Source organism: Ranitomeya imitator, chromosome 4 (genome assembly GCF_032444005.1).
Source record: "Ranitomeya imitator isolate aRanImi1 chromosome 4, aRanImi1.pri, whole genome shotgun sequence".
Classification (NCBI taxonomy): Eukaryota; Metazoa; Chordata; class Amphibia; order Anura; family Dendrobatidae; genus Ranitomeya; species Ranitomeya imitator.
Genome location: NC_091285.1, coordinates 672,655,415 through 673,232,130, shown reverse-complemented (window position 1 = coordinate 673,232,130; position 576,716 = coordinate 672,655,415). Strand labels below are relative to the sequence as shown.

General features: G+C 43.8%; 2 protein-coding genes across 2 annotated transcripts; both read left to right on the top strand.

Annotated features, from left to right (window-relative positions):
- The first annotated feature begins 63,733 nt into the window (after positions 1-63,733).
- Positions 63,734-126,491, top strand: C3 (complement C3). The gene is made up of 41 exons (XM_069767313.1): positions 63,734-63,824; positions 70,850-71,036; positions 71,385-71,547; positions 73,115-73,185; positions 74,521-74,615; positions 76,006-76,088; positions 76,179-76,266; positions 77,841-77,943; positions 78,126-78,246; positions 80,655-80,770; positions 81,398-81,544; positions 83,544-83,747; positions 84,453-84,644; positions 84,836-84,997; positions 85,105-85,234; positions 89,268-89,342; positions 89,897-90,097; positions 94,191-94,302; positions 95,023-95,108; positions 95,790-95,929; positions 96,801-97,013; positions 98,569-98,635; positions 99,242-99,328; positions 100,136-100,339; positions 101,582-101,657; positions 102,675-102,834; positions 102,940-103,035; positions 103,120-103,270; positions 106,117-106,277; positions 107,002-107,160; positions 108,758-108,817; positions 111,052-111,142; positions 111,830-111,884; positions 114,529-114,616; positions 114,702-114,791; positions 115,699-115,804; positions 117,803-117,892; positions 121,858-121,944; positions 122,052-122,135; positions 123,123-123,258; positions 126,274-126,491. The coding sequence occupies exons 1-41, from the start codon at positions 63,763-63,765 to the stop codon at positions 126,413-126,415; spliced, it is 4,941 nt and encodes a 1,646-aa protein (XP_069623414.1). The 5' UTR covers positions 63,734-63,762; the 3' UTR covers positions 126,416-126,491.
- A 68,165-nt stretch (positions 126,492-194,656) lies between these two features.
- LOC138674679 (A.superbus venom factor 1-like) lies at positions 194,657-567,602 on the top strand. The gene is made up of 43 exons (XM_069762494.1): positions 194,657-194,718; positions 213,406-213,592; positions 213,699-213,855; positions 215,279-215,349; positions 219,851-219,942; positions 270,289-270,371; positions 270,471-270,558; positions 280,007-280,109; positions 281,210-281,330; positions 304,350-304,465; positions 327,287-327,433; positions 341,131-341,334; positions 341,622-341,819; positions 346,876-347,037; positions 347,142-347,271; positions 348,828-348,873; positions 349,115-349,137; positions 349,251-349,374; positions 372,505-372,590; positions 375,028-375,167; positions 375,405-375,617; positions 376,283-376,349; positions 379,109-379,195; positions 385,233-385,436; positions 395,696-395,771; positions 478,594-478,753; positions 478,837-478,932; positions 479,019-479,171; positions 485,583-485,741; positions 485,899-486,057; positions 488,216-488,275; positions 491,059-491,084; positions 492,953-493,017; positions 493,236-493,287; positions 497,836-497,923; positions 498,004-498,093; positions 506,624-506,729; positions 506,819-506,908; positions 530,260-530,346; positions 547,909-547,942; positions 554,653-554,702; positions 555,110-555,245; positions 567,425-567,602. Exons 1-43 carry the CDS (start codon positions 194,657-194,659, stop codon positions 567,564-567,566), a joined length of 4,740 nt encoding a protein of 1,579 aa, XP_069618595.1. The 3' UTR covers positions 567,567-567,602.
- Positions 567,603-576,716: the final 9,114 nt, after the last annotated feature.

The following is a 576,716-nucleotide window of genomic DNA, read 5'->3' as shown; positions in this document are numbered from 1 at the left end:
AGGCCTAGTGGAAGGAGTGACCGCAGACAGGCATCGAAGGCCTAAAATAATAACACATGGCTGTAGGCAATTTTAAATTGGTTCCAGGGGTACACGGGCAGCAGTGGTGTGGTCAGTGGAGGCCTAGTGGAAGGAGTGACCGCAGACAGGCATCGAAGGCCTAAAATAATAACACATGGCTGTAGGCAATTTTAAATTGGTTCCAGGGGTACACGGGCAGCAGTGGTGTGGTCAGTGGAGGCCTAGTGGAAGGAGTGACCGCAGACAGGCATCGAAGGCCTAAAATAATAACACATGGCTGTAGGCAATTTTAAAATTGGTTCCAGGGGTACACGGGCAGCAGTGGTGTGGTCAGTGGAGGCCTAGTGGAAGGAGTGACCGCAGACAGGCATCGAAGGCCTAAAATAATAACACATGGCTGTAGGCAATTTTAAATTGGTTCCAGGGGTACACGGGCAGCAGTGGTGTGGTCAGTGGAGGCCTAGTGGAAGGAGTGACCGCAGACAGGCATCGAAGGCCTAAAATAATAACACATGGCTGTAGGCAATTTTAAATTGGTTCCAGGGGTACACGGGCAGCAGTGGTGTGGTCAGTGGAGGCCTAGTGGAAGGAGTGACCGCAGACAGGCATCGAAGGCCTAAAATAATAACACAAGGCTGTAGGCAATTTTAAATTGGTTCCAGGGGTACACGGGCAGCAGTGGTGTGGTCAGTGGAGGCCTAGTGGAAGGAGTGACCGCAGACAGGCATCGAAGGCCTAAAATAATAACACATGGCTGTAGGCAATTTTAAATTGGTTACAGGGGTACACGGGCAGCAGTGGTGTGGTCAGTGGAGGCCTAGTGGAAGGAGTGACCACAGACAGGCATCGAAGGCCTAACATAACAAAAATGTCAATACAATGGTATTGTCAGTGGCAGGCATTGAAGGATGTCAGCGCATAGACTAAATATTGGTGGAGCTGTGAGATAATTTTGCAAGTGGTAGAGCACTGTTTGAGCTGGGGGGGGGAACTGTCTTGTGGCCGGCGGTACAGGCCCAGGGCCCCTCATATTACAACGGTGTGTCTGACGTTGGGTGCGCACCACCACTGCCAGAGACACTTTATTGTACTAGGAGGGACCGAGTGGCAGTGCCGTCGACCAAAAGCGGGCTCACCCACCTCTTCAGACAAACTGCACTCTCACGGGTGCTGTCGCCAAGTGTCGATACCACGGCCCCGTGTGGGGAGTTTGGCCATTTAGTGAGGTGTAAACATGTCGTATGCTGGACAATCAGGTGCAGAAAATTACGAGATTGGAAAAGGCATTCAGAATAGTCCACAGGCAAGACCTTTTCATAGGAAAGCTAGGTGTCAGCCGGGCAAGGTGGGGCAAAAGATTTCGAAATCCAGTTGTGGTTCATTTTAATGAAGGTTAGATCATCTACATTTTGGGTAGCCAGACGAGTCCTTTTTTCTGTTAGTATTGAACCTGCAGCACTGAATACTCTTTCTGATAGGACACTAGCTGCCGGGCAAGCAAGCTCCTGCAATGCATATTCTGCCAATTCTGGCCAGGTGTCTAATTTTGATGCCCAGTAATCAAATGGGAATGACGGTTGAGGGAGAACATCGATAAGGGATGAAAAATAGTTTGTAACCATACTGGACAAATGTTGTCTCCTGTCACTTTGAATTGATGCTGCAGTACCTGTCCTGTCTGCGGTCATAGCAAAATCACTCCACAACCTGGTCAGAAAACCCCTCTGGCCAACGCCACTTCTGATTTCTGCCCCTCTAACTCCTCTGGTCTGCTGGCCCCTGCAGCTCGTGTGAGAACGATCATGGGCGCTGTGTGCAGGGAATGCCAGAAGCAAACGGTCAACAAGAGTTGATTGTTTGGTTGCTAATATTAGTTCCAAGTTCTCATGTGGCATTATATTTTGCAATTTGCCTTTATAGCGAGGATCAAGGAGGCAGGCCAACCAGTAATCGTCATCATTCATCATTTTAGTTATGCGTGTGTCCCTTTTGAGGATACGTAAGGCATAATCCGCCATGTGGGCCAAAGTTCCAGTTCTCAAATCTGCGGTTGTGCTTGGTTGAGGGGCAGTTTCAGGCAAATCCACGTCACTTGTGTCCCTCAAAAAACCAGAACCCGGCCTTGCCGCGCCACCAATTTCCAGTGGCCCCGGAAAAGCTTCCTCATTAAAAATATAATCATCCCCATCATCCTCCTCGTCCTCCTCCTCCTCTTCGCCCGCTACCTCGTCCTGTACACTGCCCTGGCCAGACAATGGCTGACTGTCATCAAGGCTTTCCTCTTCCTCAGCTGCAGACGCCTGATCCTTTATGTGCGTCAAACTTTGCATCAGCAGACGCATTAGAGGGATGCTCATGCTTATTATGGCGTTGTCTGCACTAACCAGCCGTGTGCATTCCTCAAAACACTGAAGGACTTGACACATGTCTTGAATCTTCGATCACTGCACACCTGACAACTCCATGTCTGCCATCCTACTGCCTGCCCGTGTATGTGTATCCTCCCACAAAAACATAACAGCCCGCCTCTGTTCACACAGTCTCTGAAGCATGTGCAGTGTTGAGTTCCACCTTGTTGCAACGTCTATGATTAGGCGATGCTGGGGAAGGTTCAAAGAACGCTGATAGGTCTGCATACGGCTGGAGTGTACGGGCGAACGGCGGATATGTGAGCAAAGTCCACGCACTTTGAGGAGCAGGTCGGATAACCCCGGATAACTTTTCAGGAAGCACTGCACCACCAGGTTTAAGGTGTGAGCCAGGCAAGGAGTGTGTTTCAGTTGGGAAAGGGAGATGGCAGCCATGAAATTCCTTCCGTTATCACTCACTACCTTGCCTGCCTCAAGATCTACAGTGCCCAGCCACGACTGCGTTTCTTTCTGCAAGAACTCGGACAGAACTTCCGCGGTGAGTCTGTTGTCGCCCAAACACTTCATAGCCAATACAGCCTGCTGACGTTTGCCAGTAGCTGCCCCATAATGGGAGACCTGGTGTGCAACAGTGGCAGCTGCGGATGGAGTGGTTGTGCGACTGCGGTCTGTGGACGAGCTCTCGCTTCTGCAGGAGGACGAAGAGGAGGAGGAGGGGGTGCGAACGGCTACAGCCAATTGTTTCCTAGACCGTGGGCTAGGCAGAACTGTCCCAAACTTGCTGTCCCCTGTGGACCCTGCATCCACCACATTTACCCAGAGTGCCATGATGGACACGTAACGTCCCTGGCCATGCCTACTGGTCCATGCATCTGTTGTCAGGTGCACCTTTGTGCTCACAGATTGCCTGAGTGCATGGACGATGCGCTCTTTAACATGCTGGTGGAGGGCTGGGATGGCTTTTCTGGAAAAAAAGTGTCGACTGGGTAGCTCGTAGCGTGGTACAGCGTAGTCCATCAGGGCTTTGAAAGCTTTGCTTTCAACTAACCGGTAGGGCATCATCTCTAACGAGATTAGTCTAGCTATGTGTGCGTTCAAACCCTGTGTACGCGGATGCGAGGCTAAGTACTTCCTTTTCCTAACCATAGTCTCATGTAGGGTGAGCTGGACTGGAGAGCTGGAGATCGTGGAACTAGCGGGGGTGCCGGTGGACATGGCAGACTGAGAGACGGTGGGAGATGGTATTGTTGCCGCCGGTGCCCTAGATGCAGTGTTTCCTACTACGAAACTGGTGATTCCCTGACCCTGACTGCTTTGGCCTGGCAAAGAAACCTGCACAGATACTGCAGGTGGTGCGGAAAATGGTGGCCCTACACTGCCGGAAGGGATGTTGCGTTGCTGACTAGCTTCATTGGCCGAGGGTGCTACAACCTTAAGGGACGTTTGGTAGTTAGTCCAGGCTTGCAAATGCATGGTGGTTAAATGTCTATGCATGCAACTTGTATTGAGACTTTTCAGATTCTGTCCTCTGCTTAAGGTAGTTGAACATTTTTGACAGATGACTTTGCGCTGATCAATTGGATGTTGTTTAAAAAAATGCCAGACTGCACTCTTTCTAGCATCGGATACCTTTTCAGGCATTGCAGACTGAGCTTTAACCGGATGGCCACGCTGTCCTCCAACAGGTTTTGGCTTTGCCACGCGTTTTGGGCAAGATACGGGCCCGGCAGATGGAACCTGTTGCGATGTTGATGCCTGCTGCGGCCCCTCCTCCTCCGCTTCAGAACTGCTGCCGCCTGCACCCTGTTCCCCCAATGGCTGCCAATCGGGGTCAAGAACTGGGTCATCTATTACCTCTTCTTGTAGCTCGTGTGCAACTTCGTCTGTGTCACCGTGTCGGTCGGTGGTATAGCATTCGTGATGGGGCAACATAGTCTCATCAGGGTCTGATTCTTGATCAGCACCCTGCGAGGGCAATGTTGTGGTCTGAGTCAAAGGACCAGCATAGTAGTCTGGCTGTGGCTGTGCATCAGTGCACTCCATGTCAGATTCAACTTGTAATGGGCATGGACTGTTAACTGCTTCACTTTCTAAGCCAGGGACGGTATGTGTAAAGAGCTCCATGGAGTAACCCGTTGTGTCGCCTGCTGCATTCTTCTCTGTTGTTGTTTTTGCTGAAGAGGACAAGGAAGCGACTTGTCCCTGACCGTGAACATCCACTAACGACGCGCTGCTTTGACATTTACCAGTTTCACGAGAGGAGGCAAAAGAGCTAGAGGCTGAGTCAGCAAGATAAGCCAAAACTTGCTCTTGCTGCTCCGGCTTTAAAAGCGGTTTTCCTACTCCCAGAAAAGGGAGCGTTCGAGGCCTTGTGTAGCCTGACGACGAACCTGGCTCCACAGCTCCAGACTTAGGTGCAATATTTTTTTTCCCACGACCAGCTGATGCTCCACCACTACCACTACCCTCATTACCAGCTGACAATGAACGCCCCCGGCCACGACCTCTTCCACCATACTTCCTCATTGTTTTAAAAACGTAAACAAACTAACGGTATTTGTTGCTGTCACACAAATTACACGGTGAGCTATAACTTCAGTATGATTTAGCTACCCTTTACAGGTGAGTGAGACCACAACGAAAATCAGGCACAATGTTACACACTCTGTTGTTGGTGGCAACAAATGAGAGAGATGCCACACACGCAGGACTGTCACTGAAGCACAAATGTAAATATTAATCTCCCACTGATTTGATTTTTTTTTTTTTTAAGGGAGACTTTAGGAAAAAAAAAATAGAATAAAATGAATTTTTCAGGGAGAATTTAGAAAACAAATAAAACAAAAAAAGCCTTTCTATGGCCCACTGAGTGAGAGATGACGCACACAGGAGTCAGGAGTGGCACACAAGCCCAGAGGCCAATATTTATCTCCCACTGATTGATGTAGTGATTTTTTCAGGTAGATTTTGGAACCCAAATCAAGCTAAAAAAAATAATAGGCTTTCTATGGCCCACAATTGGAGAGAGAGAGAGAGATGGCACACCCAGGAGTCAAGACTGGCACACAAGCAGAAAGGGCAATATTAATCTCCCACTGATTTGTTTTTTTGTTTTTTTTTTCAGGGAGACTTTAGGAAAAAAAAAAAATAGAATAAAATGATTTTTTCAGGAAGAATTTAGAAACCAAATAAAATAAAATGATTTTTTCAGGGAGAATTTAGAAAACAAATAAAACAAAAAAAGGCTTTCTATGGCCCACTGAGTGAGAGATGACGCACACAGGAGTCAGGAGTGGCACACAAGCCCAGAGGCCAATATTTATCTCCCACTTTTTTTTTTTGTTCCAGGGAAAATTTATAAACCCAATAAAAAAATTATAAATAGGCTTTCTATGGCCCACTATCTGAGAGACAGAGAGAGATGGCACGCTTAGGACTGGCACACAAGCCCAAAGGCCAATATTAATCTCCCTTTTTTTTTTAAGGGAGAATTTATAAAACCAAAAAAAAAAAAATAAATAGGCTTTCTATGGCCCACTATTTGTGAGAGAGATGGCACGCTCAGGACTGGCACACAAGCCCAGAGGCCAATATTAATCTCCCACTTTTTTTTTTCCAGGGAAAATTTATAAACCCAATAAAAAAAAAATAAATAAATAGGCTTTCTATGGCCCACTATCTGAGAGAGAGAGATGGCACGCTTAGGACTGGCACACAAGCCCAAAGGCCAATATTAATCTCCCACTGATTGATTTATTGATTTTTTCAGGTAGAATTTAGAACCCAAATCAAGCAAAAAAATAAATAGGCTTTCTATGGCCCACTGAGTGAGAGATGACACAGACAGGGATGGCACTCTAGCAGAAATGTCAATCTTAATCTCCCACAAAAAAAAAAAAAAAACAGGGAGTGTCCTTCAATTACTATCTCCCTGCAGTAATCTCAGCCAGGTATGGCAGCAAGCAATAAGGAGTGGACTGATGCACAAATTAAATAAAAAGTGTGGACAAACAAAAAAGATAGCTGTGCAGAAAGGAAGGAACAAGAGGATTTGTGCTTTGAAAAAAGCAGTTGGTTTGCACAGCGGCGTACACACAGCAATGCAGCTATCAGGGAGCCTTCTAGGGCAGCAAAATGAGCTACAGCGCTGAGGGGGAAAAAAAAAAAATGTAGCTTCCACTGTCCCTGCACACCGAAGGAAATCGCTACAGCACAAGCGGTTTGGTGGTTAATGGACCCTGCCTAACGCTATCCCTGCTTCTGACGAAGCGGCAGCAACCTCTCCCTAAGCTCAGATCAGCAGCAGTAACATGGCGGTCGGCGGGAACTCCTCTTTATAGCCCCTGTGACGCCGCAGACAGCAAGCCAATCACTGCAATGCCCTTCTCTAAGATGGTGGGGACCAGGACCTATGTCATCACGCTGCCCACACTCTGCATTTACCTTCATTGGCTGAGAAATGGCGCTTTTCGCGTCATTGAAACGCGACTTTGGCGCGAAAGTCGCGTACCGCATGGCCGACCCCGCACAGGGGTCGGATCGGGTTTCATGAAACCCAACTTTGCCAAAAGTCGGCGACTTTTGAAAATGAACGACCCGTTTCGCTCAACCCTAGTGTCCAGCACAAGCCACGCTGGCACAACCGACCAAAAGCTGCCACTAGTGCAGTCTTCGGCCTACACTTTGCTCCTCTCCTCCTCCTGCTGACCCTGGGCTCTAACACCGCTAGTTTTTGCCCGGAAATGCGAGCTTCACAGAGAAAAACAACAGCCAATGTGTTAGTGGGGTTCAGCACCGCCAGCTGTTCCCCTGCTGTGTAGCTGGCAACGTGTCCTGCAAACGCCACGCAGGCACATGAACTGAAATTGAAGGGAGCCTGCCCCCCACCCCCAGGTGTTTCTATGTATAACAGCCACCTTGTACAGCAGTACTGCTGCATTTGTACAAGATGGCTGACTTTTTCTCCTTGCCCACGTGGAACTCAACACGTACAAAATGTGTCTCATTGAGACCATTCAACTGTCCCTGAGGTGTGACTTTCCTTTCTAATGATACGCAGCACCACCCTTGGTAGCGCTGCCCGTCTTCTGACATCATTGGTTGGCTGCCTGTGCCTGTGCGTCCGCCCTGCCCAACACAACGCCCCTCGTTGTCTCATATATTTTGGCTGCGAGGGTGTGATTGATGGGCATGTGCAGTGCATATGTTCGCCTGTTTTAACTCATCTCCTTCCGCCTTCTTCAGACTGTGCGGACTCATGGCCGCGGCATGCGATAAGGGATCAGATGAGGCCGCCCAGTCTGAAGTAGGTGTAAGGACATGTGTGAGCGGCAAACATATTAACTGCACAAGGGCACGAATCCCAGCCACGCAGTGTGATTTATTCCAAACACACTGTGGGTCTGGGATTCATGTCCACCGCTAACCGCATCGGCCAACATGAAATGAGGTCAGAAGACAGGAAGCGCTCACAGCGCATGGCCAAGGGATAACAAGAGCGCAGACTCCTGTACAGCAAATAACAACGCTCAGGAAGCTGCGCCCATGCACCAAGGTGTTATTTTCGACACCTGTGCTGCTTTTCTTTAAAAAGACAAGTCACTCCTCCACTACTGTTTTACAGTAGAATGGGCTAAATAGTATACGTGTTTTATTCAGCGTGTGCAAGGAGCAAAATTAATAGAGCAACCTTTTACTTGTGCAGCATTAATGCTGCACGAGGTGTGGCTCTTGTACCTTGCAACACCTGAGGGGTGTTAAAGGTTACCTTTGAAATTGGTTCAACTAGGCTTCGGCCGACACTCTGCTCCTCTCCTCCTCCTGCTGACCCTGGGCTCTAACACCGCCAGTTGTTGCCCGGACGTGCTAGCTGCACAGAGAAAAACACCAGCCAATGTGTTAGTGGGGTTCAGCACCGCCAGCTGTTCCCCAGCTGTGTAGCCGGCAACGTGACCTGCAAACGCCACGCAGGCACAACAGAACAAAAGCTGCCACCAGTGCAGGCTTCGGCCTACACTCTGCTCCTCTCCCCCTCCTGCTGACCCTGGGCTCTAACACCGCTAGTTTTTGCCCTGAAGTGCTAACTGCACAGAGAAAAACACCAGCCAATGTGTTAGTGGGGTTCAGCACCGCCAGCTGTTCCCCTGCTGTGTAGCCGGCAACGTGACCTGCAAATGCCATGCAGGCACATGAACTGAAATTAAAGGGACCCTACCACCCACCCCAAGGTGTTTCTATGTATAACAGCCACCTTGTACAGCAGTACTGCTGCATTTGTACAAGGTGGCTGACTTTGTCTACTTGCCCACGTTTAATTAAACACGGAAAAAATGTGTCTCATTACAGACCATTACAATGTCCCTGAGGTGTGACTTTCCTTTTTAATGACACGCAGCACCCCCCTTGTTAGCGCTGCCCGTCTTCTGACATCTTTGGTTGGCTGGCTGCGGCTGTGCGTCCGCCCTGCCTGAAACCACGCTCCTCGTTGTCTTGCTTATTTTGACTGCGAGGGTGTGATTGATGGGCACGAGCAGTGGATATCTTCGCCTGTCTTTACTCATCTCCTTCCGCCTTCTTCAGAATGTGCGGCCTCATGGCCGCGGCATGCGAGAAAGGATCAGATGAGGCCGCCCAGTCTGATGCAGGTGTAAGGACATGAGGGACAGGCGACAAAATTTACTGCGCAAGGTCACGAATCCCAGCTCTGCAGTGTGACTTTATTAAAAGACACTGCGGGTCTGGGTTTCATGGCCATCGCTAACCGCACCGGCCAACATGAAATGAGGTGAGAAGACAGGTATCGCTCACAGCGCATGGCCAAGGGATAACAAGAGCGCAGACTCCTGTACAGCAAATAACTATGCTCAGGAATCTTCGCCCAGCACCTAGGTGTAAATTTTGACACCTGTGCTGCATCTCCTTAAAAAGACAAGTCACGCCTCCACTACTGTTTGACAGTATAATGGGCTAAATAGTGTACGTGTTTTATTCAGCGTGTGCAAGGAGCAAACTAAATAGAGCAACCTTTTACTTGTGCAGCATTAATGCTGCACAAGGTGTGGCTCTTGTACCTTGCAACACCTGAGGGGGGTTAAAGGTTACCTTTGAAATTGGTTCAACTAGGCTTCGGCCTACACTCTGCTCCTCTCCTCCTCCTGCTGACCCTGGGCTCTAACACCGCCAGTTTGTGCCCGGACGTGCTAGCTGCACAGAGAAAAACACCAGCCAATGTGTTAGTGGGGTTCAGCACCGCCAGCTGTTCCCCAGCTGTGTAGCCGGCAACGTGCCCTGCAAACGCCATACAGGCACATGAACTGAAATTGAAGGGAGCCTGCCCCCCACCCCCAGGTGTTTCTATGTATAACAGCCACCTTGTTCAGCAGTACTGCTGCATTTGTACAAGGTGGCTGACTTTTTCTCCTTGCCCACGTGGAACTCAACACGTACAAAATGTGTCTCATTGAGACCATTCCACTGTCCCTGAGGTGTGACTTTCCTTTGTAATGATATGCAGCACCCCCCTTGGTAGCGCTTCCCGTCTTTTGACATCATGGTTAGCTGGCTGCGCCTGTGCATCCGCCCTGCGTGAAACAACGCCCCTCGTTGTCTTATTTATTTTGTCAGCGAGGGTGTGGTTTATGGGCACGAGCAGTGCATATGTTCGCCTGTCGTCACTCATCTCCTTCCGCCTTCTACAGACTGTGCGGCCTCCTGGCCGCGGCATGCGAAAAGGGATCAGCAGAGGCCGCCCAGTCTGAAGCAGGTGTAAGGACGTGTGTGAGCGTCGAAAATATTTACTGCTCAAGGCCACGAATCCCAGCACCGCAGTGTGACTTTATGAAAAGGCAGTGTGGGTCTGGGATTTATGGCCATCGTTAACCGCAGCGGCCAACATGAAATGAGGTCATAAGACGGGCAGCGCTAACAGGGCATTGCCAAGGGATAACACAAGAGCGCAGACTCCTGTACAGCAAAAAACAACGCTCAGGAAGCTGCGGCAAGCACAAAGGCGTTATTTGGGACACCTATGCTGCGTCTCCTTAAAAATACAAGTCACGCCTCAACTACAGTTTGACTGTAGAATGGGCTAAATTGTGTACGTGTTGCATTCAGCGTGTGCAAGTAGACAAATTAATAGAGCAACCTTTTCTTGTGCAGCATTAATGCTGCACAAGGTGTGGCTCTTGTACTTTGTAACACCTGAGGGGGGTTAAAGGTTACCTTTGAAATTGGTTCAACTAGGCTTCGGCCTACACTCTGCTCCTCTCCTCCTCCTGCTGACCCTGGGCTGTAACAACGCTAGTTTTTGCCCGGAAGTGCTAGCTGCACAGAGAAAAACACCAGCCAATGTGTTAGTGGGGTTCAGCACCGCCTGCTGTTCCCCCACTGTGTAGCTGGCAAAGTGTCCTGCAAACGCAACGCAGACACAAAGCTGACTCCAGTGCAGGCTTCGGCCTACTCTCTGCCCCCCCTGCTTACCCTTTGCTCCAACACCGCTAGTTGGGGCTGTAGGAAGACAATGTTTGATAGGCAAAGCATCCGGGTTCCAGCACCGCCAGCTGGTTCTCGGCAGTGTTCTTGTCACAGGTACTCCCTCGTGCCAAGCCTGGTTTCAGCACCGTCAGCTGTTTCCGGGTTGTGTCAAGCTCACTGAGACGCCTATGCTTGCCCCGTCGTGGTGCGGTCGGGTTAGCCAACTCCAGGGTGCCTCCAGTTTAGGAGCTTCCTATGTGGGCTGCGTGAACTGGTAGTCAAGGCTGGTTCTGTAGTGCCAGTAGGCCCAGCTCCCCCTGTAGGACTGTTGGGGTTCGGTAACTGCGGCTGCCTCGCGGCCTAGCTGTTCTCTCCTCTCCTGTGGGCCTTGGGGTCCACCACCTGGTTCCAGCACCGTCAGCTGGTTCCGGGCCGAGCCTTTGGCTTAGGTGCCTCCTCCTGGGTATCCGAGTTCCGCCAACGTCAGGCGGTCCTTGGTAGTGCTTTTAAGCGCGGGCACCTACAGCTTAGTAACCGGGTTCCAGCACCGTCAGCTGGTCCTCGGTCGTGCCATTGGCTCTTGCACACTGGGGCAATGCATCCGGGTTCCAGCACCGCCAGCTGGTTCTCGGCAGTGTTCTTGTCACAGGTACTCCCTCGTGCCAAGCCTGGTTTCAGCACCGTCAGCTGTTTCCGGGTTGTGTCAAGCTCACTGAGACGCCTATGCTTGCCCCGTCGTGGTGCGGTCGGGTTAGCCAACTCCAGGGTGCCTCCAGTTTAGGAGCTTCCTATGTGGGCTGCGTGAACTGGTAGTCAAGGCTGGTTCTGTAGTGCCAGTAGGCCCAGCTCCCCCTGTAGGACTGTTGGGGTTCGGTAACTGCGGCTGCCTCGCGGCCTAGCTGTTCTCTCCTCTCCTGTGGGCCTTGGGGTCCACCACCTGGTTCCAGCACAGTCAGCTGGTTCCGGGCCGAGCCTTTGGCTTAGGTGCCTCCTCCTGGGTATCCGAGTTCTGCCAACGTCAGGCGGTCCTTGGTAGTGCTTTTAAGCGCGGGCACCTACAGCTTAGTAACCGGGTTCCAGCACCGTTAGCTGGTCCTCGGTCGTGCCATTGGCTCTTGCACACTGGGGCAACGCATCCGGGTTCCAGCACCGCCAGCTGGTTCTCGGCAGTGTTCTTGTCACAGGTACTCCCTCGTGCCAAGCCTGGTTTCAGCACCGTCAGCTGTTTCCGGGTTGTGTCAAGCTCACTGAGACGCCTATGCTTGCCCCGTCGTGGTGCGGTCGGGTTAGCCAACTCCAGGGTGCCTCCAGTTTAGGAGCTTCCTATGTGGGCTGCGTGAACTGGTAGTCAAGGCTGGTTCTGTAGTGCCAGTAGGCCCAGCTCCCCCTGTAGGACTGTTGGGGTTCGGTAACTGCGGCTGCCTCGCGGCCTAGCTGTTCTCTCCTCTCCTGTGGGCCTTGGGGTCCACCACCTGGTTCCAGCACCGTCAGCTGGTTCCGGGCCGAGCCTTTGGCTTAGGTGCCTCCTTCTGGGTATCCGAGTTCCGCCAACGTCAGGCGGTCCTTGGTAGTGCTTTTAAGTGCGGGCACCTACAGCTTAGTAACCGGGTTCCAGCACCGTCAGCTGGTCCTCGGTGCCATTGGCTCTTGCACACTGGGGCAACGCATCCGGGTTCCAGCACCGCCAGCTGGTTCTCGGCAGTGTTCTTGTCACAGGTACTCCCTCTTGCCAAGCCTGGTTTCAGCACCGTCAGCTGTTTCCGGGTTGTGTCAAGCTCACTGAGACGCCTATGCTTGCCCCGTCGTGGTGCGGTCGGGTTAGCCAACTCCAGGGTGCCTCCAGTTTAGGAGCTTCCTATGTGGGCTGCGTGAACTGGTAGTCAAGGCTGGTTCTGTAGTGCCAGTAGGCCCAGCTCCCCCTGTAGGACTGTTGGGGTTCGGTAACTGCGGCTGCCTCGCGGCCTAGCTGTTCTCTCCTCTCCTGTGGGCCTTCGGGTCCACCACCTGGTTCCAGCACCTTCAGCTGGTTCTCGGCAGTGTCTTTTGCTCTTGTACCTTCTGCTCCCCATCCTGGTTCCAGTAACGTCAGTTGGTTCCGGGCAGAGCCTTTGGCTTAGGTGCCTCCTTCTGGGTATCCGAGTTCCGCCAACGTCAGGCGGTCCTTGGTAGTGCTTTTTAGCACGGGTACCTCCTGCTTAGTAACCGGGTTCCAGTAACGTCAGCTGGTCCTCGGTAGTTCCATAGGCTCTTGAACCTTCGGGTAGCCATCCGAGTTCCAGTTCCATCAGCTGGTTCTTGGCATTTTCTCAGCCTTCTTGTACCTTCTGCTACATTTCCAAGTTGAAGACCCTAAAGTCGACGACGACGACCCGGAAGACCACCCCGATGACAACGACGACGACGGCGGAGACGACGACGGCGGAGACGACGACGGCGGAGACGACGACGGCTGAGACGACGACGGCGGAGATGACGACACTGGAGACGACGACCCTGGAGACGACGACATGGAAGACCGAGAAGCAGAAGAACAAGAGGCTGCAGAACAAAGAGCAGAAGAACATTAAGCATAAGACTTAATATCAGAGCAAAACATATTATCTAAATTATATGCAGAAGAAGACTAAGCAGTGTATGGAGGTGAGTCCGTTCCTCCTCGTGGTGCCCCTGGATAAAGCCTGATGCTGCAGGCCAAACTGAACGCAGACAAATGTAACTTTTGTGACTGGCAGAACGGAAGGTGTAATCTTCCAACTTTTATAGATAACAACTACGGGAATGCCTGTCACAAATGAGAATATGATGAAGAAGTAGAATAGGAAGAATAATAACAGTGGAATAAAAAGAATATGTAGAATAGGAAAAATAATAATAGTTGAATAAAATGAATATGAAGAATGTAATCAAAAAAAAAAAAAAAAGGTAAAGGATGAAGAAGCAGATGAATAAGATGAAGAAGAAGTTGATGTCAAAGATGCTGATGATGATGATGAAGATGAAAGTGTGGGAAAAGTAAAAAAAAAAAGAAAAAAAAGAAGGGGAAGGGCGTGGAATAGTGAAACATCAATATCTGACAAAATAAAAAAAAAATTTACATAGTCAAAATCTTTGTCACTCCGAACGTCTTAAAAAAAAACAAAAAACATGCTATTCTATTTGATTGGGATAAACCTCTATGACTTTAATGTCTCCGCCACCTCCCCAAATACATCCGGCATTATTCTTAGTTGTTTTCCTTCATGTAGAATGAACCTACAAGGCAAGAAAGGGTTTATTTTAATTCCGATATTTTGGTTACATTGACTTGCATTGGGATCGGGTATCGGTATCGGCGATATCCGATATTTTTTGAATATCGGCCGATCCTATCCGATACCGATACTTTCCGATATCGGAAGGTATCGCTCAACACTAGTCGCCACTATAAACCGCTGGAGCAGTTAAAGAAGCTCAAAAGAACATAGGAACAAAAGTGGTTTTCACATTGCAGAGCGTATGGACATTCTTTTTAGCACTTTTTTAGAACTTTTCAGGCTGGTTACACAGCGCAACCAAAAGAAATGAACTGGAGTATAAGTTGGTATTCTTGCAATGTGTAGGCGCATGTTCACGCTGGTCATTAAACAGTCAAAACCTAAGACAGAAACTAATATATGCAGAAAAGGTAACAAAAATAGAGCCACCAGCGAAAAATGACTCAGAACATGCCGAAAAATATGCTTCAAGGAAAGCACCACCAGTCTGCTTGAAAAACTTAGCTAGCTCACCTGAGCTTAAAAGTGCACATAAAGAAGGTGATAACATGAAGATGAGTGTTTGTGTAACACCACTGAGGGCGCTTCATTTTATTTACAATGTGTATAAATACAAAACGGAAAAAGGAAAAACAATTTTGAGATTTAATCTTGATCTGTCCGCAATATTGATCTGTCTACAAAATCTTTGGGACATAATATCAAAGGTCTGTTTGTACAGTTTCCTGGCTAATAGGGCAAAGCTCAAGGTGGATTTAGAGAAGTTCCCAATATGAGATACTAGGGATGAGTAACATAGTTAGTAAGGCCGAAAAAAGACATTTGTCCATCCAGTTCAGTTAGCAGTAAATTGCTTCATAAAACCCTGGTCCAGTGGCCATGTCCATGGTTATTGAGGGCTTATTACTGGCCAGCATTCTTGGCGCCTCTTCTGATTAGTAGACGCAGTGTAACATGGCAGTGGAATTATCCTGCATCAATCAAGTCATGTTGAGTCTACAAATCATAGGATTCTGACAGATAAGAGGCGATTCTCAGGAACTGGATAAGAGGCGGTTCGTAGGGACTGGATAGGAAGCAGTTGCAGGGACTAGATAGGAGGCGGTTCGCAGGGACTAGATAGGAGGCAGTTTGCAGGAACTGGAAAGGAGGCAGTTCGCAGGGACTGAGTAGGAAGCCATTTGCAGGACTGGAAAGGAGGCGGTTTGTAGGGACTGGATACGACGCGGTTCGCAGGACTGGACTGAAGGCGGTTCACAGGGACTGGAGAGAAGGAGGAGGTTCGCAGGGACTGGATAGGAGGCGGTTCATAAGGACTGGAAAGGAAGCAGTTCGCAGTGACTGGACAGAAGGCAGTTCACAGGGAATGGATAGGAGGCAGTTTGCATCAACTGGATAGGAAGTAGTACGCAGGGACTGGATAGGAGGCAGTTCACAGGGACTGGATAGGAGGCAGTTTGCATAAACTGGATAGGATGCAGTTTGCAGGGACTGGAGAGAAGGCGGTTCACAGGGACTGGATAGGAGGCAATTTGCATCAACTGGATAGGAAGCAGTTCGCAGGGACTGGAAAGAAGGTGGTTCGCATGCACTGGATAGGAGGCAGTTTGCATAAACTGGATAGGAATCGGTATGCAGAGCCTGGATAGGAGGCGGTTCACAGAGACTGGATAGGAGGCAGTTCGCTTCAACTGGATAGGAAGCAGTTCGCATGGACTGGATACGAAGCAGTTCACATGAACTTGAAAGGAGGAGGTTCGAAGGAACTGGATAGGAAGCAGTTCGCAGGGACTTGATATGAGGTGGTTCACAGGAACTGGATAGGAGGAAGTTTGCAGGGACTGGATCGGAGGCTCTTCTCAGGACCTGGATAGGAGGCGGTTTGCTTGCAGGGACTGGATAGGAGGTGGTTCACAGGGACTTGAGATGACGCAGTTCACAGGAATTGGATAGGAGGTGGTTAGCAGGGACTTGGCAGGAGGCGGTTCGCAGGGAATTGATAGGAGGTGATTTGCAGGGACTGGTTAGGAGATTGCTCTCAGGGACAGGATAAGAGGTGGTTTGCAAGGACTGAAAAGGAGGCGCTTCGCAGGGACTGGATAGGAGGTGATTGGCATCAACTGGATAGGAAGCAGTTCGCATGGACTGGATAGGAAGCGGTTCACAGGAACTTGATAGGAGGAGGTTTGCAGGTACTGAATAGAAAGCAGTTCGCAGGGACTTGAAATGAGGCGGTTCACAGGAACTGGATAGGAGGCTCTACTCAGGACCTGGACAGGAGGCGGTTCACTTGCAGGGACTGGATAGGAGGTGGTTCACAAGGACTTGAGATGAGGCAGTTCACAGGAATTGGATAGGAGGTGGTTAGCAGGGACTGGGTAGGAGGCGGTTCACAGGGAATTGATAGGAGGTGATTTGCAGAGACTGGTTAGGAGATTGCTCGCAGGGACTGGATAAGAGGTGGTTCACAAGGACTGGATAGGAGGCGCTTCGCAGGAACTGGATAGGAGTTGGTTCACATCAACTGGAAAGGAAGCAGTCCGCATGGACTGGATAGGAAGTGGTTCACAGGAACTTGATAGGAGGAGATTTGCAGGAACTGGATAGGAATCGGTTCGCAGGGACTTGATATGAGGCGGTTCACAGGAACTGGATAGGAAGAAGTTTGCAGGGACTGGATAGGAGGCTCTTCTCAGGACCTGGATAGGAGGCGGTTTGATTGCAGGGACTGGATAGGAGTTGGTTCACAGGGACTTGAGATTAGACAGTTCACAGGGACTTGAAATGAGACAGTTCACAGGAACTGGATAACAGGCAGTTAGCAGGGACTGGATAGGAGGCGGTTTGCAGGTAATTGATAGGAGGTGGTTTGCAGGGACTGGTTAGGAGATTGCTCGCATGGACTGGATAAGAGGTGGTTCGCAGGGACTGGTTGGGGACACGTCACAGTGACTGGATCGGAATTGATTTGCAGGGACTGGATGGGGGTAGTTTTCTGGGAGTGGATAGGAAACAGTTCGCAGGGACTAGATAATCGATTCTACAATATTTTATTTTATATTTATATATATAGAATATTTTATATTCTACAATAGAACAATATTGTATCATACAATTATTAGGTTCTGTAGAAGGACGTAGATCTGGGTATTTATTATGATGGAATATAGGCTGAACTGGATGGACAAATGTCTTTTTTCGGCCTTACTAACTATGTTACTATGATTCAGAGGGACTGGATAGGAGGTGGTATGCAGAGACTGGATTGGAGATTGCTCGCAGGGACTGGATAGGAGGCAATTCGAAAGCAATTCGAAGGGACTGGATAGGAGGTGGTTTTCAGGGAGTGGATAGGAAGCGGTTTACAGGAACTAGATTCAAGCTTGAGGAGGCTAATTTGCATATTCCAGGTGCCTTCTGGGAAAAGCGAAGTCTCCCTAAGCTAGAAGATCGTTCGGTACAGCCGGGACCAGCTGCTTGGAAAGCATCACCAAACCAGGGATTCAAGCTTGAGGAGGCTAATTTGCATATTCCAGGTGCCTTCTGGGAAAAGCGAAGTCTCCCTAAGCTAGAAGATCGTTGGGTACAGCCGGGACCAGCTGCTTGGAAAGCATCACCAAACCAGGGATTCAAGCTTGAGGAGGCTAATTTGCATATTCCAGGTGCCTTCTGGGAAAAGCGAAGTCTCCCTAAGCTAGAAGATCGTTGGGTACAGCCGGGACCAGCTGCTTGGAAAGCATCACCAAACCAGGGATTCAAGCTTGAGGAGGCTAATTTGCATATTCCAGGTGCCTTCTGGGAAAAGCGAAGTCTCCCTAAGCTAGAAGATCGTTGGGTACAGCCGGGACCAGCTGCTTGGAAAGCATCACCAAACCAGGGATTCAAGCTTGAGGAGGCTAATTTGCATATTCCAGGTGCCTTCTGGGAAAAGCGAAGTCTCCCTAAGCTAGAAGATCGTTGGGTACAGCCGGGACCAGCTGCTTGGAAAGCATCACCAAACCAGGGATTCAAGCTTGAGGAGGCTAATTTGCATATTCCAGGTGCCTTCTGGGAAAAGCGAAGTCTCCCTAAGCTAGAAGATCGTTGGGTACAGCCGGGACCAGCTGCTTGGAAAGCATCACCAAACCTTACGGCGCGCAAATGTATGCCTGTAGGATATTATTGCAAGAGAGCTTGGCTGAGTAGATTACACAAGAAGGAAAACACACAGCAAGTCAGCAGGATCTAGGAGCAACATGGCAGATGTGACAACCTACATGGTGAGCTGCAGCATGTGCTACATGTTCACAGATCGACCAGAAGAAGAATCAAATTTCACCTGTCAGAAGTGTAGACTAGTGGCCCTTTTAGAAGAAAAGGTGCGGGGTCTGGAAGAAAGAATAGCAACTTTGAAACTCATCAAAGAGAATGAAGACTTTCTAGACAGAACAGAAGCATCTCTACTGGTCACAGAAGGTGAAAAAAGCGTCAGAGAACCTCCAAAAGCAGATGAGTGGAAACATGTGACCAAAAGAAGCAAGAAGACCATGGAGAAATCACCAACCACACAACTGAAGAACCGATATCAAATCTTTGTAGAGGATGAAGATGGCACACCTAAGGATGAAGCAATACCAGCAAGCAAAAAAGAAAAGGGCACACAGCAACAAGTGACAGCAAAAAGTACAGCCAAGAAGCAACGAAGAGTGGTGGTGGTGGGAGACTCACTACTGAGAGGCACAGAAGCAGCCATCTGCAGACCGGACATAACTGCAAGAGAAGTATGCTGCCTTCCAGGTGCGATGATCAAGGATGTGACCGATAGGATACCAAAGCTCTTCAGCTCCAAGGACGTCCACCCATTTCTTCTGATACATGTTGGCACCAATGACACGGCAAGGAAGGACCTACCGACAATCTGCAAAGACTTTGAAGAGTTGGGGAAGAAAGTAAAGGAACTGGATGCACAGGTAGTTTTTTCTTCTATCCTTCCAGTAGACGGGCATGGCACCAGGAGATGGAACAGGATCCTTGATGCAAACAACTGGCTTAGACGATGGTGCAGACAACAAGGATTCGGATTCCTGGACCATGGTGTGAATTACTGGTACGATGGACTCCTCGCCAGAGACGGACTACACCTCAACAAACCTGGGAAACACACATTCGCCAGAAGACTCGCTACACTCATCAGGAGGGCGTTAAACTAGAAGAAGAGGGGACGGGAAGAAAAACATTAGACTTGAACAAAGAAGACCCAGGAAAACATACTCAGATGGGAGGTAAGAACATTTCTAAAACAATCCACAGCGAGGAGATTGGAACAAAACAAAATCCTCTAAACTGCATGCTCGCAAACGCCAGAAGCCTGACAAACAAGATGGAAGAACTAGAAGCAGAAATATCTACAGGTAACTTTGACATAGTGGGAATAACCGAGACATGGTTAGATGAAAGCTATGACTGGGCAGTTAACTTACAGGGTTACAGTCTGTTTAGAAAGGATCGTAAAAATCGGAGACGAGGAGGGGTTTGTCTCTATGTAAAGTCTTGTCTAAAGTCCACTTTAAGGGAGGATATTAGCGAAGGAAATGAGGATGTCGAGTCCATATGGGTCGAAATTCATGGAGGGAAAAATGGTAACAAAATTCTCATTGGGGTCTGTTACAAACCCCCAAATATAACAGAAACCATGGAAAGTCTACTTCTAAAGCAGATAGATGAAGCTGCAACCCATAATGAGGTCCTGGTTATGGGGGACTTTAACTACCCGGATATTAACTGGGAAACAGAAACCTGTGAAACCCATAAAGGCAACAGGTTTCTGCTAATAACCAAGAAAAATTATCTTTCACAATTGGTGCAGAATCCAACCAGAGGAGCAGCACTTTTAGACCTAATACTATCTAATAGACCTGACAGAATAACAAATCTGCAGGTGGTCGGGCATCTAGGAAATAGCGACCACAATATTGTACAGTTTCGCCTGTCTTTCACTAGGGGGACTTGTCAGGGAGTCACAAAAACACTTAACTTTAGGAAGGCAAAGTTTGACCAGCTTAGAGATGCCCATAATCTGGTAGACTGGGACAATATCTGTTATGGCTGGCAATCAGGCAACACAGCGTGCAGTAATCAGCGCACATACAGAGATCTGGCAATAACCAAAAACAATAGGACGAGCTCTGAGACGTGGAATCTCTGTAGACTGCAGTACCTGATCTATCCTCACACAACTGTAAGCAGCAGTGGATTGCGCCTATCAACTACCTATGCAACTCGGCACTGCCTGAGGAGCTGACTAGCCTGAAGATAGAAATACAAGCCTGACTTACCTCAGAGAAATACCCCAAAGGAATAGGCAGCCCCCCACATATAATGACTGTTAGCAAGATGAAAAGACAAACGTAGGAATGAAATAGATTCAGCAAAGTGAGGCCCGATATTCTAGACAGAGCGAGGATAGCAAAGAGAACTATGCAGTCTACAAAAAACCCTAAAACGAAAACCACGCAAAGGGGCAAAAAGACCCACCGTGCCGAACTAACAGCACGGCGGTGCACCCCTTTGCTTCTCAGAGCTTCCAGCAAAAGTTAATAGCAAGCTGGACAGAAAAAACAGAAAACAAACTAGAAGCACTTATCTAGCAGAGCAGCAGGCCCAAGGAAAGATGCAGTAGCTCAGATCCAACACTGGAACATTGACAAGGAGCAAGGAAGACAGACTCAGGTGGAGCTAAATAGCAAGGCAGCCAACGAGCTCACCAAAACACCTGAGGGAGGAAGCCCAGAGACTGCAATACCACTTGTGACCACAGAAGTGAACTCAGCCACAGAATTTACAACAGTACCCCCCCCTTGAGGAGGGGTCACCGAACCCTCACCAGAACCCCCAGGCCGACCAGGATGAGCCACATGAAAGGCACGAACAAGATCTGGGGCATGGACATCAGAGGCAAAAACCCAGGAATTATCTTCCTGAGCATAACCCTTCCATTTGACCAGATACTGGAGTTTCCGTCTAGAGACACGAGAATCCAAAATCTTCTCCACAATATACTCCAATTCCCCCTCCACCAAAACAGGGGCAGGAGGCTCCACAGATGGAACCATAGGTGCCACGTATCTCCTCAACAACGACCTATGGAATACATTATGTATGGAAAAGGAGTCTGGGAGGGTCAGACGAAAAGACACCGGATTGAGAATCTCAGAAATCCTATACGGACCAATAAAACGAGGTTTAAATTTAGGAGAGGAAACCTTCATAGGTATATGACGAGAAGATAACCAAACCAGATCCCCAACACGAAGTTGGGGTCCCACACGGCGTCTGCGATTAGCGAAAAGCTGAGCCTTCTCCTGGGACAAGGTCAAATTGTCCACTACCTGAGTCCAGATCTGCTGCAACCTGTCCACCACATAATCCACACCAGGACAGTCCGAAGACTCAACCTGTCCTGAAGAGAAACGAGGATGGAACCCAGAATTGCAGAAAAATGGAGAGACCAAGGTAGCCGAGCTGGCCCGATTATTAAGGGCGAACTCAGCCAACGGCAAAAATGACACCCAATCATCCTGGTCAGCGGAAACAAAACATCTCAGATATGTTTCCAAGGTCTGATTGGTTCGTTCGGTCTGGCCATTAGTCTGAGGATGGAAGCCCGAGGAAAAAGATAGGTCAATGCCCATCCTACCACAAAAGGCTCGCCAGAACCTCGAGACAAACTGGGAACCTCTGTCAGAAACAATATTCTCAGGAATGCCATGTAAACGAACCACATGCTGGAAGAACAAAGGCACCAAATCAGAGGAGGAAGGCAATTTAACCAAGGGCACCAGATGGACCATTTTAGAAAAGCGATCACAGACCACCCAAATGACCGACATTTTTTGAGAAACGGGAAGGTCAGAAATGAAATCCATCGAAATATGTGTCCAAGGCCTCTTCGGGACCGGCAAGGGCAAAAGCAACCCACTGGCACGTGAACAGCAGGGCTTAGCCCTAGCACAAATTCCACAGGACTGCACAAAAGCACGCACATCCCGTGACAGAGATGGCCACCAGAAGGATCTAGCAACCAACTCCCTGGTACCAAAGATTCCTGGATGACCGGCCAGCACCGAACAATGAAGTTCAGAGATAACTTTACTAGTCCACCTATCAGGGACGAACAGTTTCTCGGCCGGACAACGATCAGGTTTATTAGCCTGAAATTTCTGCAACACTCTCCGCAAATCAGGGGAGATGGCAGACACAATGACTCCTTCCTTGAGGATACTCGCCGGCTCAGATAACCCCGGAGAGTCGGGCACAAAACTCCTAGACAGAGCATCCGCCTTCACATTTTTAGAGCCCGGAAGGTATGAAATCACAAAATCAAAACGAGCAAAAAATAACGACCAACGGGCCTGTCTAGGATTCAAGCGCTTGGCAGACTCAAGATAAGTAAGGTTCTTATGATCAGTCAAAACCACCACGCGATGCTTAGCACCCTCAAGCCAATGACGCCACTCCTCGAATGCCCACTTCATGGCCAGCAACTCTCGGTTGCCCACATCATAATTACGCTCAGCAGCAGAAAATTTCCTGGAAAAGAAAGCACATGGTTTGAACACTGAGCAACCAGAACCTCTCTGTGACAAAACCGCCCCTGCACCAATCTCAGAAGCATCAACCTCGACCTGGAACGGAAGAGAAACATCAGGTTGACACAACACAGGGGCACAGCAAAAACGACGCCTCAACTCCCGAAAAGCTTCCACGGCAGCAGAAGACCAATTAACCAAATCAGCACCCTTCTTGGTCAAATCGGTCAATGGTCTGGCAATGCTAGAAAAATTACAGATGAAGCGACGATAAAAATTAGCAAAGCCCAGGAATTTCTGCAAACTTTTTAGAGATGTCGGCTGAGTCCAATCCTGGATGGCCTGAACCTTAACCGGATCCATCTCGATAGTAGAAGGGGAAAAGATGAACCCCAAAAATGAAACTTTCTGCACACCGAAGAGACACTTTGATCCCTTCACGAACAAGGAATTAGCACGCAGTACCTGGAAAACCATTCTGACTTGCTTCACATGAGACTCCCAATCATCTGAGAAGATCAAAATGTCATCCAAGTAAACAATCAAGAATTTATCCAGATACTCACGGAAAATGTCATGCATAAAAGACTGAAAAACAGATGGAGCATTGGCAAGTCCGAACGGCATCACCAGATACTCAAAATGACCCTCGGGCGTATTAAATGCCGTTTTCCATTCATCTCCCTGCCTGATTCTCACCAGATTATACGCACCACGAAGATCAATCTTAGTAAACCAACTAGCCCCCTTAATCCGAGCAAACAAGTCAGAAATCAATGGCAAGGGATACTGAAACTTAACAGTGATCTTATTAAGAAGGCGGTAATCAATACACGGTCTTAGCGAACCATCCTTCTTGGCTACAAAAAAGAACCCTGCTCCCAATGGTGACGACGATGGGCGAATATGTCCCTTCTCCAGGGACTCCTTCACATAACTGCGCATAGCGGTGTGTTCAGGTACGGACAAATTAAATAAACGACCCTTAGGGAATTTACTACCAGGAATCAAATCGATAGCACAATCACAATTCCTATGCGGAGGTAGGGCATCAGACTTGGACTCTTCAAATACATCCTGAAAGTCCGACAAGAACTCTGGGATGTCAGAAGGAATGGATGACGAAATAGACAAAAATGGAACATCACCATGTACTCCCTGACAACCCCAGCTGGTTACCGACATAGAGTTCCAATCCAATACTGGATTATGGGTTTGTAGCCATGGCAACCCCAACACGACCACATCATGCAAATTATGCAGTACCAAAAAGCGAATAACTTCCTGATGTGCAGGAGCCATGCACATGGTCAGCTGGGCCCAGTACTGAGGCTTATTCTTGGCCAAAGGTGTAGCATCAATTCCTCTCAACGGAATAGGACACCGCAAAGGCTCCAAGAAAAATCCACAACGTTTAGCATAATCCAAATCCATCAGATTCAGGGCAGCGCCTGAATCCACAAACGCCATGACAGAATATGATGACAAAGAGCACATTAAAGTAATGGACAAAAGGAATTTGGACTGTACAGTACCAATAACGGCAGAGCTATCGAACCGCCTAGTGCGTTTAGGACAATTAGAAATAGCATGAGTAGAATCACCACAATAGAAACACAGTCTGTTCAGACGTCTGTGTTCGTGCCGTTCTACTTTAGTCATAGTCCTGTCGCACTGCATAGGCTCAGGCTTACTCTCAGACAATACCGCCAGATGGTGCACAGATTTACGCTCGCGCAAGCGACGACCGATCTGAATGGCCAAGGACATAGACTCATTCAAACCAGCAGGCATAGGAAATCCCACCATTACATCCTTAAGAGCTTCAGAGAGACCCTTTCTGAACAAAGCCGCTAGTGCAGATTCATTCCACAGAGTGAGTACTGACCATTTCCTAAATTTCTGACAATATACTTCTACATCATCCTGACCCTGGCATAAAGCCAGCAGATTTTTCTCAGCTTGATCCACTTAATTAGGCTCATCGTAAAGCAATCCCAGCGCCTGGAAAAATGCATCAACATTACTCAATGCAGAATCTCCTGGTGCAAGAGAAAACGCCCAGTCCTGTGGGTCGCCGCGCAAAAAAGAAATAATAATCAAAACCTGTTGAATAGGATTACCAGAAGAATGAGGTTTCAAGGCCAAAAATAGCTTACAATTATTTCTGAAGCTCAGGAACTTAGTTCTGTCACCAAAAAACAAATCAGGAATCGGAATTCTTGGTTCTAGCATCGATTTCTGATCAATAGTATCTTGAATCTTTTGTACATTTACAACGAGATTATCCATTGAGGAGCACAGAGCCTGAATATCCATGTCCACAGCTGTGTCCTGAAGCACTCTAATGTCTAGGGGAAAAAAAAGACTGAAGACAGAGCTAAGAAAAAAAATGATGTTAGGATTTCTTTTTTCCCTCTATTGGAAATCATTGGTTGGCTCCTTGTACTGTTATGGCTGGCAATCAGGCAACACAGCGTGCAGTAATCAGCGCACATACAGAGATCTGGCAATAACCAAAAACAATAGGACGAGCTCTGAGACGTGGAATCTCTGTAGACTGCAGTACCTGATCTATCCTCACACAACTGTAAGCAGCAGTGGATTGCGCCTATCAACTACCTATGCAACTCGGCACTGCCTGAGGAGCTGACTAGCCTGAAGATAGAAATACAAGCCTGACTTACCTCAGAGAAATACCCCAAAGGAATAGGCAGCCCCCCACATATAATGACTGTTAGCAAGATGAAAAGACAAACGTAGGAATGAAATAGATTCAGCAAAGTGAGGCCCGATATTCTAGACAGAGCGAGGATAGCAAAGAGAACTATGCAGTCTACAAAAAACCCTAAAACGAAAACCACGCAAAGGGGCAAAAAGACCCACCGTGCCGAACTAACAGCACGGCGGTGCACCCCTTTGCTTCTCAGAGCTTCCAGCAAAAGTTAATAGCAAGCTGGACAGAAAAAACAGAAAACAAACTAGAAGCACTTATCTAGCAGAGCAGCAGGCCCAAGGAAAGATGCAGTAGCTCAGATCCAACACTGGAACATTGACAAGGAGCAAGGAAGACAGACTCAGGTGGAGCTAAATAGCAAGGCAGCCAACGAGCTCACCAAAACACCTGAGGGAGGAAGCCCAGAGACTGCAATACCACTTGTGACCACAGAAGTGAACTCAGCCACAGAATTCACAACAAATATCCTCAGAAATAAGAATACAGATAATAAATGGAAAATGTTTAAGAACATCCTAAATAGGCAGTGTAAGCGGTTTATACCTTGTGGAAATAAAAGGACTAGAAATAGGAAAAACCCAATGTGGCTAAACAAAGAAGTAAGACAGGCAATTAACAGTAAAAAGAAAGCATTTGCACTACTAAAGCAGGATGGCACCATTGAAGCTCTAAAAAACTATAGGGAGAAAAATACTTTATCTAAAAAACTAATTAAAGCTGCCAAAAAGGAAACAGAGAAGCACATTGCTAAGGAGAGTAAAACTAATCCCAAACTGTTCTTCAACTATATCAATAGTAAAAGAATAAAAACTGAAAATGTAGGCCCCTTAAAAAATAGTGAGGAAAGAATGGTTGTAGATGACGAGGAAAAAGCTAACATATTAAACACCTTCTTCTCCACGGTATTCACGGTGGAAAATGAAATGCTAGGTGAAATCCCAAGAAACAATGAAAACCCTATATTAAGGGTCACCAATCTAACCCAAGAAGAGGTGCGAAACCGGCTAAATAAGATTAAAATAGATAAATCTCCGGGTCCGGATGGCATACACCCACGAGTACTAAGAGAACTAAGTAATGTAATAGATAAACCATTATTTCTTATTTTTAGGGACTCTATAGTGACAGGGTCTGTTCCGCAGGATTGGCGCATAGCAAATGTGGTGCCAATATTCAAAAAGGGCTCTAAAAGTGAACCTGGAAATTATAGGCCAGTAAGTCTAACCTCTATTGTTGGTAAAATATTTGAAGGGTTTCTGAAGGATGTTATTCTGGATTATCTCAATGAGAATAACTGTTTAACTCCATATCAGCATGGGTTTATGAGAAATCGCTCCTGTCAAACCAATCTAATCAGTTTTTATGAAGAGGTAAGCTATAGGCTGGACCACGGTGAGTCATTGGACGTGGTATATCTCGATTTTTCCAAAGCGTTTGATACCGTGCCGCACAAGAGGTTGGTACACAAAATGAGAATGCTTGGTCTGGGGGAAAATGTGTGTAAATGGGTTAGTAACTGGCTTAGTGATAGAAAGCAGAGGGTGGTTATAAATGGTATAGTCTCTAACTGGGTCGCTGTGACCAGTGGGGTACCGCAGGGGTCAGTATTGGGACCTGTTCTCTTCAACATATTCATTAATGATCTGGTAGAAGGTTTACACAGTAAAATATCGATATTTGCAGATGATACAAAACTATGTAAAGCAGTTAATACAAGAGAAGATAGTATTCTGCTACAGATGGATCTGGATAAGTTGGAAACATGGGCTGAAAGGTGGCAGATGAGGTTTAACAATGATAAATGTAAGGTTATACACATGGGAAGAAGGAATCAATATCACCATTACACACTGAATGGGAAACCACTGGGTAAATCTGACAGGGAGAAGGACTTGGGGATCCTAGTTAATGATAAACTTACCTGGAGCAGCCAGTGCCAGGCAGCAGCTGCCAAGGCAAACAGGATCATGGGGTGCATTAAAAGAGGTCTGGATACACATGATGAGAGCATTATACTGCCTCTGTACAAATCCCTAGTTAGACCGCACATGGAGTACTGTGTCCAGTTTTGGGCACCGGTGCTCAGGAAGGATATAATGGAACTAGAGAGAGTACAAAGGAGGGCAACAAAATTAATAAAGGGGATGGGAGAACTACAATACCCAGATAGATTAGCGAAATTAGGATTATTTAGTCTAGAAAAAAGACGACTGAGGGGCGATCTAATAACCATGTAGACAAATATAACACAAGAAGGAAAAACGGCTAGAAGCCGCAGCCAGCTCACCGACCAGACCACCAGATATAGAGCACGAAAGTCCGTCCTGACCAAAGACGCCAAGCGAATGCAAATAGAAGAGATGAATGGGAACTCCAGCTCCAATAAAAAGGTGAAAGTCTTTATTAATCCAAATTTAAAAATGGTAATCCAACGCACATAGTGGACAGGTGGATGAAAGCGATAGTCTCGGCTACGCGTTTCGATCCAAAAGGATCTTACTCATGCCTTAGGATAAACCGGATAACAAGGTCTAAATATACCTAGCATTAACCAATTACACAATTCCAAATGAACACGTGATGAATCCGGAAAGGTCCTAAACATATATAACAGAGACATATAACAAATAACTAAATAAAACACAAATTAAATGCAAAACAATTAAAACATCAGCAATAATGATATAATATTTCATTTCTTTTGTTTAAACCTGCGGGAAAACGGGTGTTTAAATTATATATCCAAAATGCCTCTCTAGTTAAAAGGCGTCTTTTTATATCTCCACCACGATTATGTGGATATACTACTTCAATGCCATGTACTCTAAGATTGGATACATCACCACCGTGCACTATACCAAAATGCTTTGACACCATAGAGATGTTTCTATTAGGTATATTCAATTTGTTCACATCCCTCAAATGTTCGGTGACCCGTGTTTTTAATTTTCTCGAGGTACAACCTACATAGGAGATTCCACAGGTTATACAGTCTATCTTATAAACCACATTCCTAGAATGGCAATTTATGAAACTTTTGATATTGTATTTATTTGTATTTTCGGAGTTCTGAAACGTATTTCCCAAATGTGCGTGTGCACAAGTGCTACACGCAGCGGTACCGCATCTGAAAAATCCCTTGTAGTCGAGCCAGGTTCTGGATTTACAGCTCGCCGAAGGAGCACTAGGAGCGATAGAATCCCCTATAGTTTGGGCTCTTCTGGACACCACGCTAACGCCATCCTTAAGAATATGCATCAGCGTGGAATCCTCATGTAAGATAGGTAATCTTTTATTGATAATGTCTCTAATAGAGTCAAATTGAGGACTAAATTTTAAAGAAACATATGGCTTATTTTCATACTTGGTGACATGCGTATTATTAACCCTGTCAGAGACCAACAAGTTTTCCCTCGTTTTCTTATTAACTATAGCATTAGCTCTATCTAGTGACCACTGTGGATATTTTCGAGCTCTCAATCTGTTTCTTAAGCTCTCAAATTCACTATCCCTATCAATTTCTCTGCTACAGTTACGTTTTAATCTTGTATATTCCCCAGTTGGTATCGCTTTGATTGTATGTGCTGGGTGGCTGCTAGTAGCGTGGAGAATTGCATTACCACTAATTGGTTTTACATGTGTCTTGCTAACAATATTTTCATTCACATGCCCAGATAGCTCAAGGTCCAAAAAGGAAATTTTATGTGGATCAGAAACAAACGTGAATCCAATCCCAAAATCATTGGCATTAATATAGTCCACAAATCCCGGTATGGCAGACACATCGCCCCCCCAAATAATGAGGGTGTCATCGATGTATCTGCCATACCAGGAGATGTGGTCCAAAAAAGGGTTATTAACTGAGTAAATAAATTTTTGTTCCCAATATGCCATAGTCAAATTCGCTAAGGAGGGGGAGTATTTGGCACCCATCGGAACTCCCGACTTTTGTACATAAATTTGTCTATCAAAAGAAAAAATATTATTCTTCATTAGAAAAAAAGAAACCTGCAACGTAAAATTTACGAGATCTTGGGAAAATTGCCCGGACTCAGTAAGATGGAATTGAAGTGCTTCCATGGCCACATTGTGTGGAATACTTGTGTATAAAGACACAACGTCGCAACTAAGCCAAGTGTAATTTTGTTTCCATCTCCAACTACTCAGTGTTTTTAGAACCTCTTTTGAATCCTTTATATAACCTGGTAATTTGCTGACTAAAGGCTTCAGTAATGAATCCACCCATTCACATAAATGTTCTGTCATGGATCCAATACCCGACACTATAGGACGCATAGCTGGTATGCCGTCACTTTTATGTACTTTGGGTAGCCCATACATAATGGGTAATTTAGGAAATTGTACATATATATAGTCAGCCTGTTTCTTATCAATGACTGATAGACTAATACCCTCTTCTATAATTTTAGCAATTTTAGCATTAATATTATTAGTTGGATTATTTGGAAGTTTCTCATAAGTTGAAGTATCAGATAAGAGATCAAACATTTTATCTTTATAATCTTGTTCATTAAGAATAACTATGAGACCTCCTTTATCACTTTTTTTTATGATGATATTTTTCATATTTTTAAGTTCATTAAGAGCTCTACGTTGTCTTCGGGATAGATTGTTACAATTAGTCTTATTCCAGCCATCTTTGAGGTTCTTTAGATCCTTTTCAATTAGTTCCTGGAATTTATCCATACATTCTACTCGAGATTGTAGAGGATAGAAGTAAGGATTTTTCGTTGTAAAATTTTCAGAGGAGTTGCATCTATCAGTAGTAGTTTCTTCTTGTTGATCTTTGGATAATTTTAATAAACAATTTAATGCTACTTGTTCTCTGAATTCCAAACCTTCAAACTCGTTCACTTCTATAGGAGTTGTATTTGTTCGTTTTGATACATCCTTTTCCAATAAAAAATGTCTTTTTATGGTGAGGTTTCTTATGAATTTATTAATGTCTAGAATTGTCAAAAAAAGATCAAAATCAGAATCCGGTGCAAAATTCAAGCCCAAAGCTAATACATCCAGTTGGTCTTTGGTAAGAGACTGAGAAGATAAATTTATCACATTATCATTGTTTATTGCTTGTATTTCCTTCTGTATCGAGTGGTAACTCCCTGTTGATTTCTTGTGCTTTCTCCCAGCTCTTCTCTTGCGTTTTTTGAGTTTTTTGTATATCTCTTTCTATTTTCTCGAGTATTACTCACAACTGATAAATCAGACGTGCTTGCATTGGTATCAGACGACTCCGGCTCTGTTGATGTAAAAAACACCTGTGGTCTTTCGGTCGGTTTGTTTTGGGAATAACTTTTTTTCAAAATGGGTTTGGGTATTTTATGCATCCTTTCCCATTTACCCCAATCATAAACACTATCAGTCTTATAATCGTTAAGATCTCTCTCAAATTTTCTTCTCTTTCGGTTCATAATTTCATTTTCCAACATGCTCACATTGTCTTTTAGTTGTTTCAAAGAGGACTCAAAAAGTGGCAACGTTTTGAATTCTTCCAGGGTATTATTTATTTTGCCCACATTAATTTGCGTTTCCTCTAATTTCATTTGTTCATTTTTTATGATTAATTTCATTAGATTTAGTGAGCAGATGGAAAGAATTTGATTCCACTCTCTTTTAAATTCCTCAGAATAAGGAGTTGTCGAGACCTTTTTGATTCTCAAACCACGTGGAATCATTTCTTTCGCCACATAATTTTGCAAGGTGGTATGATTCCACCATAGTCTTGTTTCTAATTTCATGAGTTTCTCAGCTTCAATTAAATGTGTGGCAAAATCATTACTTTCTGCTGAATCAGAGCCCGTATTCCTGAACACCTGGGCTGCTTTAGCAAGTCTCTCTTGAGATAGCATAGTGGTAATCGCAGAATACAACAAAAAAAAAAAAATGAAAAACAGCAGACACCCAACAAGTCCACTAAACGTGCTAAAAATAAGCAAAAAGTCAGGAGACCACGGCAAGGTCAGAAAATATAGACAAATATAACACAAGAAGGAAAAACGGCTAGAAGCCGCAGCCAGCTCACCGACCAGACCACCAGATATAGAGCACGAAAGTCCGTCCTGACCAAAGACGCCAAGCGAATGCAAATAGAAGAGATGAATGGGAACTCCAGCTCCAATAAAAAGGTGAAAGTCTTTATTAATCCAAATTTAAAAATGGTAATCCAACGCACATAGTGGACAGGTGGATGAAAGCGATAGTCTCGGCTACGCGTTTCGATCCAAAAGGATCTTACTCATGCCTTAGGATAAACCGGATAACAAGGTCTAAATATACCTAGCATTAACCAATTACACAATTCCAAATGAACACGTGATGAATCCGGAAAGGTCCTAAACATATATAACAGAGACATATAACAAATAACTAAATAAAACACAAATTAAATGCAAAACAATTAAAACATCAGCAATAATGATATAATATTTCATTTCTTATGTTTAAACCTGCGGGAAAACGGGTGTTAAATAAGATTAAAATAGATAAATCTCCGGGTCCGGATGGCATACACCCACGAGTACTAAGAGAACTAAGTAATGTAATAGATAAACCATTATTTCTTATTTTTAGGGACTCTATAGTGACAGGGTCTGTTCCGCAGGATTGGCGCATAGCAAATGTGGTGCCAATATTCAAAAAGGGCTCTAAAAGTGAACCTGGAAATTATAGGCCAGTAAGTCTAACCTCTATTGTTGGTAAAATATTTGAAGGGTTTCTGATGGATGTTATTCTGGATTATCTCAATGAGAATAACTATTTAACTCCATATCAGCATGGGTTTATGAGAAATCGCTCCTGTCAAACCAATCTAATCAGTTTTTATGAAGAGGTAAGCTATAGGCTGGACCACGGTGAGTCATTGGACGTGGTATATCTCGATTTTTCCAAAGCGTTTGATACCGTGCCGCACAAGAGGTTGGTACACAAAATGAGAATGCTTGGTCTGGGGGAAAATGTGTGTAAATGGGTTAGTAACTGGCTTAGTGATAGAAAGCAGAGGGTGGTTATAAATGGTATAGTCTCTAACTGGGTCGCTGTGACCAGTGGGGTACCGCAGGGGTCAGTATTGGGACCTGTTCTCTTCAACATATTCATTAATGATCTGGTAGAAGGTTTACACAGTAAAATATCGATATTTGCAGATGATACAAAACTATGTAAAGCAGTTAATACAAGAGAAGATAGTATTCTGCTACAGATGGATCTGGATAAGTTGGAAACATGGGCTGAAAGGTGGCAGATGAGGTTTAACAATGATAAATGTAAGGTTATACACATGGGAAGAAGGAATCAATATCACCATTACACACTGAATGGGAAACCACTGGGTAAATCTGACAGGGAGAAGGACTTGGGGATCCTAGTTAATGATAAACTTACCTGGAGCAGCCAGTGCCAGGCAGCAGCTGCCAAGGCAAACAGGATCATGGGGTGCATTAAAAGAGGTCTGGATACACATGATGAGAGCATTATACTGCCTCTGTACAAATCCCTAGTTAGACCGCACATGGAGTACTGTGTCCAGTTTTGGGCACCGGTGCTCAGGAAGGATATAATGGAACTAGAGAGAGTACAAAGGAGGGCAACAAAATTAATAAAGGGGATGGGAGAACTACAATACCCAGATAGATTAGCGAAATTAGGATTATTTAGTCTAGAAAAAAGACGACTGAGGGGCGATCTAATAACCATGTATAAGTATATAAGGGGACAATACAAATATCTCGCTGAGGATCTGTTTATACCAAGGAAGGTGACGGGCACAAGGGGGCATTCTTTGCGTCTGGAGGAGAGAAGGTTTTTCCACCAACATAGAAGAGGATTCTTTACTGTTAGGGCAGTGAGAATCTGGAATTGCTTGCCTGAGGAGGTGGTGATGGCGAACTCAGTCGAGGGGTTCAAGAGAGGCCTGGATGTTTTCCTGGAGCAGAACAATATTGTATCATACAATTATTAGGTTCTGTAGAAGGACAGAGATCTGGGGATTTATTATGATGGAATATAGGCTGAACTGGATGGACAAATGTCTTTTTTCGGCCTCACTAACTATGTTACTATGTTACTATGTTAGATAGGAGGTGATTCACAAGGACTGGATAGGAGGTTGTTTGCAGGGAGTAGATAGGAAGTAGTTTGCAGGGACTGGATAGGAAGCGGTTTGCAGGGAGTGGAACAGGGTCCTGTGAATTGATTTACCCGTCTTTATAGGATTCATATAATTCCCACACAAAATCTCCATCCAATTTAACAACTCCTTCCTCATCTTCCAACTTACATTGGTTATGGACTCAGATTTTTTATTTTCTTATCCTCAATCTTTAACCCCTTCACAACCATGGGACTTTGCGTTTTTTTTGTTTTTTTGCTCCCACTCTTCTCAGAGCCATAACGTTTTTATTTTTCAGTCTTTATGGCCATATGAGGGCTTGTTTTTTGCGAGACGAGTTGTACATTTGAAATACACCATTGATTGTGCCATATAGTGCATAGGAAAATGAGGAAAAAAATCCAAGTGCGGTGAAATTGCAAATAAAGTGCAATTCTACAATTTTTTTTTTTTTTTGCCATGTTCAATAAATGCTAAAACTGATCTGGCAATTTGATTTTCCAGGTCATTACGAGTTCACAGACACCGAACACGTCTAGATTCGATTTTATTTAGGCATATTTTTTCAACACCAAGCTGACGTTTTTATTGATACCATTAAGGAGTAGTGTTTTGATCACCTGTTATTGCATTTTATTTCAATTTTGTGTATGGACCAGAAAAACGTAATTCTGGGGGTTTGCTTTTTTTAATCTCATTACGCTCTTTACCAATTGGATTAGTGTAGTTTATATTTTGATAGATCGGGTGATTTTGATCAGATCAGCTGTTATGTGCCTGAAAAGATACAGGCTCCGATGCTGAGGGAAGAAGGCGACCTATGATGTCATAGGTAATAAAGGGGTTAAAATATTTGCTGTTGTCCTTCTGCCTTCCTTTGACATGGAAGTAACAAGGTTATCAATTATGAATTTACATGGCGACACTCCAAACAAGGCTTCATACAACTACGCTAGTAAAAATATAGAAAGGTTAGGGTTGCTGGCTGGGAAAAGTGTAGAAAAAAATAATGGATGATTGAGGGCAAAGGCATGATCATTAAGGGGTGAAAGGGGGTATTTCAATTTCAGGCATATTTAAGGCACTACCATTGGAAGATGCATGGTGGACTGGGGATTGGCTTCTACGCAAGACAATGGAAGAAGCAGTGGTGTCACCTGCAGACAGTGTTCCTGAAGCCTGGGGTTCAGCCCACAAAGTCAGGTACTTTGCTGCCATGTGCCTGATCATGCTGGTGGTGGTCAGGCTGGTAGTTTTGCTACCCCTGCTGATGCGGGCATGGCAGGTGCTGCAAATGGCCTGTTTGGGGTTATCGGCAGAGTCTTTAAAAAGTAACCAGACTCGGGAAGCTCTAACAGTTGGAATGGCAACTTCCCTCATGTTGGTGTTACGGGGAATGGATACACGCCTTCTGTCTGTGGCCACCACACTGTGTCTTCCTGCCTGTTGGGGTGATATGCCTCCTTCCCCATGTGTGCTGCTGTCCTCACTCTGCATGTACTCCTGCCAGGTTAGGTCAATGACTATGTCATTTACCACCTCATCTTTCACATCCGCACCCTGCTCCTCTTCCTGACTTTCTGTTAATTGTGTCTCATCATCGTCCACCTCTTGTGACACTTTCCCACCATCGCCTTCGTGTGACTGTGGCTGCTCAAAGCTTTGGGCATCTCTACATGCGATCTCATCTGGCCCCACTTCAAGTTGACTGGCCGAGAGTACGGAATCTTGAAAGGGAAAACTGAACAGCTCTTCGGAGTGTCCAAGTGTGGGATCAGTTATCTCAGTGCACTCGGCATGGTGGGAGGAAGGAGGATCAGAGTGAGGAATATCTGGTCCACACTCATGGCTACTCAGACTTAACCGTGTGGAAGACATGGTGGTGGTGGTTGTGGCTAAGTGACTGGAAGCATTATCCGCTATCCAACCAACAACCATTTCACACTGCTCTGGCTTCAATAGTGGTGTGCTGCGATGCCCTAGAAATTGGGATAGGCGAGAAGATGTGGGTCTTTGTTGTGGCCCACTTTCAGCTTAGCCACAGCCTCGTCCTCGCATGCACCCTCAGCATCACGTCCACTTCCCCATCCCTTGCCCCTTGCCTTGCCCATTTTAAATGGACTACTACACTATTTCAAAAGCTTAAAGGGAACCTGTCACCTGAATTTGGCGGGACTGGTTTTGGGTCATATGGGCGGAGTTTTCGGGTGTTTGATTCACCCTTTCCTTACCCGCTGGCTGCATGCTGGCTGCAATATTGGTTTGAAGTTCATTATCTGTCCTCCATAGTACACGCCTGCATAAGGCAAGATTGCCTTGCGCAGGCGTGTACTATAGAGGACAGAGAATGAACTTCAATCCAATATTGCAGCCAGCATGCAGCCAGCGGGTAAGGAAAGGGTGAATCAAACACCCGAAAACTCCGCCCATATGACCCAAAACCAGTCCCGCCAAATTCAGGTGACAGAGTCCCTTTAACACAAATGTTTATTTGGAGCAAAATTATATCTGATCAGTATGAATTCAAAGCTACGATTTTTCCACCACCGATACACCAGGCCGCAGCCACAGATAACAGACTGTCTAATTTTATTTTTCTCTTGTATATGAAATTTGGCAAAAAAATAAAAATGAGTACAACAACGCTAGCAGACAGAACTATGAAAATTTTGCCTGCGAAGCAACGATTTTTCCACCATCGTTAAACCAGGCCTCAGCCTGACATAACAGACTGTATAAATTTTTTGGGGGTTGGATATTTAAAAAAAAATTAAAGGGACACTGTCACCTGGATTTGGAGGGAACAATCTTCAGCCATGGAGGCGGGGTTTTGGGGTTTTTGATTCACCCTTTCCTTACCCACTGGCTGCATGCTGGTTGCAATATTGGATTGAAGTTCATTCTCTGTCCTCCATAGTACTCGCCTGCGCAAGGCAAGATTGCACCTTGTGCAGGCATGTACTACGGAGGACAGAAAATGAACTTCAATCCAATATTGCAGCCAGCATGCAGCCAGCGGGTAAGGAAAGGGTGAATCAAAAACCCAAAAACCCCGCCTCCATGGCTGAAGATTGTTCCCTCCAAATTCAGGTGACAGTGTCCCTTTAAATGAAAAAAAAATGGGAGAAGGCTAGCACACAGAACTATGAAACCTATGCCTGCGAAGCTGTCTTAGGCTATGTTCACACGTTCCTGATTTCCCTCCTTTTTTTTTCAGGACTAAAAACCGCAGCTCTTGGCAGAAAACACAGGTCCTTTTTTGGTGCTTTTTGGTGCGTTTTTTGATGCGTTTTTTGATGCGTTTTTTGATGCAGTTTTCTATGCAGAGTCTGTGTGTTTTCTAGGAAGTTTTTTAGGGTTAAAATGGCTGAAAATACCCTAACCCTAACCCTAACCCTAACCCTACCCCTAACCCTACCCCTACCCCTATTCTAACCTTAGTGGAAAAAAAAAATTCTTAATTTTTTTATTGTCCCTACCTATGGGGGTGACAAAGGGGGGGGGTCATTTACTATTTTTTTATTTTGATCACTGAGATAGGTTATATCTCAGTGATCAAAATGCACTTTGGAACGAATCTGCCGGGCGGCAGATTCGGCGGGGGCACTACGCATGCGCCCGCCATTTTGCAAGATGGCGGCGCCCAGGGAGAAGACGGCCGGACGGACACCGGGAGGCCGGGTAAGTATAAGGGGGGGAGATGAGGGCACGGGGGGGCGTCGGAGCACGGGGGGGTGGCATCGGAGCATGGGGGGGTGGGATTGGGGCACGGGGGGGCAGCCATACTGCAGCGGTTCTGCACCACAAACCGCAGTAAAACCCGCAGATATATTTTTCATCTGTGGGTTTTACTGCGGGTTTGACCTCACAATGGAGGTCTATGGGTGCAGAACCGCTGCAGTTCCGCAAAAAGAAGTGACATGGTACTTCTTTTTTACCGCGGCTATTCAGCGCGGCTTTTTTCGCAATGTGGGCACAGCAGTTCCTGTTTTCCATAGGGTACATTGTAATGTACCCTGCATGGAAAACAGCTGCGGACCCGCAGCGGGAAAATCGCGGCGATTCCGCATGAAAAAAAGGATGGTGTGAACACGGCCTTATGCCTGTCTAACTTTTTTTCTCTTGTATGTGAAATTTGGAAAAAAGTTAAAAATTAGTAGAACAACGCTAGCAGACAGAACTATGAAACTTATGCCTGCGAAGCTATGATTTTTCCACCACCGATAAACCAGCCGTCAGCCTCAGCTAACAGACTGATCTAAACGTGACCTTGATTTTTTTGGGCACAACTAAACAACTAAACTATGTCAACAACTTGGCTATGGCACAAAAAAAAGATTTTTTTGCGCACTCACATCTGGTGTCTGGGACAAAAAAAAAAGGTAGATTTGCACGTTCTTAGACTTCCATATCCTGGCTGTAGTAGGCAGCGTAAACAAGCAAATAAATGTTAAAATAAGGAGGCTATGGATTGCTTTAGAGTAAAAGCAGCAGGTATGAGGTGAAGAAAAAAAAAGCCACAGAAAACTGCAGCTAGATATATATTAAATAAGCAGCAGGGGCAGACAGTAATGGAGCTTTGGGAGGAGTGCAGTGAGAGCTATGTACTCACATACAGTGCTTGCAGGCCTTGCACTTATGTGGATATGCTCACATAGACTCCTCTGCCTACCTAGCGCTGCAATCTCTAGACCCCCGAATTAGCCATAAAAAGGGCTGTTGGTTTCTCAGGAGTTGTGGACTGAACAGTTGCAGACCTGCACTAACTATTAAAAGCACGATTCTGACCCTATCTCAGCAGCAGCTCTCCCTACAATAGCTGAGTACAGAGCAGAATGCGGTGATCAGGGCGGCGCCAAGTCTCTCATAGACCTGATTACGCTGTGCGGCCACCCAATCACTGTAATAGCCAACAAAGATGGCTGCGGCATTACAGTGCATGGCTGACAATCCCTGCACTGTCATTGGTGCACTAAAGAGAGCCAGAATTGCAGGGCGGAAATCCGAGCTCCCACCGAATAATCCCGGAAATACTCGGTGCTCGCCGAGTACACCGAACATAGTGATACTCGGGCGAGTACCGAATAGAGGCGAGCACGTTCGCTCATCACTAATAGTAACGAATATATGTCACTTTCTATATAATGTACAGTATGTACCATAACAATGTTTTTGTTTTTAATTCAATTTGAATTATTTTAATTAGGTTACATTATTTTTAATAATTTATATATATATATATATATATATATATATATATATATATATATATATATATATATGTATATATATATATATTTCATAGATTTCTATTTGTCCTCCACAAAGTCAAAAAAAATCTCTGGGCGACATTGAGTCTACAGGAGCTTCAGTTATGGGAAAAACATCTGTCCATAGTAGCAAAAGTCGCTAGCAGAGCTGATCTCCGTCTGATCATCCCAATCAGCTCTGCTATATCCAGTGGACGCCCTGCCATCACATGATTCAATGAAAGCTTTCTGTTTCTGAAGCTTCTATTCACTACGTAGCACTAATTTTGCTGGGGGACCAACTAGCGTCTGCCATATTCTAGGTGTGGTCAAAATAAATTGTTTCAAACTTGATACCTGCACCACCTGTTGTCAAAAGAAAGCAGTCATTCGAGAAAGGGTTAAATGATAAAATATATTTAGGCCCCAATTAGCACTAAAGGGGACATTCATACATCTCCCATTGAGGTTAATAAGAGCAATATAAATACTAATGCAGCTAGCACCCCCTAGTGGAAGCTTTTGCAGTAATTTAATCTGCCGGCAGCTTGAGAAAGCGCTTTTCTTCCTGGACAGTAGGGAAGTTTGCTGTACATTCGTTAGGGTATCTTGACGAGGCTAATTGAAAATAAACACTCATTTACTGATGGATTTTGCTATACATCGTGGGGATTGACAGCTCTTTGCAGTTCTGAATACTCGGCCTTGAAGAATATTGTGGTATTTTTGTTTGAGGATCTCTTAATCTCAGCTAAAACCTCTCATTTGAAGTTTACACATAGGAGACGGATGGCCACGTTGTGTAACATCTCCGGTAATTTTTGCAGAACCTTTATCTCAGGTTCACCGGCCACAGAGTAAACATTGAGCAACTCTGGAAAACCTGACATTAATCCTTTTGACACAAACATTCCTTAATAGTTTTCATCCCTGGCCTATTCCTGTAAAAAGCAAAACAAAAAAATGGGAAAAAAACATTGTGAGAACTCCACGTTCAGAACGCCACATTCTTACCTTAGTGTGGGGTTTAATAGTGGTTAAACATCGCAAATAACTTCTTTTTGTAATCCAACAGCATGAATAGGACAACCAAACCAAAGTTCATTTTATGGCAGACGCAGCCATGTTACTGGCATCGTAGTCCAGATTGATCCCCTCCAATGTGGCTCTCATGTGGAACTATCAGAAAGAAATCATGACAGCATTAAAGGGGTATTCCCATCTCCAGGATCCTCTCCTAGCAAGAAATAGGTGTAATAATAATAATATTAGGACATACCTCCAATTAGAATTGTAGTATAGTTCTTCTGATTCTCTATGTTGCTTACCCCATGTGCAGGGCATTGCAGTAGCTTAGGTATCCATGGTTACGACCACTAATATCTAATAATGATGAGCGAATGTGCTATCCAAGCATGCTCTAGCGATAACCGAGTGTTTTTGGCGTGCTCTAATTATATGTTCGAGTCCCTGCACCTGTATATTTCGTGACAGGCGCAACACATGCAGGGATTGTCTGTTTCTTAGGCATCCGCATTGTGTGCTCCTTGTCTGCTGTTTGGTCTTTAGCACCTCCATTGTGCCGTGTCTTTTAGGCCCAGAGTTCATTGAGCGTGAATAGTGAGCTCCGAGGCCTGTTTGTATCCATAAGCCTGGGCCTAGAGTAAACAACAGGGCTGGAGAAGCAGTGTAGCAAAAGGCGGGGTAGGGAGCAGCTCAGGCAGCCGGAAAAGTGAGCAAGGGGAAAATGGTTCAAAAAGGAAAAAAAATATCCACCTCACTGTTCACCTTTCTAGCTGCTCCTTCACCGCTTTCCTGTCCTCGGTCACGCTACATCTCAAGCCCGGTGTTCACTCCATGTCACTCCAGGTCCTACTCACTGGCACAAGCCCCGGCCTGGGTTGAGCATGTGACCGAAGATGTGGTGCGACAAAGGCGCAAAGCACAGTAATTAGGAAACAGAAGGGTGCTTCCAAAATGGTCAGTGCCAAGGTGAGTATGGTGTCATATTTCTAGGTAATTTTTTGCCCGTCCTCTACTGTTCAGCAAGAACCAGTACCAAAATATTTTGCTGCATAATGCCCACACAATAGTCTCCAGTTTCCCAATGATGCTTCCCTGTCCAGCTCACATATCATCTTGCAAATCCCTCATAAAACAGAATATCAATTTCCAATATAGACTGCTAAATAATAAAGGGTGGGCTTAAGCCTCTTTTACACTTCCGTTTTTAGCCATACGTCGCAATCCGTTGTTTTGGCAAAAAAACGGATCCTGCAAATGTGCTCGCAGGATGCGTTTTTTTGCCATTCACTTTTATTGACGACAGATTGCGACGAATGGGCACACGTCGCATCCGTCGTGCAACGGATGTGTCGTGGTTTTGCAGCCCGTCGTGAAGAAAAAACGTTCAATGTAACGTTTTTTTGTCCGTCGAAACCGCCATTTCCGACTGCGCATGCACGGCCGGAACTCCACCTCCTCCTCCCCGGAACTCATAATGGGCAGCGGATGCGTCTCAAAACTGCATCCGCTGCCCACATTGTGCACTATTTGCACAACGTCCATTGGTACGTCGGGCCGACGGTTTGCGACGGCCCCGTACCTACGGAAATGTGAAATAGGCCTTAGGCTATGTTTACACATTGTAGGTTTTTTTGCATGCAAATTAAAAGCTGCTTTTTACACTTCCATCAAAAGCTTTGAGATGTCAGAAATCTCATGCGCACTCTTTTTTTTTTTTTTTTTTGCTGATTGAATTGGAAAACTGCAGAGGTTTTGAAATCTGCAGCATCACTTCTTTCACTGTTTTTATAGCATTTTTCACCAATAGAAAGCATCGGGGAAGTAAAAGATCGCCTTTTTTCACGTGATTTTTTGCTGTTTCCCTGTTGCTTTTGAAGAATTTGTGATAAGTAAAACTAAGTTTATTAATCATGTACTGTAGACAAAGCCCACAAGTAATCTGCACCCAAAAATGCTGCAAGAAAAAAAAAAACATAACAAAAAAGCTTTAAAAAAAGTGCTGAAAAAGGGCATTTTGAATGCAGAATTTTTGCTGCCAAGAGCAAAAGTTTTGGCTTCAGAAAAAAAATGTGGAAAAAAGGCCGCGTTCGAGCATATCCTCAGAGTCACTGGGTACTGAAGACGGCTCTCATCATTCTCCCCTGTGATTTAGCGCAAGCAAGGGAGAATGATGACAGTTATATTCAAGTGGTTAAAATATGACAGCAGGCAGCAACTGATGGGACTATTACTCCCATCAGCCTACACCTGCTACTGCTAATAACAGTGAGAAAAAAACCAAAAACAGGCAGAGATGCTTACCTGTCTAAATGGGCCTCAATACAATTGCACTACCAGGGTGCAGCGGACCCAAGTAAAATGTTAACTACACAGGTGCAATACCAAATGAAACAGCCAGCCTTCAATCAGGGATTGGCCATGTGGTACACCAATGTAAAAAAATATACTCTATACTCTATGATAGAAACAATATCTCAAATACAGATATCATATTATGATACCACACAACAGGCCCAGAAAGAGTGCCCGGAGCCAAGATGAATGGTATCGTCTGGAGCTCCTAGAATATCTCAATATAACAAAAAATTGGAGCAAACAAACCAAAGTATATAAAATATATCAAATTTATTAAATTCCATTTAAAAGTTACATATCAATACAGAATACCACACAGAGCAAAAATAAAGGGTTAATGGTGCACCTTAAGTGATGGCACCCCCTGGACACGAACATAAAGCCACTATATCATGTGTCAGTCACACAATAAAGCAAGAGCCATACAATGCCCAGTGCATTGAATAACAAAGGCTAGCTGATATAATCTCCTAGGTCACAGGTAAACGGATCCCTCCAAATTAAACAGCACAGTGGCTATGCAATGGAAAATACCAAAGACCATAAGTGGACCTTACCTATGTTCCCGTCCATGGGGGTACCCACGCGCCCCTACGCGCGTTTCACAACAGCTTCCTCAGGGGGCGAAGTGATAGTCAATAAAATAAAAGTATGAACAAAAAAAGTGGTGGGGGAACAATTCGCTTTATATCCACATATAACCAACAATGGGACACTATGAGGAGAATTCTTACTAAACATTGGCCAATCCTAATGACTGACCCTACTTTGTGTGATCAACTCTCGACTAGACCCCTAATGACATCACGTAGGGGCAGAAATCTGAAGGATGAACTGGTGACTAGTCACTACGTCCCCAAAGAGACATCTATTTTCAATTCCGGGGGGAAACGGAAAGGTTTCTTCCCGTGTGGTAAATGCTTGGCGTGCAAAAATCATGTTAAGTCCACGTCCTTCGCATCATCGAGCGGCCTCAGAACATTTGAGATCAGAGAATACATAACCTGTACCACCACACATGTGGTATACTACGCTAAATGTAGTTGTAATTTGGTATATATTGGTTTAACATCTCGTGAGTTACGTGTTCGCACTCGCGAACACGTGAGAGATATTGAGGCCGCGCGTGATGTGGACGACGTGGACTCTTTGAAAACAATCCCCAAGCATTTTAGGCTGAAACACAAGTGTAATCCGGGGGATTTGAAAGTATGGGGGATTGACTGTGTACATTTGGGTACACGTGGTGGGGACTATGTCCGCATTCTTACACAAAAAGAGTGCCGTTGGATTGTGACTCTCGACACAATGACACCAGCGGGCCTCAATGAGCAATTGAGTTTTTCATCGTTTTTGTAGTGTTCGGCGTCATCTCTGGACCTTTGACTTTTTCCTCCCCTTGTTTTTATTATTTTTTATTTTATTATTTTTTATTATTTATTTTTTATTTCTATAGTATTTTCTTTACTTTCCTTTTTTTTTTTGTGTTATTGTATTAATATTATTTGTTTATATTCATCTAGTTTTCACCTGAATTATGGTTACTGTTGGAGGAATACGTCTCCCATTATCACCTAACCTAAATCACTTCTGGAAGCACCATATGGATTCGGCAATTCTGTACTTTGGCAGACAAATATTTTATTGTAGTATTGTAATTTTGTATGTGCAAATTATGTATTGGACTGTAATTACACGAATGGTCATATTATTATATGTGATATGTATTGCTGGTCTTCACTTTATGCACTGTCACTTTTTCACGTATTGCTAACTGCTTTGATATGGTTCGGAATCATGATATTACCGTGACTCTTTCATTCGGCGGAGGATAGGGTTAAACTTCGCATTGAAGTATTGATGTGTTTTTATGGGAGGGTTGGAACGCCTGTGATACTGGTGCGCATGTCTCCGTGTAGTCGCGGGTTGCGGCATCATTGCCGGCGCCTGTTAGTGACGCGTGCGGGTCATTGACGTCATCGGGGTTTTTCCCCGTGACCCGCAGCGCCATGATGGCGCCGGAGTGATGCGGCTCTGCTGCGCCTGCCTCGGCCACATGCGCCGCTTATGGTGATCACCAGGTGGCTATTTAAGGAAGGAGGTGGGGAATCTTGACTATCACTTCGCCCCCTGAGGAAGCTGTTGTGAAACGCGCGTAGGGGCGCGTGGGTACCCCCATGGACGGGAACATAGGTAAGGTCCACTTATGGTCTTTGGTATTTTCCATTACATAGCCACTATGCTGTTTAATTTGGAGGGATCCGTTTACCTGTGACCTAGGAGATTATATCAGCTAGCCTTTGTTATTCAATGCACTGGGCATTGTATGGCTCTTGCTTTATTGTGTGACTGACACATGATATAGTGGCTTTATGTTCGTGTCCAGGGGGTGCCATCACTTAAGGTGCACCATTAACCCTTTATTTTTGCTCTGTGTGGTATTCTGTATTGATATGTAACTTTTAAATGGAATTTAATAAATTTGATATATTTTATATACTTTGGTTGTTTGCTCCAATTTTTTGTTATATTGATCTATACTCTATGATACATCCTGTGTGAACAGAGGCCACAGTTTACAGAACCATTTTAAACTGTGGCCTCTGTTCACACAGGATGCATCATAGTTAGCACTGGGCAGCCCGCCATTGCGCGTCATTAATAGGCTGAGAACCAGATGCTCTGCATTCCTTGTGTGAACATTGCCACATACAGAGTATATATTTTTTGCATTGGTGTACCACACAGCCAATCCCTGATTGAAGGCTGGCTGTTTCATTTGGTATTGCACCTGTGCAGCTGCCATTTTACTTGTGTCCGCTGCACCCTGATAGTGCAATTGTATTGAGGTCCATTTAGACAGGTAAGCATCTCTGCCTGTTTTTGCTTCTTTTCTTGAATATTGGAGGATTTTTTCCTCGTTTTGTGGTTTTCATACCAGTGAGAGCAGCAGGCGCCAGCTGATGGGAGTATTCATCAGCAGGCACCTGCGCTATAAATACTTTTAAAAAATGGCATGGGCGCCTCTGTATTTTCTATAACAAGCCAGGAAAAACTAACAGCTGTGGGCTGCAACCCTCAGCTGTCAGCTTCAGCCAGGCTGATAATCAAGAATAGAGGGGTCCCCATGCTGTTTTTTTTATTATTTAAATAAATAGTTTTAAAAAACGGCTGGGGGTCCCCTCCATTTTTGACAACCAGCCTTGCTGAAGCTCACAGTTTCTCAGGCTGGAAAGGGGCCATGGAAATTGACCCCTCAGCCTAAAAATAGCATCCCACAGTCACCCAGAAAAGGCACATCTATTAGATGCCCCTATTCTGGTGCTTTGCCCTGCTCTTCTCACTTGCCCTGTAGCGGTGTCAAGTGGGGTTCATATTTGTGGGGCTGATGTCACCTTTGCATTGTCAGGTGACATCAAGCCCAGCAGTTAGTAATGGAAAGGCATTAAAATGGAATAGATACCATAGATATATGCACATAGAATACATATATAGAAATCAGTGGCACATACACATCTATATATGTGTACAGTATATACAGTGGGTGTGGAAAGTATTCAAACCCCTTTACATTTTCACTTTTTGTTTCATTGCAGCCATTTGGTAAATTCAAAAAAGTTCATTTTTTCTCAATAAAGTACACTCTGCACCCCATCTTGACAGAAAAAAAAATGTAGAAATTTTCACACATTTATTAAAAAAGAAGAACTGAAATATCACAAGGTCATAAGTATTCAGACCCTTTGCTCAGACACTCATATGTAAGTCACAAGCTGTCCATTTCCTTGCAATCCTACTTGAGATGGTTCTACTCCTTCACTGTGTTTAATTAAACTGATATGACTTGATTTGGAAAGGCGCACACCTGTCTATATTAGACCTCAAAGCTCACAGTGCATGTCAGACCAAATGAGAATCATGAGGTCAAAGTAACTGGCCAAGGAGCTCAGAGACAGAATTGTGGCAAGGCACAGATCTGGTCAAGGTTACAACAGAATTTCTGCAGTACTCAAGGTTCCTAAGAGCACAGTGGTTTCCATAATCCTTAAGGGCAGTCTCACACATCCAGATATTTCCGGTACCGGAATTATCCGTGTCCGTGTGCCGGTACGTTTCTGTGGCACATCAGTGTGGCACACGTGTGCCGCCCGTGTGCCCACTGGGTACCACATGCACTGTGCCGGAGACAGCGCTACAGCTTAGCGCTGTCCCCGGCATCGTGCTGAAGCCCCATTCATATCTTCCCTGCAGCAGCGTTTGCAGTAGAGAAGACATGAATATTAGTGTGTAAAATCAATATCCAGGTCCCCACCCCCTGTGCGCCCCCTCTCCTGCTGTGATTAAAATACTCACCTAGCTTCCGGATCCCTCGCAGCGTCCTGTCCTGGCCGCACCTTGTATTGTACCATTTACAGTAATGAATATGCGGCTCCACCCCTTTGGGAGGTGGAGCCGCATATTCATGATTGTAATCGGCGGCCCCACGTGACCGCTCATACAGTACAAGGTGCGGCCAGGACAGGACGCTGCGAAAGATCCGGAAGCTAGGTGAGTATTTTAATCACAGCAGGAGAGGGGGCGCACAGGGGGTGGGGACCTGGATATTGATTTTACACACTAATATTCATATCTTCTCTACAGCAAGCGCTGCTGCAGGGAAGATATGAATGGGGCTTCAGCACCAGTGGGGGGGACAGCGCTTAATGTAGCGCTGTCTCCTGCACGGCACACGGACTGCACACGGACAACGTCCGTGTGCGGTACGTGTTTTACACGGACCCATTGACTTTAATGGGTCCGTGTAATACGTGCGCTTCCTGTTGTGAATTCTGTGGCCAAGCTCCCTCCTGTGGATGAGAGTGGTACTGCGGCTTCTGAGTTTCCTTCTTCAGGTGATGAGGTTAAGTCGTTAGGTGCTGCTCTATTTAACTCCACCTGGTGCTTTGATCCTGGCCTCCAGTCAATGTTCTAGTATTGGTCTTGCTTCCTCCTGGATCGTTCCTGTGGCCTGTCTATCCTGCATAAGCTAAGTTTTGCTTGTGTTGTTTTTTGTTTGCTATTTTTTCTGTCCAGCTTGCTATATTGGTTTTTCTTGCTTGCTGGAAGCTCTGAGACGCAGAGGGAGCACCTCCGTACCGTTAGTTGGTGCGGAGGGTCTTTTTGCCCCTCTGCGTGGTTGTTTGCAGGTTTTTGTGTTGACCGCAAAGCTATCTTTCCTATCCTCGGTCTATTCAGTAAGTCGGGCCTCACTTTGCTAAATCTATTTCATCTCTGTGTTTGTATTTCATCTTGACTCACAGTCATTATATGTGGGGGGCTGCCTTTTCTTTTGGGGAATTTCTCTGAGGCAAGGTAGGCTTATTTTTCTATCTTCAGGGCTAGTTAGTTTCTCAGGCCGAGTTGCATAGGGAGCGTTAGGCGCAATCCACGGCTACCTCTAGTGTGGTGTGATAGGATTAGGGATTGCGGTCAGCAGAGTTTCCACGTCTCAGAGCTCGTCCTATGTTTTTGGTAAATGTCAGGTCACTTTGTGTGCTCTGAACTTCAATGTCCATTGTGGTTCTGAATTACCTGTTCATAACAGCTTCCACGAACACTGACATGTCTCCGTGTTTGGCACACGGAGACACGGTCCGCAAAAAATCAATGACATCTGAAAAGATGCATTGATTTTAATGTGTCTACGTGTGTCAGTGGCTCCGGTACGTGAGGAAACTGTCACCTCACGTACCGGAGCCACTGACGTGTGAAACCGGCTTAAATGGAAGAAGTTTGGGAGCACCAGAAGTCTTCCTAGACCTGGCCGTCCAGCCAAACTGAGCAATCGTGGGAGAAGAGCCTTGCGAGGGAGATAAAGAAGAACCCCAAGATCACTGTGGCTGAGTTCCAGATATGCAGTAGGGAGATGGGAGAAAGTTCCACAAAGTCAACTATCACTGCAGCCCTCCACTAGTCAGGCCTTTATGGCAGAGTGGCCCGAACGAAGCCTCTCCTCAGTTTAAGGCCGGCGTCACACTCGGCGTAAGACAATACGGTCCGTATATTACGGCCGTAATACGCAGAAAAGTCCCCAAAATAGTGGTCCGTAGCTCCTCCGTAGGCAGGGTGTGTCAGCGTATTTTGCGCATGGCATCCTCCATATGTAATCCGTATGGCATCCGTACTGCGTGTTTTTCTCGCAGGCTTGCAAAACCGACATACGGATATACAAGGGATCCATGTGTAAAAAAAAAACATAAAAACATATATACTGTCTATATATATATATATATATATATATATATATATATTTATTTATATGTCAGTAGACACAAATATGTATATATATATTAATATTTCATACAGCGCGGGATAGCTTTAGAGCCGGTAATTCAATTGCCGGCTTTTGCTATCTCCTTCCTAAACCCGACATGTTATGAGACATGGTTTACATACAGTAAACCGTCTCATATCCCCATTTTTTTGGCATAATCCACACTACTAATGTTAGTAGTCTGTATGTGCAAAATTTGGCCGTTCTAGCTATTAAATTAAAGGGTTAAATGGCGGAAAAAATTGGCGTGGGCTCCCGCGCAATTTTCTCTGCCAGAGTAGTAAAGGCAGTGACTGAGGGCAGATATTAAAGGGACTCTGTCACCTGAAATTGGCGGGACTGGTTTTGGGTCATATGGGCGGAGTTTTGGGGTGTTTGATTCACCCTTTCCTTACCCGCTGGCTGCATGCTGGCTGCAATATTGGATTGAAGTTCATTCTCTGTCCTCCATAGTACACGCCTGCGCAAGGTAATCTTGCCTTGTGCAGGCATGTACTACGGAGGACAGAGAGTGAACTTCAATCCAATATTGCAGCCAGCACGCAGACAGCGGGTAAGGAAAGGGTGAATCAAACACCCAAAAACTCCGCCCATATGACCCAAAACCAGTCCCGCCAAATTCAGGTGACAGGTTCCCTTTAATAGTCTGGAGAGGGTCCATGGTTATTGCCCCCCCCTGGCTAAAAACATCTGCCCACAGCCACCCCAGAAAAGGCACATCTGGAAGATGCGCCTATTCTGGCACTTGGCCACTCTCTTCCCATTCCCGTGTAGCGGTGGGATATGGGGTAATGAAGGGTTAATGCCACCTTGCTATTGTAAGGTGACATTAAGCCAAATTAATAATGGAGAGGCGTCAATTATGACACCTATCCATTATTAATCCAATAGTAGTAAAGGGTTAAAAAAACACAAACACATTATTAAAAAGTATTTTCATGAAATAAACACAAAGGTTGTTGTAATATTTTATTCTACGCTCAATCCATCTGAAGACCCTCGCTCTGTAACAAAGAAAAAATAATAAACCAACAATATACATACCTTCCGAGGATCTGTAACGTCCTACGATGTAAATCCATCTGAAGGGGTTAAAATATTTTACAGCCAGGAGCTCTGCTAATGCAGCGGTGCTCGTGGCTGCAAAACCCCGGGGAATGAAGGTAAAGTAGGTCAATGACCTATATTTACCTTCATTCGCGGTGAGGCGCCCTCTGCTGGTTGTCCACATATGAACTCGAGCCTGGGAGCTTTCTAGGAAAAATCCCACGCTCGAGGGACAACCAGCAGAGGGCGCCTCACCGCGTCATAATTGACGCCTCTCCATTATTAATTTGGCTTAATGTCACCTTACAATAGCAAGGTGGCATTAACCCTTCATTACCCCATATCCCACCGCTACACGGGAATGGGAAGAGAGTGGCCAAGTGCCAGAATAGGCGCATCTTCCAGATGTGCCTTTTCTGGGGTGGCTGGGGGCAGGTGTTTTTAGCCAGGGGGGGCCCAGTAACCATGGACCCTCTCCAGGCTATTAATATCTGCCCTCAGTCACTGGCTTTACTACTCTGGCGGAGAAAATTGCACGGGAGCCCACGCCAATTTTTTCCGCCATTTAACCCTTTAATTTAATAGCTAGAACGGCCAAATTTTGCATATACACACTACTAACATTAGTAGTGTGGAATATGCAAAAAAATGGGGATATGAGATGGTTTACTGTATGTAAACCAGGTCTCATATCATGTCGGGTTTAGGAAGGAGATAGCAAAAGCCGGTAATTGAATTACCGGCTTTAAAGCTATCTAGCGCTGTATGAAATAATAATATATATACATATATGTGTGTCTCACTGACATATACAGTGCCTACAAGTAGTATTCAACCCCCTGCAGATTTAGCAGGTTTAATAAGATGCAAATAAGTTAGAGCCTTCAAACTTCAAACAAGAGCAGGATTTATTAACAGATGCATAAATCTTACAAACCAAAAAGTTTTGTTGCTCAGTTAAATTTTTATAAATTTTAAACATAAAAGTGTGGGTCAATTATTATTCAACCCCTAGGTTTAATATTTTGTGGAATAACCTTTGTTTGCAATTACAGCTAATAATCGTCGTTAATAAGACCTGATCAGGCCGGCACAGGTCTCTGGAGTTATCTTGGCCCACTCCTCCATGCAGATCTTCTCCAAGTTATCTAGGTTCTTTGGGTGTCTCATGTGGACTTTAATCTTGAGCTCCTTCCACAAGTTTTCAATTGGGTTAAGGTCAGGAGACTGACTAGGCCACTGCAACACCTTGATTTTTTGCCTCTTGAACCAGGCCTTGGCTTTCTTGGCTGTGTGCTTTGGGTCGTTGTCTTGTTGGAAGATGAAATGACGACCCATCTTAAGATCCTTGATGGAGGAGCGGAGGTTCTTGGCCAAAATCTCCAGGTAGGCCGTGCTATTCATCTTCCCATGGATGCGGACCAGATGGCCAGGCCCCTTGGCTGAGAAACAGCCCCACAGCATGATGCTGCCACCACCATGCTTGACTGTAGGGATGGTATTCTTGGGGTCGTATGCAGTGCCATCTAGTCTCCAAACGTCACGTGTGTGGTTGGCACCAAAGATCTCGATCTTGGTCTCATCAGACCAGAGAACCTTGAACCAGTCAGTCTCAGAGTCCTCCAAGTGATCATGAGCAAACTGTAGACGAGCCTTGACATGACGCTTTGAAAGTAAAGGTACCTTACAGGCTCGTCTGGAACGGAGACCATTGCGGTGGAGTACGTTACTTAAGGTATTGACTGAAACCAATGTCCCCACTGCCATGAGATCTTCCCGGAGCTCCTTCCTTGTTGTCCTTGGGTTAGCCTTGACTCTTCGGACAAGCCTGGCCTCAGCACGGGAGGAAACTTTCAAAGGCTGTCCAGGCCGTGGAAGGCTAACAGTAGTTCCATAAGCCTTCCACTTCCGGATGATGCTCCCAACAGTGGAGACAGGTAGGCCCAACTCCTTGGAAAGGGTTTTGTACCCCTTGCCAGCCTTGTGACCCTCCACGATCTTGTCTCTGATGGCCTTGGAATGCTCCTTTGTCTTTCCCATGTTGACCATGTATGAGTGCTGTTCACAAGTTTGGGGAGGGTCTTAAATAGTCAGAAAAGGCTGGAAAAAGAGATAATTAATCCAAACATGTGAAGCTCATTGTTCTTTGTGCCTGAACTACTTCTTAATACTTTAGGGGAACCAAACAGAATTCTGGTGGGTTGAGGGGTTGAATAATAAATGACCCTCTGAAAAGACTTTTCACAATTTAAAAAAAATAATAAACAAAGAAATAACATTCTTTTTTGCTGCAGTGCATTTCACACTTCCAGGCTGATCTACAGTCCAAATGTCACAATGCCAAGTTAATTCCAAATGTGTAAACCTGCTAAATCTGCAGGGGGTTGAATACCACTTGTAGGCACTGTATATATATATATATATGTATGTATATGTATATACAGTATATATATATATATATATATATATATATATATATATATATATATATATATATATCTACATATTCTATGTGTACACATTTATTCTACCTATTCTATTGTAAGCTGTCAGTGTGATTTTATTGTACACCGCACTGAATTACCGGCTTTTCTCTCTAACACCGCTGCGTATTGCTCGAAAGTGACACTGCTGGTCCGTGTGTAATCCGTATTTTTCTGGCTTCCATAGACTTTCATTGGCGATTTTTTTTTTTTTTTTTTTTGCGCAATACGGTGACAAACGCAGCATGCTGCGATTTTCTACGGCCGTAGAAAGCTGTATAATACGGATCAGTAAAATACGGCAGATAGGAGCAGGGGCATAGAGAATAATTGGGCCGTTTGTAATGCGTGTTTTACGGACGTATTTTATGCGCTCATACGTCCGTAAAACTCGCTAGTGTGAGGCCGGCCTAAGACATATGAAAGCCCGCATAGAGTTTGCTAAAAACACATGAAGGACTCCCAGAGTATGAGAAATAATATTCTCTGGTCTGATGAGACAAAGATAGACCTTTTTGGTGATAATTCTAAGCGGTATGTGTGTAGAAAACACAGCTAAAATAACAAAGGAGTGGCTTCAGAATAACTCTGTTACCATTCTTGACTGGCCCAGCCAGAGCCCTGCCCCAGGGCCGCCATCAGGGTATTACAGCCGTGACTGGCGTATGGGGCTCGGTGAGCAGAGGGGGCCCTTAGCGGCGGCCGGCGCTGCAGCTGTTTAACGCTATTGACGTGCCGGCCCGCGCCCACACGTCAATAGTTAACAGCCGCCAGCCGCAGCGTGCAGTTCGCCGGCGTCTGACGTCATTGTCAGTCGCCGGCGAGTGCACGCTTCAGCTGCGTGGAGAGAGCAGGAACGCGGCAGGTAAGCAGAACTTGTTTTTTTTTTTTTTTTAAATTGAGAGCGGCGATCCGGGGGGGGCCCAGGGCAGTAAAGCTGGACACAGGGGGGGGGGGGGGGGGGGGGCAGAAAGATGGACACAGGGAGGACAGTGAAGCTGGACACAGGGAGGGCAGGAAGCTGGACACAGGGGGGGGCAGAAAGCTGGACATAGGGGGGGCAGAAAGCTGGACACGGGGGGCAGAAAACTGGACACATGGGGGGCAGAAAACTGGACACAGTGGGGGCAGAAAGCTGGACACAGTGGGGGCAGAAAGCTGGACACAGGGGGGCAGAAGGCTGCGCACAGGGGCAGAACGCTGGACACAGGCAGAACGCTGGACACGGGCAGAAAGCTGGACACAGGGGCAGAAAGCTGGACACAGGGGCAGAAAGCTGGACACAGGGGCAGAAAGCTGCACACGGGCAGATTGCTGGACACAGGAGGGAGCAGAAAGCTGGACACAGGGGGGGCAGAAAGCTGGACACGGGGGGGCAGAAAACTGGACATAGTGGGGGCAGAAAGCTGGACACAGTGGGGGCAGAAAGCTGGACACAGTGGGGGCAGAAAGCTGGACACAGGGGGGGCAGAAAGCTGGACACAGGGGGGCAGAAGGCTGCGCACAGGGGCAGAATGCTGGACACAGGCAGAACGCTGGACACGGGCAGAAAGCTGGAGACAGGGGCAGAAATCTGGACACAGGGGCAGAAAGCTGCACACAGGGGCAAAAAGCTGGACACAGGGGCAGAAAGCTGCACACAGGCAGAACGCTGGACACGGGCAGAAAGCTGCACACAGGGGCAGAAAGCTGGACACGGGCAGAAAGCTGGACACAGGGGCAGATTGCTGGACACGGGGGCAGATTGCTGGACACAGGGGCAGAATGGAGAAACGGGGCATGATTGGAGACACAGGGGGCAGGATGACAGACATGGCAGCATGACTGGAAACACTGGGGCATGACTGGAGACAGATGGGGCAGAATTGAGACACAGGGGGCATTATTGGAGACGGGGCAGAATGGTGATACGGGCATGATTGGAGACACTGGAGGCAGGATTGGAGACAGATGGGGCAGGATGGGGAGATCATATGGGGCAGGATGGATACTCATTAGGGCAGGATGGGAGAACATATAGCTGACGCCAGGAATGAGACAAACGGGGGCTAGGATGGCGAATATTATTACCATAGGGGCTAATTAAGGGATATTATTACTGCAGTGATGTATTTATTTTATTTTTTGAGTATACTGTTCTAAATGGGGGGGCGGTCCTATTACTGTGTAGAGTGATACTATGTTGCATTCTTCATGTGGTGTAATGTAGAGGCTGGGAAAATTAAGTAATGTGTTCTGCAAGTGGAACTCGAGATAACGGTGTTATTTCCTGCAGAGACGAGTCCTGGCTGGATGAAGTGATGGCGGTCTGTGCTGGATGAAAGATGAAGGACTTCACCTAGAGATGTCACTGGTGAGTCAGTGTGTTACCTATACACTGACACTATACGCTGTATACTATATACAGAGGTCCTGTGTATAATGTCACCAGTGATCACTGGATTACCTATACACTATATACAGAGCTCCTGTGTATAATGTCACTGGTGATCACTGTATTACCTGTACACAGACACTGCATACTAAGTACAGATCTCCTGTGTATAATGGCACTGATGGTGATAGTATTGTGGTTTTTTTTTTATTATTGATCAGTATTGTAGTATTCAGTCACTATGTGGTGGTAATATGTGGTCTGGTCATGATGTTGTGGTATTTGTTCCTTGTATTTGATATTATTCGATCACTGTGGTGGTAATATGTCAACTGGTCATGGTGTAGCGGTATTTTTGTCTTGTAGATAGACAAAAATACCGCTACACCATGACCAGTTGACATATTACCACCACAGTGATCGAATAATAATATTATAGGTCACTGTGGTGATATGGTGTCTGGTCATGGTGCTGTGGTATTTGTTCCTTGTATGTGGTATTATAGGTCATTTTAAAAATTGAAAAATAAATAAAAATATACCTAAATTGTATTGCATATTTTAACAAATATTTAATAGGTTAAAGTAGAGTAGGGCCCGGCTAAAAGTGTCTACCTTGTCATTTTGGTGGCTTAAAAAATCTTTTGGCCAAAACAAAAGCTGCCGGCTATATGTGTGATCTGGTGATGGGAACTGTTAATGTGTGATAGGTGAGAAGTGGAGTTTTTCCAAGAAAGAGTGGTGGGACTGTGGACAGTTTGAGGGGTGGAGCGTGGAGGGGGGGCTGGGGTGGAGCCTGGGCGGAGTCTCAAGGGGGCCCCGGAAATTTTGCCAGTATGGGGCCCTGAAATTTCTAGTAGCAGCCCTACCCTGCCCTAAACCCAATTGAGCATCTGTGGACATGAAAATGGCTGTCCACCAACCTTCACCATCCAACCTTATGGCAGTGGAGAGGATTTGCATGGAAGAATGGCAGAGGATCCACAAATCCAGGTGTGAAAAACTTGTTGCATCATTCCCAAGAAGACTCATGGCTGTGCTAGCTCAAAAGGGGCTTCTACTCAATACTGAGCAAAGGGTCTGAATACGTATGACCATGTGATATTTCAGTTATTGTTTTTTAATAAATTTGCAAAAATTTCTATATTTCTGGGGAGGTTTCAGTCAAGATGGGGTGCAGAGTTTACAATAATGGGGGAAAAAAATGAACTTTTTTGAATTTACCAAATAGCTGCAATTAAACAGAGTGACAAATTTAAAGGGGTCTGAATACTTTCCGTACCCACTGTATATATGTATTTATTTTGCATAGATAGATAGAAGAAAATCCGATAATTCATCTGCTGGGTTCTGTATAATCACTGCATGAGCCATCAAGATAGAAGAGAAAGATTACAAACAGTAAGCACAAATAGAATAGGCAGATATACAGATGTCAGTGACAAATACAATTATTACAGTGTGTGTGCGAATTACTGTACATGTATTTAATTAATAAAAGATTATTTTTCAGAAAAAAATGGCGTGGGCTCATGCACAATTTTTGCAACCAGCAGAGGGAAAGCTGATGGGTGGGGGCAGATGTTTATAGCCTTGAAGGGGGTAATACTCATGGGACTTCCCAATCTATTAATATCAGCTCACAACTGTATACTTAGCCTTTACTGGCTATTAAAATGGGGGACCCCCCAAAGCATGACGTGGGGTCCCCCTAAACATAATAACCAGCAAAGGCTATGCAGACAGCTGCTGGCTGATTTTAATAGCCTAGGAAGTGAACATGGATACTGGCCCCCCTAGCTAAAAACATCCGCTCTCAGCTGCCCCAGAAACTAACTTCGAGGCTTGATGTCACCAGACAATACAAAGGTGACATCAACCCCCCAACTATTACTCCACTTGCCACCGCTACAGGGCAAGTGGGAAGAGCAAGGCTAAGTATCAGAATTGGCGCATCTTAGAGATGCACATTTTCTGGGGCAGCTGAGAGCTGATGTTTTTAGCTGGGAGGGCCAGTATCCATGGCATAGCCTTTGCTGGTTATTAATTATTGGGGGACCCCACGTCATTTTTTTGGGGAGTCACCCATTTTAATAGCCAGTTAAGGTTGAGTATATTAAGTATACAGTTGTGAGCTGATTTTAATAGCCTGGGAAACTCCATGAGTATTACCCCTTCCCAGGCTATAAACATCTATCCCCAGCCATCGGCTTTCCCTCTGCTGGTTACAAAAATTGTGCGGGAGCCCATGCCATTTTTTTCAAAAAATAATCTTTGATTAATTAAATACACATACAGTAATTTACACACACACTGTACTAATTGTATTTGTCTCTGACATCTATATATCTGTCTATTCTATTTGTATTTACTGTATGTAATCCATCTCTTCTATCGGGTCAGCTCACGCAGTGACTTTACAGAACCCGGCAGATGATTTACCAGCTTTTCTTCTATCTATCTATGCAATATAAATACATACCGTATATACTCGAGTATAAGCCGAGATTTTCAGCCCATTTTTTTTAGGCTGAAAGTGCCCCTCTTGGCTTATACTTGAGTCATTGTCCCAGGGGGTCGGCGGAGGAGGGGGAGCGGCGGCTGTGACATACTCACCTGCTCCTGGAGCGGTCCCTGCATCTCCGATGGTCTCCAGGCGCTGACAACTTCTTCCAGCTTTGAGCAGTCACATAGTACCGCTCATTACAGTAATGAATATGGACGCGACTCCACTCCCATAGGGGTGGAGCCGCATATTCATTACTGTAATGAGGTATACCGTTGACCGCTCAACGCTGGAAGAAGCTGTCAGCGCCCATAGAATACCATCAGGGAAGCTGCCAGGGACCACGCCGGGAGCAGGTGAGTATAATGGGGAGGGTGAGCAGCATTCCGATATTCACCTGTCTTCGTTCCACCGCCTGGCGCCGGTGTGTCTTCCGCGTTCTCTGCTGTAACGCTCAGGTAAGAAGGTGCGATGACGTGGTTAGTGCACGCCCTCTGCCTTAATGTCAGTGCAGAGGATGCGGAAGACACAGCGTTGCCCGGCGGAGGAACGGGGACAGGTGAGTATTGCAAGTGGCGGGGGCCGGAGCGACGAGAGGTGAGTATGTAATTTTTTTATTTTAAATCGCAGCAACAGCATATGGGGCAAACATCTCTATGGAGCATCCTATGGGGCCATAATCAGCATTTGTGCAGCATTATATGGGGCAAATATCTTTATGGAGCATCTTATGGGGCCATAATCAACATATGTGCAGCAATATATGGGGCAAATGTCTATGGAACATCTTATGGGGCCCTTATTCACCTTTATGCTGCACTGTATGGGGCAAATGTGTCTATGGAGCATCTTATGGGGCCATTATTAACCTTTGTGCAGCATTATATAGGGCATATTTTAATATGGAGAAACTTATGGGGCCCATCATAAACTTTATGGAGCATTATATGGGGCGTATTTTGTATGGAGCATCTTATGGGGCCCATCATGATCTGTATGGAGCATTATATGGGGCTCCTGATACAATATGGATATTCAAAAACACTTAACCTACTGATGTCTCAATTAATTTTACTTTTATCGGTACCTATTTTTATTTTTGAAATTTACCAGTAGCTGCTGCATTTTCCACCCTAGACTTATACTTGAGTCATTAAGTTTTCTGAGTTTTTTGTGGCAAAGTTAGGAGTCTCGGCTCATACTTGAGTATATACGGTATATACATGTGTGTGTCACTGACATCTGTATTTCTATGTATTCTGCCTGTATATATCTTTTCTATGTATTCTGACCTGTCACTCTGTGATTATACTGTACGCAGCAGATTAATTGCCGGCTGTTATTCTATCTATCTATCTATCTATCTATCTATCTATCTGTACGTTTTTAAAAATATTTCCATTGAAAATGATGTGTAAATGCCATAGAGAATAGTTTAAAAAAACTGCAACTGACCCTCCCGGTTCCTGTACAGACTAGAGAACCCGATCCCGCAGTCCCTAGTGGGTCCTGCGAGAGCACAGATAGCCCTAACCACAGATTAGAATATGGCAACTTGGACCTAAACTGCCTAAAAGGCCGTCAAGTTGCTTCAAGTTCCTCCTTAAGAACCAGAGGGCAGATCAGCGTGTGAATTACCTATAAAAAGAAAAGTGTGCTGAAAAGGACAGATCCCAAAGTGAGTAGGAAAACCACAAAATACCAAATAAATTATCAAGTATGTACTTTAAGATAATATGACACTTAATTCCTAGGAAACATCAGGAGATAGGAGTAAAGTAAATTACACAAACAGCAGAGAGAAAACCCTTAGCTGTAATTTCCCTGGCTGGCTTTAACAACAACAGAATGTCGGAACTTCCATACGAAAACTAGGACCAGGGAGGGAGGCTAAAATAGAAGAACGCGCAGTGTGATAGGACAGGCTGGATAGCAAATGGAAAACACCTGATGTGCAAAAATATTGGGCAAAAGGCAAAAGGTAATTAACATCCGGACAAGGACAGAATCTACCGTGGCTCAGCGGACAGAGACGCTGATAGAAGTGCACGGGACTGCCAGATAGAATCCCAAGGTATGATAATCGGAATGCTCTAGTATAGCTTTACAGAGCAGATCTTCAGATTGGTCCCCGGAAATAACCCCAAGCCCACCATAAAATTAGTACATGAAATGCTGATGTCATCATAGTAAGGAAAAAATTATACATTTTAATCAACTAAAGTTCTAATGAGAAAAACATCCTCAAAATCCAAAATAGAGAGAGCCAAATGAGACTCAAAAACAAAGTGCAGCCTGGAGACCTTCAATTTTTAGATAGATCTTGTTTACCAATGAGCTGATTTGGTAATAGTAATGGCCTAAAATGTCCCTGCAGGCTTTTACAGAAAACGCTTTCGCAAAGATTACAAAAGTCTGTATAAAGAAGTATGGAGAAATATCTGAGGCTTACTGAAGGATTGTGTAAAGGGAGCACAGATGGAGACACTGGCACAGTCACGTATAGACAATAGAGATGAGGGAATCAGTTTGCAGGATCATAGTCCCATGGCCATGTCTGCATCCATAGCTGCCAGAGGAGAGCTCCACAAATCGCCTCCTACTAGCTGGTTTACCCCGGCATCATTTATGATTAGTAGACCTAGTGCTACATCATTGCAAAATTATTACATAAAGTTGGGTCAGCAAATCAGAAAAAGAGCCAGGGATTCTGACTGGTAGGAGGTGGCTTGCAGAGATCCCATCCAGCAGCCATAAGCTACTGATGTGGCCACTGAACCAAAGTCTTTAAATTGATTGACTCATCTCTAAAATATATTGATGACAGATCTTCAAGCAAGGCTCATTGTAATGCCCAATTACAGAAGCGTAGCTGTCATGGCGGGAGCACAGCGGGGGCGATTTTCCCTGGTTTTGCCCTGCACAACACATGGCTTCCTTTTCCCTGTATTCAGATGTATGCACGTCTCTCAGATGCGAATACATTTGAACAATTCTGCAGCACCGAGACTGGGATAGAGGACCACTCATCATCTACACGCCCTGACATGTAGTGATGACGTCAACACATTGCTGACCTCAACACTCTACTACTGTGATTGCTGTGTCACAGAGGCGGCAATGACGTGTCGGAGAAGTGAGTGCACATTTTGGGGCAGTGGTGAAAATTGTGAGATGGACCAGCATTTTGTTGGGTGGACCATATGGAGAATTGGGGGACAGTATTGAGAGGAGGTAGAAATGGCAGTGTGTGCGGGACTGTATGGAGAAATGGGAGCACGGGGGCCATATTGAGAATTTAAGTGTGTGAGGACAGTATGGAGAAATGTGAGTGAGGGGATTGTGTGAAGAAATGGGAGGACGGTATGGAAAAGTGGGTGTACAATATGAAGTGGGGGGACGTTATGGAGAGGTGGGAGCATAGGGGACTATATGGAAAAGTGGGAAAATAGAATGGAGAATTTCGAGCCTGTGGGGCGATTATATGCGAAAGTGGGAGTGTGTGGGGAATTATATGCGAAAGTGGGGGATTCATGTACTAACAGTGGATATGGTAATGGACTCATGTACTGACTGTGGCTCTGATTGTGTACAAATGTTGAGATCCATAACTAGACAGTGGTTATCACCCGGGTGAGGCAGTCACCTTTTTGCCACTGTCACCCTACTGGGGTTGTACCCTGCTGAGGCTGTCACCATGCTGAGTCCACCACTTGCTACCACAATCACACTTCTGACACTTTCAACCTGTTGCTGAAGTGGGAAAGATAAGCACATTATAGAGCCAAAGGTTATAGAGATATTTAATGTATATGTGGGATGTTAATGCGAAGACACAGTATTGTGTGGGCAATATGCAGAGGAGGGAAAGTGTGGTTCTAAGGCTAAATTCCTCTACTGACAGTGGTTCTGGTACTGCATTCATTTATATGTTGTGGTCCTGGTGCTGCATTCATGTATTGACTGTGGTTCTCGTGCCGTGCTGAATTCATGTACCGATGGTGGTTTTGGTGCTGCATAATTTACCAACAGTGGTTCTGGTACTGCATTCGTGTAGTGACTGTGGTTCTTGTGCTACATTCATATACTGATGGTGATACTGGTGAAATATTGAAGCACTGATTGGTGTTCTGGTGCTCCTTTCATGCACTGACGTTGCTTGTTGTGCAGTATTCATGTACTGACAAGTGGTTCTCGCGCTGCATTCATGCACTGACGGTAGTGCTCATGCTGCATTCATGTACTGACCGTGGTTTTCTTGCTGATGTGCTGATGATGGTTCTGGTGCTGCACTAATGTGCTGACGTTGGTTTTGATCTTATACACATGCAGCAATCCATAATGTGCTTCATGACTGGTAAAACTTAAAAATACTTACAATTTTGAAATTTTGATATAGCAAGTTTATGCTTCAAAAACTCGTTTAGAGTTAGTTAGTGTTCACTATTATCTTTTTTAAGCAGAAACTCAGCTCTCCAAATCCTCAAATGTTTAACAGTTGGTTCTGGTTATGTATTAATGTACTGATGGTGGTTCTGGTGATGTATTCATGTAAGTACCCCTTTATATTTTCCTGCCTCCCTTGGGATTGATTCAGCATTGAAATGTGTCCCTTGAACCAAAAAATGTTATGTACCCCTGAGTAAAGCTGTGCGTTCTGTGGGGGTCATTTTACTGTTTTGGGGAGCAGTGGGGACATCATACAATGTCAAAAGGAGATGTAGGGGTACCATACTATGTATAGAGGAACTTGTATAGGGAGGTGGTGGGAGTACCATAATATGTATAGGAAAGCTGTGGGGGCATAATATTGTGTAATGGGGAGCTATGAGCCATAATACTATATATAGCAGAGCTGTGGAGACATCATGCTTTGTATAATGGAGCTGTGAGCCCACTATAGTGTGTATAGGGGAGCTGTATATTAAGGAACTCAGGTGACATTATTAAAGTGGACACTTAAGAAGCATTATTAGGGCTCTCAAAGCAAGAGGGGAAATATGGGCACTGTTTTCTAGAGCATTTGCACAGTGCATTAATAGTTTCTAGCTGACAATTTTATCATATAGAGGGCACAAAGAAGGCATTATTATTATGTAAGGGGCACAGGTTGGGCATCATTATGTGGGCCATGAAGAGGAGCACTATCATTGTGCCAAACAGAAGGTGCAGTAATAAGGACACGGCGGCAGCTGCTCAGCATTTGGGTATCAGCAGAATGAGGAGTTTGTGCAAGTTGGGACCAGATGGGGATGGTGCAGGAAAAGTGAGAAGTAAAATGTGTCTTTGCTATAACATCTACAGATAAGTCGTGGCTAGAGAAGTTGTCACGTCTGTCTGGGCCATATGGAAAAGACGAGAAAAGTGAAAACTCCATCCAGGAGTTACCAGGATAGCCGGTATCATTAATCGCTTACAGCTCAAAGACGAGTACTAGGAGGAAACCTACACATGGTGACCAGATCACAAACTATAGCTACCATATGTAGAAACCCAAGCAAATTCCAAGAAATGAAAAGTGTAATAGGAAGCCATGTAGCCCTCCTTGTAAGATCTTCTCCCTTTTATTCCTACTGTGTTTTCTTCCGTTGTTTCTCTTGTGCTAACTTATTCATTTTTCTAATATTCCTTTTATTGGATATTTTGTTTTCTAGGACAAATATGTGAAAAACAAAATGGCCACTATTACAGCTCCCATAAAGTTGTTTTTTACATAGCTTTTCCAAGATTTGATTTGGCTTAGCTGCTGTTACACATGTGTTCCGGATCCAGGCTTTGCTACCCAGTCCACAGTCCGCTGACTGTACTCCATGTCAAGCTTTTCAGACGGCCCCGCATCTTTCCATCTGATCATCTACCTGGGCCTACATAAGGCCTACTAATATACACACATGGGCATTGATATGAAGGCTTCTAAGTCCTCCTTAGTCCTCTGTCCGTGCAGTCTTCAGGACTTCTGCTACCTGTTTGAGGTATCCAGAACCTCTGCTACATGTTTGAGGTATCCAGGACCTCTGCTACCTGTGTCTGGCCTACTGTCTGCCTGTGGTTTCCAGGACCACTTTCACCTGTCTCTAGGACCTCTGTTACCTGTTCACAATCTCTTGTCGGCCTACAACCTTCAGGACCTCTGCTACCTATATGCAGTCTACAGGACCTCTGCAACCTGTTCCCAGTCTCCTATGCGACTGAGGTCTCCAGGACCTCTGCTACCTGCTTCCCAGTCTCCTATCCACCTACTGTTTATAGGACTTTTGCTACTTGCTTTCTGCATGCCTCACTTGCCTTCTGCATTGACGCCCACCCAGATGTTTCGCTTTGAAGATCCAGCCTAACATCTGCCTTGTCTTGCGGCAAAATAGAAGTGGGATCAACCAACTAGTTTTGAAATGACAACCCTATAGGAAGAGTCAATCATGGCTTTATTATGGTCACTCATCTTTCCGATAAATAGATAGGATTGACTTATGTATCAGTAGATGGAAATTTTGCAGGTTCTCTCAGAAACTATTGGATTCTCTTTTCCACATAACAGACCAACCTTTTTTTTTACAAATGGTTACATGACATTTAGGGCCCCCAGTACAGATCTTCTCATAGGGTCCATCACTGATCGCTGTGAAGTTTCTCATTCTTTGTTTCGATTTCCCCAAGCTTGATTAAGTCTTGCAGATCATCGAGTGTGAAGGACACAACCTCTGTGTATTTTTCAGTATCTGCAGCTTTTACTGGAAATGACAAAGTTTGCAAATCCCTCCAGCTCCTCCTTGTTACTGATTAGAGAGAGTGTTTGCTTTGTCCAGAGATGATATAAAACTCCACCGACCAGGAGAACCTGCATAGCATCCTGGATACACCATGGGGTGCAGACTTCTGTGTCTGACCCTCCTCGCCCTACTGGCTGGTTGCTTTGGACAACCGTAAGTAAGATGTATTTCCTAGATATTATATTATGTTATTATATGTTATACAGACTGAGGAGTCAGAAGATTGTAAGCTTTTTAGGCAGGGTGAGTGACGAACGGGCTCTATGCCAATTAGCTATGGGGGCCTTGCAGATAGCAATTCGAGGAAGCAAACAAAATCACCCAACAGTAAATAACCGTGTTTAGGGGCATTGATTTGTAGCATTACATTGGAACTTTAGGGCAATATTCTATATGCGATTTACAGTAGTATTACGTGGGCATTTGATAATATTTCAATCTAGCACAGTGGGGTTATGTTAAGGCTTGCCAACCAGCCAGGCGTGCCTGGACAATCAGTAAAAATAAGGCATTTTTTTTCCTACTGTCCATTAAAGAATGTGATGCATCTGTGCTGGAGAAGCTTGTAAAGATTATTATGACTGTAATCATCATTGGATGCAGCGAATGTCTTCATTTGAGGACTGGAGAGTGGAGACATAAATCACCTATAATTGTATTATTGTTTACAATGAGTCAGGGAAAATGTTGTCTTTCTGAGTTTTTGATAAGGCGTCGAGAAATAATAAAAAGTCAAGTTGGCAACCCTGATTAAGTGTCTGGTAATTAATAATACTATGATGGTGATATGCAAGCTGAATTATTATTTCAATTTTTTTTTCAAAATTATTATTTAAAAACAGATACGATAATTATCATATAAAGAAGGAAAGTATGGGAGAAAAATGTTTACTCTGTTATGGCTTCATGGTTAAAGCTGGGTGTAAACATATCACGTCTTAAAGGGAGACTTTAATCCCAGAGATTTATTTTAGTTCATTCATGTTGCATTGTAGGGGACGAAGCAGCAAAAACAATTTGTTCTTTTAGTTTTCAAATCTGTTCCTCTGTTGCCAGCAAAAATTATTTTATTGAAATATGCAAATGAGAGTGCTCGATGCACAATAGGTGTGGCTAAATGCCTGAATGCACCACACAGTTTTATAGAAAGCTACCGCCTCCTTCTTTGTCGATTGAAAGTGCTGATTAGTCCAGAGCCAGTAATGTATGAAAATAAATGCCTGTTTCTGTGTTGGCGCGAGCGTACACTCTCCTCTCTGCCATCATAACTTGTCTCCTCTCTGCTGATATTACCCATCGGAGAAGCAAGTATACACATCACTCTCTCCTCTCTGCTCATAATCATCGGGCAAGCAAGTATACACATCACTCTTTCCTCTCTGCTGATATTAACTATCGGAGAAGCAAGTATACACATCACTGTCTCCTCTCTGCTGATAATCATCAGACAAGCAAGTATACACATCACTCTCTCCTCTCTGCTGATATTAACTATCGGAGAAGCAAGTATACACATCACTGTCTCCTCTCTGCTTATAATCATCGGGCAAGCAAGTATACACATCACTCTTTCCTCTCTGCTGATATTAACTATCGGAGAAGCAAGTATACACATCACTGTCTCCTCTCTGCTGATAATCATCGGACAAGCAAGTATACACATCACTCTCTGCTCTCTGCTGATATTAACCATCGGAGAAGCAAGTATACACATCACTGTCTCCTCTCTGCTCATAATCATCGGGCAAGCAAGTATACACATCACTCGCTCCTCTCTGCTGATATTAACTAGTGATGAGTGAATATACTCGTTGCTCGGGTTTTCCCAAGCACGCTCGGGTGGTCTCTGAGTATTTGTGACTGCTCGGAGATTTAGTTTTTGTTGATGCAGCTGCATGATTTACGGCTGCTAGCCAGCCTGAGTACACGTGGGGGTTGCCTGGTTGCTAGGGAATCCCCACATATAATCAAGCTGGCTAGCAGCCGTAAATCATGCAGCTGAGGCGAAGAAAACTAAATCTCTGAGCAGTCACAAATACTCGGAGACCACCCGAGCAACGAGTATTTTCGCTCATCACTAATAGTAACCATCGGAGAAGCAAATATACACATCATGCTCTCCTCTCTGCTGATATTAAACATCGGAGAAGCAAGTATGCACATCACTGTCTCCTCTCTGCTGATATTAACTATCAGAGAAGCAAGTATACACATCATTCTCTCCTCTCTGCTGTTATTAACCATCGGAGAAGCAAGTATACGCATCACTCTCTTCTCTCTGCTGATACCATCGGAAAAGCAAGTATACACATCACTGTCTCCTCTCTGCTGATATTAACCATCGAAGAAGAAAGTATACGCATCACTCTCTCCTCTCTGCTGATATTAACCATCGGAGAAGCAAGTATACGCATCACTCTCTCCTCTCTGCTGATACCATCGGAAAAGCAAATATACACATCACTGTCTCCTCTCTGCTGATATTAACCATCGAAGAAGAAAGTATACACATCACTGTCTCCTCTCTGCTGATATTAACCATCGGCGAAGCAAGCATATGCATCATTCTCTCCTCTCTGCTGATATTAAACATTGGAGAAGCAAGTTTGCACATCACTGTCTCCTCTCTGCTGATATTAACCATCTGAGAAGCAAGTATACACATCACGCTCTCCTCTCTGCTGATATTAACTATCGGAGAAGCAAGTATACACATCACGCTCTCCTCTCTGCTAATATTAACCATCGGAGAAGAAAGTATACGCATCATTCTCTCCTCTCTGCTGATATTAACCATCGGAGAACAAAGTATACGCATCGCTCTCTCCTCTCTGTTGACAATGCTGGCTTCTGAGCTATATCTGTGGGATGTCAGCAGCGTGAAAAGAGTGATGTGCTTACTCACTTCTATATTCTATGTCTATATAGTAAGTGATGTCAGCAGAAAGGATAGAGTGACATTCAGTCCTACAAAGGGTCAATGTACTCATGCAACAGTTTTATCTTCAATCAACATAACAGGAGGTGTCGACATGCAAAAAAAAAGCACCAAAGCTTTTAGCCATGTCAGAAGTTCACAGGGCACTATCATTCAACTATTGCAATACAGTTTTTTAGGGGGAATGGGCAATATAGGAATGAATTTAAAAACTGAAATAATGATTTTTATTATTGCTTCATTCTCTACAAATAAATATGGTATGCATGGCTTCGAGATTTGAGCTCAAGGAGGATTCCACTCCACAGACATAGTGAGCAAAGTACTTGATGCTCTAGTGTAGATGCAAGAGTTTTTGAAACTTTATTTTGGGGCGGCAATCAGTTGCATTCACAAAATGGGACATTTCGGTCTATTTGGTCTTCGTCAGAAAAGATTGCAAGATAGATAACAGGATTAATTGGAAACTGTCATGAGTTCAATGGTGGCCTGCTCTTGCTCTTATTTTATTTTCACTACTCTCTTGATTATTCAGTTTCTGCTTTCAGTTAAATATACCTTATGGTTACAGAAATATGGCTTTTGTATTTAGCTAAATATCTAGAGGGGCAGGAAGAATAAAATAAGGACCAAAACTAGTTATTTTTGACCTGGTCTCTTTTAAAGTCAATGCAGCTTGTATCTGAATTACACAGGATGCTGTGGTTATTTTAATACTACACAACAGTGCTGCAGTGGATACTGCGTTCCAGGCATACTTACTGTTCAGCATTTCAGGAGCAAAAATATTTAGGAAAATGGTATATATGGTAAAGAGTCAACGATCACTTAAAAAAAAAAATCAGCATTGCAATATACAGGGACATGTAAAAGTTTGAGCAACCCTGGTCAAATTTTTTTGCGCCCATTTTTCCAGTGCCATAACTTTTTTATTTTTCAATTAATGCGGAAATGTGGAGGCTTGTTTTTTTTTGTTTTTGTGGGACGAGTTGTACTTTTGAAAAACACAACTGGTTTTACCATATCGTGTACTGGCAAATGAGAAATAAAATCAAAATGCGATGAAATTGCAAAAAAAGTGCAATTCCACAATAGATTTTTTAGTTTTTTTTTTCCATGTTCGCTAAATGCTAAAACAGACCTGAGATTATGATTCTCCACGTCATTATGAGTTTGCAGATACCAAACTTGTATAAATTATTTTTTATTTAAGCGGTGAAAAAGGATTCATAACTGTGCAAATAAAAAAAAATGTAGCATGTCAATTTTTGGGAATCTGGGGTTGGGTGAGGGCTTATTTTTTATGTACCAAGCTGACATTTTTATTGATTCTATTTTGGGGCAGATACGATGTTTTGATGTTTTATTGTTATGTTGTTGCAACCAAAGCAACTTAATTATATACTTTCACGGTTTTCATTTTTAAAATTACAAAAAGGAAAATTGGCCACTGCAAAAGTTTGTGCACCCTGCATGGTTAGTACCTAGAAGTGCCCCCTATTGAAAGTATCACATCTTGTAAACACTATTTTGTAGCCAAACAGGTTTTTCAATTCTTATTTGAGGGATTTTCATACTTTCTTCCTTGGAAAATTTTTCCAGTTCTGTGAGATTCCTGGGTCGTCTTGCATCCTCTGCTATTTTGAGGTCTAGCCACAGATTTGCAATGATGTTCAGATCAGAGGACTGTGAGGGCCATTGTAAATCCTTCAGCTTGTGCTTTTTGAGGTCGTCTATTGTGGATTTTGACATGTGTTTTGGATCATAGTCTATTGTAGTTTCAATGAATCCATTCTTCTGTCTACCCGTGAAATGTTCCCAGTGCCATTGGCTGCAACACAACCACGAAGCTTGATTGATCCATCCCCATGCTTAATGGTTGGCAAGATGATCTTTTCCTGATATTCTGTTGCCTCTTTTCGACACACATATCTTTGATCATTGTGGCCAAAGAGTTCTATTGTAACCTCATCAGTCCACAGGACTTTTTTCAAAAATACATCAGGCTTGTTTAGACGTTCTTTTGCATTCTTCTGAAGCTGAATTTTATAATGAGGAGGCTGTAGAGGTTTTCTTCTGATGATTCTTCTATGAAGGCCATATTTCTGCATTTGTCTCTGAACAGTAGAACAATGCACCACAACTCCAGAGTCTGTTAAATCGTTCTGAAGGTTTTTTGCAGTCAAGCGGGGGTTCTGATTTGCCTCTCTAGCAATCCTACGAGCAGCTCTAACTGAAAATTTGCTTGGTCTGCCAGACTTTATCTTGACCTTCACTGTTCCTAGTAACTGTCATTTCTTAATTACATTTCGAACTGAGGAAAGGACAACTTGAAAACACTTTCCTATCTTCATATAGCCTTTTCCTGCTTTGTGGGCCTCCACCATTTTTCATTTTCAGAGTGTTAGGCAGCTGCTTAGAAGAAGCCATGGCTGCTGTTTCTTGGCACAAGGGTAAAGGAGGCTGGGTTTTTACAAAGCTGGGAAATTGCTTCACCTGGCCTTTCCAAACGATGATAGGATTATGGCTTGTTTACTATCAGGATAATTAAAGTCTGAAACTTTGGTCAAAGCTATCTGATCACACAAATCTCCAAGTGTGCCCAAACTTTTGCATTGGCCCATTTTTCTTTTTTAAATTTTTAAAATGGAAAAAAAGACTTTTTTTTGCCTAAAATGCAATGAAAATCTGGCATCTTTAACTTTAGGCCTTTTAGAGATCATTTCGCCTTCAACTTGCTTAACTGTTCACAATAACAGAAATATTAACTAGGGGTGCCAAAACTTTTACACACCACTGTAGATCCAAGCTAGATCTATGATTGTTTCAACATGCCATTAAGTATTTATGCCAATTGGATATAGCATAAGTTAAGGGGAAATCATTCTTGGCGTGTCCACCCCAATGGTGGAGACTTAGGTCATGGTGTCCACTGTGGTATTGTTTATTAAGGCTATGCCATATTTAATATATAGTTTGACTGAGTAGGAATTAAATGGCATTATGGTGTAGGAAATCTGTGGTAGTATTATGGAAGCACATTATGGCACTATATGTTTTATCTATAGAGTTAGGCCCTGTTCCTGTATGGCTATACAATTCAGCATTGCATGTTTTAGATTTTAGGCACTGTGTAGAATACCTATCATGGACGTATTATGGCAGTATCTGTTAGGGGTCGAGTTCCCGCTTCTGCACAGGGGGAATCTCGGGCCGCTTCTGCTGCGGTCTCCCATTCCTCTCCTGCCGCAGGTAAACCTGCTCAGCAGAGACGACGGTCCTTGCGTCTGGCTCAGTCTCACTCGGTGCTTAGGCTTGCTGTTGCTTCTCCAGCTTTTGCCATTAAAGCCAGTGCTGGGCAGCAGCGAGCGGGCTTCTCTGGGACTAAGTCCTTATTTGCACACACTGAGCATGCCCAGGGCAAGATCTCCCGTTGGAGATCGAGGGTCACATGCTCAGGCACTGCAGCACATCCCATTGGTCCTCTTGGCAGGTCCTAAAAGGGCAAAACTTCTGTAGCTACTTCCTGTGCTGCAACTATATAAACTGCTCATGACCGCACGGCCATGCGCTAGTGTACAATTGTATACGTGTGTTTGTTGTGAGTGCAAGTCGTTCATTAAATACCCCTACCCTATTGTATGACTATTCGCGTATGGAGTATGGCTGCTATCTAGCGCCCGACTAACCACTCAACGTGTCACACACGTATCAGCGTCTATTGCTGTGACCGCCAGTGCGGCGCCACGCGCCAGTAGTGCGCTTCCTGACCCACGTCTGGGTTCTTAGTGGTGTCTGCCAGCACGGCACAGTTCGCACTTCGGTGCTCTAATTACTATAGTTGCCTAACACACCCAGTTGCGGTGTTGTGTCAGCAAGTGGTCTAATCGGACTTCAATCCTGTGTCTTGGGGTTGTGTTCGCTGACTCCTTGCTTGCACTCTTTAGTGCGGTATTGCGGACCTGTGGCTTTACCGGGTTCACTTCCACCGCCATATTACACTGCCATTTACTAGCAGCAGGTTTTCACCTGCACGGTGGACCCCGGACTGCGAACGCATCTATTACATCTTTCTTGGTGCGTTCCGCCAGTCCTAACAGTATCAACCTCCATTTCCCTTTCTCCAAACTAAGAAACAATAGAAAATTAGCTCCCCAAAAGTTCTATCCAGGGGCCCCATACTCCTTAATGTCTGTTCTGAACATTTTGACTGATGTCTTTACTTTTGTACCTACGACAGATGCACTCTCATTACACCTAACATGCTACGACTGGAAAGTGATGAAATCATCGTTGTAGATGGACACAACAAAGCTTTCGAGGCTGAAGTTGAGATTTATGATTTTCCTAAGAGAGTTTCAAGTTTAGCAAAGCAGAAAATCTCCCTGAATAATGGCAACAGATTCCTGGGCACAGCCACAGTCAAGGTAAAATTATGGTATGAGGCAACCGGTACTAACACATAATATACAGGGTGGGCCATTTATATGGATATACCTAAATAAACTGGGAATGGTTGGTGATATCAACTTCCTGTTTGTGGTACATTAGTATATGGGAGGGGGAAAACTTTTCAAGATGGGTGGTGACCATGGCGGCCATGTTTTTTCCCCTCCCATATACTAATGTGCCACAAGCAGGAAGTTGATATCACCAACCATTCCCATTTTGTTCAGGTGTATCCATATAAATGGCCCACCCTGTACATTTGATATTGATCCTTCATCAGACTCTTTATAGAACATTTGTTATTTTCTTCTTTTGTTTCTTGGCAGATTCCATCTAAAGATGTAGCTAAAGACCCAAAAACTAAACAATACGTTTATGTGACGTTGAAGTCTCCGGTGTGCAATATGGAAAAAGTTGTCTTGCTCGGATATCAGAGCGGATATATTGTCCTCCAAACTGATAAAACAATCTACACGCCCGCGTCTACAGGTAAAAACACTGGATTTTTTAGATCATGGTAGTGCAGCTACCGTTCAGTACTGCTCACTGTAGATGAGGCAGTGTGGGTGATCAATGAGCTATTTGGCAAATTTTGCAATAAAAAATTGTATTTTAAGTCTTGCAGGAAAGGGCATGGGTTATTTAGTTATTTAAAAGGGGCAAAGCATTATTATGCAATAACATGCCACAAAAAATGCCCAAATTCTGGAGCATGAATAAGTCTAGAAGAGGGAAATAGAGCCCATAATAGGGTGATACCCTATGGAGAGAGAGTAGGCGAGTGCTGGAGTTGTGACAGGCAAAACTACTATGTAGCCAAGAAGATAAACAGCTGCTGCTCCATGACTAGTGGATAAATCCAGTTGGATGATAACATAGGGGTCTGCGCTGCTGGAGTAAATCAATTCTTCAGAAATGATGATGAAAATAAGGTTTTATTTCATTCACAATGCATTTAATTTGTTTTTTTCTTTTGATAAAGATCCTATGTCTATGCCAAACAAACACAGCTCATCACCCCAAGAACACCATTCCAATAGTGAAACATGGTGGCAGCATCATACTGAGGGGATGTTTTTCGGCAGCAGGGCAGGGAAAATGGTATGAGTTGAGGGGAAGATAGATGGCGTGAAGTACATTGATATTCTTTAACAAGACCTGTTTCAGTCTGTCAGATGATTTGAGACTGGGATGAAGGTTCACCTTCCAACAAGACAATGACCCAAAACATACTGCTAAAGCAACACTTGAGTGGTTTAAGGAGAAACGCTTAAACATTTTGGAGCAGCCTAGCCACAAGCCCAGAACTTAATCCAACATTGTCACCTTAATCAAAGAAAATGAAACTCTTCAAGAATCTGTGATCAGACTTGAAGATTGCTGTTCACTTGGGGAAACCTTCTAACTTGAAGGAGCTGGAGCAGTTTTGCCTTGAGGAATAGACAAGAATCCCAGTGGCAAGATATGGAGAGCTCATAGCCTTATCCAAAGAGACTTGCAGCTGTTTATGCTACAAAATGAGACTCTACAAAGGATTTACTTTAGAGGGGTGAATAGTTACGCACGCAAAAATTTTCACTTATTTTGTTGTTTGCTTCACAATTAAAAGAAAACCAAATATTCACAGTTGTAGGCATGCTCTTTACATGAACTGATGCAAACCCTCAAAAAAAAATTTGAAATTCCAGGCTGTAAGGTAGCAAAACATGGACAGTGCCAAGTAGGGGGGAAGTGGGCTGGAATACTTTTGCAAGTCACTGTATTTGTTTTCCTAAAGGGGTCTTTTCACTTTTGTTGTCTAAAGAGGCTGACAGAAACCAATAAGTTAAAAAAAACATTAAATAAATAAAAAAGCGACTCATTTAACCAACCTTGATGCACCTCCTTGTTCCCTGCCGGTCTCTTCACTTTCTGTCCTTAACAGCTGCACTAGCCACAGCGGTGATACATTGCTTACCTCTGCCGAAATACAATGGTTCACCAGCACTGCTAGAAAAGAAAGCAATGCAGCCTCCTTGGTGCCATTTATTTTATTTTTTCCGTATTTATTCCACAGTTCTCTACCGCATCTTCTCTATGAACTACAAGATGTCTCCTGTCAACAAGGCTGTCATCATTGAGTTTCTGGTAAGGTCACGGTGTCCTTTTCCTATTTCTGATCACAAATACTGTACATCCAAGAAACAAAAGTTCCCAAGCAGAAGACAGAAAGGCAGTAATGTCACGACACAACTGTGCCACCAAAGCCGGAACTGTGCAAAAAAAAACATTTTATGGAAATTAAATCCAGCAGTAGAAGAACATCGCCTCGTAGTATTGTGATCTTGATTTTGGGTAAAGCCACAAAAACAATGTGAAGACTTTGAATATATTTAACACTAGAACTACAGCAGGTTTCATAATACCTATAACTACCATTAGGGGGTCATTTTGACCCCCATTCAAAAGTACTGACTCTGGAGTAAAAAAACTTTTTTGTTGCCAACAAATTAAAGAATATTTATTTCAACTTAGTAGGAACAGTGTTAAGATCAAGTACAGCACGCATTTTCCTTTTACATGGTCATAGCATGAAGCTGAAGAATGATCTCCCGTTTGCTAATTTTACTCCCAGTTGCTGTTTTATAGATTATAGTTGCGTTTATAGCTGCTAAATCAAGTACATTACAAAACACTTGAACAGGCCATCGGTGCCTTCCAGATTTTGTGGTGTACTTTCGAGCCATCTGGTCTACTGTGTCCACTCCAACCTTTGTTTTGTTGTAAAATTGTACCGTTTCCGGGGTTTTTTTCTTGTCGTTTCCAACTGCTACATCTGGGTGAAGACTACGGAGCAAAATGACATTATCTTATTTGGCTTACCTTGGTAAACTGTAAGAGTGATGTCACCATTCTTCATCAGAGTAGTCTCATATGTATTTGTTATTAGGAGACTTGCCTACTACTACTTTTGTGAATGGGGTCAAATTGACCCCTTCAGTACTTATAGGTATGAATTGTAAAATCCAGGCCCCTGAAAAAGTTTCAATTCATTTTTGTGTCCTAAAATATACACTACCATGAATAAATAAAAGTCACAAAAACTCAGAACTCATTTGTTAAAATTTTAGAAATTATAGGAAAAAGAAATAGCAAAAGGGTCAAAATGACCCCTCCGGTAGTTCTAGTGTTAAACACACTTACCGTAAATTAAGGATAAGTCAGGCATGGTGGAGGAAGGTGGTCATGGGATGCCCTTGAACATTGGAATCTGCCCAGACCATTTCTGGTTCCGCATTCTTAAAACACATTCCCAGAATCCTTTGCATATACCAAATTACTAAGTATAATCTGATAATGACAATATGATCATTTCTATTATTACTTAGTTATGTTCGTTTTCTATATGAAGCAAATTGTCGCAGATTATATTACTTTTACATCCATTACATTAATTGCTTCACTTTCTTGTCTTCTATATAGACGCCTGAAAACATAATTGTTAAGAAAGATACAGTCAAAACTGAAGGAGAATCTGGTATCATTTCCTTATCCCACAAACTACCAGAACTAGTGAGGTAGATATCACATTTCTTTCTCAGACTTGTAATTTTGAGATATTAGAGTTTGACATAGGAAAAGATTTTCACAACCCCATTTACTATAGAAAAGAAAGACTATGAACAAATGTGGTGGAGCATTTGGAACCATATCCTGGCCAAGTCGAATACATACATGGAAATGAATATTTTCTATAACTTGTAGAAAAAGTTAAATCCTTGTCTGATCTAATAACTGCTATTACTAATCAGTAGAGATGAGCAGACCAATTTAATGTGAATTCAATTTGTGCTGAATTTTAAAGAATTCGTTAAACCCGGTGAAGTCAAACAATTTGTGATTCATTTATAATAAATCATCCAAAAGGCCCATCGTCATTTTACACATTGCAGTAGATTACATCAGCAGGGAAAAGATCACTTGACTTTGGGCACGGCTGGGCTGACTTACAGATATCATGTCACGTTGTAAATTACAGACAATCGGTAGGACTAATATAGCCTGTATAAAAGCAAAAGCAGGGAATACAGCTGCCATTTTGGGGTGAATCTGGATAGTCATAAGACTTCACAGCTCAGCTACAGCCATAAAAAACTGACAAAACTGTACAAATAGTAAGTGTGAGGGCACAGCAGTAAAGAATATTTGTGTGTAGTGTTTAGAAAGGAAAAGATAAATGGCAATTGGAGGCTTTTTGAGTAGTTTGTGGTTCACAGTGAATCAAATTTCCTGGCAATGATAGGTAATGTGGTAGATCGGCTCACTTGGCTGCACTCGGAGGTAGACACAGGAACACTGCGGCATGAAAGATGCATTTCGTTTATTTAGTACAGTATAAACCAAGGGTTAGCACAAAATAAGCACTGCCCTCTGGGCAAAAACAGCAATGTTAAACAAAAACTGTAGCTCAAGGTACAGTCCTTCCTCCTCAGGACACCAACCACTGGAGAATCCTCTCTCCAGACACACAACACCCCTGCTTCCCTTGAAAGCCACAAACTTATACCGAAGACCATGTGACTCCATCATCATCATGTGACTGATCACATAATTGTGACATCACACCGGTCCTGTCAGGCTCTGCAGGTGGAGATAAGGTGGACATTCTCCCACCCGCTCAATGAATGTCCACATAAAACCAACTTTTAGTTTAAGCCTCACAACACTTTAGTGTGCTGGAGAAAAGTACTCTGGCTTTATATCACTGACGTCATTAAGCGTAGTGACACATATCTCCTCTCCAGTACTTTACAAGTGACTTAGTCACAGTACTTACAGTGTTTCTATAAAGAATGGCACACACAGCACATATTAATAATACATATGATGCTAATATAAAGCATGTTATGAATGAAAGTGCCAGACAGCACTCGTATAATATTATGCCATATTGATCTACCCCTCCAGTGTGGGTGTATGGACCATATCAGCAAAATATGAAGATTCTCCGCTACAAAATTATACCACAAACTTTGAGGTGAAAGAATATGGTAAGAGAATATTAATAGACATAAGTGTAATAGCAGTTTACAGTGCGTCCTTCAAGTATTACTACCAATGTCTAATTTTCCTCCTTACAGTCCTACCAACATTTGAGATTTTGCTGATTCCGGAGCAGAAATACTTTTATGTTGATGATCCTGAATTTATAGTGGACATTACAGCAAAGTAAGTTAAGTATGGATGAAATATTTGAGTGCTTGATTGGAAAATGACACACGGATCAACATGCAACTTCTTGTTGGAAAAAGAAAATATATATTCTAATTTAAAAAAATTCCTTAAAAGAAATCTAAGAGAAAAAGTTGGCCAAATCAGGAAATGTGAAAAGTCTATCTGGCATTCGTTTGGCAAATTTCAGTTGCGCAGGGCATTTATCAAGCTATAAAGCTCATACTTGGCCCTGCGTGGCCAAAACGAGTTTTTTATGTACCAATCAAGTAACCTAAAGTGGTGCCTTGGTTACTGGATTTTTCTATAAACCATTGTATGCGTGTCCAGCCTTATCTCATGTTCAATCTTTCGCAGCACACCACTCCACTGCTTCTTGGCTTCCCGATAGCCATGGGACAGCATGTTACTGATGACTCACAGTTCAGGCTAGCAGCATGGTTGCAGTGTTGACCCAAATTACGTGCTCTCCCATGCTGCTATCAGAGGCAGCGTTGCTTCTGTAGCATCAGAGGAGTGTAGGAGCACTGAAGTTGTCCAGAACCATCTTCAATGGTGTTGGCTAGAGATGAACATATCGATTCACGAAGGACTTACTATGAGCAGAACTTCCTGAAAGTCATGTTTCCATGCGAATTTGAACACTTTGAGATTCAAGTTGTGAGGATCGCAAAAAAAAATGCCCAGCACTATTTCCCATTCTGCTACAGAAGACTAATGACAGTTTTTCTGTTACCACATGGGCCTTCCCGTAATGCCCTGAAGCTATGGCATCACATGGTCAACCACAGTTTATCGAGCAGATTATCATATCTTGTACGGTGGTGGCCTGTCCCTGGGTTATCAGAATGCAAAAGTTTCCGGTAGATTACATTGCTCTCTCGCTCTGTGTGATTGGCTGCAGTGGTCAGATGACTAGAACAGCTCATCATCCGATGTGCCATGCCGGTCACTCCCATGGATCCAGTGCTGGATCCACAACGGTTTTAGGTGATGAGTATTCCTCTGATTATTATCCTCGATAGACCTATACCTGAAAGCAGAACATTTTTCAACGCTGGACAACTACTTTATGTGTCACCTATCTCCAGATTATTAAAGCTTGTATCTCAGCAAGAAAACAATGAGTTTAAGAATGAGACTTTTCAGTTGTTAAAAAAGTAGTTGGGGTATACAATTCATGGTTCTTGAAAGCCAACATTCTAGATAGTTCAATCTAAAGAATCTTCTTTCAGTCTATCCATTGATATGTTAGTGTTGAAGCAAGGGTCCTTCAATGATTTTCATTTGGCAAAACCCCAAAATTGGACTTTTATACATCAGATCCTTAATTAACACCAAACATGAGCAGGGGAGGTGCCTGATACCTGTTCATCTCCATAAAATAGTTAGAATCTTCATCTTAGCCAAATATGACTGTAAATGGTGGAGTTGTGACTGAAAAGTCATCTCATGTCGGTGGCCTGACCACGGTGTTTGAGTACAAGTGATTCTGATACCTGAATATTTGCACCATCTCACAACTCCATGGGTTATGATATTCGGCTTCCCTGTTTTGCTCTTAACACCAGGTTCCTCTATGGGAAGTCTGTAGAAGGTACCGCCTTTGTAATATTTGGGGTGAAGAAAGATGATGTAAGGACAAGTCTACCCAATACCTTGAGACGGATTCACGTAAGAAAAAATATTTCTAAATCTAGACAAGATCGTATTTCCTTCTTTTTTTATATTAGAAGGAATTTGTAAAGTTTTAGATTCGCAAAAAATATTTTAAGATTCTTGTAGGAAATTTCTTGATCTGCTTAAAAGCCTGTGTTGTTTATCTTCGTTCTCGATGACCTTCATTGGTCCATTAGATTGAAGATGGTGTAGGGACTGCTACGCTGAAAAGAGAGGATCTTGTAAAGAGCTTTATCAACGCTGATGATATGTTGCAATATACCTTATATATGTCGGTTACTCTTATCACTGATTCTGGTGAGTATGTGGAGGGGGATCATTAAAATACCGAAGTAACGAACCTAGATATCACAGTTATTTACGTACATATTTGTACAGGCATATCTTCATGTCTGTTTATAGGCCACTTGTATCAGACTACGCATTTTGTTCATTTATCAGCATTGCTTCGGCACAGTATTTTCTCACTGAAAAGAAAACCTTTTTTTTTCATTCCCGAGTTAAAAAAAATATTTTTATTTACTTATTTAACTTCATTTGAAAAGTTATTTTGTGTTAGACATTGAAAATTAAAAAAAAAAATAGAAAAATTGACAATTCAGCCCATCACTTATGTATTAGCAATAAGTATCTCAGGAGACTTCAAGGGTAGACGACCCATGGTCAATGTGTGGTATACGGAGAATGCTCTGGTCTGACTTCAGGGTCAAATAGCTCTTAATGGTCCGAAAAGGAATGTTCTCCAGCCCCAAAGGAAAGCCTTTAAAGGCAATCTGTCAGCAGGTTTTTGCTACATCATCTGTGAGCAGCCTGATGTAGACAAAGAGAAGCTGAAAGCGCCAATGCATCACTTTACGGGTTTAGTGGTTCTGACACAATCAGAGTTTTTAGATTGAGCAATGCAGTAGAGCTGTGGAAGCAAACCCCACCCAGTCTAGGCTTTGTATACACAATGGCCATAGACAGTGAGGAGGCTATCACAGGAGGGGCCTGCTGTGTCCCAGCAATAATAAGCTCCAGGTGCTATAACAATCATTGTAAGTAATCCAAGCCTTGGAACTTGATAAGAGAGGCATGGATAAAATCTGTGCTTTAACCCCTATAGAATGCTGTCTTCAGATTACATAGCACAAGTGTGCCGACAGATTGCCTTAATCATATAGGATAAAAGAATTGGTAGAATGTGCACATATTTAAAAAAAACCATAATGCTCTTGCGTTTTGGGTAGATCTATTATTAAGGGTTTTTCTGCCCGAAACGCGTAAGCATTATCAGATTGTTTAACAGGGGCACATTTTGCCATTTTTTTATGTTATTTGAGTAAAGGCTGAGTTTTAACAATATTTTTTGGTGCTGGAGAACATCCCGATTTGGACCATTGATAATATCAGCCTACAAAGGGTATTGCTAGCTTGTCACAATAATTTATGTATTTAATGAGAAATTGGTGGGTTGTCCACTACTTTTAAACGCTTTATGATTAGACCCAGAGAGGGAAAAGTATGAAAAAAATAAAAAACACTTTCTCATCTACTTGTCAAGTGCCACTTCTCTGCCCGGCGGCTGGCATACCCCCCTCTGAGATTTTGGATTCCTCTTCTGGCAGGAATAGTCACATGATTGCTGTAGCCAACGAGAGATGACTGATTAATTGAATCCTTAACGTTCTGCCTGAGCGGAAAAAAAACAGTGATTCCTCGTGCCTAAAAGAAGGAAGCCCGTATCAGAGCAATGGAGTGGAATCTGTCTGGGAGCGGAGTATAGGTTATTTTTTTTTTTTGCATCACCCTGGGTCTTAAAAGTAATGATGAAGATGTTTTCTAATAGGTTAATTGGTTTCCTATAAAAGTGACCCAGAATGAGGTTGTTATAAACAGTGACTGATTAGATATTTTATGCAGATAATTAACAGGTTAGACTTTTTAGGGCATTACAAATTACACGTAATAGTCATTTAAAGAGTAACCATTGTTTTAATTTGTATTTTATAAATCAATATTATACATGAAAATAAGCAAGTTTCCAATATATCTTATCAAGGAAATCTGCTTCTTTCTCCTCCTGGACTGATCACTGATCAGTCATTCTCAAAATTCTCAAATCACAGGTAAAATCTGTATTCAGTGAAGACAGATTGTTCCATTACTGAGATAGAAGAAGGTTACGGCTGATGAGATTCTATGAAGACGAGGAAAGGTGGAGTATTAAGACGGAGCTCATCCCACCTCCCCCGCTCTCCATAGAATCTCATCAGTATCACTGTTATGTCCTGTCTTTTTGCTGCGAATATCAAGAGTCACAAATTTTACCTGTAAATTGAGAATGAAAGATAAGTCCTGCCTGAGAAAGAAGCAGATTTCTTGCATAAGACATATTACAGCGTTTCTTATTTTCAGATGTGCTATTGATTTATCCAAAAAAAAAAAGAAAAACGATGGTTACACTTTATTGTACGGATTCGGTGGCCGAATCTGAATTTGCCATACTCATGCCATATTGGTACCTCGTGCCAAATTTAGGTTTGAAGATCAATTCTCGAACACTTCTATTGACTCCAATGACATTCGGCTTTGTTCGGCAAATTATTCGCCCCCGATCGTAACCACATTTTGAAAAATTTTCTCAAATCTACTTTTTAAGAGATGAATATTCATCTCTCAATGTAGTCCTGCATTCACCTCCTGAACTCCAATCTTTCTTTTAGGCAGTGAAATTGTGGAAAGTGAACTGGAAGACATTCACATTGTGAAATCACCATTTAAAATTCTATTTACCAAAACCGCCAAATATTTCAAGCCTGGAATGCCCTTCGACTTTACGGTATGTAACCCTTGTTGATCTATATTTATGGAAGTAAGTCCATAATTCATACGTGTGTGTGATGATACCAAAATACATTCATCACCGCCATCTTGGACATTAATGGCACAATCACAAGGATATGCAAAAGATGTGAATCTCTACTCTGGAATCGGCAACTCAAGAACAAAGCCTCGTAAATGTTCTAAAAAGAAGAGGACTTTAACCTACAGATCTCTGGAAATCACAGGCTGTTCAACCAATGTTATAAATCATATTTATGAATGATTTGGAGCTGCACAGGTTTGAGTCCTTGGTTCCACCGAATATACATATTATTACGGATGAAATCATACTTTTGTCTAGAATTAATATTTTTTATCCATGAAGAGTTGAAACTAAAGAATAATTCACTTACTCATAATAAAGCAGGATCAGATTTACAGTTCTATTCCATAAATTATCTCAGATCGGTTCTTCTCCTGGAGAAGACTATGGTTCCTAAGGTGGTTCTATGCAGGTCACTTTGCAGGCCTGTTTTGTTTTTTACATTCTAATGTGCCTTCAATTTTAATAATGACCTAAGGAACAATTTCCATGGTTTTTACTCTAGAAATATTTATTGTACCTATCTTTTTATTTCCCAAGGTGTTTGTGACAAACCCTGATGGTTCTCCAGCAATTCGCGTCCCAGTCGTGACTGAACCAATAAAAGTGGAGGGCATGACGGGACCAGAGGGAACGGCCAAGCTGACATTGAACACGGCCTCAAGTATAAGTTCGCTTAAAATTACCGTGAGTATCAGCAAATTATTATGTTATTAACTGATAAAAAGAGAGAAACGCGCTGACGATGCCTCAGAACTTCCGTGTATCACATGGACTTTACATGAATATCAATGTACTGTAAAGTTCTAGCTCGTCTCAGTGCTGATGCAGTTGATTGACAGGTCTCTCTCCATACACTTAGATGACAGAGAGACCTGTCAATCACTTGCAGTGACACTTGGAGAAGCCGCCGGTGATGGAGCATTAAAGTTTATTTTCTCTGAAACACTTGAATGTTTCCGAGAAAAATAACTAGCTGTGATTGTGTGGCCAGGCTCTGATTTACACAGCACCATGAATCCATGACAGGTTCCCTTTAAAATATATAAGCATGAATAAAAATTCTCTACTCTATTTTTTGTTACATATTTTGTTCCTGAAGACAGGGAAGGGTCAATGATTGGGACTGATATAGAAAAAATAATGACGATTGTATATTGTAAATTGATTTTTGGAAATTATAATAAACAGTTCAAAATTAAGTCTAAAATGTCCTTGTCTGGGAATTATGCTAACCTGGCTTTAGGGATAGTTTACACCTTTATTATTATTATTTATTGTTATAGCGCCATTTGTTCCATGGCGCTTTACATGTGAGGAGGGGTATACATAATAAAAACAAGTACAATAATCTTGAACAATACAAGTCATAACTGGTACAGGAGGAGAGAGGACCCTGCCCGCGAGGGCTCACAATCTACAAGGGATGGGTGAGAATACAGTAGGCGAGGGTAGAGCTGGTCATGCAGCGGTTTGGTCAATCGGTGGTTACTGCAGGTTGTAGGCTTGTCGGAAGAGGTGGGTCTTCAGGTTCTTAACCTTAACCTTGCATGTTATTCGATGACATTTTACAAGAGTATTCTCAGTTTCTGTAAGCCAATTGTTTAATGCCTTAGGGTGCTTTCTCACTGCGATCAGGCGTGTGTTCCTTGGCCTTATCGGGTCTTGTGTCCGCACCCCCCTCAAAATGTGTGCCGACGGGACCATAGACTATAGGCGTGCCAACAGAGCAAACGTGCGTCCTGTCATGCATCATTTTCGGGAGTGTACGCCTACTGGAGGCAGACACTTAGACATAAAATACAAAATACCAGTAAGAGGAAACATAATCTCAAATGGTGGTGCTAGGTCAAAATATCCAAACCACCAATAGCACTAGCCATGAATAACGCCCACTATATTTGTAAACATGCCAAAAAACGGAGTGCAAATCCACTGATAAAATTCAATCAATATATTTATTCGTAATAATTTCACAAAGGTTTTAAACAAGCATAGAGGCAAAAATTAAGACAGAATACTGATAAGAGACACCAGTGCAACACAATTGCAGCACCAATAGTGTGACAGAATGATTCAAGTATACTCTTAATATACATAAAGTGCCAGTGCAAAGATAAGGTAAAGAAAGGCGTCCCAGAGATCATATCAGCAAAGACATAGTAAATACCCAAGTGAGGTGTAAAGATACTGCCTGTCCCTCGCTGAAATGTCACCAGGTCATAACCCCATGTAAATTTTACCCATTACTGTCAAAGGTGCCACACACTCTGCCCCGACGCACAACAGCACGTGGACGAAGCCTACGCAAAACACGCGTCGGGGCATAGTGTGCGGCACCTTTGACAGCGATGAGTAAGATTTATGTACATGCCCAATAATGATGCACGGCAGAGCACACATGCGCATTATAGTCTAAGGCTTTGGCGGCGCATACATTCAAATCCTATTTTGCATTTGGTGTAGACGCAAGCCCCAATAGGGCCACTGAACGGGTGCCTGAACTCAATGTGAAAGAACCTTTAGTCCTAGGTCTATAGTCGTGATGATGCATTGTATGGCATCCGGTGATCAGTGGAAATAGGCTGTAATAAAAGAATCTTTAGATTTTGACCAGAAGGAATATTCGTTTTTTTCGTTGGTGACTCAATGTACCTTGCATTTTTGCAATCTTTACTGATTACAGGTGAAAACAGCAAGTCCTCAGCTCCCTGCTGCCCGGCAAGCCACAGAATCAATGACAGCCACTGCTTACCAGTCAGGAGGAAATTACTTGCACATTGGTATCACCTCCGCAGAAGTCAAGCCTGGAGATAATCTTGCTGTAAACTTCAATATTCGTAATAACAACGCAGCCTTACAGAACCAGATCCGGCACTTCACCTACCTGGTAAACACCAGTTTATGTTGATGATTATGGCTTACAGCCAATGAAAACCCAAAAGTCATTTTCTCAGTAAATTAGAATTCTTTATAACACCAGCTTGAAAAATAATTTTAACATCCGAAATATTGGCCTAATGACACGTATGTTCAGTAAATACACTCAATACTTGGTCGAGCTCCTTTTGCATCAATTACAGCATCAATGCGGTGTGGCATGGAGGCGATCAGCCTGTGGCACTGCTGAGGGGTTATGGAAGCCCAGGTTGCTTTGATAGCAGCCTTCACCTCATCTGCATTGTTGGGTCTGGTGTCTCTCATACTGTTGTTTTTAAACCAGGCATTGGTACTTTTGGCAGTGTTATGTTTATCATGTACTGGGATCTAGAGGGAAAAACTTCTCTACAAATTAAAATTCCCCAAAAAATTAAAGCAAACAGGAAAAGTTGCCTTATCCGATCATTTTATGAGGCATAAATGGAAAAGAGTAGTGGTCTCAGGAAAGAACCTTGAGGGACACCAAAAGAATGGGAGATATTAAAAGTGAGGTTGGTGAGGTGTGAGAAGATCAAGAGAGGGTTAAGTTTATGATGGATAGGTGTAAAGTAGTTTGTATGAGGTTTGTATGGCTACTAGAACTAACGTGTAAGATATGTTGTGTGATCAGATGGATACAAGTTCAGGTATTATCTACTGTTTTTGTGCTTTTTAGGTCATGAACAAGGGCAGGATACTTAAAGTGGACAAGCAACCTCGGTTGCAGGGTCAGACCTTGGTTACCATGTCTCTCCCCATCACAGAAGAATTTATTCCTTCCTTCCGTATAGTTGCATATTACATTGTTGGAAATGAGATTGTCTCAGATTCCATCTGGGTGGACGTAACAGACTCGTGCATGGGAACGGTGAGCATCATACCTACAATATAAAGGTTGTTGACTTTCCACGTGATTTTATAATCTTCAGTTATTAATAAATAAAGAGAGACGAGGTATGAGATTGTTGAAGAGGTTTGTTGATTTTCAAACTGTTCACGGAAGTAATTTTACTATAGAGAAAAGGTTCACTAATATACCTATGTTATACTGTGATATAGCTGTTGGTGACCGGCAATGCGGAAAGAGACAACAAAGTGCAAAGCCCTGGTTCTTCCATGAAATTGAAACTGCAAGCAGATCACAAGGCCTATGTGGGACTGGTGGCCGTAGACAAAGGTGTCTTTGTGCTGAATAAAAAATATAAGATTTCCCAAAAAAAGGTGAGGAGCCCATGTGTAAAATTGCATTAAAAACTATATTATAGAAAATTGTGCAAGTGATGCATTATTAAGGTTAAACATCATCCATGTCTGCCTTGCCTGTCTAGGTGTGGGACTCGGTGGAGAAATCAGACATTGGCTGCACGCCTGGGAGTGGTGCCAATAGTATGGGGGTGTTTTATGATGCTGGTTTGACCCTGCAATCAAGTTTCCAGACAACAACCCAACAGAGATCAGGTAATGGAGATCATCTCTTGTTATTATAAAAAGAAATGTTTTATAAGAGGAGTCCTCGAGGAGCTGGAATGAAATCAAAATGAGAGTAGAGTATAGGAGTGAGATTGAAAATATCCAGAAGATGAGAGTATGAAGAGGAAATTAGTAGGGTGTGGAGTAGGTCGTGAAGATAAAGGGTAAACATTTCATTAGAAGAGGCAAGTAGGGAGATGCTTTGAATATGATGTTGAGGATCTGGAAAGGAAAAAAGGCAATGGAAATATCTTGGAGGGAAAAAAATATTATGATGAAATAGAAGGAGAGGCAATAGGGTAACTTCCAATGAAAAAGGGTTAGTCCTTTTGTGGTAGTCTTTCACTCTCAAAGATCAAATTGAACTATTTAGATCTTCATATAAAGGTCATAATGGTACTGTAGAATTTACTACTTTAGTTTTCTATAGATACAGTTTTATTACATATGTAAATGAGGGGCATTCAGTGCAACGTTGGTGTGGCCAAAGGCTCAGTGCACTGTTACACCCCTTAGGCCTCATTCACACTTCCGTCTTTTCAGATCCATTGCAATGCGTCGTTTTGGGAAAAAAAACGGATCCTGCAAATGTGCCCGCAGGATCCGTTTTTTCCCATAGACTTGTATTAGCGGCGGATCGCGACGGATGGCCACATGTCGCATCCGTCGTGCGACAGATCCATCGTGTTTTGGCGGACTGTCTTCTGGAAAAAACGTTCAATGCAACGTTTTTTGTCTGCGTCGGGAAAACGTGTCGTGACGGATCCTGTGGCATACGTCGTTGACTAGAATGGAAGCCTATGGAAGCAGGATCCGTCGTGACACGTCGTATGACGGAATCCACCTCTGGAATCCGTTTTTTTACAGTCAACATGCTCAGAATCAGGAATTTGTAGCCAATTGGCCAGACAGGCCCCAAATCTATATAAACCTGGTCTGGGGCGACACCCCCAAATGTGCCAGCAAGACTCCTGCCAGCCTGAAGACAGCCAGCCAGTCAATATATTGGTTTCCCTATTTTCCAGCAGCCAATCACATTTGGGAGACTCCCATTTTTAGGCATGGAAAACGGATCCGTCAAAAAACGGATGAAACGGATGGTAAAACAGATAAAACGGATGCAGCGGATCCAGTTTTTCGACGGAACCGTCTAGCGGATCCGTTGAAATACTGGATGCGTTGCATCCGTTTTTCACTCTTTTTGACGCATCCATCGATACGTCGCGCCGATGCATTGTGACAGATTCAAAAAAACGGAAGTGTGAAAGCAGCCTTAAGTCCATGCACACACTGACACTTCTGAGGCTGAGAGCAGAAACAGTGTCAGTGTGTGCAGGAGCATTATCATCCCTCTCCTGCATGTTCCGTCCGCTCGCTGGAGATAAGATCCCAATGCAGTAGGCAACTAATGCTGACAGAAAGAGAGGTGAGAATGTGAACATACTGATATTGTGTGAGTTCTCATCTCCATCTCCTGCCAGCATCGGTTGCCTACTGCTGTGTGATCTTGTCTGCAGCGAGCAGCCGACACGCACAGGAGAGGGATGATAATGCTCCAGTACACATTGACAATGGGTATACACTGCCCCAGAAGTGTCAATTTGTGCAAGTCTGGAGATTTAAAATGGGCAGCACCCCAAAGCGAACACTTTGAATTGTCATAAGTAGTGATGGGCAAACCCTGGATGTTCGGGTCCGGTGGGTTCGGCCAAACAGTTAAAAAGTTCAGATCAGGTACCAGAACAGTACCCAAACCTGAACCCGGACCCCATTCAGATGAATGGGGGTCCAAACATCCATTTTTTTGCCATATTGTCATCTGCATGACAGCGCAGCAAACACTGCCACTGATCGGCGGTAACCTTATTACCTCAGGTCAGAGAGTTGTGATTACCATGCTGTCAGATGACAGCGTGAGCCAGCAGCTGTGACCGGAGGTAAAAAGTTCACCTCAGGTCACAGAGGCATCGGCTGATGAGAGAGTGCTACTCCCATCAGCTTACGCCTGCTACCGCTAATAATGTCTGTGCTATAAATATATAAATTGTAAAATAAAATTGCATGAGGTCTTTCTATTTTTGATAGCCATATAAAGGATTTTTGTGGATATCATCCGCGCTGCTGAACAAATGGAAATACGGATGTCTAGATGAAAAGGAATGGTGATTTTATTCAACACATTTCGATGTCTGTATATGACTTCTTCTTCAGGAAATATCACACACATATCAGATATGTGTGAGGTATTTCCTGAGGAAGAATTCACATACAGACTTCGAAACGTGTTGAATAAAACCACCATTCCTTTTCATATATGCGTCCGGATTTCCATTTGGTCAGCAGCGCAGAAAATATCCACAAAAATTCTTTATGTGGTTCCTGATATGGTCAATCCTTGACCCATGGATCTACGGCAGCTGATGCTTATATGCCCTATCAAAGGGGCACCAGGTGAGCAGTTTTCTGAATAACAGATTCTGAAATTGTCGGATAAGACCCTATGTGCGCTTCTTCTCTCCTATAGTTTTTTTGTTTTATTTTTTTTATAGCTGGCATGGCAAATCTGACACTTGTGGGTTGCAACCCACAGCTGTCAGCTTTATCATGTCTGGTTATTAAGAATAGAGGGGTCCCCATAAATTATTTTTAATTATTTAAATAAAAAAAATTTAAAAATGGCATGGCTTTCAACTATATTTGACAACCAGCGAAGCTAAAACAGAAAGCTGGGTACTGGTATACTCAGGCTGGCAAGGGGCCATGAATTTTGGCTCCGCAGCCTTAAAATAGCAGCCCGCAGCTGCCCCAAAAAAGGCACATCTGTTAGCTCCATAGTCATATTGTCATTAAAAACATCCAGAATAAAGTCCTTTATTTGAAATGGAAACACAGTTTTACAAATTTATTTAAAAAGAAACAAATACAGTTATACTCGCCTTGCTCCCATAATAATCAACAAAAATGCTCACCTTACGCCCATTCCATTCCATTGAAGCCAGCATCAGTGACAAGCGGTAACGCCATCGAGTTACCGCAGGTGACTAAGGCTTTAGTGTCAGCTGGACTGATGAACTGTGGTGAACTCAGTGAGATGACCGCTAGCACCGTGAGAAAAATTCTCATGGTGCAGTGCGGAGCTCAGTGAGTTTACTGCAGTTCACCATGAGAAATTTCAGTTCACCGTGCATAGTACTCACATCAACTGACGTCTCTGTGACCAGGAGTAAACTTTTTACCGCCGTCAGAGACGCTGGCGCTCTGACTGGCGGTAATAATCTTACTGCTTATCATAGCTGCCGGTGTTTCTCTGCATGTCGCTGTAGGAAACACCCAATGTTCAGGGTGCCAGACCCGAACAATAACATGCACTTCCTGGAGAAGTCGGTGTTCGGGTCTGTGCCCAAACAGTAGTTGTTTGATCGGACCCTGAACTTTATTGTTCGGATTCGCCCATCGCATAAAGGATTAGTGAAGGATGGTAGCTGAGGGGAGCAGAATGGTGCACTGAGCCTTTATTCACACCAAAAACTGAAGCCTGTTCATTAAAAAAATCAGTACAATCTACAGTATAATTATTACAGGGGCTACGTCTCCTATATGAATGTCTAAAAAGATCCATTTGACTTTTGGCTGTGACAAACTTCTTTTAAAAAGTTAATGTGAAGAGCTTGAGGGCATTTGAGAAGTTATGATGGTGTGAAATGATCATAAGAATAAGAAAATGAGGGGTCAAGAGATGTAGAAGTCTTAAAGGTGAGAATTTGATGGGGCTAAAAAAGAAGAGGGAAGAATTATTGATATATGAAGAGATAATGAGTAAAGGATGAAAAAGCATTGAAAGAGAGGCAATAAGTGAAGGGTGAAGGAGAAGCCCTGCTAATAAATCTTTCTAGGTACATTGGAAATGGTCATTTTCAGCTATTTTAGATTTTTATATGAAAGCTAATGACTAATTTCTGCATTAAAAAATACATTCGTTGTCCATAATACATATTAATCATTTTTAAAAAAAAAATTTCAGAACTACAATGTGAAGTTCGTGCGGCTCGCAGGCGCCGTTCCACGGCACAACTGGTTGAACTAAAGACTACATACGGTAAGAAGAATGGTAATGCGCAACGATTATGTGATGTGGTCAGCAAATTGTTTTTTTTCTTGTAGAATTTCAGCCTTTGATTGGGCAAATTCTCTGATCTACTTAAATTAAGTTGCTTAGGCCAAGACACGTACCAAGGTGTCTCTTCTGGGTAGAGAGTACCACAGATAATGAAAAATGGCCTACAACTCATACTTCATGTTTGTCCTTCTGTAACAATGAAGGTTAGAAGGTTGTCCTAGATGGACTATTTCTGCTTTTTTTTCTTATTCAAGTTTTCTTTTTTTATTTTTGCATATTATAGGTATTCATTAATTATTTCAAGTAAAATGTAGTTAATAAAGACAAATAGTTCAAGGCTAAAACTTATGTGAGTTCATACCACCATTAACAATAGTAGTAAAAAAAAGTAAAATTTAAAAAATGTTGTACCTGACACAGATCTTAGTTGGCATTTGCTCCATCGCTGTCATTATAAAATTAATTATCCAATCATATTTGTGAATGTAGCTGTAATTTTTTTGTGTGGATATGAATAAAACTATATTTTTCAGCCTCTAAGTACAAGGAATCAGCAAGGAAATGCTGCACTGATGGCATGCAGGAAAATCCAATGGGTGACAACTGCGAAAGACGAGCATTAAACATCTTGGAAGGCAAAGAATGCGTGGACGCTTTCATTGACTGCTGCACATACATCGAAAAGAAGAGAGAGGAGGAGAGGGCTGCAAAAGATGGGGATAATATGGGCAGAAGTAAGAAGCGCTATATGAAAAATTCACAGTAGGATGTAGTCTTTTAATAAAGCTATATGCTCTATAAGGGTATGTTCACAAGTAGCAGAAATTTCTGCAACTGTTCCATTGTTCTGAATAACTGATTTTGACAAAATGGTCTCCTAAGTGAGTCTATTAAAATGGCCCTCAAAGCTATAACAATGGGTTATTAGTGATGAGTGAATGTAAATTCTGTCCAAAGTCTTCAAAAAGTTGTTTTCTACAGAATACAGATTTCTTTGCTCCATGTAAAGTCTGCACAGTCGTGGCCAACTGCATCCGCCATTTTGCTAAACCATTGAGTGCCACCAAAATGTAAGATAAATAATAATAATTCTCACCTCACTGGTTACCTGTCTTATCTCCCCCTACAACCTGCAGTATGGTCCTCCTTGATCCTTCTTTTCTCCTTTTCTTTGACCTGCTTCACTTTATGCCGGGACTTTCGACACCAATGAAGCCTTTGACATCACTGCTTGGCTTGTCATCCACCGAGGTGCTAACTAGGCTTCGGCAACACACATCATAACGCAGTGACTTCACGGCATAGGTTGTGATGGCACAACGCATAATCACAGTAGAGGCCTAGTCATTGTCTTAATGATTAGTTGTCACCTGAAGGCCAAGCATAGAGTGAAGTAGGCTGAAGAAGATGAATAAAGGTGAAAAGAAGATGCATGAAGGTTCGTACGGCAAGCAGCAAGGGCAGTTGGAGAGGTGAGTGGTGAGGCGAATATAATTTTTATATTTTTACCCATCCTACGTTTAAGAGAGTTCCCAGATCATATTAACTTACCTTCAATTTTCCCTGTTAAATATGCCTAATCTTACAGCTCACGAGTATTTTTTTTTTTAGTTTCTAGAATCAAGATCTGTCCAAAATCTTGACTTGTTTTTTTTTTTTCAAAATTTCTTAAGGGGGCTCATTTTTATATGGGAAGGTGAGCATTGTCCATGACACTGAATCAGCAGATACCTGCCCAAGTTTGCAGGTGTCTTGACCATGTTCTATCCTAATGAATAGGACAGGTGCATCATACCTGCCAATCATGGACTCACCCTGTCAGGTATCTGCCAAAGCAGCATCATTGGTGATCCTCGCCATCAAACACTGAAGTGAGCGAGAGAAATCTTTCAATTAAAATATGGAACTAATGTTAATTGGGGATGCCTCCTTCGAAATGTGGTTATATATGCTTAAATCCGATTGTCCACTTTTTCATACTTTTAACAAATGTATTGTTTTGGCACTTAGCAAAATTTTAGCATTACAGGTTCAACACTTGCCTGCTTGTTAATGCAGTCTTACTCATAGACTCAGAGCAAAGTTCCCCTATTTTCAAAATAGCAGCTGATGGAGGATCATGTGACCAGACCTGTCCATCAGCCTCCTCCAATTGAACAACACTTCACATGGGCCACTTTTCATACAATCATAGAATCATACAATGTTAGAGTTGGAAAGGGACCTTCAGGGTCATGATGTCCAACCCCTGCTCAATGGAGGACCCACTAAAGCATATCAGACATTTGTCTGTCCAGCCTCTGTTTGAAGACTTCCATTGAAGGAGAACTCACCACTTCTTATTCCATCCTGTTCCACTCATTGATCTCTCTCACTGTCAAAAAGTTTTTCTAATATCTAATTTGTATGTTATCTCTTTCAGTTTCATTCCATTGTTTCTCGTGTTTCTATGTGCAAATGAGAATAAGCATGATCCCTCTACACTGTGACAGCCCTTCAGATATTTGTAGACAGCTATTAAGTCTCCTCTTTGCAAGCAAAACATTCTCAGATCCTATAACAGTTCCTTGTAGGACATACTTTGCAGTCAGCTCACCATCCTGGTAGCTCTTCTCTGAACTTGCTCCTGTTTTTTTATGTATTTTTTAAAATGTGGTGCACAGAACTGGACGCAGTATTCCAGATGAGGTCTGACCAAAGAGGAGTAGAGGGGAATAATTACTTCACGTGATGTAGACTCTATACTTCTCTTATTATATCCCAGAACTGTTTGGATTTTTTGCTGCTGCATCACACTGTTTACTCATGTACAGTCTGTTATCTATTAGTATGCCAAAGTCTACTTCACACGTGCTGTTGGTTAGTTCTATTCCTCAAGTTTTGTAGATGTAATTTCCGTTTTTCTTGACCAATTGTAGAATCTTGCATTTCTCCCTGTTAACTACCATTCTATTAGTCGCTGCCCATTGTTCAAGCTTATCTAGATCCTTCTGAATCCTTTAACTTTTCTAGTGTTAGCTATCCCACCTAGCTTTGCATCGTCTGCAAATTTGATTAATTTTTCTTCTGTTCCCTTATCTAAATCCTTTATAAAAAAAAAAGTTGAACAACACTGGGGCCAGGACAGAGCCTTGTGCTACCCCACTGGAAATACTCTTCCAATTGGATGTACAACCACTCTTTGAGTATGACCACTGAGCCAGTTATGAATCCACCTTACCGTAGCCTTGTCAATCCTATACTTGGTCATTTTTTCAATGAGAATAGTATGAGATACTTTATCAAATGCTTTGTTGAAGTCAAGATATACTATATCTATTGTATTTCCCTGATCCACCCCATCAGTGATTCCATCATCGAAGGAAACTAGATTAGTCTGACATGACTTGCTCCAAACCCATGCTGGCTCTGGTAAATTACAGTATTCCTCTACAAGTACTTACATAGATGCTGGTTAATAATTTGGTCAAAGATCTTTCCTGGTATAGAAGTAAGGTTCACTGGCCTGTAATTTCCTGGCTCCGTATTCTTTTCTTTTTTGAAGATAGGGACAATATTTGCCCTTCTGCAATCTTTTGATTTCTGTTCTCCAAGATTTTTCAAAGATTCTGACTAGTGGATCAGCAATTTCCCCTTTTGCTTTTGACATACCCCCAAAATCCTTTTTTATTGCTTTTTTAATTGGAGGGGGCTGAAGGACAGATCTGGTCACATGTGCCTCCATCAATTGTCATTTTTTACGACAGGAGAGCTATTCAGACTGTGAAAGAATCTGCACTAACAGTCACAGAAGAAGAACCATTAATACTTATATTAATACATGCCACAAATTGATTTTCCCAACAAATCTGTTATAACTAAAATACAAAGAACAAAGTCTTAAACTTGAAAATATATAAAACTGTGACTTAAAGATAACTTCCAGATTGATGCAAAAATGCTAAATTTACAGTACAAAAACATTGCCAATATGTTAGAAAGCAGAAATTTTCCAGTTTATTCTAGATAAACGTAATGGTCAATCATTATTATCTATGATATTTATGTGTATGTTTTTGCTGATTTTTTTTTCTATTGTATTTTGAGGGGGGCAGAAAAAAAGAAAAGAAAACGCGTTAACGATAAAGAAATGTTTTTATTAATTTGTATGAAAAAAATTATGTTTTTAGTCTTTTTTTCTGGTTTTTGAACATCTTTTAAATACATCAGGCTTTCAAAGATGCCAAGCGTTGAAAAGTAGTAAGAGACCATTCTTCTGGCGTATTCTACTAGGAAGATGCCCAATACTTTACAATAGAAGTCAATGGGAAGGCTAAAAGGATGCACAGAAGGCTCTCCGTCACCTTTTTGAGCATTTTGCCAGTGTTTTTCTTACGCAAGAGCACTTTCTTCGTTTTTTAACAGTTTTAAAATATCGGTAAAAAGACACCCATAGAATGCTGAAAAATACACGTGGAAAAAAAAACATCGAAGTATCACACAGGAAATGACCAAAACATGCTAAATAAAAAGACGGTTCAAAAAAAAATTCAAGCAAAATAGAGCAATTCCAGGAATTGCTTCGGTTTGAAAAATAGATTTTTATGATGCCTGGAAAAAGGTACGATGTGAACACACCCTAAGAAACTAAGAAACTGATCTAGCTAACACAATATTGTGAATGGTGCGTTCAGACACCAAGTCCATAGCAACTACCATAGTTTATCTCAGATACTCGGTGAGACTTAAACCCTTCTTTATTTAAGTTTTACCCAGGTGAAGAACTTTGATTTCTACATGACATAGTACTTAAAATGTCCTATAAGCGTGATGTGTTATATTTTCCAGGTGATGAAGATGAAGAATATCTCCCAGATGCAGATATTGTTTCCAGAACCGAGTTTCCAGAGTCATGGTTCTGGAAGATAGAACAGATGACAGAAAGACCTGATAATAATGGGTAATTAAGATTTGAGATGTGCATCTATCTCGATGGGTCATGTTGCCCACTAAATGGGCTATCTCTATGGTACATAGGCCCTTGAAAGAAGACATTTTCTTCTATAGCTAGATTCGGAGAGCCTCACTTTTTTGCTCCCTACAACCATTACGCTACACTATTGATGAGTTTTTTGATGCATCCAATAATCCTCCTTGATTTCTGTTTTCGGGACTCATTTTTACAAAGGGGTACACACAAGAACCGCCAACTGGCCTTTATCTTGTTAGTAGATGTTATAAATAAAGGTAAAGTGAGAATTGAAAGAGAATCTGTCAGCAGGATTTCACACCCCAAGCTCTATGCCCAGCATAGTTCTGCCTCCTCCTGCTTGACTGACAGCTCCTTAATTAGAAGTCACACACCATAGAGGTTTTCAATCAAGCTCCATTCCCAGATGCTGGGCGAGAATAGAGCTGGAGTGACAGAGGCTTCAGATCACAGCCTTATTTCCATATCAATTCAAATGCTGAGTTCTCAACAATGGAGGAGCAGACTGGCAATGTAAAGACATTACTGGACTTGGCTTTGAAAGAGCTACAAGCACATATAAATAGTTTTGGGGGTGAAAGGTGAAACCCTGCTGACAGATTTCTTTTAACTTTTAAGAACATTAGCATCAAAAATTATATACTGGTCATTTGATAATTTCGTTACCACTGATTTCTTTTGTGTCTGTAGAATTTCGACCAAGGTGCTTAACGTCTTTTTGAAAGATTCGATCACTACTTGGGAGGTCCTGGCTGTCAGTCTCTCTCAAAACAAAGGTGGGAGGACCTTGTCGTGTTTGTTATTGTTTGTAATGGCCGTGAGATAGCACAAAATGACAGTATATGACTAGTTATATACAACTGAATGATTAAGTGAAATGTTGAGATAGTAAATCTAAATATCTATTTATGCAAATTATTATATCAGGCAGTGATCACAAAAATATATTTGGTTGGGAAAACTCACTCCCAATTCTAACCAATTTGATATGTCTCATGCTCATAATATCAATATCAAATACATGAGAAAGTGATGGCCAATAGTACTCATCACATATTGTATCCAGAACTGGATAAACCTGAATTTAATCAATTTAATCTTAAGGTCACAAAATATTTAACAACCAGACTTAAGATGTCTCCAAAGCCTACATCTTGAATTCACTCAGTTGGCCAACACAAAAGGATATCGCGCATGATGGGCTGCAAAATAACTTATGTGGCATCCCAGAAATACATGTACTAATCTGACTAAGATTAGATCAAAACCAAAATGATTATAAATAGAGTAATAAAATAATACCACCATACTGATTATGAACATACCACAGTCCTAGGGCTGGGTCATCAATACGTGAGTCCTGATCAAAGTATAGAATAAAGTGTTCCTGAGAGTAAGATTGAGTTTGTACTAATGTACAGTAGACTTCAAGTATCACCAGGTTTTCTGCATTTCAGGTATCTGTATAGCCAAACCTTATGAAATCCAAGTAATGAAGGACTTCTTTATTGACCTGAAGCTCCCATACTCGGTAGTGAGAAATGAGCAGGTAGAAATTCGAGCCATACTCTACAACTATGGCCAGGACAAGATCAAGGTAAGAAATTACTTCTCCGGATGCCATGTCTATACCAGCAACGCCTAATTTTTACTAGTCAGCATTACTTATTAGATGATAATGGAGAAAATTCCACTTCCTTTTAACTTGTGATAAAAGAGGTGCCCGAAATTCAAATTTGAACTTTCATTTAAATTTGGCCACAAAATTCTATTCACATTACATTTATGAGATGCAAATCCAAAGTGCCATATTATACTTTGGGGTCTTTCCAAATCCTAGAACATAATGAACATAGGGTAAAATATAAAAAAAAAAAATACTCATTTTATTCCTCACCTGTCATTCCGGGGCAGCTCCAGCCTCTTTTTTCCTTCTCCATAAAACCTGACATCCACTTCCTCCATCTTCACTTTGGGGCTTCTGGAACATACAAAGTTTCTAAAGTCACGATGAGGCAATTTTCACAACTTTCGTCACACAATTTTCACAACTTTCGTCACTGGGCTTCGGACAATGCACATGGTGACGTCATATTTTTATTTTTTTCTCTACTTTCCCAACCCTCTACAATTTATGAACCATTTTGCTTGATTCACACAAAACAACTCACACAAAAATTGATTCAGTAGAATCTAAATTGTTTGTAATATTCCAGGCAAATCTACAAATTCGAGGCAAATGAAATTAACCTGATATTGTTTCCCTCATGTCTACTTCTAATGTGTAATACATTCTCTTTAGATTAAATGTAGTATAGCAACACTCATGCGTGGATGCAGATCTACTGTTCTCTATGTTCCTAGTATTCTACACACAGCGTATGCTATTACAAAACGTCTATATACACAATCTTTGCATTCTTGTATTCTTTTTCAGATTTTCTTAACTTTTCATGTTTTCATCTTAGGTACGAGTGGATCTAACCCACAATCCAGAGTTTTGCAGTCTTTCTACGGCCAAAGCAAAATTCCGCCAGACTGTAGAAATTAGATCTCAGTCTTCTGTAGCTGTTTCTTTCATTATTGTCCCCTTAAGCTTGGGTTCTCATGACGTAGAGGTGAAGGCTGCAGTGTTTGGACAGTTTGTGGCAGATGGTATCAAGAAGAAGCTGAAAGTTGTGGTAAGTAAGCATGAAGCTGATGAATACACATTGCATAAAACATAAGGTAAATACTGTATATTGTTAAATGTATTCACTAATTATAATCCACGTAAAATTAATCTATTTTGAGGGGTGGGTGGTTACGAATAACAATGAAATCTATCTTACAAACATATAAAGGTCTTGCTAAAAAAAAATCATTATCATCCATTCCAAACTATGTTCAATCAAAATTACCGTATTTTAGCCTCGTAACTAAAAAGATACCCAAAACAACGGGTATGTAGCCCAATGTACCTCCAAAAAGGAAATATCAGGCTTAAAAAGTAGCTGTCATCATAGTAAAGTTTTTGTATATAACAGGCACTTCACTGTGCTGCTGATCATGGGGGTCTGGGGCCTGAGACCCCCAACAGTCAGTCAAAATACCACTCTGAAATCCACAGCTCCTGCATGAGATGCACTCACAGCATTGTCTGGAGGCTCCATAGTAAGGATATTGGCCATAGACACCCCTTTAAGATTGAATTTAGGGATCTGTAGACTTACTATTGAGTCTGGATACAGCTCTGTTCTTACAGCTAATGCAAGAGCTATGGACTGCAGATCAGTGGGAGTCAAAGGACCAAGACCCCCACCAATCAGCAACACTTTCATATTATAATAGTTACACCTTGAATAGTTCAAGAGGTAAGTACAAAAAATGTTAGGTTTTCAAAAAACTTGGTGTCAAGGATCCCGGGTGAAACTACTGTTGGGAGATTACACGCCCCAGTAAGGGAGCCCAGACCAGAATGGCGGGGAACTCTCTGGGTAGCAAAAAGGACCTGAACCATGTGACAGAGGGAAAGTGGCCAGGGACGAAGCCATGTGCCGGGGTGCAAAGGAGGCGAACGGCGACGGAGAGTAGTCAAACGTGCAGAGGTCAATAACCGGGAGATAAGCGAGGCAGAAGGATAGTCAGGTGGAAGTCAGAGGTTAGAAAGTCGAGAGAATCAAACAGACCAGATTGATAACAGAGAGCAAACAAACAACACAGTATGCACACGAAAAACCATGGGGTCAGGCACAAACACAACATTAAAGTATAACTGACAGAGAATCCTAGTCCAGCCTGGGTGTAAATATCCCTCCCAGATCTAAAAGGAGGCAACAACAATTAACCCTGAGAGGGCATGGCATTAACCCTGTCCAAACCATGACACTTGGTTTGAGATTGTACGACATCATATGTTGTTCTATCACCACTCTACTGTGCAGTTGTGTGAAATAGAGGTCACCAGAAATAAAATATAATTAGGTGTCAACTCCAAAGAGATGGTGCTGGAAGATAAATCAGTGCATAGTTTATAGAAAGAAAAGTGGAAACCACCAAGGACTAAACTCTGAGGAGCCAAGTGGTCAGAGACATAAAAAGAAAACCAAGAAGTCGTATTGTCCTTGTGGAAAATCGAGTGGAGCAAATCCTACTAGTAGATCAGTGTAATTAGACAGTTAAGATATTTTTTATATCTCATTGCATTACTCATCCATTAGGACACAATTTATGTATACATGTTATACTGTCTTTCAGCCAGAAGGTGTTCGTTTGACGAAGAATATAAAACAAGTGACGCTGGAACCGCAAACGAAAGGAAAAGGTGAATCCAATGTTCCTGGTTATAAATGACCGAGGAGGCAAAAGGAGTTGAATATTACATGACTGATTTGAATCAGATTACACATTAGGTTTATTTCTTGTCTGTTACCATGAAAAATCATAGGTCACCACCAGAGCTCTAATCATGTAATGGTAGATTGTTACTAATAAAAACTATTTTCCATGTCTCTTCATTTTCATATTGTAGATCTATCTGAAGAATGTCAATTTTCTGCTAATGTGCATCTAATTTAGTATTAGGAGAGGTAAAAATCTTAAGAGTAGGAGTATATAGTTCTTAGTATTTAGTTGTCTGATGATGGACCTACAAGCTGGAGTTGAGTGAGACCCAAGTCATAGAATCATAGGATGTCGGAGTTGGAAGGGACCTCCAGGGTCATCGTGTTCAACCCCCTGCTCAATGCAGGAGTCACTAAACCATCTCAGACTGCTCTCTGCACAGTCAATTTTCATTCTTCTTAAAAGCTACCAATAATACATACATTAAATGACCCTAGTAATGATTTTACAACATGAAATATATGATTTTTTTTTACTAGTCATGTATACACTACTAGTTATAGTCTGATCTGTGTTCCTTTAATAGATGGTGTTCAGGAAGAACTTGTATCTGCACTGGATGAGGTAAACATTGTACCGAGGACAGATGTTGACACGATCGTGACCATACAAGGTGAGAACATTTGCATTTGATTAACCTTTATGCCGTCACCCTCCTTGACCATGCTATTCCTCCCATGTGCCCTGCTATAATGTATCTAAGCCACAATGATCTGTGGAACCCTATCAGATAATATCATTGGATGAGACCCACTTGTCCCCTACAATGCCCCAACAACAGACAAGGTTTGGTCAAACACACACAAAAACATGTACTTATCCGATGGCTACTTATCCACTTCTTTTTTGAAGACAACAAGAAAACATCCTAGTGGCCAAACATCAAGGACCACCAGCTTCTAACCAACATTAACCATTATATGAAAATTACATCCACCTCTACTCTGAAGTTTTCTATTACTTTGAGATCTATGTTTTGTCTTTAGCCGTACTTGGAAAAAGTCTAGTAGAATATCTTATAGCCTCCACTTTAAACCTGTTTATTAAACTGAAAACTAGGCGACCTAGAAGTTGACTTTCTGGCCTTATATATTCACATAGTTACATGGGTGGAAAAAAAGACAGGTCCATCGAGTTCAACCTTTTTCATTATTAGAAAATAACTTGATTAACCAGTACCAGTAAAAGCTAAAAATGGAGATAACGATACAATAAGTTTTACATCAGTCTATGCAGTTGAAGCAGTGGAAAGAAGACAAGTCTCAAGATAGATTGTCTTCGAATCTATATTTTTAATTCTATATTTTTTTTCTTTTTCCAGGATAATATTACACCTTACCTTTAACATGAGTTAGAATTTTTAGGTTAGAATTTTCTTACTACGTCATGTCTAATTTTTCTTTTTCATACATTAATTCAGGAAACTCAATCGCTCAAATAGTGGAGGATGCCATCGATGGCTCTAATCTCAACCCTTTGATTGTTGTTCCGCGTGGTTGTGGAGAACAAAACATGATCTCTATGACTCCCAGTGTAATAGCAACCATTTACCTTGATGCCACCAACCAATGGGAGAGAATCGGTATGAACCGTAGAAATGAAGCCATCAAGAACATCAGGCAGGGTAAGTAATGGAAAAAGTAAAGAAAAAAATTAATGGAAGAACTAGATAATAAATTTGAAATATCGCCCATGTTTTATCTTATTTTTTTGTATTGAAATTCTTCTTCATGACATCATATTAAAAGTCTTACATACAAGAGTGGAAATTCAAATTGTAAATGTTTTTTTCTAGTCGTTACCGAATTCCGAAACAAAAATTCTATGTTTCTCTTGAAACTTAAATTAACAATGTAAAAAAAAAATCTTTCACTAAATTCCAAAGTTAGTAAGATGCCAATAAATTTTTACACATACTAGGCAATTCAATCTTCGCTTTTGGATTTTGCCTAGAAATGTTTTTTAATTTTGGTATTTCGAACTTAGATTCGTTATTCAAGGTTTGTGATATTATACTATATGGACAAAAAATACTAAGACATTGTAATAACAAAAAATAGCTTTCGAAAGTCAATACAGAAACAAACAAAATGGCCGTTTAACCCCTTAATGAGAGACACAGTATATGTAGGGTGCTCTTTATGAGTGAGTGTACAGAGCAGGCTCAAGAGGTGAGCCTGCATTATTCCCAGCAGATAATGACCACACTATATAGCTATTATTTACCTCTCACAACAGTGAGTGGAGCCAGGCTATTGACCTGTTAAATGCCATTGTCAATCTCTGGCAGTGGCATTAAAACCATGAGGCCTGTGGTTCCCTCATAACCCTCATGACGCAAATACAAGGTGCCATTGGTTACTGTGGGTTCTGAAGACCACCATGGTCTTCATATGAGATAGTGATTTTTATAATTGGTGAAATGATCACACATTCAAGATTTAAAAAGAATACATATTTGGTATCTCCGTGTCCGTAAATGTGTGATCTATCAAAATATAAAGTTACTTAAACTGATCGGTTTAAAAAAAACAAACGTAAAAGGAAAAAAATCTAAAAGACAGAATTGTGTTTTTTGGTCATTGCATCTCAACAAAAGTAATGCAGTACAACACAATCAAAAAGTTGTATATATGTCAAAGCAGTCAATGAAAAACATTGTTAACCTTGCTGGAACAGTACTGGCACCGGAGGCGAGTATAAGTATTATTTTACAAGTGGGAAAACATATTGATTGCGAAGGGGTTGCCGAGTAATGGACCACCCCTTTAATAGATTTGTGACCTATGGTAGCATATTGGTATTTAAAAGCCGAAATATCTACTAATTATGCTGCAGGAAATTTTTGACTTATCTTTCTGTTTAGGTTATGTACAGCAACTAGTCTACCGTAAAGCAGATGGATCCTATGCAGCTTTTGTACAGAGGCCAGCCAGCACATGGTGAGCACCATTTGTTTGATGTGGGATATTTACAGATCTTCAGCACTATAGACAATAAAATATTATTTTTTTTTTAGACATTTTAATTTCTTAAAGCCAATACTACATGAAGACTTAGCACCTATACACTTACACTCAGTTTAGGAAGAAATTTCAAAACATCTCGGAGAACTAATCACAGATCTTCTGTGTATGTCGGCTTGCACAAACCATTGTATTAGTTCATGTAATCCCATGATTTGATGATGTTGAGACCAGGGCTCTGTGGAGGCCATTTCACCACTTACCTTGCGATATGCCCCCCAGAATAACTTCAAGAGAACCCAACACTTAAAATCTGAGATTAATTCCTAATCTTAAAAAATCACGATGAAGACTCGAAATGAGAGAATTGATTTGATGCAAATGGAACAAGTGTCAAATTTTTATTAATTGTATACAATTTTTAAAAAATGCCATTCGCTTTGGGTGAATGGCTTACAATGACCACTACCTTTTTGAACATTAAGCCACAGTAGGATCACATGACCATGAGTAGGTTCATCCATAATGGAAAAAATAGAAAAAAATTGGAGTCCGGCTCAACAGGTCTGCTTAGTGTAGTCGAAACGCATTGACTGGGTCATGTCAACCATGTAAATTTTTCTTATATGTGCACTATAATTTCTTTTTAAAAATTAATTGAAAAGGAAAATCTAGTTCTGTTGAGCTGGACTCCAATTTTTTTTATATTTTTCCAGATGTGAGGCCGGTGTCTGAGGCCCAGGTGGATGAGCATAGAGTTACTAGGTGAGTTGGAATCAAGTTTTCACCCATAATGCCTTGCAGTTAGCATATAGCACAGCCAAACAGGAGATATTATTAAAGCCTGCATAAAAGCAGAAGCAGGAAATGCAGCAGCAACTTTCTGGTGAATCTAGATAATGAGAAGACATCACTGTTCAATAAGGCTTAGGATGATAAATTTTGTGCTGTAAACATTTTACTATTTGGATAATACCTTTCCTTTACGACTAGGCTAACTGCATACGTAGTCAAAGTTTTTGCAATGGCTCAACCACTGGTGGATATTGAAAGCAATGTTTTGTGTGGAGCAGTCAAATGGTTGATACTTGATAAACAGAAACCGGATGGAATGTTCAAAGAAGATGCCCCAGTTATTCATCAAGAGATGGTGGTATGTATCGGCAGAGGACTTCCTTCACATTAACTTGATTGGTTTTAGTGTTCTTTAAAGTGTGGTGTTGCACTTACAATTTTTTTATTATTATTATTTTTCCAGGGAGCTATTAAAGGGTCATCAGAAGATGTTTCTCTTACTGCCTTTGTCCTTATTGCTTTGTTGCAAAGTGAGAAGACTTGTACGCCACATGTCGACGTGAGTTTCCTATCTCCATCAACCTTTAATGGAACCACAAATGACCGTATTCACGTAAAATTTGTCTTCAATAATTTATCATAGAGCCTGAAGGTCAGTATTGAAAAAGCCACCAGCTTCCTGCTGGGTCAGTTACCAGTTCAGAAAAAACCATACACCATCGCCATTACCTCATATGCTCTTGTTATGGCCGAGGCAATAGACTCACCAGCGATGCTGCTTTCTGCATCCACAGGTACCAAAACTTGCCAAAAACTATATAACGACCTTACTTTATTAATACAGTAAATCAATGTATAAAATGTGATTTTAGGGATTTAAGATTAAATCGTTTTAGGCTAAAACTTGTGGCACATGCCATCATGGATAATAACAAGGCTCCCTGTGCGTGAGGATAACCTAAAGCAGGGGTCTCAAACTCAGCCGGAAAAATGGGCTGCACAAAGAAAAATGTAAACTTTATGGGCCGCATTCTTTGCAGGACAAGAGGACATTTTCAGCTATACCAATCTTTTTCAATATAACTTTTTGAATATTTTTTTAATGGCATTCATCATATGGGTTATGGTACAATTCTATAACTTGGGTCGATATTGATGCGGAAATGACAAACATACGGTACTTTTTTTTTTGTTTCCTGTAGTTTGCAGATAAAACAGCATTTTTAGTGGCAAAATATTTTTCCATTTTTTTTCATACTTTATTTTTATATGTACTTTTTATAATGGTACTTTTTTTCCCTTTTGTTTGTCCTTCAATTGACCTTGTACAGTAATAGTGTCATAAAATTATTCACATGTAGTAATTCTGGCTGCCATCTTGTAATAATCATCCTCATTATGGGCCTCATCTTGTGATAGTGTCCCGAATCCTTGTCCCTATTTTGTGGTAATGTCCCCATCCTGGTACTCATGTTGTAGTAATTTCGCCCCATCCTTGTCTGCATTTAGTAGCAATGTTCCCCATCCTAGTCCCCATCTTGTAATAATGTCCCCTATGCTGGTGCCCATCGTGTAGTAATGTGCCAATCCTGGACCTCATCTTGTAGCGATGTCCCACTTCCTGGTATCCATCTTGTAGTAATATCCTTTATTCAGGTCTTCATCTTGTAGTAATGTCCTCCATCCTGACCCAATAATGTAGTAATGTCCCACATACTGGTCCCCCTCTCTTAGTGATGTCCCCATCTTGGTATCCATCTTGTACTAATATCCCTCATCCTGGTCCTCATCTTGTAGTAATGTCTGCCATCCTGATCCTCATCTTGTATTATTGTCCTCCATCTTGACCCCATCATGTGGTAATGTCCCCCATACTGGTCCTAATCTTTTAGTGTTGTCCCTTATCCTTGTGACCATTTTGTAGTAATGTCTCCCACACTGGTCCTCACCTTGTAGTAATGTCTTCCATTGTGATCCCTGTCTTGTTATAATGTCACCATCTTGTAGTAATGTCCTTCATTCTTGTCTTCACCTTGCAGTAAGGTCTCTCATTGTGATCCCCATTTTGTTATAATGTCACCATATTGTAGTAATGTGCATCATCCTTGTCCCCATCTTGTAGTAATGTCCCCATCCTCTTCCAAATCTTCTAGAAATGTCCGACATCCTGGTCCTCATTTTGTAGCAATGTCCCTCTCCCTGGGTACCATCATGTAGTAATTTCCCCCTCATTTCCTCCATACTACTTCCATTTTGTCCCCATCAGGTAGCAATGTCCCAGATGCTGGTATCCATCTTGTAGCAATGTCCCAGGTGCTGGTATCCATCTTGTAGCAATGTCCCAGATGCTGGTATCCATCTTGTAGCAATGTCCCAGGTGCTGGTATCCATCTTGTAGCAATGTCCCAGGTGCTGGTATCCATCTTGTAGCAATGTCCCAGGTGCTGGTATCCATCTTGTAGCAATGTCCCAGATGCTGGTATCCATCTTGTAGTAATGTCCCAGATGCTTTTATCCATCTTGTAGCAATGTCCCAGGTGCTGGTATCCATCTTGTAGCAATGTCCCAGATGCTGGTATCCATCTTGTAGCAATGTCCCAGGTGCTGGTATCCATCTTGTAGCAATGTCCCAGGTGCTGGTATCCATCTTGTAGCAATGTCCCAGGTGCTGGTATCCATCTTGTAGCAATGTCCCAGATGCTGGTATCCATCTTGTAGTAATGTCCCAGATGCTTTTATCCATCTTGTAGCAATGTCCACCATTCTGGCTCCCATCCTGTAATAATGTCTTCCACGATGAACGCACCCTTGTCAGCTGCCGGCCTCTGTTTGGCTGGTGGCTAGTGTGGGTATTGCGGTGCAAAGAGCTGGTCTCTGTGACGAGATACATTTTAATTGAATGTCCTTCTGAGGACACACATTCAGTAGAAAATAAGCCCTGGATTTGGGGGTCCCAGCAGGCTGCAGAATGCTTCTCAAGGACTACTTCTTTGAGACCCTTTACCTAAAAGATATGAACACCCTCAAAATTTTACATCATTTGCCTTTGTGTTGCACTGTCTTTTGCTGGCTGCAGAATTAGGTATCTGAGAATCTATCAGTGAGCTTGTTTTGATGGGGAGTTTCTTTTAAGCTGGACAATCCTGACTGTTTATTGACAGATGATGAGCTGCGTGCAAGATAAAATGTTGTCATTTACTGACTTGTTTTTACACTCTAATAAACATTCTAACGAAGCAGAACAATCATTAATATGATCGTTCTGTGGATTAAGGACATCATGTTATCAGCACCACGTCTCCGATTTACAAAGAGATGACGATCAGTCAATTATGATGATTTTTAAGCTGTGTTAATCATTGCTTCCAGCAAACAGGTGTTTTATTTTTGTCCTTTCAGCCCATTTCAGTCCTTTTTAGATAGACTGATAATAGGGAATAGTTCTTCCGATGAACATTCTTTATTAGCTTTAGTAAATAATCTGGTAAAGAACGATCATTTTGTCTTTGCCTTTTAGTTGATTTATGATGACATTAAAGATGAACTGAACATTGTAATCATAAATCGGTTGAGAGGAACTCAGAAAAAGATGATTACATTTTTAAGTTTTTTTTATGTGACTTTTTTTTGTCTTCACAAGACAAAACTCATTGGGAGGCAGGATCCCGTTTTATCACTATCGAGGCCACATCTTACGCTCTTCTGGCTCTCTTGCGGTTGAAGGAATATGATGCAACTGGACGAATTGTGCGCTGGATAACGGAGCAAAGATATTACGGAGCAGTTTATGGATCTACTCAAGTAAGTCGTGTCAATAATTCAGGAAAAGGGTATTGTCGATTCTTCACCATTCAACCCACTCCCATTTGACAATGACGTGACAATGGAATGGATTCATTTGATCATGACATCAAACACATTTAATAATACATAGACCTAGTAACCTCAAGTTCCCTCCCAAACTACCAAATTGAACTGGACAATGGTTAATGGCAGTGATCTTCAAAGTCTACATATTTCTGTAGGTTGAGAAACTTTATTTGTTACATTCAGCTGATTAACTCCATCTCGAAGGCACCTGTTCGTGTGCATGTGTGTTCTTGCTTCACCAACTTCTGGCCAGCGGGACGCCATTCCCCCTGGACCAAAGATCGTTGATGTCCAAAACCATATTTTGGACCCCTCTCTCGCAAACTTCCAATATCAATATTTCTAAATTAACTCTGAAGACCCCCTTCCTCCAAAAGCTGCTATGAAACATGAAAATAAACCATCTGCTCCTATACTACTCCATTCTAATATGTCACAAATCACTAAACGGCACCTCAGCCTTGTCAAGCCCCACCTTTATATCTGCTGTCACCTCCAAATGTGGTCTGATCCGCCAAGCTTGAGCTCTTCTAATTTTTTTCTCTCCAAACCCGGTCATGTAGGCTTTGCCTTTAGTCCGTAGCTCTCTTTTCTTCAATTTCTTTGCTCATTATTCATGATATTTATTGTTTCCTGATGTTTTTGTGTTCTGTAGGCCACCATCATGATGTTCCAAGCTTTGGCGCAATATCAGATAGACATCCCAGCTCTAAACGAGTTAGACCTTGATGTATCCATCAATCTGCCAGGACGTTCTGCTCCATTGAATTATCGTATCAACATGGACAATGCTATGCTTTCACGTTCTTCTGAGGTGAGCATTGTGGTGTTCACGATGTTGAGGATACTCCACTTGTATGAAAGAAAAGAAAGAAATATAATGGTGAGGTACAATAAAATTGTGAGAGTTGTTGTGGATAAGGATGGTTTCTACATCAAACCGTTCTAAAAGTGAATGCAGAGAGTTTGGTGTTGAGTGTCACTCTGATGACATGAGGTCATAATATCATCTTGATCCCTGTAGATCTAGTGTCTTTTCATTTAAGAACATGGCTTCCTGTCCTGAGTTAAGGTATCCAACTATGGACAGGGGGTTTGGCCAAATTTATCCCAATCTTGCCTAAATTTGGAAATCTACATTTTTTGATCTAGTTGCTCTAATTTGGCTTGTTCTTCGTTTCCATGATTCTTTTAGGGTTAACAAAAGTCTTCATTTGGTCATGTTATATATCCCCTCTTGGCTAAATGACTTCTATTTCTCATTAACAGTTGGATTGGGGCAAGTAAAAAAGGCATTGTTACATTTAAAGGGAGCCTATCATTAGAGGAATGATGCCCGAATCGAGGGCAGAATGAATCAAAAGATGGCTGAGCGATTGCAGATGGGAATGATTTACTCTGAAACACTGAGAACTGAGTGTCGGGAACATTGGGGCTGATTCATCAAGACTGGCAAAGAGGACAGCAGTCTTGATGGAGTAGAAGAAACACGTAATTCATTAAGAGGCATGCACCTCCGTGCTTATGTCAGAAATGCTACTCCAGTCACTTATTGGAGTAACATTTTTGGATTATTCTTTTTTTTAACTTTTCATGAATAAGATGTGTGGGCAACCCATCTCACCCTGGATCCTGCACCACGTTGACCATTTTGACAGAGCTGATTCAAAGTGGCGTGAAGACACCAAAAGTCACATGTTTATTTTGCAACTCGGCAACATGTAACAGCTTTGATGAATCAGCTCCTATGTGTCTTGAAGGACTAGACTATTCGACTTTTCCCCACCAGATCCCTTCCAAATGTCTATTCTTCTAGCAGCCATCTGAAGATGGGCAGGATAGTGACCTGTCTTGGATTAGTAAGTCGAGACACACATGCCCTCGATTCATCAATGCTATTTCTCCAATTTTCGGAAGTAAATTTCTCCTCTTTAGTATCTTTGCCTTATTCTCTGTATGTCTTATACTTTTTAAGTCACCCCCTTTTTTTTATTTTTCTTCGAGCGTTTTCCTTATCCTGAAGTTTTAAACAGATTCCTGAAATATGACCTTTTTCCAAAAGTGACATTTTTTTGGGCACATCTCATTCCAGTCCCTCCATGGAGTAAGATTTCTAGAGGAGTTTTCAATTTGGCGACTTTTATTTTAAAGAATATGAAAGTTTTGTTGCTAAAAAGTCATAAAAAAAACTGGTTAAATGTGAAAAAAGTGCATTGTTAATTTTGCACCATATTCATAAACTCTGTGCGCCATTGCTAAGTATTTTGTGCCAAAAACATCAGCAAATATCTCAAGACATGTAATATAAAAGGGATAAATTGCAAATGATAAACTTCAAGAAATTAAATACTAAGAACATTTTTTTTCTGTGCAGAATAAAATAAATGTATTTATGTGACTCCACTTTACAGACCAAACTGAATAAAGAGTTTGTTGTGAAAGCCAAGGGCAAAGGACAAGGTACACTGACGGTAAGTTCATACGTGCAGTCAGCGAGCATAATTACTAAAACTAAGGAGTCTGTTTAGACAGACAGACCGGCGGCACAATATGACCGCCGAACACTAAACATTTACCAAGTGGCGCTCGTTTGAAAGTAAACAATGCGCTATGGGTGACGTATAGCAGATTACACAGTGTGCATAGACTGCCTTGGCACGAAGTGGATTTATAATAAAAGATAAATGCCAAAGTTTGTTTTTTTGCAATCGTTCCCATTTAAAAAGATGTGTCAGTCCCTTTAGGTACACTCCTTACCCTTCTGAATAGCTTTAGGACTTATCCACAAAACAAAGAGGAGGCTTGATCCTCGGCTCCTTCGTGGATGTCAGCCATCTTCTTCTCTTCTGGACATGTGCAGTGCGCCTCTGAAGCTGGGAAGCGTACACCTGGCTTCAGAAGGGCAGCGACATCTAGGAAAGCCTCAGGCAGGCGTAAGATTTGCACAGGGCCGGCGATGGCCCAGGCTCCTTCAATTCATGTTATCTGACCCACAGGGGCTTGAGAACATGCCAAGTGGAGTGAGACCAATAGTCTGAGGAAACAAACATCCCATCAACTAGTCAAAAGGTTAATTTGCATATTAAAAATGGACTGTAAAAAGAGCTAATTTTTATACTGTACCTGTTCATGTGTCCTTCAAGATAAACAGCTTGTTAGGCAGGGTATTTATCAAGGAAAATGCAAATGCTGGTGGGTTGCATGGCATACGGACCTGTCAGGTTCCCTTTAACTCAACAGAGGTGCCTCCTCTGAGGCAAGTGTGGGACTTTAAAGGGAACCTGTCATGTTAAAAAAAAAATGCTATTGACCTGCACATTTGGGGTTAATCTGCTGGTTAATAGCGTTCTAAAGTCGTGCTGCAGATGGCTTTTTTTGGCCATGAAAAACGTGTGGAATAAAATGTGGCAAAAGCAAAAGGTTATAAATAATCCCTTAAAGAGAGCCTGTCAGCAGCATTTTACTTAGTAAAGTACAGACAGGTCCATATTGACTCTGTCATACTGATTAAAATGATACCTCAGTTGACGGAATCCATTTTGTAGACTTTCTTTAATCCTTGTATGACGTTTTCTTGTGGTCTTATCTTCGTGCTTCGGGGCGGACCTGTGGGTGGACCTGTGGGCGGGCCTGTGGGTAGGCCTGTGGATGGGCCTGCATGGTAGGGTCATCAGCTTTATTTCGTCCCCTCCACTGTGTCTGGATGTATTTTCTTCTAATTTACTTAAAATGTTGCGCTGGTACACTCTGAGCGAGAGGCAGTGCTTTTACAATTGAGTTCTATGAAGTCTTCAGAAAAATGTCTGTGGCGGCTGCGCATGTGTGGATTGTTCAGTGCCACTGGCACCATTTTTTTGAAGCCCACCATTAGATCAATCTGCACAAGTGCTGCCCACAGCTGAGACTAGTGGTGAACTTCAGTAAAATGGAGGTTCTGACAAATCTACACATGCGCAGCCACCAGCACCATTTTCCTAATGGCAGGCTTCTGTAAAATAGCACCTGTGGCACTGAGCAATCTACGCATGTGCAACCAACGACGCCATTTTCCTGAAGACTTCTAAGGGCTCAGTCTGCTCAAGCACGCAAAATTTTAAATAAATTAGAAGAAAATACACCTACACATAGTTGAGGGGACAGAACAAAACTGAAGACCCCACCAATAGTCCCGCCCACATGCCCGCCTCGAAGCTCGAAGATATGAATACAAGCAAACTTCAAACAATGGTTAAAGAAAATCTACAAACCAGATTTGTTCACCTGAGGTATCATTTTAATCAGTATGACAGCACCGATTTGGACCTGCTTGTACTGTACTTAGTAAAATGCTGTTGGCAGGTTCTCTTTAAGGTGTTAGAGGCATTGCAGTGCAGTCAGATGGTAATTAGGCTGCAAAGAAGAGGCCTGGTGGAAATGGTTGTGTCACATTAAATTATGGCCTTCAGCAATAGTTAAAAAAGAACATCCCAATGTTTGAGAAGAAACTGAGCAGATACTGAATGTAGACGACTCCATACCACAATTCAAAATATATGATTTGGAGGCCTTAGTTACACACAGGAAAGCAAATCAATTAAGTATATAAAGAAAGTGCACGTTACAAAAAGCAGGTCTCAATATTTGGTTAGGTGGTTCAGATCTAAGCTCCCTTACTCCCCATACCCAATGGTTGTGGTGTGGTCAATTTGATTCGTTGACTTTCTAGGTGATGTCGGTTTATCACGCTCTTGTGACAGAGAAAGAAAAGGAGTGCCAAAACTTTGACCTTACAGTTACAGTAAAGGAAATAGCGAATGGTAAGTAATTCAAACATAAGTGCTTCCTTTATCCGATTAATACGATTAATCCCCAATCCCCACAGTTTTAAGCGTGCCCTAAAAACTCATTTGTTCAGACTGGCCTACCGCCTCAATGCATTAACCTAACGATCCCTGTGTGGCCTATATTAAAAAAAAAAAAAAAAAAAAAAAAAAAATTAATTAACTGGTTCATGCAGCTTTACATGAACACCCAAGCCTTACACTATGGCTGGTCCGAATAACTATAGCAATTGTTACCATCCACCTCTCGTGTCTCCCCTTTTCCTCATAGTTTGTAAGCTTACGAGCAGGGCCCTCACTCCTCTTGGTATCTGTTTTGAACTGTATTTCTGTTATGCTGTAGTGTCTATTGTATGTACAAGTCCCCTCTATAATTTGTAAAGCGCTGCGGAATATGTTGGCGCTATATAAATAAAAATTATTATTATTATTATTATTTATCCAAACTGCGAGCCTTCTTGACCTTAGAGGAAGAGCATTGGGTTTATTTTTCAGTTATTTTGTTCTTGCTAGACTCTGAATATGCCTGACTATATTGAGCCCTTTGGCCCTCTGTCAGATTAGGACAGCAGTGCTATGAAGGATATGTGTTGGGGTATAGGATAGGTTGTAATATAGGGAACAGTGTTGAATACGAGTAATGCATTTTTTTTTTTAATTTAGACAATAAGGGCGAAGAAAACTCTTTGACAAAAGTATCCATCGAGATGTGTGCAAAGTAAGCAAATATTTCCTGTAAAAAAAAAATGTACTAATTTTTAATTGATTCACTGGGACTAATAGAAAGTTATATTAGCATTATTACATGATCAAGAAAGAAAAATTAAGGAATATTTTAACAGGACCTGTTACCCGGTCAAAAGTGGACAGTTATTGCTCTTTCTTTTTATTCCCACTGCTCCCCCGACTATACCGGTTTTCGTTGTTGTTGTTTTTTTTTTTTCTAAATCCGCCATAGAGTTATAGAAATATGAGCCTTTTTATTTAGTGCTAATTTTTGTGGTCCTTAAAAAGGGGGCTTTGCTTACAAGGTAATTATGTAAAGTAGCCATTACGAAACTTCCCCAGAGAATCCTGTGAGCAATGCCCCTTTGGTAAAACTATATAAAAAAATTAGCACTAACTGAAAAGGGCCATATCTTTGAAATCATATGTCAGATTTGAAAAAACAAGAAAATCACTTAATACCGGCTGTCCCCGACTAAAGAAACTTTGGCTTATGGATGCCTCCTAAATACGAATGCTCAAAAAGAAATGTAATACTCACCACACCATTGACTCTTTGCTGCCATCTGATCCTCTTCTTTTCACCATAATGCACCCAGTCTCCAGCCTTTTCACTGTAGGGCAGGACTGCCGGCCGACCCAGGCTAGAGTTCACTGCACATCATAAGGTCATGTCGTGATATTCTTATAACGTACAGTGAGTTCCATCCTGACCTATAGTGAAGAAGCCGAAGATGCAGTACATCCAACGACAGAAAGAAGAGGACCAGGCAGCGAACAGCAGGGGGCGGCTGAAGTGGCAAGTATTCAATAAACAAATTAATACTTGCCTCTCCGGCCATTGCCCTCCTCTTCTTTCCATCATCACACTCCAAATCTCTAAGACTTCCAGCCATGTCCAGTCTCCAGAGATGCCACTGCATCATAAGGTCCTGTTGTTGACATTGTGACCTTATGATGCGCTGTAACCTCCAAGGCCTGGATGTACCAAGAAATCCTTGTCTATAGTGAAGAGGATGGAGATGCGACATGTGAAGGTGAAAAGAAAAGGACCTGATGGTGAGTGTCAGCCAACCGGGCAGGTGAATCGGTCAGGTGAGTATTAGGTAACAATAAAAGCTACAGAATTCATCTAGTTCGTAAACTGGTGATGCTTGTACTCAGGAGTTCGGCAGGAATAAAATAAGAGCAAAAACTGACCACTTTTGACCCATTGAAAGGTCCTCTTAAAACAATAATATTGGCACATTCACTACAATTGTTTTCCAAAATTTCCTTTTACACACAAATAAAATGTTTTATGTATAAATGAAATCATATAATGAAGCAGTAAAAAAAAATGTAAAATGATTATACTAAACTAGATGTTGGCCCGATTCAAACGCATCGGGTAATCTAGAATATGTATGTATGTATGTATGTTGCGCTGTCAGTGGTGTTTAAATCCCGCACTAATATCGCTGATTGGCTGATATCCGAGACAGACAGACAATTACACCCTTAGACAACACAACGGCGGCACTTGACCGCAGTGGAGGACAATGATGATTCCAGAATTCGCGGCAGACTGTGCCTGTCGCTGATTGGTCGAGCCTCGACCAATCAGAGACTGTGCCCTGTGCCCTGGAGAGCTCTTTGATCACTAGAATAATGGTTCAAAGCCCCTTGTTCTTCTTCACTTCTTCATCAAAGAAAAAGTGAGGAGATAGTTGAATGGACTGAGCATGTGTATTGTCACTCTATTCAAAGACTATGAGACTGACAGAGACAGCCAAGTACAACCCTTGTTTTTTGTAAACCCCATAAAAGAAGGAGCGCAACACATGTTAACCCTCTATTACATTCAAATGCCTCTTGATAGAGTAAGGAAAAAACGAGACAAATTAAGAATCTAATGTGGGATGTGACTAAAGTTGGCAATACACATTAGATGACGGTCGGCTGAAAGATTGTTCAGCTGACAGCCATCTCTGCAGACTCTTCACTACACAGTAGTGCTCGTTAGGCCAAGTGCTCCTGTGTTCCCTATGAGAAAGCTGACAACTTCAGCTTATCTCATGAGAAATCAATTAGAAGTCCAAAATTGGAAATGCCCGATCAACATCACTCCCGAACACCATTTGGCCGGTGCTACCATGCAAGAGTTTGGTCTAAATAAGCCTAATGTGTATGGCCAACTTAAGTTGAGAGGCTACAAGGAGTACCTTTTACATGAAATTTGTGGCTGAATCGTAGAAACTTCTAAGCTGGAGTAAGGGTCATGGTAACACTCCTTATTAGAGTTGGGTAGTTAGAAAAAAAGAGGCTCAGACTGCCCATTCCAGTGATTGTAGGCCCCTAGAGGTCACAAAATGTATTACCTCAGATGTGGATACGTGATAAATGTCCATTGGAGGACAACAATTTAAAGAATATTCCCGGGCTTCTTCTTATTAAACCTCGTTTGCATCAATTGCATCAGCAAAAAAGTCCATTGTAGACCAAAACCGTAGTCAATGGTAGCATCTAATATCTACTGTCTATAATCACGTGTTGTTTAGATTATAAACCAAGCACTAACGTCACATGAGATATCTGCAATTCATCTAGATGTTGTACTCACCTGATATGAATCTAATATTGTAATTTTTCCTCAGACATCTTAAAGACAGTGATGCTACCATGTCTATCTTCGATGTTTCCATGATGACTGGATTCGCTCCTGATGTTGAAAGTCTTAATAAAGTGAGATTATTAGATGACATATTTCTAAATATCTATAAAGTGTCCTTACGATTGAAATCTAATTTTATATTCTTCTTTTGAACAGTTGTCGAAGGGAGTGGACAAATATATCTCCAAGTTTGAGATTAACAAGGAATCCACTGATAAAGGAACACTCATCATCTACCTGGACAAGGTACGAAGAGTCATAGTCTTACCACTACTCTCAGGATTAAGGTTAACTGATACATAAGTGTGTGAGGGTTCATTTAGATGGACATATTTCTGCCCATAAACGAGCACTGATTACCTAAATTGGCGCTCATTTAAAGGAATGAACCCATACAGCATGCATGTAGTCAATGGTCATTTTCATGTGGGCATAAATGGTCCAATCAGCCAATGAACAAGAGTTTTTCATATCAAGCAGCTGATCGATGACTTGTTTCCACAATCCGATAATCAGGAATCCACATTCTTGTTGGACCACGTAAAGAAATCTTGGAAATTGACGTTAAATATTTTTACACATTCTTCAAAATATAGATGAAATTCTCAATATTTGAGGAAGTTTAGCGATGGGATGGGACCATGTATTGGGGATTACTTCACCATGAGATCTTATTAGGTGGATGATCTTCACAACTGATAAAATTCCAATATCACAAATGCAAAACACTTGAAAATGCACAAAGGTTCACGTACTTGTACAATATAAAAAAATATGAACATTTAGGGTTGGACTAGCTCGTCAAAGGACTAACAACCATCATGAATGAGAAGGAAACATTAAACAATGATAGTCCCGAATGTAGAGCAGTAGAGGCAATCAACTGGTGCTGGGGTTTATTTTTTATGGGCCTTCAAATGTTGAAAGTGGGCCGGTATTCCAACACACCTTGCTTTGTCGTTGTACATGATGAGAATTGTCTGTGGACAGTTTTACGTTTCTTGCAGAATATACTTTCTAGATCTTCAGGAGATAATGAGATATTGAAACTCCTTGGTCAAGTCAGTGATGTTTGTGATCAGAAGTGATGATCCTAGAAAATATGAATCGTTGCTCAATGATCTACTGACTTTTCTTCTCCTTTTTTGGACAGATTTCACATAAACGAGAGGAATGCATCAAGTTCACTGCTAAACAGATCTTTAAAGTTGGCCTCATTCAACCGGCATCTGTCACTGTCTACGACTATTATACCCCCGGTAGGTGACAAAGAAGACTTTGATCTAATAAAACCAATATCCCTATTATTGTAGTTCAGCATTTTACAATTCAGAGGGTACATTACAGAGAAAATAATATTCAACAATATGTACGAGGATCGAGAGTCCTGCTTGTAAGAGTTTACGATCTGTGGCAAAATGGGAATTACAAAAAGACATAAAAAGTGGTCTATACTGTCTCCAAGTGTGTACAGACCCCAGAGAATAATTAACACAGGGTGTTAAAAAAGAAAATTACTACTCACCTTTGGGCTAACCTGTTCGGCTACTTCTGGAGCCTCTTCTCTGGCCCTTGGCTAGGTTCAGCCTCTTTGCTTCAGCACACAACATCCTCTTGGGTATTTTCACTCTTTGCCAAGGATTCTGATGCTGAGCGGCCTCCTACATCACAACTCACATTGTACCGTCAGAAGCTGACTCGGCCACGAAAACCCCAGTGCAGAGTGAAGATTCCCAAAGAGGACATAACAGAGGTCGGATAGAACTGGACAGCAGGTGAATGGCTAATTGAGTATAATTATTTCACCTCCTTTCCTGGTTCTCGGCAAAATGGCTGCCAACCTCGAAACGACTTGCTACTCTAATATGAGGTGTTATGAAGTGCATGGAGTGTGTGTGGGAAGTTGTTGAAAAAGAAGACCTGGTTTTAAAGGGAATCTGTCAGCAGGGTTTTGATAAGTAATCTGAGAGCGCTATGGTGAAGGGGAAGACAGCCTGATTTCAGCGATGTGTCACTTACTGGCCAATGTTTTGAGGTTTCAATATAATCAGCGTTTCTGAAATTAGAGATTTTAGGGATTGCCTAAAGGGAACCGCGGACAGCCTGTATCAGCTTCGGCCATGCGTGGTTGAATTTACAACGTTTCCATGAAAAACACGGTTTAAAATGACCAAGCCACATGGAAGACAGGTCTGAAAGACGAATCCCTAGCAGCTTCTCTTCTCCACCTCCCACGAGTGACAAATCCCTCTCTACATACTGTACATTCATAGGGAGAGTCAGTCAACGGCAGCAGGTGGTGAGAGCCACAGGAGACCAGCCTTTTCGACTAGTAGTCACCCGTTGGTTTTTACAGTATGTTTTCCTCTAAAATACAGATGACTGAAAACATATAGCCTGTGTATGATACAGGTCGCCTGCGGTTGGAGCAGAATGTGTCCATTGTACGGTTACCTTTAAAACTGTAGAAATTTTTAATTAACCTAAGTGGTTTGGGTAGTGCATTCCAGAGAGCTGGTGCAGCACAAGAAAAGTCTTGAAGATGGAAATAGGAGGTTTAGGACTATGAAAAACGTTGGCTTTAGATCTTTAGCAGAATAAAGAGCACAGTTAAGAAGGTAGACAGATAACGGTGGAGTTGTTGGGTGGGGCAGAAGTGTGAAGAGCTTTGTCGTTGAGAGTGATAAGTCTAAAGCGTATTCTATAGCGGATGGGCAGCCATATTAGCAAAAGCACAAGAGGAGGAATCGGTGTAACGGCTGGACAGAGATCTGACTCAGATTGGAGAGGGAAGAGTTTACAAAGGGGAAGACTGGTTAGACGTACATTACAATAATCAGGATGCAAATGAATCCAATGAAGGAGATTTTGTTCTTATGGTAAGAAAAGGGCAGTTTTTGGTAATGTTTTAAGGTGCAAGGGACAAGAGCATGCGAGCGATTGGGTGTATGGAGAGAAAGAATGACTGGAATCAAATACTGTCTAAGAACAAAACAGACGGAGTGCTGCTCTGGAGTTAATGCAGTGCCAGAAACTGAGAAGTAATAGGAAGTTCAGGTCACCAATTACAGAAAAGAGACATAAGAAGCGCAATTTCAGAAAAGAAAAAGTCACTGTCAGTTAAAGAAAGAACATGAGGTTAAAGAAGACAAACGGACAGTCGCTGATATGCGAGTATACAGTATATATATATATATATATATATATATATATATATATATATATTAATTTATATTTTACTTTTCTCACCTTTGTAGAAAATCGCTGCACTAAATTCTACCATGTGGATAAGAACAGCAAGTTATTGGGCAAGATCTGTCAGAATGATGTGTGCCGGTGTGCGGAGGGTAAGTCCTCAAACTGCTAATGTACAAAATAAATTACAACAGAAGCAAAGGATTAAGAAAGTCAAATTCTAAAATTCTACATACCGTAAGTGAGGTATATTCACATCATCACATCGGATGGACATCACCTGTGAATTGTATGAATCATCCAATGGTTCATTACTTACTTATAGGAAAATAAAAAATTCATGTGTATGGAAAAAATAAAGCAAAACACGTAAGTGACAGTGATATACCTAAATACAGTCCAGTAGTAAAGATGAGCAGATCCATCCACAGAGAATCGAGTTTAAGTTGAATTTTCTGAAATCTAAGCGCAGTAAGTTTAGGTCAAGTTGTAAAAGATGAGTTTTATAAGGAAACTTGCTCACCTGATATAGTTGTGCTGCCTGAGGCACAACTCTCGTTTTGTTATGGAGTCAACAGTGATGGACTGCAGCTAAGAGAGGCAGGGGAAACCACTTCCAAGATTTTCCGACAGTGGAAGAATCAAAAATGGAGAGAGCACTGATCGTGGTCTCCATATTTAAAGTAAAATCTTGTGAGATTCGATTTGAAAATAAATATTTCACCACCTTGGTGAGACATTAGAATGTAGGCCATTGTCATTTTGCGTAGCCAAGAGTGCCTCCACATAATGTCCTTCAGCTATGACATCTAGCAGATTATCATACCTTGTACAGTGTTGGTCAGTATTTGGGCCATCACAGATTGCCAGTTCCCAGTGAAGCCAGTTTGTATGAGTCATTTTCCATCTCCAGAGTTACTGGGTAAGCTCTTATAGTTAATGGTGCCCTCTCACGCTCTCATGTAGAGTGTAAGCTCTTATAGTTAATGGTGCCCTCTCTTTCCTGTAGAATGTAAGCTCTTATGGTCATTGGGGTCCTCTCTCTCCTGTAGAGTGTAAGCTCTTACGGTCATTGGGGTCCTCTCTCTCCTGTAGAGTGTAAGCTCTTATGGTCAGTGGGGTCCTCTCTCTCTCCTGTAGAGTGTAAGCTCTTATGGTCAGTGGGGTCCTCTCTCTCCTGTAGAGTGTAAGCTCTTATGGTCAGTGGGGTCCTCTCTCTCCTGTAGAGTGTAAGCTCTTATGGTTAGTGGGGTCCTCTCTCTCCTGTAGAGTATAAGTTCTTATAGTCAGTGGGGTCCTCTCTCTCCTGTAGAGTGTAAGCTCTTATGGTCAGTGGGGTCCTCTCTCTCATGTAGAGTGTAAGCTCTTATGGTCAGTGGGGTCCTCTCTCTCCTGTAGAGTGTAAGCTCTTATGGTCAGTAGGGTCCTCTCTCTCCTGTAGAGTGTAAGCTCTTATGGTCAGTGGGGTCCTCTCTCTCTTCTGTAGAGTGTAAGCTCTTATGGTCAGTGGGGTCCTCTCTCTCTCCTGTAGAGTGTAAGCTCTTATGGTCAGTGGGGTCCTCTCTCTCCTGTAGAGTGTAAGCTCTTATGGTCAGTGGGGTCCTCTCTCTTCTGTAGAGTGTAAGCTCTTATGGTCAGTGGGGTCCTCTCCCTCCTGTAGAGTGTAAGCTCTTATGGTCAGTGGGGTCCTCTCTCTCTCCTGTAGAGTGTAAGCTCTTATGGTCAGTGGGGTCCTCTCTCTCCTGTAGAGTGTAAGCTCTTATGGTCAGTGGGGTCCTCTCTCTTCTGTAGAGTGTAAGCTCTTATGGTCAGTGGGGTCCTCTCCCTCCTGTAGAGTGTAAGCTCTTATGGTCAGTGGGGTCCTCTCTCTCCTGTAGAGTGTAATCTCTTATGGTCAGTGGGGTCCTCTCTCTTCTGTAGAGTGTAAACTCTTATGGTCAGTGGGGTCCTCTCTCTTCTGTAGAGTGTAAGCTCTTATGGTCAGTGGGGTCCTCTCTCTCCTGTAGAGTGTAAGCTCTTATGGTCAGTGGGGTCCTCTCTCTCCTGTAGAGTGTAATATCTTATGGTCAGTGAGGTCCTCTCTCTCCTGTATAGCGTAAGCTCTTATGGTCAGTGGGGTCCTCTCTCTCCTGTATAGTGTAAGCTCTTATGGTCAGTGGGGTCCTCTCTCACTGTATTGTAGAGTATACGCTCCTATGGTCAATGAGTTCTCTCTCTCTCTCTCCTGAAGAGTTTATGCTCTTATTGTCAGCTGGGTCATCTCTCTCTCCTGCCTGTGATGTGTAAGCTCTTGTGAGCAGCAGCATCTTGTCTGTCTCTTGCTGAGCATAAGCACTAGTATAGAGTGTCAGCTCTTATGGTCAACAGGGATCTCTTTCTCTTTTGCTTGTAAACTGTAAGCTCTTATGATCAACGGGGTCCTCTTTCTTTCTTCTGTAGAATGTAAGCCCTTATGGTCAGGGGGATCCTCTCTTTTGTGTAGAGTGTAAGCTCTTATGATCAGCAGGGTCCTCTCTCTCTCTCTCTTCAGTAGAGTGTAGGCTTTTATGATCAGCAGGGTCCTCTCTGTCTTGCTCTTCTATAGAGTGTAAGCTCTCATGATCAGAGGCATCCTCTCTGTCTTGTAGTGTGTAGTGTCCTTTTATGGTCATTAGGGCCTTCTGTTGTCCCTATCTTCAAAAAGTTAAAGAAGATGAAGCAAGGAAATTACAGGCCAGTGAGCCTTACTTCTATGCCAGGAAAGATATTTGAACAAATTATTAAACATCCTGTATGTAAGTACTTGGATAAAAATACAGTACTTAACCAGAGCCAGCATGGTTTTGAAGCAAGTCATGCCAGACTAATCTAATTTCCTTCTATGATGGAATTATTGACTGGGTGGATCAGGGAAATGCAGTAGATATACTATATCTCAACTTCAGCAAAGCATTTCATAAAGTATCATACTGTCCTTATTGAAAAAATGACCAAGTATGGGTTTGACAAGGCTATACTTAGGTGGATTCATAACTGGTTCAGTAATCTTGCTCAAAGAGTGATAATAAATGGTTGTTTCTCCTCTCGGAGAGTGACATGATAAGCATGTCGAGGTGAGGAGACTTAAAGCCGCAATGCTCCTCTGGGAAATATGCAAATTGTCTCTTCAGAGAGGAAGAGGACTAGAACTCTAGCGCCACCTATTGGAAATAGCAATCCTAACAGTCTATGTTGACCCTTTAACGAGCCTTGTCACATGACTTGGGATAAATGTAAAAAATGCACCTTTTCTGGGGTTGCTGCGGACTGCTATTTTTAGGCTGGTGTGGCCAATATCCATGGCCCCTTGCCACCCTTAGAATAACAGCCCCCAGCTGTCTGCTTTAGCTTTGCTGGTTGTCAAAAATGGGTTGACCCCACACTGTTTTTTAAATTATTTTTTTAAATAATTAAAAAATAATGTGTGGGGACTTCTCTATTCTTGATAACCAGTGATGCTAAAGCTGACAGCTGAGGGTTGCAGCCCCAGCTGACAGTTTTGCTTGGCTGGTTGTCAAAAATACAGGGAAACTCACATAATTTTTTAATATTATTCTTACCACCGATCAAAGCCAAAGGTGTCTCTCCCGCTGCTATGCAGATGACCCAAAGAATAGCTATTATTCAGGAACTGGACAATATTTGCAGTCACTCTCTATTGTCAATACTTACTCTCCTTGATAAACAAATTAAAGGAATTGTCCACAAAAACCTAGAACAGCACAAAGTACTGAAATTATAATTAAAGTACTTGCATTGATTGATGCAAATTGTCTCTTCAGAGAGGAAGAGAACTAGAACTCTAGTGCCACCTATTGGAAGGTAGCAATCCTAACAGTCAATGTCGACTCTTTAACGAGCCCTTGTCACATGACTTAGGATAATAGCGAAACCAGAATCTCAATTTGCAGACACTGTGTTTCGGGGTACTGCCCCTCGTCAGTGCAAAGTGGAGATCTGGTTTGGCTGAGGCATTGATTGATGAAAGGGATTCAGGAGCACAGGATTTGTGCACGTTGAGGTACACAAAAATCTAATTTTTGTTGGTTGACTTTGAAACGTCTTGAAATTATTTTTTTTATTGTATTTTGTCTTTTAGAGAATTGCTTCTTGAAGCAACAACTGGAAGGGAGAATAAATGCTCAAGCACGATACGAGAGAGCCTGCGCACCAGGAGTGGACTATGGTGAGGAGCACACACTTGACGTCACCAGTTGGCTACTTGTTGGAATAACTGCCAAGTCGCTCACTAACCCGTCCATTATATCTTTTTTGTGTTATTTCCTGCTATAGTTTACAAGAGTCGCCTGGACGAAATACAAGAGAATGATAACTATGATAACTACGTGATGACGATAATCAGCGTCATTAAGGAAGGTAAATATTAAGTAATATTATTGTTCTTTTATCTCTTTACCTTTATCTTTGGGTCAGACGGATTATGGCAACAATTCTATTTTTTTCCATGAAAAATACTTTACAACAAAATTTTTTTTTACTTTTTTTCAATCTGAAGACAGAAATTTGTATTTTTCTGTTACCAGAGCTATCAATTTTTCAGGTGGAAAGAGTTAACTCTTTACCATTTTGGAATGTGACATTTTGGACGCTTTTTATGTGTTTTTGGGAGGTGGAATTAACAGGAATTATAGCACTGTTGTCTATTTTCTAACTTATTTTTACAGCAATTTTCCTGTGGGCAAAAAACCTGAATAATTATATTATTAAAGTCATTCCATATGCATTTTTAATTAGAAAAGTGTTTTCTTTCTTTCTTTTAACCCCTTCACTCCTGTGAGATTTTCCTTTTTTTCGTTTTCATTTTTTCCTTCCCTGCTTTCAAGAGCAATAACATTTTTATCATTCAATCCCCGTTTTTACTCTCCTTACTCCGCCATACACAGAAGTGCTTGTTCTCGTTCTTTAAGAAAGAGCCACTGCCAGATTCTTCTGGCGGCAGCTTATCTCAACGAGAAAATAAAAGGGTCGGCACACTGAAATCGGACATGTTAGATCCCTATCTGCCCTGATATCAATTCTTGAGGGATTACCGGGGAGCCCCCGTACACTTTAGACTATCAGCCGAGCCCACTGATCACGGCAGGTTCGGATGACGTTGGGCTAATATGTATGGGGGGCTTTAGATTCCACAGTAATGTGTGTGATCAGCAGTGGCCCAAATCTTTGGACCCCAACTAAGTAGCAGAACAAAGCATCTATGGAAGTTGGGGGCCCTGTAGGGAATTTTGCTTTAGGGCCCATGAGCTCATTCTCACCCATAAGTTACATCTGTGGCATTCATTGTACATACATTAGCCTCCAGTGTGTCAGTGTTTTATTTTCCATGTTTCATCTCGTTAATAGGAACAGACGTAAATGTTCTGAACAAGCAGAAGAATTTTGTCAGCCACGTAAAGTGCCGCAAGGCGTTAGATCTGAAAAAAGGGCGCGATTACCTGATATGGGGAGTGAGGACGGATCTTTGGGACCAACCTTCTGGGTGAGTGATATGAGCAATATATTCCCAATATGGTAGAATCGCGGTTATTACCATAACCAAATATTCCCATTACTGTACATTGTACCACAGACAATGGACACAGAGACAATCTGCATAATACAGGACTCCTGATCCTATAGCCACTATACAGGTGATAAAGCCATGCTTCACAGGACACCGTGTCTACGATCACCCCAGGAACTGACTGCAATACACCACACGCTGCCGATCACTGTCCGCAAGGGGAAAGGGTTCTAGGCAGCGCTACTCCCAGAGCAGGCGACATACAGACAGAGGGGTATTCAGTGCAGACATGATACTTTACATTTAAACTTTTATTGTATTTTTGTCTTTAATTCTGGCCAATTAATTTTCTTTATAAATGAATACGGTATATATTTATTTATTCATCGTACATTCATCCTGAGTTACATCCTGTATTATACCCCAGAGCTGCACTCACTATTCTGCTGGTGCAGTCACTGTTTACAGACATTACATTACTGCTCCTGAGTTACATCCTGTATTATACCCCAGAGCTGCACTCACTATTCTGCTGGTGCAGTCACTGTGTACATACATTACATTACTGATCCTGAGTTACCTCCTGTATTATACCCCAGAGCTGCACTCACTATTCTGCTGGTGCAGTCACTGTGTACATACATTACATTACTGATCCTGAGTTACATCGTGTATTATACTCCAGAGCTGCACTCACTATTCTGCTGGTGCAGTCACTGTGTACATACATTACATTACTGATCCTGAGTTACATCCTGTATTATACCCCAGAGCTGCACTCACTATTCTGCTGGTGCAGTCACTGTTTACAGACATTACATTACTGCTCCTGAGTTACATCCTGTATTATACCCCAGAGCTGCACTCACTATTCTGCTGGTGCAGTCACTGTGTACATACATTACATTACTGATCCTGAGTTACCTCCTGTATTATACTCCAGAGCTGCACTCACTATTCTGCTGGTGCAGTCACTGTGTACATACATTACATTACTGATCCTGAGTTACATCGTGTATTATACCCCAGAGCTGCACTCACTATTCTGCTGGTGCAGTCACTGTGTACATACATTACATTACTGATCCTGAGTTACATCCTGTATTATACCCCAGAGCTGCACTCACTATTCTGCTGGTGCAGTCACTGTGTACATAGATTACATTACTGATCCTGAGTTACCTCCTGTATTATACTCCAGAGCTGCACTCACTATTCTGCTGGTGCAGTCACTGTGTACATACATTACATTACTGATCCTGAGTTACCTCCTGTATTATACTCCAGAGCTGCACTCACTATTCTGCTGGTGCAGTCACTGTGTACATACATTACATTACTGATCCTGAGTTACATCGTGTATTATACTCCAGAGCTGCACTCACTATTCTGCTGGTGCAGTCACTGTGTACATACATTACATTACTGATCCTGAGTTACATCCTGTATTATACCCCAGAGCTGCACTCACTATTCTGCTGGTGCAGTCACTGTGTACATAGATTACATTACTGATCCTGAGTTACCTCCTGTATTATACTCCAGAGCTGCACTCACTATTCTGCTGGTGCAGTCACTGTGTACATACATTACATTACTGATCCTGAGTTACCTCCTGTATTATACCCCAGAGCTGCACTCACTATTCTGCTGGTGCAATCACTGTGTACATACATTACATTACTGATCCTGAGTTACATCCTGTATTATACCCCAGAGCTGCACTCACTATTCTGCTGGTGCAGTCACTGTGTACATAGATTACATTACTGATCCTGAGTTACCTCCTGTATTATACTCCAGAGCTGCACTCACTATTCTGCTGGTGCAGTCACTGTGTACATACATTACATTACTGATCCTGAGTTACCTCCTGTATTATACTCCAGAGCTGCACTCACTATTCTGCTGGTGCAGTCACTGTGTACATACATTACATTACTGATCCTGAGTTACATCGTGTATTATACTCCAGAGCTGCACTCACTATTCTGCTGGTGCAGTCACTGTGTACATACATTACATTACTGATCCTGAGTTACATCCTGTATTATACCCCAGAGCTGCACTCACTATTCTGCTGGTGCAGTCACTGTTTACAGACATTACATTACTGCTCCTGAGTTACATCCTGTATTATACTCCAGAGCTGCACTCACTATTCTGCTGGTGCAGTCACTGTGTACATACATTACATTACTGATCCTGAGTTACCTCCTGTATTATACTCCAGAGCTGCACTCACTATTCTGCTGGTGCAGTCACTGTGTACATACATTACATTACTGATCCTGAGTTACATCGTGTATTATACCCCAGAGCTGCACTCACTATTCTGCTGGTGCAGTCACTGTGTACATACATTACATTACTGATCCTGAGTTACATCCTGTATTATACCCCAGAGCTGCACTCACTATTCTGCTGGTGCAGTCACTGTGTACATAGATTACATTACTGATCCTGAGTTACCTCCTGTATTATACTCCAGAGCTGCACTCACTATTCTGCTGGTGCAGTCACTGTGTACATACATTACATTACTGATCCTGAGTTACATCCTGTATTATACCCCAGAGCTGCACTCACTATTCTGCTGGTGCAGTCACTGTGTACATCCTGTATTATACTCCGGAGCTGCACTCACTGTTCTGCTGGTGCATTCACTTGATGTGTTAATGGCCTGCTATGATGGATCAATAGTTATTTTTCCTGTCTCACATTAGTGTAGTGTCTGATATAAAGGAATAATAAACTGCTATGGAAATCTCCTGCTCTGCGCAAACACTCTACAACCAGGAGATGTTGTGAGATTTCAGCTCTGATGTCTGCAGAATTATGAATGTAACTGTAGACACAGTACAGGCCGGAAGTCCTCTCTATGATGTTGTGTGCTAGGAATGTAATAGTCTCCTTTCCTGTAGTGTGGACTTCATACTCTACTGTAGATATACACTGCATGTTCCATATTTTATTTTTGCCTCTTTTTAGTTTTTCCTACATTATTGGACGCGACACATGGATCGAATGGTGGCCCAATGAGAGAGAGTGCCAAAATGCCGAAAACCGAGAGCAGTGTGACGATTTCGAGGAACTTTCTGATGCCCTGGAGCTTAATGGCTGTGCTTCATAGGAACATCACACTTGTGTCTCTATTGCTCTGGTTCTCATGTGATATTTTATCTGACAATAAAGCTTTTATTTCCTAATCATTAGATTCATTTTATTGAATAATATTAAGCATGTTCTATGTTCTTTTTTTTTACTCACGTTTGAAAAGCACAGAACAAAACTAAATTCTACATGATTCTACAAAATATCAGCCCAGTAATGTCCAGATAAGGTAGACATGACCAAAGAGCACATGAGTAGACCTGCGGTCCTAAGCGAGTCATCTTTCTGGCTGCTGTGGCCATCAACTCAATCTCCAGCTCATAAGTAATGGCCGGGACAGTGTGTGACCTCTCTAAGTGATCAGCAGGCACTAGCCCATGTTGGAGAGAGTTGTTTCCTCACTAAGAAATGGCAAAAGCAATGCTGGCAGGCAACAGCGAAAGGGAATTTATCTTATTAAATCGAAACAAAGTCTATGAATATTCTGTCCCTTCATTCCAAAATCTTGGCACAGCAACGAGCTAACAGTGTTGACACTTTGCTAATACTTGCGGCCAAATGCTGGCAAGTACTTCAGCAGCAATTCCTTCAGACAGATATAATCTCTTTGTTTCAGCCATATTGCAGCAGAGCATACATACAAAGTTCTGATGAGGGCCCCTTGTAAGTACCACATCTCTTAGAAGTAGTCATCTGCTGGAACTCTTTTCTGGCAATCAGGGCTGTGTGCCGTATCTCTTTAGCCTTTCACAGGCCAATGTACAACACACAAAGGCCCAAGACCATCTCTATTTCAGGGAGACCCTAGCGTGAAGGACAGGGAAGATGCCCCTGCTCTCTGGTATTCCGACAACAGAATAATGACACTATCCTCTCATTAAGACCAACTCGGCAATAGACTTCACAAAAGAACAGTAGTATTTCAATACAAACTATAAGCCAGAATTTTATCCAACGGGTAGGTGATGCACAAGTCCATCCTTAATTACCATACTTATTCTGGCTTCCTAGCTTTGGCACAACAAATGAACGTGTGATAAACGTCTTAGTTTATGTAATCAAGATCATCTTTGTTGTTGATGCTAGATGTCCATGGGATACAGATAAGTACTTTCCAGCACCACAACTCAAAAGGATCAATCTTTCGTCTGTCTGTTTTTATGAGTGTCCGAGTCTTACCACCAGTCACAGACAAGCCATGAGGCTTAGGTAGTCAAGAGTTGTGGGGTAGAATACCAAGAGGGCTTGTCATATACAGTACAAAGGGGTAAGACAAAGGCATAGTCAGGTCACAGTTCGAGGTCAGAATTCCGGAAAGGTAGCAGATCAAGACAAAAGGGCAAGGTAAACAGATGGCCAAAGGCAAGGTCCAAAGTCGGGCAACAGAGATCGAATACAGGAACACAGAAAAACAGAGCGAGCATACACCATTTGAAAATGCTACAACTGCCACTAACTGGAGACAAATCGCCAGCTAAATAGCCAGGTAATCACTTGAATAGTTGACACTTGAAGGAAGTCCCGGCACATCCTGGTCCTGATTGGATGGCTTAACTGTCACTCAACACACTGACAGCTAAGCACTCCCCAGCCTCCGATAGGACAACTGAGCTGTCCATCACCATAGTGACAGCTCAGCACATCCCTGTATTATATTTGACGGCTGAACTATCACTCACTGCTTCTAGACACACCGATAGGTGGAATCTGACAGGATCATAATTACAGTGATCAGCTTTTGTTTGATCATGATTGAGACTTTCATTTTCTTCCATGTTTTGTTCCACATTCATGATAGTTGCACTCCCCAGTGCTATTCCATGTTTGATCTCTGCTGTCGTTCCGACTCTGTGATTAATAATGGAACCAAGGAAAATGAAACGGTCAATCACTAATCAGCTGCCTGTCAGCTACAGTTTTGCTGATTGGCAATCGTTTATGATAAAACAGATGCGCACTTAAAAAGTATCTTCAGGGTCCTGGAGGTCAAGATACAGCCCCACAGAGCCCTGATCACACATCATCCATTCTGTCTGGGACCACATGAAGACACAGAAAGATCTGTACAAGTCTCGTACACAGAAGATTTGGGGTCTATTTTTAAATAGATAGATATTTTTAAGCATTCTTACACCTGCCTAGAACTTTTGCAAAAACACTGTATATATGTTTAGGAAATGTAAAAAAAAAATCCTAACTAATTTAGTATAAAATCTATTGCCTTTAAGATATGAAGACATAATTGAGGCTCTCTGCAGTCTCACTATCTCAACAGCGGTGTGGCACTTCCTGCATCTGAGCTGATAAATATCATGGAAACACATGAGAGAGCGGAGCTGAAAGATGTAAATATACAAAGAATATAAGATGGATTCCTGTGTATTATGGAGCAGCAGACTAGAAAAAAATGGATATAACCTGTCACAGCTCCTCATTGACCTGCGTTTCTGTTCTGCTGTCACTTCTGCTGTAACCTCTGCTGTAACCTTTGGCCACTATCCAGCCCTGGACCAACTGGGCTCTTAACTTGAACAATGCGGAGTCACTGCTCTGTCCTGGGCTCTGGAGCCCAACAGGATGCCTTGGACTCCCTGGCCCTTGTGCCAACATTGAGGAAATGCTCCTGGCTTACTCACAGCTGACTCCTCCTATTAGTTAACTATATACACTATTGTGCCCCATGTACTGTCCTAACTACTAACTGGATTCTCCCTAAGCTACAACATAATGTATATCTTACAGTATGCAGTATACAGCACTATTTATAAAGTAAGACAAGAATTATCAATTTACCGGGATGAGTGTGAGGAATAATGCCGTCTTTTGGAACCCCTTACATACACACTGTGAGGATTCAGCTCCGCTTGGATTCCGCAGTCATGTAGTCACTGAAATAATGTGATTTCGATATCTGCAGTTACTTGGCAACTACATTCTCATCCTCTTCTCTCAGTGTTCTATTGAGAGTAGCCATTGCGAATCTAGTCGGGATGTGACCTCAAGTCGGCAGATCCCGTGATGACTGTGTTACTGCAGCCGTGTAGATTTTACTCTGAAATGAGGCGTTGGCAGAAAAAACCATAAGCCGGGGACTGAGTATCTCAGATGACTAGTCCAATTGTCTGACTCCTCACCCTGCTCCCCTAGACTGACAGGTCTCACTATGTGTGCATATAGGGAGTGACTTGTCAAAAGGATTGGAGAGGGCAGAAGCCTCCAGGACCTGCCTTGGACTAGTCATCTCAGGCACATGGTCCCCGGCCGACTTCTCAAACTATGTTTTCTCGGACGCCGCAGCATTTCAGATTAAAAACTACACGGATGCAGTAACACAGTGACTGATTCATTCTGCCCCTGGATCAGACAGCACAAGTGAGAGGACAGGTTCCCTTCAACACAGAACTCACAACATCCACAATCCATCCTATGATAAGATACCATGTGTATCCCCATGATAACACTTCCTGGCCATCTGACAGTAACACAGGGCCTCATTGTTGCCAATAAGAATCCAGATATATTCGTTCCTCACACAACCACCTCCAAGATTTCTCCCTAATATCCCACATCCTCTGGAATTCCATGCCTCAACACGTCCGATTATCCACCACCCTCGGATCCTTCAAACGGAACCTGAAAACCCATCTCTTCAGGAAAGCCCACAGCCTGCAATAACCATTCTGCCGCCTCACCACCACCCGAGCTGCCACCTCACCACCATCCATGCTGCCGCCTCACCACCATCCGTGCTGCCGCCTCACCACCACCACCACCCGAACTGCCGCCTCACCCCCACCCGAGCTGCCACCTCACCACTACCAGAGCTGCCACCTCACCACCACCCAAGCTGCCACCTCACCACCACCACGCGAGCTGCCGCCTCACCACCACCCAAGCAGCCGCCTCACCACCACCCAAGCTGCTACCTCACCACCACCAGAGCTGCCGCACCCCCGACCTTCTGTCTCTTCCCCACTATCCCATAGAATGTAAGTCCGCAAGGACAGGGTCCTCTCCCCTCTGTACCAGTCTGTCACTGTAAATTTGTTTACTGTAAACGATATCTATATCTCTGTATGTAACCCCTTTTTCATGTACAGCACCATGGAATTAATGGTGCTGTATAAATAAATAATAATAATAATAATAAAGATTTATTTATTTTTTACTCAGATGTATTTGTCTTCTATGACGCCCAAAGAAAAAACACTGCCTTTAGCATGGGGACAAGAAGGGTTGTCATGGGGACACAGTCACAGAAAATCATCTAATGCAGGTTTTGACAGTCTTACATTATAGTAATAGTCAACAAGAAAGTGACATTTTTATATTTTTATTTCAAATATGCTTTACTTAATGTTCTGAAAGGAAGTAATACTTTTGAAAGGGAAGTGGATGAGAAGGCGACACTGCGATCACACCATGAATGTTCTTATCGGATTTCCTCCAACGTCACACTCGCTCGCCGTGTATCTACTCATTCCTCTGTCACTAACAAGATTTTAGTTTTCCAGTTATAGAGATCCTGCAATGTTTTCCTCGGACTAACCGTTCTCCAGCAAGTTTTCCTCAGACTGACCGTTTTACAGCAAGTTTTCTTGGACTGACCATTCCCCAGCAGGTTTTCCTCAGACAGAACATTCCCCAGAGGGATTTCCTCAGACTGGCCATTCCCCAGTGGGTTTTCCTCAGACTGACCATTCTCCAGCAAGTTTTCCTCAGTCTGACCATTCCGCAGTGGGGTTTTTTTGGACTGACTATTCCCCAGCAGGTTTTCTTTAGGCTGACCCCTCTCCAGCGGGTTTTCCTAAGGCTGACCGCTCTCCAGCGGGTTTTCCTAAGGCTGACCGCTTTCCAGCCAGTTTTCCTAAGACTGACCCTTCCTCAGTGGGTTTTCCTCGAACTAACCATTCCCCAGTGGGTTTTCCTCAGACTGATCATTCTGCAGCAAGTTTTCCTCAGTCTGACCATTCCGCAGTGGGTTTTTCTTGGACTGACTATTCCCCAGCAGGTTTTCCTCAGGCTGACCCCTCTCCAGCGGGTTTTCCTCAGGCTGACCCCTCTCCAGTGGGTTTTCCTCAGGCTGACCCCTCTCCAGTGGGTTTTCCTAAGACTGACCCTTCCTCAGTGGGTTTTCCTCGAACTAACCATTCCCCAGTGGGTTTTCCTCAGACTGACTGTTCTCCAGTGGGTTTAGCCCGGAATGACTGTTTCCCGGTGGGTTTTCCTTGGACTGACCATTCCCCAGCGGGTTTTCCTCAAGCTGACTGTTCCTCAGCAGATTTTCCTCAGGCTGACTGTTCCTCAGAGGGTTTTTCTTGGAATGACCATTCTCCCAGTGGGTTTTCCTCGGACTGACCATCCCCCAGTGGGTTTTCCTGGTACTGACTGTTCCCCAGAGTGTTCTCCTGGGACTGACCATTTCCCAGCAGGTTTTCCTCGGACTGACCGTCCCCCAGTGGGTTTTCCTCGGACTGACCATCCCCCAGTGGGTTTTCCTCGGACTGACCATCCCCCAGTGGGTTCTCCTGGTACTGACTGTTCCCCCAGAGTGTTCTCCTGGGACTGACCATTCCCCAGCGGGATTTCCTCAGACTGACCCAGCAGGTTTTCTTCGGACTGACCATTCCCCAGCGGGTTTCCTTGGACTGACCATTTCTCGGCAGGTTCTCCACGGACTGACCGTTCCCCAGCCGTGGTGACTGATTTACGGTATTTAATTACACAAGAAACGTTCAAAAGCATGAAACAGGAAGGAAGCTAGTGTTACCGGCAGTGGAGCTAGAAATGTCCAGAAATCCATTGTACAGCATCTTATTTTTGTCCCTCTGATATTCACACGATTGAGATGCTGCATTCGAAGCTGCATTGCCAAATCTGAAAAGTTTGTTTCCCATGAAATCCTCAGTCCGATCCGTATAAAAGACAAATCCAAACACTGGTGACGAGAAGAGAAAATGATCTCATGTCCTTGTAGAGTTCAATCTCCCCAAGCTGGAAGAAATGTTTCTTCTGTATTTTCTCTCTGTAGAACAGATTTTTTTTTGTTGCTTTGAGCCCTGTATATAAAGAATGTGCGCCAGGAGGAGATGGCCATGATGCTGTTCGCGGTCTGTGTGGTGGCAGAGCTGCCCAGGCCGCTGCCTCCTTCCTTCACACCACCTGGTGACTCCAGCATCTTCTTCACTTTGTGCTTGTCTCTCCTGAAGAACAAATCTTGAGAGTCTTGACCCATACGTGGAAATTGCCATCTCCAATACCAAACTTTAGTTTTTCCAAGAATCTTATGTTTTCCATCAGATCCAGAGCGTTGAAAGCATCAAACCCTTTCTGCAAGAGAAACCGTAAAATGACAAATTAATGGGATTTCATGTTTGCGGTTTTCTTGTCATTCACACAATGCGGTTTTTATATTTTTCCCCGTTTCTACAGTGATAATCACGACTTGTCCCTGGCTAGTAGAAGTCCGTTTCCTGAACTAAGCTGTGCCTCATTATCCCACAGTCCCAGATCAGGAACTGATGGCATTCCTGTAAGATCTGTCATCATGGAATAATCGTGGTTATCAGATCTCTGGGACCACCCATGAAGAGGATGTAGCTCTGCGCCCCCTCCAATCTTGGGATTACTGGGGGTCAAACCTCCACTATTCTAGACAAAAACAAAACTTGGGATTACTGGGGGTCCCAGAGGCCAAACAACCAGTAATCATTAGGTGATGACCTAGAAGCCATCACTTACTGAGGAATACCCATTTATTGCCAGTTTCCATACCGGTACCAGGAAACCAGCAGAATTGTGAACTTATCCTAAAAACAACATGTATCACTAGTTGAAAGGACAGATTAATTTCCATTTGCTAGGGCCCCCACCAATCACAAAAGCAGCGGTCCTAAAGGCCCCTGTTTTAAAGAAGCATTACTGAGCATGTGCAACCACCACTCCTATAGACAGTGTTCGCACATGCTCAGCAATGCTTCATTCATACTGGAAAATGTGGGCACCTGGCCTGATTAGTGACAGTCCGAGTGGACGGCCCCTCAGTGATCGCAAATCTGAAACCCATCCTATGGATCGGGGACATGTGTCTTCATATGGAGACTAGACACAGCGATCAGCTCATGGGTGACATGGGGAGACCCCTCTCTGTTAGACCAACAAGATAAGGTCTGATCATGGCACCAAGAAGATTCAGAGACTTATCTGCACCATTAACGTATCAATGATGTTATCCTGAGGGAAAGAACAATGCGAAATATCCTCTTTATCCATGACCAGAGCGAGGTGGAACTGACTCAGGTAGCTATTAAATAACTGCCGGACCACCGGGACGTCCTTCTTCTCCACTGGTCTTGGCCCGGCAGTCTTTGTAGTCTAATTATTAGGAAGGCAAAAAAAAGGATAAAAAGAAGTGAAATGCTATTCTCCAGAGCTGCATTCACAATTCTGCTAGTTTTATTTTAAGAGACGTCTTAGATGAGCTCCTATAACAGGAGATTTTAAATTTTGCCACATCCGATTATTATAGAGAGCCAGGCGTTTAATTAATAGCACTTTCCAGATTACTTATCACCAAAGGAAAGCTTTGTGCCCACAAATAACCAGGTGTAGATTTCAGCTCTGAAGAGGAATAACAATTTCCGCCCACTATATGTCTTGTATTCTGCACTTTCACTCATTTTCAGTTGTCGATGAGCTAGTGGGTGCAACCTAGCTGCCATGATGTGTCCCATACACAACAAACACAGACATGAAGGATTAATTCTTCCTTTCCTGTCTCTATGTAGCACATGTCCAGAAGCTGCAGCAGCATGGAGGACATTATATAGTAGTAGTGAGCAGTGTAGATGTGAATCCAGCAGCACCTTTCTGCTTCCTTCCCTGTCAATCTATAACTGTAAATTGATTCCTCAGTGACCTGACAGTCCATCTTGTATTGAGCAATACAGATTTTATCAGTTTTAAGAATGGATGGTGAATTTGGGTGGTGAGGAGTGAAGTAAAAATTAAGAAAAAAAACAGATTTCTTAATAAATAATAACATGAAATAATAATAGATAGCTAATAAATAAAATATAGTAAATATTTATATACAGTATATAATAAATAATAGAATAAAACTCATTTGTCACTCACCACCCGACTGTTTATCTGATAATTACTGAAAACTTACGCTGATACTGAGCAGATTTTGCAAATCTTAAATTCAATAAAAAATATTTTTAAAAAAAGACTTACCTTTTTTTACTCTGCCAGTTTGATGGTACAGCACCATAAAAATACTTTGAGGAGCCTAAGAGGAAGCCAAGAAACGGCGAAACATTATTATCTGCCTCAGTGTAACAACACATCACATACAACAATGGGGGAAGCTTTTCCTTACTTTGATGGACGCTGCGCTGTTTCATCACGGTCATTTCTGTTGATAGAGAAATAGAAGAAATAATCACAAATAAATGTAAAATAATAATAAGGAACAAATCCTGGTCCCGTCTGGACACCGACAATAACCAGAATGGAGGACACGTCTCATATAATCTCCACATGATATAGGTAGACGTCATTACTGATCACCGTATATACTCGTGTATAAGTCGACCCGAGTATAAGCCGAGTCACCTAATATTCCCTCGAAAATCTGGGAAAACTTATTGACTCAAGTATAAGTCGGGTATGCATTGTCCCCTAATCCCTATTCTGTTATGCATGGTTCTTCATCCCCATCCTTGCATGCATGGCTCCTTATCCCCATCCTTGTATATATAGTTACGTAGTTACATAGTTATTAGGGTTGAAGGAAGACTATAAGTCCATCTAGTTCAACCCGTAGCCTAACCTAACATGCCCTAACATGTTGATCCAGAGGAAGGCAAAAAAAAAACCATGTGGCAAAGAGTAAACACCACATTGAGGAAAAAAATTCCTTCCCGACTCCACATACGGCAATCAGACTAGTTCCCTGGATCAACGCCCTATCAAGGAATCTAGTGTATATACCCTGTAACATTATACTTTTCCAGAAATGTATCCAATCCCCTCTTAAATTTAAGTAATGAATCACTCATTGCAACATCATACGGCAGAGAGTTCCATAGTCTCACGCTCTTACAGTAAAGAATCCGCGTCTGTTATTATGCTTAAACCTTTTTTCCTCCAAACGCAGAGGATGCCCCCTAGTCATGGTTTCAGGTCTATGATTAAAAAGATCATCAGAAAGGTCCTTGTACTGTCCCCTCATATATTTATACATTAACATAAGATCACCCCTTAGTCTTCGTTTTTCCAAACTAAATAGCCCCAAGTGTAATAACCTATCTTGGTATTGCAGACCCCCCAGTCCTCTAATAACCTTGGTCGCTCTTCTCTGCACCCGCTCTAGTTCAGCTATGTCTTTCTTATACACCGGAGCCCAGAACTGTGCACAGTATTCTAAGTGTGGTCGAACTAGTGACTTGTATAGAGGTAAAATTATGTTCTCCTCATGAGCATCTATGCCTCTTTTAATGCATCCCATTATTTTATTTGCCTTTGTAGCAGCTGCCTGACACTGGCCACTGAATATGAGTTTGTCATCCACCCATACACCCAGGTCTTTTTCATTGACGGTTTTGCCCAGAGTTTTAGAATTAAGCACATAATTATACATCTTATTTCTTCTACCCAAGTGCATGACCTTACATTTATCCCCATTAAAGCTCATTTGCCATTTATCAGCCCGAGCTTCTAGTTTACATAAATCATCCTGTAATATAAAATTGTCCTCCTCTGTATTGATTACCCTGCAGAGTTTAGTGTCATCTGCAAATATTGAAATTCTACTCTGAATGCCCCCTACAAGGTCATTAATAAATATGTTAAAAAGAAGAGGGCCCAATACTGACTCCTGTGGTACCCCACTGCTAACCGCTGCCCAATCCGAGTGTGCTCCATTAATAAACACCCTTTGTTTCCTATCCCTGAGCCAGCTCTCAACCCACTTGCACATATTTTCCCCTATCCCCATTATTCTCATTTTATGTATCAACCTTTTGTGTGGCACCGTATCAAAAGCTTTTGGAAAGTCCACATGCACTACATCCACTGGGTTCCCTTGGTCTAATCCGGAACTTACCTCTTCATAGAAACTGATCAAATTAGTCTGACATGAACGGTCCCTAGTAAACCCGTGCTGATACTGGGTCATGAGGTTATTCCTCTTCAGATACTCCAGTATAGCATCCCTTAGAATGCCCTCCAGGATTTTACCCACAGTAGAGGTTAAGCTTACTGGCCTATAATTTCCAAGTTCAGTTTTTGTCCCCTTTTTGAATATTGGCACCACATTTGCTATACGCCAGTCCTGTGGTACAGACCCTGTTATTATGGAGTCTTTAAAGATTAAAAATAATGGTCTATCAATGACTGTACTTAATTCCTGCAGTACTCGGGGGTGTATCCCATCCGGGCCCGGAGATTTGTCAATTTTAGTGATTTTTAGACGCCGCCGCACTTCCTGCTGGGTTAAGCAGGTGACATTTAATTGGGAATTTTTATCACTAGACATTTTGTCTGCCATGGGATTTTCTTGTGTAAATACTGATGAAAAAAAGTCATTTAGCATATTGGCTTTTTCCTCATCCTCATCCACCATTTCACCCAGACTATTTTTAAGGGGGCCAACACTATCATTTCTTAGTTTCTTACTATTTATGTAGTTAAAGAATATTTTGGGATTATTTTTACTCTCTCTGGCAATGAGTCTCTCTGTCTCAATCTTTGCTGCCTTGAGTTGCTTTTTACAGAATTCATTTAATTTTCTGTATTTATTTAATGCCTCATCACTACCTACTTCCTTTAATTCTCTAAATGCTTTCTTTTTGTCACTTATTGCGCCGCTTACAGCTCTATTTAGCCATATTGGTTTCCTCCTATTTCTAGTATGTTTATTCCCATACGGTATATACTGTGCACAGGTCCTATCCAGGATGCTAATAAACGTCTCCCATTTTCTTTGTGTATTTTTGTGTCTCAGGATATCGTCCCAGTTAATTGCACCAAGATCCTCTCTCATCCGTTGGAAATTTGCCCTCCTGAAGTTTAGTGTCCTTGTAACCCCTCTATTACACATCTTTTTAAAGGATACATGAAAACTTATTATTTTGTGATCGCTATTACCCAAGTGACCCCCAATCCTTATATTTGATATGCGGTCTGGCCTGTTGGTTAATATTAGGTCTAGCAGTGCCCCCCTTCTTGTTGGGTCCTGAACCAGTTGTGAAAGGTAATTGTCTCTCATAGTTGTCAAAAACCGATTACCTTTGCTGGAACTGCAGGTTTCTGTTCCCCAATCTATTTCAGGGTAGTTGAAGTTCCCCATAATAATGACTTCTCCTTGAGTCGCAGCTTCATCTATTTGCTTTACGAGGATATTCCTAATTGCTTCCATTATTTTTGGAGATTTATAACAAACCCCTATCAGTAATTTATTATTTTTTCCCCCTCCCCTTATCTCCACCCACAGGGATGCTACATTTTCATTAAATTCACCTATATTATCACGCAGGATGGGTTTTAAGGACGATTTTACATATAGACACACCCCACCCCCTCGCTTATCTGTACGGTCATTTCTGAACAGGCTATAGCCCTGCAAGTTAACAGCCCAGTCATGGCTCTCATCCAGCCACGTTTCAGATATCCCCACCATGTCATAATTATGCTCCAACAACATTAGTTCTAATTTGTCCATTTTGTTGGCGAGGCTTCTGGCATTAGTATACATAGATTTTATGTATCTCTCTGCACCTCTATTCTTTCTTAAATTATTAACTGTTCTAACCCCACCCTCCATGCCACCGTCACCCCCAACTTCCTTATTTGTGCCCAGGTCTCTATCTGCACTATCTTTCCCTCCTATAAAATGAATACCCCCCCCCCCATGGCCCCCATTAGAAAAGCATAAAAAAATCCTACTTACCTTGCCTGCGCACTCTCGCAGCATCTCGCTCTGGCTTCCAGCAGCTCCTGCGACCGTGAGATCACGTGTCCCCACTCATTAAGATAATGAATATTCACCTCTCCACTTCCATAGGCATGGAGTGGAATGAATATTCATTCCCTTAATGAGCGGTGACACGTAATTGCTCCGCCGCAGGTGCTGCTGGAAGCCGGAGCGAGATGCTGCGACGGTGCTCAGGGAAGGTAAGTAGAATATTTTTATCTACTGGAAGTCGGCAGCTGTGGATGTAACTGTATGCTATAAGAGAAATTAATATTCATTGCCAGTGCAGTGAATAATAATTTCTCTTTAGCAGTGAGCAGCGGCTTTAGCCGCAGCCGCTGGCTCCTGCCTCCTGTGACCCACCGCTCTGCCACTCCTCCTCCCCCGCCATAAACTTGGACAATGACTCATGTATAAGTCGAGGGGGGCATTTTCAGCACAAAAAAATGTACTGAAAAACTCTGCTTATACACGAGTATATACGGTAATAGCTCATTGTATACATGTCACTGTCATTTCTTCTGTCTGTAACTATCAGAATGGACTATTAAATACTTTTTTTTATCTGGAACACATTAATTTGGACATAAGGGCGCGTCCATTTGTGGGAAGAAGATAAAGAATCTACAAATACATGTTCCTGACTTTGTTCTTGCTGCTTTTCCTGAAGCACTTTGGTATCCACCATTTACGTTTGGGTCTAAAAAAAATCCAAATAAACAAATTGAGATACAAACAGTTCCCAATATCATTCTGAGGATATATACAGCGATATCGTCCTGTGTAATGTCCGGCCTTATGTCCCTGTATGATGTCAACTTTCCAAAGTACAAGCTCTCATTAAAGTAAATGCCGCCATGATTGCGCTCATTACTTATGGGATTGGCTTTGTGTTGGCCCACACTGTCTTTACTTCATATGTTTTTGGCCTATAATAAAATTAGGTTTTCATTAGAAACAGAGATACTTAGAAAATATCATCTATATTGTATAAATTCAATGACTAAAAGGGAATCTGTTAGTAGGATCCACCCCCTAAGCCGTCTATATGGGCATGTAGGTCATAGGAAGCTGAATAAAATGATACCTTGATGTCTGGGACCCGATGTCTTATTCCAGAGAAATCCACGTTTTTTTAATATGTAAATGAGCTGTTAAGATCTGTGGAACAGACATAGATCTCCCCGAGAATCTGCCTCCAGAGCTTATTTTCAATAAAAGGGGTTACTAGTGAGAGATATGTAGATCAGGAGAGTAGTCACTACTAGGGTTGAGCGAAACGGGTCGAGATTTTTCAAAAGTCGCCGACTTTTGGCAAGGTCGGGTTTCATGAAACCCGACCCGACCCCAGTGTGGGGTCGGCCATGAAGTCGGCGATCTTTTGAATCTGGAATCGGAATTCCGATACCGATTCCCGATATGTTTAAGATATCGGGAATTGGTATCGGAATTCAGATTAAAGTGTAAAATAAAGAATTAAAATAAAAAATATCGCAATACTTACCCTCTGACGCGCCCTGGTACTAACCGGCAGTCTTCCTTCCTTAGAATCAGCCTTCCAGGACCTGGCGGTGACGTCGCGGTGACGTCGCGGCTTGTGATTGGCCGCGCGGCCGACCAATCAGAAGCCGTGACGTCACCGAAGGTCCTTCAAGGGCTGATTCTTAGGAAGGAAGGCTGTCGGAAGGAAGCAGGGCGCTTCCGAGGGTAAGTATATTCCTATTAGGTATATACTCACCCTCGGAAGCGCCCTGCTTCCTTCCGACAGCCTTCCTTCCTAAGAATCAGCGCTTGAAGGACCTTCGGTGGCGTCACGGCTTCTGATAGGTCGCGCGAGCGGTCACATGGGCGGCCGCGCGGCCAATGACAAGCCGCGACGTCACCGCGACATCACCGCCAGGTCCTGGAATGCTGATTCTAAGGAAGGAAGACTGCCGGTTAGTACCAGGGCACGTCAGAGGGTAAGTATTGCGATATTTTTTATTTTAATTCTTTATTTTACACTAAAATATGGATCGTAGGGCCTGAAGGAGAGTTTCCGCTCCTTCAGACCCTGGGAACCATGGAAACCCAATGCACTGCATTGGGTTTCGAGTTTCGGACGACCCCGACCCCGACTTTTTTATAGGATCGGCCGATTTCACTCGACCCGACTTTTGAAAAAGTCGGGTTTCGTGAAACCCGACCCGATCCTATAAAAGTAAAGGTCGCTCATCCCTAGTCACTACATGTCTCACACTGGTGATGCTCCCTTTCATTTATAATAAGCTCTGGAGGCAGATTCTCGGGGAGATCTATGTTCGGTGAGTGCAATGATGACATCATGCCGGTCTGTGCCTACTGGCATAGGAGTTAGGGCGTAAGACCAAAAACTACAGCAGCCTTCTACTTCTCTGGCCAAGAAGGACTGCACAAGTGCAAAGCCTAAGTCAGTCATCATGAGCTTCAGGTGATTAAATGAGGACATTCGGGCACTGAATAGAAATCAATGGTATAATTAAAGGGGGAATAATTGCCAAACTGGCACAAAAATCATTTCCTCCTTACTGCCCACTTGTCATTCATTCTTGGCTTATTAATAGGAATCCTCGTGGGCCGTTTATAAGGACATGTTTGTCATCGGAAGCTGAATAAAATGAAACCTTGATACCTGCAATCTGATGTCATAGGGAAGAGTCAGATGGCTGTATAACTCGGACAAAGATCACCAATGCTCAGACTGTCCGGCTGCTCTCACGACCCAAGCGTAACAGCAACAAGCGGCCAGTTCGGACATTTCGTTGTGACTGCCATCTGAGTTTTACTGCCGTCTGACTCTTCTCTTATACCAGGGGAATTTTTCTTATATGTAAATGATCTGATCCAGGCTATGGGACGGACATAGATCTCTGAGAGAATCTGCCTCCAGAGCTTATTTTTAATAAGAGGATACGGTGTGATACATGTAACTAATAAAGTACAGTAGATCTGAACACGTTAGCAGCGGCAGCTCTCACTGCTCTGCTGTATGGTTACAATTAGTGATGAGCGAGTATACTCGTTGCTTGGGTTTTCCCGAGCACGCTCGGGTGATCTCTGAGTATTTGTTTGTGTTTGGAGATTTAGTTTTCATCACCTCAGCTGCATGATTTACCACTGCTAGCCAGGCTGAGGAAAGCCTGCCTCTGAGATGGAGGCTGGAGCTGAGAGGAACCGACAGATGTGTCAGCTATAATGACACACAGCTCTTCAGTGAGATCAGGAGAGCAGACTGTCAGTCACTGCATGTCTCACACTGGTAACTCCTACATTCATGCAATATAAGCTCTGGAGGCAGATTGTTAGGGAGATCTATGTCCGGCCCATAGATCTTAACAGCTCATTTACAAGTAAGAAAAATGTGGATTTCTCTGCGATAAGACATCGGATGGTAGATATCAAGGTGTCATTTTGCCCATATGGACGGCTTAGGAAGGTTGATCCTAGTAACAGATTCCTTGTAATGCTCTTCTGTGCCATTTTGGTGCTATATGAGAAAGTGTGGGTACTGTGTGGCGGCCATTGTTGCTGTGGTTTTGTGCTGGTGGGGCGACGCGGTCTGGAGTTATGGGGACACAGTCTAGCAGTATGGGTCGGTGCTGTGGGGCACCAGACCGTCTACCCTACTTGTACATTGCCGCTGTAACGATGGTCGGCGCACGGCTCCGCTCCTCAAGGGCGGTAGGACCCACTACGGGGTTTGGACACTACGAGGTTTGACGTGACATGGTAGTGGGCTTCATACAGTCTGATCGGAAAGTTAAACTAAGAACCTCATGTTCAGTTATAGATATTTTTGCCTAGAGGCATTAGATCATTGTATGGTTTTTGGAGGTGCTGTCCATTCCCTTTTTTCAGCTACATGAGAAAAAACCTGGATATTGTCATCCAGGAGGACACTAAAGGGCCAAACAGGCTGTAGGTGGGGCAGATTTCTGTCACTTGCTCCTTTATTAGCAGGTGATACAGTAAGTTCTTACAATCCAATCATGGTGATTTCTTGCAGAGACTTTACAACATGAAAGGCGAACCAAAGACTCTAATAAATGAAATTGTAAGAACTTAGAGCCCTGTGGCCACCTTGGAGAGGTGGGACAGATCAGCCAAGACCAGGGGCCCCAAAGATTGTGCTTACTACATTCCTGTTGTAGGCGACTCCTTAATCATTACCCCAATCATCCTCTGATACCCAGGGATATGTACGGCCATGTTTTATATCCTCCTCAGTCTTTACCCAGTGATATCAAGTCATTCCCCATCTACTAATAAAACATCTACAATGGCATACAATCTATGATATCTACTTACAGTCCGGTGCTCTCACTGCCGCCATCTTCCTCGCTTATGTCTGGTGTTATCACATTCATGACCACTTCTCCCTCACTACTGGACATAAAACACAGACTATATGCAGTAGCACTCACATAAATTACAATTCTTGTAATCGCTCTTTCATATGAAGTATATATGCAGCGCCCCAGAGTCCTGGTCGTTGCAGTAATGTCGTTCTTCCACCAGGGGGGAGTGATGTTACGTCTGATGGCACCAAAGGGGTTCACCTTACCAGGTATCACAAAACACACAACACACTTCACACTCCAGTCCACCAGGGGGAGCAAAAGGTTCTATCTACTAGGCCACTCCTCACATTAGGGTAAAACTGGTGGGTTGGGGAGGAAGTAGGGGAGTTACTGGCTGGAGACCGATGAGGAAAGGTCTCCAGGTCGAGCTGGCTGGAGTGATCTCTCCCTTTCACGAGTTGACATTCATCAACCCTGGAGGGTTCAACCAACAACATTACCCTGGAGGGCTCAACCATAACTCACAAGCAGCATGCCCGCTGTCTTGGGGTCATATTCGACACCGAACTTTCCTTTACTCCTTATATCCGATCACTCACTCGCTCCTGTCACCTGCATCTTAAAAAACATCTCCAGAATCCGACCTTTTCTCACCTTTGAAACTGCTAAGACTCTTACTGTCGCTCTTATTCATTCTTATCTGGACTACTGCAACTCTCTTCTGATCGGTCTCCCTCTTTCCAAACTTTCTCCTCTCCAATCCATCTTAAATGCGGCAGCCAGGGTCATATTTCTGTCCAGCCGCTTCACTGATGCCTCCATCTTGTGCCAGTCATTACACTGGCTAACCATTCGCTACAGGGTCCAGTATAAACTCATCTCTCTCACCCACAAAGCTCTCCACAGTTCTGCACCGCCTTATATCTCCTCTCTCATCTCCGTCTATCGCCCTACACGTGCCCTCCGTTCTACAAATGACCTAAGACTAACATCCCCCGTAATCCGAACCTCGCACCTCCGTCTCCAAGACTTCTCTCGTGCTGCGCCAGCTCTCTGGAATGCACTTCCCCAGACGATCAGACTGATACCTAGCCCTGACCTATTCAAGCGCGCTTTAAAAACCCATCTCTTCAAACAAGCCTACCACATCAACTACTCAGTAAACTAACTTTGCCCTGTTCCCTCCTTCCAAATATTATCTGCATGTGAATCTGCACCCTACTATTCATCTGTCTCCACACCCTCCATGCACACGATAACTGCACTTGATACTTGACTATTGCACTTAAACACACGGGCTGATGACCGACTCATGCAGCTTTATATGAAAATCCCTATTTATTATAATTGCCAGACCTGAAATAACAATCACTTCTCACCTATTGTGTCCCCCCATTTCCTTGTAGATTGTAAGCTTGCGAGCAGGGACCTCACCCCTAATGTCACTGTTTAAATTATCTTAACTTGTACTGAATTTATTGTCTGTACTAGGGTTGAGCGAAACGGGTCGAACATTTTCAAAAGTCGCCGACTTTTGGCTAAGTCGGGGTTTCATGAAACCCGATCCGACCCCTGTGCGGGGTCGGCCATGCGGTACGCGACTTTCGCGCCAAAGTCGCGTTTCAATGACGCGAAAAGCGCCATTTCTCAGCCAATGAAGGTAAACGCAGAGTGTGGGCAGCGTGATGACATAGGTCCTGGTCCCCACCATCTTAGAGAAGGGCATTGCAGTGATTGGCTTGCTGTCTGCGACGTCACAGGGGCTATAAAGAGGCGTTCCCGCCGACCGCCATCTTACTGCTGCTGATCTGAGCTTAGGGAGAGGTTGCTGCCGCTTTGTCAGAAGCAGGGATAGCGTTAGGCAGGGTCCATTAACCACAAAACCGCTTGTGCTGCAGCGATTTGCACTGTCCAACACCACCCTCGGTGTGCAGGGACAGTGGAAGTTTTTTTTTTTTTTTTTTTCCCCTCAGCGCTGTAGCTCATTGGGCTGCCCTAGAAGGCTCCCTGATAGCTGCATTGCTGTGTGTACGCCGCTGTGCAAACCAACTGCTTTTTTCAAAGCACAAATCCTCTTGTTCCTTCCTTTCTGCACAGCTATCTTTTTTGTTTGTCCACACTTTTTATTTCATTTGTGCATCAGTCCACTCCTTATTGCTGCCTGCCATACCTGGCTGAGATTACTGCAGGCAGGGAGATAGTAGCTGCCTGCCATACCTGGCTGAGATTACTGCAGGCAGGGAGATAGTAATTGTAGGACATTCCCTGTTTTTTTTTTTTTTTTTTTTTTTGGTGGGAGATTAAGATTGGCAATTTGGCATTTCTGCTAGAGTGCCATCCCTGTGTGTGCCATCTCTCTCACATAGTGGGCCATAGAAAGCCTTTTCATTTTTCTGTATTTTTTTTTGTGGGGTGTATAAATTCTCCCTGATAAAAATACAGTGGGAGATTAATATTGGCCTTTGGGCTTGTGTGCCAGTCCTGAGTGTGCCATCTCTCTCACAAATAGTGGGCCATAGAAAGCCTATTTTATTTTTTTTTGGGTTTTATAAATTCTCCCTGAAAAAAAGGGAGATTAATATTGGCCTCTGGGCTTGTGTGCCAGTCCTGAGCGTGCCATCTGTGCCAGCCCTGAGCGTGCCATCTCTCTCACAAATAGTGGGCCATAGAAAGCCTATTTATTTTTTTTTTTGGTTTTATAAATTCTCCCTGAAAAAAAGGGAGATTAATATTGGCCTCTGGGCTTGTGTGCCAGTCCTGAGCGTGCCATCTGTGCCAGCCCTGAGCGTGCCATCTCTCTCACAAATAGTGGGCCATAGAAAGCCTATTTAATTTTTTTTTTTGTTTTATAAATTTTCCCTGAAAAAAGGGAGATTAATATTGGCCTCTGGGCTTGTGTGCCAGTTGTGAGCGTGCCATCTGTGCCAGTCCTGAGCGTGCCATCTCTCTCACAAATAGTGGGCCATAGAAAGCCTATTTAATTTTTTTTTTGGTTTTATAAATTTTCCCTGAAAAAAGGGAGATTAATATTGGCCTCTGGGCTTGTGTGCCAGTTGTGAGCGTGCCATCTGTGCCAGTCCTGAGCGTGCCATCTCTCTCACAAATAGTGGGCCATAGAAAGCCTATTTAAATATTTTTTTGGTTTTATAAATTCTCCCAGAAAAAAAGGGAGATTAATATTGGCCTCTGGGCTTCTGTGCCAGTCCTGAGCGTGCCATCTGTGCCAGTCCTGAGCGTCCCATCTCTCTCACAAATAGTGGGCCATAGAAAGCCTATTTTTTTTTTTTTTTGGGTTTTAGAAATTCTCCCTGGAAAAAAAAAGGGAGATTAATATTGCCCTTTGGGCTTGTGTGCCAGTACTAAGCGTTCCATCTCTCTCTCTCTCTCAGTCAGTGGGCCATAGAACGCCTATTTTTGGTTTTATTTGTTTTCTAAATTCTCCCTGAAAAAATCATTTTATTTTATTTGGTTTCTAAATTCTTCCTGATAAAATCATATTTTTTTTATTATTTTTTTTTCTAAAGTCTCCCTGAAAAAAAAAAAAAAAAACAGTGGGAGATTAATATTGGCCTTTCTGCTTGTGTGCCAGTCTTGACTCCTGGGTGCGTCATCTCTCAGTCAGTGGGCCATAGAACGCCTATTTTTGGTTTTATTTGTTTTCTAAATTCTCCCTGAAAAAATCATTTTATTTTATTTGGTTTCTAAATTCTTCCTGATAAAATCATATTTTTTTTATTATTTTTTTTTCTAAAGTCTCCCTGAAAAAAAAAAAAAAAAAACAACCAAAAAAAACAGTGGGAGATTAATATTGGCCTTTCTGCTTGTGTGCCAGTCTTGACTCCTGGGTGTGCCATCTCTCTCTCTCTCTCTCTCCAATTGTGGTCCATAGAAAGCCTATATTTTTTTTCCTTGATTTGGGTTCTAAAATCTACCAGAGAAAATAACTACATCAATCATTGGTAGAAAAATATTGGCCTCTGGGTTTGTGTGCCACTCCTGACTCCTGTGTGCGTCATCTCTCAGTCAGTGGGCCATAGAACGCCTATTTTTTTTATTTGTTTTATAAATTCTCCCTGAAAAAATCATTTTATTTTATTTGGTTTCTAAATTCTTCCTGATAAAATCATATTTTTTTTATTATTTTTTTTTCTAAAGTCTCCCTGAAAAAAAAAAAAAAAAAACAAACAAAAAAAACAGTGGGAGATTAATATTGGCCTTTCTGCTTGTGTGCCAGTCTTGACTCCTGGGTGTGCCATCTCTCTCTCTCTCTCTCTCTCTCTCCAATTGTGGTCCATAGAAAGCCTATATTTTTTTTCCTTGATTTGGGTTCCAAAATCTACCAGAGAAAATAACTACATCAATCATTGGTAGAAAAATATTGGCCTCTGGGCTTGTGTGCCACTCCTGACTCCTGTGTGCGTCATCTCTCAGTCAGTGGGCCATAGAACGCCTATTTTTGTTTTTATTTGTTTTATAAATTCTCCCTGAAAAAATCATTTTATTTTATTTGGTTTCTAAATTCTTCCTGATAAAATCATATTTTTTTTATTATTTTTTTTTCTAAAGTCTCCCTGAAAAAAAAAAAAAACAAAAAAAAAAAACAAAACCCCCCAAAAAATGGGAGATTAATATTGGCCTTTCTGCTTGTGTGCCAGTCTTGACTCCTGGGTGTGCCATCTCTCTCTCTCTCTCTCTCTCTCTCCAATTGTGGTCCATAGAAAGCCTACATTTTTTTTCCTTGATTTGGGTTCCAAAATCTACCAGAGAAAATAACTCCATCAATCATTGGTAGAAAAATATTGGCCTCTGGGCTTGTGTGCCACTCCTGATTCCTGTGTGCGTCATCTCTCACTCAGTGGCCCATAGAAAGCATATAGTTTGTTACATTTGTTTTCTAAATTCTCCCTGCAAAAATCTATTTTTTTTTTTTGGGGGGGTTTCTAAAGTGTTCCTGAAAAAAATAAAAATAAAAAAAAAATAATAGTGTGACATTAATATTAACATTTGTGCTTCAGTGACAGTCCTGCGTGTGGGGCATCTCTCTAATTTGCAGCCACCAAAAAAAGAGTGTGTAACATTGGGCCTGATTTTCGCTGTGGTCTCACCAACCTGTAAAGGGGTAGCTAAATCATACTGAAGTTATAGCTCACCGTGTAAGTTGTGTGACTGCAACAAATAACGTTAGTTTGGTTACGTTTTTAAAACAATGAGGAAGTCTAGTGGAAGAGGTCGTGGCCGGGGGCGTTCATTGTCAGCTGGTAATGAGGGTAGTGTTAGTGGTGGAGCATCAGGTGGTCGTGGGGAAAAAAATATTGCACCTAAGTCTGGAGCTGTGGAGCCAGGTTCGTCGTCCGGCTACACAAGGCCTCGAACGCTCCCTTTTCTGGGATTAGGAAAACCGCTTTTAAAGCCGGAGCAGCAAGAGCAAGTTTTGGCTTATCTTGCTGACTCAGCCTCTAGCTCTTTTGCCTCATCTCGTGAAACTGGTAAAAGTAAAAGCAGCGCGTCGTTAGTGGATGTTCACGGTCAGGGACAAGTCACTTCCTTGTCCTCTTCAGCAAAAACAACAACAGAGAAGAATGCAGCAGGCGACACAACGGGTTACTCCATGGAGCTCTTTACACATACCGTCCCTGGCTTAGAAAGTGAAGCAGTTAACAGTCCATGCCCATTACAAATTGAATCTGACATGGAGTGCACTGACGCACAGCCACAGCCAGACTACTATGCTGGTCCTTTGACTCAGACCACAACATTGCCCTCGCAGGGTGCTGATCAAGAATCAGACCCTGATGAGACTATGTTGCCCCATCACGAACGCTATACCACCGAACGACACGGTGACACAGACGAAGTTGCGCAGGAGGTACAAGAAGAGTTATTAGATGACCCAGTTCTTGACCCCGATTGGCAGCCATTGGGGGAACAGGGTGCAGGCGGCAGCAGTTCTGAAGCAGAGGAGGAGGAGGGGCCGCAGCAGGCATCAACATCGCCACAGGTTCCATCTGCCGGGCCCGTATCTTGCCCAAAACGCGTGGCAAAGCCAAAACCTGGTGGAGGACAGCGTGGCCATCCGGTTAAAGCTCAGTCTGCAATGCCTGAAAAGGTATCCGATGCTAGAAAGAGTGCAGTCTGGCATTTTTTTAAACAACATCCAATTGATCAGCGCAAAGTCATCTGTCAAAAATGTTCTACTTCCTTAAGCAGAGGTCAGAATCTGAAAAGTCTCAATACTAGTTGCATGCATAGACATTTAACCACCATGCATTTGAAAGCTTGGACTAACTACCAAACGTCCCTTAAGGTTGTTGCACCCTCGGCCAATGAAGCTAGTCATCAACGCAACATCCCTTCCGGCAGCGTAGGACCACCATTTAGCGCACCACCTGCTGTATCTGTGCAGGTATCTTTGCCAGGCCAAAGCAGTCAGGGTCAGGGAATCACCAGTTTCGTAGTAGGAAACACTGCATCTAGGGCACCGGCGGCAACAATACCATCTCCCACCGTCTCTCAGTCTGCCATGTCCACCGGCACCCCCGCTAGTTCCACGATCTCCCGCTCTCCAGTCCAGCTCACCCTACATGAGACTATGGTTAGAAAAAGGAAATACTTAGCCTCGCATCCGCGTACACAGGGTTTGAACGCCCACATAGCTAGACTAATCTCGTTAGAGATGATGCCCTACCGGTTAGTTGAAAGCGAAGCTTTCAAAGACCTGATGGACTACGCTGTACCACGCTACGAGCTACCCAGTCGACACTTTTTTTCCAGAAAAGCCATCCCAGCCCTCCACCAGCATGTTAAAGAGCGCATCGTCCATGCACTCAGGCAATCTGTGAGCACAAAGGTGCACCTGACAACAGATGCATGGACCAGTAGGCATGGCCAGGGACGTTACGTGTCCATCACGGCACACTGGGTAAATGTGGTGGATTCAGGGTCCACAGGGGACAGCAAGTTTGGGACAGTTCTGCCTAGCCCACGGTCTAGTAAACAGTTGTCTGTAGCCGTTCGCACCCCCTCCTCCTCCTCCTCCTCCTCCTCGTCCTCCTGCAGAAGCAAGAGCTCGTCCACAGACCGCAGTCGCACAAACACTCCATCCGCACCTGCCACTGTTGCACACCAGGTCTCCCATTATGGGGCAGCTACTGGCATACGTCAGCAGGCTGTATTGGCTATGAAGTGTTTGGGCGACAATAGACACACCGCGGAAGTTCTGTCCGAGTTCTTGCAGCAAGAAACGCAGTCGTGGCTGGGCACTGTAGATCTTGAGGCAGGCAAGGTAGTGAGTGATAACGGAAGGAATTTCATGGCTGCCATCTCCCTTTCCCAACTGAAACACATTCCTTGCCTGGCTCACACCTTAAACCTGGTGGTGCAGTGCTTCCTGAAAAGTTATCCGGGGTTATCCGACCTGCTCCTCAAAGTGCGTGGACTTTGCGCACATATCCGCCGTTCGCCTGTACACTCCAGCCGTATGCAGACCTATCAGCGTTCTTTGAACCTTCCCCAGCATCGCCTAATCATAGACGTTGCAACAAGGTGGAACTCAACACTGCACATGCTTCAGAGACTGTGCGAACAGAGGCGGGCTGTTATGTTTTTGTGGGAGGATACACATACACGGGCAGGCAGTAGGATGGCAGACATGGAGTTGTCAGGTGTGCAGTGGTCGAAGATTCAAGACATGTGTCAAGTCCTTCAGTGTTTTGAGGAATGCACACGGCTGGTTAGTGCAGACAAAGCCATAATAAGCATGAGCATCCCCCTAATGCGTCTGCTGATGCAAAGTTTGACGCACATAAAGGATCAGGCGTCTGCACCAGAGGAAGAGGAAAGCCTTGATGACAGTCAGCGATTGTCTGGTCAGGGCAGTGTACATGACGAGGTACCGGGCGAAGAGGAGGTGGAGGATGAGGAGGATGATGGGGATGAGTATATTTTTAATGAGAAAGCTTTCCCGGGGGCACGGGAAATTGGTGGCGTGGCAAGGCCGGGTTCTGGTTTTTTGAGGGACACAAGTGACGTAGATTTGCCTGCAACTGCCCCTCAACCAAGCACAACCGCAGATTTGACAACGGGAACTTTGGCCCACATGGCGGATTATGCCTTGCGTATCCTCAAAAGGGACACACGCATTACAAAAATGATGAACGATGACGATTACTGGTTGGCCTGCCTCCTTGATCCTCGCTATAAAGGCAAATTGCAAAATATTATGCCACATGAGAACTTGGAACTAATATTAGCAACAAAACAATCAACTCTTGTTGACCGTTTGCTTCTGGCATTCCCTGCACACAGCGCCCGTGATCGTTCTCACACGAGCTCCAGGGGCCAGCAGACCAGAGGTGTTAGAGGGGCAGAAATCAGAAGTGGCGTTGGCCAGAGGGGTTTTCTGACCAGGTTGTGGAGTGATTTTTCTATGACCGCAGACAGGACAGGTACTGCAGCATCAATTCAAAGTGACAGGAGACAACATTTGTCCAGTATGGTTACAAACTATTTTTCATCCCTTATCGACGTTCTCCCTCAACCGTCATTCCCATTTGATTACTGGGCATCCAAATTAGACACCTGGCCAGAATTGGCAGAATATGCATTGCAGGAGCTTGCTTGCCCGGCAGCTAGTGTCCTATCAGAAAGAGTATTCAGTGCTGCAGGTTCAATACTAACAGAAAAAAGGACTCGTCTGGCTACCCAAAATGTAGATGATCTAACCTTCATTAAAATGAACCACAACTGGATTTCAAAATCTTTTGCCCCACCCTGCCCGGCTGACACCTAGCTTTCCTATGAAAAGGTCTTGCCTGTGGACTATTCTGAATGACTTTTCCAATCTCGTAATTTTCTTCACCTGATTGTCCAGCATACGACATGTTTCCACCTCACGAAATGGCCAAACTCCCCACACGGGGCCGTGCTATCGCCACTTTGCGCTTGGACCCTTGAGAGTGCTGTTTGTCTGAAGAGGTGGGTGTGGCCGCTTTTGGTCGACGGCACTGCCACTGGGTCCCTCATAGTACAATAAAGTGTCTCTGGCGGTGGTGGTGCGCACCCAACGTCAGACACACCGTTGTAATATGAGGGGCCCTGTGCCTGTACCGCCGGCCACAAGACAGTTCCCCCCCCCAGCTCAAACAGTGCTCTACCACTAGCAAAATTATCTCTCACAGCTTCACCAATGTGTAGTCTAGGCGCTGACATCCTTCAATGCCTGGCACTGACAATACCATTGTTTTGACATTTTTGTTATGTTAGGCCTTCGAAGCCTGTCTGCGGTCCCTTCTTTCTACAACTACTACACTGACCAGGCCACTGCTGGCCGTGTTACCCTGGAACCAATTTAAAAGTGCCTACAGTCAGCCCAATTTTGTTATGTTAGGCCTTCGAAGCCTGTCTGCGGTCACTCCTTCCACTAGACTTCCACTGACCAGACCACTGCTGCCCGTGTACCCCTGCAACCAATTTAAAAGTGCCTACAGCCAGCCCAAGTTTGTTATGTTAGGCCTTGGAAGCCTGTCTGCGGTCACTCCTTCCACTAGACTTCCACTGACCAGACCACTGCTGCCCGTGTACCCCTGGAACCAATTTAAAAGTGCCTACAGCCAGCCCAAGTTTGTTATGTTAGGCCTTGGAAGCCTGTCTGCGGTCACTCCTTCCACTAGACTTCCACTGACCAGACCACTGCTGCCCGTGTACCCCTGGAACCAATTTAAAAGTGCCTACAGCCAGCCCAAGTTTGTTATGTTAGGCCTTCGAAGCCTGTCTGCGGTCACTCCTTCCACTAGACTTCCACAGACCAGACCACTGCTGCCCGTGTACCCCTGGAACCAATTTAAAAGTGCCTACAGCCAGCCCAAGTTTGTTATGTTAGGCCTTGGAAGCCTGTCTGCGGTCACTCCTTCCACTAGACTTCCACTGACCAGACCACTGCTGCCCGTGTACCCCTGGAACCAATTTAAAAGTGCCTACAGCCAGCCCAAGTTTGTTATGTTAGGCCTTGGAAGCCTGTCTGCGGTCACTCCTTCCACTAGACTTCCACTGACCAGACCACTGCTGCCCGTGTACCCCTGGAACCAATTTAAAAGTGCCTACAGCCAGCCCAAGTTTGTTATGTTAGGCCTTCGAAGCCTGTCTGCGGTCACTCCTTCCACTAGACTTCCACAGACCAGACCACTGCTGCCCGTGTACCCCTGGAACCAATTTAAAAGTGCCTACAGCCAGCCCAAGTTTGTTATGTTAGGCCTTGGAAGCCTGTCTGCGGTCACTCCTTCCACTAGACTTCCACTGACCAGACCACTGCTGCCCGTGTACCCCTGGAACCAATTTAAAAGTGCCTACAGCCAGCCCAAGTTTGTTATGTTAGGCCTTGGAAGCCTGTCTGCGGTCACTCCTTCCACTAGACTTCCACTGACCATACACTGCTGCCCATGTACCCCTGGAACAAATTTAAAAGTGCCTACAGCCAGCCCAAGTTTGTTATGTTAGGCCTTCGAAGCCTGTCTGCGTCCCGTTCTTTCAACTACAACTACACTGACCAGGCCACTGATGGCCGTGTTCCCCTGGAACCAATTTTAACTTGCCTACAGCCAGCCCAATGTTAGGCCTTTGATGCCTGTCTGCCGTCACTCCTTCCACTAGGCCTCCACTGACCTGTCTATTGCTGCCCGTGTACCCCTTGAACCAACATCATTAAATATAAAAAAAATTAATTTGATTATAAAAAATAAGATCGTGTTGAGATCTCAAATGCAGACATTTTAACAATCAAAACAAACACACAACAAATATCTGGAACTGTACTACAAAGGTCCAACAGCTACAATTTCTTTCTCCTGCAAGAAGTTAACTGAAAGTTTTTTGGAGTTGTTAACACAGATATGGCATCCACCGAGTGTTGTCCTGTCGCGTCTCCTTTAAATTATTTCCAATAAGATGTTAAACTATTAATTTAATAAAATCAATAATTAAAAAAATAATTGAGTAAGTCAAAAGCACATTGCAAATAAACATTAATTACAAATCAAGAAGCATGGCGCGTCCGAGGGTGAGTAGATACCGAATAAGAATATAATCACCCTCGGACGCGCAATGCTTATTTACAACAGCCTTCCTTCCTAAGAATCAGCCCTTCCGTGGTGTAGAGAGAGGTTGTGTTACACTCCAAGGTGTTCCCCAGGTTGCCTTTCCTGAGCTTCGATCTTCCGGCTCTCGTTTAGTAGCTGTTGGAAACTACGCTGCATTAGGCCTACTAATTGTGTATGGGTGAAACAGTGGCGCATCTGCGGTCCCTCCTTCCACTAGGCCTCCACTGACCTGTCTACTGCGGCCCGTGTACCCCTTGAACCAACATCATTAAATATAAAAAAAATTAATTTGATTATAAAAAATAAGATCGTGTTGAGATCTCAAATGCAGACATTTTAACAATCAAAACAAACACACAACAAATATCTGGAACTGTACTACAAAGGTCCAACAGCTACAATTTCTTTCTCCTGCAAGAAGTTAACTGAAAGTTTTTTGGAGTTGTTAACACAGATATGGCATCCACCGAGTGTTGTCCTGTCGCGTCTCCTTTAAATTATTTCCAATAAGATGTTAAACTATTAATTTAATAAAATCAATAATTAAAAAAATAATTGAGTAAGTCAAAAGCACATTGCAAATAAACATTAATTACAAATCAAGAAGCATGGCGCGTCCGAGGGTGAGTAGATACCGAATAAGAATATAATCACCCTCGGACGCGCAATGCTTATTTACAACAGCCTTCCTTCCTAAGAATCAGCCCTTCCGTGGTGTAGAGAGAGGTTGTGTTACACTCCAAGGTGTTCCCCAGGTTGCCTTTCCTGAGCTTCGATCTTCCGGCTCTCGTTTAGTAGCTGTTGGAAACTACGCTGCATTAGGCCTACTAATTGTGTATGGGTGAAACAGTGGCGCATCTGCGGTCCCTCCTTCCACTAGGCCTCCACTGACCTGTCTACTGCGGCCCGTGTACCCCTTGAACCAACCTAATAAAATATTTAAAAAATTAATTTGATTATAAAAAATAAGATCGTGTTGAGATCTCAAATGCAGACATTTTAACAATCAAAACAAACACACAACAAATATCTGGAACTGTACTACAAAGGTCCAACAGCTACAATTTCTTTCTCCTGCAAGAAGTTAACTGAAAGTTTTTTGGAGTTGTTAACACAGATATGGCATCCACCGAGTGTTGTCCTGTCGCGTCTCCTTTAAATTATTTCCAATAAGATGTTAAACTATTAATTTAATAAAATCAATAATTAAAAAAATAATTGAGTAAGTCAAAAGCACATTGCAAATAAACATTAATTACAAATCAAGAAGCATGGCGCGTCCGAGGGTGAGTAGATACCGAATAAGAATATAATCACCCTCGGACGCGCAATGCTTATTTACAACAGCCTTCCTTCCTAAGAATCAGCCCTTTCGTGGTGTAGAGAGAGGTTGTGTTACACTCCAAGGTGTTCCCCGGGTTGCCTTTCATGAGCTTCGATCTTCCGGCTCTCGTTTAGTAGTTGGTGGAAAAGTACACAGCATTAGGCCTACAAAATGGGTATGGGGTGGAGAGAGATGGTGTGTTACACTCCAAGGTGTTCCCCAGGTTGCCTTTCCTGAGCTTCGATCTTCATGCTCTCGTTTAGTAGGTGTCGGAAAGTAGGCTGCATTAGGCCTACAAATTGGGTATGGGGTGGAGAGAGATGGTGTGTTACACTCCAAGGTGTTCCCCAGGTTTCCTTGCCATTGCTTCGGTCTTCCGACTCTCGTTTAGTAGTTGTAGAAAAGTACACAGCATTAGGCCTACAAAATGGGTATGGGGTGGAGAGAGATGGTGTGTTACACTCCAAGGTGTTCCCCAGGTTGCCTTTCCTGAGCTTCGATCTTCATGCTCTCGTTTAGTAGGTGTCGGAAAGTAGGCTGCATTAGGCCTAAAAAATGGGGAATGGGGTGGAGAGAGATGGTGTGTTACACTCCAAGGTGTTCCCCAGGTTTCCTTGCCATTGCTTCGGTCTTCCGACTCTCGTTTAGTAGTTGTAGAAAAGTACACTGCATTAGGCCTAAAAAATGGGTATGGGGTGGAGAGAGATGGTGTGTTACACTCCAAGGTGTTCCCCAGGTTGCCTTTCCTGAGCTTCGATCTTCATGCTCTCGTTTAGTAGGTGTCGGAAAGTAGGCTGCATTAGGCCTACAAATTGGGTATGGGGTGGAGAGAGATGGTGTGTTACACTCCAAGGTGTTCCCCAGGTTTCCTTGCCATTGCTTCGGTCTTCCAACTCTCGTTTAGTAGTTGTAGAAAAGTACACAGCATTAGGCCTACAAAATGGGTATGGGGTGGAGAGAGATGGTGTGTTACACTCCAAGGTGTTCCCCAGGTTGCCTTTCCTGAGCTTCTATCTTCAGGCTCTCATTAAATTGTGGTTAAATGGAACAACTGCATTTGGCGTACTAGTTGGTTTGGGGCCTACTATCGGTGTCTGCCACTCCTTGCTGTTCTCCTGGTTTCCTGTCCTGAAATACCATTTTCAGCCTCTCGTTAAGTAGTTGTTAATGTTAGACTGCATTTGGCCTACTAGTTGGGTTGGGGCCTACTATCGGTGTCTGCCACTCCTTGCTGTTCTCCTCCACTGAACAAAGCTGTGCCGCCTGTTTACTACGGTTGCCAATTTTGAACTGCATTTCGACTACTTACTGATTTGGCCCTACTCTCTGTGTCAGCCTCTCATTCCAGTTGTCCTCCACTGCAATGCCCCCTGGTTATTCCTGTGTTACCAATTTTGAACTGCATTTAGCCCACTTTCTTCTTTGGGCCTATATCTGTGTTTCCACTTCATCGTGCCCATTGCCCAGCCAGTGATAGATGAGTCTGCTGGTACATTGACCCATAACGCAACATTCCCCGTGCACGCTACACAACAACATTGTGACCCTGCTGAAAGTCAGGTTGCTCTTCCCGCATACCATACCACCTTACACGGGGACAAAGAGGAAGGTGCAGATGAAAGTGCAGGTTCCTTCATCAGGTGGGGGGAGGAATACTAGTTGGCGACGTCACTGGCACAGGGCCTCTCATAGTACGCAAAAGTGTTGCTGCCGGTGGGAGGCGCCCCCGCCGTGCAAACACACCGCTGTACTTTGAGGGGCCCTGTGCCAGTGCCAATGCCAACGAGTGGGCCCCCCCTGCTTGCTCAGGTTCACAGCACTTGCAAAGTTGAAATACTTACCTCTCCCTGCTCCACTGCCGTGACGTGGTCCAGATTTCCTGGGCCCACTAATTACTTGAACCAGCCCTACCCCCCACAACTTTAGCCAAATGACCCCCAATTTCAAATGCCTTCCAATTATTATAAGGTAAATTACGCTTGACAAGCTTCATTAAGAAGAATGGATGGTTTTGACATTAAAATGGGCACTCTAGGTGTTTTCCTGGCCCCCACTCACTGCCGACTATGCTGCCCCATTGACTTGCATTGGGTTTCGTGTTTCGGTCGATCCCGACTTTACGTCATAATCGGCCGATTTCACTCGACCCGACTTTGGACATAGTCGGGTTTCGCAAAACCCGGCTCGACTCTAAAAAGGTCAAGGTCGCTCAACTCTAGTCTGTACATGTCCCCGCTTAATTGTAAAGTGCTGCGGAATTTGTTGGCGCTATATAAATAAAAATTATTATTATTATTATTATTCATCGACCCTTTGCAGGGGCAGTACTACAGCCGAGTCAGACACAGAGACTGCAATGGGGCTAGAAATCAAGTAGGCCTGAGAGGTGGGGGAGGAGCGAGAGGCATGTGCAGGAAGAGAGCTGCCCGACACTGATCAGTGCAGGAGAGGAAGCTGAAGGGGACCTGCAAAGGTCCTAATTAGCTCTAGGCCCCTCCCTGATGTCACATGCCTGCAAGCAATTTGATAGAATGGAGGGATAGAAATGGAGAATAACTTTATGGACGATACTGAACTGCTCAGGAATAAAGGATCTGACATCACTGGTCTTTTGTTTTTGGCTCCTCCATCAGTTATCATTATATGTGCAGCAGGGTTTTATACCAAGCGATCGGAAGTGCCATAACTATGAGTATATAATATTGTACCATCTATGTACTGTGTCTACCATGTGTGACCTGCTACAAAGCCCGGCCTGAACCTTCTTCAGTCTGTACCATAACAAGTCATTCATCAGTTACTATCAAACATCTACAGTGGTGGACGCCCTGTAATATCTGTACATGTCACTATCTCTCTACTTACAGTTCGGTGCTCTCACTGCCGTCATCTTCCTTGCTTATGTCTGGTGTTATCACATTCACGACCACTTCTCCCTCACTACTGGACATAAAACACAGACTATATGCAGTAGCGCTCACATAAATGACAATTCTTGTAATCGCTCTTTCATATGAAGTATATAAGTGGGTTCATACAGTAAAATTATAGTTGTTTTTTGCACTGTTTTTATAAATGAATTCAGAAAACAGAGACTGCAATGGGGCTAGAAATGAAGTAGGCCTGAGAGGTGGGGGAGGAGCGAGAGGCATGTGCAGGGTGAGAGCTGCCCGACACTGATCAGTGCAGGAGAGGAAGCTGAAGGGGACCTGCAAAGGTCCTAATTAGCTCTAGGCCCCTCCCTGATGTCACATGCCTGCAAGCAATTTGATAGAATGGAGAAATAGAAATGGAGAACAACTTTATGGATGATACTGAACTGCTCAGGAATAAAGGATCTGACATCACTGGTCTTTTGTTTTTGGCTCCTCCATCAGTTATCATTATTTATGTGCAGCCGGGTTTTATACCAAGCGATCGGAAGTGCCATAACTATAAGTATATAATATTAAATTATCTATGTACTGTGTCTGCCATGTGTGACCTCCTACAAAGCCCGGCCTGAACCTTCTTCAGTCTGTACCATAACAAGTCATTCATCAGTTACTATCAAACATCTACGGTGGTGGACGCCCTGTAATATCTGTACATGTCACTATCTCTCTACTTACAGTTTGGTGCTCTCACTGCCGCCATCTTCCTCGCTTATGTCTGGTGTTATCACATTCATGACCACTTCTCCCTCACTACTGGACACAAAACACAGACTATATGCAGTAGCGCTCACATAAATGACAATTCTTGTAATCGCTCTTTCATATGAAGTATATAAGTGGGTTCATACAATACAATTATGGTGATTTTTTGCACTGTTTTTATAAATTATTTCAGAAAACATAACAAAAAAACATGTACAGTTCTGAGCAATTTCAGTAGGTTTCCCATCTCATCACCATAACATTGCTTCTTCAATAGTATCATGATCTTCAATCATTTATTGCTCAATTTCTGACCCTCTGTTCATTATACCCTTTCTCACGAGTTGACATTCATCAACCCTGGAGGGTTCAACCATAACTCCCAAGCAGCATGCCCGCTGTCTTGGGGTCATATTCGACACCGACCTTTCCTTTACTCCCTATATCCGATCACTCACTCGCTCCTGTCATCTGCATCTTAAAAACATCTCCAGAATCCAACCTTTTCTCACCTTTGAAACTGCTAAGACTCTTACTGTCGCTCTCATTCATTCCCATCTTGACTACTGCAACTCTCTTCTGATCGGTCTCCCTCTTTCCAAACTTTCTCCTCTCCAATCCATCTAGAATGCGGCAGCCAGGGTCATATTTCTGTCCAGCCGCTTCACCGATGCCTCCATCTTGTGCCAGTCATTACACTGGCTACCCATTCGCTACAGGGTCCAGTATAAACTTATCTCTCTCACCCACAAAGCTCTCCGCAGTTCTGCACCGCCTTATATCTCCTCTCTCATCTCCGTCTATCGCCCTACACGTGCCCTCCGTTCTACAAATGACCTAAGACTAACATCCCCCCTAATCCGAACCTCGCACCTCCGTCTCCAAGACTTCTCTCGTGCTGCGCCAGCTCTCTGGAATGCACTTCCCCAGACGATCAGACTGATACCTAGCCCCGACCCATTCAAGCGCGCTTTAAAAACCCATCTCTTCAAACAAGCCTACCACATCAACTACTCAGTAAACTAACTTTGTCCTGTTCCCTCCTTCCAAATATTATCTGCATGTGAATCTGCACCCTACTATTCATCTGTCTCCACACCCTCCATGCACATGATAACTGCACTTGATACTTGACTATTGCACTTAAACACACGGGCTGATGACCGGATCATGCAGCTTTATATGAAAATCCCTATTTATTATAATTGCCAGACCTGAAATAACAAACACTTTTCACCTATTGTGTCCCCCCATTTCCTTGTAGATTGTAAGCTTGAGAGCAGGGACCTCACCCCTAATGTCACTGTTTAAATTGTCTTAACCTGTACTGAATTTATTGTCTGTACATGTCCCCGCTTAATAGTAAAGTGCTGCGGAATTTGTTGGCGCTATATAAATAAAAATTATTATTATTATTATTATTCATCGACCCTTTGCAGGGGCAGTACTACAGCCGTGTCAGACACAGAGACTGCAATGGGGCTAGAAATCAATTAGGCAAGAGAGGTGGGGGAGAAGCGAGAGGCATGTGCAGGAAGAGAGCTGCCCGACACTGATCAGTGCAGGAGAGGAAGCTGAAGGGGACCTGCAAAAGTCCTAATTAGCTCTAGGCCCCTCCCTGATGTCACATGCCTGCAAGAAATTTGATAGAATGGAGGGATAGAAATGGAGAACAACTTTATGGACGATACTGAACTGCTCAGGAATAAAGGATCTGATATCACTGGTCTTTTGTTTTTGGCTCCTCCATCAGTTATCATTATTTTTGTGCAGGGTTTTATACCAAGCGATTGGAAGTACCATAACTATAAGTATATAATATTGTACCATCTATGTACTGTGTCTGCCATGTGTGACCTCCTACAAAGCCCGGCCTGAACCTTCTTCAGTCTTTACCATAACAAGTCATTCATCAGTTACTATCAAACATCTATGGTGGTGGACTGTTGTGAATTCCGCTCTTGGGCTCCCTCCGGTGGTTGTAAGTGGCACTTTTGTGAGTTCTGCTCTTGGGCTCCCTCTTGTGGTTTCTAGTGGTATGGCTGCTCCTTGGAGTTAGCTGTCATAAGCTGCCTCCACTTATCGTCTCTTCTGCTCGGCTATTTAAGTCTGGCTCTATCTTCAGCCAGTGCCAGAGATTCACATCTCTTTGGAGTTCCCTGTTATCCTGACCAGTTCAGCTAAGCTAAGTTTTTGCTTGCCCTTTTCTGTCCATAGATTGTTGACTTATCCATTCTGTGCTTTCTATGTTTGTCCAGCTTATCAGGGTGAATTTATTCTGTCTTGCTGGAAGCTCTGGGAGGCAGATTTGCCCTCCACACCTTTAGTCAGGTGTGGAGATTTTTTGTAAACTCTGCGTGGATTTTTGTAGTGTTTTATACTGACCGCACAGTATTCCATCCTGTCCTATCTATTTAGTTAGACTGGCCTCCTGTGCTCATCCAGGTTTCATTCTGTGTATGTCTTTTCCCTCTCCACTCACAGTCATTATTTGTGGGGAGCTAATCTATCCTTTGGGGATTTTCTCTGAGGCAAGATAGCTTTCCTGCTTCTATCTTTAGGGGTAGTTAGCTCTTAGGCTGTGACGAGATGCCTAGGGAGAGTTAGGAGCATTCCACGGCTACTTCTAGTGTTGTGTTGAGCTTAGGGATTGCGGTCAGTACAGTTACCACTTCCTTCGGAGCTCGTTCCATGTTGCTCCTAGACCACCGCATCATAACAGTACAAGTGGCCAAAAATGAATTAAATGCATCTCAAAAGAAGGAAAAGAAAGTTCTGAACCATTTTTTTTTTCTGTGCTCTAGTTTGTCTTTTTTTTTTCTTTTCCTCTTCATATCTGGGTGGTTCAGGATATATGCTTTGGCATGGATGTTCAGGATTTGTTTTCTCGTGTGGATCAACTTGCTGCAAGAGTACAGAGTATCCAGGACTATGTTGTCCAGACTCCGGCTTTAGAGCCCAGAATTCCTACTCCTGATGTGTTTTTTGGGGACAGATCCAAGTATTTGAACTTTAAAAATAACTGCAAATTGTTTTTTGCCTTGAAACCCCGTTTTTCTTGTGATCCCATTCAGCAAGTAAAAATCATCATATCCTTGCTGCGTGGTGACCCTCAAGACTGGGCTTTTTCTCTTGAAACAGGGGATCCGGCATTATTGAATGTAGATGCATTTTTTCAAGCGCTCGGATTATTGTATGACGAACCTAATTCTGTGGATCATGCGGAAAAAAATCTGTTGGCCTTGTGTCAAGGTCAGGAAGCGGCAGAGTTATACTGCCAGAAATTTAGAAAATGGTCTGTGCTCACTAAATGGAATGAAGAGCCTCTGGCTGCTATTTTCAGAAAAGGTCTTTCTGAAACCCTTAAAGATGTTATGGTGGGCTTTCCTACGCCTGCCGGTTTGAGCGAATCTATGTCTCTAGCCATTCAGATTGATCGGCGTCTGCGCGAGCGCAAAGCTGTGCACCATATGGCAGTATCCTCTGAGCAAAGTCCTGAACCTATGCAATGTGATAGGATTTTGACTAAAATAGAACGGCAGGAATTCAGACGTCAGAATAGGCTGTGTTTTTACTGTGGTGATTCGGCTCATGTTATCTCTCATTGCCCTAAGCGTACTAAGAGAGTCGCTAGGTCTGTTACCATTAGTACTATACAGCCTAAATTTCTCTTATCTGTGACCCTGATTTGCTCATTGTCGTCCTTTTCTGTCTTGGCATTTGTGGATTCAGGCGCTGCCCTGAACTTAATGGACTTAGAATTCGCCAGGCGCAGTGGTTTTTCCTTGCAGCCTTTACAGAGCCCTATTCCTTTGAGGGGCATTGATGCTACACCCTTGGCCAAGGATAAACCTCAGTACTGGACACAGATGACTATGTACATGGCTCCTGCACATCAGGAAGATTGCCGTTTTCTGGTGTTGCATAACCTGCATGATGTTGTTGTACTGGGATTTCCATGGTTACAGGAACATAATCCGGTGCTGGATTGGAAAACTATGTCGGTGACTAGTTGGGGTTGTCGAGGAGTACATAGTGACGTTCCTTTGATGTCAATTTCCTCTTCCCCCTCTTCTGAGGTCCCTGAGTTTTTGTCGGATTTCCAGGATGTATTTGATGAGCCCAAGTCCAGTTCCCTTCCTCCGCACAGGGACTGTGATTGTGCTATTAACTTGATTCCTGGTTGTAAGTTCCCTAAGGGCCGACTTTTCAATCTGTCTGTGCCAGAGCATGCCGCCATGCGGAGCTATGTTAAGGAATCTTTGGAGAAAGGGCATATTCGGCCCTCTTCGTCACCATTGGGAGCGGGTTTCTTTTTTGTTGCTAAGAAGGAAGGCTCCTTGAGACCCTGTATTGATTATCGTCTTCTTAATAAGATCACGGTCAAATTCCAAAACCCCTTGCCTTTGCTTACTGATTTGTTTGCTCAGATTAAGGGGGCTAGTTGGTTTACTAAGATTGATCTCCGAGGGGCATATAATCTTGTTCGTATTAAACAGGGTGACGAATGGAAAACTGCATTTAATATGCCCGAAGGCCATTTTAAATACCTTGTGATGCCATTTGGGCTCTCTAATGCTCCATCTGTGTTTCAGTCTTTCATGCATGATATTTTCCGCAATTATCTTGATAAATTCATGGTCGTATATTTGGATGATATTTTGATTTTTTCCGATGATTGGGAGTCTCATGTGAAGCAGGTCAGGATGGTGTTCCAGATCCTTCGTGATAATGCTTTATTTGTGAAGGGGTCTAAGTGCCTATTCAGAGTTCAGAAGGTCTCTTTTTTGGGTTTTATTTTTTCTCCCTCGTCTATAGAAATGGATCCTGTTAAGGTCCAAGCTATTCATGACTGAATCCAACCCACATCTGTGAAGGGTCTTCAAAAATTTTTGGGTTTTGCTAATTTCTATCGCCGTTTCATTGCCAACTTTTCCAGTGTGGTTAAGCCCCTTACTGATTTGACAAAGAAAGGCGCTGATGTGACGAATTGGTCCTCTGAGGCTGTTGAGGCCTTTCAGGAGCTTAAACGCCGATTTACTTCTGCCCCTGAGTTGCGTCAACCGGATGTTTCTCTTCCTTTTCAGGTTGAGGTCGACGCTTCTGAGATTGGGGCAGGGGCCGTTTTGTCTCAGAGGGAGTCTGATGGTTCTTTGATGAAACCGTGTGCTTTTTTTTTCCAGAAAGTTTTCGCCTGCGGAACGCAATTATGATGTCGGCAATCGGGAGTTTTTGGCTATGAAGTGGGCGTTTGAGGAGCGGCGACATTGGCTTGAGGGAGCTAAACACCGTGTTGTGGTCCTGACCGATCATAAGAATCTGATTTACCTCGAGTCGGCCAAGCGGCTGAATCCTATACAGGCTCGATGGTCCCTGTTTTTCTCCCATTTTGATTTTGTGGTCTCGTATCTTCCGGGATCTAAGAATGTTAAGGCTGATGCCCTCTCTAGGAGTTTTTCGCCTGATTCTCCTGGAGTCCTTGAGCCGGTTGGCATTCTTAACGAGGGGGTGATTCTTTCTGCTCTCTCCCCTGATTTGCGGCAGGTGCTTCAGGAATTTCAGGCTGATAGGCCTGACCACTGTCCAGTGGGGAAGCTGTTTGTTCCTGATAGATGGACAAGTAAGGTAATTTCTGAGGTTCATTGTTCAGTGTTGGCTGGGCATCCTGGTATTTTTAGTACCAAAGATTTGGTTGCTAGGTTCTTTTGGTGGCCTTCCTTGTCGCGCGATGTGCGTACTTTTGTGCAGTCCTGTGGGACTTGCACCCGGGCCAAGCCTTGCTGTTCCCGCGCTAGTGGGTTGCTTTTGCCTTTGCCGGTCCCTGAGAGGCCCTGGACGCATATTTCCATGGATTTTATTTCGGATCTTCCTGTTTCCCAGAAGATGTCTGTTATCTGGGTTGTTTGTGACCGGTTCTCTAAAATGGTCCATCTGGTACCTTTGCCTAAGTTGCCTTCCTCCTCAGATCTGGTTCCATTATTTTTTCAGCATGTGGTTCGTTTGCATGGCATTCCGGAGAATATTGTGTCTGACAGAGGTTCTCAGTTTGTCTCTAGATTTTGGCGGGCCTTTTGTGCTAGGATGGGCATTGATTTGTCTTTTTCTTCGGCGTTTCATCCTCAGACTAATGGCCAAACTGAGCGAACTAATCAGACCTTGGAGACCTATTTGAGATGCTTTGTGTCTGCTGATCAGGATGATTGGGTGTCTTTCTTGCCGTTGGCCGAGTTTGCCCTTAATAATCGGGCTAGTTCGGCTACTTTGGTTTCACCTTTCTTTTGTAATTTTGGTTTTCATCCTCGTTTTTCTTCTGGGCAAGTTGAGCCTTCTGATTGTCCTGGTGTTGATTCTGTGGTGGACAGGCTGCAGCAGATTTGGACTCATGTGGTGGACAATTTAACGTTGTCTCAGGAAAGGGCTCAACGTTTTGCCAACCACCATCGGTGTGTTGGTCCCCGGCTTCGTGTGGGGGATTTGGTTTGGTTGTCTTCTCGTCATGTTCCTATGAAGGTTTCTTCTCCTAAGTTTAAGCCTCGGTTTAGTGGTCCTTATAAAATTTCTGAAATTATTAATCCGGTGTCTTTTCGTTTGGCTCTTTCTGCCTCTTTTGCCATTCATAATGTTATCCATAGATCTTTGTTGCGGAGATATGTGGTGCCCGTTGTTCCGTCGGTTGACCCTCCTGCCCCGGTGTTGGTTGAGGGAGAGTTGGAATATGAGGTTGAGATGATTTTGGATTCTCGTTTTTCGAGGCGGAGGCTTCAGTATCTTGTCAAGTGGAAGGGTTATGGCCAGGATGATAATTCTTGGGTTGTTGCCTCCGATGTCCATGCCGCCGATTTGGTTCGTGCTTTTCACTTGGCTCGTCCTGATCGGCCTGGGGGCTCTGGTGAGGGTTCGGTGACCTCTCCTCAGGGGGGGGTACTGTTGTGAATTCCGCTCTTGGGCTCCCTCCGGTGGTTGTAAGTGGCACTTTTGTGAGTTCTGCTCTTGGGCTCCCTCTTGTGGTTTTTAGTGGTATGGCTGCTCCTTGGAGTTAGCTGTCATCAGCTGCCTCCACTTATCGTCTCTTCTGCTCGGCTATTTAAGTCTGGCTCTATCTTCAGCCAGTGCCACTTGTAAATGGTTCCTGGTTGGATTCACATCTCTTTGGAGTTCCCTGTTATCTTGACCAGTTCAGCTAAGCTAAGTTTTTGCTTGCCCTTTTCTGTCCATAGATTGTGGACTTATCCATTCTGTGCTTTCTATGTTTGTCCAGCTTATCAGGGTGAATTTATTCTGTCTTGCTGGAAGCTCTGGGAGGCAGATTTGCCCTCCACACCTTTAGTCAGGTGTGGAGATTTTTTGTAAACTCTGCGTGGATTTTTGTAGTGTTTTATACTGACCACACAGTATTCCATCCTGTCCTATCTATTTAGTTAGACTGGCCTCCTGTGCTCATCCTGGTTTCATTCTGTGTATGTCTTTTCCCTCTCCACTCACAGTCATTATTTGTGGGGGGCTAATCTATCCTTTGGGGATTTTCTCTGAGGCAAGATAGCTTTCCTGCTTCTATCTTTAGGGGTAGTTAGTTCTTAGGCTGTGACGAGATGCCTAGGGAGAGTTAGGAGCATTCCACGGCTACTTCTAGTGTTGTGTTGAGCTTAGGGATTGCGGTCAGTACAGTTACCACTTCCTTCGGAGCTCGTTCCATGTTGCTCCTAGACCACCGTATCATAACAGTGGACGCCCTATAATATCTGTACATGTCACTGTCTCTCTACTTACAGTTCGGTGCTCTCACTGCCGCCATCTTCCTCACTTATGTCTGGTGTTATTACATTCTTGACCACTTCTCCCTCACTACTGGACATAAAACACAAACTATATGCAGTAGCGCTCACATAAATGACAAATCTTGTAATCGCTCCTTCATATGAAGTATATAAGTGGGTTCATACAATACAATTATGGTCATTTTTTGCACTGTTTTTATAAATGAATTCAGAAAACATAACAAAAAAAAATGTACAGTTCTGAGCATTTTCAGTAGGTGCCCCATCTTATTCCCAGAACATTGCATCTTCAATAGTATCATGATCTTCAATCATTTATTGCTCCATTTCTGACCCTCTCTTCATTATCCCCTTTCTCACGAGTTGACATTCATCGACCCTTTGCAGGGGCAGACCTACAGCCGAGTCAGACACAGAGACTGCAATGGGGCTAGAAATCAAGTAGGCCTGAGAGGTGGGAGAGGAGCGAGAGGCATGTGCAGGAAGAGAGCTGCCCGACACTGATCAGTGCAGGAGAGGAAGCTGAAGGGGACCTGCAAAGTTCCTAATTAGCTCTAGGCCCCTCCCTGATGTCACATACCTGCAAGCAATTTGATAGAATGGAGAAATAGAAACGGAGAACAACTTTACGGATGATACTGAACTGCTCAGGAATAAAGGATCTGACATCACTGGTTTTTTGTTTTTGGCTCCTCCATCAGTTATGATTATTTATGTGCAGCCGGGTTTTATATCAAGTGATCGGAAGTGCCATAACTATGAGTATATAATATTGTACTATCTATATTGTATGTATATATCACCCATTATATCTGTGGTCTCACACTCTCCACTTACCTACTCACACTACAACTCTCACTCTCCACAGATGTTTCCTCCTCTTCTTCCTCACTATTAGAGGCATAAAATAAGTCATATAAATCATATATAATCTCTTTTGACATCCAGAGGACACAGGGTTATATGAAGACTTGAGTAGGATATGCTGAATGAAGGGTCCCGATTAATCCCTTAAAAAGGGGCACTATCTCTGTATGAAGCGGGCTCAAGAGCCGAGTCTGCTCCCTGCCGTGTCGGTAATGGCTCTTTTATACAGTGGGTACGGAAAGTATTCAGACACCTTTAAATTTTTCACTCTTTGTTTCATTTAATAAATTTAACAAAGTTCATTTTTTTCTCATGAATGTACACTCCGCACCCCATCTTGAGTGAAAAAAAACAAATGTAGAAATTTTTGCATATATATTTAAAAAGGAAAACTGAAATATGACATGGTCATAAGTATTCAGACCCTTTGCTCAGACACTAATATTTTAGTCACACGCTGTCCATTTCCTTGTGATCCTCCTTGAGATGGTTCTACTCCTTCATTGGAGTCCAGCTGTGTTTAATTAAACTGATAGGACTTGATTTGGAAAGGCACGCACCTGTCTATATAAGACCTCACAGCTCACAGTGCATGTCAGACCAAATGAGAATCATGAGGTCAAAGGAACTGGCCAAGGAGCTCAGAGACAGAATTGTGGCAAGGCACAGATCTGGCCAAGGTTACAACAAAATTTCTGCAGTACTCAAGTTCCTAAGAGCACAGTGGCCTCCATAATCCTTAAATGGAAGAAGTTTGGGACCACCAGAAGTTTTCCTAGACCTGGCCATCCAGCCAAACTGAGCAATCGTGGGAGAAGAGCCTTGGTAAGAGAGGTAAAGAAGAACCCCAAGATCACTGTGGCCGAGCTCCAGAGATGCAGTAGGGAGCCTCTCCTCAGTGCAAGACATATGAAAGCCCGCATAGAGTTTGCTAAAAAAAAACACAAGAAGGACTCCCAGACCATGAGAAATAAGATTTTCTGGTCTGAAAAGACGAAGATAGACCTTTTTGGTGATAATTCTAAGTGGCATGTGTGGAGAAAACCAGGCACTGCTCATCACCTGCCCAATACAATCCCAACAGTGAAACATGGTGGTGGCAGCATCATGCTATGGGGGTGTTTTTCAGCTGCAGGGACAGGACGACTGGTTGCCATTGAAGGAAACATGAATGCGGCCAAGTACAGAGATATCCTGGATGAAAACCTCTTCCAGAGTGCTCTGGAACTTCGCTGAAGGTTCACCTTCCAACAAGACTTTGATCCTAAGCACACAGCTAAAATAACAAAGGAGCGTCTTCAGAACAACTCTGTGACCATTCTTGACCGGCCCAGCCAGAGCCCTGACCTAAACCCAATTGAGCATCTCTGGAGAGACCTGAAAATGGCCGTCCACCAACGTTCACCATCCAACCTGACGGAACTGGAGAGGATCTGCAAGGAAGAATGGCCGAGGATCCCTAAATCCAGGGGTGAGACACTTGTTGCATCATTCCCAAGAAGACTCATGGCTGTACTAGCTCAAAAGGGGCTTCTACTCAATACTGAGCAAAGGGTCTGAATACTTATGACCATGTGAGATTTCAGTTTTCCTTTTTTAATAAAATTTCAAAAAAGTCTACATTTCTGTTTTTTTCAGTCAAGATGAGGTGCAGAGTGAACATTAATGAGGAACAATGAACTTTTTTGAATTTACCAAATGGCTGCAATGAAAGAAAGAGAAAAATTTAATGGGGTCTGAATTCTTTCCGCACCCACTGTATATAAGGACGGTGGATAGACACTGTGCTGTGGACTGTATATCTGGCACCCAAGAGTACTGATTAGATTAGAGCTAGATCCCATCGCATTTCTCACTATCTCTCTGCTTACAGTCCTGTGTTCTCCTCCCTGGTGTCCTCCTCTCTCATCTCGGTCACTGGATCATATCCGTCCTCTGCTCTTTTCTCTTCCTCACTATTGAACACATGACATAGCCCTTTATAAGTGAGGGTTACAGGGGTCCGCACTTTGCGATCATGGCGCATTTTATGCAATGGTTTTCCATAATCAATGTAAACTTCAGTGTTTTTACTGGGATTTTGGAAAGACCTGGTAAGAAGTAGACTGTGATGGAAGCAATTAACCCTCCCTAGTGACGATAAATCCACCATTCATGAACGGGAGAGTTTACTGATGAATTTGGAATTTTACAGGGGAGCGCACAGCTCTGCACAGCTCCAGTAGGGGGCGCTCCTTAGGTAATTAAATGGCGGCACCCGGGCAGAGAATAGAAATAACTGGCCTCCCTAGTGTCCACTTGTCACTTTCTTTGTGCTCTTCTGTGCCATTTAGCTGCTATAGGAGCAATAAATTGGAAATTGGCCTCCAGTGGGCACTGACCAGAAAGATGCCAAAAAGGGCAAATGGGCACTTAGGAGACACTGAATTCAGCGGCCAATTTCCATGTATTGTCCCTTTCATGACATTCTCTTCTTCACATCAGCTGCATGTGTCATGGGTATGTGACAGCCACAGCATATGCATGGAGAAACATAAATGCCCATGAGTGAGAGCGGTGATGCCATCAGAAACCAGGGATTCAAGCTTCAGGAGGCTAATTTGCATATTCCAGGGGCCTTCTGGGAGAAGCGAAGTCTCCCTAAGCTAGAAGATCGTTGGGTACAGCCGGGACCAGCTGCTTCGAAAGCATCACCAAACCAGGGATTCAAGCTTCAGGAGGCTAATTTGCATATTCCAGGTGCCTTCTGGGAGAAGCGAAGTCTCCCTAAGCTAGAAGATCGTTGGGTACAGCCGGGACCAGCTGCTTCGAAAGCATCACCAAACCAGGGATTCAAGCTTCAGGAGGCTAATTTGCATATTCCAGGTGCCTTCTGGGAGAAGCGAAGTCTCCCTAAGCTAGAAGATCGTTGGGTACAGTCGGGACCAGCTGCTTCGAAAGCATCACCAAACCAGGGATTCAAGCTTCAGGAGGCTAATTTGCATATTCCAGGTGCCTTCTGGGAGAAGCGAAGTCTCCCTAAGCTAGAAGATCGTTGGGTACAGCCGGGACCAGCTGCTTCGAAAGCATCACCAAACCAGGGATTCAAGCTTCAGGAGGCTAATTTGCATATTCCAGGTGCCTTCTGGGAGAAGCGAAGTCTCCCTAAGCTAGAAGATCGTTGGGTACAGCCGGGACCAGCTGCTTCGAAAGCATCACCAAACCAGGGATTCAAGCTTCAGGAGGCTAATTTGCATATTCCAGGTGCCTTCTGGGAGAAGCGAAGTCTCCCTAAGCTAGAAGATCGTTGGGTACAGTCGGGACCAGCTGCTTCGAAAGCATCACCAAACCAGGGATTCAAGCTTCAGGAGGCTAATTTGCATATTCCAGGTGCCTTCTGGGAGAAGCGAAGTCTCCCTAAGCTAGAAGATCGTTGGGTACAGCCGGGACCAGCTGCTTCGAAAGCATCACCAAACCAGGGATTCAAGCTTCAGGAGGCTAATTTGCATATTCCAGGTGCCTTCTGGGAGAAGCGAAGTCTCCCTAAGCTAGAAGATCGTTGGGTACAGCCGGGACCAGCTGCTTCGAAAGCATCACCAAACCAGGGATTCAAGCTTCAGGAGGCTAATTTGCATATTCCAGGTGCCTTCTGGGAGAAGCGAAGTCTCCCTAAGCTAGAAGATCGTTGGGTACAGCCGGGACCAGCTGCTTCGAAAGCATCACCAAACCAGGGATTCAAGCTTCAGGAGGCTAATTTGCATATTCCAGGTGCCTTCTGGGAGAAGCGAAGTCTCCCTAAGCTAGAAGATCGTTGGGTACAGTCGGGACCAGCTGCTTCGAAAGCATCACCAAACCAGGGATTCAAGCTTCAGGAGGCTAATTTGCATATTCCAGGTGCCTTCTGGGAGAAGCGAAGTCTCCCTAAGCTAGAAGATCGTTGGGTACAGCCGGGACCAGCTGCTTCGAAAGCATCACCAAACCAGGGATTCAAGCTTCAGGAGGCTAATTTGCATATTCCAGGTGCCTTCTGGGAGAAGCGAAGTCTCCCTAAGCTAGAAGATCGTTGGGTACAGCCGGGACCAGCTGCTTCGAAAGCATCACCAAACCAGGGATTCAAGCTTCAGGAGGCTAATTTGCATATTCCAGGTGCCTTCTGGGAGAAGCGAAGTCTCCCTAAGCTAGAAGATCGTTGGGTACAGTCGGGACCAGCTGCTTCGAAAGCATCACCAAACCAGGGATTCAAGCTTCAGGAGGCTAATTTGCATATTCCAGGTGCCTTCTGGGAGAAGCGAAGTCTCCCTAAGCTAGAAGATCGTTGGGTACAGCCGGGACCAGCTGCTTCGAAAGCATCACCAAACCAGGGATTCAAGCTTCAGGAGGCTAATTTGCATATTCCAGGTGCCTTCTGGGAGAAGCGAAGTCTCCCTAAGCTAGAAGATCGTTGGGTACAGCCGGGACCAGCTGCTTCGAAAGCATCACCAAACCAGGGATTCAAGCTTCAGGAGGCTAATTTGCATATTCCAGGTGCCTTCTGGGAGAAGCGAAGTCTCCCTAAGCTAGAAGATCGTTGGGTACAGCCGGGACCAGCTGCTTCGAAAGCATCACCAAACCAGGGATTCAAGCTTCAGGAGGCTAATTTGCATATTCCAGGTGCCTTCTGGGAGAAGCGAAGTCTCCCTAAGCTAGAAGATCGTTGGGTACAGCCGGGACCAGCTGCTTCGAAAGCATCACCAAACCAGGGATTCAAGCTTCAGGAGGCTAATTTGCATATTCCAGGTGCCTTCTGGGAGAAGCGAAGTCTCCCTAAGCTAGAAGATCGTTGGGTACAGTCGGGACCAGCTGCTTCGAAAGCATCACCAAACCAGGGATTCAAGCTTCAGGAGGCTAATTTGCATATTCCAGGTGCCTTCTGGGAGAAGCGAAGTCTCCCTAAGCTAGAAGATCGTTGGGTACAGCCGGGACCAGCTGCTTCGAAAGCATCACCAAACCAGGGATTCAAGCTTCAGGAGGCTAATTTGCATATTCCAGGTGCCTTCTGGGAGAAGCGAAGTCTCCCTAAGCTAGAAGATCGTTGGGTACAGCCGGGACCAGCTGCTTCGAAAGCATCACCAAACCAGGGATTCAAGCTTCAGGAGGCTAATTTGCATATTCCAGGTGCCTTCTGGGAGAAGCGAAGTCTCCCTAAGCTAGAAGATCGTTGGGTACAGTCGGGACCAGCTGCTTCGAAAGCATCACCAAACCAGGGATTCAAGCTTCAGGAGGCTAATTTGCATATTCCAGGTGCCTTCTGGGAGAAGCGAAGTCTCCCTAAGCTAGAAGATCGTTGGGTACAGCCGGGACCAGCTGCTTCGAAAGCATCACCAAACCAGGGATTCAAGCTTCAGGAGGCTAATTTGCATATTCCAGGTGCCTTCTGGGAGAAGCGAAGTCTCCCTAAGCTAGAAGATCGTTGGGTACAGCCGGGACCAGCTGCTTCGAAAGCATCACCAAACCAGGGATTCAAGCTTCAGGAGGCTAATTTGCATATTCCAGGTGCCTTCTGGGAGAAGCGAAGTCTCCCTAAGCTAGAAGATCGTTGGGTACAGCCGGGACCAGCTGCTTCGAAAGCATCACCAAACCAGGGATTCAAGCTTCAGGAGGCTAATTTGCATATTCCAGGTGCCTTCTGGGAGAAGCGAAGTCTCCCTAAGCTAGAAGATCGTTGGGTACAGCCGGGACCAGCTGCTTCGAAAGCATCACCAAACCGCGCGCCTTACGGCGCGCGAATTTTTGCCTGTAGGACATTATTGCAAGAGAGCTTGGCTGAGTAGATTACACAAGAAGGAAAACACACAGCAAGTCAGCAGGATCTAGGAGCAACATGGCAGATGTGACAACCTACATGGTGAGCTGCAGCATGTGCTACATGTTCACAGATCGACCAGAAGAAGAATCCAATTTCACCTGTCAGAAGTGTAGACTAGTGGCCCTTTTAGAAGAAAAGGTGCGGGGTCTGGAAGAAAGAATAGCAACTTTGAAACTCATCAAAGAGAATGAAGACTTTCTAGACAGAACAGAAGCATCTCTACTGGACACAGAAGGTGAAAAAAGTGTCAGAGAACCTCCAAAAGCAGATGAGTGGAAGCATGTGACCAAAAGAAGCAAGAAGACCATGGAGAAATCACCAACCACACAACTGAAGAACCGATATCAAATCTTTGTAGAGGATGAAGATGGCACACCTAAGAATGAAGCAATACCAGCAAGCAAAAAAGAAAAGGGCACACAGCAACAAGTGACAGCAAAAAGTACAGCCAAGAAGCAACGAAGAGTGGTGGTGGTGGGAGACTCACTACTGAGAGGCACAGAAGCAGCCATCTGCAGACCGGACATAACTGCAAGAGAAGTATGCTGCCTTCCAGGTGCGATGATCAAGGATGTGACCGATAGGATACCAAAGCTCTTCAGCTCCAAGGACGTCCACCCATTTCTTCTGATACATGTTGGCACCAATGACACGGCAAGGAAGGACCTACCGACAATCTGCAAGGACTTTGAAGAGTTGGGGAAGAAAGTAAAGGAACTGGATGCACAGGTAGTTTTTTCTTCTATCCTTCCAGTAGACGGGCATGGCACCAGGAGATGGAACAGGATCCTTGATGCAAACAACTGGCTAAGACGATGGTGCAGACAACAAGGATTTGGATTCCTGGACCACGGTGTGAATTACTGGTATGATGGACTCCTCGCCAGAGACGGACTACACCTCAACAAACCTGGGAAACACACATTCGCCAGGAGACTCGCCACACTCATCAGGAGGGCGTTAAATTAGAAGAAGAGGGGACGGGAAGAAAAACATTAGACTCGAACAAAGACGACCCAGGAAAACATACTCAGAAGGGAGGTAAGAACATTTCTAAAACAATCCACAGTGAGGAGATTGGAACAAAACAAAATCCTCTAAACTGCATGCTCGCAAACGCCAGAAGCCTGACAAACAAGATGGAAGAACTAGAAGCAGAAATATCTACAGGTAACTTTGACATAGTGGGAATAACCGAGACATGGTTAGATGAAAGCTATGACTGGGCAGTTAACTTACAGGGTTACAGTCTGTTTAGAAAGGATCGTAAAAATCGGAGAGGAGGAGGGGTTTGTCTCTATGTAAAGTCTTGTCTAAAGTCCACTTTAAGGGAGGATATTAGCGAAGGGAATGAGGATGTCGAGTCCATATGGGTTGAAATTCATGGAGGGAAAAATGGTAACAAAATTCTCATTGGGGTCTGTTACAAACCCCCAAATATAACAGAAAGCATGGAAAGTCTACTTCTAAAGCAGATAGATGAAGCTGCAACCCATAATGAGGTCCTGGTTATGGGGGACTTTAACTACCCGGATATTAACTGGGAAACAGAAACCTGTGAAACCCATAAAGGCAACAGGTTTCTGCTAATAACCAAGAAAAATTATCTTTCACAATTGGTGCAGAATCCAACCAGAGGAGCAGCACTTTTAGACCTAATACTATCTAATAGACCTGACAGAATAACAAATCTGCAGGTGGTTGGGCATTTAGGAAATAGCGACCACAATATTGTGCAGTTTCACCTGTCTTTCACTAGGGGGACTTGTCAGGGAGTCACAAAAACACTGAACTTTAGGAAGGCAAAGTTTGACCAGCTTAGAGATGCCCTTAATCTGGTAGACTGGGACAATATCCTCAGAAATGAGAATACAGATAATAAATGGGAAATGTTTAAGAACATCTTAAATAGGCAGTGTAAGCGGTTTATACCTTGTGGGAATAAAAGGACTAGAAATAGGAAAAACCCAATGTGGCTAAACAAAGAAGTAAGACAGGCAATTAACAGTAAAAAGAAAGCATTTGCACTACTAAAGCAGGATGGCACCATTGAAGCTCTAAAAAACTATAGGGAGAAAAATACTTTATCTAAAAAGCTAATTAAAGCTGCCAAAAAGGAAACAGAGAAGCACATTGCTAAGGAGAGTAAAACTAATCCCAAACTGTTCTTCAACTATATCAATAGTAAAAGAATAAAAACTGAAAATGTAGGCCCCTTAAAAAATAGTGAGGAAAGAATGGTTGTAGATGACGAGGAAAAAGCTAACATATTAAACACCTTCTTCTCCACGGTATTCACGGTGGAAAATGAAATGCTAGATGAAATCCCAAGAAACAATGAAAACCCTATATTAAGGGTCACCAATCTAACCCAAGAAGAGGTGCGAAACCGGCTAAATAAGATCAAAATAGATAAATCTCCGGGTCCGGATGGCATACACCCACGAGTACTAAGAGAACTAAGTAATGTAATAGATAAACCTTTATTTCTTATTTTTAGTGACTCTATAGCGACAGGGTCTGTTCCGCAGGACTGGCGCATAGCAAATGTGGTGCCAATATTCAAAAAGGGCTCTAAAAGTGAACCTGGAAATTATAGGCCAGTAAGTCTAACCTCTATTGTTGGTAAAATATTTGAAGGGTTTCTGAGGGATGTTATTCTGGATTATCTCAATGAGAATAACTGTTTAACTCCATATCAGCATGGGTTTATGAGAAATCGCTCCTGTCAAACCAATCTAATCAGTTTTTATGAAGAGGTAAGCTATAGGCTGGACCACGGTGAGTCATTGGACGTGGTATATCTCGATTTTTCCAAAGCGTTTGATACCGTGCCGCACAAGAGGTTGGTACACAAAATGAGAATGCTTGGTCTGGGGGAAAATGTGTGTAAATGGGTTAGTAACTGGCTTAGTGATAGAAAGCAGAGGGTGGTTATAAATGGTATAGTCTCTAACTGGGTCGCTGTGACCAGTGGGGTACCGCAGGGGTCAGTATTGGGACCTGTTCTCTTCAACATATTCATTAATGATCTGGTAGAAGGTTTACACAGTAAAATATCGATATTTGCAGATGATACAAAACTATGTAAAGCAGTTAATACAAGAGAAGATAGTATTCTGCTACAGATGGATCTGGATAATTTGGAAACTTGGGCTGAAAGGTGGCAGATGAGGTTTAACAATGATAAATGTAAGGTTATACACATGGGAAGAGGGAATCAATATCACCATTACACACTGAACGGGAAACCACTGGGTAAATCTGACAGGGAGAAGGACTTGGGGATCCTAGTTAATGATAAACTTACCTGGAGCAGCCAGTGCCAGGCAGCAGCTGCCAAGGCAAACAGGATCATGGGGTGCATTAAAAGAGGTCTGGATACACATGATGAGAGCATTATACTGCCTCTGTACAAATCCCTAGTTAGACCGCACATGGAGTACTGTGTCCAGTTTTGGGCACCGGTGCTCAGGAAGGATATAATGGAACTAGAGAGAGTACAAAGGAGGGCAACAAAATTAATAAAGGGGATGGGAGAACTACAATACCCAGATAGATTAGCGAAATTAGGATTATTTAGTCTAGAAAAAAGACGACTGAGGGGCGATCTAATAACCATGTATAAGTATATAAGGGGACAATACAAATATCTCGCTGAGGATCTGTTTATACCAAGGAAGGTGACGGGCACAAGGGGGCATTCTTTGCGTGTGGAGGAGAGAAGGTTTTTCCACCAACATAGAAGAGGATTCTTTACTGTTAGGGCAGTGAGAATCTGGAATTGCTTGCCTGAGGAGGTGGTGATGGCGAACTCAGTCGAGGGGTTCAAGAGAGGCCTGGATGTCTTCCTGGAGCAGAACAATATTGTATCATACAATTATTAGGTTCTGTAGAAGGACGTAGATCTGGGTATTTATTATGATGGAATATAGGCTGAACTGGATGGACAAATGTCTTTTTTCGGCCTTACTAACTATGTTACTATGTTACTATGTTATTATGGAGGCCTCCCCTTATTGGTACACATACCACTCCTATATGAATGTGGTAGGAAGATGGAATAAGATAAATACCCGAATACTCACTTTGCACCCTCCATTTTGTGTATCAATCTGTTAAAGTAAAAACAATAAAAAAAAGAATAATATTACACATACACATTTACAAAAATAATAGGAAGAGAAATCATACTATTAAGTCTTAATATAACCAGTGCAGACATCTCTTTGTATTATTACAGGGAGAATATGGGAGAATGAATATTCGCAGTTATATCAGATACATACATTTCAACCAGATGTTCCTCCTCCTCCTCTTCCTCCTCCTCTTCCTCTTCCTCCTCTTCCTCTTCCTCCTCTTCCTCTTCCTCCTCTTCCTCTTCCTCCTCTTCCTCCTCCTCTTACCCCTCCTCTTCCTCTTCCTCTGCCTCTTACTCTTCCTCCTCCTCCTCTTACTCCTCCTCCTCTTACTTCTCCTCCTCTTCTGCCTCCTCTTCCTCCTTCTCCGCTACCTTCCTCCTATTAAAGAGTATGAAGACAATGAGAATTGATGTCATCTGCTCCATTACAGAAGATCATCAATGGTCACTAGACAGATTTTATAATCAGATATAGATGGTAATTATTGAATAGAGACCCCAACTTATATCATACATATCAATATTACAGTAGCCAAAACTGGGACTCTTAAGCCATTAATGTCTCTACAAACCAACATGGCCAGCCCTCTGAACATAACCCCAAACACTGAACTTTCAAAGGAGTTTCGACCTTTTATAACACTTTCTGGTGCATATTATAACTACTCTTTTTGGGCCTTGCCTTTCCTGGCCCTTCAACTAGGCGGTACCCATGTTTTTAAACAGGGTCAGGGCTGGAGTAAAAAAACGTCAAAAGGCGCTAAATTGTATCTGGAACCTTGTGTTATATAAAAATATGTAACTTTTGAGGTAGCGTAAGATGAATTCACCCCTATGAGCTAATTTCAAAATATTTGGATACTGTAAATCTGCCATGTCTGAACTTGGCCTTGGGGAAGACTCAGACGGCTGTACAACTTGGAGGAGGATCGCAATGTTCAGACTGGCCGACGGCTCTCCCGACCCGAGCGTGACGGCGTGTACTGTATTTCTATGCAGCTGTGATGCTTGGGTCGGGAGAGTCACAGCCAGTCTGAGCGTTGCGTTCCTCACCCAAGTTACCACCATCTGACACTTGCCTTAGGCTAACGCTCAACGGTAACACGGAGTCACCCGCCATTCTCCTTACTCACATGGAGCCTCAATGTTTCTCTAGGAGAGAAGTTGCAGGAGATTATGGGGACATGGAAGGTGACTCTCTGCCATCAAGTGGCCCCATTATATCAGAGAAGTGTAGATTTAGGATAAGTAAGCATTTACCTTATTCTCCTCACTAATAACTCTCTCTCTCTTAAACAATAAAATCCTAAAATGATTGGAAAAAAAGAACAATTATAGCAGACATCAAATTCCATTCCTGTTCTGATATTTGTGAAGAAGTGAATGTGGAACAGTCGGTTACTGACACCTCAGATCATTAACTACATAAAGGGTCCCGTTTAAATAAGGGAATAAAAATCTATAAGGGGAAAGAGATGTCCAGGCCTTACAGGGTTAATACTATAGATAAAGAAGAAAGTAACAGAACGTAATAAAGGACATAAAAAGAGTAATACAAAGTCTCCTTAAACTTTTCTTCCAACAGCATCCCTGTAGTGAGTGTCCCCTTGGCGTTTATCGTGATGTCACCGTGTGATGTCACCGTGTGATGTCACCGCATTCTGTGAATTACTAATCACCAGTAATAACAGTAACTGTCGGAAGCGACAAAAATCTGCAACCAATCCAGTTTACATGAAATGGTGCTTCAAGGGATTGTACAGGATTAGAAAAACATAACTGCTCTCTTCCAAACAACAGCGCCACACCTTTGCACAGGTTGTGTGCGGTACTATAAGTCAGCGCCATAGAAGTAATAGAGCTGAGCTGTGAGACCAGTAAATTTACAGTACAGACCAAAAGTTTGGACACACCTTCTCATTTAAAGATTTTTCTGTATTTTCATGACTATGAAAATTGTACGTTCACACTGAAGGCATCAAGAGAATGCCAAGAGTGTGCAAAGCAGTCATCAAAGGAAAAGGTGGCTACTTTGAAGAACCTAGAATATAAGACATATTTTCAGTTGTTTCACACTTTTTTGTTAAGTATATAATTCCACAAGTGTTATTTCATAGTTTTGATGCCTTAAGTGTGAATGTACAATTTTCATAGTCATGAAAATACAGAAAAATCTTTCAATGAGAAGGTGTGTCCAAACTTTTGGTCTGTACTGTAAATCAGGAGCGAGAGTCACAGACACCAGGGAGATGATAGGACATAAACCAGGAGCTGAAATATAAGGTACTTACTCTCCACTATCTGCAGCCCTCAGAGGAGTTCCGCTCGGCAGTTGCTTATATATCACCGTCACAACATTCCGTGACATCATAACCGACAATCACCTACAGCCAATGCAGTGTACATGGAATGGTCTGCTAACCCCTGATGGACACAACTGGTTTTGGTCTTAGAGACAGAACATTTTATTTATTAAGAAACTAAAATAAATAAAAAATCAGCATGTTTGGTATCGCAGCATGTGGAAAAAGCCTGAACAAAATATTAAGCTAATTAACTCAAACAGTAAATGCTGTAATGGGAAATTAAAGAAAAAAATAAAAAATGTGAAACTCTAAGAATTGCATTTTAGTCAGACGCCATCTCCTTAGAAAAATGCGATAAAAGTGATCAGAAAGTTTTAATTATCCCACAATGATATAATTGAAGATGTCAGCTTACCACGCTAAAAAATCAAACAAAAAAAAAACCCTCATAGAAAAATAAAAGCAGCAGGAAATAACAACACAAAACTACTTTTTTTGTGTTTCATAAGTTCCAATTTTTTTTTTCATTTAAATAAAAAGAAACCTAAAACTTTCCAAGATTGTTGTCGCTGTAATTGTCCTGAGCTGCAGAGTCCTATTTCCGGGACATTTTACCCCACAATGAACCTGAGAGAACAATGGTGGGATTGCAGTTCTCCCCCAATCTCACCGCACCTGGAATTCTTCTCCGTTTCCGGCACATTGGACGTTACAATGAATGACGTTGTTCACTCTACAACTCGTCTCACAAAAAAACTATTCCTCATACGGCTTCAAGTGACGGAAAAATAAAGTTATGGCTCTTGGGAAAATGGGAGGAAAAAGAATCAGAGCCAAAACTGAAAATCGCCCTGTTGGGAAGTGTTAAAAATTCCCTGGTCCTTTCAAATAAACAATAGAAATGCCTGGTCCGGCCGGCCTCATCCCCATAAATAAAAACTGCTTATGGTGCACCCAACAGTCTAACATGTCCAGGGTCTCATCCTTTGTAACTTGCCATCAGCTTCTTTGAGTGGTTCCTCTTCAGCAGCATCTTGCCAGCACTATATGTACCCTTGTCATCTGTTCACACTTCCTCCCCTCACCTATTACCCCCCTGTGTCTGTACTTGCGCTCCGGACAGTATTCCCTTCATCGCCTCTGGTTGCCTTGTATATATTGTACATATTATATTTTATATTTTGGTGTATGTTTATTATTTTGTCTTTTTTGTTCTTATTTGTTTTCTTTTACATATAATGTTATGTCACATACAGCTACTTATACTGTTTATTTGCTTTCCTAGTAACCCCATGAATAAGACCCGGGAGGGTCGAAACATCGGGTTTCTATCTACGAATTATCACAGTGGCAATTGTTGACTTGTTTTCTTGAATAAATCTGGCATATACCTTTTTGCATCATACCAGTTTCGAGTGTGCGGTATTTTTTCTTCTACTATGTACTTGTACTGATACTGGCTAGTAACCGGTTCATGTGAATACCCCCATGTAATATATTGATGGCCGGACCGTACAATAAAAGCACTTTTTACCATTCCTCTTTCATGTCCCCCCTATTTCCTCACGGATTGTAGCTGTCGAGCAGCAGGACCCTCACTCCTTTTGGTATTTGTTGATTTTATATGTTTTTCTGTAATGTCTTGACTTTTGGATATGGGACGGACCCCGACTCCATCTTAAAACAACCATAACTACAGTAGACCTAGGCACTGGAATAAATAAACAAAACACATTATTTTGGTTGTCAAAATGGCCACAACTTTATTTAAATCACAGGATTAAAACAATCACAGTAGGAGTCAGGTGAAGTGCTAGTACATTGGGGTTCACAAGTACTGCGATATCCCCAGCTGTCTGACTTACAGCGCCAGGACAGACAGCCATAAAGGGGCGGCACGCACTGGGTGCCATTCAAGCAGAGCCAGTAAACCTTCAGGGCACCAATGACCCTATTATCCTCACTCCTGTGCTTAACCACTGTGCCCACCCCTGACTGAAGTTACCAATACAACGTCCTTGAAGTTGGCCACCAAAGCCGAGCCTGCTCACCACCATGAGGTTTTACATCCTCTATTAGTTAAAATGAGTCCACGTTAACTGATCCGCAACTTCCACCGGACTCCTAAACCGCAAAGTCGTGACGGGTTATAAATTCCAAACCACATATGACACTTTTAGCCATTTTTTTTTAGATAAATCACTTTAGTAAACTTATAAAGTAGAAGTCCCTGCAAAAGCCTTAAGGGGACTAAACAGAATCACTGTTGCTTACACCGCTATGCAAACAAAGCTTCAAGAGTTAAAGATCCGCTACTCCCAAAGTCATGTCCTACTCTGCTTAGTGCTGCGGGGGTTTCTCTATTGTCTGTACAAGTCCCCACTAAAATGTAAAGAGCTGTGGCATATGTTGGCACTATATAAATAAAATTATTATCAGAGAAAAAGTATAATAGGAACACATCACCACTTCTATGTAAAATACTGACCAAAAGGTCAGGACTTTGACTAGGCCACTCCAAAGTCTTAATTTTGTTTTCTTAAGCCATTCAGAGGTGGACTTGCAGGTGTATTTTGAATCATTGGCCTGCTGCATAACCCAAGTGTCCTTTAGCTTAAGGTCACAAACAGATGGCCGGATATTTTCCTTCAGAATTTTTTGGTAGACAGTAGACAAAGGTGGACCTGAGTGACAGAAGCACAAATGACAGACAGGCAAGTAGCAGAGGAAGGAATCGCCTTAAATACATGAAGTGGTGAAGGACTTCCGGGTCACGGTCCTCCAGGAGCACAGACAGGAGATACAGAGTGCCTGAAAATCAGAAAGAGGAAGTGCTGGAGTGGGCGGTACGCACCCGCACCCGACGAGAACCAGGGAGCGGAGAAGAATGAAGGAGAGGACGCGTGCCTGCAGGAGGAGCGCGCCGCAGCGGGTAAGTATGAGCGGGGGAGCGGCGGTGGACCCGGCAGCAGGCACGGCCGCAGAAGGAGTGGCAGTGACATCTACTCAGTCCGCAGAGTATTCTTCCAAAAGTTATCGGGATCATCAAGATGTTTTCCTGCAAAACTGAGATAAACTTTTACGTTCTTATTGCTCAGCAGTGGTTTTCTACTTTGAACTCTGACATGCAGGACATTTTTGCCCAGTCTCTTTCATGAACACTGACCTTAACTGAGGCATGTGAGGCCTGCAGTTCTTTGGATGTTGTTGTGGGGGCTTTTGTGACCTCTTGGATGAGTTGTCACTGCGCTCTTGAGTTAATTTTGGTTGGCCGGCCACTCCTGGAAAGGCCCACCACTGTTACATGTTTGTACTCTGCCAAGGCTGCGTTCACAGCTGTTCCCCTAACCTCCATTAGAAATAAATACAGAAATATGTAAGGATGTCCTACTAATTTCTGGAGAGTAGACAAGTATGCATTAAAGTGCAGTTTTAGGCAAATTTTAAGAAAAAGCTGTTATGTGTGTACATGAGAAGTTATCCTTTATTGGTTATATTTTGATGCATTTCTCACCAGATTTCCCTTCTGCAGACTCTAGCTCTAATTTTCAATTGTTAGTCGGCAGAGACTAGTTGATATATCTTGTACAGAGAAAATACAGACTTGAGGAATTCCTGCTCTAGCACATATTCAAAGTGACTGAGGTACGCAAGACATTATACAGCATTAACCCCTTAACGTCCAATGATGGACATAGTCCGTCATTGGACGCCTCCCCCTGTTTGGAGCGGGTCCCGGCAATGAGCCCACACGTTTTCTGGCACATGACCGCTGATCTGATCAGCTGACATGTGCCTGGAACAACTGCGGGTGGAATTGCGATTCACCCGTGGCTGTTAACATGTTAACTGTCGCTGTCAAACGCTGACAGCGACATTTAACATGCACGCGCAGGAAGCGCGTCATTACCTCCTCCCATCGGCACCCGTGTCATATGACCACGGGTCGCCGATGGGTTGGCATGACAACCCAGGGTCAGCAGAAGACCCCTGTGGTTGTCATTGCTGGATCTCTATGGTAGTCGGCACTCATAGCAAGTGAGCATATCTGCTACATAGAGCAGAGGCGATCAGACACCTGCAGCTCCTAGTCTCCCATGGAAACTATTGTAGCAAGTAAAACGTAAAAAAATGTTTTTAAAAATATTATAAAAAGTTCAAAACACCCCCTTTCGCCCCATTCAAAATAAAACAATAAAAAAAGAAATATACACATATTTGGTATCGCTACATTCATAATCGCCTGATCTGTCAATACGTTAAAAGAATTAATGCAATCGGTAAATGGCCTAGCCAGAAAAAAAATAGGAAAGCCAGAATTACGTGTTTTTTGGTCGCTGCAACATTGCAATAAAATGCAATAACGCTCAATCAAAAGATCGTATCTACACCAAAATGGCATAAAAAAAAACATCAGATCGACGCATAAAAAATAAGCCTTCACCCAACCCCAGATCTCGAAAAATGGAGATGCTACGGGTCTCGGAAAATGGCAACTTTATTATTATTTTCTTTTTACAATCTTTTTCATTTTTTTCACCACAGTCATGGCCAAAAGTATTGACATCCCTGCAATTCTGTCAGATAATACTCAGTTTCTTCCTGAAAATGATTGCAATCACAGATTCTTTGTTATTATCTTCATTTAATTTGTCTTAAATGAAAAAACACAAAAAGAATTGTCCTAAAGCCAAATTGGATATAATTCCACACCAAACATAAAAAAGGGGGTGGACAAAAGTATTGGCACTGTTCAAAAAATCATGTGATGCTTCTGTAATTTGTGTAATTAACAGCACCTGTAGCTTACCTGTGGCACCTAACAGGTGTTGGCAATAACTAAATCACACTTGCAGCCAGTTGACATGGATTAAAGTTGACTCAACCTCTGTCCTGTGTCCTTGTGTGTACCACATTGAGCATGGAGAAAAGAAAGAAGACCAAAGAACTGTCTGAGGACTGGAGAAACCAAATTGTGAGGAAGCATGAGCAATCTCAAGGCTACAAGTCCATCTCCAAAGACCTGAATGTTCCTGTGTCTACCGTGCGCAGTGTCATCAAGAAGTGTAAAGCCCATGGCACTGTGGCTAACCTCCCTAGATGTGGACAGAAAAGAAAAATTGACAAGAGAAAGATTGTGTGGATGTTGGATAAAGAGCCTCGACTAACATCCAAACAAGTTCAAGCTGCCCTGCAGTCCGAGGGTACAACAGTGTCAACCCGTACTATCCGTCGGCATCTGAATGAAAAGGGACTGTATGGTAGGAGACCCAGGAAAACCCCACTTCTTACCCCGAGACATAAAAAAGCCAGGCTGGAATTTGCCAAAACTTACCTGAAAAAGCCTAAATCGCTTTGGAAGAATGTTCTCTGGTCAGATGAGACAAAAGTAGAGCTTTTTGGGCAAAGGCATCAACATAGAGTTTACAGGAGAAAAAAAGAAGCATTCAAAGAAAAGAACACGGTCCCTACAGTCAAACATGGCGGAGGTTCCCTGATGTTTTGGGGTTGCTTTGCTGCCTCTGGCACTGGACTGCTTGACCGTGTGCATGGCATTATGAAGTCTGAAGACTACCAACAAATTTTGCAGCATAATGTAGGGCCCAGTGTGAAAAACCTGGGTCTCCCTCAGAGGTCATGGGTCTTCCAGCAGGACAACGACCCAAAACACACTTCAAAAAGCACTAGAAAATGGTTTGAGAGAAAGCACTGGAGACTTCTAAGGTGGCCAGCAATGAATCCAGACCTGAATCCCATAGAGCACCTGTGGAGAGATCTAAAAATGGCAGTTTGGAGAAGGCACCCTTCCAATATCAGGGACCTGGAGCAGTTTGCCAAAGAAGAATGGTCTAAAATTCCAGCAGAGCATTGTAAGATACTCACTGATGGTTACCGAGAGCGGTTGGTCGCAGTTATTTTGGCTAAAGGTTCTGCAACCAAGTATTAGGCTGAGGGTGCCAATACTTTTGTCTGGCCCATTTTTGGAGTTTTGTGTGAAATTATCAATGTTTTGCTTTATGCTTCATTCTCTTTTTTGTGTTTTTTCATTTAAGACAAATTAAATGAACATAATAATACCAAATAATTTGTGTTTGCAATCATTTTCAGGAAGAAACTGAGTATTATCTGACAGAATTGCAGGGGTGTCAATACTTTTGGCCATGACTGTAGATAAAAAATTACCTCGACATGTTTGGTGTCTATGAACTCATAATGACCTGGAGAATCATAATATCAGGTTAGATTTAGCATTTAGTGAACCTAGTAAAAAAAAGTCATACAAAAAACAAGTGTGGGATTGCACTTTTTTTGCAATTTCAACGCACTTGGAATTTTTTTCCCGTTTTCTACTACACGACATGGTAAAACCAATGGTGTCTTTCAAAAGTACACAACTCGTCCCACAAAAATCATGCCCTCACATGGCCATATTGACTAAAAAAATAAAAAGTTATGACTCTGGGTAAAGAAGGGGAGCAAAAAATGAAAATGCAAAACCAAAACTACACCTGGTCGTTAAGGGGTAAATGAGCAATGTAGCTGTGAATCCAGCACAAGCCCAAATTAAACACCAGCAGGGGTCTCATTCTCTCTACCTGTTCTCTGATTCTGTTCCTCTCTTCACCAAAGACTTCAAAGGTAGCCGTAATCTGATCTCTCAATCAGCTGGAAGTTCCTCTTGTCTTGAGCAGGATGGATTTTAGCTGTTCTTCAGAGTAAATTATGAGTTTATGAGGTGGGGGGAGGTGAAAAAGTGACTCATAAGTGTAGAAGAAGCCTATTTCTCAGAAATATTGCAGAGTTTCTTATATTTGTTACTGATTTATACAACATTTGCTGAAATGAGTTTCGTAGGTTATCTAAAGATGCTAATGAGACAGAATCTCTTCAGTCATGTTAAGGAGCCTTGGATTGATAAATCCTTACAGTCTATAAACCCCCAGCCTTGAAGGAATACCTTATTATTCCGTATGAGAATGTCTTTCTAAATTCAGGTATTATGTTACTTCCATTTGAGCTCCAGCTTAGGAGGTAGACGGCCTTCATGTGTAACATCACCGATGGGTTCTGCAGAACCTTTATCTTGGGTTCATTGGCCAGTGAGTAAACATTGAGTAACTCTGAAACTCTGATTAACACATGAATCTTTTCAAATAAAAAAAAAATAACTATCTTTCCCTTCCAGACTATTTCTCTCGAAAGAAAATCTTAAAACTAGGGATTTTCCTGTGGTGAAAGAAAAGTATTCCATTTCGAAAGCTCCAAAGCTGAGAACATGGATGTCTCCAAGGTCTATGCAATGGCAGATGTAAGCTATGATAGACAGGACTGGCTTTACAATTGAGGTAAAAAAGACAATTTATCCGTGATATCCCCAATCCACCCTCTTTGTAAAATAACTTGAAGAAATCATCTTTTTCTTAAAGGAAACCTGTCACCCCCAAAATGGAAGATGAGCTAAGCCCAGCAGCATCAGGGGCTTATCTACAGCATTCTGTAATGCATTCTGTAATACTGTAGATAAGTCCCCGATGTATCCTGAAAGATGAGAAAAAGAGGTTAGATTATACTCACCCAGGGGCGGTCCTACTGCAGTCTGGTCCGGGGCCTCCCATCTTCTTACGATGACGTCCTCTTCTTGTCTTCACGCTGCGGCTCCGGCACAGGCGTACTTTGTCTGCCCTGTTGAGGGCAGAGCAAAGTACTGCAGTGCGCAGGCGCCGGAAAAGGTCAGAGAGGCCTGCGCACTGCAGTACCTTGCTCTGCTACCTGTCAAACTTATAAGGCACGACTAGGACACATTTGAGATGGTTGATGATGAATTGGAAGGTGTAAAGGGCTTCAATCTACTCAGATTTATTATTATTATTATTATTATTATTTATTATTATTTATTTATCTAGCACCTTTAATTCCATGGTGCTGTACATGAGAAAAGGGTTACGTACAGGGTTATAGATATCGTTTACAGTAAACAAATTTACAATGACAGACTGGTACAGAGGGGAGAGGACTCTGTTCTTGTGGACTTACATTCTATGGGATAAGGGGAAGAGACAGAAGGTTGGAGGTGCGGCAGCTCTGGCGGTGGTGACGCGGCAGCTCGGGTGGTGGTGAGTCGGCAGCTCTGGTGGTGGTGAGGCAGCAGTTCTGGTGGTGGTGAGGCGGCAGCTCGGGTGGTGATGAGGTGGCAGCTCAGGTGGTTGTGAGGCGGCAGAATGGTTATTGCAGGCTGTAGGCTTTCCTGAAGAGATGGGTTTTCAGGTTCCGTCTGAAGGATCCTAGGGTGGTGGATGATGATGACTCAAAATACAGCGACAACAGGAGAATAGCTATGGGCAAATTAATAATTAAGTCACTGTATAAGGTCATCAAATTTAGAAACATTTCACTGGCGATAGGGATGAGCGAGTGCTAAAATGCTTGGATGCTCATTACTCGAATTGAGCTATTCCTAATGCTTGGATACCTGTTTCCAGTAACGAGTATATAATGAGAGTCAATGGGAAATCCGAGCATTTTTCTGGCAGAACCTACAAGGAGGTTTAGGGGGCACTGAAAATGTTGAAAGTGATGGAAAAAGTGCTGAATGGAAGGAGAACTGCATGGGGAAGACCCCTGGAAGCATCTCTGACTCCCAGATCACTGCTGAGAACAATGGTGTCACACTTTTGCTCCACTTTAAGGACTGACAATAAACATTCAGTTTATAGGAAAAAAATGTTAAGAAACATTCTTTCCTGTATATTGATTTGTATATATGGCAACATTTAAAAACGATTAAAAAAAAACAATTTAAGTAATCCAGCATTGCATTTTTTATTTAAAAAAAATGGAAATTTCAGTGTAATTTATGAAGGAAGCAAGAACTGCCAAAAGCTAGATGGGAGAGGGACTCAGATACACCCTGTATTAGACATGAAGGAGGGCCTCATACATATGATGTTCAAATTGTCATGTAGTGGAACTCCTAGACTCTGAAAGGCTATGCACTTATGGCAAAGTCTGCCAAGAATTACAAGTGGAGTCATCCATACACCCTTGAAGGCACCAACTGTAATGCGCCATTCATATATTGTAAATAAAGTGTAGTTGTGGTGCTCTCATAAAAGCTCTGCAAACAGTGCCAAGCCTTCCAAAAATTACAAATTTTGAAGAACATAACTCTAGTTGCAGCCTTCTAGGCATTTGTTCCATCAATACTGCCCGCTGATTGAACAAGATGTGATGACGGGTAACAAACTCTTCTATGGACCCCATTTCCAAAGTCGGTTGTACATAACGACCTCAACCCGGGATGCCAACTCTCTGTACCTTGCGGCTAGTGGGCCCTCTAGCATGTCTCCAGACCTTAGCTCTGTCTCCAGAGCTTAGTCTCTCTCCGATATTCCTCCGGTCGCTCCCTTGGGAATCTCGCAGGATTCCACCATATTTGTCGCCTTGTCGCCCACTAAGCACTAATTAAAAAATGCCCCCAAAACTGTGGATAAATAATACTACACATTTCAAGTATAAAGTAAGGCGTCCGTCACACGTCCTGGTGCTTCCTGTACAAGAAAAACAAGCACTGGTGGGATCCATGGTCGGTGCCTGTGTGCCATCCGTATATCCATCTGCTATCCCTGTCCGTGTTTTATGTCCATGTGCCATGTACCGGTGCATGGGAACAAGCTGTTTAGTTCTTGCTATTCTCAGGCACTGGCCAGGTGCTGAAGGCAGCTCTCATCATTGTTTCGTGCTTGTGATGATCTCATTGAGGTCACCGCAGTTCATCAGGCCGCTCACAGTGAAGTGATCCTTGGAATGCAGCCTCAGTGATCGGCGGTAAACTTTATGATGTCACCGCTAGTCACTGAAGCTGCGCTCGCAACAGCTTATTCTCTCATGGAATTCGGCCTGGACGGTCGCATCATGGCACTGTTCAGGATGAAAACCACATATCGCAGAGATGGATTACAGCCCGGGACAGAATGGCTTATCATCATGTCAGACAGGTGCGAGATATGGTTGTTTATTATTTCATTTTTTTTTTACAGGGGCCAAGGGCTTCAATGGATTGGGTGTAATGTGAGCAGAACTGTGCTTTTTATTTTTAAATAAATGTGTAAAACAGGGTGTTTTGTATTATTTCAAATAAAGGACTTTATTCTTGCTGTGTGTTTATTTACAAACTTACTATAGGGTTAGTAATGGGGGTGTCTTATAGATCCCTCTCCATTACTAACCCCTTGGCTTGATGTCACCTGACAATACAAAGGCGACATCAACCCCAACCCTATTACCCCACTTTCCACCACCAAGTGGGAAAGGCGAGGCTAAGCAGCAGATTTTTTGCATCTTGTGGATACATAATTTCTGCAGAGGGGTAGAGCTGATGTTGGTAGCCTGGGGGGGGTGGGGAAATATCTATGACCACTTCCAGGTTATGAATATCAACCAACGGCTGTCTATTTAGCCTTTGCTGGTTTGAATTTATTGGGGGACCCTACGTCATTTCAGGGTCACATGTGACATCCTCTGTTTTCTATGTCAGATCCTGTGTTGTTATATATTGTAATCCTGGCTGTGATGATAAGGAGCCAGCTGAAAACTCTTCCTGAAATGACAGGAAGTATAAGTCTAAAATGCCCTAGTGGCCAGTGCAAACATTTAAAGATTATTAGTTTTGCTTTTTGATGCAAAAAAAAATTGCCATAATTAAAAAATATGTATGGAACAAAAAATTTTTGTTTCAAAAAGTCTAAGATGTACTGACTAGGATGATTCGAATGAATGTTTGGCATTATAGGAAAAGATAACCAATCTAATAATAATCTGTCCTACATGTGGTTTAGTCAAGGTGGTTAAAAAAGATTTTCTTGCGGCACTGTGGTGTTGAGAGCATCTCGGGTCGGGAAGACACTAAGCTTGTGGTGAGATCCTGTATGCCATGAATGATGTTAACAAAAAGATACGGTATGGTGCCGGCCGGTCACTACTATACCAACACCTGTTCAAAAAGAGCTGCTGGCTATGAAACAGAGTGCTCGCCTATCCAACGCGTTTCTGCGGTTGCGACTGCCTTCATCGGGGTTACACCTGCAATCCATGGCAGTGCTTATATAGGCAGGTGTCTCATCGCAGGCTTCCATCTTTCATTTCTTTATTATTTTCTTATTAAAAGGCAAACAATTCTATCTCACTAATAAGACTTATTGGTTTTAATGTATATAATCTACAAATCCACTTACTTTCAGCTCTCGACATCTTGTTTATAAAATCCCACTCCAATGTTTTTCCACTTTTTCCACACCCCGAAAGCAGCTTCCCACTATATTTCCATTGCGTGCCAATGTATAATGCTGTGATAGGGGGTGCCCTGTGGACTTTCTCTTAATATTGTAAATATGTTATTTTCGTCTCACTCACAGTTTAGTCCCAACTATATAGAGTTTCTGACATGGTAATTTTATGCAATTAAGTACACCCCTTGTATATCAAGTTATATGTGTTTTTATTGTTGTGCATATTTTTTCATTAGTTTTAAGGGTGTGTATGGGGTTACATTCTCTTTGCTTTACACATTGCACAATGTTTACCGGCGAAAAAAACTTCCTTTCCTCTTGTGTTACATTCTACATATTTAAGTCAGTGCTATTTTGCTTGCCAGATTATTAGCTCTTTTTAAAAAAAAACTGGGATTCGATGGAAAAGATCCCCTATTATTTTGTCTCCTTACATATTCTACAATATATTTTAATAATTTGCGTTACTGATTGTGTTGCGTACCTTGGTTGTTGTTGTTGATTGGTACCTTGAATGTAGTGTTTGGTGATGTTGCTTTTTTGTGCGTGTAATTAATAGAGATTTTTTAGATATATTTTCTACTGTTTATTTTATTTCTCTCAGTCTGGTCGTGTTGTATCCCTTTTGGACAAACTTATCCATAGTTTTTTGGGCTTCTTCATCATAGTCTTCCTGTTTTGCACAATTTCTTTTTATTCGAAATAGTTGTCTTTTTGGAATATTTCCAAGCAATATTTGTAGATGGCAACTATCTCTCTCAATGTAGCCATCACTATCTGTTGGCTTACTCAATATGTTTTTGTGGCTAAATTTTTGCCTTCCACAAGCACTGTAATGACCAAGGAATTTACAGATGTGGCATTAATAGTGGATGCGAATGATAAATTCAAATAATTTGTATATATATGATTTAAAAACTGAGTGAGGAAATCCTGACCCCCTGCCCAATTAACATGAATGTCATCTATAAAAAGCTTCCAAAAGACCTGACTAGCACCAAGTTCCCCACAGGGTGTGAGAGTCTTCTCACATTTACCTATGTATAAATTTGTGAAACTTGGGGCGAATCTGGTCCCCATAGCAGTTCCTCCCATCTGCAAATAAAAATAAGCCTCATGTTTAAAATAATTATAATAACATTAATTTGATCACCTGGCATTTTTAATTACTCTTTCCTCCTGTTTAGGAAGGATTACATCGCGATGACAATATATGCAACTTATCCATGATGTAATGTAATTTCCATTGGATACCTTGGAAAATGTGTACTAAATGTTTTTGATGTAGAAACATAATGTTAGGTGTCGAGTTTCCGCCTCTGCACACGGGGAATCTCGAACCATCTCTGCTGCGGTCTTCCATTCTTCTCCAGCTGCAGTGGAGTCTGCTCAGCCGAGACGTCAGTCCCAGCGTCTAGCTCAGGCTGATACTGGATGACTGGTTACTACTGCCCTTCCAGGCTCTGTCCTTGTAGCCAGCAATGTTCAGTACCGAGCAGGTCTTTCTGGGACTAAGTCCTGCTTTTACCTTACTGAGCATGCCCACGGGATGACCTCCCATTGGAAATCGGGGGTCACATGCTCAGGTCCTGTTGCGGCTCCTATTGGTCCATCTGGAAGGTCTTGTAGCACTGCCGCTATAAAAGGTTTGCATGGCCGCTCGGCCATGCGCTAGGGTACACTTGTAAACGTGCGTGTGTTGACGTGTGAAAGTCACTCATTAATTATCCCCTCCCTTATGTATGACTGCTCGTGTAAGGTGGATGATTGCTATCTAGCGACCGACTTGCTATCAGCATGTGACACACAAAACAGAGTCTAATTGCTGTGACCACCAGTGCGGCGCCGTGCGCTTTCACAGTGCTTTCCTTACCCAAGCCTGGGTGGTTAGTGGCGTCCGCCAGTGCGGCACCACACGCACTCTTGTGGATCTAAATAATTATTATTATTTTCATTCTGACACCCCAGTTGCGGTGTCGAGCGCAATAGGTCTAGTGTTATGATCTGGTGGCCGAGGAGCAGCATGAGACGTACACTGGAGAAGGTGGTACCTGTACTGACCGCAAACCCTGAACTTAGCACTGCAACTAGAAGTAGCCGTGGGATGTACCTAACGCTCCCTAGACACCTCGACACAGCCTAAGAACTAACTTCCCCTAAAGATAGAAACGGGAAAACTATCTTGCCTCAGAGAAAATCCCCAAAGGATAGACAACTCCCCACAAATATTGACTGTGAGAGGAGAGGGAAATGACATACACAGACTGAAATCAGGATTTAGCAAAGGAGGTCATTCTAGCTAAAAAGAAAGAATAGGACAGAGTACTATGCGGTCAGTATTAAAACACTAGAAAATATCCACCACAGAAAATACAAATCTCCACATCTGACTAATGACATGGAGGGTATATCTGCATCTCCAGAGACACAGCTTGGCTGCAAAAAATCCTTCACAGACAAAGCTGGACAAGACAAAACATGAAAATGCACTGAACTATAAGATCCACAGCATGTGGACAGCAAAAACAAAGCCAGAACTTATCTTTGTTGAAATGAACAGCTAAACAGGAGAGACCAGGTATGGATGTGAATCCTCCAAAAGCAATGGACAACTGGCACTGACTAAAGGATCAAGCAAGACTAAAAAGCCCAGTCCAAATTGCAATAAGTGGACACACCTGATAAATGCTGCGATCCAAAGACAGCAGCACTACCACTCATAACCACCGGAGGGAGCCCAAGAGCAGAATTCACAACAGTACCCCCCCCTTTGAGGGGGGGTCACCGAACCCTCACCAGAGCCCCCAGGCCGATCAGGACGAGCCAAATGAAAGGCACTAACTAAATCGTCAGCTTGAACATCGGAGGCAACAACCCAAGAATTATCCTCCTGGCCATAACCCTACCATTTGACCAGATACTGAAGCTTCCGCCTCGAAAAACGAGAATCCAAAATCTTCTCAACCACATACTCCAACTCCCCATCAATCAACACAGGGGCCGGAGGATCAACAGAGGGAACAACGGGCACCACATACTTCCGCAACAAAGATCTATGGAAAACATTATGGATGGAAAAAGAGGCTGGAAGGGCCAAACGAAAAGACACTGGATTGATAAACTCTAATCCAGAGTCTTGGGATTGAGTTCTGTGACTCCTTGCTTGCGCTCTTTTGTGCAGTACCGCAACCCTGTGACGCAACAGGGTTTGCTTTCTTCATACAGGGTGAAGTTAACCCGTGTGTGAATCAATTTTGTACCGCCATATATTCCGTCATTACTCAGCAGCAGGTTCCATCTCTGCACGGTGGACCCCGGGCTGCGAACACACCTTATTCTATCTAATTATTTGGTGCGTTCCGCTAGCCCTAACACATACTTCTGCAGAATCTTATCTAGATATTCCGAAAGATTAGTCGTGAGGCAATTGATTTCAGATATTATTGGTCTTCCTGGGGGTCTTTGTCCTTACATTTTTTGTTTAAACAGTAGTTTATTTTCTAATGATAGGTTCCAGCTTTGCAAATATAAAGGACACCTTCTGTAAATATTATGCCACTTCTACTGGGTTTACTTTTCCTGGGAATTACACAATTTGCTAGTATTCCTGGCTCATCTGTTACTGATTAGAGAATTGTTTGCTTTGTCTGTACTATAATCTGTGTAAAGCCCTAATCTCCAGGTATAATTTCACTGTATCCTGGAGGCGCCATGGGGTGCAAACTTCTGTGTCTTACGCTGCTCGCTCTACTGCATGGCTGCCTTGGACAAAAGTGAGTACAAATGTACTTTATTCCATTTAAACAGAAGTAAAAAAAGGGAAAAAGATAGATCTACTTTTATAATTACTTGTCTGAAGTATTCATTTACTAAAGTGTTCCCAATTACATGAAACTTAAAAGAAAACAAAAACAATGCAGTATTAAAAAGGTGTGAGCCATATTAGGTGATGTCACAGCTTCCCCCTCTGCCTCTAAATACAGTAGAAAACAAGGTACTTTATTCCCTATAGATGATATCACAGCTCACCTCCTCCTCATTTACAATGTAAGATAACACCATTAAATATAATATATAACACAGAATCCACCATTCACAATAGATGCTATCACATAAGGGAGATGATCAGTCAAAAATTTACTTTTTACTCAACAATAACTGGGAAGGGCTTATATACAAGAGATAGAGGACACATATGTTAATGATCATATATTTTTTCTTTTGGGAACACAGACGACTCCTCTTCTTCCTCTGTACCTTGCCATCCTGTTCTTGTCCCGGATGACATCCGCGATCAACTGCATCTTGGTGGTAGGCGGTGCCCGTTCAGGGGTGAGGATAATTATTGGCAGTGAACCCACCAACGTCTGGACCCAAAAGGCCTCCAGGCGCATGGCCTTTCCAAAGGACATGGCGGCTCAGACTCTTGCTCACATCCTGCCTCCATCTCCTCCACCAGGCTGCCCGGCCTCACCTCATCTGGTGTAATCATCCTCGCCCGAATCTTCTCCTTGGATGGCCCATTCTGCGCCAGGCCTCCCTTCACCAACAACAACTCCCACACTGTCATCATTACACCTATCTTTGTCACTGTATCACACTGCTTTCTCCAACTAACAACCCATAAATGGTGCAGTCTCTTTTGCTGCTGGATGCCCATCACGGCTCAGCCTTTCTCTGGGTGGGATTTTCTCCAGATCACCATCCTGTTTCTCTAACCCCTCTGCCCGTTCTCTTGGGTCATACCTTACTGGGAGGGCCATTTCCTTCAACTTCATTTCATTGCAGCAGCCACTCCTTGCTGTAGGCTGGCACTTCCAGTTCCGACACTCCCTTCGGGAGGCGTAACCTCTGGAGGGATGGACACTTCTTTGCCCCCTTTCGTTCCTTCTACATCCACAATGGCTCAGCTTTATCTCAGACCGCATAATTGTCACCACCCTCTATGAAACTTTAATCCTCTCTGTATCACTCTGTTCTTCTGACTGCAAGACTCGATCCTGCAGAGTGCGCCGACTCCGAGTGTAGCGAGATACTCATCTCTGTCGGGTGCCCTGACACGTTACATGAAGGTGGAGGTCCTGGCTGAATGTGTGGGGTCGCTACGCCCTTGCAGGCCGCATGGAAAGGGTGAAATTGCTCTGCCAGGACCAGGTGTTGCACAGTTCAATTAGGGAGACACCAGTCAAACATAAATTTTTTACTTAACGATAACTGGGAAGGGATTATAAATAGTAGATAGCAGGCACATATCTTGATGAGCATTTTCCACACACAGATTCCTTTCTCTTTTCACCCTTGTCCTCTATTCACCTTTCCTCTTTACTTCACCACTGCTCAGCTCAATATTACAGACAAGTTTCTAAGAGTCCTATGCTCAACCCGCAGTTCCGCACCCTTTTTCACTTAGGAGGATACTTTGCCACTATGGCCATTGCTTATCTCTTCTGTCTCTGACACTCTGGAACTCCTGCCGAGGAACTCTCTTTGTCTTAAGGTACCGTCACACTCAGCGACGCTGCAGCGATATAGACAACGAGCCGACCTCAACTAGATCGCTGCAGCGTCGCTGTTTAGGTCACTGTAGAGACGTCAAACACAGCAACTCCAGAACGATGCAGGAGCGATCCAGTGACGTAACGGCAACTCACTTCTCGTTCTCGCTGGTTGTTAGCTCCATGTAAAACGTTGCTGGCATCGTTGCTTTTGATGTCAAACATGACGATACACGCCGACCTGGTGACGAAATAAAGTTCTGGACTTCTAGCTCCGACCAGCGATGGCACAGCGGGATCCAGATCGCTGCTGCATGTCAAACACAATGAGATCGCTATCCAGGACGCTGCAACGTCACGGATTGTTGTCGTTCTCATTGCAAAGTTGCTGAGTGTGACGGTACCTTTACGTCCCATCAAAACACTTTTGCAACAGTTCATGTGTTCTTCAGGGGAAAACATGGTCAGCATTGTCATCTCCTTACACAGGGAAGAGGCAAACAAGAAGAGGTGCAGGAGCAAAAAAAATAAACATCACCAAATACAGGAGAACAATGGCATTTACATCAAGTAAAAAAAAAGTTATTTATATCAAGTGACAGATTTTCTTTAAAATGGGTGGCCCACTTTATCCTCATTTTAAGAGACATCTTGAAGGCATGGTTTTGTGGCATTACTAATACTGATGTATTACAATACCGTAGTTACAACGCAAGTCAATAATCACAAGTCAGTATTAGGGTTGAGCGAAACGGGTCGAACATTTTCAAAAGTCGCCGACTTTTAACAAAGTCGGGTTTCATGAAACCCGATCCGACCCCTGTGCGGGGTCGGCCATGCGGTACGCGACTTTCGCGCCAAAGTCGCGTTTCAATGACGCGAAAAGCGCCATTTCTCAGCCAATGAAGGTAAACGCAGAGTGTGGGCAGCGTGATGACATAGGTCCTGGTCCCCACCATCTTAGAGAAGGGCATTGCAGTGATTGGCTTGCTGTCCGCGGCATCACAGGGGCTATAAAGGGGCGTTCCCGCCGACCGCCATGTTACTGCTGATGATCTGAGCTTAGGGAGAGGTTGCTGCCGCTTCGTCAGAAGCAGGGATAGCGTTAGGCAGGGTCCATTAACCACCAAACCGCTTGTGCTGTAGCGATTTCCACTGCCCAACACCACCTTCGGTGTGCAGGGACAGTGGAAGCTACATTTTTTTTTTTCCCTCAGCGCTGTAGCTCATTGGGCTGCCCTAGAAGGCTCCCTGATAGCTGCATTGCTGTGTGTACGCCGCTGTGCAAACCAACTGCTTTTTTCAAAGCACAAATCCTCTTGTTCCTTCCTTTCTGCACAGCTATCTTGTTTGTTTGTCCACACTTTTTATTTAATTTGTGCATCAGTCCACTCCTTATTGCTGCCTGCCATACCTGGCTGAGATTACTGCAGGGAGATAGTAATTGAAGGACAGTTCCTTTTTTTTTTTTTTTTTTTTGTGGTAGATTAAGATTGGCATTTCTGCTAGAGTGCCATCCCTGTCTGTGTCATCTCTCACTCAGTGGGCCATAGAAAGCCTATTTATTTTTTTTGCTTGATTTGGGTTCTAAAATCTACCTGAAAAAATCACTACATCAATCAGTGGGAGAAAAATATTGGCCTCAGGGCTTGTGTGCCACTCCTTACTCCTGTGTGTGCCATCTCTCACTCAGTGGGCCATAGAAAGCCTATTTATTTTTTTGCTTGATTTGGGTTCTAAATTCTACCTGAAAAAATCAATAAATCAATCAGTGGGAGATTAATATTGGCCTTTGGGCTTGTGTGCCAGTCCTAAGCGTGCCATCTCTCTCTCTCAGATAGTGGGCCATAGAAAGCCTATTTATTTATTTTTTTATTGGGTTTATAAATTTTCCCTGGAAAAAAAAAAAAAAGTGGGAGATTAATATTGGCCTCTGGGCTTGTGTGCCAGTCCTGAGCGTGCCATCTCTCTCACAAATAGTGGGCCATAGAAAGCCTATTTATTTTTTTGGTTGATTTGGGTTCTAAATTCTACCTGAAAAAATCAATAAATCAATCAGTGGGAGATAAATATTGGCCTCTGGGCTTGTGTGCCACTCCTGACTCCTGTGTGCGTCCTCTCTCACTCAGTGGGCCCTAGAAAGCCTATTTTTTGTTTTATTTGTTTTCTAAATTCTCCCTGAAAAAATCATTTTATTTTATTTGGTTTCTAAATTATTCCTGAAAAAATCATTTTTTTTTTTTTTTTTTTCTAAAGTCTCCCTGAAAAAAAAAACAAAAAACAAAACAGTGGGAGATTAATATTGCCCTTTCTGCTTGTGTGCCAGTCTTGACTCCTGGGTGTGCCATCTCTCTCTCTCCAATTGTGGGCCATAGAAAGCCTATTAATTTTTTTGCTTGATTTGGGTTCCAAAATCTACCTGAAAAAATCACTAAATCAATCAGTGGGAGATAAATATTGGCCTCTGGGCTTGTGTGCCACTCCTGACTCCTGTGTGCGTCCTCTCTCACTCAGTGGGCCCTACAAAGCCTATTTTTTTTTCATTTGTTTTCTAAATTCTCCCTGAAACAATCATTTTATTTTATTTTGTTTCTAAATTCTTCCTGAAAAATTCATTCTTTTTTTTTTTTTCTAAAGTCTCCCTGGAAAAAAAAAAAAAATCAAATCAGTGGGAGATTAATATTGCCCTTTCTGCTTGTGTGCCAGTCTTGACTCCTGGGTGTGCCATCTCTCTCTCTCCAATTGTGGGCCATAGAAAGCCTATTAATTTTTTTGCTTGATTTGGGTTCCAAAATCTACCTGAAAAAATCACTAAATCAATCAGTGGGAGATAAATATTGGCCTCTGGGCTTGTGTGCCACTCCTGACTCCTGTGTGCGTCCTCTCTCACTCAGTGGGCCCTACAAAGCCTATTTTTTTTTTCATTTGTTTTCTAAATTCTCCCTGAAACAATCATTTTATTTTATTTTGTTTCTAAATTCTTCCTGAAAAATTCATTCTTTTTTTTTTTTTCTAAAGTCTCCCTGGAAAAAAAAAAAAAATCAAATCAGTGGGAGATTAATATTGCCCTTTCTGCTTGTGTGCCAGTCTTGACTCCTGGGTGTGCCATCTCTCTCTCTCCAATTGTGGGCCATAGAAAGCCTATTTATTTTTTTGCTTGATTTGGGTTCCAAAATCTACCTGAAAAAATCAATAAATCAATCAGTGGGAGATTAATATTGGCCTTTGGGCTTGTGTGCCAGTCCTAAGCGTGCCATCTCTCTCTCTCTCAGATAGTGGGCCATAGAAAGCCTATTTATTATTTTTTTATTGGGTTTATAAATTTTCCCTGGAAAAAAAAAAAAGTGGGAGATTAATATTGGCCTCTGGGCTTGTGTGCCAGTCCTGAGCGTGCCATCTCTCTCACAAATAGTGGGCCATAGAAAGCCTATTTATTTTTTTGGTTGATTTGGGTTCTAAATTCTACCTGAAAAAATCAATAAATCAATCAGTGGGAGATTAATATTGGCCTTTGGGCTTGTGTGCCAGTCCTAAGCGTGCCATCTCTCTCTCTCAGATAGTGGGCCATAGAAAGCCTATTTATTATTTTTTTTATTGGGTTTATAAATTTTCCCTGGAAAAAAAAAAAAAAGTGGGAGATTAATATTGGCCTCTGGGCTTGTGTGCCAGTCCTGAGCGTGCCATCTCTCTCACAAATAGTGGGCCATAGAAAGCCTATTTATTTTTTTGGTTGATTTGGGTTCTAAATTCTACCTGAAAAAATCAATAAATCAGTCAGTGGGAGATAAATATTGGCCTCTGGGCTTGTGTGCCACTCCTGATTCCTGTGTGCGTCATCTCTCACTCAGTGGGCCCTACAAAGCCTATTTTTTGTTTTATTTGTTTTCTAAATTCTCCCTGAAAAAATCATTTTATTTTATTTGGTTTCTAAATTCTTCCTGAAAAAAATCATTTTATTCTATTTTTTTTTCCTAAAGTCTCCCTGAAAAAAAAAAAATCAGTGGGAGATTAATATTGCTCTTTCTGCTTGTTTGCCAGTCTTGACTCCTGGGTGTGCCATCTCTCTCTCTCTCTCCAATTGTGGGCCATAGAAAGCCTATTATTTTTTTAGCTTGATTTGGGTTCCAAAATCTACCTGAAAAAATCACTACATCAATCAGTGGGAGATAAATATTGGCCTCTGGGCTTGTGTGCCACTCCTGACTCCTGTGTGCGTCATCTCTCACTCAGTGGGCCCTACAAAGCCTATTTTTTGTTTTATTTGTTTTCTAAATTCTCCCTGAAAAAATCATTTTATTTTATTTGGTTTCTAAATTCTTCCTGAAAAAATCATTTTATTCTATTATTTTTTTTTCCTAAAGTCTCCCTGAAAAAAAAACAAATCAGTGGGAGATTAATATTGCCCTTTCTGCTTGTGTGCCAGTCTTGACTCCTGGGTGTGCCATCTCTCTCTCTCTCTCCAATTGTGGGCCATAGAAAGCCTATTATTTTTTTAGCTTGATTTTGGTTCCAAAATCTACCTGAAAAAATCACTACATCAATCAGTGGGAGATAAATATTGGCCTCTGGGCTTGTGTGCCACTCCTGACTCCTGTGTGCGTCATCTCTCACTCAGTGGGCCATAGAAAGCCTTTTTTTGTTTTATTTGTTTTCTAAATTCTCCCTGAAAAAATCATTTTATTTTATTTGGTTTCTAAATTCTTCCTGAAAAAGTCATTTTATTCTATTTTTTTTTTTTCCTAAAGTCTCCCTTAAAAAAAAAAAAAATCAAATCAGTGGGAGATTAATATTTACATTTGTGCTTCAGTGACAGTCCTGCGTGTGTGGCATCTCTCTCATTTGTTGCCACCAACAACAGAGTGTGTAACATTGTGCCTGATTTTCGTTGTGGTCTCACTCACCTGTAAAGGGGTAGCTAAATCATACTGAAGTTGTAGCTCACCGTGTAATTTGTGTGACAGTAACAAATACCGTTAGTTTGTTTACGTTTTTAAAACAATGAGGAAGTATGGTGGAAGAGGTCGTGGCCGGGGGCGTTCATTGTCAGCTGGTAATGAGGGTAGTGGTGGAGCATCAGCTGGTCGTGGGAAAAAAAAATATTGCACCTAAGTCTGGAGCTGTGGAGCCAGGTTCGTCGTCAGGCTACACAAGGCCTCGAACGCTCCCTTTTCTGGGAGTAGGAAAACCGCTTTTAAAGCCGGAGCAGCAAGAGCAAGTTTTGGCTTATCTTGCTGACTCAGCCTCTAGCTCTTTTGCCTCCTCTCGTGAAACTGGTAAATGTCAAAGCAGCGCGTCGTTAGTGGATGTTCACGGTCAGGGACAAGTCGCTTCCTTGTCCTCTTCAGCAAAAACAACAACAGAGAATTATGCAGCAGGCGACACAACGGGTTACTCCATGGAGCTCTTTACACATACCGTCCCTGGCTTAGAAAGTGAAGCAGTTAACAGTCCATGCCCATTACAAGTTGAATCTGACATGGAGTGCACTGATGCACAGCCACAGCCAGACTACTATGCTGGTCCTTTGACTCAGACCACAACATTGCCCTCGCAGGGTGCTGATCAAGAATCAGACCCTGATGAGACTATGCTGCCCCATCACGAACGCTATACCACCGACCGACACGGTGACACAGACGAAGTTGCACACGAGCTACAAGAAGAGGTAATAGATGACCCAGTTCTTAACCCCGATTGGCAGCCATTGGGGGAACAGGGTGCAGGCGGCAGCAGTTCTGAAGCGGAGGAGGAGGGGCCGCAGCAGGCATCAACATCGCAACAGGTTCCATCTGCCGGGCCCGTATCTGGCCCAAAACGTGTGGCAAAGCCAAAACCAGTTGGAGGACAGCGTGGCCATCTGGTTAAAGAAGCTCAGTCTGCAATGCCTGAAAAGGTATCCGATGCTAGAAAGAGTGCAGTCTGACATGTTTGTAAACAACATCCAATTGATCAGCGCAAAGTCATCTGTCAAAAATGTTCAACTACCTTAAGCAGAGGACAGAATCTGAAAAGTCTCAATACAAGTTGCATGCATAGACATTTAACCACCATGCATTTGCAAGCCTGGACTAACTACCAAACGTCCCTTAAGGTTGTAGCACCCTCGGCCAATGAAGCTAGTCAGCCACGCAACATCCCTTCCGGCAGTGTAGGGCCACCATTTTCCGCACCACCTGCAGTATCTGTGCAGGTTTCTTTGCCAGGCCAAAGCAGTCAGGGTCAGGGAATCACCAGTTTCGTAGTAGGAAACACTGCATCTAGGGCACCGGCGGCAACAATACCATCTCCCACCGTCTCTCAGTCTGCCATGTCCACCGGCACCCCCGCTAGTTCCACGATCTCCAGCTCTCCAGTCCAGCTCACCCTACATGAGACTATGGTTAGAAAAAGGAAGTACTTAGCCTCGCATCCGCGTACACAGGGTTTGAACGCACACATAGCTAAACTAATCTCGTTAGAGATGATGCCCTACCGGTTAGTTGAAACCGAAGCTTTCAAAGCCCTGATGGACTACGCTGTACCACGCTACGAGCTACCCAGTCGACACTTTTTTTCCAGAAAAGCCATCCCAGCCCTCCACCAGCATGTTAAAGAGCGCATCGTCCATGCACTCAGGCAATCTGTGAGCACAAAGGTGCACCTGACAACAGATGCATGGACCAGTAGGCATGGCCAGGGACGTTACGTGTCCATCACGGCACACTGGGTAAATGTGGTGGATGCAGGGTCAACAGGGGACAGCAAGTTTGGGACAGTTCTGCCTAGCCCACGGTCTAGGAAACAATTGGCTGTAGCCGTTCGCACCCCCTCCTCCTCCTCTTCGTCCTCCTGCAGAAGCGAGAGCTCGTCCACAGACCGCAGTTGCACAACCACTCCATCCGCAGCTGCCACTGTTGTACACCAGGTCTCCCATTATGGGGCAGCTACTGGCAAACGCCAGCAGGCTGTATTGGCTATGAAGTGTTTGAGCGACAACAGACACACCGCGGAAGTTCTGTCCGAGTTCTTGCAGAAAGAAACGCAGTCGTGGCTGGGCACTGTAGATCTTGAGGCAGGCAAGGTAGTGAGTGATAACGGAAGGAATTTCATGGCTGCCATCTCCCTTTCCCAACTGAAACACATTCCTTGCCTGGCTCACACCTTAAACCTGGTGGTGCAGTGCTTCCTGAAAAGTTATCCGGGGTTATCCGACCTGCTCCTCAAAGTGCGTGGACTTTGCTCACATATCCGCCGTTCGCCCGTACACTCCAGCCGTATGCAGACCTATCAGCGTTCTTTGAACCTTCCCCAGCATCGCCTAATCATAGACGTTGCAACAAGGTGGAACTCAACACTGCACATGCTTCAGAGACTGTGTGAACAGAGGCGGGCTGTTATGTTTTTGTGGGAGGATACACATACACGGGCAGGCAGTAGGATGGCAGACATGGAGTTGTCAGGTGTGCAGTGGTCGAAGATTCAAGACATGTGTCAAGTCCTTCAGTGTTTTGAGGAATGCACACGGCTGGTTAGTGCAGACAACGCCATAATAAGCATGAGCATCCCCCTAATGCGTCTGCTGATGCAAAGTTTGACGCACATAAAGGATCAGGCGTCTGCAGCTGAGGAAGAGGAAAGCCTTGATGACAGTCAGCCATTGTCTGGCCAGGGCAGTGTACAGGACGAGGTAGCGGGCGAAGAGGAGGAGGAGGACGAGGAGGATGATGGGGATGATTATATTTTTAATGAGGAAGCTTTTCCGGGGCCACTGGAAATTGGTGGCGCGGCAAGGCCGGGTTCTGGTTTTTTGAGGGACACAAGTGACGTGGATTTGCCTGAAACTGCCCCTCAACCAAGCACAACCGCAGATTTGAGAACTGGAACTTTGGCCCACATGGCGGATTATGCCTTACGTATCCTCAAAAGGGACACACGCATAACTAAAATGATGAATGATGACGATTACTGGTTGGCCTGCCTCCTTGATCCTCGCTATAAAGGCAAATTGCAAAATATAATGCCACATGAGAACTTGGAACTAATATTAGCAACCAAACAATCAACTCTTGTTGACCGTTTGCTTCTGGCATTCCCTGCACACAGCGCCCGTGATCGTTCTCACACGAGCTGCAGGGGCCAGCAGACCAGAGGAGTTAGAGGGGCAGAAATCAGAAGTGGCGTTGGCCAGAGGGGTTTTCTGACCAGGTTGTGGAGTGATTTTGCTATGACCGCAGACAGGACAGGTACTGCAGCATCAATTCAAAGTGACAGGAGACAACATTTGTCCAGTATGGTTACAAACTATTTTTCATCCCTTATCGATGTTCTCCCTCAACCGTCATTCCCATTTGATTACTGGGCATCAAAATTAGACACCTGGCCAGAATTGGCAGAATATGCATTGCAGGAGCTTGCTTGCCCGGCAGCTAGTGTCCTATCAGAAAGAGTATTCAGTGCTGCAGGTTCAATACTAACAGAAAAAAGGACTCGTCTGGCTACCCAAAATGTAGATGATCTAACCTTCATTAAAATGAACCACAACTGGATTTCGAAATCTTTTGCCCCACCTTGCCCGGCTGACACCTAGCTTTCCTATGAAAAGGTCTTGCCTGTGGACTATTCTGAATGCCTTTTCCAATCTCGTAATTTTCTGCACCTGATTGTCCAGCATACGACATGTTTACACCTCACTAAATGGCCAAACTCCCCACACGGGGCCGTGGTATCGACACTTGGCGACAGCACCCGTGAGAGTGCAGTTTGTCTGAAGAGGTGGGTGAGCCCGCTTTTGGTCGACGGCACTGCCACTGGGTCCCTCCTAGTACAATAAAGTGTCTCTGGCGGTGGTGGTGCGCACCCAACGTCAGACACACCGTTGTAATATGAGGGGCCCTGGGCCTGTACCGCCGGCCACAAGACAGTTCCCCCCCCTCAGCTCAAACAGTGCTCTACCACTTGCAAAATTATCTCACAGCTCCACCAATGTTTAGTCTATGCGCTGACATCCTTCAATGCCTGCCACTGACAATACCATTGTATTGACATTTTTGTTATGTTAGGCCTTCGATGCCTGTCTGTGGTCACTCCTTCCACTAGGCCTCCACTGACCACACCACTGCTGCCCGTGTACCCCTGTAACCAATTTAAAATTGCCTACAGCCATGTGTTATTATTTTAGGCCTTCGATGCCTGTCTGCGGTCACTCCTTCCACTAGGCCTCCACTGACCACACCACTGCTGCCCGTGTACCCCTGGAACCAATTTAAAATTGCCTACAGCCATGTGTTATTATTTTAGGCCTTCGATGCCTGTCTGCGGTCACTCCTTCCACTAGGCCTCCACTGACCACACCACCGCTGCCCGTGTACCCCTGGAACCAATTTAAAATTGCCTACAGCCATGTGTTATTATTTTAGGCCTTCGATGCCTGTCTGCGGTCACTCCTTCCACTAGTCCTCCACTGACCACACCACTGCTGCCCGTGTACCCCTGGAACCAACATCAGAAAATATAAAAATAAGTATTTTGCTTATAAAAAAGAAAATACTGGAGAGATATCAAATGCAGACATTTTAACATTAAAAACAAACACATACAACAAAAATCTGGTACAGTACTAAAAATGGCCACCAGCTACAATAACTTTCTCCTGCAAGTAGTTAACTGAAAGGTTTTTTCAATTTTAAACACAGATATGGCATCCACCGAGTGTTGTCCTGTCGCGTCTTCTTAATATTATTGCCAAGAAGATGCAAAACAATGAAAATAATAAAATCATTATTTACCAAAAAAATAGAGTAAGTCAAAACCACATTGCAAATAAACATTCATTACAAATAAAGAAGCAGGGCGCGTCCGAGGGTGAGTATATACCTAATAAGAATATAATCACCCTCGGACGCGCCCTGCTTCTTTCCGACAGCCTTCCTTCCTAAGAATCAGCCCTTCCGTGGTGTAGAGAGATGGTGTGTTACACTCCAAGGTGTTCCCCAGGTTGCCTTTCCTGAGCTTCGATCTTCCGGCTCTCGTTTAGTAGTTGTTGGAAACTACGCTGCATTGGGCCTACAAATTGGGTATGGGGTGTAGAGAGATGGTGTGTTCCACTCCAAGGTGTTCTCCAGGTTGCCTTTCCTGAGCTTCGATCTTCCGGCTCTCGTTTAGTAGTTGTTGGAAACTACGCTGCATTAGGCCTACAAATTGGGTATGGGGTGTAGAGAGATGGTGTGTTCCACTGTAGAGAGATGGTGTGTTCCACTCCAAGGTGTTCCCCAGGTTTCCTCGCCAATGCTTCGATCATCATGCTCTCGTTTAGTAGTTGTTGGAAACTACGCTGCATTAGGCCTACAAATTGGGTATGGGGTGTAGAGAGATGGTGTGTTCCACTCCAAGGTGTTCCCCAGGTTTCCTCGCCAATGCTTCGATCATCATGCTCTCGTTTAGTAGTTGTTGGAAACTACGCTGCATTAGACCTACAAATTGGGTATGGGGTGTAGAGAGATGGTGTGTTCCACTCCAAGGTGTTCTCCAGGTTGCCTTTCCTGAACTTCTATCTTCAGGCTCTCATTAAATTGTGGTTAAACGGAACAACTGCATTTGGCGTACTAGTTGGTTTGGGGCCTACTATCGGTGTCTGCCGCTCCTTGCTGTTCTCCTGGTTTCCTGTCCTGATATTCCGTTTTCAGGCGCTCGTTAAGTAGTTGTTAATGTTAGACTGCATTTGGCCTACTAGTTGGGTTGGGGCCTACTATCGGTGTCTGCCACTCCTTGCTGTTCTCCTCCACTGAACAAAGCTGTGCCGCCTGTTTACTACTGTTGCCAATTTTGAACTGCATTTCGACTACTTACTGATTTGGGCCTACTCTCTGTGTCAGCCTCTCATTCCAGTTGTCCTCCACTGCAATGCCCCCTGGTTATTCCTGTGTTACCAATTTAGAACTGCATTTAGCCCACTTTATTATTTGGGCCTATATCTGTGTTTCCTCCTCATCCTGCCCATTGCCCAGCCAGTGATAGATGAGTCTGCTGGTACATTGACCCATAACGCAACATTCCCCGTGCACGCTACACAACAACATTGTGACCCTGCTGAAAGTCAGGTTGCTCTTCCCGCATACCATACCACCTTACACGGGGACAAAGAGGAAGGTGCAGATGAAAGTGCAGGTTCCTTCATCAGGTGGGGGGAGGAATACTAGTTGGCGACGTCACTGGCACAGGGCCTCTCATAGTACGCAAAAGTGTTGCTGCCGGTGGGAGGCGCCCCCGCCGTGCAAACACACCGCTGTACTTTGAGGGGCCCTGTGCCAGTGCCAATGCCAACGAGTGGGCCCCCCCTGCTTGCTCAGGATCACAGCACTTGCAAAGTTGAAATACTTACCTCTCCGTGCTCCACTGCCGTGACGTGGTCCAGATTTCCTGGGCCCACTAATTACTTGAACCAGCCCTACCCACCACAACTTTAGCCAAATGACCCCCAATTTCAAATGCCTTCCAATTATTATAAGGTAAATTACGCTTGACAAGCTTCATTAAGAAGAATGGATGGTTTTGACATTAAAATGGGCACTCTAGGTGTTTTCCTGGCCCCCACTCACTGCCGACTATGCTGCCCCATTGACTTGCATTGGGTTTCGTGTTTCGGTCGATCCCGACTTTACGTCATAATCGGCCGATTTCACTCGACCCGACTTTTGAGATAGTCGGGTTTCGCGAAACCCGGCTCGACTCTGAAAAGGTCAAGGTCGCTCAACTCTAGTCAGTATAATTCGGTGTATGGCTAAAGTTCAATGCATCATTCATGGTATCTTACCAGCAGAATGGGAAATGTCCCCAGTGTCTCCTCAATGGTCACAGTACCTCCCATGGTCACTCTACACCAGTGATCCCCAACTCTGGTCCTCAAGAGCCACCAACAGGTCATGTTTTCAGAATTTCCTTTGTATTGTCCAGGTGATGCAATTATTACCTCTTCAATACTAAGGAAATCCTGAAAACATGACCTATTGGTGGCTCTTGAGGACCAGAGTTGGGGAGCGCTGCTATACACGATAGTTATATTGGAACTATACAATAATGCATGGCACACTATGTGCTGTTCTCTATGGAGTAGACACGATATTTGATGTTAGGACAAAAGAATTGTGTCGGAGACATGTAGGTACTGCATGGCACTATGATGAAAGAATTCTCTAAAAATATTATGTGAGTTATGCACATTATTAATACTATACTATCACATGCAGTGATATATACTCACATGCAGTGTGACCAAATAATAAAAAATGATCACTACTACGGTACTGATATATAAAAGACAATTTTATTAAGACAAAATTTAAAATTCAATTATTCACAAATACTGTAAACAACATGTAAGAAAAAAGGGTGTAGAATCCACAAAAAGGGACCTTGCTGCCATAGGCTAACTCTAAATCACTGGGATTAGAATTGACATCAATACATAAAAAGGACCCATAAGAAAATACCACCTAAATATGTCCAAGAATAGCTGTGTGAGGAACTATAAAGGCAATGTACAGATGGCCCTTACTATAATGGAATCCCCTAATAGGAGAACCTAACAGCCATATCACTCACAAAGAAAAAATGGCCTAAAGCCAAAAAGACATAAACTAGTGGGAAATATGGGAAAATACCTTTAGTGCGTCCCGTGTGAGAGCCTCGGCGTCCCTCTGCCCCGACGTGCGTTTCGCTTCTTCTAGAGGCGTGCCAGGGCAGGGGGTAGGCCGGAATATATGTCACAGTTTGCGCCGTTCATTGGGCCGTACTGATGGAAAACCGCCATCAGCTGTGAGAGAGCAGAGCGATGTAATGTTGCGCCGGCGTCTAAGCTCCGCATCACATGTACGGAAACCGGAGGTGACCACAAAGTACTTCCCGTCTAATAGGTAAATGCAGCAGTACTACGTGCTACTGCGCAGGCGTGTAGTCCCCGCATAGCGTGTACGGAATCCGGAAGTGAAGAAAGGACTTCCCATCTCTTACGGAATATGGAGCAGAGCAAGGTGACACTGTGCAAGCGTCTAATATCCGCACTACATGTAGGGAAAACCGGAAGCCATAGTGGAAAACTGCCCGTGAGAAACAGTGTGCAGATACTCATGGTCCGTGGGACTATCGGCGCATGCCCAGATCTATAAGCACCCGAAACCATGGGACACCAGACAGCGGTAATGAGGTCGGCGGCACCAGGTCGTCCATAAGTACGCTCGGCAACACCGTACCTCAAACAGCACCACTGTCCGGCTATCCCTCAGGTCCGCACTCCATTCATGCGCACCCCCCACGGACATGAGAAATCCTACACAGAGATGTCCTGTATTAAAAGGGTGGAACAATAAAGTGCAATGTGCTTGTTTAGTGATAAAAATGCCTATATGTGATGTTATGTCCATGGTACACATGGATAAATGTAATTACTATATATCAACCATGACACAAATCATAGCCATGGTAATAAAGTGTAAAATTAATAAAGATAATGAAAAATAAAAAATACTATATTATAGTGAGATGAATAGCAAACCCCTAATGGGAGTATGGTGTAGTGTGTGAATCCCATATGTCAGAAACCATATAACTGACATAAGAGGTATCAAATATGCACTCAAGAAAAGACAGTAATGTAAACCCATATAGTGATATCCTCAAAATACAACGACATCCCTATAACACAATATATATAATGGCCCAAAAACCTACACGGAGACTGAAACCACAATGATAACAATAATAAAAAAAAATAAAAAAAACCTAAAGAGAAAGATCCTCCACTCAAACAATGGATGGACTATATATGATATACTGAGGGGCAAAATCCCACTAATCCTACCAAGCATCAAATGATAAATAAATGTATAATATACAATCCATGAAGAGTCATATTAATCATAACTTGGAAGAAGCTGGATATTCCTCAGGTCTTCAAAGAACGTCCCATCCCAAGATAGCAATTTCTTGAATGTAGTCTGGTAAGAAGATATAATTCTCATCCTCGCTCCCACAGCCCAGAATGGTTATCATAAACGGCCAGCATACATGGATGGTAAACTGTAGTAAAGCATATAAACATAAAAATGAATAAAAGCCAACATACCACAAACATATAAAAAGTAATAAAGAGAATATAAAAACAAAAAAACCAACCAGAAATAATATTAAACCCAGAGAAAACCCTCTACCATCCTACTTCCTAAGCCATGTAATAGATCACAAAAACGCACCAAAGCCGAAGCTCTCATTAAGCCCTTGAGGTACAAGAGTGCCCAGTCTGTATATCCATTGGCTTTCTTTTTTAGCCAATCTTTTACCCATATCCCCTCCCCTAGGTCCAAGATCAAGTATATCAATGCCCGTAACTGTCAACAATCTAGAATTACATTGATGGTACCGCTTGAAATGCTTAGGGAGAGTCTTCAATGCGGTGTCATCAGTACTCCCTTTGGCCTTCTCAATATCAAGGCAATGCTCTCGTACCCTGATCTTCAACTCACGACTGGTCATGCCAATATAGACTTTCCCACATGGGCACATAGCATGATAGATGATGCCCTTTGATGAGCATGTAATGTTGCCCTAATATCGAAAGTCCTGGTGTTGTCATGATTATTAAAGGTAGTGCTTTTTCTCATGTTGGCACACCCCTTACATATACCACAAGGGAAGAATCCCCTTTTCCCCTTGGTCTTGTTGTAATTGGCCATTCTTTTGGGGTCATACATGCTATGCACTAGCATATCCCGTAAACTAGGAGCTCTCCTTGCCACCATTGAGGGTCGTTCAGGAAGCATTTGTTTCAAAATGGGGTCTGTGAACAAGATCTTCCAGTGTTTGGAAATCACCTCGCGAAGATCTTTCCACTCACTGCTGTAGTTGGTAATAAATCTTACCTGGTTGTCCTGTTCCATTTTAGTTGGTACTAGTTTGTTTTTATGTAGTAGTTGTTGTCTCGGGGTATTTTTCGCTCTCCAGTATCCATTCTGTATAGCCCGGCGATTATATCCACGGTCCTGGAATCTGCTTCTTAGTGCCTTGGCTTGTGCCTCAAATTGATCTTCCTCTGAGCAGATCCTCTTAATACGTAAGTATTGACCTATCGGTATGTTATTGGTGGTGGATTTAGGATGCAATGATGACGCGTGTAGCAATGAATTTGTTGCTGTGGGCTTCCGGAATACTGTGGTAGATAAGTGTCCATCGGGTGACGCTATAATAGATAGGTCCAGAAAGTCAATTTCACGCCCATACTTATATGTGGAGCTTAATGTTCCTATCATTTTGATTTAACCTAACCATCAAGTCCCTAAGCTCTTCCACCGGACCCTCCCAGATGAACATAACATCATCAATGAAGCGAATCCAATTATGGATTCGCTCCATACCCTGTATCTCGCTTTCTTGGAATATGGACCACTCCCAGGACCCGATGAACAAATTTGCGTATGAGAGGGCACAAGAGGCCCCCATCGCTGTACCCTGCTGTTGTAAGTAGACCCTCCCAGCGAACATGAAGGCATTATGTGTGAGGATGAATTTGAGCAGTTTGAGAATGAATTCAGACATGTCCCTCTCAATGCTACTATGAAAAAGATATTTTTTCACTGCTTGTAGGCCATCGGCATGCCTGATGCTGGAGTACAAAGCCTCAACACCGGCCGTGACTAAGATCATATCATCGGTTAATTGTATATTTTCCAGATGGCCTAGGGCAGCGGTAGTGTCCTTGATATACGAGGGCAATTGGACTACCAAAGGTTTTAAGTAATGTTCGATTATGTCACAGGCAATTTCGCATAACCCCTCATTGGGGTTTAATAACATTATTAATACTGTATGGTACAATTTTTAGACATTGCAATAAATGGCTTTAGGGAAAACATTATGGTAATATCAGTTTCTTTTTCCTTTATTTCTAAATTAAAGAAGTTGTCCACAACTTTAACACTGATGGCCTATTCTTGGAATGCGACACCCTGCAGCCACGCTGATCAGCTGTTCACGGTGTCAGCAGCAGTTGGAACCGATCAGTTACGGAGCTGCACAGCACAGCTCAGCCTACAGTGTAGTGGCCCCGGCTGAGTACTGCACATCCAGCCCCCTATTCAAATCAATTGAGGGTGGATGTGCAGTACCTATATCCATGGTCCCTTACCAGCCTGAGAATACCATCCTCAGCTGTCTGCTTTAGCTAGGCTGGTTATCAAAAATGGGGGGGCCCGATGCCTTTTTTGTAAATTATTTATTTAAATAACTTAAAAAAACTAGCGCGAGGACTCATCTATTCTTGATAATGCTTACTGCTGAGGGTTGGAGCCCCCAGCTGTGAGTTTTGCCTGGCTGCTTATCAAACACACAAGGGAACCCACGCCATTTAAAAATAAAATATTTAGTGCACCGGCCCCGGCCCCATCCACCACTCCTGCTCTTGCTGTTATTAGCAGCAGGCGTAGGATAATGGGAGTAGTAGTCCCATCAGCCAACGCCAGTGACCGAAGATAGACTTGTTACCTATGATCACAGCTGCAGGCTCACGCTCTCATTGGACAGCATGGGATCCGCGGCCATCTGACGAGCGGAGATGATTTTACTGTCGATCAGAAGCAGTGTTTGTGGTTCTATCATGCACATGACAGTGCGAGAAACACCCGGTGTTCAGAGGGCTGAACCCGAAAAGTAACATGGACTTCCTGTTGTAGTCCGTGTTCGGAGTCCGTGCCCAAACAGTAGTTGTTTAGTATGGACGCCGAACCTTTACTGTTCTGTGCACCCATCGCCACTTGCTGCATGTCAGCAGGTTAGCTATCACGGCCTATACTAAGGATAGGACATGAATGTTAAAGTAATGAGCAACCGCTCTTAGTGGTCTCCACCTAACTTTCACCTAAGGGACCACAAAAGACCTTAATCAAGTCCCATTGTGTGTGCCGAATATTTGGGCTGATGTCTTCATTTGTGTTTCTATGACAGATGCACTCTCATTACACCGAACATTCTACGACTGGAGAGTGAAGAAACCATCGTTGTAGATGGACACGATAAAGCTTTCGAGGCTGAAGTTGAGATTCAAGATTTTCCTAGGAGAATTTTGAGTTTAGCAAAGCAGAAAATCTCTGTGAATAATGGCAACAAATTCCTGGGCACAGCCACAGTCAAGGTAAAATCATGGCATAAGACAACCGGCACTAATACACAGTATACAAATATCAGCCGATACTCTTCTCTTTTTAGAACATTTATTTCCTTCTTTCTTCTTCTTTTAGATTCCTTCTGATAAATTAGCTAAAGACCCCAAAAAATATGTCTATGTGATGGTGAAGTCTTCTGTGTGCAATATAGAAAAAGTTGTCCTGCTCAGCTATCAGAGCGGATATGCCTTCATTCAGACTGATAAGACAATCTATAAACCGGGATCTACAGGTATTAGCACTCAATTGTTGTGTCTGTTGGAATACACTTGTTGTATAGCTCAAATAAAGGAAATCTGTGAGCAGATTATTGATACCCTGTTAGGCGTCGAGTTCCCACCGCTGCATGGGGGAATCTTGAACCATATCTGCTGCGGTCTCCCATTCTGCTTCAGCCGCAGTGGAGCCTGCTCAGCAGAGAAGTCGGTCCCAGCGTCTCACTCAGCCTGATACTGTGCCAAGGGTTACTGCTGCCTTTCCAGGCTCTGCTTTTGTGGCCAGTACTGGTCAAGGGCGAGCAGGCTTTTCTGGAACTAAGTCTTGCTTTGCACACACTGAGCATGCCCACGGGAAGATCTCTCTTTGGAGGTCGGGGGTCACACGCTCAGCTCCCATTGGTTCTCCAGGAAGGTCCTGAAGAGCTGCAGCTATAAAACGTTCGCATGGCTGCATGGCCATGCGCTAGTATCAGCTTTTGTTATGAGCTTTGCTTTCTTGTGGTCATGTCTGCTTGTGGTCAGGTTCGGCTGAAATAAGCCCCTAGAATACCGGCACCTCTGGTGAGGAGTTTGTGTGTAAGAATTCAGGACTGGCATATAGCCACTAGAATTCCGGCTCCACCAGAGAGGAGTTGTTTGTATGTTTGACTGCATGACCTCTGATTGCTGACTGCTCTGCTTGATAGCTGTGATCCTCTGTGAGGTTAACAGGGCACAGCGTTTCTCTATCGTGGCGATTCTGTGATGTAACAGAATTCGCTTATACTGCCATATAGTGCCGTCATAACTAGCAGCAGGTTCTCTCCTGCATGGTGGACCCCGGGCTGCGAATGCACCTTTAAATTACATATATATATTTGGAGCATTCCGCCAGCCCTAACATACCCCTTCTGAAATTAGCATGATTATTGGGCTGCTTGTTACAGTTTTGATAAAATCAGTGTTTTATCTGCTGTAGATCTAGCAGCTCTCTAAATGCTGAGCTCGGCATATCCTCGCCCACACCACTGATTGGCTGTTTTGTGTGTACACTGTACATAGGCAGTTAGCTGCCAATCAGAGGAGCTAAAACAACTCATGAATATGGAGAACTACATGGTAACAGCTCAAGTAGTCCTCCAGTGATAATCTCCTGTTAATGAAATAGTGATTTTATCAAAACTACAGCAAGTAGACCAATGAGTAGCAGATTACTGGGATCATGATATTTACTCTCCATCATGTTGCTACAGAATCCCTTTAAGTTCTCATTGGAGAGAGAAAGATTCAGTAAGTGGTCAATCAAGCTCCACTGAGGACCTTCTAGATATTTATTTTCTCCACTCTCAGTAATTTCATTTCCTTAAAGCAAGAAATGCAAATGCTGGTCTTCGGGCTTAGCGTCCTTGTCCACCTTGATTAGTTGTCTAACTGATCTTCTCTGTCTTCTTTGCACAGTTCTCTACCGCATCTTCTCTATAAACTACAAGATGTCTCCAATGAACACAAATTTGATCATTGAGTTTCTGGTAAGACAAATCTTCTCAACGCAAATTTTACCAATGAAATCAAAGCTATGTAACGAAAACTACTAATCAGATGTTAAATTGGAAATAGTAGAGCTACAACACTACTGTGCCACCAAAGTCGTGGTTTTAGTACAATCAGAAACAATTCTATGAAATGGTCTTCATCAAAGACGAACGCTGCGTTATAGTAGTTGGATCTTTATTTGTCCTTAGCAATTCAAAAAGATGCCATAAATCAGTCACTTTATGGTGTCCATAAAATGCCGTTACAGATTTTCTACCCAATTGATAAATCAGAATAATAGTTGCAGTACTGCACCAATAAAAAAAATGTAAAATATTATTTTATTTCTATTTCGGTTACAAAAAAAAACACCCAAAGAGGACCTTTCACCAGTTTGAGCATGATATTAGTGGCTGTAGGGCTGAAAAAAAGTACATTTTTATTTTTTTATTTCTCATCTCCGTTGTAGAGTTAATAACTTGCAAAGTTTAAATTCTAATTTATGCTTTTATGCTAAAACCAAGTGGATATTATCCAAGATTCTTCATTGGGGTTGGTCAGTTTTACTACTGCATGACATTGACCAATCATAAACAGAAGACATCATGTAGGGGAAAAAAAAAGAACACGCCCCCCACGGATAATCTTTGAAGTAGGTTTCTCATGTGAAATATACAATAACACACTGCTCTGCTTTCACTGATCTCATGTCTGGCATCTACTATGACTACAAAAGGGGAAAGTAGAGTCATTACAAGCACGTGTGCATCTGCAGCTCTTATTTCACAGCACTGTACAACATGTAAGTACTATACAGTGACCAAATAATACCACAAAGCCCAAAAGAAAGGGAGTAGGTCAAGTCAAACATTATGGAGTAGGATGGTATTGCATTATCCTTTCTAGTTAGTACTCAAGTAGCCCTTGGTCACTGAAATGCTTCCATTTTACTCCTATTTTAATGCAGCAGGTCTAGTGGCTACAACAGTAAAGACCATTCCTAACGCCGCGTTCTCCATTCTAGAAATTTGTATACACTTTAGTTCAAGCCAACACTAGAACTACTGATGGAGTAATTTTGACTCCTTTCGTTTTTTATTTCTCTTCTGTGACTACATTTTTCAGAATTCCGGCTTGAAACTCGGTGACTTTTCCTCAAATATGATGTGAAAAAAGATTTTGTGAGAATAAATAATTTTGGTAAAAAATTTGCGCGTTTTTTTCAAAATTTACCAAGAACTACTGAAGGGAGTCATTTTGACTCCCTACTATATTTTGAGGTCCTTTTTTCACTAAATGTTGCTATAAAGTTTTGTGCATAATTTTTTCACTCTGTCTTATTTACCCTGATGTTCATATAGATGTAGTTCAATTTACATGTCAACTTTTCACATTTTCCTTGTGTTTTACCTGCTTGTATTACTGTGTAATGCTGAACAAAATAGCTTGTTTACTCTAGGCTCTTATCTTATGCTAATGAAGGGTGGTGTTTTTCTAAGGTCCTAGCAGGAGACAGTATTCTGGATAGTAACTTTACTTTCAGTTCAGCTGAAGAGACAAAGAGAACAGACGCAGACATACGAGCTCTGAAGACTCATACAGGTATGAATTGTTATGAAATAGTTTAGCTGTCTGTCAACTGATTCAGCCCACCTACTTTTGAAGGTGGCAGAACAGTTATTATTTCTTTTAGTTTTCATTTCATTTCTATTTTTCAGCAGGGAACTATATAGAATTATGGAATTTGTGAGGAATATGGAGAGAAGACGTTTGATAAAGCCTCAGGATATTCTGGCTACTTTGCAATCCATACCGGAGGATGAATCAGAATCCGAATTGCAGGAACATGTATTTGATTCTGACAGTGATGAAGATTTCATTCCTCAGAACATATCAAGTGAATCTGAAGACTCAGAAGGAACAAATCCAGAAGGTAAGTAGTTATGTGTATTTATTTGTTCTTCCACACACTGAGTTAGGGCCTGTGCACACTAGCAGAATTCTGGCTGAATAGCCATCTGGATATTCTTGCCGCAATACAGGCCGTACCTGCCCGCTCATGCCTGAAGCTCCGCTCCGAACCCCGGGCTGGAGCCGCTGTCAGGGACAGAGCAGCGCTTGCTTACGCGCGAGCATGGCTCCGTCCCAGACAGCGGCTCCAGCCTGGGGTTCAGAGCGGAGCTTCAGGTATGAAACTCCGCTCTGTACCTGAGCGGGCAGGTACGGGTCGGATTGTGGTGAGAATATCCGGTCGGATATTCCGCCGCTAATCCAGCCAGTGTGCACGGACCCTTACAAAACAAAAATTCTAAATATTCATCAACTTTTTTCCAGATATTCCAAGCACATCAACTGGGGATCGGGCTCATGCAGTTATGTTGCCTCGTGACCATCCTCCTGGTCGTGGACAGAAAAAATCAGCAAAACGTCCCAGAAATGAAAGAACAACAGATAACGATGGCGGCGAAGGTAATGCAACAACAAACACCAGAGAAGGCGAATCTGAAGGAATACTAGTTTCAGCGGATGGTATTCAATGGAAACCTGTTGAAATTGGACAACACTTGCCTGGTAGGCGTGACAGCCAAAATATTCTTCGAGAAGCACCTGGCCCTACAGGATACGCCAGAAGAAATATCATTATCGATAGTCCTTTGAGCGCATGGTGTTTATTTTTTGATTCATATATATTGACACATATAAAGAACTGTACGCTTGCAGAAGCATACAGGAACAATAATTTACAGTTTACTCTATCTGATGAGGAGCTAGATGCATTCATTGCGATATTCTATGCTCGTGGAATATCTGGCACGAACCGTCACTCGATTAGCAGTATTTGGTGTAATGACTGGGGAATACCGTTTTGCAAAGCGACAATGTCTAGGGACCGCTTTGTTGAAATTATGAGGTTTCTCAGATTTGATGAGAAATCTACTCGATCGGAGAGACTGCAAACGGACAAGTTTGCTCTATTTTCTACTGTGTGGGACAGGTTTATTGAAAATTGTATTGCGTGTTACAAACCTGGCCCATACATAACGGTGGATGAGCAACTTTTCCCAAGCAAAACTAGGTGTCCATTCACGCAGTACATGCCTTCCAAACCAGATAAATATGGCCACAAATATTGGCTAGCTGTTGATAAGGAGAGCAAATATCTGGCAAATGGCTTACCTTATCTAGGCAAAGATGACACACGCCGTGCTGAGGACCGTTTAGCTGACCATGTGGTAATGAAGTTATTGGACCCGTTTTTGAAAAAAGGTCGCAATGTTACAACCGATAATCATTTTACTTCATTAAAATTAGCTAAACAGCTAAAAAGCAAAGGAACAACCATCGTGGGAACACTGAATAAGATAAGGCGAGAAGTGCCTAAAGAAATAAAATCCATGAAAGAGGAATTGTACAACACTAAAGTGTTTAGAAATGAAGACAATTTTACACTTACAGTATATCAAGGAAAGCCCAACAAAAATGTTGTCATTTTGAGTTCCGTCCATCCAGATGTTGTTGTTGCGTCTGATTCCGCTAAAAAACTCCAGAAACGGTAAAGTTTTACAATGAAACAAAATATGGAGTAGCTGGAGTGGATCAGATGGCACGAAAATATACCACTCGAACATGCACAAGGAGATGGCCTGTTCATGCATTTGAAAATGCCTTAGACTTTGCGGGTATAAATGCATGTATAATATTCAAGGAGATTACCCACCAAAAAATGTCACGCAAGGCATTTTTGCAAACGCTTGTGAGAGAGTTGAGTGGTCCTTATGTCACAGATAGGGAAAAGGGTTCCACGTCCCAAGTTTCTACATGTTCAGAAGTGATGGTTCAAACAAAATTTTGCCAGATCAAAGAAAAGTGCAAGAAAAATAGATCTGTCGGCAATTGTAAGACTTGTGGTAAGTCTTTGTGTGGGCAATGTACTGCCATAAATCAAAGGCAATGCCTAAAATGCGAAACACCAAATGTTTAGAAGGTGAATTCTGCGCCATATTTTCATTTTATTGCTCCTCCACCTACATTTTCTCTGCTTTTTGTTCTTCAGTTGTTGTTTATATGTGTGCACTTGAATAAAAAAAAATGTTTGAAAAACGTCTATTATAATTATTGTTATTTTCTGTAGAAAAATAAGAAAAGCAGAAAAAAAACAATCAAAAGCATTACTGTTGGATCTCACAATAATAATACATTACAAAAAATATAATTATTAATAAATAACCACAAATGAAACTCTAAAAATAAACGAAAACAAGCAAGGAGTCAAAATGACTCCTTTCAGTAGTTCTAGGCGGGGTCACGAGTCCAGTAGTCCTAGTGTTAAAATTATCCGAAGTCTAAATCCAAGTCAACAATTTGAAGTCCAAGAAATGAATTTCAATATTGTTCAAATATTCAATTTATCACCTAGTTTATAAATTAAATCATTTGGATGATCTAACTTTACACCTATTACATTGATTGCTTCATTTTCTTCTTTTTTTTGTACAGACGCCTGAAAACGTAATTGTTAATAGATATGTGACAAACATAGGCGATTCTGGTATTGGTTCCTTTTCATTCAGACTACCTGAAGTACAGAGGTAAATATCACATTTATCTGGTTGTTTAACCCTTTAGTGACCTAGCTTATTTTGACCTTAATGGCCAGGCCAAATTTTTGAATTCTGACCAGTGTCACTTTATGTGGTAACAACTCTGGAACACTTTAACATGCATGTCCCAGTGATTCTGAGATTGTTTTTCTTCCGTGACACATTGTACTTTATGGTAGTGGCAAATTTAGTTCAATACACTTTGCGTTTATTTTGTAAAAATATTAGAAATTTTGAGAAAAATTAGCAATTTTCAAACTGTAAACTTTAATATCCTTAAACCATTAAGTCATGCTACAGAAAATAATGAGTAAATAACATTTCCCGTTACAGTCTGTTTAGAAAGGATCGTAAAAATCGGAGAGGAGGAGGGGTTTGTCTCTATGTAAAGTCTTGTCTAAAGTCCACTTTAAGGGAGGATATTAGCGAAGGAAATGAGGATGTTGAGTCCATATGGGTCGAAATTCATGGAGGGAAAAATGGTAACAAAATTCTCATTGGGGTCTGTTACAAACCCCCAAATATAACAGAAACCATGCAAAGTCTACTTCTAAAGCAGATAGATGAAGCTGCAACCCATAATGAGGTCCTGGTTATGGGGGACTTTAACTACCCGGATATTAACTGGGAAACAGAAACCTGTGAAACCCATAAAGGCAACAGGTTTCTGCTAATAACCAAGAAAAATTATCTTTCACAATTGGTGCAGAATCCAACCAGAGGAGCAGCACTTTTAGACCTAATACTATCTAATAGACCTGACAGAATAACAAATCTGCAGGTGGTCGGGCATCTAGGAAATAGCGACCACAATATTGTACAGTTTCACCTGTCTTTCACTAGGGGGACTTGTCAGGGAGTCACAAAAACACTGAACTTTAGGAAGGCAAAGTTTGACCAGCTTAGAGATGCCCTTAATCGGGTAGACTGGGACAATAGAAATAAGAATACAGATAATAAATGGGAAATGTTTAAGAACATCCTAAATAGGCAGTGTAAGCGGTTTATACCTTGTGGGAATAAAAGGACTAGAAATAGGAAAAACACAATGTGGCTAAACAAAGAAGTAAGACAGGCAATTAACAGTAAAAAGAAAGCATTTGCACTACTAAAGCAGGATGGCACCATTGAAGCTCTAAAAAACTATAGGGAGAAAAATACTTTATCTAAAAAACTAATTAAAGCTGCCAAAAAGGAAACAGAGAAGCACATTGCTAAGGAGAGTAAAACTAATCCCAAACTGTTCTTCAACTATATCAATAGTAAAAGAATAAAAACTGAAAATGTAGGCCCCTTAAAAAATAGTGAGGAAAGAATGGTTGTAGATGACGAGGAAAAAGCTAACATATTAAACACCTTCTTCTCCACGGTATTCACGGTGGAAAATGAAATGCTAGGTGAAATCCCAAGAAACAATGAAAACCCTATATTAAGGGTCACCAATCTAACCCAAGAAGAGGTGCGAAACCGGCTAAATAAGATTAAAATAGATAAATCTCCGGGTCCGGATGGCATACACCCACAAGTACTAAGAGAACTAAGTAATGTAATAGATAAACCATTATTTCTTATTTTTAGTGACTCTATAGCGACAGGGTCTGTTCCGCAGGACTGGCGCATAGCAAATGTGGTGCCAATATTCAAAAAGGGCTCTAAAAGTGAACCTGGAAATTATAGGCCAGTAAGTCTAACCTCTATTGTTGGTAAAATATTTGAAGGGTTTCTGAGGGATGTTATTCTGGATTATCTCAATGAGAATAACTGTTTAACTCCATATCAGCATGGGTTTATGAGAAATCGCTCCTGTCAAACCAATCTAATCAGTTTTTATGAAGAGGTAAGCTATAGGCTGGACCACGGTGAGTCATTGGACGTGGTATATCTCGATTTTTCCAAAGCGTTTGATACCGTGCCGCACAAGAGGTTGGTACACAAAATGAGAATGCTTGGTCTGGGGGAAAATGTGTGTAAATGGGTTAGTAACTGGCTTAGTGATAGAAAGCAGAGGGTGGTTATAAATGGTATAGTCTCTAACTGGGTCGCTGTGACCAGTGGGGTACCGCAGGGGTCAGTATTGGGACCTGTTCTCTTCAACATATTCATTAATGATCTGGTAGAAGGTTTACACAGTAAAATATCGATATTTGCAGATGATACAAAACTATGTAAAGCAGTTAATACAAGAGAAGATAGTATTCTGCTACAGATGGATCTGGATAAGTTGGAAACTTGGGCTGAAAGGTGGCAGATGAGGTTTAACAATGATAAATGTAAGGTTATACACATGGGAAGAGGGAATCAATATCACCATTACACACTGAATGGGAAACCACTGGGTAAATCTGACAGGGAGAAGGACTTGGGGATCCTAGTTAATGATAAACTTACCTGGAGCAGCCAGTGCCAGGCAGCAGCTGCCAAGGCAAACAGGATCATGGGGTGCATTAAAAGAGGTCTGGATACACATGATGAGAGCATTATACTGCCTCTGTACAAATCCCTAGTTAGACCGCACATGGAGTACTGTGTCCAGTTTTGGGCACCGGTGCTCAGGAAGGATATAATGGAACTAGAGAGAGTACAAAGGAGGGCAACAAAATTAATAAAGGGGATGGGAGAACTACAATACCCAGATAGATTAACGAAATTAGGATTATTTAGTCTAGAAAAAAGACGACTGAGGGGCGATCTAATAACCATGTAGAAGTATATAAGGGGACAATACAAATATCTCGCTGAGGATCTGTTTATACCAAGGAAGGTGACGGGCACAAGGGGGCATTCTTTGCGTCTGGAGGAGAGAAGGTTTTTCCACCAACATAGAAGAGGATTCTTTACTGTTAGGGCAGTGAGAATCTGGAATTGCTTGCCTGAGGAGGTGGTGATGGCGAACTCAGTCGAGGGGTTCAAGAGAGGCCTGGATGTCTTCCTGGAGCAGAACAATATTGTATCATACAATTAGGTTCTGTAGAAGGACGTAGATCTGGGGATTTATTATGATGGAATATAGGCTGAACTGGATGGACAAAGGTCTTTTTTCGGCCTTACTTACTAACTATGTTACTTTACAGCTTTATCATTTCTTAAACTTCATTTTATTTAGTTGGAACGTTAGAAGGGTTAAAAGTTTAGCAGCATTTTTTTATTTTTTCATGAAATTTACAAAATCTTTCTCTATAGAGACCTAACACTGGAAAAAATCCCTCACTTCAAAATAAAAAGTGTACATTTTTAATGGATATGCACTAAAAAGGCAAAAAACAGAAGCGGAAAAAAGTGGCAATAGATTCAGTCAGTAAACAAAATAGGGAGTTAGAGTTGTGACAATCCCACGAAGAAATCTCTAGATGGCCCTGGCCCTGCCTGATCGCGATGGTTGGAACTCTAAAAAGGCAACGCAAGCGATGGCGCCCCGCTCAACAAGGCCTAGGCCCTAATACCCCCTAATAATCCCTAAAATGTGTAACTCTCAAAGCAGATACCGTATGAAATAATGTACCACAAAGGACAACTATACCACTAAATGCATAATGTAACCAGGGCCAATAGTTAGGGCCATCTAGGAATTTCTTAGTGGGATTGTCACAACTCTTACCCCCTATTTTGTTAACTCATTGAATTTATTGGCCCTTCTGTTTTTTACTGTTTTTGATTTTTGTCTTTGTAATGCATTTCCATTAAAGGTTTACCCTTTTAACTTTGAAATGGGGGAATTTTTCCTTTTTTGGATCCTTTTACATATCTATCTTTTTGTAAGCTACTTTTCTTTAGAGACCTATTCAGATTTAAATGGTCTTTGATGGTCCAATATATTGGAAACTCCACAAAAGTGATACCATTATAAAAACCGCACACCCATCAAATACTTCAAAACTGTTGCCAGGAAGTTTTTTAACTTTTCAGGTGCCACACAAGAATTAATATAATAGAAAATATTATTTTTTTGTCTAAAATTTTGCTTTAGCCCCAATTTTTTTACTTTTACAAAGAATAGAGTGAGAAAATAGACCCCACAATTTGTTACCCTGATTCTTCTGAGCGTGCTGATACTCTACATGTGGTCAGAAACCTCTGTTTGGACAAATGGCAGGACCCGGAAGGGAAGGTGCAACATTTGAATTTTGGAACACAAATTTGGCTGAAATAGATTGTGGGTGTAATGTCCAATTTGCAAGGTCCCTAAGGCGCCTAAGCAGCATAAATCACCTACAACTGAACCCATTTTGGAAACTGCATCCTCCAGGATTTTGTTCAAGGGTATAATGAGCATTTTGCATTGACATGTACTACACATTAGGTCATCATATTGAAAATTTTCTTTATGTTCACAAAAATGTTGTTTTAGCCCCCAAGTTTTCATTTTTTGTAAGAGATAACAAAAAGCTGACAACAAAGTTTGTTACCCATTTTCTTCTGAGCCCCGTGATTAACCACATGTAGTCAAAAAGTTGTGTTTCGATACACACAGCAGGGCTCAGAAAAGAAGAAATGACGATTGGCATTTGGAATGAAAATTTGCCCCTAAGGTACCAAAACGGCAGAAACCTCCACAATTATCCTAATTTTGGAAACTAGACCCATCAAGGATTTCATATAGGGGTATGTTGAGCTTCTTGAACCTGTAGGTGCTTCACAGAACTTTTTAAAATGTGGATGTGAAAACGGAAATTAATTATTTTAGGCTAAAAGGTCGTTTTAGCTCCAAATTTGTAATTTTCACAATAGTTAATAGGAGAAAATAAATTCCATAATTACGTAGCTATGCAATTTTTAATGAACGTGGCAGTGCCCCATATGTGATTGTACACTACTGTTTGATCACACGGTAGGGATCGGATGGGATGGTGTGCTACTAGGATTTTAGAACACAGATTCCATTTAAATAGATTGTAGGCTTCATTAACCGAGCCCACGAGGTGCCAAATACGCAGAAATCCCCAAAAGGACCCCGTATTAGAAACTTCACTGCTTAAGGAATTCATCTAGTTTTGTAGTGAATATTTTGAACTCACAGATTTCTCACAGAATTTTATAATCTTTGGGCATGGAAAGACAACATTTCAGTGGTAAAAATGTAATATTTTTATTTGTTGCAAATTTGTCAGTTACACAAGGGTTAATAGGCGGAACTGGACCCCACAATTTATCGCGCAAATTTATCCCATATGTTGTCAGAAATTACTATTAGGCCACACATCAGGGCTGAGAAGGAAGGAACACTATTTGGCTTTTTGAGCATAGCCCCTAAGATGCCAGAACAGCAGAACAAAAACAAAAGTGACCCCATTGTAGAAATCGCACATCTCAATGAAATGATCTACGCAACTATTTTGTACCATCCATGCCAGGCTTTTTTTTCTGGAGAATTGCAAATATGCTAGTTTAGTGCCCATTCATTGTGCCCCCCCATACAGTGTAGTGCCCCCATACAATTTAGTGCCCCCATTCATCGTGCTCAGCTTGTACTTCAGAAGACACACCCCGTAAATTGTGCTCTCTTCCCATTACAATGATGCCAAACTTGTGGCCGCTTACTGTGGTATAGGCACGGTGGGGCTCAAATGGAGGTTGCACTTCGATTCGGGAGTGCAAATTTCAATGTAATTTTTTTGCAGTGTGAGCCATGTACCTATGTTGTATCAGTAAAGTGGTAACTCCCTATAGTTCCAGTGACAGATCACCGACCTGAGTGGGGACTGGCTTTCTGGAGGATAAGTTGGGGATTTTACTTGTAAAATATTGGGGTACATAGGATTATTCTATTGCTTCCAGAATAATGCTGGATCACATTGTCATGGCACCACCTGCCGCCACTCCTGCCGCTCACTATGCGCACCGACATACTTACCTGTCCCGGCGTGCTCCAGCGGTGTGCGTGCGCCTTCCGGTCTCTTCTCTTGACTCGCTGCCGGTCCCTGGCTCCCATCAGGTGCGCATGCACACCTCTCACTGCGCACACGCACTTCCTCTCTCTGGTCTGCAGATGCTCCGTTCCTCCACTCTATGATTCTGGAGGATCTTGACCCAGAAGTTCTGCAGCACTTTGTATATTTAAGGTAACTCCTTCCTCTGCTCCATGCCTGATTGTCATTTGTCCTCATTTGACCCAGGTCCTTCTGTGCCTTGCTCTGTCTTGTGCGTCTGCCATATCCTGCCTGTCCTGTGCATCCGCCATATCCTGCCTGTCCTGTGTTTCCGCCATACCCTGCCTGTCCTGTGTTTCTGCCATACCCTGCCTATCCTGTGTTTCCGCCATATCCTGCCTGTCCTGTGTTTCCGCCATATCCTGCCTGTCCTGTGTTTCTGCCATACCCTGCCTGTCCTGTGTTTCTGCCATACCCTGCCTGTCCTGTGTTTCCGCCATATCCTGCCTGTCCTGTGTTTCCGCCATACCCTGCCTGACCTGTGTTTCTGCCATACCCTGCCTGTCCTGTGTTTCCGCCATATCCTGCCTGTCCTGTGTTTCCGCCATACCCTGCCTGACCTGTGTTTCTGCCATACCCTGCCTGTCCTGTGTTTCTGCCATACCCTGCCTGTCATGTGTTTCCGCCATATCCAGTCTGTCCTGGGCGTCCGCCATATCCTGCCCATTCTGTGTCTCAGTCATTGCCAGTCAGTCCTGTGTCTCCATTATAGCCAGTTCTGTGTCTTTTCCACTCCTACTTCCTGTCCCCGGGTCTCAACTTCTGTGGCAATAGTATCCCTTGAGCCAGCCCCTAACACTTCCTGTATTGGGGGTGGTCCACCAGGCCAGCTCACCCTTGGGAGGTTCTTGGTCGTGGTTCTGCGGGTTCACTTTAGGAGTTCCAAAAGATCTGACACACATTCTTGTGCTCTATGTTGAGCACTTACGTTGAGGATTCCATGTAAATCTCACAAAAATGTGATTCATACGAAACCCCTAATAGAACCACCCACCAAAATAAAGCAGATAGAGGCACGTTGAACACCATTTGGCATTTGTTCCAGTATCCATCTTTTTAGGTGGAGCCTACTGAAACAGACTAAGGGACCTTTTTAAATGCTTAGGAAGCCTTTACATGTGTTTTTTTGTTAATTATTCTAATTTACTGAGATAATGACTTTTGGATTTTCTTTGTCTGTAAGCCATAATCATTAACATTAACAGAAATAAACACGTGAAATAGATCACTCTGTGTGTAATGACTAAATAATGAGTTTTACTTTTTGTATTGAAGAACTGAAATAAATTACTCTTTGATATTCTAATTTAGTGAGAAGTGGCACTCTGCAGTGAACATATACAGGACAATAGAAGTGGTACTGTGCAGTGTATACATTTATTACGGGACAATAGGACAGGAAAAGTGATGCTGTGCAATGTATACACACAGGACAGGAGAAGCGGTACTGTGCAGTGTATATATACAGGACAGGAGGAGTGGTACTGTGCAGTGTATATATACAGGACAGGAGGAGTGGTACTGTGCAGTGTATATATACAGGACAGGAGGAGTGGTACTGTGCAGTGTATATATACAGGAGGAGTGGTACTGTGCAGTGTATATATACAGGACAGGAGGAGTGGTACTGTGCAGTGTATATATACAGGACGGGAGGAGTGGTACTGTGCATTGTATATATACAGGACAGGACGAGTGGTACTGTGCAGTGTATATATACAGGACAGGACGAGTGGTACTGTGCAGTGTATATATACAGGACAGGAGGAGTGGTACTGTGCAGTGTATATATACAGGACAGGAGGAGTGGTACTGTGCAGTGTATATATACAGCACAGGAGGAGTGGTACTGTGCAGTGTATATATACAGGACAGGAGGAGTGGTGCTGTGCAGTGTATATACAGGACAGGAGGAGTGGTACTGTGCAGTGTATATATACAGGACAGGAGGAGTGGTACTGTGCAGTGTATATATACAGGACAGGAGGAGTGGTACTGTGCAGTGTATATATACAGGACGGGAGGAGTGGTACTGTGCATTGTATATATACAGGACAGGACGAGTGGTACTGTGCAGTGTATATATACAGGACAGGACGAGTGGTACTGTGCAGTGTATATATACAGGACAGGAGGAGTGGTACTGTGCAGTGTATATATACAGGACAGGAGGAGTGGTACTGTGCAGTGTATATATACAGCACAGGAGGAGTGGTACTGTGCAGTGTATATATACAGGACAGGAGGAGTGGTACTGTGCAGTGTATATATACAGGACAGGAGGAGTGGTACTGTGCAGTGTATATATACAGGACAGGAGGAGTGGTACTGTGCAGTGTATATATACAGGACAGGAGGAGTGGTACTGTGCAGTGTATATATACAGGACAGGAGGAGTGGTACTGTGCAGTGTATATATACAGGACAGGAGGAGTGGTACTGTGCAGTGTATATATACAGGACAGGAGGAGTGGTACTGTGCAGTGTATATATACAGGACAGGAGGAGAGGTACTGTGCAGTGTATATATACAGGACAGGAGGAGTGGTGCTGTGCAGTGTATATATACAGGACAGGAGGAGTGGTACTGTGCAGTGTATATATACAGGACAGGAGGAGTGGTACTGTGCAGTGTATATATACAGGACAGGAGGAGTGGTACTGTGCAGAGTATATATACAGGACAGGAGGAGTGGTACTGTGCAGTGTATATATACAGGACAGGAGGAGTGGTACTGTGCAGTGTATATATACAGGACAGGAGGAGGGGTACTGTGCAGTGTATATATACAGGAAAGGAGGAGTGGTACTGTGCAGTGTATATATACAGGACAGGAGGAGTGGTACTGTGCAGTGTATATATACAGGACAGGAGGAGTGGTACTGTGCAGTGTATATATACAGCACAGGAGGAGTGGTACTGTGCAGTGTATATATACAGGACAGGAGGAGTGGTACTGTGCAGTGTATATATACAGGACAGGAGGAGTGGTACTGTGCAGTGTATATATACAGGACAGGAGGAGTGGTACTGTGCAGTGTATATATACAGGACAGGAGGAGTGGTACTGTGCAGTGTATATATACAGGACAGGAGGAGTGGTACTGTGCAGTGTATATATACAGGACAGGAGGAGTGGTACTGTGCAGTGTATATATACAGGACAGGAGGAGGGGTACTGTGCAGTGTATATATACAGGACAGGAGGAGTGGTACTGTGCAGTGTATATATACAGGACAGGAGGAGTGGTACTGTGCAGTGTATATATACAGGACAGGAGGAGGGGTACTGTGCAGTGTATATATACAGGACAGGAGGAGTGGTACTGTGCAGTGTATATATACAGGACAGGAGGAGTGGTACTGTGCAGTGTATATATACAGGACAGGAGGAGGGGTACTGTGCAGTGTATATATACAGGACAGGAGGAGTGGTACTGTGCAGTGTATATATACAGGACAGGAGGAGTGGTACTGTGCAGTGTATATATACAGGACAAGAGGAGGGGTACTGTGCAGTGTATATATACAGGACAGGAGGAGTGGTACTGTGCAGTGTATATATACAGGACAGGAGGAGTGGTACTGTGCAGTGTATATATACAGGACAGGAGGAGGGGTACTGTGCAGTGTATATATACAGGACAGGAGGAGTGGTACTGTGCAGTGTATATATACAGGACAGGAGGAGTGGTACTGTGCAGTGTATATATACAGGACAGGAGGAGGGGTACTGTGCAGTGTATATATACAGGACAGGAGGAGGGGTACTGTGCAGTGTATATATACAGGACAGGAGGAGTGGTACTGTGCAGTGTATATATACAGGACAGGAGGAGTGGTACTGTGCAGTGTATATATACAGGACAGGACCAGTGGTACTGTGCAGTGTATATATACAGGACAGGAGGAGTGGTACTGTGCAGTGTATATATACAGGACAGGAGGAGTGGTACTGTGCAGTGTATATATACAGGACAGGAGGAGGGGTACTGTGCAGTGTATATATACAGGACAGGAGGAGTGGTACTGTGCAGTGTATATATACAGGACAGGTGGAGTGGTACTGTGCAGTGTATATATACAGGACAGGACGAGTGGTACTGTGCAGTGTATATATACAGGACAGGAGGAGTGGTGCTGTGCACTGTATATATACAGGACAGGAGGAGTGGTACTGTGCAGTGTATATATACAGGACAGGAGGAGTGGTGCTGTGCACTGTATATATACAGGACAGGAGGAGTGGTACTGTGCAGTGTATATATACAGGACAGGACGAGTGGTACTGTGCAGTGTATATATACAGGACAGGAGGAGTGGTACTGTGCAGTGTATATATACAGGACAGGAGGAGTGGTACTGTGCAGTGTGTATATACAGGACAGGAGAAGTGGTACTGTGCAGTGTATATACAGGACAGGAGGAGTGGTACTGTGCAGTGTATATATACAGGACAGGAGGAGGGGTACTGTGCAGTGTATATATACAGGACAGGAGGAGTGGTACTGTGCAGTGTGTATATACAGGACAGGAGAAGTGGTACTGTGCAGTGTATATATACAGGACAGGAGGAGTGGTACTGTGCAGTGTATATATACAGGACAGGAGGAGTGGTACTGTGCAGTGTATATATACAGGACAGGAGGAGGGGTACTGTGCAGTGTATATATACAGGACAGGAGGAGTGGTACTGTGCAGAGTATATATACAGGACAGGAGGAGTGGTACTGTGCAGTGTATATATACAGGACAGGAGGAGGGGTACTGTGCAGTGTATATATACAGGACAGGAGGAGTGGTACTGTGCAGAGTATATATACAGGACAGGAGGAGTGGTACTGTGCAGTGTATATATACAGGACAGGAGGAGTGGTACTGTGCAGTGTGTATATACAGGACAAGAGGAGTGGTGCTGTGCAGTGTATATATACAGGACAGGAGGAGTGATACTGTGCAGTGTATATACAGGACAGGAGGAGCGGTACTGTGCAGTGTATATATACAGGACAGGAGGAGTGGTACTGTGCAGTGTATATACAGGACAGGAGGAGCGGTACTGTGCAGTGTATATATACAGGACAGGAGGAGTGGTACTGTGCAGTGTATATATACAGGACAGGAGGAGTGGTACTGTGCAGTGTATATATACAGGACAGGAGGAGTGGTACTGTGCAGTGTATATATACAGGACAGGAGGAGTGGTACTGTGCAGTGTATATATACAGGACAGGAGCAGTGGTACTGTGCAGTGTATATATACAGGACAGGAGGAGTGGTACTGTGCAGTGTATATATTCAGGACAGGAGGAGTGATACTGTGCAGTGTATATATACAGGACAGGACGAGTGGTACTGTGCAGTGTATATACAGGACAGGAGGAGTGGTACTGTGCAGTGTATATATACAGGACAGGACGAGTGGTACTGTGCAGTGTATATATACAGGACAGGAGGAGGGGTACTGTGCATTGTATATATACAGGACAGGACGAGTGGTACTGTGCAGTGTATATATACAGGACAGGACGAGTGGTACTGTGCAGTGTATATATACAGGACAGGAGGAGTGGTACTGTGCAGTGTATATATACAGGACAGGAGGAGTGGTACTGTGCAGTGTATATATACAGGACAGGAGGAGTGGTACTGTGCAGTGTATATATACAGGACGGGAGGAGTGGTACTGTGCATTGTATATATACAGGACAGGACGAGTGGTACTGTGCAGTGTATATATACAGGACAGGACGAGTGGTACTGTGCAGTGTATATATACAGGACAGGAGGAGTGGTACTGTGCAGTGTATATATACAGGACAGGAGGAGTGGTACTGTGCAGTGTATATATACAGGACAGGAGGAGTGGTACTGTGCAGTGTATATATACAGGACAAGAGGAGTGGTACTGTGCAGTGTATATATACAGGACAGGAGGAGTGGTACTGTGCAGTGTATATATACAGGACAGGACGAGTGGTACTGTGCAGTGTATATATACAGGACAGGAGGAGTGGTACTGTGCAGTGTATATATACAGGACGGGAGGAGTGGTACTGTGCATTGTATATATACAGAACAGGACGAGTGGTACTGTGCAGTGTATATATACAGGACAGGAGGAGGGGTACTGTGCAGTGTATATATACAGGACAGGAGGAGTGGTACTGTGCAGTGTATATATACAGGACGGGAGGAGTGGTACTGTGCATTGTATATAAACAGGACAGGACGAGTGGTACTGTGCAGTGTATATATACAGGACAGGAGGAGTGGTACTGTGCAGTGTATATATACAGGACAGGAGGAGTGGTACTGTGCAGTGTATATATACAGGACAGGAGGAGGGGTACTGTGCAGTGTATATATACAGGACAGGACGAGTGGTACTGTGCAGTGTATATATACAGGACAGGACGAGTGGTACTGTGCAGTGTATATATACAGGACAGGAGGAGTGGTACTGTGCAGTGTATATATACAGGACAGGACGAGTGGTACTGTGCAGTGTATATATACAGGACAGGAGGAGTGGTACTGTGCAGTGTATATATACAGGAGGAGTGGTACTGTGCAGTGTATATATACAGGAGGAGTGGTACTGTGTAGTGTATATATACAGGACAGGAGAAGTGGTACTGTGCAGTGTATATCTACAGGACAGGAGGAGTGGTACTGTGCAGTGTATATATACAGGACAGGAGGAGTGGTACTGTGCAGTGTATATATACAGGACAGGAGGAGTGGTACTGTGCAGTGTATATATACAGGACAGGACGAGTGGTACTGTGCAGTGTATATATACAGGACAGGAGGGGTGGTACTGTGCAGTGTATATATACAGGACGGGAGGAGTGGTACTGTGCATTGTATATATACAGGACAGGACGAGTGGTACTGTGCAGTGTATATATACAGAACAGGAGGAGGGGTACTGTGCAGTGTATATATACAGGACAGGAGGAGTGGTACTGTGCAGTGTATATATACAGGACGGGAGGAGTGGTACTGTGCATTGTATATATACAGGACAGGACGAGTGGTACTGTGCAGTGTATATATACAGGACAGGACGAGTGGTACTGTGCAGTGTATATATACAGGACAGGAGGAGTGGTACTGTGCAGTGTATATATACAGGACAGGAGGAGTGGTACTGTGCAGTGTATATATACAGCACAGGAGGAGTGGTACTGTGCAGTGTATATATACAGGACAGGAGGAGTGGTACTGTGCAGTGTATATATACAGGACAGGAGGAGTGGTACTGTGCAGTGTATATATACAGGACAGGAGGAGTGTTACTGTGCAGTGTATATATACAGGACAGGAGGAGTGGTACTGTGCAGTGTATATATACAGGACAGGACGAGTGGTACTGTGCAGTGTATATATACAGGACAGGAGGAGTGGTACTGTGCAGTGTATATATACAGGACAGGAGGAGTGGTACTGTGCAGTGTATATATACAGCACAGGAGGAGTGGTACTGTGCAGTGTATATATACAGGACAGGAGGAGTGGTACTGTGCAGTGTATATATACAGGACAGGAGGAGTGGTACTGTGCAGTGTATATATACAGGACAGGACGAGTGGTACTGTGCAGTGTATATATACAGGACAGGAGGAGTGGTACTGTGCAGTGTATATATACAGGACAGGAGGAGTGGTACTGTGCAGTGTATATATACAGGACAGGAGGAGGGGTACTGTGCAGTGTATATATACAGGACAGGAGGAGTGGTACTGTGCAGTGTATATATACAGGACAGGAGGAGTGGTACTGTGCAGTGTATATATACAGGACAGGAGGAGTGATACTGTGCAGTGTATATATACAGGACAGGACGAGTGGTACTGTGCAGTGTATATATACAGGACAGGACGAGTGGTACTGTGCAGTGTATATATACAGGACAGGAGCAGTGGTACTGTGCAGTGTATATATACAGGACAGGAGGAGTGGTACTGTGCAGTGTATATATACAGGACAGGAGGAGTGGTACTGTGCAGTGTATATATACAGGACAGGAGGAGTGGTACTGTGCAGTGTATATATACAGGACAGGAGGAGGGGTACTGTGCAGTGTATATATACAGGACAAGAGGAGGGGTACTGTGCAGTGTATATATACAGGACAAGAGGAGGGGTACTGTGCAGTGTATATATACAGGACAGGAGGAGTGGTACTGTGCAGTGTATATATACAGGACAAGAGGAGGGGTACTGTGCAGTGTATATATACAGGACAGGAGGAGTGGTACTGTGCAGTGTATATATACAGGACAGGAGGAGTGGTACTGTGCAGTGTATATATACAGGACAGGAGGAGTGTTACTGTGCAGTGTATATATACAGGACAGGAGGAGTGGTACTGTGCAGTGTATATATACAGGACAGGAGGAGTGGTACTGTGCAGTGTATATATACAGGACAGGAGGAGGGGTACTGTGCAGTGTATATATACAGGACAGGACGAGTGGTACTGTGCAGTGTATATATACAGGACAGGACGAGTGGTACTGTGCAGTGTATATATACAGGACAGGAGGAGTGGTACTGTGCAGTGTATATATACAGGACGGGAGGAGTGGTACTGTGCATTGTATATATACAGGACAGGACGAGTGGTACTGTGCAGTGTATATATACAGGACAGGAGGAGGGGTACTGTGCAGTGTATATATACAGGACAGGAGGAGTGGTACTGTGCAGTGTATATATACAGGACAGGAGGAGGGGTACTGTGCAGTGTATATATACAGGACAGGAGGAGTGGTACTGTGCAGTGTATATGTACAGGACAGGAGGAGTGGTACTGTGCAGTGTATATATACAGGACAGGAGGAGGGGTACTGTGCAGTGTATATATACAGGACAGGAGGAGTGGTACTGTGCAGTGTATATATACAGGACAGGAGGAGTGGTACTGTGCAGTGTATATATACAGGACAGGAGGAGTGGTACTGTGCAGTGTATATATACAGGACAGGAGGAGTGGTACTGTGCAGTGTATATATACAGGACAGGAGGAGGGGTACTGTGCAGTGTATATATACAGGACAGGAGGAGTGGTACTGTGCAGTGTATATATACAGGACAGGTGGAGTGGTACTGTGCAGTGTATATATACAGGACAGGACGAGTGGTACTGTGCAGTGTATATATACAGGACAGGAGGAGTGGTCCTGTGCACTGTATATATACAGGACAGGAGGAGTGGTACTGTGCAGTGTATATATACAGGACAGGAGGAGTGGTACTGTGCAGTGTATATATACAGGACAGGAGGAGTGGTACTGTGCAGTGTATATATACAGGACAGGAGGAGTGGTACTGTGCAGTGTATATATACAGGACAGGAGGAGTGGTACTGTGCAGTGTATATATACAGGACAGGAGGGGTGGTACTGTGCAGTGTATATATACAGGACGGGAGGAGTGGTACTGTGCATTGTATATATACAGGACAGGACGAGTGGTACTGTGCAGTGTATATATACAGAACAGGAGGAGGGGTACTGTGCAGTGTATATATACAGGACAGGAGGAGTGGTACTGTGCAGTGTATATATACAGGACGGGAGGAGTGGTACTGTGCATTGTATATATACAGGACAGGACGAGTGGTACTGTGCAGTGTATATATACAGGACAGGACGAGTGGTACTGTGCAGTGTATATATACAGGACAGGAGGAGTGGTACTGTGCAGTGTATATATACAGGACAGGAGGAGTGGTACTGTGCAGTGTATATATACAGCACAGGAGGAGTGGTACTGTGCAGTGTATATATACAGGACAGGAGGAGTGGTACTGTGCAGTGTATATATACAGGACAGGAGGAGTGGTACTGTGCAGTGTATATATACAGGACAGGAGGAGTGTTACTGTGCAGTGTATATATACAGGACAGGAGGAGTGGTACTGTGCAGTGTATATATACAGGACAGGACGAGTGGTACTGTGCAGTGTATATATACAGGACAGGAGGAGTGGTACTGTGCAGTGTATATATACAGGACAGGAGGAGTGGTACTGTGCAGTGTATATATACAGCACAGGAGGAGTGGTACTGTGCAGTGTATATATACAGGACAGGAGGAGTGGTACTGTGCAGTGTATATATACAGGACAGGAGGAGTGGTACTGTGCAGTGTATATATACAGGACAGGACGAGTGGTACTGTGCAGTGTATATATACAGGACAGGAGGAGTGGTACTGTGCAGTGTATATATACAGGACAGGAGGAGCGGTACTGTGCAGTGTATGTATACAGGACAGGAGGAGTGGTACTGTGCAGTGTATATATACAGGACAGGAGGAGTGGTACTGTGCAGTGTATATATACAGGACAGGAGGAGTGGTACTGTGCAGTGTATATATACAGGACAGGAGGAGTGGTACTGTGCAGTGTATATATATACAGGACAGGAGGAGTGGTACTGTGCAGTGTATATATACAGGACAGGAGGAGTGATACTGTGCAGTGTATATATACAGGACAGGACGAGTGGTACTGTGCAGTGTATATATACAGGACAGGACGAGTGGTACTGTGCAGTGTATATATACAGGACAGGAGCAGTGGTACTGTGCAGTGTATATATACAGGACAGGAGGAGTGGTACTGTGCAGTGTATATATACAGGACAGGAGGAGTGGTACTGTGCAGTGTATATATACAGGACAGGAGGAGTGGTACTGTGCAGTGTATATATACAGGACAGGAGGAGGGGTACTGTGCAGTGTATATATACAGGACAAGAGGAGGGGTACTGTGCAGTGTATATATACAGGACAAGAGGAGGGGTACTGTGCAGTGTATATATACAGGACAGGAGGAGTGGTACTGTGCAGTGTATATATACAGGACAAGAGGAGGGGTACTGTGCAGTGTATATATACAGGACAGGAGGAGTGGTACTGTGCAGTGTATATATACAGGACAGGAGGAGTGGTACTGTGCAGTGTATATATACAGGACAGGAGGAGTGTTACTGTGCAGTGTATATATACAGGACAGGAGGAGTGGTACTGTGCAGTGTATATATACAGGACAGGAGGAGTGGTACTGTGCAGTGTATATATACAGGACAGGAGGAGGGGTACTGTGCAGTGTATATATACAGGACAGGACGAGTGGTACTGTGCAGTGTATATATACAGGACAGGACGAGTGGTACTGTGCAGTGTATATATACAGGACAGGAGGAGTGGTACTGTGCAGTGTATATATACAGGACGGGAGGAGTGGTACTGTGCATTGTATATATACAGGACAGGACGAGTGGTACTGTGCAGTGTATATATACAGGACAGGAGGAGGGGTACTGTGCAGTGTATATATACAGGACAGGAGGAGTGGTACTGTGCAGTGTATATATACAGGACAGGAGGAGGGGTACTGTGCAGTGTATATATACAGGACAGGAGGAGTGGTACTGTGCAGTGTATATGTACAGGACAGGAGGAGTGGTACTGTGCAGTGTATATATACAGGACAGGAGGAGGGGTACTGTGCAGTGTATATATACAGGACAGGAGGAGTGGTACTGTGCAGTGTATATATACAGGACAGGAGGAGTGGTACTGTGCAGTGTATATATACAGGACAGGAGGAGTGGTACTGTGCAGTGTATATATACAGGACAGGAGGAGTGGTACTGTGCAGTGTATATATACAGGACAGGAGGAGGGGTACTGTGCAGTGTATATATACAGGACAGGAGGAGTGGTACTGTGCAGTGTATATATACAGGACAGGTGGAGTGGTACTGTGCAGTGTATATATACAGGACAGGACGAGTGGTACTGTGCAGTGTATATATACAGGACAGGAGGAGTGGTCCTGTGCACTGTATATATACAGGACAGGAGGAGTGGTACTGTGCAGTGTATATATACAGGACAGGAGGAGTGGTACTGTGCAGTGTATATATACAGGACAGGAGGAGTGGTACTGTGCAGTGTATATATACAGGACAGGAGGAGTGGTACTGTGCAGTGTATATATACAGGACAGGAGGAGTGGTACTGTGCAGTGTATATATACAGGACAGGAGGAGTGGTACTGTGCAGTGTATATATACAGGACAGGAGGAGTGGTACTGTGCAGTGTATATATACAGGACAGGAGGAGTGGTACTGTGCAGTGTATATATACAGCACAGGATGAGTGGTACTGTGCAGTGTATATATACAGGACAGGAGGAGTGGTACTGTGCAGTGTATATATACAGGACAGGAGGAGTGGTACTGTGCAGTGTATATATACAGGACAGGAGGAGTGGTACTGTGCAGTGTATATATACAGGACAGGAGGAGTGGTACTGTGCAGTGTATATATACAGCACAGGAGGAGTGGTACTGTGCAGTGTATATATACAGAAGTGGTACTGTGCAGTGTATATATACAGGACAGGAGGAGCGGTACTGTGCAGTGTATATATACAGGACAGGAGGAGTGGTACTGTGCAGTGTATATATACAGGACATGAGGAGTGGTACTGTGCAGTGTATATATACAGGACAGGAGGAGCGGTACTGTGCAGTGTATATATACAGGACAGGAGGAGTGGTACTGTGCAGTGTATATATACAGGACAGGAGGAGTGGTACTGTGCAGTGTATATATACAGGACAGGAGGAGTGGTACTGTGCAGTGTATATATACAGGACAGGAGGAGTGGTACTGTGCAGTGTATATATACAGGACAGGAGGAGTGGTACTGTGCAGTGTATATATACAGGACAGGAGGAGTGGTACTGTGCAGTGTATATATACAGGACAGGAGGAGTGGTACTGTGCAGTGTATATATACAGGACAGGAGGAGAGGTACTGTGCAGTGTATATATACAGGACAGGAGGAGTGGTGCTGTGCAGTGTATATATACAGGACAGGAGGAGTGGTACTGTGCAGTGTATATATACAGGACAGGAGGAGGGGTACTGTGCAGTGTATATATACAGGACAGGAGGAGTGGTACTGTGCAGTGTATATATACAGGACAGGAGGAGTGGTACTGTGCAGTGTATATATACAGGACAGGAGGAGGGGTACTGTGCAGTGTATATATACAGGACAGGAGGAGTGGTACTGTGCAGTGTATATATACAGGACAGGAGGAGTGGTACTGTGCAGTGTATATATACAGGACAAGAGGAGGGGTACTGTGCAGTGTATATATACAGGACAGGAGGAGTGGTACTGTGCAGTGTATATATACAGGACAGGAGGAGTGGTACTGTGCAGTGTATATATACAGGACAGGAGGAGGGGTACTGTGCAGTGTATATATACAGGACAGGAGGAGTGGTACTGTGCAGTGTATATATACAGGACAGGAGGAGTGGTACTGTGCAGTGTATATATACAGGACAGGAGGAGGGGTACTGTGCAGTGTATATATACAGGACAGGAGGAGGGGTACTGTGCAGTGTATATATACAGGACAGGAGGAGTGGTACTGTGCAGTGTATATATACAGGACAGGAGGAGTGGTACTGTGCAGTGTATATATACAGGACAGGACGAGTGGTACTGTGCAGTGTATATATACAGGACAGGAGGAGTGGTACTGTGCAGTGTATATATACAGGACAGGAGGAGTGGTACTGTGCAGTGTATATATACAGGACAGGAGGAGGGGTACTGTGCAGTGTATATATACAGGACAGGAGGAGTGGTACTGTGCAGTGTATATATACAGGACAGGTGGAGTGGTACTGTGCAGTGTATATATACAGGACAGGACGAGTGGTACTGTGCAGTGTATATATACAGGACAGGAGGAGTGGTGCTGTGCACTGTATATATACAGGACAGGAGGAGTGGTACTGTGCAGTGTATATATACAGGACAGGACGAGTGGTACTGTGCAGTGTATATATACAGGACAGGAGGAGTGGTACTGTGCAGTGTATATATACAGGACAGGAGGAGTGGTACTGTGCAGTGTGTATATACAGGACAGGAGAAGTGGTACTGTGCAGTGTATATACAGGACAGGAGGAGTGGTACTGTGCAGTGTATATATACAGGACAGGAGGAGGGGTACTGTGCAGTGTATATATACAGGACAGGAGGAGGGGTACTGTGCAGTGTATATATACAGGACAGGAGGAGTGGTACTGTGCAGTGTGTATATACAGGACAGGAGAAGTGGTACTGTGCAGTGTATATACAGGACAGGAGGAGTGGTACTGTGCAGTGTATATATACAGGACAGGAGGAGGGGTACTGTGCAGTGTATATATACAGGACAGGAGGAGTGGTACTGTGCAGTGTGTATATACAGGACAGGAGAAGTGGTACTGTGCAGTGTATATATACAGGACAGGAGGAGTGGTACTGTGCAGTGTATATATACAGGACAGGAGAAGTGGTACTGTGCAGTGTATATACAGGACAGGAGGAGTGGTACTGTGCAGTGTATATATACAGGACAGGAGGAGTGGTACTGTGCAGTGTGTATATACAGGACAGGAGAAGTGGTACTGTGCAGTGTATATATACAGGACAGGAGGAGTGGTACTGTGCAGTGTGTATATACAGGACAGGAGAAGTGGTACTGTGCAGTGTATATACAGGACAGGAGGAGTGGTACTGTGCAGTGTATATATACAGGACAGGAGGAGGGGTACTGTGCAGTGTATATATACAGGACAGGAGGAGTGGTACTGTGCAGTGTATATATACAGGACAGGAGGAGCGGTACTGTGCAGTGTATATATACAGGACAGGAGGAGTGGTACTGTGCAGTGTATATACAGGACAGGAGGAGCGGTACTGTGCAGTGTATATATACAGGACAGGAGGAGTGGTACTGTGCAGTGTATATATACAGGACAGGAGGAGTGGTACTGTGCAGTGTATATATACAGGACAGGAGGAGTGGTACTGTGCAGTGTATATATACAGGACAGGAGGAGTGGTACTGTGCAGTGTATATATACAGGACAGGAGAAGTGGTACTGTGCAGTGTATATATACAGGACAGGAGGAGTGGTACTGTGCAGTGTATATATACAGGACAGGAGGAGTGATACTGTGCAGTGTATATATACAGGACAGGACGAGTGGTACTGTGCAGTGTATATACAGGACAGGAGGAGTGGTACTGTGCAGTGTATATATACAGGACAGGACGAGTGGTACTGTGCAGTGTATATATACAGGACAGGAGGAGGGGTACTGTGCATTGTATATATACAGGACAGGACGAGTGGTACTGTGCAGTGTATATATACAGGACAGGACGAGTGGTACTGTGCAGTGTATATATACAGGACAGGAGGAGTGGTACTGTGCAGTGTATATATACAGGACAGGAGGAGTGGTACTGTGCAGTGTATATATACAGGACAGGAGGAGTGGTACTGTGCAGTGTATATATACAGGACGGGAGGAGTGGTACTGTGCATTGTATATATACAGGACAGGACGAGTGGTACTGTGCAGTGTATATATACAGGACAGGACGAGTGGTACTGTGCAGTGTATATATACAGGACAGGAGGAGTGGTACTGTGCAGTGTATATATACAGGACAGGAGGAGTGGTACTGTGCAGTGTATATATACAGGACAGGAGGAGTGGTACTGTGCAGTGTATATATACAGGACAAGAGGAGTAGTACTGTGCAGTGTATATATACAGGACAGGAGGAGTGGTACTGTGCAGTGTATATATACAGGACATGACGAGTGGTACTGTGCAGTGTATATATACAGGACAGGAGGAGTGGTACTGTGCAGTGTATATATACAGGACGGGAGGAGTGGTACTGTGCATTGTATATATACAGAACAGGACGAGTGGTACTGTGCAGTGTATATATACAGGACAGGAGGAGGGGTACTGTGCAGTGTATATATACAGGACAGGAGGAGTGGTACTGTGCAGTGTATATATACAGGACGGGAGGAGTGGTACTGTGCATTGTATATATACAGGACAGGACGAGTGGTACTGTGCAGTGTATATAAACAGGACAGGACGAGTGGTACTGTGCAGTGTATATATACAGGACAGGAGGAGTGGTACTGTGCAGTGTATATATACAGGACAGGAGGAGTGGTACTGTGCAGTGTATATATACAGGACAGGAGGAGGGGTACTGTGCAGTGTATATATACAGGACAGGACGAGTGGTACTGTGCAGTGTATATATACAGGACAGGACGAGTGGTACTGTGCAGTGTATATATACAGGACAGGAGGAGTGGTACTGTGCAGTGTATATATACAGGACGGGAGGAGTGGTACTGTGCATTGTATATATACAGGACAGGACGAGTGGTACTGTGCAGTGTATATATACAGGACAGGAGGAGGGGTACTGTGCAGTGTATATATACAGGACAGGAGGAGTGGTACTGTGCAGTGTATATATACAGGACGGGAGGAGTGGTACTGTGCATTGTATATATACAGGACAGGACGAGTGGTACTGTGCAGTGTATATATACAGGACAGGACGAGTGGTACTGTGCAGTGTATATATACAGGACAGGAGGAGTGGTACTGTGCAGTGTATATATACAGGACAGGAGGAGTGGTACTGTGCAGTGTATATATACAGCACAGGAGGAGTGGTACTGTGCAGTGTATATATACAGGACAGGAGGAGTGGTACTGTGCAGTGTATATATACAGGACAGGAGGAGTGGTACTGTGCAGTGTATATATACAGGACAGGAGGAGTGGTACTGTGCAGTGTATATATACAGGACAGGAGGAGTGGTACTGTGCAGTGTATATATACAGGACAGGAGGAGGGGTACTGTGCAGTGTATATATACAGGACAGGAGGAGTGGTACTGTGCAGTGTATATATACAGGACAGGAGGAGTGGTACTGTGCAGTGTATATATACAGGACAGGAGGAGTGATACTGTGCAGTGTATATATACAGGACAGGAGGAGTGGTACTGTGCAGTGTATATATACAGGACAGGACGAGTGGTACTGTGCAGTGTATATATACAGGACAGGAGCAGTGGTACTGTGCAGTGTATATATACAGGACAGGAGGAGTGGTACTGTGCAGTGTATATATACAGGACAGGAGGAGTGGTACTGTGCAGTGTATATATACAGGACAGGAGGAGTGGTACTGTGCAGTGTATATATACAGGACAAGAGGAGGGGTACTGTGCAGTGTGTATATACAGGACAGGAGGAGTGGTACTGTGCAGTGTATATATACAGGACAGGAGGAGTGGTACTGTGCAGTGTATATATACAGGACAGGAGGAGTGGTACTGTGCAGTGTATATATACAGGACAGGAGGAGTGGTACTGTGCAGTGTATATATACAGGACAGGAGGAGTGGTACTGTGCAGTGTATATATACAGGACAGGAGGAGTGTTACTGTGCAGTGTATATATACAGGATAGGAGGAGTGGTACTGTGCAGTGTATATATACAGGACAGGAGGAGGGGTACTGTGCAGTGTAGATATACAGGACAGGACGAGTGGTACTGTGCAGTGTATATATACAGGACAGGACGAGTGGTACTGTGCAGTGTATATATACAGGACAGGAGGAGGGGTACTGTGCAGTGTATATATACAGGACAGGAGGAGTGGTACTGTGCAGTGTGTATATACAGGACAGGAGAAGTGGTACTGTGCAGTGTATATACAGGACAGGAGGAGTGGTACTGTGCAGTGTATATATACAGGACAGGAGGAGGGGTACTGTGCAGTGTATATATACAGGACAGGAGGAGTGGTACTGTGCAGTGTGTATATACAGGACAGGAGAAGTGGTACTGTGCAGTGTATATATATAGGACAGGAGGAGTGGTACTGTGCAGTGTATATATACAGGACAGGAGGAGTGGTACTGTGCAGTGTGTATATACAGGACAGGAGAAGTGGTACTGTGCAGTGTATATACAGGACAGGAGGAGTGGTACTGTGCAGTGTATATATACAGGACAGGAGGAGGGGTACTGTGCAGTGTATGTATACAGGACAGGAGGAGTGGTACTGTGCAGTGTATATATACAGGACAGGAGGAGGGGTACTGTGCAGTGTATATATACAGGACAGGAGGAGTGGTACTGTGCAGTGTGTATATACAGGACAGGAGAAGTGGTACTGTGCAGTGTATATACAGGACAGGAGGAGTGGTACTGTGCAGTGTATATATACAGGACAGGAGGAGGGGTACTGTGCAGTGTATATATACAGGACAGGAGGAGTGGTACTGTGCAGTGTGTATATACAGGACAGGAGAAGTGGTACTGTGCAGTGTATATATACAGGAAAGGAGGAGTGGTACTGTGCAGTGTATATATACAGGACAGGAGGAGTGGTACTGTGCAGTGTATATATACAGGACAGGAGGAGTGGTACTGTGCAGTGTATATATACAGGACAGGAGGAGGGGTACTGTGCAGTGTATATATACAGGACAGGAGGAGTGGTACTGTGCAGTGTATATATACAGGACAGGTGGAGTGGTACTGTGCAGTGTATATATACAGGACAGGACGAGTGGTACTGTGCAGTGTATATATACAGGACAGGAGGAGTGGTGCTGTGCACTGTATATATACAGGACAGGAGGAGTGGTACTGTGCAGTGTATATATACAGGACAGGACAAGTGGTACTGTGCAGTGTATATATACAGGACAGGAGGAGTGGTACTGTGCAGTGTATATATACAGGACAGGAGGAGTGGTACTGTGCAGTGTATATATACAGGACAGGAGGAGTGGTACTGTGCAGTGTATATATACAGGACAGGAGGAGTGGTACTGTGCAGTGTGTATATACAGGACAGGAGAAGTGGTACTGTGCAGTGTATATACAGGACAGGAGGAGTGGTACTGTGCAGTGTATATATACAGGACAGGAGGAGGGGTACTGTGCAGTGTATATATACAGGACAGGAGGAGTGGTACTGTGCAGTGTATATATACAGGACAGGAGGAGGGGTACTGTGCAGTGTATATATACAGGACAGGAGGAGTGGTACTGTGCAGTGTATATATACAGGACAGGAGGAGTGGTACTGTGCAGTGTATATATACAGGACAGGAGGAGGGGTACTGTGCAGTGTATATATACAGGACAGGAGGAGTGGTACTGTGCAGTGTGTATATACAGGACAGGAGAAGTGGTACTGTGCAGTGTATATATATAGGACAGGAGGAGTGGTACTGTGCAGTGTATATACAGGACAGGAGGAGTGGTACTGTGCAGTGTATATATACAGGACAGGAGGAGGGGTACTGTGCAGTGTATGTATACAGGACAGGAGGAGTGGTACTGTGCAGTGTATATATACAGGACAGGAGGATGGGTACTGTGCAGTGTATGTATACAGGACAGGAGGAGTGGTACTGTGCAGTGTATATATACAGGACAGGAGGAGGGGTACTGTGCAGTGTATATATACAGGACAGGAGGAGTGGTACTGTGCAGTGTGTATATACAGGACAGGAGAAGTGGTACTGTGCAGTGTATATACAGGACAGGAGGAGTGGTACTGTGCAGTGTATATATACAGGACAGGAGGAGGGGTACTGTGCAGTGTATATATACAGGACAGGAGGAGTGGTACTGTGCAGTGTGTATATACAGGACAGGAGAAGTGGTACTGTGCAGTGTATATATACAGGAAAGGAGGAGTGGTACTGTGCAGTGTATATATACAGGACAGGAGGAGTGGTACTGTGCAGTGTATATATACAGGACAGGAGGAGTGGTACTGTGCAGTGTATATATACAGGACAGGAGGAGGGGTACTGTGCAGTGTATATATACAGGACAGGAGGAGTGGTACTGTGCAGTGTATATATACAGGACAGGTGGAGTGGTACTGTGCAGTGTATATATACAGGACAGGACGAGTGGTACTGTGCAGTGTATATATACAGGACAGGAGGAGTGGTGCTGTGCACTGTATATATACAGGACAGGAGGAGTGGTACTGTGCAGTGTATATATACAGGACAGGACAAGTGGTACTGTGCAGTGTATATATACAGGACAGGAGGAGTGGTACTGTGCAGTGTATATATACAGGACAGGAGGAGTGGTACTGTGCAGTGTATATATACAGGACAGGAGGAGTGGTACTGTGCAGTGTATATATACAGGACAGGAGGAGTGGTACTGTGCAGTGTGTATATACAGGACAGGAGAAGTGGTACTGTGCAGTGTATATACAGGACAGGAGGAGTGGTACTGTGCAGTGTATATATACAGGACAGGAGGAGGGGTACTGTGCAGTGTATATATACAGGACAGGAGGAGTGGTACTGTGCAGTGTATATATACAGGACAGGAGGAGGGGTACTGTGCAGTGTATATATACAGGACAGGAGGAGTGGTACTGTGCAGTGTATATATACAGGACAGGAGGAGTGGTACTGTGCAGTGTGTATATACAGGACAGGAGAAGTGGTACTGTGCAGTGTATATATACAGGACAGGAGGAGTGGTACTGTGCAGTGTATATATACAGGACAGGAGGAGGGGTACTGTGCAGTGTATACATACAGGACAGGAGGAGTGGTACTGTGCAGAGTATATATACAGGACAGGAGGAGTGGTACTGTGCAGTGTATATATACAGGACAGGAGGAGTGGTACTGTGCAGTGTATATATACAGGACAGGAGGAGGGGTACTGTGCAGTGTATATATACAGGACAGGAGGAGTGGTACTGTGCAGTGTGTATATACAGGACAGGAGAAGTGGTACTGTGCAGTGTATATACAGGACAGGAGGAGTGGTACTGTGCAGTGTATATATACAGGACAGGAGGAGGGGTACTGTGCAGTGTATATATACAGGACAGGAGGAGTGGTACTGTGCAGTGTGTATATACAGGACAGGAGAAGTGGTACTGTGCAGTGTATATATACAGGACAGGAGGAGTGGTACTGTGCAGTGTATATATACAGGACAGGAGGAGGGGTACTGTGCAGTGTATACATACAGGACAGGAGGAGTGGTACTGTGCAGAGTATATATACAGGACAGGAGGAGTGGTACTGTGCAGTGTATATATACAGGACAGGAGGAGTGGTACTGTGCAGTGTGTATATACAGGACAAGAGGAGTGGTGCTGTGCAGTGTATATATACAGGACAGGAGGAGTGGTACTGTGCAGTGTATATATACAGGACAGGAGGAGGGGTACTGTGCAGTGTATATATACAGGACAGGAGGAGTGGTACTGTGCAGTGTATATACAGGACAGGAGGAGCGGTACTGTGCAGTGTATATATACAGGACAGGAGGAGTGGTACTGTGCAGTGTATATATACAGGACAGGAGGAGTGGTACTGTGCAGTGTATATATACAGGACAGGAGGAGTGGTACTGTGCAGTGTATATATACAGGACAGGAGGAGTGGTACTGTGCAGTGTATATATACAGGACAGGAGCAGTGGTACTGTGCAGTGTATATATACAGGACAGGAGGAGTGGTACTGTGCAGTGTATATATACTGGACAGGAGGAGTGATACTGTGCAGTGTATATATACAGGACAGGACGAGTGGTACTGTGCAGTGTATATATACAGGACAGGAGGAGTGGTACTGTGCAGTGTATATATACAGGACAGGAGGAGTGGTACTGTGCAGTGTATATATACAGGACAGGAGGAGTGGTACTGTGCAGTGTATATATACAGGACAGGAGAAGCGGTACTGTGCAGTGTATATATACAGGACAGGAGAAGTGGTACTGTGCAGTGTATATATACAGGACAGGAGGAGTGGTACTGTGCAGTGTATATACACAGGACAGGAGGAGTGGTACTGTGCAGTGTATATATACAGGACAGAAGGAATGGTACTGTGCAGTGTATATACAGGACAGGAGGAGTGGTACTGTGCAGTGTATATAAACAGGACAGGAGGAGTGGTACAGTGCAGTGTATATATACAGGACAGGAGGATTGGTACTGTGCAGTGTATATATACAGGACAGGAGGAGTGGTACTGTGCAGTGTATATATACAGGACAGGAGGAGTGGTACTGTGCAGTGTATATATACAGGACAGGAGGAGTGGTACTGTGCAGTGTATATATACAGGACAGGAGGAGTGGTACTGTGCAGTGTATATATACAGGACAGGAGGAGTGGTACTGTGCAGTGTATATATACAGGACAGGAGGAGTGGTACTGGGCAGTGTATATATACAGGACAGAAGGAATGGTACTGTGCAGTGTATATACAGGACAGGAGGAGTGGTACTGTGCAGTGTATATATACAGCACAGGAGGAGGGGTACTGTGCAGTGTATATATACAGGACAGGAGGAGTGGTACTCTGCAGTGTATATATACAGGACAGGAGGAGTGGTACTGTGCAGTGTATATATACAGGACAGGAGGAGTGGTACTGTGCAGTGTATATATACAGGACAGGAGGAGCGGTACTGTGCAGTGTATATATACAGGACAGGAGAAGTGGTACTGTGCACTGTATATATACAGGACAGGAGAAGTGGTACTGTGCAGTGTATATACACAGGACAGGAGGAGTGGTACTGTGCAGTGTATATATACAGGACAGGAGGAGCAGTACTGTGCAGTGTATATATACAGGACAGGAGGAGTGATACTGTGCAGTGTATATATACAGGACAGGAGGAGCGGTACTGTGCAGTGTATATATACAGGAGGAGTGGTACTGTGCAGTGTATATATACAGGACAGGAGGAGGGGTGCTGTGCAGTGTATATATACAGGACAGAAGGAATGGTACTGTGCAGTGTATATACAGGACAGGAGGAGTGGTACTGTGCATTGTATATATACAGGACAGGAGGAGGGATACTGTGCAGTGTATATATACAGGACAGGAGGAGTGGTACTGTGCAGTGTATATATACAGGACAGGAGGAGTGGTACTGTGCAGTGTATATATACAGGACAGGAGGAGCGGTACTGTGCAGTGTATATATACAGGAGGAGTGGTACTGTGCAGTGTATATATACAGGACAGGAGGAGGGGTACTGTGCAGTGTATATATGCAGCACAGGAGGAGGGATACTGTGCAGTGTATATATACAGGACAGGAGGAGTGGTACTGTGCAGTGTATATATACAGGACAGGAGGAGTGGTACTGTGCAGTGTATATATACAGGACAGGAGGAGCGGTACTGTGCAGTGTATATATACAGGAGGAGTGGTACTGTGCAGTGTATATATACAGGACAGGAGGAGTGGTACTGTGCAGTGTGTATATACAGGACAGGAGAAGTGGTACTGTGCAGTGTATATATATAGGACAGGAGGAGTGGTACTGTGCAGTGTATATATACAGGACAGGAGGAGTGGTACTGTGCAGTGTGTATATACAGGACAGGAGAAGTGGTACTGTGCAGTGTATATACAGGACAGGAGGAGTGGTACTGTGCAGTGTATATATACAGGACAGGAGGAGGGGTACTGTGCAGTGTATGTATACAGGACAGGAGGAGTGGTACTGTGCAGTGTATATATACAGGACAGGAGGAGGGGTACTGTGCAGTGTATATATACAGGACAGGAGGAGTGGTAATGTGCAGTGTGTATATACAGGACAGGAGAAGTGGTACTGTGCAGTGTATATACAGGACAGGAGGAGTGGTACTGTGCAGTGTATATATACAGGACAGGAGGAGGGGTACTGTGCAGTGTATATATACAGGACAGGAGGAGTGGTACTGTGCAGTGTGTATATACAGGACAGGAGAAGTGGTACTGTGCAGTGTATATATACAGGAAAGGAGGAGTGGTACTGTGCAGTGTATATATACAGGACAGGAGGAGTGGTACTGTGCAGTGTATATATACAGGACAGGAGGAGTGGTACTGTGCAGTGTATATATACAGGACAGGAGGAGGGGTACTGTGCAGTGTATATATACAGGACAGGAGGAGTGGTACTGTGCAGTGTATATATACAGGACAGGTGGAGTGGTACTGTGCAGTGTATATATACAGGACAGGACGAGTGGTACTGTGCAGTGTATATATACAGGACAGGAGGAGTGGTGCTGTGCACTGTATATATACAGGACAGGAGGAGTGGTACTGTGCAGTGTATATATACAGGACAGGACAAGTGGTACTGTGCAGTGTATATATACAGGACAGGAGGAGTGGTACTGTGCAGTGTATATATACAGGACAGGAGGAGTGGTACTGTGCAGTGTATATATACAGGACAGGAGGAGTGGTACTGTGCAGTGTATATATACAGGACAGGAGGAGTGGTACTGTGCAGTGTGTATAAACAGGACAGGAGAAGTGGTACTGTGCAGTGTATATACAGGACAGGAGGAGTGGTACTGTGCAGTGTATATATACAGGACAGGAGGAGGGGTACTGTGCAGTGTATATATACAGGACAGGAGGAGTGGTACTGTGCAGTGTATATATACAGGACAGGAGGAGGGGTACTGTGCAGTGAATATATACAGGACAGGAGGAGTGGTACTGTGCAGTGTATATATACAGGACAGGAGGAGTGGTACTGTGCAGTGTGTATATACAGGACAGGAGAAGTGGTACTGTGCAGTGTATATATACAGGACAGGAGGAGTGGTACTGTGCAGTGTATATATACAGGACAGGAGGAGGGGTACTGTGCAGTGTATACATACAGGACAGGAGGAGTGGTACTGTGCAGAGTATATATACAGGACAGGAGGAGTGGTACTGTGCAGTGTATATATACAGGACAGGAGGAGTGGTACTGTGCAGTGTATATATACAGGACAGGAGGAGGGGTACTGTGCAGTGTATATATACAGGACAGGAGGAGTGGTACTGTGCAGTGTGTATATACAGGACAGGAGAAGTGGTACTGTGCAGTGTATATACAGGACAGGAGGAGTGGTACTGTGCAGTGTATATATACAGGACAGGAGGAGGGGTACTGTGCAGTGTATATATACAGGACAGGAGGAGTGGTACTGTGCAGTGTGTATATACAGGACAGGAGAAGTGGTACTGTGCAGTGTATATATACAGGACAGGAGGAGTGGTACTGTGCAGTGTATATATACAGGACAGGAGGAGGGGTACTGTGCAGTGTATACATACAGGACAGGAGGAGTGGTACTGTGCAGAGTATATATACAGGACAGGAGGAGTGGTACTGTGCAGTGTATATATACAGGACAGGAGGAGTGGTACTGTGCAGTGTGTATATACAGGACAAGAGGAGTGGTGCTGTGCAGTGTATATATACAGGACAGGAGGAGTGGTACTGTGCAGTGTATATATACAGGACAGGAGGAGGGGTACTGTGCAGTGTATATATACAGGACAGGAGGAGTGGTACTGTGCAGTGTATATACAGGACAGGAGGAGCGGTACTGTGCAGTGTATATATACAGGACAGGAGGAGTGGTACTGTGCAGTGTATATATACAGGACAGGAGGAGTGGTACTGTGCAGTGTATATATACAGGACAGGAGGAGTGGTACTGTGCAGTGTATATATACAGGACAGGAGCAGTGGTACTGTGCAGTGTATATATACAGGACAGGAGGAGTGGTACTGTGCAGTGTATATATACTGGACAGGAGGAGTGATACTGTGCAGTGTATATATACAGGACAGGACGAGTGGTACTGTGCAGTGTATATACAGGACAGGAGGAGTGGTACTGTGCAGTGTATATATACAGGACAGGAGGAGTGGTACTCTGCAGTGTATATATACAGGACAGGAGGAGTGGTACTGTGCAGTGTATATATACAGGACAGGAGGAGTGGTACTGTGCAGTGTATATATACAGGACAGGAGGAGTGGTACTGTGCAGTGTATATATACAGGACAGGAGGAGTGGTACTGTGCAGTGTATATATACAGGACAGGAGAAGCGGTACTGTGCAGTGTATATATACAGGACAGGAGAAGTGGTACTGTGCAGTGTATATATACAGGACAGGAGAAGTGGTACTGTGCAGTGTATATACACAGGACAGGAGGAGTGGTACTGTGCAGTGTATATATACAGGACAGAAGGAATGGTACTGTGCAGTGTATATACAGGACAGGAGGAGTGGTAATGTGCAGTGTATATAAACAGGACAGGAGGAGTGGTACAGTGCAGTGTATATATACAGGACAGGAGGATTGGTACTGTGCAGTGTATATATACAGGACAGGAGGAGTGGTACTGTGCAGTGTATATATACAGGACAGGAGGAGTGGTACTGTGCAGTGTATATATACAGGACAGGAGGAGTGGTACTGTGCAGTGTATATATACAGGACAGGAGGAGTGGTACTGTGCAGTGTATATATACAGGACAGGAGGAGTGGTACTGTGCAGTGTATATATACAGGACAGGAGGAGTGGTACTGGGCAGTGTATATATACAGGACAGAAGGAATGGTACTGTGCAGTGTATATACAGGACAGGAGGAGTGGTACTGTGCAGTGTATATATACAGCACAGGAGGAGGGGTACTGTGCAGTGTATATATACAGGACAGGAGGAGTGGTACTCTGCAGTGTATATATACAGGACAGGAGGAGTGGTACTGTGCAGTGTATATATACAGGACAGGAGGAGTGGTACTGTGCAGTGTATATATACAGGACAGGAGGAGCGGTACTGTGCAGTGTATATATACAGGACAGGAGAAGTGGTACTGTGCACTGTATATATACAGGACAGGAGAAGTGGTACTGTGCAGTGTATATACACAGGACAGGAGGAGTGGTACTGTGCAGTGTATATATACAGGACAGGAGGAGCAGTACTGTGCAGTGTATATATACAGGACAGGAGGAGTGATACTGTGCAGTGTATATATACAGGATAGGAGGAGCGGTACTGTGCATTGTATATATACAGGACAGGAGGAGCGGTACTGTGCAGTGTATATATACAGGAGGAGTGGTACTGTGCAGTGTATATATACAGGACAGGAGGAGGGGTGCTGTGCAGTGTATATATACAGGACAGAAGGAATGGTACTGTGCAGTGTATATACAGGACAGGAGGAGTGGTACTGTGCATTGTATATATACAGGACAGGAGGAGGGATACTGTGCAGTGTATATATACAGGACAGGAGGAGTGGTACTGTGCAGTGTATATATACAGGACAGGAGGAGTGGTACTGTGCAGTGTATATATACAGGACAGGAGGAGCGGTACTGTGCAGTGTATATATACAGGAGGAGTGGTACTGTGCAGTGTATATATACAGGACAGGAGGAGGGGTACTGTGCAGTGTATATATGCAGCACAGGAGGAGGGATACTGTGCAGTGTATATATACAGGACAGGAGGAGTGGTACTGTGCAGTGTATATATACAGGACAGGAGGAGTGGTACTGTGCAGTGTATATATACAGGACAGGAGGAGCGGTACTGTGCAGTGTATATATACAGGAGGAGTGGTACTGTGCAGTGTATATATACAGGACAGGAGGAGGGGTACTGTGCAGTGTATATATACAGCACAGGAGGAGGGGTACTGTGCAGTGTATATACACAGGACAGGAGGAGTGGTACTGTGCAGTGTATATATACAGGACAGGAGGAGTGATACTGTGCAGTGTATATATACAGGACAGGAGGAGCGGTACTGTGCAGTGTATATATACAGGACAGGAGAAGTGGTACTGTGCAGTGTATATATACAGGACAGGAGAAGTGGTACTGTGCAGTGTATATATACAGGAGAAGTGGTACTGTGCAGTGTATATCTACAGGACAGGAGGAGTGGTACTGTGCAGTGTATATACAGGACAGGAGGAGTGGTGCTGTGCAGTGTATATATACAGGACAGGAGGAGTGGTACTGTGCAGTGTATATATACAGCACAGGAGGAGGGGTACTGTGCAGTGTATATATACAGGACAGGAGGAGTGGTACTGTGCAGTGTGTATATACAGGACAGGAGAAGTGGTACTGTGCAGTGTATATATACAGGAAAGGAGGAGTGGTACTGTGCAGTGTATATATACAGGACAGGAGGAGTGGTACTGTGCAGTGTATATATACAGGACAGGAGGAGTGGTACTGTGCAGTGTATATATACAGGACAGGAGGAGGGGTACTGTGCAGTGTATATATACAGGACAGGAGGAGTGGTACTGTGCAGTGTATATATACAGGACAGGTGGAGTGGTACTGTGCAGTGTATATATACAGGACAGGACGAGTGGTACTGTGCAGTGTATATATACAGGACAGGAGGAGTGGTGCTGTGCACTGTATATATACAGGACAGGAGGAGTGGTACTGTGCAGTGTATATATACAGGACAGGACAAGTGGTACTGTGCAGTGTATATATACAGGACAGGAGGAGTGGTACTGTGCAGTGTATATATACAGGACAGGAGGAGTGGTACTGTGCAGTGTATATATACAGGACAGGAGGAGTGGTACTGTGCAGTGTATATATACAGGACAGGAGGAGTGGTACTGTGCAGTGTGTATATACAGGACAGGAGAAGTGGTACTGTGCAGTGTATATACAGGACAGGAGGAGTGGTACTGTGCAGTGTATATATACAGGACAGGAGGAGGGGTACTGTGCAGTGTATATATACAGGACAGGAGGAGTGGTACTGTGCAGTGTATATATACAGGACAGGAGGAGGGGTACTGTGCAGTGTATATATACAGGACAGGAGGAGTGGTACTGTGCAGTGTATATATACAGGACAGGAGGAGTGGTACTGTGCAGTGTGTATATACAGGACAGGAGAAGTGGTACTGTGCAGTGTATATATACAGGACAGGAGGAGTGGTACTGTGCAGTGTATATATACAGGACAGGAGGAGGGGTACTGTGCAGTGTATACATACAGGACAGGAGGAGTGGTACTGTGCAGAGTATATATACAGGACAGGAGGAGTGGTACTGTGCAGTGTATATATACAGGACAGGAGGAGTGGTACTGTGCAGTGTATATATACAGGACAGGAGGAGGGGTACTGTGCAGTGTATATATACAGGACAGGAGGAGTGGTACTGTGCAGTGTGTATATACAGGACAGGAGAAGTGGTACTGTGCAGTGTATATACAGGACAGGAGGAGTGGTACTGTGCAGTGTATATATACAGGACAGGAGGAGGGGTACTGTGCAGTGTATATATACAGGACAGGAGGAGTGGTACTGTGCAGTGTGTATATACAGGACAGGAGAAGTGGTACTGTGCAGTGTATATATACAGGACAGGAGGAGTGGTACTGTGCAGTGTATATATACAGGACAGGAGGAGGGGTACTGTGCAGTGTATACATACAGGACAGGAGGAGTGGTACTGTGCAGAGTATATATACAGGACAGGAGGAGTGGTACTGTGCAGTGTATATATACAGGACAGGAGGAGTGGTACTGTGCAGTGTGTATATACAGGACAAGAGGAGTGGTGCTGTGCAGTGTATATATACAGGACAGGAGGAGTGGTACTGTGCAGTGTATATATACAGGACAGGAGGAGGGGTACTGTGCAGTGTATATATACAGGACAGGAGGAGTGGTACTGTGCAGTGTATATACAGGACAGGAGGAGCGGTACTGTGCAGTGTATATATACAGGACAGGAGGAGTGGTACTGTGCAGTGTATATATACAGGACAGGAGGAGTGGTACTGTGCAGTGTATATATACAGGACAGGAGGAGTGGTACTGTGCAGTGTATATATACAGGACAGGAGGAGTGGTACTGTGCAGTGTATATATACAGGACAGGAGCAGTGGTACTGTGCAGTGTATATATACAGGACAGGAGGAGTGGTACTGTGCAGTGTATATATACTGGACAGGAGGAGTGATACTGTGCAGTGTATATATACAGGACAGGACGAGTGGTACTGTGCAGTGTATATACAGGACAGGAGGAGTGGTACTGTGCAGTGTATATATACAGGACAGGAGGAGTGGTACTCTGCAGTGTATATATACAGGACAGGAGGAGTGGTACTGTGCAGTGTATATATACAGGACAGGAGGAGTGGTACTGTGCAGTGTATATATACAGGACAGGAGGAGTGGTACTGTGCAGTGTATATATACAGGACAGGAGGAGTGGTACTGTGCAGTGTATATATACAGGACAGGAGAAGCGGTACTGTGCAGTGTATATATACAGGACAGGAGAAGTGGTACTGTGCAGTGTATATATACAGGACAGGAGAAGTGGTACTGTGCAGTGTATATACACAGGACAGGAGGAGTGGTACTGTGCAGTGTATATATACAGGACAGAAGGAATGGTACTGTGCAGTGTATATACAGGACAGGAGGAGTGGTAATGTGCAGTGTATATAAACAGGACAGGAGGAGTGGTACAGTGCAGTGTATATATACAGGACAGGAGGATTGGTACTGTGCAGTGTATATATACAGGACAGGAGGAGTGGTACTGTGCAGTGTATATATACAGGACAGGAGGAGTGGTACTGTGCAGTGTATATATACAGGACAGGAGGAGTGGTACTGTGCAGTGTATATATACAGGACAGGAGGAGTGGTACTGTGCAGTGTATATATACAGGACAGGAGGAGTGGTACTGTGCAGTGTATATATACAGGACAGGAGGAGTGGTACTGGGCAGTGTATATATACAGGACAGAAGGAATGGTACTGTGCAGTGTATATACAGGACAGGAGGAGTGGTACTGTGCAGTGTATATATACAGCACAGGAGGAGGGGTACTGTGCAGTGTATATATACAGGACAGGAGGAGTGGTACTCTGCAGTGTATATATACAGGACAGGAGGAGTGGTACTGTGCAGTGTATATATACAGGACAGGAGGAGTGGTACTGTGCAGTGTATATATACAGGACAGGAGGAGCGGTACTGTGCAGTGTATATATACAGGACAGGAGAAGTGGTACTGTGCACTGTATATATACAGGACAGGAGAAGTGGTACTGTGCAGTGTATATACACAGGACAGGAGGAGTGGTACTGTGCAGTGTATATATACAGGACAGGAGGAGCAGTACTGTGCAGTGTATATATATAGGACAGGAGGAGTGATACTGTGCAGTGTATATATACAGGATAGGAGGAGCGGTACTGTGCATTGTATATATACAGGACAGGAGGAGCGGTACTGTGCAGTGTATATATACAGGAGGAGTGGTACTGTGCAGTGTATATATACAGGACAGGAGGAGGGGTGCTGTGCAGTGTATATATACAGGACAGAAGGAATGGTACTGTGCAGTGTATATACAGGACAGGAGGAGTGGTACTGTGCATTGTATATATACAGGACAGGAGGAGGGATACTGTGCAGTGTATATATACAGCACAGGAGGAGTGGTACTGTGCAGTGTATATATACAGGACAGGAGGAGTGGTACTGTGCAGTGTATATATACAGGACAGGAGGAGCGGTACTGTGCAGTGTATATATACAGGACAGGAGGAGTGGTACTGTGCAGTGTATATATACAGGACAGGAGGAGTGGTACTGTGCAGTGTATATATACAGGACAGGAGGAGTGGTACTGTGCAGTGTATATATACAGGACAGGAGGAGCGGTACTGTGCAGTGTATATATACAGGAGGAGTGGTACTGTGCAGTGTATATATACAGGACAGGAGGAGGGGTACTGTGCAGTGTATATATGCAGCACAGGAGGAGGGATACTGTGCAGTGTATATATACAGGACAGGAGGAGTGGTACTGTGCAGTGTATATATACAGGACAGGAGGAGTGGTACTGTGCAGTGTATATATACAGGACAGGAGGAGCGGTACTGTGCAGTGTATATATACAGGAGGAGTGGTACTGTGCAGTGTATATATACAGGACAGGAGGAGGGGTACTGTGCAGTGTATATATACAGCACAGGAGGAGGGGTACTGTGCAGTGTATATACACAGGACAGGAGGAGTGGTACTGTGCAGTGTATATATACAGGACAGGAGGAGTGATACTGTGCAGTGTATATATACAGGACAGGAGGAGCGGTACTGTGCAGTGTATATATACAGGACAGGAGAAGTGGTACTGTGCTGTGTATATATACAGGACAGGAGAAGTGGTACTGTGCAGTGTATATATACAGGAGAAGTGGTACTGTGCAGTGTATATCTACAGGACAGGAGGAGTGGTACTGTGCAGTGTATATACAGGACAGGAGGAGTGGTGCTGTGCAGTGTATATATACAGGACAGGAGGAGTGGTACTGTGCAGTGTATATATACAGCACAGGAGGAGGGGTACTGTGCAGTGTATATATACAGGACAGGAGGAGTGGTACTCTGCAGTGTATATATACAGGACAGGAGGAGTGGTACTGTGCAGTGTATATATACAGGACAGGAGGAGCGGTACTGTGCAGTGTATATATACAGGACAGGAGAAGTGGTACTGTGCAGTGTATATATACAGGACAGGAGGAGTGGTACTGTGCAGTGTATATATACAGGACAGGACGAGTGTTAATGTGCAGTGTATATATACAGGACAGGAGGAGTTGTACTGTGCAGTGTATATATACAGGACAGGATAAGTGGTACTGTGCAGTGTATATATACAGGACAGGAGGAGTGGTACTGTGCAGTGTATATATACAGGACAGGAGAAGTGGTACTGTGCAGTGTATATATACAGGACAGGAGGAGTGGTACTGTGCAGTGTATATATACAGGACAGAAGCAATGGTACTGTGCAGTGTATATACAGGACAGAAGGAGTGGTACTGTGCAGTGTATATATACAGCACAGGAGGAGGGGTACTGTGCAGTGTATATATACAGGACAGGAGGAGTGGTACTCTGCAGTGTATATATATACAGGACAGGAGGAGTGGTACTGTGCAGTGTATATATACAGGACAGGAGGAGCGGTACTGTGCAGTGTATATATACAGGACAGGAGAAGTGGTACTGTGCAGTGTATATATACAGGACAGGAGAAGTGGTACTGTGCAGTGTATATACACAGGACAGGAGGAGTGGTACTGTGCAGTGTATATATACAGGACAGGAGGAGCGGTACTGTGCAGTGTATATATACAGGACAGGAGGAGGGGTACTGTGCAGTGTATATATACAGGACAGGAGGAGTGGTACTGTGCAGTGTATATATACAGGACAGGAGGAGTGGTACTGTGCAGTGTATATATACAGGACAGGAGGAGTGGTACTGTGCAGTGTATATATACAGGACAGGAGGAGTGGTACTGTGCAGTGTGCATATACAGGACAGGAGGAGTGATACTGTGCAGTGTATATATACAGGACAGGAGGAGTGGTACTGTGCAGTGTGTATATACAGGACAGGACGAGTGGTACTGTGCAGTGTGTATATACAGGACAGGAGGAGTGGTACTGTGCAGTGTATATATACAGCACAGGAGGAGGGGTACTGTGCAGTGTATATATACAGGACAGGAAGGGTGGTACTGTGCAGTGTATATATACAGGACAGGAGGAGTGGTACTGTGCAGTGTATATATACAGGACAGGAGGAGTGGTACTGTGCAGTGTATATATACAGGACAGGAGGAGTGGTACTGTGCAGTGTGTATATACAGGACAGGAGGAGTGATACTGTGCAGTGTATATATACAGGACAGGAGGAGTAGTACTGTGCAGTGTATATATACAGGACAGGAGGAGTGGTACTGTGCAGTGTATATATACAGGACAGGAGGAGTGGTACTGTGCAGTGTATATATACAGGACAGGAGGAGTGATACTGTGCAGTGTATATATACAGGACAGGAGGAGTGGTACTGTGCAGTGTGTATATACAGGACAGGAGGAGTGGCACTGTGCAGTGTATATATACAAGACAGAAGGAGCGGTACTGTGCAGTGTATATATACAGGACAGGAGGAGTGGTACTGTGCAGTGTGTATATAGAGGACAGGAGGAGTGGTACTGTGCAGTGTATATATACAGGACAGGAGGAGTAGTACTGTGCAGTGTATATATACAGGACAGGAGGAGTGGTACTGTGCAGTGTATATATATATACAGGACAGGAGGAGTGGTACTGTGCAGTGTGTATATACAGGACAGGAGGAGTGGTACTGTGCAGTGTATATATACAGGACAGGAGGAGTGGTACTGTGCAGTGTATATATACAGGACAGGAGGAGTGGTACTGTGCAGTGTATATATATACAGGACAGGAGGAATGGTACTGTGCAGTGTATATATACAGGACAGGAGGAGTGGTACTGTGCAGTGTATATATACAGGACAGGAGGAGTGGTACTGTGCAGTGTATATATATACAGGACAGGAGGAGTGGTACTGTGCAGTGTGTATATACAGGACAGGAGGAGTGGTACTGTGCAGTGTGTATATACAGGACAGGAGGAGGTGTACTGTGCAGTGTATATATATACAGGACAGGAGGAGGGGTACTGTGCAGTGTATATATATACAGGACAGAAGGAGTGGTACTGTGCAGTGTGTATATAGAGGACAGGAGGAGTGATACTGTGCAGTGTATATATACAGGACAGGAGGAGTGGTACTGTGCTGTGTATATATACAGGACAGGAGGAGTGGTACTGTGCAGTGTATATATACAGGACAGGAGGAGAGGTACTGTGCAGTGTATATATACAGGACAGGAGGAGTGGTACTGTGCAGTGTATATATACAGGAGGAGTGGTACTGTGCAGTGTATATACACAGGACAGGAGGAGTGGTACTGTGCCGTGTATATATACAGGACAGGAGGAGTGGTACTGTGCAGTGTATATATACAGGACAGGAGGAGTGGTACTGTGCAGTGTATATATACAGGACAGGAGGAGTGGTACTGTGCCGTGTATATATACAGGACAGGAGGAGTGGTACTGTGCAGTGTATATATACAGGACAGGAGGAGTGGTACTGTGCAGTGTATATATACAGGACAGGAGGAGTGGTACTGTGCAGTGTATATATACAGGACAGGAGGAGTGGTACTGTGCAGTGTATATATACAGGACAGGAGGAGTGGTACTGTGCAGTGTATATATACAAGACAGAAGGAGTGGTACTGTGCAGTGTGTATATACAGGACAGGAGGAGTGATACTGTGCAGTGTATATATACAGGACAGGAGGAGTGGTGCTGTGCAGTGTATATATACAGGACAGGAGAAGTGGTACTGTGCAGTGTATATATACAGGACAGGAGGAGTGATACTATGCAGTGTATATATACAGGAGGAGTGGTACTGTGCAGTGTATATATACAGGACAGGAGAAGTGGTACTGTGCAGTGTATATATACAGGACAGGAGGAGTGGTACTGTGCAGTGTATATATACTGGACAGGAGGAGTGGTACTGTGCAGTGTATATATATACAGGAGGAGTGGTAGTGTGCAGTGTATATATACTGGACTGGAGGAGTGGTACTGTGCAGTGTATATATACAGGACAGGAGGAGTGGTACTGTGCAGTGTATATATACAGGACAGGAAGAGTGGTATTGTGCAGTGTATATATATACAGGAGGAGTGGTACTGTGCCGTGTATATATACAGGACAGGAGGAGTGGTACTGTGCAGTGTATATATACAGGACAGGAGGACTGGTACTGTGCAGTGTATATATACAGCACAGGAGGAGTGGTACTGTGCAGTGTATATATACAGGACAGGAGGAGTGGTACTGTGCAGTGTATATATACAGGACAGGAGGAGTGGTACTGTGCAGTGTATATATACAGGACAGGAGGAGTGGTACTGTGCAGTGTATATATATACAGGAGGAGTGGTACTGTGCAGTGTATATATACAGGACAGGAGGAGTGATACTGTGCAGTGTATATATACAGGACAGGAGGAGTGGTACTGTGCAGTGTATATATACAGGACAGGAGGAGTGGTACTGTGCAGTGTATATATACAGGACAGGAGGAGTGGTACTGTGCAGTGTATATATACAGGACAGGAGGAGTGGTACTGTGCAGTGTATATATACAGGACAGGAGGAGGGGTACTGTGCAGTGTATATATACAGGACAGGAGGAGTGGTACTGTGCAGTGTATATATACAGGACAGGAGGAGTGGTACTGTGCAGTGTATATATATACAGGAGGAGTGGTACTGTGCAGTGTATATATACAGGACAGGAGGAGTGATACTGTGCAGTGTATATATACAGGACAGGAGGAGTGGTACTGTTCAGTGTATATATACAGGACAGGAGGAGTGGTACTGTGCAGTGTATATATACAGGACAGGAGGAGTGGTACTGTGCAGTGTATATATACAGGACAGGAGGAGTGGTACTGTGCAGTGTAAATATACAGGACAGGAGGAGATTTACTGTGCATTGTATATATACAGGACAGGAGGAGTGGTACTGTGCAGTGTATATATACAAGACAGAAGGAGCGGTACTGTGCAGTGTATATATACAGGACAGGAGGAGTGGTACTTTGCTGTGTATATATACAGGACAGGAGGAGGGGTACTGTGCAGTGTATATATACAGGACAGGAGGAGTGGTACTGTGCAGTGTGTGTATACAGGACAGGAGGAGTGATACTGTGCAGTGTTTATATACAGGACAGGAGGAGTAGTACTGTGCAGTGTATATATACAGGAGGAGGGGTACTGTGCAGTGTATATATACAGGAGGAGTGGTACTGTGCAGTGTATATATATACAGGACAGGAGGAGGGGTACTGTGCAGTGTGTATATACAGGACAAGAGGAGTGGTACTGTGCAGTGTATATATACAGGACAGGAGGAGTGATACTGTGCAGTGTATATATACAGGACAGGAGGAGTGGTACTGTGCAGTGTATATATACAGGACAGGTGGAGTGGTACTGTGCAGTGTATATATACAGGACAGGAGGAGTGATACTGTGCAGTGTATATATACAGGACAGGAGGAGTGGTACTGTGCAGTGTGTATATACAGGACAGGAGGAGCGGTACTGTGCAGTGTATATATACAGGACATGAGGAGTGGTACTGTGCTGTGTATATATACAGGACAGGAGGAGTGGTACTGTGCAGTGTATATATACAGGACAGGAGGAGTGGTACTGTGCAGTGTATATATACAGGACAGGAGGAGTGGTACTGTGCAGTGTATATATACAGGACAGGAGGAGTGGTACTGTGCAGTGTATATATACTGGACAGGAGGAGTGGTACTGTGCAGTGTATATATACTGGACAGGAGGAGTGGTACTGTGCAGTGTATATATACAGGACAGGAGGAGCGGTACTGTGCAGTGTATATATACAGGAGAGGAGGAGTGGTACTGTGCAGTGTATATATACAGGAGGAGGGGTACTGTGCAGTGTATATATACAGGAGGAGTGGTACTGTGCAGTGTATATATATACAGGACAGGAGGAGGGGTACTGTGCAGTGTGTATATACAGGACAAGAGGAGTGGTACTGTGCAGTGTATATATACAGGACAGGAGGAGTGATACTGTGCAGTGTATATATACAGGACAGGAGGAGTGGTACTGTGCAGTGTATATATACAGGACAGGTGGAGTGGTACTGTGCAGTGTATATATACAGGACAGGAGGAGTGATACTGTGCAGTGTATATATACAGGACAGGAGGAGTGGTACTGTGCAGTGTGTATATACAGGACAGGAGGAGCGGTACTGTGCAGTGTATATATACAGGACATGAGGAGTGGTACTGTGCTGTGTATATATACAGGACAGGAGGAGTGGTACTGTGCAGTGTATATATACAGGACAGGAGGAGTGGTACTGTGCAGTGTATATATACAGGACAGGAGGAGTGGTACTGTGCAGTGTATATATACAGGACAGGAGGAGTGGTACTGTGCAGTGTATATATACTGGACAGGAAGAGTGGTACTGTGCAGTGTATATATACTGGACAGGAGGAGTGGTACTGTGCAGTGTATATATACAGGACAGGAGGAGCGGTACTGTGCAGTGTATATATACAGGAGAGGAGGAGTGGTACTGTGCAGTGTATATATACAGGACAGGAGGAGTGGTACTGTGCAGTGTATATATACAGGAGAGGAGGAGTGGTACTGTGCAGTGTATATATACAGGACAGGAGGAGTGGTACTGTGCAGTGTATATATACTGGACAGGAGGAGTGGTACTGTGCAGTGTATATATACTGGACAGGAGGAGTGGTACTGTGCTGTGTATATATACAGGACAGGAGGAGTGGTACTTTGCAGTGTATATATACAGGAGGAGAGGTACTGTGCAGTGTATATATACAGGACAGGAGGAGTGGTGCTGTGCAGTGTATATATACAGGACAGGAGGAGTGATACTGTGCAGTGTATATATACAGGACATGAGGAGTGGTACTGTGCTGTGTATATATACAGGACAGGAGGAGTGGTACTGTGCAGTGTATATATACAGGACAGGAGGAGTGGTACTGTGCAGTGTATATATACAGGACAGGAGGAGTGGTACTGTGCAGTGTATATATACTGGACAGGAGGGGTGGTACTGTGCTGTGTATATATACTGGACAGGAGGAGTGGTACTGTGCAGTGTATATATACAGGACAGGAGGAGCGGTACTGTGCAGTGTATATATACAGGAGAGGAGGAGTGGTACTGTGCTGTGTATATATACAGGACAGGAGGAGTGGTACTTTGCAGTGTATATATACAGGACAGGAGGAGTGGTACTGTGCAGTGTATATATACAGGACAGGAGGAGTGGTACTGTGCAGTGTATATATACAGGACAGGAGGAGTGGTACTGTGCAGTGTATATATATACAGGACAGGAGGAGTGATACTGTGCAGTGTATATATACAGGTCAGGAGGAGTGGTACTGTGCAGTGTATATATACAGGACAGGAGGAGTGGTACTGTGCAGTGTATATATACAGGACAGGAGGAGTGGTACTGTGCAGTGTATATATACAGGACAGGAGGAGTGGTACTGTGCAGTGTATATATACAGGACAGGAGGAGTGGTACTGTGCAGTGTATATATACAGCACTGGAGGAGTGGTACTGTGCACTGTATATATACAGCACAGGAGGAGTGGCACTGTGCAGTGTATATATACAGGACAGGACGAGTGATACTGTGCAGTGTATATATACAGCACAGGAGGAGTGGCACTGTGCAGTGTATATATACAGGACAGGAGGAGTGGTACTGTGCAGTGTATATATACAGGACAGGAGGAGTGATACTGTGCAGTGTATATATACAGGACAGGAGGAGTGGTACTGTGCAGTGTATATATACAGGACAGGAGGAGTGATACTGTGCAGTGTATATATACAGCACTGGAGGAGTGGTACTGTGCAGTGTATATATACAGGACAGGACGAGTGGTACTGTGCAGTGTATATATACAGGTCAGGAGGAGTGGTACTGTGCAGTGTATATATACAGGACAGGAGGAGTGGTACTGTGCAGTGTATATATACAGGACAGGAGGAGTGGTACTGTGCAGTGTATATATACAGGACAGGAGGAGTGGTACTGTGCAGTGTATATATACAGGACAGGAGGAGTGGTACTGTGCAGTGTATATATACAGCACTGGAGGAGTGGTACTGTGCACTGTATATATACAGCACAGGAGGAGTGGCACTGTGCAGTGTATATATACAGGACAGGACGAGTGATACTGTGCAGTGTATATATACAGGACAGGAGGAGTGATACTGTGCAGTGTATATATACAGGACAGGAGGAGTGGTACTGTGCAGTGTATATATACAGCACTGGAGGAGTGGTACTGTGCAGTGTATATATACAGGACAGGACGAGTGGTACTGTGCAGTGTATATATACAGGACAGGAGGAGTGGTACTGTGCAGTGTATATATACAGCACAGGAGGAGTGGTACTGTGCTGTGTATATATACAGGACAGGAGGAGCGGTACTGTGCAGTGTATATATACAGGACAGGAGGGGTGGTACTGTGCAGTGTATATATACAGGACAGGAGTAGTGGTACTGTGCAGTGTATATATACAGGACAGGAGGAGGGGTACTGTGCAGTGTATATACAGGACAGGAGGAGTGGTACTCTGCAGTGTATATACAGGACAGGAGGAGTGGTACTGTGCAGTGTATATATACAGGACAGGAGGAGTGGTACTGTGCAGTGTATATATACAGGACAGGAGGAGTGGTACTGTGCAGTGTATATACAGGACAGGAGGAGTGGTACTGTGCAGTGTATATATACAGGACAGGAGGAGCGATACTGTGCAGTGAATATATACAGGACAGGAGGAGTGGTACTGTGCGTTGTATATATACAGGACAGGAGGAGTGGTGCTGTGCTGTGTATATATACAGGACAGGAGGAGTGGTACTGTGCAGTGTATATATATACAGGGGAGTGATGGTACTGTGCAGTGTATATATACAGGACAGGAGGAGTGGTACTGTGCAGTGTATATATACAGGACAGGAGGAATGGTACTGTGCAGTGTATATATACAGGACAGGAGGAGTGGTACTGTGCAGTGTATATATACTGGACAGGAGGAGTGGTACTGTGCAGTGTATATATACAGGACAGGAGGAGTGGTACTGTGCAGTGTATATATACAGGACAGGAGGAGTGGTACTGAGCAGTGTATATATACAGGACAGGAGGAGTGGTACTGTGCAGTGTATATATACAGGACAGGAGGAGTGGTACTGTGCAGTGTATATATACAGCACTGGAGTAGTGGTACTGTGCACTGTATATATACAGCACAGGAGGAGTGGTACTGTGCAGTGTATATATACAGGACAGGAGGAGTGGTACTGTGCAGTGTATGTATACAGCACAGGAGGAGTGGTACTGTGCAGTGTATATATACAGGACAGGAGGAGTGGTACTGTGCAGTGTATATATACAGGACAGGAGGAGTGGTATTGTGCAGTGTATATATACAGCACAGGAGGAGTGGTACTGTGCAGTGTATATATACAGGACAGGAGGAGTGATACTGTGCAGTGTATATATACAGGACAGGAGGAGTGGTACTGTGTGTTTATGTAACTATAGGATTAGTAATGGATAAGTGTCTTATAGATGTCTCTCCATTACTGTTGTGAATTCTGTGGTCAAGCTCCCTCCTGTGGTCATGAGTGGTACTTCGGCTGGTTCTGTCTGTGAGCTTCCTCTGGTGGATGTGAGTGGGGCTGCGGCTTCTGAGTTTCCTTCCTCAGGTGACGAGGTTAAGTCGTTAGGTGCTGCTCTATTTAACTCCACCTAATTCTTTGTTCCTGGCCTCCAGTCAATGTTCCAGTATTGGTCTTGCTCTCTCCTGGATCGTTCTTGTGACTTGTCTTCCCTGCATAAGCTAAGTTCTGCTTGTGTTACTTTTGTTTGCTATTTTTTCTGTCCAGCTTGCTATATTGGTTTGTCTTGCTTGCTGGAAGCTCTGGGACGCAGAGGGAGCACCTCCGTACCGTTAGTCGGTGCGGAGGGTCTTTTTGCGCCCTCTGCGTGGTTGTTTGTAGGTTTTTGTGCTGACCGCAAAGCTATCTTTCCTATCCTCGGTCTATTCAGTAAGTCGGGCCTCACTTTGCTAAAATCTATTTCATCTCTGTGTTTGTATTTTCATCTTTACTCACAGTCATTATATGTGGGGTCTGCCTTTTCCTTTGGGGAATTTCTCTGAGGCAAGGTAGGCTTATTTTTCTATATTCAGGGCTAGCTAGTTTCTCAGGCTGTGCCCGAGGCGCCTAGGTCTGGTCAGGAGCGCTCCATGGCTACCTCTAGTGTGGTGTGATAGGATTAGGGATTGCGGTTAGCAGAGTTCCCACGTCTCAGAGCTCGTCCTATTTATTAGTAACTATCAGGTCACTTTGTGTGCTCTTAACCACCAGGTCCATTGTGTTTCTGAACCACCAGTTCATAACACATTACTAACCCGTGGGCTTGATGTCACCGGACAATACAAAGGTGACATCAACCCTACAAAAATTACTCCACTTGCCACAGCTACAGCGCAAGTGGGAAGATGCGGGCAAAGCGTCAGAGGTGGTGCATCTAATAGATGCGCCTTTTATGGGCAGCTGCGAGTTGCAATTTTTAGGCTGACGGGTGACAATATCCATGATCCCTTACCTGCCTGAGAATAGCAGCCCTCAGCTGTCTGCTTTAGCAAGGCTGGTTGTCAAAAATGGGGGGACCCCACGACGATTTTTAAATGATTCATTTAAATATTTTTTAAATATACAGATACCGAACTTCACTGTTCAGTTTCCCCCATCTTTTATCTCTACTATTCTACTGTTTCTATTCTGTGGAAATTGATGCCACTTTAGTGGTCTGTGACAATTATCTTTTGAATTGTGGAGACTCCAAGTTGGGTCTCTCTCTGGAGGGTTGCCTGTAGCAGTATGGCTCCCAGACCGGCAGGCCTGCACTTACTTTCAGTCAACTACCTGTGTTACTTTATATTTTTCTACCAATATTACTGTATGAAACTGCCATCTGAGTGTGGTTGAAAAAAAATTGTTACATGAGGTATGAGGTCTCCCAGATAAGAAGGCTTACACTGCTCTCTTAATCGCCAAATCCTCATTAAAACTTCAATTCAAAGCTGTAAATGCTGGGCCAGACCCTGATACCTCATGCCTGGGCCATGGCTGACTGCTGCTGTGCCATTATAAAAGGTTCTACTGTGGGTCAATAAATTTTAATTAATCAGTCAACTACCTACGTTACTATTCTTACATTTTCTACCAATAGTAGTCTATGAAACTAATGCTTGTGCCACCTGAGTGTGGCTGGAATAAAAAATAAAAATTTGAGATGTTGCATGAGGTATCAGGGTTCCCAGGTAAGAAGGCTTACACTGCTGCCTTAACCACCATGTCCTCCTTGAAACTTCAATTCCAAGCTGTAAATACTGTGCCGGACCCAGATACCTCGTGCATCAGCCATGGCTGACTGCTGCTGTGCCATTTGCAAATTTCTACTGTGGGTCAATTAATACCACTTTTCATGGTGTCAGCCCCTAATCTTAGCTCTTTGGGAAGCTTTTTGTCACCCCTTAAGGTGTTGTGTTTACATTCGGTTTGGCCTCCCATTGAATCTAGTGGGGTCGGATACGTTCGCCGAACCGTTCGGTGAACGTGTTTAGCGAACGTCTAATCGTTCGGAGAATCGAACCTTGAAATATTCATTTATTCATCTCTACTGACCATGCAGCATGAGGTAACTGCATCGGGTCCTGAAACTGAGGCATGACACTATCCTAAGGATAGGTCATCAAAGTTAAAATCCCAGACAGCCTTTAAGTAGTGATGAGCGAGGGTACTCGTTGCTCGGGTGATCTCCGAGTATTTGTTAGTGTTCGGAGATTAAGTTTTTATCGCCTCAGCTGAATGATTTACAGCTACTAGCCAGGCTGAATACATGTGGGGGTTGCCTGGTTGCTAGGGAATCCTCACATGTACTCAGCCTGGCTAGTAGCTGTAAATCATTCAGCTCAGGCGATGAAAACTTAATCTCCGAACACTAACAAATACTCGGAGATCACCCGAGCGTGCTCAGGAAAACCCGAGCAACGAGTACACTCGCTCATCACTACCTTTAATGTGATCATTCTCGGTGTATGGATGCTGAAATTATTGTCAGCATATGTACTGTTTACACAGGACAATCTGCTTCCGAAAAAAGGATCTTTTAAGTTTGCTTAAAAATCAATACACCTATAAACAAAACGATAAATGAGAACGAGAGGTTACAGTGAAGGAAATAATTATTTGATCCCTTGCTGATTTTGTAAGTTTGCCCACTGACAACCAGTTGAGAAAAAATATATCAATCAGTGGTCAAACAATAATGATAATAATTAATTAATGTCAAATAAATAGCTCAAAAGGTAATAACTAGAGTTGCTAAGAATCGATTATCGCCACCTAGTGCACTGGTCAGGTCAGTAATCATGAGTCATGAGCTCTAACTCTTACCTATGGCGTCTACGGCTCTTATTGTGATTAGCTGGCCTGGTTTGCCAAAGAAGACGAGGAGCTGTTGCCACCAGGTAAGAGGCGGTTCTCACAGCTTGTGTCTAGAGGCCAGAAATGACTGACTTAGCTGATGGACTAATCCACGAGACCTGATTCGTAACACTTCTAATAAAAACATGCAAAATTAATTACTTAATACCAACCACCCATATTGGTATATATGGTAAATATACCAGTTTCAAGCACAGATTCTGAAACAAGTTTCGCCCAGCTTCATCCGGGGTTCTACTTAAAAAAATCAATTTATGTTTGGTACTTGATGGCATGTTTATAGAAGACAGTAATCAGGAATGAGCATTCCTATGAAGGATTGTTTACCAACTATAGAGACAGTGACACAGAAGATTGGTTCTAACACGGTTTCTGCTGTTTTTAATTTTTGTCTATGAAATAAAAATAAAAAGTGTGATACTGTTCTTATGCGTTTTATTGCCCTATTTATTTCCCCTGCAGCTTGGGTGTTTGGACCATATCTGCAAAATATGAAGACACTTTAGTGCAAATTGGCTCCACAAACTTTGAGGTGAAGGAATTTGGTAAGAGAATGTTACTATAGGACATGCTGGTAATATCAATTTATAGTTATAATCAGTTCTTTCAGTACTTTTAACACTATCTACTTTTTTGCTACATAGTTCCACCCTCATATGAGATTACGCTGATTCCAGAGAAGAAATATTTCTATGTGGACGATACTGAGTTTACAGTGAATATTAAAGCAAAGTAAGTACACAGAGCGAATGGAAAATAGGAGTGTCTGATTATATTTTATTATCTGGAAAGATATTAAAATAACAGCTTGTAATTACAGCTCATACTGTATCCTAGAAAAAATCTATACCTAGTGGTTGGGAGATAAACTTGGAGTAATGGATTAGTACATATGGGACTAAAAGGAGTTAATCAACCATGATAGGTTGATGATGAACAGCTGAAAAGTTGGGAGAGACGGCGGCTCACCATATCTTCATCCTTGGGTGTGGGTCAATTTGTAAAATGAGACCTGGTTGTCTCACACATGTCTGTGTATATGGAGGTGTGCAGACCTCCTGGATTGAGTGCCTTTGCTAGAGGACTATGAAGCTGGATTCTAAGCCAGGGGGGCTAACCAGCACTATTGTAGAAATTTTTACTTTGTTTCACTTTGTGCTGGACAAAGGCTTTAAGTTTTTCAGTGAAGGGGTTTAAGAAGCCTGAAATAAACCAGCCAGACATTAAATAGAAACGGTTAATGTGATACCTCAGATTGCTCCCAAGTCAGTAGCATTGTTACATTTGGTGTTAGAAGTCCGAGCAGCATTCCGAGGTGATCACCTGTGACTGCTACAGAAGTGCTGCATATCATGGGTGAAGGAGGCTATAGGCCAGGGAGCAGCATCAGAAACTATGGAGGACCTGATTAAACACCTGGTACAAGCAAATCAGGAACAGCAGCAACAGGTACAAGTATGCTGCTTGTGCAACTGGTCCACCACCAGCCACAATACCAACAACAGCAGCACATTGAATTACTCACAGAGGCAGTTTATGGCCTGGCAGCACCTCCATCTGTAATTTCAGCTGATTTTTATATCTGGAAAGCGAAGAGAAGAAAGGGTCGCCGATAAGGAAAATGGAAATTTTGGCGCTTTTGGGGGTGACAATGTCTGTCAGAGTACAACAGGTCCATCGCTGAGCATATCACCGTGACAAACCCCCTATTTCCCAAATATTTGATCTGCTGAACCTTGTCCAAAAGTCGTTGCAGCCGGAGTTCTGTAGCCCCAGTGCAGGTGGTAGTTGTAATAGACCAATTCATGCATTCCCTTCCGAGCCTGATGCAAATGTGGGTTGCACAAGGAAATCCCTGAACTCTGATGTCTTGGTCAGCTAGGTTGAAATGTATCAGGGGGTCGACAGTTCCTTCCAGTTCAAGAGAGGCCTGGATGTCTTCCTGGAGCAGAACAATATTGTATCATACAATTATTAGGTTCTGTAGAAGGACGTAGATCTGGGTATTTATTATGAGGGAATATAGGCTGAACTGGATGGACAAATGTCTTTTTTCGGCCTTACTAACTATGTTACTATGTTACTATGTTACTTGGGGTCCCATCAGAGGCTTAAAAGGGTTGGGTCATCCAAATTCCAAGGGGGTCTTGAAGGTTATGCCGATGGTTTAGCCATATTTAGCTTGCAGTGTTGGCTTTCCACCTGGCAAGGGGCTCCAAGCTTGTCCTGTGCTTGTCCTGTAAAAGTGAATGGTCTGCAAATGACTGTGCTATTAGACTAACTCTAAAAGAAAAGTTCAATAATATAATTGTTACAAACTGCATAACACAGGAGTCGGGTGCTAACACCAGATTTCCTTATTTTATATACATGGGGACTTATTGTACTGTGTTACTTAGGTCAGAAAGGAAACAGTGGAGCAATAGTTGGTACCAAGACCCTATAGATGGACGGTGAAAGGATAGGGCCCATTCACATGTATGGGGTGGCCATCTAGGTGTTTACAAAACCCAATAATGGGTCAGGTGGAGGTTTTATTGGCCCGGATGTCACCAGGAAATCCTAAGGTACTGCAAATCCTGTTCCACCTGCTAGTTAACTGCTCCCACCTCTCACTTCTGTAAACTCCTCATTCCACTACCCATCAAGGCATGGCAAGAAAGAGACCCTTCTGAAACTCCATGTTTGCTGGTTCAGTCAGAAGTGGACATTGAAGACATCACAATAGCCAAGACACTGTTGAAGGCCCAAAAACAGCAATGCTTTGAATTGCTATATGAAAACCAGGACGTGTTCTCAGATTTACCGGGGTGTACAATGTCATAGAACAAGAGGTTCTGAGAGAATCCCATGTGCATGTGAATTAGAATCCCTACTGAATTCCAGATGCCTGCCAAAAACTGATCTCCGAGGAAGTGAAGCACATGCTAAATCTCTGGATCATTGAAGAACCTAAGAGCGGGTGGTCTACTCCGATTGTCCTTGATCCAAATCCCGATGGAGGATAGAGATTCTGTAATGATTATCAGAAGCTGAATGAAGTCTCCAAGTTTGACGCATATCTGATGCCGCGTGTTGATGAGCTGATTGAGAGACTTGAGTCGGCAAGGTACATAACCACCTTGTATCGAACAAAGGGATATTGGCAAATCCCCATATCACAAGAAGCCAAGGAGAAAACTGATTTCTCTATGCCCGACGGTTGCTTCCATTATGTTTGGATTCCGTTTGGACTGCAGGAAGCTCTGGCCACCTTCCAGAGCACCACTGACCGGATCCTCACACCCCATAAGAATTACGCTGAGGCATACCTGGATGATATTGTAATCTTCAGCCTAGATTGGGGAAGTCATTAGAGAAAGGTCCAGGCAGTGTTTGATGCTTTCAGGAAGGTGGGGGTCTCTAAAAATAAAACAAAAATGTGCCATATGGAAAGAGGAGGTCAGAAACCTTGGAAATGTAGTAGACAGAAGCAAAATCAAACCCCAGATCAATAAAGTAGATGTAATCCAGAGCTGTCTGAATCCACTTAAAAAAACAAGTTAGGGTCTTTTCTGGGAATCATAAGGTACTACAGGAGGTTCATTCCAAATTTTGCCATGGTGGCCGCACCCCTGTCCGACCTCTGAATGGACGTCGGAGGTGGAGACAGCCTTTCAAAAACTGAAAGTAGCTCTGTGTAAGCATCCTGATTTCCCCTGTTTTTAAGAAGGAATTTGTTCTCCAAATGGACGCCTAAGGCTTGGTTCACATTGCATTCAGGGGCAACGTTAAACGGAGTACGTTACACCGCGGCATAACGCGGTGTAACGTACTCCGTTAATGCCGCCATTGAATGCAATGTCGGACGCATCGCCTAGTGCACGCCCAGAATGGGCATGCGCTAGTGATGCACTGTCATTGAGTGATGGACCCGAGACACTGGCTGCAGCGTTTCCGGGGACCGTCACTGCTAGCGCAGATGGAGCTAGCAGAAGCTCCATCTGCGTTAGCACTTGCACTAGCAGCAGCCCGTTAGCGTATGTGCTGAACGGGCTGCTGCAAACGCAATGTGACCATAGCCTAAGAAGTCGAATTAGGAGCAGTCCTTTCTCAGGAGTTACACGAAGAAAAGCATCCTGTTCTCTATCTGAGTAGGAAACTGTTGGCATGTGAGAAAAATTATCCCATTGGGAAAAAGTAATGCTTGGCCATAAAGTGGGTGGTGGATACATTATGATTCTATCTGTTTGGGAAAAAATTTTGATTAGTGTCAGACCATGCTCCACTTAGGTGGATAAGGGTTTTTAGCCCTGAACAATTTCCACTGCCATGTGGAACATAGAGTCGGGAGTTGCATGATAATGCCGATGCCCTCTCAAAAATCCCATGTCTAGTTGTAGAAGGTGCCAAGCCCATGAGTTTAGACAGAGGGGGAGGTATATTAGGTTGCTTTAGAGCACCTAGTGCATGGGAAAAACTTAAAGTAAAGCTTTTGTACAATGGGATTAAAAGAAGTTAATCGGCCATGACAGGTTTATTATGAGCAGCTGAACAGTTGAGAGAGACGGCTGCTCACCATATCTCCACCCTTGGGTGTGGTTTACTTTGTAAAGTGATACCTGTTTCTCTCACACATGTCTGTGTGTATGAAGGTGTGCAGATCTCCTGGATTAAGTGACTTTGCTAAAGGATTAAGAAGCTGGACTCTAAAGGTACCTTCACACTGAGCAACTATAGAACGATAACGATAGCGATCTGTGACGTTGCAGCGTCCTGGATAGCGATATCGTTGTGTTTGACACGCACGCAGAAATCAGGATCCTGCTGTGACATCGCTGGTCCAAGCTAGAAGGCCAGAACTTTATTTCGTCGCTGGATCACCCGCTGACATCGCTGGATCGGCGTGTGTGACGCCGATCCAGCGATGTCTTCAATTGTAACCAGGGTAAACATCGGGTTACTAAGCGCAGGGCCGCGCTTAGTAACCCGATGTTTACCCTGGTTACCATTGTAAATGTAAAAAAAAAAAAAACTACAACATAAATTAAATTGTGGTGTCTGTCGCGTCCCCCGGCGTCAGCTTCCCTGCACTGTGTCAGCGCCGGCCGGCCGTAAAGCAGAGCACAGCGGTGACGTCACCGCTCTGCTTTACGGCCGGCGCTTACACAGTGCAGGGAAGCTGACGCCAGGGGACGCGACAGACACTGGAATGTAAGTATGTAGTGTTTTTCTTTTTTACATTTACAATGGTAACTAGGGTAAACATCAGGTTACTAAGCACGGCCCTGCGCTTAGTAACCCGATGTTTACCCTGGTTACCCGGGGACTTCGGCATCGTTGGTCGCTGGAGAGCTGTCTGTGTGACAGCTCTCCAGCGACCAAACAGCGACGCTGCAGCGATGCTGCAGCAATCGGCATCATTGTCTATATCGCTGCAGCGTCGCTTAATGTCACTGTACCTTAAACCAGGAGGGCTAACCAGCACTATTGTATGGAGTTGTTGCTTTATGTTTCACTTTGTACCGGACAAAGGCTGTATTTAAGTTTTCCTGTGATGTGGGTTATGAGAGCTGAAAAACAACAGCATGACTTTAAATAGATATGGTTCCTGTGATACCTTCCAACTGAGTAGCATTGTCACAGTATATATAAACACAAAAAATGTCATCAAATTAATAATCCAATGAACAAAAAAAAACATCAAAAATGAAAAACAAAAACACACATGAAAAATGCATCAATAGCCCAATGGTGTTCTGGTCGCCAATTACAGGATGCAAAGATCCTAACATTTCTTCGATGAATAAGAAGCAGAAAAGCAAATTTCCATGATGTGTAAGACTAAAATGCCTGGCAACATCTGAAGCATTATGCTAATTATTCTCAATATTTTAAAGACGACCTTCTATCACCCAAATAATAGCTTTATTAAAAATCTACTATATAATTGTCTAATGGTCACTTCCGTCTGTCTGTCTGTCTGTTTGGCACGGATATTCATTGGTCGCGGCCTCTGTCTGTCATGGAAATCCAAGTCGTTGATTGGTCGCGGCAAAACAGCTACGACCAATCAGTGACGGGCACAGTCCGGACGAAAATGGCCGCTCCTTACTCCCCGCAGTCAGTGCCCAGTGCCCGCATACTCCCCTCCAGTCAGCGCTCACACAGGGCTAATGCCGGCAGTAACGTCCGCGTTATGCTGCGGGTAACGCACTCTGTAACCGCTGCTATTAACCCTGTGTGTCCCCAACTTTTTACTATTGATGCTGCCTGTGCGGCATCAATAGTAAAAATATCTAATGTTAAAACTAATAAAAAAACTAAAAACCTGCTATTCTCACCCTCCGTCGTCCGACGATGCGCTTGCGCCTGCCGCCATCTTCCGTTCCCAGCGATGCATTGCGAAATTACCCAGAAGACTTAGCAGTCTCGCCGGAAGATGGCGTCAGCCGCGTGCGTATCGCCGGAGCTTCGGTGGATTCCAGGGGGTGAGTATATAACTATTTTTTATTTTAATAATTTTTTTTAACAGGGATATCGTGCCCACACTGCTGTATACTACGTGGGCGCGGGGCTGGTATATACTACATAGGCAGTGTTATATACTATGTGGGCTGTGTTCTATACTGCGTGGGCTGTGCTATATATTACGTCTCCAGTGTTATATACTACTTGGCCTGTGTTATATACTATGTGGCTGCTATATACTACATAGGCAGTGTTATATACTATGTGGGCTGTGTTCTATACTGCGTGGGCTGTGCTATATATTACGTCGCCAGTGTTATATACTACGTGGCCTGTGTTATATACTATGTGGCTGCTATATACTACATAGGCAGTGTTATATACTATGTGGGCTGTGTTCTATACTGCGTGGGCTGTGCTATATATTACGTGGACAGTGTTATATACTGCGTGGCCTGTGTTATATACTACGTCGCCTGTGTTATATACTGCGTGGCTGCTATATACTGTGTGGGTTGTTATATAGTACGTGGCTATGTTATATACTGCGTGGCCACTGTTATATATTGCGTGGCCTGTATTAACGCATCGGGTATTCTACAATATGTATGTATATAGCAGCCACATAGTATATAGCACAGGCCAAGGAGTATTTGTCTGCCTATACTACATGGCTGCTATATACTACGTGGCCTGTGCTATATACTATGTGGCTGCTATATACATACATAAATACATATTCTAGAATACCCGATGCTTTAGAATCGGGCCACCAATTAGTTAAATATAATTGTGTGTTTACTTATTTTTGATCAATACTAATTTCTTTGAAAATCAGGACCTAAGTAAAAATCTTTGCTTTTTATACTTATTTTTCATCTTTTGGATGGCATGGCTTCTCACTTATCCCTCTACATCTCACGTGCTTCTAATGTGCATGTGCAGGTCGGAAAACCAGAAGTGCACTGCTCTCGTGGAAACACTGATACTTTATTAGAAGTTTTTTCCCTGCCTGTCTACAACTTCACTGTCTACAGTTGTCACACTGGTCTGTGAACTGATTGGAGTGAAAATTATATGGCCAGAGCAAATACCAGTGTGATGATGATAGATAATGAAGCTGCTGACAGGACGGGACAACTGTAATATAATTGTTATGCTAGTGTAGCTACTCACTGGGGATAATAGATAAAGCTAACTACAGCAACTGACCCTGCGGTTCCTGAACTGACTAGAGATCCTGAGCCTGCAGTCCCTTGTGGCTAGCCCTAACAGCTCCAGCAGCCCTAACACAGACTAGAAGATGGCAACTTGGACCTGTGCTGCCTAAAAGGCAGTCGAGCGCTTCATGCGCCTCCTAAAGAACCGGAAGGCAGAGCAGAGTGTGAATTACCTAAAAAAGGGAAAGTGTGCTGAAAACAGTAATGATCCCAAAGTGAATAAAATAAACCTTGAAATACAAAATAAAGTATAAAGTATGTACTGTTCGAAAATATGTCGCCTAATTCTTAAAAAGAAACAGAAAATAGTTGCAGAGCAAAGAACAGACACAGTGAAGAGAAAAAACATAGCTGAAAATTGACTGAAACTACAGCAGAATGGCTGAACATCCAAATGAGAATATTACCAGCAGGAAATGCCAGCAAAGGGACAGTATATAAAGCCGCACCAGAAAGGTGATAGGACAGACAAATGAAAACACCTGTGTTAAGCTAAACACACTGCAGCCAGAATAGCAGAACCTAAACGCGTGGAAAAAAGGTGTCTTTTTAGTGGCTTGGCAGACACAGAAGCCATCCCCAAAACACAGGCTCACAGGTTCAAACCCAAGATTTCTTATTGCTGGTGGAGCGGCGTTGACCGGTCTTCTAATAATGTGCAACGATGTTCCAGAGACTTCCTGATTGCTTTACTCACTAAGCAATGGGATCCCGCAAGTAATCATGTAATCTCACTGCTTAGTGAGGAGAGAGTTCAAGAATATGCTTTCAGGGCTCCTGGAGACAGCGCTGCACTTTCAAAGAAGACAAATGATTGCCACTCCACCAGTAAAGAGTATATTATAGTTGTCCTTGACATCCAGCAGCTTCTCTCACTCTTTCTTGTAAAATGTTGAATAACATTATGGGGCCAATTCATTACAGCTTTACACCACAGAAGTAGCAAAAAAGCATTAAAACGTTAGAAAATGTTGTTACAAAAATTGTGACTTTTGCAGTTTTCATGCCAGTTTTAATCTACTCTGCCAGCGCTGGTGGGGCTGGGGACAAGCCTGGCAGGACCAGGAGTTGTCACACCCACCTGTCAAATTCATCAAAAAAGCAGGCTGTCGGGTGTCACGGGATCAGGGGCTACTTCCCTTTTCCTAACACTAGAGGGCATGCTAGCTCGCCCTGCTATCCTAATTACTTCTGATGGTGAAGATGCCAGGGTCACATACCTTGCCATAACTCCTGAATCTGCCCTCCGTCTATACCCTTTCACCACCCAGGGAAGAGGGGAGTAGTAGTGTACTGTAATACACCAACCAGACTAACAAGGTAATACAAACAGGGGTAACGGAAAATACCAAACATACAAATATACATACTGTACATGTAACGGAGGTATACATTGGGGAGTGGAGAATGGAGTTAAACCAAAGTAGGAGAAGAAAGGGATTTATCACACACTCAAAGCCAATCAACAGTGACGGATAAATCCACTAACCGCTTACTCAAATAACCACCAACAGCAACCTCCAGCCATGTAGCAAAAGCTATCTCTGACAATGTGTGTTAGTTAGGACCCATATTATATAGGATATGGGAGTGGCTAACAGTGCACAGCTGTGAGTCTAAGCTCCAGGAGCTCTCAACATGGCCGATTTAAACCCTGCACTGTCCAAAGAAATTTACTTTTATTATGAAGGTGAAGTGCTTCTGTTCAGCGCAGGAGTAGAAGAAATCAGATGCTATGGTCTTCTGGCTCATCTGTGTCACGGTAAACCTGTGACATGGGCATTTTATAAGCCAGTCCTTGACTGGAGCAGCATTTTTTGTGCAGCTCACAAAGGCGCATCTCACTCAGAAGCGCCAAATTCATGAACCGGTGTGTTCTTCTTAAGCACCTTTTTCATGCTAATTTTTTTTGTGGCAAACAGAAGCTCTCTGGGATGTTTTACATACTGTATGAAAAGTGTTATGGACAACGTTATCAAAATCGCCACTCTGATTTAATTTATATTTCTGGTTTTAAACCTGGGTTTCTTACCTAATTTCGGATGTGCATGCTCATCTAATTTTGTGCATTCTCCTTTGATTGCTTTGGTGGTGTTTCTCGAATGTGAAGTGTTTGCAAATAAAATAATATTTCCTGAATTGGGTTTGCGATGCAATGATGCGTGAACCTATTTGTTCAAGCTATTACCTACTAACATATCCAAAAATAAATTGTTATTGTCATAGACTCATCAGCTAGAGGGTCCATTTAGACAGGTGGCTTGTTCATCGGGTGATGGCCGACCTAGTTAGACAGGCCTACTGTACATCAGGAACAAGCATTCCCATGAACACTCGTTGCCAACTATCGGATTGTGTAAATGAGCCCTAAGCATGAGTCTTTCAGATTAGTGATGAATATCTGTATATTATGTTTTAGTTATGAGTGATATTTCCATTGTGTAGTACATCAGACAACTTTATAGCTTACGACATCACTATCATTTCTCTGGTTTTCTCTTCGTTGTCAGGTTCCTCCATGGAGGTCCTGTAAATGGCATGGCCTTTATAATATTTGGGGTCAATAAAGATGCTGTAAAGACCAGTTTACCAAATACCCTGAGACAGATTCCGGTGAGAAAATTATATCTTTTAATCCAGAACGTGTTTCTTTCTTTATAAAAAAAAAAAAGAATGATAGAATCTCCTGATTCTGAAGCTTTTACAGTTTTCCCTTTTTTTTTTTTTTTTTTCAGCCACTATTGTTTGCTGATCTTTTAATCAAAGGATATATATAGTTTTAAGTAACTTTACAGAATAAGCTGTTATGTATGTGAACATGAGAAACAACAGTATTCTTGGCTATTATGTGATTTGTATCCCGTATCTTCACCATTTTTCCCTTCCGTATGCTCTGTTTCTTAATTTACAATTGCCTCTGAGCTGGTGGGTATAGACTAACTATTATGAGGTCTGCCATATATATCACAGAACAGAAAGGTATTCTTCCTCCCTTTTTCCTTAGCACACAGACAGAAAATGCAGAAGGATAAAAGACAGAATATGGCAGCAGTGTGGGACTGGGGTGCTGAGGGCCCACGAGTAACATTGACATTGAGGGTCCCACTTTTCACTTGCATACAAATATTACACTTCCCTCGTTAACAAATTTTCCTATATCTCTATATAATAATAAACTGGGTAGCGTGGTTAATGAATGATGAGATGCTGCTTTTTTCTGTACAGAGTGAATCAACTGAATTATGCCAAGTACTGCCCATACAATGGGGTTGGGGGATCATCTGCACGGGGGCCCACCGGAGGATTCCCCTGTTACCCTATGGGTCAGTCTGAGCCTGTATGGCAGTACTGAGCAGTATAGATGTGAAAGTTCAACACAACCTCTCTGTGTCTCCCTCTGCCTGTTTTCTAACTCTGCGCCTCACTCCTTCCCCCTTCCCTTCTTCCATAGAGTATAATAGGTTGTATAATCTAACACTACAAGGAGCTGTGAGTCTGACTTATCTAGAAAAAGATAAAATTGAGATGTTTTTTTTTTCAAATGGATGGTAAGTTCAGAAACCAAAGGGGAGAAAGGACAACTAAGTAGAGAAGGAAGCCGAATTATCTGATAATGTGTGTTACAGAGCTTCTTACATTCGTTCGTACTATTGATTAATCTAAAGTTTGTTGAAAGTCCAGTTCCCATTTATTGACCATTTTCTTTCCATTAGATTAGGGACGGAGAAGGAGTTGCTGTGTTGTTGAGTAGAGATCTTGTGAAGAACTTTAAAAACGATGATGACATGTTGGAGTACACCTTATACATGTCGATTACACTCATCACTCCTGCTGGTGAGTATGGGGAGATCGCATCAATCTACATCTAATTTCAGTGATAATGTCTAGATGACGAGAATTGGTCTTTTTGATATTTTTACTCTTTTAATTTTTTTAATTTTTTTTCTTTAGGTCAGAGTAAAAATATTTCTCTGAGGGGTATTGTAGAATGCCAAATAATAATTTGCGTGCCTATGAGAAAATGATCACATACTGTAATTAGACTCCCTCTCCCACTGTATCAGAAACCTCACAACGAGATCGTTGGCTGCGGATGATTGATATGACAGCAGATGGTCAGCAGGAAGTGAAGTCATGACCTCCTAGTCAGTCAGCGATGGTGGCCTCCTAGGTTCTGCCATAAGCAGGGTCTAAAAGGTGTTTTGCCAGTGTGAAAATGACATGTGTATTGCAATTGAATAAAAGTTAAATTAACATAGCGCAACTGAGAAAAAGTGTAAAAAAAGTAAAAAAAACTGTAAAAATTAAAAAAAAACACAAAACATTGTGAAAAAATATTACTCCAACAAATACACATTTTATTTAAAACCAAAAAGAACAATAAAATTACACATTTCGTATTGCCGCATCCAGAAAAACTTGATCTATAAAACTGTCACACTATTGAACCCTTACAGTAGGGGTCGCCAACCTTTCTTACCTTGAGAGCCACATTCTGCTATGAAAGTTGGTCGAGAGCCACATTGTAGTACAGTGTAGTATCAGTGTACAGGAAAGGCCTCTTTCACACTTCGGTTATTTGGCATCCGTCGCAATCCGTCATTTTGGAATAAAAACGGATTCTGCAAATGTGCCCGCAGGATGCGTTTTTTCCCAGAATGGGCAGCGGATGCATCGAAAAACTGCATTCACTGCCCATGTCGTGCACAAATTTCACAACGTCCGTCGGTACCTCGGCCTGACGCATTGCGACGGACCTGTACTGACAGAAGTGTGAAAGAGGCCTAACACACTGAGTCACCAGTGACGTCTTTAGGTGAAGTCCTTCACCTTTGCTTTTCATCTTCATCCAGCACAAACTGCCATCACTTCTTCCAGCCAGGGCTTGTTTCTGCAGGAAATAACACAGTTACAGTGGGGCAAAAAAGTATTTAGTCAGTCAGCAATAGTGCAAGTTCCACCACTTAAAAAGATGAGAGGCGTCTGTAATTTACATCATAGGTAGACCTCAACTATGGGAGACAAACTGAGATAATAAATAAAATGCTAAAAAAACAGACAATGTGATTTTCTGGATTTTTTTTTCTCAGTTTGTCTCCCATAGTTGAGGCCTACCTATGATGTAAATTACAGACGCCTCTCATCTTTTTAAGTGGTGGAACTTGCACTATTGCTGACTGACTAAATACTTTTTTGCCCCACTGTATCTAGAGCTCCGCTTGCAGAACACATTACTTTTTTTCCCCCCAAATTCTAAACTACACCAGATGAAGAAAAAAAGGCGACAGTGTTGCTTTGCACAGTAACAGGATCGCCTCCCCCATATAAAACACTATCCTCAAAAAATGAAATAAAATCCTCACTGCAGTAATAATATCCCCCATCCTGGCCCCGGTGTGTCTCATTCCTGGCTCCAGCCATATGTTCTCCCATCCTGCCCCATCTGATTATCCCATCCTGCCTCATCTGATCGTCCCATCCTACCCCATATGATCTCCCCATCCTGCCCCATCTGTCCCATGATCTTGCACCATCTGTCCCATGATCCTGCCCCATCTGCCCCATGATCCTGCCCCATCTGCCCCATGATCCTGCCCAATCTGCCCCATGATCCTGCCCCATGATTCTGCCTCATTATCCTGCTCCATCTGCCCCATGATCTTGCCCCATCTGTCTCCATCATATCCATCCTGCCCCATGTTTCTGCACAATCTGTCTCCATCCTGCCCATGATCCTGCACCATGTGTCTCCAAAAGAAAATCCCTACGTATGGAAGTAAACTCGTATATAGAAAAAATAATAATAGTGACCCAATTAAAAACCCAAAGTAATATAATATCAAACAGGTATAGTATGTAAAAATACCTTTATTATAAATACAGTATATGTATATATACTGGGCAAAAAATGGCAACAGCAGTAATGTGCCTGTAGCTGGAGGGAAAGGTATACAAAACAAGATATACAGCAAAATAGCAATGATAAAACCGGACGAAAAAAAGGAGGCAAGGTACGTATGAGACAAAACTAATAAAAAATATATATAAGAGAGACAATTGTCATATAATGACTAGAAGAAAGGAATCCACATATAATACGTAAAAAATGATTGTAATGATATTCAGTTATGCTGCAAAATGTGTAAAAAATACATACAAGTGTAAGAAATAGAGTTGAGCATTCCGATACCGCAAGTATCGGGTATCGGCCGATACTTGCGGTATCGGAATTCCGATACTGAGATCCGATACTTTTGTGGTATCGGGTATCGGTATCGGATCCATAGTGAGGTATAAAATAAAGAATTAAAATAAAAAATATTGATATATTCACCTCTCCGGCGGCCCCTGGACATCACCGTGGGTAACCGGCAGGCTTCTTTGTTTAAAATGCGCGCGTTAAGGACCTGAGGAATGACGTCGCGGCTTCTGATTGGTCGCGTGCCGCCCATGTGACTGCCACGCGACCAATCAGAAGCCGCGACGTCATTCCTCAGGTCCTAAATTCCTAGAATGAGCGCATTTAGGACCAGAGGAATGACGTCGCGGCTTCTGATTGGTCGCGTGCCGCCCATGTGACCGCCACGCGACCAATCAGAAGCCGCGACGTCATTCTCAGGCACTAAACTCCTCATTCTAGGAATTTAGGACCTGAGGAATGACGTCGCGGCTTCTGATTGGTCGCGTGGCAGTCACATGGGCGGCATGCGACCAATCAGAAGCCGCGACGTCATTCCTCAGGTCCTAAATGCGCGCATTTTAAACAAAGAAGCCTGCCGGTTACCCGCGGTGATGTCCAGGGGCCGCCGGAGAGGTGAATATATCAATATTTTTTATTTTAATTCTTTATTTTACACATTAATATGGATCCCAGGGCCTGAAGGAGAGTTTCCTCTCCTTCAGACCCTGGGAACCATCAGGATACCTTCCGATACTTGGTGTCCCATTGACTTGTATTGGTATCGGATATCGGTATCGGCGATATCCGATACTTTTCGGGTATCGGCCGATACTATCCGATACCGATACTTTCAAGTATCGGACGGTATCGCTCAACACTAGTAAGAAACAAAATATATATAAATAAATAAACAATAAAAATAAAAAAACGTGTTGTGTATAGACAGAAAACACAAAAAATAAGCAACTGAATAAACTGTGGTGATATTAAAGACAGTGTATGACAAAGGGTAAAAACTATGTTAAGAACGGCTCAAAGATATAGAATGAGCTGTACGACAATTGCGTATATTAGTGCAAAAAAAGTGCAATGCGCAGCAAAACATGCAGCACCTAAATACAGGAGAGCATGTGTAAAAACCGGCTCATAGATATGGAATGAGCTGTACGGCAATTGCGTATGTTTGTGCAAAGAATGAGCTATATGCCAATTGCGTATATTTGTGCAGGAAAATAAGTGTAATGCGCAACAAAACATGCAGCGCCTAAGTACCGGAAAGCATGAATGTGAGAATAACTCACAAGCAAAAAGTGCAATGTGCAAGTACACACAACCGAGTATGAAGGATGCAGCATGAACTGGAAAGTATGGAGACCAATGCAGAGTTACATACAAAAAGCAGTAATATTACCTCCTCCTAAGTGCCGTCCGGTCCTCCAGGTACAGACCACCCCGACGCGCGTTTCGGACTGTGTCCTTCATCAGGGGGTGATGTACAGGAGGAACCGGAGGTGTATATATATGCGGAGAGATCCCATCAATGAAGGAGCAGAGGCATGGCGGCCAGGAGGACCCGGAAGTGCGCGGAATCCACGTCATGTGACCCGGCAGAGGCTGCCATGGCAACGATGACGTGGGACGCGCACCTAAGGGGGCACAGGCGGCGCATGCGCACAGCGACGGCATCCAGTCAAAGAATAGGTAAAGTATCAGAATGGCCGATGAAGGGAGCAGAGGCATAGCGGCGTGTGCGCCTCCAGTAGGACCCAAAGGCATGCGGAGCCCACGCAAAGCCACCAGGTAACGGAAAACCGCCTTTGTCATACACTGTCTTTAATATCACCACAGTTTATTCAGTTGATTATTTTTTGTGTTTTCTGCCTATACACAACACGGTTTTTTATTTTTATTGTTTATTTATTTATATATATTTTGTTTCTTACACTTGTATGTATTTTTTACACATTTTGCAGCATAACTGAATATCATTACAATCATTTTTTACGTATTATATGTGGATTCCTTTCTTCTAGTCATTATATGACAATTGTCTCTCTTATATATATTTTTTATTAGTTTTGTCTCATACGTACCTTGCCTCCTTTTTTTCGTCCGGTTTTATCATTGCTATTTTGCTGTATATCTTGTTTTGTATACCTTTCCCTCCAGCTACAGGCACATTACTGCTGTTGCCATTTTTTGCCCAGTATATATACATATATTTATAATAAAGGCATTTTTACATACTATACCTGTTTGATATTATTTTACTTTGGGTTTTTAATTGGGTCACTATTATTATTTTTTCTATATACGAGTTTACTTCCATACGTAGGGATTTTCTTTTGTTCCAAATCACCGAATGGTCTGCCATTCAGCTTCTAAGTAGTGGTCTTTTATACATATTATATATATATATATATTTTTTTTTTTTTTTTTCACTTGGACATTAATACACTATTTTGAGGTGATATTTATTATTTATCACTTCATATTTATTATTTTATATTTATTATTTTTGTCCTTTTGATCTCATATTCTCTGTTCGCTGCTTTCTTTCTACCATGTGTCTCCATCCTACCCCATGACCCTACCCCATCTGTCTCCATCCTGCCCCATCTGTCTCCATCCTGCCCCATGATCCTGCACCATTTGTCTCCATCCTGCTCCATTTTCCTGCACCATTTGTCTCCATCCTGTCCCATGATGCTGCCCCATCTGTCTCCATCGTATCCATCCTGCCCCATGATTCTGCCCCATCCGTCTCCATCCTGCCCCATGATCCTGCCCCATCTTTCTCCATCCTGCCCCATCTGTCTCATCCTGCCCCATCTGTCTCCATCATGCCCCAACTGTCTCTATCCTGCCCCATATTCTTGCACCATCTGTCTCCATCCTGCCCCAAGATCCTGCACCATCTGTCTCCATCCTGCCCCATATTCCTGCCCCATTTGTCTTCATCCTGCACCATGTCTCCATCCTGCCCCGTGTCTTCAATCCTGCCCAGTGTCTCCATTCTGCCCCTTGCCTCCATTCTGCCCCTTACCTCCATTCTGCCCCTTGTCTCCATTCTGCCCCCCATGTCTCCATTCTTCCCCGTGTCTCCATTCTGTCCCAGTGTCTCCATTCTGCCCCGTGTCTCCATTCTGCCCTGTGTCTCCCATCCTGCCCCCGTGTCTCCCATCTGCCCCCGTGTCTCCCATTTTGCCCCTTGTCTCCCATCCTGCCCCAGTGTCTCCATTCTGCCCCTTGTCTCCATTCGGCCTCTGTGTATCCATTCTGCCCCGTGTCTCCCATTCTGCCCCGTGTCTCCCATCCTGCCCCGTGTCTCCATTCTGCCCCTTGTCTCCAGTTTGCCCCTTGTCTCCCATCCTGCCCCAGTGTCTCCATTCTGCCCCTTGTCTCCATTTTTGCCCCTTGTCTCCCATCCTGCCCCAGTGTCTCCATTCTGCCCCTTGTCTCCATTCGGCCTCTGTGTATCCATTCTGCCCCGTGTCTCCCATTCTGCCCCGTGTCTCCCATCCTGCCCCGTGTCTCCATTCTGCCCCGTGTCTCCCATTCTTCCCCATGTCTTCCATCCTGCCCCCATGTCTACAATCCTGCCCCTTGTTTCCATTCTGCCTCGTGTCTCCAATCCTGCCCCTTGTCTCCATTCTGCCCCTTGTCTCCATTCTGCCCCCTTGTCTCCCATCCTGCCCCAGTGTCTCCCATTCTGCCCTGGGCAGGATGGAGACACATGGTCCATGTGTCTCCATCCTGCTGGTGAAACACATTGCTTTCAATTAAAAAAACCATCTTTCTTCTTACCTTGCCGCGCTCCTGCAGCGATGAAGATCCCTCCATATGTCTCAAGCGTGCACTTGCCGGCGAATGACAATGGGGTCATACGCCAGCGATGTGTGCGCTGACGTCAGCTGCCAGCCTCCGATTGGCTGGCGGCTTTAACTATTGCAGTGCGGGCTCGGGCCCACACTGCAATAGAGTAACTGGTGGCGCGGGTCGCTGTTCTCTGTTGAAGCTGCAGTAACTAAAATTTTGCGAGATTTGTGAAGTCTCGCGAGACTTTGTGCGGCTTCAATAGAGCACAGTGACCCGCACCACTGCGCAGGCATGAATGCAGTCACTGATTGACATACATACACAGGAGGGGCGGCATATTACCATCGGTGGGGCGAGTATTACAGGCGGCGGGGCGGCTCCCTGGGGACTTAACACAGTAGTCTTCTTTCCGGTGACCGTCGGCAAGCCACATTTCAGGAGCAGGCGAGCCACATGTGGCTCACGAGCTACAGGTTGGGGACCCCTGCCTTACAGTAACCAAGCAAAAAATTAAATAAAACACAATAAAAAAACTTGTATGTAGATAATAATGGTATCCCTGAAAACGTCATTTTGTCCTGCCAAAAACGCCTCCACTCACCTACATTGATGGAAAAATAAAAATGCTATAGCTCTCAGAATAAAGAAAGGCAAAAGCAATTATTTTTCTATAAAAACATTCATTGTGTAAAAGCAGCAAATCATGAAAAAAAAAACTACATAAAAGTGGTATAGCTGTAATCTCACCAATCTCAAGAATAAAGTCATTTTATCAGTTTCATAACATGGTGAATAGCATAAAAGATAAGAACAAAAAAAACAGGTAATTCCTTTCAAATAATGTTTATTAAGCATTTTGAAATTTAATATTGTGTTTTGTAGATAATCATATATTCAACTTTCAAGGAAATAAGGGTGGGGAGAGGGCGGGAGATGAGGGAAGTGGGAATGGGAAAAGGGTAAGAGAAAAATTGTGGACATGCTGTCCAGTCATAACAGAATTTGATTAATTATTAACAATTATTAACAGGTTAACATATATTACCTTCACAGGTATACATTAATTGTCACCTTTCCTTTTAATGTGGTAAGTTGGGATATACCTCAACCCATTTCTTCCATTTCCTATCATATTTCTTATAATAGTTGTTTGCTATTGCAAAGTTTTCTTCATATGCTTTATGTAGGTTAATTTGGTCTATGATTTCAGTAAAGGCTGGTAAAATTGGATTTTTCCAATGGAATGCTATAATTTGTTTAACCACTAAACAAATGTGGATTATAATAGGTCTCGCATTTGTGTCAATGCTTTCCCATTGTAAAGACAACAAGGCCATTGCTGGGGTAACTATGATGTTATCTTTTAATATTTTGTTGATTAGTTTTGTGGCCTGTCTCCATAAGGGTTTCACCTTAGGACACTTCCAAAACATATGTAGCAAACTTCCGTATTCTCCACATTCTCTCCAGCACAGGGGAGACCCTCCCGATGGCAGGTGGGAGAGGCGAGCCGGAGTGAAGTACCACCTTGTGATGATTTTAAAATATGCTTCTTGTAGTGTCATGCAAATATTTGTTGCATAGGTGAAATGGATCGCGTTTTCCCACTGTTCTGGAGTAAATGTCGTGTTCAAATCATTTTCCCATTTATTCATGTAAAATAACTTGTCAAATTTTGTGTCGTTGTTGAACCACCGATAAATTTGCTTATTACTCCAAAATAAGTAATGTTTGGGGTTTTTTAATAAATTAGTAGTAGCTTCGGAGATTTTTGGTTTTTTAATGATAAAATTTTGGGCTTGTTCTTTCAGTGTCATATAAGGAAAAAAGGCTGAGGAGGGAATGTTAAATTTTTCTTTCAAGGAGCTGAAACTGATAAATTTAACCCCATCATGAATATCGCTTAATTTTAGGATCCCTTTTTCTCGCCACATGGGAGAGGGGTCAGCGTTTTGGGTAAGCGTAATAATATCTATAGGGGTATTGTAGAGTAGAATTTTCTTGTTGGATCCTCTTTTCCTTTTAGAAAGTTTGTCTCATGCATATATAATGGAAGAGAAAATAGGGTGTTTAACGTGAATATTGTTGGTTCTGTTTAGAATATGGTTGAAGACTAATTCTTTGGGAGGTTTATTATGATTGTGGGTAATTTAATAATAATAATAATAATAATAATTTTTATTTATATAGCGCCAACATATTCCGCAGCGCTTTACAAATTATAGAGGGGACTTGTACATACAATAGACATTACAGCATAACAGAAATACAGTTCAAAACAGATACCAAGAGGAGTGAGGGCCCTGCTCGTAAGCTTACAAACTATGAGGAAAAGGGGAGACACGAGAGGTGGATGGTAACAATTGCTATAGTTATTCGGACCAGCCATAGTGTAAGGCTTGGGTGTTCATGTAAAGCTGCATGAACCAGTTAATTAATTTTTTTTTTTTTTTTTTTTTTTAATATAGGCCACACAGGGATCGTTAGGTTAATGCATTGAGGCGGTAGGCCAGTCTGAACAAATGAGTTTTTAGGGCACGCTTAAAACTGTGGGGATTGGGGATTAATCGTATTATCCTAGGTAGTGCATTCCAAAGAATCGGCGCAGCACGTGTAAAGTCTTGGAGACGGGAGTGGGAGGTTCTGATTATTGAGGATGCTAACCTGAGGTCATCAGCGGAGCGGAGGGCACGGGTAGGGTGGTAGACTGAGACCAGAGAGGAGATGTAGGGTGGTGCTGAGCCATGGAGTGCTTTGTGGATGAGGGTAGTAGTTTTGTACTGGATTCTTGAGTGGATGGGTAACCAGTGTAATGACTGGCACAAGGTAGAGGCATCGGTGTAACGGTTGGTGAGGAATATGATCCTGGCAGCAGCATTCAGGACAGATTGGAGCGGGGAGAGTTTGGTAAGAGGGAGGCCGATTAGTAGAGAGTTACAATAGTCCAGACGAGAATGAATAAGTGAAACAGTAAGAGTTTTTGCAGAGTCGAAAGTAAGAAAAGGGCGAATTCTAGAAATGTTTTTGAGATGCAGGTAAGAAGAGCGAGCCAGTGATCGGATGTGGGGGGTGAATGAAAGGTCAGAATCAAGGATGACCCCAAGGCAGCGGGCATGTTGCTTTGGAGTAATGGTGGAACCGCAAACGGAGATGGCAATGTCAGGCAAAGGTAGGTTAGTAGAGGGAGAAAACACGAGGAGTTCAGTTTTTGACAGGTTTAGTTTCAGATAGAGGGAGGACATGATGCTAGAGACAGCGGTAAGACAATCACTGGTGTTTTCTAATAAGGCAGGCGTGAGATCAGGAGAAGAAGTGTATAGTTGGGTGTCGTCAGCATAGAGATGGTACTGGAAGCCAAATCTACTGATTGTTTGTCCAATAGGGGCAGTATACAAAGAGAAGAGGAGGGGGCCTAGGACTGATCCTTGAGGAACCCCAACAGTAAGGGGAAGGTGAGAGGAGGAGGAACCAGCGAAACATACAGTGAAGGATCGGTCAGAGAGATAGGAGGAGAACCAGGAGAGAACGGTGTCCTTGAGGCCGATGGAGCGGAGCATAGTGAGGAGGAGCTGATGATCCACAGTATCAAATGCTGCAGAGAGATCCAAGAGAATTAGCATGGAGTAGTGACCATTAGATTTAGCTGTTAGTAGGTCATTAGAGACTTTAGTGAGGGCAGTTTCAGTAGAGTGTAAAGAGCGGAAACCAGATTGAAGAGGGTCGAGAAGAGAGTTATCTAATTTCTAGATCAAGCCAATTTGGATAGTCCTCTTGCATGAACCAATATTGGCTTTGTTTGATAAGGTTTGATAAGTATAAGGCGGTTATATTGCGTAGGCCTATACCCCCAAATTCTTTGCACTTATATAATATGCTTGTGGGTATTCGGGCCCTTTTTTTATTCCAGACTAGCTGAAGAGCCCGGCGTTGCCTGGGCATAGTAAATATCTGTGGTTAGTTATAGCACCTCACTTTTCTTATTTTCCCATCACGCCTCTCATTTTCCCAATCACATCTTTCATTTTCCCCCTCACATCTCTCATTTTCTCCCTCACACCTCTCATTTTCTCCCTCACTCCTCTCATTCCCCCCTAACACTTGTCATTTCGACCTCACATCTGTCATTTTCCGATCACTCCACTATTTTCCCTCACTCCTCTCATTTTGCACTCACACCTTTTCATTTTCACTTTACACCTCTCATTTTCACCTCAGTATATACATGTTTGTCATCTCCCTTATATATAGTATACACCTGTATGTCATCTACTGTATATAGTATATACTTGTATGTCATCTCCCATGTATATAGTATATACCTGCTGTGTGTCATCTCCCCTGTATATAGTATATACCTGTATGTCATCTCCTCCTACATATAGTATATACCTGTATGTCATCTCCTTCTATATATAGTATATACAGTGGGGCAAAAAAGTATTTAGTCAGTCAGCAATAGTGCAAGTTCCACCACTTAAAAAGATGAGAGGCGTCTGTAATTTACATCATAGGTAGACCTCAACTATGGGAGACAAACTGAGAAAAAAAATTCCAGAAAATCACATTGTCTGTTTTTTTAACATTTTATTTGCATATTATGGTGGAAAAAAAGTATTTGGTCAGAAACAAAATTTCATCTCAATACTTTGTAATATATCCTTTGTTGGCAATGACAGAGGTCAAACGTTTTCTGTAAGTCTTCACAAGGTTGCCACACACTGTTGTTGGTATGTTGGCCCATTCCTCCATGCAGATCTCCTCTAGAGCAGTGATGTTTTTGGCTTTTCGCTTGGCAACACGGACTTTCAACTCCCTCCAAAGGTTTTCTATAGGGTTGAGATCTGGAGACTGGCTAGGCCACTCCAGGACCTTGAAATGCTTCTTACGAAGCCACTCCTTCGTTGCCCTGGCGGTGTGCTTTGGATCATTGTCATGTTGAAATACCCAGCCACGTTTCATCTTCAATGCCCTTGCTGATGGAAGGAGGTTTGCACTCAAAATCTCACGATACATGGCCCCATTCATTCTTTCATGTACCCGGATCAGTCGTCCTGGCCACTTTGCAGAGAAACAGCCCCAAAGCATGATGTTTCCACCACCATGCTTTACAGTAGGTATGGTGTTTGATGGATGCAACTCAGTATTCTTTTTCCTCCAAACACGACAAGTTGTGTTTCTACCAAATAGTTCCAGTTTGGTTTCATCAGACCATAGGACATTCTCCCAAAACTCCTCTGGATCATCCAAATGCTCTCTAGCAAACTTCAGACGGGCCCGGACATGTACTGGCTTAAGCAGTGGGACACGTCTGGCACTGCAGGATCTGAGTCCATGGTGGCGTAGTGTGTTACTTATGGTAGGCCTTGTTACATTGGTCCCAGCTCTCTGCAGTTCATTCACTAGGTCCCCCCGCGTGGTTCTGGGATTTTTGCTCACCGTTCTTGTGATCATTCTGACCCCACGGGGTGGGATTTTGCGTGGAGCCCCAGATCGAGGGAGATTATCAGTGGTCTTGTATGTCTTCCATTTTCTTCTTATTGCTCCCACTGTTGATTTCTTCACTCCAAGCTGGTTGGCTATTGCAGATTCAGTCTTCCCAGCCTGGTGCAGGGCTACAATTTTGTTTCTGGTGTCCTTTGACAGCTCTTTGGTCTTCACCATAGTGGAGTTTGGAGTCAGACTGTTTGAGGGTGTGCACAGGTGTCTTTTTATACTGATAACAAGTTTAAACAGGTGCCATTACTACAGGTAATGAGTGGAGGAAAGAGGAGACTCTTAAAGAAGAAGTTACAGGTCTGTGAGAGCCAGAAATCTTGATTGTTTGCTTCTGACCAAATACTTATTTTCCACCATAATATGCAAAAAAAAAATGATAAAAAAACAGACAATGTGATTTTCTGGATTTTTTTTTCTCAGTTTGTCTCCCATAGTTGAGGTCTACCTATGATGTAAATTACAGACGCCTCTCATCTTTTTAAGTGGTGGAACTTGCACTATTGCTGACTGACTAAATACTTTTTTGCCCCACTGTACCTATATGTCATCTCCTCCTGTACATAGTATATACCTGTGTGTCATCTCCCCTGTATATAGTATATACCTGTATGTCATCTTCTATATATAGCATATACCTGTATGTCATCTCCTCCTGTATATAGTATATACCTGTAGGTCATCTGCTCCTGTATATAGTATATACCTGTGTGTCATCTCCTCCTGTATATAGTATATACCTGTATGTCATCTCCTCCTGTATATAGTATTACCTGTATGTCATCTCCTCCTCTATATAGTATATACCTGTGTGTCATCTCTCCTGTATATAGTATATACCTGTGTGTCATCTCCTCCTGTATTAGACCTCGTTCACATGTTATTTGCTCAGTATTTTTACCTCAGTATTTGTAAGCTAAATTGGCAGCCTGATAAATCCCCAGCCAACAGGATGCCCTCCCCCCTGGCAGTATATATTAGCTCACACATACACATAATAGACAGGTCTTGTGACTGACAGCTGCCGTATTTCCTATATAGTACCTTTATTTCTCTTGTAGTTTGTCTGCTTATTAATCAGATTTTTATTTTTGAAGGATGCCAGACTTGTGTGTGTTTTAGGGCGAGTGTCGTTTGTCAAGTTGTGTGTGTTGAGTTGCGTGTGGCGACATGCATGTAGCGACTTTTGTGAGATGAGTTTTGTGTGGCAACATGCGTGCAGCAACTTTTTGTGTGTCGAGTTGCATGTGACAGGTTAGTGTAGCAAGTTGTGTGCAGCAAGTTTTGCGCATGGCGAGTTTTGCGCGTGGCGAGTTTTATGTGTGGTGCCTTTTGAGTATGTGCAAGTTTTGTGTGAGGCAACTTTTGCATGTGTTGCAACTTTTGTGCATGTGGCAATTATTCCGCGTGTGCAAGTTTTGCGTGTGGCGAGTTTTCCATGAGGTGAGTTTTGCACTTGTGGCGAGTTTTGCATGAGCCTAGTTTTTGCATGTGGCGAGTTTTGCGCGTGGCGAGTTTTGAGCGGCGACTTTTGTGTTTCGACTTTTATGTGGCGAGGTTGGTGTATTTGTGGTGAAATGTGTGCTGAGGGAAATATGTGTTCAAACACGTGGTAGTGTGTGGCGCATTTTGTGTGTGTGTTCATATCCCCGTGTGTGGTGAGTATCCCATGTCGGGGCCCCACCTTAGCAACTGTACGGTATATACTCTTTGGCGCCATCGCTCTCATTCTTTAAGTCCCCCTTGTTCACATCTGGCAGCTGTCAATTTGCCTCCTACACTTTTCCTTTCATTTTTTCCCATTATGTAGATAGGGGCAAAATTGTTTGGTGAATTGGAAAGCGCGGGGTTAAAATTTCACCTCACAACATAGCCTATGACGCTCTCGGGGTCCAGACGTGTGACTGTGCAAAATTTTGTGGCTGTAGCTGCGACGCCTCCAACACTTTTCCTTTCACTTTTTTCCCCATTATGTAGATAGGGGCAAAATTGTTTGGTGAATTGGAACGCGCGGGGTTAAAATTTTGCCTCATAACATAGCCTATGACGCTCTCGGGGTTCAGACGTGTGACTGTGCAAAATTTTGTGGCTGTAGCTGCGACGGTGCAGATGCCAATCCCGGACATACACACATACACACACACACATACGATACGATACGATACGATACGATACACTTTATTGATCCCGTGGGAAATTATGGTATCACAGCAGCACAACTTAAATCATAAAAATCATAAAGGAATTCCATAGTTGACATGACAGTTTGTTGACAGAAGAACATTATACATTAGAGTAGGTCATACACAACGAGTGAACTGAAATGTAGAGAAATAAGTAGACATTCACCTTGGTGGTTTAACCCTAATGTTATTGTTGTACATTCCCATGGCAGTTGGCACAAACGATTTCCTATATTTTTCCTTCTTACACCTCAGAAGTATTAGCCGGTTGCTGAAGGTGCTCTTCTGTCTCATGAATAGCTCATATAATGGATGTGCATTATTGTTCATAATTGTCATACACTTTCTCAGAGTTCTTTTCTCCACTACCTCCCCAAAAGAGTCCAGATTGCAGCCCACAGCAGAACTTGCCTTCTTAATAATCTTATTCAGCTTATTAGCATCAGAGGCCCGCACACTACTACCCCAGCACGTGATTGCAAAAAAGATGGCACTTGCCACTACAGATTGGTAGAACATTTCTAACATTTTGCTACACACATTAAAAGACCTCAGTTTCCTTAGGAAATACAGTCTGCTCATCCCCTTCTTGTAGACAAACTCTGAGTGGCATCTCCAGTCCAGTTTGCTATCCAAATGGACCCCCAAATATTTGTAACTCTCCACCTGCTCTACCTCCTGACCAGCAATAGTGATCGGTAAGCATTCCAACTTTATCCTGCTATAGTTGGCCACCAACTCCTTGGTTTTCTTAACATTTAGTTGTAGATAGTTACCATTGCACCAATCCACGAAATTCGACACCACCCTTCTATATTCCTCATCCCCCTGATCTCCCCTAATGCATCCCACAACCACAGAGTCATCCGAAAATTTTTGAAGATGGCAAAGTTCAGATTTATACTGAAAGTCTGAAGTATACAGTGTGAATAGAAAGGGCGCAAGCACCGTTCCCTGGGGGGCACCTACACTGCTCAATAATCTGCTTGACACCACTGCTCCCATCTGTACAAACTGTGGCCGATCTGATAGGTAGTCAGTTATCCAATTTCTCATCCCCTCCTCCACCTTCATATCAGTCATCTTTTTGTGTAGTAAAAGTGGCTGCAGGGAGTTAAATGCACTCGAGAAATCGAAGAACATCGCTCGCACCGTGGTTCCGTCAGTCTCCAGAAATGAATGTACCCTATGTAGCAGAGAAAGGATAGCATCATCCACCCCCAATCTATGTCGGTAAGCAAACTGAAGGGGATCAATAAAAGCATTGACCCTCGGTCTTAAGTGAGCAAGCACTAATCTTTCCAAGGCCTTCATAGCGTGAGATGTTAAGGCTACAGGACGATAGTCATTTAGGGTTGCAGGAGAAGTCGTCTTGGGTACCGGCACCAGACAGGAAGTTTTCCATAACACCGGTACCCTCTGTGTTTGTAGACTTCCATTAAATAGGCGCGTAAAGACAGTACACAGCTGGTCTGCACACACTTTAAGGACACGTGAGCTGAGTCCATCTGGTCCTGCAGCTTTACCAATGTTAAGTGACTTAAACTGCCTCCTCACATCATTTTCGGATACTCTAAAATAGGTCTGCTCATCCTCCAATATCGATGTTGCAGAATTTGCACCCAGTTCCCATCCACTATCAGTTGGCACATGTACACATGTACTGCTGAACCTGTTGAAATACTCAACATACAGCTTTATATATTAGATGAACAAATTAATTGTGGATTGTATACTGGTTAGATAAGATGTGTTGACTTTTAGGGGGAGTGTTCTTAGTATATAAGAGATTTTTGGGATGATAAAAATTTTGATAACCAATATTCTACCCCACCATGATAGGTCTTTTGTACCAAAGAAATTAAGGTCATTGTTAATTGTCTCTAAGAGTTTGTCCAGATTTTTCTTCATTATTGCCTCAAGGTTTTTTGAGATGATCGTGCCTAGATATTCTAAGTCCCCCTCTGACCAGCTTAGTGAAGATATATTCTCAATTTTCTTTGTTTCTAAGTCGCTCAAATAAAATGGCAAGATTTTTTATTTATTTTCGTTAATCTTAAAAAAGGAAATATTTGAGAACGTTTTAAGGTTTTTTTGCAGTTCTGTGATTGATTTGTAAGGATCAGTCAGGGTAAATATCAGGTCGTTGGCAAAAAGGCCAATCTTATACTGACGTGTTTGTGTTTTCAAACCTTTTATGTTATTGTTTTGTCTGATCGATTGTGCCAATGGTTCCATTGACAGTATAAAAAGAAGTGGAGAAAGGGGGCAACCTTGTCTTGTACCATTTGATATGTCAAATAGTGCAGAAGAATAATTGTTAGTATATATTCTGGCTTTTGGCCTACAGTAAAGTGCCATGATGCTGTTAATATATATTTCATTAAAACCAAATTTACTTAGAACTGATGTTAGATAGAGCCAATTTAGGCGGTCAAAAGCCTTTTCGGCATCTAAAGTTATAATTACCGTTGGCAATTTAGAGGAGTGTATCAGTTTGATTGAATTAATCAGTCTTCTAGTGCCATCAGTCGCTTGACGACCTTTCATAAAACCGATCTGATCCCCATTTATCAATGATGGTAGGTAGGATTTGAGCCTATTCGCTATTAATTTGGAGTTTATCTTCAAATCTGCATTTATGAGGGAAATTGGTCTGTAATTATTTACAAGAGTCAGGTCGGAATTGTGTTTGGGGATCAATATTATTGTGGATTCTAACATTTCTTCTGGGAAATTTCCTGAGGAACTAGCTATATTAAAGATTTTTTGTAAGTGTGTGGAAAGTATTTTGGTGAAGGATTTGTAGTATTCATTCCCGAAACCGTCCGGACCTGGTGATTTAAAATCTTTGAGTTGAAGAATGGTCTTTTCAATTTCTTCTTGGGAGAATGGGGAAGTTAGGTTTTCTAAATCGTCATGGGTCAGTTTGGGGAGTTCAATTGTGGACAAGAATTTTTCAATGTCAGAGGTATTGGGTTTTGGGGTAGAAGTTTGTGACTGTAAATTGTATAATTTATTATAAAAATCAGCGAAGGAATTAGTTATGTCTTGAGGATGAGATACCGTTATTCCATTTTGGTTCTTTATTTTGTTGATCCTATTTGATTGTCTAGTCTTTTTCAATCTATTAACCATGTATCGTGTTGGCTTATTTATTGAAGAGTATTGCTTCATTTTGGAGTTTTTGACCATGGTATGGTATGATGAAAATATGATTCTTTTGAGATCCTGCCTGAGTTTTAGTAAAGAATTCATATCAAATCCTTGAGTATTGTCGGGGTTTGGATTACTTTTTTTTGGTTTTGGCTTGGAGGGGCTTGTAGTAGGAGAGAATATCTCTGAGACCTCGTCAGATGAATCATTAGGAGTGGTGTATTTCTCTCCTATAGCCCCTGGAGTTTTCCTCTTTAAAGATGTAGATGAGTCCATCTCTACAAAAGTGTTTGGGAGGTTCTTTTTTACTCTGTTTGAATTGGGGAGTTTATCATAGTCTAATTCCTCATCGTCTTTTAACCCTGCTGTTCTGTTTGTCAAAAATGACCGACTTTGAACTTCAATATTCTTTAAAATATTCAAGATGCGGCTCTGAAACCCGTGGCCGACCGACCCATCCTCATTTAAGTCAATCAACCACAAGTTTCAGAACCGCATCTTGAACACCCCAAAAAATACCAAAGTTCAAAATAGGTCTCCCCAGACCGAACAGAACAGCAGGGTTAATGGAGACCTGGATCTATTGGGACTTATTGTGGTTATTAAGTCCTTTGATGGATTGCGCCCAGAACCTTTGTACCTTTGGGGTTTTTGAGGTATAGAAGAGGCCATGTTTAAGAATTGGGGTTTAGACGAGTTCTTGCTCATTGTTATCCCCAAGCAATAGCCTGATTTGCAGAGAGTGTCTACTTAGGACGGTCTCAGAATAAAGATTAAAGATTTTCCACAAATAGTAGCCCCAAGCAAAGCTGGAATTGTAGACAATGTCCTCTATGTTGATCTCAGGTTAATCCTGGTGAGGCTGGCCCTGGTGTATAAAAAATCCCCACAAAGTGGTCTCAAACAGCAAAAGGGGAGCAACTATGGAAATACCCCTGTGAGTGTGGTAATAGAAATCATCTGAATATAAACAAGCAATTAGCTGTGTCAACAGGTGGCGTATATAGTTTCACAGTAATTACAGAAGAATATGCTTAAATAATACCTAGCACCTGAGAATTAAAAAGTGCAGATTAAATCACTGGGGCATACAAATAGATTTTTCCTAACAGAGCATGGTTATATAACACTTTGTGTTTGTTAGTTAAAGGGTGCAGGTTAATTCCCCAAAACAAACAAATATCTTTCAAGAACTGATTGTTCTCCTAGAGACATGTGCTAATCAGGAAGGAATCAGGGTAGAAATAAAACTCTCCGAATAATATGACTGGATTTAGGACTTCCCAGTCAGCTTCACTAAAATAGCCAGTTACCTGGATTAGATCCTGTCAGCGACTGATATAGTAGGCTATAGCTCTTTTGCTTTGTGAGCCCTGCAGGGCTCCTAGCTGTTTCAACAACAGTTTATGCTGCACTGGAGTCTTCCTGTCGCTCCTGCAGAGATCGCTGTCTGTGTGGTTCCACCGTTGTCCTGCACAGGAGCCGTCGGTCGTCGCTGTCTTCCCCGCTGGACCGCCGGTGTATTTTCGTTCCCAGCAGGGGGCCGGAACTTACCGCTGTTTGAGTCCGGTGGTGCTTGGATCCGGAGCCTGCGATGTGTTGACCAGCGCAGATCTTCTTCTTTGCTGTCGCTGGTGTACTCTTGTCTCTCAAGCCTTCTGATCTGTCGCCGTCCACCAATAAAATGGCAGCCGTCTTTTCCCGCCTTTTGTTCCAAGGTCTGGGGGAGTGTCAGCGTCGGCTTCTGTGTGGAGCTGATATCACGTCACTGCTCCGGGTCTTCCCCGATGCTTCTGGATCGCTTTCTTCTGCCTCCGTCTTTCAATCCGGGGAGGCTTAGCACTTTATGCTAATGAGCACAGGGCGGTATATCCCCAGGCAATAGGGGAGGGAGCAGCAGCTGTGCAGAGACGGCTCCATAGTGTGTGCCTGTAGCTGTCACTTCCCTCCTCCTCACTACCAAAGCCAAAGAGGGAGTTTATAATAAAATCTGATGTTTTTTACCTCAGGTCCTTTGGCTTATTAGCTGAGCCGCTTGTTAGAAGGTATTAGCTTCCTGAGGCTGGATTACCTCAACCCTGTAGTTTGAAGGCCCAAACTTTTCTAGGGCTGATTTCTAAAATTTATGTGGTAAAATTAAAATAATTTTCGGATCATAGTGACCCAGATGAGGCACTGGATAAGATCCAACCAAGGATTTGACAATAAAAACGTTTTTTAGGCGATTTTGGTTGATTATAGAGGATTTTCCTCAGGAGCTCCAGCACCGCTCAACCTACGCCATAGCAGTCCAGGCCACGCCCCCAAAAAACAGGTAATTCCTGAACTGATGCTTCTTTTTTACTGTGCCTCTAAAACGTCAAATTAGAACGCGATCAATGTCATTTTTGGAATTTTCACTTTGGAAAAAAAATCCATGTAGTCAAAATCACCACTACACCTGTAAAAGAATTCTCAGAAAAGTGTAAATTACAGTAAGGGGTGACTTTATGGGGTTTCTGATATTGTGGCACTAGGAAAATTTGCGCAAATAGTGCACCTTCCTTCTTCAGTCAAGCCTTGCAGTTTCCAAAATGGGGTTACTTGTGGGGGGTTTCTGCTGTTTTGGCACCTTATGCACTCTCCAAATGTAACATGTGACAGTATAATCTATTCTAGCTAAAATTTTGCACCAAAATTCAAATGGTGCCCCTTCCCTTCCAAGCTCGGCCATGCGCCCAAACAGTAGTTTCTGACCAAATATGGGATTTCATCGAACTCAGGAGTAAAAGCACAACAAATTGTAGGGTCCAATTTCTCCTGTTACCCTTGTGAAAATAAGAAATTTTGGGCTAAAGCAACATTTTTGTGGAAATAATGTAATCTTCCATTTTCCCGGCTCAAGATGTTCATCACACCCCTAGATGAATTTCTTTAGGGCAGTAGTTTGCAAAATGAGGTCAGTTGTGGGAGTCTTCTGCTGTTTTGGCAGCTCAAGGGCTCTACAAATGCAACATGATGTTTTCAATCTATTTTAGCCAAATTTGTACTCTAAAAAACAAATAGCGCTGCTTCCGTTCAGCCCTGCCATGAATCAAAACAGTAGTTTCTGACCATATATGGGAGATCGGAGTACTCAGAAGAAATTGCACAAGAAATTGTGGGGTCCATTTTCTCCTACCTTTGTTGTTTACCTTTGTTGAAATGAGAAATTTTGGGCTAAGGCAACATTTTTGTTGAAAAAATGTAATCTTTCATTTTCACATTCCATTGTTATAAAATTCTACAAATTACAAGCTGGATTAAAATGATCATCACATTCATTGATAAATTCCTTTTAGGGATGCAGTTTCCAAACTGGGGTCACTTATATGGGGATTTCTGCTGTTTTGGCACCTCTCTGGCTCTCCAAATATGTCATGGCATCCATAATATATTCAAACAAAAATTTAACTCCAAGATTCAAATAGTGCTCCTTCCTTTCCGAGCCCGCCTGTTTGCCCAAAGAGAAGTTTCTGATCACATATCGGGTATCATCGAACTCAGGAGAATTTTCACAATAAATAGAAATAAAATGGAAATGAAATGAAAAATTTGGGGCTAAAGCAACATTTTTGTGGAAAAAATGTATTTTTGATTTTCATATTCCAAATGTTATAAAATTCTTGAAGCATTTGTGGGTTCTATATGCTCACCACAACCAAGCGTGAATTTCATGAGATGTGTTGTTTCCAATATGGGATCACTAGTGGGAGGTTTTTGCTATTTTGGCGTGTCAGGGGATCTGCAAACATGGCATCAGCAGTCAATTTCAGCCAAAATTGTACTCTGAAATTCAAATTGCGCTCCTCCTCATCCAAGCCCTGCTGTGTGCCCAAATAGTAGTTTTCCACCATCTATGTGGTATCTTTGTACTCAGGAGAAATATCACTACAAATTTTTAGTTTTCTCCTGTTATCTTGTTAAAACTAAACAGTTGGGGCTAAGTTAACATTGTGATGGAAAATTACTCATTTTTCATTATTTGCTTCAGCTTTATTTAATTCCTATAAAGCGCCTAAGGGGTTAACAAACGTTCTACACATTGTTGTGAATAACTTGAGGGTTGCAGTTTTTATAATGGGGTCACTTTTGCGCATTTTCTAACATATAGGCTCCTAAGTCACTTCAAATGTTAAGTGTTCCCTTAGGTTAATTTTGTTGGAAAAATGAAAAATTGCAGCAAAACGTTTAACCCTTCTACAATTCTAACTAACAAAATGTTTTAAAAATGATGCTGATATAAAATAGACATGTGGTAAATTTTCTTAATTATTTTGAATGGTATAACTGTTTTTTTAACAAAAATTCGATGTACAAAAATTGCAAATTGTTCAAAGTTTTTGTTGAATTTTTGATATTTTCCTAAACACATACAGTGCCTTGCGAAAATATTCGGCCCCCTGTAACTTTTCAACCTTTTCCCACATATCAGGCTTCAAACATAAAGATATGAAATGTAAATTTTTGGTGAAGAATCAACAACAAGTGGAACACAATTGTGAAGTTGAACGAAATTTTTTGGTTATTTTAAATTTTTGCTGAAATTCAAAAACTGAATGCACTGTATCATGTTGACTTAAATTACCTCTAACATGACAGATATGTCATGAACAACTGTCAAAATCATTGAGATATATAGAAGCATTGCATAATAATTACCTGATAAAGAAAAAAAAAAAATTTGGCCATGTGAAGAAGGTGAAAACAGGCTTCGGCGGTACGGGGCTAAGGAGAACCTGGCTGCAGTATATTTAACACCTAGCTAAACATATGAGTATAAAACCCCTACAATTCTTATATTTATACCCTGCAGTATTTCGTTGGTGCTTTTTTGAGAAATAAATTCAACCTTGAAGTCTTAAGACCATGTACAGTAGAGCATGCACTGCACTTTTAGCTCTCTCCCTTTTCGCTGCCCACCTCCAGTCTCAGATCTTTTATTGACAAATCAACCTTTTCTTAGTGACGTTTTTCCCTTGCGCAGACATCATCATTGCCAATTTTGGGTCATCAGAAGGGAGGGCACATGTGCTGTAAGCTCCTGATGATCTTGCGAAACGAATGGACCAGCTTCTGCCAGGTCATCAGGAGATCACTGGTCATGCACAACCCCTTCTGATGAGACACTTTCAGGCAATGCTAATGCCTGTGCAGAGGAGACAGATTAGGCTTCTTTTACATTTACCGTGATTTTGCGTTCCGTTTTTGCGGCCCCAATAGATTTCTATGGGGCCGTAAAAACAGGCCGCAATAATTCCATGGAGCGCTGTGCGCAGTATGGCCTTATTTAGGACCGTGAAAAAATATCGAGCCTGCTCGCTCTTTTTCACGGCTTATGGACACAGCCCCCATTGAAATTAAATGGGGCCACAAAAACAACGGAAGCTTGTTTTTGTGATGCACAGTGACTTCTGGTTTTGCGGAATGCCGTTTTTTTCCCAATACTTTTCCCATAAAAAACGAAAAATGTCGATCCTCAAGTTTTTTGTGGTCCATTACTGTGGCAGACCGTGAAAATTGCAGCGATATGGCATGCAAAAAAGATTGCGAGCCTAAAAAAAACCCAGTAAGTGTAAAATAAGCCTTACTGAGAGAAGAGTGAACTGTCAATCAAAGACTGGAGGCCAGCGGCGTGGGAGGAAATAGTGAGAGAGGGCTGGAAGTGAAATTTTTTGAAATGTATAAAATTGAGATAGCCATTTATGGATAATGGAGCAAATTGCAAAATGTTCAAATTTATCATATTTAGCAAATTCCTAAAAAAATCAACACAGATCTGAATCAAATCGATTTGCTCAACTCTATTATGTAAAAATAGAAAGATGGCTTCCAACATATTTGCTATCCATGGTGATGCTTGAGATATTTTCTGTATGTAATACACAGGAAAGACTTTTTTCTAGACAATTCAAACAGAATCTAGAAGTTTTTGCAGTGCTCGTTCCTTGTCCCTCAATGCAGATCTGCATTAACCCTCTTGGATTCTTGTCTTCCTTTTAGGCAGTGAAATTGTGGAAAGTGAGCTGGAAGATATTAATATTGTGAAATCACCGTATAAAGTTTTGTTTACCAAAACCGCCAAGTATTTTAAGCCTGGAATGCCCTACGACCTTAAGGTACACGACCCTTTTTTATCAAATGTCATCTCTTAAAGTACAAGGTACAGATCCGATAACACATACCTCTCCAGAACATTCAACGGCGTGCCCCATTATCAGGTCCACATATAGTGTCAACGCCATAGGCACTTTACATGGTCACGCACTTGCTGGTAAGTCAGACTAAAGGTATGTGGAAAACATGTCCTTATCTGGTGGATTCCACCTGGAACTTCTTCAGGCTTCGAAAGCCATGAGGTGGCTAATAGAGACGACCAGTTCATTTTTCTAGCCACCATAATGTTATATATAAAAAATTTTAAAAAATATCGCAAAAGACATCCTAAAAGACATCTGAAAAAATACTTCATGGAAAACCTCACCGGAGTTTTACTTAAGCGTCTATTGCTATGTGAGCGCAATGTCTTCTTTAGGTGGGCACACTCTGAAACCTGCCTCAAAAGAACATTAAGTTAACACTAAAAGGAATTAAGGCATTTCTATGTGAAAACAACTTGCTAAATTCCAAAAATTCCGAGGCACCAGAGGGTTGGCATAGGGATAAAATGTAGCTTTTATTCCATCCTTAAATCTCATAGTGAATATATAAAAACATGGTAGATGATGCAACGTTCCGGCCATAATTAGGCCTTTATCAAGTCAGAAATAGAAGCAATGAAAATTCAACCATTATCTGACTGTGGACCATACGGGAACCACAGTACTGATGAGATGCAGGCACAATTAAGCATTTAAAGTGAAACTTACCCTTTTTGTGATATCTCCTGTCTTAGGCCCGTAAATTCTGAGGATATTGGTATGGGTCTGGGTCTGAGAGCCCACCAGAACTCTTAGAAGTGCACAGCTCAAGAGATAAGATCTTATGACTTTCTAGTGCATCAGTTCTATGCTGTGTGTGTTCGCTTCTGTATCCTGAGATGGGCACTTCCAAGATGTCTTTTGTATGATTGATGGGAGTCTCAGGATCGTGCCCCTCACCAATCTGATCAAAATTCTTAAGCTTAAAAGATATAAAAAAGCTTATAAAAGTTTACTGCATTTACACTAACCGTCTATCACCAGATGCACAAGAAAAACATTTGTTCATGGGGTGAAATTATATTTAAGCCTATTTAAATCATCGCTCTCAGCAGCATCCTGTGTAAACATGTGCTGCCAAGAACAATGCTATTCTATGCACATAGATCTATCGTGTAAACTAGACCTGGCCAAACTGCACCACATCCATCCCTCTGTCTGGACCAAGACAGCCGAGGGGCTGAAACAGTGGCTCACGAGCCGTACTGTGCCCTCCCTCACATGCCATCTATCCACCACCACTGTCCTCTGTAATACATTGCTGGAGGACGGGGCCGCCGGCTCCATCTACCACCAATCAGTGTGTGAGACAGCAGACGTGATTACGTCATTTCATTGCGCTGCTGATGAGAGAAATGGGAGCAAGATGAGTGTATGTTGTTTTTCTTTTCATGTATATGGGATATTTGTATGTATATAGGAGGCTATGAGGGGGCTCATACTGTATATAGGAGGCCATGTGGGGGTTCATACTATATATAGGAGGCTATGAGGGGGCTCATACTGTATATAGGAGGCTATGTGGGGGTTCATACTATATATAGGAGGCTATGTGGGGGTTCATACTATATATAGGAGGCTATGTGGGGGTTCATACTATATATAGGAGGCTATGAGGGGGCTCATACTGTATATAGGAGGCTATGTGGGGGTTCATACTATATATAGGAGGCTATGAGGGGGCTCATACTGTATATAGGAGGCTATGTGGGGGTTCATACTATATATAGGAGGCTATGAGGGGGCTCATACTGTATATAGGAGGCTATGTGGGGGTTCATACTATATATAGGAGGCTATGTGGGGGTTCATACTTTATATAGGAGGCTATGAGGGGGCTCATACTGTATATTAGAGGCGATTTGTGAGCACATACTGTATATTAGAGGCTATGTGGGGGCACATACTGTATATTAGAGGCTATGTGGGGGTCATACTGTATATAGGAGGCTATGAGGGGGCTAATACTGTATATAGGAGGCTATGTGGGGGTTCATACTATATATAGGAGGCTATGTGAGGGCTCATACTGTATATTAGAGGCGATGTGTGAGCACATACTGTATATTAGAGGCGATGTGGGGGCACATACTGTATATTAGAAGCTATGTTGGGCACAAACTGTATAATAAAGGCTATGTGAGGGCACACACTGTATATTAGAGGCTATGTGAGGGTACATGCTGTATATTAGAGGCTATTTGGGGGCACATACTGTATATTAGAGGCTATGTGAGGGCACATACTGCATATTACATAGTAACATAGTAACATAGTAAGGCCGAAAAAAGACATTTGTCCATCCAGTTCAGCCTATATTCCATCATAATAAATCCCCAGATCTACGTCCTTCTACAGAACCTAATAATTGTATGATACAATATTGTTCTGCTCCAGGAGACATCCAGGCCTCTCTTGAACCCCTCGACTGAGTTCGCCATCACCACCTCCTCAGGCAAGCAATTCCAGCTTCTCACTGCCCTAACAGTAAAGAATCCTCTTCTATGTTGGTGGAAAAACCTTCTCTCCTCCAGACGCAAAGAATGCCCCCTTGTGCCCGTCACCTTCCTTGGTATAAACAGATCCTCAGCGAGATATTTGCATTGTCCCCTTATATACTTATACATGGTTATTAGATCGCCCCTCAGTCGTCTTTTTTCTAGACTAAATAATCCTAATTTCGCTAATCTATCTGGGTATTGTAGTTCTCCCATCCCCTTTATTAATTTTGTTGCCCTCCTTTGTACTCTCTCTAGTTCCATTATATCCTTCCTGAGCACCGGTGCCCAAAACTGGACACAGTACTCCATGTGCGGTCTAACTAGGGATTTGTACAGAGGCAGTATAATGCTCTCATCATGTGTATCCAGACCTCTTTTAATGCACCCCATGATCCTGTTTGCCTTGGCAGCTGCTGCCTGGCACTGGCTGCTCCAGGTAAGTTTATCATTAACTAGGATCCCCAAGTCCTTCTCCCTGTCAGATTTACCCAGTGGTTTCCCGTTCAGTGTGTAATGGTGATATTGATTCCTTCTTCCCATGTGTATAACCTTACATTTATCATTGTTAAACCTCATCTGCCACCTTTCAGCCCAAGTTTCCAACTTATCCAGATCCATCTGTAGCAGAATACTATCTTCTCTTGTATTAACTGCTTTACATAGTTTTGTATCATCTGCAAATATCGATATTTTACTGTGTAAACCTTCTACCAGATCATTAATGAATATGTTGAAGAGAACAGGTCCCAATACTGACCCCTGCGGTACCCCACTGGTCACAGCGACCCAGTTAGAGACTATACCATTTATAACCACCCTCTGCTTTCTATCACTAAGCCAGTTACTAACCCATTTACACACATTTTCCCCCAGACCAAGCATTCTCATTTTGTGTACCAACCTCTTGTGTGGCACGGTATCAAACGCTTTGGAAAAATCGAGATATACCACGTCCAATGACTCACCGTGGTCCAGCCTATAGCTTACCTCTTCATAAAAACTGATTAGATTGGTTTGACAGGAGCGATTTCTCATAAACCCATGCTGATATGGAGTTAAACAGTTATTCTCATTGAGATAATCCAGAATAACATCCCTCAGAAACCCTTCAAATATTTTACCAACAATTGAGGTTAGACTTACTGGCCTATAATTTCCAGGTTCACTTTTAGAGCCCTTTTTGAATATTGGCACCACATTTGCTATGCGCCAATCCTGCGGAACAGACCCTGTCGCTATAGAGTCCCTAAAAGTAAGAAATAATGGTTTATCTATTACATTACTTAGTTCTCTTAGTACTCGTGGGTGTATGCCATCCGGACCCGGAGATTTATCTATTTTAATCTTATTTAGCCGGTTTCGCACCTCTTCTTGGGTTAGATTGGTGACCCTTAATATAGGGTTTTCATTGTTTCTTGGGATTTCACCTAGCATTTCATTTTCCACCGTGAATACCGTGGAGAAGAAGGTGTTTAATATGTTAGCTTTTTCCTCGTCATCTACAACCATTCTTTCCTCACTATTTTTTAAGGGGCCTACATTTTCAGTTTTTATTCTTTTACTATTGATATAGTTGAAGAACAGTTTGGGATTAGTTTTACTCTCCTTAGCAATGTGCTTCTCTGTTTCCTTTTTGGCAGCTTTAATTAGTTTTTTAGATAAAGTATTTTTCTCCCTATAGTTTTTTAGAGCTTCAATGGTGCCATCCTGCTTTAGTAGTGCAAATGCTTTCTTTTTACTGTTAATTGCCTGTCTTACTTCTTTGTTTAGCCACATTGGGTTTTTCCTATTTCTAGTCCTTTTATTCCCATAAGGTATAAACCGCTTACACTGCCTATTTAGGATGTTCTTAAACATTTCCCATTTATTATCTGTATTCTTATTTCTGAGGATATTGTCCCAGTCTACCAGATTAAGGGCATCTCTAAGCTGGTCAAACTTTGCCTTCCTAAAGTTCAGTGTTTTTGTGACTCCCTGACAAGTCCCCCTAGTGAAAGACAGGTAAAACTGTACAATATTGTGGTCGCTATTTCCTAGATGCCCGACCACCTGCAGATTTGTTATTCTGTCAGGTCTATTAGATAGTATTAGGTCTAAAAGTGCTGCTCCTCTTGTTGGATTCTGCACCAATTGTGAAAGATAATTTTTCTTGGTAATTAGCAGAAACCTGTTGCCTTTATGGGTTTCACAGGTGTCTGTTTCCCAGTTAATATCCGGGTAGTTAAAGTCCCCCATAACCAGGACCTCATTATGGGTTGCAGCTTCATCTATCTGCTTTAGAAGTAGACTTTCCATGGTTTCTGTTATATTTGGGGGTTTGTAACAGACCCCAATGAGAATTTTGTTACCATTTTTCCCTCCATGAATTTCGACCCATATGGACTCGACATCCTCATTTCCTTCGCTAATATCCTCCCTTAAAGTGGACTTTAGACAAGACTTTACATAGAGACAAACCCCTCCTCCTCTCCGATTTTTACAATCCTTTCTAAACAGACTGTAACCCTGTAAGTTAACTGCCCAGTCATAGCTTTCATCTAACCATGTCTCGGTTATTCCCACTATGTCAAAGTTACCTGTAGATATTTCTGCTTCTAGTTCTTCCATCTTGTTTGTCAGGCTTCTGGCGTTTGCGAGCATGCAGTTTAGAGGATTTTGTTTTGTTCCAATCTCCTCGCTGTGGATTGTTTTAGAAATGTTCTTACCTCCCTTCTGAGTATGTTTTCCTGGATCTTCTTTGTTCGCGTCTAATGTTTTTCTTCCCGTCCCCTCTTCTTCTAGTTTAACGCCCTCCTGATGAGTGTAGCGAGTCTTCTGGCGAATGTGTGTTTCCCAGGTTTGTTGAGGTGTAGTTCGTCTCTGGCGATGAGTCCATCGTACAAGTAATTCACACCGTGGTCCAGGAATCCGAATCCTTGTTGTCTGCACCATCGTCTTAGCCAGTTGTTTGCATCAAGGATCCTGTTCCATCTCCTGGTGCCATGCCCGTCTACTGGAAGGATAGAAGAAAAAACTACCTGTGCATCCAGTTCCTTTACTTTCTTCCCCAACTCTTCAAAGTCTTTGCAGATTGTCGGTAGGTCCTTCCTTGCCGTGTCATTGGTGCCAACATGTATCAGAAGAAATGGGTGGACGTCCTTGGAGCTGAAGAGCTTTGGTATCCTATCGGTCACATCCTTGATCATCGCACCTGGAAGGCAGCATACTTCTCTTGCAGTTATGTCCGGTCTGTAGATGGCTGCTTCTGTGCCTCTCAGTAGTGAGTCTCCCACCACCACCACTCTTCGTTGCTTCTTGGCTGTACTTTTTGCTGTCACTTGTTGCTGTGTGCCCTTTTCTTTTTTGCTTGCTGGTATTGCTTCATCCTTAGGTGTGCCATCTTCATCCTCTACAAAGATTTGATATCGGTTCTTCAGTTGTGTGGTTGGTGATTTCTCCATGGTCTTCTTGCTTCTTTTGGTCATATTAGAGGCTATAGAACAAAAAAACACATGGGCTACTTGCACAGTGAACAAGTCTGTAGAAACCTGTTCACACCACCAAAGAACTTGAAGACACAAAAGCGCACAGAGAGGGCAAAAAATACTCTGTTGTAAAAAAAGTCACAGTAAATAAGCAAGTGCTAGACAAAAAATGAAAAAAATACAGGGTATTTAGTTAATACGTTTTTTGCAAAAAAAAGTATGTTAAGCTGACAGCAAGTTTGGGACAGTTCTGCCTAGCCCACGGTCTAGGAAACAGTTGGCTGTAGCCGTTCGCACCCCCTCCTCCTCCTCTTCGTCCTCCTGCAGAAGCGAGAGCTCGTCCACAGACCGCAGTCGCACAACCACTCCATCCGCAGCTGCCACTGTTGCACACCAGGTCTCCCATTATGGGTCAGCTACTGGCAAACGTCAGCAGGCTGTATTGGCTATGAAGTGTTTGGGCGACAACAGACACACCGCAGAAGTTCTGTCCGAGTTCTTGCAGAAAGAAACGCAGTCGTGGCTGGGCACTGTAGATCTTGAGGCAGGCAAGGTAGTGAGTGATAACGGAAGGAATTTCATGGCTGCCATCTCCCTTTCCCAACTGAAACACATTCCTTGCCTGGCTCACACCTTAAACCTGGTGGTGCAGTGCTTCCTGAAAAGTTATCCGGGGTTATCCGACCTGCTCCTCAAAGTGCGTGGACTTTGCTCACATATCCGCCGTTCGCCCGTACACTCCAGCCGTATGCAGACCTATCAGCGTTCTTTGAACCTTCCCCAGCATCGCCTAATCATAGACGTTGCAACAAGGTGGAACTCTACACTGCACATGCTTCAGAGACTGTGTGAACAGAGGCGGGCTGTTATGTTTTTGTGGGAGGATACACATACATGGGCAGGCAGTAGGATGGCAGACATGGAGTTGTCAGGTGTGCAGTGGTCGAAGATTCAAGACATGTGCCAAGTCCTTCAGTGTTTTGAGGAATGCACACGGCTGGTTAGTGCAGACAACGCCATAATAAGCATGAGCATCCCCCTAATGCGTCTGCTGATGCAAAGTTTGACGCACATAAAGGATCAGGCGTCTGCAGCTGAGGAAGAGGAAAGCCTTGATGACAGTCAGCCATTGTCTGGCCAGGGCAGTGTACAGGACGAGGTAGCAGGCGAAGAGGAGGAGGAGGACGAGGAGAATGATGGGGATGATTATATTTTTAATGAGGAAGCTTTTCCGGGGCCACTGGAAATTGGTGGCGCGGCAAGGCCGGGTTCTGGTTTTTTGAGGGACACAAGTGACGTGGATTTGCCTGAAACTGCCCCTCAACCAAGCACAACCGCAGATTTGAGAACTGGAACTTTGGCCCACATGGCGGATTATGCCTTACGTATCCTCAAAAGGGACACACGCATAACTAAAATGATGAATGATGACGATTACTGGTTGGCCTGCCTCCTTGATCCTCGCTATAAAGGCAAATTGCAAAATATAATGCCACATGAGAACTTGGAACTAATATTAGCAACCAAACAATCAACTCTTGTTGACCGTTTGCTTCTGGCATTCCCTGCACACAGCGCCCGTGATCGTTCTCACACGAGCTGCAGGGGCCAGCAGACCAGAGGAGTTAGAGGGGCAGAAATCAGAAGTGGCGTTGGCCAGAGGGGTTTTCTGACCAGGTTGTGGAGTGATTTTGCTATGACCGCAGACAGGACAGGTACTGCAGCATCAATTCAAAGTGACAGGAGACAACATTTGTCCAGTATGGTTACAAACTATTTTTCATCCCTTATCGATGTTCTCCCTCAACCGTCATTCCCATTTGATTACTGGGCATCAAAATTAGACACCTGGCCAGAATTGGCAGAATATGCATTGCAGGAGCTTGCTTGCCCGGCAGCTAGTGTCCTATCAGAAAGAGTATTCAGTGCTGCAGGTTCAATACTAACAGAAAAAAGGACTCGTCTGGCTACCCAAAATGTAGATGATCTAACCTTCATTAAAATGAACCACAACTGGATTTCGAAATATTTTGCCCCACCTTGCCCAGCTGACACCTAGCTTTCCTATGAAAAGGTCTTGCCTGTGGACTATTCTGAATGCCTTTTCCAATCTCGTAATTTTCTGCACCTGATTGTCCAGCATACGACATGTTTACACCTCACTAAATGGCCAAACTCCCCACACGGGGCCGTGGTATCGACACTTGGCGACAGCACCCGTGAGAGTGCAGTTTGTCTGAAGAGGTGGGTGAGCCCGCTTTTGGTCGACGGCACTGCCACTGGGTCCCTCCTAGTACAATAAAGTGTCTCTGGCGGTGGTGGTGCGCACCCAACGTCAGACACACCGTTGTAATATGAGGGGCCCTGGGCCTGTACCGCCGGCCACAAGACAGTTTCCCCCCACCCCAGCTCAAACAGTGCTCTACCACTTGCAAAATTATCTCACAGCTCCACCAATGTTTAGTCTATGCGCTGACATCCTTCAATGCCTGCCACTGACAATACCATTGTATTGACATTTTTGTTATGTTAGGCCTTCGATGCCTGTCTGTGGTCACTCCTTCCACTAGGCCTCCACTGACCACACCACTGCTGCCCGTGTACCCCTGTAACCAATTTAAAATTGCCTACAGCCATGTGTTATTATTTTAGGCCTTCGATGCCTGTCTGCGGTGACTCCTTCCACTAGGCCTCCACTGACCACACCACTGCTGCCCGTGTACCCCTGGAACCAATTTAAAATTGCCTACAGCCATGTGTTATTATTTTAGGCCTTCGATGCCTGTCTGCGGTCACTCCTTCCACTAGGCCTCCACTGACCACACCACTGCTGCCCGTGTACCCCTGTAACCAATTTAAAATTGCCTACAGCCATGTGTTATTATTTTAGGCCTTCGATGCCTGTCTGCGGTCACTCCTTCCACTAGGCCTCCACTGACCACACCACTGCTGCCCGTGTACCCCTGGAACCAATTTAAAATTGCCTACAGCCATGTGTTATTATTTTAGGCCTTCGATGCCTGTCTGCGGTCACTCCTTCCACTAGGCCTCCACTGACCACACCACTGCTGCCCGTGTACCCCTGGAACCAATTTAACCCCTTCCCGACCTGTGACACAGCGTATGCGTCATGAAAGTCGGTGCCAATCCGACCTGTGACGCATATGCTGTGTCACAGAAAGATCGCGTCCCTGCAGATCGGGTGAAAGGGTTAACTCCCATTTCACCCGATCTGCAGGGACAGGGGGAGTGGTAGTTTAGCCCAGGGAGGGTGGCTTCACCCCCTCGTGGCTACGATCGCTCTGATTGGCTGTTGAAAGTGAAACTGCCAATCAGAGCGATTTGTAATATTTCACCTATTATAACGGGTGAAATATTACAATCCAGCCATGGCCGATGCTGCAATATCATCGGCCATGGCTGGAAATACTAGTGTGCCCCCACCCCACTCCACCGATCGCCCCCCCAGCCCTCCGATCTGTCCGGTACACTGCTCCGGCTCCCCTCCGTCCTGTGCTCCGCTCCCCCCCGTGCTCTTGTCCGCTCCCCCCGTGCTCCAATCACCCCCCCGTGCTCCAATCACCCCCCCGTTCTCCAATCACCCCCCCTGCATTCAGATCCACCCCCCCCCGTGCTCCGTTCCAGCCCCCCCGTGCTCCGTTCCACGCCTGCCGCGCTCCGATTCCCCCCCCGTGCTCCGATCCCCCCCCCCGTGGTCCCCCCCCACCCCATCATACTTACCGATCCAGCCGGGGTCCCGTCCGTCTTCTCCCTGGGCGCCGCCATCTTCCAAAATGGCGGGCGCATGCGCAGTGCGCCCGCCGAATCTGCCGGCCGGCAGATTCGTTCCAAAGTGCATTTTGATCACTGAGATAGATTATATCTCAGTGATCAAAATAAAAAAAATAATACATGACCCCCCCCCCTTTGTCACCCCCATAGGTAGGGACAATAAAAAAATAAAGACATTTTTTTTTTCCACTAATGTTAGAATAGGGTTAGGGGTAGGGTTAGGGTTAGGGGTAGGGTTAGGGCTAGGGGTAGGGTTAGGGGTAGGGCTAGGGTTAGGGCTAGGGTTAGGGTTAGGGTTAGGGGTAGGGTTAAGGGTAGGGTTAGGGGTAGGGTTAGGGGTAGGGCTAGGGTTAGGGGTAGGGTTAGGGCTAGGGTTAGGGTTTCGGTATGTGCACACGTATTCTGGTCCTCTGCGGATTTTTCCGCTGCGGATTTGATAAATCCGCAGTGCTAAACCGCTGCGGATTTATGGCGGATTTACCGCGTTTTTTTCTGCGCATTTCACTGCGGTTTTACAATTGCGATTTTCTATTTGAACAGTTGTAAAACCGCTGCGGAATCCGCACAAAGAAGTGACATGCTGCGGAATGTAAACCGCTGCGTTTCCGTGCAGTTTTTCCGCAGCATGTGTGCAGCGATTTTTGTTTCCCATAGGTCTACATTGAACTGTAAACTCATGGGAAACTGCTGCGGATCCGCAGCGTTTTCCGCAGCGTGTGCACATACCTTTAGAATTAGACTATGTGCACACGGTGCGGATTTGGCTGCGGATTGGCCGCTGCGGATTCGCAGCAGTATTCCATCAGGTTTACAGTACCATGTAAACATATGAAAAACCAAATCCGCTGTGCCCATGGTGCAGAAAATACCGCGCGGAAACGCTGCGCTGTATTTTCCGCAGCATGTCAATTCTTTGTGCGGATTCCGCGGCATTTTACACCTGTTCCTCAATAGGAATCCGCAGGTGAAATCCGCACAAAAAACACTGGAAATCCGCGGAAAATCCGCAGGTAAAACGCAGTGCCTTTTACCCGCGGATTTTTCAAAAATGGAGCGGAAATATCTCACACGAATCCGCAACGTGGGCACATAGCCTTAGGGTTAGGGTTGGAATTAGGGTTGTGGTTAGGGTTGTGATTAGGGTTATGGCTACAGTTGGGATTAGGGTTAGGGGTGTGGGGGGTTAGTGTTGGAGGTAGAATTGAGGGGTTACCACTGTTTAGGCACATCAGGGGGTCTCCAAACGCAACATGGCGCCACCATTGATTCCAGCCAATCTCGTATTCAAAAAGTCAAATGGTGCTCCCTCACTTCCGAGCCCTGACGTGTGCCCAAACAGTGGTTTACCCCCACATATGGGGTATCAGTGTACTCAGGATAAACTGCGCAACAATTACTGGGGTCCAATTTCTCCTGTTACCCTTGTGAATCTAAAAAAATGTTTGCTAAAACATCATTTTTGAGGAAAGAAAAATGATTTTTTATTTTCACGGCTCTGCGTTGTAAACGTCTGTGAAGCACTTGGGGGTTCAAAGTGCTCACCACATATCTAGATAAGTTCCTTGGGGGGTCTAGTTTCTAAAATGTGGTCACTTGTGGGGGGTTTCTACTGTTTAGGCACACCAGGGGCTCTGCAAACGCAATGTGACGCCCGCAGACCATTCCATCAAAGTCTGCATTTCAAAAGTCACTACTTGCCTTCTGAGCCCCGACGTGTGCCCAAACAGTGGTTTACCCCCACATATGGGGTATCAGCGTACTCAGGAGAAACTCGACAACAACTATTGGGGTCCAATTTCTCCTGTTACCCTTGGGAAAATAAAAAATTCTGGGCTAAATAATTATTTTTGAGGAAAGAAAACGTATTTATTATTTTCACGGCTCTGCATTATAAACTTCTATGAAGCACTTGGGGGTTCAAAGTGCTCACCACACATCTAGATAAGTTCCATTCGGGGTCTAGTTTCCAAAATGGGGTCACTTGTGGGGGGTTTCTACTGTTTAGGCACATCAGGGGCTCTGCAAACGCAACGTGACGCCCGCAGAGCATTCCATCAAAGTCTGCATTTCAAAACGTCACTACTTCACTTCCGAGCCCCAACGTGTGCCCAAACAGTGGTTTACCCCCACATATGGGGTATCACCGTACTCCGGAGAAACTGGACAACAAATTTTGGGGTCAAATCTCTCCTGTTACCCTTGGGAAAATTAAAAAATTCTGGGCTAAATAATTATTTTTGAGGAAAGAAAACGTATTTATTATTTTCACGGCTCTGCATTATAAACTTCTATGAAGCACTTGGGGGTTCAAAGTGCTCACCACACATCTAGATAAGTTCCTTTGGGGGTCTAGTTTCCAAACTGGGGTCACTTGTGGGGGGTTTCTACTGTTAAGCCACATCAGGGGCTCTGCAAACGCAACGTGACGCCCACAGAGCATTCCATCAAAGTCTGCATTTCAAAACGTCACTACTTCACTTCCGAGCCCCGGCATGTGCCCAAACAGTGATTTACCCCCACATATGGGGTATCAGCGTACTCAGGAGAAACTGGACAACAACTTTTGGGGTGAAATTTCTCCTGTTACCCTTGGCAAAATAAAAAATTGCAGGCTAAAAGATCATTTTTGAGAAAATAATTTTTTTTTTTATTTTCATGGCTCTGCGTTATAAACTTCTGTGAAGCACTTGGGGGTTCAAAGTCCTCACCACACATCTAGATTAGTTCCTTTGGGGGTCTAGTTTCCAAAATTGGGTCATTTCTGGGGGATCACCAATGTTTAGGCACACAGGGGCTCTCCAAACGTGACATGGTGTCCGCTAATGATTGGAGCTAATTTTCCATTTAAAAAGCCAAATGGCATGCCGTCCCTTCCGAGCCCTGCCGTGCGCCCAAACAGTGGTTTACCCCCACATATGGGGTATCAGCGTACTCAGGACAAACTGTACAACAATATTTGGGGTCCAATTTCTCCTATTATCCTTGGCAAAATAGGAAATTCCAGGCTAAAAAATCATTTTTGAAGAAATAAAATTATTTTTTATTTTCATGGCTCTGCGTTATAAACTTCTGTGAAGCACCTGGGGGTTTAAAGTGCTCAATGTGCATCTAGATAAGTTCCTTGGGGGGTCTAGTTTCCAAAATGGGGAGGGAGCTCCAATGTTTAGGCACACAGGGGCTCTCCAAACGCGACATGGTGTCCGCTAACAATTGGAGCTAATTTTCCATTCAAAAAGTCAAATGGCGCTCCTTCCCTTCCGAGCCCTGCCGAGTGCCCAAACAGTGGTTTACCCCCACATATGAGGTATCGGCGTACTCGGGAGAAATTGCCCAACAAATTTTATGATCCATTTTATCCTACTCCCCATGTGAAAATGAAAAAATTGAGGCGAAAAGAATTTTTTTGTGAAAAAAAAGTACTTTTTCATTTTTACAGATCAATTTGTGAAGCACCTGAGGGTTTAAAGTGCTCACTAGGCATCTAAATAAGTTCCTTGGGGGGTCTAGTTTCCAAAATGGGGTCACTTGTGGGGGAGCGCCAATGTTTAGGCACACAGGAGCTATCCAAACGCGACATGGTGTCCGCTAACGATGGAAATAATTTTTCATTCAAAAAGTCAAATGGCGCTCCTTCCCTTCCGAGCCTTACCATGTGCCCAAACAGTGGTTTACCCCCACATGTGAGGTATTGGTGTACTCAGGAGAAATTGCCCAACACATTTTAGGATCCATTTTATCCTGTTGCCCATGTGAAAATGAAAAAATTGAGGCTAAAAGAATTTTTTTGTGAAAAAAAAGTACTTTTTCATTTTTACGGATCAATTTGTGAAGAACCTGGGGGTTCAAAGTGCTCACTATGCATCTAGATAAGTTCCTTGGGGCGTCTAGTTTCCAAAATGGGGTCACTTGTGGGGGAGCTCCAATTTTTAGGCACACGGGTGCTCTCCAAACGTGACATGGTGTCCGCTAAAGAGTGGAGCCAATTTTTGATTCAAAAAGTCAAATGGCGCGCCTTCCCTTCCAAGCCCTGCCGTGCGCCCAAACAGTGGTTTACCCCCACATATGAGGTATCAGCGTACTCAGGACAAATTGGACAACAACTTTCGGGGTTCAGTTTCTCCTTTTACCATTGGGAAAATAAAAAAATTGTTGCTAAAAGATAATTTTTGTGACTAAAAAGTTAAATGTTCATTTTTTCCTTCCTTGTTGCTTCTGCTGCTGTGAAGCACCTGAAGTGTTAATAAACTTCTTGAATGTGGTTTTGAGTACCTTGAGGGGTGCAGTTTTTAGAATGGTGTCACTTTTGGGTATTTTCAGCCATATAGACCCCTCAAACTAACTCTAAATGTGAGGTGGTCCCTAAAAAAAATGGTTTTGTAAATTTCGTTGTAAAAATGACAAATCGCTGGTCAAATTTTAACCCTTATAACTTCCTAACAAAAAAAAATTTTGTTTGCAAAATTGTGCTGATGTAAAGTAAACATGTGGGAAATGTTATTTATTATCTATTTTGTGTCACATATCTCTCTGGTTTAACAGAATAAAAATTCAAAATGTGAAAATTGCGAAATTTTCAAAATTTTCGCCAAATTTCCGTTTTTATCACAAATAAACGCAGAATTTATTGACCTAAATTTACCACTAACATGAAGCCCAATATGTCACGAAAAAACAATCTCAGAACCGCTAGGATCCGTTGAAGCATTCCTGAGTTATTACCTCATAAAGGGACACTGGTCAGAATTGCAAAAAACGGCAAGGTCTTTAAGGTCAAAATAGGCTGGGTCATGAAGGGGTTAAAATTGCCTACAGCCATGTGTTATTATTTTAGGCCTTCGATGCCTGTCTGCGGTCACTCCTTCCACTAGGCCTCCACTGACCACACCACTGCTGCCCGTGTACCCCTGTAACCAATTTAAAATTGCCTACAGCCATGTGTTATTATTTTAGGCCTTCGATGCCTGTCTGCAGTCACTCCTTCCACTAGGCCTCCACTGACCACACCACTGCTGCCCGTGTACCCCTGGAACCAATTTAAAATTGCCTACAGCCATGTGATATTATTTTAGGCCTTCGATGCCTGTCTGCGGTGACTCCTTCCACTAGGCCTCCACTGACCACACCACTGCTGCCCGTGTACCCCTGGAACCAATTTAAAATTGCCTACAGCCATGTGTTATTATTTTAGGCCTTCGATGCCTGTCTGCGGTCACTCCTTCCACTAGGCCTCCACTGACCACACCACTGCTGCCCGTGTACCCCTGGAACCAATTTAAAATTGCCTACAGCCATGTGTTATTATTTTAGGCCTTCGATGCCTGTCTGCGGTCACTCCTTCCACTAGGCCTCCACTGACCACACCACTGCTGCCCGTGTACCCCTGTAACCAATTTAAAATTGCCTACAGCCATGTGTTATTATTTTAGGCCTTCGATGCCTGTCTGCGGTGACTCCTTCCACTAGGCCTCTACTGACCACACCACTGCTGCCCGTGTACCCCTGGAACCAATTTAAAATTGCCTACAGCCATGTGTTATTATTTTAGGCCTTCGATGCCTGTCTGCGGTCACTCCTTCCACTAGGCCTCCACTGACCACACCACTGCTGCCCGTGTACCCCTGGAACCAATTTAAAATTGCCTACAGCCATGTGTTATTATTTTAGGCCTTCGATGCCTGTCTGCGGTCACTCCTTCCACTAGGCCTCCACTGACCACACCACTGCTGCCCGTGTACCCCTGGAACCAATTTAAAATTGCCTACAGCCATGTGTTATTATTTTAGGCCTTCGATGCCTGTCTGCGGTCACTCCTTCCACTAGGCCTCCACTGACCACACCACTGCTGCCCGTGTACCCCTGGAACCAATTTAAAATTGCCTACAGCCATGTGTTATTATTTTAGGCCTTCGATGCCTGTCTGCGGTCACTCCTTCCACTAGGCCTCCACTGACCACACCACTGCTGCCCGTGTACCCCTGTAACCAATTTAAAATTGCCTACAGCCATGTGTTATTATTTTAGGCCTTCGATGCCTGTCTGCGGTGACTCCTTCCACTAGGCCTCCACTGACCACACCACTGCTGCCCGTGTACCCCTGGAACCAATTTAAAATTGCCTACAGCAATGTGTTATTATTTTAGGCCTTCGATGCCTGTCTGCGGTCACTCCTTCCACTAGGCCTCCACTGACCACACCACTGCTGCCCGTGTACCCCTGGAACCAATTTAAAATTGCCTACAGCCATGTGTTATTATTTTAGGCCTTCGATGCCTGACTGCGGTCACTCCTTCCACTAGGCCTCCACTGACCACACCACTGCTGCCCGTGTACCCCTGGAACCAACATCAGAAAATATAAAAATAAGTATTTTGCTTATAAAAAAGAAAATACTGGAGAGATATCAAATGCAGACATTTTAACATTAAAAACAAACACATACAACAAAAATCTGGTACAGTACTAAAAATGGCCACCAGCTACAATAACTTTCTCCTGCAAGTAGTTAACTGAAAGTTTTTTTCAATTTTAAACACAGATATGGCATCCACCGAGTGTTGTCCTGTCGCGTCTTCTTTATATTATTGCCAAGAAGATGCAAAACAATGAAAATAATAAAATCATTATTTACCAAAAAAATAGAGTAAGTCAAAACCACATTGCAAATAAACATTCATTACAAATAAAGAAGCAGGGCGCGTCCGAGGGTGAGTATATACCTAATAAGAATATAATCACCCTCGGACGCGCCCTGCTTCTTTCCGACAGCCTTCCTTCCTAAGAATCAGCCCTTCCGTGGTGTAGAGAGAGGGTTTGTTACACTCCAAGGTGTTCCCCAGGTTGCCTTTCCTGAGCTTCGATCTTCCGGCTCTCGTTTAGTAGTTGTTGGAAACTACGCTGCATTAGGCCTACAAATTGGGTATGGGGTGTAGAGAGATGGTGTGTTACACTCCAAGGTGTTCCCCAGGTTTCCTCTCCATTGCTTCGATCTTCCGGCTCTCGTTTAGTAGTTGTTGGAAACTACGCTGCATTAGGCCTACAAATTGGGTATGGGGTGTAGAGAGATGGTGTGTTACACTCCAAGGTGTTCCCCAGGTTTCCTCTCCATTGCTTCGATCTTCCGGCTCTCGTTTAGTAGTTGTTGGAAACTACGCTGCATTAGGCCTACAAATTGGGTATGGGGTGTAGAGAGATGGTGTGTTACACTCCAAGGTGTTCCCCAGGTTTCCTCTCCATTGCTTCGATCTTCCGGCTCTCGTTTAGTAGTTGTTGGAAACTATGCTGCATTAGGCCTACAAATTGGGTATGGGGTGTAGAGAGATGGTGTGTTCCACTGTAGAGAGATGGTGTGTTCCACTCCAAGGTGTTCCCCAGGTTTCCTTGCCAATGCTTCGATCATCATGCTCTCGTTTAGTAGTTGTTGGAAACTACGCTGCATTAGACCTACAAATTGGGTATGGGGTGTAGAGAGATGGTGTGTTCCACTCCAAGGTGTTCTCCAGGTTGCCTTTCCTGAACTTCTATCTTCAGGCTCTCATTAAATTGTGGTTAAACGGAACAACTGCATTTGGCGTACTAGTTGGTTTGGGGCCTACTATCGGTGTCTGCCGCTCCTTGCTGTTCTCCTGGTTTCCTGTCCTGAAATTCCGTTTTCAGGCGCTCGTTAAGTAGTTGTTAATGTTAGACTGTTTTGGCCTACTAGTTGGGTTGGGGCTTACTATCGGTGTCTGCCACTCCTTGCTGTTCTCCTCCACTGAACAAAGCTGTGCCGCCTGTTTACTACTGTTGCCAATTTTGAACTGCATTTCGACTACTTACTGATTTGGGCCTACTCTCTGTGTCAGCCTCTCATTCCAGTTGTCCTCCACTGCAATGCCCCCTGATTAGTCCTGTGTTACCAATTTTGAACTGCATTTAGCCCACTTTATTCTTTGGGCCTATATCTGTGTTTCCTCCTCATCCTGCCCATTGCCCAGCCAGTGATAGATGAGTCTGCTGGTACATTGACCCATAACGCAACATTTCCCGTGCACGCTACACTGCAAGATTGTGACCCTGCTGAAAGTCAGGTCCCCCTTCCCGCATACCATACCACCTTACACGGGGACAAACAGGAAGGTGCAGATGAAAGTGCAGGTTCCTTCATCAGGTGGGGGGAAGAATACTAGTTGGCGACGTCACTGGCACAGGGCCTCTCATGGTACGCAAAAGTGTTGCTGCCGGTGGGAGGCGCCCCCGCCGTGCAAACACACCGCTGTACTTTGAGGGGCCCTGTGCCAGTGCCAATGCCAACGAGTGGGCCCCCCCTGCTTGTTCAGGTTCACAGCACTTGCAAAGTTGAAATACTTACCTCTCCCTGCTCCACTGCCGTGACGTGGTCCAGATTTCCTGGGCCCACTAATTACTTGAACCAGCCCTACCCACCACAACTTTAGCCAAATGACCCCCAATTTCAAATGCCTTCCAATTATTATAAGGTAAATTACGCTTGACAAGCTTCATTAAGAAGAATGGATGGTTTTGACATTAAAATGGGCACTCTAGGTGTTTTCCTGGCCCCCACTCACTGCCGACTATGCTGCCCCATTGACTTGCATTGGGTTTCGTGTTTCGGTCGATCCCGACTTTACGTCATAATCGGCCGATTTCACTCGACCCGACTTTTGAGATAGTCGGGTTTCGCGAAACCCGGCTCGACTCTAAAAAGGTCAAGGTCGCTCAACTCTACTGTTCACACCACCAAAGGCTATATGGGGCACATACTGTATATTAGAGGCTATGTGGGGGCACATACTGTATATTAGAGGCTATGTGGGGTCACATACTGTATATAGGAGGCTATGTGGGAGCACATACTGCATATTAGAGGCTATGTGAGGGCACATACTGTATATTAGAGGCTATGTGGGAGCACATACTGTATATTAGAGGCTATGTGGGGGCACATACTGTATATTAGAGGCTATGTGGGAGCACATACTGCATATTAGAGGCTATGTGGGGGCACATACTGTATATTAGAGGCTATGTGGGGCACATACTGTATATTAGAGGCTATGTGGGGGCACATACTGTATATTAGAGGCTATGTTGGGCACAAACTGTATAATAAAGGCTATGTGAGGGCACATACTGTATATTAGAGGCTATGTGGGGGCACATACTGTATATAGGAGGCTATGTGGGGCTCATACTGTATATTAGAGGCTATGTTGGGGCACAAACTGTATAATAAAGGCCATGTGAAGGCATATACTGTATATTAGAGGCTATGTGGGGCACATACTGTATATTAGAGGCTATGTGGGGGCACAAACTGTATATTAGAGGCTATATGGGACACATACTGTATATTAGAGGCTATGTGGGGGCACATACTGTATATAGGAGGCTATGTGGGGCTTTTACAGCATATAGAGGGATGTCAGCATACATAATTCTGCTCAATATTAAGTAATACAACAATAATAATACAGTAATACAATATTAATATAAATAAATATAATTAATATGTTAATATTAAAATCTTCACAACCTTGCGATTTTCTATTTTTTCACTTTAGTTTTTTTGCTCCCCCCTCTTCCCAGAGCCATAACTTTTTTATTTTTCCGTCAATACGATCATGTGAGGGCTTTTTTTGTGTGGGACAAGTTGTACTTTCGAAAGACCCCATTGATTTACCATATATAATAGTGTTCTGGAAAAAGGTAAAAAAAAATCTCAATTGCAGTGAAATTGCAAAATAGTTTATTTATTTAGTTTTTAGTTTATTCCACAATAGTTTTTTTTATTTACCATGTTCACTAAATGCTAAAATTGACCTGCCATTATGATTCTCCAGGTCACTACGAGTTCAATGATGCCAAACATTTATGGGTTCTTTTGTATTTAAATGGTAAAAAAAATTCCAAAATTTGGAAGAAAAAAAATGGCGCGGGCCAATTTCCGAGACCTGTAGCGTCTCCATTTTTCGGGATCTGGGGCTGGGTGACGGCTTATTTTTTGCTCTCCGAGATGAAGTTTTTATTGATACCATTTTGGTGTGGATTTGATGTGCATTTTATTGCCTGTTATTGCATTTTATTGTAATGTTGTGGTGACCAAAAAAACTTTTTCTACTTTTTACTTGCTTCAATAGTCCTCTTAGGAGACTAGCTGATGAAAACATCCGATCACCTGTGCTACACATAGCAGAACTTCATTGTCAGTAGACTCCTTCCTGCACGGGACCAGTTGGTGTCACACCCTCTGCAACTGTGATTGTCACACCCCTGGTCACAGCATCCCCTTAATATAATATAATTGGCACACTGTCCTCCCTTATGAATTATACCGACCTCCTCATGCTAACCGTTCTCCATACCGTTCTCCATATTGAACAGCTTGTGCTGCCCCACTCTCCATACTGAGCCCCTCCGCTTCCCCTTTTCTATACTTAGCCTCTCACACTGCCTCCCTTCCATACTGTGCCCTCAATGCAATTTTGGAAAGGACATGACCACAAAAAATGTTAAGAACTGCCAGAGTTAGCATAGTATAATAAGTTATAAATGCCTTGCGTAGGATTGAATGTAATTTAGTAAATATAAGTCCAGTTCAACAAACATTTCTATGGTTCATCAAGGCAGGATTATATTTTCACATTATTATTAGTGATGAGCGATTATACTCGTTGCTCGGGTTTTCCCGAGCATGCTTGGGTGGTACCTGAGTATTTGTTCGTGTTCGGAGAGTTGCTTTTCATCGCCGCAGCTGAATGATTTACAGCTACTAGCCAGCTTGATTACATGTGGGGATTCCCTAGCGACCAGGCAACCCCCACATGTAATCAGCCTGGCTAGTAGCTGTTAATCATTCAGCTTCAGCGATGAAAACTAAATCTCCGAACACTAACAAATACTCGGAGGTCACCCGAGCAACGAGTATACTCGCTCATCACTAATTATTATCATTATTATACATTTTTTATAGCGCCATTTATTCCATGGTGCTTTACATGTGAAAAAGGGGCAAATATATACAAGTACAATAAACATGAGTAAAACAAGGAATTTACATGTACAGAAGGAGGGAGGACCCTGCCCGCGAGGGCTCACAGTCTGCAGGGGATGGGTGAGGATACACTAGGAGATGGTAGAGCTGGTCATGTGGCGGTTCAGTAGGTTGAGGATCACTGCAGACTGTAGGCTTGTCGGAAGAGGTGAGTCTTCAGGTTCTTTTTGAAGGTTTCTATGGTAGGCGAGAGTCTGATCTGTTGGCGTAGAGAGTTCCAGAGTATGATGGAAGCATGGGAAAAGTCTTGAATGCAGTTGTGGGAAGAAGAGATAAGAGGGGAGTAGAGAAGGAGATCTTGTGAGGAACGGATGATGCGTGCAGGAAAATACCGGGAGACCATATCACAGATGTGTGGAGGAGACATATTGTGGATGGCTTTGTATGTCATAGTAAGGGTTTTGAACTGGAGTCTCTGGACGATAGGAAGCCAGTGAAGGGCTTTGCATAGGGGAGAGGCTGGGGAATAGCGGGGGAGACAGGTAGATTAGCCGGGCAGCAGAGTGTAGGATGGATTGGAGTGGTACCAGAGTGCTAGAGGGGAGGCCAGAGAGTAGGAGATTGCAGTAGTCAAGGCTGGAGATGATAAGGGCGTGCACTAGTGTTTTTGTGGTTTCGTGGTCAAGGAATGCGCAGACCTGGGAAATATTTTTGAGTTTGAGATGGCAGGAGGAGGTAAGGGACTGGATATGTGGCTTGAAAGAGAGGGCAGAGTCGAGGATCACCCCGAGGCACCGAGCATGCAGGACTGGGGAAAGTGAGCAGCCATTGACGTTGATGGATAGGTCTGCTAGAGGGGTAGAGTGAAATGGGGGAAAGATGATGAATTCTGTTTTGTCCATGTTCAGTTTTAGATAGCGAGCCGAAAAGAAAGCCGAGATAGCAGACAGACAGTGTGGGATTTTGGTGAGTAAGGAGATGAGGTCAGGTCTGGATAGGTAGATCTGCGTGTCATCAGTGTAGAGATGATACTGCAAACCGTGGGATTCTATGAGCTGTCCCAGGCCGAAGGTGTAGATGGAGAAGGGGTCCTAGAACTGAGCCGTGAGGACCACCCACAGACAAGGAGCGAGGTGAGGAGGTGGTGTGGGAGAGGGAGACACTGAATGTTCAGTCTGTTTGATATGACGAGATCCAGGATAGGGCCAAGAATGTGATGCCAAAAGATGAGAGAATCTGTAGCAGGAGGGAGTGGTCCACAGTGTCAAAGGCAGAAGACAGGTCCAGGAGAAGGAGGACAGAGTAGTGTCGCTTGCTCTTGGCGGTTAGTAGGTAATTGGTGACTTTAGTTAGGGCAGTTTCAGTTGAGTGATGGGGTCCGAAGCCAGATGGTAACCGGTCAAAGAGGGAGCAGGAGGAGAGGTGGGAGGACAGTTCAAGATGGACATGCTGTTCCAGTAGTTTTGAGGCATAAGAGGGAAGAGATATCTGGCGATAGCTAGACACAGAGGATGGATCGAGGGAGGGCTTTTTGAGGATGAGTGTGATCTTGGCATGTTTGAAGGATGAGGAGAAGACACCAGTTGTGAGTGAGAGGTTGAAGAGGTGTGTTAGGTTGAAGACCGCGGCAAGGTTAGGGATGAGGTGGGATGGGAGCCGGTCAAGCGTGCAAGTGGTGAGGTGTGACCTTGACAGGAGGGTGGAGAGCTGATCTTATGTCATGGTGGAGAAGCAGGTTTTGGAGGAACAGGGTTGAGCAGCTAAGAGGGGCATTAGGCACTGTGGGCCAAAGCTTTCTCTGATCGTATTGATCTTCTGTTTAAAGAAAGAGGCAAAGTCTTCAGCAGAAATGAGAGGGGAGGGAGTAGGTGCTAGGGGACGGAGTAGCGAATTGAAAGTGTTGAACACATTCACCTGTGGCTTCATATACAGTAAATATACAAACTTAAATGGCAATACTTATGTCTCTATTTGACTTTCTTTTTTTCAAAAGGTTTTTGTAATCCATCCAGATGGTTCTCCAGCAAAAAAGGTCCCAGTGGTGGCAAAACCAGCAATGGTGCAGGGAATTACTGGAGAAGAGGGAACAGTCCGGCTGACACTGAACACAGCTTCATCTCTACAATCCCTTCCAATTACTGTGAGTATCTGCAAATATATCTGTATATATTCCCCAGAGAGAAAAGCAGCTCAAAAGAGTAGAACAAGCTGTGAATATCCAAGAAAGAAATGTCAATGGGCAGAATGTAGTTCTTCATACTTCTGGTGTTGGTGCTGTAAGTCAATTGATCAGATGCTGCCAACTACGCTAATGATTATGACTGATCACTGATTTCTTTTCAACAAAGCAATTTGTGATCATCAGAATGTTGTGTAATCTTCTAACAAAAAGGGATTGTCTGAAGAAAGCAACCATTTTATTCCTATGTGACATAGGACATAATAGTATGTCCTATGCTGGGTCCCATCTTATGGGGCTGGCTCAGGAGCTGAGTCCGCTCCATATTCAGAAGCCTCCATGGCTGCTATCTTATTCCTCCTATGGAAAGTCAGTTTGTGGTAACACAATATATATGGGTTAAATAATGTTCTATTTGGATAGGGGTGTAAAAAAACAAGTATTCTTTTTGATCAGTTTTTATAGCATTGTCTTAGGGAGGTGCAGTTGCTGAAAATTTGCAAATCAGGTTCTTTTTTCTTCCTCTGTGCAACATTTTGCCTACAGGTTAACTGATTCTATATATTTTGATAAATCCGACTTGTAGTGTGACAGAGGGAACTTCTAATTGTATCTTTATAGAGCGCAATGGAGGATTATTTGAAATATTATACTTTTCATATTTTTTAATAATATTTTTAGATTTTAGTCCACTTGGGGGACGTGAACCTGCGATCATTTGATTGCAGGTTCAATATACTGTAATATTGTAAAAAAAAAAAAAAAAAAATATATATATATATATATATATACGTATATATATATATATATATATATATATATATATATATATATATATATATATATATATACAGGTCCTTCTCAAAAAATTAGCATATAGTGTTAAATTTCATTATTTACCATAATGTAATGATTACAATTAAACTTTCATATATTATAGATTCATTATCCACCAACTGAAATTTGTCAGGTCTTTTATTGTTTTAATACTGATGATTTTGGCATACAACTCCTGATAACCCAAAAAACCTGTCTCAATAAATTAGCATATCAAGAAAAGGTTCTCTAAACGACCTATTACCCTAATCTTCTGAATCAACTAATTAACTCTAAACACATGCAAAAGATACCTGAGGCTTTTATAAACTCCCTGCCTGGTTCATTACTCAAAACCCCCATCATGGGTAAGACTAGCGACCTGACAGATGTCAAGAAGGCCATCATTGACACCCTCAAGCAAGAGGGTAAGACCCAGAAAGAAATTTCTCAACAAATAGGCTGTTCCCAGAGTGCTGTATCAAGGCACCTCAATGGTAAGTCTGTTGGAAGGAAACAATGTGGCAGAAAACGCTGTACAACGAGAAGAGGAGACCGGACCCTGAGGAAGATTGTGGAGAAGGACCGATTCCAGACCTTGGGGAACCTGAGGAAGCAGTGGACTGAGTCTGGTGTGGAAACATCCAGAGCCACCGTGCACAGGCGTGTGCAGGAAATGGGCTACAGGTGCCGCATTCCCCAGGTAAAGCCACTTTTGAGCTACAGAGAAGCAGCACTGGACTGTTGCTAAGTGGTCCCAAGTACTTTTTTCTGATGAAAGCAAATTTTGCATGTCATTCGGAAATCAAGGTGCCAGAGTCTGGAGGAAGACTGGGGAGAAGGAAATGCCAAAATGCCTGAAGTCCAGTGTCAAGTACCCACAGTCAGTGATGGTGTGGGGTGCCATGTCAGCTGCTGGTGTTGGTCCACTGTGTTTCATCAAGGGCAGGGTCAATGCAGCTAGCTATCAGGAGATTTTGGAGCACTTCATGCTTCCATCGGCTGAAATGCTTTATGGAGATGAAGATTTCATTTTTCAGCACGACCTGGCACCTGCTCACAGTGCCAAAACCACTGGTAAATGGTTTACTGACCATGGTATTACTGTGCTCAATTGGCCTGCCAACTCTCCTGACCTGAACCCCATAGAGAATCTGTGGGATATTGTGAAGAGAAAGTTGAGAGACGCAAGACCCAACACTCTGGATGAGCTTAAGGCCGCTATTGAAGCATCCTGGGCCTCCATAACATCTCAGCAGTGTCACAGGCTGATTGCCTCCATGCCACGCCGCATTGAAGCAGTCATTTCTGCCAAAGGATTCCCGACCAAGTATTGAGTGCATAACTGAACATTATTATTTGTTGGTTTTTTTGTTTGTTATTAAAAAACACTTTTATTTGATTGGATGGGTGAAATATGCTAATTTATTGAGACAGGTTTTTTGGGTTATCAGGAGTTGTATGCCAAAATCATCAGTATTAAAACAATAAAAGACCTGACAAATTTCAGTTGGTGGATAATGAATCTATAATATATGAAAGTTTAATTGTAATCATTACATTATGGTAAATAATGAAATTTAACACTATATGCTAATTTTTTGAGAAGGACCTGTATAGGAAAAGAAAACAAAAAGCAGCACCAAAAGAAGACAGAGGGTGCTCTATGCATATATATATATATATATATATATATATATATATATATATATATATATATATATATATATACTAGATGGCAGCCCATCGGGAGTCTAGAATCCATATATACTTTATTTATTCAAATGTAAGAATAATACAATTAATAAATAATAGTAAAAAGAACAAAAATAATAGGCAGTATATGGAGAAAACACCAAACAAAAGTTCAAAATTGGTGTGAAAATGTCACTGAACCACTTCACAACTAAATATATATAGTTTTGGTAAATGGTATTATCATTTTTTTGACGAAATTCGGCAGGAGCTTGAAGAGCAACGTCACTGGGCCCGCCTCCACGCAGTAGAAACTTGCTGTGAGGTAAAAATTCAAAAATCACACCAAAATGGCGGGCGGAGTGTGTCACAGTACGGCACGTTTCTGATTGGTCGCTCGCAGCAGGCGGCAACCAATCAGACACTGGACACTGTTGACGTCACTTATCTCCGGACATTAGCTCCGGACAAAGCCACGGAAGTTGGCACAAATTGCAGGAAGTAGTATTCTAGGCAATTATATATTATATATATATATATATATATATATATATGGTGGCCCGATTCTAACGCATCGGGTATTCTAGAATATGCATGTCCACGTAGTATATTGCCCAGCCACGTAGTATATTGCCCAGCCACATAGTATATTGCCCAGCCACGTAGTATATTGCCCAGTCACGTAGTATATTGCCCAGTCACGTAGTATATTGCCCAGTCACGTAGTATATTGCCCAGCCACGTAGTATATTGCCCAGCCACGTAGTATATTGCCCGGCCACGTAGTATATTGCCCAGTCACGTAGTATATTGCCCAGTCATGTAGGATATTGCCTAGTGACGTAGTATATTACCCAGCCACGTAGTATATTGCCCAGCCACGTAGTATATTGCCCAACCATGCAGTATATTGCCCAGCCACATAGTATATTGCCCAGCCACGTAGTATATTGCCCAGCCACGTAGTATGTTGCCCAGCCACATAGTATATTGCCCAACCACGTAGTATATTGCCCAGTCACATAGTATATTGCACAGCCCACGTAGTATATTGCCCAACCACGTAGTATGTTGCCCAGCCACATAGTATATTGCCCAGCCACGTAGTATATTGCCCAGCCATGTAGTATGTTGCCCAGCCACATAGTATATTGCCCAACCACGTAGTATATTGCCCGGCCACATAGTGTATTGCCCAGTCACGTAGTATATTGCCCAGTCACGTAGGATATTGCCTAGTGACGTAGTATATTACCCAGCCACGTAGTATATTGCCCAGCCACGTAGTATATTGCCCAGCCATGTAGTATATTGCCCAGCCACATAGTATATTGCCCAGCCACGTAGTATATTGCCCAGCCACGTAGTATGTTGCCCAGCCACATAGTATATTGCCCAACCACGTAGTATATTGCCCAGTCACATAGTATATTGCACAGCCCACGTAGTATATTGCCCAACCACGTAGTATATTGCACAGCCCACGTAGTATATTGCCCAACCACGTAGTATATTGCCCAGTGACATAATATATTGTCCAGTCACGTAGTATATTACCCAGCCACATAGTATATTGCCTAGTGACGTAGTATATTGTCCAGTCACGTAGTATATTACCCAGCCACATAGTATATTGCCTAGTGACGTAGTATATTGCGCAGCCACGTAGTATATTGCCCAGCCACATAGTATATTGCCCAGTTACGTAGTATATTGCCCAGCCACGTAGTATATTGCCCAGCAATGTAGTATATTGGCCAGTTTCGTAGTATATTGCCCAGCTACGTAGTATATTGCTCAACCAGGTTTGTCACAGGTGAAAAATAAAAAATAAACATATACTCACCTTTCCGAGGGAGCCCTTTTAGTCCACGGCAGGTTCCGGTCCCAGGGTAGGTATTAGCACAGGACCTGTGATGACGGTCACAAGACCGTGACGTCATGGCAGGTCCTTCTGCCACCGGAACCTGCAACGGAAGATGGCGGCTGTATACTGTATATACAGCTCTGTCAAAAATTGAGAGACCACTGCAAAATGTTCAGTTTGTCTGATTTTTCTCTTTATAGGTATATTTTTGGGTAAAAAGTAAACTGTTCTTTTATTCTCTAAACTTCTGACAACATGTCTCCAAAGTTCCAAGCAATAAATTTTGTATTTTTTTTCTGACAAAGAAAACTGGTCAAAATTAACCCCCCCCCCTATCCCCCCTAGTGCTTTCAGACCTCAAATAATGCAAATAAAACAAGTTCATGATCATTTAGAAACAACAATACTAATGTTTTACCTCAGGAACAGTTCAGAAATCAATATTTTGTGGAATAACCATGATATTTAATCACAGCTTTCATGAGACATGCCATGCTTTCCACCAGTCTTTCACACGGCTTCTGGCGCAAAAATGTAAGCAGTTCTTCTTTGTTTGATGGCTTGTGACTATCCATATATATATACAGTAAAGGAAATAATTATTTGATCCCTTGCTGATTTTGTAAGTTTGCCCACTGACAAAGACATGAACAGTCTATAATTTTGAGGGTAGTTTAATTTTAACTTTGGGAGATAGAATATCAAAAATAAAATCCAGAAAATCACATTGTATAAATTATATAAATTTATTTGCATTTTGCAGTGAAAAATAAGTATTTGATCCCTCTGGCAAACAGGACTTACCGTATTTTTTGAACTACCGTATATACTCGAGTATAAGCCGACCCCCCTAATTTTGCCACAAAAAACTGGGAAAACTTATTGACTCGCGTATAAGCCTAGGGTGGGAAATGCAGCAGCTACTCGTAAATTTCAAAAATAAAAATAGATGCTCCATACCGTTCATTATTGCCCCATAGATGCTCCATATACAACTGTGCTATATAGAATGTTCTATACCGTTCATTATGGCCCCATAGATGCTCCACATAAAGCTGTGCCATATATATATTGCTCTGCACCGTTCATTATGGCCCGATAGATGCTCCTTATAATGCTGTGCCATATATAATGCTCTGCACCGTTCATTATGGCCCCATAGATGCTCCATATAATGCTGTGCCATATATAATGCTCTGCACCGTTCATTATGGCCCCATAGATGCTCCATATAATGCTGTGCCATATATAATGCTCTGCACCGTTCTTTATGGCCCCATAGATGCTCCTTATAATGCTGTGCCATATATAATGCTCTGCACCGTTCATTATGGCCCCATAGATGCTCCATATAATGCTGTGCCATATATAATGCTCTGCACCGTTCTTTATGGCCCCATAGATGCTCCTTATAATGCTGTGCCATATATAATGCTCTGCACCGTTCATTATGGCCCCATAGATGCTCCATATAATGCTGTGCCATATATAATGCTCTGCACCGTTCTTTATGGCCCCATAGATGCTCCATATATAATGCTGTGCCATATATATATGCTCTGCACCGTACTTTTTGGCCCCATGGATGCTCCTTATATAAAGCTGTGCCATATATAATGCTCTGCACTGTTCTTTATGGCCCCATAGATGCTCCATATAGTGCTGTGCCATATATATATGCTCTGCACTGTTCTTTATGGCCCCATAGATGCTCCTTATATAATGCTGTGCCATATACAGTGGGGCAAAAAAGTATTTAGTCAGTCAGCAATAGTGCAAGTTCCACCACTTAAAAAGATGAGAGGCGTCTGTAATTTACATTATAGGTAGACCTCAACTATGGGAGACAAACTGAGAAAAAAAAAATCCAGAAAATCACATTGTCTGTTTTTTTATTATTTTATTTGCATATTATGGTGGAAAATAAGTATTTGGTCAGAAACAAAATTTCATCTCAATACTTTGTAATATATCCTTTGTTGGCAATGACAGAGGTCAAACGTTTTCTGTAAGTCTTCACAAGGTTGCCACACACTGTTGTTGGTATGTTGGCCCATTCCTCCATGCAGATCTCCTCTAGAGCAGTGATGTTTTTGGCTTTTCGCTTGGCAACACGGACTTTCAACTCCCTCCAAATATTTTCTATAGGGTTGAGATCTGGAGACTGGCTAGGCCACTCCAGGACCTTGAAATGCTTCTTACGAAGCCACTCCTTCGTTGCCCTGGCGGTGTGCTTTGGATCATTGTCATGTTGAAAGACCCAGCCACGTTTCATCTTCAATGCCCTTGCTGATGGAAGGAGGTTTGCACTCAAAATCTCATGATACATGGCCCCATTCATTCTTTCATGTACCCGGATCAGTCGTCCTGGCCCCTTTGCAGAGAAACAGCCCCAAAGCATGATGTTTCCTCCACCATACTTTACAGTAGGTATGGTGTTTGATGGATGCAACTCAGTATTCTTTTTCCTCCAAACACGACAAGTTGTGTTTCTACCAAACAGTTCCAGTTTGGTTTCATCAGACCATAGGACATTCTCCCAAAACTCCTCTGGATCATCCAAATGCTCTCTAGCAAACTTCAGACGGGCCCGGACATGTACTGGCTTAAGCAGTGGGACACGTCTGGCACTGCAGGATCTGAGTCCATGGTGGCGTAGTGTGTTACTTATGATAAGCCTTGTTACATTGGTCCCAGCTCTCTGCAGTTCATTCACTAGGTCCCCCCGCGTGGTTCTGGGATTTTTGCTCACCGTTCTTGTGATCATTCTGACCCCACGGGGTGGGATTTTGCGTGGAGCCCCAGATCGAGGGAGATTATCAGTGGTCTTGTATGTCTTCCATTTTCTAATTATTGCTCCCACTGTTGATTTCTTCACTCCAAGCTGGTTGGCTATTGCAGATTCAGTCTTCCCAGCCTGGTGCAGGGCTACAATTTTGTTTCTGGTGTCCTTTGACAGCTCTTTGGTCTTCACCATAGTGGAGTTTGGAGTCAGACTGTTTGAGGGTGTGCACAGGTGTCTTTTTATACTGATAACAAGTTTAAACAGGTGCCATTACTACAGGTAATGAGTGGAGGAAAGAGGAGACTCTTAAAGAAGAAGTTACAGGTCTGTGAGAGCCAGAAATCTTGATTGTTTGTTTCTGACCAAATACTTATTTTCCACCATAATATGCAAATAAAATGATAAAAAAACAGACAATGTGATTTTCTGGATTTTTTTTCCTCAGTTTGTCTCCCATAGTTGAGGTCTACCTATGATGTAAATTACAGACACCTCTCATCTTTTTAAGTGGTGGAACTTGCACTATTGCTGACTGACTAAATACTTTTTTGCCCCACTGTATATATGCTCTGCACCGTACTTTTTGGCCCCATAGATGCTCCTTATATAATGCTGTGCCATATATAATGCTCTGCACCGTACTTTTTGGCCCCATAGATGCTCCTTATATAATGCTGTGCCATATATATATGCTCTGCACTGTTCTTTATGGCCCCATAGATGCTCCTTATATAATGCTGTGCCATATATAATGCTCTGCACCGTTCTTTATGGCCCCATAGATGCTCCTTATATAATGCTGTGCCATATATATATGCTCTGCACCATACTTTTTGGCCCCATAGATGCTCCTTATATAATGCTGTGCCATATATAATGCTCTGCACCGTACTTTTTGGCCCCATAGATGCTCCTTATATAATGCTGTGCCATATATATATGCTCTGCACTGTTCTTTATGGCCCCATAGATGCTCCTTATATAATGCTGTGCCATATATAATGCTCTGCACCGTTCTTTATGGCCCCATAGATGCTCCTTATATAATGCTGTGCCATATAGAATGCTGCTGGTGCTGCCATAAAAAAAAAAAATCACATACTCACCTCTCTTGCTCAGGACGCCGGCGCTTTCAATATTTACCTGCTCCTCGTGCGGCTCCGTCTCCAGCACTGACGCTCAGCAGAGGGCGCGCACTGACTACGTCACAGCGCCCTCTAACCTGAGCGTCACTGCTAGAGGACGCTGCAGACGGAGCCGCACCGGAGCGAGGAGCAGGTAAATATCGCGCAGCGCTGCGCTCCCCGTATACTTACCTGCTCCCAGCGCGGTTACTGCAGTCCCTGGCTTCCCCGGCGCTGCAGCTTCTTCCTGTAATTGAGCGGTCACATGGCACCAATCATTTACAGCAATGAATATGCGGCTCCACCCCTATGGGAGGTGGAGCCGCCTATTCATTTCTGTAATGAGCGGTACCATGTGACCGCTCAGTACAGGAAGAATCTGCAGCGCCGGGGAAGCCAGGGACTGCAGGGACCACGCCGGGAGCAGGTAAGTATAACTACACAGCCCCCGCTCCCCCTCACCTGCCGACCCCCGGGTATATGACTCGAGTATAAGCCGAGAGGGAGACTTTCAGCCCAAAAAAGTGGGCTGAAAATCTCGGCTTATACTCGAGTATATACGGTATAAGATTCACTTTTTTCCTCCCAAAATGCGGGCATCATGCGCTGCTCACAAGCAGAGCACAGCTGCCAGAATACTCACCGGGTGTTCATCAGATATCGCGGTGAGTATCCATTCCTCTTCAGTAGAGCACACTGTCAGCCGCCTGCTTCCTGCTTCCTGCTGCCAGGTCACGTCTCCCGATACTTAACGAATATTCATTTCTCTTAAGTATCGGTACATGTGACCACCAGCAGCAGCAGGAAGCAGGTGGCAGACAGTGCTCGCTACTGAAGAGGAATGGATACTCACCGCGATATCTGATGAACACCTAGTGAGTATTCCGGCAGCTGTACTCTGCTTACAAGCATTAAGCAGCTGCTGGCTCCGGAGCAAGACACTGTGACTGCAAGGGAGCAGAGGAACGTAAGAGTAAATGTTTGTTTTTTTAATCTTTTCTGATGGGGCCATGGATACGAGGACTGGGATGGGGCCATTCATACCAGCAAGGGGATGGGGCCAATCAATCATACCAGGAACTGGATGGGGCCAATCAATCATACCAGGAACTGGATGGGGCCAATCAATCATACCAGCAAGGGGATGGGGCCAATAAATCATTCCAATCAATCATACTAGGAACTGGATGGGACCAGTCAATCATACCAAGAACTGGATGGGGCCATGTATACCAGGAACAGGATGGGGCCACTCAATCATACCAGAAACTGGATGGGGCCAATTAATCATACCCGGAACTGGTGAGGCCAATCAATCATACCAGGAACTGGATGGGGTCAATCAATCATATCAGCAAGGGGATGGGGCCAATAAATAATACCAATCAATCATACCAAGAACTGGATGGGGCCAGTCAACCATACCAGGAATGGGATGGGGCCAATCAATCATACCAGGAACTGGAAGGGGTCAATTAATGATACCCAGAGCTGGATGGGGCCAATCAATCGTACCAGCAAGGGGATGGGGCCAATAAATCATACCAATCAATCATACCAGAAACTGGATGGGGCCAGTCAATCATACCAGGAAATGAATGGGGCCATGTATACAAGGAAAGGGATAGGGCCAATCAATCATACCAGGAACTGGATGGGGCCAATTAATCATAAGCGGAACTGGTGAGGCCAATCAATCATACCAGGAATGGGATGGAACCAATCAATCATGCCAGGAACGGGATGGGGCCAATCAATCATACCAGGAACAGGATGGGGCCAATCAATCATACCAGGACTGGGATGGGGCCAATCATACCAGAATAAGGATGGGGACATGCATACCAGGATGGGGATGAAAGTCATGCATACCAGGATAGGGATGAGGGGACCATATTTACCATGATAGGTGATAAGTACAGAATTGACCACATTTTTTGCTTCCTATATTTTTTTACTAGTTTCCTCCTCTAAAACCTAGCTGCGTCTTATGGTCCGGTGCGTCTTATAGTCCAAAAAATATGGTAATACTTGGAGGTAAATCCCTTGTTGGCAAGCACAGCAGTCAGACATTTTTTGTAGTTGATGATCAGGTTTGCACACATGTCAGGAGGAATTTTGGTCCACTCCTCTTTGCAGATCATATGGAAATCATTAAGATTTTGATGCTGTCTCTTGACAACTCGGAGCTTCAACTCCCTCCATAAGATTTCTATGGGATTAAGGTCTGGGAAGTGGCTCCATGACCTTAATGTGCTTCTTTTTGAGCCACTCCTTTTGTTGCCTTGGCTGTATGTTTTTGGTCATTGTCTTGCCGGAAGACCCAGCCACGACCCATATTTTATGTCCTGGCGGAGGGAAGGTTGTTGTCATTCAGGATTTTACAGTACATGGCTCCATCCATTCTCCCATTGATGTGGTGAAGTAGTCAAGTGCAGAGAAACAGCTCCAAAACATAATGTTTCCACCTCCATGCTTGACAGTGGGGATGGTGTTCTTTGGGTCACAGGCAGCATTTCTCTTCCTGCAAACACGGTGAGTTGAGTTAATGCCAAAGACCTAAATTTTTGTCTCATCTGACAACAGTGCCTTCTCCCAATCACTCACAGAATCATCCATGTGATCATTCGTAAACTTCAGACGAGCCTGCACATGTGCCTTCTTGAGCAGGGGGACCTTGCGGGCACTGCAGGATTTTAAATCTTTACAGCGTAATGCATAAGCAATGGTTGTCTTGGTGACTGTGGTACCAGCTGCCTTGAGATCACTAACAAGTTCCCCCTGTGTAGTTTTAGGCTTATCTCTCACCTTTCTCATGATCAAGGATACCCCACGAGGTGACATTTTGCATGGTGCCTCAGATCAATGTCGATTGACAGTCATTTTGTATTTCTTCCATTTTCTTACTATTGCACCAACAGTTATCTCCTTCTCACCCAACATCTTACTTATGGTTTTGTAGCCCATTCCAGCTTTGTGCAGGTCTATGATCTTGTCCCTGACATCCTTATAAAGCTCTTTGGTCTTGCCCATGTTGTAGAGGCTAGAGTCTAACTGGTTAATTGAATCTGTGGAGAGGAGTCTTTTATAAAGGTGACTATGTAAGACAGCTGTCTTTAATCCAGGTAACGAGTTAATTAGGAGCATCTAACTGGTCTGTAGGAGCCAGAACTCTTAATGGTTGGTAGGGGATCAATTACTTATTTCTCACTGCAAAATGCAAATAAATTTATGTAATATATACAATGTGATTTTCTGGATTTTATTTTTGATATTCTATCTCTCAATGTTAAAATTAACCTACCCTTAAAATTATAGACTGTTTATGTCTTTGCCTGTGGATAAACTTACAAAATCAGCAAGGGATCAAATACTTATTTCCTTCACTGTATATATATTTATGTCTGGGATACTGGAATAAAACATACATAGACAAGGCAAGGGAACCTGGATCTGATGAAATGCTACTACAACAGCAGACCAAACGATAGAGGATATATGAAGTTTATGAGGAAACTATGGATGGATATAAGACCTGCATGTCCAATGACTGGGACACAACTAGTCAACCAATGTTGCAATGTCATAAAAAGGAAGCTATTATCACATCTTCAGATGGATCAAATGCACCTCACTTCCACACAGAAAGACTTGGAAGAACAAAGATAACAAAAACATGTGCAACCTCCTGAAAATCTTCTACCGACCCTGCAACTAGCGAGTACTGCAGCTGACCTGAATTTATAGATAAACTAGATACCATCAACCACAGGGACCGACTGCCAAGACTCAACAGAGAAGTACCATCAAGCAGTATGTTAGAAGATGCCAATGGAGCCCTTGTATCAATGCATGCCACTACCGTAACTCAATCGAAGGAATTGATCTATGCCACTGCCAAAGAAATCCTGGATATGTTTGGCTATACAACCAAACAGAAGTGAAGGCTTCCATATCTCCCAATTGCCAAAAGTCAAATGCTGTGTGCGGCCGTTGGGGGATATGGAAGCCCTCACTTGGATCCCCTGATGAACCCTTGATCGTTAAGAAGGGGGAAACGCATCGGAATAAGACTTACTCATGGCTATAAGTACCCTGATTCTTTGGGGTTTTGCTAACATGGCATTACTATGAATTTATGCTTGCCAATAGTTTCTGCTAGACTTTTTTGATGGAACCTGGAGGGAATGGGTATTGGCCTTTTGGTGCCTAAATCATGTGATAATATTTGGATTAAGACCTACTGTATTTATGGCTGTTAAATACCCTGACCCTATTAGCTCTCTCTAATATTGTACAAAATATTTTCTTCTTTCTATTATATCTTTCTAATTAGTAGATGAGCATTGGAGTGAATTATCAAACGGTTGCTGGGTGTATAATGGGGATCTAATATCATTGTTAACTCCTATGTATGTTTTCTGTCAAGTAGATATTTATCTACAATTTTAGGTTTAAGGTGTTGTTTGAGGTGCGTCAACATGTCCATGATCTAGGGTTCACAGGGTTACCGACCTTGAGTGGGGGTGCCATTATGTCTACAACTAGGGTGCCAACCTCCACTGGCAGGCAGGACTTCTCCCAGGGCCTTTCAGGGAGAGATTAGCCCTCCCCTCCCCATTACTTTTTCTGGTTATTATACCTTTTTGCTATGCATATTGTGTATTGGGTGGTTCCTGGTTGACTCTAGCACCTTTTTAATATTGAGTATGCTTTTAATATATTAATAAAAGTTACTTTTAAGGTGTCTTGATCCCCTCTTTTGTTTTTTTTTCTGATTTCGAGACCCCATCTGTTGTTCAAGGGGTGTTTTTTAGATGTTGAAGTCACGCATGGTGATGGTGGGAATGTCAGATGAGATAAAGTAAAGAAGCTAGGTAGAGACGTGGTTGATAACAGTGGTGACATTGTCCAGGGGTCTGTACATGATGGCCACAAAGCGAAAAGAAGCAGAAGGAAAAAAGAAGAAGCACTAAAGCAAAAATTGGTCATGGCGAGAAAAGGTTGAAAATTTAAATTCCTTAGCTTTGAGTTATGTTGACAACTTTTATGTTAATATAATTGGAATGGTTATGTTACTTTTTTGTGAACATTTTATATGAATGTCCTCAGTTTCAAGTGGTATTTTACTCTCCAGTATCTAGAAACTCAATGCTGTAAAGCGTGCAATTGTGTATTTGGTTGAAAATGGGCTGACAAAAGTCATTATTGAACCAATCCCTGCATTTTGTGGATTTTTCAAAACCAACTTTTGATAGTTTTGTCTTCTAAAAAAAGTTCACATTTACTGTATTTCTTTTATTGCTTTAAATTCTATTTTCTCCTGGTGACTTAATTTGCTCTGCATTCTTACAAATATTTCTGATTATAGGTGAAAACAGCAAATCCTGCGCTCTCTGATGCCCGGCAAGCAACAGCATCAATAACAGTCAACGCTTATCAGTCAGCTGGAAATTATTTGTACATTGGCATCAGTGGAGGAGAAGTGAAGCCTGGAGATATTGTCTCTGTAAATTTCTTTATTCGTAACTCTAACCCAGCCATTCAGAAACAGATACAGCACTTCACCTACCTGGTAAATGGTTTCTACTTTTTTTGTATCACTATTTAGATTCAGGGTAAAATCTCAAGATTACCTTGAGGCGCAATAGCCTTCTGTCTTTGTGGGAAATTATTTATTTGTTTTCCCCAAGGAAAAAGATCATGGCATCTGCAACAATTTAGAATTCTATCCTTAGCATTTTGAAGCCAGAACTTGTATCATCGTGATTATGAATTCTTCATAACCATTCTGACCAAAATGTAAGATGAATTATGTGACCAAATGGATCCAAGTTACTGTTTTCTCTTTTTTTTTTTAAGATCATGAACAAGGGCAGAATCCTGAAACTAGGCAGGCAACCTCGGAATCAGGATCAGGCTTTGGTTCACATGTCTTTCCCCATCACAGAAGAATTGACTCCATCCTTCCGCATAATTGCCTATTACATGGTTGGAGATGAGATTGTTTCGGACTCTATCTGGGTGGAAGTAACAGACTCGGAAAGGTGTATTGGAACGGTGAGGCATCTTACCTGGTATAGAAAAGTTATATTATGCAATATGTAGGGATCCAAACTCTCAGGTAGGTATTAGGCAGCATGATAACACTATCTTGCACAAGATTTGTGCAAAGCTGAACCTCAAAAAGAGGACAGAAGAAGGAAAAACCAACTCCATACAATAATAGAAAAATTCGGAGAAAAAGGGAGTAAATTGGTTTAAAAAGGTATTTTATTGTAAATATACAGTATATAGTAAAATTAAGTACAAAAAAACATAATTATAAAGTTGCAAAAAGATGAAAAAGAAAAGATCGCTAGTGCCACACACCCCACACTTGACAGGAATACATAGGGCTGGAGAGCAAAAAGTGCATAGTATGACCATGTGATCTGCAAATAAATACATATAAAATAATGCTCACCAGCAGCTGACAAAAAATAGGGGAGATGGCACAGCGCTGATCCAGCAGAGCCCCCAAGGCTACAGAATTCTGGAGAAAATATAATTGTGCAGAATTATTATGGCACTAAATGAAAATGCAAACTTTCCAACCTTACTTGTTTATTTTTATATGTTACAGTCAGTATAACAACCAATCAACTGAAAATACACAAAAAATACATTTCTGACATTTAAAAAATAAAAACAAAAATCAGTGACCAATATAATAATATAGCCGCCCTTCATTTCAGTACATGTCATAAGCTTCATCCATGCAGAAAATAGAAAGAGAGAGCACTCCATGTGAAGGTCAGCGATATCAGAAATAAGGAGGAGGAATTAACGCACTCACCTATGATTGTTGTGCTGATCAGGCAGAGCATTGATTACAGAAAGAAAACAGCAGTCTCGGATCACTGCTGCACCTTCCACCTACCCCAAACGCCTAATGCAGGATCCGAAGCATGGAGAGCAGTGAGGCAAGTAAAGGGTGGATACCATCAGGGCGCTGTGAGAGAGGAGACCAGCCAGACTGTATGAAAACAATGATTTAATGAACACCTAACAATCAAATCATTGTCTAGAGAGATAAAAAAACAAGAGGCACTCCTTATGTAATTGTGACACCCCAGGGTCCTGGTTGTCAAAGTGGCATTGCTTTCCTCACGGGGAGAGTGATGTCACGCTTGGAAGTGACGGAAGATCCTTATGAGGTAAACACAAGCATACAACATGTTCACACTCCAGGCCAGAAGGGGGAGCTCTGATCCAGCTTATGGGTGGCTCCCCTATCTAATATATAAAGCTGAGTGTGTGTGTGTGTGTGTGTGTGTGTATGTCCGGGATTGGCATCTGCACCGTCACAGCTACAGCCACAAAATTTTGCACAGTCACACGTCTGGACCCCGAGAGCGTCATAGGCTATGTTGTGAGGTGAAATTTTAACCCCGCGATTTCCAATTCACCAAACAATTTTGCCCCTATCTACATAATGGGGAAAAGTGAAAGGAAAAGTGTTGGAGGCAAATTGACAGCTGCCAGATGTGAACAAGGGGGACTTAAAGAATGAGAGCGATGGCGCCAAAGAGTATATACCGTACAGTTGCTAAGGTGGGGCCCCGACATGGGATACTCACCACACATGGGGATATGAACACACACAAAATGCGCCACACACTACCATGTGCTTGAACACATATTACCACCCTCAGCACACATTTCACCACACATACACCAACCTCACCACATAAAAGTCGAAACACAAAAGTCGCCGCTCAAAACTCGCCATGCGCAAAACTCACCACATGCAAAAACTAGGCTCATGGAAAACTCACCACACGCAAAACTTGCACACACGCAAAAATTGCCACATGCACAAAAGTTGCAACACATGCAAAAGTTGCCTCACACAAAACTTCCACATACTCAAAAGGCACCACACATAAAACTCGCCACACGCAAAAACTCGCCATGTGCAAAACTTGCTGCACACAACTTGCTGCACTAACCTGTCACATGCAACTCAACACATAAAAAGTTGCTACACGCATGTTGCCACACAAAACTCATCTCACAAAAGTCGCTACATGCATGTCGCCACACGCAACTCAACACACACAACTTGACAAACGAAACTCGCCCTAAAACACACACAAGTCTGGTATTATCCTTCAAAAATAAAAATCTGATTAATAAGCAGACAAACTACAAGAGCAACAAATGCACCATATAGGAAATACGGCAGCTGTCAGTCACATGACCTGTCTATTATGTGTATGTGTGAGCTAATATATACTGCCAGGGGGAGGGCTTCCTGTTGGCTGGGGATTTATCAGGCTGCCAATTTAGCTTACAAATACTGAGGTAAAAATACTGAGCAAACAACGTGTGAACGAGGTCTAATACAGGAGGAGATGACACACAGATATATACTATATACAGGAGAGATAACACACAGGTATATACTATATATAGGGGAGATGACACACAGGTATATACTATATAGAGGAGGAGATGACATACAGGTATATACTATATACAGGAGGAGATGACACACAGATATACACTATATACAGGGGAGATGACACACAGGTATATACTATATACAGGAGGAGATGACATACAGGTATATACTATATATAGAAGGAGATGACATACAGGTATATACTATATATAGGAGGAGATGACATACAGGTATATACTATATACAGGGGAGATGACACACAGCAGGTATATACTATATACAGGGGAGATGACATACAGGTATATACTATATACAGGAGATGACATACAGGTGTATACTATATATAAGGGAGATGACAAACATGTATATACTGAGGTGAAAATGAGAGGTGTGAGGTGAAAATGAAAAGGTGTGAGTGCAAAATGAGAGGAGTGAGGGAAAATAGTGGAGTGATCGGAAAATGACAGATGTGAGGTCGAAATGACAAGTGTTAGGGGGGAATGAGAGGAGTGAGGGAGAAAATGAGAGATGTGAAGGGGAAAATGAAAGATGTGATTGGGAAAATGAGAGACGTGATGGGAAAATAGGAGAAGTGAGGTGCTATAACTAACCACAGATATTTACTATGCCCAGGCAACGCCGGGCTCTTCAGCTAGTATATATATATATATATATATATATATATATTCTGGTCTGGAGGAAAGTTGGTCAGTTCCTTACAGAGAGTGCCAGACAGCAGACTGAAGCAGTCTGAAGCAGAAAGGAAAGTAAGGGGTCATGCATCCACTAGGGTGCTGCAGCTCCTGGATAGAGATAATACAGAAGGAAGAACGCATTGTATTCGGAATAGAGGAGAGTGAAGTAAAGGAGAGTAGAGAATTGGGGAGAATAGCTGCGACTGAGCTACCTCCTTGCAGAGCGCAGATACTGGTAGCTAGAAGACCAAGGTTGTATCAAACTCTAAGAGGCACAGCAGAAACTGGCAGGACAGTTGGACTACACCTCACCTGTCTGCCCTAACACCTGGAGACACAGTGGCGCATAGAGCCCGGGTCGTGATATAGACCCTGTAAAAAGGATCGAACCACCTGTCATACAGATTAGTGTCCTACCTAAAGAGGGACAGAGAGAACAGTGAGGACCTTGACAGAAGCCACAGGCAGCAAGTGACTACACCACAGTGCTGGTAGGAAGGCTTTCAACTCCACCTGGTAAAGGGGACTCTGAACTCGCTTCCAAGCTGGCCGGACTCTGCCTGTACCTGTGATCTTGGACCCTGAACTGGGGCAGCCTGTAGTCTTCAGTAAACCAAGTAAAGAGACTGCAAACCTGTGTCCTCCGTTTCTTTATACACTGCCCAACATCTCCATCTACACACCGGGAGCCCTGGGGACCCAACTTCACCTGTGGGAAGTTATACCATCTTAGCTGCAATAACATCACCCCAGAGGACCCTTTTAAGCCGCTTTGGTCCCCACTGACCGAATACCACAGGTGGCGTCACGAACACAAACTTTATTCAAATCCCTTTTACATGGGTGCCCAGGGCCACGGACCAGGTCGCCACTGCCGTGACACATCCCCTTAAGTACCGGAGCCAGTACCGAGTACCCCACGGCCCTGGTGGGCATTACATAATACCATGGGCAACAGCCAAGGGTGGGTTGGAGAGTTGGTCGCCCACCTGATCAGGTTGTATGCGGCACAGCTACGTAAAGATTGATGTATATTGCAACGCAACTCAGAGTAGAACCTACACATTCCTCAGGCATCATGAGGATGGAGTAGGTTATACTCTGAAACATGTTGCAAAAAATTGGAGTTTTTTTATACTTGCCACCTGGATAAACCCCTGTTAGCAACTGCGCCTGAGATCCACCGCATTCCTCTTTCCTTCACTTAATCTGTTGACGATCATCTTTTTGAGCAGCACCAACCATAGCCCTCCAGATACCGATAAGAGAGGTTCTTCTTCACCGTAAATCATCCATTTAATAAGGGCCGCAAGATCTCAGTAGGGTTCAGGTCAGGTGAGGAAGTGGCCGTCTCGTTATTCTGCTTTAAGGCCTTTACTGGCAGCCAAGCCATGCATACTTTGATACTGCCAGGGTTCATTGTTTTGTATAAAAATCGTGGCTTTTCCTGCACCACTGCTTGAAGAAAGTCTTTTATAAAAGCGAGAAGTAGGTTGGGGAATTGATTTTGATTCCATTTTTCAACCCGGAAATTTCCAGCTAATTCATCTATAATAATACCAGCCCAAATCAGTAACACAACTCCACCTTGTTAGCATCTAGTATAACAATAAAAATGGTACCTGTCTGCTGGTAATCCAATGTGCCATCCTTGAGAACGTCAGCTTTGAAGCCACATGAAAATTAGAGTGCAGTCTTGTCAATGTGCTCCAAGCTCATTATTGCCAGGGGCTTCAATGATCGATTTCTTCACAATTGTACATATGATAATTACAAGTATCATATTTGTTGTTCCACAACCTATGTACAGCAATAGCATTAGTTTGTTTAGTAAAATTGTCGTGACAGTTTCCCTTTAAAAAAGAATAACATCAGCTGATCATCATACAATTCAGTTGAATCTATTTTCCAATGTTACCACTTGCACTGTATAGAAATCTTTGCTAACATGCTTTTTTATACCTTCAAATAGCTGTTGGTGACAGGTTACAACGATAGAGACAATGGAGTCCAGAGTCCTGGTGCTCCCATGAAACTGAAATTGCAAGCAGATCACAAGGCCTATGTGGGACTAGTGGCCATAGACAAAGGTCTCAATGTGCTGAGCAAAAAATTTAAGATGTCCCAAAAGAAGGTGAGGAATTTGTTTAAAATTTTATTAGAAATTATTATGTCCAAGAGTGACAAGGGATGCATTTGTGAGGGTCAAAGCTACTCATGTCTGCTTTACCTGTCTAGATCTGGGACACCATGGCGAAATCAGACACTGGCTGCACACCGGGGAGTGGTGCCAACAGTATGGGGGTGTTTTATGATGCTGGTTTGGCCGTGCAATCAAACTACCAGGCAACAACCCAGGAGAGATCAGGTAATGGAGATCATCTCCTGATTAGGGATGAGCAGTTCTTTGGAAGTTCGAGTTCTGGTACCCTAGCCAAACTTTATTCCAAAGTTTGGTTCGGGTAGTAGAACCGTACCCAAACTTGAAACAGGACTTGAACCCCTTTGAAAACAATGGGGACCTGAACTTTTGAGCTGGAAAATATCTCTCTGTTTGTCATGGGGATACTGAGACAGCTAGGGGTCAGAAGATGGCGGCATCTGGTTACCCGAATTCCTGCACTGGTTAGAACTGCTTCCCCATCATACTAAACAGTGCATTTTTTCTTTGTTCTGGCATTGCTAGGGTTTATCAATTCAGTTGATATCCTGGAGCTCTCCTTCATGGATTTCCTCAGCTGTTCTGCGTTGAACCCTCCCCTCTAGTATATGTGCTTGCCACTGGCTTTTTGGAGTTGCCAGTGATAGTTTATTCCACCTGGTTTGGAGTTGGAGGAGTTGTTCATTGTTTGTAATTGGCATTTGGAGAGTTGTTCTGGCGATTTCTGAGCGGAGTTTGTTTGTGTGTTCATCCTCTACCTCTCCTACTTGGTTTCACCTGCCTTACCCTCCCATGTGTTTAACTCAGTTGTTTGGTAATTGCATTTTGTAAGATTGCAGTTTTCATTTATCCCTGTCTGTCTTCCTTGTTTGTCTAGTTAGTGCAATCCTATAAACTTTGGCCTCACACCATCCTGGGTGGGGGAAGGAACAAACAAGGGTAAGTCAGGAGCATAGCAAGGCAAGTGACCCCAGCGTCTCCACCTTCAGAGGTAATCCGAGGGACAGGAATACTAGGGTGCCCCCTAGTATTAGAGATAGGAAAGGAGCCCCTTTGCCAGAGAAATCCTTAAACAGCACCGTGACACTCTTCTCCTGGACTTCCCCTGGAACTCTGAACTTTGCAATTGACGTTCGGGAGAAATCCATGTTTGGCATTTAACACTGGACACTCAATATCCTGTACTTTTAAGATTGGGTTTGCTCATCTCTACCCCGATGTTGAAAATAAATATTTCTTTAGAACTTTATTAATGTGCTTAAGAATGGAAATTCCAGGAGGATTCCTGAAGGGGAAAGTATAACAGAGAGAACAGTAGTGGTGGAAGTGGCATGGGACAAGTCTACAAGGAGAGAAGATGAGGAAGTGACTAGAAGAAGAGACTCATGTTAGAAGTCATGAACGCAAGAGTATGAGAAAAACATGAGACTGTAAAGATGGTCTGATTGTTTATGAAGTCAAAGGTGTGAAATGATCAGAAGAATAGAAAATCAAATCAAAGGTGATAATTTGATGGGGTAAAAATAAAGGAAATGGCATGGAAATATGAAGAGGGAAATAGGCAAAAGTAATGTATTGAAAGAGAACTCAGCAGAGGAGGTAGTAAGGCATGAGAGAAGTCATGCAGATAATTCTGACCTAAATATTAAAATTATCAAGTTCAATTATTTTAAAAGACTACATCATAACTTTCTGAAAAAGGCAGCTGTATTGTCTGTATAGTCCGTGATACCCATTAATCATTCTTTTTAATTTTCTTTCAGAACCACAATGTGAAGTTCATGTCATTCGGAAGCGCAGAAGTAAGATGTAGGAACCTGGTAGGATCTGAAAAATTTTAAGTAGAATGTAGACACCCTAATATAGTTATACTTCTCATTTTTGAAAATCTGATTAATGCACCAGCCGTAGGAAAGAAATTTGTCATAATGTGACTGCTGTGAATCTGTATTTGAAATTGCATGATGTTTTGGAAATTGTATCTAAGAAACACAACCTGATTGTCAGACAGCATATCCATAGGAACCAGAGATGCCCCAAAAACGGAAAGCAAACAAGGAGTAAAAAGACTTGGTGGGACTGAAACAAGGCCTTACCCTATCTCTTACTGTTTAGTGATATCTAGGTACAAAAAAGATGCACTTAACGATCCTCCAGCTATAAATATGTTGTGTTTTCTTCTCTAGGTTTTAACGATGACTTTGATGAAGGAGAATATCTCCCAAATGAGGACATTATTTCGAGAACAGAATTTCCAGAATCATGGTTTTGGAGAATAGAACCAATCACAGAAAAACCTAATAACAATGGGTAATTTGATTTTTACATTTCACAACTACATGTAACTAGGGTTGAGCGAAACGGAATCGGATAAATTGAAAAATCGACGACTTTCAGCAAAGTCGGGTTTCGTGACACCCGACCTGATCCTAGTGTAGGATCGACCATGAGGTCGGCGATCAGCGCGTCAAAGTCACGTTTTGTATGATGTTTTCAGCGCCATTTTTCATCCAATGAAGGAGGACGCAGAGTGTGGGCAGCGTGATGACATAGGTCTCGGTCTCCACCATCTTAGAGAAGGGCATGACAGTGATTGACTTGCTTTCTGTGGCGTCACAGGGGCTATAAAGGGGCGTGCACACCGACCGCTATCTTGCTTCTACCGATCTTAGCATAGGGAGAGGTTGCTGCAGCTGCATCAGAAGAAGGGATATAGTTAGGGAGGGAAGATTAAGCCCCGAAACTGCTTGTGCTGTAGCGATTTCCACTGCCAACACCACCTTTGCAGGGACAGTGGAGTTTATATTTTTGGGCATCAGCTCTGTAGCTTATTAGGCTGCCTTATAAGGCTCCGTGATAGCTGCATTGCTGTTTGTACGCCGCTGTGCAAACCAACTGCTTTTTTAAAAGCAAAAATCCTGTTGCTCCTTTCTGCACAGTTATCTTGATTATTTGTCCACACTTTTGTGTGCAGCAGTCCTTTTTATTGCTGGCTGCCATACTTGTCCTGAGATCATTGTAGGTAGATTGAAATTGTAGCACAGTCCTTGTATTTTTTTATATATCTTCCAGCCACGTTCTGCCACTTACATTGTACATTGCCTGAATTTTGGTGCATTCTCCCCCCAAAAAAGGGAGATTTAAATTGGCACTAAGTGGATCTACGTCAGTTCTGTTTGTTGTATATCTTCCAGCCACTTTCTGCCACTTACATTGTGTAGTGTAATACACTGGGCCTAAGTTTTGTTGCAGTCTCCCCCCAAAAAAGGGAGATTTAAATTGGCACTAGGTGGATGTTGGGGGTCGAGTTCTCGCTTCTGCACAGGGGGAATCTTGGGCCGTTTCTGCTGCAGTCTCCCATTCTTCTCCTGCCGCAGTGGAACCTGCTCAGCGGAGACGTCGGTCTTTGCGTCTGGCTCAGTCTCACTCTGTGCTTAGGCTTGCTGTTGCTTTTCCAGCTTTTGCCATTAAAGCCAGTGCTGGGCAGCAGAGAGCGGACGCTTTTGGGACTAAGTCCTGCTTTTTCCCTTCTGAGCATACCCAGGATGAGATCTCCCGTTGGAGATCGAGGGTCACATGCTCAGATGCTGCAGTGGTTCCCATTGGTCCTCCTGGAAGGTCCTGAAAGGGCTAACTTCTGTGGCAGCTGCCCATTGGTCCTTTATTGGAAGGTCCTGAACGTACTGCAGCTATATAAGCTTCGCATGACCGCATGGCCATGCGCTAGTGTACATTTGTATACGTGTGTTTGTTGTGAGTGCAAGTCGTTCATTAAATAACCCTACCCTATTGTATGACTGTTCGCATAAGGAGTATGGCTGCTACCTAGCGCCCGACTAATCACTCAACGTGTTACACACGAATCAGAGTCTATTGCTGTGACCGCCAGTGCGGCACCACGCACCAGTAGTGCACTTCCTAACCCACGTCTGGGTACTTAGTGGTGTCTGCCAGCACGGCACAGTTCGCACTTCGGTGCTCTTACTATACCTAACACACCCAGTTGCGGTGTGATGCGCAAGTAGTCTGTACGGACTTCAACCCTTAGTCTTGGGATTGAGTTCGCTGACTCCTTCCTTGCACTCATTAGTGCAGTATTGTGGACCTGTGGCTTTACAGGGTTCGCTTCCACCGCCATATAGTGCTGCCATTTACTAGCAGCAGGTTTTTCACCTGCACGGTGGACTCCGGACTGCAAACGCACCAATATTATTTCATCTTATACTTGGTGCGTTCCACCAGTCCCAACAATAGATCTACGTTCTGCCACTTACATTGTGTAGTGTAATACACTGGGCCTGAGTTTTGTTGCAGTCTCCCCCCCAAAAAAGGGAGATTTTAATTGGCACTAAGTGGATCTACGTCAGTTCTGTTAGTTTGTCCTATATCTTCCAGCCACGTTCTGCCACTTACCATATGTAGTGTAATACACTGGGCCTGAGTTTTGTTGCAGTCTCCCCCCAAAGAAAGGGAGATTTAAATTGGCACTAAGTGGATCAACGTCAGTTCTATTAGTTTGTCGTACCTCTTCCAGCCACATTCTGCCACTTACATTGTGTAGTGTAATACACTGGGCCTAAGTTTTGGTGCAGTCTACCCCCCAAAAAAGGGAGATTTTAATTTGCACTAAGTGGATCTACATCAGTTCTGTTAGTTTGTCCTATATCTTCCAGCCACGTTCTGCCACTTACCATGTGTAGTGTAATACACTGGGCCTGAGTTTTGTTGCAGTCTCCCCCCCAAAAAAAGGGAGACTTAAATTGGCACTAAGTGGATCTACGTCAGTTCTGTTTGTCATGTATCTTCCAGCCACGATCAGCCACTTACATTGTGTAGCGTAATACCCTGGGCCTAAGTTTTGTTGCAGTCTCCCCCCCCCCCCAAAAAAGGGAGACTTAAATTGGCACTAAGTGGATCTGCGTCAGTTCTGTTTGTCATATATCTTCCAGCCACGATCAGCCACTTACATTGTGTAGTGTAATACACTGGGCCTGAGTTTTGTTGCAGTCTCCCCCCCAAAAAAAAGGGAGACTTAAATTGGCACTAAGTGGATCTACGTCAGTTCTGTTTGTCATGTATCTTCCAGCCACGATCAGCCACTTACATTGTGTAGCGTAATACACTGGGCCTAAGTTTTGTTGCAGTCTCCCCCCCCCCCAAAAAAGGGAGACTTAAATTGGCACTAAGTGGATCTGCGTCAGTTCTGTTTGTCATATATCTTCCAGCCACGATCAGCCACTTACATTGTGTAGCGTAATACACTGGGCCTGAGTTTTGTTGCAGTCTCCCCCCCAAAAAAAAGGGAGATTTAAATTGGCACTAAGTGGATCTACGTCAGTTCTGTTTGTCGTATATCTTCCAGCCATGTTCTGCCACTTACATTGTGTAGTGTAATACACTGGGCCTGAGTTTTGGTGCAGTCTACCCCCCAAAAAAGGGAGATTTTAACCCCTTTCTGCCATTGGACGTAATATTCCGTCCATGTGGGGGTGGGCCTTAATTCCCAAGGACAGAATATTACGTCCAGCGCGATCGGCCGCGCTCACGGGGGGCTTATTGCAGCTGACATCGGGCACTATGTGCCAGGAGCGGTCACGGACCGCCCCCGGCACATTAACCCCCGGCACACCGCGATCAAAGATGATCGCGATGTGCCGGCGGTGCAGGGAAGCATCGTGCAGGGAGGGGGCTCCCTGCGGGCTTCTCTGAGACCCCCGCAGCAACGCGATGTGATCGCGTTGCTCCGGGGGTCTCTTACCTCCCTCCCTGCAGCAAGTCCCGGATCCAAGATGGCCGCGGATCCGGGTCCTGCAGGGAGGGAGGTGGCTTACCAAGTGCCTGCTCAGAGCAGGCACTTGGTAACGCTGCAGCGCTGTTTGACAGATCGGTGATCTGTCAGAGTGCTGTGCAAACTGTCAGATCACCGATCTGTATTGTCCCCCCCTGGGACAAAGTAAAAAAGTTAAAAAAAAAAATTCCAAGTGTGTAAAAAAAAAAAAATCCTAAATAATGAAAAAAATATATATATATTATTCCCATAAATACATTTCTTTATCTAAATAAAAAAAAAACAATAAAAGTACACATATTTAGTATCGCCGCATCCGTAACAACCCGACCTATAAAGCTGTCCCACTAGTTAACCACTTCAGTAAACATCGTAAGAAAAAAAAAAAAACGAGGCAAAAAAAAACGCTTTGTTATCGTACCGCCGAACAAAAAGTGGAATAACACGCGATCAAAAAGACGGATATAAATAACCATAGTACCACTAAAAGCGTCATCTTGTCTCGCAAAAAACGAGCCGCCATAAAGCAACATCAGCAAAAAAATAAAAAAGTTATAGTCCTCAGAATAAAGCGATGCAAAAATAATTATTTTTTCTATAAAATAGTTTTTATCGTATAAAAGCGCCAAAACATAAAAAAAATTATATAAATGAGGTGTCGCTGTAATCGTACTGACCCGAAGAATAAAACTGCTTTATCAATTTTACCAAACGCGGAATGGTATAAACGCCTCCCTCAAAAGAAATTCATGAATAGCTGGTTTTTGGTCATTCTGCCTCACAAATATCGGAATAAAAAGCGATCAAAAAATGTCACGTGCCCGAAAATGTTACCAATAAAAACGTCAACTTGTCCCGCAAAAAAACAAGACCTCACATGACTCTGTGGACTCAAATATGGAAAAATTATAACTTTCAAAATGTGGTAAGGCAAAAAAATATTTTTTGCAATAAAAAGCGTCTTTCAGTGTGTGACGGCTGCCAATCATAAAAATTCGCTAAAAAAACCGCTATAAAAGTAAATCAAACCCCCCTTCATCACCCCCTTAGTTAGGGAAAAATTAAAAAAATTAAAAAAATGTATTTATTTCCATTTTCCCATTAGGGTTAGGGCTAGGGTTAGGGCTAGGGTTAGGGCTAGGGTTAGGGCTAGGGTTAGGGCTAGGGCTAGGGTTAGGGCTAGGGTTAGGGCTAGGGTTAGGGTTAGTGCTAGGGTTAGGGTTAGGGCTAGGGTTAGGGCTAGGGTTAGGGCTAGGGTTAGGGCTAGGGTTAGGGTTAGGGCTAGGGTTAGGGCTAGGGTTAGGGTTAGGGCTAGGGTTAGGGCTAGGGTTAGGGCTAGGGTTAGGGTTGGGGCTAGGGTTAGGGCTAGGGTTAGGGCTAGGGTTGGGGCTAGGGTTAGGGTTAAGGCTACAGTTAGGGTGGGGGCTAAAGTTAGGGTTAGGGTTTGGATTACATTTGCGGTTGGGATTAGGATTAGGGGTGTGTCTGGGTTAGAGGTGTGGTTAGGGTTACCGTTGGGATTAGGGTTAGGGGTGTGTTTGGATTATGGTTTCAGTTATAATTGGGGGGTTTCCACTGTTTAGACACATCAGGGGCTCTCCAAACGCAACATGGCGACCGATCTCAATTCCATCCAATTCTGCATTGAAAAAGTAAAACAGTGCTCCTTCCCTTCCGAGCTCTCCCGTGTGCCCAAACAGGAGTTTACCCCAACATATGGGGTATCAGCGTACTCAGGACAAATTGGACAACAACTTTTGGGGTCCAATTTCTCCTGTTACCCTCGGGAAAATACAAAACTGGGGGCTAAAAAATAATTTTTGTGGGAAAAAAAGAGATTTTTTATTTTCACGGCTCTGCATTATAAACTGTAGTGAAACACTTGGGGGCTCAAAGTTCTCACAACACATCTAGATAAGTTTGTGGGGGGTCTAGTTTCCAATATGGGGTCACTTGTGGGGGGTTTCTACTGTTTAGGTACATTAGGGGCTCTGCAAACACAATGTGACGCCTGCAGACCATTCCATCTAAGTCTGTATTCCAAATGGCGCTCCTTCCCTTCCGAGCCCTCCCATGCGCCCAAACGCTGGTTCTCCCCCACATATAGGGTATCAGCGCACTCAGGACAAATTGCACAACAACTTTTGGGGTCCAATTTCTCCTGTTACCCTCGGGAAAATACAAAACTGGGGGCTAAAAAATAATTTTTGTGGGAAAAAATTTTTGTTTTATTTTTACGGCTCTGCATTATAAACTTCTGTGAAGCTCTTATTGGGTCAAAGTGCTCACCACACATCTAGATAAGTTCCTTAGGGGGTCTACTTTTCAAAATGGTGTCACTTGTGGGGGGTTTCAATGATTAGGCACATCAGTGGCTCTCCAAATGCAACATGGCGTCCCATCTCAATTCCTGTCAATTTTGCATTGAAAGGTCAAACGGCGCTCCTTCCCTTCGGAGCTCTCCTATGCGCCCAAACAGTGGTTTACCCCCACATATGGGGTATCCGAGTACTCAGGACAAATTGTGCAACAACTTTTGTGGTCCAATTTCTTCTCTTACCATTGGGAAAATAAAAAATTGGGGGCGAAAAGATAATTTTTGTGAAAAAAAATGATTTTTTATTTTTACAGTTCTGCATTATAAGCATCTCTGAAGCACTTGGTGGGTCAAAGTGCTCACCACACCTCTAGATAAGTTCCTTAGGGGGTTTACTTTCCAAAATGGTGTCACTTGTGGGGGGTTTCAATGTTTAGGCACATCAGTGGCTCTCCAAACTCAACATGGCGTCCCATCTCAATTCCAGTCAATTTTGCATTGAAAAGTCAAATGGCGCTCCTTCCCTTCCGAGCTCTGCCATGCGCCTAAACTGTGGTTAACCCCCACATATGGGGTACCAGCGTACTCAGGACAAATTTTACAACAACGTTTGGGGTCCATTTTCTCCTGTAACCCTTGGTAAAATAAAACAAATTGGAGCTGAAGTAAATTTTTTGTGAAAAAAAGTTAAATGTTCATTTTTATTTAAACATTCCAAAAATTCCTGTGAAGCACCTGAAGGGTTAATAAACTTCTTAAATGTGGTTTTGAGAACCTTGAGGGGTGCAGTTTTTAGAATGGTGTCACACTTGGGTATTTTCTATCATATAGACCCCTCAAAATGACTTCAAATGAGATGTGGTCCCTAAAATAAAATGGTGTTGTAAAAATGAGAAATTGCTGGTCAAATTTTAACCCTTATAACTCCCTAACAAAAAAAAATTTTGGTTCCAAAATTGTGCTGATGTAAAGTAGACATGTGGGAAATGTTACTTATTAAGTATTTTGTGTGACATATCTCTGTGGTTTAATTGCATAAAAATTCAAAGTTGGAAAATTGCAAAATTTTCAAAATTTTCGCCAAATTTCCGTTTTTTTCACACATAAACGCAGGTAATATCAAATAAATGTTACCACTATCATGAAGTACAATATGTCACGAGAAAACAGTGTCAGAATCACCGGGATCCGTTGAAGCGTTCCAGAGTTGTAACCTCATAAAGGGACAGTGGTCAGAATTGTAAAAATTGGCCCATTCCATAACGTGCAAACCACCCTTGGGGGTAAAGGGGTTAATCTGCACTAAGTGGATCTACGTCAGTTCTGTTAGTTTGTCTTATATCAGCCAGCCACGTTCTGCCACTTACCATGTGTAGTGTAATACACTGGGCCTGAGTTTTGGTGCAGTCTACCCCCCAAAAAAGGGAGAATTTAATTTGCACTAAGTGGATCTACGTCAGTTCTGTTAGTTTGTCGTATATCTTCCAGCCATGTTCTGCCACTTACATTGTGTAGTGTAATACACTGGGCCTGAGTTTTGTTTCAGTCCCCCCCCCAAAAAAAAGGGAGACTTTAATTGGCACTAAGTGGATCTACGTCAGTTCTGTTTGTCATATATCTTCCAGCCACGATCAGCCACTTACATTGTGTAGTGTAATACACTGGGCCTGAGTTTTGTTGCAGTCTCCCCCCCCCCCCCCCAAAAAGGGAGATTTAAATTGGCACTAAGTGGATCTACGTCAGTTTTGTTTGTCCTATATCTTCCAGCCACGTTCTGCCACTTACATTGTGTAGTGTAATACACTGGGCCTAAGTTTTGGTGCAGTCTCCTCCCAAAAAAAGGGAGATTTAAATTGGCACTAAGTGGATCTACGTCAGTTCTGTTTGTCGTATATCTTCCAGCCACGTTCTGCCACTTACATTGTGTAGTGTAATACACTGGGCCTGAGTTTTGATGCAGTCTACCCCCAAAAAAGGGAGATTTTAATTGGCACTAAGTTGATCTAGGTCAGTTCTGTGAAATGTGCTGCTGCAGTGCAGTATAGAGCAACCTCCACCAGGGGGTGCTGGGTAAGGAAAGGAGGCTGCACACACAGCGCAGCAACACTGAGCAACAACACAGGTGTCACAGGTAATGAAAGGGACATAAAACAAGCCAAGGTCATACACAGAGATAGCAGCGCAGTACAGAAGGGGCAAGCAGAGAATCGTCGGGGACAAACAAGATGTCAGAACCTACCGGGAACATGGTAACCAAAACATGAGACGTAAGACGGAGTCGGGGTACAGGCCAGAGGTCAGAACAAGTCATAAACGGGTGCAGGCAGTCAGAGGCAAACAGGAACACTATTACAGGGATCAGGTCAGGAGCTCAAACAGTGCAGCATGAACTATAGCTGACACTGGCCCACAGGCTGCAGAGGACTTAAATAGTTCAGCCAGCTCCAGGGTGAGGCAGAGAGGATTAACTCCCACATGACCAGTCCAGAGACAAGAGAGCTGAACATAATCTCAGAACTGGATCATGACAGTACCCCCCTCTCAATGGGGGGCCACTGGACCCCCAGGCTTCTCTGGATAACGAGTATGAAAGGCCCAGACTAGCCGATCTGCATGGACCAAACGTGCTGGCACCCACGACCGGTCCTCAGGACCGTAACCCCTCCAATGGACCAAGTACTGCAGTGAACGGTGGAGCATACGAGAATCCACCACCCATTCCACCTCATACTCGGTCTGGCCATCAACCACAACAGGCGGAGGGTGCGCGGGAGACTCACCTGAGGAAGGCACTGATGGCTTCAGAAGCGCCTTATGGAATACATTGGGGATCCGCAACGATGTAGGCAAGCATAGACGGAAGGACACAGGATTAACCACCTCCAAAATGTCATAAGTGCCAATAAACTTGGGACCCAGCTTAGCAGAGGGAATCCTCAATCTAATATTCTTAGTGGATAACCATACCTTATCCCCCAGCTGGTAAGTCGGCCCCACAGAACGTCGTTTATCAGCAAAAAATTTATACTTGCCCTGAGCCTCCTCAATGTTTCTCTGAACCTCCCTCCAGATCTCTCCTAACCGCAGAAAGGCTGAATCAGCCCCTGGACACCCCGAATCCAGCCGGGAAAACTCACCAAAGTGAGGGTGAAACCCATAGTTGCAAAAGAACGGGGACGTACCAGTGGACTGATTGACACGATTATTAAAAGCAAATTCCGCCATGGGTACAGCAAAGCACCAATCATCCTGTCTGGACATAGCAAGACATCGCAATATCTGCTCCAAAGACTGATTGGTCCTCTCAGTCTGACCATTGGTCTCAGGATGGTAGGCCGAAGAAAAGGACAGACTGATACCCAGCCTTTTACAAAAAGCCCTACAAAATTTTGCCACAAATTGCACTCTTCTATCAGACACCACACTGACAGGCATACCATGCAATCGAACCACATGCTCCATGAATAGTTTTGATAGTGTCTCAGCATTAGGGAGACCCGCTAAAGGTACAAAATGTGCCTGCTTACTGAACCTATCAACAACTACCCAGATAACGGTTTTGCCATGAGAGTGGGGAAGATCAGTGATAAAATCCATGGACAGGTGAGTCCACGGTCTATCTGGAATTGGCAGTGGTACCAATTCCCCGGCCGGCCGGTTACGGGAGGTTTTAGCGCGAGCACAAGTTTCACAGGAAGACACAAACCCAATGACGTCAGAAGCCAACGAAGGCCACCAAAACAGCCTAGTGATGGCTTTACGTGTGGCCGAGATTCCAGGATGCCCACTAAGAGCCGAGTCATGGAACTCCTGAAGCACCCTTAACCGATACTGGACAGGTACAAAGAGCTTATCATTGGGTACGGATGAGGGAGCAAGAGATTGGGCTTCACGAATCTCTCGCTCCAATACTGATGACACCGCAGCCACCACCACTCCGCGCTGAAGAATGGAGGAGGGAGGTTCAGGTGGTGAAACTGGGTCCAAGCTACGAGATAAGGCATCAGCCTTCACATTCTTGGACCCTGGTCTGAAAGTAATAGAAAACTGAAATTGGGAAAAGAAAAGTGATCACCTTGCTTGTCTCGGGGTCAACCGTTTGGCAGATTCGATGTAAGACAGATTCTTGTGATCAGTAATGACAGTAATATGATGGGCAGCTCCCTCCAAAAAATGCCTCCATTCTTCAAATGCTAATTTAATGGCCAATAGCTCCCGATTACCCACATCATAATTCCTCTCAGCAGAGGAAAATTTTCTCGAAAAGAAGGCACAAGGTCTTAAGTTAGTCAACGTGGTGGGCCCTTGGGATAACACAGCCCCTACTCCCACCTCCGAGGCGTCCACCTCTACAATAAATGGTTTAGACAAATCTGGTTGAACCAGTACAGGAGCAGTCATGAAACAATTCTTCAAAGAAGAAAATGCCCCCAAAGCTGCAGTTGACCAGTTTTTGAGATCTGCCCCCTTACGAGTTAAATCTGTGAGGGGTTTGACCACCTGAGAAAACCCCTTAATGAATTTTCTATAATAATTAGCGAAACCCAGAAAACGCTGAAGACCCTTGAGATCTCTGGGTTGCACCCAATCCACAATAGCCTGTACCTTCCTAGGGTCCATACGAAACCCCTTAGCGGACAAAATGACCCCTAGAAAGGCTAATTCCTGAGCAAAAAATGAACATTTCTCTGGTTTAGCAAATAGTGAGTTCTCCCTAAGCCTCAGAAGAACTGCACGGAGGTGGTCCATGTGACTCTGTTTGTCGGAAGAATATATGAGGATGTCATCCAAATAAATTACCATAAAACGCCCAATAAAATCTGAGAAAACATGATTCATGAAATTCTGAAACACAGCTAGTGCGTTAGTCAGGCCAAAGGGCATAACCAAATTCTCAAACAAACCTTCAGAGGTGAGAAAAGCAGTTTTCCATTCATCCCCCTCCCGCATACGGATGAGATTGTATGCCCCCCTGAGGTCCAACTTAGAGAACCACCTGGCCCCCGACAATTGGTTATACAAATCGGGGATCAGTGGGAGAGGATAAGTATTTCTTATGGTGATTTTATTAAGTTCTCGAAAATCGAGGCATGGGCGTAGACCACCATCCTTTTTCTTCACGAAAAAGATCCCCGCAGCCACAGGAGAGACAGATGGCCGAATGTGCCCTTTGCGGAGACTATCGGAGATATACTCCTTCATGGCAGCCCGCTCAGGGGCAGAGAGATTGTACAGATGGGCTTTGGGCAATTTGGCACCAGGATCAAGATCAACAGCACAATCGAATGGGCGGTGTGGTGGCAGAACCTCAGCCTCCTTTTCGGAGAACACATCCTCAAAGTCCTTCAGGTACTCCGGAATACCCTCCAGACCGACGGATGACACAGATACAGAAGCAAGACATTTCTTAGAACAATTGGGACCCCATTTAACAATGTCCCGGGTTTCCCAGTTTATAACAGGATTATGTGATTGCAACCAGGGAAGCCCCAACACCAGTCCCGCAGGCAGATTGTCCATAACAAAACATGAAATACGTTCTTGGTGTAAAGCACTCACTTTAAGGAGAAACTCTTCAGAAATCATTTTGATGACATTCTTAGCCAGTGGTGTTTTATCAATGGCAACAATATGAATAGGAGTCTCTAGCCTAACTGTCCCTAACTTACACCTGGACACCAAGTCAGAGTTAATAAAGTTCATGGACGACCCGCTATCCACGAAGGCAGAAGTGGACACAGAGCCACTCCCACAACAAAGTTCCACTTCCAACAAAATTTTTGAAAATGCCAAAAAAGGTACCTGAGAGTTGGGGTGACTACCACGACAATCACCCAGACTCAGCCGCTTGTAGGTTGGTGGACAGGAGGAGCAGTCTTTTTTCCAATGTCCAGGATCTCCACAGTAGAAACACAACTTTGTTTCAAACCGTCGTCTCCTCTCCTTCTCCTTGAGATTGGCGACTCCCACCTCCATAGCTTCAGATGGGGATGAAACAGGACCAGCAGGAAAAAACGGACCCTTTCGCTGTGCAATACCTGTCTCCCTCAGCCTCCGATCCATGCGGATAGCCTGAGTCATGGTCTCCTCCAATGAGCTGGGAGGTGGCTAAAAGGCCAGAGCGTCCTTCAGGTAATCCGCCAGTCCACTCCTGAGCAGACATCTAAGCGCAGAGTCATCCCAAGACTGAGGACCCTGCCTAAGTAAGGAAATTATAACCCCTACCCGCTGAGTCTCATTTCCAGACGATAGAGGTCTAAGGGAAAACAATAACTTACAGCTTTCCCTGAACAGGTGAAATTTATCTTTTTCGCCAGAAAAAGTGTCAGGAAGCTGAACCAAGGGTTCGGCAGAATGCAAAGCAACATCTACAGACTCTCTGCCTCACCCTGGAGCTGGCTGAACTATTTAAGTCCTCTGTAGCCTGTGGGCCAGTGTCAGCTATAGTTCATTCTGCACTGTTTGAGCTCCTGACCTGATCCCTGTAATAGTGTTCCTGTTTGCCTCTGACTGCCTGCACCCGTTTATGACTTATTCTGACCTCTGGCCTGTACCCCGACTCCGTCTTACGTCTCATGTTTTGGTTACCACGTTCCCGGTAGGTTCTGACATCTTGCTTGTCCCCGACGATTCTCTGCTTGCCCCTTCTGTACCGCGCTGCTATCTCTGTGTATGACCTTGGCTTGTTTCATGTCCCTTTCATTACGTGTGACACCTGTGCTGTTGTTCAGTGTTGCTGTGCTGTGTGTGCAGCCTCCTTTCCTTAATCAGCACCCCCTGGTGGAGGTTGCTGTATACTGCACTGCAGCAGCACATTACATTATAGCTGACCTGACATTTAAAGGGGATTTTGTCATTTTTTTTTTCTCCGGTCATGGATCCGCTTTGCAACTTGGCGGATCAAGTGTCCAGTTTGACACAGATGGTGCAGGATTTTTTGGTGGAACATCGGGCCCTTGTCACGTCTCATGCTCGCTTACAAAAAGAACTGACAGAGACTGTTCTGACCATGCAGGGAACCACCCCCCTTGCTGTTAGTCAACCTGGTGAGGATTAACTCCCACATGACCAGTCCAGAGACAAGAGAGCTGAACATAATCTCAGAACTGGATCATGACAGTCTGTTAGTGTGTCTTATAGCAGCCAGCCATGTTCTGCCACTTACATTGTGTAGTGTAATACACTGGGCCTGAGTTTTGTTGCAGTCTCCCCCCCCCAAAAAAAAAGGGAGATATAAATTGGCACTAAGTGGATCTACGTCAGTTCTGTTTGTCGTATATCTTCCAGCCTCGTTCTGCCACTTACATTGTGTAGTGTAATACACTGGGCCTGAGTTTTGTTGCATTCTCCCCCCCAAAAAAGGGAGATTTAAATTGGCACTAAGGTGATCTACGTCAGTTCTGTTAGTTTGTCATACCTCTTCCAGCCACGTTCTGCCACATACATTGTGTAGTGTAATACACTGGGCCTGAGTTTTGTTGCATTCTCCCCCCCAAAAAAGGGAGATTTAAATTGGCACTAAGTGGATCTACGTCAGTTCTGTTAGTTTGTCGTATATCTTCCAGCCACGTTCTGCCACTTACATTGTGTAGTGTAATACACTGGGCCTGAGTTTTGTTGCAGTCTCCCCCCAAATAAGGGAGATTTAAATTGGCACTAAGTGGACCTGCGTCAGTTCTGTTTGTCGTCTATCTTCCAGCCACGTTCTGCCACTTACATTGTGTAGTCTAATACACTGGGCCTGAGTTTTGTTGCAGTCTCCCCCCCGAAAAAGGGAGATTTAAATTCTCAACAAGTTTATATACACCTTCTACCTTGTTTTACAGTACCATATAACAGTTGTTATTTTGGTTAAATTTTTCCAAAAATGAGGAAGTCTGGTGGAAGAGGCCGTGGGCGGTCGTTGCCAGCCTTTACTGATGGTGGTGGTGGTGGTGGAGCATCTGGTGGTAGTGGGAAAAGCAAAATAGCACCAAAGGCTCGAGGTGTTGAGCCAGCATCATCATCTGGCTACACAAGGCCTCGAAGGCTCCCTTATTTGGGAGTAGGAAAACCGCTTTTAAAGCCGGAGCAGCAGACAAAAGTTTTGGCTTTCCTTGCTCACTCAGCCTCTAGCTCTTTCGCCTCCTCTTCAGAAGGTTCAAAATATATAAGCGCTTCCTTGTGTCCTTCACCCAAACCAAAAGTGAAGGATGCGGCAGGCGACACTACAGTTTACTCCGTGGAGCTCTTTACACATACCGTGCCTGGGTTAGAGAGGGAAATTGTTAAAAGCCCATTACAAGATGAATCGGACATGGAGTGCACAGACGCACAGCCACAGCTAGATTATTGTGCTGTTCCATTGATTCAGATCACTACATTGCCCTCGCAGTGTACTGAGCCAGAATCTGACCCTGATGAGACTATGGTGCCCCGTCACGAACGCTATAGCAGCTTACACAGTGACACAGAGGAAGGTGCACATGACATTGAAGAGGAGGTGATAGATGACCCAGTTGTTGACCCAGATTGGCAGCCATTGGGGGAAGAGGGTGTCGCTGCCAGTAGCTCGGAAGCGGAGGATGATCCGCAGCAGCCATGTACATCGCAACAGCTTTCATCTGGCAGGCCCGTATCAGGCCAAAAATGTTTGTCAAAACCAAAAACAGTTTTAGGACAGCGTGGCCATCCGGTGATAGTAGCACGGCGTGCAATGCCTGAAAAGGAATTCTATAGTAGGAAGAGTGCAGTGTGGGAATTTTTTAACCAAGATCCGAATGATCAGTGCAAAGTTATCTGCAAGAAGTGCTCAAAGACCTTTAGCAGAGGGAAGAATCTCCTAAATTTAAATACAAGTTGCATGCATAGACATTTAACCAGCATGCACTTGCAATCCTGGACTAACTACCAAACGTCCCGTACCGTTGGTGCACCTGCTCAGAATGAAGGTAGTCAGCAACGCTACATTGCTTCCCTCACTGTAAGCCCACCGGTTAGGACACCACCAGCAGCAAATGTGGAGGTATTGTCGCAAGGCCAAAGCAGTCAGGGAATCACAAGGTTCTTGGTAGGAAACACTGTAGGTAGGCCAACATCAAGAATACCATAACCAACCCTCATTCAATCTGCCATGTCCACCACCACCCCCGCTAGTTCCACCATATGCAGCTCTCCAGTCCAGCTCACCCTACAAGAGACTCTCGTTAGGAAAAGAAAGCCCTACCGGTTGATTGAAAGCAAAGCTTTCAAAGCCCTGATGGCCTACGCAGTACCACGCTATGACCTACCCAGTCGACACTTCTTTGCGAGAAAAGCCATCCCAGCCCTCCACCAGCATTTCAAAGACCGCATTGTCCATGCACTCAGGCAATCAATCATTAAAAAGGTGCACCTCACAACAGATGCATGGACCAGTAGGCATGGCCAGGGATGTTACGTGTCCATCACGGCGCACTGGGTTAATGTGGTGGATGCAGGGTCCACAGGGGACAGCCATACTTGGACACTTCTGCCTAGCCCACGGTCTAGGAAAGTTTGCTGTAGGCATTCGCCACCCCTCCTCCTCCTCCTCCAGAAGTGAAAGCTCGTCCACAGAGCACAGTCGAACGACCACTTCATCCGCAGCTGCCAGTGTTGCACATGAGGTGTCCCATTATCGAACAGCTAGTGGTAAGCGTCAGCAGGCTGTGCTACAAATAAAGTGTTTGGGCGACAACAGACACACCGCGGAAGTACTGGCCGAGTACTTGCAGCAAAAAACTCAGTCATGGCTGGGCAGTGTACATCTTGAGGCAGGCAAGGTAGTCAGTGATAACGGAAGGAATTTTATGGCTGCCATAGCCCTTTCAGAACTGAAACACATACCTTGCCTGGCTCACACCTTGAACCTGGTGGTGCAGTGCCTCCTAAAAAATTATCCGGAGTTACCAGCCCTGCTCCTGAAGGTGCGAAGACTTTGCCCGCACATCCGCCGGTCGCCCGTACACTCCAGCCGTATGCTGAACCATCAGCGATAGCTGAATCTTCCCCAGCACCGCCTAATAATCGATGTTGCAACAAGGTGGAACTCCACACTACACATGCTTCAGAGGCTGTGCGAACAGAGGCGTGCTGTCATTTATTTGTGGGAGGATACATATACACGGGCAGGCAGTTGGATGGCAGACATGGAGTTGTCTGGTGTGCAGTGGTCGAAGCAACAAGACCTCTGTCAAGTCCTTCAGTGTTTTGAGGAATGCACACAGCTGGTAAGTGCAGACGACGCCATCATAAGCTTGAGCATTCCACTAATGTTTCTGCTGATGCAAAGTTTGATGCACATCAAGGAGCAGGCATCTGCACCCGAGGATGAGGGAAGCCTTGATGACAGTCAGCCATTGTCTGCTCATGGAACTCTCCTGGACGAGGTGGTGGACAAAGAGGAGGAGGAGGATGATGGGAATGAATATTTATGGGAGGAGGATGCTTCTCAGGGGGAAATAGAAACTGGTGGCGTTGCAAGGTCAGGTACAGGGTTTTTGTGGGCCACAAGTGATGTTGATTTGCAAGAAAGTGCTCCTCAACCCAGCACAAGCAGTGAATTTACACCTGGAACATTGGCCCACATGGCTGAGTAAGCCTTGCGTATCCTTAAAAGGGACCCACGCATTATCAAAATGATGACCGATGACGATTGCTGGTTGGCCTGCCTCCTGGATCCACGATACAAAGGAAAATTACAAAATATCATGCCACATGAGAATCTTGAGCAAATATTGGCTACCAAACAAGCAACTCTTGTAGACCGTTTGATTCAGGCATTCCCAGCACACAGCGGCAGTGATGGTTCTCACACGAGCTGTAGGGGGCAACATGGCAGAGGTGTTAGAGGTGCACAAATCCGAAGTGGCGTTGGACAGAGGGGTTTTCTGACCAGGTTGTGGAGTGATTTCGCAATGACTGCAGACAGGACAGGTACAGCAGCATCAATTCAAAGTGACAGGAGACAGCATTTGTCCAGTATGGTTACTAACTATTTTTCCTCCCTTATCGATGTTCAACCTCACAGGTCATTCCCCTTTGATTACTGGTCATCTAAAATAGACACCTAGCCTGAATTGGCAGAATATGCATTACAGGAGCTTGCTTGCCCAGCTGCTAGTGTGCTATCAGAAAGAGTCTTCAGTGCTGCTGGTTCAATACTGACCGAAAAAAGGACACGTCTGGCTACCAGAAATGTTGATGATCCAACCTTCATTAAATTGAACCAATCATGGATTTCAAATTATTTTGTCCCACCTTCCCCTGCTGACACGTAGCTTGCCTGAAAAATGTCTTGCTTTTGGCCTCCTCTTACTGACTGCTCCAATTCCTCCATTTGCAGCTGCTGAATGTCCACCATAGGCCATTTTTATACCTCCCTAAATGGGCTGACTCCCCCCACAGGGCCGTGGTCACCACTTGGTGCAAGCACCCGTGCGAGTGCCTTTGCCTGGACAGGTGGGTGGGCCCACTCTTGGGCGACGGCACTGGCACAGGGTCCTTCATAGTACAATGAAGTGTCTCTGATGGTGGTGGTGCACAACCAACGTCAGACACACTGTCGTAATATGAGAGGCCCTGTGCCAGTACCGCCGCCCACGAGAGAGTGTTCCCCCCAGCTCGAACAGTGCTCTACCACTTGCAAAACTTACCTCTCCCTGTTCCACCACTGTGTAGTCTGTGCTGTTAAATCCTTCAATGGCACTGCCAATACAAATTTGTTGAAATTATAGATGATAGTTAAAATATACAGGGGCCCTGGCCTCCATTTAGACCAGTTAATACTTTGCACCAACTACCACTGTCTGCTACTCAGCAGAGGAGCCCACCCCTGTAACTAGCTATGCCACCAGTTTATTTATGAACAATTTTTTGGCAGACATTTAGCCCACTTTATTATTTTGGCCTACTAACTGTGTCAGCCACTTATTACAGTTGTCCTCCACTGAACAAAGCAATGCCGCCTGTTTAGTCCTGTTACCAATTTTGAACTGCATTTAGCCTACTTTATTATTTGGGCCTACTAACTGTGTCAGCCACTTATTACAGTTGTCCTCCACTGAACAAAGCAATGCCGCCTGTTTAGTCCTGTTACCAATTTTGAACTGCATTTAGCCTACTTTATTATTTGGGCCTACTAACTGTGTCTGCCACTCATTACAGTTGTCCTCCACTGAACAAAGCTATGCCGCCTGTTTAGTCCTCTTACCAATTTTGAACTGCATATAGCCTACTTACTTATTTGGGCCTAGTAACTGTGTGAGCCTATCATTACAGTTGTCCTCCTCCGCTGAATAAAGCTATGCCGCCTGTGTACTCCTCTTACCAATTTTGAACTGCATTTAGCCTACTTTTTTATTTTAGGCCTACTAAGTCTGTGTGAGCCTCTCATTACAGTTGTCCTCCTCCGCTGAACAAAGCTATGCCACCTGTTTAGTCCTGTTACCAATTTTGAACTGCTTTTAGCCTACTTTTTCATTTTGGGCCTATATCTGTGTTTCCTCCTCATCCTGCCCATTGCCCAGCCACTGCTAGATGAGTCTGCTGGTACATTGACCCAGACCACTACATTCCCCTTGCACTCTACACAGCCAGAATCTGACCCTGATGAAAGTCAGGTTCCCTTTCCCGCATACTATACCACCTTACACGGGGACAAAGAGGAAGGTGCAGATGAAAGTGCAGGTTCCTTCATCAGGTGGGGGGGCATACACGTTGGCACTGGCACAGGGCCCCTCATAGTATGCAAAATTGTCTCTGGCAGTGGGAGGAGCTGCCCGCCATCAAACACACCGCCGTACTATGAGGGGCCCTGTGCCAGTGCCAACTAGTGGGCCCCCCTGCTTGCTCAGGATCACAGCACTTGCAAAGGTGAAATACTTACCTCTCCCTGCTCCACCGCCGTGACGTATTCCGTGTTTCCTGGGCCCACGAAAATCTTGAGCCAGCCCTACCCCCCACTACTTTAGCCAAATGAGCCCCTGTTTTCAATGCCTAACTATTATTATAAAGTAAATTAAGATTGACAAGCTTAAGAAATAAGAATTTATGTTTTGGGCATTAAAATTGGCACTGTAGGTGTTTTCCTGTCCTCCACTCACTGCCGACTTTGATTCCCCATTGACTTACATTGGGTTTCGTGTTTCGGTCAGCCCCCGACTTTTCGTAAAAATCGTCCGATTTCACCCGACCCGACTTTTGAGAAAGTTGGGTTTTGCGAAACCCGACTCGATCCTAAAAAAGTAAAAGTCGCTCAACTCTACATGTTACTTTTTAAAATAATTACTAGAATAATTTTTAAGCTCTTTAAAGGGATTTTACCACAAAACCAAGTTATATAAGTTATGAGCTCCAACAGAATTGGGAGATTGGTACTTTTCCAATACTTAGCATTAAGGGTTTAGCAGAAACGAATGTATGGAACGCTAATGTTCTGGTTTTAGGAAGACTATCGACAATGAGTTTAATCCCCTGGCGTCACACTTGCTTTTGACTTTCATGACAAACCAATTTTTGTCAATTCTTTTAGTGCCACGTATCTGGAGCACTTTTTAATCCTTCTGTGTCATAGTTGTATCTGACAGTGGTGTACATGTAACTTATTACTTTATTAACTTCTTACTGTGAACAAAACAGCAATTCTGCAACAGTTTTTTTTATATTATTCTCCATTATGCACAGCAGTGCTATCACAGGAGGTGAGTATAAGTGTTTTTATTTTAATGGGGGCAAACACTCAGATCAAGATGAGGTTGTCCTAGGTGATGACACTGGGTTTGGATCCACTGCACCACTGACTGGGCTTACCCTGGAGGGGTGTAACTAAGTGACTACTTGGTCTTCACTAGAGCCTCTGATGGTGAGGATAGGCTTGGGCCGTTAGGGTTGTCACCGGGTACCACTCCAAACCAGGGTGACCAGTCAATAGTTTTGGAGAGTAATCTTCCTCACCTAAGGACAGCTATCCATTCAAACTTAGGTGCTGTAGTTTCTGAGCTTCACAGGGCACTGACGAACATAATGCCCTTTGCCTCCACAGTACATGGACTCATTTTCTCAATACTTTCGCTATCACTCTTGTACAGAAATTTTGGCCCACTCAACTTGCATCAGCTCAATAGCAGGAGTTGTGGCCTACATCAGCAAGAAATACAGGGAAGTTGTAGCCAGCCTAGGAGGTCTACAGACATGAAATAATACTTGAGCTTGTTCTAGAGCTTACTCATGGAAATGGAGATGAATCCTAGCAACCAAGTGTATAAGAACATCCAGATAGGATGATAGATCTCTGCCTGTCAATTCATCCTTAACCCTAATGTTCTGTTCGGGTCATAGTGATCCGAACAAACTTTTTGCGGCCCTGTAGATTTTTTTCTGTAAGTCTATAAAACTTGAGACTCCTTGACTTTTCCTCATTTGGGGGGACCTACCTATGAGTATTTTTTTTTTTTTTTTCGTTTACTTTTTGCTACACGCAAAAAGTTACACTTGTTGTGTTCGGGTCATAGTGACCCGACATCGTTTTTTACAGCTGTGAGGCCATATTTTCAGTGAAATAAAGGAGTTATAACCTCAGTTGGGTCTATTTATTGCATCTACTATTGTATATCAATTGATTTATTTCCTAAATTATTTCAATGGGGTCGTACACGCTCTCTACCGGGGGTATGCATTGAGATCTGCGCACCTTAAAAATGGCTTTATATTGATTATTTTTGGTGCGCAGTCTATTCTAAAATGTAGAGTGCATCCGGAGAGATCACTAGGTGCGCACTACACGTGTATATTATGCACAGAACGGACTGCTCAGAACGCGCTGTCTAAGACGTTTTTTTTTATGTAAAGCTGAGCTGTAAAGTCTTGCAAATAATTTTTTTTTGCTAAGTAAGTCTGTCTTCCTGGCTTATCTGCTTGTTTTCAGAAGGGTTCTTATCTTCTCTGCTCTTATCAGTACACATATGCTAGCCCAGACATGTTACCTTTCAGTTTCTTTGGAGAGCAGATGTGTACATACCTCTGTTCCAGGATATCTCTGTTCCAGGCAGTATCTTTGTTTTCTACAGGTATGTTGCTTGTTATGCTTTTACTAATCAATTCTATTATAGATTGTATATTGTAAAGGAATACTTTTATTTTATTACATTAGTGTTATTACTGTGTGATACACTGCTCTACACTTAGCATGATAGATTGCTGGATATTGAGCACTGGTATGCTTTGATGTAGTATAGAAGCTCTTATTGTTTTTTCAACCAAAGGTGGTGTAGACACATTAGACCAACTCATTGGTACATATTCCTGCAAAAGAAAATCAAATCGGTGGCCAATGATTCTCTTTTACAACATTCTGGATTTGTCAGCCTATAATTCTTTTGTGTTGTGGAGGGAAATCAATCCCAATTGGAACCCCAACAAACTCCATAAAAGAAGACTATTTGTAGAAGAACTGGGGAAGTCACTGGTTAGGCCTTATATTGAGAACAGAAAAGTTACACCAAGAACAGAAGCAGCAGCAGGCCTGGTACAAAGCATCCATCAACATGCCCAGGACAGTGAAGCCATGTCCTCCACAAGCGCTTCTACCCCCATGGCCTCTTCTGGCATCAAAAGAAAAAGATGCAGCTATTGCCCTTCTACTTGTGACAACAAGACAAGTATAACATGTTCTGGCTGTAAAACATTTCTATGCAAAAATCATGTGTATTGTTTTTCATGCAAGAATCCGTAAATTTATATGATCATGTAAATATATTCACATTGTAATGTTTATTATCTTTAATTTTTTATCACAAAATGTTTGATTTGATTGTTTTGTTTTGTTTTTTTACAAAATATGTGTAGTTTTCTATTTTCGTTTTGCTCATTGATCTGTTTTTTCAGAATAAAAACAAAAAAAAAGATTTCTAGTTCATTTTTCTTTTTTTTTTTTACTACCAAACATGTTCACAAACATGTTTGGTAGTCTAGTAAGCAAAAAGTATTAAAAAAAATGGAGTTAAGAGTGTCTAAAATCAAGGTTTAATAAGCCGGGTCATAGTGACCCGGAACACTACAAGTGTATAGTAAATGCGAACAAAACAGCAGGGTTAATTCGACGAGAAAGACCCTACCATAATGGGTCTTATAGTCTTAATGGACTATGTCTTATAGTCAAAATGGAAGAGATGATTGAAGAGGTTCTGGAAAATTGAACACTGCTCATAACATCTCTGTTACTTCCCTAAGTTGCAGATCTCTGGACCCTAAGCTCTCAAATGGCATTTGCCCAATCCAGGGCTTGTTCATACAGTAGCAAGACCATAAACACAATCTTGGTTTGGCCCAATGGCAAAAGATGGAAGTGGAAGCTGGAGCTTAGCTGCTCAACCAAAACCTGTAGCATTAGGTGGTTCCCCTAGAGAGGATGTCAGTTCTGAGGAGGGATGACCAGTCATGGTAGATGTGCAGGACAGGGTGGAAACTGAGGTGGACAAATCCTGCAGCTGAGTTGCCACCACATTCATTGCCTGCGTCAACTGGTTTTGATGTTCTCATTTCGAGTGAACTTTCTGAAACAGGACTTTTACATTTAACTTGGAGTCTCTAGGTCCCTATTTGTCAACGAGGTACATGGCCTGAGCTTACTGTGACGAAGGTGGGTGTGGACTAAACTGCTACCTGGTCTTCTCTAAAGCCTCTGATGGTGAGTGTAGGCTTGGGCTGTTTGGGTTTTCACTCAACAGCACTCCCCGGACTTGGAGCAGCTGACCAGTGGGTCACAGGCACAAATACTAAGCACAGAGGGTGAAGACAGAGACATGGTCAGGCAGTCTAAGGACAGGGAGGGTAGCACAGGTTCAAAATACAAAGTCAGGGTCAGGAGAGAAGAAATCAGACCAAGCGAGTAACCAGCTGGGTCATTAACAGGAGTGTCAAAACAATAATGACATGCAACTAGTGATGAAATGCAGCTAGGACCTAAGCTCAGGCAATATGTGGAGGGTGATGCTGCCTAATATATCCACTGCTGGCAAGGAGTTGTCAAGGAAGAAAAACTCTGTAGAACACAGTGGATTTAAATTCCTGCAGAGTCTGGCAGTGCCTCCCTATAGCCGGGTGGAGACTCTCCAGCAACAGGAAGGTGTAACAGTACTGGAAGTGTTGCACGAGACAGCTCAGCAGAGATGGTCTGATACTGGGATGAGCAAAACGGTGCATGCAGTGAGTAGAAGGGCGATTGCAAACTGTTCAAGTCACTGGCATGACATCTTAGTATTGGACAACCCCTTTAAAGCAATAGATCATGATGGTCATAGACATTTCTCTGCCACTAATGAAGTTTTCATTTCTTTAGAATTTCAACAAAAATACTTAGCATCTTCTTGAAGGACTCAATCACTACTTGGGAGGTCCTGGCAGTGAGTCTCTCTCCAAATAAAGGTATGAACTCTACCCTCTCCTAGTGTATCCTCACCCATCCCCTGTAGACTGTGAACCCTCGCGGGCAGGGTCCTCTGTTCTTCTGTACTTATGTGTGCCTTTATTATACTTGTCTATATTTGCCCCTTTCACATGTAAAGCGCCATGGAATAAATGGCGCTATAAAAATGTACTGTACAATAATAATAATAATAAAGTGTTCTATATCTTCTAGGAAGATGGTCAGGGGCATTGTGCATGTTTCTGGGTGCTTAGGTTTTATAAAAGAACCCAACGACTAAATTATAAACTATTATCAAGCAATATACTGAGATACTTTAGAAGAATATACAATAATATTTTAAGAATGCATATCTGGCAATGTTAACAATATTTACAGTAGTATATTTTGATATTTAAAAAAATCACACCCATGTATGATATGACTCACAGGCTCCAATTCATCAAGACCATCAATTTTCTCACCAGTCTTGATCAGGGAGTGTTTAGGAGTCAAACGCTCCTGAATCGTTAAGAAGCGTATGCCTCGTAATGAATCTGTAGCATTTATCTATTGATCCCACCAGAGATCTTAATAGTCTCTCGACTTGAGTAAGATAACTTGTAAAAGGACATCACAGCTCATCATAATTTATTAGAGCTGAGGTATTATGTCCTTGCCGAACCTCCGTCCCCTTTGTCGGACCTGGGAGAAAATGGCATCAGAAGCTGCACATTTTTTGTGCAATTTCAAGTTTTGGCAAAATGTTGTGACCTTTTAAAGTAACCTATGCCAGAATTTAGGTGACATTGTTTTGATGAATCTGAACCATACTGCATTCATGTTTTGGGGATTCCCATAAATGAGAAAGTCATTGAGCACATAATGCCAAGAATGGGCATCATATTGTACCCAGAAACTGATAATCCTATTAATAATCAATCTACAAGCCACACAATTCGTAAGGAAAAAAATCAAGCTATTTGTCTACTGTAGCCTTGTTAGCATCATTAATCTACATACAGTTGTGCTCAAAAGTTTACATACCCCAACAGAATGTTTGCTTTCTTGGCCTTTTTTCAGAGAATATGAATGATAACACGAAAACTTTTTCTCCACTCATGGTAGATGTTTTGGGTTGTCATTATGATTTAAAAAGAGAAAACACAGTAGTTTGACAATAAATGGCTTCACCCAACCACTAACCATGAATGGAGAAAAAGTTTTGTTGTTATCATTCATATTCTCTGAAAAAGGCCAAGAAAGCAAAAATTCTGCTGGGATATGTAAACTTTTGATCACAACTGTAGTTGGGCAATAATAGAGGTATTACATCATTATCGTCTGGTGAACAAGGCAGTGATGATGATATTTGCTCATATATTATTTTGGTCATGTTAAGCTTTGTCTGGGCCGAATACAATCGTTGCCTCTGGCTTGAATTCTTTGAAAATTACAAACTGTACCATTCTCACTTCTTTCACCACCATGGATCTTGAACAGGCTTATCTGTGGTTTGCTCCAACACTTGAAATGTTCACTTTTTCCTGTGGTCAGGTGATTTGAACAATGCATCAAAACAACATCCGATGACACAATGTTCAAGTCACCTGACTCTGCCAATCACTGATCACAGCAGCCTTAGGACAAGTGAACGGTGAAACCATAACGTCCGGTTCCGGTAAAGAATACGGAGAAACCTGCACCGTTAGCAGGTGAAAATTACATTTTCTCAGAATCCAAACTGTAGGGGGGAGGAGGGGTTAAGATTGTATATTGCCCGGACGATCTTTTTAAGAAGAGCAGCATCTAATATTGAGTATGTTGTGACTTTGCATGGTTCATGACTGTTGGAAATCTCCTTATTCTAAACAAGTTCTAAGTTACTGTATGTAACAGGGTCTACCAAGCTGGGGTACCTCTTCTAGTACCACCCCGTGTTTCCGGAGATCCACTCTGCTTGGCTGGAGTCTGAATGAAGGATGCTGGCTGGAATTGCTTGGTTACATGGACTCATATAAAAGATCACTGCTTCTCCACGTATTTCTAGTCTGACAACACTTTACTCACAGGACACAGAATATATCACACAGATACAGAGGGCAGGCCAATAGAAAAGCGGCAGGCCAGACATACATTACAATAGCTGCAGGTGGCCGGAGCCTGCCGATATTTACTGTGGGAATTACAAAGGTGGAGGGGGGGGCGGACAAAAGGGAAATATTGTGTCCCCTCTGCCCAGGGGCGCAGCCTGTGGGCTGATGCATTAGGGACAGGCATCTCACATGGAACCTATTATACATACATATAACTGCACAACATTTTCTGGGTGCTGAGTGGTTGCGTAACACGTAACACTGTAAATCTTTAGTAACTAGAAATTTGGTGATCGGTCACCTTGAAAAGTCACGATTAGAAAACAGTTAAGATTATGAATAATTTCTGTCTTGTATGCAGGTATTTGTGTTGCCGAGCCTTATGAGATCCAGGTAAAGCCCAAATTATTTATTGACCTAAAGGTCCCATATTCCATTGTGAGAAATGAGCAGGTAGAAATTCGAGCAGTAATTTACAACTATGGACAGGACAAGGTGAAGGTAAGAAGTTACGTCTGAGGGTTCCACAACTATGTTTTATTTCTTAAATTATCAAGGAGCATCAGAAAACTTTATTGGACTGGTTCTTGATTTTTTTACACCTTCGTACAGTATCTCTAGATGAAAGTCCATTGTTCTTGATGTTCTTTATATCCTTCATAGTTGAGTTTATTAACAAAAATCTTCATTGAAATTCAAGTTTTCATATTGTCTGAAATATTCATGTCTTTGTCTCAGGTACGAGTGGATCTAATGCACAATCCAGAGTTTTGTAATCTGTCTACAGGCAGGAAGAATTATCAGCAGATTGTAAATATTGAAGCGCAGTCTTCTGTAGCTGTTCCTTTTACTCTTATCCCTTTGAGCCTGGGTTATCATGCCGTTCAGGTGAAGGCTTCCATTTTTGGACAGTTTGTGGCAGATGGAGTCACAAAGGAACTGAAGGTTGTTGTACGTAACCATGACATATGTCTATGTATTCTACATTACATAAAATGTGATTATAAAAAGTGGTGAAGCTAGTAATGATTATCAGATTCATATTAGTGAAGAGCGAATGTACTCGTTACTCGAGATTTCCGAGCATGCTCGGGTGGTCTCCGAGCATTTTGGATGTGCTCGGAGATTTAGTTTATGTCCTCGCAGCTGCATGATTTGCAGCTGTTAGACAAATTGAATACATGTGGGGATTCCCTAGCAAACAAGCAACCCCCACATGTATTCAGGCTGTCTAGCAGGCGCAAATCATGTAGCTGCTGGGACACAAACTAAATCTCTGAGGACATCCAAAATACTCGGAGACCACCCGAGCATGCTCGGAAATCTAGAGTAACGAGTACATTCGCTCTTCACATCAGTATTTCATGGCTACCTGATGTAAACCCGGTAATTTGCCTCCTATCTGCTAAAATCCCTGGCTTCTCCTCTGACTTGTAGACCTGATGAGATGTTATTATTCAGGAATTATGTTACGCTGAGCCTACTAATCAGATGAGGTGATGTCGGCAGCTAGAAGGTAGTTTGCAAGACCCCTATCCAGATGTGACACCGTGGCCACTGGATCAGGGCTTTCGTGTTGATCAACTAATCTCCAATATCTTTACATTGTATTTCAGCCTGAAGGTGTTCGCATTATAAAAAATGTAAAATTGGTGACACTGGAACCACAGGTCAACGGAACAGGTGAGTCCAATGTTATGAACGATTTTGGTCTTCTACTGACTGTAGGGTAACAAGGAGCGGAGGCAAGTAGACTAGAACAGGAGCATATATTATATCACAGACGAGTTTGTCTGTGTCTGGATTTAGCTCTTATGTGCTATTTTGGTAAACCCGATAGATCACCAGAATGAGGGTCTCCTATTCCTGTGGAATTGTTGAGGTGAAGAGGTGGCTATCATGTGTTCAGTGATTTTCATTGTAGTTTATGGCAGTAAAATAGCAAGCTAGAATGCAAGATCTTTTCACTTATTCAGTGAGAACAAGGAAGAGAAAAACTTTAAATCTCCCATAAGGTTTGAGTCCTTGAAGTACAGTAGAATTAATCCAGCATCTATCATACATTCACAACATACACTTTTGGAATAAATGTCTCATACGGTAATACCCCTTTTTTTTGCAGACCTTGTGCTCAATCAATTTAACTCTAGGCCAGAAAAAAAGTTTGTACATTCATGGACTAAAGTGAGTCAAAAGGTACCGTCACACTAAGCGACGCTGCAGCGATGCCGACAACGATGTCGATCGCTGCAGCGTTGCTGTTTGGTCGCTGGAGAGCTGTCACACAGACAGCTCTCCAGCGACCAATGATGCCGAAGTCCCCGGGTAACCAGGGTAAACATCGGGTTACTAAGCGTAGGGCCGTGCTTAGTAACCCAATGTTTACCCTGGTTACCGTTGTAAATGTAAAAAAAAAACCACTACATACTTACATTCCCGGTGTCTGGTCATGTCCCTCGCGCTCAGCTTCCAGCACTGACTTTACCGCTGGCCGGCGCTCACCAGTCAGTGTGGGAAGCTGACGGCGAGGGACCTGACCAGACACCGGGAATGTAAGTATGTAGTGGTTTTTTTTTACATTTACAACGGTAACCAGGGTAAACATCGGGTTACTAAGCGCGGCCCTGCGCTAAGTAACCCGATATTTACCCTGGTTACCAGTGAAGACATCGCTGGATCGGCGTCACACACGTCGATTCAGCGATGTCAGCGGGAAGTCCAGTGACAAAATAAAGTTCTGGACTTTCCCCAGCGACCAACGATCTCCCAGCAGGGGCCTGATCGTTGGTAGCTGTCACACATAACAATTTTGTTAACGATATCGTTGCTACGTCACAAAAAGCAACGATATCGTTAACGATATCGTTAACGATATCGTTCAGTGTGACGGTACCTTAAGGGAGAACATTTCTCTTTGTGGAGAGTGTCATTTCTGACATGTCAGTGTAAGAAGACTAATAGGCCAAACATTGCTTACCTGGGAAATGATCCTCTTCTCCAAAAGAGAGAGGATTTGATCTCTGGTGCCATCCATTAGTTGTAAGAATCCTAAAAATCAATTTCAATCCTATAACAAGTCTTGCTACATGACTTAGGAGAAGAAGCCAAACCAGAAGCTCCATTTGCAGACACATGTTTAGGAGTGTTGCCCTCTACTCAGTGCAAAGCAGGAGATCTGATTCAGGTAGATGAGAAGCCATTGTCTGGTTGTCTAAGGGAGAACGTTTTCTTTTTAGAGAGTGACATTCCATGACGTGCTGGTGTAAAGAGACTTATAGGCCATGCATTGCGTCTCTTTGAAATTAAATATACAAATAGGCTATTTTCATATTTAATTTCCCAGAGAATCATTGCATGACCTATAAGTCTCCTTACAGTGGCACGTCAGGCATGTCACTTTCCACAAGGAGAAACATTTTCTCCATAAAATAACAATTTTTGGACGTCTTTTCTACAAATACAACATTGCGATGTTCCTCTGTTATTCCTGAATTGACAGTTGTGTGTTACTAGGTGTGGTTGTGTCTCCATCACACTGTCCAATTTGTGCTAATTGAGTCAGACTGTTGGGGACACACCCATTTGTTAGAGGAATAGCTATACCCAGTTGTCAATTTATGAAAGCACTAGAGATGAGTAGATAAGGCAAAATTAGAATTCGCCTGTTAGCATGACTTTTCCTAGGAAACTTGATTCGTGGGGAAGTTGTTCTCCGTAAATTTAATATTCTGTATTATGCTCTGGGGTATTTTTAAAGCAAAGAGTATAATAAACATAATATGTAAAAAAATAAAATAAAATATTCTTATATTTACCTCACCACTGACCTCTCCAGCCCCTCTACTCTTCACTGTCACCCAGCCGATCCTTGTGTCATTTTCAGGTCGGCGACGGCAGCATTGACTTTCCCATGGCCACAGTCACTAGGCCAAGGTTTCCGGATTTGCTAACTCTGAAAAGGTCCTGCGCATGCACCTCCAAAGGTTGCTGTAACATCATTGGCTGCGACTTTTGCAGGCGCATGCACGGAACCCTCTTGAGCCTAGCAAACCCCTAAATCTTGGCCTAGTGACGGAGACCCCGGGGATTTCAATGCTACCAACGCTGATGCTAAGATGTGATGAGGACCAGATGATTGTTGGTGACTAGTGGAGGGGCTGGCAGGGTGAGTATAAGGATTTTTTTCCTTTTTTAACATTTTGATAGCCTTTTATGAATAAGAAGCATCGCAGGCAGTTGCTGCCATCTTGCTTGATCCACGCGGAAAGGAATTACAAAAAGTCCACCATTTTGCAAATGCGAATAGAATTCATTTCCAGTTATTTCTTTTTTTGCCCATCTATAGTCGGGTCAATTGATAGGAGCTTTATGATATATTGTATTTGATGAGTATGATTAACACATAACTAATAATAGACTGATCTGTTGTTTACCACCAATAGATGGCGTTCAGGTAGAGACCGTGCCCGCACTGGATGAGAAAGGCATTGTGCCTGGCACAGAGGTTGAAACAATTGTGACTATTCAAGGTAAAATAAAATAATTTTTATTGTACTTGTGCCGCAGTTATACATTCTTCAGAGATAACCACCATGCACCTCCCCAGTGCCGGGAAAAACACATAGTATCACGACCTTCTGGCTTCTGGCGTTTGCATGCTCGCAAACGCCAGAAGCCTGACAAACAAGATGGAAGAACTAGAAGCAGAAATATCTACAGGTAACTTTGACATAGTGGGAATAACCGAGACATGGTTAGATGAAAACTATGACTGGGCAGTTAACTTACAGGGTTACAGTCTGTTTAGAAAGGATCGTAAAAATCGGAGAGGAGGAGGGGTTTGTCTCTATGTAAAGTCTTGTCTAAAGTCCACTTTAAGGGAGGATACTAGTGAAGGAAATGAGGATGTCGAGTCCATATGGGTCGAAATTCATGGAGGGAAAAATGGTAACAAAATTCTCATTGGGGTCTGTTACAAACCCCCAAATATAACAGAAACCATGGAAAGTCTACTTCTAAAGCAGATAGATGAAGCTGCAACCCATAATGAGGTCCTGGTTATGGGGGACTTTAACTACCCGGATATTAACTGGGAAACAGAAACCTGTGAAACCCATAAAGGCAACAGGTTTCTGCTAATAACCAAGAAAAATTATCTTTCACAATTGGTGCAGAATCCAACCAGAGGAGCAGCACTTTTAGACCTAATTCTATCTAATAGACCTGACAGAATAACAAATCTGCAGGTGGTCGGGCATCTAGGAAATAGCGACCACAATATTGTACAGTTTCACCTGTCTTTCACTAGGGGGACTTGTCAGGGAGTCACAAAAACACTGAACTTTAGGAAGGCAAAGTTTGACCAGCTTAGAGATGCCCTTAATCTGGTAGACTGGGACAATATCCTCAGAAATAAGAATACAGATAATAAATGGGAAATGTTTAAGAACATCCTAAGTAGGCAGTGTAAGCGGTTTATACCTTGTGGGAATAAAAGGACTAGAAATAGGAAAAACCCAATGTGGCTAAACAAAGAAGTAAGACAGGCAATTAACAGTAAAAAGAAAGCATTTGCACTACTAAAGCAGGATGGCACCATTGAAGCTCTAAAAAACTATAGGGAGAAAAATACTTTATCTAAAAAACTAATTAAAGCTGCCAAAAAGGAAACAGAGAAGCACATTGCTAAGGAGAGTAAAACTAATCCCAAACTGTTCTTCAACTATATCAATAGTAAAAGAATAAAAACTGAAAATGTAGGCCCCTTAAAAAATAGTGAGGAAAGAATGGTTGTAGATGACGAGGAAAAAGCTAACATATTAAACACCTTCTTCTCCACGGTATTCACGGTGGAAAATGAAATGCTAGGTGAAATCCCAAGAAACAATGAAAACCCTATATTAAGGGTCACCAATCTAACCCAAGAAGAGGTGCGAAACCGGCTAAATAAGATTAAAATAGATAAATTTCCGGGTCCGGATGGCATACACCCACGAGTACTAAGAGAACTAAGTAATGTAATAGATAAACCATTATTTCTTATTTTTAGGGACTCTATAGCGTCAGGGTCTGTTCCGCAGGATTGGCGCATAGCAAATGTGGTGCCAATATTCAAAAAGGGCTCTAAAAGTGAACCTGGAAATTATAGGCCAGTAAGTCTAACCTCTATTGTTGGTAAAATATTTGAAGGGTTTCTGAGGGATGTTATTCTGGATTATCTCAATGAGAATAACTGTTTAACTCCATATCAGCATGGGTTTATGAGAAATCGCTCCTGTCAAACCAATCTAATAAGTTTTTATGAAGAGGTAAGCTATAGGCTGGACCACGGTGAGTCATTGGACGTGGTCTATCTCGATTTTTCCAAAGCGTTTGATACCGTGCCGCACAAGAGGTTGGTACACAAAATGAGAATGCTTGGCCTGGGGGAAAATGTGTGTAAATGGGTTAGTAACTGGCTTAGTGATAGAAAGCAGAGGGTGGTAATAAATGGTATAGTCTCTAACTGGGTCGCTGTGACCAGTGGGGTACCGCAGGGGTCAGTATTGGGACCTGTTCTCTTCAACATATTCATTAATGATCTGGTAAAGGTTTAAACAGTAAAATATCGATATTTGCAGATGATACAAAACTATGTAAAGCAGTTAATACAAGAGAAGATAGTATTCTGCTACAGATGGATCTGGATAAGTTGGAAACTTGGGCTGAAAGGTGGCAGATGAGGTTTAACAATGATAAATGTAAGGTTATACACATGGGAAGAAGGAGTCAATATCACCATTACACACTGAATGGGAAACCACTGGGTAAATCTGACAGGGAGAAGGACTTGGGGATCCTAGTTAATGATAAACTTACCTGGAGCAGCCAGTGCCAGGCAGCAGCTGCCAAGGCAAACAGGATCATGGGGTGCATTAAAAGAGGTCTGGATACACATGATGAGAGCATTATACTGCCTCTGTACAAATCCCTAGTTAGACCGCACATGGAGTACTGTGTCCAGTTTTGGGCACCGGTGCTCAGGAAGGATATAATGGAACTAGAGAGAGTACAAAGGAGGGCAACAAAATTAATAAAGGGGATGGGAGAACTACAATACCCAGATAGATTAGCGAAATTAGGATTATTTAGTCTAGAAAAAAGACGACTGAGGGGCGATCTAATAACCATGTATAAGTATATAAGGGGACAATACAAATATCTCGCTGAGGATCTGTTTATACCAAGGAAGGTGACGGGCACAAGGGGGCATTCTTTGCGTCTGGAGGAGAGAAGGTTTTTCCACCAACATAGAAGAGGATTCTTTACTGTTAGGGCGGTGAGAATCTGGAATTGCTTGCCTGAGGAGGTGGTGATGGCGAACTCAGTCGAGGGGTTCAAGAGAGGCCTGGATGTCTTCCTGGAGCAGAACAATATTGTATCATACAATTATTAGGTTCTGTAGAAGGACGTAGATCTGGGGATTTATTATGATGGAATATAGGCTGAACTGGATGGACAAATGTCTTTTTTCGGCCTTACTAACTATGTTACTATGTTACTATGACCTAACATCATGATCTACTGTTTGGCTAAGCCAAGTAAAAGTGTAGGAAAACATCCTGTAGACAAGACTTTAACCGGTTTATCAAGATCAGATGATATGGCTTTATATGTTTATTGGAAATATACTCTTAAAGGGTTATGTTCTCTTTAACAAGATGAGAATATCAGGTTGGCTAACACTATTAAACTGCAGATATATTGTTAATCTGAAGATTAATGGCATTAGAAAGGTGTCTGGCCTTCTTACTAAAAGCTTGGCTGTAAACACTTTGATTGACAGCCAAGTCTGTAGTGTATCAGTGCAGAGGCAGCTGTCCATCAAAGTGCCGGGGTGTGATTACAGAGCTTTCCCCAATGGCCCAATGATGCCAACGCTAACTGTCAATCTTCAATGAAAGAATAAGAAAGATTAGATAACCCTTTTAAACGCATAACACAATATCATTTACATGTACGTGATGATGGTCTTGGGCCATAGCTGTTAACTATTTAAACACCACTATTATTTAAATGGAACATGACAAGATTACAGGGTACAATGGCATACAATGGCAGCTGAAGGTCCCTGTCGACGCCATTTTCTTAATCTTCTGAAGCTCAGCCGTATGCTGAGCTTCAAAACAGACTGACATTTGATGCAATTTGATGATTGCAGGTTGAAATCCCCTAAAGGAACAAAAAAAAAATTTTTTTTTTTAAAATGAAAACAAAAATTAAAAATATAATATTTCAAATCACCCCTCTTTTCCCCAATTGAATATACATAAAGAAGTAAAAAAATAAAATAAAATAAACATATTACTTAACACAGGATTAGTAACAGTTTTGTCTATGAAAATTTAAAATTAATTAACCTGATAGGTAAAAGCAAAAGCAAGAATAAAAAGCAAAACACCAGAAATTTATTTTGGAGGGTAATTATTACGGTACTCCTCCCTAAAAAAATGAAAAATGAATTAAAAACATTATCAAAATGTTATACATATCCAAAAATGGTAATCATTAAACCGTCAGCTTGTCACGCAAAAAAACAGGCCCTCACCCAGATCAATGAATGCAAAGACAATGGGATTCCGACAATGGTGACACAAATCCCAAATTTGTTTTTTTTAACAATTTTCAGATTTTTTTCCTTTTATTCCCCTAACCCCTTCATGACCTTGGGATTTTCCGTTTTTCCGTGCTCGTTTTTCGCTCCCCTCCATCCCAGAGCCATAACTTTTTTATTTCTCCGTCAATTTGGCCATGTGAGGGCTTATTTATTGCGGGACGAGTTGTACTTTTGAAAGGCATCATTGGTTTTACCATGTTGTGTACTAGAAAACGGGAAAAAAATTCCAAATGCGGTGAAATTGCAAAAAAAGTGAAATCCCACACTTATTTTTTGCTTGGCTTTTTTGCTAGGTTCACTAAATACTAAAAATGACCTGACATTATGATTCTCCAGGTCATTACGAGTTCATAGACACCTAACATGACTAGGTTATTTTTTATCGAAGTGGTGAAAACAAATTCCAAACTTTGCTAAAAAAAAAAATTGTGCCATTTTCCAATACTCGCAGCGTCTCCATTTTTCGTGATCTGGGGTCAGGTGAGGGCTTATTTTTTTGTGTGCCGAGCTGGTGTTTTTAATGATAGCATTTTGGTGCAGATACGTTCTTTTGAATACCCGTTATTGCATTTTAATTCAATGTCGCGGCGACTAAAAAAACAAAATTCTGGTGTTTTGAATTGTTTTCTCGCTACGCCGTTTAGCGATCAGAAAAATGCTTTTTTTTATTGATAGATCAGGCGATTCTGAACACGGTGATACCAAATATGTGTAGGTTCGATTTTTTTTTTATTGATTTATTTTGAATGGGGCGAAAGGGGGGTGATTTAAACTTTTATATTTTTTTTTTATTTTTTTCACTTTTTTTTATTTTTTTTCAACTTTTGACATGCTTCCATAGCCTCCATGGGAGGCTAGAAGCAGGCACAGCACGATCGCCACTGATACATAGCAGCGATCTTATGTTCGCTGCTATGTAGCAGAAAATCAGGTGTGCTATGAGCGCCGACCACAGAGTGGCGCTCACAGCTACCGGCGATCAGTAACCATAGAGGTCTCAAGGACCTCTATGGTTACTATTCAGAAGCATCGCCGACCTCCGATCATGTGACGGGGTCGGCGATGCGATCATTTCCGGCCGCCCTGCCGGAAGCGGTAGTTAAATGCCGCTGTCTGCGTTTGACAGCGGCATTTAACTAGTTAATAGGCACGGGCACATCGCAATTCTGCCCGCGCCTATTACGGGCACATGTCAGCTGTTCAAAACAGCTGACATGTCCCGGCTTTGATGCGGGCTCACCGCAGGAGCCCGCATCAAAGCGGGGCTTCTGACTTCGGACGTACTATCCCGTCCGAGGTCAGAAAGGGGTTAAATTTAAAAAATCTATACAAGTTTGGTATTGCCATAATTATACTGATCTGGAGAATCATGACTCAAACTAACTATTACCACAGAATGTATGTCGTAAAAACAAAACACAAAGCAAACATGGCAGAATTGTAGCTTTTTCTCAATTTCACAAAATTTAGAATTTTTTTTTACCATTTTTCAGTACATTGAATGGTAAAATGAATGGAGTCATTTAAAATTACATCTCATCTCGCAAACAACAAGCCTTTATATGGCTGTGTGGACAAAAAAGATAAAACAAATGATGGCTCTTGGAAGAAGGGGAGGGATAAAAAAAAAAGCGCAAAAATGAAAATTGACTGAAAATGGAAAAGGTTAAAATAGAAATCTGATTGAGAATGTTATAAATATGATGCTAAAGAAACAGTTCAGCCTAAGGGGTTGAGTATCTTAAGAGATCTTCAGATATTCAGTGGGCATCTACACAGTATTATTTTATTTTTCATATAGAATAACTTTTTTATTTTTATTAATATAATTTTTCTATGGTGATAATTTTTAGACTATAATTGGCTTCCTATGTCTTATGCATACAATTATATTTCATAAATCAATTTAGGAAACTCATTCGGCCAAATGGAGGAGAATGTAATTGATGGCTCCCTTCTTAGTCATCTGATTGTTGTTCCACGGGGTTCTGGAGAATCAAACATGATCCTTCTGACTCCTACAGTAATTGCAACCATTTATCTTGATGCCACCAACCAGTGGGATAGAATTGGTGTAAATCGAAGACATGGAGCCATCAAGATGATCTACCAGGGTAAGTAAATTAGAAGAAACTCATGAAATTCATAAAATTTCTTTTTCAAGTTCAGAATTCAACCTTGTATTGTACCTCTTTTACTCAAACCTATAGCACCCCATCACACACCTACTGCATAATCACATGGTGTCCATGGATTGCTTTGGCAGCTGAGAGTCTAACAATGGCCCACAGGGTCAGAGTGTGATCTAATTCTCTTGGATGAGGAGAAGATGGAGATAAAAATGTCTCCATATTTCTATTGTGTCAGTCTATGAAAATTCGAGTGCAGTCCGATGTTTTCCACACACTCATTGACTTGCATGGCCGAGTGCCATTCGAATATTGGATCTAACATGGGCAGGTTGCAATTTTTTTCCCTATTGGAGGAAAACAATCAGACTTGTGCATGGCCCCATAGCATAACATTTGCCTGGGTGTGGTCTGATGTTTGTTGGATCACTAGTAAAATATGCTCATCTGCACGAGCCCTAAGAGGCATCATATACTGCAACATAGGAAACTGGTCATACTGAAATTTTGTCAGGACTGCTCCTTATCTGTTATTAAGACTTATGAATCTTATAATGTTATATTTTTTACTTTTCATTTTGATGATGAAGCTAAAAAAATATGTAACACCTCCACTGGGAACTGTCAGGGTAGCTAACTGGTATGTTGGGACTTACAGACACTAAGAAGAGCTTTGCAGCTGCTGTTAGACGGGGACTTATTAGCAGATTTTCCCCTGAGCTGCAGTGTACTTAGATTCCCAGGGACCCTTGTTTCAGTCAGATGACACAGCCCGGATTGGAGGAGGAGGGACTTGGAGGGAGGAGCTGAGCAGAAAGTGAAAGCAAAAGTTCAGAGAAAGAAGCGCGCGTGGAAACTTGCTGTGAGAGACTGAGCACGGCGGATTTGCATCACTCAACGCTGCAGTGTTGCTGTCCCCTCGGATATACCCGCACTGCTGGAGAGAGCGCGGCTTGTTTTTACCCTCCGAAGCAAGTTACATCAAGAACTTAGAGAGTTCTGCCGGCACTCCCACCGTATAAAGGCCTGAACCCGGCCGCCCCAGCTGGTGTCCAGAGACTTATCCGACCGTTGGAGACGCGCAGTGAGTTCCCTTCTGAGACTTGTGGTTCTACCAGCGCTATTTACAGTGAGTACACTACAGCCCAGACTATTGCCATTCATATTCATCTAAGTGCACCAACTATTCTAATTTGCGCACCAACATCCGCAGCAACTGGGCCCCAATGTTTGAACTGAGTAAATCCAGAAGAGAAAAAAAAAAACCTGCTGTGTTATACTTGCAGGGTTGAAGTAGAATTAGAGTGAGATGTGTATATGACCTTGACAGAGCACAGTTACTTGTATTGCATGTCATTCTCTTAAATCCATCTCATTTATGCTGCATAGCAATAAACCTGTTAAACTGTTTTACTCCTGATCCCTCTGTGTACTGAGTGTGGCAGGGGCTTCCTGAGTCAGCCCCTGGCAGAAGATAATAATCCTTCTGCAGTCCCAGAGAGAGAGCTCCAATTGAGATTCGGGTGGAGGCACTGCGCCCTGGAGAGGTGAGACCCTCCATAACACCCAGTGTACCGTGGTAGCTCTAAAGGGGTGTTACAGTGGAGGGATTGCTGAGATCCAGAACTAACACAGGAGTATTTACTATGGAGACTTTAACAGAACGAGAAGTGTATTTGTGGTGTGAAGAGATGGATGTTCCCGCCAAACAAAGCTTTGCAGTGAGTGGTGAGCACTGTAATGCGTCTGATGAAGAGATACTGAAAATAGTTAACCGACTCACTGAACTTGCCCACCCTAAAGTGATCGACCGCTGGAAGGAAAAGGGGGGACAGTTACCCACAGCCCTGAATTCAAGGCAGATCTTGAGGAAAGAATACTTCCCATCCATGGTAGCCGTGTCTTCAGAGTATGGTCGACAATGGCAGATCACTTGGCTTACGGAGTCCGAAGTTGAGACCCGGCAACCGGAATCAACCACTCAGCCTAGAAAGACTAGTATAGGTCCGCCCTCTACTCCACCTAGATTCCATCATGAAGAGACAGAGGCCCCTGCTGATGTGCTTATGACAGCTATGGAAAAGTTAGTCAGTCAGTTTGCCAAGATGCAGCCAGAAGGGAACTACCGTCGTCTAAGAACTTTCTCGGGGGCCCTCCCCACCCTGCTGGAGAAGGATATGATACTTGGAGGGATGTCACTTTACAGTGTCTAGAAGAGTGGCAGTGCACTGATGCTGTAAAGAAGCAGAGAATATTAGAGAGTTTGAAGGTTACTGCTATGGAAGTGGTGCAGGCTGCTTGGCGGAGCAAGCCTCTGGCAACTTATCAAGATTATGTGAGTGCTTTAGAAGATGCTTTTGGATCCCCTGAGGATGCTACTGATCTACTCTATAAACTCCGTACCACCTACCAACAGCCAGATGAAAAGATGTCCGACTATCTATACCGACTAGATAAGCTGGTTCATAGAATAGCATCTAAAGTTGGAGTCAACCCTAAAGAAGTTGATCAGTGTCGTCTGGAACAAGTACTCAGAGGAGCTCTTACTCATGATCCAATTGCCCAGTGGATAAGGTCTTGTGATAGAGAGAAGATTCCGGGTTCTTTTCATGAGTTGCTTAAGGAAGTTCGGAAGGAAGAGGTTATTTTGGCCGCAAGAGAGAAGACATCCCCTCGGGTGACTACTGTTGCCTTGAAGCCAGCAGCCGACTGCCGAGAGATAGAACTGTTGAAAGTCATCGAGAAACAGGGGGAGCAGATTACACAACTGTTAAGTGCTCAGGCCAAGATAATACAGTGGCTACAAAGTGCTGCGGAGGTAGCCGAGAAGCAAACCCTGGTTTCAGAAAGAGAGAATGATGACCTCTGTAGAGTAGAGAGTAGGAAACCAGAAGGGTGCTTTGTCTATCGGAGTCCAGGCCATATAGCTCATCAGTGTCCAAAGAGGTGGAGCCCAAAGAACTCTTCACATCTTCCCCCTCACACTCAGAGGCAGTCGGGAAATGGGAAAGGGGGCCAGTAGAACCCCATACTGAGCCCCCATCAACAACTAAGACCTACTCTACTGCCCAGCTCCAATAGTGCCTCATCGAAAACCCTGTCTGAAGGTTTAGTGGGACCATCCCCACATGTCCCCGCATATATCAATGGTTAACCTTGCACAGTATTGCTGGATAGCGGGTCTCAAGTATCCATCATCTTCGAAGAATGGTATAAGAGATATTTATCCAACATGCCTCTGAAACCGTTGTCTGGACTCATGGTGTGGGGACTGAGTGAGCACAACTACCCCTACAGAGGATACGTATCCATGACGCTACAATTCCTAAAGACTGTTTTTGGAGTGAATAAAGAGATACCCATCATAGTGCTAATCTTCCCAGAGGCCGAGGCAAATGAGAGACCAACACCTGTCATAGTGGGAACAGATGCCAACATCTTCCGTGCGTTAGCTCAGTGGTGTCGGGAAGTTGGGGGAGAAAATTACTTGCAGACCCTATCCATCCACCCAGTCTGCCTGGAGGCCCATGTGAGAACGGAGGAGGAGAAGAGGGAACTACAGCTTGAAAGCTTTGACCTTTGTTTTGAAGGAAGTGAGCTAAAAGGAGAAGAGAGGGAGTTGGTCATTGACAGCCTGATGATGCGGGGTGCAGTTTTTTCTCTAGGTGAAAGGGACATGGGCCTCACCAAGGAGTGGAGCATCGCATTCGGCTGAAGGATCAAAAGCCTTTTTGAGAGAGATTCCAAAGATTGGCCCCGGCGGATATCAAAGATGTCAGGCAGCGTCTACGCGGTATGTTAGACACAGAAGTCATCATAGAGTCCAGTAGCCCCTATGTTTCCCCCATCGTGAAAGCTCGAAAGAAAAATGGAGCTATTCGGATGTGTGTGGATTATCGTACCTTGAATAAACGTACAATCTCTGTTGTGAATTCTGCTTTTGGGCTCCCTCCGGTGGTTGTAGGTGGTAATGCAGTTGTCTCTGGGCTGCAGTCCTGGACAGGTGTATCTACTGATTGCAGTTCTGACTGGAGTATTTAGGTTTGCAGGACTCATTAGTCCTTGCCAGTTGTCAATGTTTCTTGGGAAGGATTTGATCTCTGTCTGGCTTCTCCTGCTTAGCTGCCAATTCAGCAAAGATAAGTGTCTGTTTCTTTTTCTATGGCACACAAGCTGTGTGCTTGTTTTTGATTGTATTCCTGCTCTGAGTTTAATAGTCTCTGGAGTTGCAGATATACGTTCCACGTCTTTAGTTAGATGGAGGAATTTTTGTATAATCTGCTGTGGATATTTTTGGAAGGGTTTTAATACTGACCGCACAGAACTCTGTCCTATCCTTTCCTATTTTAGCTAGAGCGGCCTCTTGTGCTAAATCCTTTTTTCTGACTGTGTGTGTCTTTCCTCTCCTACTCACAGCCAATATTTGTGGGGGGCTGCCTATCCTTTGGGGTTCTGCTCTGAGGCAAGATAGTATTCCTATTTCCATCTTTAGGGGTATTTAGTCCTCCGGCTGTGACGAGGTGTCTAGGGCTTGTTAGGTACACCCCACGGCTACTTCTAGTGCGGTGTTAAGATCAGGATTTGCGGTCAGTATAGTTACCACCTACTCCAGTGAAAGTTTTCATGCTGCTCCAAGGTCACCGGATCATAACAGATCCCTGACCAGTACACTGTGCCCCAAATCGATGAAGCTTTGGATTGCCTGCAAGGGAGCCAATGGTTTTCTGTGTTAGATCTCCGGAGTGGCTACTATCAGATACCCATGTCAAAAGAAGATCAAGAGAAGACCGCTTTTATCTGCCCCATTGGGTTTTTTGAGTTTCAGAGACTGCCTCAAGGACTGACAGGCGCTCCGGCCACTTTTCAGAGATGTATGGACAAAGTAGTGGGGGACATGTAGTTATGTGAGGTCCTGGTTTATCTAGATGATCTTATTGTTTTTGGGATGACTCTGGGAGAACACAACCAGCGATTGTTCAAGGTGCTGGATCGGTTGAAGGAGGCTGAGTTGAAGTTGTCCCTTGACAAGTGCTGGATTTGCCAGATGACTGTGAAATATGTGGGGCACATAGTCAGCAGAGAAGGAATTTCCACCGACCTCGTCAAAGTGGAGGCTGTTGTAAACTGGCCTAAGCCCACCAAACAGAGGGAGCTTGGGTCCTTTTTAGGATTTTGCGGATACTATCGAAGATTTGTACCCCAGTATTCTCGGATTGCGAAGCCGTTAACTGCCCTTACCCAGGGGTATCCCCCTTCCGGGAGGATAGCCCACTCCTCAAGGTCAAGAAAGAGGGTCTAATTCAAAGTTCATGAACTTTTTGGGAAAAGATGGACAACTGCATGCGACGAGGCATTCGAGAAACTGAAGTCATGCTTGACTCAAACCCCAGTGTTGGCCTATGCAGACCCCAGTAAACCATATTTGCTACATGTAGATGCTTCTCTTGACGGACTAGGAGGGATTCTCTATCAAGACCATGATGGCTGTCTGCGTCCCGTTTACTACATTAGTTGAGGATTGACTCCCAGTGAACGCAACTACCCAGCTCACAAACTGGAGTTTCTGGCTTTGAAATGGGCCATAGTGGACATGCTGCATGACTACCTCTATGGGGTACACTTTGTGGCAAAACTGGATGCCACAGGGAACCGGTGGCTTGCTGCCCTCTCTTTGTACGATTTCAGCTTAAAGTATCGACCGGGGATCAGTAACATTGATGCAGACACACTCTCTCGCCTGCCTAGGGAACCCTTACATGAGGAAGAAGAAGGGGGATGGATAGAGGTCCCTGCCCCTGAGGTGAAGACCCTGTGCCATAGACATCAAACTAATGCTCTCCCTATGCAGGGTTGTGCTGAATTCTTAGGAGTATCCAGTGAAGCACTCCCGTTGTTGTATTGCTGAGTGACAAATGTAACCCCAGACTCGCTCCCTCAACTGACTCGTAATCAAGTCCGAAAGGTGCAGCAGGAGGATCGATCGGGGGGGTAGTCCGATGGTGGGTTAAGAGGGGCTTGAGGCCCAAAAAGAATGCATTACGAACAGAGGAATCTGTTCTGCTGACTCGGCAGCTAGAGTCTCTAGTAGTATGAAATGGACTACTATAACGGGAGACAAAGTGCCAGAAGGGAGGAGTCCGCTGACAGCTGGTGTTACCCACCCGATTTCGGAGGATGGTCATGAAGTCCCTGCATGATGACCATGGACATCTTGGCACCGAAAAGACCACGAGTCTTGTGGCTGACCGATTTTACTGGCCTTGGATGAAGGCGGATGTTGAAGAATACTGCAAATCATGCTCCAGGTGTGTGTTGAGAAAAACCTTGCCTTTGAGAACAGCCCCTCTGATGAACATTACCTGTGATGGCCCACTTGAGCTAGTGTGCATTGATTTCCTCTCCATCGAGCCTGATGAAAGCAATGTCAGTAATGTGTTAGTGGTTACTGACCATTTCACCCGATATGCCCAAGCCTACCCCACCAAAGATCAAAGGGCAATTACTGTAGCAAAAACATTATGGGAGAAGTTCTTCGTACATTACGGGCTGCCTGCCCGCATCCATAATGATCAAGGAAGGGATTTCGAAAGTAGACTAATCAAGGACTATGTGCCATCTGTGGGATCAAGAAATCCAGAACCACCCCGTATCACCCCCAAAGGGACCCTCAACCTGAGAGGTTCAACCGTACTCTTCTGAACATGTTAGACACTTTGGATCCCAGGAAGAAGGGACAATGGAGCAGGCATGTGAGTCAGTTGGTTCATGCCTACAATTGCACTACAAATGAGTCAACGGGATACTCGCCTTATTTTCTCATGTTTGGAAGAAAAGCCCAGCTACCAGTGGATAATAGTTTTGGGACATCCTTTGACAGTTCTATTGGGAAGACCTACTTAAAATATGTGTCCCAGCTAAAAGAAGATTTGAAAAGAGCTTACAGATTGGCAGGGAAGCGCAATAAGACTCACTACGACTGCAGAGTTCGGGAACAAGTTTTACTGCCTGGAGATATGGAGATAGAGTCCTTATCCAACTTCTAGGTCTTCCTGGGAAGCACAAGCTTGCTGATCGGTGGTGTCCTGACCCTTATGGGGTGATGGAGAAGCTGCCTGGTGTCCCGGCCTACAGAGTGAAGCCCGAGAGAGGGGATGGAGCTGCCAAAACCTATCATCGACACCATTTGTTGCCTGTGGGAAAAAACATCTTTACCGCCATTGCCAACCCCAGGAGGTCATACAACCCTTTCATGCAATAGGAGAAGTCGTAGGTGTCAACAACCACCTCAGCCTGGAGTTGCTTCAGGAGGAAGTGACAGCGAGTCTGGGGATGAATGGGGACCCGACGGTCAATGGAGCTACAGGTGGACCAAGGACCTATGCCCCATAGGCACGGGCCCTGAAGACCAGACTCCTGAAGTGGAAGCACAAAAAAGGGGCATTTGTCAGGAGGTGAGTGCGCTCTGCCCCCCTTTGGGGAGAGTTCAGAAGAGGGACATTTATTAAATGAAGAGATCCACTTGGAGGAGCCCGTTCTGGACAGACAAGACTCGGGTGCGGGGGAGGGGGCCCCTTTAGTACACACTCGTCCCAAACGGGACACTAGGCCACCCATGATGCTGACCTTTGATAGAATGGGACATACCACTGAGGTCTCAATGCTGATACACTTTAATTCAAATTCTGTTTGGCCTTATTTCCCAGTATCTCCCATGTGTCCAGGAGGTGGTTTGTGTGCATGTAAATTTGGTGTTAATCAGGATGCTTTAACCCCCATTCATGTTTCAGGTGGTGAGTCCTCATGTCATGATGGGACACTTTCAATGACTCACCAGGGGGAGAATGTAACACCGGCACTGGGAACTGTCAGGGTAGCTACTGGTATTTTGGGACTTACAGACACTAAGAAGAGCTTTGCAGCTGCCGTTAGACAGGGACCTACAGATATTAGCAGATTTTTCCCTGAGCTGCAGTGGACTACCATTCCCAGGGACCCTTGTTTCAGTCAGATGACACAGCCTGGATTGGAGGAGGAGGGACTTGGAGGGAGGAGCTGGGCAGAAAGTGAAAGCAAAAGTTCAGAGAAAGAAGCGCGCGTGGCAACTTGCTGTGAGAGACTGAGCACGGCGGATTTGCATCCCTCTACGCTGCAGTGTTGCTGTCCCCTCGGATATACCCGCACTGCTGGAGAGAGCGCGGCTTGTTTTTACCCTCCGAAGCAAGTTACATCAAGAACTTGGAGAGTTATGCCGGCACTCCCACCGTATAAAGGCCTGAACCCGGCCGCCCCCAGCTGGTGTCCAGAGACTTATCCGACCGTTGGAGACATGCAGTGAGTCCCTTCGGAGACTTGTGGTTCTACCAGCGCTATTTACAGTGAGTACACTACAGCCCAGACTATTGCTATTCGTATTCATCTAAGTGCACCAACTGTTCTAATTTGCGTGCCAACATCCACGGCAACTGGGCCCCAACATTTGGACTGAGTAAATCCAGAAGAGAAATAAAAAACCCTGCTGCGTTATACTTGCAGGGTTGAAATAGAATTAGAGTGTGATGTATATATGACTTTGACAGAGCAGAGTTACTTGTATTGCATGTTATTCTTTTAAATCCATTTCATTTATGCTGCATAGCAATAAACCTGTTAAACTGTTTTACTCCTGATCCCTGTGAGTGTGTACTGAGTGTGGCAGGGGCTTCCCGAGTCAGCCCCTGGCAGAAGATAATAGTCCTTCTGCAGTCCCAGAGAGAGAGCTCCAATCAAGATTCGGGTGGAGGCACTGCGCCCTGGAGAGGTGAGACCCTCCATAACACCCAGTGTACCGTGGTAGCCCTAAAGGTGTGTTACAAATAGATTATTGATGAGAAAGTCGACTTTCCTATATTAGTATAATACATGCAGAACAAAGACCAACCTTGCGGATACATACATATATATGTTGCTCCCAAAAATCGAAAGTGCCCATTGCACCTGTCACGAGAGCAGAAGGGGCCAAAGCTCCCAGACTTATAGATAAACCTGGGGAGGAAGCTCATTACGCGAAACGCGCGTCGGGGCTCTCTTATGGACACACACGGCAACAGACCTCCTATGGGTAAGCGGCTTATATGACAGTTCGCATGATTTAGATTGTATGCAGGCAGAGTGCTATATGGGGATATATAGTTAGGCTGTAGGGGGCTCCTTCGTTTGGAGTGTATTATTATGACTAGGGACTTAGATCTCTAGCCTTTACCCCCTCTCCCTTATTAGGAACATTACATATCCATGCACTTTTTGTACTATGCCTGTTATTTTACTAGTGCATGCCGTTCTTTTATCTGCACCCATATAATGTTTTTGTGAGGTTTGACTGTTCGTGTCTGCCCATTTGGTCATTCACCATTATCTCGTTCTGTACTGTTTGTTGACTACGCTTTTATATTGTGTATGTTGTCAGTAATTAATAAACATTTTTTCACTTTTTTGCATTATTTATGACAATATGTCTGTTCTTGGGGCAGTACGCTCTTGTTGTTGATAGGTTTATCTATTAGTATATTACATACAGTATTTCCAGAGTATTTCAACATTTAGAAATCTGGGGTTTATCTAAAATTCGTTTTTGGCCTTAAAAATTGTCAAGTAGATAAAGACAAGATTACCTGATGGATATCGTGCTACTGTTTAAAAGATAATATCGACATATTAGACTGGTATAAGGAAGTGGTCACTCTGTGTAGAATGGAGGAGCAGTCTGCAGACTGCAATGGAACAAACAATAAATTTAGAAGGATTTGGAGTGGATGGATTTTATTTTAGGACTCACCTGATTTCCATTATGTGTTGCACTGACTTTTACAGTTACCTAAGAATTTGCGCATTAATATATATATGATTTTAAGGACCCCATTATTCATAGCCCCTTTTTGTTACTTTTTTAATTTTTTTTCCTTTCCTTGTCTTTCTTTCCCTCTTTTTTTATCCTATGTCTTTCTTCTACATAATATAGAGGATACTTCCTTTCTTGAATACCTTGTTGGCATTCGCCATATGGTTACTGTTATTGTCTACCATGGTATGTTTGACGTACTGTTAAAAGTGGTATTCTCATTTTGAATACTAGATATTTTCTATGATTCTATAGATTATCATTTTTCATGTAATATATTTGTTTGTAAAATGTTTAATAAAGTAGATTGAACATAAAAGATAATATCTACCAACTGAATTGGAGAATAATGTGATCCTTATCGTTGCAGGTTATGCACAGCAACTTGTCTACCGTAAAGCAGACAGTTCGTATGCAGCTTTCGTGCAGAGGCCAGCCAGCACTTGGTGAGCACCATCTGTACTGATGTGGGATATTTACAGATCTTTAGAACCATAGACAAGAAAATGTTTGGTCCTTCTCTGTTGATGTAGTGTAGTTACCGATTTTTTTTCTATAGGAAGCAATAGGGCAATTGTAAAACTTCGGCTATCTAGTGCCACATAATACTTATAATGACTAGAGATGAGCAAATATGTTCGAAAAAAGATCGCCAAACATAAATTCGGCATGAATATGGCACCTTCCGATTCGTGATCGGAAACACAAGCAAAATTTTTATAAAATTGTGAAAAATTGGTAACATTCGGTAATGTCAGGGCGCTGTAAATATTCACAATATCCAGACACAACAGCTTGTGTCATTACATGCTGAAAGCATATGTCCCTCTTTATATAAAGATCGGACATCTTTTTTTAGCGCTATTTTGTCACTAGCACAACTCAGAGATGCTGGGCCTGGGTGCTGATAGATTTTAGGTAGTTAGCTAGGCAGTTGTTTATTAGTCAGAAAGTTTAGATAACTACTGTCCTGGGTGGCTGTGAAATTGACCTACCAGCAGTTTTTCTTTTTTTGTGTGCCATTACTGAGGTCCACAGACAAAGACAACAGGGCTCAATTCATAGAAGTGTGTTGTGCACTGCTTCTACGGTGCTCTATTCACGAGTATAGCGTTCTAAATCTTACTTTTGCTGAACGTGATACAACTCGCCATATCAGTCCATGTTATTTAGAGGCAGTGAAATTGTTCTATGATTTGACCTGTTGCACAGTAAAAAAAAAAAATTGCAGTTGATAACGTGATACATCACACAATATATTTCGCCTTATAATTTAAAGGCGGTGAAATTGTTCTGGGTGCAGAGCTCTTTTACAGTAAAAAAAAATATTTTTAGCAGTTTCTAACGTGATTCAGCATGCCATATCTCACCATATATCACCTTTAGTGGCGGTGAAAAAATATTTAGAATTGAGTCCTCAGTGGTTGATACCTTTTAATGGCTAACTGAAAAGTGGTAACAAATTGCAAGCTTCCAAGACTATGCATGTCTCTTCATCAGGCATAGACCAATACAAAATCTGAAGAATTGCATATTTATGCCCAACACAGCACAAAAATAATGTCATAGATAAGACAGGTGACGTGAAGCAGAACTATCAATATGGGAGAGTGATAAACAGTTGTGTCCATGAGTGTGAGACTGTTTATCACTCTCCCATAACGGGGTTCAGGTCTGGAGATTGGGCTGCCCATGATAGGGTTTTGATGTGGTGGTCTCTTAATTTTTGCCAAAGTTGTAGGTGAGCCTGAAAAGCTGTTCAGACATTCTATGCCATGGGCATCGGAAGTGTATTCCAAAGATTCACAGACTAAAGAGGAGGAAATTATCTGCACCAATGCCCCAAATTTTTTTAGCTTGGATCCGGGGCAGGACGAAGTAGGGTCTGTGCAGTATCCTGACTCTCATTACCAGATGTTAACCCCCGGGGAGGGAGGTGATCCTGATGAGACTCAGATATCTGAGGCTGTACTGTGCTGTTAGGGCAGGAAGAGGAGGAGGGTGACTCTCAGGGTGAGGAATGTGATGACACAGAGGATGATGATGAGGTTGTAGTTCCTACTTGGTGTGAACACAGAGGCATGCTTCTGAGCAGGTCATCTGAGGAGGTGAAGGAGGAGGAAGACGAGGAGGTTATGTTGTGCTGTACGGCACAGACACAGAGTGATGCAACCACAATGAGCACTGAATCCTCAGCCACAATTGATTGTGGCTGTGGCCAGCAGCGTTTGAGGGTCTGCAGCTCGCAGGGATGTCAAGGGTTGTCTAGCCTGTGCCTTTTTGGCACCACAAAGGATGAGCCAACACACATTATCTGCCAACTTTGCAAAAAAAAACTAAGTAGAGGGAAAAAGTGCAATAATTTCACTACTACATGCATGAACCTTCACATGTCAACCAACATGCGTTACTCTGGCAATCCCACTGTGATAAAATGTGGACCAGCAGACCTCAATAACCATCAGCCACCACATCAACCACATCTGCTGCTTCTTCTGCCAAGTATTGTCACCCAGCTCTTCGACTGAAGAATATCCAATTCTTTACCCGCTTCAGTCAGGCTGAGTGTGAGCCCGCCATCTGCTGTAATGGAAAAGGTACTCCCTCCCTTCTTAGCCCTGCCATGCACCCAAACAGTGGATTTCCTCCACATGCGAGGTATTGTCGTACTCAGGAGAAATTGCACAACATATTTTGTGGCCCATTTTCTCCTGATACCCTTGTGAAAATAAAAAAATTTGGTTCCAAAGTAATTTTTTTCCCTCCACATTGCTTTAGTTCTCGTGAAGCACCTTAAGTGTTAATAAACTTCTTGAATGTGGTTTTGCGGACCTTGAGGGGTGCAGTTTTAAAAAAGGTGTCACTTTTGGGTATTTTCTGTTATATTGATCCCCCAAGCTCACTTCAAATGTGAGGTGCTGCCTAAAAAAAGTGGTTTTGTAAACTTTATTGGAAAAATGATAAATTGCTGGTCAACTTTTAACCCCTATAACGTCCTAACAAAAATAATTATGTTTCCAAAATTTTGCTGATGTAAAGTTGACATGTGGAAAATGTTATTTATTATCTATTTTGTGTGACACCATTTTTGCCGAATTTCAGTTTTTTCATAGTTATATCGTATAAATTTTACCACTAACATGAAGTACAATATGTCACGAAAAAAAAAACAATCTCAGAATCAGTGGGAGACGTTCATAAAGTGACAGTGGTCAGAATTGTAAAAATTGGCTTGGTCATTAAGTACCAAATTGGCTCTGTCACTAAGGGGTTAAAGGTGTTGTGCATGCATTTGTTTTTGCTTCCCATTGACTTCAATGGCGTTCAATGGCGTTCGGTGAATATTCGATGAATAAATCACCGAATATTGCAAAATTGGTGATCGTAATCCGAACCAAACATTGAAATATTTCTCTAATAATGACCTTGTCTGTCTTTTTACCACTACATTTATAAAGGCATAGACATTTCTGGCTCCTTCTTACTAAACTCTCCCCTCTCCAACACGTCCCGAGTCCAACAGCCAGTTTACCCTCAATTCCTTCATCTAAATCATTGATAAAGATGTTGAACAATACAGGGCCCAAAACAGAGCCCTTTTGTACCCCACTTAAGACATTCTTCCAACTGGATGTTTAGCCATTTACGACCACTCTTTGGGTCCGATCACTAAGGCAGTTAGAAATCCACCAAACAGTTGACTTGTCCATTCCATACTTAGTCATTTTTTCAATAAGGATTGTGTGAGATACTTTGTCAAATGCTTTGCTGAAGTCAAGATATACTATATCTTCAGCATTTCCCTGATCCACCCAGTCAGTGATTCTGTCATAGAAGGAAATTAAGTTAGTCTGACATGACTTATTAGTTACAAACCCATGCTGACTCTGTTTAATCACTTCATTCTTATCCAGATACTTACATACATGTTGTTTAATAATTTGTTCAAAGATCTTTCCTGGTATAGAAGTCAGACTCACCGGCCTATAGTTCACTGGGTCCACCTTCTTCCCCTTTTTGAAGATAGGAACAACATTTGCTCTTCTCCAGTCTTCTGGGACTTCTCCTGTTCTCCAAGAATTTTCAAAGATTATGGAGAGTAGTTCAAAAATTTCTTCTGCAACCTCCTTCAGTGACCTGGAGATTTGAATTCATTTATGTTAGCTAAGTGTTTCCTCACTATCTTTCTGTTTATAGATATCCTGGATTCTTCTATTCCCTTATTAGGACCTTGAAAATCGGTTGATGATACATTTCCTTTCTGAGGCTATGTGCACACGTACAGGTTTTTTTGCGCTAAAAACACTATAAAAACTCATTAAAAATGCATACATTATGCATTCTATCATTTAGAATGCATTCTGCATGTTTTGTGCACATAGATGCGTTTTTTTCCGCGAAAAAAACGCATCGCGGTAAAAAAATGAGCATGTTCATTATTTTTGCAGATTTTCTGCGTTTTTCCCGCAATTCTATGCATTTGGGAAAAAACGCACAAAAAACGCACCAAAAACGCGTCAAAAATGCATCAAAAACGTGTCAAAATTGCGGTAAAATCGCGGTGAAAACGCATGCGGATTTCTGGCAGAAATGTTCGTTTTTTGTCAGGAAAATTTCTGCAAGAAATCCTGACGTGTGCACATACCCTGAGAGAAAACAGATGCAAAATAGGAATTTAAAAGTTCGGCCTCCTCAACATTTCTTACCATTTTATCATTTCCATCCTGTAAAAATCCTATAGCATGGGGGACGTGGCTATGTAGCCGAGCGGTGAAGAACACTGTCTGGCTGGAGCTCCTTTGTTCCTGATTTGAATCCTGCAATATACTCACCCAGGAGGGTTCCTTTGGCTGCCGCTGTGTTCCCCTGGATACCTGGAGGCGCCCAGCTTCAGAGGAGGTGTTTGGGGCAGCTCCGGCTGAGTGAGTGCCGGGGAAGCCAGGACGGGCCTTGAAGGAGACGGTGGCCATTTTACCTGCCGCATGTGCTGGCAGTGAAGGACGTGGAGCGGCGGCACTTGGCTCAAGGGGAGTTAGCTGGACGCAGGCGAAGCTCTGTGAGGTATGACAGGGGGACCGCGTGGTGTGAGCCCTGAGAAACGGGCCCTGCGCTCCCCCCATCCTCGGTATAGTGCCTGATAGTTCCAGTGTCTGCTCCCAAATGGATGTATCTCCCTCCGCTCCCGCCATTCAGAGTGTAACTGTGGACACTGTGGTGCCTGGTGAGTGGTTGATCTGCCGAGCACCACACAGAGATTGAGATATAAATTTACTGCATACAAACATTGTTTGGAGGAGGACCCTATATCTCTTGACAGGGCTGCCAATAGGAATTTCAGGGCCCCTGTTGTGAATTCTGTGGCTGAATTCACTCCTGTGGTCACAAGTGGTACTGCAGCTTCTGAGCTTCCTCCCTCAGGTGTTCTGGTGAGCTCGTTAACTGCTTCATTACTTAACTCTGCCTGATGCTGCTATCCTTGCTCCTTGTCAATGTTTCAGTGTTGGATCTGAGCTTCTCCTGATTGTTCCTGTGACCTGCTGCTCTGTATAGCTAAGTGCTTTTTGCTTTTTTGTTGCTTTTTTTCTGTCCAGCTTGTCTTTTGTTTTGCTGGAAGCTCTGAGACGCAAAGGGTGTACCGCCGTGCCGTTAGTTCGGCACGGTGGTTTTTTTTGCCCCCTTTGCGTGGTTTTGCTTTAGGGTTTTTTGTAGACTGCAAAGTTCGCTTTACTGTCCCCGCTCTGTCCTAGAATATCGGGCCCCAGTTTGCTGAATCTATTTCATCCCTACGTTTTGTCTTTTCATCTTACTCACAGTCATTATATGTGGGGGGCTGCCTTTTCCTTTGGGGAATTTCTCTGGGGCAAGTCAGGCCTATTTTTCTATCTTCAGGCTAGCTAGTTTCTTAGGCTGTGCCGAGTTGCCTAGGTAGTTGTTAGGCGCAATCCACAGCCGCTTTTAGTTGTGTTTAGGATAGGATCAGGTGTGCAGTCTACAGAGTTTCCACGTCTCAGAGCTCGTTCTTGTATTTTTGGGTATTTGTCAGATCACTGTGTGCGCTCTGATCGCTAAGCACACTGTGTTTCTGGATTGCCTTCATAACACCTGTCATTAGCAAACATAACAGTACAAGGAGCCTAACTAATGATTCTCAATAGAGGGAAAGAAAAAGTTCTGACATCATTTTTTTTTTTTCTCAGCTCTGTGTTCACTTTTTTTTTTTTCCCCTAGACATTTGGGTGATTCTGGACACAGGTGTGGACATGGATATTCAGAGTCTGTGCTCTTCAATGGATAATCTCGTTATAAATGTACAAAAAATTCAAGATACTATTGATCAGAAATCTATGTTAGAACCAAGAATTCCTATTCCTGATTTGTTTTTTGGAGATAGAACTAAGTTTCTAAGTTTCAAAAATAATTGTAAGCTATTTCTGGCCTTGAAACCTCATTCTTCTGGTAATCCTATTCAACAGGTTTTGATTATTATTTCTTTTTTGCGCGGCGACCCTCAAGACTGGGCATTTTCTCTTGCGCCAGGAGACCCTGCATTGAGTAGTGTCGATGCGTTTTTCCTGGCGCTCGGATTGCTGTACGATGAGCCTAATTCAGTGGATCAGGCTGAGAAAAATTTGCTGGCTTTGTGCCAGGGTCAGGATGATATAGAAGTATATTGTCAGAAATTTAGGAAATGGTCAGTACTCACTCAGTGGAATGAATCTGCGCTGGCAGCTTTGTTCAGAAAGGGTCTCTCTGAGGCTCTTAAGGATGTCATGGTGGGATTTCCTATGCCTGCTGGTTTGAATGAGTCTTTGTCTTTGGCCATTCAGATCGGTCGACGCTTGCGCGAGCATAAATCTGTGCACCATTTGGCGGTACTGCCTGAGGTTAAACCTGAGCCTATGCAGTGCGATAGGACTATGACTAGAGTTGAACGGCAGGAATACAGACGTCTGAATGGTCTGTGTTTCTACTGTGGTGATTTCACTCATGCTATTTCTGATTGTCCTAAGCGCACTAAGCGGTCCGCTAGGTCTGCCGTCATTGGTACAGTACAGTCCAAATTCCTTCTGTCCATTACCTTGATATGCTCTTTGTCGTCGTTTTCTGTCATGGCGTTTGTGGATTCGGGCGCTGCCCTGAATCTGATGGATTTGGATTATGCTAAACGTTGTGGGTTTTTCTTGGAGCCTTTGCGGTGTCCTATTCCATTGAAAGGAATTGATGCTACACCTTTGGCCAAGAATAAACCTCAATACTGGGCCCAGCTGACCATGTGCATGGCTCCTGCACATCAGGAAGTTATTCGCTTTCTGGTGTTGCATAATCTGCATGATGTGGTCGTGTTGGGGTTGCCATGGCTACAAACCCATAATCCAGTATTGGATTGGAATTCCATGTCGGTATCCAGCTGGGGTTGTCAGGGGGTACATGGTGATGTTCCATTTTTGTCGATTTCGTCATCCACCCCTTCTGAGGTCCCAGAGTTCTTGTCTGATTATCAGGATGTATTTGAAGAGCCCAAGTCCGATGCTCTACCTTCGCATAGGGATTGTGATTGTGCTATCAATTTGATTCCTGGTAGTAAATTCCCTAAAGGTCGATTATTTAATTTATCCTTGCCCGAACACGCCGCTATGCGCAGTTATGTGAAGGAATCCCTGGAGAAGGGACATATTCGCCCATCGTCATCACCACTGGGAGCAGGGTTCTTCTTTGTAGCCAAGAAGGATGGTTCGCTGAGACCGTGTATTGATTACCGCCTTCTTAATAAGATCACTGTTAAATTTCAGTATCCCTTGCCATTGTTATCTGACTTGTTTGCTCGGATTAAGGGGGCTAGTTGGTTCACTAAGATAGATCTTCGTGGTGCGTATAATCTGGTGAGAATCAGGCAAGGAGATGAATGGAAAACTGCATTCAATACGCCCGAGGGTCATTTTGAGTATCTAGTGATGCCGTTCGGACTTGCCAATGCTCCATCTGTGTTTCAGTCTTTTATGCATGACATCTTCCGTGAGTATCTGGATAAATTCCTGATTGTTTACTTGGATGACATTTTGATCTTCTCAGATGATTGGGAGTCTCATGTGAAGCAGGTCAGAATGGTTTTTCAGGTCCTGCGTGCTAACTCTTTGTTTGTGAAGGGATCAAAGTGTCTCTTCGGTGTGCAGAAAGTTTCATTTTTGGGGTTCATCTTTACCCCTTCTACTATCGAGATGGATCCAGTTAAGGTCCAAGCCATCCAGGATTGGATTCAGCCGACATCTCTGAAAAGTCTGCAAAAGTTCCTGGGCTTTGCTAATTTTTATCGTCGCTTCATCTGTAATTTTTCTAGCATTGCCAAACCATTGACCGATTTGACCAAGAAGGGTGCTGATTTGGTTAATTGGTCTTCTGCTGCTGTGGAAGCTTTTCAGGAGTTGAAGCGTCGTTTTTGTTCTGCCCCTGTGTTGTGTCAGCCAGATGTTTCTCTTCCGTTCCAGGTCGAGGTTGATGCTTCTGAGATTGGAGCAGGGGCGGTTTTGTCACAGAGAGGTTCTGATTGCTCAGTGATGAAACCATGTGCTTTCTTTTCCAGGAAGTTTTCGCCCGCTGAGCGTAATTATGATGTGGGCAATCGAGAGTTGCTGGCCATGAAGTGGGCATTCGAGGAGTGGCGTCATTGGCTTGAAGGAGCTAAGCATCGCGTGGTGGTATTGACTGATCATAAGAACTTGACTTATCTCGAGTCTGCCAAGCGCTTGAATCCTAGACAGGCCCGTTGGTCGTTATTTTTTGCCCGCTTCGACTTTGTGATTTCGTACCTTCCGGGCTCTAAAAATGTGAAGGCGGATGCTCTGTCTAGGAGTTTTGTGCCCGACTCTCCGGGTTTATCTGAGCCAGCGGGTATCCTCAAGGAAGGAGTCATTGTGTCTGCCATCTCCCCTGATTTGCGGCGGGTGCTGCAAAAAATTTCAGGCGAATAAACCTGATCGTTGTCCAGCAGAGAAACTGTTCGTCCCTGATAGGTGGACTAATAAACTTATCTCTGAACTTCATTGTTCGGTGTTGGCTGGTCATCCTGGAATCTTTGGTACCAGAGAGTTAGTGGCTAGATCCTTCTGGTGGCCATCTCTGTCACGGGATGTACGTACTTTTGTGCAGTCCTGTGGGATTTGTGCTAGGGCTAAGTCCTGCTGTTCTCGTGCCAGTCGGTTGCTTTTGCCCTTGCCGGTCCCAAAGAGGCCTTGGACACATATTTCGCTGGATTTCATTTCTGACCTTCCCGTTTCTCAAAAGATGTCAGTCATTTTGGTGGTCTGTTATCGCTTTTCTAAAATGGTCCATCTGGTGCCCTTGGCTAAATTGCCTTCCTCCTCTGATTTGGTACCTTTGTTCTTTCAGCATGTGGTTCGGTTGCATGGCATTCCTGAGAATATTGTTTCTGACAGAGGTTCCCAGTTTGTTTCAAGGTTTTGGCGAGCCTTTTGTGGTAGGATGGGCATTGACCTATCCTTTTCCTCGGCTTTCCATCCTCAGACTAATGGCCAGACCGAACGAACCAATCAGACCTTGGAAACATATCTGAGATGTTTTGTTTCTGCAGACCAGGATGATTGGGTGTCCTTTTTGCCGTTGGCTGAGTTCGCCCTTAATAATCGGGCCAGCTCGGCTACCTTGGTTTCTCCATTTTTTTGCAATTCTGGGTTCCATCCTCGTTTCTCTTCAGGACAGGTTGAGTCTTCGGACTGTCCTGGTGTGGATTCTGTGGTGGATAGGTTGCAGCAGATCTGGACTCAGGTAGTGGACAATTTGATCTTGTCCCAGGAGAAAGCTCAACTTTTCGCTAATCGCAGACGCCGTGTGGGTCCCCGACTTCGTGTTGGGGATCTGGTTTGGTTATCTTCTCGTCATATTCCTATGAAGGTTTCCTCTCCTAAATTTAAACCTCGTTTTATTGGTCCGTATAGGATTTCTGAGGTTCTCAATCCTGTGTCTTTTCGTTTGACCCTCCCAGACTCCTTTTCCATACATAATGTATTCCATAGGTCGTTGTTGCGGAGATACGTGGCACCTATGGTTCCATCTGTTGAGCCTCCTGCCCCGGTTTTGGTGGAGGGGGAATTGGAGTATATTGTGGAGAAGATTTTGGATTCTCGTGTTTCTAGACGGAAACTCCAGTATCTGGTTAAATGGAAGGGTTATGCTCAGGAAGATAATTCCTGGGTTTTTGCCTCTGATGTTCATGCTTCCGATCTTGTTCGTGCCTTTCATGCGGCTCATCCTGGTCGGCCTGGGGGCTCTGGTGAGGGTTCGGTGACCCCTCCTCAAGGGGGGGGTACTGTTGTGAATTCTGTGGCTGAATTCACTCCTGTGGTCACAAGTGGTACTGCAGCTTCTGAGCTTCCTCCCTCAGGTGTTCTGGTGAGCTCGTTAACTGCTTCATTACTTAACTCCGCCTGATGCTGCTATCCTTGCTCCTTGTCAATGTTTCAGTGTTGGATCTGAGCTTCTCCTGATTGTTCCTGTGACCTGCTGCTCTGTATAGCTAAGTGCTTTTTGCTTTTTTGTTGCTTTTTTTCTGTCCAGCTTGTCTTTTGTTTTGCTGGAAGCTCTGAGACGCAAAGGGTGTACCGCCGTGCCGTTAGTTCGGCACGGTGGTTTTTTTTGCCCCCTTTGCGTGGTTTTGCTTTAGGGTTTTTTGTAGACTGCAAAGTTCGCTTTACTGTCCTCGCTCTGTCCTAGAATATCGGGCCCCAGTTTGCTGAATCTATTTCATCCCTACGTTTTGTCTTTTCATCTTACTCACAGTCATTATATGTGGGGGGCTGCCTTTTCCTTTGGGGAATTTCTCTGGGGCAAGTCAGGCCTATTTTTCTATCTTCAGGCTAGCTAGTTTCTTAGGCTGTGCCGAGTTGCCTAGGTAGTTGTTAGGCGCAATCCACAGCCGCTTTTAGTTGTGTTTAGGATAGGATCAGGTGTGCAGTCTACAGAGTTTCCACGTCTCAGAGCTCGTTCTTGTATTTTTGGGTATTTGTCAGATCACTGTGTGCGCTCTGATCGCTAAGCACACTGTGTTTCTGGATTGCCTTCATAACACCTGTCATTAGCAAACATAACAGGCCCCATACTGACAAAATTTTCGTGGCCCCCTTGAGACTCCACCCAGGTTCCGCCCCAGTTCCGCCTCCACCCTAGCTCTGCCTCCACCTCGCGAACTTTCCACTGTCCCTCCGCCCTTTCTTTGAAACACTCCACTTCTGCACCACATCCTCACCAATCACACATTAACACCATATCACACACATAGCCATCAGCTTTTGTTTTGACCAAAAGATTTTTTAAGCCTGCCACCACAAGGTAGGCTCTATTGGCAGGGCCCTACTCTACTCTAACCTATTAAACAGTTAACTTTTTTTTTTGGCTATATTTTAATTATTTTTCTTCAAGGGAATGTGTCACATACATTTTTAAACTATATGACATCAGACTTATATATATATATATATATATACATATACACTGTATATATTATATATATCTGTATTTCTGATTGCAGATTATTGTATTCTGTACATTTATGGAAGCTGCTCTATCGCCTGTTTAGAGATAACTTCTTGCTAAGTTGATAAATATATCAAGCTCGGTGCATGGACCGGCCGTGTGTCTCCTGACCTGAACTCAACACAGACCGATAGCCCCAGTTCAAAAATTAAACTGCCATAATAATAATAAAGATGTTTCCCAATCATATGTACCCACTTGCATCAATAATTTCCCACCCCCCTTCCAAACTCCAACCAAAACTTATAAGTTACTAGATTATCCTGAGCTGCTACCTGATGATATAATTGGGCATTTGGTTTTGCAGCAGGTCAGGATCATCCAGTAGCTCACACATTGCTGTTGGGGAGGAGGAAGGTCAGGGGGAAGGTATGACCATATCATACAATCACGTACTGATATGGTGGACAAAACGAATGTATGGACTTGTTATTTACTCACACAGCTGAAGTTGCGCCCACACCACCCAGTCAAGAATAATGGTCATCTCAGCCTGCCCACCTCTGCCACCTCAGCCTGCCAACCAAATAAATAAACATGAAAGGTGTATATTATTGCATATATAATCACTGGTTATACTCTACCAAAAATTAACTATAAATTATAGAAATTAAATACACCTCAAAACTTAACTGATTATATATATATATATATATATATATATATATATATATATATATATATGTAAATTAAAAAGGAGTCAAGAGTATTTATTTTACTCACTTTTATAGCAGTAATAATTCCAAAACTCTTTAGGCAATGTTCCCATGGTCAGTAATAGCTACAGGAAAGTAGACCCCCTAAGGAACTTATCTAGATGTGTGGTGAGCACTTTGATCACCCAATTGCTTGACAGAAATTTATAATGTAGAGCCATGAAGATAAAAAATCTTATTTTTTCAAAAAAATGATTTTTTTCCCCAATTTTTTTATTTAACGAAGGCTAACAGGAGAAATTTGACCCCAAATGTTGTTGTGCCATTTGTCCTGAGTACGCTGACACCCCATATGCCGGAGTAAACCCCTGTTAGGGTGCATGGCAGAGCTTGGAAGGGAAGGAGCACTGTTTGACTTTTTTAATGCAGAATTGGCTGGAATTGAGATCGGACGCCATGTCGCGTTTGGAGAGCCCCTGATGTGCCTAAACAGTGGAAACACCCCAATTATAACTGAAACCCTAATCCAAACACACCCCTAACCATAGCCCCAACCCCAACTATAGCCCCAACTCTTATCCTAATGGGAAGGTGGAAATAAATACATTTTTCTTATTTTATTATTTTTCCCTAATTAAGCGGGTGATAAAAAGGGGTTTGGTCTACTATTTTTAGTGGGTTTTTATGTTTGGCAGCTGTCACATGCTAAAAGATCGCTTTTTATTGCAAAAAATAATTTTTGCGTCTCCACATTTTGAGAGCTATAATTTTCCCATATTTTAGTCCACAGAGTCATGTGAGGTTTTCTTTTTGCGGGACAAGTTGACGTTTTTATTGGTAACATTTTCAGGCACATGACATTTTTTGATCACTTTTTATTCCAATTTTTGGGAGGCAGAATGAACAAAAACCAGCTATTCATGAATTTCTTTTAGGTGGGGCGTTTATACCGTTCCACATGTGGTAAAATTGATAAAGCAGTTGTATTCTTTGGGTCAGTACGATTACAGCGATACGTCATTTATATCACATTTTTATGTTTTGGCGCTTTTATACAATAAAAACTATTTTATAGAAAAAAATAATTATTTTTGCATCACTTTATTCTGAGGACTAAAACTTTTTTATTTTTCCAGTGATGGAGCTGTATGGGGGCTTGTTTTTTGTGGCACAAGATGACGTTTTCAGCAGTACCATGTTTATTTATATACGTCTTTTGGATCACTTGAAACCAGGGATTCAAGCTTCAGGAGGCTAATTTGCATATTCCAGGTGCCTTCTGGGAGAAGCGAAGTCTCCCTAAGCTAGAAGATCGTTGGGTACAGCCGGGACCAGCTGCTTCGAAAGCATCACCAAACCAGGGATTCAAGCTTCAGGAGGCTAATTTGCATATTCCAGGTGCCTTCTGGGAGAAGCGAAGTCTCCCTAAGCTAGAAGATCGTTGGGTACAGCCGGGACCAGCTGCTTCGAAAGCATCACCAAAGCAGGGATTCAAGCTTCAGGAGGCTAATTTGCATATTCCAGGTGCCTTCTGGGAGAAGCGAAGTCTCCCTAAGCTAGAAGATCGTTGGGTACAGCCGGGACCAGCTGCTTCGAAAGCATCACCAAACCAGGGATTCAAGCTTCAGGAGGCTAATTTGCATATTCCAGGTGCCTTCTGGGAGAAGCGAAGTCTCCCTAAGCTAGAAGATCGTTGGGTACAGCCGGGACCAGCTGCTTCGAAAGCATCACCAAACCAGGGATTCAAGCTTCAGGAGGCTAATTTGCATATTCCAGGTGCCTTCTGGGAGAAGCGAAGTCTCCCTAAGCTAGAAGATCGTTGGGTACAGCCGGGACCAGCTGCTTCGAAAGCATCACCAAACCAGGGATTCAAGCTTCAGGAGGCTAATTTGCATATTCCAGGTGCCTTCTGGGAGAAGCGAAGTCTCCCTAAGCTAGAAGATCGTTGGGTACAGCCGGGACCAGCTGCTTCGAAAGCATCACCAAACCAGGGATTCAAGCTTCAGGAGGCTAATTTGCATATTCCAGGTGCCTTCTGGGAGAAGCGAAGTCTCCCTAAGCTAGAAGATCGTTGGGTACAGCCGGGACCAGCTGCTTCGAAAGCATCACCAAACCAAACAGCGCGCCTTACGGCGCGCGAATTTTTGCCTGTAGGACATTATTGCAAGAGAGCTTGGCTGAGTAGATTACACAAGAAGGAAAACACACAGCAAGTCAGCAGGATCTAGGAGCAACATGGCAGATGTGACAACCTACATGGTGAGCTGCAGCATGTGCTACATGTTCACAGATCGACCAGAAGAAGAATCCAATTTCACCTGTCAGAAGTGTAGACTAGTGGCCCTTTTAGAAGAAAAGGTGCGGGGTCTGGAAGAAAGAATAGCAACTTTGAAACTCATCAAAGAGAATGAAGACTTTCTAGACAGAACAGAAGCATCTCTACTGGTCACAGAAGGTGCAAAAAGTGTCAGAGAACCTCCAAAAGCAGATGAGTGGAAGCATGTGACCAAAAGAAGCAAGAAGACCATGGAGAAATCACCAACCACACAACTGAAGAACCGATATCAAATCTTTGTAGAGGATGAAGATGGCACACCTAAGAATGAAGCAATACCAGCAAGCAAAAAAGAAAAGGGCACACAGCAACAAGTGACAGCAAAAAGTACAGCCAAGAAGCAACGAAGAGTGGTGGTGGTGGGAGACTCACTACTGAGAGGCACAGAAGCAGCCATCTGCAGACCGGACATAACTGCAAGAGAAGTATGCTGCCTTCCAGGTGCGATGATCAAGGATGTGACCGATAGGATACCAAAGCTCTTCAGCTCCAAGGACGTCCACCCATTTCTTCTGATACATGTTGGCACCAATGACACGGCAAGGAAGGACCTACCGACAATCTGCAAGGACTTTGAAGAGTTGGGGAAGAAAGTAAAGGAACTGGATGCACAGGTAGTTTTTTCTTCTATCCTTCCAGTAGATGGGCATGGCACCAGGAGATGGAACAGGATCCTTGATGCAAACAACTGGCTAAGACGATGGTGCAGACAACAAGGATTTGGATTCCTGGACCACGGTGTGAATTACTGGTATGATGGACTCCTCGCCAGAGACGGACTACACCTCAACAAACCTGGGAAACACACATTCGCCAGAAGACTCGCTACACTCATCAGGAGGGCGTTAAACTAGAAGAAGAGGGGACGGGAAGAAAAACATTAGACTCGTACAAAGACGACCCAGGAAAACATACTCAGAAGGGAGGTAAGAACATTTCTAAAACAATCCACAGTGAGGAGATTGGAACAAAACAAAATCCTCTAAACTGCATGCTCGCAAACGCCAGAAGCCTGACAAACAAGATGGAAGAACTAGAAGCAGAAATATCTACAGGTAACTTTGACATAGTGGGAATAACCGAGACATGGTTAGATGAAAGCTATGACTGGGCAGTTAACTTACAGGGTTACAGTCTGTTTAGAAAGGATCGTAAAAATCGGAGAGGAGGAGGGGTTTGTCTCTATGTAAAGTCTTGTCTAAAGTCCACTTTAAGGGAGGATATTAGCGAAGGGAATGAAGATGTCGAGTCCATATGGGTCGAAATTCATGGAGAGAAAAATGGTAACAAAATTCTCATTGGGGTCTGTTACAAACCCCCAAATATAACAGAAAGCATGGAAAGTCTACTTCTAAAGCAGATAGATGAAGCTGCAACCCATAATGAGGTCCTGGTTATGGGGGACTTTAACTACCCGGATATTAACTGGGAAACAGAAACCTGTGAAACCCATAAAGGCAACAGGTTTCTGCTAATAACCAAGAAAAATTATCTTTCACAATTGGTGCAGAATCCAACCAGAGGAGCAGCACTTTTAGACCTAATACTATCTAATAGACCTGACAGAATAACAAATCTGCAGGTGGTTGGGCATTTAGGAAATAGCGACCACAATATTGTGCAGTTTCACCTGTCTTTCACTAGGGGGCCTTGTCAGGGAGTCACAAAAACATTGAACTTTAGGAAGGCAAAGTTTGAACAGCTTAGAGATGCCCTTAATCTGGTAGACTGGGACAATATCCTCAGAAATGAGAATACAGATAATAAATGGGAAATGTTTAAGAACATCCTAAATAGGCAGTGTAAGCAGTTTATACCTTGTGGGAATAAAAGGACTAGAAATAGGAAAAACCCAATGTGGCTAAACAAAGAAGTAAGACAGGCAATTAACAGTAAAAAGAAAGCATTTGCACTACTAAAGCAGGATGGCACCATTGAAGCTCTAAAAAACTATAGGGAGAAAAATACTTTATCTAAAAAACTAATTAAAGCTGCCAAAAAGGAAACAGAGAAGCACATTGCTAAGGAGAGTAAAACTAATCCCAAACTGTTCTTCAACTATATCAATAGTAAAAGAATAAAAACTGAAAATGTAGGCCCCTTAAAAAATAGTGAGGAAAGAATGGTTGTAGATGACGAGGAAAAAGCTAACATATTAAACACCTTCTTCTCCACGGTATTCACGGTGGAAAATGAAATGCTAGGTGAAATCCCAAGAAACAATGAAAACCCTATATTAAGGGTCACCAATCTAACCCAAGAAGAGGTGCGAAACCGGCTAAATAAGATTAAAATAGATAAATCTCCGGGTCCGGATGGCATACACCCACGAGTACTAAGAGAACTAAGTAATGTAATAGATAAACCATTATTTCTTATTTTTAGTGACTCTATAGCGACAGGGTCTGTTCCGCAGGACTGGCGCATAGCAAATGTGGTGCCAATATTCAAAAAGGGCTCTAAAAGTGAACCTGGAAATTATAGGCCAGTAAGTCTAACCTCTATTGTTGGTAAAATATTTGAAGGGTTTCTGAGGGATGTTATTCTGGATTATCTCAATGAGAATAACTGTTTAACTCCATATCAGCATGGGTTTATGAGAAATCGCTCCTGTCAAACCAATCTAATCAGTTTTTATGAAGAGGTAAGCTATAGACTGGACCACGGTGAGTCATTGGACGTGGTATATCTCGATTTTTCCAAAGCGTTTGATACCGTGCCGCACAAGAGGTTGGTACACAAAATGAGAATGCTTGGTCTGGGGGAAAATGTGTGTAAATGGGTTAGTAACTGGCTTAGTGATAGAAAGCAGAGGGTGGTTATAAATGGTATAGTCTCTAACTGGGTCGCTGTGACCAGTGGGGTACCGCAGGGGTCAGTATTGGGACCTGTTCTCTTCAACATATTCATTAATGATCTGGTAGAAGGTTTACACAGTAAAATATCGATATTTGCAGATGATACAAAACTATGTAAAGCAGTTAATACAAGAGAAGATAGTATTCTGCTACAGATGGATCTGGATAAGTTGGAAACTTGGGCTGAAAGGTGGCAGATGAGGTTTAACAATGATAAATGTAAGGTTATACACATGGGAAGAGGGAATCAATATCACCATTACACACTGAACGGGAAACCACTGGGTAAATCTGACAGGGAGAAGGACTTGGGGATCCTAGTTAATGATAAACTTACCTGGAGCAGCCAGTGCCAGGCAGCAGCTGCCAAGGCAAACAGGATCATGGGGTGCATTAAAAGAGGTCTGGATACACATGATGAGAGCATTATACTGCCTCTGTACAAATCCCTAGTTAGACCGCACATGGAGTACTGTGTCCAGTTTTGGGCACCGGTGCTCAGGAAGGATATAATGGAACTAGAGAGAGTACAAAGGAGGGCAACAAAATTAATAAAGGGGATGGGAGAACTACAATACCCAGATAGATTAGCGAAATTAGGATTATTTAGTCTAGAAAAAAGACGACTGAGGGGCGATCTAATAACCATGTATAAGTATATAAGGGGACAATACAAATATCTCGCTGAGGATCTGTTTATACCAAGGAAGGTGACGGGCACAAGGGGGCATTCTTTGCGTCTGGAGGAGAGAAGGTTTTTCCACCAACATAGAAGAGGATTCTTTACTGTTAGGGCAGTGAGAATCTGGAATTGCTTGCCTGAGGAGGTGGTGATGGCGAACTCAGTCGAGGGGTTCAAGAGAGGCCTGGATGTCTTCCTGGAGCAGAACAATATTGTATCATACAATTATTAGGTTCTGTAAAAGGACGTAGATCTGGGGATTTATTATGACGGAATATAGGCTGAACTGGATGGACAAATGTCTTTTTTCGGCCTTACTAACTATGTTACTATGTTACTTGTTGTTTCATTTTTATCACGGTATGATGATTAACCCTTTTTTTTGTGAAACAATTGTATAGATCGGGTCGTTATGGACACAAGGATACTTTATATGTGTACCACCTGGGCCTTGTTGGAATGTGCCCCCGCCCCCTCGATGCAATGCAGACGGACCACCTGTGCCTTGTTGGAATGTGCAGCAGCCCCCCACCCGCTATTTGAATCTATGCAGCAAACCCCCAGGCCCTGTTTGAATCTGTGCAGCAAACTCCCCACCCCCGGGCCCTGTTTGAATCTGTGCAGCAAACCCCCTTTCCCCCTGACCCTGTTTGAATGTGGGCTAAGCCTAGAGTCAGCTCATGCGGCACGCCTCACGGTACTCACCCTGCTTGCCCGCCGCCTCCACCTGCTCGTCCGGTCTGCAGCTGCAGGAGCCTGCACGTTGACCTCGGCCCGTCCTGCCAGTGTCCCCGTCGCCACATCCGGTCCCTCGTCATCCGTTGGTCCCCCGCTGCCGCCTGCCTGTTCTGCTCCACCGCACGCTGCTCTGCTCCGGAATGAGGGAGTGGAGCAGGGCAGCGTGTGACGTCACGAACTGGCCCTTGATGCACCGGCGGTGGCTTATTTTTGCTGCATTACACCACAGTGTTGTTGGCGTAATCAGCACTAGTGGCAGCCTGAATAAAATGTCAGGGGGGGCCGAGCGGAGCGCGGACTGGGCTGCCAGCATGCTCGGGACCCCCTTTTTGCTCCTCATCACCGGGCCCCATACTGCAGTAATGGCTGTAATGCCCTGATGGCGGCCCTGTCTCTTGATAAACATTGAGCTTTATTTATCTCGGCTTTTTCTCCCTGACTTGCACCTCCCCCCAGGGTAATAAGTGCAGCAGCTGCAATAAATCCTTGGTGCCACATGCTGCTTCCTCTGTAAGGATCTTCTGTAGGCTGTGTAGATACTTACACAGACTTATTTGCTCTGCAACACATTGCTGCATTAACTAAGTAGTGACTGTATTTAATTATAGTGCATAGCTCCCAACCGTCCCTCATTGTGCGGGACTGTCCCGGTTTTGAGCCTTTGCCCTGCTGTCCAGCACGGGACGGTCTGTTTCCCGCAGGCAGCAGGAGAACCAGCCGACACGCCCCCTGGTGTAAAGCCACGCCCCTTACCCTTCCGTATGCAGTGCAGTACGTATCAGCCGGTCATCCCTGCACCACAGAGCCTTACACCACATATTGGCTGCCTGCTTTGTGCGCACACAGGACCTGTGATGAGGTCACAGGAGGGGAGGAGCAGGGGTCACATGATCGGGACCTCTGTGGATTGCAGGAATCGGCTGTGTGCTGGTTGCCAACTTGCCACATGGTGCTGCTGGATGACGTAAGTAATGCCTTGTGTGGGGTCAGGAGGTGTACAGTGTGGATGTAGCAGAGCCATGTGTGTACGAGGTGTATGGAGCGGAGCCGTGTGTGTACGAGGTGTATGGAGCGGAGCCGTGTGTGTACGAGGTGTAAGGAGCGGAGCCGTGTGTGTACAAGGTGTACGGAGCGGAGCCATGTGTGTGCGAGGTGTATGGAGCAGAGCTGAATGTGTGCGAGGTGTATGGAGCAGAGCTGAATGTGTACGAGGTGTATGGAGCGGAGCCGTGTGTGTACGAGGTGTACTGAGCGGAGCCGTGTGTGTACGAGGTGTACTGAGCGGAGCCGTGTGTACGAGGTGTACTGAGCGGAGCCGTGTGTGTACGAGGTGTACGGAGCGGAGCGGCGTGTGTACAAGGTGTATGGAGCAGAGCGCGTGTGTACGGAGCGGAGCTGAATGTGTACGAGGTGTATGGAGTGGAGCCATGTGTGTACGAGGTGTACTGAGCGGAGCCGTGTGTGTACGAGGTGTACTGAGCGGAGCCGTGTGTGTACGAGGTGTACTGAGCGGAGCCGTGTGTGTACGAGGTGTATGGAGCGGAGCCGTGTGTGTACGAGGTGTACGGAGCGGAGCCGCGTGTGTACAAGGTGTATGGAGCGGAGCGCGTGTGTACGGAGCGGAGCCGTGTGTGCAAAGTGTACGGAGCGCAGCCATGTGTGTAGGAGTAGCTATGTGTGGCCATTATGCGGTACATCATGCATCATGTGCAGTCATTATACAGTATGGAGCATCATGTGCAGTCATTATACAGTATGGAGCATCATGTGCAGCCATTATACAGTATGGAGCATCATGTGCGGTCATTATACAGTATGGAGCATCATGTGCGGTCATTATACAGTACGGAGCATCATATGCAGCCAATATACAGTATGGAGCATCATGTGCGGTCATTATACAGTACGGAGCATCATATGCAGCCAATATACAGTATGGAGCATCATGTGTGGCCATTATACAGTATGGAGCATCATGTGTGGCCATTATACAGTATGGAGCATCATGTGTGGCCATTATACAGTATGGAGCATCATGTGCGGTCATTATACAGTATTGATCATTGTGGGGCCATTATACAGTATGGAGCATCATGTGTGGCCATTATACAGTATGAAGCATCATGTGTGGTCATTATACAGTATGGAGCATCATGTGTGGCCATTATACAGTATGGAGCATCATGTGTGGCCATTATACAATATGGAGCATCATGTGCGGTCATTATACAGTATGGAGCATTGTGGGGCCATTATACAGTATGGAGCATCATGTGGAGTCATTATACAATATGGAGCACTGTGTGGCCATATTTTTTTGTTTATAATTATTGTATATGAAATAGTGTGATCAGCAGTGCTAAATGGGTGTGGTTGGGACATGGATATAGGTGTGACTAATTATGAATGGGTGTGGTCAGAGGCGTGGCCTAAAATTTGCCGTGGCGCACATTGCGCACCGCAAACTTTGTCCATCTTTCCCATCTTCAAAAGTTGGGAGGTATATTAGTGCAACAGTGCCTGGACCTTATTTCACAAAACATTAACTATGCATCGTCCAAGAACCTTGGGTGCAACTGAAAAGTTGAGAAAATATGCACGACCTGACCCCCCCTGATAACCTGCGGTCGAATAAAGATAATTCACCTGGGGCCAAGACTGCAAGTCTGCCAAAAAGCCGTGCTTCTGCTAGTGAGGAGGATGGAGATCGGGAGGATTTAACTTTGAAACAAGCGTCCGAGCAGTTAATGCAGGCTATATCACTAACCAGGACATCCTTAACTGGGAAAAAAGAGGAGGTGCACTCTGAGGTGGGACGCCTGTGACAAGACATGCAATCTATGAGGGGCCGCATTACGAAGGTGGAGTCCCGGGTATCTCGCCTGGAAGACAACTCTGGGCCCATGGAAACAAATTTGACAAAAGTGGCTGGCTCTATAAATGCCTGGAAGCAAAATGCGGATGACCTGGAAAAAAGACTACGTCGGAATAATATCCGCATTATTGGGCTCCCAGAACGCTCAGAGGGTCAGCAACCGGAACAATTCCTGGAGAGTTGGCTTAAAGATACTTTGGGAGACGAATTCTCCTCTACCTTCTCTGCTGAAAGGGCTCACAGAGTACCAACAAAACCTCTTCCCCCGGGCGCCCCACCGAGACCCTTTTTGGCGCGCCTTTTGAATTGCAGGGATAGAGATGCAGTGCTCCGCAAGGCAAGACAAAAAAGCCCCATAAAATTTAATAATGCCACTATATCAATATTCCCGGATTTCTCTATGGAATTGCAGAAACACCATGCCCAATTCATGGAGATAAAGAAACAACTCAGGGAAAACAACATTTTATATTCAATGATTTATCCAGCCCGTCTCAAGATTATTTACAAGGGTTCTTCCTCTTTCTTTATGACCCCAGCAGAAGTCGAAGATTGGATGCGATCTCATGTGGGAGCGAATGGGGGGAAAAATCCTAAATTACCTGCCGTCTTTACATATAGATGTAAGGAGGTGAAGCACAAGAAAAATCCGGGGGCGGTTACCTTCTCGGCTCCGTGCCTAGAACCATTGAGCTGTGCTACAGGTTCCCCAGGGAGCAGACTTAGAAACTGGGACAGGAAGGAAGCCGGGCAGAGAGCGGGAAAGGCACGCGCGCAAGGGTCAGAGCAGCGTGAGCAGCGGTCAGAGCAGGATGCAGCTGCGCTCCGGGAGAGAGAGAGAGCTCCCGGTCAGAGGACAAATACAGGGAGATTGCCCAGAAAGACTGCATCTTGTGAGTACATGAAAGCGGACTCTGCTAACAGAACACAGAGAAGCAGGGTAGGTCATAAAAACGGGGATAGCCACACATTTGGATCTAGCAAAACAGTATTAAACAGCTTTATTTATGTAAATGCAAATATACAGACAAAAGGCAAAGCACAAACATTTAAAAACATTTTAAAAAGGGGGAACATATTAATGCCCTATACATACAGCCCCTAATGAGGCTATAACCTGCACTCGACTCAGAGGTACAATGGACAAATACCCTATAATAAGGTGCCTATATAGACAGCATGGCCAAGATGTGGATATGGTATATCAAAGCAGCTAATGTACATATAAAAAGAGTTGACTTTGTAGTGGCCTGAAAATACCGCAGCTGTGTAACTAAAGGGATATGTCAATAATTCCACATAGTATGATAACAAAATACAATAATGATGTGATGATGAGCTGTCAATAGAAGACCAAAGTACAACACATAAAAAGGAAAACAGAACTGCTTATTATGCTGTAAATAGCAATTGGTAAAAAATCGGGGTCGGGGCACTATCCTCTGAGTGTTTTGGGTAAGGTGTTCTACTATTATCTGACTTGTACTCTTTCCTAACTGTCGCTAACTTACCTATCGGTACCTAGGGATCATTGTTTGCCATAGTGGCTTTATGAGTATAAGAGACGTTAGGACGGTCAGTCTCTAGTGATTACCTGTATTCTTGTATTATTGGTACGGCTATCATTAATTATATAGAACATGTGGTAGTCTAGTTCCAGTTTTTTATTGTGTCATTTATATATACTCAGAGGTGTGCCCTAAATTTTCTGTTGGCTCACCTATGCTGCACACATATGGCTTCCAGGTGTGTGTTTCTTTTTTGTTATATGTATGTGATGGGGATTTCAGCCCTTATGTTTTATCTATAATAAAGATTATTTTATAATTGTTCAGTATACGCATTTTCTTCTATATGATTCTAAGTATATAGCGTTGAACATGTATATATTTTCCTATATTATAGACGCTTTTTGTATTTGCCATTGATGGCTACTAGCATTAATTTATATGCGTCTTAAATTGTCAAAGGTTTTTTTGATTTTTTCAGCATGGCCAAGATGTGGATATGGTATATCAAAGTAGCTAATGTACATATAAAAAGAGTTGACTTTGTAGTGGCCTGAAAATACCGCAGCTGTGTAACTAAAGGGATATGTCAATAATTCCACATAGTATGATAACAAAATACAATAATGATGTGATGATGAGCTGTCAATAGAAGACCAAAGTACATCACATAAAAAGGAAAACAGAACTGCTTATTATGCTGTAAATAGCAATTGGTAAAAAATCCACCACACACCCCAATAGGTCTGAGGATTAGGGAAGGAGATATAGAGGCACCATGTCTGCCTCAAACACTAAACCCTTCACTATAACCAATCACATAAGATGGCATGAAATGACCAAAGACCTAACAGAGTCTAATGCAGGTAACGCGGATACCCAACGCGTGTCGCCACCATCTGGTGGCTTCGTCAGGGGTGATGACCGCACTGCATGCCCTCTGTTTAAATATACAATAATTAGCATACGATACCGCATACAGCTGCGTGATTTCAGATCCACCGCGTGGAGTAGGTATGACACTTAGTGTGCTCCCCAGGCCCGGCTTGTAGCTCAATGCGCATGCACCGGCGTCCCGGGAACGGAAGTGCGTCACAGGCTCAGAGTTGCCAGGCCAACATTTACGCTTAACTTGTAGCGCCTGCGCACTGTATCACATGTGTAACCTAGTTACCAATAAACAAGCGTAACACAGCGCAGGTGCATAGATACAATTGCAGCGCTGCGCACTGTCTCACATAAATGACCAAATTGCCAGCAAGCGTGTCACTGTGCAAGCTCACAGATACAATGTGCATTATAGGAGTAACTCTTAAACCTGGAGGTATATAGATATCGGCACACTCAAAAATGTACCACCCAATACATCAACCCAGGTATTAAGACATAGTATTAAGACCTTTTAAAGTGGCGACCAATACAGGCCCGTATAGACCCTCTTCCAAACCTGAGGAAGAACTAAGGATGCCTGTGTACAAGCAAACATGAACCCAGAAACTCAATCACACTGGAAATAAAGTTAAATGAAACACAAGAATATGATCACGAACCAGGTCTGTACATAGGCCCTATACAATTAAACTGGTGCAATGCATTGGGAGCACCGCTGTGCCCTATATACAGGTGGTAACCTAAATGGATTAATATTTTTCATTATATTTTCATTTTAGGGGCCCTAGAACAACGTTGGGTAGCCCGAATGGCCAAGTTCCGATACAGAATTTCGTATGAAAGAGGAGCTGAGAATGTTCATGTGGATGCCCTCTCCCAAGTAAACTATCGCAAACCAGCACCCAGCCAGGATGGAGAACTGGAAGATGTGGAGGTTCCGGGTTTTGGGGAAACTGCCAGGACGGTGGCAGCGATGCGGGAAATTGAACAGGAAGAGGCCTGTGTGAATTTGCTGGAGCAGCCCCGCGATGAGTGGGTCCGAGTGCAACAGGAGGACCCAGAGCTAGCTCAGTTGAGAAGGTGGGTCGTGTCTGAACAAATGCCCAATCGGCACGAGAGGAGGTCCCTGTCACTGACGCCAGTGGGAGAGGCTCCAGTTGCGGGATAGTATCCTATACCAGAAGGTATTCCTGCAAACAGAACTCAGTCTTGTATGGCAGACGGTGATTCCCTCATCCTTGATAGATCAGGTGGCTAAGGAAGCACATGAGAAAGGAGCACACTTTGGGCCAGAAAAAACTTTCCAGTGGTTACAGTGCCTATTTTATCATCCCCACTTAAGGAACATTGTGGAGAAAGTATGTCAGCAATGCAGAAGTTGTGAGCTGGTCAAACCACCAGAACAATGAGCCCCCACAGAAACGGTGAGGTCTTCTGGCCCCATGAACCTACTGGCAATATATTACTTGACAATTCGACCAGCACACCAAGGCTATGAGCATTTTTTAGTGATGATAGACCACTTTACTAAATTTGCCGTAGTGACGCCCATGCGGGACCAGACTGCCGAGTCTGCTGCTCACTCAATTTGCAAACACTTCATACAGGTGTACGGGTGTCCCAAGGGCATCCATTCTGATCAAGGGGCCTGCTTCCTCGGAAGAGTGATGGAGGAGCTGCACCAGCTGTACAAAATCGATAAGTTCCGGACCACTCCTTATCATCCACATGGAATGGGGCTTGTGAGAGATTTAACTGCACTCTGATTCAAATGCTAAGGACCCTGGAAGAGGACCAGAAGGTGAAGTGGACTGAGTCCGTCCCTGAATTGGTGTGGGTGTATAACAATCGGAAACAAAGCACCACCAGATTCACCCCCTACTCTTTGTTCTTTGGCCGACCTGGGAAGGGGTTGGCAGAGCTGGAGCTGGAACCCGAGGAGGACTACTCACGGACGGGGGTGTACTCTTGGGTTCAAGAACATCGTCATCGGCTGCGGACAATTCAACGTCTAGTGCAGAACCGGCTGCAAGAATTGGAGCATCCCCAGGTAGCTCCTCAAAAGGGGACAGCCCTGCGGCCTGGAGACCAAGTCTTAGTGAGGGAAAAGCGCCCACACAACAAACTAGAGTACCGGTGGGAGAAAAGGCCGTACCGAGTGAAGAGGCGGCTCGGCAACCGGGGTCTCGTTTATGAGGTCCAGCCCGAAAAGGAAGAGGGAACTCCCACCCGCACACTGCACAGGAATATGTTGCGTCCATGTTTGTCTCGAGATCCTGAATTAGTCCAATTGGTTCCAGGGCCCCCACCGGCTGCTCAATGTAGATGTGGAAGACAAGGAAGACTCCCAATCTCTCCCAGGGAACCCAGAAACAGGACTGGTACCTGAAACTACCAACGTATCAGAGGAAACCTCGACTCCTCCCACAGCAGTTGACACCACCGCCCCTGCTGATTTGAGACGCTCTGAACATTCAACGGCTGGTGTACCCCCTGTTCGCTACAATCATGACGAGTTAATCTGGCAGCAGGTTGTGCAAGGACTGGAAGATTGCCAACAGGAACTCCTGAAAATCTCGCCCTTGGAATGGCGAGCAGAAAGAAGGGGGAATGTAAGGAGGTGAAGCACAAGAAGAGTCCGGGGGCATTTACCTTCTCGGCTCCGTGCCTGGAACCATTAAGCTGTGCAGTCTTAGAGACTGGGAGAGGAAGGAAGCTGGGTAGAGAGCGGGAAAGGTGCACGTGCAAGGGTCAGAGCAGCGTGAGCAGCGGTCAGAGCAGGGTGCAGCTGCGCTCCGGGAGAGAGAGAGCTCCCGGTCAGAGGACAAATACAGGGAGATTGCCTAGAAAGACTGCATCTTACATAGTAACATAGTAACATAGTTAGTAAGGCTGAAAAAAGACATTTGTCCATCCAGTTCAGCCTATATTCCATCATAATAAATCCCCAGATCTACGGCCTTCTACAGAACATAATAATTGTATGATACAATATTGTTCTGCTCCAGGAAGACATCCAGGCCTCTCTTGAACCCCTCGACTGAGTTCGACATCACCACCTCCTCAGGCAAGCAATTCCAGATTCTCACTGCCCTAACAGTAAAGAATCCTCTTCTATGTTGGTGGAAAAACCTTCTCTCCTCCAGACGCAAAGAATGCCCCCTTGTGCCCGTCACCTTCCTTGGTATAAACAGATCCTCAGCGAGATATTTGTATTGTCCCCTTATATACTTATACATGGTTATTAGATCGCCCCTCAGTCGTCTTTTTTCTAGACTAAATAATCCTAATTTCGCTAATCTATCTTGTGAGTACATGACAGCGGACTCTGCTGTGACTGGAGAGGGGTGCTTTGAGACCCGTGCAGAGACATTGGCCCGTGTAGAGACTGCGACCCCCTGGTACCCACGGTAATAGTGCAGAGACTGTGACCTCTGGTACCCACGGTATCAGTGCAGAGCCCTTGATTCCTGGTGAGAGACTTAATAATAGACTGATCATCGTTTTCCCGGGATAGGCTGTGCTATAAAAGCTAAAGACTCAGAGCCTGTGCATACCACACTAACTCCCAAAACCCCAGGCAGAGGATTCCTAAAGACTACTCAGCCCACGGACAACAGAGGGACGACAAGTGCCACTGTTTCTCGGCTCCTACGTTGGAGAAGACGACCCTTCAAGCAAGTCCTCTTCAGACTGATAAGTGTTCTTTTCTCAAGAAATCCTGCTAACTTCTGTTACATTGTTTGACTCCCATATTTTTGCACTGTTTTATTGTTAGTTATATTCTACTGCTTCCTCACTGTGAGGAGAACCTGATTCCTGTTAATAAACCCCATCAACTGTTGGTCTGTCTGTTCCGTGGTGACACACTCAGTACCTGCATACTATTACATACTGTAGATACTCCGGAAATGGAACTCTTTCACTTGGTTTTCTTCTCCTTTTATTTATTCTTCCATTTTTAATGATAAGAGATCTTTCGGCCAATGTCCAAGAAAACAACTATACCGGACTCTGCTTTCAGAGATGGTACCCTCTTTTTTTTTTGGACAGCAATAGGAGCAAGAAACTTTGCTCCCTCTTGAAGCGTATTTTGCTTTATCTTGTTTTAGTATTGTTAGGAATTGGTTATATAGGAATTGCTACCATGTTTTTTCCATTGTATACCAGAAATGTGATTGGCGTGACAATGTGTATTATTTGTGGATGACGAGGTATGGCATCTGATCTTACATGTTTGACCTGGAATGTGAGAGGTCTTGGATCACCCTGAAAGAGAGTTAAAGTATTTTCTCAAATAAGACGTCACCATCCTCACATTGTAACCCTAGTTGAAACACACTTGACCAGAGACATGGCGCGCTATGTACAAAAACCGTGGGTACAATGGTCTGTACATACATTCCATACTAGTTATTCTAGGGGGGTCTCTTTATTAATTCATAAGAATGTTAGATGGGAGGTTGGGGAGGTACGGAGGGATCCTGAGGGCCGGTTTATCTTTGTACATGTGTGGATGAACTTGAAAGGTTATGTTATAATTTGTATATACAACCCCCCTCCTGCTAATGTGTCCATCATAAAAAAAGAAAAAAGGCGCTGAGTTTTGCTCTGAATTATCCGGATGTATATATCTTATGCATGGGAGACTTCAATTTGGTTATGGACGAGGGCCTTGATAGGCTCAGGCTGGATGGCGAGGTTTTGGGGGTGACTCCCTCCCCTTCCCGTTTGTCCACATTCATGGAGGGTAGTGGGTGGCTAGATCTGTGGAGAATACGTCATCTGCCACTGGTCCGTTAGACGCACCCTATCCCGCTTCGATTATATTTTTGGCTCTAGTAACTTGGCAATATGGGTGGGGGAGATAGAACATGGAAACAGGGGCATTTCAGACCATAGCCCGGTAATACTTAAGCTCAACTTTGGTCAGACAAGACATAATGCGGTCTGGAAACTAAATCCATTCTGTCTCAAGCTGATAGGCCCTAATGATAGAACTATAGACCAACTAGACTGTTTCATAACATGTGACCCGGAGCCACAGAATATAAATATGTTTTGGGATGCTCTTAAGGCATACCTGAGAGGATGCTTGACCTCTACAATTTCCTACATTAAACGTGTGACCTCACGGGAAGATGATGAGATAGAGAGACGACTGAAAGACTCAGAAGAGGCCGATATTACTAGCCAAACTAGCGAGAATAGGGCTGAATTTTTACTTTCCCATAGATTATATACTCAATATGTAGATACTAAGTCTAAACGTAAACTCTTTTTTACTCGACAAGCATACTTTGAGTTGGGGAATCAATCAAGTAAACTATTAGCATTCATGGTACGAAAACACAATACATCTAATACTATACTTAAAATCCAGAAACCAGATGGTGCAATAGTGACTTCCACAAATGATATTCTCCAATGCTTTCAGGAATATTATAAAGAGCTGTATCGCTCTCAGGGTGACCTCTATACACCAGGTTGTTTAGACTATTTATCAGGCATTGAGTTCCCTACGTTGAGCCCTACACAACAGATTTCACTCTGGAAGAGATTAATGCGGCTATAGCAGATATGGCTTCTGGAAAGGCACCAGGCCCAGACGGGTTCCCCATAGAAATGTATAGACAATACCGGGATATTTTAGCACCGTGTCTTTTGAAGGTGTTTCAAGGGATTTGGAGGGGAGGTTCTTTGCCAGACTCCTATTATGAAGCAAATATTATAGTTTTAAAACAGGAAGGTAAGGACCCCCTGGAATGTGGATCATATAGCCCTATCTCATTGGTAAATGTAGATTACAAAATTTTCACTAAAATATTAGCCACTAGGTTAAATACGGTAATAGTAGACATAATACACCCAGACCAGACTGGATTCATGCCAGGTAAAAATACGTCCATTAATATTAGGAGGGTCCAGTCGGTTGCCCAATATAGCTCACTGGTATTGGAGAATAGATGGGCTTTGGCCTCACTGGACGCGGCCAAGGCGTTCGACTCCCTTGAATGGCCCTTCCTGTCCACATGTTTACAGAGATACCGATTTGGCCTCAAATTTCAAAAATGGATCAATGCAATATACAGTGGGGCAAAAAAGTATTTAGTCAGTCAGCAATAGTGCAAGTTCCACCACTTAAAAAGATGAGAGGCGTCTGTAATTTACATCATAGGTAGACCTCAACTATGGGAGACAAACTGAGAAAAAAAAATCCAGAAAATCACATTGTCTGTTTTTTTAACATTTTATTTGCATATTATGGTGGAAAATAAGTATTTGGTCAGAAACAAAATTTCATCTCAACACTTTGTAATATATCCTTTGTTGGCAATGACAGAGGTCAAACGTTTTCTGTAAGTCTTCACAAGGTTGCCACACACTGTTGTTGGTATGTTGGTCCATTCCTCCATGCAGATCTCCTCTAGAGCAGTGATGTTTTTGGCTTTTCGCTTGGCAACACGGACTTTCAACTCCCTCCAAAGGTTTTCTATAGGGTTGAGATCTGGAGACTGGCTAGGGCACTCCAGGACCTTGAAATGCTTCTTACGAAGCCACTCCTTCATTGCCCTGGCGCTGTGCTTTGGATCATTGTCATGTTGAAAGACCCAGCCACGTTTCATCTTCAATGCCCTTGCTGATGGAAGGAGGTTTGCACTCAAAATCTCACGATACATGGCCCCATTCATTCTTTCATGTACCCGGATCAGTCATCCTGGCCACTTTGCAGAGAAACAGCCCCAAAGCATAATGTTTCCACCACCATGCTTTACAGTAGGTATGGTGTTTGATGGATGCAACTCAGTATTCTTTTTCCTCCAAACACGACAAGTTGTGTTTCTACTAAACAGTTCCAGTTTGGTTTCATCAGACCATAGGACATTCTCCCAAAACTCCTCTGGATCATCCAAATGCTCTCTATCAAACTTCAGATGGGCCCGGACATGTACTGGCTTAAGCAGTGGGACACGTCTGGCACTGCAGGATCTGAGTCCATGGTGGCGTAGTGTGTTACTTATGGTAGGCCTTGTTACATTGGTCCCAGCTCTCTGCAGTTCATTCACTAGGTCCCCCCGCATGGTTCTGGGATTTTTGCTCACCGTTCTTGTGATCATTCTGACCCCACGGGGTGGGATTTTGTGTGGAGCCCCAGATCGAGGGAGATTATCAGTGGTCTTGTATGTCTTCCATTTTCTAATTATTGCTCCCACTGTTGATTTCTTCACTCCAAGCTGGTTGGCTATTGCAGATTCAGTCTTCCCAGCCTGGTGCAGGGCTACAATTTTGTTTCTGGTGTCCTTTGACAGCTCTTTGGTCTTCACCATAGTGGAGTTTGGAGTCAGACTGTTTGAGGGTGTGCACAGGTGTCTTTTTATACTGATAACAAGTTTAAACAGGTGCCATTACTACAGGTAATGAGTGGAGGAAAGAGGAGACTCTTAAAGAAGAAGTTACAGGTCTGTGAGAGCCAGAAATCTTGATTGTTTGTTTCTGACCAAATACTTATTTTCCACCATAATATGCAAAAAAAATGATAAAAAAACAGACAATGTGATTTTCTGGATTTTTTTTTCTCAGTTTGTCTCCCATAGTTGAGGTCTACCTATGATGTAAATTACAGACGCCTCTCATCTTTTTAAGTGGTGGAACTTGCACTATTGCTGACTGACTAAATACTTTTTTGCCCCACTGTATATGAAACCTAAAGCCTGGATAATTATTAATAGCTCCATGTCAGAGACATTCCCCCTGAATAGGGGTACCCGACAGGGTTGCCCCCTTTCACCGGCCCTTTTAGCTCTTGCGATTGAAGCACTAGCAATACGTATGAGATCCACTCCATCCATTAAAGGTATTGAGATAGCAGACCGCGTGGAGGTTATTGGCTTATACGCCGATGATATGGTAATATTCATGGATGACGTAGAGGAGACACTGCCGCATGTGATCACCACCATAAATAGATTTAGTAAATGCTCGGGATTGTATATGAATTGGGACAAATCTGCCTTGATGCCGGGGGCGTGGCTTCGGTCTCAGAACATGTGAGACACATTTCTTGGGAGCTCCTGAGGATTACCTCAAATCCTTCAAATAACTCGACATATTCAAGCCATTCGCACATTTTTTGCTCATAGAGCATCTTTAATCATACCCAGGCCTCACTAGAGACCTTTATTTCATTACTTCAAGCATTTTCAAGAAAATTAAACTCTAGGCCTGCTGAGGCCCACCAAGGTCTGAGGTCTGCCCTCACAAACTTGGGACTTCTTCATGTAGCCCTCCTCTACAACCGTTTACAGGGAGGACACGCCGGAGAGGAGAGGAGATCGGAGCGGCTGGGAAGTGGGACCCACGGTGGACTGGCGCCCTCCTGCCCGCCTTTCAGTGGATGGCCTAAACCGGAAGAAGGAGACTGCCATTACCTCCCCTCAGACACAGTGCGCACGAGGCTGAAGCGGGATCTAAGGTACAGCGTATCTCTAACTCAACGGCCTCCAACTGATATCAGACACGCAGCTCTGATCCCTTGCTGATCCACTAGGACACCGACTGTGAAGACACGGAACCCTGTGATCGCCTACACGCCTCCCAACTATCGGCAGATTTGCGTTCCCTCCTTGCTCCCCGGCTTGCCACCGACATAGGTACGCTCCGCTGCAGCGAACTTGCAGGAGAACGGGGCTCCCAGTACAGGCTTTGCTATCTCTTGCTATCTGCCTGGGGCTGCTAGAGATTACCCCTTGTTTTTTCTCCCTCTATTGGCAACTTCCCAACAGTAAACCAAGGGCATGCTGCGCCCTGTAGTGCCCTACTTATTAAAGTCTGCCGACTACTAGAGGAATCCTCCACGTATAGTCCCCTGCGACGGAGGTAAAGTCAAGTTGTGACAAGTCCTAAATCACTACATCAATACATTTCAACAGTATCCTTTGTCAGGGCTTGCTGTGACTTCTGGTCCTACCACAACTGCCCTGCCTTCAATGATTATATTGAACATACAGACAAAGTCACATTGAAATTCACCTGTCACTAAGAAATAACCCCCTCAGCCCTGCCATAAAAACTATCTACCTACTCGGCAAATAAAATCTACTGGCTGACAACAGAGAAACACTTAAGCAATAGCTCTTCTAAGTAAACTACATTTAATCCCTCAGCATTCACTGCTACATTTACAGTTTGACATAGGAATTTGAACGAGGTCACAATCCTCACTTATTTGATTTCATGCATAAAAAATAGCTTCTGTTTCAAGTTCATATAAGAGGTTCAGCGAGGGATTGCTGAGCTCTCTGGTGCTCCCATTGTTCATTTATCTCTATTGATTATCCTTCAAAAAAGTGTTTATTTTTTATTTTTATTTTCGTTTTTATATCTCAACTGTGGGGATTCTTTGGTTTTTAGCCTTATGATCAGTTGTTTTTGCTTATTTCATTATTTCTCTTAAAGGGATCACCCTAACTTAAAGGGATCAAGCAACATTGAATAACTTTCCCTCAACAGGTATACTACATATACAGTCCTATATCCAGAAGTTGCACATGCTCTTTCTTCCAACAGGTGGATAATATTTCTCATCAGCCTCCTAAGCCTCTCATCCATATATCTTATACTAAGAGCAATTGGCTGAGAGCCACCAACTTCAAAACTTGTCACCACCACATTTTTGATTTTTTTTTGTTTATTTAGTTTTATTGATTTTTTACTGAGGCATTTATTATTTACTCATATATTTAGTTTTTATGTTTGGTTGAGTTTCTGTTAGATTCATCTGGCTGTCTCACACAGACATAATTACTTCTCATCTGGTTAACGAATTCATCTAAACCTAAGGTTTACAATCTTCTATATATCATTAAGATGTCAAAAGGGGTCTTCAATTTTAAAGTGAACACCTCAACTTCAGCTACACATCAAAAAAGCGAAAGAGCGAAACAAAAATCTTTCCACAATCCGAAGGAGGATCCGGTTAATACTCTTAGTCCCGACAGGTCTAGATCTCCACATAAAAACAACAAAAAAATTTCAAATATCCCCAGATTAAACAAGAAAACTAGTCTCACATTTAATTCTTCAGATTCAGAGATGCAGAAAAATACCCAAACCTTCAATAGCCCAATTAAACCTTCTACAGATGACATGGACCAATCACTCTCGGGCAAAAGGAAGGCACCAGGAACTTCCAATGAAAAATATTCCACCAATCCACAAGAGAGTTCAGATGAAAAGGGACTATATTCCAGTGACCCCTCCCCCTCTCAAAGCCCAGCAAAAAACAAACTAAAAAAGGAATCAGACTTTACTTTAATTCCTGAAAATTCCTACTCTGTAACCTACTCCAATTCTGAAAAACTTCTTCTAGATCTAGCTGAAAAAATTAACCTAAACATGACTAAAAATTTTGAAAGCCAGGCAAAAACAATCCAAAAAACACTAGATGAGTTTGGTAACAAGTTTGTAGAACAGGAGAAAAGAATTAAAAAAATTGAGACAAAATCAGAAGAGACATCTAAAGCCATACATAGTCTATCTCAAGAAATTAAACATCTTAGGATCAAAATCGCGGACCTGGAAGACAGGAATCGCAGAAATAACCTCAAAATACGGGGCATTCCCGAAAATGTCTCCAATGAAAATCTGGCTGATTACGTCAAAGATGCCTTTAACCCCTTAGCGACCGCCGATACGCCTTTTAACGGCGGCCGCTAAGGGTACTTAAACCACAGCGCCGTTAATTAACGGCGCTGTGGAAAAAGTCCATAGCGCCCCCCAGAGGCCGATTTTCTCCGGGGTCTCGGGTGTCGAGGGTAGCCGAGACCCCAGAGAACATGATTCGGGGGGTTTTTAACCGTTTACCGGCGATCGCAAAAAAAAAAAAAGCGATCTCTTTTTAATTTCTCTGTCCTCCGATGTGATCGCACATCGGAGGACAGAGAAAAGGGGTCCCAGGTGGCCCCCCAATACTCACCTAGTTCCCCCAATGCTCCTCGTGTCTCCCGGTGGGCGCCGCCATCTTCAAAATGGCGGGCGCATGCGCAGTGCGCCCGCCGGCCGGCACCGGGAGAATCTTTGGGGTCTCGGCTGCCGGGGGTAGCCGAGACCCCAAAGAGCATGATCGGGGTCGGTATTACCGACCCCTGTTTTGCGATCGCTGGTAATTAACTGTTTACCGGCGACCGCAAAAAAAAAAAAGAGTAAAGTGTAATTCTCTGTCCTCTGATGTGATCGCACATCAGAGGACAGAGAAATAGGGGGATTCGGGGACCCTAGCATACTCACCTAGGTCCCTGGATCCTCTTGCTGCTCCTCCTGGCCGCCGGCAGAAGAACATGGCGGACGCATGCCCAGTGCGCCCGCCATCTGTCTCCATCTGCCGGCCGGCAGGAGAACAGCAGTTGGGGCTAAAATTAGGGTTAGGGGTAGGGTTAGGGTTAGGGTTAGGGGTAGGGTTAGGGGTAGGGTTAGGGGTAGGGTTAGGGGTAGGGGTAGGGGTAGGGTTAGGGGTAGGGTTAGCGGTAGGGTTAGGGTTAGGGGTAGGGCTAGGGATAGGGCTAGGGTTGGGGCTAAATTTAGGGTTAGGGTTGGGGCTAAATTTAGGGTTAGGGTTGGGGCTAAACTTAGGGTTAGGCTTCTTTCACACTTACGTCGGTACGGGGCCGTCGCAATGCGTCGGCCCGACATACCGACGCACGTTGTGAAAATTGTGCACAACGTGGGCAGCAGCTGTAGTTTTTCAACGCATCCGCTGCCCAATCTATGTCCTGGGGAGGAGGGGGCGGAGTTACGGCCACGCATGCGCGGTCAGAAATGGCGGATGCGACGTACAAAAAAACGTTTCATTGAACGTTTTTTTTGTGCCGACGGTCCGCCAAAACACAACTGATCCAGTGCACGACGGACGCGACGTGTGGCCATCCATCACGATCCGTCGGCAATACAAGTCTATGGGCAAAAAACGCATCCTGCGGGCACATTTGCAGGATCCGTTTCTTGTCCAAAACGACGGATTGCGACGGAATGCCAAACGACGCAAGTGTGAAAGTAGCCTTAGGGCTAGGGTTAGGGTTGGGGCTAAAGTTAGGGCTAGGGTTGGGGCTAAAGTTAGGGTTAGAGCTGGGATTAGGGTTAGGGTTTGGATTAGGGTTGGTATTAGGGTTAGGGTTGGCATTAGGGTTACGCTTGGGATTAGGGTTAGGTTTGGGATTAGGGTTAAAGTTAGGGTTGTGATTAGGGGTGTATTGGGATTAGGGTTAGGTTTGAGGTTAGGGTTGAGATTAGGATTAGGGGTGTGTTGGATTTAGGGTTTTGATTAGGGTTATGGTTAGGGTTGACATTAGGGTTGTTTTGGGGTAAGGGTTGTGATTATGGTTAGGGTTAGTGATTAGGATTATGGATCAGGTTGGGATTAGGGTTAGGGGTGTGTTGGAGTTAGGGTTGGAGCTAGAATTGGGGGGTTTCCACTGTTTAGGTACATCAGGGGGTCTCCAAACACGACAGCCAATTTTGCGCTCAAAAAGTCAAATGGTGCTCCCTCCCTTCTGAGCTCTGCCGTGCGCCCAAACAGTGGGTTACCCCCACATATGGGGCATCAGCGTACTCGGGATAAATTGGACAACAACTTCTGGGGTCCAATTTCTCTTGTTACCCTTGTGAAAATAAAAACTTGGGGGCTACAAAATCTTTTTTGTGAAAAAACAAATATTTTTTATTTTCACGACTCTGCATTCTAAACTTCTGTGAAGCACTTGGGCATTCAAAGTTCTCACCACACATCTAGATAAGTTCCTTGGGGGGTCTAGTTTCCAAAATGGGGTCACTTGTGGGGGGTTACTACAGTTTAGGTACATCAGGGGCTCTGCAATCGCAACATAATGCCCACAGACCATTCTATCAAAGTCTGCATTCCAAAAAGGCGCTCCTTCCCTTCCGAGCTCTGCCGTGCGCCCAAACAGTGGTTTACCCCCACATATGGCACATCAGCGTACTCGGGATAAATTGGACAACAACTATTGCAGTCCAATTTCTCCTGTTACCCTTGTGAAAATAAAAACTTGGGGGCTACAATATCTTTTTTGTGGAAAAAAAAATATTTTTTATTTTCACGACTCTGCATTCTAAACTTCTGTGAAGCACTTGGGCATTCAAAGTTCTCACCACACATCTAGATAAGTTCCTTGGGGGGTCTAGTTTCCAAAATGGGGTCACTTGTGGAGGGTTTCTACTGGTTAGGTACATCAGGGGCTCTGCAAACGCAACATAATACCCGCAAACCATTCTATCAAAGTCTGCATTCCAAAACGGCGCTCCTTCCTTCCGAGCTCTGCCGTGCGCCCAAACAGTGGTTTACCCCCACATATGGGGTACCAGCATACTCAGGACAAATTGGACAACAACTTTTGGGGTCAAATTTCTCTTGTTACCCTTGTGAAAATAAAAACTTGGGGGCTAAAAAATCTTTTTTGTGGAAAAAAAAAATATTTTTTATTTTCACGGCTCTGCATTATAAACTTCTGTGAAGCACTTGGGCATTCAAGATTCTCACCACACATCTAGATAAGTTCCATGGGGGGTCTAGTTTCCAAAATGGGGTCAATTGTGGGGGATTTCTACTGTTTAGGCACATCAGGGGCTCTCCAAACGCGACATGGCGTCCGATCTCAATTCCAGACAATTCTACATTGAAAAAGTAAAACGGCACTCTTTCTCTTCCAAGCTCTGCGGTGCGCCCAAACAGTGGTTTACCCCCACATATTGGGTATCGACGTACTCAGGAGAAATTGCATAACAACTTTAGTGGTCTAATTTCTCCTGTTACCCTTGTGAAAATAAAAATTTGTGGGCGAAAAGATCATTTTTGTGTAAACAAAAGCGATTTTTTATTTTCACGGCTCTACGTTATAAACTTCTGTGAAGCACTTGGGGGTTCAAAGTGCTCACCACACATCTAGATAAGTTCCTTAAGGGGTCTGTTAGAGGTCGAGTTCCCGCTTCTGCACAGGGGGAATCTCGAGCCATCTCCACTGCGGTCTCCCATTCTGTTCCAGCCGCAGTGGAGTCTGCTCAGCAAAGACGTCGGTCCCAGCGTCTTGCTCAATCTCACTCTGTTCTAAGAGTTACTGCTGCGTCTCCAGCTCCTGCCATTAAAGCCAGTACTGGTCAGCAGCAAGCGGACTTCTCTGGGACTAAGTCCTTGTCTGCACATACTGAGCATGCCCAGGGCAAGATCTCCCGTTGGAGATCGAGGGTCAGGTGCTCAGGCTCTGCGGCACATTCCATTGGTCCTCTTGGCAGGTCTTGGAAGGGCAAAAGTTCTGTAGCCACTTCCTGTGCTGCAACTATATAAACTGCGCATGACCGCACGGCCATGCGCTAGTATTGTCTCATAATGATATATGTGTGTGTGTTGATGGATGTATGTCGATGGATGAAAGCTCCTAAATATCCCTCCCTAGAGTTGTTGTCTGCTCGCGGATGTTGGTAGCTATCTAGCGCCCGACTAACCATCTGCACGATACACACATTACAGCGTCCTCTTGCTGTGTTCGCCTGTACGGCGCCGTGCGCTTGCCTTGCGCTTTCCATACACAAGCCTGTGTGGTTGGTGGCGTCCGACAGTGCGGCATTGCTCGCACTCCTGTGCATTTATATATTTCTAATTAGTTTCCTTACACACCCAGTTGTGGTGTAGTGCCAGCAAGGGTCTAATCGGACTTCAATCCCTGTTGGGGTTAAGTACGCTGACTGCTTGCTCGCACTTTAGGTGCGGTACCGCGTCCTGTGACGCCACAGGATTGCTTCCTTCACGCTGGGTGAGGTTGAACCCATGTGTGTTTACTTTAGTGTACCGCCAGATAGTCTGCAATTTACTAGCAGCGGGTTTTCACCTGCACGGTGGACCTCGGACTGCGAACGCATCTAAATCATCTTTCTGGGTGCGTTCCGCCAGTCCTAACATAATACTAGCGCCAAGGTCTGGCTAGTAAATGGCGGACGATCAGCGTTTACAGCGGTACATCCAGCAGCTGGAGGGAAGGTTGGCGGCTCTAGAGCGTTCAACTTCAGCTGTGGATGTTACTGCTGTCGCTGTTCAGGCTGCAAGTGTGGCTGCAGCTACCTTGTCCACTGCCGCCCCTGTACCGACGCTATCTCGCCTCCCGCTACCATAGAGATTTTCTGGTGACAGTAAGTCCTGTAGGGGTTTCGTGAGTCAGTGCTCAATACATCTCGAGCTTCTGGCCTCTCGTTTCCCTACAGAGCGGGCTAAGGTGGGCTTTATCATTTCCTTATTGTCGGACAGGGCGTTGCAGTGGGCTACGCCGCTGTGGGAGCGTGACGATCTTGTGGCGCAGAGTGCTCCGTTATTCCTGAGCACTCTGAAACAGGTCTTTTTAGGACCTCGTGTCACCCATGATACGGCGCTCCAACTGTTGGCATTGACTCAGGGCTCGTCCTTGGTCAGCCTTTTTGCCGTCCACTTTCGCACTCTAGCATCTGAGCTGGAGTGGACGGATAAAGCCCTTATCCCTATATTTTGGAGGGGGCTGGCTGACCACGTTAAGGACGCCCTGGCCACTAGGGAGATTCCCGCCACACTAGAGGAATTGATAACTGTATCTACTCGTATTGACCTCCGTTTTCACGAGCGGAGGTTAGAGCGAGCCCAGTGTAGGCAGAGGTTTCGGCTGGCTCCCACCTTCGCCAAACCTTTAGAATTTCCAGTCCAGGCTCCTGAGTCCCATGAACCTAAGGTGGTGTCACGAGCGGGATCTAAGTCCCGGACCGCCCGTGCACTCCAGGTTTGCCATGTATGCCAACAGTCAGGACATCTTGCCACCAGATGTCATCAGCGGTCGAGGAAACGTCAGCGTCTAGTGGTAGTAGGTGGAGGTGCACTAGACACTGCGACGTTTGCCTCCAAATTCTCCTTCAAGGGGACAATTACTTTTGGCTCATCCTCCCACTCGGTAGAGATCTGCGTGGATTCTGGGGCGGAGGGCAATTTTATGTCTTCTGCCTTCGCCCAACGTCACGCAATACCCCTGGTTATGCTATCTCAACCAGTAACGGTACGAGTGGTGAATGGGTCGACACTCCCCGCACAGATAACACATCAGACCATCCCTTTTACTCTGTCCATGTCACCATCCCATCAGGAGATTATATCTCTGCTCGTCATTCCTGAGGGGATTGATGAGGTCCTGTTGGGGATACCTTGGTTACGGTACCACTCTCCTCACATCGAGTGGTCCTCTGGCAGAATTCTGGGATGGGGTGAATCATGTGGGGGTAGGTGTCACCGAGAGTGCGTTCAGGTTGCTACTACAGAGGTACCCGCAGATCTATCCTCTCTCCCCAAGCAATATTGGTCTTATGCAGACGTGTTCTCCAAAAAGGCGGCGGAGACCCTTCCGCCCCATCGCCCCTATGACTGTCCTATCGATCTCTTGCCTGGTGCGGAGCCTCCCCGAGGTCGAGTTTATCCATTATCTCTCCCGGAGACGGAGGCCATGTCTCAGTACATTCAAGAGAATCTGGCAAGAGGGTTCATCAGGAAGTCAGTGTCACCTGCTTGGGCAGGGTTCTTCTTCGTGCAGAAGAAGAATGGGGAACTACGTCCATGCATAGACTACAGGGGTCTTAACGCTATCACCGTTAAGAACAAGTATCCTTTGCCCTTGATATCCGAGCTCTTCGATAGGCTTCGGGGAGCTAGAGTGTTTACTAAATTAGATCTGCGGGGTGCTTATAACCTGATTCGCATCCGTGAGGGGGACGAATGGAAAACGGCATTTAACACCAGAGATGGGCACTATGAGTATCTGGTGATGCCCTTCGGGCTCTGTAATGCTCCAGCCGTTTTCCAAGACTTTGTCAATGACATCTTCCGGGATATGCTTTCCACCTCAGTTGTAGTCTATCTGGATGATATTCTCATCTTTTCTCCAGATATGGACTCCCACCGGAGAGATGTTGGCAGAGTCTTCGACCTCCTACGGGCAAACTCTCTCTATGCGAAATTGGAGAAGTGTATGTTTGAGCAGGAGTCCTTACCTTTCCTGGGCTATATCATCTCCGCCCAGGGATTGGCTATGGATCCTGCCAAACTACAGGCTGTGATGGACTGGCAAGAGCCCCATTCTCTTAAAGCGGTGCAGCGCTTTATGGGGTTCATTAACTATTACCGCCAGTTCATTCCCCACTTCTCAACTCTGGTAGCTCCCTTGGTAGCCCTCACCAAGAAGGGAGCGAATCCCATATTGTGGTCGGAAGAGGTCTCCAAGGCCTTCACTTCTATTAAGTCCCACTTTGCTAGCGCTCCCATCTTATGTCGCCCCGATGTTGATAAGCCATTCCTAATGGAGGTGGATGCCTCATCCGTTGGTGCTGGAGCAGTCCTCTATCAAAAGGATGCTCAAGGTCGGAAGCATCCATGCTTCTTTTTCTCAAAGACCTTTACATCAGCGGAGAGAAATTACTCCATCGGGGATAGGGAGTTGCTAGCGATGAAGTTGGCCTTTTCGGAGTGGAGACATCTTCTGGAGGGTGCACGGTTTCCTTTCCAGGTCTTCACGGACCACAAAAATTTGGTGTATTTACACACAGCCCAGCGGCTGAATTCTCGTCAGGCCAGATGGTCCTTATTTTTCTCCCGGTTCCATTTTACTCTTCACTATCTCGCCGGGGAGAAGAATATTCGTGCCGACGCTCTCTCTCGCTCCCTTATGTCAACTGAGGAGGAGGAAGAGGAGCCTCGGCTTATTGTCCCTGCTGAGAGCCTGAGAACCGTAGCGCCGGTTTCACTGGAGTCTGTGCCTCCGGGCAAGACTTTTGTGCCCATTAATTTGCGACCGGAGGTTCTCTCTTGGGCTCATTCGTCCAGGGTGGGTGGACACTTTGGGACAAAAAGGACATCTGAGCTACTGGCGAGGACGTACTGGTGGCCGCATATGGTCCGGGATGTCAGGGATTATATTCTGGCGTGTGTCTCCTGCGCCAAAAATAAATCTCCGCGTCAAAGGCCAGCTGGGTTGCTCTATCCCTTGCCGGTAGCAGATAGGCCCTGGGAGATGGTCGGGATGGACTTTGTCGTGGGTTTACCCAAATCTCGCGGCTGTACCATCATTTGGGTCATCACCGATCATTTCTCAAAAATGGTGCATTTGGTGCCGCTACCACGGTTACCTTCTGCACGGGCCTTGGCAGCGTTGTTCATAAAACACATTTTCCGCCTACATGGTATGCCTGACAAAATTGTCAGTGACCGAGGTCCCCAGTTTGCGTCTCGGTTCTGGAGAGAGCTTTGTCGTTTACTCAGTATTGAGTTGAATCTCTCTTCCGCTTATCATCCCGAGACGAATGGGTTGGTAGAGAGGGCCAATCAGACCTTGGTCACATACCTGCGACATTTTGTTTCAGCCAGGCAGGATGACTGGGCATCCTTGCTATCATGGGCAGAGTTTGCGCTAAACAACGCCGTAGCCGACTCCACTGGACAAACCCCATTCCTCCTCAACTATGGTCAGCATCCACGGGTGCCTGTGCCTATGCCCGTGTCCTCCGCAGACTTCAGGGTGGCAGACTGGGCTGTGGAGGCACGGGATATTTGGGACCGCACTCAGGATGCCATTCGGGCCTCTAAGGAGAGAATGAGGTCCTCCGCCGATGCTCATCGGCGCCCCGCTCCGACCTTTGCTCCTGGCGACTTGGTGTGGCTCTCCGCCCGTAACATCAGGCTGCGAGTTGAGTCCACTAAATTTGCTCCTCGCTACTTGGGTCCCTTCAAGGTCCTCGAACAGGTTAATCCTGTGGTCTACCATCTGGCTCTTCCTCCACGCCTTGGTATCACCGACACCTTTCATGTGTCCCTCCTTAAGCCCGTATACATGTCCCGGTTTTCTGAGTCATCTGCCGAGACATCGAGTTCGTCTACGGACGATTTCGAGGTGAACGCTATCTTGGGGTGCAAGGTGGTACGTGGCAAAAAATATTTTTTGGTGGACTGGAAGGGTTACGGCCCTGAGGACAGGTCCTGGGAGCTTGCTGAGCACATTCGGGCTCCGCAGCTTATTGCTGCCTTCGAACGTAGCGAGGCCCAAGGAGGGGGGGGGTAATGTTAGAGGTCGAGTTTCCGCTTCTGCACAGGGGGAATCTCGAGCCATCTCCACTGCGGTCTCCCATTCTGTTCCAGCCGCAGTGGAGTCTGCTCAGCAAAGACGTCGGTCCCAGCGTCTTGCTCAATCTCACTCTGTTCTAAGAGTTACTGCTGCGTCTCCAGCTCCTGCCATTAAAGCCAGTACTGGTCAGCAGCAAGCGGACTTCTCTGGGACTAAGTCCTTGTCTGCACATACTGAGCATGCCCAGGGCAAGATCTCCCGTTGGAGATCGAGGGTCAGGTGCTCAGGCTCTGCGGCACATTCCATTGGTCCTCTTGGCAGGTCTTGGAAGGGCAAAAGTTCTGTAGCCACTTCCTGTGCTGCAACTATATAAACTGCGCATGACCGCACGGCCATGCGCTAGTATTGTCTCATAATGATATATGTGTGTGTGTTGATGGATGTATGTCGATGGATGAAAGCTCCTAAATATCCCTCCCTAGAGTTGTTGTCTGCTCGCGGATGTTGGTAGCTATCTAGCGCCCGACTAACCATCTGCACGATACACACATTACAGCGTCCTCTTGCTGTGTTCGCCTGTACGGCGCCGTGCGCTTGCCTTGCGCTTTCCATACACAAGCCTGTGTGGTTGGTGGCGTCCGACAGTGCGGCATTGCTCGCACTCCTGTGCATTTATATATTTCTAATTAGTTTCCTTACACACCCAGTTGTGGTGTAGTGCCAGCAAGGGTCTAATCGGACTTCAATCCCTGTTGGGGTTAAGTACGCTGACTGCTTGCTCGCACTTTAGGTGCGGTACCGCGTCCTGTGACGCCACAGGATTGCTTCCCTCACGCTGGGTGAGGTTGAACCCATGTGTGTTTACTTTAGTGTACCGCCAGATAGTCTGCAATTTACTAGCAGCGGGTTTTCACCTGCACGGTGGACCTCGGACTGCGAACGCATCTAAATCATCTTTCTGGGTGCGTTCCGCCAGTCCTAACAGGGTCTAGTTTCCAAAATGGTGTCACTTGTGGGGGGTTTCCACTGTTTAGGCACATTAGGGGCTCTCTAAACGTGACATGGCGTCCGATCTCAATTCCAGCCAATTCTGCATTGAAAAAGTCAAACGGCGCTCCTTCACTTCTAAGTTCTGCGGTGCGCCCTAACAGTGGTTTACCCACACATATGGGGTATTGGCGTATTCAGGAGAAATTGCATAACAAAATTTATGGTTACATTTCTGTTTTTACACTTGTGAAAATAAAAAAAATGGTTCTGAATTAAGATGTTTGCAAAAAAAAGTTAAATGTTCATTTTTTCCTTCCACATTGTTTCAGTTCCTGTGAAGCACGTAAAGGGTTAATAAACTTCTTGAATGTGGTTTTGAGAACCTTGAGGGGTGTAGTTTTTAGAATGGTGTCACACTTCATTATTTTCTATCATATAGACCCCTCAAAATGACTTCAAATGTGATGTGGTCCCTAAAAAAAAATGGTGTTGTAAAAATGAGAAATTGCTGGTCAACTTTTAACCCTTATAACTCCCTAACAAAAAAAAATTTTGTTTCCAAAATTGTGCTGATGTAAAGTATTTTTCGTGACATATCTCTCTGATTTAAGGGCATAAAAATACAAAGTTTGAAAATTGCAAAATTTTAAAAATTTTCGCCATATTTCCGTTTTTTTCATAAATAATCGCAAGTAATATCGAATAAATGTTACCACTAACATGAAGTACAATATGTCACGAAAAAACATTCTCAGAATCAGCGGGATCCGTTGAAGCGTTCCAGAGTTATAACCTCATAAAGTGACAGTGGTCAGAATTGCAAAAATTGGCCTGGTCATTAAGTACCAAATTGGCTCTGTCACTAAGGGGTTAAAACAGCCATTCCTTCTCTCACAAAACTAGAGCTCACTGTGGATAGAATCCACAGACTACCTCGACTACCAAAAATTCCAAATGAAATCCCCAGAGATACAATTTTACGTATCCATTTCTATAATACAAAAGAAAAAATCCTACAATATTTGAAAAAAGAAAAATCCTTTCCTGAACCTTTTCAAAAGCTAAAGGTCTTTGCTGATCTATCAAAAGAAACACTAACTTCAAGAAAAGAATTCATTATCACTACCACTTTCTTGAGGGAAAATAACATCTCATACAGATGGGGCTTCCCACTAAAATTATTAATATTTCATGAAGGGAAAACAATCCCGATATTTTCGCCTCTAGAGGGTCAAAACTTTATTTCAGCGTTAAAAAAGAACCACCCACAGGGTAGAAATCGCTGAATCAGGGCATACCACAGATTCTAGACCTTAACATATCATTGGTCTCAGACTTTAAATACTATTATTACTCTGAACTTTAATCTTAATTTTGAATTTATGACATGGCTATCAAACTACATACAGAGGTAATTTCTCATTTCCCATTCTTTAGTCAACCCATAAAAAAGAAGACGTAAGTTAATTGTTCCAGTTTACTTCTTAAATTGTATTAATAGGTTAACTGTTCCAGTTTTATTATCTAACTGCTCTGGTATATTTTATATACCCCTTCTCTTAACACTTTTTGATTTGTTAATCAGTTTAGTGTTTAAGTATGCCAGGATTCCCGCCCAGTGAGACCATTTCTCCCTTCCGTTCACCCCTGAAGAAAACAGGAGTCTTAGTGTAATGACCTATAATGTCCGAGGACTGAATAGTCCAAAAAAAAGACACTCCATATGGAAAGAACTTGCTAATTCTAACGTAGAATTAATCTGCATCCAAGAAACTAAATTCAAATTGAATGATCATCCAAAATTCTCACACTCTAAGTTTCCACACATATATGAGTCTTGTAATTCCAAAAGAAAAGCCGGAGTAGTTACATTAATTAAAAACACAACATCATTTGAATTCCTAGAAGAATTTAAAGACCCTGAGGGCAGATTCCATATATTAATCTGCCGTCTCAACAATCATCTATGTACAATAGCTAATCTCTATGTCCCTAATACTAGACAAATTTACTTCCTTAACAAAGTCACCAAAATACTCAACAAAATTAAAAAAGGGTATACAATTCTCCTGGGAGACTTCAACTCGGTTCCGAATCACAAAATTGACTCATCCTCTAAAAAGAGACCACAGTCTGCTGATCTGGATGGTTGGTTGTCCCGAAGCGAGCTCTTTGATATTTTTAGATGTATCAACACGTCATCTATTGAGTTTACGCATTTTTCTGAGGTCCATCAGTCGGCATCTAGAATTGATTTAGTACTCTCGGATGTATTTACGCTCCCAAAATTTGAAAAAATACACATAAGAGACAAAACAATCTCTGATCACTCTCCAGTGATCGGGGTGCTCGCTTTGGGACCACCGATCAACAACAAAAAAACATGGAGATGCAACCCATACATTATAAATAATCCTTCCTACAAAAACATAATTGAAAATTCAATTAAAAATTATTTCAAGGAAAACGACACGGAAAATATTAACCCCATCATTAAGTGGTGTGCCCATAAGGCAGTTATTAGGGGAATAATTATCCAACTCACATCACAAGAAAAGAGAAACAACAAATCTAAGATAGAAAACATTCAAACTCAATTAAAATTGAAAATCAATTCTCAGATAACCGTTCCTACACCTTCTTTAAACTTACAATTAGAAATTTCTAAACTGAGACAAGAACTTAGACTCTTGATCTTTTCCTCCTTTGATCAAATGGTAGCCTCCTCCAAATTCAAAATGTATACTTCCCTTAACAAACCCACCAAATTTATGACCAGCAAAATCAAAAATAAAAGAATATGAGAAAGAATCAACAAAATTAGAACTTCTGATGGCAGAACCTTAGTACACCCACAAGATATCGCAAATGAATTCGCAAATTACTATGAAAAAATTTACAATATAAACTCCCTCCCCTCCCTCTCACAAAGCCACGAAAAAGCCATTACCTCATATCTCTCCTCCCTCAATCTCCCTAAGATCTCAACGGAGGACTTGGCCCTTCTCACCTCACCCTTCACAACTGAAGAAATAGAGGAATGCATCAAAAACCTTAAAGCGGCTAAATCCCCAGGTCCTGATGGCTTCGGTAATGACTATTACAAAACATTCTGTGGTCTTCTCTCCCTGCAGCTATCTCAAACCTTCAATACAGCCTCACTCTCTGGTGCATTTCCCAAAGAGATGTTGGAGGCATCCATAGTTCTTTTACCTAAACCCAAAGGGGACCCTGAAAACATTACAAATTTTCGCCCTATATCTCTCATAAATTCGGACATCAAAATTTATGCTAAGATTCTTGCCAACAGACTTGGAGAAGTGCTGCCTAAATTGATTAACAATGACCAAGTGGGCTTTGTGAGAAACCGCCATGCTTCAGATGGTACAAGGAGAGCAATCAATGCAATAAAAATTGCTAACTCCATCAAACAACCTACAATATTTATTTCTCTGGACGCTGAAAAAGCGTTTGACCGCTTAAGCTGGTGCTTCCTCAAACAAACTCTGCTTAAATTTGGTTTCAATAATAACTTAATATCCTCCATATTTGCCTTATATCAAAACCCTACAGCAAAAATCTTCACAAATAATCACTCCTCTGCCCCCTTCTCCATATCCAATGGAACGAGGCAGGGATGCCCTCTCTCCCCCCTTCTCTTCGATATGGCGATGGAGCCTCTTGCCCAACATATCAGACAAAATGAAAACATTAAAGGTATAAACACCCCTTCTCATCAGTTTAAAATCAATCTCTTTGCGGATGACATTTTGCTCACTCTCACAGACCCCATAAATGTACTCAAAATTTTCTCTCCATTATCTCAATTCAAAATCAATGAGGAGAAATCTAGCATATTAAAAATTAATCTTAATGAAAAACAAATTCAAAAAATTAAAGAAATTTCTCCTATAATTTGGACAAGAAAAGAAATTAACTATTTGGGAATCACCCTATCTAGTAACCTTTCACACATAATTAAAGCCAATATAAGCGCTTTACGCAAATCTATTCAATCTGATTCTACCTTGTTTGGAAGTAAGATTCTCTCACTCTGGGGCAAAGTTCTAGCTATGAAAGTTTACACATTGCCTAAAATACTCTATGTACTGGGCAATATCCCTCTCCCAATTAACGACTCAATGATCGCGTCTCTACAAAAAGACATAAATGCTTTCATCTGGAGTGACAAAAAGCCAAGAATTCCTTTAACTCTAGCATATAAAAAAAGAGGCCATGGAGGCCTAGGCATTCCCAGCATAGCAGCTCATCATCAAACAACAATTATAAAACAAAGTAAGTACTGGATGCCGAATTCAGGCTCCCCGGCTTGGCTAGACTTGGAATCACATATATATAATGACAAGAACCTCAAAAACATAATTATAAAATCTATCTTCAGTCAGCAAACAAATACCCCTACTCGCCCGGTCTTTCAAGCAGCCATTACTGCTTGGAAAAAACTTTCAACCCGAAAAAAAGGGACTTCTAAGAGGTCCATTTTAAAACTTCTACATCTCCACACCATAGCTAGTTTATCAGACCAATCCATATCGGCATCATGGAAGGACTATCATATTGAAAGGCTTAGGGACATCCATGACGGAAATAACTTTCTAAAATTTAAAGATATTAAAAGCAAATTCAAACTTCCGTCGCCTATGTTCATGGAATATCTATCTTTGAAGGAACTAATTTCTTCCTTTCTTAGGAAGAAACCCAGTCTTTCAGAAGCGACTCTGAACCTTATAAGCAACTTGAATCATTGTATTTTCTGGAGCCATAAATACATATACGATTGGCTAAACCATGATGCGGATATGACAAAAAACTCACATACAAACAAATGGGAAAGAGACTTAAGCATTTCCCCTTCGCAGGAAGATTGGGAAAATGCATTATCCATTACATATGACTCTACACTATCATTGTCCCTACAGGAATCTCATTTTAAGGTCATTTCTCGTTGGTACTTCACTCCAGCTAGACTAGCTCATGTCAGCCTAGACAATTCACATCTATGCTGGAGAGAATGTGGCCAGAAAGGGGACATACTCCACATGATCTGGAGTTGCCCGAAATTAAGTTTACTTTGGTCTCAAACGTCAGATACCATAAACAAAATTACAAAGAAAAAAGGACTCCTAAGCCCACAAACAGCTATATTATCATTAGGTCTTACAGAACTTAGCACGGACAAGAAACAAATAATTCTTCAAATCCTACTCACAATTAAAAATACTATAGCCACAATGTGGAAAAATAAGCTTCCACCTTCCTTTTCGGACATTACTGAAAAAATCTCATTACATAGGTCTTACGAGATGAAGTTTGCAATGTTAAACAACCAAATTCCCAAATTCTCAAAGAAATGGTCTCACTGGGACAACATCTATCCCTTATCCTCTCCCTCCCTCCCTCCTCTCCCTCCCCCCCTCCCTCCTAAAATCAATATATAATTTAATATCCTAAAAAAGACGTACTGTTTTAATATACAGGATATTAAGCTTACAATGTTTCTACTTGTCAAACCATCTGTTATAATATGTTATAATATGTTATAATTTGTACTGTATTCGCAATCTCAACCTATGTGAACTTACAAAAAGTTTTACAAAGAAAAATGTCAAAATGGTTAATAAAAATTATTTGAACAGAAATCTGCCTTGATGCCTTTCTCCCATGTTTCAGCAGATCATCTTAAAGAGCTATCCTTATTGCCAGTGGTGTCCCACTTTAAATATTTAGTCATAAATATACCCAAATACAGTAGATTTGACCTACAATTTAATGTCCTCCCATTATTGGATCTAGTCAAGCATAAATTTGCGGTGTGGAGTAAATTACCCTTGTCTGTTTCTGGTCGCATAAATCTGATCAAGATGATATTATTTCCGAAGCTCGATTATTCCCTTCAGCACAGTGCAGTTCCTGTTCCCAGACCCTTTTTTTCAAATCTAAATTCGTTAATCTCATCCTTTATATGGTGGGAAGCCAGGCCTAAACTTAAATTATCTACATAGGTCCAAGCAAATGGGAGGTGTGGCGCTACCTGACTTTTTCCTGTATTATTTAGCCGGACAACTTAGGGCTCTGGGTAAGTGGATGCCTGGGGGTTATTTACCAAACTCGGAGAGTCATCTGGCCCACGCTGCGAAGCTTGATTGCCCGTTAGGCTTTTTAGAAATTGATAGACCCAACACCTCTAAATTATTACCGCTTCTCCTCTTAGCGAGATTGGTTTGGAAGCAGGTGAAAAGGGCCATTCATTTTGAAGGTATTATAGCCGAAATGCCATTATGGAATAATATGTACTTCCCGGAGCACTGAACCACCCATCTTCTCAATTCTGGACCTCATGCGGTGTTGTTTTCATTAATAATTTGTATGAGCAGGGCGTCTTAATGTCTTTCGAACAGTTACAGACTAAGTATGATATCCCAAGGCCCCAATTCTTCCGTTATCTGCAACTCAGATCAGCAATACAATTGTACATGCGCAGTGTAAATTCTGTGCTAATAATATCATCCCTTCCATTAATAGGGATCCTTAAATCACAGGGGCCCCGGGGTCTTATATCCACATTGTACACTCATATGTTGTCCGCAAGTGTGGACTCGGCGGTATTGCCAGATAAGGAAAAATGGAAACTCCTAGTTCCTGATCTTCAAGATGAGGACTGGGAGACAATTCTTGAATCCCCATCTAGGGTGTCCCCTTCGGCCATCAATAAGATGATCCAACTATATATAATACATCAATACATCAATCATATTTAACCCCATCACAACTATTTAAAATGGGTTGGACTTTACTCTTGAGAATGTCTGAGACGCCATATAGGGGAAGCAGATTTTTTACATATGGTCTGGGGATGTCCAGTTATTCAATCCTTTTGGAGTGAGGTGACATCGTTACTAACCTCCCTTTTACATATCCCGGTTCCATTGAACCCATTAATATGTTTATTCAGGGTGCTGGAAGAAGAGATGTGGGGGCACCATGTTCAAATTTTTTTGAGAGAAATGCTATTTCTGACAAGGAAAATAATAGCTTTGCGCTGGATGGGAAACAATCACCCATCCCTTAGAGCCTGGATTGATCTGGTGAATTCAGTTATACCTTATGAACGCCCATTATACCAGAATAGGGGTTGCATGGGAAAATTTGATAGGATCTGGGATACATGGAACTCATCATACCTCACCATGTCATCACGGGACAGATAGCCTTGCCTCATTATAATAAATGGTAGAATTCTACATTGGTTCACGCCTCCTTTCAACATTTAAACACAAAATGGAATTGATTTTGGCAGCAAGACAGTTTTAGAGTTTTATTACAGGTCCGTGGATATACTACATTACTTTAAGTTTTCTGAGACTGGGTCTATGTACCAATACATGTGCTGATATGACTTGTGCTATACATTTGTACTGGCTTCTGTTCTTTTGATGTTTAACCCCTTTCTGCCATTGGACGTACTATTCCGTCCATGTAGGGTGGGCCTTAATTCCCACAGACGGAATAGTACGTCCAGCGCGATCGGCCGCGCTCACGGGGGGAGCGCGGCCGATTGCGGCCGGGTTTCAGCTGCCTATCGCAGCTGACATCCGGCACTATGTGCCAGGAGCGGTCATGGACCGCCCCCGGCACATTAACCCCCGGCACACTGCAATCAAACATGTGGGCCGGCAGTGCAGGGAAGCATCGCGCAGGGAGGGGGCTCCCTGCGGGCTTCCCTGAGACCCCCGCAGCAACGTGATGTGATCGCTTTGCTGCGAGGGTCTCTTACCTCCCATCCCTGCAGCAGGCTGGATCCAAAATGGCCGTGGCATCCTCGTCCTGCAGGGAGGGAGGTGGCTTACCAAGTGCCTGCTCAGAGCAGGCGCTTGGTAAGCCTGCAGTACTATAAGTCAGATCCCTGATCTGACAGAGTGCTGTGCAAACTGTCAGATCAGCGATCTGTGATGTCTTCCCCTGGGACAAAGTAAAAAAGTTAAAAAAAAAATTTCCACATGTGTAAAAAAAAAAAAAATCCTAAATAATGAAAAAAAATATATATATTATTCCCATAAATACATTTCTTTATCTAAATAAAAAAAAACAATAAAAGTACACATATTTAGTATCGCCGCGTCCGTAACGACTCGACCTATAAAACTGTCCCACTAGTTAACCCCTTCAGTAAACACCGTAAGAAAAAAAAGACAAAAAACAACGCTTTATTATCATACCGCCGAACAAAAAGTGGAATAACACGTGATCAAAAAGACAGATATAAATAATCATGGTACCGCTAAAAACGCCAGCTTGTCCCACAAAAAACGAGCTGCCATACGGCATCATCAGCAAAAAAATAAAAAAGTTATAGTCCTCAGAATAAAGCGATGCAAAAATAATTCTTTTTTATCGTATAAAAGCGCCAAAACATAAAAAAATGATATAAATGAGGTATCGCTGTAAACGTACTGACCCGAAGAATAAAATTGCTTTATCCATTTTACCAAACGTGGAACGGTATAAACGCCTCCCCCAAAAAAATTCATGAATAGCTGGTTTTTGGTCATTCTGCCTCACAAAAATCGGAATAAAAAGCGATCAAAAAATGTCACGTGCCCGAAAATGTTACCAATAAAACGTCAACTCGTCCCGCAAAAACAAGACCTTACATGACTCTGGGGACTTAAATATGGAAAAATTATAGCTCTCAAAATGTAACGCAAAAAATATTTTTTGCAATAAAAAGCGTCTTTCAGTGTGTGACGGCTGCCAATCATAAAAATCCGCTAAAAAACCTGCTATAAAAGTAAATCAAACCCCCCTTCATCACCCCCTTAGTTAGGGAAAAATAAAAAAATATATATTTATTTCCATTTTCCCATTAGGGTTAGGGTTAGGGCTAGGGATAGGGTTAGGGCTAGGGTTAGGGCTAGGGTTAGGGCTAGGTTTAGGGTTAGGACTAGGGTTAGGGCTAGGGTTATGGCTAGGGTTAGGGCTAGGGCTAGGGTTAGGGCTAGGGTTAGGTCTAGGGTTAGGGTTAGGACTAGGGTTAGGGCTAGGGTTGGGGCTAGGGTTAAGGCTACAGTTAGAGTTGGGGCTAAAGTTAGGGTTTGGATTACATTTACAGTTGGGAATAGGGTTGGGATTAGGGTTAGGGGTGTGTCAGGGTTAGAGGTGTGGTTAGGGTTACCATTGGGATTAGGGTTAGGGGTGTGTTTGGATTAGGGTTTCAGCTATAATTGGGGGTTTCCACTGTTTAGGCACATCAGGGGCTCTCAAAACGCAACATGGCGTCCGATCTCAATGCCAGCCAATTCTGCATTGAAAAAGTAAAATAGCGCTCCTTCCCTTCCGAGCTCTCCCGTGTGCCCAAACAGGGGTTTACCCCAACATATGGGGTATCAGCATACTCAGGACAAATTGGAAAACAACTTTTGGGGTCCAATTTCTCCTGTTACCCTTGGAAAAATACAAAACTGGTGGCTAAAAAATAATTTTTGTGGGAAAAAAATTTTTTTTATTTTCACGGCTCTGCGTTATAAACTGTACTGAAACACTTGGGGGCTCAAAGTTCTCACAACACATCTAGATAAGTTCCTTGGGGGTCTAGTTTCCAATATGGGGTCACTTGTGGGGGGTTTCTACTGTTTAGGTACATTAGGGGCTCTGCAAACGCAATGTGACGCCTGGAGACCATTCCATCTAAGTCTGCATTCCAAATGGCGCTCCTTCCCTTCCGAGCCCTCCCATGCGGCCAAACAGTGGTTCCCCCCACATATGAGGTATCAGCGCACTCAGGACAAATTGTACAACAACTTTTGGGGTCCAATTTCTCCTGTTACCCTTGGGAAAATACAAAACTGCGGGCTAAAAAATAATTTTGGGGGGAAATTTCTTTTTTAATTTTCACGGCTCTGCATTATACACTGAAGTGAAACACTTGGGGGCTCAAAGTTCTCACAACACATTTAGATAAGTTCCTTGGGGGGTCTAGTTTCCAATATGGAATATTCAAAGTTGGAAAATTGCGAAATTTTCAAAATTTTTGCCAAATTTCCGTTTTTTTCACAAATAAACGCAGGTAATATCAAAGAAATTTTACCACTATCATGAAGAACAATATGTCACAAGAAAACTGTCAGAATCACTGGAATCCATTGAAGCGTTCCAGAGTTATAACCTCATAAAGGGACAGTGGTCTGAATTGTAAAAATTGGCCTGGTCATTAACGTGCAACCCACCCTTGGGGGTAAAGGGGTTAATAAATGAATAAAAAAAAAAAATCCTATAGCATCTTTGACTTTTCTTTTACTTTTGACATATCCCCAAAATCCTTTTTTATTGCGTTTGACGTCTCTTGCAAACCTTAATTTATTGTCAGATTTAGATAATATGATTCGTGCCCTGCAGCTTCTGCAGACATTATATTCTTCTTTAGATATGCCTCCCTCTTTCCATTTGATAAACATTTCTTTCTTTCTTTTTAGCATGTGTTCATCCAGCCTGGTTTCCTTAAATGCTTCCTATTCTTCCCTCTTTTCGGAATTGTTAACGATTGTGCTTTGAGAATCTCGTTTTTTCAAGAGTTCCCATCCTTCCTGGACATTTTTGCCCTTAAGGATATCCAGCCATTGGATCCCTCCGATTCTCTTTCGGAGTCCCTTAAAATCTGCCTTTCTGAAATCTAACCTTGATGTCTGAGTCTTCACAGGTCTCCCTCATCTAGTTATCCAAAATTCTAAAATAGCATGGTTGCTGCCTCCTAGGACCTCAGCAACTCTTACCTCCTCAACCATTTTCTCCCTGTTTATAAGGATTAGATCCAAGGTAGCAGATCCCTTTGTTTTCTCTCCTACCCTTTGGAAGATAAAATTGTCAGCAAAAGAGGATAAGAATTTGCTTGACATGTTAGTTTTGCCTGAGAGAGATTCCCAACAAATGTCTGGATGGTTGAAATCTCCGATAACAACTATGTCATGTTTTTTGGAGAACTTGGCCATTTAATGCATAAAGAGTTCATCCATATCTTCAGCTTGCACAGGCGGCCTGTAGTAAATGCCTACAATGTGTCATTTCCATTGTTCTGTCCTTGTATTCTTACCCAAACAGTTTCCACCAAACTCCCAGTCTCAGAAGCTTCAATCTCTGTGCAGATATATACTTTTCTAACATACAATGCGACACCTCCTCCTCATTTATCAAGTCTGTTTCTTGCAAATAAGTTGTATCCTTCTAGCCTTGTATTCCAATCATGTGCATCTGCAGCGCCCCAGAGATCTGGTCATTGCAGTATGCCACCGTGACAGCCTCAGAACCGAACCAGAGAGGCCCGGTACCGAGATCGTGCGGCCCTGTTTCTGGGGGCGATTCACATCATCCCACCAAGTTTCAGTAATTCCAATTATGTCATATTTCTTCTCATAGTAACATAGTAACATAGTTAGTAAGGCCGAAAAAAGACATTTGTCCATCCAGTTCAGCCTATATTCCATCATAATAAATCCCCAGATCTACGTCCTTCTACAGAACCTAATAATTGTATGATACAATATTGTTCTGCTCCAGGAAGACATCCAGGCCTCTCTTGAACCCCTCGACTGAGTTCGCCATCACCACCTCCTCAGGCAAGCAATTCCAGATTCTCACTGCCCTAACAGTAAAGAATCCTCTTCTATGTTGGTGGAAAAACCTTCTCTCCTCCAGACGCAAAGAATGCCCCCTTGTGCCCGTCACATTCCTTGGTATAAACAGATCCTCAGCGAGATATTTGTATTGTCCCCTTATATACTTATACATGGTTATTAGATCGCCCCTCAGTCATCTTTTTTCTAGACTAAATAATCCTAATTTCGCTAATCTATCTGGGTATTGTAGTTCTCCCATCCCCTTTATTAATTTTGTTGCCCTCCTTTGTACTCTCTCTAGTTCCATTATATCCTTCCTGAGCACCGGTGCCCAAAACTGGACACAGTACTCCATGTGCGGTCTAACTAGGGATTTGTACAGAGGCAGTATAATGCTCTCATCATGTGTATCCAGACCTCTTTTAATGCACCCCATGATCCTGTTTGCCTTGGCAGATGCTGCCTGGCACTGGCTGCTCCAGGTAAGTTTATCATTAACTAGGATCCCCAAGTCCTTCTCCCTGTCAGATTTACCCAGTGGTTTCCCATTCAGTGTGTAATGGTGATATTGATTCCTTCTTCCCATGTGTATAACCTTACATTTATCATTGTTAAACCTCATCTGACACCTTTCAGCCCAAGTTTCCAACTTATCCAGATCCATCTGTAGCAGAATACTATCTTCTCTTGTATTAACTGCTTTACATAGTTTTGTATCATCTGCAAATATTGATATTTTACTGTGTAAACCTTCTACCAGATCATTAATGAATATGTTGAAGAGAACAGGTCCCAATACCGACCCCTGTGGTACCCCACTGGTCACAGCGACCCAGTTAGAGACTATACCATTTATAACCACCCTCTGCTTTCTATCACTAAGCCAGTTACTAACCCATTTACACACATTTTCCCCCAGACCAAGCATTCTCATTTTGTGTACCAACCTCTTGTGCGGCACGGTATCAAACGCTTTGGAAAAATCGAGATATACCACGTCCAATGACTCACCGTGGTCCAGCCTATAGCTTACCTCTTCATAAAAACTGATTAGATTAGTTTGACAGGAGCGATTTCTCATAAACCCATGCTGATATGGAGTTAAACAGTTATTCTCATTGAGATAATCCAGAACAACATCCCTCAGAAACCCTTCAAATATTTTACCAACAATAGAGGTTAGAATTACTGGCCTATAATTTCCAGGTTCACTTTTAGAGCCCTTTTTGAATATTGGCACCACATTTGCTATGCGCCAGTTCTGCGGAACAGACCCCGTCGCTATAGAGTCCCTAAAAATAAGAATTAATGGTTTATCTATTACATTACTTAGTTCTCTTAGTACTCGTGGGTGTATGCCATCCGGACCCGGAGATTTATCTATTTTAATCTTATTTAGCCGGTTTCGCACCTCTTCTTGGGTTAGATTGGTGACCCTTAATATAGGGTTTTCATTGTTTCTTGGGATTTCACCTAGCATTTCATTTTCCACCGTGAATACCGTGGAGAAGAAGGTGTTTAATATGTTAGCTTTTTCATCGTCATCTACAACCATTCTTTCCTCACTATTTTTTAAGGGGCCTACATTTTCAGTTTTTATTCTTTTACTATTGATATAGTTGAAGAACAGTTTGGGATTATTTTTACTCTCCTTAGCAATGTGCTTCTCTGTTTCCTTTTTGGCAGCTTTAATTAGTTTTTTAGATAAAGTATTTTTCTCCCTATAGTTTTTTAGAGCTTCAATGGTGCCATCCTGCTTTAGTAGTGCAAATGCTTTCTTTTTACTGTTAATTGCCTGTCTTACTTCTTTGTTTAGCCACATTGGGTTTTTCCTATTTCTAGTCCTATTATTCCCACAAGGTATAAACCGCTTACAGTGCCTATTTAGGATGTTCTTAAACATTTTCCATTTATTATCTGTATTCTTATTTCTGAGAATATTCTCCCAGTCTACCAGATTAAGGGCATCTCTAAGCTGGTCAAACTTTGCCTTCCTAAAGTTCAGTGTTTTTGTGACTCCCTGACTCCCTGTGTTAGTAGTTCCAATTCTCCTTGTTTGTTGCCCATGCTTTGTGCATTTGTATAGAAACATTTTAGTTTGTGATTGGTTTCTCTTCCTCCAATATTTTTATTATTTCGATTTTTTTGTCTTTGTTCTTCTCTTCCACTTCTAGTAGCAGAGTTCTCAATAGTATTTGTCATGTGTATGGCTTTTTCTGGCCTTTTGCTTCCCTTCCCACATTAATCTAGTTTAAAGCTCTCCTGATGAGTGTAGCAAGGTGACTTCCAAATACATGTTTTCCAGTCTTCATAAGGTGCACCCCATATCTAGCAAGCAGTCCATCGTATAGGTAATTCACTCCATGATCCAGAAATCCAAATCCTTGCTGACGGCACCATCGACGTAGCCAGTTGTTCACCTGCAGAATCTTATTCCATCTCCTTGTTCCATGGCCATCCACTGGGTGGATGGAAGAGAAGACCACCTGTGCTCCAGCTCTTTCACTTTCTTTCCTAAGTGTTCAAAGTCACTGCAGATGGTTTCCAGGTCCGTTCTTGCAGTGTCATTTGTCCCCACATGTATTAGCAGGAATGGGTGGTCGTTTGTAGGTCTGAAGAGTCCTGATAGCCTGTCAGACATATCTTTAATTTTTGCACCTGGAAGATAGCACATTTCTCTTGAGGTTATATCCGGTCTGCAGATTGCGGCCTCTGTTCCTCTCAACAGGGAATCCCCCATGACCACAAATCTCTGTTTCTTCTTCACAACAGCCTTTCTCCATTCAGTAGGACTCTGAGGGCATCCAAGGTTGTTCTTTGTGGGCAAAGTATTATTGATGTATTTCTTCAATGTTCTCCTGCGTGAGAGCAGGGCTGGATTTAAGAGGTGGGTGGCCCGGGGCCCATTTTGGAGGGAGGCCCATTTTTCAAGGTGCTCCGATATGTAATGCAAAAACACAAAATAAAACGAATGCAAGTTTATTTACAAAAATCATTTACGCAGAGTAATTTAAGTAAAATCATTCATTTTTTACAATCCGGGCACTTTCCTTGATTTGTGTGCTGCAAAATCACTAATGATGTCACTAAAGTCCAATTCACGCAGTATATCTGACCTTGTCAGCCCTTGAAGTCCTGAAAGGGAGTTAAAGATTAAAATATGAACATATGTATGTATGCATATTGTAGAAATTTGGGCTGTCTATATCAAAGACTGCTGCTGGGCTCTATATGTCAGAGGCTTCTGCTGGGCTGTATATGTCAGAGGCTTCTGCTGGGCTCTATATGTCAGAGGCTTCTGCTGGGCTATATATGTCAGAGGCTTCTGCTGGGCTCCATATGTCAGAGGCTTCTGCTCGGCTGTATATGGATGAGGGGCTTCTGCTGAGCTGTATATGTATGAGAGGCTTCTGCTGGGCTGTATATATATGAGAGGCTTCTGCTGGGCTGAATATGTATGAGGGGCTTCTGCTGGGTTGTATATGTATGAGAGGCTTCTGCTGGGCTGTATATACAGTATATGAGGGGCTTCTGCTGGGCTGTATATATATGAGAGGCTTCTGCTGAGCTGTATTTATATATATGAGGGGCTTCTTCTCGGCTGTATCTATATATATGAGGGGTGTCTGCTCAGCTGTATATATATGAGGGGCTTCTGCTGGGCTGTATATATCAGAGGCTGTTTACCTGTATATATCAGAGGCTGTTGCTGTGCTGGCTGTATATGCATGAGAGGCTTCTGCTGGGCTGTATATATAAGAGGCTTCTGCTGGGCTGTATATGTATGAGAGGCTTCTGCTGGGCTGTATATGTACTATATGTATGAGAGGTTTCGGCTGTTGCTGTGCTGGCTGTATATGTATTAGAGGCTTCTGCTGGGCTGTATATATATGAGGGGCTTCTGCTGGGCTGTATATGTATGAGAGGTTTCTGCTGGGCTGTATATATATGAGGGACTTCTGCTGGGCTGTATATGTATGAGAGGTTTCTGCTGGGCTGTATATACAGTATATGAGGGGCTTCTGCTGGGCTGTATATATATGAGAGGCTTCTGCTGAGCTGTATTTATATATATGAGGGGCTTCTTCTCGGCTGTATCTATATATATGAGGGGTGTCTGCTCAGCTGTATATATATGAGGGGCTTCTGCTGGGCTGTATATATATATATATATATATATATATATATATATATATATATACAGTGGGGCAAAAAAGTATTTAGTCAGTCAGCAATAGTGCAAGTTCCACCACTTAAAAAGATGAGAGGCATCTGTAATTTACATCATAGGTAGACCTCAACTATGGGAGACAAACTGAGAAAAAAAAATCCAGAAAATCACATTGTCTGTTTTTTTAACATTTTTTTTGCATATTATGGTGGAAAATAAGTATTTGGTCAGAAACAAACAATCAAGATTTCTGGCTCTCACAGACCTGTAACTTCTTCTTTAAGAGTCTCCTCTTTCCTCCACTCATTACCTGTAGTAATGGCACCTGTTTAAACTTGTTATCAGTATAAAAAGACACCTGTGCACACCCTCAAACAGTCTGACTCCAAACTCCACTATGGTGAAGACCAAAGAGCTGTCAAAGGACACCAGAAACAAAATTGTAGCCCTGCACCAGGCTGGGAAGACTGAATCTGCAATAGCCAACCAGCTTGGAGTGAAGAAATCAACAGTGGGAGCAATAATTAGAAAATGGAAGACATACAAGACCACTGATAATCTCCCTCGATCTGGGGCTCCACGCAAAATCCCACCCCGTGGGGTCAGAATGATCACAAGAACGGTGAGCAAAAATCCCAGAACCACGCGGGGGGACCTAGTGAATGAACTGCAGAGAGCTGGGACCAATGTAACAAGGCCTACCATAAGTAACACACTACGCCACCATGGACTCAGATACTGCAGTGCCAGACGTGTCCCACTGCTTAAGCCAGTACATGTCCGGGCCCGTCTGAAGTTTGCTAGAGAGCATTTGGATGATCCAGAGGAGTTTTGGGAGAATGCCCTATGGTCTGATGAAACCAAACTGGAACTGTTTGGTAGAAACACAACTTGTCGTGTTTGGAGGAAAAAGAATACTGAGTTGCATCCATCAAACACCATACCTACTGTAAAGCATGGTGGTGGAAACATCATGCTTTTGGGCTGTTTCTCTGCAAAGGGGCCAGGACGACTGATCCGGGTACATGAAAGAATGAATGGGGCCGTGAGATTTTGAGTGCAAACCTCCTTCCATCAGCAAGGGCATTGAAGATGAAACATGGCTGGGTCTTTCAACATGACAATGATCCAAAGCACACCGCCAGGGCAACGAAGGAGTGGCTTCGTAAGAAGCATTTCAAGGTCCTGGAGTGGCCTAGCCAGTCTCCAGATCTCAACCCTATAGAAAACCTTTGGAGGGAGTTGAAAGTCCGTGTTGCCAAGCGAAAAGCCAAAAACATCACTGCTCTAGAGGAGATCTGCATGGAGGAATGGGCCAACATACCAACAACAGTGTGTGGCAACCTTGTGAAGACTTACAGAAAACGTTTGACCTCTGTCATTGCCAACAAAGGATATATTACAAAGTATTGAGATGAAATTTTGTTTCTGACCAAATACTTATTTTCCACCATAATATGCAAATAAAATGTTAAAAAAACAGACAATGTGATTTTCTGGTTTTTTTTTCTCAGTTTGTCTCCCATAGTTGAGGTCTACCTATGATGTAAATTACAGACGCCTCTCATCTTTTTAAGTGGTGGAACTTGCACTATTGCTGACTGACTAAATACTTTTTTGCCCCACTGTATATGGGGCTGCTGCCGAGCTGTATATATCAAAGGCTGTTTACCTGTATATATCAGAGGCTGTTGCTGTGCTGGCTGTATATGTATGAGAGGCTTCTGCTGGGCTGTATATATAAGAGGCTTCTGCTGGGCTGTATATGTATGAGAGGCTTCTGCTGGGCTGTATATGTACTATATGTATGAGAGGTTTCGGCTGTTGCTGTGCTGGCTGTATATGTATTAGAGGCTTCTGCTGGGCTGTATATGTCTGAGAGGCTTCTGCTGGGCTGTATATGTATGAAAGGCTTCTGCTAGGCTGTATATGTATGAGAGGCTTCTGCTGGGCTGTATATGTAGTATATGTATGAGAGGTTTCTGCTTGACTGTATATATATGAGGGGCTTCTGCTGGGCTTTATATATATGAGAGGTTTCTGCTGGGCTGTATATATATGAGGGGCTTCTGCTGGGCTGTATATGTATGAGAGGTTTCTGCTGGGCTGTATATATATATGAGGGGCATCTGCTGGGCTCTATATGCATGAGAGGATTCTACTGGGCTGTATATGTATGAGAGGCTTCTGCTGGGCTGTATATGTATGAGAGGCTTCTGCTGGGCTGTATATGTAGTATATGTATGAGAGGTTTCTGCTGGACTGTATATATATGAGGGGCTTCTGCTGGGCTGTATATGTATGAGAGGTTTCTGCTGGGCTGTATATATATGAGGGGCTTCTGCTGGGCTGTATATGTATGAGAGGTTTCTGCTGGGCTGTATATATTTGAGGGGCATCTGTTGGGCTGTATATACATGAGAGGATTCTAATGGGCTGTATATGTATGAGAAGCTTCTGCTGGGCTGTATATGAATGAGAGGCTTCTGCTGGGCTGTATATGTAGTATATGTATGAGAGGTTTCTGCTGGGCTGTATATATATGAGGGGCTTCTGCTGGGCTGTATATGTATGAGAGGTTTCTGCTGGGCTGTATATATATATGAGGGGCATCTGCTGGGCTATATAGGCATGAGAGGATTCTACTGGGCTGTATATGTATGAGAGGCTTCTGCTGGGCTGCATATGTATGAGAGGCTTCTGCTGGGCTGTATATGTATAAGAGGCTTCTGCAGGGCTGTATATATATGAGGGGCTTCTGCTGGGCTCTGTATGTCAGAGGCTTCTGCTGGGCTGTATATGTATGAGAGGCTTCTGGGCTGTATATGTATGAGAGGTTTCTGCTGGGCTGTATATATATATGAGGGGCTTCTGCTGGGCTGTATATATCAGAGGCTGTTTACCTGTATATATCAAAGGCTGTTGCTGTGCGGGCTGTATATGTATGAGAGGCTTCTGCTGGGCTGTATATGTATGAGAGGCTTCTGCTGGGCTGTATATGTATGAGAGGCTTCTGCTGGGCTGTATATGTATGAGAGGCTTCTGCTTGGCTTTATATGTATGAGAGGCTTCTGCTGGGCTGTATATGTATGAAAGGTTTCTGCTGGGCTGTATATATATATGAGGGGCATCTGCTGGGCTGTATATGCATGAGAGGATTCTACTGGGCTGTATATGTATGAGAGGCTTCTGCTGGGCTGTATATGTATGAGAGGCTTCTGCTGGGCTGTATATGTAGTATATGTATGAGAGGTTTCTGCTGGACTGTATATATATGAGGGGCTTCTGCTGGGCTGTATATGTATGAGAGGTTTCTGCTGGGCTGTATATATATGAGGGGCTTCTGCTGGGCTGTATATGTATGAGAGGTTTCTGCTGGGCTGTATATATATGAGGGGCATCTGCTGGGCTGTATATACATGAGAGGATTCTACTGGGCTGTATATGTATGAGAGGCTTCTGCTGGGCTGTATATGTATGAGAGGCTTCTGCTGGGCTGTATATGTAGTATATGTATGAGAGGTTTCTGCTGGACTGTACATATATGAGGGGCATCTGCTGGGCTATATATGCATGAGAGGATTCTACTGGGCTGTATATGTATGAGAGGCTTCTGCTGGGCTGTATATATATGAGAGGCTTCTGCTGGGCTGTATATGTATAAGAGGCTTCTGCTGGGCTGTATATATATGAGGGGCTTCTTCTGGGCTCTGTATGTCAGAGGCTTCTGCTGGGCTCTATATGTCAGAGGCTTCTGCTGGGCTGTATATATGAGAGGCTTCTGGCCTGTATATTTAAGAGAGGTTTCTGCTGGGCTGTATATATCAGAGGCTGTTTACCTGTATATATCAGAGGCTGTTGCTGTGCGGGCTGTATATGCATTAGAGGCTTCTGCTGGGCTGTATATGTATGAGAGGCTTCTGCTGGGCTGTATATGTATGAGAGGCTTCTGCTGGGCTGTATATGTATGAGAGGCTTCTGACTGGCTTTATATGTATGAGAGGCTTCTGCTGGGCTGTATATGTATGAGATGCTTCTGCTGGGCTGTATATGTATGAGGATTCTGCTGGGCTGTATATACAGTATATGAGGGGCTTCTGCTGGGCTCTATATGTCAGAGGCTGTTTGCCTGTATATATCAGAGGCTGTTGCTGTGCTGGCTGTATATGTATTAGATGCTTCTGCTGGGCTGTATATGTATGAGAGGCTTCTGCTGGGCTGTATATGTATGAGAGGCTTCTGCTGGGCTGTATATGTATGAGAGGCTTCTGCTGGGCTGTGTATGTAGTATATGTATGAGAGGTTTCTGCTGGGCTGTATATACAGTATATGAGTGGCTTCTGCTGGGCTGTATATGTATGATATGTTTCTGCTGGGCTGTATATATATGAAAGGGTTCTGCTGGGCTGTATATGTATGAGAGTTTTCTGCTGGGCTGTATATATATATGAGAGGCTTCTGCTGGGCTGTATATGTTTGAGAGGTTTCTGCTGGGCTGTATATATATATATATGTATATATGAGGGGTGTCTGTTGGGCTGTATATGCATGAGAGGATTCTACTGGGCTGTATATGTATGAGAGGCTTCTGCTGGACTGTATATGTATGAGAGGCTTCTGCTGGGCTGTATATGTATGAGAGGCTTCTGCTGGGCTGTATATACAGTTAGGGCCAGAAATATTTGGACAGTGACACAAGTTTTGTTATTTTAGCTGTTTACAAAAACATGTTCAGAAATACAATTATATATATAATATGGGCTGAAAGTGCACACTCCCAGCTGCAATATGATAGTTTCCACATCCAAATCGGAGAAATGGTTTAGGAATCATAGCTCTGTAATGCATAGCGTCCTCTTTTTCAAGGGACCAAAAGTAATTGGACAATGGACTCTAAGGGCTGCAATTAACTCTGAAGGCGTCTCCCTCGTTAACCTGTAATCAATGAAGTAGTTAAAAGGTCAGGGGTGGATTCCAGGTGTGTGGTTTTGCATTTGGAAGCTGTTGCTGTGAGCAGACAACATGCGGTCAAAGGAACTCTCAATTGAGGTGAAGCAGAACATCCTGAGGCTGAAAAAAAAGAAAAAATCCATCAGAGAGATAGCAGACATGCTTGGAGTAGCAAAATCAACAGTTGGGTACATTCTGAGAAAAAAGGAATTGACTGGTGAGCTTGGGAACTCAAAAAGGCCTGGGCGTCCACGGATGACAACAGTGGTGGATGATCGCCGCATACTTAATTTGGTGAAGAAGAACCCGTTCACAACATCAACTGAAGTCCAGAACACTCTCAGTGAAGTAGGTGTATCTGTCTCTAAGTCAACAGTAAAGAGAAGACTCCATGACAGTAAATACAAAGGGTTCACATCTAGATGCAAACCATTCATCAATACCAAAAATAGACAGGCCAGAGTTAAATTTGCAGAAAAACACCTCAAGAAGCCAGCTCAGTTCTGGAAAAGTATTCTATGGACAGATGAGACAAAGATCAACCTGTACCAGAATGATGGGAAGAAAAAAGTTTGGAGAAGAAAGGGAACGGCACATGATCCAAGGCACACCACATCCTCTGTAAAACATGGTGGAGGCAACGTGATGGCATGGGCATGCATGGCTTTCAATGTCACTGGGTCACTTGTGTTTATTGATGACATAAGAGCAGACAAGGGTAGCCGGATGAATTCTGAAGTGTACCGGGATATACTTTCAGCCCAGATTCAGCCAAATGCTGCAAAGTTGATTGGACGGTGCTTCATAGTACAGATGGACAATGACCCCAAGCATACAGCCAAAGCTACCCAGGAGTTCATGAGTGCCAAAAAGTGGAACATTCTGCAATGGCCAAGTCAATCTCCAGATCTAAACCCAATTGAGCATGCATTTCACTTGCTCAAATCCAGACTTAAGACGGAAAGACCCACAAACAAGCAAGACCTGAAGGCTGCGGCTGTAAAGGCCTGGCAAAGCATTAAGAAGGAGGAACCCCAGCGTTTGGTGATGTCCATTGGTTCCAGACTTAAGGCAGTGATTGCCTCCAAAGGATTTGCAACAAAATATTGAAAATAAAAATATTTTGTTTGGGTTATGTTTATTTGTCCAATTACTTTTGACCTCCTAAAATGTGGAGTGTTTGTAAAGAAATGTGTACAATTCCTACATTTTCTATCAGATATTTTTGTTCAACCCTTCAAATTAAACGTTACAATCTGCACTTGAATTCTGTTGTAGATGTTTCATTTCAAATCCAATGTGGTGGCATGCAGAGCCCAACTCGCGAAAATTGTGTCACTGTCCAAATATTTCTGGCCCTAACTGTATATGAGGGGCTTCTGCTGGGCTGTATATGTGGTATATGTATGAGAGGTTTCTGCTGGGCTGTATATATATGAGGGGCTTCTGCTGGGCTGTATATATCAGAGGCTGTTTACCTGTATATATCAGAGGCTGTTGCTGTGCTGGCTGTATATGTATTAGAGGCTTCTGTTGGGCTGTATATGTATGAGAGGCTTCTGCTGGGCTGTATATGTATGAGAGGCTTCTGCTGGGCTGTATATGTATGAGAGGCTTCTGCTGGGCTGTATATGTATGAGAGGCTTCTGCTGGGCTGTATACGTATGAGAGGCTTCTGCTGGGCTGTATATATATGAGGGGCTTCTGCTGGGCTGTATATGTATGAGGGGCTTCTGCTGGGCTCTATATGTATGAGAGGCTTCTGCTGGGCTGTATACGTATGAGAGGCTTCTGCTGGGCTGTATATATATGAGGGGCTTCTGCTGGGCTGTATATGTATGAGGGGCTTCTGCTGGGCTGTATATGTATGAGAGGCTTCTGCTGGGCTATATATATATGAGGGGCTTCTGCTGGGCTATATATGTATGAGAGGATTCTGCTGGGCTGTATATGTATGAGAGGTTTCTGCTGGGCTGTTTATATATATATATATATATATGAGGGGCGTCTGATGGGCTGTATATGCATGAGAGGATTCTACTGGGCTGTATATGTATGAGAGACTTCTGCTGGGCTGTATATGTATGAGAGGCTTCTGCTGGGCTGTATATGTATGAGAGGCTTCTGCTGGGCTCTATATGTATGAGAGGCTTCTGCTGGGCTCTATATGTATGAGAGGCTTCTGCTGGGCTGTATACGTATGAGAGGCTTCTGCTGGGCTGTATATGTATGAGAGGTTTCTGCTGGGCTGTTTATATATATATATATATATAAATGAGGGGCGTCTGATGGGCTGTATATGCATGAGAGGATTCTACTGGGCTGTATATGTATGAGAGACTTCTGCTGGGCTGTATATGTATGAGAGGCTTTTGCTGGGCTCTATATGTATGAGAGGCTTCTGTTGGGCTGTATATGTATGAGAGGCTTCTGCTGGGCTGTATACATATGAGGGGCTTCTGCTGGGCTGTATATGTATGAGTAGCTTCTGCTGGGCTGTATATGTATGAGAGGCTTCTGCTCTGCTGTATATGTATGAGAGGCTTCTGCTGGGCTGTATATATATATGAGGGGCTTCTGCTGGGCTGTATAAGTATGAGAGATTTCTGCTGGGCTGTATATATATATATATATGAGGGGCATCTGCCGGGCTGTATATGTATGAGAGGCTTCTGCTGGGCTGTATATGTATGAGAGGCTTCTGCTGGGCTGTATATATATGAGGGGCTTCTGCTGGGCTGTATATGTAGTATATGTATGAGAGGTTTCTGCTGGGCTGTATATATATGAGGGGCATCTGCTGGGCTGTATATATCAGAGGCTGTTTACCTGTATATATCAGAGGCTGTTGCTGTGCTGGCTGTATATGTATTAGAGGCTTCTGTTGGGCTGTATATGTATGAGAGGCTTCTGCTGGGCTGTATATGTATGAGAGGCTTCTGCTGGGCTGTTTATGTATGAGAGGCTTCTGCTGGGCTGTATGTGTATGAGAGGCTTCTGCTGGGCTGTATATGTATGAGAGGCTTCTGCTGGGCTGTATATGTATAAGAGGCTTCTGCTGGGCTCTATATGTATGAGAGGCTTCTGCTGGGCTGTATATGTATGAGAGGCTTCTGCTGGGCTGTATATATATGAGGGGCTTCTGCTGGGCTGTATATGTATGAGGGGCTTCTGCTGGGCTGTATATGTATGAGAGGCTTCTGCTGGGCTATATATATATATATATATGAGGGGCTTCTGCTGGGCTATATAGGTATGAGAGGATTCTGCTGGGCTGTATATGTATGAGAGGTTTCTGCTGGGCTGTTTATATATATATATATATATATATATATATATATATGAGGGGCGTCTGATGGGCTGTATATGCATGAGAGGATTCTACTGGGCTGTATATGTATGAGAGACTTCTGCTGGGCTGTATATGTATGAGAGGCTTCTGCTGGGCTGTATATGTATGAGAGGCTTCTGCTGGGCTCTATATGTATGAGAGGCTTCTGCTGGGCTGTATATTTATGAGAGGCTTCTGCTGGGCTGTATATGTATGAGAGGCTTCTGCTGGGCTGTATATGTATGAGAGGTTTCTGCTGGGCTGTTTATATATATATATATATATATATATATAAATGAGGGGCGTCTGATGGGCTGTATATGCATGAGAGGATTCTACTGGGCTGTATATGTATGAGAGACTTCTGCTGGGCTGTATATGTATGAGAGGCTTTTGCTGGGCTCTACATGTATGAGAGGCTTCTGTTGGGCTGTATATGTATGAGAGGCTTCTGCTGGACTGTATACATATGAGGGGCTTCTGCTGGGCTGTATATGTATGAGTAGCTTCTGCTGGGCTGTATATGTATGAGAGGCTTCTGCTCTGCTGTATATGTATGAGAGGCTTCTGCTGGGCTGTATATATATATGAGGGGCTTCTGCTGGGCTGTATATGTATGAGAGGCTTCTGCTGGGCTGCATATGTATGAGAGGTTTCTGCTGGGCTGTATATATATATATATGAGGGGCATCTGCCGGGCTGTATATGTATGAGAGGCTTCTGCTGGGTTATATATATATATATGAGGGGCTTCTGCTGGGCTGTATATGTATGAGTAGCTTCTGCTGGGCTGTATATGTATGAGAGGTTTCTGCTGGGCTGTTTATATATATATATATATATATATATATAAATGAGGGGCGTCTGATGGGCTGTATATGCATGAGAGGACTCTGCTGGGCTGTATATGTATGAGAGACTTCTGCTGGGCTGTATATGTATGAGAGGCTTTTGCTGGGCTCTATATGTATGAGAGGCTTCTGTTGGGCTGTATATGTATGAGAGGCTTCTGCTGGGCTGTATACATATGAGGGGCTTCTGCTGGGCTGTATATGTATGAGTAGCTTCTGCTGGGCTGTATATGTATGAGAGGTTTCTGCTGGGCTGTTTATATATATATATATATATATATATATATATAAATGAGGGGCGTCTGATGGGCTGTATATGCATGAGAGGACTCTGCTGGGCTGTATATGTATGAGAGACTTCTGCTGGGTTGTATATGTATGAGAGGCTTTTGCTGGGCTCTATATGTATGAGAGGCTTCTGTTGGGCTGTATATGTATGAGAGGCTTCTGCTGGGCTGTATACATATGAGGGGCTTCTGCTGGGCTGTATATGTATGAGTAGCTTCTGCTGGGCTGTATATGTATGAGAGGCTTCTGCTCTGCTGTATATGTATGAGAGGCTTCTGCTGGGCTGTATATATATATGAGGGGCTTCTGCTGGGCTGTATATGTATGAGAGATTTCTGCTGGGCTGTATATATATATATATATATATATATATATGAGGGGCATCTGCCGGGCTGTATATGTATGAGAGGCTTCTGCTGGGCTGTATATGTATGAGAGGCTTCTGCTGGGCTGTATATATATGAGGGGCTTCTGCTGGGCTGTATATGTAGTATATGTATGAGAGGTTTCTGCTGGGCTGTATATATATGAGGGGCATCTGCTGGGCTGTATATATCAGAGGCTGTTTACCTGTATATATCAGAGGCTGTTGCTGTGCTGGCTGTATATGTATTAGAGGCTTCTGTTGGGCTGTATATGTATGAGAGGCTTCTGCTGGGCTGTATATGTATGAGAGGCTTCTGCTGGGCTGTATATGTATGAGAGGCTTCTGCTGGGCTGTATATGTATGAGAGGCTTCTGCTGGGCTGTATATGTATGAGAGGCTTCTGCTGGGCTGTATATGTATGAGAGGCTTCTGCTGGGCTCTATATGTATGAGAGGCTTCTGCTGGGCTGTATATGTATGAGAGGCTTCTGCTGGGCTGTGTATATATGAGGGGCTTCTGCTGGGCTGTATATGTATGAGGGGCTTCTGCTGGGCTGTATATGTATGAGAGGCTTCTGCTGGGCTATATATATATATATGAGGGGCTTCTGCTGGGCTATATAGGTATGAGAGGATTCTACTGGGCTGTATATGTATGAGAGACTTCTGCTGGGCTGTATATGTATGAGAGGCTTTTGCTGGGCTCTACATGTATGAGAGGCTTCTGTTGGGCTGTATATGTATGAGAGGCTTCTGCTGGACTGTATACATATGAGGGGCTTCTGCTGGGCTGTATATGTATGAGTAGCTTCTGCTGGGCTGTATATGTATGAGAGGCTTATGCTCTGCTGTATATGTATGAGAGGCTTCTGCTGGGCTGTATATATATATGAGGGGCTTCTGCTGGGCTGTATATGTATGAGAGGCTTCTGCTGGGCTGCATATGTATGAGAGGTTTCTGCTGGGCTGTATATATATATATATGAGGGGCATCTGCCGGGCTGTATATGTATGAGAGGCTTCTGCTGGGTTATATATATATATATGAGGGGCTTCTGCTGGGCTGTATATGTATGAGTAGCTTCTGCTGGGCTGTATATGTATGAGAGGTTTCTGCTGGGCTGTTTATATATATATATATATATATATATAAATGAGGGGCGTCTGATGGGCTGTATATGCATGAGAGGACTCTGCTGGGCTGTATATGTATGAGAGACTTCTGCTGGGCTGTATATGTATGAGAGGCTTTTGCTGGGCTCTATATGTATGAGAGGCTTCTGTTGGGCTGTATATGTATGAGAGGCTTCTGCTGGGCTGTATACATATGAGGGGCTTCTGCTGGGCTGTATATGTATGAGTAGCTTCTGCTGGGCTGTATATGTATGAGAGGCTTCTGCTCTGCTGTATATGTATGAGAGGCTTCTGCTGGGCTGTATATATATATGAGGGGCTTCTGCTGGGCTGTATATGTATGAGAGATTTCTGCTGGGCTGTATATATATATATATATATATATATATATATATATATATATATATATATATATATGAGGGGCATCTGCCGGGCTGTATATGTATGAGAGGCTTCTGCTGGGCTGTATATGTATGAGAGGCTTCTGCTGGGCTGTATATATATGAGGGGCTTCTGCTGGGCTGTATATGTAGTATATGTATGAGAGGTTTCTGCTGGGCTGTATATATATGAGGGGCATCTGCTGGGCTGTATATATCAGAGGCTGTTTACCTGTATATATCAGAGGCTGTTGCTGTGCTGGCTGTATATGTATTAGAGGCTTCTGTTGGGCTGTATATGTATGAGAGGCTTCTGCTGGGCTGTATATGTATGAGAGGCTTCTGCTGGGCTGTATATGTATGAGAGGCTTCTGCTGGGCTGTATATGTATGAGAGGCTTCTGCTGGGCTGTATATGTATGAGAGGCTTCTGCTGGGCTGTATATGTATGAGAGGCTTCTGCTGGGCTGTATATGTATGAGAGGCTTCTGCTGGGCTGTATATGTATGAGAGGCTTCTGCTGGGCTGTGTATATATGAGGGGCGTCTGCTGGGCTGTATATGTATGAGGGGCTTCTGCTGGGCTGTATATGTATGAGAGGCTTCTGCTGGGCTATATATATATATGAGGGGCTTCTGCTGGGCTATATAGGTATGAGAGGATTCTGCTGGGCTGTATATGTATGAGAGGTTTCTGCTGGGCTGTTTATATATATATATATATATATATATATATATATATATGAGGGGCGTCTGATGGGCTGTATATGCATGAGAGGATTCTACTGGGCTGTATATGTATGAGAGACTTCTGCTGGGCTGTATATGTATGAGAGGCTTTTGCTGGGCTCTATATGTATGAGAGACTTCTGTTGGGCTGTATATGTATGAGAGGCTTCTGCTGGACTGTATACATATGAGGGGCTTCTGCTGGGCTGTATATGTATGAGTAGCTTCTGCTGGGCTGTATATGTATGAGAGGCTTCTGCTCTGCTGTATATGTATGAGAGGCTTCTGCTGGGCTGTATATATATATGAGGGGCTCCTGCTGGGCTGTATATGTATGAGAGGCTTCTGCTGGGCTGCATATGTATGAGAGGTTTCTGCTGGGCTGTATATATATATATATGAGGGGCATCTGCCGGGCTGTATATGTATGAGAGGCTTCTGCTGGGTTATATATATATATGAGGGGCTTCTGCTGGGCTGTATATGTATGAGTAGCTTCTGCTGGGCTGTATATGTATGAGAGGCTTCTGCTGGGCTGTATATATATATGAGGGGCATCTGCCGGGCTGTATATGTATGAGAGGCTTCTGCTGGGTTATATATATATATGAGGGGCTTCTGCCGGGCTGTATATGTATGAGAGGCTTCTGCTGGGATATATATATATATATGAGGGGCTTCTGCTGGGCTGTATATGTATGAGTAGCTTCTGCTGGGCTGTATATGTATGAGAGGCTTCTGCTGGGCTGTATATATATGAGGGGCATCTGCCGGGCTGTATATGTATGAGAGGCTTCTGCTGGGTTATATATATATATGAGGGGCTTCTGCTGGGCTGTATATGTATGAGAGGCTTCTGCTGGGCTGTATATGTATGAGAGGTTTCTGCTGGGCTGTTTATATACGTATGTATATATATATATATATATATATATATATATATATATATGAGGGGCGTCTGATGGGCTGTATATGCATGAGAGGATTCTACTGGGCTGTATATGTATGAGAGACTTCCGCTGGGCTCTATATGTATGAGAGGCTTCTGCTGGGCTGTATATGTATGAGAGGCTTCTGCTGGGCTGTATATATATGAGGCTCTTCTGCTGGGCTGTATATGTATGAGGGGCTTCTGCTGGGCTGTATATGTATGAGAGGCTTCTGCTGGGTTGTATATGTGTGAGAGGCTTCTGCTGGGCTGTATATGTATTAGAGGCTTCTGCTGGGCTGTATATATATGAGGGGCTTCTGCTGGGCTGTATATGTATGAGAGGCTTCTGCTGGGCTGTATATGTATGTGAGGCTTCTGCTGGGCTGTATATGTATGAGGGGCTTTTGCTGGGCTGTATATGTATGAGGGGCTTCTGCTGGTCTATATATGTATGAGAGGTTTCTGCTGAGCTGCATATATATATGAGGGGTTTCTGCTGGGCTGTATATATATATATTTGAGGGGCTGCTGCCGGGCAGTATATATCAGAGGCTGTTTACCTGTATATATCAGAGGCTGTTGCTGTGCAGGCTGTATATGTATGAGGGGATTCTGCTGGGCTATATATGTATGAGAGGCTTCTGCTGGGCTGTTTATATATGAGGGGCTTCTGCTGAGCTGTATATACAGTATATATATGAGGGGCTGCTTCCGAGCTATATATATCAGAGGCTGTTGCTGTGCTGGCTGTATATAGAATAAAGGCTGAGGGGCTGTTTAAAGTGTATACACAGTACTATACTGTAAACAGGTCCACACTATATACCTACAGTATACACAGACACTTGTAATGCAGGATATAGTGTGGACCAGTATATACAGTATGGTACTGTGTAGGACAGGAGCTGCAAGAAAGATACACAGACAGACACACACGGACACACACACGGACAGACACAGATCATACTCGCCCACCGCGACACTGTAAAGACTGACCCACTTTACCTCTAGATCTTCAGTGACTGAAGATTCAGAGTGAAGTCCTGCCGCGTTCTGCGGTGGAGAATCCTCTTCTCGCGCCGACATCGTGGCTCGGCCTCCTTCCTTGATGGTAGCTGAACAAACTCTCATCTGATCTAATCCGAGGGAGCGATCATATAGCTGAATAGGTAGGGCCTAGAAGCTTCCGTTGGGATCGGAGAAGGCTGCCGCATGCCATAAGCTAAGCATTAGGTACAGGGAGGGGACTAAGGAAGTCTGGCTAGTCTGGATGCTGACGCAGGTCAGGTGCCATGACTCTGCTGCTCTGCGCCAGCCACTGAGATGTAGGACCGTAGCCAGGTCCCTACACTTTCAGTAGTTTCTCTTTTGTTAAATGTTCCTTATCATTAGAAACCGTTCACAGCAAAGAGACGTGTATTTTACATGTTTTGAGATATTTATCCCTATATTGATGGGAGGCCCCTGCTTGGTGGGTGGCCCAGGTCCCGGGCCCCTTGGGCTCCCCTAAATTCGGGCCTGCGTGAGAGCCTGGTACTGGTTCCTGAGCAGTATGAGGTGCTGACTGCCTCCCGATCCTCCTGCTTCTCTGTGTCACATCCTTCTATTCCTCTGTTTCTTCAGGTGCACTTTGAATTTCTTCTCTTTCTGTAACATGAAGAGATAATTCTGCTCTTTCTAAGAACTCTCCACCTTCCTTAATGATTTTCAATGTTGCTAACCTCTCTTCTAGATTTTGCTACTTTTCCTCCAACAGGGACCCGAGCTTGTATTTCTGGCATGTGAAGTTTGGCTTTTCCACTGGTAAGTCTGTGAACATGTAGCAAGAAATGCAGCTCACCAAATGGCTCCTGGACTTTTCCATATTCTTACTGTAAAAAAATATCAAAGCGGTGAAAAACATGCCAAAATTCGTGCGCTGATCGGCGTGCGGTTCACCGATGTCCTCCTTTCAGCTGCAATGGTCAAAATCCAGTGTCCTTTGAGATCGTGGAGACTTTTCACTTATCCCCGAAAGCATACCTCCCAACCGTCCCTCATTGTGCGGGACTGCCCCGGATTTCATGCTTGCCCCGTCTGTCCTGCCCGGGACGCAGAGCTTCCCGCAGACAGAACAGTTGAAGCTGCTGTAACACGCCCCCTTTTGTTAGGCCACGCCCCTTCCTCGTCGGTGTGTTCCTGAGTCTTCAGTGTGCCTCACAGTTCAGAGAGAGGGGACACCTGAGGGGATATAACACAGCCGGACACAGCCTGGGTGCTGGCGGCAATGTAAGCAGCAGACCATGAGTGGACTGGAGGCTGCTAATGGGACAGATGCAGATCAGTGAGTAGTGGATGTCACAGAGATGACTCCTCCGTCCAGTGCATTGTGGAGGAGGAGCAGCTGCAGCCTCCTGGGAGAGAGTGACAACACTAATCAATGTGGCTGCTTTATTTCCCCAGGCATAAAAGTGCTAAGCCCCTATGACAGTCAGTCACTGTATCATCATGTGCTAATTACAAGCTGCAGCTCCGCTCGGTGCACACACGCGGCTGAGGCTCCACTCGGTACACAGACACACACACGCGGCTCCGCTCGGTGCACCTCGTACACACGCGGCTCCGCTCGGTGCACCTCGTACTGTGAAAGGTGTACGGAGCAGAGTCGTGTGTAAGAGGTGTACGGAGCACAGCCGCGTGTGTACGGAGCGGAGCAGCACGTGAAAGGTGTACGGAGCAGAGCAGCATGTGAAAGGTGAGCGGAGTCGTGTGTACGGAGCACAGCCGCGTGTGTGCGAGGTGTACGGAGCACAACCGCGTGTGTGCGAGGTGTACGGAGCACAACCGCGTGTGTACGAGGTGTACGGAGCGGAGCAGCATGTGAAAGGTGTACGGAGCAGAGTCGTGAGTACGAGGTGTACGGAGCACAGCCGCGTGTGTACGAGGTGTACGGAGCGGAGTCGTGTGTACGAGGTGTACGGAGCGGAGCAGCATGTGAAAGGTGTACGGAGCACAGCCGCGTGTGTACGAGGTGTACGGAGCGGAGCAGCATGTGAAAGGTGTACGGAGCACAGCCGCGTGTGTACGGAGCAGAGCAGCATGTGAAAGGCGTACGGAGCACAGCCGCGTGTGTACGAGGTGTACGGAGCGGAGCAGCATGTGAAAGGTGTACTGAGCAGAGTCGTGTGTACGAGGTGTACGGAGCACAGCCGCGTGTGTACGAGGTGTACGGAGCACAGCCGCGTGTGTATGAGGTGTACGGAGCGGAGCAACATGTGAAAGGTGTACAGAGCAGAGTCGTGTGTACGAGATGTACTGAGCAGAGTCGTGTGTACAGAGCACAGCCGCATGTGTACGAGGTGTACAGAGCGGAGTAGCATGTGAAAGGTGTACTGAGCAGAGTCGTGTGTACGAGGTGTACAGAGCACAGCCGTGTGTACGAGGTGTACGGAGCACAGCCGCGTGTGTACGAGGTGTACAGAGCACAGCCGCGTGTGTATGAGGTGTACGGAGCGGAGCAACATGTGAAAGGTGTACAGAGCAGAGTCGTGTGTACGGAGCACAGCCGCGTGTGTACGAGGTGTACGGAGCACAGCCGCGTGTGTACGGAGCGGAGCAGCACGTGAAAGGTGTACGGAGCAGAGCAGCATGTGAAAGGTGAGCGGAGTCGTGTGTACGGAGCACAGCCGCGTGTGTGCGAGGTGTACGGAGCGGAGCAGCATGTGAAAGGTGTACGGAGCAGAGTCGTGAGTACGAGGTGTACGGAGCACAGCCGCGTGTGTACGAGGTGTACGGAGCGGAGTCGTGTGTACGAGGTGTACGGAGCGGAGCAGCGTGTGAAAGGTGTACGGAGCACAGCCGCGTGTGTACGAGGTGTACGGAGCGGAGCAGCATGTGAAAGGTGTACTGAGCAGAGTCGTGTGTACGAGGTGTACAGAGCACAGCCGTGTGTACGAGGTGTACGGAGCACAGCCGCGTGTGTACGAGGTGTACGGAGCACAGCCGCGTGTGTACGAGGTGTACAGAGCACAGCCGCGTGTGTATGAGGTGTACGGAGCGGAGCAACATGTGAAAGGTGTACAGAGCAGAGTCGTGTGTACGAGATGTACTGAGCAGAGTCGTGTGTACAGAGCACAGCCGCGTGTGTACGAGGTGTACGGAGCGGAGCAGCATGTGAAAGGTGTACTGAGCAGAGTCGTGTGTACGAGGTGTACAGAGCACAGCCGTGTGTACGAGGTGTACGGAGCACAGCCGCGTGTGTACGAGGTGTACAGAGCACAGCCGCGTGTGTATGAGGTGTACGGAGCGGAGCAACATGTGAAAGGTGTACAGAGCAGAGTCGTGTGTACGGAGCACAGCCGCGTGTGTACGAGGTGTACGGAGCACAGCCGCGTGTGTACGGAGCGGAGCAGCACGTGAAAGGTGTACGGAGCAGAGCAGCATGTGAAAGGTGAGCGGAGTCGTGTGTACGGAGCACAGCCGCATGTGTGCGAGGTGTACGGAGCACAACCGCGTGTGTACGAGGTGTACGGAGCGGAGCAGCATGTGAAAGGTGTACGGAGCAGAGTCGTGAGTACGAGGTGTACGGAGCACAGCCACGTGTGTACGAGGTGTACGGAGCGGAGTCGTGTGTACGAGGTGTACGGAGCGGAGCAGCATGTGAAAGGTGTACGGAGCACAGCCGCGTGTGTACGAGGTGTACGGAGCGGAGCAGCATGTGAAAGGTGTACTGAGCAGAGTCGTGTGTACGAGGTGTACGGAGCACAGCCGCGTGTACGAGGTGTACGGAGCACAGCCGCGTGTGTACGAGGTGTACAGAGCACAGCCGCGTGTGTATGAGGTGTACGGAGCGGAGCAACATGTGAAAGGTGTACAGAGCAGAGTCGTGTGTACGGAGCACAGCCGCGTGTGTACGAGGTGTACGGAGCACAGCCGCGTGTGTACGGAGCGGAGCAGCACGTGAAAGGTGTACGGAGCAGAGCAGCATGTGAAAGGTGAGCGGAGTCGTGTGTACGGAGCACAGCCGCATGTGTGCGAGGTGTACGGAGCACAACCGCGTGTGTACGAGGTGTACGGAGCGGAGCAGCATGTGAAAGGTGTACGGAGCAGAGTCGTGAGTACGAGGTGTACGGAGCACAGCCACGTGTGTACGAGGTGTACGGAGCGGAGTCGTGTGTACGAGGTGTACGGAGCGGAGCAGCATGTGAAAGGTGTACGGAGCACAGCCGCGTGTGTACGAGGTGTACGGAGCGGAGCAGCATGTGAAAGGTGTACTGAGCAGAGTCGTGTGTACGAGGTGTACGGAGCACAGCCGCGTGTGTACGAGGTGTACGGAGCACAGCCGCGTGTGTATGAGGTGTACGGAGCGGAGCAACATGTGAAAGGTGTACAGAGCAGAGTCGTGTGTACGAGATGTACTGAGCAGAGTCGTGTGTACAGAGCACAGCCGCGTGTGTACGAGGTGTACGGAGCGGAGCAGCATGTGAAAGGTGTACTGAGCAGAGTCGTGTGTACGAGGTGTACAGAGCACAGCCGTGTGTACGAGGTGTACGGAGCACAGCCGCGTGTGTACGAGGTGTACAGAGCACAGCCGCGTGTGTATGAGGTGTACGGAGCGGAGCAACATGTGAAAGGTGTACAGAGCAGAGTCGTGTGTACGAGGTGTACTGAGCAGTCTCGTGTGTACTGAGCACAGCCGCGTGTGTACGAGGTGTACGGAGCACAGCCACGTGTGTACGAGGTGTAGGGAGCACAGCCGCGTGTGTACGAGGTGTACGGAGCGGAGCAGCATGTGAAAGGTGTACGGAGCGGAGTCGTGTGTAAGAGGTGTACGGAGCCGTGTGTACGAGGTGTACGGAGCACAGCCGCATGTGTACGAGGTGTACGGAGCACAGCCGCATGTGTACGAGGTGTACAGAGCACAGCCGCGTGTGTAAGAGGTGTACGGAGCACAGCCGCATGTGTACGAGGTGTACGAAGCACAGCCGCGTGTGTACGAGGTGTACGGAGCGGAGCAGCATGTGAAAGACGTACGGAGCGGAGTCGTGTGTAAGAGGTGTACGGAGGACAGCCGCGTGTGTACGAGGTGTACGGAGCGGAGCAGCGTGTGAAAGGTGTATGGAGCGGAGTCGTGTGTGTAAGAGGTGTGCGGATCAGAGCAGAGTGTGAAAGGTGTACGGAGCGGAGCCACGTGTGTACGAGGTGTACGGAGCGGAGCCATGTGTGTACGAGGTGTACAGAGCAGAGCCACGTGTGTACGAGGTGTGCGGAGCAGAGCCATGCATGTACAAGGTATACGGAGCGGAGCAGCGTGTGCAATGTGTATAGAGCGGAGCCGTGTGTGTATGAGATGTATGGAGAGGAGCCGTATGTGTACGCAGAGGAGCCGTGTGTGTGGAAGGTATACGGAGCGGTGCAGCATGTGCAATGTGTATGGAGCGGAGCGGTGTGTGTATGAGGTGTACGGAGTAGTGCCATGTGTATGAGATGTATGGAGCGGAGCCGTGTGTGTATGAGGTGTATGGAGCGGAGCCGTGTATGAGGTGTATGGAGCGGAGTTGAATGTTTACGAGGTGTATGGAGCAGAGCTGAATGTGTACGAGGTGTACGGAGCGGAGCCGTGTGTGTATGAGATGTATGGAGTGGAGCCGTGTGTACGGAGCGGAGCCGTGTGTGCAAAGTGTAGGAGTAGCTATGCGTGGCCATTATACGATACGAAGTATCATGTGCGGCCAATATACAGTATGGAGCATCATGTGCGGTCATTATACACTATGGAACATCATGTGCGGCTGTTATACAGTATGGAGCATCATGTGCAGCCATTATACAGTATGGAGCATCATGTGTGGCCATTATACAGTATGGAGCATCATGTGCGGTCATTATACACTATGGAACATCATGTGCGGCTATTATACAGTATGGAGCATCATGTGTGGCCATTATACAGTATGGAGCATCATGAGCGGTCATTATACAGTATGGAGCATCATGTGCAGCCAATATACAGTATGGAGCATCATGTGCGGCCAATATACAGTATTGAGCATCATGTGTGGCCATTATACAGTATGGAGCATCATGTGCGGTCATTATACAGTATGGAGCATCATGTGTGGCCATTATACAGTATGGAGCATCATGTGCGGTCATTATACAGTATGGAGCATCATGTGTGGTCATTATACAGTATTGAGCATCATGTGTGGCCATTATACAGTATGGAGCATCATGTGTGGCCATTATACAGTATGGAGCATCATGTGCGGCCATTATACAGTATTGAGCATCATGTGCGGATATTATACAGTATGGAGCATCATGTGCGGCTATTATACAGTATTGAGCATCATGTGTGGCCATTATACAGTATGGAGCATCATGTGCTGCCATTATACAGTATTGAGCATCATGTGTGGCCATTATACCGTATGGAGCATCATGTGGGGTCATTATACAGTATTGAGCATCATGTGTGGCCATTATACAGTATGGAGCATCATGTGGGGTCATTATACAGTATTGAGCATCATGTGTGGCCATTATACAGTATGGAGCATCATGTGCTGCCATTATACAGTATTGAGCATCATGTGCGGTCATTATACAGTATGGAGCATCATGTGTGGCCATTATACAGTATTGAGCATCATGTGTGGCCATAATACAGTATGAAGCATCATGTGTGGTCATTATACAGTATGGAGCATCATGTGTGGCCATTATACAGTATGGAGCATCATGTGCTGCCATTATACAGTATTGAGCATCATGTGCGGTCATTATACAGTATGGAGCATCATGTGTGGCCATTATACAGTATTGAGCATCATGTGTGGCCATAATACAGTATGAAGCATCATGTGTGGTCATTATACAGTATGGAGCATCATGTGCGGCCATTATACAGTATGGAGCATCATGTGCGGCCATTATACAGTATGGAGCATCATGTGTGGCCATTATACAGTATGGAGCATCATGTGCGGCCATTATACAGTATGGAGCATCATATGTGGCCATTATACAGTATGGAGCATCATGTGTGGCCATTATACGGTATGGAGCATCATGTGCGGTCATTATACAGTATGGAGCATCATGTGCGGCCATTATACAGTATTGAGCATCATGTGGGGTCGTTGTACAGTATGGAGCACTGTGTGGGCATTATACAGTATGGAGCACTATGTGTGGCCATTGTAGAGTATGGAGCATCATGTGTGGCCATTATACAGTATTGAGCATCATGTGTGGCCATAATACAGTATGGAGCATCATGTGTGGCCATTATACAGTATGGAGCACTGTGTGGCCATTATACAGTATGGAGCAGTGTGGCCATATTTTTTTGTTTATAATTATTCTTTATGAACAGTGTGATCAGCAGTGCTAAATGGGTGTGGTTGGGACGTGGATATGGGTGTGATTAGTGAATGGGTGTGGTCAGAGGCGTGGCCTAAAATTTGCCGCGGCGCGCGTTGTGCGCCGCTAACTTTGTCCCTCTTTCCCAACTTCAAAAGTTGGGAGGTATGCCGAAAGCACTGGGAATATGCAAATGATCTCCTCAGGACTCTTCCCCTTCAATCCTCAATAATCCGAACCTGCCATTCCTGTCTCCAAGACTTCTTGTGATCTGTGCCAATTCTATGTAATTCACTCACTAATCAATTAATTCCCAATACCCACAGTGAATACCCTATTTATTATATTGATGTCCTGACTGTACAATGCAAGCATTTTTTACCATTCCCCTTTCGTGTCTCCCCTACTTCCTCATAGATTGTAGCTTGCGAGCAGGACCCTCACTCCTTTTGGTTTCTTTTGCATTATATGTTTACTCTATTATGTCTTTACTGTCTGTACAAGTCCCCTTGCATACTACTAGGATCACTGATCTAGTCATTGGTTTCTATTTATTGTACAATTATCATGGTGAAGATTACCATTTCTCACCTCTGAGCGAATTAACACATTTTTTCTCAATCAATAGATGTCTATAAACCAATGACTTGGGTTGCGCTCTACAGCTCATTGAACAGGTTGTATAGGGGTACTCGGTACCGGGTCCTGCGGTTCACAGGGGGATGTCACGGTGGCTGACCTGGTCCGTGGCCCTGGGACGTCCATGTAAAAGGGATGGGTCTTTAAAGGGATAGTTTGTGATGCCACCTGTGGTATTCAGTCAGGGTGACCGACGCTGCTTTAAGGGGTCCACTGGGGTGATGTTATGGCAGCTAGATGGTATACCTTCCCACAGGTGAACTATGTCCCCAGCGCTTCCCGGTGTGTAGATAGTGGATGGTGAGAGGCGCAGAGAAGAACAAGGACACAAGGTTGCAGTCTCTTTACCTTTACTTAAGACTTCAGCATCCACAGTCCAGGGCACCAGATCACAGGGCAGGCAGAGTCCGGCCACTTTAGAGGCAAGTCAAGAGTCCCCTTGTCCAGGTGGAAATCAGTAGCCTTGCTTTGCGCTGCAGTGTTGTAGTCCTTTACTGCTAAGCTTCTCATAAGATCCTCACAACTGTGGTAGATGTTATAGCTCTCTCTCTCTGTCCCCCGGATAGGATAGGACAAACCCGTATGACTGGTGGCTTGAGGCGGTTTATAGGGACTCTATCATGCCCCAGCCTCTTAGGGGTGCCACCATGCCTCCTGGGTGTAGGACGGACAGGCAGCGTGAAATTAGCTGTCCTGCCGGTCTCTGGAGCAAGGCATAAAGGACGTTACTCCCTCGGTGTTCCGGCTACCAGGATTCTGCGCCTCAGAAGGAGGCAGCCTGTTTAGGGCTGGTCCCCTTCTGATATCCACTCCTTTACTACGACTTCTTTGCATGCTCGCTGCAATACAGTTCTGCCTTCGATGTCTCTTTCTGAGAGCTGCAGCTCTGAGGGCAGGCACAGCTCTGTATCCTTCTCCCTCGATCTCTGACAGGATCCCACCCCTGTCAGGGACCAACTACCTGAGCGAAGCTCAGCCAGCATCTAACTTTCCCTACAGACCACCAGTTTTACCTAAGTGTGGGTAGTGACCTAATAAATAGGAGCAGAGCTCCCCCTGGTGGCCTGGAATGTGAAATGTGTTGCATGTTTGTGATACCTGGATGCAGTTGTCCTTCTTTGCCTCCAAACTTAACACCACCCTCCCCTAGAGGAGAATGATATTACTGCAACGACCAGGACCCTGGGGCGCTGCACTTAGATTTGTTTCACGTAAAGAGATCGTCGGTATAATGTTTATAAAAAAGAAACCAAAGCAAATTTTGGATAATATTGAACTCTACAGTGGATATATTTACATGTTCGGCTAATAACATTTCTTTCTGACCAGGCTAACTGCTTTCGTAGTCAGAGTTTTTGCAATGGCCCAATCATTGGTGGTCATTGAACACAAGGATTTGTGTGATTCAGTCAAATGGTTGATACTTTCAAAACAGAAAGCAGAAGGAACGTTCAAAGAAGATGTCCCAGTTATTCACCAGGAGATGGTGGTATGTATCGGTAAAGGACATAATTCATATAAACTTCATTGGTTTTGCTGCAATTTTGTTCAAAAATATTTTTTTGTACCCAGGGGGATATTAGAGGGTCATCAGAAGATGTTTCGCTCACGGCCTTTGTCCTTATTGCTATGCTGAAAAGTGAAAAGATCTGTACTCCACATGTCAGCGTGAGTCATTCATCATTATCCTCTCTTCATAGAACCACAATCCAGCACATATTCACAGAAAATATATCTTCAATACTCTTTTATAGAACCTGAAGAGCAGCATTGAAAAAGCGACCAACTTCCTACTGAGTCAGTACTCGGGTCTAACAAAACCATACACCATCGCCATTACCTCATATGCTCTTGCTATGGCCGGGTCAATAGTCCAACCAGAGAGGCTGCTTTCTGCAACAACAGGTATTCAACAGCATCTAGTATTTTTTTGTTCTATATTGGACTCTATATCAATCATGTTCTAGAGTAAATCAATATTTCAGAATAGATGTTAGAAGACAAAATATAAATTAAAAATGTCTTTAGTTATGACATATGGAGAAAACCTTCAGTTGAAGACTAATAGTAAAAATGCGAATTATGCAATCAAGGCTTCCTGTGAGTATTCTACATTAAAGATTGATGGTAGACTATAACAGATGTAATGCAGTGGTAGCACCGTACGCAGTGAAACAGCAGTGACCCAAGCAAGTTCAAAACAAAAACGCGTTTAATGTCCAAAAACTGACACAGTGCACAGCACGCTGTATCTTCGAGATCGCAGCCGGGAAAACAAAACGACAGTCCGAGATGCAGGGTGTCAGCCCCTTTGGCTCCTCTTGCCCTTTTGTGGCTTCACACAGGGAGTGCTCTGCAGACAACTGCAAGACCAAAACTGACACACCTCTTCCCCATACTACAGGGCTTTTAATCAGTCCCTGCTTCCCCATTGTAGTCACAGCTACACCTGTGACTGCAATACCCCCTCATGACCTCACTACGCCTCCGTGCGCATTCTGGAGAGCACAAACAGCGCCCCCTAGCTGTAACAGGGGTCACTGCCTCACATATCCTCCCCCTGTTCATACCTGTGGGGTTGAACATTTGTTACCTCATATGGGTGTAAGACAGGGCATCTGCATGCCCTTGTGACATCTCCACCCGACACTACACTAAGAAACCAAAGTAGGGACCGGAACCATCGATCGGTGCATGCATCCCTCCCCTTTGCGTTTCTCCTCCATACTTCATTATGGGACCACCCACCCTGTTCTCTATTGCAGAAGCCAAGCCCTCTTTTCTTATTAACTGTAGATTTGGGCCAGTTTTCGGTGGTCTCAACCTTGTTTATTCTGGGCTTACTAACCCCGCAGGTCATCCTGTCACCTAAGTACCAGTCTTCGGGCCCTTTCTCCAGTTTACTCCGTACCCTTACCCGTGCCCCGGTGACTATGTCATGCTGAAACGCCATGGACCACGCTGGCAACTCCGAGCATATGTCTGTATTATGTCGCACCTCAACCTGAGTCTCCCGACACTGCTCTCTTGCGAGTGCCCTATCTAATTTACCCTGACCCCCGACCCTATCCTTGGCTGGTGCCAGAGGATTCCGCATGTGCACATCCCCAGTTGCCTCCGTGACCATACACTCCCGGCTCTTCTCATACCTGCTTTTTTTATACCTGCATCTCCGTGTGGGACCCTGGATCTGAGCCATCCCAAACTTACCAGGAAACACCTCCAGCTCGGGGTTCAAGGGTGTCCCCACAACCTCTACTGCCACAACCTCTAGGGGTAGCCTATCAGGGTTACACTCTATCCCTAAATTGGTGACCCCTGTGGCAGACACCTTAGCATCTTTGGGTTCTACACCTGAAAAAACATTTTCAGTTTCTCCTGCTATTACCTCTAGGGGCAGCCTATCGGGATTACACTCTGTACCTAGGTTGGCGACCCCTATGGCAAGTATCTCAACATCTTTGAGTTCTGCACCCGGTAGAACATTTTCCGTGAGTGCGTTGACCCTGGTCTCCCACAGGGACCAAAACAGGGGCAAGTCTCTCCCAAACACAGCCCCATATGGAAGGGTCTTCACCACTCCCACCACATGTTTAATGTCCCCACATGGTGTGGAGAAATTAACTCCATGGTCGGGTACTCACGGATTTCCCTGTGAATACTCATCACCACCACTTTCAGTCCTTTGGGGTTGTCACCGGCCACAAGGGACCCATGAGCCAAGGTCACTATGCTTCCCGAGTCCAGAAGTGCCTTTGTTTGGTACACAAGTACCTGGCACAGCTGTGGTTCGCTGTCGGCAGTGCCTGTAGAGGTGGTACCGACTGGCGCTGGGCATAAATAGAAATACGGCGACCATACCTGCAGTCCATTGGTTCAGTCAACAGCAGGCAGTTGGCAGCCACATGGCCGGGCCCTTGACACTGCCATCACCTGATTGAGTGGTGCATTTGTACCCAGGAGCCGTTTTAGTTTTCCCTGGCTTCTGGGCTAGGGAAGCCTTATGTGACTGCAGAAATGGAGAAGTGTCCTGTATAAAGTCCTGAGTGGCTGTATACCGCTCTACTAGTCCCACCACCTCATCCAGAGTGCCTGGGTCCCCTTGTCCCACCCAACACTGTATGGCTGCTGGCAGAGCCCTCACCAGGCGGTTGACCACCATCCTCTCTACCATCTGCAATGGGGTTAATATCTCAGGCTGAAGCCATTTTTTTACCAGTTACAGCAAGTCATACGCCTGGGATCGGGCAGGGCGAGTCTCAGAAAAGGACCACTGGAACACCCGTTGGGCCCACACATACATATTAACACCCAGTGTGGCAAGGATCTCACTTTTCAGCTTCCCATTATCCAGGGCATCGTCCCGACTGAGGTCTAGGAAGACTTTCTGGGCATCTCCCGTCAGAAAGTTGGACACCACCTCAGCCCACTGAGTCACCAGCAAGCTCTCCCGCTCCACGGTGCGTTCGAAGATGGTGAGAAAAGCCTCCATGTCATCCTCAGGTTCCATCTTCTTCAGCGCTGAGCGGACCTTGTACCTGGCTTCCGACCGGTATATGGTTGCTGAGGGATCTGCCTCTGGCATAGCAACGATCTGCTGCATTAACAATTCAGTTGTCCGCTGCTGTTGCTCATTATGTAGCTCCTGCTGCTGATTATGTAGCTCCTGCTGCCGTTGCTGATCCAGCTTTTGCCGCTTCAACTGCAGTGCCTCCTGCTGTTGTGTTTGAGACACAGCCATCTGTCTTAGTATTTCCTCCATCTGGTCCACAGGCTTGAGCTGTAGGATTGCTGGCTTAATTATTGACATACAGCACTCTTTGGGTATGCCTCAGTTCACACTGCCTGCATTGTCCACCATATGTAATGCAGGGGTAGCACCATACGCAGTGAAACGGCAGTGACCCAAGCAAGTTCCAAACACAACGTCTTTAATGTCCAAAAACTCACACAGTGCACAGCACGCTGTATCCTCCAGATCACAGCCGGGAAAACAAAATGACAGTCCGAGATGCATGGTATCAGCCCCTTAGGCTCCTCTTGCCCTTGTGTGACTTCACTCAGGGAGTGCTCTGCAGACAACAGCTCTGTCTGCTTCCAAGACCAAAACTGACACACCTCTTCCCTATACTACAGGGTTTTTAATCAGTCCCTGCTTCCCCATTGTAATCACAGCTATAGCTGTGACTGCAATACCTCACTATGCCTCTGTGCACATTCTGGAGAGCACAAACAGTGCCTCCTAGCTGTAACAGGGGTCACTGCCTCACACAGATGAATAGATTATTTCATACTACAGGAATGTAACAAAGAAAAGTCCAATCCATGAAAAGTTCATCCCTGATGAGAGGGACAGCAGCTGTGGCAGTGACCTAAGCTCAAGCTCCATAATGACGAGAGTTGAGCGAATGTTTGTAATCGGTCGCCGAATCTGAATTTGCCATATTCATGCCATATTGGTACCGTTTTTGTGCCAAATTTATGTTTGACGATTGATTTCAAACATATTAGGTCATTTCTACTCCCATTGACTCCATTGACGTTCAGCTGTGTTCGGCAAATATTGCAAATACAATATTCGGCGCCGATCATAATCGGAACCAAATTTTGAAAATTCACTCAACTCTACTAATGACTAGTGTTGAGCATTCCGATACCGCAAGTATCGGGTATCGGCCGATACTTGTGGTATCGGAATTCCGATACCGAGATCCGATACTTTTGTGGTATCGGGTATCGGTATCGGATCCATAGGGATGTGTAAAATAAAGAATTAAAATAAAAAATATCGATATATTCACCTCTCCGGCGGCCCCTGGACATCACGCTGGTAACCGGCCGGCTTCTTTGTTTAAAATGAGCGCCTTTAGGACCTGAGAATGACGTCGCGGCTTCTGATTGGTCGCGTGCCGCCCATGTGACCGCCACGCGACCAATCAGAAGCCGCGACGTCATTCTCATTCACTAAACTCCTAATTCTAGGAATTGAGGACCTGCAAATGACGTCGCGGCTTCTGATTGGTCGCGTGGTGGTCACATGAGCGGCACACGACCAATCAGAAGCCGCGACGTCATTCGCAGGTCCTAAAGGCGCTCATTTTAAACAAGGAAGCCGGCCGGTTACCAGCGTAATGTCCAGGGGCCGCCGGAGAGGTGAATATATCAATATTTTTTATTTTAATTCTTTATTTTACACCTCACTATGGATCCCAGGGCCTGAAGGAGAGTTTCCTCTCCTTCAGGCCCTGGGAACCATCAGGATACATTCCGATACTTGATGTCCCATTGACTTGTATTGGTATCGGATATCGGTATCGGCGATATCCGATATTTTTCGGGTATCGGCCGATACTATCCGATACCGATACTTTGAAGTATCGGACGGTATCGCTCAACACTACTAATGACATCTCGTTTGAGAATTCCCAGTGCAAAAATTCAGCAAATTTGTAATTCAGAAGATTTGCTCATTTCTACTGTCAACATACTCACCATGGGCAAGTACTTACTGGATCCAGCCAACATAATTTTTTTCCACACTTTCTTAATTTAGTGACAAAACCAGTCTTCGCAGCACTATATAGACACTGCCTCCTGGGATGAAATACTCGCTAACCTACCATAAAGATTAACTTATTTCAAAGACTTCCTTATGCCTCCTTTCAAACAGAATTTCATGTTTTCAGATTGACTTACACAATGACCTGTCCAACCAATATATCAGGCTCATATCTCAGGAGCTGAGCTGAGGCAACTGCAACCACTTCACCACTTGTATGTCTTTATGCAGATGAAATATTTTTGCAGACTCGGTTTAGGCTCCCTTATTGTCAAGTACTATTATTTGGAATCTTCTCCATACCTATTTCATTACTTTCCTCGATGACAGGAAGGTTCCTCCTTGACATTTGGCTTCAGCCACGCACTGTCTCACTTCCTGCTCACATCCAGTTTCTGAAACAGTGTAACGTAGCAGCAATAGCCAAAATTGTAGTGTAAACTCTTATACATTTAACTATATATGAAGAATTACAATTGAGATAACAGAAAGCACATTTACTTTGGCAAACTGTAACACTCACAAGGTATATTCCCCTTACACACGTGTATAATGTTTCTTAAGGAACAGAACATTAATGTGAAACTGGTCTTCAACAAGTTTTTCTGACCTTCATGTGTCACTTACACAGATGTAGATGTTAGGTGTCGAATTCCCACCACTGCACAGGGGGAATCTCGAACCACCTCCGCTGCGCTCTCCCATTCTTCTCCAGCCGCAGTGGAGCCTGCACAACAGAGACATCGGTCCCAGCGTCTGGCTCAGGCAGATGCTGTGCGCTTGGTTACTGCTGCCCTTCCAGGCCCAGCCATTGTAACCAGCACTGATCAGCGGCGAGCAGACGCTCCTGGGACTAAGTCCTGCTTTTCCTCCACTGAGCATGCCCAAGGGACGACCTCTCATTGGAGGTTGGGGGTCACATGCTCAGGTCCTGTAGCAGCTCCTATTGGACCACTAGGAAGGTCCCGGAGAGCTTCCGCTATAAAAGGTTCGCATGGCCGTACGGCCATGCGCTAGTATAAACTTGATAACGTGTGTGTGTAGTATAAACTTGATAACGTGTGTGTGTAGATGAATGACTATGGATGGATGAAAGCTCCTCAATCATTCCCATTCCTTGTGTTGATGGCTGCTCGCGAATAGTGGAAGCTATCTAGCGCCCGACAGTGCTACCTGCACACTTAGCACACGTTACAGTGCCATTTTGCTGTGCCCGCCTATATGGCACCATGCGCAATAAGTGCGCTTTCCTGACAGCCTGTCAGTGTAGGGAGGGAATTCCCGCTTGGACTCTGCATCTGACTCCGGGCGTCCTCAGGCGCGGGCTCAAAAGCCACCGAGGGTCAGAGCGAGTCCAATCACCAGATTAGTGGGGGTGATTCATAGGGATCCCACTTGTGTCTTGTTGCTGCACCCTGTGACTGCTAACAGGGCACAGCATGTTTATAGTGACTCTGTAAAGCAACAGAGTTCGCTTTCATTCACACTGGGTGAGGTTTAACCCACGTGTGAGCAAGCGTCCATCCACCATTACTCAGCAGCAGGTATCATCCCTGCACGGTGGACCCCGGACTGCGAACGCACCTCATATTCTCTAATATTATTATTTGGTGTGTTCTGCCAGTCCTAACAGTAGAAGAATGCGTTTTCTATGTTAGACCCATTTAGTAGCTGGTGCTGATTTATTATAGTCCACAGATTACCTACACAATTTCCATCAATGATTTTCATAACGGGCTTTCTTTTCCCTTAACATGACAAAGTTCAATGGGAGTCAGGATCCCGTTTTATCACCATTGAGGCCACATCTTACGCTCTTCTGGCTCTGTTGCACCTGAATCAGTACAATCTAACAGGACCAATTGTGCGTTGGTTAACCGAGCAAAAATATTATGGAGATGTTTCTTCTAATACACAAGTGAGTGAAGTCAATTTGAACCTTCTTCATTTTTTACTTTGCGCATTTATGTTATGGTCATTGTTCATTTTATGTATTGTTTTCTGTCTCTCTTGTGTACAGTACCTTAACTTTGATTAACATTGTCTCATATTTGGCTGTTTCTGCTCTTCTTTAGGCCACATTTGTGATGTTTCAAGCTTTGGCTAAATATCAGATAGACATCCCAACTCGAAATGATATGGATCTCCTTGTGACCCTCAATCTACCAGAAAACAATCTTCCATTAAAGTATCTCATCAGTCCGGAAACTGCTATGTTGGCACGTTCTGCTACGGTGAGCATTCCGGGATATTATACAGTAGTCAAGATACTTTACCGGCTTTCAGGACAATGCTGTCATAATATTTTGTTGTTTCCTTCCTTACCTGACATCTTGGTTCAACATATAGTGAGATGTCTGGTACAGGATGATGTTCCATAAACAACCATTGAATTTTTTTTTTTTCCTTTGACATGGGGTTTGGCCAAGATTTAGCAAAAACAGATTTGGTCAAAATTAAACTTACCATAACTATTTTCTCTGCAGTTGCCTTGTCCTTTCCCTTTACAAAAAAATTTACCATCTTCTAAGACAGCTGTAGAGTAAACAAAAGGCCTTCATGTGGTTATGTCATAGATCTACCCTAAATGACTTGTATCCTTCATTTGCAGGTAGTTAGGGGACATGGAAAATAAGGCATTGTCACATTTCATACTGTATATACAGTACAGACCAAAAGTTTGGACACACCTTCTCATGTAAAGATTTTTCTGTATTTTCATGACTATGAAAATTGTACATTCACACTGAAGGCATCAAAACTATGAATTAACACATGTGGAATTATATACTCAACAAAAAAGTGTGAAACAACTGAAATGTCTTATATTCTAGGTTCTTCAAAGTAGCCACCTTTTACTTTGATGACTGCTTTGCACACTCTTGGCATTCTCTTGATGAGCTTCAAGATGTAGTCACCAGGAATGGTTTTCACTTCACAGGTGTGCCCTGTCAGGTTTAATAAGTAGGATTTCTTGCCTTATAAATGGGGTTGGGACCATTAGTTGTGTTGTGCAGAAGTCTGGTGGATACACAGCTGATAGTCCTACTGAATAGACTGTTAGAATTTGTATTATGGCAACAAAAAGACAGCTAAGTAAAGAAAAACGAGTGGCCATCATTACTTTAAGAAATGAAGGTCAGTCAGTCCGAAAAATTGGGAAAAACTTTGAAAGTGTCCCCAAGTGCAGTGGCAAAAACCATCAAGCGCTACAAAGAAACTGACTCACATGAGGACCACCCCAGGAAAGGAAGACCAAGAGTCACCTCTGCTTCTGAGGATAAGTTTATCTGAGTCACCAGCCTCAGAAATCGCAGGTTAACAGCAGCTCAGATTAGAGACCAGGTCAATGCCACACAGAGTTCTAGCAGCAGACACATCTCTACAACAACTGCTAAGAGGAGACTGTGCAGTAGGCCTTCATGGTAAAATAGCTGCTAGGAAACCACTGCTAAGGACAGGCAACAAACAGAAGAGACTTGTTTGGGCTAAAGAACACAAGGAATGGACATTAGACCAGTGGAAATCTGTGCTTTGGTCTGATGAGTCCAAATTTGAGATCTTTGGTTCCAACCACCGTGTCTTTGTGCGATGCAGAAAAGGTGAATGGATGGACTCTACATGCCTGGTTCCCACCGTGAAGCATGGAGGAGGAGGTGTGATGGTGTGGGGGTGCTTTGCTGGTGACACTGTGGGGGATTTATTCAGAATTGAAGGCATACTGAACCAGCATGGCTACCACAGCATCTTGCAGCGCCATGCTATTCCATCCAGTTTGCGTTTAGTTGGACCATCATTTATTTTTCTACAGGACAATGACCCCAAACACACCTCCAGGCTGTGTAAGGGCTATTTGACCAAGAAGGAGAGTGATGGGGTGCTCCGCCAGATGACCTGGCCTCCACAGTCACCAGACCTGAACCCAATCGAGATGGTTTGGGGTGAGCTGGACCGCAGAGTGAAGGCAAAAGGGCCAACAAGTGCTAAGCTTCTCTGGGAACTTCTTCAGGATTGTTGGAAGACCATTACCGGTGACTAACTCTTGAAGCTCATCAAGAGAATGCCAAGAGTGTGCAAAGCAGTCATCAAAGCAAAAGGTGGCTACTTTGAAGAACCTAAAATATAAAACATATTTTCAGTTTTTTCACACTTTTTTGTTGAGTATATAATTCCAGATGTGTTAATTCACAGTTTTGATGCCTTCAGTGTGAATTTACAATTTTCATAGTCATGACATTGCAGAAAAATCTTTAAATGAGAAGGTGTGTCCAAACTTTTTGTCTGTACTGTATTTCCTAAGGTCTTTCCAGTTCGATGTACTGTACTTAGCTTCAGGTTACCTCTTCTTCTATGCAGAAAGATGAACATTGAATTTAAAATCTTATTTTACAGACCAAAGCGAATAAAGAGTTTAGTGTGGAAGCCAAGGGCAAAGGACAAGCTACATTGACGGTATGTTCATATCTGCAGTCAGGTGACACATTTATTAACCTCTTTTATTAACTAATCATAACTCCAAAGAATCCAGCAATATTGTGAGCATTTCCAGTGGCAGGTAAAAGTTTGGTCACCCTTGATCAAAAAGACTGTTATTGTGAACACGTAAGCAAGTTATAGATTAATTGATCTCTAAAAGGCCTATGTCATGATCTAGGCCGGGTTTTGGTTTTATCTTTCCTTTCCCGGTCTGGTCATGTCAGGGGTTAACTTTCCCTGCCTCGTTCCTTTGTCCGGTCTGCTATATCTTTGTGCTGCAACCTGAGTGCAGTGCCAGTTATATTGCTTTCCTTCGGTGTGCTAGCTGGCACTGGTGAGTTCCTGATACCCGTGTCTGTTGACCTTCCACCTACCCATCCCTGCTCCTCAATTCCCTGTGTGTTTGGATTCCCCGGTATTTGACTTTAGCTTGTCTCTAACCTGATTTTGTCCCTCCCTTCTGGTATTTCTGCTACTGACCGGTACTGACCTTTTGCTCTTATCTGACTCTGCACCTTGGATTTCCCTTTGGTAGTGCGTTACCCTCTGGTATCAGTTCGGCTCTCTAACTATTCCGTTGCCACCTAGTGGTAGCTTCGCTGTTACTGTAGGTCTGTTTCATAGCAGGATATTCAGAACATCTGAACAAGCCTGATGCATTTTGGAAAGAAGTCCGTTGGACCGATGAGGTTAAAATAGAACTCTTTGGCCATAATGATCAAATGTATGTGTGGAGAAAAAAGGGCACAGAATTTCACGAAAAGAACATCTCGCCAACCATTATGGGTGAATCAATCATGCTTTGGGGTTGTGTTGCAGCCAATGACATAGGGAACATTTCACGGGTAGAGGGAAGAATTGATTCAATGAAATTTCAACAAATTCTTGATGCAAGCATAACGCCATCTGTAAAAAAGCAGAAGATTAAAAGAGGATGGCTTCTACAAATGGATAATGATCCTAGACACAAGTCACAGTCCACAATAAACAACCTCAAAAGGCACAAACTGAAGGTTTTACAATGGCCCTCACAGTCCTGTGATCTGAACATCATTGAATATCTGTGGCTAGACCTCAAAATAGCAGAAGATGCAAGACGCCCCATATGGCATTTTGCTTTTTTATTACTTGTGTTTAATACTATATATTTAATAAAAAATTATTTTAGTTGTACTTGTGTTGGATCTCTTCCTATATCTCCCACATGTACCACATGTGTGGGAGGTATTGTTATAGTTTCTAACCATGCAGAGTGCCCAAACTTTTGCATCAGTCCATTTACCTTTTTGTAATTTTTTAAATATATAAGATGAAAATATTTTTTTTTTTTGCCTAAAGTGCAGAGGAAATATGTCATCTTTAACTTTAGGACTTTTAGAGGTCATTTCATCTTCAACTTGCTGAAATGTTCACAAAAACAATGCACCCCTGGTCAAAATGACTAACTTTTACATGCCACTGTAACTAGCCAGGATAATTCCTTTCTGTAAACTTTCAGAAAACTGGACCCCAAAAACTTTTAAGCATGTAATAGAGCAAAGCCAGACTCCTTCACATTAACCCACTCCCGTGCTGGCTCTCCACCGATGCTTTGGTCGGTATGTTTTGCATGCTTTACGTTAATGGATCATATAACACCTACAGCCAACACTATAAAACACAACATGAAGTCAGGCAAAAAATAAAAAGGAGCTAAAAAGATCACATAGGAACTTGTATAACTAAAGAGTCATTTAGAAACTATGGCTTTCACTGCACTGGGGGATGAGGGTAAACTATTCAATAACACTACCCTGTTTGAGGGTTGTCCCTCCTAAGTGCAAAGATTGGATGGTTGACTGAAATTACCTTGATGACACTTTAAGTGGAGAGAACCCCCTAAAAAGTTGTTTGTATATGATTATATGGCTTGACTATTATTTCTGGTGATCTCGCAAGGCTGGGTAAAGGGTTAGAATTTTTACATTAATAATATGCAACACACCGACTTTCATCGGTTATTAAGGGGCCTTAATTCTCAGCACCCATTTCTTTGTGGTACTGAAAATTTGCAAAAAGCTTGCCCTAACAAGTAAAAATGCAGAAGATGTCGGCTGTATAATACAAGTGACACCGTGCTGCTATGGCCATGATCAGATACAGCACTGCAGCCATCTAACTCCGTTAATCAAGACAGTGGCATCTAGATGATTACAAGAGGGATATGGATCCCTCTTGAACCCAATCAGGACCCCAGAGTTGCAATCATAGGATCTGATAGTTGTGATGGCAATCCAATGTTAGGTAATGGCCTCTGGGTCCAGTTGCCTGTTAGGTCTCGTGGGTTGCAGTGCAGCATTGTAGTGAGTGAAACCAGCAATTAAAGAGAAAAATATTGAAGTCTAATAGTGGGACTAAGCTGTAAGCAAAGAAGTCAAGTAAAATTTGTCAAAGTGGGAAAACATGGCAATCGTTTCCAGCTCAAGCAGCGATTCTTATGCTTCCTTTGACCTCATGTCAACAGAGCAACTCTTCCTGTTTTGCTGTGATCTGTGGACGTGGTGTTACTGCTGACGCCATGCTGATTGACAGCTTGCTCCCTGCAGGTAGGCAGTTATGCTATCAATCAGCATGACATCAGCAGTTATAAGCCATTGAAATAGTATAACAGAAGAGAAAGACCTGCTCTGTCAACATCACAGACAGCAGCAGAATCACTGGCAAGAGCGGTCCATGTCCACTCTGAACTGGGAGAGATCACCGCTGGTCAGAACAGGTAGGTAGTCAGCAATTACCTGCCGATTGAGTTTGTAGCATAATAAGAAAAAAAACCTCAAAGTCCCAGATAACCCCTTTAAGAGTAGTAAAAAAATTCTTATGTACCCAAAATTGAAACAATAAAAACTTCATCACATTCTTCAAAAAATCAAGTCCCTACTCTGGTCCATCTATCAATGGAAATATATGGGGTTTCCACATTACTGTTAAGACAAAAACTCTTGGAAAGTGATATGCCTACCCCTAAACTTCCTCCCTCCAAAAATATAAAAATTCTGTGAGATCTGCTCTTCCAAATCCTAATGGCGCCCTCCTTTCTGAGCCTCACAGTGTGCCTAAATGACAATCACCGCCTACATGCCCACAATGCTGTATTCGGAAGAGTCCACTTAATAGCTGATGGGAGCAGGTCTCCAGAAGCACAAGCTGGGCATTATGTAATGGGTACTAAATTGGCATATTTGCAAATTTCACTTTACAACATCCACTGCACACTTTTTTTGGTAAAAAGTCTGCGGGTCAAAACATCTGCATCTGTAGATGAAGTTTTTGAAGGTGTCATGATCCAGACTGGGTTTTGAGTCCTGTTTTCCCTTTTTCCCGTTCTGGTCATGTCAAGAGTCAACCCTTCTCAGCCTTCGTTTGTGTTCGGATTGGCTATTTATTGCTGCTGCTTCCTGCAGGCGATGTCAGTTATAGTTTTTGCCTAGTGCTGCTGTAGCTGACTCTGATTTGTCCTGCTCCGTTGCTGTCTGAACCTGTGTCTCTGTTTTCCCCTATTCCTGTCTTGACTCCGTGTTTCCTTCAGTGTGCTGACTCCCTGGTTTTGAATTGGCTTGTATCCTGACCTGCTTCTGTCTTTTGTCTTTTGCCTACTCTGCTCCTGACCGTTACTGGCTCCCTGGCTTGTCTCTGACCATGAGTTTGCTTATTGCTTTGCTACTGCGCTACAGTCTAGGATTTGACTCGGCTAGTCTGACTATTCTGCTGCTTCCCGTGGTAGCCTCACTGCTGCACTGCAGGCCAGATCTGTTTAGATACAGTCCTGCTTCCACTCTACTGCCATCTAGTGGAACATGCACCTACCTGCATTACAGCAGCGTGACAGAAGGGCCTAGTTTCCAAAATGAGGTAATTTTTGAGGATTTTTTACTATTCAGGTATTTTAGGGTCTCTGCTATTGATATTTTCAAATTATTTCAGTAAAATCTGTATCCCAAAAGTTAAATGGCACTCCTTCCATACCAAGCACTACCGTGTGCACAAACAACAGTTTTCGATGACATATAGGGCATCCTTACATTTGGGAGAAATTCTATAACAAGTTGTGGTGTCCATTTTCCTCTATTACCATTAAAAATATAAAAAATTAGAGGTATCAATGAATTTTTTTCTTTTTCCAATGTTATAAAATTTTGTTAGGTACCCATGGGTTGAAAATACTCACTACACACTAGATGAACTCTTTGAAAGCCATAACAGGAGGCTTTGGCTGCACTCACTCCCTGCAGTATCCATTACTGTTCCTGGAACAGGATGTCACGAGGAGGCAGCGCTGCAGTTTCTCACTAGTTTCTTACATCTCCACCCTCTCTGAAGATGTCTTGGATTCTGGGTGATTAGCGCTTTGGGTTATCTGAGTGCAGCGCTGGCACTCTGCTTCTATCTTTGATGCGTAAGGCGCTGTCAAGGGGCAGAGATAGAAGCATTGAGTGATATCAGCGCCACAACACAACTTCTTGCACCATCCTCATCGGGAGGCAGCGCTAGTGTCACTCCTTGCTTCTAGCCGCAGGAGGCCATTCTAAAATAGGGTCATGTTGTCCTTTCTTAATTTTTAATATTTTTTTTTACTTTATTGCTCTGTAGGCTATGTCGGTTTATTATGCTCTCGAGACATAAAAAGAAAAAAGGTTGCAAAAATTTTGATTTGACAGTTACGGTAAAGGACGAGCCAACTGGTAAGTGTTACATTGTTGACTTGAAAAGTAATTTTTATCATGACAATATTATTATAGTTTTGTGTCTGGACATGTTTAGTAATTGGGTGTTCTATCAGATGAGGGCAATAGTACGATGAATGACATGTGTTAGACCACAGGAGCCTTAGATAAAACTGGACCTCAGTTTGCCATCTGAGTACAGATATTGTATTTATGGATTTTCTTTAATTTTGCAGTTAGTCGTCCAGAAGGTGCTCTGTCTACATTATCAGTTGAGATTTGTGTAAGGTAAGAGAAAAAAATGGATTTATTAAACAGCAGCTGAGCTTCTGAATAAATATTAAGATATTTTAAACTCTTTAATTATCTCAAGAGATTGCTCTGCGCGCTCCTGACTCTTGATCTGCAATGTGCTCAGCAAAGTATGGATTCAGTGGAAATTCACAGAGAAGAGCACAGGTGCAATAGAAGGACCTGACGATGCGCCAAATTCAGTAAGAGGCAGTGCATTGTTAATGGATTTGGCTCACATTTCAGCTGCCTGAAACCAAAAAAAGAATTACCGTATCCTCCAGTAAGTGACTGGAATACATTTTTGTCACTTTTGTGGCATAACTTATAATATATTTGTTGGGCCCTGCCCCTACCTGGCTACGCTCAACCCATATTTAACAAAAACTTCCACAGCTACTCGGACTGGCATAAAAGTCATAAAACTAATAATCGCAGCTAAGATTTCTGCAAAAAATTGGTGAAAATTCTTTGCTTAATTGACCCCATAGACTTTCCATTGAATCTGTCCTTCAAGTACACCTGGTGAAAAGGTATGGACAGTCTGACTGCGTTTCCCCCTTGAAGATGACGAATGTTATTGCTGTAATGTTATGCTATGTAAATTGTGCCCTGCATCTTTTGTAAATATCATGTATCATGATGTAATGTAAACTATGTTGTGCGTTGATAAAAGCTACTATGTATATAGTTGAAGACACAAAAGAGAATAGTAAAACCAAAAACACTCAGTTTGAAAAAATGTTGCAGTAATCCGCAAGTGCTAGTAAAAGATGTAAAAAAACAGGGTATTTGGTTGATACGTTTTTTGCAAAAAATGTATACTAAGCTGCTCTACCAATCTTCACGGTATACCCTTATCAGAGAAGTCCTAACTAATGTATGCAATCCCTATCTGATGTATTTAAAAACCTGATCATCTGTATATAACCTGTGTGAACAGGGTTCAGAGAGGAAAAATCCATGTGTGCATACAGGGTAGAACAGCTTTTGTGCAGATAGCCCAAGAGGAGTGGTGGAACTCCCCAGTCTTGTAGACACAAGAGAGCAATTATGGAAACAGGAACACATGGGCTACTTGCACAGTGAACAAGTCTGTATGATCATGTTCACACACCACCAAGAAACCTGAAGACACAAAAGAGAATAGTAAAACCAAAAACACTCAGTTTGAAAAAATGTTGCAGTAATCCGCAAGTGCTAGTAAAAGATGTAAAAAACAGGGTATTTGGTTGATACGTTTTTTGCAAAAAATGTATACTAAGCTGCTCTACCAATCTTCACGGTATACCCTTATCAGAGCAGTCCTAACTAATGTATGCAATCCCTATCTGATGTATTTAAAAACCTGATCATCTGTATATAACCTGTGTGAACAGGGTTCAGAGAGGAAAAATCCATGTGTGCATACAGGGTAGAACAGCTTTTGTGCAGATAGCCCAAGAGGAGTGGTGGAACTCCCCAGTCTTGTAGACACAAGAGAACAATTATGGAAACAGGAACACATGGGCTACTTGCACAGTGAAAAAGTCTGTATGATCATGTTCACACACCACCAAGAAACCTGAAGACACAAAAGAGAATAGTAAAACCAAAAACACTCAGTTTGAAAAAATGTTGCAGTAATCCGCAAGTGCTAGTAAAAGATGTAAAAAACAGGGTATTTGGTTGATACGTTTTTTGCAAAAAATGTATACTAAGCTGCTCTACCAATCTTCACAGTATACCCTTATCAGAGCAGTCCTAACTAATGTATGCAATCCCTATCTGATGTATTTAAAAACCTGATCATCTGTATATAACCTGTGTGAACAGGGTTCAGAGAGGAAAAATCCATGTGTGCATACAGGGTAGAACAGCTTTTGTGCAGATAGCCCAAGAGGAGTGGTGGAACTCCCCAGTCTTGTAGACACAAGAGAACAATTATGGAAACAGGAACACATGGGCTACTTGCACAGTGAACAAGTCTGTATGATCATGTTCACACACCACCAAGAAACCTGAAGACACAAAAGAGAATAGTAAAACCAAAAACACTCAGTTTGAAAAAATGTTGCAGTAATCCGCAAGTGCTAGTAAAAGATGTAAAAAACAGGGTATTTGGTTGATACGTTTTTTGCAAAAAATGTATACTAAGCTGCTCTACCAATCTTCACGGTATACCCTTATCAGAGCAGTCCTAACTAATGTATGCAATCCCTATCTGATGTATTTAAAAACCTGATCATCTGTATATAACCTGTGTGAACAGGGTTCAGAGAGGAAAAATCCATGTGTGCATACAGGGTAGAACAGCTTTTGTGCAGATAGCCCAAGAGGAGTGGTGGAACTCCCCAGTCTTGTAGACACAAGAGAACAATTATGGAAACAGGAACACATGGGCTACTTGCACAGTGAACAAGTCTGTATGATCATGTTCACACACCACCAAGAAACCTGAAGACACAAAAGAGAATAGTAAAACCAAAAACACTCAGTTTGAAAAAATGTTGCAGTAATCCGCAAGTGCTAGTAAAAGATGTAAAAAACAGGGTATTTGGTTGATACGTTTTTTGCAAAAAATGTATACTAAGCTGCTCTACCAAACTTCACGGTATACCCTTATCAGAGCAGTCCTAACTAATGTATGCAATCCCTATCTGATGTATTTAAAAACCTGATCATCTGTATATAACCTGTGTGAACAGGGTTCAGAGAGGAAAAATCCATGTGTGCATACAGGGTAGAAATACCCTGTTTTTTACATCTTTTACTAGCACTTGCGGATTACTGCAACATTTTTTCAAACTGAGTGTTTTTGGTTTTACTATTCTCTTTTGTGTCTTCAGGTTTCTTGGTGGTGTGTGAACATGATCATACAGACTTGTTCACTGTGCAAGTAGCCCATGTGTTCCTGTTTCCATAATTGCTCTCTTGTGTCTACAAGACTGGGGAGTTCCACCACTCCTCTTGGGCTATCTGCACAAAAGCTGTTCTACCCTGTATGCACACATGGATTTTTCCTCTCTGAACCCTGTTCACACAGGTTATATACAGATGATCAGGTTTTTAAATACATCAGATAGGGATTGCATACATTAGTTAGGACTGCTCTGATAAGGGTATACCGTGAAGATTGGTAGAGCAGCTTAGTATACATTTTTTGCAAAAAACGTATCAACCAAATACCCTGTTTTTTACATCTTTTACTAGCACTTGCGGATTACTGCAACATTTTTTCAAACTGAGTGTTTTTGGTTTTACTATTCTCTTTTGTGTCTTCAGGTTTCTTGGTGGTGTGTGAACATGATCATACAGACTTGTTCACTGTGCAAGTAGCCCATGTGTTCCTGTTTCCATAATTGCTCTCTTGTGTCTACAAGACTGGGGAGTTCCACCACTCCTCTTGGGCTATCTGCACAAAAGCTGTTCTACCCTGTATGCACACATGGATTTTTCCTCTCTGAACCCTGTTCACACAGGTTATATACAGATGATCAGGTTTTTAAATACATCAGATAAGGATTGCATACATTAGTTAGGACTGCTCTGATAAGGGTATACCGTGAAGATTGGTAGAGCAGCTTAGTATACATTTTTTGCAAAAAACGTATCAACCAAATACCCTGTTTTTTACATCTTTTACTAGCACTTGTGGATTACTGCAACATTTTTTCAAACTGAGTGTTTTTGGTTTTACTATTCTCTTTTGTGTCTTCAGGTTTCTTGGTGGTGTGTGAACATGATCATACAGACTTGTTCACTGTGCAAGTAGCCCATGTGTTCCTGTGTGTATATAGTTGACTATAGGGTACGTTAGGAATTAATGGTTGGGACTAGCCAATAGTGAGGGGCTAGTGTAATAGAAAAGTAACTGCTTCCTACTAGGAAGTTAGATAGGGTCTGGAGTGTAGAGTGAGCAGACTAAAAGGTCCAAAATGAGCAGTGCCACCTTGGAGGGTGACCCTGAATGAGAGGAGACTGACGAGAAGGGATAGCAAGATCCCTAGGACTAGTGACAAAGAGACAGAGTGACCTTCTGGAGATGGGTTTTAGGAGAGGATGGTAGCCATGACACCTTTCACTTGTAACGCTGAAAAGTAACAGGCCTAAACAGGAATGAGAGACTGGGACTAGTGAAGGGTCACATGCAGAAGTTCCAGTAGTTTAAGAAATAGGATGCTGAACAGGTAAAGGAGAGTAGTTAATCAGACTGTAGCGTTAAAGTTGGGTTGTGGTGAAACACACTGATTAAGTTACAATTCAGTGAAGAGTTTATTATTGGACGGTGGTCTCTCTCATTTAGCTGTGAAACATCTGGTCCTGGCAAACCAGCAACATGGGTTATATGCGGCCTACATGGATGTATTGCCCTCACAACACAAGTCCGCACACCCAGCCAGGACCTCCACTTTCCTGTAACGTGCTGGGGCGCCTCAGTCAGGTGCCTCGCCCATGGCTACCACTCTGTGCCATGTTACACCCGCACTAGAGAGGCATGAGAAATCTTTAAATCGTCTCCTGGATGTTGTTGTTAACAGATATCATATTGTCATCTTTCTGTAGACATCTTAAACACAGTGATGCTGCCATGTCTATCTTGGATGTGTCCATGATGACTGGATTCACCCCTGATATTGAAAGTCTTAATAAGGTGAGATTACAGAATTATTATTACATATCTTTATGTTCTCTATATGAATGAAATATATTTCATGCTCTTCTTATTCACAGCTAATGAAAGGAGTGGACAAATATATCTCCAAATTTGAGATTAACAAGGAATCAATCACTAAGGGAACACTCATCATCTATCTGGATAAGGTATTGATTATGGACCAAATTCTTCTCAGGAAGCCTCTGGATTCTGTTTCTGACTCATATTTACAAATTGTTGGTCACTGGAAATATAAGCTGTCATGATAGAGTCTTTCAGCAGATACTGACCCTTCTGCTGAGAACACATGCCCCCTTGGCCAAGCTCACCTCCTCCTCATCCCGTACAAAGAGTGATAACTGTTCTGTCTTCATACACGTTGATACACTGTGATCCGACATACAGCATAATCCACTTCTGTCTTTCAAATAAGCAGACTGTTCTCTGTAGTCTAATTTGTTTATTGGTAAACATGAGCACGGTAAAACTATAAGAATACAAATGATATGGATAAGTATTAGGCCAAATAATAGCACAACTGATACTTTACAACTAATAGAAAAGTACACAGGATAATGCAACTTCTATATACAGTTAGGTCCATATATATTTGGACAGAGACAACATTTTTCTAATTTTGGTTATAGACATTACCACAATGAATTTTAAACAAAACAATTCAGATGCAGTTGAAGTTCAGACTTTCAGCTTTCATTTGAGGGTATCCGCATTTAAATTGGATGAAGGGTTTAGGAGTTTCAGCTCCTTAACATGTGCCACCCTGTTTTTAAAGGGACCAAAAGTAATTGGACAATTGACTCCAAGGCTATTTCATGGACAGGTGTGGGCATTCCCTTCGCTATGTTATTCTCAACTAAGCAGATAAAAGGCCTGGAGTTGATTTGAGGTGTGGTGCTTGCATTTGGAAGGTTTTGCTGTGAAGTAAACATCTGGTCAAAAGAGCTCTCCATGCAGGTGAAACAAGCCATCCTTAAGCTGCGAAAACAGAAAAAACTCATCCGAGAAATTGCTACAATATTAGGAGTGGCAAAATCTACAGTTTGGTACATCCTGAGAAAGAAAAAAAGCTCTGGTGAACTCATCAATGCAAAAAGACCTGGGCGCCCACGGAAGACAACAGTGGTGGATGATCACAGAATAATCTCCATGGTGAAGAGAAAACCCTTCACAACAGCCAACCAAGTGACCAACACTCTCCAGGAGGTCGGCGTATCAATATCCAAATCTACCATAAAGAGAAGACTGCATGAAAGTAAATACAGAGGGTTCACTGCACGGTGCAGCCACTCATAAGCATCAAGAATAAGAAGGCTAGACTGGACTTTGCTAAAAAGCATCTAAAAAAGCCAGCACAGTTCTGGAAGAACATTCTTTGGACAGATGAAACCAAGATCAACCTCTACCAGAATGATGGAAAGAGAAAAGTATGGCGAAGGTGTGGTACAGCTCATGATCCAAAGCATACCACATCATCTGTAAAACACGGCGGCGGCAGTGTGATGGCTTGGGCATGCATGGCTGCCAGTGGCACTGGGTCACTAGTATTTATTGATGATGTGACACAGGACAGAAGCAGCCGAATGAATTCTGAGGTATTCAGAGCCATACTGTGTGCTCAGATCCAGCCAAATGCAGCCAAACTGATTGGTCGTCGTTTCATACTACAGATGGACAATGACCCAAAACATAAAGCCAAAGCAACCCAGGAGTTTATTAAAGCAAAGAAGTGGAATATTCTACAATGGACAAGTCAGTCACCTGATCTCAACCCAATTGAGCGTGCATTTCACTTGTTAAAGACTAAACTTCAGACAGAAAGGTCCACAAACAAACCAACTGAAAACCACCACAGTGAAGACCTGGCAGAGCATCAAAAAGGAGGAAACACAGCGTCTGGTGATGTCCATGAGTTCAAGACTTCAGGCAGTCATTGCCAACAAAGGGTTTTTAACCAAGTACTAAAAATGAACATTTTATTTTAAAATTATTGAATCTGTCCAATTACTTTTGGTCCCTTCAAAAACAGGGTGGCACAAGTTAGGGAGCTGAAACTCCTTAACCCTTCATCCAATTTTAATGTGGATACCTTCAAATGAAAGCTGAAAGTCTGAACTTCAACTGCATCTGAATTGTTTTGTTTAAAATTCATTGTGGTAATGACTATGACCAAAATTAGAAAAATGTTGTCTCTGTCCAAATATATATGGACCTAACTGTATAACTACATACAGTGAGTCACAAATAATAGATCTCCTAAATACTAGTTGCTATACAGTAAATCACATTCTGTAGAACACTAAATTACAAACAGAAGTAAAAATCTTACCGGATAAACTTAACCAGGATGGCAAGTAAGTGAGATAATTCAGCACAGCAATGAACACGTGTGTCCCAGGAAATACACAGAAAAGTAATGGAGTCTTTCTTTCCCAGGATACCTTGGTACAATCCCACAATGCAACACTCTAATTATTACTAAAACACAGGTTATAAATTTAACCACCACTAGATGGTGCTATAACACAGCAAAACCCAAACACTAATAGTAGTTAACTTTAATGCATAATTGGAACCATGCTGTCCTTCCTAGAACGGACAGAACAATAACACCTCTATTTGTTGCCAATAACACAGGATCCACCATTCACAATAGGTTGTCACAGCTCACCTCCTCCCCCTCCTGTACAATGACTAATAAATAATACCTATATATAATGTTGATAAAGCAGGATCCAGCATTCTCAACAAGCACTAGTCACACTTCCACGACCGTCACAATGACCTTTGCACAGATCAAAGCATAGCCAGTAAGCTTACTATGAGCTCCAGTGCAAAATATAGACTGAAGCCTCCACCACCATGTTGGTCAGATTACAGGCCCCTGTTGCTTTCTAAACTTTAAAAAGACATAAATGTTCACTTGCCAACCGCACCACATCATTTAAAATAAGAATACAGAAAAAATAGATAAGTCTCACAGAAAACATGGCAATTATATAATATTTTAAGTAATTATTCTAAATAGTAGTCATACCCTTACCAAACAACAAATATCACCATATTGTTACTGAACAAGTCCACCATACCAAAACTAACACACCAATAAAAAAACAACATAAGCAAGATGAAGACTACGAATGACAAACTATGACCAAGTATTGTGATCACAAATTGTCTGAATACAATCACCAACTTGCTATTCAATAAAATCGACTATACCAAGAGCAATATACCGATAATAATGCATAAAGGGATAAAAAACCACCACTTGATGACTGGACCATATTTTACCATCACATAGAAACCAAATAAGAGCACCATACTGATCATTATTAAATACACAGCACTAACGCTAATATGATCACATTATGGACAGGAGATCTGTCAATCATATATAGTGTATAGCATACAGGTAATCTAGTGATCACCGGTGACATCATACACAGAAGCTCTGTATAAAGTGTCAGTGTACAGGTAATACAGTAAACAATAAAGAACAGCAAAGGGTTGAAGATCAACCAAATTCAAGAAAAACACAGGGGGTGCCCAAAAATTACAAGATAAATGGAGCGCCCCCAGACACAGGGCCACGAGTTCTTGGTACCGGGCCTCTCTGGTTCGGTTCTGAGGCTGTCACGGTGGCTAGACCCGGTCCGCGACCCTGCTAAGGGGCGTCCAGTAAAGGGGTTTATACAGTCTGTCAGAGGTTCGTGACGCCACCTGTGGTGTTCGGTCAGGGTGACCGACGCTGCTGTGGGGTCCGCTGGGGTGATGGAATGGCAGCTGGATGGTATACCTTCCCACAGGTGAAGTATGTCCCCAGGGCTTCCCAGTAAGGTAGATGGTAATGGTGTAAGGCGCAATCAATAACGAGGACACAGGGTTGCAGTCTCTTTACCTTTTGCTGAAGGCTTCAATACACTCAGTCCAGAGCACGTTCAACCAGGCTATCAGAGACCGGCCGGTCCGATGGGCACATCCAGAGTTTCCTTCGCAGATGGAAATCGTTGCCTACCAATAGCGCTTGTGTGTTGTAGTCCTACCCTGCTGAGCATTCGGAATAGTCCTCACAGCTGCTGTTTCTCTTCGTTCGTTTTCTACAGCTCTCTTTTTCTCTCTCGTTCTTTGGTTCCAGATGTTACTAGTTTCTAACGTCCCCCAGATATGTTATGGCTAGGACGCCACCCGTTTGACGGGAAGGCTTGGAGGTCTTCCGGGACCCTAGAGACGCCCCTCTCCCAATGTTGTCCCCTATGTCTTTGTAGGTGTAAAAGGTAGACAGCCAACCTATAATCAACTGTCCAGCGGAATTTGAAGTAAGGCCTGAAGTCAGTTACGCCTACGGTGATCCGGCCACCGACTACGCGCCTCAGTAAGATGTTGCCTTCCTCTCTCGGCACGACTCTTACTGGCTCTCCTTTGTGCTGATCTCGTTTACACTGTCCCACGATATTCTTCCCCTCTTGTCTCTTTCTTAGGATACCGCTGCAAGGTGTGCAGGCGCGGTTCCGTTACGTTCTGTTCTGTCGCTAGGCACCTGCCAGGTTCCCACGCCTGACAGGGACCCCCCTGTGCCTTCTCCCTGCAACACCCCCTGCCACGGGATGTTGCCTGGTTCCAACCCAGTCAGCTTCTGACTAACTTCCTCCCCAGCCCCTAGTTTTACCAGTGTGAAGAGTGGCCCAATAAATAAAGCCCTTTTCTCCCCCTAGTGGCCGGAGTGTGAAGTGTAATGTGTTCTGGTGATACCTGGTCAGGAGAACTCTTTAGTGCCATCGGACGTACCGCTACTCGCCTTGGGGCCATACTGCAACGACCAGGTCTCTGGGGCGCTGCATAAATAGCACAATAGAGGGACCTAAAACATAACATTTAATATACCTATTAAAATGACATAACACAACACACATAAACAAACATGTATAGTACCAACAGTTGGTCAGACAGTTATCTAATAATAAAAGCAATCAAAAAGTAATGGTACTCAAAGCAGAATGACACTCTCCTATTCACAACTGCTTATCCTGCTAGCATATCTCTATCCAGAGCTTCAGAAAGACTGCTGAAGGAGAATATATAACAATGCTGCTATTTGTACCCGTATGCTTTTGCTCAGAGAATGTGACACTAATCAATACCACCAATTGTCACTACATCTGCAAAAGTCAATACAAAAAAAGTGCATTATAGGGTATGGAATGATCTCACCCTCAGGCACCATGTGCTATGGAGTAACTGATTAATCCACACCTGCTGAACGCCGGATGCTGAGAGCTGATAGGTGAAAATTCAGCAGGTAACTAATGAGAGGACATAAATTCTGATATTTAAGAGACGTCATTATAGAATCCACCCAAGACAGAAAGTAATGATGGCTGGGTATTCCATCAACAAGACCACTACTTGACCTTTTTATCCCCTGATGATTTCCTTTCCTGGAATGAAACACGTAGGGAGGTGGTCCTGAATAGAAAAGGTCTATGGAGTTATGCATCGATTTGCTGAATCTCCTAAACGATTGAATGGTGGAGTGCATCCTCTGTATGGCATCTTCAGAAACGGGTGAGATCATTCCATACCCTATGATGCACTTTTTTTGTATTGACTTTTGCAGATGTAGTGACAATTGGTGGTATTGATTAGTGTCACATTCTCTGAGCAAAAGCATATGGGTACAAATAGCAGCATTGTTATATATTCTCCTTCAGCAGTCTTTCTGAAGCTCTGGATAGAGATATGCTAGCAGGATAAGCAGTTGTGAATAGGAGAGTGTCATTCTGCTTTGAGTACCATTACTTTTTGATTGCTTTTATTATTAGATAACTGTCTGACCAACTGTTGGTACTATACATGTTTGCTTATGTGTGTTGTGTTATGTCATTTTAATAGGTATATTAAATGTTATGTTTTAGGTCCCTTTATTGTGCTATTTATCTAATACAGTGATCACCAGGGACATTATACACAAGAGCTCTGTATATAGTGTCAGTGTACAGGTAATACAGTGACCACCAGTGACATTATACACAGGAGCTCTGTATATAGTGTACCGGTAATATAGTGATCACCAGTGACATTATACAGAGGAGCTCTGTATATAGTGTACCGGTAATATAGTGATCACCAGTGACATAATACACAGGAGCTCTGTATATAGTGTCAGTGTACAGGTAATACAGTGATCACCAGTGACATTATCCACAGGAGCTCTGTATATAGTGCACAGGTAATATAGTGATCACCAGTGACATTATACACAGGAGCTCTGTATATATTGTATAGTGTACAGGTAATACAGTGATCACCAGTGACATTATACACAGGAGCTCTGTATATAGTGCACAGGTAATATAGTGATCACCAGTGACATTATACACAGGAGCTCTGTATATATTGTCAGTCTACAGGTAATACAGTGATCACCAGTGACATTATACACAGGAGCCCTGTATATAGTGTCAGTGTAAGGTAATACAGTGATCACCGGTGACATTATACACAGGAGCTCTGTATATAGTGTCAGTGTCAGGTAATACAGTGATCACCAGTGACATTATACACAGGAGCCCTGTATATAGTGTCAGTGTAAGGTAATACAGTGATCACCGGTGACATTATACACAAGAGCTCTCTATATAGTGTCAGTGTCAGGTAATACAGTGATCACCAGTGACATTATACACAGGTGCTCTGTATATAGTGTACATGTAATATAGTGATCACAAGTGTTATTATACACAAAGCTCTGTAGATAATATATGTGTATATAGTACAGGTAAATCCAGTGACCTAACAGTAATGCATTCAAATGAGGGAATTCATTTACCCTTTTCTTCTTCATTTGGCACAGACAACAACTGTGACTTTTTCCAGCCAGGACTCTACTCTGCATAAAGGAATACACATAAGCTTTTATTTTTTTCCTCCCCTTCTTCCAAGAACCGTAACTTTTTTTCCTCAACATTGCTAAGGGAGTGCTTGTTTTTTTGGGATTAGTAGTAATACTTTTGAATGACATCATAAATTTTATCATGGGATCTACTAAAATGCAGGGGAAAAAATGCAAGTGTTGCAAAACAGTGGAAAAAAATGCAATTCCACAATTGTTTTTTAGATTTTTTATTTGTAGCGCTAATTATACAGTAGAAATGACCTGGCAATATGATTTTCCTGGTCAGCACAATTATAGTTATTCAAAACATGCATAGGTTTTTTGTAAGTAAGTAGTGAAAAAAATTCGGAAATTTGTAAAAAGATAAAAATGTTGCTTGTTATGTATTTTTTTTTCTTATTATAGCAATTATCGATTGGGTTAATTAATTTTATATATTGATATGTCAGACTTTTACCGGCATGGGGATGCCACCTACGTGTATTTTTTTATAAATATACAATATATTCAAACATTTTCTTATATTTTTTTACTGTACATTTTAGTTTCCTTAGGGACCTTGAACCTACAATTGATTGATCAATCGTACTATATACAGTATAGCAATATCAAAGTATTTCTGTATATAGTAAAAAATCATTGACTTGTATAAAAGCTAGCCACGGACTGGCTTTCATAGGAATACCATCATGTCAGGTACAGGGGTCTTCAACAATCTCCCCCGTCATCATGATAATCCATTGAAGCTCATGGCTGATAAGAAAAGTGGGCCACATGCTGTAAATGCCGCTGTCTCTGAATGTTAGAGGCAGATGATGATAGCCATCAATTCCCGGCAAAGATGGAGGCTCAGTCTCTAAAGCTGCATCAATGATAGGGAGCCAAGATATGATGTACCATTGCGATATACTGTATGTCAGTAAGGAATTAATGCATTTGTCCCCTGCAATAATAAAATTCCTCTTTGTTCTCCCATTCATGTGTAATGCTTGTGCTCAAATACAACAGTAATTCTCTGGCCACCATCCTGTAATAATGTCTCCCGTCCATATCCTGGCACCTTTCTTCACTAATGTCCCCATTCTGAAATTAATGTCCCCTCTCCTGGCCACCATCTCGTAATAATGGCTCCAGTCCTGTAATAACGTACCATATCCTGGCACCTTTCATCACTAATGTTCCCCATTCTGGCCCACGTTCTTTATTAATGTTCCTTATCCTGGCCACCAACCCATAATAATGGCTCCAGTCCATATCCTGGCACCTTTCATCACTAATGTCCCCCATTCTGGCCCACAATCTGTATTAATGTCCCCCACACTGGCCCACGTTCTTTATTAATGTCCCCTATCCTGGCCACCATCCCATAATAATGGCTCCAGTCCATATCCTGGCACCTTTCATCACTAATGTCCCCCATTCTGGCCCACAATCTGTATTAATGTCCCCCATCCTGGCCCACGTTCTTTATTAATGTCCCCCATTCTGGCCCACAATCTGTATTAATGTCCCCCATCCTGGCCCACGTTCTTTATTAATGTCCCCCATCCTGGCCCACGTTCTTTATTAATGTCCCCCATCCTGGCCCACGTTCTTTATTAATGTCCCCCATCCTGGCCCACATTCTTTATTAATGTCCCCCATCCTGGCCCACGTTCTTTATTAATGTCCCCTATCCTGGACCCCATCTTGTAATAAGTTACCCCCATCCTGACGCTCTTCTCCAAAAAAAACAAAAACGTTCTTTAGTGACGTTTTTACATTTCTTTTCTTCCTTGGTACAGATCTCACACTCAGAAGAGGAATGCATCAAATTCAATGTCCATCAGATATTTAACGTTGGCCAAATCCAACCGGCGTCTGTCACTGTTTATGACTATTACAGCCCCGGTAGGAAATAAAAAAGATTTCCCTTATATGCGAGCATTCAATATTTGAAAATGCATTTCTTAGATATTTTACTTTTCTCGCCTTTGTAGAAAACCGCTGCACTAAATTCTACCATGTGGATAAGGACAGCAAGTTATTGGCCATTATCTGTCAGAAAGATGTGTGCCGGTGTGCGGAGGGTAAGTCACCAGACCTACTGATGTACTAAATAAGACATAATAGAAGCAAAGGGGAAAAGGACTAAAATGACCCATCCCACATAGAATCATAGAATGGTAGAGTTGGAAGGGTCCTCCAGGGTCATCTGGTCCAACCCCCTGCTCAATGCAGGAGTCACCAAACCATCTCCGACAAATGTATTTCCAGCCTCTGTTTGAAGACTTCCACTGAAGGAGAACTCACCACCTCTCGTGGCAGCCGGTCACCCTCACTGTCAAAAAGTTTTTTCTAATATTTAATCTGTCTCCTCCCATTCAGTTTCATCCCATCCCACAAATGAGGTATGTATTCATCACCAAACAAGATGGACGTCCGTGCACTAATAGAATTATCAAAACTTTCCAGAGCAAGTGTTAACATATTTCCTTTATAAGTGGGAGGAAATCACAGACAGGGAGGATAAGACACAGTGCACTGTCCGGCCTCTGTGCACCAAAATCTAACTTCTTCCACAAATATCAATTTAATCTGTTACGGACTGACCTGGTTGGAGAAGTGATATTGCAACCACTAGGGGCAGCACCGGGCAGGTAGCGTGGTCTGGAATAGCCAAGGAGTCAGTACACAGGAACAGCAATGTAGTTTGATGGAATAAGCAGGAATTATGGTCACAGAATCCAGAGGTCGTTTACCAGGAGCAGCAGTGTCGTTTCTAGGAATAGAAGGTGGAAGTAAGCTTGACTAAAGGCAGGTAGCACAATAATCACGCAAGGAACTGAGAGCAGAGCCAGGTTGAAATAGGGTGTGCAATCAGAATGAGCCAATCAGAAACTCAGGGTGGTAACCAACAACAGGAAACTCAGGGAGGAGACATCAGCAGCAACATAGGTTCAAATATTTGGATAAGAACGGAGCTGTCCAGCGAGCTGAATAGCTCAGAAGGGAGAGCTGCCGACTGGTGCACAGGAGCTGCTGGGGTCGTATCATGACATAATCTGTATTACAGCCCCATGCCTTTACTTTAGATTACAATATTTTCTCACCTGTAGACCGTAGGCACAACTCTATGGAATGTGACTACAATCAGCTATGGGCTACTGCTCCTCCCTAGGACAGAGGTCCGACGAGGTCCCTTTGGAAATGAGTGCTAAAATATACTGGGAAAATCAGTGTAGATGACAAGGCACCAGGAGCGCTGTTCAGCCGATGGATGAATCTAGACGTGGAGACTGCGATGTAAGAGAGATTGATGATAAGTTTACACAGTTTAAAAACAAATCACTTTCTTACTCGCTTTTGATGCTCATCTCCGTCTCATAAATAAAGCCGTCTCCTACACCGCAGTCTCCACATTGCAATTCGTGAATCAGCTAAATAATGTTCCATGCTAATTTTCTTCTATTTATTTTTATAAAACACTGAAGAAACTATACAGATAGTGTGTGACAGCAAAGCAGTGAAGAACAGAAACTGTCCATTAAAGAGAATCTGTCACCAGCTTTTTGCAACCTCATCTGAGAGCGGCATGAAGTAGGTAAAGAGACCCTGATTCCAACTATGTATCACTTAGTTTACTGGGTGCAGCAGTAGGGACACAATCAGAGTTCTAACCCCCCATCCACACCACTGATTTACAGCTTTCGGGGTACATTGCCTATTGACCTTTGGCTGCTGATCAGTGCTATGGGCGGATTTGGACACGGAATCACGGGAAACCAAGTCTGGGCAGTGATAATCTCCTGCTGAAAAAGTACTCATTGTAACACACAGCCTAATAAGTGACACATCACTGAAATCAGTGTTGCCCCTACCTCATTGTGCCCTCAGATTACTTAGCATAAATTGATGACAGATTCCCTTTAATGCATAACCATATATGTTAATCTCGTAAGGGAGGTATACGGCACTAGTGGTTCATGAGGTGAGCCCAAGTAGGGTTCCAGCCCATGGTTCAAGCAATAGAAGAATTTGGCATTCAAAAAAGTTGCAGTGAATGAAAACAAGTTTACTTGATGATCCTTATAGTTGTTAACGTTTCGGTCCTACATATGGACCTTCATCAGAACTGATTGTCAGCACACGGAAGTGCGATGCTCGCCGTTTGAAAATGGCGCCATTTCCAAACTACGAGAGTCTCGGTTCCATAAGCTGTAATACGCGGATTATCATTCATATTTCAAGTCATGGAAAGATCGCGTCCCTGCAGATCGGGTGAAAGGGTTAACTCCAATTTCACCCGATCTGCAGGGACAGGGGGAGTGGTAGTACAGCCCAGAGGTGGCTACGATCGCTCTGATTGGCTGTTGAAAGTGAAACTGCCAATCAGAGCGATTTGTAATATTTCACCTATTATAACTGGTGAAATATTACAATCCAGACATGGCCGATGCTGCAATATCATCGGCCATGGCTGGAAACACTGATGTGCCCCCCCCCACCCCACCGATCGCCCCCCCAAGCCACCGATCAGTCCTGCACACTGCCCCACTCCCCTTCGTCCTGTGCTCCGCTCCCCCTGTGCTCTTGTCCGCTCCCCTCGTGCTCCAATCCCACCCCCGGGCTCCGATCCAACCCCCCCGTGCTCCGATCCACCCCCCCGTGCTCCGATCCACCCCCCCGTGCTCCGATCCACCCCTCCATGCTCCGATCCACCCCCCGTGCTCCAATCCACCCCCCCATGCTCCGATCCACCCCCCCATGCTCCGATCCACCCCCCGCGCTCCGATCCACCCCCCCACGCTCTGATCCACCCCCCCGTGCTCCCCCCACCCCATCATACTTACCAATCCTCCCGGGGTCCGTCCGTCTTCTCCATGGGCACCGCCATCTTCCAAAATGGCGGGTGCATGCACAGTGCGCCCGCCGAATCTGCCGGCTAGCAGATTCGTTCCAAAGCGCATTTTGATCACTGAGATATAACCTATCACAGTGATCAAAATAAAAAAAATAATAAATGACCTCCCCTCCTTTGTCACCCCCATAGATAGGGACAATAATAAAATAAAGAATTTTTTTTTTCCACTAAGGTTGGGGATAGAACTAGGGTTAGGGTTAGGGTTTCGATATGTGCACACGTATTCTGGTCCTCTGCGGATTTTTCCACAGCGGATTTGATAAATGCGCAGTGCTAAACCGCTGCGGATTTATCGCAGATTTACCGCGGTTTTTCTGCGCATTTCACTGCGGTTTTACAACTGCAGTTTTCTATTGGAGCAGTTGTAAAACTGCTGCGGAATCCGCAGAAAGAAGTGACATGCTGCGGAATGTAAACCGCTGCGTTTCCGTGCAGTTTTTCTGCAGCATGTGTACAGCGATTTTTGTTTCCCGTAGGTTTACATTGAACTGTAAGCTCATGGGAAACTGCTGCGGATCCACAGCATTTTCCGCAGCGTGTGCACATACCTTTAGAATTAGGCTATGTGCACACGGTGTGGATTTGGCTGCGGATTCGCAGCAGTGTTCCATCAGGTTTACAGTACCATGTAAACATATGGAAAACCAAATCCGCTGTGCCCATGGTGCGGAAAATACCGCACAGAAACGCTGCGTTGTATTTTCCGCAGCATGTTAATTCTTTGTGCGGATTCCGCAGCGTTTTACACCTGTTCCTCAATAGGAATCCGCAGGTGAAATCCGCAGTAAATCCGCAGGTAAAACGCAGTGCCTTTTACCCGCGGATTTTTCAAAAATGATGCGGAAAAATCTCACACGAATCCGCAACGTGGGCACATAGCCTTAGGGTTAGGGTTGGAATTAGGGTTGTGGTTAGGGTTGTGATTAGGGTTTGGGGTGTGTTGGGGTTAGGGTTGTGATTAGGGTTATGGCTACAGTTGGGATTAGGGTTAGGGGTGTGTTGGGGTTAGTGTTGGAGGTAGAATTGAGGGGTTTCCACTGTTTAGGCACATCAGGGGTCTCCAAACGCAACATGGCGCCACCATTGATTCCAGCCAATCTTATATTCAAAAAGTCAAATGGTGCTCCCTCACTTCCGAGCCCCGACGTGTGCCCAAACAGTGGTTTACCCCCACATATGGGGTATCAGTGTACTCAGGACAAACTGCGCAACAATTACTGGGGTCCAATTTCTCCTGTTAACCTTGTGAAAATAAAAAATTGCTTGCTAAAACATCATTTTTGAGGAAAGAAAAATGATTTTTTATTTTCACGGCTCTGCGTTGTAAACGTCTGTGAAGCACTTGGGGGTTCAAAGTTCTCACCACATATCTAGATAAGTTCCTTGGGGGGTCTAGTTTCCAAAATGGGGTCACTTGTGGGGGGTTTCTACTGTTTAGGCACACCAGGGTCTCTGCAAACGCAACGTGACGCCCGCAGAGCATTCCATCAAAGTCTGCATTTCAAAACGTCAATACTTCACTTCCGAGCCCCGACATGTGCCCAAACAGTAGTTTACCCCCACATATGGAGTATCACCGTACTCAGGAGAAACTGGACAACAAATATTGGGGTCAAATTTCTCCTGTTACCCTTGGGAAAATTAAAACATTCTGGGCTAAATAATTATTTTTGAGGAAAGAAAACGTAATTATTATTTTCACAGTTCTGCGTTATAAACTTCTGTGAAGCACTTGGGGGTTCACAGTGCTCACCTCACATCTAGATAAGTTCCTTTCGGGGTCTAGTTTCCAAAATGGGGTCACTTGTGGGGCATTTCTATTGTTTAGCCACATCAGGGGCCCTGCAAACGCAATGTATCGCCCACAGAACATTCCATCAAAGTCTGCATTTCAAAACGTCACTACTTCACTTCCGAGCCCCAGCATGTGCCCAAACAGTGGTTTACCCCCACATATGGGGTATCAGCGTACTCAGGAGAAACTGGACAACAACTTTTGTGGTCAAATTTCTCCTGTTACCCTTGGGAAAATAAAAAATTGCGGGCTAAAAAATTATTTTTGAGAAAAGAAATTTTTTTTTTTTCACTGCTCTGCGTTATAAACTTCTGTGAAGCACTTGGGGGTTCAAAGTCCTCACCACACATCTAGATTAGTTCCTTTGGGGGTCTAGTTTCCAAAATGGGGTCATTTGTGGGGGATCTCTAATGTTTAGGCACACAGGGGCTCTCCAAACGTGACATGGTGTCCGCTAATGATTGGAGCTAATTTTCCATTTAAAAAGCCAAATGGCGTGCCTTCCCTTCCGAGCCCTGCCGTGTGCCCAAACAGTGGTTTACCCCCACATATGGGGTATCCGCATACTCAGGACAAACTGGACAACAACATTTGGCATCCAATTTCTCCTATTACCCTTTGCAAAATAGGAAATTCCAGGCTAAAAAATCATTTTTGAGGAAAGAAAAATTATTTTTTATTTTCATGGCTCTGCGTTATAAACTTCTGTGAAGCACCTGGGGGTTTAAAGTGCTCACTATGCATCTAGATAAGTTCCTTGGGGCGTCTAGTTTCCAAAATGGGGTCACTTGTGGGGGAGCTCCAATTTTTAGGCACACGGGGGCTCTCCAAACGTGACATGGTGTCCGCTAAAGAGTGGAGCCAATTTTTCATTCAAAAAGTCAAATGGCGCTCCTTCCCTTCCAAGCCCTGCCATGCGCCCAAACAGTGGTTTACCCCCACATATGAGGTATCAGCGTACTCAGGACAAATTGGACAACAACATTCGTGTTTAGTTTCTCCTTTTACCATTGAGAAAATAAAAAAATTGTTGCTAAAAGATCATTTTTGTGACTAAAAAGTTAAATGTTCATTTTTTCCTTCCATGTTGCTTCTGCTGCTGTGAAGTACCTGAAGGGTTAATAAACTTCTTTAATGTGGTTTTGAGCACCTTGACGGGTGCAGTTTTTAGAATGGTGTCACTTTTGGGTATTTTCACCCATATAGATCCCTCAAACTGACTTCAAATATGAGGTGGTCCCTAAAAAAAATGGTTTTGTAAATTTCATTGTAAAAATGAGAAATCGCTGGTCAAATTTTAATCCTTATAACTTCCTAGCAAAAAAAAATTTTGTTTCCAAAATTGTGCTGATGTAAAGTAGGGAAATGTTAATTATTAACTATTTTGTGTCACATAACTCTCTGGTTTAACAATAAAAATTCAAATTATGAAAATTGCGAAATTTTCTAAATTTTCGCCAAATTTCCGTTTTTATCACAAATAAACGCAGAATTTATTGACCTAACTTTACCACTAACATGAAGCCCAATATGTCATGAAAAAACAATCTCAGAACCGCTAGGATCCATTCCCGAGTTATTACCTCATAAAGGGACACTGGTCAAAATTGCAAAAAACGGCCAGGTCATTAAGGTCAAAATAGGCTGGGTCATGAAGGGGTTAAGAGACCACTGCAAAATGTTCAGTTTGTCTGATTTTTCTCATTATAGGTATATTTTTGAGTAAAATGTAAATTGCGCTTTTATTCTATAAACTACTGACAACATGTCTCCGAAGTTCCAAGCAATAGATTTTCTATTTATTTTCTGAAAATGAGAACTGGTCAAACTAACAAAAATATGCATTGCTTGCAGACCTCAAATAATGCAAAGAAAACAAGTTCTTATTCGTTTAGAAACAACAATACTAATGTTTTAACTCAGGAAGAGATCAGAAATCAATATTTTGTGGAATAACCATGATTTTTAATCACAGCTTTCATGCGTCTTGGCAGCTTCCCACCAGTCTTTCACACTGCTTCTGGGTGACCTTATGCCACTCCTGGTACAAAAATTTAAGCAGTTCTTCTTTGATGGCTTGTGACTATCCATCTTCCTCTTGATTACATTCCAGAGGTTTTCAATGGGGTTCAGGTCTGGAGATTCTGCTGGCCATGACAGGGATTTGATGTGGTGGTTCTTCATCCACACCTTGATTGACCTAGCTGTGTTGCATGGCGCATTGTCCTGCTGGAGAAGCCAGTCCTCAGAGTTGGGGAACATTGCCTGAGCAGAAGGAATCAACTGTTTTTCCAGGATCATCTTGTATGCGGCTTGATTCATACGTCCTCCGCAAAGATTAACTTGCCCAATTCCAGCCTTGCTGAAGCATCTTCAGATCATCACCGATTCTCCACCAAATTTCACAGTGGGTGCAAGACACTGTGGCTTGTACGCCTCTCCAGGTCTCTGTCTAACCATTAGACAACCAGGTGATGGGCAAAGGTGAAAATTAGACTCAACAGAGAAGATTACCTTACTCCAGTCCTCTATGGTCCTTATGGTCTTTGGCAAACTTAAGCCTGAGTCTCCTTTGCTTTTCATTTATGAAAGACTTTTTTCTAGCTTTACATGACTTGAGTCCTGCCTCTAGGAGCTGATTACGAACTGTTCTTGCCGTGCACTTCATCCCAGCTGCCATTTGTCATTCCTTTTGTAGGTCACTTGATGTCATCCTGTGGTTGCTGAGTGACATTCGAATAAGATGACGATCATACCGGTCAGTGGAGAGTCGTTTTCGCCCTCTGCTGGTCTGTAGCTTAGTTGTCTCCAATGTCTGCTGCTTGACCTTGTTGTAATGGAGTACGTCTTAGAAATTGTAAGGATGGAGGCAACATGACGCTCTCTGTGTCTCTCTGCTAGTAGAGTCAGAATTGAGCCCTTCTTTTCTTCACTCAAGACTTTTCAGCTCCTTTGGCACGGTTAAAAGTTATTTTTTCATTCCTATTACTTTTGGGATATTACTAGCACTTGTTTTTCCATCCAGCTTGTCCTATTGCAAGAGGATTGTGAACACCACAGCAGGGTTTTTTTATACTTTCCTTCATTAAATAAGATTTGGTTCAGGTGATCACCTAATCAGAAGCACATTAAGTAGAATGAGATGAACTCTGGTTGGAATTCAACTGACACTGGAATGGAATGGCTGTCAGACATGTAGAGAAGCTGATTTTTATTAAACTGTGCAGTGGCCTCTTAATTTTTGCCAGAGCTGTATTTGTTAGGATAATTAGTAAAGTTTCTTCCCTAAGGCTAGGGTCACATTGCGTTAGTGCAATCCGTTTAGCGCTAGCGCTAGCGGATTGCACTAACGCAATGTTTTCTATGGGGCTGCGGTCGGGGTCGCGGTAACGTCCCCGCTCTCGCAGATCCCCGATCTGCGAGAGCGGGGAACGGACCACGGGCGCACCTCGGACGCTGCAAGCAGCGTCCGCGGTGCGCCAGGAATCCCCGGCGCGTCGCTAGCGCGTGCCGAACATGGCACGCGCTAGTGAAGCGCGTTCCCATTAGCGTGAATGGGCGCGTTAACGGCCGCGTTGCACGGCGTTAATTTCGCCGTGCAACGCTGTCCGTTTAACGCGGTCCCATAACGCAATGGGAACCCAGCCTTAGGAAGCTAAGCAAACATGTATATTGCATTAATTATGGTCGGGCTGCCACTAGGAATTTTGGGGCCCCAAACTGGCGAAATTTTCGGGGCCCCCTTGAGACTCGGCCCAGGCTCCACCCCTCGAACTGTCCACAGTCCCACCGCTCTCTCTTGGAAAAACTCCACTTCTCACCAATCACACATTAAGGCCGGGGTTACACTTGTGAGTTCAATGCGGGAAACTTGAACGAGTCTCTCGCATCAAGTTCTGGCACTGCTGCCGGCACTCGGGACAGAGTGCCGGTGGCAGTGCCGGGACGTGATGCGAGTTTCTCGCATTGAATTTGCAAGTGTGACCCCAGCCTAACAGTTCCCATCACCAGATCACACACACGTAGCCAGCAGCTTTTGTTTTGGCCAAAAGATTTTTTAAGCCTCCACCACGACAAGATAGACCCTTTTGGCCCAGCTCTACTCTACTCTAACCTATTAATCATTTGTTATAATATCCAATACAATTTTGGTATATTTTTATTTATTTTTCAATTTTTTAAATGACCAATAGTATCACATACAAGGGACAAATACCGCTACACCATGACCAGACACCACATTACCACCTCAGTGCCTGAATAATATCACATACAAGGAACAAATACCACCAAATCATGACCAGATGCCGTATTACCACCACATAGTGACCTATAATACCACACAAGGAACAAATACCGCCACACCATGTCCAGACCACATATTACCACCACAGTGACCGAATAATATCACATACAAGGAACAAATACCACCACACCAAGTCCAGACCATCTGTCCCATGATCCTGCCCCATCTGTCCCATGATCCTGCCCAATCTGTCTCATGATCCTGCCCCATCTGTCTCCATCCTGCCCCATGATCCTGCCACATCTGTCTCCATCCTGCCCCATGATCCTGCTCCATCTGTCTCCATTCTTGCCCCCTGTCTCAATTCTTGCCCCGTTTCCATTCTTGCCCCTGTGTCTCCATTCTTGCCCCGTGTCTCCATTCTTGCCCCGTGTCTCTATTCTTCCCCCTGTGCCTCTATTCTTCCCCTGTGCCTCTATTTTTCCCCGTATGCCTCCATTCTTGACCCCTGTGTCTCCATTCTTGCCTTTGTGTCTCCATTCTTGCCCCTGTGTCTTCATTCTTGCCCCTGTGTCTCCATTCTTGCCCGTGTCTCCATTCTTGCCCGTGTCTCCATTCTTGCCCCGTGTCTCTATTCTTCCCCCTGTGCCTCTATTCTTCCCCTGTGCCTCTATTTTTCCCCCTATGCCTCCATTCTTGACCCCTGTGTCTCCATTCTTGCCTCTGTGTCTCCATTCTTGCCCGTGTCTTCATTCTTGCCCCATGTGTCTCCATTCTTGCCCCTGTGTCTCCATTCTTGCCCGTGTCTCCATTCTTGCCTTTGTGTCTCCATTCTTGCCCCTGTGTCTTCATTCTTGCCCCATGTGTCTCCATTCTTGCCCCTGTGTCTCCATTCTTGCCCATGTCTCCATTCTTGCCCCTGTGTCTTCATTCTTGCCCCTGTGTCTCCATTCTTGCCCGTGTCTCCATTCTTGCCCATGTCTCCATTCTTGCCCCGTGTCTCCATTCTTGTCGGGGCTCCATTCTTGCCCGTGTCTCCATTCTTGCCCCGTGTCTCCATTCTTGCCCCTGTGTCTCCATTCTTGCCCGTGTCTCCATTCTTGCCTTTGTGTCTCCATTCTTGCCCCTGTGTCTTCATTCTTGCCCCTGTGTCTCCATTCTTGCCCGTGTCTCCATTCTTGCCCGTGTCTCCATTCTTGCTCCGTGTCTCTATTCTTCCCCCTGTGCCTCTATTCTTCCCCTGTGCCTCTATTTTTCCCCCTATGCCTCCATTCTTTACCCCTGTGTCTCCATTCTTGCCTCTGTGTCTCCATTCTTGCCCCTGTGTCTTCATTCTTGCCCCTGTGTCTTCATTCTTGCCCCTGTGTCTCCATTCTTGCCCCTGTGTCTCCATTCTTGCCCGTGTCTCCATTCTTGCCCCATGTCTCCATTCTTGCCCCGTGTCTCCATTCTTGCCCCACGTCTCCATTCTTGCCCCCATGTCTCCACTCTTGCACCATGTCTCCATCCTTCCCTCATGTCTCCACTCTTGCACCATGTCTCCACCCTTCCCTCATGTCTCCACTCTTGCACCATGTCTCCATCCTTCCCTCATGTCTCCAGTCTTGCACCATGTCTCCATCCTTCCCCCTGTGCCTCCATTGTTGCCCAGTGCCTCCATTCTTGCCCCGTCTCTATTCTTCCCTCTGTGTCTCCATTCTTCCCCATGTGTCTCCATTCTTGCCCCGTGCCTCCGTTCTTCCCCCTGTGTCTCCATTCTTCCCCATGTGTCTCCATTCTTGCCCTGTGCCTCCATTCTTCCCCCTGTGTCTCCATTCTTGCCTGGTGTCCCCATTCTTGCCTCTGTGTCTCCATTCTTGCCTCTGTGTCTCCATTCTTGCCTCTGTGTCTCCATTCTTGCCCCTGTGTCTCCATTCTTGCCCATGTCTCCATTCTTGCCCGCTGTGTCTCCATTCTTGCCCATGTCTCCATTCTTGCCGACTGTGTCTCCATTCTTGCCTCTGTGTCTCCATTCTTGCCCATGTCTCCAATCTTGCCCCTGTGTCTCCATTCTTGCCCGTGTCTCCATTCTTGCCCGTGTCTCCATTCTTGCCCGCTGTGTCTCCATTCTCCACCCTGTGTCTCCATTCTTGCCCCTTTTGTCCCTACTCTTCCCCCTGTATCTCCCATCCTGCCCCCCCCCCCCAAAAAAAAAAAACCTTTCTCTTTACCTTGCCGCGCTCCTGTGGCGAAGTTCTGTCCTTGCAGTTCCAGAGCGCACTCACCGGCGAATGACAAAGATGTCATACGCCGGCGACGTGCACGCTGACGTCAGCTGCCTGCCTCCGATTGGCTGGCAGCTTTTAACTATTTCCATGCGGGCCCGGTGCCTGCATGTCAATAGAGTTTAGCTGAACCTGCGTCTTGGACGCGTCAGGGCCCTGCTGCTGGGGCCCGATGACTGGAAGAGAGGGGGCCCAATGCGGGCCCCCTCTGTTCATCGGGCGCCATACGCCAGTCAGGGCAGTAATGCCCTGATGACGGCCCTGATTATGGTCAATGAACAGGACAAAGACATTAAAACACAATATAATGTACACACTGTACACTTTGTGTGTGAGCCATAGCAAAAGTCAAATATCTCATCAATCTGCATTGAAGAAAGATGTACCTGTAGGAAGTTCTGACCTTAAGTCAATGGCTAGGATAATTTCTTGACTTCATGTACTACTAAACCTCTGAGAGATACAGTTGAATCACCTAGGAGCAATATAAAACTATAAAAGATTTTTTTATAAAACAATAAAATTAATATATATATTAATAGTAGTGATTGCCCTAGGTGTTAAAACAAGAAAGAAAAGTGGAAAACACTCATAACTAGAAGCAAACCCAAACTACAGTATTATGGATGCACCAGTGAGACCAAACTGGATTATAAAATAATATATTTATTAACTAATAGTAACAATACAGAAAAAAATAATTTTAAAAATAAAACAGACTGTTGTGCGAATCAGGACAGTATGTATGATAAAAGTAAACCCATAAAAACAATTCATATAAGTGCCACCAATGGGCATGTGCAAGGTAATGATTCCCCTTTAAGGAATATAGGCAATTCCCTGAAATTCTTGTGTCATTGTGCCAGAAAAAAGTTTAAAAAATATATATATATATATAACAAATATAAAAAATAAAAAATATACAAAAACAATATATAGCAATGGGTGGAGGTCACACAAAAAAGCTGTGCAAAATTGCAGAAAGAAATATAAAGTGCTTAAGGCCGGAGTCCCACTAGACCGTAATACGGCCGAGTGCAATGCGATAAAAAAATCGCATAACACTCGGACCAATGTTAATCTATGGGGCAGCTCCTATTATCCGTTGTTTTCTCGGCCGTATTCAGGATCCAAGTGAAATCGCAGCATGCTGCGATTGTCAGCGTATCTCGGCCAAGAATCGCCAATGAAAGTCTATGGGGGTGAGAAAAAAATCGGATTACACAAGGACCATCAGTGTGACTTGCGAGAAATACGCACCGGTGTTCTATAGAAAAGCCGGCAATTCAGCGCAGTGTACAGTAAAATCACACTGACAGGTTTTAACCCCTTCATGACCCAGCCTATTTTGACCTTAAAGACCTTGCCGTTTTTTGCAATTCTGACCAGTGTCCCTTTATGAGGTAATAACTCAGGAACGCTTCAATGGATCCTAGCGGTTCTGAGATTGTTTTTTCGTGACATATTGGGCTTCATGTTAGTGGTAAATTTAGGTCAATAAATTCTGCGTTTATTTGTGATAAAAACGGAAATTTTTCGGACACGGACACAAAAACGGACACAAAAACGGACACAAAATAGTTAATAAATAAAATTTCCCACATGTTTACTTTACATCAGCACAATTTTGGAAACAAAATTTTTTTTTGCTAGGAAGTTATAAGGGTTAAAATTTGACCAGCGATTTCTCATTTTTACAACGAAATTTACAAAACCATTTTTTTTAGGGACCACCTCACATTTGAAGTCAGTTTGAGGGGTCTATATGGCTGAAAATACCCAAAAGTGACACCATTCTAAAAACTGCACCCCTCAAGGTGCACAAAACCACATTCAAGAAGTTTATTAACCCTTCAGGTACTTCACAGCAGCAGAAGCAACATGGAAGGAAAAAATGAATATTTAACTTTTTAGTCACAAAAATTATCTTTTAGCAACATTTTTTTTATTTTCCCAATGGTAAAAGGAGAAACTGAACCACGAAAGTTGTTGTCCAATTTGTCCTGAGTACGCTGATACCTCATATGTGTGGGTAAACCACTGTTTGGGTGCACGGCAGGGCTTGGAAGGGAAGGAGCGCCATTTGACTTTTTGAATGAAAAATTGGCTCCACTCTTTAGCAGACACCATGTCACGTTTGGAGAGCCCCCGTGTGCCTAAAAATTGGAGCTCCCCCACAAGTAACCCCATTTTGGAAACTAGACCCCCCAAGGAACTTATCTAGATGCCTAGTGAGCACTTTAAACCCTCAGGTGCTTCACAAATTGATCTGTAAAAATGAAAAAGTACTTTTTTTTCACAAAAAAATTATTTTCGCCTCAATTTTTTCATTTTCACATGGGCAATAGGATAAAATGGATCATAAAATTTGTTAAGCAATTTCTCCCGAGTACGCCGATACCTCATATGTGGGGGTAAACCACTGTTTGGGCACACGGCAGGGCTCGGAAGGGAAGGTGCGCCATTTGACTTTTTGAATGGAAAATTAGCTCCAATTGTTAGCGGACACCATGTCGCGTTTGGAGAGCCCCTGTGTGCCTAAACATTGGAGCTCCCCCACAAGTGACCCCATTTTGGAAACTAGACCCCCCAAGGAACTTATCTAGATGCATATTGAGCACTTTAAACCCCCAGGTGCTTCACAGAAGTTTATAATGCAGAGCCATGAAAATAAAAAAATAATTTTTCTTTCCTCAAAAATGATTTTTTAGCCTAGAATTTCCTATTTTGCCAAGGGTAATAGGAGAAATTGGACCCCAAATGTTGTTGTCCAGTTTGTCCTGAGTACGCTGATACCCCATATGTGGGGGTAAACCACTGTTTGGGTGCACGGCAGGGCTCGGAAGGGAAGGCATGCCATTTGGCTTTTTAAATGGAAAATTAGCTCCAATCATTAGCGGACACCATGTCACGTTTGGAGAGCCCCTGTGTGCCTAAACATTGGAGATCCCCCAGAAATGACCCCATTTTGGAAACTAGACCCCCAAAGGAACTAATCTAGATGTGTGGTGAGGACTTTGAACCCCCAAGTGCTTCACAGAAGTTTATAACGCAAAGCCATGAAAATAAAAAAAAAAAAATATTTTCTCAAAAATGATCTTTTAGCCTGCAATTTTTTATTTTCCCAAGGGTAACAGGAGAAATTTGACCCCAAAAGTTGTTGTCCAGTTTCTCCTGAGTACGCTGATACCCCATATGTGGGGGTAAACCACTGTTTGGGCACAGGCCGGGGCTCGGAAGTGAAGTAGTGACGTTTTGAAATGTAGACTTTGATGGAATGCTCTGTGGGTGTCATGTTGCGTTTGCAGAGCCCCTGATGTGGCTAAACAGTAGAAACCCCCCACAAGTGACCCCATTTTGGAAATTAGACCCCGAAAGGAACTTATCTAGATATGTGGTGAGCACTTTGAACCCCCAAGTGCTTCACAGAAGTTTATAATGCAGAGCCGTGAAAATAAAAAATCATTTTTCTTTCCTCAAAAATAATTATTTAGCCCAGAATTTATTAATTTTCCCAAGGGTAACAGGAGAAATTTGACCCCAATATTTGTTGTCCAGTTTCTCCTGAGTACGGTAATACCCCATATGTGGGGGTAAACTACTGTTTGGGCACATGCCGGGGCTCGGAATTGAAGTAGTGACGTTTTGAAATGCAGACTTTGATGGAATGCTCTGCGGGCGTCACGTTGCGTTTGCAGAGCCCCTGGTGTGCCTAAACAGTAGAAACCCCCCACAAGTGACCCCATTTTAGAAACTAGACCCCCCAAGGAACTTATCTAGATATGCGGTGAGCACTTTGAACCCCCAAGTGCTTCACAGACGTTTACAACGCAGAGCCGTGAAAATAAAAAATAATTTTTCTTTCCTCAAAAATGATGTTTTAGCAAGCATTTTTTTATTTTCACAAGGGTAACAGGAGAAATTGGACCCCAGTAATTGTTGCGCAGTTTATCCTGAGTATGCTGGTACCCCATATGTGGGGGTAAACCACTGTTTGGGCACGCGTCGGGGCTCGGAATTGAGGGAGCACCATTTGACTTTTTGAATACGAGATTGGCTGGAATCAATGGTGGCGCCATGTTGCGTTTGGAGACCCCTGATGTGCCTAAACAGTGGTAACCCCTCAATTCTACCTCCAACACTAACCCCAACACACCCCTAACTCTAATCCCAACTGTAGCCATAACCCTAACCACAACCCTAACCTCAACACACCCCTAACCCTAACCACAACCCTAATTCCAACCCTAACCCTAAGGCTATGTGCCCACGTTGCCGATTCGTGTGAGATTTTTCAGCATCATTTTTGAAAAATCCGCGGGTAAAAGGCACTGCGTTTTACCTGCGGATTTTCCGCAGATTTCCAGTGTTTTTTGTGCGGATTTCACCTGCGGATTCCTATTGAGGAACAGGTGTAAAACGCTGCGGAATCCGTTTCCGCGCTGTATTTTCCGCACCATGGGCACAGCGGATTTGGTTTTCCATAGGTTTACATGGTACTGTAAACCTGATGGAACACTGCTGCGAATCCGCAGCGGCCAATCCGCTGAGGATCCGCAGCCAAATCCGCAGCGTGTGCACATAGCCTAATTCTAAAGGTATGTGTACACGCTGCGGAAAATGTTGCGGATCCGCAGCAGTTTCCCATGAGTTTACAGTTCAATGTAAACCTATGGGAAACAAAAATCGCTGTACACATGCTGCGGAAAAACTGCACGGAAACGCAGCGGTTTACATTCCGCAGCATGTCACTTCTTTCTGCGGATTCCGCAGCGGTTTTACAACTGCTCAAATAGAAAATCGCAGTTGTAAAACCGCAGTGAAATGCGCAGAAAAAACGCGGTAAATCCGCCATAAATCCGCAGCGGTTTAGCACTGCGGATTTATTAAATCCGCAGCGGAAAAATCCGCAGAGGACCAGAATACGTGTGCACATACCGAAACCCTAACCCTAACCCTACCCCTAACCCTACCCCTAACCCTACCCCTAACCCTAGCCCTAACCCTAGACTTAACCCTAACCCTAGCCCTAATCCTACCCCTACCCCTAACCCTAGCCCTAACCCTAGCCCTAGCCCTAACCCTAACCCTAGTCTAACATTAGTGGAAAAAAAAAATTCTTTATTTTTTTATTGTCCCTACCTATGGGGGTGACAAAGGGGGGGGGGTCATTTATTATTTTTTTTATTTTGATCACTGTGATAGATTATATCTCAGTGATCAAAATGCCCTTTGGAACGAATCTGCCGGCCGGCAGATTCGGCGGGCGCACTGCGCATGCGCCCGCCATTTTGGAAGATGGCGGCGCCCAGGGAGAAGACGGACGGACCCCGGCAGGATCGGTAAGTATCATGGGGTGGGGGAGAGCACGGAGGGGGGGGGATCGGAGCATGGGGGGGTGGATCGGAGCACGGGGGGTGGAACGGAGCACGGGGGGGTGGAACGGAGCACGGGGGGTGGAACGGAGCACGGGGGGGTGGATCGGAGTGCAGGAGGGGTGATTGGAGCACGGGGGGGTGATTGGAGCACGGGGGGAGCGGAAAAGAGCACGGGGGGAGCGGAGCACATGACGGAGGGGAGCCGGAGCAGTGTACCGGACAGATCGGTGGCTTGGGGGGGCGATCGGTGGGGTGGGGGCACATAAGTGTTTCCAGCCATGGCCGATGGTATTGCAGCATCGGCCATGGCTGGATTGTAATATTTCACCAGTTATAATAGGTGAAATATTACAAATCGCTCTGATTGGCAGTTTCACTTTCAACAGCCAATCAGATCATCAGCCATCTGATGTTGTATGTGGAATTTCCTGAAGAAGAGGTCACACTGACCTTGAAATGTGTTGAATAAACCACCTTTTAAATTTATTATCCTTGGAACTTCATCATTAAGGCAGCGCGGATTTAACCCACACCTCAAGCACAGTTTATATTGTCATAGTAAATGGTTAATAAAACACACACACACATTAAGAAAAAATTATTTTAATGAAATAAAGACACAGGGTGTTGTAATAGTTTATTAAACGCTCTATCCAATTGAAGACCCTTGTCACCTGAAACAAAGTTAAAATAAAAAAAAACAATATTCTATACCTCTCCGGCGTTACAGTCAAGTCCCACGATGTAAATCCATCAGAAGGGGTTAAATAATTTTACTAGCAGGAGCCTGCTAATGCAGCCGCCCCTGCCTGTAAAGACTGGGGAATGAATGGAAAGCAGGGGAACGTAGCTACCTAGACTTGCGGTGCTGCACCCCCTGATGAACTTGAGCGTGAGAAAAGATTCAGAAAAATTCCCACGCTAGAGTTCATATGAATTTATGCCAGCAGGGAGCGCAGCACCGCAAGTCTAGGTAGCTACGTTCCCCTGCTTCCCATTCATTCCCCACTTTTTACAGGCAGGAGCACAGCTGCATTAGCAGGCTCCTGCTTGTAAAATTATTTAACCCCTTCTGATGGATTTACATCGTGGGACTTGACTGTAATGCCGGAGAGGTATGGGATATTGTTGTTTTTTTATTTTAACTTTGTTTCAGGTGACAAGGGTCTTCAATTGGATTGAGTGTTTAATAAACTATTACAACACCATGTGTCTTTATTTCATTAAAATACTTTTTTCCTAATGTGTGTGTTTTATTAACCATTTACTAGTATTGGATTAATAATGGATAGGTGTCTTATTGACGCCTCTACATTATTAACCTGGCTTAATGTCACCTTACAATAGCAAGGTGACATTAACCCTTTATTACCCCATATCCCATCGCTACATGGGAGTGGGAAGAGAGCGGCCAAGTGCCAGAATAGGCGCATCTTCCAGATGTGCCTTTTCTGGGGTGGCTGGGAGCAGATGTTTTTAGCCAGGGGGGTCCTATATCCATGGTCCGTCTCCAGGCTATTAATATCTGCCCTCAGTCACTGGTTTTACCATTCTGGTGGAGAAAATTGCGCGGGAGCCCACGCCAGTTTTTTCTGTGATTTAACCCTTTATTTTAACAGCTAGAGTCCCCAAATTTTGCACACAGACACTTCTAACATTAGTAGTTAGGGATATGTAAAAAATAAGGGATATGAAATGGTTTACTGTATGTAAACCATGTCTCATATCCTGTCGGGTTTGGGAAGGAGATAGGAAAAGTCGGCAATTGAATTACCAGCTTTTCTGCTATCTAGTGCTATATGAAATATAAATATATGTGTATATATATATATATATGTGTCTCACTGACATATATATATTTAGACTGTATATATGTTTTTACTAATATTTGAGGCCATGGATCCATTCTATGTCCGTTTTGCAAGCCAGCGAGAAAATCTCGCTATACTGATGTCATACGGATGTCACACGGATAATTTGATGCGAGGAAATCGCATCCTCGCACTGCACACGGATCACTGTTTTGTAAACATTTGTGCAATTCTCGTCCGTGTAAAACGGACCGTATTTTTATACGTTGTGTGTGACCCCGGCCTAAGTGTGGAAATAGTGTGAAATAGTGTGACCCCGGCCTAAGTGTGGATTCAGTGTGAATCCACACTGTGAATCCAATAGTGTGAATCCAATAGTGTGACCCCGGCCTAAGTGTGGATTCAGGGAGGAGTCCTCACATGTGCATAGGGAAATCCCTAAGAGCTGTGCAAAGCTGCAGGATCACAAAGTGCAATGTGCTGAAAAAGTGACTCAGGAAAAAAAAAAAAAAATATATATATATATATATATATTAGGGGAAGATACTATTAGAGCATTACCTTAGGGTGCCTCACTGTCCTGTAAATATACACACACACACACACACACACCCGACGCGCGTTTCCTGAAATCACTTCCTTCATCAGGGGGTGGCGTTCATGCAGGCTTACCGTGTATATATAGTGTACGTCGCTAATGAGAGCCAGGACATCTGCGGCGCGTGTGCAGCCAGGAGGACCCAGGAACTGCCGCCCACACATCACGTGACCGGACGCACAGGAATGAGTTACCTGGCGCTTCAAAGGTACCCGCAATGCAAGAAGCAGGAGCATCCTGAGCGCAAGCCCCGCATGCGCACTAGTCAGGCAATACATCATGGGCAGCAAAAAAGTGTGTGGGCGCTATTGACTAAAGGGGGGGGCATATATGCAATGCACAAAAAATTCATAACCTCAATGCAAATATGACCGCTGCTCAGTATAATATAGCAATAGTTATAGAGATTACAGATATGGCAGGAATTACATAAGGCTACAGTATAACAATGCCAAATAATAGAAAAGAAAGATATGAAATACATATAAAACACCACAAAATCTACAAAAAAAATAATACGAAATAATATAATAATAATGGAAAGAATGGAAAAAATAAAAAATAAATAAATAATAATGTTTTTTTAATGATAAAAAATGTAAACATGCATCAGAAAGAGCTGACTGTGTAATTGCTCAATCAGTGAATAATAAACATATTTTTATATATAGTGCACTGGCCAGTGAGAACAGACATTGATAGTGATAAAAAATAAAATAAAATATACATGCACCAGAAAGAGCAGGCTGTATAATTGCTCAATCAGTGAATACTAAACATATTTTTTATAATGCACAAACCAGTGGGAACAGACAAGAATATAGCAAATAACTAAATAAGCAAACCTAAAAGTAAGAGACAATTATATAACAATCAATATACAGAAAAATCTATATAATTATTCATATATTTCTATGTCTCACAGAACTATACGTTACTAGACGAAATATATAAACATATACTATAACCGTGCCAATATAAAAATATATTGACTGAGCAATATACTACGTGACTGGGCAATATACTAAGTGGCTGGGCAATATACTACGTGACTGGGCAATATACTACGTGGCTGGGCAATATACTACGTGGCTGGGCAATATACTACGTGACTGGGCAATATACTACGTGGCTGGGCAATGTACTACGTGACTGGGCAATATACTACGTGACTGGGCAATATACTACGTGGCTGGGCAATATACTATGTGGCTGGGCAATATACTACGTGACTGGGCAATATACTACGTGGCTGGGCAATATACTATGTGGCTGGGCAATATACTACGTGACTGGGCAATATACTACGTGGCTGGGCAATATACTACATGGCTGGGCAATGTACTACGTGACTGGGCAATATACTACGTGACTGGGCAATATACTACGTGGCTGGGCAATATACTACGTGGCTGGGCAATATACTACGTGGCTGGGCAATATACTACGTGACTGGGCAATATACTACGTGGCTGGGCAATGTACTACGTGACTGGGCAATATACTACGTGGCTGGGCAATATACTACGTGGCTGGGCAATATACTACGTGGCTGGGCAATATACTACGTGACTGGGCAATATACTACGTGGCTGGGCAATGTACTACGTGACTGGGCAATATACTACGTGACTGGGCAATATACTACGTGGCTGGGCAATATACTATGTGGCTGGGCAATATACTACGTGACTGGGCAATATACTACGTGGCTGGGCAATATACTATGTGGCTGGGCAATATACTACGTGACTGGGCAATATACTACGTGGCTGGGCAATATACTACATGGCTGGGCAATGTACTACGTGACTGGGCAATATACTACGTGACTGGGCAATATACTACGTGGCTGGGCAATATACTACGTGGCTGGGCAATATACTACGTGGCTGGGCAATATACTACGTGACTGGGCAATATACTACATGGCTGGGCAATATACTACGTGGCTGGGCAATATACTACGTGACTGGGCAATATACTACATGGCTGGGCAATATACTACGTGGCTGGGCAATATACTACGTGGCTGGGCAATATACTACGTGGCTGGGCAATATACTACGTGACTGGGCAATATACTACATGGCTGGGCAATATACTACGTGGCTGGGCAATATACTACGTGGCTGGGCAATATACTACGTGACTGGGCAATATACTACATGGCTGGGCAATATACTACATGGCTGGGCAATATACTACGTGGCTGGGCAATATACTATGTGGCTGGGCAATATACTACGTGACTGGGCAATATACTACGTGACTGGGCAATATACTACATGACTGGGCAATATACTACATGGCTGGGCAATATACTACGTGACTGGGCAATATACTACGTGGCTGGGTAATATACTATGTGGCTGGGCAATATACTACTTGGCTGGGCAATATACTACCTGACTGGGCAATATACTACGTGACTGGGCAATATACTACATGGCTGCGCAATATACTACGTGGCTGGGTAATATACTACGTGACTGGGCAATATACTACGTGACTCGGCAATATACTATGTGGCTGGGCAATATACTACGTGGCTGTGCAATATACTACATGACTCGGCAATATACTACGTGACTGGGCAATATACTACGTGGCTGCGCAATATACTACGTGGCTGAGCAATATACTACGTGACTGGGCAATATACTACATGGCTGGGCAATATACTACGTGGACATGCATATTCTAGACCTGATGTGTTAGAATCGGGCCACCATCTAGTATATATATATATTTTGCCTAAAATACAAAGGAAATGTGTCATCTTCAACTTTAGAATTTCATTTTCAAGTTGCTTAACAGTAATTTTGACCAGGTGTGCCCAAAGTTTTACATGCCACTGTAAGGTATGATCCACATTGAATGCCCTTAGCCCTCATGGTGGTGTTTCTATCAAACTTTTGGGTTGTCCTTGCGTCCTGTAAGTACACATCAGAACTTACAACCTATGATCCATGATGAAAGCCTTTGGCCCTTGTCGTTATATCTCTTTGCACGTTCTGAGTTGCTTCCATGACCTTCAACTGAATTTAGAAGACTTTTACAACTGAGGTTTCACCGGACAATCAAAGCCACTTTAGCTGTTTTCTCTGTATAGAAGAGATTTAGCGTTTGACCACCATTTTCTTCTGAAGAATTTAATTTTTCTCTCAATAACAAACCACCACGCTGTATTACCTAGGATCCACAGTGCTGTATTACCCGAGATCCACCATGGTGTATTACCTACACTACCCACATGCTGCATTATCTGGGATCCACCTTTCTGAATTACCAACAATCGGCCACGCTGTATTATCTGGAATCCACCATGCTGTATATCTAGGATCCCCCGTGCTGTATTATCTGGGATCCACCATGCTGTATTATCTGGGATACACCATGCTGTATATCTAGGATCCACAATTCTGTATTACCCGAGATCCACCATGGTGTATTACCTAGACTCCCCCACATGCTGCATTATCTGGGATCCACCTTTCTGAATTACCAACAATCGGCCACGCTGTATTATCTGGAATCCACCATGCTGTATATCTAGTATCCCCCGTGCTGTATTATCTGGGATCCACCTTGCTGTATTATCTAGAATCCACCATTCTCTATTATCTGCGATGCTCCATACTGTACTACTGAGACAACAAAAAACAGAGTAAAAAGTTCATTAAAATATTAGTATATAGCGTTATTCAATAAATATTCTAAGACAGGTATATAAACACATACATTTATACATATAGAGACAAGGTCAAGTAAAGGACTCAAGTGGTAGATGGCTAGCTCATTCTACAAAACGTATGATGGGCATGGGAAATGAGCCATGAAAAGGTATTGTAATAATAAAAAATGCCATTAATAAAGTGCCAGTGCTTCAGCACTTAATATAGTCCTAACACAATGCATAGTATCACTGGAAAAAGTGCTAGTGATCAAATTTACATATCTCATATCATCAAAAAAATCAGTTATAAGTGAAATTCCCAACCAGTTGAGCAATGCATGTGTTCAGGATGCCATACATGATGTAAGTTGAGTTCTTACCTATGATCTAACACCAGGATGAGTCGGTCAGCAGCTGACCAGCGTATCGGCAGTTGTTAAGGGGTTAATAACCTCGTTAATAGCAGACAAGGCTGTAAGTGTGGGGATTTCTGCACATGGCACTCATAATTGAGGCTGAACAAATCAAAAGGTTTTCCATTTTTTCCGTCATTTGCATATCATTAACGTGTCTGTCCATCCTGTGATTTCGATAATTCCATGACTGTTCTTTCTTGTTGTAATGTTTATTATTGAGGAGCTCACAAGGTGGAGAATATCCACATTTGTTGACGTAAGAGAAATTGCATCATCAGAGGTAGCCTCCTGAGCCTCCTGCCATGGATTTCTTTGGATTTTGTCTTTTAGGTAATTGTTTCCTGCAGCAACAACTGGTGGATGGAAGTAATGCCAAAGTACGACTCCAGAAAGTATGTGATCCAGGAGTTGACTACGGTGAGGACCACGTTCTTTCATCTTAACACACAAATATCTGCTCAACACTTATCGACCGAAATCCGGCCTTACTGTCATCCAATAAGTCTTGTTTTCTATTTTGAGGTCACCGGTTGTCCTGTTGTTGGATACACGTTTTGTAGGTCACCTCTCTATTAATCCCTTCCTGGTGTGGCCAGTTTGTCTTTTTGGACTTTTTAATTTTTTTTCCACCCTTCTTTTTAGAGCTGTGATTTTTTTCATCAACATTTCCAAATGAGGGCTTGTTTTTTTTAGCAGGAAGACTTGTAGTTTTGATTGTCACCTTTCACAAGTGATGTGAGATTGGTGAAAGATTTTAATTGAGGTTGTTCACTGTGCAGTAAAAAATTGATTTTGCAACTCCAAACACACTGATACTAAACTTGTATAGTTTTGGGGGGATTTAAGAGCTGAAAACAAAATTGGAAGTTTGTAAAAACTGACAAAAAAGTCTTCTGTCGCTATTTTCTCATATCCATTTTTTTAATTTGTCCACTGATGGGCCTGTTCAAGGACTCGTTTTTTTATGTGGTGAGCTGACGTTTGTAATAATTCCAATGTATAGTAGTATAGTACTTACATAATAATCACTAGGGTTGAGCGAAACGGATCGGTCATTTTCAAAAGTCGCCGACTTTTGGCAAAGTCGGGTTTCATGAAACCCAACCCAATCCCTGTGTGGGGTCGGCCACGCGTTCGGCGACCTTCGCACCAAAGTCGCGTTTCCTATGACGCGTTCAGCGCCATTTCTCAGCCAATGAAGGTGGACGCAGAGTGTGGGCAGCGTGATGACATAGGTCCTGGTCCCCACCATCTTAGAGAAGGGCATTGCAGTGATTGGCTTGCTGTCTGCGGCATCACAGGGGCTATAAAGGGGCGTTCCCGCCGACCGCCATCTTACTGCTGCTGATCTGAGCATAGGGAGAGGTTGCTGCCGCTTCGTCAGAAGCAGGGATAGCGTTAGGCACGGTCCATTCACCCCAAAACCGCTTGTGCTGTAGCGATTTCCACTGTCCAACACCACCTTTTGTTTGCAGGGACAGTGGAGGCTAGATTTTTCTTCATCAGCTCTGTAGCTTATTAGGCTGCCCTAGAAGGCTCCCTGATAGCTGCATTGCTGTGTGTACACCGCTGTGCAAACCAACTGCTTTTTTCAAAGCACAAATCCTCTTGTTCCTTCCTTTCTGCACAGCTATCTTGTTTGTTTGTCCACACTTTTGTGTGCAGCAGTCCTTTTTATTGCTGCCTGCCATACTTTTCTGAGATTACTGTAGGGAGATAGTAATTGTAGTACAGTCCCTTTTTTTTTTGTTATACAGTACAGACCAAAAGTTTGGACACACCTTCTCATTTAAAGATTTTTTGCATTTTCATGACTATGAAAATTGTACATTCACACTGAAAGCATCAAAACTATGAATTAACACATGTGGAATTATATACTTAACAAAAAAGTGTGAAACAACTGAAGTTATGTCTTATATTCTAGGTTCTTCAAAGTAGCCACCTTTTGCTTTGATGACTGCTTTGCACACTCTTGGCATTCTCTTGATGAGCTTCAATAAGCAGTCACAGGAAATGGTGTTCACTTCACAGGTGTGCCCTGTCAGGTTTAATAAGTGGGATTTCTTGCCTTATAAATGGGGTTCGGACCATCAGTTGTGTTGTGCAGGAGTCTGCTGGATACACAGCTGATAGTCCTACTGAATAGACTGTTAGAATTTGTATTATGACAAGATAAAAGCAGCTAAGTAAAGAAAAACGAGTGGCCATCATTACTTTAAGAAATGAAGGTCAGTCAGTCCAAAAAATTGGGAAAACTTTGAAAGTGTCCCCAAGTGCAGTGGCAAAAGCCATCAAGCGCTACAAAGAAACTGGCTCACATGAGGACTGCCCCAGGAAAGGAAGACCAAGAGTCATCTCTGCTTCTGAGGATAAGCTTATCCAAGTCACCAGCCTCAGAAATTGCAGGTTAAGAGCTGCTCAGATTAGAGACCAGGTCAATGCCACACAGACTTCTAGCAGCAGACACATCTCTACAGCAACTGTTAAGTGGAGACTTTGTGCAGCATGCCTTCATGGTAAAATAGCTGTAGGAAACCACTGCTAATGACAGGCAAGTGGCAACAAGCAGAAGAGACTTGTTTGGGCTAAAGAACACAAGAATTGGACATTGGACCAGTGGAAATCTGTGCTTTGGTCTGATGAGTCCAAATTTGAGATCTTTGGTTCCAACGACCGTGTCTTTGTGCGACACAGAAAAGGTGAACGGATGGACTCTACATGCCTGGTTCCCACCGTAAAGCATGGAGGAGGAGGTGTGATGGTGTGGGGGTACATTGCTGGTGACACTGTTGGGGATTTATTCAAAATTGAAGGCATACTGAACCAGCATGGCTACCACAGCATCTTGCAGCGGCATGCTATTCCATCCGGTTTGTGCTTAGTTGGACCATCATTTATTTTTCAACAGGACAATGACCTCAAACACACCTCCAGGCTGTGTAAAGGCTATCTGATCAAGAAGGAGAGTGATGGGGTGCTACGCCAGATGACCTGGCCTCCACAGTCACCAGACCTGAGCCCAATCGAGATGGTTTGGGGTGAGCTGGACCGCAGAGTGAAGGCAAAAGGGCCAACAAGTGCTGAGCATCTCTGGGAACTCCTTCAAGACTGTTGGAAGACCATTTCCGGTGACTACCTCTTAAAGCTCATAAAGAGAATGCCAAGAGTGTGCAAAGCAGTCATCAAAGTAAAGGTGGCTACTTTTAAGAACCTAGAATATAAGACATAATTTCAGTTGTTTCACACTTTTTTATTAAGTATATAATTCCACGTGTTAATTCATAGTTTTGATGCCTTCAGTGTGAATGTACAATTTTCATAGTCATGAAAATATAGAAAAATCTTGAAATGAGATGTGTCCAAACTTTTGGTCTGTACTGTAAATCAGGAGTGAGAGTCACAGACACCAGGTAGATGATAGGACATAAATCAGGAGCGAGAGTCACAGACATCAGGGAGATGATAGGACGTAAATCAGGAGCTGATATATAAGGTACTTACTCTCCACTATCTGCAGCCCTCAGAGGAGTTCCGCTCGGCAGTTGCTTATATATCACCGTCACAACATTCCGTGACATCATAACCGACAATCACCTACAGCCAATGCAGTGTACATGGAATGGTCTGCTAACCCCTGATGGACACAACTGGTTTTGGCCTTAGAGACAGAACATTTTACTTATAAAGAAACAAAAATAAATAAACAATCAGTATATCTTCAAGCAACTTTCTGCCACAGAAAATATACTCTAATACAGTGGCCCTGATTTATTCACTAGTCTCCCAGAAAAAAAAAAAAAAAGGGAGATTAAAATTGGCAAATCTGCATCTGTGCCATTCCTGTCTGTGGTATCTGTCACTCATTTTCTGCCACAGAAAATATACTGTATTACAGTGGGCCTGATTTATTCACTATTCTCCCAGAAAAACTGTAAAAGGGGGAGATTAAGATTGGCAAATCTGCATCTGTGCCAGTCCTGTCTGTGGCATCTGTCTGTCATTTTCTGCCACAGAAAATATACTGTATTACAGTGGGCCTGATTTATTCACTATTCTCCCAGAAAAACTAAAAAAGGGGGAGATTAAGATTGGCAAATCTTCATCTGTGCCATTCTTGTCTGTGGCATCTGTCTGTCATTTTCTGTCACAGAAAATATACTGTATTACAGTGGGCCTGATTTATTCACTATTCTCCCAGAAAAACTAAAAAAGGGGGAGATTAAGATTGGCAAATCTGCATCTCTATTCTCCCTGAAAAAATAAAAAAGGAGAGATTAAGACTGGCAAATCTGCATCTGTGCCATTCCTGTCTGTGGTATCTGTCACTCATTTTCTGCCACAGAAAATATACTGTATTATAGTGGGCCTGATTTATTCACTACTCTCCCAGAAAAAATAAAAAAGGGGGAGATTAAGATTGGCAAATCTGCATCTATGCCAGTCCTGTCTGTGGCATCTGTCTGTCATTTTCTGCCACAGAAAATATACTGTAATACAGTGGGGCTGATTTATTCACTATTCTCCTAGAAAAAATAAAAAGGGGGAGATTTTTATTGGCAGTGTGTGCATCTGCGTCAGTCCTGTTAGTGGCATATCTGTCTGCCACTTAAGCTGTGTACTGTTATACAGTGGGCTTGATTTTCCCTGCAGTCTCACCCACCTATAAAGGGAGATTTAAATTCACCACAAGTTTGCGTACACCTTGTAACTGGTTTTACAGTACCAAATACCGTTTATTTGTTTGGTTACATTTTTCAAAGAATGAGGAAGTCTGGTGGAAGAGGTCGTGGCCGTGGGCGGTCATTGCCAGCTGGTAATGATGGTAGTGGTGGTGGAGCATCAGGTGGTCGTGGGAAAAGCAATATAGCACCTAAGTCTTGAGTTGTTGAGCCAGTGTCATCGTCTGGCTACACAAGGCCTCGAACGTTCCCTTTTCTGGGAGTAGGAAAACCGCTTTTAAAGCCGGAGCAGCAGGAACAAGTTTTTGCTTTCCTTGCTGACTCTGCCTCTAGCTCTTTCGCCTCCTCTTCGGAAAGTGCAAAATGTAAAAGCAGCGCGTCGTCATTGGATGTTCCGGTCAGGGACAAGTCGCTTCCTTGTGTTCTTCACCCAGAACAGAGAAGGATGCGTCAGGCAACACAACGGGTTACTCCATGGAGCTCTTTACACATACCGTTCCTGGGTTAGGATGGGAAATTGTTAACAGGCCATGCCCATTACAAGATGAATCGGACATGGAGTGCACAGATGCACAGCCAGATTATTATGCTGTTCCTTTGACTCAGATCAGAACATTGCCCTCGCAGTGTACTGATCCAGAATCTGACCCTGATGAGACTATAGAGCCCCGTCACTAACGCTATAGCACCGGCTTACACGGTGACACAGAGGAAGGTGCACAGGACATAGAAGAGGAGGTCACAGATGACCCAGTTGTTGACCCCGATTGGCAGCCATTGGGGGAACAGGGTGCAGACGGCAGTAGCTCTGAAGCGGAGGAGGAGGAGCCGAAGCAGGCATCAACATCGCAACAGGGTCCATCTGGCAGGCCTGTATCTGGCCAAAAACGTGTGGCAAAACCAAAACCAGTTGTAGGACAGCGTGGCCATTCGGTTAAAGTAGCTCAGTGTGCAATGACTGAAAGGTATACGATAGTAGTAAGAGTTCAGTCTGGCATTTTTTAAGCAAGATCCAAATGATCAGTGCAAAGTCATCTGTAAAAAATGCTCAAGGACCTTCAGCAGAGGTCAGAATGTTAAAAATCTAAATACAAGTTGCATGCGTAGACATTTAAACACCATGCACTTGCAAGCCTGGACTAACTACCAAACTTCTCTTAACGTTGTAGCACCCTCTCACAATGAAGCTAGTCAGCAATGCTACATCCCTTCCCTCACTGTAAGCCCACCGTTTACCACACCACCTGCAGCAAATGTCGAGGTTTCGTCACAAGGCCAAAGCAGTCAGGGAATCACCAGTTTCATGGTAGGAAACACTGCATGTAGGGCAACAGCAAGAATACCATCATCAACCCTCTCTGTCTGCCATGTCCACCGGCACCGACGCTAGTTCCACCATATGCAGCTCTCCAGTCCAGCTCACCCTACATGAGACTCTCGTTAGGAAAAGGAAGTACTCATCCTCGCATCCGCGTACACAGGGTTTGAACGCCCACATTGCTAGACTAATCTCGATAGAGATGATGCCCTACCGGTTAGTTGAAAGCGAAGCTTTCAAAGCCCTGATGGACTACGCTGTACCACGCTACGAGCTACCCAGTCGACACTTCTTTTCGAGAAAAGCCATCCCAGCCCTCCACCAGCATGTAAAAGACCGCATTGTCCATGCACTCAGGCAATCTGTGAGTAGAAAGGTGCACCTGACAACAGATGCATGGACCAGTAGGCATGGCCAGGGGCGTTACGTCTCCATCACGGCACACTGGGTTAATGTGGTGAATGCAGGGTCCACAGGGGACAGCAATATTGATACAGTTCTGCCTAGCCCACGGTCTAGGAAACAGTTGGCTGTAGGCATTTGCCCCCCCTCCTACTATTCCTCGTCCTCCAGCAGAAGCGAGAGCTCGTCCACAGACCACAGTCGCACGACCACTCCATCGGCAGCTGCCACTGTTGCACACGAGGTGTCCCATTATGGAACAGCTAGTGGCGTCAGCAGGCTGTATTGGTAATGAAGTGTTTGGGCGACAACAGACACACCGCGGAAGTTCTGTCAGAGTTCTTGCAGCAAGAAACTCAGTCATGGCTGGGCACTGTACATCTTGAGGCAGGCAGGGTAGTGAGTGATAACGTAAGGAATTTTATGGCTGCCATAGCCTTTTCACAACTGAAACACATTCCTTGCCTGGCTCACACCTTAAACCTGGTGGTGCAGTGCTTCCTGAAAAGTTATCCAGGGTTACCCGACCTGCTCCTCAAAGTGCGCAGACTTTGCACGCATATCCGCCGTTCGCCCGTACACTCCAGCCGTATGCAGAACCATCAGCGGTCTTTGAACCTTCCCCAGCATCGCCTAATCATCGACGTTGCAACAAGGTGGAACTCCACACTGCACATGCTTCAGAGACTGTGAGAACAGAGGCGTGCTGTTATGTATTTGTGGGAGGATACACATACACGGGTAGGCAGTTGGATGGCAGACATGGAGTTGTCAGGTGTGCAGTGGTCGAAGCTACAAGACCTGTGTCAAGTCCTTCAGTGTTTTCAGGAATGCACACGGCTAGTTAGTGCACACAACGCCATAATAAGCATGAGCACCCCCCCTAATGCGTCTGCTGATGCAAACTTTGTCGCACATAAAGGAGCAGGTGTCTGCAGTTGAGGACGAGGGAAGCCTTGATGACAGTCAGCCATTGTCTGGTCAGGGAAGTCTACAGGACGAGGTGGCGGGCGAAGAGGAGGAGTACGAGGAGGGTGATGGGGGTGAGTATTTTTTGGATGAGGAAGCTTCTCAGGAGGCAATAGAAACTGGTGCGCTTGCAAGGCCGGGTTCAGGGATTTTGAGGGAGACAAGTGACGTTGATTTGCCCGAAAGTGCTCCTCAACCCAGCACAAGCACTGATTTGACAACTGGAACATTGGCCCACATGGCGGATTATGCCTTGCGTATCCTAAAAAGGGACCCACGCATTATAAAAATGATGACCGATGACGATTACTGGTTGGCCTGCCTCCTTGATCCTTGCTATAAAGGCAAATTGCGAAATATCATGCCACATGAGATCCTTGAACAAATATTGGCAACCAAACAAGCAACTCTTGTAGACCGTTTGATTCAGGCATTCCCAGCACACAGTGCCTGTGATGGTTCTCACACGAGCTGCAGGGGGCAACAGGGCAGAGGTGTTAGAGGTGCACAAATCAGAAGTGGCATTGGACAGAGGGGTTTTCTGACCAGGTTGTGGAGTGATTTCACAATGACCGCAGACAGGACAGGTACTGCAGCATCAATTCAAAGTGACAGGAGACAACATTTGTCCAGTACGGTTACCAACTATTTCTCCTCCCTTATCGATGTTCTCCCTCAACCATCATTCCCATTTGATTACTGGGCATCCAAAATAGACACCTGGCCTGAATTGGCCGACTATGCATTGCAGGAGCTTGCTTGCCCAGCAGCTAGTGTGCTATCAGAAAGAGTATTCAGTACTGCTGGTTCAATACTGACCGAAAAAAGGACTTGTCTGGCTACCCAAAATGTTGATGATCTAACCTTCATTAAAATGAACCACTCATGGATTTCTAATTATTTTGCCCCACCTTTCCCGGCTGATACCTAGCTTTCCTGCAAAAAGGTATTGCTTTTGGACTGGTCTTACTGACTGTTCCAATCTCTTAATTTGCAGCTGCTGTTTGTCCAGCATACGACATGTTTACACCTCCCTAAATGGGCTAACTCCTCCCACGGGGCCGTGGTCTCGCCACTTGGTGCAAGCACCCTTGAGAGTGCCGTTTGTCTGAAGAGGTGGGTGTGCCCACTTTAGGTCGACTGCACTGCCACTGGGTCCCTCATAGTACAGTCAGACACACCGTTGTAACATGAGGGGCCCTGGGCCTGTACCGCCGGCCATGAGAGAGTGTCCCCCCCAGCTCAAACAGTGCTCTACCACTTGCAAAATTATCTCTCACAGCTCCACCACTGTTTAGTCTATGCGCTGAAATCCTTCAATGCCTGGCACTGACAATACCAATTTGTTGACATGTATGATGCTAGTTAAAATATTCAGGGGCCCTGTCCTACATTTACACCAGTAAATACTTTGCTCCAAATTACAATGTCTGAAAGTCAGCAGAGGAGCCCACCCCTGTACCTAAGTATGCCACCCTTTTTTTTTTTGCGAGACATTAACATCTATTTATTTTTTGGGAGTACTAACTGTGTCAGACACTCCTTCCAATTGTCCTCCGGTGACCACACCAATGCTGCCTGTGTACCCCTGCAACATAAATCTAACTGCATTGAGCCTAATTTTTTTATTTTAGGCCTACTAAGTCTGTCTGCGGTCCCTCCTTCCAATTGTCCTCCGCTGACCACACCAATGCTGCCTGTGTACCCCTACCACATAATCGAAGCTACATTGAGCATATTTTGTTATTTTAGGCCTACTAAGTCTGACTGCGGTCCATCCTACCAATTGTCCTCCGTTGACCACACCAATGCTACCTGTGTACCCCTGCAACATAATTCTAACTGCATTGAGCCTATTTTTTTTTTTATTTTAGGCCTACTAAGTCTGTCTGTGGTCCCTCCTTCCAATTGTCCTCCGCTGACCACACCAATGCTGCCTGTGTACCCTGTTGTGAATTCTGTGGCAGAGCTCCCTCTTGTGGTCACAAGTGGTACTTCGGCTGATTCTCTCTGTGAGCTTCCGTTGGTGGAGGAAAGTGGTACTGCGGCTTCTGAGTTTCCTTCCTCAGGTGATATGGTGAAGTCGTTAGGTGCTACCTTATTTAACTCCACCTAGTGCTTTGTTCCTGGCTTCCAGTCAATGTTCTAGTATTGGACCTGTTTCCTCCTGGATCGTTCCTGTGGCCTGCTGCTCTGCATAGCTAAGTTCCTCTTTGCTATTTGTTTGCTGTTTTTTTTCTGTCCAGCTTGTCTATTTGTTTTTTCTGCTTGCTGGAAGCTCTGGGACGCAGAGGGTGTACCTCCGTGCCGTTAGTTCGGTACGGAGGGTCTTTTTGCCCCCTTTGCGTGGTTTTTGTAGGGTTTTGTGTTGACCGCAAAGTTACCTTTCCTATCCTCGCTCTATTCAGAAAGTTGGGCCTCACTTTGCTAAGTTTATTTCATCTCTACGTTTGTCTTTTCATCTTTACTCACAGTCATTAGATGTGGGGGCTGCCTTTTCCTTTGGGGTATTTCTCTGAGGCAAGGTAGGCTTATTTTCTATCTTCAGGCTAGCCAGTTTCTCAGGCCGTGCCGAGTTGCATAGGTAGCGTTAGGCGCAATCCACGGCTGCCTCTAGTGTGGTTGGTTAGGATTAGGGATTGCGGTCAACAGAGTTCCCACGTCTCAGAGCTCGTTCTTGTTTTTTGGGTTATTGCCAGGTCACTGTATGTGCACTGACCTCTATGTCCATTGTGGTACTGAATTACCTTTCATAACAGTACTGGAAGCCCAAAGTACTAATGATTCTCAATAGAGGGAAAAAAGAAGTTGTGAGACCATTTTTTTTTCTTTGCACTGTGTTTTGCCTTTTTTTTCCCCTAGACATTTGGGTAGTTCAGGACACAGGTGTGGACATGGATATTCAGGGTCTGTGCTCTTCATTGGATAATCTCGTTATAAATGTACAAAAGATTCAAGATTTGGTGGTTCAGAAGCCTATGTTAGAACCAAGAATTCCTATTCCTGATTTGTTTTATGGTGATAGAGCGAAGTTTGTGAATTTCAAAAATAATTGCAAACTGTTTCTGGCCTTGAAACCTCGCTCCTATGGTGATCCAGTTCAACAAGTGAGAATTGTTATTTCTTTTTTGCGTGGCGATCCTCAGGACTGGGCATTTTCCCTTGCGCCAGGGGATCCTGCATTGAGTAATGTTGATGCGTTTTTTCTGGCGCTCGGATTGCTGTACGATGAGCCTAATTCAGTGGATCAGGCAGAGAAGAATTTGCTGGCTCTGTGTCAGGGTCAGGATGAGATAGAGGTATATTGTCAGAAATTTAGAAAGTGGTCTGTACTCACTCAGTGGAATGAAGGTGCGCTCGCAGCTATTTTCAGAAGAGGTCTCTCTGAAGCCCTTAAGGATGTCATGGTGGGATTTCCTATGCCTGCTGGTCTGAATGAGTCTATGTCTTTGGCCATTCAGATCGGTCGACGCTTGCGTGAGCGTAAATCTGTGCACCATTTGGCGGTATTACCTGAGCTTAAATCTGAGCCTATGCAGTGCGATAGGACTTGGACCAGAGTTGAAAGGCAAGAACACAGACGTCAGAATGGGCTGTGTTTCTACTGTGGTGATTCAACTCATGCTATCTCTGATTGTCCTAAGCGCACTAAGGCTACGTTCACATTAGCGTTGCGCCGCCGTGCGTCGGCGACGCAACGCGCGACGCACGCTAAAACGCGCGCAAACGCGCGCAAAAACGCGCGCGTTTTGTGACGCGTGCGTCGTTTTCCGACGAAAATCGGACGCACAGAAAATGCTACATGTAGCGTTTTCTTGCGTCCGACGCTAGCGTCGGAAACGACGCACGTGGCGAAAAACGCCACCAAAACGACGCACGCGTCCCCTATGTTAAACATAGGGGCGCGTCGCCGCTGCGTCGCCGGCGCAACAGCGACGCACATTGGCGGAACGCGGTTCGCTAGGTCTGCCACCATTGGTATGGTACAGTCAAAATTTCTTCTGTCCGTTACCTTGATCTGCTCTTTGTCATCGTATTCTGTCATGGCATTTGTGGACTCAGGCGCTGCTCTGAATTTGATGGACTTGGAGTATGATAGGCGTTGTGGGTTTTTCTTGGAGCCCTTGCAGTGTCCTATTCCATTGAGAGGAATTGATGCTACGCCTTTGGCCAAGAATAAGCCTCAGTACTGGACCCAGCTGACCATGTGCATGGCTCCTGCACATCAGGAGGTTATTCGCTTTCTGGTGTTGCATAATTTGCATGATGTGGTCGTGTTGGGGTTGCCATGGCTACAAGTCCATAATCCAGTATTAGATTGGAAATCCATGTCTGTGTCCAGCTGGGGTTGTCAGGGGGTACATGGTGATGTCCCATTTCTGACTATTTCGTCATCCACCCCTTCTGAGGTTCCTGAGTTCTTGTCTGATTACCAGGATATATTTGATGAGCCCAAGTCCGATACCCTACCTCCGCATAGGGATTGTGATTGTGCTATCGATTTGAATCCTGGTAGTAAATTCCCAAAAGGTCGACTGTTTAATTTATCTGTGCCTGAGCACGCCGCTATGCGGAGTTATGTGAAGGAGTCTTTGGAGAAGGGGCATATTCGCCCGTCATCGTCGCCATTAGGAGCAGGGTTCTTTTTTGTGGCCAAGAAGGATGGTTCACTGAGACATTGTATAGATTACCGCCTTCTAAATAAGATTACGATTAAATTTCAGTACCCTTTGCCATTATTATCTGATTTGTTTGCTCGCATTAAGGGGGCTAGTTGGTTCACCAAGATAGATCTTCGTGGTGCGTATAATCTTGTGCGTATTAAGCGAGGCGATGAGTGGAAAACTGCTTTTAATACGCCCGAGGGCCATTTTGAGTATCTTGTAATGCCATTTGGACTTGCCAATGCTCCATCAGTGTTTCAGTCCTTTATGCATGACATCTTCCGAGAGTACCTGGATAAATTCCTGATTGTGTACTTAGATGACATTTTGATCTTCTCGGATGATTGGGAGTCTCATGTGAAGCAGGTCAGAACGGTGTTTCAGGTCCTGCGTGCTAATTCTTTGTTTGTGAAGGGATCAAAGTGTTTTCTTTGGTGTCCAGAAGGTTTTATTTTTGGGGTTCATCTTTTCCCCTTCTACTATCGAGATGGACCCTGTTAAGGTCCAAGCCATCCATAATTGGACTCAGCCGACATCTCTGAAAAGTCTGCAAAAGTTCCTGGGCTTTGCTAATTTTTATCGTCACTTCATCTGTAATTTTTCTAGTATTGCTAAACCATTGACCGATTTGACCAAGAAAGGTGCTGATGTGGTCAATTGGTCTTCTGCTGCTGTGGAAGCTTTTCAAGAGTTGAAGCGTCGTTTTTCTTCTGCCCCTGTGTTGTGTCAACCAGATGTTTCGCTTCCGTTCCAGGTCGAGGTTGATGCTTCTGAGATTGGAACAGGGGCCGTTTTGTCGCAGAGAAGTTCTGATTGCTCGGTGATGAAACCATGCGCCTTCTTTTCCAGGAAGTTTTCGCCTGCTGAGCGAAATTATGATGTGGGCAATCGAGAGTTGCTGGCCATGAAGTGGGCATTCGAGGAGTGGCGTCATTGGCTTGAAGGAGCTAAGCATCGCGTGGTGGTCTTGACTGATCATAAGAACTTGACTTATCTCGAATCCGCCAAGCGCTTGAATCCTAGACAAGCTCGTTGGTCGTTGTTTTTTGCCCGTTTTGACTTTGTGATTTCATATCTTCCGGGCTCTAAAAATGTGAAGGCGGATGCCCTGTCTAGGAGTTTTGTGCCCGACTCTCCGGGTGTATCTGAGCCGGTGGGTATCCTCAAGGAGGGAGTAATTGTGTCTGCTATCTCCCCTGATTTGCGGCGGGTGCTGCAAAAATTTCAGGCTGATAAACCTGATCGTTGCCCAGTGGAGAAACTGTTTGTCCCTGATAGGTGGACGAATAAAGTTATCTCTGAGGTTCATTGTTCGGTGTTGGCTGGTCATCCTGGAATCTTTGGTACCAGAGAGTTAGTGGCTAGTTCCTTTTGGTGGCCACCTCTGTCGTGGGATGTGCGTACTTTTGTGCAGTCCTGTGGGATTTGTGCTCGGGCTAAGCCCTGCTGTTCTCGTGCCAGTGGGTTGCTTTTGCCCTTGCCGGTCCCGAAGAGACCTTGGACACATATCTCTATGGATTTTATTTCAGATCTTCCCGTCTCTCAAAAGATGTCAGTCATTTGGGTGGTCTGTGATCGCTTCTCTAAGATGGTTCATTTGGTACCCTTGTCTAAATTGCCTTCCTCCTCTGATTTGGTGCCATTGTTTTTCCAGCATGTGGTTCGTTTACATGGCATTCCAGAGAATATCGTTTCTGACAGAGGTTCCCAGTTTGTTTCGAGGTTTTGGCGAGCCTTTTGTGGTAGGATGGGCATTGACTTGTCTTTTTCCTCGGCTTTCCATCCTCAGACTAATGGCCAGACCGAACGAACCAATCAGACCTTGGAAACCTATCTGAGATGCTTTGTTTCTGCCGATCAGGATGACTGGGTGTCCTTTTTGCCTTTGGCTGAGTTCGCCCTTAATAATCGGGCCAGCTCGGCTACCTTGGTTTTACCATTTTTCTGCAACTCTGGGTTCCATCCTCGTTTCTCTTCAGGGCAGGTTGAGTCTTCGGACTGTCCTGGTGTGGATACTGTGGTGGACAGGTTGCAGCAGATTTGGACTCATGTAGTGGACAATTTGACCTTGTCCCAGGAGAAGGCTCAACGTTTCGCTAATCGCAGACGCTGTGTGGGTCCCCGACTTCGGGTTGGGGACTTGGTTTGGTTATCTTCTCGTCATATTCCTATGAAGGTTTCCTCTCCTAAGTTTAAACCTCGTTTTATTGGTCCGTATAGGATTTCTGAGGTTCTTAATCCTGTGTCTTTTCGTCTGACCCTTCCAGATTCTTTTTCCATACATAACGTATTCCATAGGTCATTGTTGCGGAGATACGTGGCACCCGTGATTCCATCTGTTGATCCTCCTGCCCCGGTTTTGGTGGAGGGGGAGTTGGAGTATATTGTGGAGAAGATTTTGGATTCTCGTGTTTCTAGACGGAAACTCCAGTATCTGGTTAAGTGGAAGGGTTATGCTCAGGAAGATAATTCCTGGGTCTTTGCCTCTGATGTCCATGCTCCCGATCTTGTTCGTGCCTTTCATATGGCTCATCCTGGTCGTCCTGGGAGCTCTGGTGAGGGTTTGGTGACCCCTCCTCAAGGGGGGGTACTGTTGTGAATTCTGTGGCAGAGCTCCCTCTTGTGGACACAAGTGGTACTTCGGCTGATTCTCTCTGTGAGCTTCCGTTGGTGGAGGAAAGTGGTACTGCGGCTTCTGAGTTTCCTTCCTCAGGTGATATGGTGAAGTCGTTAGGTGCTACCTTATTTAACTCCACCTAGTGCTTTGATCCTGGCTTCCAGTCAATGTTCTAGTATTGGACCTGTTTCCTCCTGGATCGTTCCTGTGGCCTGCTGCTCTGCATAGCTAAGTTCCTCTTTGCTATTTGTTTGCTGTTTTTTTTCTGTCCAGCTTGTCTATTTGTTTTTTCTGCTTGCTGGAAGCTCTGGGATGCAGAGGGTGTACCTCCGTGCCGTTAGTTCGATACAGAGGGTCTTTTTGCCCCCCTTTGCGTGGTTTTTGTAGGGTTTTGTGTTGACCGCAAAGTTACCTTTCCTATCCTCGCTCTGTTCAGAAAGTTGGGCCTCACTTTGCTAAGTCTATTTCATCTCTACGTTTGTCTTTTCATCTTTACTCACAGTCATTATATGTGGGGGCTGCCTTTTCCTTTGGGGTATTTCTCTGAGGCAAGGTAGGCTTATTTTCTATCTTCAGGCTAGCCAGTTTCTCAGGCCGTGCCGAGTTGCATAGGTAGCGTTAGGCGCAATCCACGGCTGCCTCTAGTGTGGTTGGTTAGGATTAGGGATTGCGGTCAACAGAGTTCCCACGTCTCAGAGCTCGTTCTTGTTTTTTGGGTTATTGCCAGGTCACTGTATGTGCACTGACCTCTATGTCCATTGTGGTACTGAATTACCTTTCATAACAGTACCCCTGCAACATAATTCAAACTGCATTGAGCCTAAGTTTTTAATTTTAGGCCTACTAAGTCTGTCTGCAGTCCCTCCTACCAATTGTCCTCCGGTGACCACAACAATGCTGCCTGTGTACCCCTGCAACATAATTCTAACTGCATTGAGCCTAATTTTTTTATTTTAGGCCTACTAAGTCTGTCTGTGGTCCCTCCTTCCAATTGTCCTCCGCTGACCACACCAATGCTGCCTGTGTACCCCTACCACATAATCAAAGCTGCATTGAGCCTATTTTGTTATTTTAGGCCTAATAAGTCTGTCTGCGGTCCATCCTACCAATTGTCCTCCGGTGACCACACCAATGCTGCCTGTGTACCCCTGCAACATAATTCAAACTGCATTGAGCCTAAGTTTTTAATTTTAGGTCTACTAAGTCTGTCTGCAGTCGCTCCTACCAATTGTACTCCGGTGACCACACCAATGCTGCCTGTGTACCCATGTAACCTTTTTTAAACCTGCAGCGAGCCAACTTTGTGGTGTAAGGCCTACTAGCAGTGTCTTTCTGCGCCATTCAATACAGCTGTGCTCCTCTTAAAAGAAAAATGAGCTGCAATTGTCTGGTTTTCAGCCTGTCGGAATTTTAAAACTGCATTTGGGTCACAAGTTTCGTTGGGGTCTACAAACTGTGTCTGCAGCTCCAAGGTGTTCTCCAGGTTGACTCTCCCTAGCTTCTATCTTCAGGCTCTCTTTAAGTAGTTGTTAATATAACACTGCATTAGGCCTACAAGTTGGGTCTGGGTTCTAGAGACGGTGTCTTCCGCTCCAAGGTGTTCTCCAGGTTGCCTCTCCCTAGCTTCTATCTTCAGGCTCTCGTTAAGTAGTTCTTAATATAACACTGCATTAGGACTACAAGTTGGGTCTGGGTTCTAGAAACGGTGTTTTCCGCTCCAAGGTGTTCTCCAGGTTGCCTCTCCCTAGCTTCTATCTTCAGGCTCTCGTTAAGTAGTTGTTAATATAACACTGCATTAGGCCTACAAGTTGGGTCTGGGTTCTAGAAACGGTGTCTGTCGCTCCAAGGTGTTCTCCAGGTTGCCTTTCCCTAACTTCAATCTTCAGACTCTCGTTAAATTGTTTTTAATATAACACTGCATTTGGCCTACTTGTTTTGTTGGCCCTACTAACGGTGTCTGCCGCTCTTTGCTGTTCTCCTCCACTGAACAAACAAGTGCCGCCTGTTTACTTCTGTTACCAATTTTGAACTGCATTTAGCCTACTTACTGATTTGGGCCTACTCACTGTGTCAGCCTCTCATTACAGTTGTCCTCCACTGAACAAAGCAATGCCGCTTGGTTAGTCCTGTTACCAATTTTGAACTGCATTAAGCCCACTTTATTATTTGGGCCTATATCTGTGTTTCCTCCTCATCCTGCACATTGCCCAGCCAGTGATAGATGAGTCTGCTGGTACATTGACCCAGAACGCTACATTCCCCGTGCACGCTACACAGCCAGAATGTGACCCTGCTGAAAGTCAGGTTCCCCTTCCCGCATACCATACCAGCTTACACGGGGACAAAGAGGAAGGTGCAGATGAAAGTGCAGGTTCCTTCATCAGGTGGGGGGGAGGAATACTCGTTGGCGACGTCACTGGCACAGGGCCCCTCATAGTATGCAAAAGTGTCGCTGCCGGTGGGAGGCGCCCCCGCCGTGCAAACACACTGCTATACTTTGAGGGGCCCTGTGCCAGTGCCAATGCCAACGAGTGGGCCCCCCCTGCTTGCTCAGGATCACATCACTTGCAAAGTTGAAATACTTACCTCTCCCTGCTCCACTGCCGTGACGTGGTCCACATTTCCTGGGCCCACTAAATACTTGAACCAGCCCTACTCCCCACAACTTTAGCCAAATGACCCCCAATTTCCAATGCCTAACTATTATTATAAGGTAAATTAAGATTGACAAGCTTCAGTAACAAGAATGGATGCTTTTGCCATTAAAATGGGCACTGTAGGTGTTTTCCTGGCCCCCACTCACTGCCGACTATGCTTCCCCATTGACTTGCATTGGGTTTCGTGTTTCAGTCGATCCCCCACTTTTTAGGATAATCGGCTGATTTCACTCGACTCGACTTTTGAGATAGTCGGGTTTCGCAAAACCCGACTCGACCCTAAAAAAGGAAAAGTCACTCAACCCTAATCATCACTTCTCATTGGATTTTTTTTTTAGGTAATCAGGCCTCCCTAAATCCAATTCTGGGGTTTCAATTGGTTTTCACTGTATGGATTAATCAATTTTAGATTTTGAAAAAATTGAACTTTTATGGATGTGGCGATACCAAAGTTTTTTTTATCTTTATTTTAATGGGAGGGGATTTCATATCCAATCTCGGTGGTTCCAGTAGATTCCTGTTGTTTAATACAGACAGAATTTGCCGTGACTGGTGTAGGCTCAGGTCCTGAGCCCGCTCCATACATGGGAACCTATCGTGGGATGTACTACTATGTCATAAGTGGGTAAAATGTTTAATAAAAATCTCACCTTATTTTCTCTGTTTATAGTGTACAAGACGCAACTGGAAGAAATACAAAATAATATCTATGATAATTACGTGATACAGACGGATATTTTCCGCAAACCCACCGCCACGAATACCCTCCTGCACGCCTCGTCGTGTCATCCTTCCCATATGATCAGGGCTATCCCAGTGGGCCAATTCCTACGCTTACGGCGTATCTGCTCAGACGAGCATGATTTCGAGGTGAGAGCTAGAGAACTCACGTCACGGTTTGTGGCAAGGGGGTATAGCAGGAGAAATCTTAAGAAAGCATACCATCGAGCTAAACACTCGGATCGGGATAATCTTTTGTATAGGAGTACTGGGGTGAGGTCTAATTCTAATAACCAGGCTAGATTTATTACATCTTACCATCCCCAGCATAGAAATATGCGGTTGGCAATGGAAAAGGCCTGGCCTATTCTGCAGGCTGACCCCATATTGAAGAAATTTCTGCCTGCTCACCCCCTTATTACATTCCGTCGGGCTAGGAACTTAGGGGATCAACTCACTCGTAGCCACTATACCGGTCAGTCGGTGCCCACATTCCTCAGTGGGGTCGTCACGAGGGGTGGATGTACACCATGTGGAAAATGCGTCGCCTGCCCAAACATCGAACGCTGCTCTTCTTTCTCGAACTCTGCTGGCACTAAAAATTTTGAAATTAGGAAACGCATATCGTGCGTTTCCAGATATGTCATATATTATGCCACTTGCCCTTGCGGCTTGATATATATCGGCCTAACAACAAGGCAATTGAAAGTTCGAGTGAGAGAGCACGTCCTGGGAATACAGGCGGCTGCTGGATGTATTGATACCACTATGTTAAAAACAATACCTAAACATTTTAAGGAATTCCACTCTTGTGACTCGACGCTACTGAGGGTTAGGGGCATTGATTTGCTAAATATTAACATCAGGGGAGGTTCTATGTCCAAACGCCTTGCTCAAATGGAGACAAGGTGGATATGGACTTTACGTACGATCCATCCAGATGGGTTGAATGAGAATATCTCATTCGCCCCATTTCTTTGATCCACATGATGTCTGCACGCCATTTAGGATGCTGGTACCTTCTGGTCCGGCTATTCATTGTTTTTATATTTTTAGCATTTTGCATATATGTTATGTGGTTGTCGGTTCTCTGTTTTTACTTGTATTATTTGTCTTTAGGGCCATTTCGGTGTATTGAGCAGTCTGCAATGTCGTTGTTTATTATATTGTCTGGAGATACATATTGATTGAAGATACATGAGGATATCGATAGTGTCATCTACATGAACGGAAGAGGAAATATTTATGTATCCATCTTCTTCTGGGAAGGATATTTCCATCTAGCAAGTTGTCAAGACTACTGCTTCATCCATATGTTATGCTGTTTTTATGTATGGGGTATATTGTTGTAAATATGGGTTTGAGGCATGGCATGTGTTTTCATTTGGCATGCTCTTTGATGTGGACTATATATTTCATATGCCTAGCTGTATGTAACAGTAATTTGAATATTGGTATGGGGAAGTATTTACTTATATATTAATATCTGGTTACTGTTATTACATGCCCTATTGATATATCTTGCTGCCATACGATGTGTTTATGTATATAGACTATAGTCCCTTCTTCTATGTTTGCCAGTATCTTCTGTATATTATTGCTCCTGCTTGCCCTATCTATCAATGGCCGAGATGTATCCTTTCTCGAGTGCGCATGCGCTGGTCTGCTGTGCGCCGCTCTGCTTCTTTGTCTGTCTGACGCCGGATCACATGGGGCCCCATCTGTTTCCGGTGTCGGCGTTCATCTTGGAGCTTGCGCGTGTGCACGGCGTCTAGTCGCAGGTGTGCTGGATGGAGGAGCCCCTCCTCTTTTAATCACGGTTGAGTATTTAATGGGATCTGGTGCCGCTTACACTTACCCCCTGATGAAGGAGCTGGCGCTCTGAAACGCGCGTAGGGGTCAGGTTCAGCCGCAGGTCCCCGCTGTTAGTTGTATCCACCAGGTATGTACTGATTTTGTGATACGCCCCATGCTATGGGCATTGTCCGTATACCTGCATTTAGTTATAGCTCGGGGGTTTTTCTATTATGACAGTCCCTGGTGGTACACGTATGGCGGGCTGATCTGGTAGACCTGTTTGGTCTGTACCTGTGTGTGTGCTGCGGCCATTTGTGCTGTGTATCCATTCCCCTGTTAGCACTACTATTCTGTTTCATGTTTGTACATTATATCTAATAAAATCTTTTTTATGGGACTTGTTTGGCTGATTGTTTGTTCTTCTTGGGTTTGGTTTATAGTTATCAGCTGGTCCCTAATACATATGTCCGTATGCATATTTAGTATCGTTTTCATATGTACATCTATTATATGATTCTGTTGGAGATAGAATATGCTTGCCTCAATAATATTTCTATGCTATGTTGTTTCTGTGTTATGCACAGGTGTATCTGTTGTGGCGGACATGGATTATAAAGCGAAAGACAAAATCTGGCTTAACCAATTGGAACAGGTTTTTGGTGCGCAGGGGGAGAATGGTGTGCAGCCGAGTGTGGATCACGTACTTGATCAACAATGTATACAAATGAAAACATATTTGTTGAAAAGGTCACGAGTCTGGTGGAATAGATCGCTTTTGGAAAAATATGTTTCTTCCAATATGGTTCCACGTGGGCTGCGAGTGAGAACAATCCCTTCATTTGAGGTTCATGATGAGCAGTTTATACAAAAGTGGGAGGAAGCATGTCATACATGCTCCACCACTCTCCTTAAATTGTTAATTAATCTTAATACTACTGAGATTGGGGAACTTGATAAACTAATCGATACTGCTCAAGTTGCTATCAAAAGAGACTGCCCCGCAGAAAGACTGTTACAATTTGAATTGGACTTGGATAAAGCAATGGATGGATTGGTCAAAAAATTACAGGATAACCATACATCGAAGTTCAATAGAGATCTGAGGGACTATCAGAACAAACGAGTATACCTATGGAGAAATAAAAATAATTCTAATCTCCATAGGGTACCATCTAATAGCTCTATTGTGTCCAATAGTGGACAATCTGACATTTCCTCCATCTCGAATTCCTCTCATGGTGAATCCCATAGACTGCGTGACCACGCTTACCATCCGTATAAAAGGGGTCCGCAGACTGGAGCGGGGGCGATTAGACATGATAATAAGGTAATTAATTTGAGCAGTCATGTCCTTACTACATCTGATCTGTCCCTTTTGGGTAGGGGTCTTTCTTTCTCTCCCACACCGGGTTTTGACACCTTCTCGGCGGTGAAGGACTTGCACTTGTTTGCTAGGTCGTTGCTGTTCAAGAGACATTTCTATAATGATGAATTTTACAAACTTTTTCCAACAGAGGAGGAACAAGAAACAATAAAGATTCTGGAGGAATTGGCTGAGGAACATAACAATGTAGGAGGTAAGATCCCTCCATCCATCCGCCCGCGCTCGATGAGGTTCCCCCCTTTTCACACCTGTCCTAGTATCGATCTCTTTGTGCGGGTGGTCTCTGATGCATTTCTTGGTATTCCTAAATTCTCTTCCACTGATAATCTTACTAGCGAAGAAAGGACTCGATTACGTTACCTCAAGGAGTTACCTGACGTAGAGCTGAAGCCGGCTGACAAGGGTGGCAACGTCGTTGTCTGGCCGAAGCAAATGTATGAGAGGGAGGCATTTAAACAACTTAATAATAATACTTGTTATAAGAAATTGACTTATAACCCCCTCTCTGCATTTGCTTCAAAATTAGAAACCATCATTAAAAGGGCACTTGACAGCGGGGTTGTCACCAGTGACCTGGCTTCAGCTCTTCTAGTTAAAGAACCTACGATTCCAACGTTGTATCTCTTGCCAAAAATACACAAGAATGCTCGTGAGCCGCCCGGCAGGCCGATCGTGTCTGGGCGGGGAACTTCCTCGAGCGCGTAAACGGATGGATTGATTATTATTTACAGCCACTAGTTTCCGTTTTGCCTTCCTTTCTCAAGGATACTGGGGATTTATTGCGCAAGGTCGATGGACTGTGTTTGGATAGTGATACTCTTTTAGCTTCAGTTGATGTTGAATCCCTCTATACTAATATTAGACACCACGATGGCCTGAGAGCCGTGGAATTTTTCTTAAAAACATCTACTCTTTCTTCATCTTTGAGGGATCTCATCCTGGAGCTATTGGAGTTCACTTTGACACACAATTTTTTTGTGTTTAAGGGTTCCTTCTACCTACAGATCCAGGGTACAGCCATGGGAGCGGCCTTTGCGCCCTCTTATGCTAATCTGTTCCTGGGTATGTGGGAGAGGGACCTTTTCCTGTCTGATAAACAGGGGTCGATGGATCGTGTCTTATTATGGACACGCTATATCGACGATATCTTCTTTATCTGGCAGGGCACCTCCATCGACCTTGAGCAGTTTGTCTCCCTTTTGAACAGCAACGACCTCAACATACGTCTTACCCCGGTGTGGGATGGCGAGAGTGTTGACTTTCTGGATGTCACGATTCGTAGGGGTGCGGGAGGTTGTATACAGACGGATATTTTCCGCAAACCCACCGCCACGAATACCCTCCTGCACGCCTCGTCGTGTCATCCTTCCCATATGATCAGGGCTATCCCAGTGGGCCAATTCCTACGCTTACGGCGTATCTGCTCAGACGAGCATGATTTCGAGGTGAGAGCTAGAGAACTCACGTCACGGTTTGTGGCAAGGGGGTATAGCAGGAGAAATCTTAAGAAAGCATACCATCGAGCTAAACACTCGGATCGGGATAATCTTTTGTATAGGAGTACTGGGGTGAGGTCTAATTCTAATAACCAGGCTAGATTTATTACATCTTACCATCCCCAGCATAGAAATATGCGGTTGGCAATGGAAAAGGCCTGGCCTATTCTGCAGGCTGACCCCATATTGAAGAAATTTCTGCCTGCTCACCCCCTTATTACATTCCGTCGGGCTAGGAACTTAGGGGATCAACTCACTCGTAGCCACTATACCGGTCAGTCGGTGCCCACATTCCTCAGTGGGGTCGTCACGAGGGGTGGATGTACACCATGTGGAAAATGCGTCGCCTGCCCAAACATCGAACGCTGCTCTTCTTTCTCGAACTCTGCTGGCACTAAAAATTTTGAAATTAGGAAACGCATATCGTGCGTTTCCAGATATGTCATATATTATGCCACTTGCCCTTGCGGCTTGATATATATCGGCCTAACAACAAGGCAATTGAAAGTTCGAGTGAGAGAGCACGTCCTGGGAATACAGGCGGCTGCTGGATGTATTGATACCACTATGTTAAAAACAATACCTAAACATTTTAAGGAATTCCACTCTTGTGACTCGACGCTACTGAGGGTTAGGGGCATTGATTTGCTAAATATTAACATCAGGGGAGGTTCTATGTCCAAACGCCTTGCTCAAATGGAGACAAGGTGGATATGGACTTTACGTACGATCCATCCAGATGGGTTGAATGAGAATATCTCATTCGCCCCATTTCTTTGATCCACATGATGTCTGCACGCCATTTAGGATGCTGGTACCTTCTGGTCCGGCTATTCATTGTTTTTATATTTTTAGCATTTTGCATATATGTTATGTGGTTGTCGGTTCTCTGTTTTTACTTGTATTATTTGTCTTTAGGGCCATTTCGGTGTATTGAGCAGTCTGCAATGTCGTTGTTTATTATATTGTCTGGAGATACATATTGATTGAAGATACATGAGGATATCGATAGTGTCATCTACATGAACGGAAGAGGAAATATTTATGTATCCATCTTCTTCTGGGAAGGATATTTCCATCTAGCAAGTTGTCAAGACTACTGCTTCATCCATATGTTATGCTGTTTTTATGTATGGGGTATATTGTTGTAAATATGGGTTTGAGGCATGGCATGTGTTTTCATTTGGCATGCTCTTTGATGTGGACTATATATTTCATATGCCTAGCTGTATGTAACAGTAATTTGAATATTGGTATGGGGAAGTATTTACTTATATATTAATATCTGGTTACTGTTATTACATGCCCTATTGATATATCTTGCTGCCATACGATGTGTTTATGTATATAGACTATAGTCCCTTCTTCTATGTTTGCCAGTATCTTCTGTATATTATTGCTCCTGCTTGCCCTATCTATCAATGGCCGAGATGTATCCTTTCTCGAGTGCGCATGCGCTGGTCTGCTGTGCGCCGCTCTGCTTCTTTGTCTGTCTGACGCCGGATCACATGGGGCCCCATCTGTTTCCGGTGTCGGCGTTCATCTTGGTGCTTGCGCGTGTGCACGGCGTCTAGTCGCAGGTGTGCTGGATGGAGGAGCCCCTCCTCTTTTAATCACGGTTGAGTATTTAATGGGATCTGGTGCCGCTTACACTTACCCCCTGATGAAGGAGCTGGCGCTCTGAAACGCGCGTAGGGGTCAGGTTCAGCCGCAGGTCCCCGCTGTTAGTTGTATCCACCAGGTATGTACTGATTTTGTGATACGCCCCATGCTATGGGCATTGTCCGTATACCTGCATTTAGTTATAGCTCGGGGGTTTTTCTATTATGACAGTCCCTGGTGGTACACGTATGGCGGGCTGATCTGGTAGACCTGTTTGGTCTGTACCTGTGTGTGTGCTGCGGCCATTTGTGCTGTGTATCCATTCCCCTGTTAGCACTACTATTCTGTTTCATGTTTGTACATTATATCTAATAAAATCTTTTTTATGGGACTTGTTTGGCTGATTGTTTGTTCTTCTTGGGTTTGATAATTACGTGATGAAGATAATCAGCGTCCTCAAGGAAGGTAAGGAAGGAAGGAGACAAGTGTACATGCATAGGGTGAAAATACATGTATGGCTTCTACAGGATCATCTATAATTTCAGATATGGTTTGATATATGTGGAATATAGAAATGAGTGCATCTATAATTGCCGATTACTAATCTGGATTTTAGCATGGAAAACCATGGGGTTGTCACGAGTTCCGTAATGAGGCTTTGTCATATACGGGCAGATTATTGCTCTGTAACATCATTGCCGTTTAGGTAAATTTATGCTGCTTTATCTCTGGTGACATGTAAATGAACCTGTACAAGGTCGAAAGATTAATTGGCGTTCAGAGGTTATTATAACATCAATTGCCTTTTCTTAGCGTTGTGATAACCCCCAGTGTGTTCAAATTTTGTCTTCCATGTTTGGTCCCATGATTAGGTTCAGAAGAACGTGTTTTGCACAAGAAGAGGAATTTTATCAGCCATGTAAAATGTCGCAAAGCATTAAATCTGAAAAAAGGACATGACTACCTGATCTGGGGGTCAACAGAAGATGTTTGGTCACAACCATCTGGGTAAGTGATATGATCATCACTAGGAAAGCAATTAGAGATGAGCAACTCTTTTAAAATATGAATTCAACAGAATCACCCAAATTTTCCCCCAAAATTGGTTTTCTATGAATCAAAAATATTCCAAAGCCTTCACTTGCCCTGAAAAATGTGTATGACACTATCCTCCCTTCCACACCCTGATCTTCAACACTGCTGTGCTGTCAACCAGCTACTTGTACAGTTAATTCAGAGTTTTATGGCTTTCTCTCCCCATCGCTATGGTGTAAGCTGTGACATCCTCTGAATATCTAAATTTACCTCAAAATGGTTGCTGCATTCCCTTCTTATGCTTTTATACTGTCTATGAATGACCTTCCTAATTGGCTGTATATTACCATGTGATGTGATAACTGCAAGGCATTATGGGCTAGTCTGCTCAAGGCTATGTGATCCTTCTCTGGATGATCCAAACTTCTGCAATGTGTAGAATATTTTAGATAATTTGCGCAAAGCAAAACACAACTTGTTTGAATTTGTTTTATTCAGCGAATTCCTAAAACTTTGACACAAATTCAGTTATTGCATATTACACTATTAACAGTGAAGAACTTATAAATTTGAGTCATTTAACAGAACAAAAACTCATTCACACATGGCAGTCACCAGACTTTTCAGACTATGACCAAATCCTTGCTAAAAAGTTCCCGATTCTGAGTATTTGCAGTCAGGTAAGGTCTCTTTCACACTTGCGTCGTGCGACGTACGTCGCAATCCATCGTTTTGGACAAAAAACAGATCCTGCAAATGTGTTAGCAGGATGCGTTTTTTGCCCATTGACTTGTATGGACATACGTCGCGTCCGTCGGGCACTGGATCCGCCGTATTTTGGCGGACCGTCGGCGCGAAAAAACATTCAAGGGAACATTTTTTCATACGTCGGATCTGTCATTTCCGACCGCGCATGCGCGGCCAGATCTCCTCCCCCTCTTTCCCGGACTTTAGAATGGGCAGTGGATGCGTTGAAAAACTGCATCCGCTGCCCACGTTGTGCACAAATTTAACAACGTGCGTCGGTACGGCACGCCGACGCTTAGCAATGGACCCGTACAGACCCAAGTGTCAAAGAGGCCTAATCAAGTGATCTCTGGATCAAGTTAACTGGGGAGAAAAAAAATGTAAAATCAAAGAACAAAAAATTTAGAAATTTAAAATAAAAAAAATTCTGAATATATAAATTCTAATCACCCCATTTTCCTTTTTTTAATGCAACATAAACATAAATACAGTACAGACAAAAAGTTTGGACACACCTTCTCTTTTAAAGATTTTTCTGCATTATCATGACTATGAAAATTGTAAATTCACACTGAATGCATCAAAACTATGAATTAAAACATGTGGAATTATATATACCAAATCTGTGCTTTGGTCTGATGAGTCGAAATTTGAGATCTTTGGTTCCAACCGCCGAGTCTTTGTGCAATGCAGAAAAGGTGAACGGATGGACTCTACATGCCTGGTTCCCACCGTGAAGCATGGAGGAGGAGGTGTGATAGTGTGGGGGTGCTTTGCTGGTGACACTGTTAGGGATTTATTCAAAATTGAAGGCATACTGAACCAGCATGGCTACCACAGCATCTTGCAGCGGCATGCTATTCCATGCGGTTTGCGTTTAGTTAGACCATCATTTATTTTTTCAACAGGACAATGACCTCAAACACACCTCCAGGCTGTGTAAGGGCTATTTGACCAAGAAGGAGAGTGATGGGGTGCTACGCCAGATGACCTGGCCTCCACAGTCACCAGACATGAACCCAATCGAGATGGTTTGGGGTGAGCTGGACCACAGAGTGAAGGCAAAAGGGCCAACAAGTGCTAAGCATCTCTGGGAACTCCTTCAAGATTGTTGGAAGAGCATTCCCGGTGACTACCTTTTAAAGCTCATCAAGAGAATGCCAAGAGTGTGCAAAGCAGTCATCAAAGCAAAAGGTGGCTACTTTGAAGAACATAGAATATAAGACACTAGATGGTGGCCCAATTCTAACGCATCGGGTATTCTAGAATATGCATGTCCACGTAGTAGTATATTGCCTAGCCACGTAGTATATTGCCCAGCCATGTAGTATATTGCCCATCCACATAGTATATTGCCCATCCACATAGTATATTGCCCAGCGACATAGTATATTGCCCAGCCACGTAGTATATTGCCCAGCGACGTAGTATATTGCCCAGTTATGTAGTATATTGCCCATTTACGTAGTATATTGCCCAGCCACGTAGTATACAGCACAGAGCCACGTAGTATATTGCACAGCGACGTAGTATATTGGCCAGTCACGTAGTATATTGCACAGTGACGCAGTATATTGGCCAGCCACGTAGTATATTGCCCAGCCATGTAGTATACAGCACAGAGCCATGTAGTATATTGCACAGCGACGTAGTATACAGCACAGCGACGTAGTAAATTGTCCAGCCACGTAGTATACAGCACAGATCCACGTAGTATATTGCACAGCGATGTAGTATACAGCACAGAGCCACATAGTATATTGCACAGTGAGGTAGTATACAGCACAGAGCCACGTAGTATATTGCCCAGTGACGTAGTATATTACCGAGCCACGTATGTCACAGGTTCAAAAAATAAAAAATAAACATACTCACCTAACGATCCGAGGGCCCCTTGTAGTTTAACATACTCACCATTCTCGTCGCTCCTCCGTCGCTCCTCCGTCTCTCCGCTTCCTGGGATCCAACGGCGCTGTGCAGTTGGGCGCGCAGCTGCCGCCATCTTGCGTTCCCTGGATGCTTTGTGAAATTACCCATATGAATTAGCGGTTTCACAAAGCATCGCTGGGTAAGGAAGATGGCGGCAGGCGTGAGCGGCTCGGCGGACAACGGAGGGTGAGTATAGCAGGTTTTTTGTTTTTTAACGATTTTTAACATTACTTTTTATTACTATTGATGCCGTATAGGCAGCATCAATAGTAAAAGGTTGGGGACACACAGGGTTAATAGCGGCGGTAACGGAATGCGTTACCTGCGGCATAACGCGGTCCGTTACCGCCGGCAATAACCCTGTGTTAGCGGTGACCGGAGGGGAGTATGGAGCGGGCGCCGGGGATGCTGACTGCGGGGAGTAAGCAGCGGAGCGCCGGGGACACTGACTGCGGGGAGCGGAGCGCCGGGGACACTGACTGCGGGGAGCGGAGCGCCGGGGACACTGACTGCGGGGAGCGGAGCGCCGGGGACACTGACTACGGGGAGCGGAGCACCGGGGACACGGACTGCGGGGAGCAGAGCGCCGGGGACACTGACTGCGGGGAGCGGGGAGTATGGAGCGGGCGCCGGCCACTGACTGCGGGGAGTATGGAGCGGCCATTTTCTTCCGGACTGTGCCCGTCGCTGATTGGTCATGGCTGTTTTGCGGCGACCAATCAGCGACTTGGATTTCCATGATAGACAGAGGCCACGAACAATGAATATCCGTGACAGACAGACAGACAGGACAGACGGAAGTTCCCCTTAGACAATTCTATAGTAGATAATTTCAGTTGTTTCACACTTTTTTGTTAAGTATATAATTCCACATGTGTTAATTCATAGTTTTGATGCCTTCAGTGTGAATGTACAATTTTCATAGTCATGAAAATGCAGAAAAATCTTTAAATGAGAAGGTGTGTCCAAACTTTTGGTCGGTACTGTATGACCGGAACATACTATTATGGGACATATATGGCCGGCACACACATTATTATCGTATTTTATGGATTGTAAAACACCAGAAGGCAGGGTTGCTGCTGCAGGAAGCCAGCGACGGAGGCAGGAGTGGGGTGATTCGGCGGGCCCAAAGCTGATAGGAGGAGGTGTTTGACGGAAGCAGGAGTGGGGTGACGCTGCGGATCCTGTCTGGTAGGAGGGGGAGTTCAGCAGTTCGGGGGCTCTGCCAACATTTTGTGACAGACTGGAGCCTCTTCACTTCCCGTGGATTTCAATGTGGTGGACATTGGGAAAATGGTCACTAGAGGAGGCCCATGCACAGATTGAGATCTTGGCTATCGAAGTCCACTGCATTGAAAATCATGGAAAGTGCGGGTGCCTCTGGGCTTTAACAAAATGTCAGCGGAATCCCAGCAACACGGAACACCTCCTCCTACCAGTCTTGAGCCTGCAGTATTGCCCCACTCCTGCTGCTGCCAGCTTCCTGCAGCAGCAACCTTGGGACCCCTGCTCCACCGCAGCCGGGAAGCGACATTCAGATTATAAGACACAATCCCTCCCCCAAAAAAAATTTGTGGAAAAATGTACGTCTTACAGTCTGAAAAATACAGTGCATAATGGGCATTATCACATCCATAAAACACCTAATAATTCAAATATTATTTATTCCACATGATGAACACCAGTGAAAAATAATGGCACAATCTCTATGTATTGGTCACCTCGCATCATTAAAAAAAGTACAAAAAGCAATCAGAAAGTTTATATATCTGAAGCACCCAACTGCTGAGGGAGAAATCACCCAGAGAGGAATAGAGCTGGAAATGTAGAAATGTAGCCTGGTAGAACATCAGTGCCAATCATCCGTCACCAACTGGAGGCTTCAAGCCTATGGTCTCTCAATGTAAATGACTTAGTTGAGAAGAAAGATCTAAATAGACTCTCAATGAGCTCCAGATTTTAAAGAACCATCCAAGCACCTTCTCTCGGAGAGTGATTTTTGGTTGCTTCAAACCCAAGAGTACAAGATCTGTTTGAGTGACAGTAGACCCAATGTGGACACAGTTTGATCTATGAACTCATTATAACTTCCAGGCCTACCACATATGGTTACTGCACTGCTGGGAGCAGGGCCGGACTGGGGGACTGGGACTAAAATTCAGCCCTGGCATTTGAAGGTACACAGGCCCACTTGTCACATGGTGTTAGAGTTGGCGGAACGCACTGAGTAAATATATATTGAATAGTAGGTGCGTTTGCAACTCTGGGTCCACCGTGCAGGAGAGAACCTGCTGCTTGTAGAAGGCGGTACTATATGGCGGTGTAAGCGAACTCTGTTACTTCACAGAGATGCTTGAGAAAAGAGAACGCTGTGCTCTGTTAACATCACAGGGGAACAGCTAGCAAATAGAGTCAACAGTGGTCATGCAGTCAGCAAAGCTTACACACAACTCCTCACCGGAGGTGCTGGTATTCTAGGGGCTTATTTCAGCTGGGCCCTGAATCCACTCACACACAACTCCTCACCGGAGGAGTTTCCGGTATTCTAAGGGCTTATTACAGCCGAACTCTGAATGCACATGCATAAGACCACACTGGCGCAGAGCACAAAACTTTAGTTGATACTAGCGCATGGCCGTGCAGCCATGCAAACCTTTTATAGCTGCAGCAACTACAGGACCTTCCTAGAGGACCAATGGAAGTTGCTACAGTACCTGAGCAACTTCAGGACCTTCCTAGAGGACCAATGGGAGCTGCTGCAGTACCTGAGCATGTGACTCCTGACCTCCAATGAGAGGTCTTACCTTGGGCATGCTCAGAAGGGGAAAAGCAGGACTTAGTCCCAGAGATGTCTGCTCACCGCTGACCAGTACTGGCTACTGGCTGAGCCTGGAAAGGCAGCAGTAACCATCCGCACAGTATCAGGTTGAGTCAGAAGCTGGGACTTACGCCTCCGCTGAGCAAGCTCCACTGCGGCTGGAGAAGAATGGGAGACCGCGGCGGAGATAGTTCGAGATTCCCCCTGTGCAGAGGCCGAAACTTGACCCCTAACACATGGTGACTGTGTAATATCTTTGTACACATGTAGGCAGAGCTGGTTTTAGGCAAAGTGGGGCCCTACGCCTAGGCAAAGTTTAAAATGGGGCCCCAAATGCTAACATATTGCACATCACACAAAAGCATTTCGGTTGTATTTACATGCGCTGAGTTCAGGCCACTAAATGAGTTTGATCGACAATACTGAAGTTGTTCAACACTTGTTTCCCGGCCTCTTTCCACAAGCTGAGGAATAATGATGGGACAGAACAACCACTAACAGATCACCATACAGTATCATGTTATCAGCAGCGCATCTACAGTTTACACCAGCGATGTGCTGCTGAGAACAATGATTTTTATTTTGGCAAAAACAATCTGAATATGCAGCATTTTACGTGTTTAGTAAGATACACCACATATTCCTCAATCTAATATATAAAGCTGAATATGTGTGTGTATGTGTGTGTGTATGTCCGGGATTGGCATCTGCACCGTCGCAGCTGCAGCCACAAAATTTTGCACAGTCACACGTCTGGACCCCGAGAGCGTCATAGGCTATGTTGTGAGGTGAAATTTTAACCCCGCGCTTTCCAGTTCACCAAACAATTTTGCCCCTATCTACATAATGGGAAAAAATGAAAGGAAAAGTGTAGGAGGCAAATTGACAGCTGCCAGATGTGAACAAGGGGGACTTAAAGAATGAGAGCGATGGCGCCAAAGAGTATATACCGTACAGTTGCTAAGGTGGGGCCCCGACCTGGGATACTCACCACACACGGGGATATGAACACACACACAAAACGCGCCACACACTACCACGTGCTTGAACACATATTACCCTCAGCATACATTTCACCACAAATACACCAACCTCGCCACATAAAAGTCGAAACACAAAAGTCGCCACTCAAAACTCGCCACGCGCAGAACTCGCCACATGCAAAAACTAGGCTCTTGCAAAACTCGCCACAAGTGCAAAACTCACCTCATGGAAAACTCGCCACACGCAAAACTTGCACACGCGGACAAATTGCCACATGCACAAAAGTTGCAACACATGCAAAAGTTGCCTCACACAAAACTTGCACATACTCAAAAGGCACCACACATAAAACTCGCCACGCGCAAAACTCGCCATGTGCAAAACTTGCTGCACACAACTTGCTGTGTATGTGTGTATGTGTGAGCTAATATATACTGCCAGGGGGAGGGCTTCCTGTTGGCTGGGGATTTATCAGGCTGCCAATTTAGCTTACAAATACTGAGGTAAAAATACTGAGCAAATAACATGTGAACGAGGTCTAATACAGGAGGAAATTACACACAGGTATATACTATATACAGGGGAGATGACACACAGATATATACTATATACAGGAGAGATGACACACAGGTATATACTATATAGAGGAGGAGATGACATACAGGTACATATATATACAGGAGATGACATACAGGTATATACTATATACAGGAGGAGATGACACACAGGTATATACTATACACAGGAGCAGATGACTTACAGGTATATACTATATACAGGAGGAGATGACATATCTATACAAATCCCTAGTTAGACCGCACATGGAGTACTGTGTCCAGTTTTGGGCACCGGTGCTCAGGAAGGATATAATAGAACTAGAGAGAGTACAAAGGAGGGCAACAAAATTATTAAAGGGGATGGGAGAACTACAATACCCAGATAGATTAGCAAAATTAGGATTATTTAGTCTAGAAAAAAGACGACTGAGGGGCGATCTAATAACCATGTATAAGTATATAAGGGGACAGTACAAATATCTCGCTGAGGATCTGTTTATACCAAGGAAGGTGACGGGCACAAGGGGGCATTCTTTGCGTCTGGAGGAGAGAAGGTTTTTCCACCAACATAGAAGAGGATTCTTTACTGTTAGGGCAGTGAGAATCTGGAATTGCTTGCCTGAGGAGGTGGTGATGGCGAACTCAGTCGAGGGGTTCAAGAGAGGCCTGGATGTCTTCCTGGAGCAGAACAATATTGTATCATACAATTATTAGGTTCTGTAGAAGGACGTAGATCTGGGGATTTATTACGATGGAATATAGGCTGAACTGGATGGACAAATGTCTTTTTTCGGCCTTACCAACTATGTTACTATGTTACTATGTATGTTACTATGACATACAGGTATATGCTATATATAGAAGATGACATGCAGGTATATACTATATACAGGAGGAGATGACACACAGATATACAGTGGGGCAAAAAAGTATTTAGTCAGTCAGCAATAGTGCAAGTTCCACCACTTAAAAAGATGAGAGGCATCTGTAATTTACATCATAGGTAGACCTCAACTATGGGAGACAAACTGAGAAAAAAAAATCCAGAAAATCACATTGTCTGTTTTTTTAACATTTTTTTTGCATATTATGGTGGAAAATAAGTATTTGGTCAGAAACAAACAATCAAGATTTCTGGCTCTCACAGACCTGTAATTTCTTCTTTAAGAGTCTCCTCTTTCCTCCACTCATTACCTGTAGTAATGGCACCTGTTTAAACTTGTTATCAGTATAAAAAGACACTTGTGCACACTCTCAAACAGTCTGACTCCAAACTCCACTATGGTGAAGACCAAAGAGCTGTCAAAGGACACCAGAAACAAAATTGTAGCCCTGCACCAGGCTGGGAAGACTGAATCTGCAATAGCCAACCAGCTTGGAGTGAAGAAATCAACAGTGGGAGCAATAATTAGAAAATGGAAGACATACAAGACCACTGATAATCTCCCTCGATCTGGGGCTCCACGCAAAATCCCACCCCGTGGGGTCAGAATGATCACAAGAACGGTGAGCAAAAATCCCAGAACCACGCGGGGGGACCTAGTGAATGAACTGCAGAGAGCTGGGACCAATGTAACAAGGCCTACCATAAGTAACACACTACGCCACCATGGACTCAGATCCTGCAGTGCCAGACGTTTCCCACTGCTTAAGCCAGTACATGTCCGGGCCCGTCTGAAGTTTGCTAGAGAGCATTTGGATGATCCAGAGGAGTTTTGGGAGAATGCCCTATGGTCTGATGAAACCAAACTGGAACTGTTTGGTAGAAACACAACTTGTCATGTTTGGAGGAAAAAGAATACTGAGTTGCATCCATCAAACACCATACCTACTGTAAACCATGGTGGTGGAAACATCATGCTTTGGGGCTGTTTCTCTGCAAAGGGGCCAGGACGACTGATCCGGGTACATGAAAGAATGAATGGGGCCGTGAGATTTTGAGTGCAAACCTCCTTCCATCAGCAAGGGCATTGAAGATGAAACATGGCTGGGTCTTTCAACATGACAATGATCCAAAGCACACCGCCAGGGCAACGAAGGAGTGGCTTCGTAAGAAGCATTTCAAGGTCCTGGAGTGGCCTAGCCAGTCTCCAGATCTCAACCCTATAGAAAACCTTTGGAGGGAGTTGAAAGTCCGTGTTGCCAAGCGAAAAGCCAAAAACATCACTGCTCTAGAGGAGATCTGCATGGAGGAATGGGCCAACATACCAACAACAGTGTGTGGCAACCTTGTAAAGACTTACAGAAAACGTTTGACCTCTGTCATTGCCAACAAAGGATATATTACAAAGTATTGAGATGAAATTTTGTTTCTGACCAAATACTTATTTTCCACCATAATATGCAAATAAAATGTTAAAAAAACAGACAATGTGATTTTCTGGCTTTTTTTTCTCAGTTTGTCTCCCATAGTTGAGGTCTACCTATGATGTAAATTACAGACGCCTCTCATCTTTTTAAGTGGTGGAACTTGCACTATTGCTGACTGACTAAATACTTTTTTGCCCCACTGTATACTATATACAGGGGAGATGACACACAGGTATATACTATATACAGGAGTTGATGACTTACAGGTATATACTATATATAGAAGGAGATGACATTCAGGTATATACTATATATAGGGGAGATGACACACAGCAGGTATATACTATATACAGGGGAGATGACATACAGGTATATACTATATACAGGAGATGACATACAGGTGTATACTATATAAAAGGGAGATGACAAACATGTATATACTGAGGTGTGAGGTGAAAATGAAAAGGTGTGAGTGCAAAATGAGAGGAGTGAGGAAAAATAGTGGAGTGATCAGAAAATGACAGATGTGAGGTTGAAATGACAAGTGTTAGGGGGGAATGAGAGGAGTGAGGGAGAAAATGAGAGGTGTGAGGGAGAAAATGAGAGATGTGAGGGGGAAAATGAAAGATGTGATTGGGAAAATGAGAGGCATGATGGGAAAATAAGAGAAGTGAGGTGCTATAACTAACCACAGATATTTACTATGCCCAGGCAACGCCGGGCTCTTCAGCTAGTATATTATAATGTACACCACAGTCCCCCATATAGTATAATACACTCTCTATAATCCTCCATATATTAAAATACACTGCTCAGTCCTCCACATAGTATAATACACTCCTCATAGTCCTCCATATACCATAATACACTCCTCATAGTGCTCCATATAGTATAATGCACCGCCATAGTCATCCATGTAGTACAATTCACTTCCCATAGTATAATGCACCCCATAGTTCTTCATATAGTATAACGTATTCCCCATAGTCCTCGACTCCTCGATACAGTATAATGCATCTCACATATAGTATAATGCAGCCACCACCTTACAGAGTATAATGCAGCCACCCCCGAGTATAATGCAGCCACCCCACAGAGTATAATGCAACCACCCCATAGAATATAATGCAGCCCCCTCATAGAGTATGATGCAATCACCCCTCATAGAATATAAATATAATACAGCCCCCCATAGAATATAATGTAGCCCCAAATAGAATATAATACAGCCCACCTCCCCATAGAATATAATGCAGCCCCATCAAAGAGTATGATGCAATCATCCCTCATAGAATCTAATACAGCCCCCCATAGAATATAATACATCCCACCTCCCCATAATATACAATGCACACCCCATAGTATATAACACAGCCTCCCCCATAGAATATATTATGCCCCCCATAGTATATAACACAGCCTCCCTCATAGAATATAATATACCCCCACAATAGTATATGACACAGCCACATAGTATATAACACGGCCTTCCCCATAGAATATAATACACCCTCATAGTATATAGCAAAGCCCGCATAGGATATAGCACAACCCGCATAGTATATAGCACAGCCTGCATAATATAGCACAGCCCGCATAGTAGATAATACAGGTCACGTAGTAGATAACACAGCCCACATAGTAGTATACAGCACAGGCCACATAGTAGTATACAGCACAGCCCACGTAGTAGTATACAGCACAGCCCACTTAGTAGTATACAGCACAGCCGACATAGTATACAGCACAGCCCACACAGTAGTATACAGCACAGCCCACGTAGTAGTATACAGCACAGCCCACACAGTAGTATACAGCACAGCCCACACAGTAGTATATATAGCACAGCCCACACAGTAATATATACAGCACTGCCCACACAGTAGTATACAGCACAACCCACACAGTAGTATATACAGCACAGCCCATATAGTAGTATATACAGCACAGCCCACATAGTAGTATACAGCACAGCCCACATAGTAGTATACAGCACAGCCCAAGTAGTAGTATACAGCACAGCCCACGTAGTAGTATACAGAACATACCACTTAGTAGTATACAGCACAGCCGACGTAGTAGTATACAGCATAGCCCACACAGTAGTATACAGCACAGCCCACACAGTAGTATACAGCACAGCCCACACAAAAGTATATACAGCACAGCCCACACAGTAGTATATACAGCACAGCCCACACAGTAGTATATACAGCACAGCCCACACAGTAGTATACAGCACAGCCCACACAGTAGTATATACAGCACAGCCCACACAGTAGTATATACAGCACAGCCCACACAGTAGTATACAGCACAACCCACACAGTAGTATATACAGCACAGCCCACACAGTAGTATATACAGCACAGCCCACATAGTAGTATATACAGCACAGCCCACACAGTAGTATATACATTACAGCCCACACAGTAGTATACATCACAGCCCACACAGTAGTATACACAGCACAGCCCACACAGTAGTATATAGCACAGCCCGCATCTCTCCTCTCCTCCCCCCCCCCCCGAGAATGGCCCCACAGTCCAGTAAAAAACAAAACAAAAAAACACTCCTCACCTCTGCTCATGCCCGTGCTGCTCCCTGCTCCTGTCTCAGCAACTGCAGTCTGCCCGGGACACAGCAGGTGCGCGATGATATGATGTCATCGCGCACCCGCAGTGTCAGAGGCAGAGTGGGGAATGATGGGAGAGGGAGCGCCAGTGGACGCTCTCTCCTCCATCATTGCATTGAACTGTATCGGCGTCATAGACTCATGTAGATTGTGTATTTCCTTTTTTTAGTTATTCCCACATTATTGGAAAAAATACATGGATCGAACAGTGGCCAAACGAGAGAGAGTGTCAAAATCCAGAACTGAAGAATCGTTGTGAAGAATTGATTAAGTTTTCTGAAGAACTCGAGATTTTTGGATGTAGAACATAAGAATGAAAAACCTCTCAAAAATGTGACATTTTATATACCAATAAACGTCTTATTTGCTATTCTGTCGAAATCTGCTGACTAACCTGGTGTCCATTGTCTTCTTCAGTATCAGTTCTCTTGTAGTTTCATTAGGAGTGAAACCACAAGTCCCAGCAGAATGTACTCCCTCCTTGATACAGCATCTCTCTGGTCACACTGGAATACGGATTGGGGCTGCAGTGTTCATATACCAGTGAACTAGTGATGAATAAATCTTTTGAATTCAACGACTTTGCCAAATTTTGCCGAAAAAGTGATCCATGGCTTATAAATTTGTGTGAATTTCAATACTGGAAAACTTGGAGCTGCTCATAAAATACACATGAGAGAGAAAAGAGAGAGGATCTCACAGACCATAAAAAATTACACTCCCCAGAAGAGAGCGGACTCGCTGATCATAAAAGCTTACACTCTACAGAAGAGAGAAACTTGCCCTGTGCTGTCTGAGAAAAAAATCAAACAGCACACGGACACAAAAATGTAGCCTTGTTATATTGTTATATACAGTGCCATCCCTTAGTGTACAGTGTACTCATTATGTACAGTGGGGAAAATACGTATTTGAACCCTTTTTGATTTTGTAAATTTGCCCACTGACAATGACATGAACAGTCAATAATTTTAAGGGTAGGTTAATTGTAACATTGAGAGATGGAATATAAACAATAAAATCGAGAAAATCACATTGATTGAATTATAAAACTTTATTTGCATTTTGCAGTGAGAAATAAGTATTTGATTTCTCTAGTAAGCAAGACTTAATACTTGGTGGCAAAACCCTTGTTGGCAAGCACAGCAGTCGGACTTTTTTGTAGTTGATGATGAGGTTTGCGCACATGACAAGAGGAATTTTTGTCCACTCCTCTTTGCAGATCATCTCTAAATCAATCAAATTTTGAGCTTGTCGCTTGGTAACTCGGAGCTTCAACTCCCTCCATAAGTTTTCTATGGGATTAAGGTCTGGAGACTGGCTAGGCTATTCCATGACCTTAATGTGCTTCTTATTGAGCTACTCCATTGTTGCCTTGGCTGTATCTTTTGGGTAATTGTCTTGCTGGAAGACCCATTCACGACCCATTTTTAATGTCCTGGTGGAGGGTAGGAGGTGGTTACTCAGGATTTTACGGTACATGGCTCCATCCATTCTCCTATTGATGCGGTGAAGTTGTCCTGTGCCCTTAGCAGAGAAACATCACTGCCAGTCAAAAGCTTGTTCTTGTGCTCTCTAATGTGTTTGCCTGTACCTTGTGCTGTAAGTTCTGATCTTCTTCCGTTGCTGACCTTTGGACCGTGTTCTGACTACCAGTTTGTCATTGCCCCTTTTCATCTGTTGTTATTCTGCTGCTGACCTTTGGACGATGTTCAGACTATGCATTTGTTATTGCCCCTTTGCTTATCTGCTATTTCTCTGGTATTCATGTGACCTGACTTACGACTTCATAATTGCCCTTGGTTTACTGTGTCATCTTTTGGTATTGACACTGGAACGTCTGACTGCACGGATTCACGGCCTGGCCTTGGGTTCTGACTAGCGTCACTGGAGTCTATTTATAAAGGTGACTGTGTATCACAGCTGTCTTTAACGCAGGTAACGAGTTGATTAGGAGCATCTAACTGGTCTGTAGGAGCCAGAACTCTTAATGGTTGGTAGGGGATCAAATACTTATTTCTCACTGCAAAATGCAAATAAATTTATATAATTTATACACTGTGATTTTCAGGATTATATTTTTGATATTCTATCTCTCAATGTTAAAATGATCCCACCCTGAAAATTATAGACTGTTCATATGCCTTTGTCAGTGGACAAACTTACAAAATCCTCTCTAGCTATATATGGCACCACCCCTTATTATATAGCATCCTCTCTAGTTATGTATACTCCCTGACAGGAGTTATGTTGCTTATCCATGTTATGTAAATAAAGGCTTGTAACCTGACGTTAAATTCATCCATTGGTTGTATAAATTATTCTTTTGAAAGCTGAAACCCTCCAAAATGTGGTTTATGTTAAGAAAATAAATTGGCATCAATACAGAAATATTGATCAGTTAATGGACACAGAATGTTCAGATTTTGGCAAGACAAGTTTTGTCGCCCACAGAAAGTAATGTGATATTCAAACAAATAATTAACTTAAAATACAAATATATGTTGCATAATATTGGTGAATGAAGTTGTGGTGCTATTAGAGTCATATTTAATATTTTGTGTGACTTCCATGAGCTTGGAGGACTGCATGCATGCTATTCACCAATGATTCATACAATTTATTAATGAAGTCATCAGGAATAGCACAGAATGCCATCTTGCATGCCTCCCAGAGTTTATCTAGATTCTTTGGTTTTGTCTTCCAAGCTTCCTCTTTCATCCTACCCCAAACATGCTCAATGATGTTCATGTCTGGTGACTGGGCTGGCCAGTCCTTGAGCACCTTGATCTTTTTTGCCTGGAGGAACTTTGTTGTAGAGATGGATGTATGAGATGGAGCACCATCCTGCTGCAGAATTTGACCCCTTTTATGATTTGGAATATAAGAGGTAGCTAATACTTCTTGATATTTTAGGCTATTGATATTGCCTTCCACCTCGCAAATGTTTCACACCCCCCCATACTGAATGTAACCCGAAGACCATGATCTTTCCACCGCCAAATTTAACTGTTTTCTGGGTGTATTTCAGATCCATACGGGCTCCAGTAGGTCTCCTGCAGTATTTGCGGCGGCTGTGGTGTAATTCTACTGAAGATTCATCAGAGAAATCCACCTTCTGCCACTTTTCCAGCGTCCATCTGTTTAGCAGGCTGTGGGACTTGCCACACAGTTTTTTATTTGCCTTTTGTTTAGTGCTAGCTTCTGGGCACTGATTCGACCATGGAGGCCATTTCGAGACAGAATCCTACAAACTGTTCTAGTTGACACAGGGAATTGAGGTGACCATTCCTGTTGGAGCTCTGCTGCAGTGGAAGAGGGGCTTGCTTTGGATTTTCTAACCAACAAACGTTCCTCCTGAGCAGTTGTCTTGTGGGGTCTGCCGGACCTGGGCTTGTCATACACATCTCCAGTCTCTTCAAACCTTTTTTTAATTCTTTGTACTTGAGACACATTAAAGCTGCCAGCCATGTCTGCAGTGGATCTGTTCTTCAGCCTCTTGATAATCCAGGCTTTGGTCGCAGGGTGGATTTTTGTCGTGTTGTCATAGCTCAAGTTGCAGTTCAAGTGAAGGTCTGGGGTGCTGGGTTTCTTTTTATACACACACACTAATTAACCGATCATTTACTGAGCACAGGTGAGGATGTAAACTAGGATTGGGTGCATTATATGACCAGGCAACAAAACTTTTGTCTTGCTAAAATCTCACCATTCTGTGTCCATTAACTGATCAATGTTTCTGCATTGATGCCAATTTATTTTCTTAACCTAAACCACATTTCGGAGGGTTTCAGCTTTCAAAAGAATAATTTATACACCCAATGGATGAATTTAACGTCAGGTTATAAGCTTTTATTCACATAACATGGATAAGCGACATAACTTCTGTCAGGGAGTATATGGTGCCATTCCTTATTATGTATCATCCTCTATACCTATGTATGGCACCATTTCTTATTATGTAGCATCATCTATATCACTCCTCTCAGCACCTTTATATAAAGCCAATTCTGCAGCATATCACTCTTCTCAGCCCCTTTATATAAAGCCAATTTTGCAGCATATCACTCCTTTCAATTTGTATGTGCAGCCTTCTCCTGCAGAAAATCATGAGGAAAACAACATCCCTCAGTACGGCTCACGGAACTTCCGAGAGAAGATGGGGAAACTATTAAAAATACTCTTATGCAATAAAATTAGTGCATCTGAGAAATAACATATAATTAAGAGAATATCGCAATACAAATGCAACAGCAAAGAGATAAACCCTGGCTGGAGTTTCACTGACTGCCAATGGTTGGACTTCCAAATGAGATTATCACCAGCAGGAAATTGCAGGACCAGAAAGGTGAGAGGGCAGATAAAGGAAAACACTTGTGTTCTGCTAAATGGACTGCAGCCAGAATAGCAGAACCTAAACACCCGGAGTAAAGGTGTGTCTGCTGTGGCTCCGCATGCAGAGAAGCCAACCACAAAACACAGACTCAGGGGTTTGAACCGAAAAGAATGACACCAGGTATGTGATCACTGGGGGTTCAGAAGCCAGATTTGATATATTTAGCAGATTCCTGGGCCAGTTTAAAAGAACACTACACACAAAAAATGAAGAGAATATAATATCTTCCTTGCACTCCTTTTCTTTGATCCTAGTTTGTGTCAAATAATAATAACAAAATATAAAGAAATTTCTGCTCCCTGAGTCTCAATAGATCACTTATGTCTTTTTGTTTTTCTTCCTTAACATTCTGTGTGTAGCTGTAAAAAACTGACTGCAACAGGAGCCTCCCCCAATGTCATTTTTGCAGCAGGAGCCCCCCTTTGTTTGCAGCAGGAACTGTCATGTCGGACGCTATTCACACTAGGGCGTCCGACAGACAGCGGTAATTCTGCATTTGTCCACTATGCGCTCAGTGGTGCCAGCTAGATTTATCTAGGTTGTCCGGGGTTAATCTAGCTGGTACTCGGATTGGAGGCTGGGGCACGCCCACGGCCTTTATATAGTTCTTCTGAACTTTGGGCGTCGCCGATTATAGCTTGTGTCTAGTACCTGGTGATCTCGGATCGGAGTGGTGGTCTTGGAGTGGAAATATCATATCTGGTGGTGTATGATCCTTTGTCATATTGCTCCTTCCTATTTGTGTTTTGGTTTGCTCTGCGCACATTATAGTGTTTTCCTGAGTGTGTTTGTGGTGTGGTGCGTTTTTGGTTTTCCCTGTCTGTGCTTTCTGTAGGGGTTGGAGTGAGGAATTATCACTGGGTGGAGGGTGGAGGTTTCAGATTAGTACTGAAACAGGAGTCAGGGTCAGGCCTGGCGGCCCAGACAAGCACACCATCAGTGTAATCTGTGGGAGAGGGACAGAAAGGGTTTCCCTAGTCTGAGTGATATCGCAGGGGCCCGGGTTATTAGCTTTAGCCTACCTAGGCTCCCCGTGACAGGAACCTCCCCTCTGCCATGTTTGCAGCAGGAGCCTCTCTGCCTTTTTTGCAGCAGGAGCCTCCCCCCTCTGCCATGTTTGCATGTTTGCAGCAGGTACCACGGTCTCCTATGTTTGCAGCAGGAGCCTATCCCCTCTGCTATTTTTGCAGCAGGAGCCTCTCCCCTCTGCCATCTTTGCAGCAGGGGCCTCCCTCCTCTGCCTACTTTGCAGCAACACCCTCCCCCTTGTGTCTGTTTTGCAGCAGGAGGCTCCTCCTTCTGCCATATTTGCGGCAGGTGCCTCCCCCTCTGTTATTTTTGCAGCAGGTGCCTCCCCCTCTGTTATTTTTGCAGCAGGAGCCTCCCCCTCTATTATTTTTGCAGCAGGACAAATGATTGCTAGGCCTCTCCCTAAGGGGCAAGGCTTCAGCCTCTCACCAGTTGAAGATGGAGATGATATGCAGGAGATTAACCCTTGTGTTCTCTGTAGGGTTCCCCTCCATTGCCCCCTTGAGGGGTCATCATGTGCCCACACGTGTGTGATTTGTATACTGGCAGCTATGTGCTAGCTAGAAACTTTTCCTGCTTCTCTCAATCTTCTATTGTAAGAAGCAGATGGGAAGAAAATCGGTTGGTGACTGCAACTATGCAAATCCCATACTGGGGGCTACATGAAGACCCCTATAGCTGGCACCAGAGGGGAGTCCTGGCTGTGTACATGTGCACACACTCAAGATTTGGCAATCTGCACTGGAGTGATTGCAGAAATTTTCGCTCAGCCCAGAAAGCCCCTTATGCTGCAGTAACACCTTAATTTCCAGATTATTACCATAGCTGAACTTTAACCATTATGGAGAAATCTTTATCACAGAGCTCACACTGCCTGATGATGCTGGTGCATTGTCTATTGTAAAGGCCGCCATACACATTAGTTAAAAGTTAGCCAAACCCACCGGTCTAATGTGTATGAAGGCCACAATTCTGGCCACATAATAAATCCCTCCCATGAATAAAAGAAAACAACATAAGAAAAAGATGGCTTGAAGACCATAAACATGTGAAATACTAGTGGATCTGTCATGTTTTTTTTCTTATTTTAGTAAAGCACAAATAGCTAATTAAAGCCAACTGATAATATGAAAACCAATTGTAGTGCGATTTATGGGAAACATTTCTCTACTAAAACATCAGTGTATACCAACTAAACAAAAATTAGTGCAATAAATAGTAACACAAAGACAGGTATAAAGCAAAGTAATAAAAATGGAGGACCACATAAGAAAGTGTGTAATCAAGCTTGTATCTATCCCTTTAAATAATCCATGATAAGATAATTCATAGTAATGGAACACTTACATCTTGTGATGAGAAGAAGGGCAGGGGCTGACTGGCAAATTTTAGCCTGGGGGGCAAACACAAAGCACTGGCCCAGGAGTGGTGGTCCATCTTTATGCTAAGGAGTCTAAGGTCTCACATACCATTCAGCGTGAGTATTGCGCATCCAAGGTGCAACTGATAAGAAACCATTTCATACATACTAAACTTAAATGGCCTTTTTAGTAGAGTTGAGCGAATTTTTCAAAATTCGGTTCTGGTCAGCGGCAAATATTGTATTGGCAATATTGCAATTTGCAATATTCTCCGACCGTCATTGGAGCCAATGAGCGTAGAAATAACCGAATATGTTGGTACCAGTATGCAGGGTCGGCCCTGAGCAGGCAGAGGGCCCACTCGCCGTCGGGGACACTGGCACGCTATAGTGCCGGCCCCCGCGAGTGGACCCCTGTTATGGACCTGGTGGTTAGGAGCACCCGGCATGACCTGATAGTTAAACTCACACAGGACAAGCTCTGGGATGTGGGAGCTCTGCTGACCGCAACCCCTAATCCTATCACAACAACTAGAAATAGCCGTGGAGCGTTCCTGACACTCCCTAGACGCCTCTTCACAGCCTAAGAGCTAGCTAGCCCTAGAGATAGAAAATAAAGCCTACCTTGCCTCAGAGAATTTCCCCAAAGGAAACGGCAGCCCCCCACATATATTGACTGTGAGTAAAGATGAAAGTCACAAACGCAGAAATGAAACAGGTTTCAGCAAAGGGAGGCCAGACTTACTAAACAGACAGAGGATAGGAAAGGTATCTTTGCGGTCAGCACAAAAAACTACAAAAGACCACGCAGAGTGTGCAAAAAGACCTCCGCACCGACTAACGGTGCGGAGATGCCACTCTGCATCCCAGAGCTTCCAGCTAGCAAGGCAAAATCATGATATCCAGCTGGACAAGGAAACAATGAACAAATAATAACTAGCAGGAACTTAGCTTCTGCTGTAGTAGACAGGTCACCAGAAAGATCCAAGAGCGAACTGAACCAATGCAGGAACATTGACAGCTGGCATGGAGTAACGATCTGAGTGGAGTTAAATAGAGCAGCCAACCAAAGGATAAACCACGTCACCTGTGTAAGGAACCTAAGAAGCAGCAGCTCCACTCACAGCCACCAGAGGGAGTCCATGGACAGAACTCGCCGAAGTAACATTCACGACCACAGGAGGAAGTTCGACAACAGAATTCACAACAGTACCCCCCCCCCTTGAGGAGGGGTCACCGAATCCTCACCAGAGCCATCAGAACTTCTTTGCGACAAAACAGCCCCTGCTCCAATCTCAGAAGCATCAACCTTGACCTGAAACGGGAGCGAAACATCTGGCTGGCACAGCACAGGGGCAGAAGAAAAAGACGCTTCAACTCCTGAAAAGCCTCTACAGCAGCAGAGGACCAATTGACCACATCAGCACCTTTCTTGGTCAAATCAGTCAACGGTTTAGCAATACTAGAAAAATTAGCGATGAAGCGACGGTAAAAATTAGCAAAGCCCAGGAACTTCTGCAGGCTCTTCACAGATGTCGGCTGAGTCCAATCATAAATAGCCTGAACTTTAACAGGGTCCATCTCGATAGTAGAAGGGGAAAAAATGAAACCCAAAAATGAAACCTTCTGAACTCCAAAGAGACACTTTGACCCCTTCACAAACAAGGAATTTGCACGAAGGACCTGGAACACCATTCTGACCTGCTTCACATGAGACTCCCAATCATCCGAAAAGACCAAAATGTCATCCAAATATACAATCATGAATCTATCCAGGTACTCTCGGAAGATGTCATGCATAAAGGACTGAAACACAGATGGAGCATTAGACAGCCCGAATGGCATAACCAGGTACTCAAAATGGCCCTCGGGTGTATTAAATGCTGTTTTCCATTCATCGCCCTGTTTAATTCGCACAAGATTATACGCCCCTCGAAGATCTATCTTGGTGAACCAGCTAGCCCCCTTAATCCGAGCAAACAAATCAGACAGCAGCGGCAAAGGAAACTGAAATTTGACTGTGATCTTATTAAGAAGGCGGTAATCAATACAACGTCTTAAAGAGCCATCCTTCTTGGCCACAAAAAAGAACCCTGCTCCCAATGGTGATGACGACGGGCGAATATGACCCTTCTCCAAGGATTCCTTTATATAACTCCGCATAGCAGCGTGCTCTGGCACAGATAAATTAAACAGTCGGCCCTTAGGAAACTTACTACCAGGGATCAAATTAATAGCACAATCGCAATCCCTATGAGGAGGTAGGGCACCGGATTTGGGCTCTTCAAATACATCCTGGTAATCTGATAAAAACTCAGGGACTTCAGAAGGAGTTGAAGGCGAAATTGACAACAATGGAACATCACCATGTACCCCCTGACAACCCCAGCCGGACACAGACATAGATTTCCAGTCCAACACTGGATTATGTGTTGTGAATTCTGTTGTCGGGCTCCCTCCTGTGGTCATGAATGGTACTTCGGCTGGTTCTGTCCATGGACTTTCTCTGGTGGCTGTGGGTGTTTCTGAGTTTCATTCCACAGGTGACGAGGTTAATTCGTTAGCTGGCTGCTCTATTTATCTCCACTTAGATCTTTGCTCCATGCCACCTGTCAATGTTCCAGTATTGGTCTAGTTCACTCCTGGATCGTTCTTGTGACCTGTCTTCCCAGCAGA

What these genes read in the sequence shown, in the direction of transcription:
- LOC138674679 (XM_069762494.1), top strand. Translation starts at nt 194,657, where the DNA reads ATGGGGTGCAAACTTCTGTGTCTTACGCTGCTCGCTCTACTGCATGGC. An exon ending in TACACTCATCACTCCTGCTG is followed by an intron (nt 281,331 to 304,349) that starts GTGAGTATGGGG and finishes TCTTCCTTTTAG; the next exon opens with GCAGTGAAATTGTGGAAAGT. An exon ending in TTATGACTATTACAGCCCCG is followed by an intron (nt 506,730 to 506,818) that starts GTAGGAAATAAA and finishes TCGCCTTTGTAG; the next exon opens with AAAACCGCTGCACTAAATTC.
- C3 (XM_069767313.1), top strand. Translation starts at nt 63,763, where the DNA reads ATGGGGTGCAGACTTCTGTGTCTGACCCTCCTCGCCCTACTGGCTGGT. An exon ending in ATACCTTGAGACGGATTCAC is followed by an intron (nt 77,944 to 78,125) that starts GTAAGAAAAAAT and finishes TTGGTCCATTAG; the next exon opens with ATTGAAGATGGTGTAGGGAC. An exon ending in AAGGACAAGGTACACTGACG is followed by an intron (nt 108,818 to 111,051) that starts GTAAGTTCATAC and finishes TTGACTTTCTAG; the next exon opens with GTGATGTCGGTTTATCACGC.